Source organism: Anas acuta, chromosome Z (genome assembly GCF_963932015.1).
Source record: "Anas acuta chromosome Z, bAnaAcu1.1, whole genome shotgun sequence".
Lineage (NCBI taxonomy): Eukaryota > Metazoa > Chordata > Aves > Anseriformes > Anatidae > Anas > Anas acuta.
In genome coordinates this window covers 12,834,232-13,323,754 of record NC_089017.1, presented here as the reverse complement: position 1 = coordinate 13,323,754, position 489,523 = coordinate 12,834,232, and the positions used below count along the sequence as shown (strand labels likewise).

Genomic DNA, 489,523 nt, shown 5'->3' with positions numbered 1-489,523 from the left:
GAGTCTCCTCGCCTCTCAAAATCATTTTTACTGTGATGCTTCAGGCATCCATAGAAGCAGGATATCTTATTTCATGTAAGCCATCTGAAGCCATTTTATGAGGTTGATGTCTTCACACCTCTCTTTATTTCCCCTCTCGAATTCCTTCCACACTGCCTGTGGTCTGACTGACATGTTGATGACACTGTCCTTTCTATTAATCTGTCTACAACTGGTCTTATAAAACAGCATGGCTGGTGGCAGTCTTCACTGGATATTGAGTAAACTGCTGGATGATGTGCAAATACTTTATTCAGTTTGAGAATTTGATTCTTCTCCAAAACTGCTGTTCAGTAGGCAGCATAGTATCTTTTCAGTTTTTCTGGGCCAATGTATAATACACTACATTTGTTGCATTGATTTTTAAAAAACTATTCTCACGAATTTATCTCATAACAAGGTCATTTCTTGTTTTGAGAGGACAATTGGAAGTGTTCCATTAACAAGATTTTAAATTTTAACTAGTACCAAGTAGACTTTCCTTTTTGGTTTTAAGTAACTAAGCATCTGTGAACTATTAGCAACATACCATTGGCACATTAATTCATAATAAACCAATAGTAACATTTTTTGTTTATGGAAGCAAACATAAGACATCACTTTATGAACTCTAATCTGTTCAGTAACCCTGGCTTGCTATGTCTGTATTTATATGGCCATGCTAAATATTCAGATCTAAAATGTTACTGAAGAACATATTGTTAACAGTGTTTGTTTGTTTGTTTTATATATATATTTCATATATGGACATATAAATCATATATATATTTATATGTACATATATATAAAGGAACTTCTTGCAATGGTTTCTTCTTTTTCCTTGAAATCTGGATCACTGAAAAGTTAAGCAACTGAGTGCCTGAGCTGGAGATTGAGGAATATTCAGTGGTGTGTTGCTAGTTATCCACTGTTCATGCCACCTAACCGGCATAACAGGCATAACAGAATTGTAGTACTAAAACAAGTTGTAAAGCCACTATATAGTACTACTTTCAGAAAAGTAGCAATTCAGATGTATTTTTGGTGCTTATAACTGAAAGATGTTCTATCTGTTGTGGTACTTTGGAGCTGCACTGGCTGTGGTGGGATAACACTAGATACTGTACCATACATCTTAGCATTGAAATGGCAGAATAGTTTAATTGTATTAAACCTTTCAATTACCTCCCTACAAATGACTATTTGTTCTTGATGAGTTTTTCATTCAAGTAACACTCGACCTCATAAAAGAGTAAACTCTTACTATAACATATGCTTTGTAATGCTAGATTTTTTCCCATTTTCAGTTCACACAGTTAACTTGTATCAAGTTTAAAAATAATGCTTTAAAAGAATCAATTTCATGGTGAATGCTTCTAGTCAAACAAGTCATTTAAACAACATCTTACTCGTGTGTAGCAGACCGTTTTACAAGTAACTGAGAGTTTTACAAGCCTGTGTTTCAGACGGGATAATTGGTTGTTTCTTATATGTGAGTTTAGGATTTAAATTCATTAACTTAAATATACAGAACCTTTCTCAGTTGGTATGGAAGTGCTTCGCTACATTCCTTTTAGCTTTATTCATATTAATACTTCATTATTAGGAAGTGGTGAAATGGTGCAAATTTCAAGTACATTCTCAAAAAGCCAGTAATGCATTATGAGCCTTTTCATTGCCACTGGTGGTCAGCAATCATCATATGGTGATATCTAATGTAAAGGAAACTCAGTTAGTAATTGCAAACATGCAGGATTGAGACTTTCAGTGAGAACCAACACAACCAAATTTAAAGAAGTGATTATACCTTCATTATACCACAGTTTTGAATAGGTAAGGTATTTGGTCAGGGAAATGGAAAGGAGGGTGCTTAGAAAAATCTGTTGCTTGAAAATATTTTAATCAATCACAGAATCACAGAATTTCTAGGTTGGAAGAGACCTCAAGATCATCGAGTCCAGCCTCTAACCTAACACTAACAGTCCCCACTAAACCATATCCCTAAGCTCTACATCTAAACGTCTTTTAAAGACTTCCAGGGATGGTGACTCCACCACCTCCCTGGGCAGCCTGTTCCAGTGTCTAACAACCCTTTCAGTAAAGAAGTTCTTCCTAACATCCAACCTAAAACTCCTCTGGCGCAGCTTAAGCCCATTCCCCCTCGTCCTGTCACCAGGCACGTGGGAGAACAGGCCAACCCCCACCTCGCTACAGCCTCCTTTAAGGTATCTGTAGAGAGCGATAAGGTCGCCCCTGAGCCTCCTCTTCTCCAGGCTGAACAAGCCCAGCTCCTTCAGCCGCTCCTCGTAGGACTTGTTCTCCAGGCCCCTCACCAGCTTCGTCGCCCTTCTCTGGACTCTCTCAAGCACCTCGATGTCCTTCTTGTAGCGAGGGGCCCAAAACTGAACACAGTACTCGAGGTGCGGCCTCACCAGAGCCAAGTACAGGGGGACGATCACCTCCCTAGCCCTGCTGGCCACACAGTTTCTGATACAAGCCAGGCTGCTGTTGGCCTTCTTGGCCACCTGAGCACACTGCTGGCTCGTATTTAGCCGACTATCAACCATCACTCCCAGGTCCTTCTCCACCTGGCAGCTCTCCAACCACTCATCTCCCAGCCTGTAGCTCTGCTTGGGGTTATTGCACCCCAGGTGCAGGACCCGGCACTTGGCCTTGTTGAATTTCATACAGTTGGACTCAGCCCATCGGTGCAGCCTATCCAGATCCTCCTGCAGAGGCTTCCTACCCTCAAGCAGATCGACACACGTGCAGAGCTTGGTATCATCTGCAAACTTCCTGAGGGTGCACTCAATGCCCTCATCCAGATCATCGATGAAGATATTAAAGAGGACCGGCCCCAGCACCGAGCCCTGGGGGACTGGCCTCCAACTGGACTTGACTCCATTTACCACGACTCTTTGGGCCTGGCTATCCAGCCAGTTTGTAACTTGTCAGCCCTCAGAATCCATGCTTTCCTCTTCTTTTCCCACTCTGCTGGAATTATTTGACACGTGCCTGCTTTTTTTTTTTTTTTTGTCTTTTATATTGTTATGAATATTGAGGCATCACCATGACATAATCTTCCGGCCTTCAGATGCTTTTCTTTGGAAGAAACTTGGCTGTTCAGTGACACTATAGAGGAAACTTTATAGTCACAGACATACAAGGACAATCCTTAATTCACTTCATCACAGTAACAATAACTTTATTGATCCCATGTTAAGTATCATCAATATTATTATCATTAGCCATCGTTCAAGAAGGCCATAAGTTTTATATACATGTATGTTGTTCCTTCCTTAGAATTTGGGCATTCATTGGAGAACAATGTAGTTTCTTTGGGTATGTTTTTTTGTTGCTGCTTTGTTTGTTTTTAATGTAAAGATTGATACTCTGCCTGAGATAAATTTATCTTTCTTTTATGTATATGAAAATCTTGATCTACTGCCTATTATTTCTTCTTTTTCCTTGAAGTGTGGGTCAGGATAAGGTAGGGCAAGTGGTGTCTTGATACACTTTTTGAAGAATATTCATTACTCTTTTTCTTGTCCCTTCCCATGGGACCTTTTTACTAATAGACTTCTCAAACAGGTAGAGCTCCCTACTACAACCTACTGCAATGGAAGGAGAGATTACCTGTCACCGTAAAGTTTGAAAGCCAGAAGGAAGCTGGAGACCCTTACAATTCTTCAGCATCTCTTTGAAAATTCAATCATTTTCTCAAATGCTTTTGGCCATCCCTAGCTTTTCCAGTATCATCTGCAGACCTCCACAGTTGCTTAGTGTTATTGCCTCCCAACACTGGAAACAGCTCCATTACATGGTTAAAAAAATCCTCTCTCAGTGTAAAGTGCTCCCTTTTTGTCCTATCTGTAATTCTTTGTGTACTTACTAACATTTTAGAGGTAGTTGTGAATTGGTTGTGTGTTCTCTATATCCCTGTGTACAGGTCTGTTTCTGAATCGAATCATATAATCTCACTCTTTATATCCCTGTGCTTTATGCAGCAATCTGAAAGCTGTAAAAGGCTTTACTTGAGCAAGGCGTGAAGTCAGGGCTTGAGGGGGTTTTGCCATAGTTCTAAATGGAGAGTCATTTAATATCAAGAAATGGAGATGAGTCTGGAGCAGCTGGAATACCTGGTTTAGAGCAGTGGCTTCATTCCAAAATGGATTTATTTTGCATTTTCTGCTTTTGGACCAGAAATGGTTAGATGCAGGTAGTTAAAAGCATGTTAAAACACATGGCACTGTGCAGACTGCATAATAAACACTCTCACCAGCAAAGGACCTGAAAGGAGCTTGGAACCATTCTGCATTTATCCAGTCTGCTCTATAACTGAGAAGGAACAAGTGAAATAGGCAGGACAACTGTCTGAGCCTGTATGCACGAGCATATATTGTAGAACCACAGCCACTGCTGAATAAATGGTTTTCCTTTGTGTTCCCACTGGTTGTTGGCTTGGAATGGTTTCAGCAGTGTGAATGTGGGGAACCAACCACAAAGCCCTTAGAAACTCTGTTCTTTGCTGTTGGTACAAGAATACATGTCCATACAGTGTTTTGGTGCTTTGCAGACGTGGGCACAGAATACAGATGTTATTTATTCAAGTATTAGATGTATATACATGTTCAGGCAGACGCAGATGAATCATCACATATGTATCTCTCCAGAAAATACTGTTTAACTGTTATCTGAACAGAAAACATGCCATTTGCAGAGGGGATGTCATAATAAGGATTGATCGTTGGACTTCTGATTATTCTAAAGTTTTTTTTGACATTCAATGACACAGGTAAACTTTTTCTTTGGGCGGAGGGAGGGCATAAAAACTCAGTACTTGTGTACCTGTGGCTCAGGTTTTGTTACTACTTGAAGCCACAGTATTTAAAACTAGTATATTCTGCTGCTGAAATCAGCATGCTCTGTTGTTAGTGTTATAGTCTGAAGTGAACCATGAATATCTACAGTCTGTTCAAAACAAAATATATAAAAACTGTGAAAGGCTAAAGGCTGTAGTTAAAGGTCTTGAGTGTTGAATTTCTACTAGCTATTTGTGTTTCTTCAGTTATTTAACTGACGATGTAATAAAGCTGTGAAGTTAGAGGAGAGATGAGTTGTGATATAGTAAAAGCTTTTAATATGTTTCTTTTAAAATTATCTTTGGATATATTCTGTGTTTTTTAACAGAGTTCGGAAGTGTTCTCAACTTAAACCAATTATTCTAAATTTTAATTGATATTAAATGCAATCAGTTATTTTAGAATATCTTAAGAATGTGTTAGGATATACTAAGAGTACACTTGTATAGAAAAATCTTAGTCACTGTGTAATATGTGGGGAAAAAAAAATGTGATTTTTAGATGTCCTCCAAAGATCTGACTTTAGCCAGGGCTAATTTACAGCCTTACTCTTTAAGATTTTTATATTCTAACACTTTAACTGAGACTTCTTGGTGAAAAAAGAACTGATGCTTCATCTCCATTAATACTAGGCATTGTACAAGCACATAGCTCCCAGCATCTGCTGCAACCCAAAGAACCCAGTGGGTAGGTGAGGAAGTAATAGGATCAGTGACCTACAGGATTAGTTGTGAGGCAAAAACATACAGTCTGATACAGAGAAGTTACAGGTTAATAGTGTGTCTGAAAAACTGGTACTTAGTGTCCTCTTCTCTCCTCATTAAGTCTTTGCAATAAATTAAGTAATTTAAGCTGTAGATATTAAAGTAAAATGTTCTACTATGCTTTCATTGCACTTTTTTTTTTTTTTTTTTTTTTTTTTTTGTACAGTCCTTTCTTCCCTCTTCTCATTGTTTCACTCATCACTGAAGAATGGATGTTGTGGTTTGGGGTTGGATGTTGTGCACCTCATTCTTGGTTGCAATCACAGCATTGTTTGTATGAATCTTCATCTAGAGGTCTGGTTTTCTTGACAGAGATGTGCTGCTCCCATTCTCATGTTATCTGTTTGTCTTCCAGTTGTAGGAAAAGTAGAGGCTTAGATAACCAGAATATGTTGGGTGAATAAAATATGGAAGGCCACAGTATGGGTGTATCTTTTTGCCATTTACCTAATTATTTTTATTCCTTTTGAACAAATTAATGGAATGTAACCAAAGAAATCTAATAAGCTGTTCTGTGTTGTTGCATGTTAAAGAATTGCATGCAAAGATGCAGATGCTGGTAGCTTCTTAAAGCCTATCTTTGCTTTCATCCAAACAAAGTTTCTCATGCAAACCTCAGTACTGCCTTTGCATCCTCAGCAGTTTTCTGTCCTCATTCTCATCTGCTCTGTTGTCACCAACCCATCATACCACAATTGTATGCATCTGTATAAGAAACACCTACATATTTAAAAATAATCTGCCACTCTCTACATCCTGATAGGTTACACAATATTTTATATGATTTTTTTTTTCAGTAAGCACCACTGTATTCTTCTTCCAGCATTCAAGCTCACTCCCCTTTCCTTGTCTCACGCTTGCATTTGCCAGTACTGCATGCTCTGTTTGGAACAACATGTCTGTGCTGATTTGCCAGGCATCATATTTCTTCATTCAGAACAGTTAGGAATCTTTTTTAAAATACATTTCTTTAAGCAATTGTTTGCAATCTGAAAAGGGTAGTGTCTTGTGGACACTAAATATAACAAGGATGGAAAAAAGCATCTGCTCCACAAGCCACTGTGTAAATTATTTCGTGGAATATGTGTAGTAGTGTCTGTATTCCTCTTTTGTAAAGACTTAGAAGCCAAAATATCAGCCATGTCTATTAAAAAGCTAAGTACAAGGTGCAGTTGGAAGTGTTTCAGATACTATTTTGCAAAACCAAACTACTACTACTACTACTACTACTAATAATAATAATAAAGGGAGGGGGGGAAGAAGGATTGGAAAGCTGTACAAATTAGAAATACTAATTTCTAAAGCATCTTCTACTACCTATGAGTATTTGAACAAAAAGTCTTCTCGTGGTTTTGAAATCAAATCTAGAGAAATTGCTTGTCTTGACATCACACAGACATGCTGAAGAAGCCAGTCTTGGGTTTTCTTGTGTTCTTGCTTCAGCAGGTCATACTTTAAAAACATAAAAACAAACAAACAAATAAATAAATAAATAAAACATTAAAAAAAAAAAAAGACAGTTGCAGAGTGCTGGTTATCATAATACACATTTAATTGATTCATTGCACATTTTTGACATTGTACTTAGAGACTTTGGATCCAGTGGCACATACAGCTCAGCTGGCAATAAGATATTTAACTTCAAAGAACTAGAATATAAGAGCATTTTGATGGCTGATAGTGTTGTTTAATGTCAAACTGGCATTCCTAGAAAAATAACCCCATGCACAGGTTGCTGAGCAGGTCTGTTTTAGATCCCAGCAGCATCACCACCCCTTCCCATCAGCTGAGGCACTTTCATTCCCATCCTCACTGGGTTAGAGGTGCTCCATATGGAGTCCATAAAGATGAGCTACAGGTGTTTTATGAGGAGTGCTCACTGGACAAGGGTGCATTACACGGATCCTTCTAGATGTGGATGAGGTCACTGTTCTGAAGAAGCATACAGCCAGGCACACATGAAGTATCATTACATGAGGATATGAAGTGTCTCTATAGAAAGAATAAACATTGTGAAACTTCTGCTGACAGTTGTGCAGGTTCAAGGAGCTGTTCTGGTCAGACAAGGGGTTGTTGTTTGCCAAATGAGGTGTCAGATAAAAAGGTTACCAGCAGATTTTTAGGGAAAAGCATGCAAGTGTTCACTTGTACAACGCTGGATTGAGCTGGTTGATTTAAGACAGTGGCTAAAGATCCTTCTACCCACTCTTATAAATCACTGTATTCACAACAGGATCAGCAGAAAAGCATGTGTAGCTGCTCAAGAGGCTGTGCAGTTGCAGTCCAGCACACTAACATAAACTAGAGTGGATTTCAATTTACTTTTTAGCATCGGTGGTGATTTAAGCAACAGGTTGCACTCTATGGTTAGGAGGTCAACATTTGTGGTTTCTATTTAATTTGCCAGAATTTCCTTTCTTTTGTTTTCTGTTTTCCTTCTTTAGACATGACTTCTTTTACCTCTAATACCATCCTTTTCCTTATTGCAACTGTTGAAAGCTTTTTTTATTTCTTTTAAAGTCTTCTGTAGTGATATAAATATACTCTGAGCCTCTAATTATGGTATTTTTTTTCTGTGCCACCTGCAAGCATTTACCTTTTTAGCTGCACAGTTAATTTTCTTTAAGTTACTCATTTTATGTAGTTTCCCTTTTTAAAACTTAATGCTATGTGATGGGCTTTTTTGGCCTTTTCTCTTCTCCAAAGGTATTGCATTTGAACCTGTTTGGTCACTGTTACAGGCTGCTCTTGTGTTGTTCGTGGACTCAGCTCTCAAAATTACCTCTCTCTTGTGGGTTTTCTAAACAGTTGCTCTAAAAGGTAGGCTTTTGTGATGTCTGAAAATGTAACCTCAGCATCACAGCCCAATGAAATATTTACAGTGTCAATATGGGGAGCTCCAATGTCCTACTACTGCTGCAATTCTTGTCCATGCAGATTTGAGATGAATGAACCAGTCCTTGTAGCTAGTATATGGATTCAGCAAGTTAGGTAATTTTAGTTTAATTAATTCCTCCACCAGTTGTAGGAGTGCTTGCTCAATCCTGTAAAAGTCTTTGAAAAATTCAGACTAGTGGGGTCACTGACATAACCCTGCAGCTTTTGATTAGTTATAATGTACACACATTATTACAATTCATTATTCGCAGTACAATTGTTCAATAAAACAGCAATGGATGAAAAAAAATATATATATCATTAAATTCTCCAAATACAGCCTGATAAGTGACTGGCTGCATCTTGCATTAGTTTACAACAGATTAGAGTGGAAGGCTTTTTGTACTGATGAACTTCAGAATTAAAGTTGGGAATTCAGACAAAAAATAATGCTTTCAAGCAGCTTTTTTCATCTCCAGTAATAGATACAATTGACTCTATATTCATATATTCATACAGTATCTAAGTTTCCCTGGATGTCTTGTGTTGTGAACTGGCTAGATGAGGTTCAGTAATAGAACATATAAAAGCTTTCAGCAGGGACTGGTTAGGCAGCTTACGTAGATCAATTTAGTAACATCAGTTCCACGCTGCTGTGCTAATTTACCCCAGCTGAGGTTCTGGGCATCAATCCTTTTATTGTGTCTTGACTTTTCCAGCACATAGGTTAAGCAACATTTGATAACCATATGCTTAGCGTATTGTGCCAGCAGAATAGGACTTAGAAGGTGGAGTGTGGGAAGAGTGGGAATAATTGCAAACGTGTATTGTTAGATTTTATTGACTTCAGTATGTGGCATAAATACAATGTCAGCTTCTCTATAAAACAAGGCCCCATGTGGAGTCAAGACACACAGTGAAATCCTGTAAAATAGTAGTAAAGGAGTCTTGAAATGATGTGGATTTAATTGATTGTATTTTCTTGTAAGGTTATGTCTTAAAAAATTAGCAGTCCCAAAGTAAACACTTAAAAATGCAAAGCCAGTATGTAAATGCATGTCTGATGTGTCAGACATCTGAAGCGTGTCTGAGTCTTAATGTTTTGCTTCGGCATCCATGAGTAGGCAGAAAGCTTTTCATCAGTTATGCAAGAGAGCAAGACAAAAAGCTTCTCTTAATAACTGCCCCCTTTTGTACTTGTGCTCTTGAAGGAGCTGTAAAATAGTTACTGCTGCTTATCTGGTTATGCAGGGGCTACTGAGATGAGTAGTCAGAGAATTTTAACTTCCTTTGGACATTTTGATGATTAGCATGCATCCTCCTAGGAAATCTGGTATGGAACAAGTGTGAATGATGGCCATCCAGGCAGAAAGCAGCTACAGAGAGAGGACCGAAAGAAAAGTGGATTGAGAGCTAAGAGCGTGCCAGTGGAAAACTCAACGGTGTAAACAGTGTCAGGCATCCGATTGTGCTGGTCTATTTTTGTGTAGTTTTATCTCTTACATGTAACAAAGGGTTCCTTTTCAAGTCTGAAAACAACTTGTTTTTAGAACTGAATGACATCTTCTGAGTGGGGGGAGAAATTGCAGTACATTGCAGGGAAAAATATTTGTGCCTGCAAACTTCTTCCTGGGAGTTTCAAAATAATAGAGCCTGTTTGCAGAGCTCTGGGCTTTAGTAAAAGTTTAAAGGAGGAAATACAGTAACATACCACAAAATGTCCCTTGGCTTGTGGAAGATCCTTCTGTGCTACTTTCTGGTTTTGTTACTATTTGTAAGCTGATTGGTGTTATTTTTCGGTATTTCCATTAGGGACAAGTCACCTAGCAAATCCTTGGTCTCTGTAGGTACGAAAAAAATAGGTGTTACTTATGAATACCAGCAGTTTTGCCTTCATGCCATTATCAAAACTTCTCATTTCAAAAGCCACCACTTACTAAGCATTTTAATTTCATATCTGTTAATGCAGAGACTCTGAACTGATTCTAAGGGGTGGAAAATGATGACAGCACATCACTGATTTTGTTAACATCTTGATTACACACCAAGAAATAGTAAAAAAATAAATAAATAGATTTTAGTCAACAGTGGGCATCCAAATCAAAAATGTCTCTTCAAAAATTGTTGTACTAAATCAGTTCCTGCTGTTTTACTACTGCAATAGAAATTATATCTTGGAGTCTGCAGGCACGGAAATATAGCTTGGAGTCATTGTGTTTTTGTTGGCTAGAAGCTGCCTTGGTAAGCAGTGTTGTATTTGCTCATGAACACACAAGATTCAGTGCAAGTCTGCTTACTGCCATCATTTCCTTTTGTATGCATTCCTAGATGCTTTAATGCTTTTAAACCCAAGTGCTGTCATTAAAATGTAATTACCTTTTCCTCATCATTTCCTCACGTGGCACAGCCTTAATTCAAGAGGATATGTAAATAAGATTGTGGACAGACTTCATTAAGCTCAAGGGACTGATGGCAATAGTCTTCCAGTAGAGGGGGTGTGGTGGACATCCTCCGGGTTATGGGTCTGAAACATCTCAAGTTACTCAGCCATATTTGTCAGCTTAACACCAGCAGGCCACTGCATCAGCTAGCCGCGCTGACACCTTGCTTTGTTATGTTTCTGTGCCGCTTTTACTTTCTCCCCTTGTTTAGCAGTCAAAGTGGCTGTTAGTGAGAGAGGCAAGAGAGCTTTCTTATTCTGCTCCTTCGGTACTTTAATGGGAGTAAATTCAGTTTGGTGTCACTTCACCTGCAGGAAGCATTGCAGTATATCCCTTATAGAGATTAATATCTATATTCTGATCACATGTAACCATGCTAACATATCAGTTATTAATATGGCACTATGACAGCAATGCCAAAAAGTTGGTGTTAAAATACTGGTTGTTGCAGACAGGTGTTTGCTTTTTGAAATATATTTGATGTGAACTAAACGTCTATTACTGTGCTTTATTTTCTACATGTTTGCAGGTTGTTACTGATACAATTTTGCTTTGTTAGAAATAGATTTTTAAAGTCTTCACCTATATCTTACCTGGGGGAAGCAGAAGTTCTGCTCTCAAAACCAGATCACTCTTTCTGATTATTATTTTTTTATTTTTTATTTTTTTTGAGAAGCTCTGCTCTAAAATCTTTACTAGAAAATGAGAAACCTTCCTGACACATTGTCACAGTTGAATTCTGATTTATGTGAGTTGATACAACCACATTCAATTTTTTTCCGTTAGAATACATTATTAGATAAATAAAACTGTTGTGTAGACACTATACAGAGCTGTATAGAGATGTTGCAGGGTTTTATTCCCCTGCACTCGGAGCTTCTCACAGTTTGGCTCCAGTTGCCTCTCTAGGGCCTCAACTGCCTACCAGAATACAAGTAACTGTTCCTATTGTTGTGCATACTTGTGGCTCAGTCTGTGATAGAAGAGAATTAAGAATATTTGGCAAGAATTATACAGAACAAGAATGTGCAAACTAAGTCAGGACTAAATATTTCTGGTGGTGTGTTGACAATAGCAAGTACTGATGGATATGATTTTGGATTTAAAATCTCTGACAAGTCAGAAATGAGTAGACTTTTGGATCAAATATTATTAAAGGCTGAAGACAACAGCTTAAGGTTAATATATTGACCAACATGACCTTCAAGCTCCCGTCTTTTTCTAACAGGAATTAATAGGATCAAAAATATGTTTCAATACACTACTTGCTGATTTGAAAAGTGAGTAGAGAATACTAATAAATTCAAATATTTTATTTTACAGTCTTCCTGTGGGTCTGTGTTTCTAACTTGATAGTCAGTGTAATTAGTGTCAGTAACAACAGGTCTTTCCAAGAATCTGCACCTTCCTCAGTATATTTTTTCAAGGCTTATTATGACCCTAAAACCTGCCATTCTATATTGCATCTTAAGCTGCCTCCATGGTTGCTGCAGAAATAAAAATTGAATTCATTTAATTTAAAGCCTTCCTTCTTTATAGGCATTATTATGTATTGTTAGTAAGCAGCTGAAGGCTGATAGAACGTGCTGGATTTTGAATGAAGATCATCACAAAAAAACATCATGTCCCACATTTATTATTATTATTCTAATCACATTAATATGCTACTGGTCCATGATGAAGATGTTGAAATTAAACGTTGAATTTTTAAAAACTAACTGATTTTGGAAGAATTATTATTTTTCTGTAAGTCATTAAGAAACACTCTTTAGCTTATCTTGAATACAGTGTTTAAATTTTGTATATTTTTAACAGTTCATTTGTGTTGTTATAGTAATTTGATTAAAAAAAAAACAACACTGCATTTTAAGTGTTTACTAATAATATTCTGACAGAACCTACAGCTTTAGCATTAAAGGTTGAATGTTAACTAGAATTTCTTTATGTTACGTTGGCTGTTTGGACACTTACTTCATGTGCTTTGCTCTTTGCCTTAAGTACATATAATTCTTCCCCAGACCTCCCATGCTGATAAGTGTATGGGTGGAACGGTAGCTTCCAAGCAGGTCATTCACCCCTAAAGAAAACACTTTCAGGTCACAACATATAACCTGTATTATAAGAACAGCTGTGGGTACAATTCTAAAAATTAGTGTCTTGATTTTTTACATTTTTTTCCTGATGGTTTTTGTATTTATTTATTTATTTTTAGTTGAGAGGGAAAATCAGTTTTCATAGTATTAATACATTTGTCTCTCTCTCTTTTTTTTTTTTTTTCTCTTCATAGATCAAAAAATACTTTGAACTTGAGCCACTTGCACGGGGAAAACGCTGGATTCTTAAACCCTGCTCCTTGGATGATATGGAGGCAGTAAAAGACAGCTTCTCCCTTCTAATAAACTTGTTGGAGGAGAGAGACTTCGAACCTTCAAGAATGTGAAATGCAAGAGAGAAGAGTGGTTCTCCAGGCATCACTGTACCTGTTCATTCTGCTCACAGCTTAATTATGGTGTGGCATCAAGGCAATGCTGTGATATGTTGTTCATACATAGTTAGTACAGAATGTCCTTTTATTAAAATAAATACTCTGTGAACCAGGTACATGACTATTTCCAGTAAAGTTGTCTACACTACTGAAATAGGAAGTTCCTCTTTGTTTACCACTAGTTCTGCACAGTGCTTGTTGCTTTCTTGCATTGCCATCATCTTTGACAGGAAATTTTGCACGCACAAGGATAACATAGTCTATAAATGAGGAATTCTACCTGCTACTTATTTTTTAAAAATAACTCATGTCTTAAGGATTTGTGAGACTAATTTGTATTAGCTTGTTTACTGACACCACATTCTGGAAAGCACAGCCAATGAAAACCTAAATATGATACTTTAAAGCAAGTAGTTTCATGTTAATGCAAAGGCTATTCTGAAGTTTTACTAAATGTAAACACAATCGACGTGTTAGTTGATTCCTCCCCTAAAGTCACTGCATAACCTTGTCTAGGGCAGAAACATTATTTTGCTGGAAAGAAAAATAAAAGAAAGAGAAATTCTCCCTGAAAGATAAATTTGCACACAGATGTGTGCGGGTAACAGTATTTGAGAAGAATAGGTGACATAAAAATGTTGGCCTAAGTAACCATATTCTTAGAAAATATACAGAAGTTGGGTAAAGTAATAATTCTTACTGAAAGTATTTTTTGATCAGAGAAGCAAAGCAAATGTCTATTAGTTCAGCTTTGGAGACTTTACTACTAGTTAGAATTGTAACTAATTTTAAATAAGGATTGCTTCCTTTATCACTCACTCATAGCGTGCTACTGTTATCGAAACAGTGCCAAGAAGGCATCTATACCAAAATGAAGGGCCTTCCAGTGTTTGTACTGTAAGCTTCTCTTTTCAAGGGATTATAACTTGTTCTTTCAAACTTCCTCTGGGCTGCATGTTACTTAGAAGACAAAAAAGTATTCATTGGAAACAACATTTGTAATACATTTGGAAATATCCCATTTGGTTCCAGTAACATAGTGCATATTTCCTCTTTCCAAGTTTTCCCCATTGTGGGTTTGCAGTTTTTTTGGCTGACTTTTGTTGACTTTTAAAATCTTATAAACTGATTTTATCTGTTAAAGAAACATGCCAGGTTGCTGGTTCACCATGAAGTCAGTCACAACAGGGTATGTGCAGATCAGTCACTTGACTGGTGCACACCTGGAAGGTTGTGCCTTGTGCATGAGTGTCTGCAAACATAAACTGTAGTGATGTATCAGTGGTTCCTCATCAATTCTGCTATGTTTTGAAACTCTTAGCTCCTTTTGCAGGGCTTTAAGCACCATATCTTTCCACTCTGAGCATTTATTTTTTAAGTTTAAAGTTTATTGTAGTTTTTCACTAGTTTATTTGAGAATAAGAAAATAGCAAGGATCAGTTTTAAGGCTTATAAAAGCCATTTCTCTATTGTAATTATACTCTTTGTTAAACAAAATGTTTTTATAGTTTTTGTTTACTTTTCTATTTCCATGGATTTCTTGCTTTGCTCCTTCAGAACTGTTTCTACTCAAATGCATGGCCTAAAGATCACTGTTTTAACTCACTTCCTATTATCAGAAAGAAGCTGGGAAAACTGGTAAGCTACTTGTTTAATGTTGTGACAGGATAGGCAGAAAGCTTTGCTCAGAAGTCTGAAGGACATTTTGCATTGTTTTTCATGCCAGGTCAATCGTCTCACTCCTCATACTCTTGGAAAAACCCAAGAACTGGAACTGTTCATTTCAAAATATAAAGGGGATCACAATGACGGTGCCAGCTCTCTCTCCCCATTGAAGTGACCCAGTTGCCCATTAGTTTCTTGTGTGTAGGCAACAGAGTCTCCTTTCCCTGAATTTGTAGAGGAGTGAGATCTGATGTGCAGCTCCACTCTCTCTCTTAGCTTATGTGAGTTTAGAGGTTACAGAGTCCCCAGATTTCCACAAGGTCTCCAGATTTCTCTCCTGGTTAGGCACAATGAAAAATAAAAGATAGTGAAGAGGAGCAAGAGATTATTTCCCAGAGAATGTAGGCAGTTTGGGGAGGTAAAAAGAGGGATTCAGAGCTTTTACTGTTTTTTCATTGAGCATTAGCAGATGACAAATTAAATCTTTTTACTGTTTCCCCCTTTCTTTCTCATATTAAAGTTATGGACCAATAAGTACAAAAAGTTAAAATAATCCCAACTCTTGCATTCTTGGAACTGTACTTATTTGTACCATCAGTGTTTCTGGTCCAAAGACTTTGAGTTCCTGACTTTCTATTTTGGTCATGATTTCCCAACTATGCACTGTTGGAAGGTGCTACCCAAGTAACATCGAAAAGGACCAACTAGTCAATGAGAACATGGCTTTGGCATGTGCCAAGGTGCAGTCAGACTAGGACATTTTGATGCTTAATGCATTTTCTTTAGAAAAATACCAGTTGCATAGGAACAGTGATTTATTTTTCACAATGATTTTGAATATGTGTTTTCTTACTAACACAGTGATCATTCCTCACCACAGGTTGAAACAATACCTCATAATTGCTTAAGGCTAAGACCAACAATTAACTTTACTTTGAATGTAGTTCTTCTGTGGTTTTGTGTTGTGGATGGACTTAATGGATATGTACCTTTTTAATGTCTATAAACCCCTTCACCTTTTTATGGAGGGATTAAAAATGCTCATAGTGGCTCACAACATCACACTTCCTTGTCTAAAGTGTTTTTGAATACTCTGGCTATGGTAGAATATGTAAGCACCATGCAATTTTTATTCGGATGACCAATCTTATTATTATTTTTTAATCTTTTCACGTGTTCATCATTTAGATGAAATAAACTTGGTCACTAGGCTCTACTTTCCATGCAAGTTCATTAAGGAGTGAACATTGTCTTTTTAAAAAAGATACCGTGCTTTAATGTTCTTTAGACATCTGTTAAATTACTTTGTGCGCGTATGTGTGTGTGTGTGTACGTGGATGTGCCCACATTGGGCTTCTTCTCAGACCTGTGGCTGTCTGCAGCGTCTCAGCCGTCAGAATGAAAACATTATCAATCAGTATCCAACAACAGCTGGTTTTGACAAGCCTCTGTCTGCTGTCTAATGCTTTACAACTTGTCAATAAGACTTCTTTGTCTACCTACTCTGAGCTGGTAATCTTACTGCTTCCATGTTGTGTCCTGTACTTGTACTTCTAGCATTTGTATTGGGAAAAAAAAAAAAGTTAGAACTTAGTGCGTTTTGATATTATTTCTTGATATATAATGTTCCATGTGTATCTTAGCTTGCCTCTGTACAAAAATCTGTGATGTATTATTTCATTTAACTTCTTGCATTTCATTATATTTATAGAGTTGCAGATTTTTGTACCGTATTAGTTAAAACAGTTGCCTTTTTGTAATGGCAATTAATTTATATTACAAAAGTTTGTATCTTTACTGTAGTTAAGAGTATTAGTTAACTGCCATATTATCTTGACTTTATACTAAAAATACAGTGTCTTTACACAAAAGTTGACCCATTCAGGTGGGTAACTGATAGACATGAGGAACTTGTACTGTTTGTGATTTATACATGATTTCCACTATCCCCCCAAAAAATAAAAAAAATAAAAAAAAAAAAAAAGAAAAAGTATGAAAGAAAAAAAAAAAAAGAAAAGAAAATAAACACTGTGTAGAATTGAGTTGCTAAGTTTGGATTTCTTGAGTAGTAAACAAATCTAAGACCATGGTGTATTACCTCAATATTGAATCTTCAAAGTAACTTATTTACTCTTAGATGAAAACAAATTATTACTGCATAATCATTGCTAAGTTATACATACCTACACATTTCTGTATATATAAAAAATTGAAACCCCTGAAAGTTGGCTGATTTATTTCCAAAGCAAGATGGTGTTACTTGGAAAATATACCTGAAAGATATTGCAGATTTTTTTGCTGGAACAGAAACTGGAATAATATTTATGTGATTATTCCATAATGGTAAACCAATGAACATGTTTATGTGACTAGAAAATAGTTTTAAATAAAATCACATGGCATAGTACATATTAAAAAAAAAAAAAAAAAAAAAAAAAAAGATGCTGCAGAAGTTGAGCAAAGTAAAATACTACAGGAAAAAAACAAAAAGTTGCTGAGAAAACTCTATGCTATGCTATCACTGTTTGAGAAGAAAAAACACTTACAGCGCAAGTTGTAACACAGTACTGCTGAGCTGGACTGAAGATTTCTGATTCAACTCCTGAGGTATGCTTTTTTTTATTTTATTATTTTAAATCTGCCTCTTAACCTGACACCAGGACGGAAATGAAAGATGTGTAAACTCAGAACATTTTCTTCAGTCTTTTTTGTTATATAAATAGGAACTGAAAATCTGCTAATCATGCCTCATTTGATAGCTCTTTAAAGAATTTTCATTAGCTCATTAGCCCTTTGACCTAATAGTTCAAACAAATAAAAACATCTGTTTCTGTCAGCTGTAGGGTTAGTCATCCAGGGCCTAGGTTAACACAAAGTTGAGAGAGTCCCGTATCCTACATGAAAACAGAAACCATTCCCTTTTCAGTATTTGCAGTTGAAAAAGAGCCCTGAAATCAAGTAGGGCTGCTGAGATCTGTTGGGTAAAGGTACTGAAAAAAATCATTACCCTGCTCAGCTCTCATGGGTGAACTGACTAACGTTACTGTGTGGGTTGGACTGAAGATCAAGGCTAATGGAACTAGTTATGAGACATTTATACTTAATGCTAGCTGCTTTTAATATATTTTAAATTTTATCACAGCTGTATTTATAGAAGCCAAAATATGTTGTCTATACTGCTTGTTCATTCACCAGATTTCATGGGAAAATGAGTTCTAGTGGGTTTTGATGAAATATATTCAGGACAGCCTCATTTGTGGAGTGAGTGTTTGTATATCAAACATGCTGAGCACTTCCATTTATGATGTCTCAAATATGCCTTCATTTTTGAATCACTGAAACTGTCTAGAAAAGGCAGATATTCCAATGTGAATACTGGTGTTAATAGTAGTCTGTGCAGCTCCAATTACCTGTGGCAATAAGGTGGGAAGAACAGAAGGAACCGATTTTAATCTTCTGTTTGTCTGATTTACAGTAAACCCAACAAGACTGCATAGCAAACAGTCCTATGCTGGTTTGGGATTACTACAGAAAAAGAAGGTGTTAAAAGAAGGTGTTAAAAGGATGACTGGTAACCTATGCTCAGCCATTCTAGTATTATGGGAATGGAGGGCCTTACTGTCTGACAATAGCGTGGTTTTGGTAAGAAGAATAATTGTGAAGAAAAACTGATATATAGTTAACTTCTAAACACAGAAATATTTCTTCTTGTATGAAAACTCTATACATGTATTTGAGAACCTGCCCAAATGCTAGTAAGATAGATGCATGTTGTATCTTTCTATTACACTTGTATGCAACATGAAGAAAGCAAATCACAATTAATTTTCTCAATTCTCACTATTAGATTGTGAGCTAAAATGGAGAAAAAAACAGGAATCACAGCACTCTTTTAATATCTGTCACCTTGAAGCAGCGAATGCTATTGTTCGTTTTTATTACTATGCCATGTAACTATAATATATTGCATTTTAGTGTGCCGTGGAAGGAATTTGCATGTATTAAGTAAAACAAGATAAAAATAAATCCTTTTGTGGTTTGGCAGCTTCCATACATGAAGAACTGCCCTCTTTCTAAGGAGACATTTACTGTTGGAGTACAGAAGTCTCGTATTATAGCTTTGTTATAAATTATTGCTAACTGAAATGCTAAATCATGGCAATCCCAAACAAAAGATCCAGTACTGGATTCTATTAATATCTTGCACAGTCCCAAAGACACTGTGGAGGAGAGAGCAAAAGCATGACTTGCATATACATGCTGCAAAACCAAACCAAGTTTTAATGGCCAATCACACAGCAAAGTATTTGGTATTTTAACAATGTGACAGTCTTGGATTTGGAAGGTTGATAGATTTTTCAAGATCAAAAGGGCATTTCGTAAAAAGTTTAATTTTATGGTAGGTTACATTTTGGGCTTGTCAACTTTGACACAGTCCCTTTAAAGCAACAATTCCTGCTGTGTGTTAAGGCTGTCACTTTAAAATTTTTCTATTATAGAAATGAATGCATTCTGCACTCTGTTAGCACATGCTAAAACAGCATTTCCTTTCCAGTGTCACCCTATCTCATTTCCACATTTCACATACCTATTTTCCACTAATACACAGCTTGCTATGTTTTGAAACAAAAGGTTAACATACATCTCATAGATGACTGTGTGCTATAATGTTTGATAGCATATCCTCAGAGAAGACTATGCTCCAAATTATGAGTAGATTCCATTTTTTAAACTTCTATGTAGTACTATTGTATAACATTCGTAGACTACATTTCTGCCAGTATCAAAATCATGTAGTTTTAATGCTTCTAACAACAAATGTCTATTAGCAGAACTATGTCAGAATTATTTTATTATAGCATTCACATGTGTGGTGTCTTAGGAAGATGTAGAGATTCAGGACATGAATTAGATTATATCATTTAGAATTAACATCGATTAAATGGCAGTAACTTGGAAATTGCTTTTTTGTTTAACAGTGAACAATGTAGTCTCATCATTGCCTCAGTATTTATCTTCCCACAGATAAGAAATGAGCACTTAATAATGTAAATTATAACAGCGTTAGTCTGTCTTTACTAAATTGCTTTCTTGCCAATGAGACAGTTTGAATCCTCCATGGTTTATTTCTATGTTGGTTGAAGCTGAAAGCCTGAAAGCCTGAAAGCCTTCCTTCAAGTATATGAAACTAACATTAACAAACAAGCAAAACAAACAAACCAATAAAAATTCCCAAATGCTAATTGCCTTTGCAAAAACTTATTATTTTTATGCATGATTTGCAGGAGTGTGACTGATGCAGAAAAGTTCATTGTTTGTCATTAAAATACAGAGCATGACCTTTTGGTTACAGTAAATACAGTACTGCAAGTCTGGTAAAGTCATCACACATACTAAAGGTACTGAGACCATTTACCTCACATTCCTCTCTATTAGCTTCCACAATTAACATGATCCACAGCTGAAAAAATAATTCTAGTTGTCAGTGATAAATGGGGTGAAATCGTCAATCACTGTAGTTGACAGTATTTTTTTTTTAAAGATATTGCAAACAAATGTTTACCTAAAGATAGCGGTATGTTGTTGAGATTTTGTTCCCTGGGGTTCCCTCATTTCATTTACATGGCAAGCTGACTTTAGTATTCACTTTCAGACTAAAGAAGGTTGATGGTTGTTGTTTGCTTGTTTGTTTTTTTCCTTTTTTCCTTTTTCCTGTAGAGTTAAGAGTATCTAACATTCAAACACACAAGTTTTTTGCAGAACCAGGAACATTCCTGGTAGCCCTAGCTCTTAGATCTGAAACAGAACCTTAGCTCCTTGTTTGTTTGTTTTCCTTTCTTACTCTGTTGTGTGGACCTGAGATTTTGGTTCAGGACTGCCTCCACTGCGAGGTGCTAGTAATATAGGATTCTCCTACTATGGGCTTTATAAAAACATTGGTTATTCTTAGCACTTGCTTTTGATCTCCAAATAATTTTAATATCAAGGTCAAATGCTGTACAATATTTTCACATATTGATATATTGGTGACAAACATTAAAGAAATGGAAACTGTAGAAAAGAAATCTCATTTTTAAAAAATTTTTTTTCCTTCTCGACATTGAGAAATCTTGCATAAAACTGCCTTGGAATCACGAATCTTGTTCTGGTTGATTGTGAGTGATTCAGCAGGCAGTTTTGTCTTCAGGTTTGGGTCAAATTAAATGGAAGAAAACTGTTTCCTCTTCTAAGTCTGGCATTTTATAATATCAATACCGGTGATTTGCATGTTCTCAAACAGATCATATGTGGGCACCACTTCATGTCTAACCTGTTTAAGACCTGAAGGAGGTGGTTAAGCCCAACACTAATCAATGTTTCCAGTTGCTGGTTTAAACCTTGAATTCCTGCCTGCATGTAACATTTAAAAAATATACTTGATATTAAAAGACCTGTTTTTAAACAGGTATTAAATATACCATTGATACACCCTTGATATAAATATGGCCTTGATATTAAAATACCTGTTTACACAATTCCCTTCCGTGTCATGTAAGTGTGCCTTCAAAGTAGTTGTTGAGGCAAACATAGAGTTCCCCTTACACTCGAAAGGATCAGTTATCTTCAAATGAGCCACAGTTTTGTGGCCTCTCTCCATCTGAGAGTGCACAAAGACACATTTCTCACCAACTTTTTTTTTTCTGTATTTGCATTTTTTGTTTGAACCTGTCTACTTTTAAGACAGTGAAGAACTCTAATTCATTCAATAACTGATCTGTGATGACGGGTTCACCTTTTTGTAATGCAGGAGTTGTGATCGAAACTACAGCTTACAATGCAAATAGTAACTAGAAGATGTTACAGTTAATGGACTGGCTATCATTTCAACTAAAATGATGCTTGGACCCAGCTGACTGATGCTGAAAATTAATTCTCATTTGCTAATCCTGGGATTAAATCAGAAGAAGTTGGCTATGCAACTAATGCAGAGGGGAAAGGTAGTTCTACACCACAAAATTGCTTGAACATTCATTCCATTTTCCATGTAGACAAGTGTCATAGATAGACATAGGCTAGTTGAGCAAGAGGGGTACAGAAGGTTAGCCCAGTGTAATTAGTGACACAGGCCACAACCAGGCACTGACTTCTCTGGCTCTGTGGTGGGAAGTGGGGATAACCATCTGCCTGAGCCTAAGACCTGTAGACCATACGGTTTTTACTGTGTACACCACAGCACTGATGGCAGATGCTGGTTTGAGGAGATACTGGTAGTGATTCCACCTTGCCACCTCACTAAGTCATACTGACAAGCTCTTCCTCCAGAGAGGGGCTCCAAAGTCCATGCTGCTCACCTGCAGCACAAGAACCTCTGCCACAAGAACCACACGTAAATTGTTGTGAACCTGTGGGGTTCAATAGCCTCAAGCCGGCCATGCTGGCTTCCCAAGATGAGCCCTTTACAAAACGATGAAAGAAATACTGAAGTGGGAAAAACGGTAATGGTTGCATGCCTCCACACCTGTCATGCTGTGTTACAATTTCAGTCTTTGACTGTTGGTCCCATAAAGGTGTCGTTTTTTTCATGTTATTAAAGCAATTACAGTTATTATACTAAATTTGTCCTTTCTGAAGGGAGCAAGAACAAATGAGGGAGGATTTGCATACAAATTGAGCCTGGGTGTGGGGGGAACTCACAGCAGGCCTGCTCAGCAGACAGGCGAGGCGGTGAGGAGGTATTACAGAGGAGCAGGGCCTGGGGCCACTCTCCCTCATGGCCCTTTGCTGGTGACCCTTTGAGGAATGTCTCCCAGCTGTCTGGTGGATTCATCTGAAGGAGAGGCAGTCTGGCGTACTGTCATCCCATGCAGATCAAAGCCTGTTCCTCAGTCAGAGGAGATGGGAAGACCTTGTGCTGCCCCAGGGGAAGGCCTGTCCTCTGATGGGTGACTCAGGCTTCAGTGCTGCTTCTGACAGAGAAGTGCTGCCCTGTAGCAGGATAACTGGTACATAACTGTCCCCGTATGTTATGGAGAGTACCGGCTTGCCTCAGTTGTAACAGCAGCCGTGTTTGAGCATGCAGTGCACCCCAGTGAGTTGCCAAGCCAGGCAGGTCTTCAACATGAATTGCCTCCTGGGAATTGTGTCAGGAAGGGCGTCAGATCACCCGTGTGAGTGTCTGTGGTTGTGAAGTGATGCTTCAAAGCTGTTTTAAATGGAAATGAGTTGGCTCTTGGGCATGGGAAACCATTTGGGATGTCCTGGTTTCCTGCTGTGCTGTCCCTTGTGACAGGAGGAGGGTGCTACTAACTCACCCAAATGTTAATGAAAACTTAGGAAACTTTTATTTTTCCCTGGGATGAAGTTTTATACCTCAAGTCACTGCTACACAAACTGTGCTGCCATTAAGATCAGTGGAGCAAATGTAATGCAAGCACTTGTTCCCCTTTAATGAACTGGTGATCTCAGAGACGTGCCATGAGCATTGTCGCCTACAGCCTTTCTGTTTCTTCCTTGACTTGGAAAGCAAGCATTGATATGGGGGCAAAATACAGATGTGACATGAATGACCTTTTTTTTAAATATTAGTGCTGTCCCCAGCCATTTCTATAATACCAAATTGTTGCTGCTTTGAACATAGGTAAGGTTCATTAACTTTTGTGAAGTGCTCAAATAGGGTTTTCTGGCATCTATGGGCTCATGCCTTTATTGGCATGTAGAGAAATATGCTATACACTTTGTGCTGGCCATCTCCCACCCAGTGTTTGAGAAATTTTTAAGTACTTTGGATATTCCACAGCTGCTTCGGTACAAGAGCAACACCTGGCTAACACAGAAACTAAAAGTTTTGCCACTTCAAGCAATCAAATTTGGAAAAGATTTTGATCTGGTTTAAATTGAACCCTTTGTTAAATTGTTACAGTTTTCAGTCCAACAGGCCTGGCAGTAACTAATTGATCTGTAAATTAGCTATCTGATACCACCAGTAACTGAATAATGTATCTGCAAAATACATAATGTGCAAATAAACCTCTGGATTACTAGGTTTTTCACACTGACACTGTTTGCTGTTTAATGATAAAGGATACTGTTGTGCTTTAAATAATGTCATTTACTGCTGAACGAGATGCTTTGAATTCCTATAGACGTAAAAATTGCAGTCTTTCTTCGTTTCTTCCTTTCTTTTCCTTCCTTCCTTCCTTCCTTCCTTCCTTCCTTCCTTCCTTCCTTCCTTCCTTCCTTCCTTCCTTCCTTCCTTCCTTCCTTCCTTCCTTCCTTCCTTCCTTCCTTCCTTCCTTCCTTTCTTTTCTTTCTCTCTCTTTCTCTCTCTCTCTCTTTCTCTTTCTCTCTCTCTTTCTCTCTCTCTCTCTTTCTCTCTCTCTTCCTCTCTTTCTCTCTCTCTCTCTTTCTCTCTCTCTTTCTCTCTTTCTCTCTCTTTCTGTCTTTCTCTCTTTTTCTTTCTTTTTTCCTTTTTCTTTCTTTTTTTTTTCTTCTTAGGAAAAAAATGTTTTTACTTTTTTTTTTTTTAAGTGGAAGAATGTTCTGAAGTGTTGCATCTTTGTTGGTCAGCATTTTCAGCTGTTATAGGGCAAGAAAAAAGTTACTTTCCTGACTTAATTTTTACAACCCTTAGAATGCCAAAACCACTAAAGGTATGTTGCATTTATTATTAAAATTAAACTTGCAAAAGTCCATCTTCTGGAAGGTACATGCTACTTTTTAAAAAGTATTTAACAGTAATACATGTAGCAAATACCCTAAATTAGGACATGCAGGTGATGTCGGATCATCTCCTTAACTATTTTGAAGAGTTCTCTGTGTTTCAATGCTAGATCTGTTTCAGAAGTAAGAGTAAGTGGTTAGAGTAGGAGTTAAGAGTCATGGCTGTTGCTGAGTACCTGCTCCTTAAACATGATAACTGTTCTGCCTTGCAGTTGTGGTTCCGGGGTGACCCAGAAATACTTATTTCCATAAATAAATAAATAAAGTTTTAGTTAAAGTAAAACCAATAGTATAGAAGCTACTGGCTGAGCATTCAAATGCAGGATTTTTAACACGTGGATACCAGTTTTTTACTGCGTTATATTCCTCCATAGTGGGAGGCAGGGAGGGAGGGAGGGAAGGAGGGAGGGAGGGAGGGTAAGAAAGGAAGAAAAGAAATCCTTCACTATATTATTCACATATGAGAAACATAACTAAAAGGGTAATGAGCCAAGAAAGCTAACTTTCCTCTTCCGGGCAATGAAAATAAAACAGTTGGCAGGTAAGACATCCTTCTTGAGAAATCAGGTTGGATTTATTGATTTACAAAGATCTATTCAGTTCTCACTGTTACTAAACTAGAGGTATTAGGCCATCACCAATTGGTCTTAGTCACAGTGCAAGTTATCAGATTTCTCTAACAAACAAACAAACCTTTACTTCTGACCACTCCATGGGTCAGTGACCTAATAATTAAGAAAATAGCTGAGCCTTCTGAATCTCAGAGATGTTTGTGAATATATTTTTCCTTATACAGTATTTGATCTTCTAAGAATGCAGGCATATTTTTCTCTTTTTAAATCACTATTTTAAAATGTTTTACTTGCTATATTCACTGCTAATTTTGCCCAGGTAAGGATTTTTTCATAGATCATTTCCATAAATAACAACAATGCTAATTTTTGGATTGCAACTGTATGAACACGTTTAGAAAGAATTTTATGCCATGACCTGTTCCATCAGAAATCTGTTTTGTTTCTTTTTGTCTACATCTGTTGCCCAGTACAAACCCTTATATTATGCCCACTTAAGTATTCCCCTTGTATACAAGGTTCCACAATGCAAACACTTTGAAGAACTATATTCCTGCATTCCTAGTGGAAAAAAAAAAAAAAAGAAAAAAGAAAAGAAAAAAAAAACCATATCTCAGGATGTTCAAATAACATGCAGTATGTTTTCATTTAATGGAAATGCAAAAGTGTGATAGAAGGAAAAAAAAAAGAAAAGAAGAAACATATTGACCTCTCTCCAGTAAGTTTTCTCAAGAACATTGCAAAATACATGTGAACTCCCTTGGCCTATTCAACCTTTCCAGATGCATCGTTCTCCTGGGTAGCTAGACAGATGCAGAGTTAAGTGGGAGTGCAGATAAGCATGTTGGATACCATCACTGTACTGAGACACGTAGGCCTCCATATGGTAAGGCAAATGCCATCATTTTTTTCTCCATTGTAGTATCCTTTTGAGAAAAGTTTTCTGTTTAGCCATACCTGTGTTTACAGAATAAAGGAAATATTTTTTCTATATGCATTTTATGAAATAACTTGTTCATTTAATCATTTATGGGACATAATAGCTAGAACACATAAAATATTACAATATTTATTTATCCTTTAGATTTTTTTCCTCCTCCATGGAAATTATTTATTCTCACTGAGCAGTGTCTAAACTACATGTCTGTATTCCGTGGTTAATTAACACTACAATATATCATATTCGGTTTCTTAAACTAGTTAAGTATAGGAAATTCAGAGAAAAAAAAAATATTACCAGAATATCTTCATTAAAGAGTTTTGTAGGGAAGACCAATGTGGAAACTCAAAATGGCACTTGGAGAATATGTTGTGTTGGAAAACAAAAAATATTACATTGACGTTTCAGAGGATAAAAATATGTGATTCTGTATTATCAGAATTGCTTTTGTGTCAGATATACTTACCTATAGTCAATTTTATTTTGAAACTTTGTCATCTATCCTCATTTCTTTATCTGCCTTTGTAATACATCTTTCCCAAACAGTGCTTGGTCAGGATTTCATTCTCAGTGCAATTCTCCGTCCTGCTGTAGTTATCCCCAGTGTCAGAGTTAGGACATAGATGTCCTGCTGTCATTCTGATGTGGTTGATGGCCCTCTTATGGGGACTTACAGCTCTTGTTTTTCAGAGCTATGGGGACTGTGGTGCTGATGGTCTCAAAAAACATTGGGATTACACCTTTTCCTCTCCATCTCTGAATTCTGTATGTCTGCAGCATTTACTGCAGCATGTAATGAGTCTCCAGTGACGTTCAATGGATGAAAAGACAGTAGAAATATTTGGAGCAAGGGATCATTTCCACAGCAGGGAGGCAGAGTGCGGGGTGAACTTGGCAAATCCATACAAACTGACTAGAGGGAATGATGGGTATCACCTTCCCTCACTTAGGGCAGGTGTGTTTGATAAACAGAGAATTGGTTTCTCATTCCAGCACTTGCAAAACAACCCTCTGATCCTTGGTCATCGTAACCTGGACTTGTTTCTTGAACCCAAATAGAAGGGGTGAAGTTCTCTCATTGCTGGGCCAGATCTTGCCTCTGTTCCCCAGAGTAGAAAGTTCTACTTTTGTTCTACTTTTTTTTTTTTTTTTTTTTGGCTCATGCAGGGCCCATCCAAAAACTTGGACAGGTTCAGGACACTGATCCCCATCTCATCTCATCTCTTCTGCTGAAAATGTAGAAACCCAGTAAACTAACTTCTTCCCTGCTTCCTGGATGTCCTGGCATCCAAAGGACCTTACCCCCTTATCATACAGCCCCAGCAGCTCTGAGAGCTGGGAATGCCTTGAGCAGTGACCTCTGGGTGGCTGCAGGCAGCATCTTCTGACTGTGGGGTGTCATCGGTGGCACAGTTCAGTGCAAGGGCTGACTGACATCACAGTTTAACGCACTCCTTTAACAGCATGGCACAATGCCAGCAGCTCTGATCAGACCACTGCTGACAACGTCTCAAAATCATTCTAGGAAATGTTAATTTTGTTGGCTGCTTATCTCAGTTTCTCTCTCCCCCTTTCAAGCAATCAGAAAATCTTTCTGGGAAAAAAAGGGCATTTTTTTTGAGAATTTGACATTGAACTCAGTATTGAGAGTGTTAATGAAGTGTTGTTGTCTTACAAGGCTGCCAGTTATGTCTGGAGCTTCCACAGAATCTCCATTGCCTGTCTGATAGGAGCCGGGACCCATCACGCTGCTGACATCCAGGTCATCATCACACGAACAATTGTTTACGGCATATTAACACATTGAAGTATGCATGTTTTTAGAGGGTGACTGGTACATGACCTGTAGCTAAAATATTTTGCCATCCAGACAGAACAATGGTTAAAAGAGATGAAACCATGTCAATATTTCCCTGGTTTTGTCTAGGTTTTATGCAGTGCCCTTGAATGTGCTGTCTGGGCAGTACAAGCTGCTAGCTGTCTAGGGAAGAGGTTTTGTCTGATAGTTAATCTATTCTGGTAGTTAATCTATTTCTAGCACTTCTTCTCACATCAATACTTAATCAATTATGCCACAGTTTTGTGTGGATGGAACATCCTGACTTATAATTCTCCTGCAGCTCTTTCTCCTTTGTTATCCAAATAGCTTTACAAACTCACCAAATTAAGCCTCACAAAATTCTCTCCTCAATTGAAGACTTCTTTTCCATTCCATTTTGCAGGGATAGAGTTCAAATACACAGAAATGTTGTTTGAAGTTCATCCAGACTATGAAGCAAAGCTGGTGTTTAAACATTGACTCTCACTGTAGTGCTTTCCCTTTGCAACTAAGGCCTTCCAAAGATGAGACCACCAAATAAAGGCTGTAATCATATAATACGAAGCTTCCCAAAGCACTTTCAGTTTGGTAACCCAGGCAGATTCATCTGGTAACAAGGGACTCGATTTCACTAATCTCAAGTAGCACATGGTTTTGTGGTACCTTGTAAACAGTTACAGCTCTCTTCTGCAGCAGTTTCAGAGGAGACCTGGTGGAGTCCCAGCATGGCCTGGTTTTTATTTTTTCAGAGACTCCTGTGGGATAAAAGCTAAATTTTGCATCATAGTACTATGGTTTTATGAAGAAAATGTGTGTACAATAGAGCAATTTCGCCTGATACAGGAATTGTACACTTATATCTTGGCTCACACTAAGAAGATGATTGAACAATTGCTTTCATGAAAGACTAATTTTAAAGAGTCTTTTGTCTAAGCATTTCATAGATCTTGGCATTGTCTTTTTGATGTATTCTATACAAGAAAGGATCTATTGGATGTAGTTCGTTTCTTTCAGCTGTAGCTAAACATGCACACGTATCTTCTGAACAATGTGAACCCAAACCCAGACAGTCACAAAGAAAGGATATCTGTTCACATTTTAGAGTCTGTTCTGTTACATATTTCAAACTCTTGCTATTGGATTAAATTATACTACCAGCTATTCTAGATTTATGGACAGTTCATGTTGTTATTTAAATGTATTATTCATCTTTACTATAATGCACATCAATTAGTTTCTAATTTTCAGACAATCTGAAGTTCAGATTTGCATATAAGCTGAGTTGTGTAATTGCATGCTGTAGTTTTCAAAGTTCAGATTGTTTCTATTTAAACCAAATGGGTCCATGTGGCTATTTCAGCCTCAAATACTCTGTACTGTGTTACATTTATTTAGTCTTAGTGAAAAATTAGTGACAGGGATTAAAAGTTTCTTTAACAATAAGTTATTTAAGACAAAATAACTTATTTTCAAATGGAAATATACTTGCAAATGAGCCACGCTGCCATTCTGTATCTCTTCTGACTGTGATATATCCATCTGTACAGTTATCCCTGACTCACTAGAGCTGAATAGCAATTGAGCAGTGGTAGGACAACACAGCAAATCACTAGTGCCACTTCTTGCGAACCATGCTTGGTTTATCATTAGATCTCTCTCTACCTATTGGTCTTCAATATATGAAAGATTTGAAAGGCCAGCAGAAAGATCCTTGATTTAGGAAAATATGAGGAGTGTATAAGCCTAGTTTCTTTCTGGTTTCCTTCTGGATTCACTTTCTCCATACTACTTCATACAAGATTAATTTCCATCTGTCATATTTTCCCTGTCCTAATCCTTTCCAATGTAATGTTTTGGGATGACTAACACCCAGGTGAACCTTCATGCTCCATCTGGCTTCTTTGATAGGGGCTTACAGGGAGATATGTATTTCTCCCATATTGCCTTTCCTCATTTCATCTTCAGACCTTGGTGTTTGTACCCATGCTGCAGTTCCCACTCAGTTTCTGCTGTGGCAATGGGGAGCAGTACCAGGAAACATTAGTTTTGAGTAGTGTATCCCTTTCTCAGAGTAACTCACTCTAAATAACCTACCACACTCTGACATTTTATAAACTTTTGTCCTTCTTCACAGTTTTCAAGCCAAAATAAACTGGTTGACTGATTAAGTGTAGCTTTATTGTAAATCTTCTAACAGTCATCTGTCTTCTACAGCCTGCACACACCAGGGCAACAGAGCTTCACCAAAAGCAGATATGTTTGCTGCAGATTCTAAACATATGACACAATTTTTGTGCTGTATCATTTCAATTTTGTGCTGCTATCCTTTTAATTAAGAGACCGCTGTTTCTTTTGTTCCTAGGGACAAAAGGAGAAAAAGCCAACACATAACAGACAGTCTCTGGTCTGCGGTACTGAAACAGATGAAGCATGTTTCACTATCTTGACTGTATCACTGCACTCAAGCTGGATAAACGAACTGAAGAGGCCTATGACCCTAAATAACGGTGTTAAAAATGCCTTCTTGAATTATATTGAATAAGAACCAACTCTATTTTTAAGAGGTTGTATCTATTCTCTGTCTCTGTGTTCAGTCCTGTCTTTCCCCCTACCCTCCCACCCCGCCCGCTGCCTTTCCTTCTTAATTCATTTAAAGAGGGTTTCTTTCAGTTCAATTTGCATTCAAATGACTGTCAGGGGAATTTATGGAAATAATATAAGTGCTTTTATCATTGTGTATTTAGTCACATGTGCTAATTTTCAAAAGACGAACTTGTCTAGCATCTTAGCCAAAAAGAAAAAAAGAGAGTCATGCACCATCCTTGTCATGGCTGCAGAGCCAATAATGTCCAGATCAGCACAGTTTAAAATTAAAAATAAAACTAAACGGCCCAACAAATGATTTCTTGTCTCAAATGATGCATCTTTGTCTGTTTTTATCTTTGTCTGATGTTTGGCCGATCCCATTTATGGCCTAGCAGATCTTTTCTGGTTCTTCTCATTAGTTGCAAGAGCTACCCATCACTAGGCCCACAATACAATGACTACTCTTCTTTGTCTTCAGTAATGAAACATAAATTTTCTGATTTTTAGAAATTTCACTATGAATTTTTTTTTCTTTAATTGGTGTCATGCAATGGTTTTCTCTTAATTAGCAGAAACTCCACAAAGACCATCATGAAATACTAGTGGTTACCTGTGTGTCATTGAGACACTGAACGCTGACTCTGTCCTCTTTTATTCTCAAAGTGGCAGTCAGTAGGCTTCCCAGTCCTCACTGCATTTGGTAACATCTTCAGCAGTTTCACAGCCAAGATGAACTTGACTTTGACCAACCTGGCAGCAATGGCTTGTCAACTTGAGTATTTTGCTTAGGCAACATGAGGGACTTTTTGGTCTGGCTCATTTCAAAGTAACTTTGCCTGTTCTTTTTGGCACTTGAGGACAAATATTTTCTTTTTCCTTTTCATGAAAGCTGCAGAAACTAGCACAAAATAAACTTGTATGAAGCATTTAAGTCCTTAGTAAAAATAATTGGTCGCAGGAGAGTGGTGGTTTCTCAGAAAACAGCCAGAGATTTCTTTTCTAAGATGCTTTACTAATCTGTCATCCTGGTACAAGGATGGCAAATTGCCCATAATACTTTTATATATATTCTAAAATAAAGTGAGAAATTAAGCAGTGTAAGCATGAAAATGAAAACATTTCAAGCCTTTCAACCTAGTGAGCTGAGTTAGATTATGTTTGTTACTCTGAACTGCTTATTTAATATTAAATAACTATTATATAATTTCAAAAGACAGCAATTAATTATAGGAGTGCTAGTTAATGATTTATTTGTGAAATTCCTAAAAGGGAGGAGGGGTCAAAGGGGGAGCCACAAATGCTATTGAATCCACATATCAAGAAAAATAATGCTATGTCCAAATATATTTAGTGAATGATAATGCAAACCACAGGAAAATATAAAGAAGAGGAGAAAATACATTCTCTGGCTCAAGCTGGGAATTTATTGAATGCTTAGAGCCAGAGAAACAATAATTTAGAGGGGAGTATTTCCCTGGATTCTGCACTACTAATAAATCATTGCTGATCATGCAATTTTTAGTGGTCCCAACAATGATTACTTCTTGTATACATTGGTCACACTTAGAAACTAGATATTTTTCTTCCTTCTACTCTCTGTATCACTAATGCTTTGTGTGCTTTCAGGTACTGAGGAAAAACATTTTCCATATACAAAGAAAGAGGTGTGTGTTTGTCTTTATGCACATATACATATGTTCACACCACCCCTCAGATCTAAGAAAAATATTATATATGTTTTTTTTCAGAATTATTATCATAAAACATTATCAAATGTCATAAAAGGTAGAAATCTTAAAATTTAAATGAAATTTTATCTATGAGCATATTTCCCCTGTAAATAGGACTAGAAGCAACAATAACAAAACCTGCCAATCTACCGCAGCTGGTAAGAAAATGGGGTGCTTTGTGTTCATAAATACCTTAAGATTCTTAGGAGAAAGGCAGTTAACAAACAAAAAGTATTATATCATTAGACTTTTGATATATGAAGCCTTTATTTTAAGGAATTGCGATTACGTGGGGTGTCAATGTTGGTAAAGAAAGTGCTGTAGGAAAATGGGGAGAGCAGCTTCCAGAGGAGGTAGGTTACAGCTGGTATATTTCACTGGTATATTACCAGCTGTAAGAGCACAAAGCCTGTGAAGTGATGGAGGAGGGAATGAGAGTATCTCACTTACTGGCAGGGAGTGAGGGTAAGTGTAATATAGGCAAGAAACAACTACAAAGCTATATACATCTTCCAAGCCTCCGGGAGAGCTATCAATAATGCAGTTATGGATGAAGTTCATGAAAGGTTTTGATTTTTGTTTGTTGAGACAGAGAACCTTTCTTCCAGAAAGGGCAAAATGTAAAACTACCCAGTATCTGATCAGGTCAAGAATGAAGGAAGTCACAAGAAATTGGGTAGTAGAAAGTTTTAGAAACATCCTTATGAACATCTGTGAAGGACACCAAGTACTTTCTGGAAGGCAGAGGTGTTCCTTCCTCCCTGGGGAGCTGGTGGAAGGACAGCCCAGAGACTGCAGATGAAAATCCTGGCACCAAGTGGTAAGACCGCCATTCAAAGAGAACCTGCCGAGAGGAACAGCAAACCTGCAGCCAAGCCCCAGCAGTGAAGGAGAAAATTTTCTGCAGATTACAGAAGACTGCCAGGTGTGCTGCTACTAGGGAAGCCACTGGATTGACTGGAACAAAGCCTGGAAGCAAGATTTGATCTTCCTTTGAAAATTCACCGAGATGAAAAGTCAAGTCACTTTTACTGCAAAACTGTATCTGACTTAGGTGTTGCCACTGTGTTGAAGAAGTATCATTGATTTAAGTTCCAGCAGAGCAGGTCATGAATTAAAGGAAAAAATATTTTTTCTTAAGTTTGTCTGGAAATTGGCTCACTAATTTGCGGAAAACATAGACACAGATGAGCGGTATTTTAAGAGCTTGTTCCAGTATTAGCTTCTTCCAGTATAATAGCTATTGATAAGGGGAAAAAAAGGATAGAGATAGTAAAAGTCTAGTAGTCTCCAAGCTGAATTGAATAGGTGCAAATCACTAAAGAGCTGAGGAATGATAAATGATCTTTTAAGTCAGAACTGCCTGAGTATAGAGGAATTTCAGTGCCTTTGAGTGAAATGTCCAGTTTCCAGGTTTCTGTGGTACAGCTAAACTGGACTGAAGATTACTCCAGCCCACAATCACCCTATTTGCACCTTTCCCAGACACATGGAAGAGTAATCAGGTCCTATGCTTGGGTCATATTTTGTTAAAATGGATAGCCTCATGCAGTTAGTTGAAATGAACTGACAAACGTTGTTCTGCTGAATATCAAAATGCTTTTTCTTATAGAAGAAACCCTTAGCTAGGCCAGCTAATAAAGCCAAGTGGAAGATGTATCATATTTGGGCATCTTGGTGTTAACTATCTCCCTTGACAACACCCATTTCAGAAATACTGAAGTATTTAGTGTCTCTGAACATCTGGACTTTCTACTTGTTTCATAAGTCTCTAACAAAAAATATCTACACATCATCCATCAATCCATGGCCACATTCTTTTCTCACCCTATCATGATTAGATTCCTAGGGATTTTTTTTTTGTTTTGTTTTGTTTTGTGTTTTCTTTTTTTTTTTTTTTTTTTTCCTAATGCTTTTCTCCCAGTTTTTCTTGGACATCTTTGTATTATTAATGGGCTCGATATGTGCTCACTTTGAGCCATTAGGAATTAAGTTAGTGTTCTTAGTAGTCATTATATAAACTGGAAAGGGGAGGGGGGAGACATTTGTCATAGAAAGGAATTATCATCATCTGGGGCCCTGACCTCTTTACTTATCAGCCACACCTGACCATTCTGGCAAAACTGAGACAAATCTCTCATTCACTGTTTGAGGAAAACCCCCCTTCTCTGGCAATGTGGAGAGCAGTGGTGTCGTGCCTTGTCCAAGGCAATTTTTTTGATAGGAACATCCAGGTCAGATGCTGTGTTGCTAGGGCTGTCCTGCAGTTCCTGAACTCTTTCAAAACTCCTAAATAGTACATTTACTCTCTGAGCAAATGGCTAGCTGCTTGCTGTAGACCAAAGTCCTCACAGTCCAAGGACTGGAAAAGGAGCTGCTAAGGACAGCTGGGCCTTTCTTTCCTCACCACATGAGTGGACTGGGGAACGTGGCAAGGAGAGATCAGTGGAAGAAACTCAGTTCTGCCAGACATTTGTGACTAGCAGTGTAACAACAAAGATAACACACATTCAGCCTGGTGTGGGCCTGGTCTCAAGGAACATTAGGTTGAATATTAGGAAGAACTTCTTTACTGAGAGGGTTGTTGGGCATTGGAATGGGCTGCCCAGGGAAGTGGTTGAGTCACCATCCCTGGAGGTCTTTAAAAGATGTTTAGATGTAGAGCTTAGGGATATGTTTTAGTGCAGGACTTGTTAGTGTTAGGTCAGAGGTTGGACTTGGTGATCTTGGAGGTCTCTTCCAACCTAGATGATTCTGTGATTCTGTGAACTCATCCTGTACAGCCAGCCATTGGTATGTACCTGAGCCACTGCTCTCACCCTGCTGCAGCGCCTGTGGAAGTCTGCCCCATCCACACGGGTGTCCCTGGGCAGCATCTCCGGCAGGAGCAGGAGGGCAGCCAGGCAATCAGGTGGCTTTGAGCAGATGCTAGGCCCCGGAGGCCAGCACACCTTCCTCCTAAGCGTGTCTTGATGGGCACGCCACCTCCCTCCACCCCCTGCCCACTGGTGCCAATGTCTCCTTTTTCCAAGGGAGTTTTCAGCCAGATTAGTTCTCTGACCCATCTCAGTAAGTAATTGCTTGAGTACCATCGGTGCAAGGTAGTTGTAAAATTAGTTAGCTGTAAAATTCCTGAATGGGGAGCAGGAGGGAAGGTGGGGGCAGAGCGATCCAGACTGAGACCACCCTGCTGTGGCAGGGTTTCTCATACCCTGAGCAACCCCTCGGAGCCAGCCAGTTTGCTGCCAGGTAACGTGAGGAGCGGGCTGATAGTGGAGTGTTGTGTGGGGATTGTTTCATCTGTCAGGCTGCCAGTGGATACAGAACAATTGCAATTTCCACCGCTCCTCCCTGCCACAAAGATTAAGGGAGTTAGTCATGTGGAGCTGGGCTGGGAGACTGTTAAGAGAGATGATAACAATGCGCAAACATTGGACTGGTGTAAATAGAAGGAGAAAAAGGATGGTTCAAGGATGTGTGTAGTTGAGAATAATAGGTTGAAGAAAGAGCTTCTTTTTTTTCATGTGTCTATTTTTATACAACCTCTGTCTGGAACTCAGCAAATAAAACTAAAGAGGAATACACAGTCTCCTCAAACGATATTGCGAAGTGAGACCTTGCTCCTGAAAATAAATCAGTGTGCCAGACTTCAGCTCATTGATTTTATTTGTCTGAATCTCAGGCTAATTAAGAAAAAACAGTCTGCAGAGCAGACCCTGCTTTCTGATCAGCCTGTGAAATAGTCCTGTAGGGGGAAATTGAGAGATATTTTGTATGGTTAAAAACCCTAGAAACCCTGTTGTGTATCAGATATTTTGTCTATGTTCAGTAATAATCTTCATAATAAAAATGATCTGAAAAATAAGGTTTGTCTGACAAATGGAGAGAACAATGTGAAATGGTATTTTCCCTTCTGATCTTTTTTTCTGCTAGGCAAGAAATTTCAGAAAAAAACAAAACAAAAAACAAACAAACAAAAAAAAAACACAAAACATTGGCAACAATACCTGGAGGAAAAAAAAAAAAAAAAAGAAAAAAAGAAAAAAGCTTCTTATTTTACTATTAATCAATTAATCAGAGACACCTTGTGAGAGCCCAGAGCACAGAACCACAGAACCTTGTACCCCTCCCTGACCACAGCCTAGAAGGTAAGAATGGACCCTCTCCATGTGACAGAAGTAAAAATGGGGGGAAGATTTGTCGACTTAGGAGGACAGAGGTGTCCTAGGTGTGGCAGATGAGCTCCAGTGCTCCATCCAGGAGCTCTTAACTCATGATGCTGTCTGTTAGCACTCACCACTGGAAAGCCAGGCTAGCTCTTTAATGAGACACTTGCCTGGTCCCTTGTTTTGTTGGGCACCAGAATGGTGATGTCACCAGACACGTGAAATCCAAATGTGTGCTGCTCCCCATATGTGGTTGCTCTTGGAGATCTGCAAAAGGGATGTAGGGTCTGAGACATTCTCTGAGGATGTTGGCTGGGACACAAGGTGTGGAAAAGACAGGGAAAGGGAACAGAGAAGAGGAGGAAAGGTAAAAGAATTATGTAGGGCATGAGAGCAGTGCTCGTGTGTTAGCAAATACAAAAGAAGGGCAGACAAAGAGAGAAACACATTATGCCAATGGCACACTTCAGGCATATGAGATACTCTCATCCATGCTTTCTACACCATGTAACTGCTCCTAAGTGCCTTTACCAAGCAAACACTGCAAAGCAGTCAGCTCAGCATGCACTGGGCTTGTATTGCACCAAGGCAGCTGCAGCTACCCTTCCAGACTAAACTGAAAACTTGGGAAAAGGGGAAAAATAAAAAGAAGTTGCATTCTGCAAGACCGGATGTTCCAAGTACTTAAGCCAGAAAATAGGTAAGTGTAATAGGGATTTAATATCTTGTCAACACTAATTAAAGTGATTCCTTTGCCAGCAAAGCCATTACAGACCACCTTTTCAGACACATAGAACTTGGCTATAACAACTTGTTCTGGGAATAACAAATTTTCTTTAGTTATAGAATAAAAAGTCACTGTGGGGCTGTTGAAACAATGGAAGCTGGGAAGGATAAAATGTGAGCATCAATGGGGGAAGATTTCAAGGTACAGGAAGAGGAATAGTCCCTTTTCACAACACTTTTAAGATATTGAATACTAATCGAGCGGAGATAAAAAGTTAGGCTCAAACTTAGGCAACTATCTTAAACCGATAAACGCTAGGGATTACAGTAAGATTTAGTTAAAAGATAGTATAAACATCTATGATTTTCACTGTCTTCAGAAACCTGATAACCACAGGCTTTGGCACATTACCAGAAGAACCAGTCTCATCAGTGGGGAGCCCAGAACTGCCTTGCTTCAAATTCTGAAAGATAAAACACCATGAACCTTGAAGAAAAATGAATGCAGCAGATTGTGGAAGCTGTGCAATGAGATATAGGAAAAGGGTCTTCCATCAGGTAGGTAACTCTAGGATTACTCAGTGAGTGAGAAATGAATAGTCAATACCTTTTATTGTGCCACAAAAATACAATAGCAAAGGGCTGAGCAAAAGGTTTTCTCCTGCTTCAGGTTTTCTTAAACCAAGGTCTATAAGTGAGAGCAGGGAGCTTATCCTTCCAGATTTTTGGAATAGCATGTACTAAGCATAAAACTCATTAACTTCCCTCTGTCTACATCCCCCCTTGGGTAGGGTTGGATCTCAGCTGCTTTCACACTACTGAAAAGAGTCCCATTAAAAATCATATGCTCTAGTTGCAACCTGACACTGAAGTCTATCTAACCTCTGACTTAAAGCTACTTCTTTCTTTGGGGAAGGTGCTCTTTAACAGTAGGAGCCTCTTTTTAAGCTGGATAAAACAGACGAGTGACTTGCCACAGAGTAACTGAGAACTGACCAATGTGCAGCAGTTGCAGCTGTTTGTCTCAATGAAGAACAGTCATACCTTGACCATCGATGTGGGACACTTCAGAACACTTCTGTCATATTAGTTATGCCACACTATATGAAATTCGTGCTAGCCTTATGGTGGCTGCAGAAGGTAATATATACCTCATGTGGCACAAAGCCTGTGGTTACAGCATTAGCACAGTAGCACACTTTAGACAAACTGGACCCAGAAGCATGAGTTTCCACTGCGTCACAGCTTTGCAGCCAGCATGTGGCATTTCTGGTCCAGTGTGAGTAGCAGCGCAGCTGGATCCAGCTGGGCCATGGCCAGATCTATCAGCAAAGCTCATGTAATGCTGAAGAAATACACCAGAATAATAAATATACTTATGCATTATATATATATATATGTATACAGGCAGAGAGAGAAAGAGGTTAATGAGTTAAGGATTTTAAAATTAGGCAAGATGTGAATCACTGGCAGATGGCCTCAGTAAAGTGGCCAGCCTAATTGTATTATACTGTATCATCAATAATCCATTAGGAGAGTGGCAATAGTTTAAATGCAGCAACAGTTTGCTAAGAGAGTTCCATGTATTTCATAGCAATGGAATTCACGATTATGTTCAGAGGAGAAAACAAACAAACAACCCTTTTAGTTTTGAAGGAAAAAATTAAAAATGCATGGTGTAATCCAGTGCACTGTCATGTGCTTCACTCCAATGAGAATCTGAAACAGTACCCCTGACTAGTGTGAACCGTTCCAAATAATCTTAGTCTTGGTCCCCAGACTCGGCCCCTGTGCTCAGCAAGTAGCATTACAAGTGGCTATGTAATTTGGCATTTCGTCAGGATGCCACCAAATTCAGCATTCCCTCGTGGAATTCCCTATTTTGCTGCAGGCAGTTGCTCAATCTTTTCTTTTCTGTCTCCTGACCTGCCTCTTGCCTTCTCTCCTTTCCCCATGGGGAGGAGGTAATAGGATTACAACGCACGTTCCCTCCACTCCTCCATGGAGCCAGGCAGCAGGGGGTTGGAAAGCAACCATCCAAGCCCAGCCTGTGGCCACGGAGCACAGAGCCAAGTGTATAGGATGGCACACTGGGCCTTGCGGGGTGCTGAGCAGCCGTGGGGAGCTGGGGAAGGACTCCTGAAACTGGCTGCAGATCCCTGCTTCCCTGGCACACACGAGAAAAGAGGTTTGAGTTAGGTTTCCAAGACAACGTCATGGGAACTGAGACCTGGGGTATAGGCTGGGGCCTTCAAAAGCACGATGGAAAAAATCCCACCCTTGGGAGTAATGGGGGTGAGGAGGGAGGGGATTTTGAAAAATAATCAAGTGTTGCCAAACCTTAAACCTAGCCAGTAGTCCTCCTCCCCCTCCTCCCAAATCTTGACACAGAATACGATATTTTAGGACACTTACATTGTTGTTTCTTTGTCCACATTTCTTTATCTTTAGAATATACATGCACACGTTTGTGTGTGTGGCAACCCATTAATCGTCTCACAGCTCTCCTGCATCTATGGAGCCAAGTAATTTTTTTGGCTTATGTTGCGAAAAACTTAAGGGCTGCCTGGTAATGCAGAGCCTCCTGTTCTGCCTGAGCCTCCTCCCTTCCAAGTTTTCACTCATTCCTCCAGCTGACACACACTTGTCCATCCTCCATCTTAGCAATTAAACAAACAATCCACAGCAACTGTTCTCCCCTCACCCCAGCTCCTCTGGTGCTGCCCACCTGGCTCCATGCGGTGCCGTGGCTCCAACATCCATCTTCAGCTGGGGCTGCATCATTCCTCCTGGTCTTGTAACATTAGCCTTCACTTTTACATCAGGGAACAGTACTCTGCTTTGGAAATCCCAAAAACAGCTATCACATTTTACACTATTCAGTGGATATAAACACTACTGAGTTTGTGTGAGGATGGAGTACAAGGAAGTTCAGGGTTCTGAAAAGTGTCTAGAGATTGGTAAAATGGAATTTATCCCCATTTTGCCAAAGGAAGGCTTTTTCTTCTGGAATTCTTGCAACAAAGCCATTCTGAGAAAGAAATTATGATTAACTTCTACATTGTCATAGCTTTGTGAAACACCATGCTATGAATAGGCTCTTTATGCTCATGACTGTACATTCATATTAGGAAAAAAAAAAAAAAAAGTAGTTCTTGCACCACAGTCATTTTCTCTCCATCTCATTTCACTATGACCTAATAAAATTCGAATTGAAGGAATAGGATGGAATCCTGAGGGTCTTCTCATTTCTGCTGCTTCAAACTCAGGTTAATGACAGGTGTTTGCAACTGTATAAGTTTCACCTTTAGATTTACCAACCACAGGGAGCTTTTAACAGATAGGTTTCAGAATAAATTTCTTAATAGAACTACTGGGCTGAAAAACAAAACAAAACAAAACAAAACATATATATATTATACATTCAGAATGTTGTGTCTCTTCTGGGCAGTGGGCTGAGGATGTACAGGGGCTGTGAGGTGTGTGAGGATGGTCCAACAAACAGCTCTGTTGTCTTTGCCTGTGTAGCTGTGAAGTCCAACTCAACCTTGAAAGTCTCTTGCTTTTCTGTAGTGATATAAAAGACTAAACAGTTCAAACATTGTTTTGTCTGACACTATAACTTACCGCCAGTCTTGTTCATCTAAGCATCCTTGGTTTGTGATTGCATTTTCATAAGGAATAGCAGCATTTACAGCTTACAGAAGGAAAACAAAACTCTCTGGGTTTTGTTTTATGCATGTGTTTGTGTGGATGTTTGTACACGCTATTAGTGGGGTATTGACTCCCAACAAGACTCTAGCATGGTCAAGGCACAGTAAGAACAAATATCACACCTACCAGGGGACTGCGAGTTGTGAGAGTGTATGAGAGTGTGCTGTGTCAGTGAGCTATGATATCAGGTGCTTTGAACTGGGCTGCAAATCAGTGCTTGCACTATGTTGCACAAAGCATCCCCAGATAAGAAATTCCCTTTAGTATCCTAATGCAACAGATAACAGTTGTTTTGTATAAATTGCCTAAGGTTTGGCTGCATCTCCTGCTCTTACTTTGATAAAACATTGGTATAATGTCAACGAACAATAATTACTCCAGGGAAAATGATATCCATTTAATTAACAGAAATTGCCTGTTACTCGTAACCCTTAAAAAGAATGGGATCTCAATGGGATCTCTCACATAGTTTAGGACATCTTACTTGTAAGATCTGGCTCTTGTGAACATGCTCACCTTCATTTGTGCCAAAGTCTTAGGAACTTAACGGACAAAGTTAAATGCGTGTGTAGAATTTGACCACTGCTCTTGAAAGCCTCAAGCAAGTTTAGCAAACAAAGCCAAATATAGAAAGATTAAGATTTATTCTGACAAGTACAATATATATTTGGTTGGACTGCATCAACAGAAAGAATTTTGTTTAAGTGGTTTCCACAAAATTTAGTAAATGTCTTTAAAGCCCTCTGTATCTTTTAACAGTGCTAATCTTTTGCTTTTGGGGTGGGAGAGTGATGTGAGAACCCTTTAATTTCTGGGATGTGTTTTTTCATAAAGCATAATATTATAAAAATGTCCTAATAACATCTTTTTTATTATTAGTAGTAGTGTTTCTTTGTTTGTTTATGATGCATTTCAACTGAGCATACATTGATAAAGGAATTCATTTCCCATAAATCATCTTACGAAGGCTTGCTTATTCTCTTTAACATTCTCTGCATTTTGCTATAGGAGTAATGCTGGGAAATACATGAAACAATTTTAAAGATCAAATGGGGATTTAACAATCTGAACTGTAAGAAATCTCATATGGTCTGTGTTGATGTGTATACTTTTAATTACACTTCATTTATTAAAACAGAGTTGTGTGCCCAAGGCAAAAAAAAAAAATAATTCAACAGTTGGAGTTTGTCAAGTTTATTAAATAAAGCAAATTTTAAAACATTCTGTAAATGACATTTTAAACCATTAACATAAATTGTACACTCTGAGATTAAGTTGTTAGACCTTCCCTGCAGCTTTCCTGAAACAAAAACCAATCAGAAAATAACAGCTACTCATTTAAGAGCTGTAAGGTGTCTGAGAATTTCCTTAATAAAAATAGTAATAAATAAATAAAATAACATAGCTCTGTGACACTTTAACAGAAGTGATTCATCGTTCAGGTTATGTCTTCTGTCTTCCTCCAAAAGGCATAGAAATTAGTTGGCTGGAAAAAAAAAAAAAAAAAAAAAAAAAAACACAAAACAAAACAGTGAAGTGGCTGCTATTCCCACAGCTTGTTACAAGTCTTTGTGTAAAATCACATTTTCTTCCTTTAAAGTGCCACTTAGATCTGAGGAAAAATGCTTTAAAAAATGCACAGAATGGAGTTTTTTTCCTTTTTTTTTCTTTTTTTTTTCAAACTGAATAGGTCTACATAATTGGTGAGGGCACAGTCATCTCATAGTATCTGTTTTTTAGGTGTTAGCATTTAAGTATTTGGGTGACAAAATAGTAGTGTTGGTGTTTCGTCTGGGACATTTTTTCTCGCTAGAAGTTTGCATGATACAGTTTAAGCTTTTCAAACATGATTTTTTTATTTGAAAAAGAAAATATTAGAATACTTTGCAGTAGATGCATCCTGTGTCAAGTTGGCTAAGTGTTATCTATTGTAGACAATTTTCTATCATGAGAGAGAAGCTAATCTGTATGGCATCAAAGCACACCTTATTATTTAGATGCTTCGAAGGTTCAAATGTTAATTTCCAGTGTTTTCAAATGTTAACTCCCAGACTGTTGGAGTTCTGCTTGGGTTTTTGATTGTAGACTGATTAGCTGTGTTATGCCACCAGTATAGTTAGAATTTATCTTTTTTTCTTTTTTTTTCTTTTTTTTTCTTTTTTTTTTTAATAAAAAAGGGGAAATTTGTATTTCTAGCATTCAATTTGGGACATGAAGCAAATTTCACAAACTGTTGTGGACTGCTATTTTTGTTTGCTACTATCTCTAGGTTGCCGTAGATGGTACGGCATGGATGAAAGATAAGGGAGAACTCGACTTGAAATTCTGGGATTAAAAAAAGAATCAGATGTCTTTTCCAAGACAGTCACCATATGATTGCACTGCAGATGGAGAAAAAAGTCTTAAGTTTTTGTCTCCCATGCCCCCCTTTATATACTACAAGGGAAAATGTATCATGTTCGCTGAGTGGGAGATGTATTGCATTTTTAAAGAGTACGTAAGTTTTTTTTTTCTTCTCAGCAGGGAAAGTATATAACACATAAATTGTTAACTCTCCAACGAATCTTCATCTTGCAAACAGAAATCAATCAATTCAGAGAAAAAAATCAACACAAGCGTCTCACAGACAGTGAGGTGATATTAAATGACAATATTATCTAGCGATGTTTCCATTGGAGTATAAACATGTCTCGGTTTCATGCTCTGGGAAGCAGCTGGAAGAGAGTAAGGGATACTTGCTCCTCCTCCCTTTTGGTGTTTAAAGAGTATCCTAACCACGACGGGTTTCGTTGGATGGGGCTACTAATTATTTTGTAGTCAGAAAGTGCTCTATAAAAGGCATAAGAGAGTAATTCAATGCAGTTTCCTTTTATCTGCCTTCCCAATTGATGTCTATACAGAGCAAGCGGGGCTCCCCAAACACGTCAGTCTGTTTCAGATACACAAGATTAAGTAGCAAGTGACATTCAAGAGCAATCGGCCCACCCAGGAGGAGTGAAACCAGCGGAAAAGCTGTCAGATTCCGCCGTTTCTCCATTAATCTTGAAGCTTTTCAATGCTGCCAGGTCGCATCTCCATCAAACAAGCTGGGAAGAGTGTCGGGCTATTTTCTTTTGGCTCACCCCCTCCCCTCCCCATCGCCCCCATTAACCCCTGCAGTGCCAGGGTCGGGTTTGGGAACAGCTCTTGTCTTACCCCCAGTAGGTGGGGCAGCATGTAGGGCTGGGTGGAACCCAGGGTAGACCTTGTCTTAGCTGCAGGCTGATATTTAGGTGGCTGGAGAAGAGACAGGAAGGAATTTCTTCCAAGATGGAACAGTTTTGAACACATGTAAAAGAAGGAGGGAAATAGCAGGTGTGTTTATCTTCTATAGACAGACCATATAATAAAGTTCTTCCAGGTCTTCCGGGTTTGGGGAATGAGCTGTGTTTTCCATAATGCTAGCTTAGAAGAGGGAGGCAGTTATGCTTTCCTTCACTCAGGGGTAAATTTTTGCCAGCTACAGTTGAGTTGGTTGCATCAGGCAAGACTGAGCTTTTGACCATGACACAAAGGTATAATTCGTTCTTGCCCTGGGTGGTTCCCGCAGTGTGCAGTACACGTTGTGTAGCTGTCACAGAGGAGGCGTTCAGGCTGGCGGCAACCTTCAGAAGTTGAATCATAGAAGCAGAGGGTGGCTGAGTGGCCGGAAAGTGGCACAGATTGTGAAGTGCACATGGCAGGGATAAGTGATAATACACGTTGGAACAGGAGCCAAGTGACTGTGTTCCTCTGATATGAGGGGATGGGTCCGTTTGAAAGGAAAGAGGCCTCTTTCCTTCAGTTCCTAGGGATGGCAGCCTGAGGATGATACTGAAGAGGGTGTGGTGTTGAGAGGCAGGAAACCATGGTGGAGGTAAGATCCAGCTCTGAGAAGCTACACACGTGAGCCTAACAGTTGGAGCTGTGAAGCCAATGATCCATGTACACTGTCTCTCAAATCAAGTGTCTTGGGAAGATTATATGGATAGATACCATCTATCCACAGGAGAGTGGTAGCTCCTGGGACAGTCTTCTGTCTTGCAGCTTACAGATAAGGAATTTTCCTAGGCAGAGGTGGCATCTCTCTCTCTCCACCTCCCCCTTTTTCCTGTTTTGTGATTGTATTTGTGATGCTGATGTTTATCTTTTATTTTTGCTCAAGAAACCTCTTATGTTCCTCTCTCTACAAGTGATGTTTGGATTTCTGGTGATAGCAGACATAGGGATTGTGGATTAGTTCTACCCTAAACCAGAGAGTGAGAATTATGAAGAAAGGAAGTCCAATGTGTGCTCTGATACAATTAAGATATTGGTATTCCCTTCCTCATTTTCAGGCATGATCAAAGCCAGAAATGGTCAGAGGCTGCAAACTAAAATGATCTCAAGTCTCCAACACCTGAGCTGATGTGCCTCAGGGTGATAGATTATCAGGAGATGATGACAATGGTTCGTCTCCAGACCAGAGCCTGCAGCCTTGGATGTGCTTTGAAAGTTTCCACCAAATCTCACCTTGCAGGTTAGAGAGGGAAACATGTTCTCAGCGATTCACTTGCAAACATTCTTTTTCCTTTTTTATTTTTTAAGCATTTTATGAAGAGTTCTTTTATTAATGTTATCTAAATCACTACTTTCTCCTTGTTAGCTACTGTCTTACCATATGTATTTTATTTAAACATGCAAAAACTGCATTATAAAATACATTTTTCAATTTCTGCTTAAATATGCCAGCAGTTAATCTGCTTCAACATGCATAGTTTCTTAGGCTAAACTTGGACATAACAGGCCTTCATCATTTTTCTAGACAGCTGCTTTTGGTGGCTAACTGTGCATAGTTCATCCTGCTCTGGCTCTTTATAAGTCCCCTGGCTGAGTAGTTCCATTGAATTTTTACCAATATAAATAAATTGGTCACTCTCCCAATACTGTACAACACTGCCTGGTTAGCAGTCTGTGTAAATTTAGTTATTTTTATATGCAGGCAGCACAATCTTCAGCAAATGGGCTATTAACACCTTTAATGGTTGTGACAGAGGAAGCAGGTTACTGGAAAAGCAGTTGTGTCATTATCAAATGCGCATGCAGAAGAACAAAAGGAATGATGGACAGAATACTGGGGGAAAAAGCAGTCAAAGCTGAGAAAAGCCAAAATGGATACTTAAAAAAAAAAAAAGGTGTATTGCATGGGAGTAGTGAGAGCAACACCATCACCCTGACTTTGTTCAGACTGTACTGGGTGAAGGGAAAAGATGCTTCATAAAGCAATATATAAAACAATAAATACCCCTTAGGTACTGTGCTGGCTGCAAGAGCCAAATACCACTATTCAGTATAACAGCAAAAGGGAGACCTGCTGTCCCATGAAAGAAGGAGACATGAAGAGTTTGGTACATCTAAGAGCACAAAGAGGCTTAAAGCATTAAGACTTTCACAAAGAAGGCTGAAGACTTCTAGATTTGGCAAGCCAACATTAACCTATTAAATACTGAAGTTAGGTGGTGCGAATTTGTCTATGTCAGAAGAGATAAAGACTTTGATATTAAACCAGATTTAATCTCTAATTGACTGTTTGGATCTGTTGTCTGCCTGTTGTCTGTTGTGAACTGGTGTGGTGCAGTTTTGTTAGCAGGTGTGATAACAGAGGTCTTTATGAACAATCATCTGATTAAAGTCAAGCCTCCTCCCCACCCCCCTCACCCCCCTCACTGTTTTGTTGAACATGCAGGCAGAAACATATGGACGTGCTGAGATAGTCACCAATGTACTTCATGTTTACTATTCTTTGGTTTGTACTCAGAAGTCAGAGCAGGAAAAAATAATGACATTACAGTGCCAGTGTAAGAGCTGAATAGCCCAGTTGAATAGGACACCCTTTCCCCATGCTCACTACTCACCCACGCACCTGGCATTCACCAGGCCCACACAGCCAGTATGTCCCACTCCTAATTTTACACAATGGCTAGACATGAAGTTTTTCCATTATGTTCATCTATAATTCAATGACATTTATCTTTACTAACAACTACAGTAGCTGTCTGTTCTCCACAATGGATTACTGCCAATATACAGAATTGAATGACCTTAAAATGTCTCCCTAAATATCTCTCTGCTGTTTCTTTTCCCATGCACAGTCTCCACCATACTCTCCCCTTTCAAACTGCCTCCCCACCCTGTACTGAAAAATAACCTGATATCAATTTCTTCCTTCTAAAATAAAATTGTTCTCCCACCTTCCTCTTTCTTTCCATTTTCTAACTTCATAACTCATGTCCTTTTCTCACTCTTTTTTTATTTTTCCTCTTCTGTTGTATCTATTTATTTCTTATTTTGACTGCCTGGTTCTGCATGCCCACTTAAGATAACTGATCTGTTCTGTAGCCCTTGTGGCATCTATACTCACTTTATACCACACACCTTTCTGTAGTCATAAGTACTCTGTACTGCTAATTGCTCAGTCTGCTCTTATTGCCATTTCCATTCAGATCTTTCATCATGTGCCAAGAGCTTTAAGCTCCAATGCGCTTCCTTTCAGTCACTGGAGTTATATTTCTTTGCTTCTTCAGCTTCATTTTTACAGCTATTTGTTAAACACAGGGTTTGGGACATTCTGTTTGTGCCTGCTAGGCCATGCTAATTAAGGCCACAAGATCTTCATGATTTGTAACCTCGGTGGTACTTTTGGGTAATCCTATAGGATAGCAGTATATTTTGGAACCAAATTTGTTTCTGAATTTCCATGCAAAATCCCCCCTTAAAAAAGAAAAGAAGGTGGTAGAGGGGTGGCTTTGACATCATCTCCACATAAGTGTCAGTGCTCAGATGTGGTTATTGTCTTTGAAACAGCTCCTTTTCACAGAGTGTAATATGTTCCATTTCCACCAGTTTATCTTCCTGGATAGTCTCAGTGTTCTATAATGAAAAACAACCAGAAATTCCAAAGGTCATGAAAAAAAAAGTTCATTACATTCCTGCCTCTGTTTAACTTTCTTCCACCCTTCTTTTTCTTCCTTCTTCTTTAATCTTTTTATTTACAGCATAGTTCATACATGTAGGTTAACTATATATATATTCATTTAATCTAAAACTGCAATCTGTGAACTGAAAAAGATCTTGCTTTCATCAAAATAGTCTTTTGAAACCTGCACTATTTTTTCCAGAAGCACAAAACCAGCCTGTAAAGAACCAGATTGCTAATTTATTCTCTGTCCTCTTCTAGTGTTTCCTAAAAGAATCAGACTTCACTGGACCAACAGATTCAGAAACGAGTTTTCCTGACAACATTATTAAGTTACTATCTAATGTATATGACTAGAATAAGTGATGTTCTAAATAATTGCCAGTAATCTCACCTTAGACCAGTCTGACTCACAAATAAATATTAGTAGGGCCAATGTGGTATGTTTAACATCTTATCTAGCTATTTATTAAATTCAGCAATGTTTCCCTTGTCGTTATCAGGAAAATGTAAGTAAACTTTTGGCAGAGGAAAATATTTAGGAACACTGTGACACTGTTAATAGTTATTTCTGGGGGGAATCATCATGTTCTCACAATGATACTTAGAGCAACATATTCCAAGAACATTTATTTTCTTGTGGAAAAGCTCAAAGGAAGTTCAGCCCTGACTTTCAGACACTTACAGTGTAAAGGAAGGTAAACTGAGCATACTTTGCGACTTCAAAATCAAATAGAAAAAATAGAAGTCGTGAGTCTACCTGAGCAAGTAATATATATATTTTTTTCTTTTTTCTTTTTTCTTTTTTTTTTTTTTTTTTCTCATGTGACATAAAGTAACATAATAAACAACTGCGCTAGAGCAGTTTTTATCTCTGTTTGGGTAGTAAATCAGAAATGAACTCTGAGAAAGTGTGTGTAATTTTACTGAAAAAATCTAGATCTAGCAGACAAAAGCTAGGAAAATAAAGTGGAACGTCTGATAGACTTCTAAATCTCTCCAACCTTATACTCAACAGGATTTTAAAATCATTTTATTATCAAATTTCAAAAATATTTGTGATTTTTTCATAAACTGTTTTATTGTTCTTATCTCCATTCCAGTTATTGCAGCTGGTTTATATATATGCAGTTGTAGTTTAGAGGTTTAAAATATTGTTTGTCAGCCTATATAGAAATGGTTACATTTTCTGTTATTCCACTATAACAGTGATGCAAACAGCAGCTGCCATGGACAACAGATTGTACAAAAAAAAAAAAAAAGCATAGTCTGGCTGCTGTCTAATGCTGGGAGAAAAAAACTGAAGACTGGTTTTGAAAATGGGTTTTTCCATATAGGTATCATTGATCACTTTGTTTTATGTTTACATTTCTAACCCGTCCTCCCCTCTCAGTTTTAAAAGAGAGCTTGTGCAAAGTAATAAAAGAAAGACAACTCAAAGCTACAGCCTCTGGGGTTTCAGAGCAACTGCCATATATTGCATTACAGGAGCCAGGAACCATGAAAAAACCTCAATTTTTATGTTGGACATACTTTCTAATAGAAGAGTATATTGACACTACTCTCTTAGTAAAGTGGAATTCTCCATGTCACTCTAGCTGGGGACTTGTGATGTGTTCAAGCACCTGCACAGGATTCATATTCTACACACGTAGCAAAAGTTTCAACGTCTGACTTTGAAATCATAACTTACCTACAATAAAGTAGTAATGTAGTAGCAGAGTAGCTAAACTGATAGACCTGAATTGTCTTTTTTTTTTTTTTTTTTTTTTTTTTTTTTTTTTTTTTTCAGAGGATGACAAAGAAATTCCCCTGGCACCCACTGCCAAAGATATTTTGTGTTCTGATCATGGTCCTTCTTCTTCATCAGTACACATGTTTGCTTTGTTACACACATACAGTCTGACCAAAGAGTAAGCACATTTGCAAAGATGTTTTTGGCAGCAGGTTTGCTATTTTCTGAGACAGTAGTTTTTAATACCAGAAAATATGACAGGACCTTCACTGTAATGGTGCTGTGCAGTCTTGGGGAACTTAACAAAAAATTTTATAGTTGAGGTGTGAGAAAGACTGCATGTGAGTGAGGCAATGGAGGGTTTAAAGAGTGATAATGTAAAAAACAAGAATAGTGCAAATTGTTCATTATCAGGATAATAGTTACAAGATCAGTAATTTGTTATTATACATTGGAGCTTAATAAAAATGTCCATTACCTTGTAACTCCTTTCCAAGAGCAGTACAAGCTGCTGCTTGATCACTTCTGCAAGCCAAGGGACAGCCATTGAAATCCCCACAGACAGCTACGGCACATCGGGATTCTTTCACATTAAGAATGAAACATGTCCAGATTAATCAGTTTATCATCACTCCATTCATCCTGAGGTTCTGCCAGACCTTGAAAGACAGGTATCAGTGAGCAGCTCAGCACTAGATACAACCAGCAGTGTAAGATACCAAGTGGGAAAGAACACAAAGGCAGGCAGAACTCAGTTGAGTTGACATCCTTTGGTTTGTTTGTTTGTTTTCAGGGGTGTCATTTTGTTTGTTTGCTTGTTTGTTTCTTTGCTTGATTTAAGATAAAATCTGTTGTTTGAGGTCTGGTTTAGTTTTCTAAATCAGCCAGAAAGCTTTACATTCTAGATCTTATTTGAAAAATAGCATCCACTGTGATAAGAGAATTCAGGCAATGGAGTCATGGAGTGATACCCTTGTTTACCATATGGGGTTGAAAGGTTGTGACTGTTCATAGTACTGGAGAAGGCACTCACAAGGTGTTTTCACTAGTATAGTATTACACCATTTTTTCTGGTCTGTGACGTCCTGGCCCACTATCATGAGTTCACAGCACCAACAACTACATTTTTAATCCCACATAGAAAGAAATGCTTGCTGATGTTGTGTTTTGAAAAGCAGACCTGCCTTGGCTGTTTAGGCCAGATGCTTTTTGTGAAAATGATGCAAGAGCAACAGAATTTATTGTGATGACGACTGCACTTGCTCCTCCAAGTTCACCAGCTATGGATGCTCTTCAAGATAGCATGTTCAAAAAACAACAGCAGCAACTTTATAATTCAGAAATGAATCAACCATGCAAAACCTGGTTTGGTGATTTCATCTCTCACTTCTGGAGTCCTTCTGCTTGCTCTTCAGAGTGTCCAGTGTCAGTATGATGAGGCAAAGTTTAGTACCTCACAACCATGGTAACCAAACATTTAATTCCTTGATACAATTTTTTGATCACACACACACAAATGTGTTGCTAATACCATCTGATTGATCAGTAGTTTCCAAACCCACTTTAATGCTAGAACACAATGGAAATTCTTGTGTCCGTAGCCAAGCTTTAGCTCTTCACATGCTTCCCTTGCCCCTTCCCTCATCTAAGATATATAAATACACTTGCATATATATGTATCATCTGGCATCTCCCCCTGTACAAAACTTCCTCTAGTCATTACACGGCAATGTATTTAAAGGACTTGTTCTTGAAAGTTGTCTTAGTAAAGCAACTGTCTAATTAAAATAGTTATGTGCTACTCAATAATCTATTTAGCACATCCCTGTTGCCAGTTTTTAAGAACCAGCAAACTCAAAGGATAAACTTTGCCATAGGACTTAGGAATTTCGTGTTAAAGCTCATATTCTGTTTGGCACCTGGCCAAGGATTGTTTGCCTGAATAGAGTTGAAAATTTTATAAAAATGAACTTTGTTTACATTCTTTGCTTCTTTTAGAAGAAACTGTTTTTGTCCCTGTTGTGGAAGAAAAGAAAATGTTGATCCCCTGGAAAAAGTTAGTCTAATGATTAAACTGAATTGTTAATATTACTTTCATCCAATCCTACAAATTTATTTATTTATTTATTTTTAAATCTGTAAAGCTAAATTACATTTCCATTAGCTTCATCGCTAGGGAATATACTTTAAATGGAAGTTTTTTGTTGTAAAAACTTAGTTTTTCAGTCCTTAAATGGGGAACAGAATAGCAAAGCTATCTAAAGAATATCTTAACACTTTGCCTTTCCTAAACAATTTGGGCTTAGCAAATCAGCATTTGTTTCAACAGTTGCAATCCTGGTATACATTGACCATTGTCACATTGCAGTCTGCAATCTTGATGAATAACTTCCCTTTCTCCTTCATCTATCTTATTTGTGACTACAAACAAATAATCACCAGATTAGCAAGCTGTGTTGCAAATGGAAAGTAAATACTAGGAGTACAATCACCACCATGAGCACTGCCACTTTAGTAAGAAAACAACTCCCATTTGTTATTTGTTGACTATATTCAGCTGACTTTTCCTTGTTGTTTTAAAGTTTATAAGTAAGACAAAGTATATAGGGATAGGTGATAACATTTTTAGGCCACCTGATGATAGATTTCTCTTAAAAAAAAAAAAAAAAAAAAAAAAAGCTGAAAAGAAAGATTTATCCTCGGTATTTCTTTATGCTTCACAATTCTCTGTTTTAAGGTAAGTTTCTATTAGTCTAATCTAGTTCCATGGAAATGTCTCATGTATCAAAATACATTGAAACTGAAAGAGTTTCAAAATCATCAGAAGAAGACAATTAAAAACTACTGGATTAATCAACGTCATGTTAGATTACAATCTACTTCTTAATGAATTAGATGTTATTTCATTGAAAACACCACCAAAAAAATTTAGAGCACAAATTTCTTTTTCCCCAGTGTTTATCTGAAATTTTCAGTGTTTCCATTTGATGAGACTGATATCACAGGTTCCTTACAAGCCAAGTTCAGAGTCTGACTGGTAAGTCACTGCCAACTTTTACACATTTCCTACTTCCGAGAAAATTATTTGACTGTGATGTCTCATACTTACATTACCAAATGCTGGTGTGAGTTAAGTGCAATAACACATTTCCTCCACCTCCAGAGCACCATCAACTCTAATGACAACAATCAAATTTCCACTCCTATTTTGAATAACCTTTTTGGCTTTACATTGGGCAGTATTTATAGTTGGAAGCAAACTGGTTGGATAGAAACCTTCAGTTAAGCCTTCCCTTGTCTTCAGACTGAAATGTACTTTTAGTATTGGAAGAGGCTCATTCTTTATGTATGGCCCTGTAAAACAAAATATGTTTTATAGATACACTTATCTTCTAACAACACCTGGAGACAAAGCTATAGAGAATACTCTTGTCAAAAGAAATAGTGCCAGCGGTTAAAATTGGGTATGCTCAACTTGGCGCTGCTTATCTTGTAGCTCTCTGCTAGAGTAGCTGGTCTTAATATTATTGAAGAAAACTATACTCTGTCATGAGATTATTAGTGCTCTGAAAGTGGACAGCATCCAAAGCAAGATAAGGCTTTGTTTAGAATATGTACATTGATTACCTTATGTTACAAAAGGAATAATTTAAGACAGAAATGGCTATTGTAACTATTTGGGAAATGGAAAAACAGTGACATAGAAAGTGATCAATGTGTTTAGTAATCAAATGCTGAAAAGTAATCTGATAGTTTTATTATTATTATTGTTAAAACAAAAACCACCAGGAGGAAGTATTGGCTAAATAGGTGTATGAACTGGTTGTAGGCCAAATTAGTAGGGTAATTGGAATAGAAAAATCAGTACTTTAGAGGTAAGCCATTCTGGACTGGTATTTGAAAAGTCATAAGGATCACAAGGAATATAATGTTTCTTGCAAGCAACTCACAAGTGTGTAACTGGGATTTGATGACAGGATAGAAGTCATTCTGATGTTGAAAATTAAAACTTGTGATTTGTATCTTGGGGTGGTTAACTTCTTGTATCTGTAACGGAGGCTTGAAAGGAGACTGCATTTCCATATATGTATTTTGCACTGTATTTTAAATACTTTAATCCTGCCAGCTGTTTACCTGCAGGGGCCAGAGAGATTTACATTTTCCCTCAGTGCATAATTTGGCTTTTGGGGAATGAGGGTAGGCAGGGTTACTTTCTTTTGAAGCATCAGACAACGGCTGCAGAAAGTGATGGGATATTGGGACAGAATTTATTTGTATTTTTTTTAAGCTGGATAAAAACCTTTTCAGCCTTGCTCAGTTGTTTAGGAAAACCCTGACTGCCCAGGTCAATCAAGTTAAGTGCATTATTAAGTATAATACAATATGAAGCATGATCATTAAGTACAATACACATTCCTCTCCCAAGTTCAGCATGTGTTGTCTAACTGTTGACAGTCTTTTCTGTTTTCTGCCTTTCTTTGTGGTATCAAGTACTGTTCGTCTTCTAGGATCCCCTATGCATTTTCTTTAAACAAATGCCCCATTACTACTAAGGCTGTGATAGGGACATTCGTGACATCTTTTTTTTTTTTTTTTTTCTCTATTTTATTCTTGCATATTATCCTCCTTCACATTTTTTTGTCTTTATGCTGAAAATTTTGGGTTAGACACAGCGTGGCAGAAACTTTTATATAGGATTTTGAAGTTTCATGGGGAAGTGCATAGTTACATATTTAGGGCAGTCAGAGTAGATAGTTTTGTAGACAATTGTGGAATTCGTGGTTGGCTCATATTGTTCCTTAGACCTTCAATCTCACCAAATAATTGTCAAATGTAAGATTTTTAATTTGCTTTGGGAAAGACTGAAAAAAGAACTGTGTCTGAAATCCAAAGGCAGAACTGAATCTCCAAGCAGGCACTTCAGTTCAAGAAAGAATTAATTTGACTGGAACATTAGTCAAAAAGAGTCCTCTTCTGATGGACTAGAGCTATTCCTGTGGGAAGCAGACTAAAGTTAAATGTGCTCTGTGACGGTAGCTATTTAGAATAGGTTTGCTGTCCTAAAGAACATTAAGTATAGGCAATTGCTCCTTATGTCCTTTAATTGAACATACTGAGAATATACGGTTTACAACAGACACTTAATTTTCTACCTTTTTTTTAATTATTATTATTTTTTAAAGTAGGCACTCCTACGCCCTTCTCTGTTTCACTGGTTCATCAGACAGAAGAGTAAGTTCTAGCGTCTGATGGTGCAGGAATATAATAATCACTTATCTGTGTCTCCATTCTGACTTCATGGTGTGCACAGGTTGGCAGTATAGCAGGATTTTGTCTTTGGACAGTGATGCTGAAGATGTGATGTTAAGAGTCGCAACCTTCTATGCCAAACGGCATAAAAAACATCACTGCAACTTACCAATCACTACTTTTGGTACTGTTCCAAAAGCAGCAGAGAAGATTGGACAGCCTATAGTAGGGTCCTTGCTCAGTTTTGTAAAGTGTCACTCAACACCTGCTTGACACTTGGAGACTATAGGCCACTTCATTTATTTCTTCCAGATGCATAAAGCCAACTACTAGTTCTACAAAAAGTTTTGTGGTCAATGAGCTATTTTTGGAGGAGGAACTCTTACTGAATCACCTCGGTCTTACATCTACACCTTGATGGTGCAGCAAGGTGCACCCTGATTGCTGTGTATACAGCAAAAGAAAACCCTATTCTTCCTAGAAGGGAAGAAATACTGGATAGGGCTAAAATAAAAGTGTTTATCCCATGCATTATGAATTCCCTGATAAACATACTGACTGGCCAGAACAGATTTGTTATTCGGGAAAGGATCAGTCTTGTAAAACCGCCATGATCCAACCTGCTGGAGCTAATTCTATCTATTCCCTGAGCAGAATTGTGATGATCGCTTAAAAGAAAAAACACCTATATATCCTTAGTTGTTATTGAGTGAATAAGATATATTTGGAATTACAGCTCAGCTGTGAAGACAGTATGGGATGTAAAGAAAATACCCAGCACTGGTTAACAGTGTGCAGACATCAAACCAGTTGGATGCCCTCAGGGAAACATTTGAACATAAGCTTATTTGATTAAGCAGCATTTCAATCTTTATTTAGCTGGATGGTAAGCATCTCTTTCCTATCACTGGATTAGCATTTGCAAGGGACCAACAGTGAAATACACAAATACTCACTCAAAGGAGACCAAATTGTTTCTTCTCCTACAGTTGCTGTTTTATTAAATCTATTTGTGCAACAAATCTTTATCTGTTGTGCATAAGAATACTTAATCCAGAGCAGTTACATGTTCCTCATTTGAGTCTTAGGTATTCCCACATCACATTCAGGGATGTGTAAAGGGACAGATCAAAGCCAAAGGCCTTTTATTTCCTTCCCTTATAAATCTGTTAAAAGCTTTTTAACCGCAGGGCATGAAATATGTGTGTGTGTGTATACACACACACTCACAATACAAAGAACAGTTAATTTGTGGAAGTAATTCAAAGGAAGGAGAAAAAAGTATCATGTATTTTACTCTTGGACATGACTTCAGTGGCGGGAGGTAATTGCTGAGAGTCTGACTGAAGATTAAAGTACCACTCTATCAAAATAAGCATACATCCTAGACTTGTCCCGCAGGGAGCAGTGTTTCATAAATGCATAAACAGGTGGCATAGTGCATACTCCAAAGATGGGAGTATTTCCAAAAGAAGCTGCAGAAGCTTTTATGGAGTAAATCTTTATCTGTCTGGGGAGAAGATTCTCATTTAGCTATCTGTTAACATAGTGTATTTGAGTTAGCAATCCATATGGATTAGTTTGGGGAGAAAATGTGCAGCACTGCTTGTAAAAATGGTTTCCTTTTTTACTTTTTCAACGAAACCAGTCACCTCAATTGGGTTATGAATGTTTTGGTAAGATGTAAGTCATCAAAAAGTCTTCTAACATATACAGTATTTGAAGCTTTTTTATAGTATTTAAGTGATTGACGTAGAAGGCTTACAAATATTTGAAGAAATTTTTGCTTGAGTATTAAGGTAAAATGGAATTTTATTGGTTTTCAAGAAGCAGAATTAAAATATTCATAAAAGTTCCTATAGCCACACAAAGGCAATTTAATAAACAAAATTAATGAGTCAAAAAACAGCCCTCATTCATTTCACCTCTGATGCTAGAAAGGAAGTGTTCAATAACTGCAAAGTAACCACACAATTCTTTTGAGCATCTAAGAAGCTGGATGGATTGCTGTCAAGTACAAAGAAAAGCTGATACTTGATCAGTCTCCCTGGGTCTCAGGGAAATAGGAGGAGCACTTATTTGGATGAACATAAGATTGCAAATTTTTATCATCAGCATCACTATAGGTGAAGGTTGTGAGAACAGCCTTATACACAGTAACAGGATCCTTCCACCAGACATGACAGAATGTTTTAGTCTCTGAATCAGGATGTCAGGCCAGAAATTCTTGCACATAACAAAGACAAAATTTGGCTTCAAGAGAAAAGGATGTGCCCAATGGCACGTGACTAAGTAGTCTTAGATCCAGGGTTATTGCTGCCTATGGATTTCTCTAAAATTGAAGCTAGTTTTACTGATTCTTGTTGATGCTCTAAAATCCAGAGTTTGCAAATTCTATTCTGCAGGATGGCATTAGAAATTATATTATTTTTCATTCTAAGCCAAAATTTGGCAGAGATTTGAGAGACAGCATATTCTGCCTGTGATCTGGCAAAGAAGATACCCTAAATTAACTAGAAGTGGGTGGGGAAATATTATCCCTGAGGATCTTGCCTGGAAATAAAACATGGAGCTTTTGAAGTTCCTTGCACAGAAAAAAAAAAAAAAAAAAAAAACGTGCAACAGAGAAATAAAATAGAGCAACTAATAGTCACACCAGATTACTAGGATACATAAGATCTATCCTGAAATTCTGGCTCCAAATCAGACCTAGGTCATTCTCATAGGAGGCAAGTACCCTAACCATATTTAGAGTTATTGCCTGCTTCAGTCCCTTGATTGGAACAGTCCTATTCTATACAGATAACTAGGTATTAGTTGGGCCAGGAAAATGGAGAGGAATTCCTTAGAATTCCTCAGAGTTTGGGAATGTACCCGGGATGCAGCAGCAGCAGGTGCAAGTCCCTCGAGTGTGCCTTCCCAGATAGTATAATTTCCATCTATTGGCTCATCTCATGCAAGTTCAGTGATTTGATCTGAAGTGCCTGGGATGCAAAATATTTCAAAACATGTTTACTTAAGCCAGAATTTCCTCACAAATCACAACGATTTCAACGAATCCACATTTCCCAATATTATTTCATTTTTTCAGAGAATATTTTGCAAGCTGCCAAGACTGAGAGCTGTTTATGTTGCTGACAACTCAAACAGCAGGCCTCTAATAGGTTAAAAAAAATCAAAATGAAGCCTAAAAATAAAACCTTCTTGAGTTACCCTAGTACTAGATTAATGATATGCCACAGATAAAGAGAGTTAAGTACCTAGACACTACTAGCAATTCTAATCATAGATGAGACGGTTGGCTATACTGCCATTTTATGCCCTCAGGAGATGGAGAAGGTCATTCAAGTGCACAGATGTGGGATGCTGAGCCTACTGGCCAAAAAAGAAATTCCAAACTCCAAAAAAGGTTGTGCCAGGATGGAATACATATAACCACATCACTCAAAGAATGACTGTGAGTCTTTAAGGCAATGCCTATGGAAAGGAATAAAAGGCCCAACAGGCGCCGGTAAGAACTGGATTTTTGTGTGACACCATTTGTTTTCTATTATGGATATTTGCGTCTTAGGTTAACATTCCTCTGAGATAAGACTTCATACCTGATAACATTCATCCCCAGGCCAGGCCACAGATCTATGTCCCTGGCACCATACAACTATTTCTGTCTGGAATCCAAAATACTCCCAAGAACCACATCACTTTGTCTTTCAGTTTTTGTTGTTGTTGTTGTTGTTGTTTCTTTCCCTCTCCTTTTTTTGTTTTGTTTTGTTTTGTTTTTGTTTTTGTTTTTGTTTTTGTTTTGATGTAGAGACCTGGTCAGAAAAATTGCCCGGGAATAGAAAAATGAATCGTGATCCTGGAAAGAGACCCTGAGCACATATGAAAGACCATATGGTAATGATCAAAGTTGAGGAAAAACAAAAAGCTGCCTTCCACCTGCAAAACAGAATTGTCTGAAGATAGTGAAATGGGAATGCTTTGAAGATAAGCCATCATGCAGTGTGGGAAAAGGAGGCAAGAAGTGAAACCTGGTTTTGAGACAATTTCCTAAGGTGCACTCTGTGATTGGTGAGTGGGGGAGCCAGGTGCTGATTATTTTCTACTCTGTTCTAACATGTAAAAGTCAGCAGCAGAAGTGCTAATTGCATTTGTTACCTGCTTTTCCTCATAACCTGCCTTCCAGTGGATAGAAAGCAGGCAAGGGAGAAACTGAAAATGATCTCAGCTCTTTCCCTGAAAAATATTTCAGGTAGTCTGTCATCTCCCCTTCCTGAAATGGGATTCCCGTATTGCCTCCCATGTTCTTCTCCTGGAGCTCTTTGGGAAGATAGAGGTTTAAGTTCAAATATTGGCTTTGCATTTTCTTGCTCACATATTTCTTAGTCTGAAATGTGAAGGTAGGCACTGATGGGAAGTGAGGATGCTATTTTTGAGGTCACATCCAGAGGAGTATACCTAAATGCACTCCTGTTGCGTTCACTTGTAGCATCTATGCCTCCTTCAGAAAATATGTAGAATCTTCAGACATTGGCAGGACTTCATTACTGAACCAAACTACTACTGCTAGATAAAAGAAAGGTAAAGAAGGCATTTCTTAGCCCATCTTTGTTGCAGGGGCAGCCGCCTCAGCCATCTTTTTTAAGGGCGGCAGAAAAATACCTGGAACTTGAGAAAATATGACAAAATGAAAATACATCTGTAATTCAGACTTAAGCTGTGCAAGGCAAGGAGAGTCAGATCTAGTGATGTCACTTTGACAGTTTCAACATCCCTCAGTTAGTTAGATAATATTTTATGGAGCAAAAATTAATCATCGCTCAGACACGAAGAGTGGTACTGATGACTGATCTTGACATGCTTACAGTTGAGATAGCAGCAGCTTAACTAGTCTCTGTTTATAGTCATATAAGTGGTTATAGGAACATAAAGGTGGTTACCGTGGCTCCATCTAGCCCACGTCCTGTTTCTGATGGGGAATGAATGTAGGCAGCCGTCTAGGTCTGCAGGGATGCCTGCTGAGTCGTATACCTTCAAGTATTCTCACAGCCTCCAGTCATTTATGCATAAGGGATTTCTAAGCTGGAGGTGGCTTCTATGTATTTAATAACCTTTAATGATCTTTCCCCTCCCCACCCCCCAATAGCTTGTTTAGTCTCTCTTTTGAGACATATAAACACTTAGCATTCACATCACGCCTATGGGAGTAGACAAAAACGTACATCTGAAGTTCAGTGCATCTCAGCTCTTCAGATTTCTACACTAGGCTAACTGGATCAAAACCTACCAGCTATTAAAGGAATACAGTTTAAGTGTGGATATCCGCATTGTGGACAGGTGGGTAGTTCTCACATCACCTCACATAGAAGCAGATACTTTACAAGTTACAGTGATGGGCTGCAGCAAAGTTGTTTCCAATTTACCTTTCTTTTTAAAATTTGGATTTTATTGACAGTGGCAGGTTTTGCTTTTTATAGCTTAGATACTTAAAGATAATATTGTTTAAATCATTTGATTTACATAGCTATTACACTTGCACAAGAGCAAAATGTGGAATCTAGTTACTGCATGCTTTCACTGATGTTATTCAGTAATACTCCTTGTTGAGCCAAATGAACCATACTCTCCTCTGAGTTGCTCTACGTATACCTGCAAAGAGCGATTGCAAACCAGGGATCATGAAAGTGTTAAAGAAAGCATGTTTACTTGTAGTGGTAAAATATTTAGTAGTTTCTTTTATAGTGTTTTCCTCAGTTCCTTCTTTTTTTTTTTTTTTTTAAATCAGATATTATGCCAGTTGTAATTTTGGGGTATTTTATATGTTTAAAGTCCACACTTCAGCATGTCGACTGGTGAAGGAACTTTGCTATCAGTACCCCTATAGTAAACTGGATATCTGTCTTGCCAAAAAGAAAGAAAAAGTGCACCATATAAAGCTGAAAACCTCATGACCTATGCAATATATTAATAAATGAGACAGTCTGCAATGCAAAGGCCATGCAACTGCAACATTTCCCCAGCCATGTCTAACACTCAAAAAGATTTTCTCAAGCACTGTGCAGACACCCCAGATGAGGCAATAAAAGCGGTCAGGTGGGGGTGAGGGGGAAGACAGCAAAATTACTTTTCATTTCTGAGCAGCTCTCTGTGTAATTTTGACAAAACACCTACTTGGCAACAACTTATCAGATTGTCTGTAAACCAAAATGGCGAAACATCCAAGCACTGACCGGAGAATATATTAGGGACTGCTTGTGGTAAGTTCAGATTTTACATTTACAGTATTTCTCAGTTTGATGTTTTACTTCCCTTAGCTGGTTAAAGCAGAAGGCAGCAATGACAAGCCTGCATTTGATTAGAAAAATCATCTCAATAGGCTGACTAGAACTTTGCATACATATTCCTGTAACAGACATCCAAGGCAGGCTAAAAGACAACTGCTTTACTTGATAGACACGCTAAGAATTTTCTCATCTTCTCTACATAATGCAGGAAAATTTAAATATCTTCCAGTATTTATATCTGCAATAGCTGGGTAAACAGTATCTTCCAGTCTTCCTTGCTATTTTTCATATAGTTTTACAGTGATACCTGCAAAGAATAATTGTAGTTACTGTATTGAATACTGTAAAGCCACTGTTTTACTGGGATATTTTAGGAGGGTAAGCTGTACGTATATGAAAATACTTAATATTCATTTGAATATTCCTGCAATATTAAAAAATACTTTTGAATCTGGGGAGTTTAGCCACATATGAGTACATGAGTCTGATAACTGGCTTTTGAAAAGCTGATGATCACTACTGTGAAAAAAGAAACACCCTACTTTTTTTTTTTTTTTTTTTTTCCCAAATATCCAGCAGCTCCAGCTCTCCAGAAAATGCACAGACTAGAACTCAAGTTTCTTGCAAAGTGACATATACATGGTTGATCCTGTAGTTCACACACACTAGCAAAATTCTAGGTGTAAATTACACCCCCACATCCAAGCAAGAACTTGACACAGTTTGTATGCAGAGTACACACACACATATATGTGTTTATATTTAACTCTCCACTTAGTAGTTAAGATAGACAAATTTTCTGTTGATCTGTTGTTACCTTTTCTTGCCTTTTATTTTTAGGTGTTACGCTAATTCAATTCCACACGTAATGTGATATTAAAGTATCCAGTGATGCGTTAGGAGTGTCTAGAGCTCCCACAGACATATTAACTGTACCTCTGTACCTCTCTCAGGTGTCACCTCAGAATTTCAAGAACAATTTGGCAGGTGCAACACCCAAGCAATGTATACCACTGAATACATACTAGTTAAATTAGTGTGGGAAGCCAAAAAGTTCTTTGCCACTGAATTCCAAAATTTGCTATGTGAAAACCCTCTGTAAAGCCAGATGGATTACTGGAGTCACTTTTTTCACTGACTCCCCCGAAGGACGAAAGTGGGCTATGAAGATGTTGAAAGGTCCACAGGGAAAGACGTATGAGGAGCAGCTGAGGTCACTGGGCCTGTTCAACGTGGAAAAGAGGAGGCTGAGGGGAGACCTCATTGAGGCCTACAGCTTCCTCACGAGGGGCAGGTGCCAATCTGTTCTCTTTAGTGACCAGCGATAGGACCAGAGGGAATGGAGTCAAGCTGTGACAAAGGAGGTTCACGCTGGAAGAGGTTCTTCACCAAGAGGGTGGTCGCGCACTGGAACAGGCTCCCCAGGGAGTCCCCATAGTCACTGCACCAAGCCTGTTGGAGTTTGAGAAGCGTTTGGATTGTGCTCGTAGTCATATGGTCTGAATTTTTGGGTAGACTTGTGTGGTGCCAGGAGTTGGACTCAGTGATCCTTGTGGGTGATCCTTGTGGGTCTCTTCCAACTTGGGATAGTCTACAATTCTACATGTGTAAAATGAGTTACTTTCTTAAACAGCCAAATTGACCCATCCTTTTTATATTGAATCTGTGCATGGCAGTATACACAGAGACCACTGGAGGGGAATAAAACAAACAAACCTGACAACAGATTTGTCACTTTCTGTTATTCAGGTCAAGAAATAATTTTAAGCAAAATCTTTAAGCTACAGATAATAGTTCCACTTCAAGTTTCTGTAGGCTAGACAGCCTTCCTATTTATTCTAATCAACTTCTTCAAAAAGCTTTAATTTATATTTTCTGCACAGAAAAGCTTCAAAGCAGGGACATTTCTATGATCAGTCATGATAAATGTGAAGAATCCTTATTTTAAATCCAACTGAATTCCAGCTTTCAATACAATTTCAAAATATATTTTTTGTTTTTATTATTTTGTTGAGTTGCTGTAGGCACATTTACTTCAGAAATGTTCTGCTATCGCTGATACTCTCTAGCATTAATCAAGTACTAAAAAAAAAATATCCTCGTCAGAATGTCAGGAGAAGATGACAAGGACTTACCAAAGAAAGCTACATTGCCAGACATACTGAAACTTATCGTACAACTGTCTAAAATTATTTTGTAGGTTACTTCAGATTTATCTGTAGTTTTGTTCTTTTTGGAATAATAAAATATGCTCACATGCCCAGTAACCAAATGTAAGGTCAGATAACTCTATGTCTGGCAAAAACAAACTACACAAATTCCTGGTGTGAAATTACAGGTAAAAGCTAAAATTAGTCCAAATTAACTTTTCCTTCTCTAACATGACAAAACTTTGCAGATAAGGGTAATTAAATTTTCCATTTCATAATATCACTTAATAGTCTGATTTGTTTTAAATTATCCATCAAACTGCGCAGTTAAGGAATATACTACTAGAAATCTGAAACTGTGCTCTTAGTTTCCTGACAGTCTTTAGGTTCCATTACAACATTGCAATTTTAAGAGTTTTAAATATTTTTAATAAAAATATATTCATAGGAAATACGAATGCTACCCTATCTTCAAAATAATGTGTCCCATAAAAACCTTTAAATTACTTTTTTTTTTTTTTTTCCACAACATAAACATGCAAAATATATCAAAGCATGTGCAGGTACACACCCACATTTAGTAGAGAATCTAATACTGCAAAGAGTATATTAAATGTTTGTATGTGAATTCAGCAACAGAATGGATAACATTTACTTGCAGCATTTTAATTTTGTTTAGGTATGAGAAAAGACAGTACAGTATACAGATTAGGGTACTTCCGAGCATCCCAAAGACAGATAATGTTGGTTGGTATGGTTTTTTGTTTGTTTTGTTTTGTTTTCCTGTGACAAAAGATGACAGTAAGAAGGAAATGCAAATGCAGGGTAAAAGAAAGAAAAAAAAAAAAAGCTAAAATTTAGCCAAAATATCCCTGTTTTTAAGCAGAAATTATAGTACTGGAGTGGCCAATCTTCCAAAAATCCATACATTGAAATTTCCACATGGTCAAGAGGGATAAAATAGAAGAAATGTAAAGAAATGTACCACATACTTTGTAGACCTGATAGGAGTAAAAGTAGTAGCATATCGAAGAAAAAAAAAATGACATCTTCCTACATGACCCAGCTTCTACATTGTTGCTGGTTTGTGTCTGTACACGTCTTTGGGACCACTAATACCACATACAGCTCCACCAAGGTGCAGTGGAGATTACCCAACAGACACCAAGGTTGATGTGGAAAAATTTGGGAAGTCTTCCCTATGTCCACAAAGTTGTGAATGTGTGAAGCCACACGCTACTCTAGCAAGCTATAGTTACATGGAAGTGCATGCACACAAAGTAATGAATTCAAAACTTTCTTAAAAGCAAGCACGTTCACCCATATGTGATTCAAATACTCCACATCTCATTGTGACATGCAACTTCCCAAGAAACCAATCAAAGATAAGCCCTTTTTTTTTTTCTCCATAAAATTGGTGATACTGTAGGATGATTTGATAAAACTGAGACAGGATTAAGTCAAGTAGCAGATTTCTGCCTCCTTATGTGAAATCCTTCACATAACAAATATGCAGAAGTCTGAGTATAAAGTACTTCAGGTTAGGCCTTGATACTTTTTTGCGTAAGCCTTTCCATAATAATGGATTCTACTGAACTGCAAGAAAAATTTCCCAAATCTACACAGCTCAATGCAAAAGTAACACCTATGTAAGGTATCTCTGCAATGTTGGCATGCAATCGTCTTGTGATTCTTTAATATTTTGTTTGCTGTTTCTGCTTAAGATTTGTCCTGGTTTCAGTTAGAACAGAGTTAATTTTCTTCCTAGTAGCTGGTAGAACGCTGTGTTTTGGCTTAGGATGAGAAGAGTGCTGATAACACCCCGACGTTTTAATTGTTGCAGAGCAGTGCTTATACTAAGCCAAGGACGTCTCAGCTTCTTGCTCTGTCCTGCCAACGGGCAGGCTGGGGGTGCAGTAAGAGCTGGGAGGGGACAGACCCAGGACAGCTGACCCAAACTAGCCAAAGGAGTATTCCGTACTGTTTGGGGTCATGCTGAACAATATATAGGGGGGGATTAGCCAGGGGGAGGGGGCCGGACTGCTCAGGGTGAGGCTGGGCATTGGTCAGCATGTGGTGAGCAATTGCATTGTGCATCACTTGTTTGTACACATTATTACTAGTAGTATTATTATCATCATTGTACTATTATTATTATTATTATTATTGTTATTATTATTTTCCTGTCTTAGTAAACTGTCTTTATCTCAACTCACGGGCTTCACTTTCCCGTTTCTCTCCCCCGTCCCAGAGAGGGAGGGGGGAGGGTGAGCGAACGGCTGCGTGGTGTTTAGCTGCCGGCCGGGTTAAACCACGACAGATTGTAAGATATCTTAGATGTATGTAAATTCCGCTGGGTAAATAATATGTTTTATTTGTTGGGAACTTTGAAGTCTTCTTTTTTTCATGAAGAATTTTGATGCTTCCAGAATTCTCAAACATCACTACCAGGAAAAGATCTGATTAGTTATATGCAGCACATCTACACTTACCACCATCAAGATGAATCACTAACCTCATTTACACTGGAGTCTTGAAAACCACTTTAGATTTCCAATGTCAGGATACTCAAAAGACTAATTATGGTATCTGTTTTCTTATTATTTTTTTTTGATGTATTTTGTATTTGTGAACAATTTTACCTGTCATAACACACTATGGATAAAAGGTGGTGTTCAACAATGAAGCATTCACTTCTGAAGGAATGTAAAGCTGGTCATATCATCTTGTACAATTTCAGTTTAAGCCTAGTTCTGGAGTACTCTGAGTACTCCGTCACTCTGTACGTTAGTGAAAGGGGAATGAAGTTTAATATCTTTTTTTTAAAATTGTTTTTAAATATATACATATAAAATATAATCCAATTGGCACTAATCTTTTGTCTCTTGCAAACTGTTGCACTCAATTTTACTCCTATGTTTCAAAAACTATAGCAACAATAATCAACTCTACCAGTATCAGCATGCTCATTGTCAAGAACCCCTACATCCTAGATCAAAAAAACACCCAAGTCCTAGGAAAGTGGTTGGAGGAGAAGAAGGGCTTGGCTCAAACCTCACTAAGTAACTTCAAAGTGGGGTGCATGTTAGAGAACCATAACGAAGACGTGTGTGTATATAAATATATACATATATATATGTATGTATATATAAAATAAATGAACAGCAGCAACTTACTCTAGCCTCTTTAAAAAGAAATTTAACAAATACTCTTTTGAATATTGCCATTATCTTAGCTGAAGAACCAAAAAAACTCTGCTCTATGTGAAACTGGTTCTAGTTACAAGTGGTATGGATTAACATAAAGCAGCTTCACAGATTAGGCTTCCAAAAATCATGACAGGTATTTAATGTTTATCAGTCATTACACTGGACTACATAATTTCAAAAATCAAGTTGTGCATCTGCTGCATTAGATACTCAGGCACTTTTCTATTTTAATGCTGACAACTATCTCACAAAGCTTGAAGACAAAATAAGATCTTCCCGATCTTCACTTGCAAAACACAAAAGGAAGAAAAAAAAAGTCATCGAATAGCCTTTCTTGTTACCTCCTCATTAGTAAGGACTACATACTTAGCTTTGCTGAAATACAAAGAGATGCAGGATACTGGACTGTTAAGATTCTAGTTTGGTGCACTTTGGTGTTCCTGGAGGAATGTAGGCTCCACTGCACAATGCAGCATTCAAAATTCAATAGGAAGATGAATTGAAGTAATAGTTCTTGTCTGTGGTAGGAAAACAGCGACATCAGCCAACTGGTTGATTACACTGAAACTGGGTCAAAAACAATGGTTTAAACAAATGTTAGCCAGCATATAGGGCAGCTGGTTAAAACTGAAACAAGTATATAAGCAAGTCCAGACAACATAAGGTAGTTTTATGCCTTCTTTTTGCTAAAATGCAGTGGATAGCACTTCCACCATTCTTGAGCTCTGTGTGAAGAGAGTTCAGCTGTTTCTTTTGTGAGAGTTGGTTAGGATAAAATTCTAAGTTGCATGTGAATAAGGTGTACCCTTCCCCCACTTTGTAATAAATTTCTCTGATCTTCTGTCAATACCTCATTTTGTTAACTACAATTTAAAGGAAAAAAAAAATAAATCAAAAGCTGTGGACATATAAGAGCAAGGATTCCAAACAATGTTGTACATTAATATAATTAATGATTTAATGTCTTGTAGCACAAACTGAGTTTAGACTATATATTCAATATTAAGTCTGAGATGCTATCACAGCATCTTTTGTCAGGCAACAGGAAACTTCAATGCAGATAAATATGCAACCAGCAATAAAATATATATATACACACACACACACACACACACACACACATATATGTATATAATTAGTGTATGCTGATGCTGTGTGAGGCACCTGACACTCTTTGGATTTAAATTTGTGAATATTTAACTGGTTTAGTTTCATGCTGGAAGAGCAACACAGAAATAATTATAATCTCAGTCTTTTGGACTAAGCCTCCTGTATATTCAACACAAAACCACTGGTTTATATTGAAGTTATTCTATCCTCTTATTCTGGAATAATGTCAATATTGATTTGAGCAGAAAGGAGCTTATGTAACATATATTTATGAAGAATTGTGTCAATTATGGTCAAATGTTAATTTTTGTGTATCATACTGCTATTCATCCAACAGATTTATCCTGTATATAATGAGAAAAATACACTTATATTGAGAGTTTTTACATGCAGAGTTGATAAGTTTAAACAAGATATTGAATATAAAATTACCCTGAAAGATAAACCACAATCTTTCTTTAAAGTTGCAGCTGATTTTGAACATTCCTTCTGACAGATTCCTAATGCAGCAAATTTTTAGAAGTATGAACACCCCAAATCTCTTCTCTATATAGGGAAGTTTGTAACAGGTTCAATTGGAGACATCAAAAACATTTTAAATAGACATCACAAGATGCATCTGTAGTTTAAAGGTCAAATTTATTAGGAGATTAAGAGATGTATTATATGTGGACTATAAATACAGCACAGCTGACTTTATTCACATTCAGAGACAGCCAATGCCAACTTATTTTGTAGACACCCTTGTTCTTTTGTTCCAAGAAAAGTTTGCCCCATAAGACTTGGATTTAGGTTTTGGAACCTTCTTCTCTTCAACGTCATAGTTCCAGCCTGGAGGTTGCGGGGGAAATGGTCAGGGGCAGGGGGAAGGAAAAAAAAAAAAAAGAGAATTTTAAATATTTACAGCATACAATATAGAGCAAATGCAACTTAAACCTTTTAACTTTAGTATCTTTTTCTCCAGATAGGCATCCACTAGGTTCATCCTTTGTAGCTGGCAGCAGAGAATACAGAAATGCCATGCATGTGACACAAGCTTGTTCTCAAAATTGAGATACTTCACCATACTGCATACCTCAACCTTCAATACTCCTCCAGAAACCTTGACAGTCATCAGTGAAAAGCTCAACAGGGAACACCAACCATTTCTGTATGCAGCCCTGCAAGATCATGACTTCACAAGCTTTATAGCATTTATGTTACTCTATACAAGCTCTATAACATCTATGTTACTCTACAGCATCACACGGGCACTTTGTGTATGCTGGGATAGGAAATGAAATAGCTAGGAAAGAAATAAAGGTGAAGTGATATAAAAAATAGCATACAGGAGACCAATACAATAACTTCGGGAGTGAACGGAGACATTGGAGATAACGGATATTGAAGAAAAAAACAGAAAGGTGGGAGGACCAAAGTAAGGAATAGCAAAGAAAAAAAAAAGTCAACATTAAAAGGCAGTACAATACTTAACCTTTTTACAAGAACATAAAAAAAATAGCAGTAAAAGAGAAGGGAATGAAGTGATAGAAGACAAGTAAATTATGTGATAGTTAAGCCAGAGAAATGCTAAAAAATGTCAGAAAAGAAGAGGTGGAGATATTAGTGTTTATGTAAATCAAAATGCAAATTGGTTGCAGCCTCCAGGTGCCTGGAAAGTTGCCAGGGCAGCACTCAGTATTCCAAAGTTTGGTCTCTTTAACTGCAACATTTCACTCAAAGTTGAAATTCTTGAGTTGAAGCTAGAAGTGGATAAGAATGCAGTTTTAACTGCTACTAATAAGATGATACATTTCTTCAGTTTTAAAACAAAAACTTGATAAATCTGAAAAGGTTTAACATGTATCTGAAATTCTACATTTGTTAAGATATTCACAGAAAACACTCAAAATTCATCTACACATCAAAACATGTTTTTTTAGATGCACAAGTTGCCTTGTCATTGTGCCTCAATTTTGTGTATTCACAAATGCCAAGATTTTCTTTGTTTATTAGGTTGAACCAATGTTAATTTCCAAGTTAACTATTCTCTGTAAGAAATACTGAATAGGGGTGAGGTTTTAAAAACATATTCTTTCCATGTGTGAGAGCACTGACTTTTGCCTACTATTCTGATTAACAATTTAAGCTTGAGTGAGCAGCCAGGACTACATTCAGAGACAGACTGTGGTATTGCAACATTCGGCCTTATAACACCTAACTTTGAGGCACTTGGTTGCTGGAATGGAATCTACAGCCCCAAGTTATTGCTTCATGTTTTTATACACTAGATAGAGAGGCACTGAATACCTCCAAAAGAGATTTGCAACTGCCAGCACAATGACTTGGCCTGCCATAGCTATCCAAAATCCACAAAGTTAGTTACATCTACCTTTGGATTGCAATAGACAGCCATATGTGATAAGGTTTCACACTCTGGAACATGCTCCTCGAGTTAGGAACTGTCAGTTGTTCACAACAATGAGCAGAGGTCAGTTTTATAAAAATATTACAATGCCGTAAGAGATTATTTTTGCCCATAACTCTGCCATACAAACTAAGTGGATAGAAAGCAGATTTCACTGCCTGTGGAAGAACATCTTCTGGAAGAACATCCTCATCATGTGGCGAAAGGTTACTCTGGAGTAGAAAAACTCTCTGTCCTTGTTACGAAAACTAAGTTTATCAACAGTGATGTCAGACAGGACAAAAGAGAAATTTAGGTCTACAGACTAAACTTTTAATTTCACCCAGTAATGAGTGCTCCCTCCTTATTTCAACTTCAGACCATCCTGAGCAGTCATATTTTGGCCAGAGATCTCTCCTGTTACTGTATTCTGTGCTCTTATTCCTACTAAAGAAGATGCTTCAGAAAGGACAGGCACAAAGACAGCTTGCCTGAGGTTCCTTAAGTCCTTCAGTGAGAACTGTATCAAAATCATATCCCAATCTTATAAAAAATGCCTGCAATAATCCAGGATTTGCAGAAGCTAAATGTGAGGTTTTCAAGGAATTTTGTTAAGCAAAACTTGGGTAATTCTTACTGAAAGGACAGAAAAGTTAACTGTGCTCCCAGATTTAGATGTATTTCAACAATATCAGTTCAGAAGTTGTACCATTCTAAAGGAGTGCCTATGTTCCTCATTTCTTTCTAAAACCATATTTGTAAAATTTTTATTTCCAGCTGCATCTGATACTGAAGCTACTACTACAGAAAATATGATGCACATAACATACATATAATCCTATGCCACCTTAATTTAGATAACACAGTACCTGCAGAAAACTTTCATATATCTCATGGTAAAATTACGGTTGCAAATTAAGTAAATATTGAACTACTATACGTCACAGCCTTAGTTTAGTTGGTAAAATTTCTTTGTAGCTATCTGCACAATGGAGATTCATTACTAATTCAGTGAATGCATAGATTTCCTACATTGAACATATGGAGTATTTAACTTGAATATGCATACCAAAAGGGTAAAACATATCATGTCCAAAGAGATAACATAACTACCTCATTAACATAATGGCCAGGATTCAGGTTTTTTTCTTACAAACTGAATTTCCTAAGAAATAGCATTAACAATACACAAGTGTAAGTAAAGCAACACCAGATTTTCTGTAATTTCTTATTATTTGCAAAACACTACAGAATACTATTAAGAAAATCACAATAATTTATATATCCAATGCAAATATGATGATCCTATATATTTCTTAATGAATATGATTTATTTTTCAATGCAGTTAAGACCATTAAGTGTAAAAATGATCCCCTCTAAGAGCACCAGGGAAATTACATGTACCAGACTTTAAGAAGCGCAAATAAACTGCACTGGTTTGAATGGTTTAGCTTTTTAACTGTCAGAGTTAACGGATTCCTATTTTTATGGGTGCATAGTAGAAATCAACTAACAACTTTATACAATTTAGTCCGATTAAGAAATTTTACTCTTTAATTACCCTCGACTAAATATAGATGAAAGCTGCACACCACTGGAAAAACTGCTGAAGAAGCTGTATTCCCCATGTGTGTAATTCCTGGCTTTAACTCAGTGCTACTAATTCATCACTTCCATGAGGACTAAGCATCAAGCTAAATCTATCGTACATCATAAACGTAATACACACCATTTTTTTCAGCAAAGGCAATGGCATCTTCTTTAGTAGCGAAAGTAAGAACCATGTTGGATAACGGATCAGCTCTGTAAGAAATCAGATGACAAATTCTAAGAACAGTTGAAATAAAAAATACTTGTATATGTATCTCAAGTGCTAGCCAAAGGCTATATTACACAAGTCATTGTGGTATACCACCTCAAAAGCAGCCTGAATTTCAGCCATTCAAAATCCCTAACATCTTTAATTAGTTCCAGGATTAACATTTACATTGTGGACAATATTGTTTCCACTTTTCAGTTTGTTAAAATTCCCTCCCATCTTTCTGCTGAAATTAATGTTTTAAGTTTTTTTACTCAATAAATATGTCTAACTACCTGCTGAATTTATAATAAACGCACTAAACAATCTTTTTGATTCTGAAATCTGTGTGGACCACTTTCTTTTTGGGTGACTGGGAGGCTTACAGCAATTTTGAACAATTCACGGAGGCCAGAAGTCTGAGAGTAGCTAATGGGAGAATAATCTTATGCAGAAGAGAGAATAGTTTCAAACTGAACAGAGCGGGAATTAATCAAAGACTGAAAAGATGTGAACAAATTCATAGTTCAGATTTGGCTGAAGTCACATGGCCACCAAAAATTATTCCAGTACTTCACTTAGATCTCAGGCCACCGCTGAAAACAAAGTTCAGAAACTCAAACTACTAGCTAAGTAATTACACAGTGGTTATTTTCAAATTATCAGCCATTCTCAACCACATTTCTGAAAGGAAGGAAATAGGCAAAATGCTTTTGGAAACAAATTAAAATTTCAGTAAAAAACTCTCCCTTATTTGTTGCTATAAAAGCTTAACTTAAAAGCAATGACAAAGGTTTAAAAAAGAAGGACTTTAAAAATTAATCCACAGGACTCTTGTAGACATAAGATAGGGGCCATAGGAGTGCAACGATTGCATAATGCTTCCAAGAGCCAGCCACCACACATGAGCCTGGGAGACAACTGCAAGACAAGACCAAATTGCAACGAACTATTGAAGGAGCTGCCTCTGACTGCTCTCTCTTTGAAGCTATATGGGTAAATGAAGAGAAAAAGCAACCAAAGAAACACTGAACTCTACAATAAAGGACAAAGCCTGTGACTGGCAGAGGGGGAAGGGAAGAGGGGGAATCTAGCTTCCAGCAAAGACAACAATGTAATTTTATCTGATGTACACATGGAAAAATGGAGTTCACTATACATCCAATATATTCCCCAAGAAAAAAAAAGAATAACAGGATAAAGGCAGAAATTACACTTTGACATGCCACTGTGATGGGCTTTCTTAAAAACATGTAAAGATTTATCTTACAAAGGCAGTACAGAGAATTAGGGACTATGAATTAGTCCATTGTGTGATCATAGGAGAATCATGCAACCAAGTGCATTGCAATATTGTGACAGCTGTTGCTTATTGGTCATCTCTTCTGTGACTGAGGTTGGAAAAATCTAGTCAACTCACTACTAAGTGGGAAACAAAGAAGTTTCATTTTGATGTGTAGCGAGGAACTTGTACCTCTTCAGTACTGAAAGTTTAGCGAAAAACTTCCACGACAGAGGCAGTTTGGAAATGAGGACTGTGCAGAATTGGTGTGTTCTGCTCTCTGGTAAGATCATCCATCATACAACTTACAGCTTTTTGGTTTCTTTTACATGTGCAATCCATGTATTTAAATTTGAGACAATCTATGAACAAATGCTAGAGTTCAGAACAGCCAGATGGATGTCCTGGTGGTAGTAACAATGCCACAGCATTTCCTATGCTCTAGGCTATCTATCAGAGATTACAAATTGGGATTCTAAATTTTGTTCTTTTTCTGAGATTCTGTACACTGGAAACCATATGATTCCTGCGTTTCTTTGTTTATAGCTTCGTATTAGGAGGTACTCAAGAACTACCCGTAAGTATTCTTGTAACCAAAGTTCCCAACTAAAAAAAAAAAAAAGCCATGAATCTATTTTATTCAGATCTACAACTGGATAATTAGCATTGCAAAAACTACAACCAAGAAGAGATGACAATGACAAAAAAAAGCACACAAAAAGAGAAATGAGATTGTAAAATCACAGAAATACAGTAAAGACCTATACTAAATAAGCAAGTGTATGGAGTTCAGGAGAAAAGTACTCACCAATAATTATATCACATTATTCAAAAGGAAAGAGTAAATGCAGATTCCCACCCAAAAAATAACTTGTCTAGAGAAGTTAAAGTCAGATGAAAATTAAAGGGGAATTGAGGAAAAGTTCAATTCAACCTGAACTACAAAGCTGGTGTTACTGGCACCGGTTACAGTACTCTAATCTGTGCAGGGGTATAAATGGACTGGACACTGGTGGCTACACACTTTGGGAGCTCACAAGACAGAACAGAAAGGTGCATTGCATGTCAACAGCCTATCAGTTAATTTAGGCCACTGTGAAACAACAGCCATTACTTGCTAAACATGGTGGCTACTTGCAGTAGTGGAATCATCCAAGCCGTAACTGTTTTAAAGCACTGAAATCTTATCTTAAACCAGTCATTTTAGTATGCTTAAGATGAGATGGTGAAAAACCCCACAAATTACTTAAGATGAGGTCATTGTTGTATGCAAGCTTGAAGTGTTAAAACAGGTATTTTGACAGGGTATTTCAATACAATTGATATCTTAATTCGTAATTAAGATTTCTTCCTCATCTAGTCACAGTTCATCTTCGCTTCCGTAACTCCTTTGCAATAACAATACAGCCAAGACGTTACAGGTTGTAAGCCTCAATATTTTACGGAAAACCAAAATAATAGGTCGACTTGATTCCAGTTATTTTAAACTAATATTTCATGACATTTGTATTAAAAAAAAAAAAATAGATCAATCTGGTCATAGATGTATTTACTACACGTTAGGGAAAAAAAAGTATTCCCAAATTACTTCATATGTAATTATTTACTTATTTTATTTGTCAGAATTTTGTATTCTTTGATTGTAAACGCCATTATGATTGCATCCACACACTTCCAGTACACATTGCATCCATTCTGAAGTTTGAAAGTTAATTTCCAGTGTTTAACTTTTGTTTATGGATAATAATTAACTTTCCTGATAATGCCTCTACAAAACAGCTTCATAACAAGATTCAGTTTCATCAGAAAAATTGCTGTCCAGTTTACAGGAATTCTAACCACATTATAAAATGTGGCTAGTACATTTATTTAGAAAAAAAAAAAGTACATCTAAGTTATACTTACATCTCTAAATTGTAGCATTACTCTTTTTCTGGATTTCAGTGTATTTAAGATTTTTTTACTACTCCTAATAGCAACATTGAAACAAACTCATTTTTTTTAAATAATTTGTTAAAAATTAACTGTAGCTCTTCATTTCAGATCTTATATAACTTCGTAAAAAAAAAACAGAGAAGCTAGATATCATTAGTTTATGTTTAAACAAATTTTAAATTTGGCATGCAACTGACAGTTGAGAAGGGATTCACTGTTTCAGGTACCTAATAGCCTTCTTTTCTTGATGCTGGCATACAGTAACATCACCACAAATGTCATAGTTGAAATTTTTGTTTAACACTTACTGAACAATTCCAGATGATTTCATGAGATAAAATCCGTTTTTACACAATCATTAATCATACAACCAACAAAGTCAACCACTGTAAGCAGTATTAAAGCTAGTGCATTTACAGGTAGGAAGAAAATTTCAGACTTAAAATTTACATGACTAGTAAGAGCCAAATATAGAAGAAAAATATCTGAAAATTCAGTAACTACTCACGTAGACGCCCAACCCATCAGAGGGTTCTCCCAGCGCTCCCTGTTATCAAATTCCATCTTCCATTTCTTCGTGTTGTTAACTCCTGCCTGCATCGCATTACGTGCTGGAACAAAAATGTGAACTTTCCTGGTTTTGATGTGCTCATCTGGAACACCAGTTAAAGAAGTAATATCCTGTGAAAAACACAATTGGACTTGTTAAAAAGGAATTCATGTAAAAGACAGACTTCTAAAATAATACTCCTTATGCTTTTTACACAATTACATTCCTTTTTTTTTTTTTAAATATAATTACAATAAGAGAAGTTCTGCAGAAATGTATGAGTCTACCTTTATAAAGCTGAAGCAGACTCACATTGGGACTGCTCTCATCCTAATTCCCCTGGCTGAATTTGATTTAACATGCATCAGCTACCTGAACCTGCCCTTCTCCTGGCTACACAACTGATAGTGCCAGACGATAGGCAGGAGACATTCCCTCCAAGTCTCAGACTACAGCCGTGACGGTAGGACTGCTCCAGCTTGTACCAGCTAAAGCATCCATAGAAATGTATCATGAACTCTTCTTTCCCCCTTAAACAAAGAATTAGAGCATAAACTGAAGCATCAACAAATCTGGAAATTTTACATTAACATTAGGAGCCTACACTTAATACAAACTGGTCTATTCACCAAGATCCTGGTCAGCCATCTATCTCATGTAGTACAAATGCATATATTTATATATATATATACACACACATTTCTATCTATCTATGTATCTATATATATGCAAACTTAAGCCCAAGTGAACACATTCATATAATCAAGATATATATATAATCAAGAGGCAGCAACACCCAAAATGAATCAAAAAGGTATGCTTAGTATGAAGAAGTTATCTTTTCCACAATACTCTATTCACTGTAGAGGAAGTTACCAGAACTCAGCTCTCTTATTTCTCTAACCATTAATTATTACATAAAGTTGACCTCTCCTCTTTAAAAAATAAGGCCAAGCGTGTTTCTAGCTCTGAATATCTGCTTTGAGAGTCACATCTTCCTGAGACTACTAGTTGATATTCAAGATCAAAAGACCAGTCAGGGCTCTTCATCTGAATTACTAACCCTCTCTCAGAGTGCAGACCTACTCTTTTTTTTTTTTTTTCACTCAAATTCAACATATGCAGATTATAAGGCTACCTAGTTTAGCACTATTCATTCTAGGCCAACAGTAGGGGCTCAGTCTTTTAGGCTGAGTAATAACAACGCTCAACAACCATTGGTGTCAGTTTGAGTACACGTCTTTTAAACAGGTATTATACAGTAATTTGACATTTTTAAAGGGATGTTCTTCACTTATTTGCACCATTTGACACTGGTAACACTCATAGGTATTTTTATGAAGGATAAAAGTATTCAGGAGATTCCACCCTTCACAAAAATGGCTTATAATGTGTTACATTGTCAGAAGTAGGATGCCCTCCTCAACTAAGGTTTGGCTTGTAAGCTTTCTACAAATAAACCTAACAAAGATAAAAACTGAAGTATCACAAAAAAGCCTATTTTTTTTTTTTTTTTATGTTGAAGCTGACTCCAACACAGAGTAAGAAGGAAAAACCTCACTAGAATTGCCACAAAAAAATTACTCTCAGCAGCATCTGATAAAGTGAACTCTCTCTTTAAAAACTAAACAGTAATTACATAAAATTAACCTGTCAGTTCACCCTAGTACAGTAAAGAGAGTGAAATCAAACATCAAATCCTGAACTACTCCTGTTCCTTACATACTTAAAAGGCCAGTGGGAGCTCCTTGGTCTCCCTCCCTCCCCTCCTCTCTCCAGGACCAAGCTGTAAAGTGGTTAAAGTCCAAAAATGAGTAGCAGAACTCTGGGCATATTGAATGCATCACACCAGCAGTGGCATGACTTGAATGAAAAGGCAAACAAGTTTAGACAAAATACTGTGGCTTTACATGTCTGTAGCTACTAACTTTATGGGCTTTTGCTTTGTGGCAAACTTAAAAGCTCTTGGTGCTGTCACCATATAATCCTTTGAAATATGGCAAGTCTCATTTTTTGTTTTACTTCAGAAAATAGACTTTGGGAGATCAATCACTCAAAACTGCAGCAGGGAGCATGTTTAAAGTGTTTGACTTGTATTCGCAATTAGAACAGAAGGCGACACAAACAAACATGTAAACTGATTTTCCAAATTTTAAATTTTCTACCCAGACTACCAAAAGGCAACTGTCAAAATATCTTAACAATTCCATTATAAATGCTTTCATTAGGATCAAGTAATGTTTATTTTTAAAATGAGTCTAGCAATGATATGAAAGACTACCAATCACTGAACTGTTGCAACACACACAAGAAACACCTCCTGACAGACTGGCATTTCTGACTGCTGAAGCTTGAACCACAGTTTCAGAAGGAAATAGCTTCAAGTCTTCTTATTTGAGCTGGCAAACTGCTTTGTTTAACCATTTTTTTTTTTTACATGCAGTATAAATTTGGTGGGACTTCAATGCCTGTATGTAATGCCTCCAAGCTTGCCTTTTATAGACCTGTACAAGTGTATTATCATTTACATCTGTATTTTAACAAACACGTTTCTATTGAGAAAATGTAAGAATATTCCCCAATATTTAATTTTCCCTTCTGAAATCATCTGGATCCTGCTACACTGATAGATTCTGGTTTAGTTAGCAATCAAATACCTCTACATTTGCAAGCTTGAAAATATTACAAAAACTTTTTTTTTTCTTTTTATAAAAATTATTATTTAACACAGCAACTTGTATGTCCATTATGGATTTTATGCTTCAGATTTACAGGTTTGTGAATTGCTTATGAATTCTCTGTGATTAAATACTATACTAACTACCATTATAGACGTATTACATTTTCTCTTTTGAAGCCTCCACACCAGAAACCCATAAAAAAACTACATATTAGTGCATACAGATCACTACTTAAAAAAAAAAAAAATATTAAAAACCAGCAAATGCTATATATATGAGGTAACTGTGGTAAAGAAATGCCTAGACTTGTTCATCTGGATGAAAACAAAACCAATAACCCAGACAAATCCCAAGCTCCTTCAAGCCATGTTTTTTTGGGAACTTGTTTGGCTCCAAATCAAAGTTATTTTACTAATAATAATAGGATTCATCCCATAAAAAAATCTTTTCAAGGTGAAAACTAAAACCTGCCTACTTTCAGAAACTAAAATATCTACATGATGTTGCTAGCTCTTCACACTTTGATTCATTATAGCTAAAGTTTCCATGCCTTCTGGGAATCTAGCAATTGTTTATTGATATCTTCCCCATTTTAAAGCTGGCAATTGAACAGACAGTTGTTAGGACAATGAGTTTCTGGTTTCTGAAGCCCAAGTTGTCCTGACATAAAATCACTGTTTTTGCTTGCTGTAGACATGTAAGGTACTGTAGCATAGCTGAGCTGTTGCCAAAGATATGGAATAAAAAGGCTTGGCATCTATCACATACTTGACACCTAAAGAGCACAGAAGCTCTAAAATTCCTATTCCCTGTAGGCGCACTCTTAGTCTAGACAAACTGATTTCTCACACTTTTAAAATGCATTACAACACTCTATTGTGATCATTTCATCCACACAGCTCCAGCTAGTGACAGAAGAACCTGTCCTTTAAGCGACATTTCAATGGGCTAAAGCTCCCGCTCCAAGATTCCATTAAAACAATATAATACTTGAAAAGAACTGTGCTGCACTGGGTTGAACTCTCTACTGTGTCTTCAGAGCTTTGTTCTGAGTTCAAGTTTTCATTGAAACTACCTGTGAACCAACTTTCCAAAACAATGATGTTTTTGACAGCTAGTTTCACACTACTATCTTTTCCTCCTTTTTAAGTGTTCTTTACTGAATTTTGCTCCATTAGCATATAAAAATATTAGTGAGGTGTTCAGCATTACAAATTCTAAATAATAAGGTGATAACATAAAAGACTTCAGATTTGAACTGTATAACTTTGCAGGACTAAAAATTAACAATTCTGCTTCATGTTTGTAATGCATGCTATCATCTAAAAGACGAATTCTGACCGTTTCGTTTTTGGATTATTTATCTATACGGTGTTTCTTTTTTAATAGTAGTTTCAATTTTTTTAATAACCATTTGTGGAAATTTGGTTCTTGAAATAAGCTCAGAGAGACGAAGCATTTATTTAAGCAGCAGAAATAACATCAGATTGCTTACAAACCAAGAAGAGTTTGTGTCTTTATTACAACTTACACTACTTAAGAACACTTGTCATGCTGGAAAGGCTGGTAAAGCTGTCCTGGAAGAAGTAATAAAAATGATGGAAGTGCTACATAGGGGGGGGAGAAAAACTCATACACAGGCAGAGTCAATGAAAGCAGGATTCACCATAAAGATAACTTTTAAAGGAAAGGAAAATTTCTGGTAGTGCTCCACTAATAACACAAACTCCAAAGGAGACAAGGAACTGAACTCTGTAATTCAAGGCAAAGACAGAAACGATCGAAAATATCTCTGAAAATAAGTATTTTTGAATGGATGAGTCAGGTGTTTGTAAAGGTATCATATTTCAGCACTGACATTTCTCCCCATGCATAGGCAAAAACTGTACATAACTACTATCAACTATACTGTTTAGCATCCCCCTCTTTTTTTTTTTTTTTTTTTTTAAATAAAGGAAACAGGGAACAAGCAATGGGAAGTTGATGTCAAAACACAGAAAAACCTCCCAGCAAGCTTCCCGCAACCACCCAGGATTTAGAGTCTTGCTAGCCGCTCTCTTTTCAATACGAGAATTTCACACATTTCAATGACCATTATGACTTCAAAGAATCAAATTTTCATCATTGTCCGTCATCTGCCGGTTGATTTGTATAAAGGAGTTCTTCTGCATGCACTCCGGACAAAGGGCTCCTTACTTTCGTGGCTATATATCAAGTTTAAAAGTTCTGTTTGTGACAGTTGTGTCTGTGGTAAATTAGGGTAACACTGAAGGAGTGCAGCTGCTCGGCAGGAACCTCCTTTTTGGCATCATTTCACTTAAATAAAAACTGAATAATTAGCTTCTGCCTTTATTAAACCGCAAAAATGCCACTGGCCTTAGTAATTACTTCCGGTTGCCCCACCTACTTAACCTCAAGAGTTTACACTTGTTAGAAAGGAGGGAAAGGAGAAGTTTTCTGTACTTTATAGGAGTTCACAGCAGCTTGCTTACTTCCCCACCCCCAACCTGTTTTACCAGCCTAAGTTCATGAAGTTTTGCTATAAATTCACGTTTCACATCGCAATACACTTTCTGTACGAGCTGCTGTATCAAAGCACGAACTGGCTTGCACAATACCCACCAAATAGCAGCTGTGAAAGAGGCTTTTTATTTGGTGGGCTCAGCTGCTTAGGCTGGAACTCAGGATGAGGATATTTACATTTTTACATTTCACTACATTGTTTTTGAAATACGTGCAAGAGAACAAAGTCTACTATGCAAATCGTGAATGGAAAAATGGAGCAGAATGAACTCAACATGGTCAGACAACATTTATCTAACAGCTACAGACATAACAAGGGAAAAAAGCATATTTGCCCTTAGGAAAGTCTGTATCACACAGAATACAGCTTTCTTTCAGGCTTCACAATCTTTCTGCATTATCACAGTAATCTGTGAACATGTGCTACCCGTACTATGTTCTCCCATCTAACCACGCTACAGAACAATTAATAAAAAAGTTGAAAAGCAGTGAAAGAACCACATGAAAACAAACAAATAGAAAACCAAACACCGTAAACATGAGACAGAATTCAATAATAACAAAGATGGCAAGAACACTTTTATTTAAAGAAAATCTCTTTACATAGACAGTTTTGCAGAAAACATGGAAGAAAAACTGGGTATAGAGAGAAGAACATGCTAAGAAGTGGGTCTAACAGAAGCAGAAATTGTCACACTGCTGGAATCATCATAAGTTCGTTTAATACTTTTAAATCTACATACTGACATTATGGAAAGGAGGAGTCAGTTTCCAAAAACAGTTCCACAGGCGATGGGACTTCTGAAAATCCAACGTGTGTTGTACAAATTTGAATGTGACTTCATAACAATGAGTAGAAAACTTCCCCCTCACCAACCCATCTTTCAATTCTTGAAGCACTTTATTTTTAAGCTCTGTTACATTCCCCAACTGTGTATTCACATTTTGTGTCCTGCAAGAGTAATAGAAAAATTGTATTTATAGACGTGATTAATGCTAAAATTTATGTAAAAATCTGCTGAGTTGTGCTTTTGTAAGTTTAAACCATAATGCTTAAAATAAAGACAGAAGTATGAGATTTGGTGTCTCATGGTACCCTGAAAAACCTCAAAGCAGAGTGGAATTTTTCTTGACCATAATGCATGACAAAAATGCAGAAAATACCTACCATTCAGCCTGTACTTTTTTGATGGACAGGTAAACAACATTTCAGAAACTTAAAAATAAAGTATTCAAAACAAAGTCCCACTTCCAGCATAGACAGATATTTCATGCGTAGTATAGGTTTCTTGGCCAAGAAAGAATCAAAGGGCAAGACAAAAGCTTTTATTTAATTATTAAGAATGCATTTTTTTCCTGTAACAGTACCTCTTAATTTTACAAATATTGTCTGAGTAAATGTCATGAAACTAAAGAAAACAGAAATCAAGTATCTAATTTTACATTTCACAGTTAGTCTATAACATACACGACTGTAATTAAGAAAATCATTATTAGACAGAAGTACAGGTGATCAGGGGAGGAAAAAGAATATATTTCTATGAAATATATTGATATTGCTACTGTTAGCCCTCTAAGAGGCTTCAGAGTGTCATGACATTCTTTAGATTGAGGAAATTATAAACCACGTGCTTATCTTTAATGAGGCAGGAAAAAAGCCTCTTGAGTTATTTATAGCATATCTTGTAAACTACTTTTTCTCACAACAAAGTAAGATTTAGATAGCACATATTACCTAGAACTCATTCAAAGCATATGTAAAAGCAAACCTTACGCTTCCACACACACAAGTGGCTGACTCCTTTACTGTCACTACCTGTAAGGCATTTAAAAATATATGTGTTTCTAGTCAATCCTCAGATTAATAAAAGGGCAAAAAAATAAGAAAACAGAGGAGTTTTTAGACCATAAACGTTCAAATAAAAGGAAAGGCACTTTTAGTTCACCTGCATTTAAAAAAGCTTCCAGTGTGTATGTAGTTTTGACAATGGACAACCAAATCCCCAGTCAGCAGCTCAGTGACATTAGGAATACTTTCTGTACTTTTTGTATGTTTCTGATGCTATTTTAGTGAAGTCCTTATTTTTAACATTCATTAAAAGTTACCTGTATTTATGTGTATGTATTTACAAAATAAATCATAAGTGTATGACCTATTTAATCAAGTTTCCGTTTTCTAGAAATTCCACGATTAACAGGGAAATGAATGGTTCTACCTGCTTTGGGCCTACCTGAAAACCCTACAAAACCTCACATTAAGAAATTTTCCAAATAAGGCCCTGGTAGAGCCCCCAGATACTCACACCGCTTATCATCTCCAGCCTTTGGAGGGGACAGGGTCTATTTAATATGTGTAAGATGTGTGGTCAAGTGTGCCTTCTCCAGTTTTGTGGAAAAGCTCACAGTTCAAGCTGCAAAAGACTCGAGGGAACACAGCATTCAGAGACTGACAGTGAACTGGGACACTACTCACATATAAGCTGTGCAATTGCTGCAGTGATGCAGAACACCTGTGCTTTTATTGAGACAATTCATAATCTAGATAGCAAAAACCTGAGCTGTTGAGTTCAAATTTGGATACATGGCAAAATTTTAAGACTTGGTAACTCTAGTAAGATTTCTTATGATGAAGTTGTAAGTAACATCATCACTACAGTATTTGAAACAGCTACTGTGGATTCAGTTTAAGTAGCTATCAATCAGCCAAAGCTGGTAGCTAGAGCACAGAATGCTACAATATTTTTAAAGAACTCCATTACTGTGCATTCCAGTGTTCTTTTCCTTTCACCTCCCAACTACCTATTTACTCTGTCATTAGGGGTAATTGTGGAACGCTGTTTAACTTGAAGGGTTAAAATCTTACAAGCTATTTAGGCTTTTATTAAAAAAGTATCTTCATCAAAGATGGGGGAAGGGTGGAGCAAAAAGTAGCATTTTCAAGTTTAATTTGACAATACTGTCACAGTACTGCATGGTCTGCTACTAAGAACAATATCCTGAAATCCTGAGTTCATGTAAACCGATGCCTGCCTCCATTGTGATGCATGTTCTCTATTCTTTACACCTCCTTTATAATTAAAGTGATTTCTGTAACAGATCTTTGTCACAAAGTAGCCAGTGGTATGAGGCACACAGGAGAAAAACAGAAAGCACAAATCCCCAATCAAGAAATGCAAATTTAGAGCAAGATCACTGCCGGTGCATGCTTTTTAGAAGTTGCATTTAAGAAGTTACAAGGAAGTGAGACTGTTAAAAGCTGTCCCTAATGCAAGATGCAATGCTTCTATGTAATATGCATGGACTTGAAAGCGGGTGCTAAATAGTGTACACGATTTCCATACACAGCAGGTAGTGAAGCAAGAAAAGAAGAGACACAGTTACCCTTGTTAAAGAGATGCACAATAGAGAACTGTTATGCAGTGTTAGCATACTGAAGGTCTATGCATCAGGGATGCTGTGGCTATTAACAGCTTAAATGTTCACTGTATTTTGTTAATTAGTGCACATAGCTTTTAAGCCTTTCATGTGTTTTAGGAGGATCTTTTCTAACAGTAACACATTCATTATTCCCTGGTAGGTTCATGAGGCCTCAACTGTTTAATCATAATCCATAAATACGTGGCTGCATTCCACTGGACAATAGCTATTTCTTTAAATTTACCTATATGGCTAAAATGGAAGCTTTCTACAATCTCTGTAAAAAGCAGAATCACAGATAGAATGTGTTAAGTGTTATTTTACAAGCTGTTTTTAGCTTGCTCTATCTAGATGTTTGTTGCTGCAATTTGTGCTTTGGCTTTTATGTACTTGGCCTTAAAGGTTACTTACAGGACAGAAACCATGGTCTTGTACTTTCTAATATAATAGAGAAACCTGTCATGAAGATAAAAAAAATAGGTATTCAAATACAGTAATTCAACTTGATCCACTACAGCTTTCCTTTTCGGTTTTCTATTATTGTGGGGAAAAAAATCAAAGGAGACTACAATGCACTATTATGTTTACTAAACAGTGATAAAATAGTAAGAAATTGTTTTGGAAACAGACATTAGAAGATGTTATTCAACTTCTGACTTATCAGACAGCTAGAATTATTTGACCCAAGAATGCTTTCAAATGGAGTAGGCACGGTGGCAAAAATGTGGTCACTTAAGAAAGAATAAAAACCAGAAGAATAAAGAATAAAATTATACAAGCTAATAGTTAACAGGATGAAAATTATTTCCCATCAAGCAAAGATATTCCTTTACACAAAGTATAAATGGTTGGGCTTTATGGAATGAATAGCACTGAGTATGTCAAGACCAAACAAGAGATTGAGAACCTCCCTACAATGCATGCAAGACTTCACAACACAAGAACTAATAAACTCTGTGGTCTGAACATCAGTTGCTCTCTCCATGGTCCATGTCCTCACTTAACACAGTTTAACATTCCTGATTTAAGAAAGCAACCCCTAAAGTAGTTTAAAGGCACACAACAAGCTGTCCTGGAAGAACATCGTTTTCCATTTCATCATTGATCATCTTAGTAGAAATGGGTAGTTGTTAAAAAGCACCAAGCTCTTCTACAGTATGCCCAATCCTATGGGATTACTGGTCTGCAACTTTCCCTTTCAGACAAGGAAAGCTTTTTCCTTCTGACTAATAAAACAATTCAGCTTGAACTTCAAGACTAGAAACCGCTTTCAAGTCTGTACATAGAATTTTCTCAGACAGTAAGCAGAATACGTGTCTTATCTATCTAAATTTGGATTTACTACACAAACGAGGAAAGAGACATTTTAGTGGACAGAAAAACAAGGTCTCTACAAGGACTTGTTTATTCACTACTCCTCACAAGACAAAAAGAATTCATGTCATCTACAGAAATATTCAATAACAGGGGATACTAACTTTAGCATTCTAGACAAGGCCAGGATAACGGCATTGTTTATGAGAACATGAAAGTATGACCTAGTCTTTAAAAATCAGAAATACAAAACAAAACTGTTCCAAAAATGAAGTTACTTCTTACTCCTCTTGATTACTAGACTGTATCAACAGCTTACTTTTATTCTTTCTAGCAGATTAGAAACACTGCTTGCATATTTAGACTTACAAAACCAAACAAGTATTTGCATGTTGAATAACCCCTTGGAAACCAGACAAACTAAACATGATATACTCCTTTTATTTTTCTGAACAGCCACTGTAGCAAGCACTTCAGAACAAGTATTCCTTGATAGAAAATAAAAATACTGTGTAATGAAACAAAAAAATCGCTTGCATACTCTTCAAGCAGACATATTCTTTGACCCAGTGCTTCCAGACTAAAGCCCTGAAATTTTTGCACAAGAATGCTGCATGAAGGAAGTCCAGACAAAACAGACACTCGAGATGTTAGGAGGTTGTGTAAGCTCAATCTCAGTCACTCCTCCTTCCAATACCCAGCAGAGACAGCACTACCATCCACCAGAAGAAAAGGCTCTCAGAGGAAGAAATCCAGATCATTTACCCTATCCTAAAACTAAACAAACATATACAGGGATAAGTGTACAACTGCAGCTCATTGATAAAACTATGCAGCACTTCACATTAGGTTCAAGGCCATGTGCAAAATGTAAAGTTTTCTGTATTAAAAAAAAATACATATATATACACACACACACATACATCCTATAAGTGTTCAGAAGGAACAGGAGGCTGCTTCATCTTGAGGAGTAACTTGTTGCCTGCAGACATTCTTACAGAAAGCTGTCTATCAGTATCCAGCCAGCCAGATTTTCCAAACCATCGTAAGCTTCATCAAACTACAATTGCTTACAAAAACAAGTTGTAGCAAGCAGTACAGGCAAAACTAAGATAGGATATTCCAATTATTTAATTACAAAACATACTGAATTAGCAGTGCTGAAAATGTGTAAATGGCTAGATAATCTGTAGCTCCACACACACCCCCTACACCTGAGCTTGTACTGTACTGAAAACCAAATGCAACTACCAGTCAAAACTACAAAAGAAACTGACATGTTATTTAAACTGAGTATCACTGTTTAGAAATAAACAGTGCTCTGGTAGACACACCAGCATGGTGTAAGCAAAGTGAGAAGGATTATCACCATCCCCAAAACCATTAAAACCTTTAAATATTAAACATCACATCAACAGCTTGACAAAATCATCCAAGACAGTCTTTTTCTCCCCAGGGCAGAATTTGTTAATCTTCACTGAAAAAAAAAGGAAATAGAAAAATGTTTTTAAAGATAATGTTTTCCAGTAAAAAATGCACACACACAAACTATTAGTGATCCTAAAAAGAGTAAGTGTTTAACTCAGCTTAAGTCCACACTTAAATTAGACACAATTCAGGTAGATGAGTACGTATTTTTACTTGCAAACATTTAAAGTTTTGAATATTTCATTTATATTGAAAGAATTCATTTAATTTTGAAGTACTTCTAGAACATGACTTAATATCTTAAACATCTTCTGCAATGGCAACTAATACCATTGAAGTGTCAAACATCACAGATACAGATGACTAAATGTAAACTAAACACAATGCATTGAATATGAAGTGAAACAAGACAAAACACACCGTATTAAACATTTTCTGTACCAGCACCAAACCACTCTTCATCCATTCTGAATCCCGAGTACAATATAGAATTCAAATAACCTGCCCACCTGCTTATGTGACAACTGTGATGGAATAAAGTACCTCTTCAAACTACGGGACATACACGAGGCCATTCTGGCCAAAGTATAAGGCACACAAAATTTTTTGAAGTTACATTCCTCATCTAAAGAGGAACACTATCCTAAACTGAATTCTTTATGGTAACCAGTTGAATAAATATTGCAGTTAGAGAGGATTAAATGAAGAAAAGTTTATTCTAAATTTTTTCATCCTGTTAAAATGCTTTATGAACAGCTTCAACTAACCCTCAAGGAATCACCCACAAGGGGTTAACAGAATTTTGGAAAACCAAAACATAGAATATCCATGATACCCTTATTATCTAACACAGTGGTAATGCTTGGAGAATTCTTGGCTGAATAGTAGTTTCAAGAAAAGGAAATCTAGTAAGCCTGTCTTTAATAAATGGATGCTTTGCCAAATATTTCTCTTCACTGAGTTGCAAAAACAGCTCCTATAAGCAGTCTTCAAATGCAATGTCTCACTGTCTTGCACGTAACTTTATGACACATTACTGCCTTGTTTTTCAGAGTGCAGTATATTGTATACTCCTGGTTCTTGGGAAAGGCTGATAGGAACAATCACACTTCAAAAAGCATGTTAAAGCTTGATTTGCTGTGTCCTTTGTTTCACAGCACTGTAGACTATCAGATTGATATCCAAAGAAGTTTCATCATTCCAGGCTATTTTTCACTTGTTTGTATATTTTATTTTGAGCTGCAGTATTATCCCTGTTTATTATAGTATACATACAGTCCACACTTCACTCTTCAAACTGAGATCATACAATTTCACTACATCCCAAGCCTCGCCAAAACTGGGATTTGGATGAAGGTGAACAAACCATGACTCAATCCTGAAAACACCGTGTGATGTTTGCTAATACTGCAGTCTTGTAGAAAAAATGGACTAGAGTGTTTCCTCAACTAGTTATTGAAAGTCCATGCATACTTTTTTTCCCTGAAGAGGTTTGTGTTCCGAGAACCCTACTAATACTGCTACTCCTGGATTATCCCGTAGTAAACACTTACAACAGACACTAACTGTTGTTACCTATGGACAGCCAAGAGGAAGCTGCTAAGACTCTTGATCCCCATTTCACAATAGTTACTAAACAGTTTTGGCCTAAGCTGCTGCAGAATGCAGCACTGACTGCTAGTCATGAACATGATCTGGAAAGTATGAACTGCTCATCTCCAAAAAAGGGTCAGATTTTCTGTGCCAAATTCAACATATACTGCAGCATGCAAGGTATTGTCAATGACAGCTACATGTAAGTTTGTCTACAATCAGAAGAAAACTGTCCCTCTATTGATTTTCAGATATGAGACTTCTGAACTACTGCTGAAAAAGCTTAATTAACAGTATTGACAAAGTTTAGCAGTTTCAGGACAGCAGCTGAAGTGTCAATAGAATTATTGTGGTTAGCCTGCCATGCTTGTGATATAGCCTACACGTTCCCAAATGCTGCAAAAATCACTTTAGTACCATGTCAATTGCACTTGATACTGCTGTTCTCAAATGCTTAGTTCTGTGTAGCAACCCATCCTATTTCATCTTGGCCTAATGCAGAATAAAAACATCTGTGAGATGGCTGCAACTAATATCTGATCCTTAACCACTGTTCGACAATGTTTCTAGCATCTCCCCAGTGACCAAACTCTACAACTGTGCTTGCATTCATTTTTGCTTTGTGTCACTACATGTGTGTTACTTACTGGTGGAGTATCCTACTTTTGAGATGCATGAGATATCTTCTGCCACTTACTCTGATTTCAAAATACTCTTGCAACACTTAACCATTACAGAAAAGTTATTTTAGTGGCAAATATTTGGGGAGTATTTGGTATGGCACCTGCCCTATGCAGACAGCTACTCCACAAGTGTGTCTAGCCTCTACAGACTCTTTGCTAGACAACCACAATGCAGCGTCACCTGTGCTGACTGGGAACCTGCTTAAAGCACATATGCTGGACTTCTTCTAGCTAATACCAATAGCACTGTAATTATAACGACTGAAACAAATCATGGTAATTTTGAAGAGTTTTATCCCAGTTTTAGGCAAAACCACCGAAGCCTGATGTAACAATCGTGAACACTAAATTATTCCATACACACAAACAGTTAAGCTGTTCGTAACATTACCTGAGGGAGATATGCTGCCAGCAGCCTTTGTCCTCTATAGCCCAAATTTCCTAACACAAGCAGGGTCTTGAGAGACTACTTTTCACCCAGCTATTTGTCCAGACTCTTGGAATATGACCTAATCGGTGGCCAGAGATTCAAAATATGATGCAAGAACTATATTTTTGTTTAGCTTTGTTCAATTTGTATTACTTTCTTTGGATTTTACTGTCCATAAAATAAGTTTTACTCAACATTCACAGAAAACGACTAACACTTGTGACAAAAACATCATTTCTTGTATTAGTTATATGTAAGTGGAACATTTAACTCCTTTTACATTTAAAAGCCCCGCTTTCTTCTGACATCCACAATTTAGACCACCTTCATTTTTCACTATTTCATTAGAGCTCATTCTTCTGTTGTATTCAACACATGCTGGGCTGCAGCAAGAAGGCAACTGACTACTGCTTAATAATTCAGTGTTACAATACTCTTCCCCCTCCAATTTCATTTGAGTTTACCAAGACAAGGAATGTTTTAGTACTTTCAGATTCAAACTGGACTTTAGGTAATTCAAAGGAATCCACATTGATCAAGTTCTAGCAAGTGTACACACACGTAGGAATACAAGGCCCATAGAAGTACTGGGAACTCAATTACAACAGGCAATTAGGCTCTTTTAATAACCATAATAATGTTACTATATATATTAACCTTGCAAGCATCTACTCATGAAGGAGTTCAGTTTCAAAATAAAAGAGTTTTAAAAGGAATACAGAAAATAGATAACCCCAACCCATTTTCTACCTGTTCTTGCTGCTCCTTTCTGATGTGCACAGAAAAGCCACCTGAAAGGTGATGTCAGACTATATCTAAATATACACATTAAACCGTATAAACGTTATTCTAATTTGACATCATTTTGTTTCAGGCCCCACAAGAGTCTGGGGAAAAGGATTTGTGCATCTAGAATGCGTGCCTACATGCACAGTACTGTAGGAAAATACTATTCAGTCTGACATTTAACTTAATGCTGGAAAGAACTGAGGATAAAAAGATCATTTAGTTTATATGTACCAAAAGCTGACAAGCAAACAGTAGTATTGAGCAAAATGATTCAATGGCTGCTAGTATCAGATCTGAAAAAAAAAAAAAAAAAAAGCAAATCAACAACTACGTAAAGAGTGCCTTCAACTTGATGAGAACACATAATGACATTAGAAATAGCCACCTCATTTACGATTCATTTACATTAGCACTGAGAGAACAGAACAGTTGTATTTTGAATTAGTATCACTAACTCAACTGAAGGGATAAACTCTCATAGTTAGACAGGGAAATGAAAAACCCTGACTTAGAATAATGTACATTTAAATACAAAACAGAAGATATAAGAGTGTTTATTTTGCAGGTCTGTCTTTGCACTGCAGTCTCTTTCAGACCTATGTATCTATCCATCACCTGAGGTTACATTAGGGAAATGTGACACTGTAAATTCAGGCATTATCAAAATGCTATTTAGATATTTTTTTAGTATTAAAGAACAGTGCTAGAATAAACAAACACAACTCATAATATGTTTAGGGAAATGTAGGTCTATTGAGTTGGTGCATCTTATTTATGTAGTGACTCATGAACTCTTATACATTAAATGAAATTTCCTGAATCCCAAACTATGAAATTAGGTAAGCAAATAACCACCCTCACTGAAATACAGTATTATTTTTCTTCCCTTATTTGTGAACCTGACATGATATTACTAATTTTAAAATTAAAGAAAAAAAAAGTATATAAGAAAGCTGAATGCACAGGCAGGTAAAAAAAAAAAATCTCTCTACATCTGTGTTAGAAAATGTTAGAAATAAAAGCTCTAAAGAGTTGCTATAATAGGTGAATTTTTTCCTAATAATCTGTTAAAGTTGAGCTGTCTCCACTAGTAGTTATCATTACAAATGTTCAATTTATAAATACAAATCCCAAATATTTCCTCTTGTTCTTAAGTAGTTAACATAGCTTCAGGGATACAAGAGAGCAGATAAATATGAACTGTCTGGTACATATGATGGGATTTTTTTTTTTTCCTGAGGATTCAAAAGCAGTATGAAAACCAATGAAAAGCATGCTTTTGCTGTGACGCATTCCCTCCAGAAGTCTTACAAAAATTATACTATTGAATAATGTAAACATAAGTGTCAGGTTGCATCTAGAGTAACAGACCACACATTATGGAAGAACTTACAAGAAAAGATTGCCAAATTTCTGATCTGCTACTGATTAGCAGAAGAATGTTATGCATTTGTTCCTAGTTGTAATATAACCTTCATGCATATTCAAAAGCTAGAGTATATGTACATAGTAACAATAACCTTGCATGCTTCTTTAAACACTTTCTTTAGTAATATGGGTCCTAATGATGATAATTTTAGGAAGCTGGCAAATCCTGTATGATTTCACTACAGAGAAAAATATCCAGATTTCAAAAACAGCAAATTTGTTATAAATTACAGCTCATACTAGTCCTTGACCACAATGCAATAATAAACAAAGTACTCATCATTTTATATTGCTTAATACTTGGAATGCCATATTTCCTTCACATACTTGTTTTACTAATGCTGCTTTTTAAAAAATGTATGAAGGATTTTTGCTTTGTAGTTCACATTTGTATGGCTTTCCTAGAAGAGCGGAGAATACCATACTGAATGCCTATTGTGCAGAAATAACCCTGAAGGCTGTATCATAGCAGTATGCAGTAGAAAACCCTTACCAATTTTTCATCAACTGTGATGAGTTGCGTGTCTCGAGTTTGGTTCTGTGCCAGCCGCCATGTGGAAGTGCTCAGTGACCTGCGGTGCAAGACTTGAAGTTAAAAAATGATTCATGCAATGAGAAAATAGAGGCAGACAAATCTTACATAAACAAGTTACTTTAACAATATCCGTCTTGTAAAAAAAATGGAAGAGGGAGAGATGAGGGCACAAAAATCCTTTTTCTCCCCAATTAGTTCTGTCTGCTGAGTTTTTGGCAGACTCCCACTTAGCAGTTCACAACAGGCTGCACTTTATGTCAGCCTACAGGCTCTCTGTCACAGAGAGACTGCCAGTGGCAAGGACTGTACTGCTCTATATGAATGTACAGTAGCTGGTTTGTCACGAACAGACAGAAAAATACAAGGCTGCTGCAAGCATTCTGGAACTCTGATCCTTAAAATGATGGCATCAGAGGAAAAAAATCTTAAACCTCTTTGTAATGGGAAAGCTCCAGTTCTAGGCTTCAACAACAGAATATTAACTTTTTTTTTTTTAAAGGAAAAAAACAAAAAATTGTATTTGAATTATCAGTTTATTATCTCTGAGTGGGCAAAGCTCACAATTATTTTGCTGCACTCCTGAATCAGTATGGGCCAGCTTATTAGCTTCCAAGAAATATGATTAATCTTTCTGCATAATTGCTAAACCTGCAAAGTGAAGATGGAAATATGGAACCCAATCCCCCACCACTGAATTGAGAAACAAAATTTGTCATCAATTTGCATTATGTCACTGATGTCAGGATAAGGCCTTTTGAGTGCAAATCATCTTTTGGCAAAATAACTCAACAGCAAGTGAAACAAGCCAGAAAGCACAATTCTCTGAGTTAGTAGTGTGCTTCACATTTAATTAAGGTCACTTTAAACAAACGAGGCACAATAGTGCAAGAATACAAATAACTGAACAGTAAGAGGGGCTAAGCCACTTTAGTTTCAACTGTTCTTCAGATTACCAGACTTGGGAAACAAGACATACTTGCAAATGCAAATGAACTTTCTCTATGGGATGCTTACAACTGTACTTCTAGTAATTTAATACTACTGATAACATTTACCTCTCTTTTGAGGAAACCATCCACAATTGCCTCCACAAAAAACTCCACAGCTTTTGAAGCAGAATTCCAAGACACTAAAAAATCTGCAATACTATCAAAATTCAATGTCCCCCCACTTCACATTCAATAATTTGAAGGGCATATTGGGATGAGGTAACTTGCACGCAGTCATTCAAAACCTGAAAAATTACAACAGTGTACTTTACATAGCATTTTACAAGGCCAATAAGAACATGAAAGGTGTAGCCATGGGAAAAGTCCCTATAATGCATGCATCCACCCACATCTTCTAGTCTTAAATCCCTCTCCAATTTTTGTGGATTCTGGTGAAAATGCACTTCATAGACTCACAGAACCACAGAACGATCTAGGTTGGAAAAGACCTTCAAGATTACCAAGTCTAGCCATCAACAAGAACTACTGAGTCCCATCACTAAACCATGTCCCCCCGTGTCCCCACATCTGTGTCCCATCCCTAAACCATGTCCCTCTGTGCCACATTTGAAGATACTAAGTTGATCTTTTGGAAAAAGCCAGTCATAATTCCACATAACAAACGAATAGCTGTACTGGATTTAACACATTAACAAAATGAGCATTCAATTTTCAGACAATACTGGCATGGTAAAGTTTTGAGGAGGTAAAACCTACACTAGAAAGAAATTTAAAATCAGTGACTATCAAGTAAGTCACAAAAATCTTACAGATCTACACAAATGGAAGAAAGTTCAGTCCAGTAATATCTCAAATGCAGATTCCCATCAATCTACACCTCTAACATAGAATACATGCGATTAAATTATCTTTGATTTGAAAATAGCAACAACAAAAAGCCTCCATGTCAGGAAAAATGAACTCAAAGCACAAAGTTTATAGAATCACTCCACTTTCTGATATGGACAGACACGTATCTGAAACGACAAAATTTGCCTGCAAGTTTATTTTGAAGTAATAGTTCTGGCAGAAGCCAGGGAGTGCAAGAATTTCACATCTAAATGATAACTACTTTGTTAGCTCAAAAGCTCTGTTTCAGAGAACAACACAGCTGTCATTTTTTAATTTGCACATATCGAACAAGTATGTCATGCAAACAGGATACAACTATAACTGCAATATACTATGAAGATGCTTTTAGATAGTCCTTCTTCAAAACCATGCCCAATATGAAGTTATCCTAAAAGTTTCTTAACAGGAGTATTACATGAGTTCCAGTGGGAAGCAGCTGAAAGTGCACAACATTAAACAAGGCAAAACACCGCGATGGGAAAATAAGTTTCTCCCTCCATCCCAGGAATTTTAGTATCAAAATAGTATTCCACGGTTATTCTAGAACACCATGTGATATGGTATTCACTATGTTATTTAATGTATGGCCAAAGAATATTGGCCCATACAATCAAATTGATCTTTTCCAGATAGAAAATAATCTGATATAAATCAGGAAGTTTTCAGAACCTTGCTCTGTGAAAAGGTCTGATGAACATGTGAAGGGTTTATGTAAGCTAGGACTGGAGTAATTAGGCTGATCAGAATCACACATTATCCTTGTAATATAGATGCAACTTGAACAAAATGTAATGTATTTCATGCCATGCCCTTCCAAACCTATTTCCACTCAGCATTATGTCACCTGACATCCTTATTACTCAGGTGATTGTTCATTTTGGAAATTTCTGCCTTTTTGAAAAAAAATAAATGTTAACAGGAAACTACTGATACTGGTAAAAATCCCATCAGATTAAAGGTGTGCAAAACCGCATACAGAAGGAGCTAATTTATTTGCACAAGGTGTCTCCATCAGATGGGATGAATTGGAAGGCTGTCTGTGATGTTTTAGCTCTTCTTCTTCAAAAGCAGACAGACAGTTTACTAGCCTAAGTCAATTTCTGCTCCTCTTCATAATTTTTCAAAGGCCATTTCACTTGACTACAGGATTTTTGAAAAAGCTCACCTGCCACCGGAATTTGCAACCTTTTTTCCTTAAATATGCAGACTTCTGTCCAGCCCCAGATTACAGTGAGTTGGAACTTTCTTTAAGTACTCCATGTTTGAAAACTGGTTGTAAATGGGCATTTGGACTAGACTAAGAATCTGGAGTCCATGGAGGTCTCTCCGTGTAAGACAACATAAAATAGCAGCTTTGCTTTAATGATGACACACTATTGACACTGCCATTTGTTGCATCTCTCATAGGGAAGTACCCTGGAGCTTTCCTATATAGCAGCAACTTTGAAATATCATGTGATCTGAAATATTATTATTTCAAAGTTAATAGAAAGCGTTACTTGACTCCCAGAGCACTTGTTTCATTTTCAACAAGTTTCATTCATTGCATGTTCGTCCCTAGTGTCAGACACTTAATCACAAAATCACAGAATATCCTGAGCTTGAAGGAGACCCACAAGGATCATCAAGTCCCACTCCTGGCTCTGCACAGGACCACCCAAAAAACAGGCCATGTGCCTGAGAGTGTTGTCCAAATGCTTCTTGATCTCCAGCAGCTTGGTGCCGTGGCCACTGCCCTGGGGAGCCTGTCCCAGTGCCCGACCACCCTCTGGGTGCAGAACCTTTCCCTAACCCCCAGCCTGACCCTCCCCTGTCCCAGCTCCATGCCGTTCCCTCGGGTCCTGTCGCTGTCCCCAGAGAGCAGAGCTCAGCGCCTGTCCCTCCACTCCCCTCGTGAGGGAGCTGCAGGCTGCCATGAGGCCTCCCCTCAGCCTGCTCCGCTCTCGGCTAAACAAAGTAAGGGACCTCAGCTGCTCCTCATACATCTTGCCATGTAGACCCTTTGCCATGTTTGTAGCCCTCCTGTGGATACTCTGTAATAATCTAATACCCTTTTTATATTGTAGTGCGATAAACCGCACACAGTGCTGGAGGTGAGGCAGCAGCAGCACAAAGCAGAGTGGGACAATCCCTTCCCTCGACTGGCTAGCCGTGCTGTGCCCGACGCACCCTAGGGTATGACTGGCTCCTGGCTCAACTTGCTGTCAACCTAGACCCCATTCCACAGAGCTGCTCTCCAGCCTCTCAACCCCCAGTCTGTAGATACAGCCAGGCTTGCCTCTTCCCAGGTACAGTATCTGGCATGTACTCTTGTTAAATTTCATATTGTTGGTGATTGCCCAGCCCTCTAATTGGTTAAGACCCCTCCACAAGGCATCTCTATCCCCAGTAGAGTCAACACCTCCTCCCCATTCAGTGACACAAACTCAGAGCACTTTCAAGTCCTAACTTAACTGAGGAGATAACCATGAAACAAACCTCTTTCATGATATCTTCTCTTTTCAAACTCCCATGACAAGAAATATCATTTCATCACTCATATCTCCCCTTAATCTTGACAACACTTATTTAACCTTCAAATTAAATGAACATAAAATCTAAATCACTTAGGTGACTACTCTGTTTCAACCTTTTATTCTGTCCCCAACAATAAAGTAACTCATACAAAATTCCCAATTAATACTTGCCTCTGCCCACGTACACCATGGACCTTTAGGAGGCTTTTTGTGACAGACCGAATTGCAAAAGTGTAAAATACACTTTTTACTGTTCCATTCTCATACGATTCTCCTTTCTTTGACCTCTGGAACAGGAATCTGTTTTCTTCCTTTCTCTTTCTAAGCAGTATGGCTTCATGTTACAACACCATGCCTTTCTTGACTGCTTATGCTTTTTTTTTTTCCCCATGTTGGTATCTTCGAGTCCTATTTTCTACCATTCCATGACAAACCAAGCTCTGATTTAAAATTACCATAAACAAAATATTTTAAATAAACAGACCTTTAATTCTAATGTAATTTAATTCTAATGTTCAGAAACTCTGTAGAAAGTTTTAGATATAGCAACAATACACCCTGCTATCTTCCAGGCTTATTCATCTCCTATTCAAAATACAGATCAAACTTCCTTCAAACTTAACTATCTAATAAACAGTGCGATGAAATTCCAAGCTGGCCAGATCCATTGTGAATCTGCCCAAGCATTTTTCTTAGAGTGAGATACTGAAGAAGAAAACAAGCTTTTAAATGCAAAAGCCTGGTTTCATAGAATCGCAAAATGTTTGGAAGGGACCTTAAAGATCATCTAATTCCAATCCCCCTACCACGGGCAGGGACAACTCCCACTAAACCAGGATGCTCAAAGCCCCATCCAAGCTGGCCTTCGGGATGGGGCATCCACAACTTCTCTGGGCAACCTCCTCTACTCTCAGTAAAAAAAAAAAAATAACCTTCTTTATATCTAACCTAAATATCCTATCCTTTCACCTAAAGTCATCATTCTTTGTCCTGTCACGCCACTCCCTGGCAAAGAGTCCCTTCCCAGCTTTCCTGTAGGACCCTTTTAGGTACTGGAAGGCCGCTGTAAGGTCTCCCCAGAGCCTTCTCTTCTCCAGGCTGAAAAAAAAATACACAACTTGCTCAACCTGTCTTTGTAGGAGAGCTGCTCCAGCCCTCAGACCATTCTCATGGCCTCCCCCAGGACTCAATCCAACAGCTCCATGTCCTTCTTGTGCTGGGGAACCAGAGCTGAACACAGGACTCCAGGTGGGGTATTATGAGAGCAGAGCAGAGGGGGAGAATCACCACCCACCCTGCTGCCCATGCTTCTTTTGATGCAGCCCAGGATACGGCTGGCTTTCTGGGCTGCAAGCACACATTGCCAGGTTTTATCAAGCTTCTCATCAACCAACAGCCCCATGTCCTTCTTAGGGCTGTTCTCAATCCATTCTCCACCCAACCTGTAATGGTGGTTGGGATTGTCCTGACCCAGGACCTTGAACTTGGCCTCATTAAACTCCATGAGGTTTGCATAGGCCCACCTCTTAAGCTTGCCCAGGTCCCTCTGGACCCTTCCATCCCTTCCCTCCAGCATGTATACAGCACCACAAAGCTTTGTGTCATTGGCAAATTCGCTGAGGGTGCACTCAATACCACTGTCCATGTCCCCAACAAAGATGCTAAACAGCACTGGTCCCAATGCCAACCCCTGAGAAACACCACTTGTTACTAATCTTGTTCCTGAACATTGAGCTGTTGACTGTGACTCTTTGAGCGCGACCATCCAGCCAATTCCTTACTCACTATTGTCCACCTGTCAAAACCATGTCTCTACAATTTAGAGCCAAGGATATCACATAGGACAGCATCAAATACTTTGCACAAACCCTTATAGGTTATGTCAGATGCTCTCCCCCCATCCACCAATGCTGAAACACCATCACAGAAAGCCACCAGATTTGTCAGGCACGACCTGCCTTTAGTGAAGCCATGTTGGCTGTCACCAATCACCTCCTTATTTTCCACGTACTTTATCAGAATTTCTGTGAGGATGTGACCCATGACCTTGCCACAAACAGAGGTGTGACTGACTTTTAATAGAATAATTAGTCTTCTAAAACAAAAAATACAAAAAAAACCTCAAAATTACTTAGAAGTAAAATTAATATTTTATAGAAAAATCACTCATGTCCTCTATAATCTTCCTGGTACTTTCTCACATGCTCATGCACCTAATCAACTCTGCAGCTTCTTGGACTGTAGCAAACCAAGGTCTCCTAGCCTCTAGTTTTATTTCTGCCATTAAAGAGGACTGGCTACAGCTGGTTAAGATGCATCTAGTACCATCTCCCTTCGCCCCAAGGATACTTTCTCTCTTAAATCTCCTAGCCATTGTCTTAATGGAAGATACCTTTTGTGTTCTTTACACATTAGTCTGTCACACAAACAAGGTATATTTGTCTTTCCACAAACATGACTAACTTTGAATGAACCTATAGCAAGTTCTTTTGCTCCAAAAAAAACAAAAACAAGAACAATTCAAAATGTCATTTGGTTTACAATTACAAAAGTGGTATTTTCTCCCTTCCCACCCCCAGAGTATTGTGTTGGGCATTTAAATTCCTTAAACTTGATCTACATGATCCTGCATAATCAATTCCAAAATTATCATTATGTAATCCTATAATTTATTATCATTTTATTATATTACTTTCTGCTTTTCCCTTAAAAAATAACTATTTATAATACTTTTTTAAAGCATGAGTTTAATCATGGCCCAGCACAGCATGAACTCAGCTTTAAGATCTGCTATAAAACAATACATGTTAATGACATTTCTGGGTTTTGGTGTTAGGAATTTAAAAAAAAAAAGCTAAGGTCACTTTTTCTTTCATAATGCACTGTTCTTGAGAATGGCGTTACAGGCTGGAACATTACATCCAGACTGGGCTAAGGCTACAACTTATTGTTTTAGATTCCCATAGTAAATTCAAAGTTATACTCAATAGAAAGAGTAGAAACATAGAAACTTGGCAAAGAGTACACTAAATAGTCTTTTTGTTAAATACTTGTAAAAAGACTCACACACTAGCTCAGTAACAGTGAATGAATTAATGATGAATACTAGAGAAAATGTGAATTTGCAGAAAATTATATAAGTTTCACTTATTTTGGAAAAACAAATTCTATGATCAACTAACCACATGCATGTCTTCTGTGAGAAGACATTACTCCCCACCTACAGTCGGTGAAGTCACAAATACGATCTGCATCTCAGCTACACAAATGGAGAGGTCCATTACGAAGCCATTTGAAGTTCTTTAGTCTTCACCACAATATATGTCAGGTACTAGTCTCTCAACCATCTTATCCTGCCATAGAATAAGGACATAGCAGAGCTCCTTGCTTTCAGGGACATGTCTTCTCCCTTCTGACAATTAAGAGGTCGCTGCTCTGTTGATGGCATTAATTAACCAGTTCTGATGAAGTGAAGAAACCAAACAGTCAAAAACGGAAGTCTTCCGTGATATTTGGATGAAGGCAACTAAGGTGTCTGGCTTAAACATTTATCTTGGTAACTTTGGATATCTATAGTCAACTTGTAAAAATCACCAAATTTGAAGTTCTCAAATATCTGCCAACAACCAATGTTTAACACTTACATGCTTTTGTTTATTTAACTACATATGCAGCAAAATACATTGAAGTCTTGCAGAAGAGAACACCAGGAAGTGTCACAAGGAAGTCCCACAAGCCTAGCAAAAGATGACAAGCAGCCATATTCTCAACGCATGAATCTGCTTTCCACAAAAAGCACCACTGCCACTAGCATGTTATATACGACACCCAGATGCAAAAACTTATATTTACCTGTACTAATCTAGGAGTTAAGATTGAATTAGTTGCAGGAAAAAAAGGCTCCTTAACCTCTTCATGCAACACATCTTACTGTTTGATCTATTAGCACCCCCTTTTGGTCAACTGTTGGAGATATATTAAAGAAAACCAGCTGTCATGGCACATGTAACCAGATCACAACAGAGATGAAACAATGTCCTAGAGAAAACTTCATGCACCTCATAAAAAAATGCAGGCACTCATTAAGAAGTAAGTCTAAATGGAGTTTTAAGTATTCTGATAATGAATGACCAGAGCACCAGAAGATGTGTGTATGTAGAGGCAGAACTGAATCCTTTGATGCACAAATGAGATAACCATTCTTAGAAAAGCAATTTTTTTTTACATATATTAAGGCATTTATGAAGAATAGAAGCTTCACAACATATAGCCACCCTGAAATTCTCAACAAGAATATGGAAAAACTGTCAGCTCAGAACTTTTCACAACATCTAACCTAGTCACACACTACAATTAAGTAGACTAAAAACAAATTAGCATAATGTTTGTTCATGTAAAATGCAGACATTAATGACTGCCTGTTACATCATGTCAGATACAGTACAGATTATGGTATTCAGGCCCAATATACTGCATTTTTATACAGATAGCTTGTAAAGTTGAACTTTTGAGAGACGAACTTAAGTACAGCGGGATAATGCTTCCTCAGTAGTAAATTTATTACTGTTATACTGTAACTAAAGTGAAAATGCCTTCCTTATCAGAGTCACTGATATTTTATTTTTTTTCCAGGATACTTTTATTATTTTTATAACATCCCAACAAAAATAAACATAAATAAACAAAATATGGGATAGTTTATAATGCCAAACAGTACATGTGGAGACCATAAAGTTCTATTTTGCAGTATGAACCCACACGAATAACTTTGGGATTTGGAAGAGAAGCAAGTTCCCCGTTTATAACTACATTTTCAGACAATAATGGCATATCATAATTTTTACTTTGCCTGCAAAATGATATTGAATTATAAACACTGTAAGTTCTATTTCTGAATGAATGAAAGGAATACTGACTTACTTAATCTAAAGTAATGAAATTTCTATATTGTGTACCAAAAAAAAAAAAGGCCGAAATTGAAATAGGAATATATAAATACTGCGTAAGAACATAAACATAGAAGGTCATATGAAAAAACATGTATTTCTGGAAGCGGGTTTGGAAATCAGGGCAGGAACTGATTGCGCTTTATTGTTAGAAAAAACTATTTATGAAAAGAAGCACTGGGCATCTAATTGTACAAGGAAATAACTTCTAGCATTCTAGTTGTGGTTTGTAACTTAATGTGTATTACCAAAGCAAAATGTTAAGTTGGTTTGCTTTTGGAAATTGAATTAATATAATACTTCTAAGCACTAAATATTTTATTAAGAAGGAAACAGACAGATCTTAGTTCTTCGGGATTCTACTTTAATTTCCCCATGGATAAAGAAATGCTAGTGACTGCCATGGCACCAGTCGAATCACAGCACTATGCAATCACAGCTCCAGTTCCCAACACGTCTAGGACCAGAGCATTGCAGCCACTTGTGGTACCCCAGTGAAGTCCCCAGGACAAACGCCAGCTCTGTGAGCCGCCACCAGCAGGAACACAGCAAAGAGCAGTGCAGCCCTTCCTGTGGCTCAGCAAAAGCCTGGCAGAAAACACACACAGGCTCAAACTATTCCTGCAGTTACACAAGTGTCTCTACCATGCTCCTGAGCACTGCCAAACAGCAGAATGCATGGCACAAGCATTTACACATTGAAAACTGCTTGATCTGAGGAATATTTGGGGCAAAAATCCACACTAGCTCCAGTTCATGTCAGCACCCAGGCAAACAAGGGCTCCAAGTCCTGAAACAGTTCTGAGCCAGCCCCAGGCTGATACCAGACTCTTTTCTCAAACCTCTAGGATGTAAACTCAGTCTTTGTTTGCAAATAAACTTCAGAACAAAGTCATGCAAGTGCTTCTAGTTCCCTATATGCATGTAATTCAAAGTATCCTAGCCAGCAGTAGTGAAAAGACTGGAAACACTTTTGACAGAGGAGATTTACATGCTAAGAATGACCCAAAAATATTTAAGTATTTTTTGTAGTAGAAATCACAAAACTCACTAGGAAAGAAAGGAGATTTTGGCTAATACTTTTTCAGAAATAGAATATATCATTTATAAGATGTCCATTTGCTGTCAGGTGGCAGAGGAGCTCTAAACTGTACAGCTGCTGATCAGCAATTCCATTACATGCTAGTCTAAAGAATAAGACCTAATCTTAGAAATTTCATTGCAGATCACAACTTGAAAATCACAGCTTGCTGAGGACCTTCAGTAGGCAAGTCATCTGAAAGGCAAGTAATACTAGAAATGCTGCATAGCCTATTATCAACTATCAACTGAATTTTATGATATCTAGTTAGAAAACCTAATAAAGTTAAGAAGGAAGAGGGAAAAAATTCTGTTGGGAGTAAACACAAAATACACAGGTGACATATTTGCTTTGTTTGTGCTTACTAAATGTCAAATTTCTCCCCACACATACACATTCAGGCATTCACATAACTGGACAGTAACTAAAAACTGTGCTCTCTTTATAGCAAGAACAACAAAAGTCAAAGGGTTTAATTCCAAAACTGTGAGGAATGAAACTAATGTTCCACAGCCCACCTCTGTGTTAGGGAAGCCTAAGCATTTCGAACAAGAGCCTTTGAATTATGTAAAACTAAACAAAAAATGCAAACATGCAAGAATCTTTACTCAAAATGTTTTATGGCATAGTGTGGTCTTGTATTTTGTCCTCTTGATTTTGCCCTCCTATTTGACTGAGCATACAGGTTTATGTAATAGATACTCTAACAATCTTACACTAATCTCAATCTATAAAATATAGCATACAAATTAAGGTAAATTCTTTCTTACTTTAGTGTCACCAAACATTTAAACTGTAAACTATTGAAATGTAGTAAAAAAGAGAACCAATCCCTTGAAGTGCTAATGCAAAACTACTGTTTGTAACAGTTCACAAAAGTCAATGAATCTATGTGGCTAGTATGCCTCAGCTGTTGGGCAGCTATTAAAAAAAAATGTATTCCAGAGCTGTTTATTCATTTTTGTTTGTAGTACTTCATAAACATCACAGCCAAATGGCTCACAAATGGAACATGACATACATAAGGTCACTTTCAGAACTATATGCTCTCAGCAGTTGTTCTAGATGGCAATGGGATAATCTAGTTAATATTGTGGATAATATTATTTCACCCTTGCTTTGTCCAATTTACCTCATCTCAGCCACCTTACTCTTCAATTTCCTTCCTGAGGTCAAATTATTGTCCTCAATTCCTCCTCGAACTGTCACCATTCCACAATTACCATCTGCTTTTGCTACTTTCCACAATACCACACAGCTTAATTAACCACAGCCCATTTTTTCTTCTTCTGCCTGTACAAATTATTCCTCCATTGAAATAATTCCAACTCATCTATTCCATACACCTCTGAGTGGAAAAAACAAGTTATTTGTTATTGTCAGCTCTTGGGAGACCTCCCCCCATGGTGTGGGGGATGTGAACTGGGTGATCTTCATGTCCCTTCCAACCCAAACTATTCTATGATGATACTTCAGTAACTCTTTGCCTACTGAGTTATATGCAGAGAAGAAAACCAATGGTGCCATCTTATATGGCAGAACAATTATGATTTGAGTTTTCACATCAGCTTGTTCTCTAACACTAACAGCATGACAACCAAGGCTGCCAGACCATGTGTCAGGGCCCTGAGGGCACTAACAGGCCATAGTAACTCTGATCAGTTTCACCCACAGCCTCTGTGAACACCTGAAGCTCCATTTAAGCTCAGCTCTGGGTCTTGTTCCCTACTCAAGTGACATGACTAGCTCTACCAATCTCCAGTCCTTACTTAGGGTCTTGTCTCAATCCCTCAATCCCCAAACCTGCAGCATGGCTCCAACCACGTTTCTACCCTGTTGCCTGGATGGACTTGAGACAAACATTGTAGCTTGTCTTCAAACCGGTCTCTTGTCTCCTTTTGCTCCTGACTGGACACTCTGGATGGACACTGGACCTTGCTTTTATCACTTAGCTGTGTCTGGAACTGTTGACAGACTTTATCAATTGCACCTAGCTCTGCTCATGCTGAGATGCTGTAGGACTGTGTCCTGGTCAGTGAGGGCCCTGTTGTTGCTGAGATAACCTTTGCTTTCCAACTTGCCTTCCCTTCAGGCAAGAAGGGAAGACTCTGCCAGACTTTGCAGCTTCCTGCTGCTCATTAATTTCCATTAAACTCAGATTCATCAACTGCATGTAATATATTTGCATGTGTTTTTCAGCCTCATTACTTTGCAGTCAAACCAAAGGGCTTAATTTTTATCTAGTTTCTCTATAATGACCGATTTTATATCTTACCACTTTCTCATAAGATACTAACCACACATTTTTTTCCTGTGTGGGAACCAGTGTGATTAATTAGCTTCTACAAAACCCATCCATCCTTAGGTTAAAACAAATGGTTGGCTGCAACCTACGTGGCCTAAGTGTCTCCAAATTAAGTTTTACAGAAGTTATCACATCAGAACTTCAAATGCTATTCTACACTTAAGTGCAAGTAGTGATTACATAGCTCTAGTTCATAAACAGAAGTATTTCCTTCTACAGCATATCGTACAAACATTTGCAGTCTTCAGACAATTACTGATGAGGGATAAACTATGCTGTGGTACGAGGGTAATGTGAAACTGTCAAGTTCCTTAAATGAAGTCTGCTTTAAAAGAATGGATGACTACACTGTTGTTCCAAAATTATCTTACTGCGTTTTCTTTCCATTTAAAGCTATTACAATCTTACAATCAATTTTTGAGAATTCACCTTTGAGATAAAAATAATAATTGGCTACCATACTTGTGTGTTTCCTTGTACTCTTATTTATACATTGACTCTTTTCTCCTCCACTGGTACTGTTCTTTCCTTTTGCTAGTCTCTTTTCATAGTCCTACTATATGAGTAGTTATTAGCTCCCTGAAAGGAGACTACTAGCCTTGCTATTACTCACTCTATTCTTAAATGGAATAAACCCTTAAGGCAAAACTGGTGCTTCAAATGCAAACCTTATTCTTGAATTGCAGTTCAGACAACAACATTCAGATTATTTGTCTCTTTCTCTGGTAGGCACAATCAACATTGACGTATGACAAAACATCACTGCTGCAGAATTCCCCTTGATAACTTATGCAGCACATACAAATATGCCTTGAATACATGACAGAACAGTCAAAACTACTGCATGAAGAGCTGTTTCTTTCCTTAATTTAAAACACAGTATTTCTAACTAAAGGTAGTAAGACACTTGTTTATTGTAGGGTCTTTAAATAGCTACAAAATACACCTCTAGTTTTGTAAAGAAAAAATGGTACTTCTGAAGATTACTGAACTCAGATACAATATTCATAAAAATCTCTAACTAAAACTACTGAAATACACAGAAAAGATGAAAAATTAAATAGTTATTCTACGGCTCAAGAATTTCTTTTGGACTTTATGGCATCACTAACATTAGTAGGACATTACCTCGTTAGATTTATAGCAAATGACAATATCAGAATAATTATATTTGTACTGTACACATTCAAAAAAGATCAGACTTCAAATATTTTATATAAAATGCATCAAATATGATTTTTAAATATAAGTAGAAGCTGTTAATGAGATCTTTCATGTTAACACTGCAAGAATAAACAGCTGCAAGAAATGTTTGCCCACACACATTCTGGAACTGCCTACAGTCTGTCTAGTCAAGTCAGAAGTTAATTTACTTCCTCAACATCAGTCACGGGTCAAGGGAAGATTAAGTCATACACAGATTACTGCTGCTTAAAAGTGGCTTGTTAATAAAACAGTACCAAAACATACTTTTATACTGGGCAGTAGGGAGCAACTGCACTTAAAAATTCAGACAAAAGTGTGTGATTCATTTCTTAGGACTCGTGCATTATAAAGAAGGCAACGGTAAATTTTCAGCTTGCCTCCTGCTAGCTTAACAGTATTTTTATTAGAAACAATAATGCACATAATCTTAAAACAGCTTGGGTGTATACTTTGTGACATACTCAGAATCCAATTCTTACAAAAATTTTAAAAAGCTTATCAAAATCCACTGTATTGTTGTGAGAATGAAAACGTACATGGATGAAACTATACAAATAACCTCTGGTAGATTATAAAATTTTCTGAAACTGTTAGTATAAAATAAGGTTTTTTTAAACTTGTTCTAATTTTTTAAAAATCCTTTTTATAATAGGTTTTATCTTCCCTGCTTAGCATTTCAATACAAATAACTTTTCTCTTACAACGGCCAATTTTTTATACAACAGCCAATTTGCTTAATAGCATAAAAATCAATAGCTGTTGCAGGAGGTAGAAAATCTTTCAATTCCAGATTTTCTTTGAATACTATGAGTTTAATTTCTTACGGTAACAAAAAAAAATGCAGACAGAGTTTGTTTTTAAATACTCAAAAATGCACAAGCTTAAAAACAAATACTTTTTTGCATCGCTAAGATAAAACATAACTACGAATGAGACTACCTGTTACTCCCAGACAGAACTGAGTACTGATTTTGCTTTTGTATTCCCAGAAACTTATCTTATGCCTAACATTGTTTTCAAACATGTTTAATGTCCACAGATTCCACAGATTCTGAGTAGCGTCAGACACTACCACAGATTGCAGATGATTAGAAATTATTACTATTCTAACTAGGTGATTTGTCACTTAAGAAGGTGTCAGCAAAAGCAATACTGAAAATTGAGAACACGACCAAAAATTTAAAATATCAGTCATATTAACTAATTAGTGTTTCTATCCTCACCATTTGACAACGTGGGCTTAAGAACAGGTGAAATTACCAACAGTGCCACAGAGAGACTTAGTGTATTGGTCTAACATACTGAGACCTATACATTGGTCTAACAATTCCTACTGCACTTGCTTCCTTGCAAAACAGAAATGCTACATATATAGCATGAATGCTAGATGCATTATAAATAATTTGGCTGTAGCTAGTTGCAAGTGAAAGGCCAGAGTAGCATGCTATTGGGATAGATGGCAATTAAATTCTCAAGTTACTTCATTTTTGGAACTTAAGTTCTTCTGAATCTCACTTGTACATTTTGCTAGTACCTGCTTTTGTGAAGAACAGCTTTAAAGGTGACAGCTCCTACCAGTCAGAAATACGAGCCCAAAACAATCATCTTCTGGGCAACCACATATAGATACTGCACTGAGTTTAGATTTACAGTGGAAAAAGATAGGTAACTGAATCATAAATATCAAACCTACTTTACGGGAACATCAAGGTTATTTTGCAACCCAAGAAGTTTTTCCCAGATAATGAACAGTATATATTAAACCACTGCAACTAAAGCAAATTTTATTATTTTGTTCACATAGATTTGAAATGCTATCTATTGACAGCTGGCATTCAAATTCCCCTTCTTGTATCCATATGGCATTTCTTAATCTATAAATTTCATGTTTGAAGTCACTGTAACATGTTGTACAAAAACACTTCTCTTAAACTTAGAGACACCAAATATTTGGTATTAGGAAATACCACCATAAAAGCCTTTTCCATGAAAGAATTTGTTTATTTTTGTTTTTGTATTTTTAAACCAAAATAGGCATCATTTTCAAACACAGTATCAAAACCTATTTTAAACTGTTTAGTCCCTAAGGAAAATATTATGTCCTTCTGTCTTAGGATATTAGTGCCAACAAACTTCACCTCTGCCCCTTCTTTTCTTTTCTTTTTTTTTTTTCCTCTCATTCTTTATTCCACTTCAAATCTTCAAAGTAGAAGGAAGACCAGTAGGTGGACAGATCAGTAAACATAGGAAAAAATATATTTTAGAATGAAATAATGTTTTCTTAAAGATATGCAGTGACCCACAGTTCTAAACTCAAACGGAATTGTTGCACTGCTTTCAACTGTTTTACTGCAAAAGCAAACCCACACCTCATTTACTTGCTATCTTTCCATACAAACATACCTTAAAGGTCTTCCTTCCTTTCTCTATTAAACCTTCTCTTGCTAAAGAGGTTGTCATTCCTTCTATCTTCCTCTTTGGGGTTCTAATTCCAAAAGTGAAGGAAACAATAAAATTAAAATAAGTCATTCCAAGTTACATGCTCAACTGTGAGTAGCAATTTAAGAAGTCTCATCAGGTATGCTTTGCTACCATCATCTCCTGCACTATTTACTTTTCTCCGATTACAACAGAAAAACAGTCATTTCCAGAGCAGCACTTCTCAGCCTTTCCCCCTATTCTCAAACTTTGGCCCTCCCCACCTCTTTTCCCCATCTGACCCTCCTGTTTCCACATATTTCTGATGATCCTCTTCCTCACCTGGACCAACACTGAAGCTATCTAAAATTTAAGAAACGTTATGGGAGTCCCGTAGAACATTAAGGATATGGACAAGAACTAGAAGAAGGCTAAATAACATGAAATGGTATTTCTCTGTTGTGTGTTTCTCTCATCTCTGACAGAATTCTTCATTTTGACAGCAACATTATAATGTTCTGAATGTTTCATTACATTTCCTGTTCCCTGTGTGGTCTTTCCAAAGCATCCTCTTTCCACCCTAATGGAAGCAGGGAACAGTCCTTCACCCTGCTCCCCGTACTGCCAAAAGCAGGAGATTTAAAACACTACTCTGGTTCACCAGAGCTGCTCTGGCCTTGTGCAGATATGCATGATACTAGGTTCATACATAGCCATGAACAATATACCAGTCATGAATAACACAGTACGCTGTTGGCCTGTCAAATACTGCAGGACAGAAACAAGTAAGGATTATTGATTTTGACATCCTACATAACGTACTGCAAAAGGACTTGAATTATCCTACTTGTCAGAAATCTCCCTGTCAAAGCATGAAAAATTGATGCAGGAAAAGGTTCTTCCTTCACGTGAAAGAGAGACCAGATGATGATTCAAGAGGCATGTGACAATAAAAAATAACCACTGATGATGCTTTCAGACATAGTGAATACTCAAGATGTAACTGCTAGACGCTCTTATCCACACAATCATTGTTTGAACAGTGTGGACAGAGTCAAAAAGAATGGATTTTAAATTAACTATACACTTAGATATATGTAACACCTACTTCTTCCAAACTGTTTCTCGAGGCTGTCTGCAAGATCAGATGAAGATTCACTGCTGCCTGGAGTCTTGTTTTTAAACTTATCTTCATTATCTGTACAAGCTGCAGTGTTTTTCATTTTTTTCTCCCCTTGCTGTGTCCGTTTGTCTCTCCACATCTTTCACCTTGAGTGTGCTCCAAACCTCCACGTCACTGTAATCTTATGACTAAGAAACTCCCTGGAGCTTTGTTCTGCATTTCAGTCTGCAGTTGTACTACTGTGGTAGTGTAGTTTGATTCACCATAACTTCTCTGATATGCATTAAAAACAAAACAGAAATTAAAGTAATTAAATAAAATTGTAAAATCCAAGTTAATTATGTATTTCAAAGGTCTTTTTCTCCCATAAACAACCAAAAGAAACTTACACCACAAGGTTAAGATGTCTGTGAACTTTATCCCCTGATCTTATTTTGAAATTTTAACCGTACAGTGTATGCAGATGTGGTTAGTCACTGGTATCAATTTTGGTTAAGTTAAATGCCGCAGAACTAATGTCTGTTAAAGAAAAATCAGAGTTTCTGGTTTGTCTGAACCTGACAACACCACATGTACACTATCTTGTACAGCATATGACAGTACATGGCTGGCATGCACAACAGGTGATTGAAATAATAATAATAAAAAAGAATTGCTGCCAAATGTTAGTTATTCAAAGTCTGAAAAAAGTCACACTGGCTAGCACTAATGTTAGCTAAACAGTGCTTCTATTAGCCAGGAACAGGAAGAGCTTTGTGAATTATTGTGCAGCTCTCTGGTCAATGCAGAGCTATCTCTGGGAAGTCTGAAGTCTGCCTACTAAGGCATACTTTAAGAACGTGTAAAAAAAGCTAATGCTATTTTGAAGACAATAAATAATAATTAAAAAAAGACAGCAATATGTAAAAGTTAGTTATTCTGAGGAAAAAAATAATAAATCTATTACTGATGAAAGAACAAGGTAGTAATTGAACAATTTGATAGGCTTCTTCTGCATTTAGAAGTTCTTTATTTTCCCACGAAAACGGCTTCCTGTCTCATTCTGTTCTGAGCAAACCCTCTTGCTAATGTAAATGCCAACTCAAGAATAAGATTTAAATGGATTTAAATCCAAGTTGCCGGATTCTCCTCAGCATACATCATGAACTGAGTAACTGACTTCCTACTACACAGATGTCCTTATCTCTTCACTCTCATAACCTTAGGTGTCCATGATGAACTAGCAAAACACTTCTGATCATCCTCAGTCTTTACAACACCATTACAAGAGGCAGGGAATACACTCTGAAGAACCATCATCTATCACTGAAAAGTGACAAGAAAAATCCATTATTAAATTAACGTAATTAACATATTTAACGTATGGACAGTATAGCCAGGTATTCCACCTCCATACACAAAATATTCCACTTCTGCAACAGAAATGAGAATCTTTGTATCTTGACTACAATACATTGTGAAACAACAAGACTCTCAAATGCTAAGCAGCTTTGGCATGAATAGCTCCAAAGTTCACTAGAAATTGGTTTGTTGTCAAACACAGAGCACAGAATCACATAATTGTTTGGATTGGAAGCGACCTTAAAGACCACCGAATTCCAATCCCCTGCCATGGGCAGGGACACCTCGCACCAGCCCAGGTTGCCCAAAGCCCCATCCAGCACCCTTGAGCACTTCCAGGGATGGGGCATCCACAGCTTCTCTGTACAACCTGTGCCATGGCCTCACCACTCTCTGAGTGAAGAATGCCCTCTCAACATCTAATGTAAATCTCCTCTTTTTCAGTTTAAAACCATTCCCCCTTCTCCTATCTGCTCATATAAAAAGTTTTATAAGCCCCAATAAGGTCTCCCCAGAGCCTTCTCTTCTCCAGGCTGCACAATCCCAACCTCATCAGCTTGTCTTCGAGGAGAGGGGCTCTAGCCCTTTGATCATCTTTGTGGCACTACTTTGGACTCAGCTGAATAGGCCTGAGTCCTTCTTGTGCTACGGGCCCCACAGCTGAACGCAGGACTCCAGGTGGGGAATCATGAGAGCAGAGCAGATGAGGAGAATCCCCTCCCTCGCCCTGCTGGCCATGCTCCTCTTAAGGTATTAAACAGCACCAGTCCCAGGACAGAACCCTGAGGGACACCACTCGTCACCAACCTGCACTTGGGCACAGAGCCATTGACCACCACTCTCTAGCTGCAGCCATCCAGACAATTTCTTTATCACTGACCAGCCCACCTTCAAATCCATCTCGCTTTATTCAGAGATAAAGATGTTGTGTGGGACTATGTCAAAGGCCTTGCAGAATTCCAGGTAGATGACATTGGTCGGTCTTCCCTTGTCAACTGATGCAGTCACTCCATCACAGAAGTTCAAGTGTTCTGTTCCCAGTGCAGCCTACCCACATTCTCTACCGCATGACAAAACTGCAGTCTTTCCCAAGACAGTCCCTCCTTTGTTTTCCTTCTATTGTTTTTCTTTCTATTTCTGTTCACATGAAACTTGAAGACCTGTGCTATTTAAATTATACCCTTAAATCAAATTTTGGCTGAGCTTAACTTAGAGGTCAAAATTGAAGTAATTCAGTAAGACAGACAAGCTAGGTATACCCTTCTTCCCAAAGAGGTCAAACTCTGAATATATTCAACATAATTTTAAGATCATTAAACTTGACAGATCTCACAGTATAAAAGTTTCAAAACTGATCTAAAAGGCACTTCTACTTTGTGTAACAGCTCAAGCCACCTGTTAATAGTAACCACTAGAGAGAAGAGTGATGGACTCAGTAACTGCTGCTTCAGTGATTTTAACGAGGCATACACTATTTCCTAAAGGTATCAGGAATATTGTTGTATGTGCTCCTAACTTATGACTGAAGACTTACTTCCCTGTTGTGTTAGCAGTCAACACTTCAGAAACGCCAAGCAACTTAGGCATGTGTATTCTAAAGTGCTTAAATATGCACTGATAAATTCAATTTTTGCATTACAGGAAGACATACATGTAGTACTTGTAAGAGTCAAATATAACTCACAGAAATCAGAATATAATCTTTTCTGACTACTGGAAAATGATCTTGGGAACTGTTTTCAAAATCAGAAAGAAACTACTATTCTGTTCCAAAAACTGGAGAACTTGTTGGAGAAACTTGCTTTGCATGAAAAACAAACATAACAAAAAAAAAAAAAAAGAAACCCTCAAATAGAACTGCAAAACAAACCCACCGCAAACAGAACTGTTGCTTGAAGGTTTTAACTTTAATCCTACAGTGGTCAAACAATAAACCGTATCACTCCCGTAATTTCAGCAAGAAACATGAATCTGTAATTCAGTGGTTTCACAGAGTCCCCGAAGGGCTGAGGCTGGCAGAGGCCTCTGGGTCCATCTGGCCCAACCCCTGCCCAAGCAGGGACACCCAGAACAGGCTGCTCAAGGACATGTCCTGGAGTTTTTGGATATCCCCAAGGAGGAGACCCCACAGCCTGTCTGAGCAGCCTGTGCCAGGGCTCCCTCATCCACACAGCACAGAAGGGCCCCTGGTGCTCAGATGGAGCCTCCTGTGTGCAGGGTTGTGCCCACTGCCTCCCATCCCATCACTGAACACTCCTGGGTAGAGGCTGGCCCATCTCATCCTCCCTTCAGATAGTTATATAATGGTAATATCCCACCAAGCTAGACTCTCTTCTAGTGAGCAGTCCTGTTCCACACAGCACAGAGGTCGCAGTTCCTTTCTCATCCTCGCGACCTTTCACTGAACTCTCTCTGGTAGCTCCATGTCTCTCCTGTACCAGGCAGCCCAGAATTTGACACAGTACTCCAGGTTTCCCGATTCCAAGGAAAATTTAATTCTCACTTGTCTAACATGCAATGATTGCAAAAATGTGTTAAATTCTACATAAGAGAGACTCATGGTACTTCTCCCTGCATCTTCTCCAAGCCACCTGAAGATTTATGACCGGGTGACGTTCCCAAGGAATGTGAAACACAAGTTCAACTTCCTCTGAGATGAGCATCTCCAATTTCTCTTTTACTGAAAAAAAACAAGGACACTAACACTTCTGTGGCAGGGAAGGAACCTGAGGCATGATTTCAGAGGTCCTGTTCCTGGAAGAAACACCAACCTGAGAGCCCCTACCTCACACCTCCATGCTACTCCCTTCCTACCCCTGCTACATCCTACAGTTTGTTTTGGAATAAATGCTTATGAGGTAGGGTGGTAAAACTTCCAAACAAACAAACAAAGCTATTTTTAGCCTGGATCAGTTGACTGACACAGTTTACAGGGTACAGGGAACAGTTGTATCAGCACCACAGAGGACCAAACAGAGGGCAGAAACAAGGGAACGTGAACAGTAAGTTTCCGCATTATCACAGAGGAATTCCTAAATTTATATTTGGGTTCCAAAGTGTTTTTATGAAACTGAAGATTAATTTTCAGAACTGTAAACAGGTGTCATTTTAAGGAATAAGTGACTAAAGGGACTGTCAGCATAGAATGCATAAAAAAATGGTATGGTTGTAGTCCTTTTTTTTCCTCTGTGTGTATGTACAGTTCCCGGTGTATACGTTTACATACGTATATGTAAACATACACAGATTTAAGAGCCACTGTAACTTTCTACAACCCACTTTTATATTTAAAAATGTACGTAGCACTGGAGGCCCTCAAAATCGTAGGGCAGTGCCTCGAACTACATCTTCCTGCCTGACCAGAGGCGCTCTCACAAACCCTTGTCTCGTGCGCGCACACCTTCAGCTACAGCTCGGGCCATGCACTGGACTTTCGATAGAGGTCTCTCTACTGAAGAAAAACAATAATAACAATAATAATAATAACAGTAATAAACATATTTAAAAAATAAAAAAATAAAAAGAATGCAGCAGCAGCAAAAATTATAGGGTGATTCCCAGTGTTATTTCGAGGCGAATGGGGAGGCAGGAGGAGCAGAGCCGCGCCCTCTACAAAACTAACACGAAATTAAGAGCTGCCGGGGGGGTGGGGGGTGGGGGGTAGGAGGGGGGGGGGGAAGGGGGCAGCGCCACGGTGCCCGTACAGGGGCAGGGATCCCCGGGACGGCGGCGCCGCGAGGAGCCGAGGCGGCCGCCCGCAGGCCGGGCAGGGCCATCCCCGACCCCCCCCTGCCCCTCCTGGAGGCCCGGCGGCGGTCGTGAGGCCGGGACAGACACACGGACACACGGACACACGGCCCGGCCGTGCCCTCACGGCGGCCCCGGGCAGGCCTCAGGCCCCGCGGCCCCCCCCCCGCGGGCCGCCTCCGCCTCCACCTCCGCCGCCGCCGCCGCCGGTGCCGCTGCCGCCATTGCCGGGCGCTGCGTGGCGGCGGGCGGTGTCCGGGCGCGGTGCCGTTACCTGGCGGGCGGCAGGCGGGCCGCCGCGCGGAGCCTCGCAGCCGCTGACATTGAGAGGGACGCCGCCATGACGCTCGGCGCAGCCGCTGGGGGGACGGACGGCGGCGGCGCTGGGACAAACCTCCTCCGCCCGGACACAGGAAACGCGAGGGCGGGCGGGGAGGCAGGGAGGGGGCGGGCGGGGAGGGCGAGCACCCTCCTCACACCGCCCTCCTGTCCTCAGTGAAGGACGTGGGGATTGAAGGGCTTTGGAAGGGACCTGTCAGGCCTCACGGCACCCTTGGGTGCGGGGCACCCCGGGGGGGCAGAGCTCTGCTGTGTTTTCTTGCGCGTCTTGACCTATTTCTTAGTTTTTCTGCTTAAAATACGCTCAAGTGCGTGTTGCACTGCAATAAACATGTATCTAACATGCTGTGCGCACAGGAGCCCTGCTTTGACTTTACACCAATTCTGGACGTACTTCCGTACTTCCCGTAGTCGGACAAGGAAGATAAACCAATCCTAGACTTGTTTCCAATAGTCAAAGAAGGGAGACAGGCAAGGCCCCTGTTCTCTTAAAGTTGAGTCATATTTTTAATGCACTGACTGTAAAAAGGCAAGGAAATAATAGTGCTCACGTCCTGGAATATGACGCTTCACTCACAGTTAGAGAAGATAGATTGCTGTAAAAGAAGAGTCAAACACTGTGGTACTCAGTGCCAAAACCTCAAATGACCTACACTGTCCGGAAACGCATGGTGCGAAAGCGCAGGGTTAGAGAGGGATCTGCAACGCTGTGAAGGACTGAAAAGTTTCTGGGGAAGAAAGTTCCACACTCTTAACACCATTTTATTTATTTTGAATTCTGTTGCCATTTTTGAAAACAAGCAAACAAACAAACTTATCTCGAGTTTCATTTTTACTGAAAAAATAAGAAGCGTTAAACGTTAAATAAAAAGTTGTGAAACTCCTACAGGAGGAGGTATTAGTTTTGTCTACTGGTTTGTGAGTTGCTCCAAGAGAAGCCTGCCTTTTTCTATCTTGCGCAGTTCCACAAGATAAGATACAAAAATTCTACACAAGCAAGATAATCCAGTGCTTTCTTGTCCCAAATAAAAGACAGAAGAATAATAGTTCTAATGAAAAGTTAAACAAACTTTGAACAAATGTTTTCTGCAGTTATCAAATCAACAGAACATTAATTTCCAATGAGAACAAACAAACAACACCCTTTTGTATTATATAATGCTAATTAAACGTCAGACCTGGAGCCACTATTTCATAGTCTTTGTATTAGGCAAAGGTTGCAAAACAGTTTCTGTTGTAAATCATCCTGTTAGAGTGTTCCACTCACATACGTAATTTTCTACACTTTTTTCCCGTCAAATATTTCAGAAATGAAAAGTATACTATTTTTCTTTTTCAAAACAGCAGCTATGCAGAAAGAGAGGAAAAATGAAAAATCATTCTGGGCAGCATAGCACAAAGACAGTAAGGAGAGTGCTTTACAAATTGGGTGCTTTTATGGATAGGAGTATTTAAAAGGAATTTTTCCATCATTAGTAAATATGGTCAAAGTCAGATGTAATAAGACAGACAGCAGGGGTAATCCTGTAGCAATGATTAATTGAACATGGCCTATATGGAAAGGTGACAGCTTGTGTTAAATGTCAGTGGGAAAATACACCGAACCTTTGCGCTTACTAGTTTTTCTTCAAGTGTTTTGAGAGAAGGGCTTGAAAAACTCTGTTCCCTGAAGTTCTGTGATTTTTTTTTCAATGTATCAGCTACCAACCTAATAATGCATGTTCTCTCTCACACCGAACATTCATTCACGTTCAGATAGACAGAGTAGGAATATCTGCCTCTCAGAAAACTCAAGAACTTTTATCCCTCTCTTCCAAAATCTTTTTCTAGTGACCTCAGTGATGGTAGGTTATAGGAGGCCTTCACACCAACTCACGTTTAATTCAGTTAATCTAAACTTGTACCTTCTGTGATGCCTCAGCAAGGAGAAATCTCTTGTTCCCTGGAAGCAGGAAAAGATTAAAACTGTTCTAAGGCATCAGCTGGTGAAGAGTCGTTTGCTGAGGCCAGTTGCTCTTGAAGGTCCAGATGTAAACTGAGGCAAGCTGTTTGAGTCTGTCTATTTTCTATCAGTTGTCAGATAATCACAGCTCATCTGAAGACCTCTGGGGTGGGCCCAGCCTTTAGGGTTTTTTCATCTGCTGTCTTCTTTCACTGTCAGAGGTGGAAACAGCAGTTTGGGCAGCATGCAAGTGCATCACACGGCTCTCTTTGAACTCCTGCTCTTCCTGGTACCTCTCCAGTGGGTGATGGGGAAAGGACAGGGAAGTAGCATGGGACAGCTGGAGCTTGGAGCTGCCACTTTATTAACTGCATCCATAAAAGGAAGGTGCCAAAATCAGGAGCTGCCTTTGGCAGCTGGGGGAACAGGACTGTCTTGTGCTAGATCACAGCGACTGATGGGTTTGAGCATGTGCGCAAGTGAACGTGCTGCTAATTGCTAGCACAGTCCCTGGAAAGGTTTTGGCCTAGGCCAATTAGCACCGTCCCAAACAATGTCTGAGCACAGTCTGGGAACCAGCGTGAGGCTGGGACTGTTCCTAATAAGCAGTGTGGATGAGGCCATTCTGGGTTTTGGATTGTGTTTTTGGAGCTGGGGAGAAGAGCAGAAAGAGTTTAGTTCTACGGATGTGAGCTGTGCCACGTAAGCTGAGCTGTATCAGGGGTACAAAAGGGTCCTTGGACTGTTTATTTACTAATATAAATGTAACCATAGCATTTGTTGCTGAAGTATTATTGTATAGTAGTCACAAACACGAGAGACTATTTCTAGACAAATAACCATAGTTCTCCAGAGACAGCATGTGTGGCAATTCCAAGCACACAGTTTACCGTGAAATTAATATGCACCAACAGTCCCTTGCAGTCTGGTGCCTCAGAAAGGGCAAGAGATACGAGTTTTTCTCTTTCCCACTTTTAATAGGAAATAGACCTTAGAGATAGACCTCTAAGATATTCCTATAAAGTTTTAAATTAGGTATATACTGTTTTATGTGACTGGCTTAACTTTGTGTAAATGTATTCTTATATATGATATAAGACCTTCTTAATCGTTGCGTCTTAGGTCAAACTAATCAATTTGTGTGCATATACACAGTCTTAGAAAATAAAGCTTTACATGCAGTATTCCCCCAAATAATACAGTAAGTTAGTTTTTGAGATGACCGCAAAAGAATCATTCGACATCCATACTTTCATGAAGGCTTAAACTTTTCATTCATAATTCTGGCTGCAAGCTGGTCTTCTGTCACTGATATACTGTGAAACACTGTCCCTCAAGACTGAAACAGTTTATGTGCCAGCACTTATTGTGCTGTACAGTATGCTCACAGTTTCTATTGTCTCACTCTATGAGAAAGCTTATTAGCTTAACTATGCAGGGTTAGAGTCATATTTTCTCTTCACATATGTGAACAGCACGCATTGTGAGAATCTGAGAGGAAAATCTAACCTTTTGCTTTTTTTCTGTAAGAGTAAGGTTGTACAATTTTACTCAATGCCCAAGGAAATCGAATCAGATACAAATAATTTCATAGTCTCAAATAAACTGCAGTTAGAAGTGAGAAATCTAGAGATATTCCTTAGTGAATTGTTTTGAATTGTTGCATTTTATCCTGGGTGGCTTGTAGGAACTATTCAGGAAACAAAGTCATCATTCTCAAAGATCTTGACAGCCCTGTGTGGCAGAGCAGTGGTAGAAAACGGGTACAAGACACAAGCAAACTGATTATACTGGTTACAACTACATGTATTCTCACTCAGTTCCATGTTGTGTGTTGGCTGTATTGCTTTTATGTACAGAATCAATCATTTAAGTGTTGGATAACTCTCAGATTCTGACCCTTCGTATATCTAAGCATGGTGGTAGCTTAACATGTACTTAGTTATTCACATTAACTTTTACAGGACTGGAACTTAGTCTTTCAAATACCAATTTTTAGTTTGAAAAGCATGTTTTGGCTTTGTAGGAGCTCACTCTGTAAGTAGTGCCTCTGTTGGCTCCGTTCTACCCACAGTAATTTCTTTTGCTGGTGAAATATCAGCTGCGGTTACCCTTAGAGGTTTTTTTGTTTGTTTGTTTGTTTTTCCAAGCATTTGCAGTCGGACAAAGACTATTTCTCTTATATAGTTATTTACAAACTTTACCATGCTTTCAGTGCCAGGATAAATTTGATGGAAGATTGTGTCCCAAATGTCAATTTCTGCGTTAAAAGATGAGTGATCATAAGAACATGATGTTTGGGGATTTCAGTATTTATTTACATTCTCTACGTGGCAGCCAGGTTGGTAAGGAAGATGACAATATTCTCAAAGTCTGATTGCAAATGAAATTTAAAATGCAGTCGGAGCTGTCTGGATTTAATTTCTCTCTCTCTCTGCCCCCTTCTCCCCCCCCCCCCCCCATATGGGAGAATAAAACATCTCAGCTCATACAGGAGAAAAAAATTAAAACCAGGCAACGCCAGCTCCATTGTAAGCTTCACATGCAATCAAACAGTCTCGCAGGGAAACTCCCCTTCCTGACTGCACTGCTGCCACTTGTGAACTACAATTAAAAAAAAAAAAATCACTTTTTATACTCCCTGCTTTCAAGCTAGACATTGACATGTGAACCAAAATCTTCTTTTTAACTATTGCCCGGGAGGCCACCAAAGAATCCCAGCTGACCCCCTGCCATCAGAGTGAGTGATGGTAGGCTGCTGGTGTTGCAGCTCGCTTCCCTCGGGCTGCCACCCTGAGAGATCCCACCATCCACCCTCGGTGTGAGTGACATTAGCCCACTGGGCTTTGAAAACACTTTTCAGGTCGGTCATCGCGGAGAGATAGCTTCCTTCACACACAGCATCAGGGTGAGTGACGTCAGGCCGCTGGGGTTTAAAATACAGACCCTCAGGCTTGCTAAGCTGACACTGCTGAGAAAACTGCTTTTATTGTTTTACATCAGCAGGGACCTCTTTGTCTTTTTTTGTATTGTTTACTTAGAAGCCAGCCTCCCCCTTCCCCGTCTCCCACCCCAGACAATTATTAACATCTGTAGGGTAATTTCTATTTTTTTTTTTTTTTTAACTGGAGGTGAAGCAGATTTTAGTCTTTGAATTTTTATAGCCATCTGCTTTCTCATATGATTTTTGAAAGATCCTGGGTGTGCCTGAGTACTTGTTAGTGGGAGTGTCTTAGCATAATAAAAGAAGAGCAGTTCTTAGAGATTCTGTTCCTTTTAGCCATCCGGGATGGATAATGCTAATATTAATCATTCTTCCATCAGAATTTTTCCTGAGGTTCATGGACTTCAGGAAATGTTCCTCCCTAGTCTTGACTGAATATAAGTCTGGCTGGTCCTTGGTCTTTCGATTTGTGATACAAAAATTAAAAGCTTCCTCTGTAGCCAACCACCATAGGAAACCTGATCAGGTTTCATTAGGAAACCTGGTGTTTCTGATATTATTTTATCAGCTCTAAATTGTGGTGATGAGATTTTAGGGTCTTTGTGAAGTTATGTATAGGAATTAGGATAAGCCCCCCTAAACTGGTTAATGTGAAAGATAAAGGTTTAAAGCTGTAATTATATAATACTGCTGAACAGACTAAGTCATAGAACGGTAAGTAGTGCGTTGGAACTGCCATTTTTCTGAACTCTTATTTCCATTTCATTCAAAATTAGGAACTGTTTCTTAATGTATTACTGAAAAGAAGTAATTAAAAAAATACATATATTTTAAAGTTTCTAATTCTTTATGAAAACAGCTGCCAGGTGAGCTAAAATAAACATAACTATTTGAGAATTTATATACATATATTTTTTTTACTGTTTGCCATTTGAAGCTCACTTTATCAGTGATCTCATCCTCACTTAGATGCATAAACACATTTTGTAGTCAGATTTTACAAGAAGTACCATCACTCTGTAAGAGAAATTTAAGTTTTTTTAAAAGTAGTTTTAAAGTATTCTCTCTCATTCAGCTTACCTAATTTTAAGGAATAGCATCTACTATGATACTAAATGTCACCAGTTTCATTGAAGTAAGAGGCTTTTTAGTGGTTTTGGTAGATTAACAGAGAATTATTCAAATATGTAGTAACAATTAATTTTTATGAAGCAGCCAGGCTGTCCAATAAGAAACATGAAAATAATTTGCTCTAGCTTTATGAGAACTGAAATAGAGAGCTTCTAAGGTGCTTTTAATGATAGGAATGCAGGAGAGGATGTCATCAAGTCCTCCAAGCTGGAGTTCTCATCCTGAATAATATCCTTAAATTTAAGTTTGTTTTTTTTTCAACTCAGAAATGTTCTCTGAAAGACAGTTTTGATGAGCTTGATGATACTCAGTGGTAGGAAACACCATAAGACAGTTACGAGTTGTATGGCATTTTTTGAAATTATATTCCTAATGTTTTCATTATCTCCACATCACCTTCACATAAACAGGACTTTCAAGGGTGGCAGCTTTTTTATGGCCCATACTAAATGAAGCAGGAGCTGGATCCTGGGCTTCCCCAGTTCAGAACCAGAGTCTGAACACCTACTGTGCTGCAAAATTTACAAGAGTTTTTTTTCTTTCTCCTGGTGTGACAGTCCACCATTCACCATTGTGCTCCTGTTTTCTTGACCAGACTGAAGAAAACCCCATTTCTTGCTCTTTCCAGGTGTTGGTGTGTTGCTCAGAGCTCACTGATGAGCAGGCTTTCATGCTGGCAACATATCCCAACAACTTAACAACTTCCATGGCTCAGTTCTTCTGGGAAAGGGTAAGTGTTCAGATCTCTGCAGTTTAGTGGTTCCCCTCCCATGGAAATCCCCATGTCTCCATCTGCTGAGAAGATTGACTGTATACATTATATGGGGATGTCATCTATCACAGACCTGGTGTTACAAACCCTTCTGTTCAGAAATGTGAAGGTGGGTTTAGAGTATCATGAGGTTGTTTTTTTTTTTTTTTTTTCAATAATAAAAATATGGGTTACCTCCAGATTTTAGGGCCTTTTTGTTTTACTCAGTTTGCGTATTCAAAATATCCTACAGAACCATGAATGTTATTTTGGATCTTTGTTGTAAAATGAAAATTACATTTTCTCTTAAACACACAGTTTGACAGTCTAAGAGTCACAAGAGTTGCCAAAAAGTCTGTAATATCTGTGACTGTCCATATAGAAATGAGGGGTGGATGTCACTGTAGTAACTGGAATCTGAAATCAAGAGACAGCAAAAAAAGGAAGGCATTATCCCAATTGGGTTATGCTTGCTTTGTCTCTGAGTGCTTTGGATAAGGAATTACAGATTCTGTAATTGTCTTAAGCAGTGCCATGCTGGTGTAGAAAAGGCCATACATACACTTCTGCACCTTCTGTATTTGGATGGAAGTGATCAAAATCTGACACTGTAGTACAGCTCACTGTATTGTACTTCAATTGTGACCATCACTGTATTAACTGTACAGGGTATGTGGTTTTGGTGACACAATGAGTTTCTACAGAAAGGATTGTGGTGCCAGGAAAATAATATGATTTCTGTAAAGCAGCTGTTGGAATTCTTAAGGATTAATGATTCTGTTTCCATGGAAGTAAATGACGAAAGTATATATTGGCAGAATATTTTCTAAATAGAATATTTAGAAAAATTCCAGGAGAAGAGAAATTCTGGCTCATTTGTAAGAGAAGATAATGAAGAATGTCCTGGTTTTGCTTACTACACTGGTAGAAGACCATTATACCCTCTTCAGAATAACTACTGGAGAGATTACATGCTGAGGAATACATTTTTAATACAGATTCTTGGCAGTGGCAGCTTTAGCTTGAGTGCCACATCTTTCCCAAAATGTGTTGTTATTTTTATAAATTAAGATACCTGATTGCTTAATTAATTTTCTCAATTAATTTTCTCTTCTCTAAATGGCTTTCTTTAAACACTTGTTTAGTGATTGAATCACAATGACACCTGTGATGCGCATCATGTTTCCTACTTGTTAAGATACTATAGCCTGTATAAAACTAATCACAAAAACATTCAGAAAAAGGATGTCTGCTTACCTATATTGTTTGGTACTAAGGCCTGAGCTGTACTTTGTCATTAGTAGTGTACGTATCTGATTATGGGATTATCATTGTGGTAGTCATGCAATTTCTATTGGATACTAAAATTTGTCTTCATGATGGAAAAAAGTGCTATAAATTAGTTATTTCACCCCATTTTTTTTTTTTTTTTTTGAGGTAATATCACATAATCTAACAATAGCAGTAGGACTATGAATGCCACAAGGTTTTGACTTACAAGAAATAGGTAAATTATTAATTTTGGAGAGTATAGTTTACCAAATCAAACTTCAGAGTCTTAACATGAAATGATAAGTTGTAGGCCTGTTTCAGCATTGGGGTAAAATGGGATGGTTCAGTCCTTTGCCTAAAAGGTTTAACGTATTAATTGGTCCTATCTGCCATTCAGCTGCAGGGCACTGTTATATTGAGGAAAAGGATACTTACATGTATATCCATTAGGAAGCAGTGGCAAAGCAGAAGTGATATTAATTCCCTGAAAAATAAAACAGAACTATTATTTTGAGATAAAATAAATCATTTAAAATATATTTTAAAATCCCTAATCATACAATTAATTAATTCTTTTAGTTTGAGGTCATTTTTATTTTATTTTCTATGACATTTTCTTGATAAAATTGTTGTCTTGGTTTTGTATCAGATTTAGTTTTCACCAAAGGCAGTTCTATTTAAACACCTATATTTACGTATATTTATTATATATTATATATATATTTTTCATCTGAAACAGAAAGTGTTAGACACAATAGTTCTTTTCCATCCAGTTCAGTATTACTGGTGAGTTTAATTCTAGTCAATACAGTAAAGTTATTCAAATTTGTGCCTTTTGATGCTGATACTACCATGTCAGGATCGAATAGGGGAGAACCTAATTCACCCATGTGTTGTTTCACATGAATGGTTTATATCAATGGTCATATAGATCATCACTTTTTCTCTTCCTGCTCTTCAGTGAAACAGTTAAGCATTTGCTAGATTAATTGGCTTGTGAAATTACCTCATCCTGGACCTTTCCTAATTTTATCTGTGTATTTATTATTCCTCTCCTTTTTTCACACATTTGTTCTGACCTCTAAGCCTTACATTAGCAATTACCTTTTGAGTCATTTCAGAGAATATATTTTTGGAGAGATTAGCTCATTCCAGGAAGAAAGCAGAAACAGGTTTAAATAGAGACTTTATCAAAGAAACCTGTAATCCCTGTTGTGTCTGTGTATTCTTCTTGTCCATTCAGAAAGCATAAAAAAAATACATATCTTTTTAACACTACTTGTCTCATATATTTTTCGTTATATATCCTTGAAGTTTACAATTTATTCCCTTTTTATAAACAACAGGCTAAATATTGCTATAGTTCTCATATTCCTTTCTTTACTCTTTATTTGCCATGTGAGACTTTGGAGACCCTTCCTCTTTCTCATTTTCTATTTCCCTCATAAGAAGGTGAAGGGTAGTAATACCACAACAGGGTAATAAATTCCCTGTACACATGTACATGTCAGCAGTCACAGAAATTGTGACTAAAATGACAGATACAATAAGTATTCTTCAGGGTCTTTTGTTAGTTTGGATTTAGGTCACAAAGTGTATTTCCCAGGCTGTCATTCTACGATGAGCCAGTCTGACGACATAAATGTTGTTTTAGCTTTTTCAGAGCCTCAGCTATGTAAAAGCATTGAATTAATAGTTTTCAGAACTTTGTAAGTGTTCCTAACAATCCACATTAAGCCATAAAGATTAATTTTTAAACAGTACTTTTCCTGCTTAAATCCTCAGCCCATGTTTCCATATGGTTTCATTTTAATGCCCATGATTCCATACTTCTATTATTGCTTGCCCCCTTTTACTGGAATTCACTGGAGGAAAGTGCTATTAGGGTTTTCCTTTTGCAGAAGGGAATAGTTGTTCTGAAAAGAGAGAGCAAGATGAAATAAAAGGGTACATTTATGAACAAAATGGACATAATAGTCAAGGTTTTCTATTGAATCTTTGTGGTCTAGAGAGGATCACTGGCATTCTGAATGAGAACAAAGGCTCTCAGAAACAAAAATAAATTCCAACATTTTCTGGAGGTCTAAATTTTATCTTATGCCTCATGCTTCTTTCTAATTTTGATGAATCTTAGAAACGGTAAATATATCTATTCACAAAGATTATTTTTGTTAAGCTACACGACAACTGTGTAAGTAAGTATCTAGCAGGTTCAGAGAGTTTAGAGAGCTTTTACCTTCATATTTGGGTACTAAAGGTACCACTAATTTATATTACCTCATTAGAAATGCATATTAAAAAATAGACACATTTTGAGCACATTTTAGCCTGAAAGACTTTGTAAAGTCTCATCAGGTGTGTTTCAAACCCAACTGTATTTCTCACATTCATGTAATAAAAGTCCTGTGTATGTTCAGTGGAGATATTCATGGTCCTAAAGAAATTTGAAACATACTTAAATGCATTGCTGAATTGACCTATCTGATTCAAGTAAACTTAAATGTAAACCAACACTAAGATCCTCAAATGACAAGGAACGAATACAAAAAAGTACAACTTCCAAATGACAATGATTAAAAAAATAATAATAATAAAAAAATAATCGTCACAATTTTCTGCTTGGATTTAAAAAAAAAAATGCAAAATTTTGCAATGACTTGAAATACTCTTTATTTACAAATTTGGAAATTGCACTTCAGAAGGATTATTAGTTTCTCCTTCACAGAGTTTTCCCTTTCCTTAGTTTTTTGTCTTTAAAAACACTGACAAAAGTGTTGAAACTTGTTCTTAAATGTTTCTGATCTTCAATTTCTAGAGATAATTCTTGAAAAATGTCCAAGTTACAATGTCCATACACAGCATTCACCATTTCTGTATTTAAATAGCGATCACTATGTGACTTGTTAGCAGGGAAAATTAGATACTCGGGAAAAAAAAAAAAAAAAGAAAAAAAAAAAGACTGACATTCAGCTGTGTTTAGCTGCTAATTATTTACTACAAAATAAAAGTGAATTTGAGGAATTCTTATGTAAATTACTTTGAGCTTTGCCTTGAATAATTATCTTTATGGCCCTTTCCATCACCACAGCCTTCAGCTGTAAGGGTCTCCAGGAAAAGCCTATGTTTTCGTTCCCTCATTCTTTCCTAAATCCTCTAGTGGCAGGTGTCCCTGCCCATGTTGGGGGGTTGGAACTAGATGATCTGTAGAATCATAGAATCAGTTAGGTTGGAAAAGACCTCTAAGATCATCAAGTCCAACTGTTAACCTAGAACTCCCAAGTCTACCACTAAACCACATCCCTAAACACCATATCTATGTCTTTGGAATACCTCCAGGGCTGGTGACTCTACCACTCCCCTGGGCAGCCTGGTTCAATGCTTCACAACATTTCCAGTGAAGAAATTTTTCCTAATATCCAACCTAAACCTCTCCTGTCACAACTTGAGGCCATTTCCTCTGATCCTATCACTTGCTCCCTGGGAGAAGAGACTGACCCCCGCCCCACTACAACTTCCTTTGAGGCAGTCATAGAGATCAGTAAGGTCTCCCCTGAGCCTCCTTTTTTCCAGGCTAAATAACCACATCAGCTGCTCCTCATAAGTCTTGTTCTCTAGACCCTTCAGTAGCTTTGTTGCCCTGCTCCACCACCTCCATGTTCTTCTTGTAGTGAGGGGCCAAAACTGAACACAGCATTTGAGGTACAGCCTCACCAGAGCCAAGTATAGTGGGACAATCACTCCCCTTGCCCCGCTGGCCACACTGCTTCTGATAGGGGCCGTGATGCCATTGGTCTTCTTGGCCACCTGGGCACACTACTGGCTCATGTTCAGACAGCTGTCAACCGATATCTCTAGGTCCTTTTCTTCCAGGCAGCTGTAAAGTCCATTCCAACTCAAAACATTCTATGATTCTGTGATTTATTATGGTTTAACTGTTGCCTTAAAAGGTTAAAACTGTTGCCTTTAAAAGGTTAAAAGTTTTCCATAGCAACTCAGATTTCTGTATTCAGATTTTCCTTTTATCAAATGGCTAAAGAGTTTTGCATTTATAGCTTTTCATTTTGAAGAACTGGAATAAGAAAATTAACTGCAATAGAAAATTGTTGAATACAGGTTACTGTGCTTTTAAGTCATATTTCTAGAAATAGTGGCAAGGTGTTATGGTCTTTTAAAACATATGTAGGGACTGAAAGGGATCTTCTAGCTCATCCAATCTCCTCCTATTTTAGGAAACTACATTATGTAATCTTTTTAATAAATTGTTGGAATTCTGTTTTAAGTTTATCTAGGCTATTTTTGCCCCAGTGCTCCTTTTGGAAGACTGTTGAAGAACTTCGTGCTCTTTGTATCCTGTCCTGGGATTGTGCTTGACTTGTAGGATGCTGGAATCACACAGTTGTCTTGTATTGTTGTTAGTAGTCCCTCAGTCTAGAGTCTCATTCTATTTTTTTTTTTCTCTTGTAAATGTACTGGTCCAGTTCTTTGTAGGTGCTATCTGTGGTGTCTTCTGTACGGGTTATACATGTATATCCTAACTTTTGATATAAACATATGTATGCATGGACTTTTGTCATATCTTTACAAATATTTTAAACATGATTTTTGAGGAACATTCTGGTTTGATACTTCCTTTCTAAGGAATACTTGTGATCATCTCCTTTTTTGTCTTTCTATACATTTTCCTTTACCTGCCTTACTGTTCTAACAATCCTCACCTTCCTCCACCATAACTTAAATTTTCCTTTATGGTATCATACCACATTTTATTTTTCTGATGACCAAGTGGGTTATTGCTATTGCATTTCCATTCTCTGAAAATACATTATCTCATCAAAGAATGACAGTATCTGACCACTCAATATCAGTATGACAAGATGTTTGTCTAGCATTTTACCCATCTCTTCTTGGTTTCCTTTTTAATTAATTAGTTAATTTAATTATTGCCTTCTCTATGATGTTTTGCACATTGGTAGGGTAATTCTAGCAAACCCATAGAAACCATCTGAAATATGTAAGACAGAAATTAAACTTTGTTTACTGATGGAAAAAGACCATGTTGGGATGTAAATAAATATCAGTGAAAGTTTAAGTACCTTCAGATGAAAATAAGCTCCAAACTCAGATTTCCTAGGGAATGTTTTTTATTTTGAGTTGATTCTAGCCTAGTCCAATTCTGTGCTTGTTTTTGTATTATTCATTCCCTTTTTGACAAGGCACCAAGTCCTACTTTTCTTTTCTTCCTTTTTTTTTTTTTCTTTTCTTTTTTTTTTTTTTCAGCATAGGTCATCCTCCTTTGTTTATAGCAAAAGTAGGTGGAAAGGAGCCATCAGAAGTATGTAACACAAGGTCCTTTTTATTTCCATATCATTCCACCTAAATATATGGAAGAAGGTTGTATTTCTTTCTAGTATCCTGGGCCCTGATTTCCCTATCACCAGTTTCTGACAATAGAATTACAATTAGAATACAATTACCATGCAGCCTGTCAAAAGATGTCTTGAGGACCTTTTGCGGAAGTGTCTCATGATGACTGAAAAGGTAGTCTATTTTCAGCAAAATATGTGAAGAGAATATATTTCTATTTGTTTATTTTCAGTGTTTTTTATATGAAAGGGCTTTTTTGTAAGATTAATCACAACAACCTAAAGACTTAATGACTCTTGTTTTCTAACATCTAAGACCCCATAGTTTTGCGGATTTTGATTGTAAAATGCTACAAAAAAGATCCCTGGTGTTTTGCAGGATGGTTATAGTCAGTTTTCAAAACTCCCTTCTTTTTCATCTTATTTTTATATAGTCAGCAAAAAGTTACAGCTTTTGAAAATATGGGTGGCATTTTCTTTTATTTAAAGAGCATAATTTTTAGGGATGAATGTAATTTCCTTAGTAAAAAGCTTCTTGACTGAATCTTTTAATGGTGTGCAAGCAGTCTAGATTCCTTGATGGCAAAAAAGACATCTTTCCCTAAAATCATGTCAATAGAAAAATAGAACAGTCTTTTCTTCCACCATGCAAGGACCACTAATACGTGAGACCAAGACTTAATTTTCAGATGATATCAAGAGAATTTTATGGCAGATGTCTTCATTGGCAATTAGGTCTGCTGAAATAATTAATGAATCTAAGCAAATCACACTGCTAAAATTAGCCCAAGAAATGCAACAGTCGCTATTTTGTAGTTTTCCCTTGCCTTTCTTAGCGCTTACCTTTATATTGCTAGAGCCTGGATGTCATTTTTAGCAAGGCTGGTTGCCTATGTCCTTTGCAGTGAAAAGCTAATCTAAGATCATCAGCATGCCTCAGCTATATACTTTCAGGTGGTTCTGCCCAGGACAGAAAGTTCTCCCACTGGAAGAATTTAGAGAACAACTCATCTTACTGCAGGAAAAAAATACAAGATCTTCCTAAGTAAGGGGGTGTCGAGAGGCAGGAGACCTTTTCTCCATTAACACCAGTGACAGGACCCGCGGGAACGGGGTTAAGCTGAGGCAGGGGAAATTTAGGCTTGACATCAGGAGGGGGTTCTTCACAGAGAGGGTGGTTGCACACTGGAACAGGCTCCCCAGGGAAGTGGTCACTGCACCGAGCCTGTCTGAATTCAAGAATAGATTGGACTGTGCACTTAGTCACATGGTCTGAACTTTTGGGTAGACCTGTGCGGTGTCAAGAGTTGGACTTGATGATCCTTAAGGGTCCCTTCCAACTCAGGATATTCTATGATTCTATGATTCCATGATTCTAAGAACACCACGCTTCACATGCACAAAGCTCTCATGAGTAGAGGAGTAATACTGCACTGTGGCTCACTGGGCTTGGGCTAAGCTGGGTGCTCAAAATTGACTGTAGATACTGTAGATTTCTCCAGTTAGCAATACAGTAAAGGTTCAGAAGCTGTGTTTTCACTTCTTTCTCTTTTGCTCTTTTTTTCCCTTCCAGTCAATCAGCTACTATGTCTGTGAAATCCTGATGGAAACAAAGCAGCTCTTTTGTTGCTCTGTAGTATGAAGGTAATAGTATAGTCTCTGCTTAGTTAATTCTGGAAAACTAGCTTTCTCTCCACTGGGGTGTTCCAAGACTGTACCTTTTAATTACTTGCTGTAAAACCAACTTTCTGGAATAAAAACAAAGCCACATAAGCCTTGTTTATGTGTTTTAACTCCTCTTGTTTGCAAGGACTAGTAGTCCATCTGGCTATTTTAATATGATTTATTGTCATACATTTTTCCTTTTTTCATTCTTTTACTGATATATTTTGGTATTTTTCTTAACCTTGTAAAAATTGCTGTGATCCTTTCTAAAGCAAAGCTTCGTGATGTGTTTATGTTTAGTAGGTCAGATAAATTGTTCTCATGCAGACAGATCAGTGACACACAAGAAAGGAAATGTGAATTATCTGCCCACATCCCATAGTTTAGATAGCATCTCAGACTGAACTATGCACCTGGGATATTCCTAGTGATATCAGGAACCCACGAGGTGTGTCCAATAGTGCTTCATTCCTTCTTATTCTTTGTTTCAGTCCTCCTAGCTATGTTTGTGCATACAGCAGCTCTTTAATTTCAGCATGAAAGAAATTATTCCAAACAATTATTTACTAAGAGTGTCTCCACTCTTGAAGTAACATGTTGATTCCATGTACCATTGAGACTGTGTTTTGCAGTTCATTACTCAGAGTATCAAGACAGAATTGCCTAATAAGAGAAGCATAAGACAGGATGATTTGCATAGCTCACTTGAACTTCACAGTTTGCATTTCTGAACAGGAGAAAACGCCAAGACTCCATAAGGCAACTACTTATTCCAAATCTGGCACTTCTCCTATTCGGAAACACAGCTTGTGAAGTTCATTCGAGTTATTCAAATCAATCAATTTTTTTTTTCCTGAGTACTTTAATAACAAGAACGTTTTCTGTTATTAGTATATTACTTGTATAATATTTGCATATTAAGATACTAATTGAATATATTCACTTACCTGCTATCTCTTTTTTCTGATTCTCCAAGAAAAATCTCGGCAGTGCTGTTAAAGGAGTAAGGAACATGGACAGGTTGATACATGTGTGCCTCTGCTAGAGAATTAAGATGAGTATCATGCACAACTCATTTGTGGCTTTGTCTTATGTCATTCCATCACTTGCAAGTTATACAAGTAACTCCTAGACCTTATAAGTGAGAGGTTTCACACATGCAGCATGTAAATCTGACTTGAAGGCTCTGTCTGTATTAGTGAACAAAATGGACTGAGGACTATGCTTTGATCCCAAAGCTAACAGGAATGGCAAGGCCTCTGTCTGTGTGATTAGCATGTCTGCCCCTTGCACTGTGTGAGCTGTATATGAGCTGCCTGTTGGGGATGACCCCTGGCCCGGGTGAATCTCTGGAATATGACTTTGAGTTATGGGAGAGCAGTATCTGGCCTAACAGTTATATAACAAAATACAACAATTTCATGCCGCACTTGCTCACCCATCCTCTAGCAGTTTAGCTTATCAGTACAGCGTTCTCAGAAGATTTTCACTGCACGCTCACCTGCCTCTGAGTACCACGTAGGGTCCTTTTCCAGCTCAGTAACCTAAGACCCACACAGTTCTCTGTACTGAGCATAGCAGCTTAGGGCTACTTGCCTTCACAGAAGGTATGGAAGGGTGAAAAACACCACCTCCTTCCTCAAGCCAGGTTTCTTTAGTGGCAGCAGCGCTCCTTCTTAACCTGGGGTTGAGGGAAGAAAAACTGCACATAACAGTAAGTCTGTCTCACCTCCCTCACGAAAATAAGCAACAGTTGGTTGAGAAACTGTCCCCCTTGAAGATTTTAAACAAAGATGTCATCTACGGTTTTCAGTTTCTGTGAAACCCAAGGAAATTCAAAGAATGCTGTGAACAGGATAGTGCAGCCAATTTGCCTGAGACAGACATCAAAGTGACTGTATGTGCAAGAAAATGACAGTTATTTGGTCTGAATATGCAAATAATATGTGCAAGCTTTTTTCCATGAGTTGTTGATAAATTGACCTTAAATATTTTGCTTTTCATTAAAAAAGATGAGGATTTCATAATGACAGGCATATTCAACTGTTCCTTTTTTCTGTACCAGACATGTCAAAATATTACGTTGTGGGGTTTTTATTTTATATGTTTTTTTGTTGTTGGTGGTGGTGGTGTTGGTGGGTTTGTTTGTTTGTTTGTTTTTGTTTTTTTCTTCCCTTTATTAACATAATCAGAACAAAGACTGAGAATGTAGGTTCTGGGCTTGATAGATGGGCTTAGATGATGGGCTTGATAGACTATTTTACAAGACTACTATAAAAGCTTATTTGATATTTTCCTATATGATTTGCTACTGTAGTGAAAAACATAGCTATTAAAACTTTATAAGCAGCTGTGGCTACTTGCTCCTGTGAAAAAGCAAATCCCAAATGTCAGCTTGGTTTCTGTGGTTCTTCAGAAAATAGTGCATTCAAGTCTGGTCTATACTTAATAATTTTACTAGCATGATTATGTTTGCTAGCGGTGCAATTTTTTTTCAACATCGTAACTGTGCTTCACACTGCCCTACTGCAGATGTAAGTATGCGGACACTCGTGCTGAAGATTCAGCTCTTGCTACGGCCAGACGTAGGATATACCTTTAAAATCATGTTTCAGCTAGAATTACCACTTCTGGATAGGGAGAATGATTGCCCAATGCGGGACCAATAAAAAGAGATGTTCTTAAGTGCAGACAAGGCTTCAGTTTCATAGACACTGAACAGTTCTGAATAAATAAAATCCTTTCTGCTTGGCAGTCAGCCCTGCTGACTCTTACGACTGTATTGTGTTTTTCGATATTTGTTTTTGTTTAGTTTCTTAAAATCCTCAAGTTCTTGCATAACATGAATACATAGAAGCCTGTGCTTCATATTAAAATGTCTTTCTAGCCTTAATATTGGTGGAGAAAAAACTTGGAAACACAACAAATACAAGTATCTCAAATTTGCAGCATTATAAAAATTTCGTAAGTTTTCAATTGAGTTTCTTCATTCTCAGACTTCCCCTTTTTAACACTATGTTTTTGATAATAATGACTTCTACAAATTTTATTTACCTAAAGTGACTTGAAATGTGTTGGATCTCATGTATCAAAGTGTTCCGGCAAGAATGTAAATAAGATTTACTTTTTATTAGGATTGCATATATTATAAAAGTATGTTTTGGAGTTTTAGAAGCTTCTGTTCAAAATTGTGGCTATTTTGGTTTTGGATCCATATTACAGTATGTACATTTATCCTCTTTCAGATGTGCTTTATGAACTAAAATTTAGAAGTTGAGCTCACTGTAGAACACTGGTTAATAACATTTTGAAATGAGTAGATTTGTACCAAATTTCACAAGCACAAGATATCCCACAATTTAGTTAAAATAAACAGTGCTCACGCGCCTCCTCAGATGTTGCATCAAGAAGGAGCTTTCTGCCTGTATGTGACTGTACACATCTGTTAATTCAGAAATCTAAATGTGAAATCCAGCACTAAGGGACACCAGGTGGATATCTGATACTCTCAGAGGAATTTGGGCTTCATAAACCATTGTATGGATTATTCACAGCCATGCATTTTTTCCCCTGCTTGTGACAGAAAAAATATGGGTGAAATATTTGCATCAATAATTAATCCTGGTATAAATCAATACAATCTACTAATAAATGAGAAATAGACACATGTCACTGCCAAAAATCAGCTGTTAATGTCTCTTCGCTTACTGAAATGGCATGCTACAGATCACAATTGTTCTATTAATAGCTACAAAATATTTCATTAGATGAAAGTCAGGAATACTCTCCAGTTCTACCATGAATGCTGCATTCATAGCACACTCTAATTTGAGATTGGAATAAATGTTCATAGAGCATGAGAAATAAGGAGATACAACTCTCTGCGTCTACATTTAATGACTGCATTCAGAAGTACTCACATGATTTAGCTCAATTCACTTTTCCACACGCAGGGATCTTGTGACATTTAAAATTCATTATGGTATCCCTGAATTCCTCAGGGGGCTGTCAAATGTGGCACAGGAGTTTTGGAAAACTGTGCCCTTTGGGAACAGCAGCTGGAGGCCAACCAGGATATCCTAGGGTTCCTCAAGTGGCACGAGGTGAATGTGTAGTGGCAGCTGAACTGCAAACCTTCAAAGTCCAGGTTGAATTCAAGTTTAGGATCTGTTCTTGAAGACAGTATATGTGCTACTTCTTCTAAAAAGTAGAGTAAGACTCAGGTTTGTTTGTTTGTTTGTTTGTTTGTTTGTTTTCAGAGTGGGTTTCCCTTTTTATGTAGTATGCTCACTCACCATACTGACTCATTCCTTAATGAAACATACTCTTTCCATGCCCCAAAATAATGCAGGTTGTGTGGGAGGGACAACCCCTACCTCCTCTGGTCACACTGCAGAGTTAGGTAAAAATCCTTAAGTTTAGCTGCATCCCACAGTGATACTCTGGTGGTGATCACCCTTCTGAAAAATGGCAGATTTTGGTGTGATGGGTGTGATTTCTTCAAGCCAGGGATTGTCAGGGAAATGCTCTGATCAGTAGACTACTGCGAACAATGGATGTTTTAAAGGAAATGGTGGGTCTGTACTTACCGGCCTGATCTTTTCAAGGTGTAGCACGTACAATTCTGAATTTAATTCTCAAATCATTCTTAAGGTACCTGAGACCTGTACTTGAATCCGGCAGTAAATCAGTCAGAAAGTCTCTGAGAAATATAGGGATTGTTAAAAACTTTATCCCTCGTCAGTGATTAAACTCACCATCCACATAAGGGTCTCACCTAGTAGCACAACATCAGGGCTTCCCAAAGTTTTCCCTTAGCAACCCTACTTCCAGGGTCACAACCCCACTTTCATTTTCACTTCCAGGCTTGTGGGCCCCAAGTGGGGTCATGACCCTAACTTGGGAACTGCTCTATAACACATTGAAAAAATTAACATACCAGCCAGTAAATACATCAGCAAAACAAACCCATCCAGGCTACCCAAGACCCTGCACAGTCTGCCATCCCTGGAGGCCTTACCTATTAAACATGGGTCAGATTTTCAAAAATGTGTATCTACTTGCAAGCTCACACACTGCTTTGGGTATGGGTTACCATTGTCTTGTAGTCTTCCTTTGTGCTATTTAGCTGAGTTGGGTGTTGACAAATATGTGCTAACACTTCTGAAAATATGACCCTCTTTTTCTTGCTCATTCATATGTTGGAGGTGCTGCTTAGATTTATTATTGCACATAATGGAGTTCACAGTTATTGTGTGTCAGAAACAAGATCTGGAGAGTCTGTTGTTCCCACAGCTGGAACAACACATACACATCTGCTAAAACTGCAGTGTAAATTGTATTGTCCTTACCAATTAATCACTTACAGTGTGTTCTATCAACTCTCCTCCTGCTTAACTCCTACTGGTCTTTACCCTCTTCTCCCTTCATCTTCCTCTGATGTATTCTGTTCTCCTTTCCTTCTGTGTCTCCCACTTCATTTTTTAACCTTTTCTACAGGCGTGCCATGTTTGGACAAGGAGATGGTTCTATAGGAGTTCCTACTTCTCTTGCAGAACTTTCTACCATTATATCTCAAAAAGCTTTGCATGGGATGTGAAATCCCACAGCTTATGAAATCTTAATATCCTTTTTTCACAGTGGGGAGACAAGCACACTGTTCTGGCAAGGGCTATTACTCACAATTACCAGAAAGCCAGTGGCAGCAAAAAAGATGAAACTTCAGTTTCATGTGTCCCATGGTGGGCTCCAAGGAATGTCGTTAGTTAATACAGGACATACCAGTAGATGGCACTTCAGCGTTCACAGCGTTGCTTATACATCTGAGGGGCTGATAAATTGGCTTTTTGTGTGCAGTTGTTCAAGTACAACTTTTAGCGTTGTTGGCATTTAGAGAGAAATAACTCTTCAGTCTTATGCTGTTTTCCTGGGATCTTTACTCTGCCCTTCTTATTATTTTTTTTTTCCTTTTTCTTTTTCCCCTTGCTATGACATTTTTCTGTTTCTCCCAGTTTTCCATATGGAATGTCTTATTCTCGAGAAAAAAAAAAAAAAAGAAAAAAAAAGAAAAAAAAATCTTATCAAGCACGAAACTCTCATATATATATATATATATATATATTGTTTATTTATTTTTCAGAAAAGAGTTTTCTGGATCCTGAGTGACTGAGTAATGAGGAGACCTCAGGTAGTGAGTAAGACCTATTTCCAAATGTATATAAGGCCCTAAGTATGTATTTGAATACCTGGGTCCACAATGGCACCGCAATCACCTAGTCTGCATTTACAGACAAAATAGTAATAATACCAAGAGCAGTGCATACTGCTAAGCACATATTTTTTGAAGTGTAAGATAACCAGTTATTTACTAACTTGCAGCATGTTTGTGAAATATATCCAAATGAAGACACTATATGTCCCCAAGCCTAGCTGTTGTGCTACCTTTGCTGTACACCGGCTGCAACTAAACACTTCAGATCCTGGCCAGGACTTTCTTCCAGATAGGAAATGAGGGCTTCTGCTGTTGGCCCTGGCTGGGTTTCACCCCGTCAGCACATGTGGTGCTGCTTGCTAGGTTGCTGACAGTGGCAAGTGCCTTTCAATTAAGGCTGAAGTTCCATCAGAGCCCGTAAATGGAGACTGCCGGGGAGATTAATAAATGAATTGTCACAGCTTCCAGGCATGCTGGGTTGGGAAGTGCGACTCTCAAGTTTGTGGGCTGCTTAAATTTGGAGCTCCATGTCTGTATCGTTAGAAAGATAGACTGAGTCCATTTTCCTTTCCCATAAAATGAATGAAAAATAATTTCTCTGAAGTTTGAGTCCAAATGTGGAAGTACTCAATATTTGTGTATCTTTATGCCAAGCATTTTAGACTTTTTGCAGTTTTTTTGGTGGAGTCACCATTTGAAACAAGGATTTGAATTGCTCCAACTAAACCATCTGTATGTGGGAAAAGATTATGGGAAACTTCCCTGCAGGGCTCTTTTTAGTTGCTCCAGTGGGCATTATCCATTATTTTTCCAAGTGTCTTGCCTTAGGGTTTTTTTTGCTTTCCTTGCTGTCTTGACCAATCTAGCTTGTACTTGTTATTGTCTCTTTGAGAATTATTGTCAATCCTAAAAAAATATTGCAATCTGAACAATACAGTAGTTTAAAGTCACATTTTAACTACTTCACTCTTTCATCTTATTTACTTTTTTTTTTTTTTCACTGAGAAATACAGAGAGAAACTTTTGTGCATTTGCTTGCTTTTTCTCCACTATGCATTCTACTCCATATAGAATGAACATTCTAGTGAAGAGGTACTGTACTCCTTGCACAGCAAAAAGTTTCACCAAAATCAATGGGAAAATAGCATTTATGAGGAATTTTAGGATCACTTAAGGATTGTGTAAGGGAAAGACATATTAAAGAAGGAACACTCTATGTTCCTCCTGACGATTGCATTCAGCAGCTGTGGTGATATGGTCCCATAAATGTTTCTTTAGGGAATTGTTTAAACTGGACATTCCTTTCTGGCTCTGGAATCTGTAATACTTAAAAATGGATGGACTTACCTCTTCATAGGATCAGAGGATAATTCAGATTGGAAGGGGTGTCAGGAGATCATCTGCTGGATTGTCCTCATGGGGAAAAAAGCTTCCTTTATACCCAGTATGAACTTCTCGTTTCATCTTATTCCTGTTGTCTTTTGTCTTGCCACCATGCACTGCTGTGGAGATCTTCCCTCCATCTTCTCCATGACCTTCTTGCAGGTAGAAGGCTGCCCCCAAACCCTTCCTTTCTCCAGGCAGAAGCAGCCCCATCTGCCAGGCTTCCCTCTTAGAACAGGTGCTCCAGTCCCTGAGCATCCTGGTGGGCCTCTGCTGAGCTGTCTTGTCCTCAGTGACACTTTCTTCCATGTTGGCTAAGGATTTGCATAACTACCTATCTTCTTTATCTATGTGTCTTGCCGTATGACTACTTTCAGCAATGCTTGGGGATCTTATCAATGTGTATAAATACCTGAAGTATGGGAGACAGAGGGATTTGGCCAACCTCTTCTCAGTGGTTTGTGGGGACAGGATAAGGGACAATGGCCACAAAATGGATCACAGGAAGTTCCTCACCAACATGCAAAAGAATTTCTTCATGTTGAGGGTGACGGAGTTCTGGAGCAGGCTGCCCAGGGAGGTTGTGGAGTCTCCTTCTCTGGAGATATTCAAGGCCTGTCTGGACGCCTACCTGGGCAGCCTGCTCTAGGGAACCTGCTTTGGCAGGGGGGTTGGACCCAATGATCTCTCAAGGTCCCTTCTAACCCCTACAATTCTGTGATTCTAATTCAAAAAATCAAATGGTAGCACATATTAGTACCTTCTACGAGTTTCCAGCAAAGGCCATTTATCAACATCATCTTTGTAGTTCCAGGTGACTCTTAAAATTAGAAGTGCTTAAAACTTAAGAGTAAATATCATGAAGCTCACCAAAAGACTGATAGGAATGTTGTTATCTGAATAACAGCATTCCAAGCTGCTAAGGGATCTTGAAAAATATATTAGAACTTATGTAAAACTGTATTTTGGCATACAATCCTGCTACAGAGGAAAATATTGTTTTGTTTTGTTTTTAAATGTTGTTGTTGTGAACATCTAACATACCATCAAGAAAGGTTTCAACATTAATTTAAAAATGTTTCAAAAATCTTTAAAACCAGGTTAGTAAAATTTATCTCTTCAATGGGAATGCAGTGATTTCAGTTTTGGGGAGTTCCAACTATCTATAGACCTCACAGGAAGCACTGGGAGGCTCTCATGCTGTTGCTGATTTGCACAGGTGGAAATTCAGCAGCCTTCAGGCATTCTGATCTACAGTGGACCACTTTGGTAAATTCCTTATCCTGTAACTGCATCTAGTAAGTCTGATAAGCTGTTATCACCGTCCAGAGTTTCTTTTCAGTTTTCTGACACAATAGTGCTCTTCAATCCAAAACCAAAGTTGAACAAATCCATTTAAAGTTTAAGAGATCATAAGAAGGTACCTATAAATCAGAGGAAAATGAACTGTACATGTTTCAACTCCAAATCAGTCTCTAAGCTGAATACAATGGCTCTCATCTTCATTTCAAATTATATTATATTATATTGCTCCGCCGCATGATAATTTCATTGGCCATATTTCTTAAGAGTAATCTAACTGAATTATACACATAATCCCAAATGAGCATCAGCAAAATACAGACCCTAAAGTCCATTATTTATTTACACCTATCTTAAATAAATAGTTAACTATAGTTAACCATAGTTAACTTCTGAGTTAACTGTTTTTCACATACCTCTACCTGCAAAATTCATGCTGCTGCAATGGGTCAGGCAGGCCTTGGAATTACAGAAATATCAAACAAACGAAGAAAAGGAGTAATTGCCTTATGTCCAGGGAGTTATGAATTTAAAATCTGATAGCTTGTGAACCTCTTGGTCTACGTACAAATGCTTTGCTTCACCAGAAAGCATGGAATCCTAGTTCTTCAAAGGGATAAGATACAGATGTTTCTGTGCTGATGATTCATTATATAGTAAAATGTCACTGCCTAGAGAACAGCACTGCATACTGAAATTTAATTTCACCTGATTCCCATTTGGAGGGAAAGAAGGAAACATTTTTATGTAATAAAAAAAAAAAAAAAAGGCAGCTGTTTGAAATTTGCTGAGGGGCTTGGAATGTAGTTTTAGGTGAGGTGCATTAGCAGGCAGAAAGCAAGCAAAGAGGTAAAAGGTGCAAAAGAGGTCCATTATATTGTTCTTAAGTCTATCATATGAACATAGCTATCAGGAATGCTTTTGAGTGTGATCAAAATTGTCTACACTCGCTTGCATGTATTGCATGGATGAATACATTTGGGAACCAGGGCTTTAGAAGCAATATTCTTATCATTCAAATGCCTCAAACCGAGTCTCTTGGAATTAAGCTGATTTTGCTTAAGAGCCAGAGCATGGGTTTCTGTTTTCAAACATATACACCTTGACGTTTAAGCGCCTGCATTTGTGAATGTAGTTCAAGGCCTGAGATTCAGTATATTAGTACATGCCATGGTGAACTAGTTCACTAGGAGTTTCAGCAATATGATTTACAGCAAGGGGAATACATATGCCAGCTGATAGAAAACACTGAAGAGAAAGATATTCCTGAAAATTTATTTCTCTTCTGGATTTAGGAGCTTGTGCAAGATGGTTTCAGAGCTGGAAACCACCTTCTTGAAACCCTCAGAAAGGAAAGGAATTAGAGAAAAAAAAAACACACACAAAAAAAAAAACGATTCAGCATCTTCCTTAGCATGAGGGAATTAAGATCACATTTCCACTTCCCAGGAAGTTCCTTACATACAAGTCTGGAGGAGAGAAAAGGAAAAACCAAAGCTCTCATGCTGTAACTATGACTCAGTGTAGAAAGAGATGTGATATTTGTAATCTTGATTTAAACAGAGGGTTAAACATGATTTCATAGCTCAAGGACGGAGGCACTTACATACTAGGGGAAGGAAAAGGGGAGGCAACCTGGATTCTGTCCCCTGCTCCAAGCATTATTTATGTATGTTACTCAATTACAAATGCAAAATGTGTAGGCAGCCCCTGGGGCAAGAACCCAAGACTTCCTCTTCAAAAGGAGCACCTATTAGGGTTGCAAATTATCCTCTCTCAAATAATCTTGCTTCCTCTCTGACACAGAAGCATGGCTTCAGGAGGCATGACAGACAGTTCTCTGAGCTTCACCTTGAGCTGCTGGTGGATGTGCTCTTGGGAGATGTGGGAAAGATCTCCTCAGGAAGAGACTGGCGATGAACCTGCATCTCCCACTTCATCAGCAAGCACCTTATCTACAAGTATGATATTATGTAAAATGTTGGCAGCTGTGCTGCCACTACCTCTGGACGTGTTTCTAGGAGAAAGGCTCTGGGGCCATCATGCCTGATGCTGAGGTTGGTGTCTGTTAGACATGCTCAGAAGGCGCCTACCTCATGAAGCCTCTCGGGAGATGCCTCACCTGTACACCACAGGCAGGCTTTGGTGCAAGGTAGGTTTTGAGGTTTTCAGCTGCATGGAAATAACAGCAGTGATGGGAAAAGCCATGGCAGAACTTTTAGACAATTTTATCAGCAAAACCCTGATGTAGATTTATTTATTTATTTATTTTGTGCGACTGTTTCGTGTACATGTACATACATAAGTGTATGTACATTTCCTGGCATTTTTGATGCTTTTTTGAATTCGGCTGTGACTTTGTGAAGCAGGACGCAAAATTAGAACCCAGAAATCCTGCTCTGCTACAGTAAGACATGTAAATATATTTACAATTAAAAGCAGCCTTTTAATGTTGTCGTTTTGTTGGAAATGAGGTAGCTGGCACCTATCTGAAGTTGAGAAAACTCTCCCCTTGTACTCGCCACATCTATTAAACATTTCATCTCTATTTCATTGTCATGTGTTTATTAGTTCATCTGGAGATTTTCCGATAGGGTCTGTTTCCATCCCTCTATTTTCCCAGCCCCCATTCTCCTTTATTCTGGGTTGTTGCCCTCAGGAGACTAAAATCCTGCTCACTTTGCTCCTCTCACTGTGCGCTTCCTTCCAAAGAGATTACTTGTCTAAACGAAGCAACGGAAGGAGGAAGGGAAGATTTTTTTTGCTATTATTTTGAATACAATATTATAAATGCACGCCTGTAGTCTTTATGTGTTCATAGATGAATAAATTATATTTACTTTGGATAATGCTAAACAATCCATAACAAATTACAGTTTACTGTGTAGTAAGAAATACACAGAAGACTATAGCAGGAACAGGCTTTAAATACGATTTGTATTCAAACAAAATGGGTAAGTCAATTTCCGCTCTGAAACCTCAACTCAGCAAACTGCTTAAATGCTACTGAAGAAGGTGCTTAAGTACCTTTTTAAGCTTTGTGCAGTACAGTGGAGAATTTTTGATAAGTGGAGCCTTGTTTGGGAGAACAGCATAACCCCGGTAGCATAAAACAAGATTTTGATCCCTACTGTGCCTATGGCTGGCTGATACCTTTCCTCTGAGTTCACTGGACACTGAGTCTTGGACAATAAAAGTGTCCAATCTGAAGATTGGTTCAGAATTAAATGGTTTATGAATTAACCCTCCTCTTGGGAGCAAAGAATTTCCAAGTGGCAATGTGCTGTTTGATGCATCTTTTTTTTTTCTTCGTCTGTTGCACTGTTACCCGTCTTGCATTTGAGCAATAAGTTCATCATTTGCCCTTTCTATTATTCATCTGAAATTATGGTACAATAACCTCACTAACATGGATCTGAAGCTTAACATAAACTCAAATGTGTGTTCAAAACATCCTAGAAATATGCAAATTAAAGATGTCCAAGAAATGACAGACGTTTTATTCTCAGGATGGAGAGGGAAACAAAAATGCTGAATCTCTTCCCATCCGTCAGAGTACTTGGATTTAAAATGAAGTAACATCAACAGACTGGAGATGTTGCTTCTGTCTGAAAAGAACGGTTTCTTGAATTAATGTCAACTGAAAGCTTTTGCCTTAACCAGTGTGTTTCAGTGTGAAGTCAGACACAAGCCTCCTTTCCCCTGACTACCAGTACATCTCCTCCGCACCAGAACCCTTTAGAAGCAAAAAAACAAGGACTGCATCTAGGGAAAATTCCATTTTTTATTTTTTCACTCATCATTTATTTACAAATACACATTATAACTTTTATATACATTGCACATTTACATGGTAGAAAAGTACAAAACTATATATTTAAATGAATTTATATTTAACTCGCCATGTTTGAAAATATAAAATTGCATCAGAAAAAAAGTATTATGAAAAGCAAGAAACTTGAACTGATAAAGCTTTGATAAAACTTTTAGTGACACACTGATTGGGAAACAAAACTTTGAAAGTGGTACTGCAAGACCATCTTAAAGGAAACACCTGTTAAAACATTTATGCATGTTACAAAAAGTAAAACAATAAAAATAAAATAAAACTTTATTCTTATTACAGTTAGCCCTGTAGCTATTAACAACCTTCATAATCCGATTTCTTTGGGTCCGGAATTCTTATAGTACAGTATAAATGCTCAGCGCATTGAGATCACGTCAGTACGTGATCTGATCAGAAGCAAAGTGAAGTGGAAGAGGTTTCCTTAAAGACCGCCTCACTGCACCCTGGAAGTATATTTAAGTCAGTTACAATGCCTTTTGGTCAGTCAAGATTCCTTGTAAACAAAAACCCGAGGGATCTTTTATGTACAGGACCGGCAAGAAGAAAATCCAATAAATAAACATAACAGAAACCGACATGCAAGTTTGTTAAAGTGGAAAAAAGTTAACTTCAGTGAAACAAAGAGATGAGATCATGTGGGTAAGCTCTAAGGAATGGACTTTTATAGTTTACAAGAAAAAAAGAAAAGCTTTACTTTACAAGCAAGAGACCTCACAATAAATAACACTGCTCTTCCCGTAACGAATAAATTTCTTCAAAAAACAAGGTGTACAGTCAACCAGACATTTTATGTATAAATTATAAAACATGACACAGTATAAATAAATGTCTACGAGACTCAACTATATGTATACTTTTTTTCTCCCCAAAATAAATAAGCATACACTTATTTACAGTATGGACATTGATTTCGTGCCCAATGGCTGTTCCAATAGTGATGGAGGTTTTACCACTCTAGAATGGAAGATATAGGAAAGCTGTAGTCCTGGTCTTCATCTTCCTCTTCTTCCTCTGGGTCTTCATTAATGGCTAGATGGGGGAATACAGGGGAGCTGTTGTTTAAATAAGGACAACAACAGCGCAGAAGCAGCTCAGTGCATGTTTTCAAAGCCCTCTGAACAGCCATAATACAGCGTTGCATTTTATGCGACTTGTAGTGAGATGCTCTTTGGCATCTGCTGTTATGCAATAAGGTTTTTTATACATAATCTATGAAGTCATAACTGCAGAAAGTTCTGAAGAATCAATGGCTCAGGTTTTATTGGCAGATTCCTGAAATCAAATAAAAAGCGCTCTTGTGTTCTAGGTTTAACTGCTTTGTGTCCTTCATTCAGAGTTAGTAGAGGCAACTGTGCCAAGCCAGGTGCCCATGTGCTACCATCAGGCTCGTTCATTTGGACAGAGTTAAGAGTTTATCCGAGTGTTAATAAAGCAATCAGCGAAGCACACGAGAGCAGACAAATCAGGAAAAATTGCTAAAAGTATGCTCCTAGGGCAACCCGTTTCTGAGAAAACAAATTGTTCTCAGAATATCCCCAAAACCCCAACTTGAAAGTCAGCTGGTTGCTGGACATCTATTGCATTTCATCAGTAACCAAAGCGTGTGCGTGATACATACATACTTGTATGGCACATGTGCCGTATCTTGAATCTCTAAAATAAGCTTTCTTAGGTTTAAAGGCGTAAGTCTTTGTTACCTAGGGATTGCCTTCAGAAGCCTTAAGTGTCTGCAGAGTTAAAAATCTCACTTACAATTGCAAGATCCAGAGTGCTTTACTTCTAGAAGCACACCCATGGAGCAGGCTGCCTCTTTCATGGCACACTCGCTTGGGTAAGTTGTGTTGTCGCTGGCACAGACTGCCTCGTCTGACTTGCTTTCAGGGCAGAGCTCATCACAGAGGGCGCACCGACCTCTGCCAACCTTAAAATCCCACAAGCACTTCTTCCCAGCACTGCACTGAATGTCTTCACAGGACTTTGCTTCTAAAAATATACACAAGATACTAGAGGTAAGTGAAAAGACAAAGGAGAAAAAAAAAAAAAAAAAAAAAGCAAACCCAAACAACCCCAAACTCCTTTTCTTCCCAAGTAACTGTGAATAGACAGAGCTCAGATGCTGTAGATGGGGTGATGTTTGCTGTTTTTAAGCAAGTAGTCCCTTGGACACGTTTGCCTGTCTGTACGTGGGGGAGGAAAGACAGCCGTGCCAGTAGAGCTTGGCCCTGGGAATACATAATTACATTTGCCTATATCGCACATGACCTTCCTGCTCCGTTTGATGTCAGTGGCAATTCAGCTCCCCAAATTAGTGGTAAGTGGAGAATTTGCCAACACATTCAGCATTTCTAAATCAATTATTTTTACACTAACCCACATAGAGCTGTTTCCTACAAGATTGGAGGGGGAATTCACCTCAACCTATGCCAACTAAAATCTGTCTGAGATTCCCCGGCATCCCTCCAGCAGTTTGGGGGAGCTGAGGCTGCAAGGTGCTTCCTCGTAACATGCTTCACTACCGCTCCTTTCTGGGAATTACAACACAAAATGTCAGGATGCACTGAGATTATTTTCCTATCTTCACCCACCAACTGTCTCCAAACTCTGCAATATTTTTGAAGAGGAAAAAGTGATCAGATGTTTCCAATTAAGTTAACGCAAGCTTTGCCAAGACAATTGTTTCCAGGAATCCAGATCCACTGAATATCGAGACCTTGTTATGCTGTAACCATGTCATCATTTATTTAATGGTGGGTACTTCTCCCTTGGACACTAATGTCAGCACCCACAGTGACAGCAAGAGGAGCAGGATCACACCCTTTACTCCCTCACCCCTTTTACAATCTTTGCTGGTGCAAAGCACGCCCTAGCTCTGCTTTGTCCTAGAGGGGAACACAAACCCAAGGTGCTCAGAGTCTCCTGCTTCCCAGCACAATCCCCATCCATCCATTCACGCACTCACGCACCCACCGATACACATCCACAATACCCCCAAGCAGCCGAGACTGCAAGTTCAGTTCCCTCCACTCTGATCAGTCCAGCTGAGATACTTACTGATGCATTTTCCTTCGTAGGCTAATCCAATGGATCTGCCCAGCAAGCAGGTGGCTTTCCTCAGGTGGCAGGCACTGGCGTAAGTTATGCCATCATTCCCGCAGAGATATTGCTCAGGGGAGGTAGGCTCAGGGCAAATTTGGTTACACGTCACACAGTAGGCGTTGTTAGTTTGATCCACCACGCATGTGGAACTGCCCGGACATAAGACATCCCTACAGGTCTCTGAAATAAAGATGGAAACAGAGTGATTAATTAGGGGAGCCCAGCACCCCAGCGAGAAGCAAATGGGTGACACAATGAAACAAATGATCAGTTAAAGCGTTCAGCAGCAATCCTCATTTAAGGGCTGCTGTAGGGGACTTTCCCATCTTAGGGTAGCTGGTGGGACGTAAGTGCTGCTAGACCCTGGGGAACTCTCAGTCCAGCTAGGTCCTGGTCTGCTGAGCATGGTTTACTGTCTCCCAGCACTTGCAACATCACTCTGGTTACACTGGGGAAGTACGTCAGCTCCTCCTCCCTACACTCAGACACACACCCTTTGGCATTTGAGGGAGATCAGATGAGATTTGCAAACCTACTTTTGCATTTGCCCTGATACTGGACTTCAAGTTCGGGCTGTTCTTTACATCTGGCTTTGAGAAGGGCACACTCGTTCCTGTAGGTTTTCCCATCTAAGCCACACACGGGGCCCTTCCAAGTGATATTAGAGCAATCCGGAGCACAAACACACCGAGGTTTGTTCTTCTTGTTCATTTTACATTTCTTCCCGGGTCCACAGTCCACATTCTCACACGTTTCTGACGGAAGGAAAGAGGTACCCCTTCAGTAACCAGCATGCGGGACAGACTTGGTGCCAAAATCGCTCAGAGAACGAAAACACGCTGTGACCCCGGGGCACACAGTGAACACACCTCCCCGCACCCCCACACCCACGTGGGGAAAGGAAGGCAAGGGAAATCCCCCAGCCTGCAAGGATATGGACCTGGGGGACTCCCTCCCCTCAACCCCTCTGCATGGTCGAGGAAAAAGGGGGTCCCCCTGGGGCAGCATGGTTTTCCTGGAGCCCCCTGCCTCTCCCAACCCACTGCACGGGCCTATGTGCCTGGCAGGGCCCCCCTCACCTTTGCAGGGGATGCAGTTTGGGGCTCCCCCATTAAAAATCATCCATTTGAAGAGCGTGTTGTCGTTGACATCCTCCTCCGTCCACGAGGTTGTCAGGCGGCCGCTCTTGCAGCACTCCTCCTTGCTGAGGTCGGTCTTGTAGAGGACCTGGCAGCGGCCGTTCCTCGCCTGCCGGAGCCAGCAGTTCCCAGCTGCGGGGGGACAAGGGGGGGGGACACCCGCACGCCTTCAGTGACCGCCACCCCCGGGGCACAACGCGTGCTGCGCCCCGGGCGCCCCCGACTTTGGCCGCTGCGGCTGCTTTAATTTGCCCCCTTTCGTAACCTGCAGCTACCCCGGCCCGCTTGGGACCGCGGTTAAATATAATAACAATAATAATACTACTAATAACAATAATAATAAAATAATAATTAAAAGCGACTGAAAGAAAAAGACCGGATCAAAACAGGACGAGGCAGTTTTCCGAGGTATTTATTCCATATGTAGAGCAGAAGGAGCCCTGCCGGCACGTGACAGAGGCTTGAAAAGGATGTGCATTTAAAAGGGAATAAAAAGAAAATCGCGCTTGCAAATTCCTCCCTCCTCCCCCTGCCCTCTCCTCCTGACGGCGGCTGCCCAGCAGCATTGTTTTAGTGCCGCACGCAGTTGCAGCCCCAGCCCATTTTGCAATCCGCACGGACTGGGAACATTCGCTGTTAGCGAAGTCTTTCGAAATCTCCACATTTCGCTGCTGCTGTTAACAAACGTCTTCCCTTTACTAAAATAAGTCAGCAGAGCTCAAAAAAAAAAAAAAAAGTGAGCAAAGTACACACAACGCAAGGGCACACAGAGGAGGAGGTCCCTACGGAGTTTTCAAAATCGATCCAACTGGAAAAGTTGGAGGTGCCGTCTCTCCGGCAAACATTACAGAGGAAAGTACACTGTCCTTAAACCGGATAGAGTTTTTTTTTTTTTTTTTTTTTTTTTTTTTTACTAGTATCCCTGTTATTCGTGGAGTCATGCCAAGAACATTAGTCCAAGCAACTCCCCCTACTTTAGCTGGAGAGTTTTGGTTGGGATGAGCCTCTCGTGAATAACCAGTGTGACTTCTCCAGCGACTCAATACCAATTGATTCTGGTGCTCATCCAGCGAGGGCTCGATCCTGCCTCCTTACTCCGATGGGAACGTACCGGAGCGAGGGGTCAGGATCGGCCAGCCGGGATGTCGCGGGGTGCGGGGGGACGGGTCGTGTCGTGTCCCCCTCCCCACCCCCCTGCCAAAAATCACAGAACAAACAACGCCCTAAAAAAAAAAAAAAAAAAAAAAAAAAGTTTTGCGTCTTACAGTTGCCTACGTTAGATTAACTTCTGCTCTAGCTCAGGGGCGTGGGGGAAAAAAAATGGAAGAAAAATGGTAAAACAAGCAACGGTAAGACATCCAGGTTGTGGGTGTCACACGGTCAAGATAAGGGGTAAAAAGCCCCCAAACTAAAAATCAATATTCCCTTGTGTCGAAAGAGGGCTCTTAAGAGTTGTCAATACCAGGTTCGGGGCTGTTTTGTTCGCGAGAAGAAAAAAAAAAAAAAAGCAAACTCACTGAAGCATACTCCTCAGCGCAGGAGAATTTACAGCACGTTAACATTTACTCACATACACACACACTCACTAGGAGAGGGAGGGGGGTAAGGAGGAAATCCTAATATTAAAGGAATGTCCGGAAAATGACCACTATTGGTTTCTGAAAGTGTCAGCTGTAATTGTGGGGCTCCCCATCATCACCTCTCCTTCTGTCAGGCGGGCGAGATAAGAATCTGAGCTAAATTACCAACAAACTTTAAGCACTCATTCGGGACCTGAGCCTAGGAAAAGTTCCCCCACGATGCTGCTCTTCATTCATGCTGCATAACAACAAAAATAACAAGAAACATCCTCATTTGTCCTCTGTGCCTGTGAAGAGCGGGGTGAAGATCCGATCAAAAAGCAACCTAAATGACACCTCTGTGCCTCGGTACAAAGCAGCCCCATGCCCACAGTTAACTTCTTTCCTGTTGGACCTTGGAGAGAGGCGTTTAACACCGCAGCGAACTAAACAGCCCCGGAAAGACGGAAAATTACAGTAATAATAACAACAACAACAGCAATAAAAGGCATCTACGAATAAACAATCCGGTCTTACCCTGCGCTGTGTGGTCTTCCATGAAGTGGCAGAGAAACATCAGGAGTAAGAGCATGCCCGGGTGGATCCTCTGATTTAACATCCTCAGCGTAGCACGGAGTGAGAGAGACACAGAAACAGAGTGAGGGGGAGTAGGGAGAGGGAGCGAGCACTAGCCAGCCTGCTTATGATCGCTCTATTGAATGAACGTCAGGCTCTGAATGCAGTCTCTCTTTAAATCTATACGGGGGTCTTAGCTGTCTGCGGTGGGCGGTCTCCTAATGTGTGTGTGTGTCTGCTCGGGGGTGGGGAGATTTAAAAAGTTCAGTGTGAATCAGGTGACATTTTCCACCTTCTGGAAACCCTCTCCAATTATCTGCTTTAGGTGCACGCACACACACGGGCGCGCACCCTCCCGGGCGCGCACCCCCACGCCCCGGGCGCGCACCCGCGCAAACTCCGCACCCGCGGGAGGCAGCGCAAAGCCCTGGGGACCCGCGCCGCGCACCCGGGGGGTTTTGGCGACCCACGGGGGTCGCGGCGCAGGGAGCGGGGCTGGGGGGCCAGGGGGCTGCGCTGCTCCCCCGAGGGGGCTCCGCTCCGCGCCCTGCTCCGCGGAGCTTCCCCCCGCCGCGCTGCTTTCCCCAGCCTTCCCCATCCGCGCTCCGCAGCCCCCGGTGCCCGCAGCGGCGCGCACACACGGCTCGGCCCCCGAAAAAAAGCCCCGGCCAACCAAGCGACCAACCCCGGACCAGAAAAAAAAAAATAAAGAGGAAAAAAAAAACAACAGCAAGGAACCGAATAAAAGTTTAATACCTAGGGCTCTGCCCAAGTGACAGCCTTTTTCACTGGGAGCCCGGGAGGACGAGACGGGAATGGGGGCGACGTAGGCGGTCTCCTTTCAGAATCAGAAAAGATTGCAACATCGATAATGAACTTCTAGGGCACTAGTTTATTAAGCACAGTCTGGCATTATTCTCCCCTTAGAAAAGTTGGCGGTCTCTCATTTATAACATTTTTTGGCACCGTTGAATGAAACTGAGTAGGCGATATTTCCTTTTATACAAAACGATTACTTAACGGAAAATGGCATTGTTTATTCAAAAGCTGCCTTTTTAATTTCGATTCTTTCGCTTTTCTGAGCCACCAAAGCACAACAGACTGCGAAGTATGCAGACAGGAATGCCCGGACAGTGCCGGGTCAGGGGCCGGTGCGCCGCGGCCGCCCGCGCCCTCCGCCGGCCCTCCCCGCAGCCCTCCTCCCGCGCCCGCCCCCCGGCCCCCCCCACCGCCCGCCCCCTCCCCACAACTGCAAATAACTCAGCGATAACAGATTTTTTTCCACCAACTGCAGGAGATAGTGCTAATCTTTTAATAAAAGATCCCATTACAATGGGATCTGTCTGGACAGACTATAATAGATCCAGAAATACAGCCGTGCTAATATTAGAAGACAGTTGTTTGGGTGCCTCAGCCCGGGCCCGGGTCCCGCTTTGAAAGTGGGCATGAATCACAATGTCCCCCGGTACCACCTGCAGTCACACGCATTAAGAAGCAGACTGGTAAATGATTGACCTCGCTGCATTTCTTTCTTTCTTTTTTTTTTTTTTTTGTTATTATTATGATCATCGTCCTGAGCAGCGCCCGGGCATTTTGAGCACTTCAGAAGCTCCGGGACTCCACATCCTTTTTAATCTTTTTCCCAAATTGGTGCCACTCTTCCCCCCACACGCCCCCCCGCCCCGCCTCTCCCTCCTCTCTCGCCGGAGCAGCGTGAATGCAGGGTTGCTTAGTGCCCTCTAATGGCAGACGGCATCAACAATTAATACCAAAACACCCCTCACCCCGCGGAAAAGGGCAGCTTTCCAAAGCCGCCTCTCCTCCTGCAGGGGACGGATCCCAGGCGCAAGGTGCCTACAGGGGGCCGGACCCCCAAACCCTCCCCATCCCCGGGCAACGCCCCCTGGGGAGCGGGGGTAAAGGGGCTTGTCCCGGTCACCGGCGGGGGTCCCGTCCCGAAAAGGCTGGGGGGCAGCGGCGGGGCTGCCCCGGCTCGCCCCCGCACCGAGCGCCCCGCTCCCGGCACCGCGCCGCTGGGGCGCAGGTTCCCCGCTCTGCTCCTGCTCGCTCTCTCTCTCTCGCTCTCGCTCTCTCTCTCTCTCTCTCTCTTTTTTTTTTTTTTTTCCCCCAAGTTTGTCTGTGTTTTTTTTTTTTTTTTTTTTTTTTCATAATTGGCCAATGCGGTGTTTATCCTGATAATGTTTTCAATTATAAAGGGGCATTTTCAGGCCGTATTCCTGGAAATGAGATGCCGGATGGGTCGATAACGTTTGCACATGTGCTTCATGCGTGCATCATCGGGAGATCAATATGATTGCGCTGGTATGGAGATTTGTATCACACCTGTTCTCTGACATCACACAGAAACAGCTGCTCTTTATTGTTTTTTTTTTTTTTTTTTTTTTTTTTTTTTTTTTTAAGATGCTAAATATTGGGTTTGTGTGTAACAACATTGTATAATCAGAAATGCTTTCTTCTCTTTCACTGTGTGCCTCCCTGTACTACTCCCCCACCCCCTTCTGCTTTGCCAACAATCACATTTAAATTACCAAAAAACCAATAGGGTCGATCTGTAACTGAATTGTCAAGCAGCACACAAAAGAGTGTTGTTCTCAGCCTGACAGGTTTTAAAACTTCTTTCTACCAAGAAGTGTATGCATTTTAATATATGTTTTTGGATGTGAGTCCAATCTTTGCAGCTGGCCCTGAACTTGGAATAATAAAGCCTTTTAAAACACCCCTATATCCTAACATCTCAAACTTTCTGAAAGTTCAGTTTTAGCTCTCAATTTACATAAAATATGTGGCTTTTCCCTATCTCTAGTACAGCTCTAGCTACAACAAACTTCATAACCCAATATATTAAGTGGCTGTTCTCTGAGGAAATTTCTGCAAAACACTGAGTAAGAGGAAAAGTAATCCTAGAGTGTAACCTTGTATTAACCATGTATTATTAACACACACATACATATATACACATGTACATATGTGTGTGGAATATTTATTTTGTGGTGTCAATATTGTGTTAGCATAAGCTTTTTTAATTATTATTATTTTACTACTCCATCCTCCTTGTACTGTCTCTTAATGCAGGAGTTGTTGCCTGTGTCAAGGATGGCCACCTCAGGACCATCATTTTCATAAAGAGCATGTCTGTATAAAGTTTTCTCGGGTGTGAACAGAACTGCAAGCAAAAGCTGATTATTTGGAATATATCTTGATTTGGGTCAAGAAAAATTGGAAACTTATCTTGACACATCCCTGCCTAAAATTCAGGAGAGGTGAAGAAGCTTCTAGCATCCTCCCGTTGTCCTGGATGCACGCATCATCTGATCTGGTTTCTCACACAGCTGGCTTCTTCCACGGAGCAAGAGCTCAAATAAAGGTAGAACGTCCTCTTCTGGTAGCAGAGAAACCTTACTAGCTTCACCTAATTGTCCTGGTTACCACAAAAATTAGGGCCCTTTTTTGGAAAATGGCACTTTTATGAAAGCTCTCCTATTTTACGTTTCTGATACCAAATTTAAGGACTTTTCTGACCACCATTGCATTATTGCAGTTTATAAGCTTTTCTTTCGTCTGTTTGTTCTGTTTTGTTTTCCCCAGTGTGGGCAATTCAATCCTTTACCTGCTGTACAAATGTCAAGTAGTGCTTTTCAGAGTAGCACAAGAACTTGGAATGTAAAGGTTCATTTTGTAATTTAGCCAAGACTTTTTCATGAAAAACAAGCAAACCAGTTCTTGATAAAACTAAGCCCCTCAAATGTATTAACTAAATTCTGGTGTTATGCTCTTCAGGTGTTACATATGTGTGCTATTACAGTGAAGTTATACGTACACATAAGTGAGATGGTTAAATACAGAACTTATATTGTATGGTATTGGTAAAAGTTGTGCTTATGAGAGGAATACAAATACATTCAATTATTATTATTATTATGTTTTAAATTGACCAAGGGGTTTTCAGGTAGTGTATAATGGACTGAATTAAGAGGTAAAAGGGATTTTACCTAATAAATATCACTGGGAGGTGCGGGAAATGCAAAGGGAGTATAAGTTTGCTCATCAGTCAATATTTTGTAAGTCACATCTAAAAAGCTGTTATCATCTTTGACCAAGACAGCTGGAAACACTCTATTTGTAACTTCTTCTTGTACTCTATTTGGAACTTCTTCCTGTGGTTGAATTGAAATAAGAAGTTGAACATGGTCAACTACTCCTCTTGTAGGTGAGAAATCTGCGCTTTTAATAATCAACCCTATGATGGGTGCTCAGACCTTCTGGAAGGCACCTTAAAGGTTTACTTTGATTCATTGCTGTTCATGGGAAGAGCAGGAGGGTGGTGTGACAAGTATTACTGTGGTCTTAAATATGGGAGTTTCTGGTAGCCCATGGAGGGTTTGCCACTCTCTCTGTGCCTTTGTTCAGACTAGAAAAAGGGCATGTAGACAGGTGTCCTTCATGTTTTAGGTCAGATAAAATAGACATGTGTGGGGTATGAGACAAATTGGCCCCCTTCGTACCTTTCACTGGTGACTCAGGTAGTAGTAACCAAATTGTCCCTGTGCACTTTGGTGGATACTTTCACCTTGTTGAAGGCCAGGTGGGACAAGCTGCCTTAGATACTCCAAACCCATTGTCTTCTCTTGTGTAGGTGGCACTGTGAACCAGCACTGAGGAAGTGAGGCAGGCCTTACTATTCAGTACCCACTGCTAACAGGATGTGATTTGGTGAGGTGAGGTTTAATGCATGAGCAGAATGAAAACTATGACATGTTGATAAACTAGTTACAAAAGGTTTCCAAGTTATTGAAAAACTGGACATGAGTAGAAAATTCCAATGGAAAAAAATAAAATTAAGGGAAGCATTAAAGTCATTGACTTTCTGTGGAAGTTAAATGCAAAACTGTAAAGTATACCGATCCATTCCTACACTGATCTGATATATTGATTGGATACTTTTCTTTGTAATTGCAGAGAACAGAAAACAACTAGAGGCACAGACCATGGAATTGCTAGGGCAGAAGACTCTCCAGTTTCTGAGATTGCAATGTGTTCAGTAGCAGGAATTCCAATCTTGACTCTAAACGAAATTTTGAGAATGCAGGAAAAAGAAAATGTAGTAATTGCTGGCAACCTACTCTGAACAGCCATTTAGGCTGCTGCTGTTTTGAAGAAATGCCTAAATGCCAGAAAGGCATCACCACCATACCTAGACAACCCATTTTCCATGTAAAGGATTAAGAATTGTCATAGAGGAATGGAGCATGGAAAGAGCAAAGATGTCAGATATAACAGTTCCTGGAAGACCAGTATTAAGTGAATCTTCAGTGGTCCTTAGTCGTGTACTAAGTGCAAAATGGCTCTTGCCCAGCTTCCTGACTGGCAAATTGCCTTTCCTACTTCCATAACTCTGCCAAGAGGAGCTATGTCACAATTGGTGATATAACACCAAATTTTTAAGTTAAAATAATAGATGAGGCACATGGTGCTTTGGGAATGGTAGGGTTATATGTGGTTATTGTACTTTTAAGGTCTGGAACATTTAGTGTGGCAGACTTTAAAAGACATGTCAGTTGGCAATCAGTTGCAGCTGGAACAGGATTGGAGACAAATCTCAAGATTAAAGTGAGGACGGACGTAGTTTGTAAATAACTACTGTGAAAATTCAATTAATTTTTGCTATTACATTATTTTTCTTCTTGTTATTTTGATTCTACTAAAGATAATGCAGAGGGCATATCTGATTCATTGGATATGTGGAGTCACATCATTTTCTAATCCAAAAAAGGATTTGTTTTACTGGAGGTCCCAGCCTGAAGCTTAAATGGAATAAAAATTGTTGTTGAGAGTGCTACCCATAGCCAACTGTGAAAAACTTAATATAGCATGGCCAAAAGGGTAACAAATGGACAGTTTCCGGCTCAGTGCATATATGTGGTGACATACTGGATCCTCTTACTAGACTGAGAGAGTAGGTGCTTAAGCACATCAAACTTACAGCCTTGTTAGGAATAGATCATTAACTATTGTAAGGTTTGTATTTACTGCCCATCAAGGAATAGGATCAGTTTTAATGGTTTACTTTCAGAGATTAATGGAACCAAGTGGATTTTAGAATGCTGTTCAGTCAGTTGCAGCTTACTGGAATGTTATCAAAACTGTCCTGCGCAGTACTTGTGTTAAACTCCAAATGTCACCTCCTAGAATGGTTGGATATTTTGGTGAATATATAGCATGTTAGAGGAGAAATGAGTTAGAAAGATCCCCCAGCAAAAACAGTGATCTAAACAAGACTAATTGTGACAAAGAATTTTAGAAAAGTTAAGGTCATGGCTATGACAGAAGCAAAGAAAAGCTTTTTGCCAACTGTGATGACCTTTTCTATGAGCAGAAAAGGGGTATCTTGTGACTACCCTGATTCTTTCATTTATATTTTTTTATAAGAAAATATATGCATAAAAAGCAGTTAGTGCTAAAAATGTTTTTATTTCAAGATCTGCTACAACATCAGATGCAGTACAACTCTTCATAGATCATCAAAATTTTCTTTTCAGTTCATTAAAGAACATTTGTGCTATTGCATAAATAACAGTGACTTTCCAGAATGACTTTTAGTACAAATTAAATGTGTTATGTCATATTATATTATAAATGTCATTGCAAGTAGCTCTGTAGACTTATCATAACACAAAACAGTGGTATCTGTGGACCTCCTAAATTGTTATTTTGTAGTCAGGGCTTTATGGGATAAGTAAGACTGTAAATATTAGCTGATAGAATGAGAAGGAAGAATTAGTCCATGGTAATTTTTTTTTCTTTTCTTTTTGAGCAGGGGCCATGCATAGACTGCTGAAGGTCTGTTGACTCCACAGCATGTACTGTGAAAGCTGTCATCCTCCTGTACCTCAATAACTGGCTTATGCCCTGTTCATGTCCAAGGAGGGGGGTCTAGGAGGAATCCTTGTATCTCGGGTCCACTAGCTTTGTTGGTTCATACTTGCTTTCTTCTACCCTTGATCAAGAGTTGACTTGAGGAGCCACAGATCTGAATAGAAGGACTGATTTACAGACTGCTAATGTTTAGGTTACAGTACGCTTCCTTTCTCCTTGGATGTCTGGAGAAAGAGCAGACAGCGCATCTTTTTTTTCACAGCATAGCTACTTGTGTCATGGGTTTGCAGGATGGTCCAGAATGCGTAAGTTTGCACTTCTGCTTTCTTGTCTCTGCTCTGGCTCTTACCTCTTTTAAGGATCAACCAAATCCTTTGTTCCCCCAGCTTCTCAGAACGAGACTGATGACTGGGGGGCCTCCAGCTCTGAAAACCTGCTAATCCTTAATGGTTTTGTTGTTCAGCAACACTGTGAGAGCAAGAAGGGTAAGAACAGAGATTATCTGGAGAGGGACTGAGGTACAGGCAGGAGAAGAGCTTTAACCATTTTCCCATGCAATGTGCCTAAACTACTGGAACTCCAGCTGCTTCTCTGGAAGTGTGTGTGTCTGGCACAGATGTGTCATCACATCTGTTAGCCTTGTATGTTCTAGGGTACCCAGGTGACAAATGACATTAAATTTCTGTGTTTAGGCAACTGAATCAAGCACAAAATCATGTACCCAAAAGTGTATGAATAGGCTGTAAAGTAGCAGGAAAAAAACTCCATATCCCACCTAATTCTGTCTCCTGTGGCCATCCTTTCTTGCTGCTATTTTACTTTATCTCATTCATTCTTGCAAACATCCATAGCATGGTTCCATGCATTAAAGTGTGAAATTATAAAGATTATTAAAAGAAAAATTGTTTTACAAATCATAAAGTCCTGACATGCAGGATTTTGTATGTATTAGGTGGCTCATATATATATTACAATAATGATTACTATTGAATCACTTTTTTTTTTTTTTTTTTGTAAATAAGTCTTGCATGCAGATGCTCAATAATCCTGGAGACCCAGATGAGTTGTCTCAGGTTTGCTCATTAAGTTTGTTCAACCTTCTTTCATTATGGGCATTGGAAGGAAACCACGGTTTGGCCCAGGCTCCATGTGTTCCTTATTTCTAACATTACTGTTCCATCTTTTCTGTGCAAATGCAAAAAGTCTGTGTTTTCAATTCTGAACTCTTTTCCTAGACCCTCATCAAACTCATTGTTGACCTAACTGAGCTTTTTGATCATTGTTTATAAGATTGAAAAAGAAGATGAAATTCTGTGGTGGTGATGGTGAGAAGATCATAGAATGATAGACTCATTAAGTTTGGGAAAGACTTCTAAGATGATCTAGTCCAACCTTTAACCTAGCACTGCCAAGTCCACTACTAAACCATGTCACTAAGCACTATATCTGCTTGTTTTTTGAAGACATCCCAGGATGGTGACTCGATCACTTCCCTGGTGAGCCTGTTCCAATGCTTCACAACCCTTTCAGTGAAGATCCAACTTAATCCTCCCCTGGTGCAACTTGAGGCCATTTCCTCTTGTCTTATCACTTGGTGCTTGGGACTGGTACCAAGTGGGTGGAGACTGAACCCCACCTTTCTATAGCCTCACTATAGATTCTGTATTCTCCTTTCCAGCTGTGATAACACAGGTTTGTATGTAAAGGAGGCCGTCTCTTCAAATGGGAAAGGCACAGAGTAGTCCAAAACTGAACAATCAGCTCATTCAAATGCCTTCTAAGCAGAATGCTGTAGCAGTGCTGTCCACTGTATATGAGCAAACCCAGCAAATCTGACTGAGCCTTGGCATGAGCTTGTTTCTCTCTAGCAGTAGCAGTAATGGTTAGCTAAAGAATACCTCAGGTCTCACTCCTCTCACCAGTGATTCTTCTGAGCCTTTGCCTTTAATAGCGGTTCGCCTCAGTGAGCTGTAGTATTACCAAGGTCAAGTGTACTGAAGGTATGAATATTGTGAGGTTTGACTCAAACAAGTAAGATTAAATAGCTTGTGTTCTAATTAAATAGCTATTGTGTTCTAAGATAAAATAGCTATTGTGGTCTTTTTCTTTCCTATCTTCTGTTTTCTGAGGCGGCAATCACATTTTCAGGTCTCTCTGCAGAGCAATTAGTTTTGGCATAATTTTTGAAAAATGGAAGCTGAACTTATATGATGTCCAGGTTCCAGTAGCTATCATCATCAAATATCTCCTTGGTAGAAACACTAGAAATTCTAACTAGGAATTTTAGGCCTGCAACATAGGAGGCTGTGCTGGCCTTGGAAGATGGGAAGGCAGAATAGCAAAAGCATCATACTTTATAAAAATATGGTTGTCAGAGAAAGACCTTTTCCTTCATTTACAGAAATTCAAGAGCTTTTGGTGGAGGGACAGGGTAGGAGGAAGAGAAAAGAAAGTGTAGGGGTATATAATTGAATAATTAGAACCTCCAGAGTGGACTCTAAAGTAGATAATCAAAACAAGCTCGTGCCTTTAGATTTCCATTAGTTTTCAGAATATTTTGGTGGAGAAAAAAATATTAAAAAGGTATCTTAGCTAGCAGGTTTTAAAGAAGAACTTGAATATATGAAAATATATTAATTTCAAATAACTACCACAAACTGACTTATATCTACAAGGAATTCATAAAATAAGAGAGACCTCTTGAGGACTAAGGATGAATTCCCTTAGTTCTGTTCTTAGATGTCTGTGTAACTTGCTCAACTATTGGTAAAACAAAGGAGAAGAGAATAATGGAAAGCATTCATGAGGAGATCTAGGCAAAAACTGTTTTGACATCTATAAACTGGAGAGAAAATGTATGAGTATCTAAAGCAAAGTGAGTGCTTTATCCAAAAAATTTTGAAGAAAGATTTAGTAACCTGCTACTAGTAAAACACAAATCCTTAAAAGAATTAATTCTGATATACCTCAGAGATGAAGACATAACAAATCTAGACAACAGAGACATTTAAGCATCAGACTCTGTGTGTTATTTGGCTCAAATTGCCATATACTGAAGTTCAATGCTGCAACTGAAGTAACTGTTTTCTGAGGAAAATAACAGCATATCAACAACATAACTTGCAATGTCTGGAACCACTTATAAATGAAATGAAAGTAGTATTTTTATCCTTATTTACCCTTGTCTTGTTTAAAGATACACACAATTTTTGAGATCTTTAAGCCTCCTAAAAACTTGGTTTGTACATGCTTGTTGTCTTTATGCTTCAGCAGGATAAATGAAGGTAATTTTTGGCACTTTGTAGGATATTCTACTGAGTGTAGTATGAGAGTGTTGGTTTTATTCATCTTAGTTAAAAAAAAATAAAAAAAGAGAGAGAGAGAGAAAAAAATTCCGAAATGTACTTGGTACTTCTCAGAAATAAAATCATATTCTTTTCATGGAAAAGGGAAGTCAAATCCTGGGCAGGATCCAACACCAAGTTAAAAAAAGAAACAACTTGACACAAAGATGAATGCTCACAGATAAGAGTATGTCTGCATGTTAGGAGAGGAGGTAGATGATATGGGTTTATTTGTCATTAATGCTTTTTTTTTTTTTTTTTTTTTTTTTTTTTTTTTTTTGTGACTTAACAGTTTGTTTAAAGAGATTGAATCACAAACATCCTATTTCAGCAATGTCATTTTTAGTGGCAGAACTAGGAATACCTTCAAATCTGATATATCTTTTCTTGATTGTTCCAGTTAAGACAAGATAAGGATGCTGTCTATTACCAGGATGAGACCCATCTTTCTGTTAAAAGGTTATTAGGACTGACCTGTTGTTTTAGTAGAAGTGTTCTGCAATTTACTTTTTTTTTTTTTTTTTTTTTTTTTTTTTTTATGCTGTGAACTTTCTTTATCATCAAAAAAATAGTTTTTCTGTATGGTAGAGGAGAAGAGACATCATTTAAGCAGCATTTTTTTTAACCTTAATGTCTTACAATCAGACAAGCTTTCTTGTTCTGTAGTCAGCAAAGTCAGACCAAGAAGGAGGTGTCATGAGAGCTTTGAAGGCTCAGAAGCTGGGGAAAGGACAACATTTCACGGCTTTATGCTTCACAGATTGCTCCTGCAAGAAGAACCAGTGGTCGAAAGTAAAGGCTGTATTCAGAAAACGAAAATTATCACAACACTGAGGCAGATCACACCAGCCTGCCTGTTAGTGCCGCTGCTTAGGCTTGTCCTATAGCCACAACCCTCTAGTGGAACAGGCTGGGATTTCAGTCGCATGTGGGAAACGTCTCCAGTGTCTTTCAAACAATGTGCCACAAGGGATGCTTCCCTTGAGACCACTCTGATCATACCCAAGCTCTGATGCTCTGAAAGGCATATAGAAACACAGATGTGCAGAAGGCAGCTGTTCAGAAGGACGTTTATTCTGTGTTCCTTGAGGAGTATTCCCACCAAGTCCATGGGATCCCCTGAGTCTGGGGTCTATGAGGTGTGCTGCTCTCTTGGATGTCCTGCCTTTGCCCATTGCCTTCATGTCGCATTGAGGACTATGTGTAGCTGCTCCCTCCTGAAGTCTCAACTGTTTTGCTCTTGGTTTCAGAGCTTTGGTGGCCATTCCACTTTTTATGGAAAAAAACAGAAATAGCAAACTTCTATTAATATGGATTTCTTGTAAAAGAAGACAAAATAATAATAATAATAAAAAAAGATGCCAAGGTGAAAGGAGAATTGTTTTTATTATCAATTCTATTATTACTATTAAATATTTATTTCATTTCATTTTATGTTAGAGAGGCGGGTGGAGGGACATTTTCAGGATCATGAAATTGGCTCCTTTTAAATTGAGATTGTCAGTATCTACTTCTCTGACTCCCTTTGCATGTGTATTTCATCAGATGACTTTTTCAAACACTTGATGATATCTTACTTTATTTCTGGAGTGGCTTCTTCTCCCCAGCTATCTGCTCTAAGAATGAAGAAGTAATGGTTACCGCCAATGGGATGTGTTAGCTGCTGCCAGATTTAAAGGGTTTATTCATGTCATCAAAGGCAGTTGGGAACCAAAGGAATGCTTTACTTTTTTCTGAGACCTATTAAGCATTTTGCAAGAATACCTTCAGTAATTTGCTGCTAAGGAATAAGTCATTGGATATGAATGGGCTTACAGGTGTAATGATAAGGTTACTTTGCAAGGGAGAAAAACAGATTAGGGGTTAAAATAGTACATAGTAATTGGAAAATCATAAGTGATCTTTCCTTTGTCATTCTGATAAATTAATTTCATTTGCTTTGTCCTAGGTCACTATTAACTTATGGCAATGGTAATAAACCTGCATGTTGCACTCTGAGTGTAATTATAAACATATGTTCCTGGGCTATTCTGAAACTCTACTGTCAAACGCAGAATGCATCCAAGGTAGCTGCTATGTCCAGAGCTCGTGTTGTCTGCCTGATAACCCAGGTGAGGGACACCAAACCATGTCCTGCATGGGTGATAGGAGGGGAGGAATCCCTAAACAGTGTTTCATCTCTTCCAGAACATCCCAGCAGGCCTGCCAGCACATGCTGAACAGGACACAAAAGGCTTTTGCCTCATGACAGTTTCATTCCACTATCTACCAAGCATGGATCAGAGGGGAAGGTGAGAAGAAAAGGAATCTGTGCAGGGTACCAGACAAATAAGTGGAGTTATTTCTCTTGCTGGCCCTGAAATCAAGATAGTCTGTGGCTGTGCAAACAGTTGTGCCTCTGTTACTGATACTCCTAAACAGCTCACTGCAGTAGCCAGTTGCTGTCTGTCCCCTGCTGTTTGATGCTGCACTCATTTATTCTTCAGGTAGGATACCTCTTCCTGGGTTGCGCAGAGCTCTGTCCCTCAGTCAGGGGGCAATTAAGTCAGTGTATTTAGATTTCCAGGAAACATATTTTCCATAGCAAAGTAGCTATGCAGTTTGTTCTTCAAGTTGCAGGGGAATGACTGACTCCCAGGACCTGGTCTGTCATCCATACTGAGGCTTAACAGTGAAATTTGTGACATAATCCGCCAATTTAATGGGTAGGTCCACAATTAAAAAATTGCAAGAAACTTGGTCAATGAACAGACTTTACAGGTGCAATACACAGCAATGCATGACAGCTAAACTTAACATTTCACCAGGACCTAGCCACCTATATATTTCATTAAGCAGAACTTGTAAAGGGCCTTGTGGAAGCACCATCTGCTGATTTCCAATAAAACTGCAAATGCTGTGGAAACTTTCTGCTGTTTGTTCTGTGTTGAAATGGTTTCAGTGCTAAATGCTAAACCCAAGGTGCTTCCAGCTTGGATCCAGATTTGAATCGGAATGAGTTGTTTATGTTGCTCTGTAGTTTATGGAATGCTTTTCTTTCCTATGCAAGTCAGTGGAGAAAAACTACTACAACCTGAACTTCTCCTCTCTGCTTTCCAGAGCATGTGACGTATCTTCTACAGGATTGTTCCTGGTACTTTTAATAATGACTCTTCATGATATTTATAAACATTCTAGGAGATTCCACTTCCTGATTACTTAGATGATAATTATACAAAAACAAACCACCTAGGTCTAGTAGACGGCCAAGATACAGTATGCCAACTAAATACACTAGAGTCAAAAGCAATGACTCATTTACAGACCTGTTCTCCGCAGTCATTTATAAACAAAAGAAAAAAACATTGTCAAGGAAATAGTGGTTGAATGGATTTTCATAATTATTTCTACGTAGTACAAAAAGGGCTACATTAAACCCATAAAACATAAAGAGGATGTGATATTTTACTATATTGAACCATATGTGAGAAGAAACAGGGCATCCAATTGCTTTGTCAGATTTCTTTTTACATGTGGACAACTCTCCTTTATCTTACAGGATTTAGTCTGAACAGCTCAAGAGTGGGACATTCATTGTGCTTCAGACTTAAGAATGCTGTGAGGTATGGTGAGGGCTACTTCATAACGATGCAGCGTAATTTTACAGAGAAGGTAAACCATGACTGTCTTCCTCAGGCTAGTTGTATAAATAAAGTTTGTGGGACTACTCACATGAGTAAAGTGAGAAATATTTGACCCATGATCTTACATATCAAATATCTTTACATATTATTAACAATCTATAAAGTTGGACATAAAAATGTGACTTGTTAATGCCAAATTTATGTCATGTGGAACAGGAAGAGAAAGAACAGAGTCTTTCCTATATGGCTTCTCAAGACCTTATTCAATAAACTCCTAAGTGGCCCATGGCCATAGGTACAGATTATAAATTAGCTTGGAGGCAGGTGTTTCCGTGGCTGTAAAGGAACTAGTGCCAACATGTATTCACAGACTTTATCCACAATATCCATGCTAGACGTATGTGCCAGTGCTTGCAATAGACAACAAATGGAAGGAAGCTTATGATGCTGGAACAAATTTCTTATCTACTGGAACTAAAACTGGAACCATAAGTACTACAGCTGGAAGATTATTTTTGATCTCTGCCACCATTAAGATTCCCATCTCAGATATTTTGCTTGCAATAGTTCTGTTTCAGAATGTAAAAACTTTTTTTTTTTTTTTCCCTCTTCTATTTGTTCCTTTTTCTCTTCTATTGTTCCTATCAAACGCACAGAGATAAAAGGTAAAAGAAAAGAGATCAATTTTAGTTCTTTACGCGGGATGCAGATTTACTATAGCAAGTTGGTTAGTGCCTTAGTGCAGTATGCTATGTTTGAGAGAGATCACCTTCTCAAGAACCCCCTGAAAAGGTCCAAGAAGCCCCAGAATAGACAAGTAATGGGAAAATGTGACCAGAGGGAAGATTCTTAATTGCAATAGTCAGTTAGCAGTCAGTTCTATGACTGAAACATGTGTCTGTACTCTCACTCTTACAGAAAAGGAGCCTGTCTGTCTTATGTAACTGCAGGAGTTTTGCCCTGTCACAACTCCTAAGCCTTTTGAATCCTGTTAAATTCTTTGCCTTGGTTTTTATCTTGTAGCAATGAGTTTAACACTTGAGTAATACAAGTCTTTTCATCACTGCTAAAAATAACTCCTGTTTTGATGGAAATGTGAATTAGAAACGTATAATTCTGGACTGCAGTCGTCTAGATTCTTATCTCCAATCATTTGCAGTATTGAATTCTCCAGAAAGGAGCATGGGGAAATATGTGATGTACAGCACCTAAGGTTTGGTGTATGAGTGGGAAATACTTGGAGCTCCTTCCTTTGGTGCTGCTGCTGTGTCCCAGTGGTGACACACAGCATGGTAGCTGTGTGCCAGCGGAGGGAGAACAGGATGGAGGGTGGGAGTGGAGGAACTTTGTCCCTGCTTCCAGCACCAGCAGTCCCTTGCAGCATTCCAAGCTGTCTGGTGGCATGTGAGAAAGGTTGTTTTCAGCACACGTTGTCCTCCTTGCCCACAACTTGCCCCCAGATCTGTTGCTTCTTAGGGCCACATGAGCCTCTGCAATGTCTCACGTGGGGCTATGTTATAGGAGGGTATCCTTTTTAACATTAAAAATGTGTTGCCTTTTAAGTGTAATTGTCTCCTTGTTGTTTTACGAGGACAAAGGGTAAATAAGATTATTCTTGTTTGTTGTTAGATCGCCTAGTGACCATCTGCGGGCCTCACTGTGGTAGCCATAGTTCAAATTTAGAGTAATAGACAGTCCCTAATTCTAATATCCTAACATTGAAATAGACCAGACAGATGAAGTGTAAGAAAAGTGGCAGGAAATGCAAACAAAATAGGAGTATTCAATTTACATCCTTCATACCATTTTATTTCACGATGTATGCTTGCTCTGTGGCTGATGGTTTTATTTATTTCTAAGCTAAATAGTCCTAACATTTTAAGACTATGGAATCCTTCTCATGGCTGCAACATGCTTATCAGCTGTCTCCAGTCACTTTCTATTTCTGTTAAATCCTTGCTTAGGTGGAGTAATCAGAACAGAACATAATATTCAACATGAGGGCATACCACTGATTTGCATAACAACATTCAGATATTTTCAGTATTATTCCTATTACTTGCTGACCAATGCATTTGAAACAGTTGTTTCCCCTGAGCTATACACAATGACATCTAGCTGTTTTTCTTGAGTATATGGGCAGCACAGAAGCAGTTCAAATTATGCTTGCCATTGTACATTGCTTCCTGAATTAGTGTAGTAATATTATTTATTATCTGCTCATGCTCTGCAGAAAAATAAGGCATGTATTTTTTTTTTGTTTTCTTCCACTGTGTACTATGTAAATGGGGATGGTGGAAAGCCTCCCCTCTCTAAGACTGCAAAAATCATGCCTTTTTGACAAATACATTATTAAAACTGTTCTTTGCTGATGTTTATTTATTTATTTATTTATTTTGTATATGGAGAAGTTTCCAATTGCTAGGAATGGCTGCAGAGAGCCAAGACTTGGGAGGTTGCATAATGACTGAACACTCCGTGTCTTTCATAAGGGCAGCCTTATCCACAGGCTGTGATCCTGCATGCACCAAACACTTAGGCTTGGTAGCTGACTTTTTCCCTTTCCCTTTTCTGGAGCTCTGCCTGAAGGGCAGTCAGCCACACTTTCTGTGGTGACTGCTAACGGTGACTTTCTTCCGACCCTTTTTAAACAGACACTTTGGGTAGTTTTCAATGTAAATAATGTAATAGGCTTTAGCCAGCAGTTTCTAAGGCTAGTGCAGCTATAAGCATCTTGTTTGTAAAATAACAATCTAGCCAAATACATTCAGTCCTGAGGCTTCTGCCATGGTTCAACAATGCTCCCCTCTCAACCACTACCCCTCAAAAAAAACACACCAAAAACCAACACTGCAGAACAAAACAATAGGTAACATATAGCTGTGGAATAGTTGTATCTGCAAGTATCTAGAATACACTTTCTCAAGTAATACAGCATGAGTAATATTTATTTATTTTTTGTCATGAAATTTGTGCTTTTAATTTCTTTTTAAGAGTAGTTTTGTCAGAAGGCTTTATCAAGTAAGTGGATATTATATTTTGTCTTATGCCTTATGCCTTACTACCTTACTATCAAACAGCAGAATCACATGTCTACCAGTGCACCTGCACATACTCTTTTTTATGTTTAGAAGCATGAAAAGGAACAATTCTGCAGTATCCCATATTGAGACGTATGGAGCTGGCTTCAAGGCAGTGCAGACCTGTATGAAATGAGAAAGTTTGAGGGCTTTGTGAACTTTTATAGAGGATCAGAAGAAAGCTGTTTGGCACAGGTGTTTCTGTAATTGTGATACACTGGAAAAATTCAGCATGTTCAAGGGCACTTACGCTGTGGCTACAGCTGTTCTAACTCATACTTCTCATGGACGAGGTGGTGTTTTAGTGTTAGCACACTTGGTTGTGTAATATAAAATAAGTAGAAAAGGGAATATTAGTTAGACCAAGGTGGTGCTCTTTCTTTTTTTGCTGTTTTATGAGTTTTTATTCCCTCTCATGGAAATGCCACTGGCAAAAACTATGTCATTACAAAGTGGCTGGGGTGGAGAATGGCCAGATATCTCCCAACACCTCAGGTTTTCCCGGCTGTTCATCTTCATGTGCCACTCGGTTTCCGTGAGCTAGGAAGCTTGTAGCATAAATGCAGATGGAGAGACTTGAGGACATGGTGGGGATGTTCTGGTTCTTTCCCCTGTTCTGAGGGAAATATATGGCTCTGAAGGCAGCAGTGTAAGTTATCTTTTGCTCCCTGATTTGTGCCTTGTTCCATTTAAAAGAAAAGCGGTCTTGAACTCCAAGGTGATTGCATTACACAGAAATGGTTCAAATCTATCAGAGCTGTACTGCGGTCTGAATTTATATCAATACCAACACCAGCATTATCATTGCCGCTACTGTCTCACCTTTTGCTATAGGTCAACAGATGTATTTCACAAAGAGAATTAAGGGCATGGCCCTTCCCCACAGGAGAGTCCAGTCTGTGCTGGACAGGGAATTTTATGCAGTCTATGCTCTGTGCTTGCAGTCTGCTGCTGCAGAGATGGGTGCTGGCTCAGGAAGATATGTCTAATGCTCCACCTGGCTGGCTGCTCTGGATGATAGCGATGTTATTCTGCAGTGTATTAATCCTATCAAGAGATACTGCATCTGTAGCCACTTAGGCATTTTCACAGCAGTTTGAGAGAAATTTAACAGTGGGTGGTACACTTTATTGCTAGTAGGTCTCCAAACAGTGAAGATACTGAAGTGCACTTTCTCATACAGAAATATTTTGTGGTTAGATTCTCTAGTGTCTAATAAGATGCAGAGTCACACCACAGCCTTTGCAGGGACATTGATAGGGGCTATTTCCTCATTCTGTCTATCTGTTTCTGTGAAGGTTGTAGAAACTTAACATCACTGATAGTGACTCCTCTCTGACATGTCGGCTAATGAAATTGTGTACTGGTTTCAGAAACTTTGAAGGATGGCCCAAGTCAGTAAGGGAGAGAAAAATACAGATACATGTGCAGACACGCACAGACTCACAATGCTCACTACAATTAGTTTAACAAGACTAATTTTCCTAGAAAAAGGGTTTGAAAATATAAAAAGAGAATAAGGAACAAAGTTGGTGAAAATAGTGGGGCAAATTCTCTGCAGCATAAACAAAAAAGAGTCCATAGGTTGAGTTACATATGATTCCCCTGATTCTTCTGGTTCTTTTTTCATTAATCTTGGTGTGTCTATAATGATTTCATTGTCATTCATTGTCTTATTCACACTGGGGTAAGTGAGCAGTGAATCAGACCTAATGGAATGAACAGAATGTCTCTTGGTAAGGGATTCTGCTGTTACCATCAGCAGTGAGACATACAGGAAGGGTACATTTTTGGACTGTTTTAACATAAAATACATTGTCATTTTGGAGGCCAAGCCCTTTTCAGGAACTTCAGTGGTGTGATGCCAATTTATGCCAGATACCAAGCAAATGAAGAGTTCTAACTTACTGACGCTTCTAGCACTCACTCTACTTGTTTACTTTACGTAGAAGGACACTTGACAGACTTTGTGGAATTAATGGGTGGAATTAATAACATCTAACTTCTTTTTTTTAAAAAAGATAGATGTTTGGCGTAGGTTATTTGGCAAGAAAAAGAGGAAGTCGATAGTCATTTTAGTAAGGATTTTGAAATGGAAGAAATTGCCCTTTTGGAGGTATTGTGATAGACATCCTAGACTAGTACTTGACACGTTGCGTTTGGATTGCTAATGTAAGGTAAGATGAATATTGCCTAGACACACATGGACTATGTTGAAAAGGCCTTACCCAGAAATTACCATACTTAATATGGCTTGAAGCTTCTTACACCATAGGATTACCTACCTATTAGCATGCACTTGGAGATTTTATTCCTTTTCAAAGATTTGTAAATTGCTGATGATGGAAGAATCCTTATTGTTGATGTGCATTTCACTAGGAAAGATTCATGGTGCTAATGTTACAGTTCTCAAGTATCTAACTGGTAAATTGACTTATCACCCTTTACAAGATATTCATGCTATCCTTAGCACTTCTAGACTTCTATTGCATTATGGATATGAATGACCACATATTATTGTTCCCAAAGAATGGTTCAGAAGTGGTGAAACTTTGAGCAACTGTTTTTTGTCAGAGTATTGTCTCTTCTTTAAACAATGTTTCTCATTAGACTGCTCCATCAATCTTCTTGTAGAAGAGTGATAATATCTTATCACAACACACAGAAGGTAACATCCATCTTCCATTTGTCTCATGATTCATACCATTTGTATTTGCTGTTTCAGTGTGGTTGCAGGTTGACAGATATATATTTGGCCTTTTTCTAAAAGGTAGTGAGTCTTGCTATTTATTTAAATAGAACAAAGTGATATTATGTTTATTTAATGGACATTTGTTCTATCAAATCTCCCGTGTTTTGTATTAAAGGTTTATATGGGTAATCAGGTTAAATTATAACTTGGTTATACTAACAACAACAGTTACTAATAATAGCATATCACATACTAAGACTGTAAAAAACACATCAGACTAGAAATCTTACTGCTGATGATAAATTGAACTTTTCCATTTCTACTGCTACACTAATAAAGAGGGAGAGTTAAAGACCAGCCATTCTGTATGGGTTGAAAACTCTACCCTTTCCTGGACTGGAAATATATTATTTTCTATTTTTATTCCTTTAGCAGACATTCATATAAAAAGGCTACCTCTTATTTTATGAACGTGTGGTTGGTGCACACATCTGTTCATTTAGCTGTATTGTACTGTTTTGCTACAGCTGTCTTCAGGGCATTACACTGAAGTCAAATCAGTCCTGCAAAGCCAACTTACTACATTTGCTTCTTTCCTCTCTCAGTTTTTCTCATCTGTTGTATCTATCTTCTCTACTTATTGGATTATTTACATTCATTTGACATTGAGTTTTATCAGCAAATATTTTCAGGGTACTCCATAATAAAAGTATCCTGGTGTATCGTAGATGCAGACAAATATGGCAAATTAGCATTTTATTTATTACGGTACAGTTGTGTATCACTATGCTTATAATGATTTCTTGCTAAAGAAAAATATTTCAGAACTTGAACTTAATATCTTATCAGACAGTAAAATCAAAAATAACTACTCTGTAAGTGGGTTCGTGACAATTCAGAAATCTATGGTGTAAGATCCCAATCTACTGAACAGTTACGATAATACTAAGATATTTGCCCATGGGCCTTTAAAAGAGATGCAAATGTGGCTGACCTTCCTGTCTCCTCTTGTGTGATCTGACACACAAGGAATATCCTGAAAGAATCAATGAAGTGAATGGTAGTAAAGCCAGAGCAGAAACCTGACCTCTGAGATGATAAGCATGCTATGAATGCTTTGATAGAAAGAGAGAGAGGCAGGCAAAGTTCAGATATAAAGGGTTTTATGGAAGGAAGGCTGCAGGCAAAACTGACAAGAGAATCCAGAGAAGACAATTAGGAAGAAATGCTGTCAGCATTGACACTGAAGTGGGAGAGAAAGGAGAAGGAGAGGAGCTATAGCTATTGGGAATGGAAGGCATACAAAATCCTGATGTTGTGTGTGAGATGGTCAAATTAAGTTGTGAAGAATGAGTCATGTATGGGATATATCCTGAATATGTGGAGTCCTAGCAATTACAGCAGTGGTAGGAGGTATAGGCAGGTATTCTTCAGCAGTGTATAAGCAAAGAGGATGGAATTAAGAAAGGCAAAAGTGATTCTGCTATCTGTGGGATTTTATAGTGAATAAATACTTTTCTTTGTTTGTTTTCAAGTGCATTATTGACAAAATATCAAGAGATTCAAAGAAAAATCGCTGATTTGAGAGGGCTAGAGAAAGAGGAGTTGAAGATGTTATAGTTTAAAAAGATAGGTGATGGAAGAGCAAGGGAAATACTTTACTAATGTTTTATCGAGACAGCAAAGAGCAAAGGTGAAGGAATATCCAGAAGGTAGAAATCATGGCTCAAGATGATCTTTCAAAAATAAGGGTGAAGAGGGAAATGAGTAGGATGGTTTGTCACTATAATAGTACCAACTGAAGTAAAGGTTTATGGTATGAGTTGGGGCCTGAGGAGGAATACAATCTGTGAGACTGCAGATTTCCTTCCATGCATATGTTTACCTTGCTCCCAAGCAATTGAGTCTTGAATTACATTCAGAGGCCCAGATTCATTCTGCCTAAACATGGGTAAGAAGTATTTGTGACAATGCCAAACTGAGCCTTCTAAGTCAGGGATCCCATCACCTTGTGTTTCTTCTCTTTTCAGTCAAATTACACAAGAGATTACCATTAATGGCAATAGCAATGGATTAGAGCCAAGGTCTCAGTTGTGCATGGAGAGGGCATGGTTCCATTTATGGACAACTCTTGGGATCGTGCATCTGCCTGTCATACTTTATTTAAAGGAGATCTGGATGCTTAAGGGTATCCTGTATACTTTCACTAGAATAATTGAGTTAATTATATGCTTTATTGTCACAGATTTTGTATTTATAATTATTTAGAAATGATCAAATAGTGCTATGTTGATTCCTAAGTCCATAAAGGCTGGAAATTATTTTAAATTGAAATCAGCAGAAAAGTGGGGGGAAGAGGGAAGTGGAAAGAAAATACCAAGAAATCTTTAACAAAGTGGTAAGAAACCAAACATTAGCCACATAACCTCCCCAAAAAAATCTGTTCATAGTGAATTACCAGGATCCTGCATTATTACTGAAGGCAAGGAAGAATAACTCTAATATTACACAACACATTTGTTTTCACATGTTTAATTAGATTTTGTAGAAATGGAAAAATAATTTGTTTTTATGGAACTACTATCAGTCTGTAACCCAAAACCTCTTTCAATATTTAAATGTTTTAATATAAACCATTCATACTGGGCTAAGTAAAAAAATATGTCCAAAATGGAAATAATCCAGATAATATGCTCTGCTTTCTTTTACAAGCCTCAAATAGCTTCCATTTTACTAACAGTTTTATATCTGTATAAATGTAGGTAGGAAATGTTTGTAACATAAAGATGTATGGCCTTTTTTTACATTACTGAGTGGGTTGTATGCCAGCAGTATGTTAGGCACATTATACCTCAGTCTGATTGACTGTGGTGTTGATTTCTTTGTAGAGTCATCAGAGAGTTACAAAAAGCCATCTTTTGAAAGCCATCGAGGATTACTTTGTCATCCAACCAGTTAGATCACATCTGGACTGCTTGTCATCAGCTCACTGCAATCATTTATTTTGTTGTCACAAGTATAGGCAACCTTTTCTGAGGTTTGGCCTTTAGCTGATTAAATAACATTCACTGTTAATCCAGAGGAAGATTATGAGAGTGCCTAACTGGTAAGCAAATAATGATTCATGTTGAGGGGAACATCAAAATGTTAAGGATGTGCTAGGTAGAATTCTGTAAAATGCTGAAATGTCTTTCCTTGGAACCTCTTAAGTCATAGGGCAAATTCCTTTTATTTATTATTATTATTATTATTATTATTATTATTATTATTATTATTATTATTATTATTATTATTATTATTATTATTATTATTATTATTATTATTTTAAATCAGTTAAATTAATTCATCCCACACTGACCATTATCTTATACTGAAGGTAGTTGCACTGAAAGAAGTGATACTATTTATAAGACCAAATACGTGTGCTATAGAGCTGGTTGGTGGGAACTGTGTGACCACTTATACAGTATTTTGTAAGGCTCTTGCAGCTCTTGTGGGTGACACAGAAGCTTTGGTATGCTTGTGGATTCACACTGAAACCTGTGCTGAGAGTCTTGAGTAATGTTTCAGAAAAGGAACTTCTGAGTTCAAACTTTATTTTTTTTATGTTAAGTCACATATCTGACTTTCTGGGCAGGGGTCAGACTTGGTGAACCCGCCCAACGAATATCCAGAACAGTTTTATTTATTTATTTATTTAGAAATACAGTATTGTCTGCTTGTCATCCATTTCCTAAGCACATGGAAGGCCCAACAGTGCTCTCCCAGAATACAATCTTGTGAATTTGAACTGTCCTGATTATGCTTATATCCCTGTACTGGATACTAGGATTAACTTCACAAAAATCTAAACGTGAGGCATTGTTCTGAGATTGCAGGAATCAATTATTCTCCCTACTGCAAGAAATCACACCATATGAGGAACTCCAGATTAAAAACAAAAACAAAAAACACAACTCATGTAGCTAGATAAGGTACTTGTAAAGAAAGACATGCTTAAAGAACACTCCATAGAAAGAGCCTTCTGACTGCAGACTTGATCTACTCCAGAGTCTCAGATGGTGATCACTGGCAGAATGGATCTCCAACAAGCGTACTTTAGCCCAGGAGGACCTCTGTTGTCTATGCAGGTTGCACACACCAAGAATGGGAGGGCCATCCAAACCAGGTCAAGAACTGTGACAAATGCTTTTTTAATGATGCAAAATATGTCTCAGATCTTGCTGTGTACAGATATTAGTATTGTCTCTCATCTTTCTTCTGTTTCCTTCAAACCTTTCTTTCCCCCAAACCCAAATGCATCTGATGGCATATGTTAAACATCCTTGTATGTAGTTAAAAGTGGGGAAAGGGTAACTTGTTAATTTTTCTAATAAATCTGAGTAGAACAGTGTGGGTAGAAAGAACTGGCAAGCTGGAAGGACATAGTTTACATTTTACTCATCAATGTTGTTAAAATCATTTTGGAGGCAAAACTCACAGACCTTTACAGGAAACAATTTGCTACTATTTAACTTACATTTACAACATCCTTTGAGATCTGCAGAAAAAGAAAAAAAAAACAAAACACTGTTCTGAATCATTTGAAGTATAAAGCATGATATGACATTGTTACCGTATTGGAAATATCTCAGGTGTTTAGGAACTTAAGGTTAGAAAGACCTTTTGTCTTGCAGTTTCATGAAGAAGATGTGATTCTGTTGAACACTTTTCTTTAATTGCTATGTATCTTCAGAAGATTTTATTTTTCCTTGCTTATGTTTTCAGTGAGTGAGGGCAGGAAGTCAGAAACGAATTGTACCATTTTGGGATGTGTTGCTTTCTCTGACGATGTCTGACTACAAAGCTGGGCCCACTTGTTATCAAGAACATCACAGAGGATGTTTTCAAATCCATCCTCTTATTAATCACTTCTCAGTTCTTGTAAATAATCTACGCAAGTACATCCTTAATACGTCATAGGCACTCTAATGAATAATTGGCAGTTTAGCTGTGAGAAATGTAGCCCAGAACTTTTTATATGTCTTTTCTCATCATCGTGGACCTTTTCTTTCCATTCTATTTAATTTTTCTGAGGCAATTGTTTTGAATCTTAGAGCTTTGATTCCAAATACTTATTATTTTGCAGTTATTTTAAAACCTATTTCCACCCCCAAAAGAGGGGCTTATTCAGAGAAGCAAGCTGGCTTTTAAAAACCAGGAAACATGTATAAAAAGAAAACTATTAAGCAATGTTTGTCTGGGTTCCCATTGATATTTTTACTGCAATTTTTAAAAACTGTTGGTATTTTAATGATTTTTTTTTTCTTGTCCATCTGCTTCTTCTACTTGATTTTGCAGAAGAAGATATAAACCCTCCATTTATGACATCACAGTTTGTTGCCATGGAATTTACTATGCTATCACAAACACCCTGTTGTGATTACATGACAGCTTCCAATCAGAGGATAAAATCTTTCCCAGTGTGAAAACACATCTTGAAGTTAAGAAAATATGAATGGGAGAAATAAATCAGTCTTTTTAAGTGCTGAGCACCAGCCTGATACTCTGCAGACATGGAACGAGACATTTTTAACTTCACGAAGCTCACAAGTTGATGTAGACAGACACATTACAGGGGAGGTTTGCAGTATGCCTGGCAGGAATATAGACTTGACGCAGTTATGAGACTGACTATTGTTACAGTTGCATTGCAGGAAGGAGCCAGTAAAATAATAAAAAGAGAGAGTTTGGAGAGCCACTGGTTAAAGATGCTCTGTGTGCTTCAGAAGCAAAAAGAGCTAAGAAGAAAAGAGGGTGAGTTTGTATATGCAAAGGCAAGGTTGCTCCATCAGCATGAGCAAGCAACTGGAGCATGGATTACATTTCCAGGGAGACAAAGAGGGTGGCAAAGCAGTCAGAGGAGGCTGGGAAGGGCAAATACATGAAGGAAGAGTCAGTGGATATTAGGGTAGAGGTGGAACCGCAGCCCTGCTGTGTAGACTTTGAAGGGCTGACTGCATCCTGGCATGGGGAAGGTAGTAAGGAATTCAAAAGTGGTGAGCACTGCGTTCTTGAATAGTGAGAGCAGGAAACGAGTCTGGACAAATGAGAACAAAGGGAAAGAGGGCAAGGGATAACGATTGTGGAAGTTGGTACAAGGACTGTCTAAGGCATAAGCGAGGCTTTTAGTGACAGAAATGAGAAAAAAGGATAAGTGCTGAAGGAACACTAGGGGAAAACAACAGAGTATTTCAGCAGTTTGGCTACACAGGGAAGTCAGACAGAGGCACAGAGAACATGAAATTCCTCACACAGATATCAGAAGAGCTACAACAGCATAAGCTTACTGAGGCTTGGCATCCTGTCCGAGAACCCAAGGAGAGAGAAAATTAAAATACTGATTACCTACTAAGAAGTGTGAAAACAATGAAAAGAAGATACAAGCAGAACAAAGTGGAAGTGCTGGGAGAGTAGGGAAGGAGGTGCCCGAATAAGTGGAAGAGGAGCTGCAGAACCCGTTGCCCTCCTGCAGTTATGATGGGATGACTCTGCCATTTACTGCCCTGTGCTCTGGCTGTTGCAGCAAGTCATGCAGCTCCCTTGGGGGGCAGGGGTCCCAGCTAGGGAGTCCAAAGTCTACTGAGGATTGACACAATATGAAATAGAAGTAGCAGGACACTATTATAGTTATGCAGTGCACATACATCACACATCCATGTGCATGCCACGAAATGGTCTGTCTTCCCTCTTGTTCAAAAGGAGGTTTGTAACAACGTTTCTTTCTCTGAAGCAGAAATTTTCCACCTTGGTGCTAGGTGTCTTTTACATATAATGCAGAATGATGAAACTATCTGCTAATACTTTTTAGTCAGTCAATGTAGAAAGCTGTAGCCAAGTATCATGAATAAACGGGACTATTCATGCCTAAAGGCTTTGTCTCATTTCAGCACATACATCGCACTTCACAGTGCTAGGCTTTCCCCAGCTTCATGTGACAGTGGCACTGCCACAGCTGCATGGGGCCAGCTTTTTAGCTTCCTGTGAAGGGGAGGTTTAGCTTGGATAATAGGAAGAATTTCTTCACAGAGAAATTTGATCACAGAGGGTGGTCAAGAATTGGAATGGGCTGTGCAGTGAAGTATGGAGCCCCTACCCCTGAAGGTATTTGAGAGATGTGTAGACGGGAAACTAAGGGACATGGTTTAGTGTTGGGACTTGGTAGGTCAGGTGGGTGGTGGGACTTTGTGAGCTTGAAGGTCTTTTCCAGCCTTGATGATTCTATGAACTATCTGTTGGTCCACCAACTTCAGCCACAGCTGCGCCAAGTCATAACAGGAAAGAATTGTCTCTACTATAACTATTATTTACTTATTTCTGTGGTGGGACTCTGTATATGCTACCTCCAACAAGAAGCTTGTACAGTGAGAGGTAGATCTGCTGAGATATTGGTCTGTTCTTGTAATGCAGCCGGAAAATGTTACCCTGAAAACTTACTGGACAAGGCACACAAAATTAACTTCCCTGTCCTTTTCTGCTTGCCAAGGATGATAATACAAGAAAAAGAGCTATGTGCTTTATCAATAACAAAATGCAGACATAAAGGTTTTTCAGAGCTTTTGAAATACCTCTTAAAAAAAAAAAAAGCACACAACAACAAAAGCATTCATTATACTTGATCTCATGCTAGTAACACACTAAAATGCTGGCACAAATTATTATTAATTCCTTTGGTGTTTTTGTAACAATGTTAAGCATGATGAATTCATTTGGTACCAATATGGATGTCATAAGTACTTTATCAGATTTCCAACTCAATTCATTACTAATTACCTTTACCATTATTTTAAGGAGTTACCCAGATGTGCTTATGATAGAATTAAGGTAAACAATGACTGATGCTCAGAGGTTATGATTAGAGCAGCTCTACACAATTTGACAAAACCTCATGTGCCTTTCAATATAAAGCACCTGCCAAGCCACATGTGCACCAGATTTCTCAAATTCCTTGTCACTCATTAATGCAGATGTAGCCCATATTTTAAAAGTCAGTGTGTAGAAAGGAGATTTATTTATTTATTATTTTTTCAAAAACCAGGCAGGTTTCCTTTTCAAAATCCACACTAAGTAACTGAAATTTTACTGACCCACTTGTTGATTGAAATACTATTGTTGTATCACCTGCAGTTTTTCTTCACTCACCTCGTTGCACCACTTAGAACACACCTAAAAGTATATTTTCACAAAATGGTACAATTTAGGTATGAGAAAGGCTGATTACCTATTACCTATTAACTACTTAACTTCCTGCCTTTGTCAGATTGTTTCCTACTTTAAAGTAAGTAGTTTTAGTAGGGTTAGTCCATTCCAGTTTTGAAACTCTCCAGGGACTCTAACCACTTCCCCAGGGGAACTATTCCAAAACCTAACACGTCACAATGTCAGGACATAATTCAACCTAATTACTGCATATTTGCTGTTTACATCCTTTGGATATTTGAAGACGTTTACCATGGTTGCTCTGCTTCCCTTTTCTGCAGGCAAGTGGGTTGGAATTTTGATAAATTATTTAATAAATATTGGACAACTTTGTTTACAAACTATCAGGGGAACATCTGATACCTTTTGCTAACTACGTATTTAGGTTATGTGCGGAAGAAGGCAGGGGGTGGGGAGACTACCAGGGGGGTGGAATGACTGGTTTGCTGTATTCAGAAGGGTGTATCCAGCTCATCAAAGAGTGAAGAAGAGAAAAAGACAGCTACTTTGTTTACCTTGGCCTTTAGTCCTTGATTTCAAAGGTGCAGGAAGTCTAGACTTTGCAGGCTGTCTAACTTGAAAGGACTATGAACACAGCCCATCTAGAAACCTGGCCATCATTCTTATTTTGTGTTACCATTCAGCTTCTATTTTGAGGAGGAAGACGTAGAGAATTGATTTTTTTAAGCAATAAATGTAGATCATGTGAGATAGGAAAAAAATCCTCTAATTAAAAAAGACCACAGTCCTGACCACAGCCCTAATTAATAGTTAGCAGAAGCTCATGCTGATCCAGGACTTCACCCACATTTTGTACATACTGTTTCTGCTTACAACATTACAGTTATATAATTTCTTGCACCTAAAATCTTTAGATTTAGAACCATAGCATCACCTGGTTGTTTTGGTATAATGTTGGGCAAGTGTATAGAGTGGTGAGTACTAGATATGAGTACTATAATGAAGACAGTATTTATTTTGCTGTTTGGTTCTGTTCTATTCCTTTTTTCTATCAGTAATATTAATCACTTATGTGGAACAAAAATCTAAGTATCAGTGGGGCCTTGATGCTCTTCAAAATTCCATTATGCTTTTGTTTGCATTTTTAAATGCTTTAAAATTGAAAGCGATAACAACAAAAAAATCACTCCTTAATTAATTTGACATACAGATCTGTTTTCATTTCCTTCTTTTCCCAAATTAATTTTTACTTTCTCCCTTTTTATTTGCAGTGGTTTACATGAGCAAAGGTAAGCCAGAATAAGCACATGCCATAGGAAGTACATTGTTCTGTGGTTTCTGTTTCAAGCATCTTTCCCTGTTGGATGTGCTGCAGCATTTAATACAGTATTGTATGAGGCAGGTAAATATTTAGGGTGATCCATAAATGACTTATCTCATGTTTTACCCTTTTAAGTGTGGGTTTAAAGTACTATGTTACAAGACCAGGTCAAGGCAATTGTAGTTCAGGGCTTCTACCCAATTTTCTCAAACAGCATGTTGCCAAAACTATATCCAAACAATGACCCTTTCAGCAAATTGTCCTTCAAGAGAGATTTCTGTGGGATGATCTGAAATGGGAACATAAAAAAGGGCAACACTGGAGCAATCCAGGAAATGGGATGACTATTTTATAAGAAATTTTGTGACCTTGTAAGAACTTTGCCCTATAAAAACAACTAACCAAAATCTCCTGAAAAGCAAAATCCTGTTTCACTGTGAGTTTTGGTGTAAAGGAATTGAGAGTTTGTTTTTGATTTACCAAGCCTTTTATTTAACCACTTAAAGTTATGTGGATGTTGTGCCTTCTGGCACAATGCCTCTCTTGCATTCATACATATTTTATTTATGTGCCTCCATGTAACCACTACTTGAGATTTTTACTGGGATAAGCACAAAGGGAATTGGGCTGTTTGTTTTCAGTAATTTTCAGTAGCTGTACAAAATGCTGGTTTCTTCAGTGCTCTCTCTCTCAAAGGATGGATTTCTGTCCTGAGACTTTGCAAATACAGACTGCTGGTTTTTGCATCTTGTATTCATCTCTGGTGTTAGATTGTGATCCTGGTGAATTAGTATCTCCTTGCTCCTTTCTCAGACTCTTCTGTGGGTTATGGTGGATTATGTACTTGGACTGACTTGTTAAGATGTGGTTTGAGGTCTAGAATTGTGCCTGCTGCCTGGTCAGCCGCCATTTATCTCCTTTTGATCTTGGTGCCCACTTTGCCTATGGACCTCTGAGCACTTGTAGTGCCTGTATAATGCAGTATCTGAAGGACCAAAGGGATCTGGCTGTCTGCTTGTTACTGCTCTGCTGGGCAGGATCACATGAACCTAATACTTATGTAGCTTTGGGTTCTAACACTTTTTCTGCCTTGGGAAAACAGGCCAGGTAGCCTGGTTTTACAGCTCCTTTATACAACATTGTATCTTCTTTCTTCTCAGTTATTTTCTTTGTCCCTACTTTTTATTTTTATTTTATTTTTATTTTATTTTTATTTTATTTTTATTTTATTTTTATTTTATTTTTTATTTTTTAATGCTGTAAACCGTTTAAAATTGGAGATTACACATTTTGGCACAACATAAGTGGTCCAAATGCCTTTTTTTTTTTTTCTCCACTCCAGCCGTTTCCACTTTCTCTGTTCTTTAGCTTATACCAAAGATCTAGGAGGGTTAGGGTATGTTTTGTGTAATGGAATGTGGTGCTAATAAACCACCAAGGGATAGTATGTGCTGGGACTTGTCCCACTGCTGATGCTCTAAAAGAGTAGCCAGCTGTTGAGCCTATCCCTTGTTCCATCAGACTCAGGTTTGGATCTGGGGCATTTTATAGACCCCTTAGCTCTTCCTAAACTTGGTTAGTTGCAATTAAAAGGAAACCTCCTGGGATTTCTGAGTAGTACTTTTAAACACTGAGATCTAGTCACTTAGAAATTCTACTAGCAGTATATCTTCTTGATTTCTCATTGAGAATCTTTCAAATCAATTCAGGAAATAGGACCATCATGAAGTAGTGTACAAAGATCACCCCTACAGTTTGCAATGAGGTCTGGGCAGTTAAAGCAAATGGATACCTCTAACTATCCAAATTTTCCCCTCTGAGGGTTACAGATGTAGTAGAAAAACACTGTGATTGCTCTGTCTCACTACAGTTCTCTGGCTGGCCCAGCTCCATCCAAGGTGGCTGACTGCCAGTGAGGTCTGTGATCTTTTGATTTTCTTCTCAGTGTGAACCATCTGCTCCTTGAGTCCTTGCTGCAACTCAACTTTTTTTTAGCAAGTTCAAAGTTGGCTACACCTTTCTCGGCCTCCCTTATTTTCTAGGAAATCAGATCCATGACACCCAGATTGCTGATCACTTTTTTGATTTCTTTTTACTAATAAAAGGTGGACATTCTGTTATTGGCCTTCCTAATGAATCCAGACAATTTCTGAGTGAGAAACTAAGGCGTTTTTCCTCCTTCTATTCAGCATTTTCTTCCAACCCCTTCCTGGGAAGTTTCCAGATGCTGTTTTAATTCCTTTTGCGAAGTTTCAGCCTCTGACTGGAAAGCATCTTTGGCTATCTTTGAGTTTAGCATGCTCAACTGGAACCTCAGCTCACAATTTCATCCCATGGGGAAATGTTTTGTTTCTTCTTCAAAAAAGATCTCACTACTAATACCATTGTTACTGTTTTTATAGAGTAGGTAGCCAGCATTCGTGCTTTCGCAGACTGTTTCGATTATGACAGAAGATAAGTAATACAGCCATATATTTTTTATGTGATCCTCTTTTTTACAAGGATTACAGGTAACATTCACATTCCCAGAAATGAATAAAGGTCAAACAAGAGAGGGCATTTCTCAGCTCACAGATAAAATCATTTTTTTTTCAGCCAATGCTCTGTCCCCCAAATTCTATGAGTTGGCTTTCTTTCAAACCCCTAAGTACTTGTCTTGCTGGCTTTTTGGCTTCTTTACTTGCATCTGACTGCTCCTGCCCATAAACACAGGGACACTTTTACCAAACAATATGCAGTTCAGATGAATTTATAGACATCTCCCAGCAAAAGTCCTTCACCGTGTAGCTCAGCTTCTGGTTAGGCCTGCATATGGCCAGAATTTTGGGTAGTCAGCGTTCTTTTTAGCCTTATATATAAAAGCACTGTAAATGCTTCTTCTTTTTGCCCTTTATGAGGAGCCTGGTAGCAGCATCAATGATGTTTCACTCAACCTTCACCATGACACTAGATCTTTGTTTAAGGAGACCAGATTATCCTATAACAGATCACAACTGCATAGCTTGCCATAATGCTTCACCACAGTTTAATTTATGCCGTGATTCATTTTCATGCTTGTGGTTTTCTTGGAGTGGTACTTAGAAAGGAATTGAAAGACTATCTGAGTTAAAAGTTCACCTTTTACTTGTTTTGCAAGGCATAGGGGGACACAACTGTTTCAATCACTAGCCCAATCAGTCAATGAGAATTGACAGTACCCAATAAATGCAACCTGGTGCTGTTTTATTTGATCTCCCCCTATATTGGTGGAACATTGTGTTGGGTTCAGTCCTATGTGTTAGCAGTTGTGGGCCTGTAGAGCTGCTCTGTGAGGAGAGGCTGGGGCTGCCTGAGGTGGACATGGATGGTTTCTGCGAGCTCCAACAGTCCTAGCTGCAGTGTGTGGCTGGGCCCAGCAGTCATGTATGTGGTGCTTCTGTGAAAGTCTATTTAAGAAAGGGCAATAAACATGGACAGGCAGAGGAGGAGGAAACAAAAGAATGACAAACACCAAACGGACTACCAAGGCCAGATGAGGAGCACCATGGTGGAGCAGGTGTCCCTTGTAGCCCATGGAGGACTCTGTGCGGGTAGACATTTACTGAAGGAACTGTTGCCTGTTGAGAGCCCAGGCTGGAGCAGATGTTTTCCTGAAGGACAGTGGCCCTCAGGAGATACCATGACTGAGCAGGAGAAAAGTGTGAGAGGTGATGAGTGGGAGAGAGAAACTGCTGTGTACTGGTTGTACCCCGTCCCTAGACCTCTCTTAGCACCACTTGGGTTAGTGGGGAGGGAGTGAGAGGCAAACTCACTACAGCTGTGAAGGTAACATAGATGAAGCTAACCTGTGTTCTTGGGCCTAAATTAATCAAACTAAATTGCACCTACACTTCTGTACTGGAGATATCCTTTTGGCTAGAAAGCCATGTGTAAATCATACCTGAGGTGCTGGGGGGTCTGCTGCACGCTGCCATGAAGTGGGAAGAAAAAAAAAAGGCAAAGACTTGAGGGAGAACTGGAACAGCTGGGTCTGTAGTTAAACCTCTGCATGGTTTACTTCTTCCAGTTCCTTCTAATTTGCACTAGTGACAGACAGAAGAGAGAAAGACAAATAAGGTTTTGTCTGTATGTATGAGACAGAGAAATAATTTTTTCAGTAGCTGCAGAAAACACTTTTTTTCCTGTATGTGCAGAAATTTAGTTACTGTAGAAGAGTCTTGACTAGGGAACAGGATCCCAGAACTTTCAAACAGTAGAAATACAGATCTATATATCTGTTTATATGTGTTTAGCTTACGTTGTGGTTTCAAGCAGTAGAAAGAAGGTCAGAATATCAGATGAAAAAGGTTTAATATGACACAGAAAAGGCTGAATTTAACACCTAGTCTTTAAGTCGTCTGAAATTAAAAATAAAATTCATATTATATATTGATCAGCAATCATGTTAAACAAAAGCTCCTTCCAGAAGGATGGCATTTTTATTGATTATTGTGACTTAAAGTGTATTTCCAAGTGGTTACATAACTGCTAGCAATGAAAATACATGCATTCTTTTTCAAGGAATCTATGCGGGCCATTCTTGAAGCTTTACCAAAGCTGTTTTCCTTCCTTTCCTTCCTGAATGCACTGAATTACTTGTGATTCCTACCTTTATCCCTAGTGCAACTTGGCTATCACTGTGAGGAATTCAATTGCACAAGTTCAGTGGGAACCTAAATGAACTCTACAGATGGGATAGTTTTGAAAATGTCTTTATCCCTTGAACTGGAACACTGGCCTATGTAATTTTTTGAATTAAGTTTGTTTACTTTTGTCTTAACAATTCTGGAACTTTTGTTCAGGCCAAAACCAAAGTCAACCCCATTCAGGCCTTTTTTGTTTCATTTTCTGATGGTCCTGTAATAAAACAGAAAAGGCTTTTCAAAAATCTGTTTGTTATTATAACTTCACCCTAATTCCTCCCATACAGGAGACGGATCTTGGTGTCTCAAAACACAGAAAGTTCCTGAAGATCTCAGGGATTTAAAGGAATTAACACTGCTCTTTAAAATACCTAGCCAGGTTTTGTATACAAAGAAAACAAATATAAACAAAATGCTTTAAGAAGTCTATAACAATAATTACCTTTTCTTTTACTTGTTTTTCCTTCATCCAGATTTTATCCTATTTCTTCTTTCTTGGTTGGTGCAAATCTGAGAAAGAGCTGAATGAACACAATAGAAAATATTTGCATGTTACCTGAGAAAACTGCAAACAACATACCCAATCCAGTCATATGGAGCATAACACAGTGTAAGGCATGGGAGAGCAGTTCAGTTGTGCAATTATTTCTCTTGTTGCTAAGACAGTTTTTCTGACAGCCTGCTTTCTTCACCTCACCTTGTGTGCTCTGAACACTAGTAAAGAGTTTATTCTAAAATTGAGAGACACACAAAGCAGATTGTCAGAAATTTTAGTATCATTGGACATCCACGTTACCAAACCATGGTCTGGTTATCCACTTACTGTGGATATCTAGATATAATATCATTCAGTCATCATGACAAACAAAATTGAATGAAAGGCAGATAATTCACAGAGTGGCTTTAGTGATGAGAAACAGATAATCTGTTGTTTCTTCTGTCACCAAGAGCTGTGGTTAAAGCAGTGAGCAATCTGCCAGTGTCTCTGTTTCTTGAGGGATTGATCTGAATATTTTTATTTTCTTGTGATTTACAGATTTATACAAGTCTTGAATTAAAGCTCAATCCTAGTGTGAAATAAATGCTGAATTTTATTAATATTTCTTAATCAGGAGAACTGATCTAAAAGACTGTGATTTTTGTGGTAGAGCTATCCTGAATTACATATTTGTGATTTTAAACATAGTTTATCTCTAAGCTAGAAGAGGACGTGTTAAGGTCTTTGAGTATTCAGAGTCTGATCTATTCTTACACTGAACTGTTGTATGGCCTTTGCGTCTGGTTTTCACATTCATTTAAAAATTTCAGGGTAAAATTTTGGTGTTTCTCATATTCAGTTGTGCCTCACTCCTAAACCATCTCTATTGGTCATAGAGTAAGGTGACATCCAACATGAGTAAAGGCAAAAGAATCAGCCCTGTGCATTGAAAGCTGTGATGTGATACAGAGCTAATTAATGGAAATTTAGAGATATATAGACACTATGGTGGATACCACTGGGAAGGAAAACAAAACAAAACAAACAAAACACTATTCAAGAGAGAAAGTAAGAAGTATGAAAGACTATAAGCTTGCAATATGTTCTGATTAAACAGCTCATGCTGAAGATCATATTAGTAAAATGATAGATAAAATGTAAAAATTCAAATACAATTTAAGAATAATTCACCCTAAAATTAACAAAAAATGTATACCAAAGATAACGCTGGTTGTGCAGTATTTACTAAGGTAGTACTTTCATCTCTGATGTAGTTGGCTATGCAATTAATAGCAATATATACATTATTTACATGCTATTTTCATATATGTAAACTTACTGTTTACAGGAGGGTAGCATCCAAAATCACACTCAAAATAGGACATAGATAAACATGGCCTACATTACAGATAATAGAACAGTCACAGCGTTTGTTTTTCCATCACTGCCTAGGTTCATAAATTTAATAAACTTCTCCCTGACTGTCCTGCAAGTTTCCCAGGTGCCAACCTTAGCTGTCCACAGTAAGAACGTAAGTGCTCGTGTCTTGTTCTAACTCCACTGCTGCACAGGCTCCAGCATGGAGCTTGCCTAGATTTTTCCAAAGCACCCAAGAAAGCCTGATAATTGGCCATGGCACTGTAAGTGATGCCCTTATTCAAAAAGGGTCTTAATAAGGTAACCTATTGCTTAGGAGGTTGTTCTTGTGCTATCCCGATCCTGACAATATGTGAACTACTTGAACACATAGTAATTTGGATGAAACGCTCTTTTGTCAATACTTAAAATGCACCAGTGCGGGACAGGAAGAAGAGCATGCATTAAAACTCCAAACTTAAGAGGGGACTGAGGCTTTTAATAATCACTCCTTGCTGGATACTTCTGTTTTATTTCTGTACATTCCCTGTCTGGTCCCTGTAAAGGGAGAGCCATTTGTCCATTTAGCCTGCTTACTTTTGCGTTTTTTGAAGGTGGACAGTGTATGTTTGAGCCTGCTGGGTAGGTGACTTGTGTGAGCCATGGAAGCCTGACTCAGACATCTCAGACTGACCAAAACACTGTGTGTTCCTGATGGTCCTTCCTCTGTCTGGAAGCAGCTCCCATGTGTATGTTCTCTGTGGAATCAGTGGAGATTTAGACTGACTTTCATACAAGATGTCTTCAAGATCCCATCTTTTCTCCACTGGCTTTATGATAAGGTGGGCATTTTTTTTAGAAGGACAGGATTAACTTTTCTGTAACTGAGTAAGCTAGGCACTCGCCACTGAATCCCACCCAGTGATACAGTAATAGATCTGTAAGCAAACACTACTTTTGTGGTATTTCAGTGTGACACACCACATCATTATCACTGAGTCACAAATGGAAAATTTTTAATAGAACCTTTCAAAAATCTGCTTTTCAGATTAGTATTGGTTTATGAACATTTCTAAAATTATTTATTTAATTATTAATTGTTTATTTTTTAATGAAGAAAACAGAAGTGGATATTCCTCGGTAGGGTTAAGCTCTGCCACTTTATGAGCTAAGCTGAAAAGTCACAGTTCATGTGCTTCGAACGAGATAGGTTTTCCAACCACTCTGTTGGAGGTGCGGATGGTGAGTGAGCAGTGAGTACGATTGGCTCACTATTTGTTTGATGTCAGGGGCCTTTCCTCGTGCTGTGCTGTGCACAATGTGACATGTCGTCATACTATCTGCTGGCTTTGATCTGCCCTGGAATGCTGACTCCTTTATGGAGAACACCCAGATGTGCTCATCCAGCCTCAAGATCTGGATTTGGAAAATTCTTAATTAGGGCAAAATATTCCTCTGTGTCCACCCTGAATGATGCAGCTCTTGCTGACGTAGGTAGGTATCTCATGTGTTGCATGCATGTAGCGGGTGAGTAAGGACTGAAGGCCCAGCCCCTTTTCCCTGGCTACTCCCTGGAGCAGACGTGGGCTGCTGTGTCACAGGAATGGGCTGACTCAGCTGTACCTTGACCTTGCTCTGACACTGTGGCTCTGGATCTGAAGGAAATAGTTAAGTAACAACTAAAATACAAACAAGTGTATTTGCTTACTGTATTATTTTGCCTAGATTTACAGTACGTAAAAGCAATCAAGTATTTTACTTCAGCAGAGGGATACAATTATAGTATTACAATCAGTAGTAGAGTGATCCTTCTTGCACAGTCTCCACATCCTTTTTCCATAGCATTGACTGAAATGCAGATCACAGGAACAGTGAGTGCTTGTCTGCAATTTTCCTTTAGGTTTGTTATGTAGATTTTTCTCTTTCAGGAACTTTACATGGAGAGGCCAAGGGCCTCAGGTCCCTGTTTGCAAAGTTGAATGTTGCCCAGTTTTTGTGGGAACTGAGATAGTGGACAAGAGCATCCTGCACCATCAGACAGCACATGGATGGGAAAGGGAGCAGCTGATCTTGTCAGACAACTGGATGTCATTGTATAAAGGTGTGGTGGTTTTACCTTGCTGGACAGCTGAACTCCACCATAACTGCTTTCTCAGTCTCCCTCCTTAGAAGAGGGGGAGAAGAAAGTATGCTGGGGAGAAAAAAAAAATCTCATGGGTTGAGATAAAGATAATTTCATTAAAGGGGAAAGGAAGAGGGTAACAAACAAACACACAAACACACAAACAAACAAAAAAACACACACACAACAAACACAACAACAAGCAAAGGCTGTGCAGAAGCACAGAGAGAGAAGAGAAATTACTTTCTACTTCCCAACAGCAAGTGACGTTTGGCCACATCCTGGAAAAGTGGGGCCTCAATACGCATGGCAGTTGTTCAGGAGGGCAGACATCTTCACAATGACAGCCGTCCCTCTCCTTCCCCTTTCCCACCTTTTACTGCTGAGTGTGCAATAAAGCACACTATGGAACATCCCTTGGTTGGTTTAGTTCAGCTGCCCTGGTGATGTCCCTTCGCCCACCACCAGCCTGCTGGCTCTGGGGGGGTTTGGAGGCAGTATTGGTGCTGTGCCAGCACCGCTCAGCAACAGACACAACACCGGCGTGATACCAGGGCTGTTCTAGCTGCAGGTGCAGAGCACAGCACTGTGTGGGCTGCTGTGGGGAAAGGGAACTCCAACCCAGCCAGACCCAATACAAAGGGAAATCACATGCCCTTAGCATCAATGAGAAACACATATTTTTTTCTCCTGCAGCAAGAACTGCTCCCACCTGTAAGACTGTGGACTTTTCTTTAGAAAGGGTCATATGCACAGTAATCCTGAGGGGCAGCAGAGATGCTATTCTCTAAGTACAGGTTTTCCTTACATAAACAAATTTTTATGGCTGCTGCTGTAGAATGATGGTAAATGCATTTTCTGTGCATTTATACACTTACAAGCTGTGCCACTGCAGATTTTTCATTGCTCTTCTCACCAGTATTTATGATCCTTGGTTTGCAGCATGAACTACTGGATAGTAGCTGGCACCCCATGCTGTGAGTGACACCTAGGCAGCCTTGGTGGTGCATGGAAAGATACAGTGGGGAACATCTCAGCGGATAAAAGGTTTGTTTTTATTATAATTTGGGTACTTAGATACTTGCCTAAGCAGCTCTGTCTCATTGGTGTCAGTAGGAATTAGACACTTAGCCACCTATTTATGTTTTAGCAGCTGAAATAGTGGAGAAGGTGGCAAAAACTTATTATGCTGCAGTGATGAGCAGGTTGCCTGGCTTCCTGGGTAGGATCTTCTGAAATCAATAAAGCTTCATGTACACAGAAGGACCCACTTGTTAAATGTGTCTACAGAACCAGGGCCTCTGAGGGGGAAGAGCTGAAGGAAAGGACTGGATACAGTAGAAACAGGGAATCCTATTGCAGCTGCCAAAAGTGCAAATCTGGAAGCATTATTTGTGACTCAGAATTACTCATTATCCAGACGTTCTTCACATGTGCTGCATGTACTCCTAGGGTGGAGATTTTAAAATAAAGATGGGGAAACTCGAGTGTTTCCTGGGGTTCAGTGAAAAAAATAAAGTGTTTTTAGTGTTTGTTTTTTTTTTTAACACTTTTTTTTTTAAGTGTTTTTATTTATTACGCTCGAATTATACATCTTTAGCTAAAAATAATCCCTACAAGCACATTAAATGAAAACAAAAGATGAAAGGAAAGGACAGGGAATATCTGAAAAAAAATGTAGGTCATTGCAGCTGTGTTGGAATCAGAATGGTTCAGTGATGGACTAATGAAAGGTATGTGAATAATTTGTTTCATATTTATCTGCTTTAAGGTCATGTACAACATCTATTATCATAACATTTGAGTTCTTCACAGTCTCTGTTGTATCTTCACATCTCCCTTGTCAGATCTTATTATTTCCATCGTGCAGCTGAGCAATCAAATCAGCCAGCACGCCAGTCAGGATTTATCCTGCTTTTATGCCATTTATAGCACCTAAGTCAGAAATTCTGACCTTGTGAGGATGGTTGGCACTCAGGAGGAAAGTCAGGCATTCTCAGAAGATGCTTGAGATGTTACTGGGTTTTATCGCTGCCCAGGGAAGCCTGCCTCTCCACCTCACCCTCTGAGGGTCTCAGGACAATTGGACTTGAGGGAGACTCTGTGAAGTGCCGTGAACTGGATGAGATAAATGACATCCTCAGGGATGTGCCAAAGATTGAACGAGAAGGCCATGAAAATAGTACATCTTCCTAAGCCCCATACCATTAACCTCACCATTTCTGGTGTCTGTTTTCTGAGAGAAATACATCCTTTCATAAAGCTCAGTACAATCTATATATATTATCAGCTTGTCCTGATGCCTTTGAATTGGCACTGATACAGAGACAGGAGAACATAATAAGCTGTGCTCCAGCTACTGGAATATATGCTGTTGTCAAGGTATGTTATTCAGTACAATTCAGCATCTCGGCATGACTGGAAGCCTGTTATTGGCTTGCACACAGTGTGTGTCTTTTTAAAGGCAGATAAACTGTAGGCTGCTCAGATTTTATAAACATGTTTTCTTCTTCCCAGCTGAAATAAAAGCTGGCCAAAATTCAGGCTCATAGAGACACCAGTTTCTGTCCCATATAAGTCTTTAAGTTATGTTATTTTAGATTTACATGCATGCAATCAGGAGCAGAATTTAGATTATTATGTTTAATCTAGCTCACTCTTTCTAATCCTTTCCCAGTGGGAGGATATTAAAGCTTTCAAGAGTCATTCTTTGTTCGAGTTTTTTGGTGTACCCATGGCAGGTTTATAATTTTTATGTTTCATCCAATTGGAATGACAACCACATGCTGTAGGATTTTTCCCCTCATTACACAAACCTTCAGTATGTACTCTGCAGAGAAATATCTGATCTTGTATCAGGTGAGTAAAACTTAATGAATTAAAGTATAAGTCCCAACCTGTTTAGATTGATTCAAATCCCCCTTTTCCCATTTCCTTCTGGAATTCCTACACCTTGGCTTTGCCATTGCTTGTGACTCCCTACAATTCCTTATGGGTCTAGCAAGGCTGGACTTTTTCTCATTCCTGCTTGTACTGATGGCTTTTGACAGGTTAGGTTTTGAAAATGAAAATACTTTGCATTAACATAGCTCTTAAATGTTTAATGTTCTTAGCTTAGAGTTTAAGTGACTTGCCCAAGGCAACAAAAGCAGTTAGAGACAGAACTGGATTAGACAGAGTGTTTCTGGCTCATTGTCTTGGGCTCACACCTCTGGACAAGGCTTTTCTTTCCAGAACGGTAAAATTGCTCCTTCGGTATTAGAAAAGAAGTCCAGAAGGTAAACTTCCAAAAACTGAGAGCTGAGCTCACTGAGATTTGACTTAGAATTTCCCAGGTGGTGATATATAATAACATCATTTTTCCCTGTCCAGCACTTAGCTCTTATTTAATTTGTGTCTTTTCCTGATGCTCTTCCTTGTTTTATATGATGCAGAAGGACATGATGTTAATATTTGATTAGTTTTGCTAAACTGTTGTCATTATAATTAGAATTACTGCTGAAAGTGTATTCCTTATTTCTGTTCTGAATTTCTTTTATCTTCTCATACAAACTCCTACACTGGTGTCTGTTAAACTGAAGAGCTAGTGGTAGATTGGTGGTATGTTATGGATTTACAGAATATAAGACTGACTCTTAATTTTTCAGTCATTAAGCAGAACAGTGTAGGCTCCTACTCTTCCTCAGTGCAACACAGATTTCACAGAATCACACAATCACCGAATGACTGAGGTTGGAAGGGACCTCTGAAGATCACCTAGTCCAACCCCCCTGCTAAGCAGGATCACCTAGAGCACATTGCACAGGAAGGCATCCAGGCGGGTTTTGAGTACCTCCAGAGAAGGAGACTCCACAGCTTCTCTGGGCATCCTGTCCCAGTGCTCTGTCACCCTCACAATAAAGAAGTGCCCCCTCATATTCAGACGGAACCTCCTGTGCTTCAGTTTGTGCACATTGCCTCTTGTCCTGTCTCTGGGCACAACTGAAAAGAGACCGGCTCCACCCTCTTGACACCTTCCCCTCAGATATTTATATTCATGGATGAGGTCTCCCCTCAGTCTTCTCTTTTCCAAGCTAAACAGGCCCAGTTCTTTCAACCTGTCCTCGTACTTCAGGCCTCTAATCATCTTAGCAGCCCTCCTCTGGACTCGCTCCAGTAGCTCCATGTCCCTCTTGTACTGGGAAGCCCAGAACTGGACACAGTACTCCAGGTGTGGCCTCACCACAGCTGAATAGAGGGGGAGGATCACCTCCCTTGAGCTGCTGGCAACACTCTTCCAAATGCACTCCAGGATAATTTCCCAATTATGTGTTTGTTCTCATGGTTCTTTCTGTATTATTCTGTGAGGTACCCACCTGTTTCAGAATTGTGTGCACTGGAGAATACACTGTTAGTGCAAGCAAACTGACCAAATGTGAACTGCTCACCCAAGAGTACCTATATGTCATTGAAGAGAAACAGTAACTTTCAGGATGGAATTCATCTGATTGGTTTCAGAAGTCTGCCCTAAATGAATCACACCATAAAGGGGCCTACTCCTCACTCATTACTGTAAAGAAACCCAACATGAATAAGTCTGTGTGGATGACCTAAGATACATGATGAGTCCTCCTCACTCAACATTCCAAAAATCAAGCACGGCCATTTCAGATTTCCTTATTTCTGCTGGAGATTCCTTTAATTATACACAAAAGGGTTAAACACTACTTTCTGTTTTGCAGGAGATCACAGAATCACAGAATTGTAGGGGTTAGAAGGGACCTTGAGAGATCATCGGGTCCAACCCCCCTGCCAAAGCAGTTTCCCTAGAGCAGGTTGCCCAGGTAGGTATCCAGACAGGCCTTGAATATCTCCAGAGGAGACTCCACAACCTCCCTGGGCAGCTTGTACCAGTGCTCCGTCACCCTCAACATGAAGAAGTTCTTTCACATGTCAGTGTGGAACTTCCTGTGCCCCATTTTTTGACCATTGCCCTTTGTCCTGTCCCCACAAACCACAAAAAGAGGTTGGCCAAATCCCACGTCTCCCACATTTAAGGTATTTATAAGCATTAATAAGATCCCCTCTCAGCTTTCTCTTCTCAAGGTTGGACAGACCCAGGTCTCTCAGCCTTTCCTCATAGGGAAGATGCTCCATGTCCCGTGGACTAGACTTTCCAGGAGATCCCTGTCTTTCTTGTACCGAAGAGCCCAGAACTGGACACAGTACTCCAGGTGAGGCCTGACCAGGGCAGAGTAGAGGGGGAGGATCACCTCCCTTGACCTGCTGGCCACGCTCCTTTTAATGCACGCCAGGATCCCATTGGTCTTGGCCACCAGGGCACAGTGCTGGCTCATGGTCAACCTGTCATCCACCAGGAAGCCCAGGTCCTTCTCCTCAGAGCTTCTCTCCAGCAGGTCATCCCCCAGCCTGTACTAATACGTGTGGTTGTTCCTTCCCAGGTGCAGGACTCTACGCTTGCTCCTATTAAACCTCATTTGGTTTCTTCCTGCCCATCTTTCCAGCCGGTCCAGGTCTCGCTGAATGGCAGCATGGCCTTCTGGCGTGTCAGCCACTCCTCCCAGCTTTGTGTCATCAGCGTACTTGCTGAGGGTGGACACTATTCCCTCGTCAAGGTCATCGATGAAGATGTTGAACAAGACCAGACCCAGTACTGACCCCTGGAGAACACCGCTAGTCGCAGATCTCCAGCTGGACTCTGTGCCACTGATCAGCACCCTCTGAGCTTGGCCAGTCAGCCAGTTCTCAACCCACCTTACTGTCCACTCCTCTATCCCACACTGTCTCAGCTTTGCTAGCAGGATGTCATGGGAGACAGTATCAAAGCCTTGCTAGAGTCAAGGTGACATCCACTGCTCTTTCCCCATCTATCCAACATAGAAGGCAATGAGGCTGGTTGAGCACAGTTTCCCCTTAAATTAGCTGTCAGCCTACAGTTTGTGGGGTCTTTGCATTCTTCTGGTACACCTTCAGTTTGTGGGCCTCCCAGTGGAAATCTTTCTCCAGAGTAACATCAGTGCTAATTGCAGGCTGGCCTGGGCTAATTGCAAGTTGCACTGACAATGTGGCAGGGTGTTCCCCAGCGCCACCTGTCCTGGCGGCTCTGAAGCCACACAGCCATTAGCCATGGAGCTGCATGTGGACCAGAAGCTTAAAGCTGTTGGGTGCAAGTTCCTCCCAGCTCTGCTGCTTGCTCAATTGTCCAGTGTGCCCTGAGTCTCCATATGTCCCTGTCTACTTGTTGCAGACATGTGGTCATGTTTGGCAGGTAAGGCTGCTGTAGTAGTGTTTCTTTTTTGTCATTCACAGAATTTATGCAGCCTGCCCAGGCAGATAACTTGGAAGCTTCAGTTTATCCCAACAGCTAATTTTCTTCCAAGATCACGATCACATATTATATTTTTTAAATCATTGCTTACCAAAATGGAGTACACATCTTTTTTAATATATGACCTATATTCTCTATTCTTAATTTTCTATTTGGCTGTATATGCATAGTCTGTTAGCCCATGGAAGACCAAATAATGTAGAATTTATTTGCATCCCCTCTTTTTGCTATTTACGATTGCTCCAATGTAAGCATGGGCCATAAATTTTAACAGTAGAAACTTTATGTTTCACCACAGGTTAATGATAGAAGATGTCTGATGAGAGAGGGACAAAGAACAGAATGTAGAGCGATTTCAGAAGGTGCATTGGTTCTCGGATTACAGTTGTAGTTTAATGCCTATCAGTCTAACTATTTTAATCTGCGCGGGCTGCACTGATTTGTTTTCTCAATCACAAGTTTATGTTGCAGCATATGAAATTGTCTTCCAGAATTACCACATAGGGCTTCTATGTTTTAAACAACTGCTTATGAAAGGAAAGCAGGCAGACACACAAAATATTCACATTTTCCTGTAATTACTTTGATTCAGAGGGGAAAATTGTTCAGTGACTTTTAATAGACAAATTACCATTTTTTTTTACAACCAACTTAATAACATTCATTTATTTAAAACAAAACAAACAAAACCCTCTGTGGTGTAGACAAAATCCAGATAATGGAACTGATGCTTGGATTTCCACTGGCTGGCTGGTACAGTCATCATGAGGAAGCAAGGAGTAAAATCGTAGAGGCAAACATAACTTTATTTATTTAATATTCAATAACTTGAGTCCTCTGGTTTGCTGAGATCGTAACACATATTTGAACCTTTGCATCTGTACTACTTTACTTTCTGATTGCATTAATAGAGCTGCTGAATTCAATTAACATCTGAAACTACTTGGCTAGCCAGACATTACACAAATACTTTCAGGAGAATCTGAAGTCTTCAGAAAAATTGTAGTTTAGGCTTGTTCTTCCTAGAACGCAACCGATGCTGTGTCCCATGCCTCTAATTTCCATTAGCTACAGTGTGAGTAAGTCAGAGTCCTCGTAGCCTTTCAGCTAGTGCTAAAACTTTCCGGAACCATGTCCTGTAAGTCTGTCTCCCATCTGTGCTGGAAACTGAGCAGCTCACAGACGTCTTTATTTTTCTACAGGTTAAAATCTTCATAAACATTCTTCCCTGTTCTCTTGCCTTTCTCATCAATGTTGAAGTTGGTCACTTTGTTAAAGTCTATGCATCTGGAAAATTTATATACCCTATGTGTAAAAGCACAGCCCTACCATTTCTAATACTATTGGAACTAATCAGAACTATTTCCCAAAAATCTCTGAGTGTGATTAAACAGAACACACTGTGGAATTTTTCATGCAGTTTGGGAGACAGTTCAAAGCACTGTCAAAGTAAAGCTACTGCTTCAAAAAGAGCAGATGGGAAATGTATATTCAATTTCCACATGGATTGGAATGAGGAACTGAGCCAGCCCTGGACCAGCCCTAAGCTGGAGGCAGGATCGATAGTGCTGTACTTCCAGGTATGTCTGTCTGATCGGCCTTTGCTTCCCCTATCTCTACATCTGTAGTGAGAGTGCTAAGATGTCTGGTATTATTTACAGTTGTTTGCTACACCTGTCATGGATTCAATAGAGATTTAAGTCTAATGCAAGCCTGCACAGGTAGAATGTAAACAGGAGAGAAACATTAAAACTTGCTTCTTGGTAACAGATGGCCTACAAGTGAATTTGGAGAGCTGTCCTAACTCTAGCCTGAGCCCTTCAGGTGGCTCCACAGGAACATGTAAGTGACATGCTGCTTAAAGAAGAAAGAAAGAGAGAAATCTGGTGGTTTTCTTCTGAGTGCTCATCACACCCATGAACGTTACAGGGCAATTGCTAATCAGCCTCAAAACTTGCTACGTGCAAGCCATCATCACTTCTTCTGAGACTGACGTGTGGTTTCTCAGTGCAAAGGTTTTGCAGAATCAAAAGCTCACAGTGCAGGAGATGGATATAAAGATGATTTAGTCTTTTGGTCATTTGGGCAGTGAGAACTCCCTCTTTCCTCTTATTCCTTATTCCCTAATTGTCTTTCCCTGGAGGTTGCACAAGTATATCCATCGCAGTGCTAATTTTGCATCTTTTGGCAGGATCTGGTATGATGCAGTCTACATTCCAGAAAAAGAAAAACACTGGTATTTATAATTGCAGTTTTGATGAGCTGTGTGGCAGCTAAAATCATTATGGGTGAAATCCGATCTCAGCTTCCAGACCACAGAAATAATGTGTCTACATTTAAGTAGGGAGGGGAACACTGATTCATATAAAATACAGCTTGAATCATACAAGAATGAATGCTTCTTGAAGGCTTACAATGTTAGGTTAATTATTCGCTTTTAGTATGCATTTTGATTTCCCGCGGGGCTAGGAAAATGCAGAAATACTGTCCTAACCACAATAATACTTGTCTTCACCATGTTTCTAGCCCACAGAAACACAAGAGATCTCCTTGAGAATCCTGATCCCAACAGACTTCCAGCCTTTTTCTCAGAGAGTAGAGCACAGGTAAGTCCAGATAACTTTCAAAGTTTGTATGCGTATTGAAGCCAGCTGCAAAATCTGTAGATGATGTAAATCAGCGTAGTCGCACTGATTTAAACAGAGCTGCATCAACATTCACCAGCTGAGCATCTGGCTCCTCATCCTGACTCTTATCCCAAACATGTGTTCACTAAATATTTCACTGTATCTTTCTGACATTAATAAAGTTTTTCTTCTTACTCTGTCTCCTACTATACTTTCTAAAGCAACTCTCTTACATGTGTTTGTACTTTGCAACTATCATTTCCATCTAATATCCATTATTTGTATTTTAACTATCATGCTGTTTTTAGGAGTACATAAGAGCAATTTAGCTGGAGGGGGGGAAGTGCCATTGCTGTGTTATTGCTTTTGACACTGATCTGTAAGTGTTTTAAGTTACGCTGTTGCTGTGCTTTCATGTGAAAAAGTAGATCATTTTTTCCCTCCACACGATATACGAGTGTTTTCTTAAGATATATGTAATTGCAGCCTAATACAATTATATTTACCAGTTGCTATACTTTGACATAATAATAAGCAACTTTCCATTAAAATGTCTTCACAGTTTTAAAACACACTTTTTCTCAGCTGGTCTTACCCTTGTGGAAGACTAACTCATCTCATTTCATACCCTAGTTACAATATGATTTGGATGGAGTTCAGGAACAGATCTCCCATTCTTAAGATCTGGATCCCAGAGCAGAGCTCTCACATTAATGTGAAGCATGTGGCTAAATCCCTTAAATGATTCTGAAAACTTCAACCATCATCCTTTTTTTTTTTTTTTTTTTTTTTTTTTTTTTTTTTCATTTTCTGGCTCAACTCCTACTGTTAATCAGAAAATATATTTGTTTGTTTGTTTTTAATTAAAAAAAAAGTACTCATTTCATAAAATAAAGAATAATGTGAAATCTAGATGAGTGGGATTGCTCTGATAGTGTTCAGATCCTATTTTTCCCAAATTTCATTATTCACTTTGAAGAATTTAGTCTTTACCCAACTCCTCAGTACAGCTACGTTACTAACAGTCCATAAGCTAACTTGATTGAAGCTAGTTCAGTTGGGCTGACAAGCTTTAATATCCCACTTTGACTGCGATGTAGGCACACCCACAATGTGGGAGAGGAAACAGAAGTAAACCAATATGCCCAAGATTACAGAGGGAGCCCGCAGCCAAGCCAGCAAGGAACTCTAGACTTGTGGCTTCAGGATCAGCGCCTTTCTTTCCCTTCCAGGAATCTGTAGGATGTGTTCTACCTTCCAAATTTCAGGCATAATGCAATTTATAGTTTTGGAATTTATGATATATTGTGTTTTGATTTCTCTCACATTCTGTCCTTTATTTTTTAATCACATGAAAGGTTTGTGGCTATTATCTGCCTTGCTTCTCTTACTGTGAATGTTGGATGCCTGCAGAATTTTTTTTCTGCACTTTTTAATCACTTACACTGTCAAGACTGAAATCATTTCATGCTGATTTTTGTACTTTCTAGGCCAGAGGCATCACTGCACTACTGTAGTTTTAGGTAGTAAATAATCCTTTTCTCCATTTTCTAGCATGATTAGTGAATTAGGCCCAGTGTTTATGTGCAATTAAAAAAAGTGATAAAAGGATAAAAATAAAACAATCCATAGTGGCTCTTGGGGCTAATAGGAAGTAGTAAGGAATCATCCTCAGAGACTGTTTCAGTGTGATGTAATTTCACTGGTACTCAGGCACCATGGGAAGGAAAATGTTGGAAATACTTAAATACAAAGCTCCAGTTGATTTCAAGAGAGATTGCACATTAGGGTGGAATTTGGCCTTTCTAATTCACAGTGGTCTTATGATCAGACTCAGGCTGATTTCAGCTCCAGCTACACGCTCTCTTGCTCCAAGCGCTTGCTGCTGTGATCCTTTCCAGGATTGCACAGGAGGGGCATTCATAATGCAGAGTGAGGCACTGTGGTTTATTCCCAGAGCTGCCGTTGTCTACCTGAATGACCTCAAACTAGTTGCTTTACATCCTGAGTTTTTCCATCTGTATGGCACTTTGAGATCTACAGATGAAAAGTACTATATAAAAAGGAGGAATTATTATGGATGTGGCATAATGAAGTTATTTGTTTGTAATCGGTTGCTTGTATCGCACAGTATGTTTATGTTGCCCCTTTACACTTCACAGCAACATTTTCACTCTCATCAGTCCTTAGAACAGGGAGGACGTGACTAGAAAGATGACTCATACAATCCTCTAGGATACAGAAATGATATCAATTATGCCTGCTAATCCTCATTATACCTGTCTCAGCCTTCTGGGAAAGAAAACTCTTGTTTTAGTTGGTCTTTTCTTAAGCAGTGGGAATTTCCCAAGTAATGTTATTTAAATACCAGCTCTAAATATCCATGCTAGTTCCCAGATTGCCATTTGTTCTGAGGGTACAAACAGCACAGCACATGCATTTCTCTGGATCAAAGCAAAGAAATGCCTAAAGGTTTAGTTTACTGGCATTACCTTGGTAGTTCTGACTCCTCAGTTTCCTTGAGGGGTTGTACTTGCAGCAAGCAGACAGCTTGGGAGAGCACAGGATATGGAAATATATACTGCAAAGTAATGCTATTGCCATGCAACAGCAGACCTCATTACTTTTATTTAGGGATGCTGGACAGACACAGATTTAGGTGGCAAAGTGTTTGTATATCTAGTTCCTAATTAACTCACTGTGTGACCAGCTATAGCAAAGTACTGCAAGAGACTCCATTAGCTGACGGATCTTACTGAAAAAAAAGGAAGAGTGTGTGGCTCAGCAACAAATAAGACCTTCATAAAATTATTTTATTTGGATTGTTGCCTACTAAATCTCAAAAATAGCTGATATTCCCAACTGCGCCTTTGGTCACTACGATAATATCCAATCTCGTTTAAAGTCATTCTCACTAGGAGAATGGTTTTTCTCTCATCCCACAGGGGACCATTTCAGAGTCTGATACACCTCATTCTCATATCCATCCTTCTTTCCCTTTCTTAGGATTTTGGTTGTCCTGAAATAATTCCTTTCCTATTAGATACCTTTTAAATATTTATCCATCTGGCTTTTTTTTTTTTTTTTTTTTTTTTTTTTTTTTTTCCCACTTAACCAAATTTGACAGATTTAATACCTAATCTTACCTGGTAAAATCAATTCTCCACACCCCTACTCCTTTTTATTGTTCCCTCACTGCTCTCCAGTGCACATTTTTCTTTTTTTCAGAACGTTATTCCTAAAATATAGTAGAGTGTTGTGGATGGCATGATATGCACAATGTTTGGAAACAGATTTTTGCCATCTTGCCCACTGAGGATGCCACTTTTGCCTGTGTAGTCTACAGCTACATTACCTACTTGTATCCTGTTTCCAATGCACGTCTATGTTTCTGTCCACTCTCACCTCTTGACTCCTCCAAAATGACCGGTTTCCAAATTCCCACTTTCCACTGAATGTGTTTTCCCTTATATTCATATGCCTGCCTAAAGACTGACCCTTTATTTCTTTTCTCCTGTTCATTTTTCAAATCTCCCTGGATCCATTAATGCTATTTTATATCTTCAATATTTGCAACACTTACTTTAATGTTATGTGGGCTCATATATGCTTTCTGCTAGAAAGCAATGCCTGTGATTGACAAAATGCCCAATAATTTCAATTTATAAAATTCATCACAATGAAAAATACCAAATATATTATCTTTGACTAAGTTTGGAAGTTAGCAAATCTCATACTACAATAATCAGTAGCATCTTTCTTCTTACTACAGACAGGAACACTGGTATTCAAGAAGCAAATCCTCTGTGAAAGTTGTTTGAAACAGAGGTATTTTCCTGATGAATGCTTTCTGATTAAGGAGTGGTTTTGTGAACATGCTGCTCCTGTTAATCTTCTTGGGACACTTCTCAAGCTAAAAGCAGTATGGTCAGACAGTTGATATGTCAATTGCATTTCATATTGAGAGATTTTAGCTTCTGGATATTTCCAACATACCCAAAACTAAAGGATGTTTCAGAAGTCTTTGTTAAAAAGGTTTGGGGAAAAGATCACATTGCATGCAGCAGCTGTTTGCGTGGATTACCTAGTCTAGCCATTCTGTCAAGGCTAAAAAAAATACTGTCTGAACGGCAGGGAGAAAACAAGTCACTGAAATATCAGTTAAAGTAAGAGCATGCTGCAAGCAGCATGGCTGAACTTCCTCGGGGGTCGAGCTCCAGCTAGGACAATTAAGTGAGACAGTGCTAAACAAAGAGCTTGCCTGGCTGTCCTGCTTATGGGCTTTTTTTGCATGGCAAAATATTGCATTGCAGTGTAGATCTTTCAAATGTGTTGTTTTTCACTAAATATTTGTGATCAAATAAAACAAATCTATTTGTTTTGTGTATGAGCTTCATTTTATGCAATGGTAGGACGTGGCTTTCTTGTCCTCTTTATGATCTTCCTTCCTTCCTTCCTTCCTTCCTTCCTTCCTTCCTTCCTTCCTTCCTTCCTTCCTTCCTTCCTTCCTTCCTTCCTTCCTTCCTTCCTTCCTTCCTTCCTTCCTTCCTTCCTTCCTTCCTTCCTTCCTTCCTTCCTTCCTTCCTTCCCTCCTTCCTTCCTTCCCTCCTTCCTTCCCTCCTTCCTTCCCTCCTTCCTTCCCTCCTTCCTTCCCTCCTTCCTTCCTTCCTTCCTTCCTTCCTTCCTTCCTTCCTTCCTTCCTTCCTTCCTTCCTTCCTTCCTTCCTTCCTTCCTTCCTTCCTTCCTTCCTTCCTTCCTTCCTTCCTTCCTTTCTTCCTTCCCTCCTTCCTTTCTCCCTTTCATCCTTCCATCCATCCTTCCCCATCTTTCTATCCTTCCTGTTCTTTCTTAAAAAAAAAAAAAAAGCAAAAAGCTTCCTAGAGGTTTCTTGCTTTACCATTCTGAAACCTCCTAAGATGAATATTTATTCTCAAAGTCCTCAGCACTGTATTTTACTCTCAACTTTTCTTTTTTCTTGATCACTGTCTAGCATCCTGGCTTCTATTTCTTAGCACTGGCTACTCTAATTTTCATGGGAAAAACAAATAAAATAAAACATTAAATTGATCACAGGATTTCTGCTGCAGATCTGGACCATCTGTGGTAATGAACTGAACATGTGATAATGACAAAGCAATAATTAAAACATGCCCAGTGACAGTCTGTTGACCCTAGATAGGACATTGGTGTCTCTGTGGACCATGTGGGAAATTTTTCTCTTTTATAGCTGTTAATTAGTCAGCAATACAGTCATCAGAATTAATAACCACTAATGAGGATTAAGAGCAGATGAGCAGCTTTGATTCAGACTGTTGTTTTTTATGCTCTTTATTTCCTTTTTCATTTTTCTATGGAATTACCTGTTTTATTATGTACTGCTTGCAAACACCCTACTTTTACTCAGATAATAGAGGGGTCATGGCTTCTTGGAAATCAACATAATTTAAAGCAGTCTCTGCAACTTCTTTTCCTCTTTAAACCCCTACCAAAGCTCTAAAAAGCCCTTAATTTACTCACTCAGGTCACCCGCTTCCCCTCACACATGGATCTGATTCATTCCCCTCTGGGAAGACACAAACACAACTCCCTCCTGAGTCACTTAGTACTACTTCTAAGTTGGCTAGAGGAAAGTAAAAAAACTCAAGAAGTGCTCCTTCCATCAGAGCATGACTGCATGATATGTTGAAATGACGAATGAGGCTAATGACCCTCTACAGCTGTGACGATGTGGGGCTGATCCACCAAAGGGGAACAGTCTTATCAGGTCTATGAAGCTAGTAACAATTTAGTAGCAAGAAAAAGTGAGCACAGAGCCACTTCGCTTGTCTTTTGCAAGGTTTAGTAAAAAGTGGCACATGGGTATTTTCCATGAGCCACTTTCTGAACTTAAATGGTCTAAAATGAACTGGCTGCAGCCCCAGGAGAGGCAGGAAGGGCATTGCCTTGTGCTGGACCCAAGGGCTCTAGTCTTCTTTCCTTCCATATGAGGAGAATCAATTTATATGGCTTTTCTCATGTAAGCACAGTTAATGTATGCAAAGATTTTTCAAATCACTGAATCACTGTCTAGCATCCTGGCTTCCATTTCTTAGCACTTTAAGCTTTCTGAATTTGCATGCTTCTGGAGATTTCCCTGTGGACATTCAGATCCATTGAGAAAAAATGTATTAGTAGGTTTTTAAGTCACCCATCAGCAGGCTTATTTTTAATATTAGCCTTTTGTGGACTCCTCACTCTATCCCAAGCACCCATATACAACAGTATTAGCATGACTGGACTCAAAAATAATTTAATTCTCACCCTGATGGTATCTGATTTTAGATACTGGCACAATGTTGCCAGTTAAAACTAAACAACTATCTCCTCCCCCCCTTCTTTTCTAATCCTCAGCATTATGCTCAGGAAATCTCATATCCCTATAAAAATGATCTTCTTTATCCACTGATGAACTGTATGCACAAAATCAGTTATTTTCTTAGAAGTGCATTTTGATCAACTCCCTTTTTGAGATTTTTGGGGCACAGATCATCGAAGTCTCACTGGAACTGTCAAGACACGTATAGATTTCCCTCTTATTGTTCATTACAAGATAACATAACTCTAAATCGGGCTAGTGACTCACCTCCCCCTGAGGGGCTGCAGTTATAAGAGAGTTAATTATTCACCTTTCAGTCGTGGAAAGATTCCATGCAGCTGTTGGTATTGGTCTGGCTTTTCTTCACCCAACCACACCTACTGAACATCAAGGAGCTTACAGGGGGAAGGGGATGGGGCTGGACTGCTTTTTTTTTGAACTGACCAGGCAAGATCCTCATCTGTATGTGACTCAATAACTCGACTATGAACTCAGGTTTCATGAATGTGGAGAAATCTCCCTGAACTTTCACTTACCTCCCTGAACTTATGCTCCCTCTCTCTGTGTTATAAAAGAAACCAAACTAAACAAAACATATTTTGTACTGGACATGGCTAGCATTCCCTGATCTAATCTGGTCTGCAGTTCACATTTCGAGTGGGAGGCATAGGTAATATTAAGCACCACTTGACAGGACATCTCTCTAGGTCTGTATATACATGTGTTACATCTCCTTTTTCCCCTCTCCTCTTGCCCCTTTTCCCCATTATCTGGCCACCTAACAACCCACCAAGCAGGAAAAAAAAAAAAACACTATGTTTTAATTTAATTTGAAAGCCACAGGCACTTCTGCCTACCTGATCCTTGTTCAAAGGTACAAAGCCCCTCCATTCTGCCTCCAGTAGCAACACACAAGTTCCAGCACAGGTAGTAACCCTTCATACACACACACGCACATGCACACACACCCTGCATTGTTTTGTTCTTCCTATTTCTGTCTTTGTCAGCTGTGTCTGCTTTCACTCAGCACTTAACTCTTTCCCCATCGGCACCAAACCTAATGATTGTTTAATGGCAAGCAAAGAAACAGCCCAAGGAGCAGAGGTCAAAACATAAGACTTCTCCCAGGCACTGGGCTACATAAACATGCTTTCTCTTGTACTCTGCCTCTCAGTCTTAGACCACTTCCAAGAATGCTCAGTGACAACAGCTTTATAAAGGCAACCATTTACTTCACAGCAAGCTGTGGTTTAAGAGCTAGCTACAAAAGCATTGAGAGAATGGATGAAAGCACCTACCTTTGGGAAAGAGTTTTGAGGAAGATGGCTGCAATGTGACTAGTGGTGCCCTAGTCACAGTGAGAAGTATTTACTGTTCCCTACTGGCAGACCTCACCCCAGCAGAGTGTCTTCTCTAAAACCCATTCGTGGTACTTCTGCATTCTCTTGGTCTATATGGTCTGTCTAATGTGTACTCCTGGGATCGGTGCTGGGAATGTGCACATACACATGTGGTGTCTCCTGCCTGGGTTATAGGAGCTCCCATGTCAGTGCTGTGTTCATCCCTTCAGTCATACCTCTTCTGGACTGTATTCCCACACAGGACAGAAAGCAAGCATAAAGAGGGAAAGTTAAAGTGGTTGTTAGGTTAGGACAGTACTATACCTAGCTTTAAACAGTGCAGAAATCAATATACAGACTGACTTTACAGCAGAGCATTAAATATTTCTTTTGGAATCATATTCAAGTCCTGTCTTCCAAATCAAGGACAAGGGATTTAAAGATAAGTCTCTCATATTCACATCACATCCCACTAGTAAATTAACTACATTAAGGTCTGCAAACTTGAAGAGACCCAAAACCAGAGACCCTTCCACCCAAGACCTGTGTGGAAGGTCTTGCTTCTGGCTGCTTTCTGTATGAGAACTGGTCCCATCTGCTTGCTCTGAATGCACCTGGCAGCTGGGCCCTGCATAAGGGGAAGAAGGGAGAACATTTTTAATGCTGAGTTGAAACAGGGTTGAAGCAGCTTAAGGACATCAGAAGTTTTACACCTGGATATAGCCCTGCTAACATGTGAATAGGCACCTGCCCAGGGAATTTGAAGCTTCATGTGATACCTGTATATTACATTCAAATGCTTAGCTTGGTGGGAAGGTATGAAAATCTCTCTCTCATCTATACACATCTATACACCAGTATAGGCTGGTGACTGACCTGCTGGAATGTAACTGCAGAGGAACTGAGGGTCCTGGGAGACAGCAGGTTAACAACGAGCCAGCAGTAATCCCCTTGTCGATCCCCTTGTCAACAAGGCCAATGGTGGCCTGGGGTTCATTAGGATGAATGTTGCCAGCAGGTTGAGAGAGGTGATCATTCCTCTCTGCTCAGCCCTGGTGAGGCCTCACCTGGAGTATTGTGTCTACACATGTTGCCTAAAGAGATTGTGGAGTCTCCTTCTCTGGAGATAGTCAAAAGCCACCTGGTTGTGATTCAGTGCAACATGCTCTAAGTGACCCAGCTTGAGCAGGGGGGTGGACTAGATTAATTCCAGAGGTCCCTTCCAACCACATTCTCTGATTCTTTGATAATATTCTGTTTACACAGGGCCTACACATGGCTTCTTGCCATTCTGGCTTTATTAGGTGTATTTATTGCTACTATCTTCTGTTTATAGTTTCAGTGTAACCTGTGAGGAGAAGCTGAATGACTATCTGAACTGATACTTATAGGCACATCACTACAGAACACCCTTATAAATTCATACTATATCAGGACACTATAAAACACCATCTGGTAGCTTGCTATTAGATCACAGAATCATAAAATCACTTAGGTTGGAGAAGACCTTCAAGATTATCAAGTCCAACCATTCAGCTAATATAAGTCACCCCTAAACCATGTCCATATGTGCTCATCTACACATTTCTTAAATACCTTCAGCAATGCCATCTCCACCACATCCCTGGGCAGCCTGTTCCAATGCCTAACCACCCTTTCTGTGCCTAATCACCCTTCCTGATAACCAATCTAAACTTTCCCTGGCACAACTTGAGGCCGTTGCCTCATGTCCTATTACTAGTCATCTGACAAAAGACACCAATGCCCTCCTCACTACAACCTCCTTTCAGGTAGTTGTAAAGAACAATGAGGTCTCCCCTCAGCCTCCTTTTGTCTAGACTAAAAAGATGCAGTTCCTTAACTGCTCCTTATATGTCTTGTTCTCTAGTTCCTTCACCATCTTTGTTGCTCTTCTCTGGACAAGTTAGAACAACTCAATATCGTTCTTGTAAAGTGGGACTCAAAACTGAACATAGTACTCAAGGTGTGGTCTCATCAGTACCACATACAAGGGGACAATCACCCTTTTTGGCCTACTGGGCGTACTGCCAGTCATGTTCAGCTGGCTGTTGACTAGCACCTCCAGGTCCTTTTCTGCTGGGCAGCTTTCCAGCCACTTTTCTGCAAGCCTATACCTCTGGATGGGGTTTTTATGATCCAAGTGCAGCACCTTGTTGAATGACATACAATTGCATGCAGCCCATAGATCCAGCCTGTCCAAGTCCTTCTGCAGAACCGACCTACCCTCAGGCACTGCACTACTTACTACCCAACACTCTCAGTCAACTTGGTGTGGTCTACAAACTTACTGAAGGTGCACTCAATCCCCTCATCATAATCACTGATAAAGATATTGAACAAAACTGTCCCCAGTACTGGCCCTGGGGAACACTGCTTTTGACCAATTACCAACCAGATTTAACTCCATTCATAATTCTGGTATCACAGAGTATAACAAACAAAGATGGAAGATAGCATACGTTGAATGCCTTCACAGAATGTGTCTACAGAACTCAATAACCAAGTTGCCATAAAAAAAAAATTTCACATAAACTTTACTGTAATCTCATTTTCTGTTCCACATACATGGATTGTAGTGCATTTTTCTAAGCAAACAGAAATGTGTATATGGAATATGTGACCTACTAGTAAAAATAAATTAAAAATGATCTTATTTGTGTCTACTAATTTTATGGTTTAATTGGAAGTTTCAAACTCCAGATATAAGTCCATACAAGATAAATGAACAGAAAAAAATAAACTTTCTTCTCCAGCTGAAATAATTAAATAATCACGTCCCCCATACTTTCATCGTCTGGAGCAGGATGAGGATCTGATTTATCAAAATACTTAAGCTCCTGACTGTCTTTAGCTTTGTGTCTAATTTTATTGACTTCTAAGGAGCTACTCACAGCCATAGATTTGTATATACATGTACATATGTATAAATGTATATGTATACATACAAAAGTATATGTATACATCCATACAACACACATAAATTTAAATATATAAATTTAAGTGTATATATTAATACACATCAATGTACATTAATGTATTTGCAGAATTTGAACACTAAAAGGGAAATCTATGCTGCATTTCAAAAGGAAGAGTATTACTCATCCATTAGAAGAAGACAGATTCCCAAACATTTTAGACCTCCACCACAAAATTGTCACGATCTGCATTTCTCTTACAGAACAACTGTTTCTTATTAGAAGTACTGAAAAGGGACCTCCTTAAATTTGTGCAATGATTCTGACTTTTCCAAGCCATCACCAGACAGAATTGCCAATCTGATAGTTTTCACTGTTTTATATGATTGTGGCTGTGATTGTTTATGAAATGCAATTTGGAAACCACCAAATATACAGGCATTTAAACCTTGACAGAAGGTCCATGTAACCAAGGGGAACTGTAATTTGTGTTATCAGACAATGTATGGAGCCACTATTACCTCTTTTTCTGAATTTCTTCTGCTAAAAACACTTCTACAATAATGCCAATATGAATTGAATCAGTTAATGATGGTTTGAAAAGATGACTGGGAGAACTAGCACTTTTTGTCATCTTTTTACACCAATGATTGCTTCAAAGTGTGGAATTGGTTTATAAGACTGTTACATTTGACTGTATTTGTTAAATTCAACATCTTTAGGAGTCAGCTGTGCCCAGCTGTTAAACACTCTAAACACTGATCTAAACAGTCTGTCAGGTTACAGTAGGTATCTTTATTACCCTTTCTCCATCAACCCTGAGTCAAAGGGGTAATCTTTCAAATTTTTCCAGTAGGTCCATAGACAGTTTAGAAACTCGTAAAGACCTTCTGACTCACCCACTAATTGATGTGTGCAAAGGCCAAGGTCTTAATCTGAAGAACTGGAGTACTTCTGATCGAAGTTTTCCATCAAAGAATTACCAATGGTCATCCTAAGTGCTCTGTTTAACAAAAATAAACTCAAACTTATCTTGCTTCAAAGAAGTGGATATTATCCATAATGACACTGCCTTGCCAATGCAAGAATCTATTAAAGACTTTTCCTGGCATTGACTTTCACAGAAAAATATTATAACACTAAATAGTGACCAACAAATACTTTCTCTCGGTATAGACGTCTGTCATGTTTCCTTTAATTGTCTCCCCACACAGGCTAAATAAGAGTTGTGCCTTCTATTCCCACATTTCTTATAATCAATGCCAGGTTTCCTATGAACTGATTGTCAGAGACCTTCTAATCACACTAGAAATGAGATCTCTATCACAGGCATCTCTCTACAGTGACTCAGTCTTGATGTATTATTATTGAATAACACTCTAATAAGTAATAATAACAATAAAGTGATAATAGCAGGACTGATAATAGTAATAGTAATGATAGAAGCAGTTGTAACAAGAAGAAAAAAACAAACAAACAAAAAAAACAATAAGCAATAAAGCACCTGTAATAAAATAAACCTTTAGGTTACTGAAAAGAAGCATTCAACTTCAGCATATCTGAAACCAGAAATACTCAACCCAAGAGTTATTCATGTCCCAGACAGACAGTGGAAGAACAGTAGAAGACATTTATGAAACACTTAAATATTGGTTTTGACATAATTTTTCCTATTAGCTCCTTCCTTGCATGAGAACACAGTGGTATGATATGTGCCAGGGTTGGTCCCATGTTTAGTATGGGGATACTAGTAAGACCCAAACACAGATGAACAAAGATGGATCCATGTTGAGCTCTGACAAAAAGGAAATAGGGGTCCTAGTGGACGACAGGTTGACCATGAGCCAGCACTGTGCCCTGGTGGCCAAGACCAATGGGATCCTGGCGTGCATTAAAAGGAGCGTGGCCAGCAGGTCAAGGGAGGTGATCCTCCCCCTCTACTCTGCCCTGGTCAGGCCTCACCTGGAGTACTGTGTCCAGTTCTGGGCTCTTCGGTACAAGAAAGACAGGGATCTCCTGGAAAGTCTAGTGGAGGGCCACAAAGATGACACGGGACATGGAGCATCTTCCCTGTGAGGAAAGGCTGAGAGACCTGGGTCTGTCCAACCTTGAGAAGAGAAAGCTGAGAGGGGATCTTATTAATGCTTACAAATACCTTAAATGTGGGAGACGTGGGATTTGGCCAACCTCTTTTTGTGGTTTGTGGGGATAGGACAAAGGGCAATGGCTGCAAGTTAGAGCACAGGAAGTTCCACACTGACATGTGAAAGAACTTCTTCATGGTGCATGATGGAGCATTGGAACAGGCTGCCCAGGGAGGTTGTGGAGTCTCCTTCTCTGGAGATATTCAAGGCTTGTCTGGATACCTACCTGGGCAGCCTGCTCTGAGGAACCTGCTTTGGCAGGGGGGTTGGATCTGATGATCTCTTGAGGTCCTTTCCAACCTGTACAGTTCTGTGATTCTGCGATTCTGTGATCTCTACTCCAAATATCAGCAAACATAAACACTGGGATAAATCATAATTATGATGGCATGTTTCCCTCCATATATATTTATTTTATTATTGCAAATAATATATGTAATATATATTCGCACACATATATTATTATTACTACTTTATTTCTTTTAATTATTGAGTTGCATGGGGAAAAACTTGTTTAGATTAGATAGACCGGTTTGATTAGAGATATCACAAGGACCTCCTCAGTTATGGGAGATGGCAAGCAGACAAAATCAATCTTTCTTGACTTACAAGTAGGTTTGTAGTGCAGTCAGGATGTGGAGGCTGTAAACATACATATGGAACCAAACCTAAATTAATCTGGTAAGCTGTGAAGATGTGCTGACACAGAGTTTGGTGCAGAGTTTAGCTATACAAACCCGTGTGGGACCTTCTGTGCTTACTTGAGTGGGTAACACATCCTGAAGTTAACGATGCAATGATTTCACTGTTGCTGGTTCAAGTAACACATAGTCTGTCAGCCAGCCAGGGCATGACAGGTTATGGCTGGGGAACACTGGATCCCAGTGATCCTCATCTAGCACAAAAAAAATGGTTGGGAAACAACAGAACAGCCCAAAGTTACACAATATAATAAACCTGTCCTGACAGTCTAAGAGACCAGGGGAGGAAACAAGTGTCTTGGTCTTATTACTGCTGCCTCTCTCTTCGCAGCTGGTTCAGGCAAAGTCCAGAGTTCAAGCAAGTTTACCAGAGCCCAAGCCCACTGTGAAGATGTAGTATCAAAAAGAATTAAAAGCTGCAGTACGTTATGTGCGTTACAGTCACTGTAGCCTGACGCATCATTTTTCTTCTGCCTTTTCAACTTTGCAAGCGAAAAAAGTGCAGTGTTAAAAAGCTGAGGTATTGAAAACTGCAACGTGGGGTTTGTTTAGAAGGTTTTGGAATTGTGCATCCACACCACACATTTCAGGGAGACTACATGCAGAAGGATCAGAATGTTGCCAGTTTTCATCAGCAGCTTTACTTTTACCTCCTTTTTGCTTCTTACTTGTCCTGTTCTCTCTACCCTAGCATCTTCTCTTTCTTTCGTACACTTTCACAAGTTATTTTTCTGCCCACATACATTTTCTTGTTTTTAACCACAGTGTATATTTGCTGAAGCCTGGACAGTCCCAGAACACTTGAACATGGTAAACATGACATTTCACAATGCTTGTTACACTTGGATATAGAAAACATGATACTTCCTGAATAGTCAGTTTCACAAAACTAAACTTTATGGAGTAGAAAAAACAATAGCTGCAGAAATGTAGGTCACACAGAAAGCTTTTTCTTCCACTTGTTATTAGTGGAAGTTGCTCTTGCAAAAGATTAGTTTCATCCTTCTGCTGGGTAAGGATAGAAACCAGAAGTACAATAGCCAACACATTACTGTTCTGCAGGGAATTTGGCATCCATATACATCTACAAGACAACTGTGAATCATGCATATATTAACAGGTTGTAAAAGATTTATCGTGTTTTTAACTGATGTTGAGTTCTCAGAAACAATTTTACAAAGACAGTTGTTCAAGATTGCTATGTTTTAGTTTGCTGGGGCTTGATATAAACATTTTCTATCTAGTCTTCTGAGGTTTTGTGTGTGTGTGTGTGTTTGTGTGTGTGTGTGTGTGTTTGCTCAGAGTCACGCCAGCCAAAACCTGCTGGATTTGTCTGATGTGAAACTGAACCACTGAGAAACCTCTGAGCTTTGCAGTCACAAGCTGGAAGAAAATCTGGCCTCAGTACTGTGTACAGTTCTGTGCAGGCTGATGTTCACTGGCCTTCTGTCTTCACTGCAGTATTGGAGTCCTGCATCACGCATTCACCAAGAGCTTTTCTTACCTTGAACACATAGAGCACAATGTAATTTGCAAACTTTTATTACAGGTAATCTTCATCACATTTTCTATGCTTTTGATTTTTTTTTCCTTACTATTCTGCAGTAGAGGTACATTAAAATGCCACTTTTCAAGACTAAGGCTATTGCTAAAAATAAACGCTAAAATAAACCTTGTTACTTGAAAGGATTCCCTCCTTCTTCCTATTGTAAAACAGGAATAGGCACACAACTAATAATAGATTAATGTTTGGCTAAGTAATAGTGAAAAATGATAAATACAGAAACAATACAGGTTGTTGCATCCAGTCAACAGTCACACTAGTTATAGCATAACTAGCATAAATATAATATAGCATAATATAAATGGTCTACATTTTACAATCTGAAGCTCTAGGAATGCTCTATTAAAAAAAAAAAAAAAAAAAGCCAAAACCAAAACAAAAACAAACAAACAAACAAACAAAACACTTAAGAGAAACTGGAATATGTTCCAGGATATTTATGTGGCTTCATTTTTTTAAAAAGTGAAAACTTGCATTTCTTTTCAAAATTAATTGTCCCCAGAGAATGTTCCTAAACAAACGCTAAGTTTTTAAATCTGCAGTTTAAATGCATGAGAAAGGGAACATAAATCAGAATGGGATCAATATGAAATAAGATGTGTGTGTCCACACAAGGCACAGTATATATTGAAGATAGCTTCTGAAGAAGGGAGTCACCTGAATACACAGTGCTTTACTGCAGCTGGAGGTTTTCCTGGATTGGCCAGGAAGCCTGTGCACCCTTCTTCCTTTGTCCTTTGTCTTTGATTCAGTATTGCTCAAGCAAGAAGCAGGCAGACTGAAAACAGGAGATAAAGACCTACCTCCAAGAAAAACCCTCACATGTCTGGATGCTTCTTATTCTACCTTCAGTATAATGAACATGTTTATTCCTAACATTCTGTATATCATAAAGCTTTAGTAATTGTTTGCACTATACATGTGTGCTGTGTCTGGCTGGGATGGAGTTCCCCTTTCCCCACAGCAGCCCACACAGTGCTGTGCTCTGCACCTGTAGCTAGAAAAGCCCTGGTATCACACTGGTGTTGCGTCAATTGCTGAGTGGTGCTGGCACAGCACCAAGACTGCCTCCAAACCTCCCAGAGCCAGCAGGCTGGGGGTAGGCAAGAAGTGGGGAGGGGACATCTCCAGGGCAGCTGACCTAAACCAACCAAGGGATATTCCATAGTGTGAGATGGCACACAGCAATACAAGGTGGGAAAGGGGAAGGAGAGGGACGGCTGTTGTTGTGAAGATGTCTGCCCTCCTGAACAACTGCCATTGCAAGGTGAAATATCATGATGTTTTTTGAAAATTCCCAAACTCTACCTTCTCTAAAAGCAGAAGCTTTCTGTATGCCTCTAACACAGCAGAGCAGTCAAAGTGGAGCCATATTGATTCTGCAGATGGCAGGTTGAAGGCTCAGGCTCAGAGGAGGTCAGGCTGGTGGACTACCTTCAGAGCTTCCTAACCTATTCCTTCCTGAACTTCCAGTCAAATACAGAATGGTCTGATCACTACCAGCCTACAAAACTGCTCACAAACAATAAAAAAGACTATAACAGTTGGATTCTGGTAGCACTTGGTGTTTGGGCCTTCCTAAATATATAACTGCACACAGACCTGGCCCGAAGTCATATAATCAAGACAAGATGTGAAGAGACAGAGTAAGGGAAAATTAAGTATCATTAAGGAAAGGACGGGGGGACAGGTTCTTGAACGTACCGTTATTTAGTGGTAATTTGGTAAGCTTACATCAGAACACAAGGACACATGAGATATAGAGGGCTATCACAAGGACAGAGAAGGTAATGGTTTTGCTTATCAACATACTTATTTTCTATTTGCTTAAATTAACAGCTTAGCCTGGTACATAGAAGTGATGTCTTGGTTTCTGCTTGCTTTCTAAGACAGTAGGCTATTCCAACTTTGGTGTATTATGAGTTTTTCAGAAATAATCTACATCAAAGACTGTGTGACTACTTTCACAATGAAAGCAGATTGGGCCTTAGATCTAAGAAGTGAAAAAACTTGGAAAAGAGGAAGGAAAGAAAAATACTTCTGCCTCCTTGTTGCCAATGTGCTCCTGGGGGTACACTTAATGAAGGTAAACAAGGATTTCCAACATTGCACATTGTGCATCTTCTGAGTCCATGGTGTTGAAAGTGTCTTGGCAGCAAGAACCAACTGTGGGATGAGTTTTGAACTTTAGTTGGAAGAAAGTACAGATAAGAGCTGTACCAACAAGTGCTTTGAAGGCAGAAGAATTCCTACCTTTTTGTGGCATATCAGTCTCTGGAGTCCTGCTTAGACGTGGAATATCTTCTAGACTATCAGTGAAAATGTCTGTTGTATAACCTATAGTCATTCCCAAGAAAAAGTTTGTGCTTACTAAGATGTTAAACCTAGTTCTGTTTCTTTGGAAATCTAAGAAATTCTTTGGAAATCTAAGAAATTCTTAATAATCTTCTGTGTTTATCATTTTGATCTTCATTACAGTTTCTTTGCCAAACATAATACAGACTCAGAGAGCAATAGAGTTAGCATTGGATGATAAATCTTTGTTGAGAATTGTTTAACACATTGCTTCTTTGCAGCTTTGGCCTCAGCCAGTTTAAACAACATACGCCTGATCAAGATTCTGAGAGATGTAATAAGAAAGCCTTTGGCAACAAAGATGAAATTATTTTAGCCAGGTTCTTTGGAAGCAAAAAATATAGCTGAGAGATAGCAGGTAAACAAGAGGCCCTAAAAAGCAGTGGCTGGGTTATATATCTATTTTATTTATTTATTTATAAAGATCACCATAAAGGAAAATAGATCAATTTGAAATTTCAATTTGGAAAAAAAGTGGTCTCCCAAAACTCACGTGGGAAGGCTTTTATGATGTGTTTTCACTAATGTTTTTATGACAATGACTTAAAGAATGATAAATGAAATCCATATTCCTCACTCTGAAAACAATTTATTTGCAGAGTTAATACTTTTCTTTCCAGAATGAGCTGGTAGAAATATGAAAACCGAAGTGACATGCTTTTAAAGCCTGCTAGCCAAACTTCCTCATGCAGACATATATATTTCACTGTAAATTCTTGAAAGACTAGTGGATTTAGTTATGTGTATAAGAAATGTTTGGCAAGTAGAGTATCTTGGTACACATGCCAGGTGGAGAAAGGAAGCCCAGATTTTTATTTTTTTTTTAAATGAAAGAAGAAAAATACTGAACTTTGGACATTGAGCAAGGAGTGAGAAGATTAGATTTCAAACGCTGCCTAACCTAATGGGCCTTGATTACTAATGGGAGCTCTAGCCACTTTTCTGAAGCAATTAAAAAGTGATGTAGGAAAATAGTAGATGACAGCAATCTCACCACACGAAAAGATTAGAGTAATCTGTTTCCATTGCTAGGGAGCACCACATCAACAGTGTGTACGTTGTGATGTAAGGGCAGATGACACACCAACTACCTACACACAGGCCAGGGAGGTATAAAGACACTTGACAAAGTTTTCTTCTGGTGGCCAGAATTTTCTAGTGAGGCAATCAGAACTTCCTAGTAATGGTGAAAATATCTCAAAGCCAACTTTGTGGGATACTATGTCTTGGCAAAGATCTTATATTGATTTTGCAGGGGGGAATTAGTGAATATGCCTAGCTACAGTTAATGCTTATTCCAGACAGACAAAGTGGTATGTATGACAATGGTTTTGGCAGCTAAGACAATAGGAAGTATACATGTTGCATGTGATTTTGCATAAAGAAGTCATATAGGACTATGACAATCATTTGGGATTACTTTTTTTCCTTCTGGGTAATATAAGATTTTCTCCAAAGTTTACCATTCCACATCACTCATAAGCAAAACTCATGTAAAGTAATTAACAGAGAAATACATTTAGAGCCCTTAAAATAATGCCAAATTTACAGCTTTTATATTAAAATATTTACTAAATGCTACTTAAAGGTAAGTATCACAGATCACTAGACAGAAAACATTGTCAGACTAATTCTTTTAAATGATAGTACTGCTTAAGTTTTTATATGGTAAGACCAAATGCATCTGGGAAAAAAAAAAAAAAAAAAATTAAAACTCAGTAAGAAAGTCAGAACATACCCTTATGGATATGTAAAACATTAATACTTTATTGGCCTGCTATTACTAGGTAAAGGCTCTCTTTTTCTTATTTGCATCTTGGACAGAGGCAATTTAGGGCTTAAAAGCACTGCTGAGCAGACATACTGACATCAAGTATTTCATGCAGGCTTCCCCAGTGAAGTAGTCACTGCACCAAGCCTGTTTGAATTTAAGAAGCAACTGGACATGGCCTAAACTTTTGGGTAGACCTGTGCAGTGCCAGAAGTTGGACTTGATGATCCTTATGGGTCCCTTCCAACTTGGGATATTCTATAATTCTGTGACTCTATGTAAGTGTAAATACTACAATGAATACAACAATTGTTTAAGAAACATATGAATATTCATTTCAAAACAAAACACACAGCTATGGACTAGTCTGCAAAGCTCCTAACTAATTCAGTCTTGCAGTCTCAGGACTTTAAGCATCCATCACATCATTCATGTAGGCTGCAGCACAAAGCACTGATTCAGAATAGCGTTCTCTGAAGGTGAAGAATTCTCATTTCAGGAACTTGTTACTGAGCTCCTTACTGGAAGTGATCAATCTGAACCCAAACTGACAGTGTTTAGATCAAACTGTAACCTGTTCCAGGAACATGTTCCATCCTAGGAAGGATGTCTGTGAATAAATTCCATCAAATTAAAGACTATAGAATGTAATTGTTCATGCATGACTATACATATTGCTAAAAAAGAAGGTTATAAGTACCTAATATATGCCTGAAAACAGTTTGAAAGCATTCAAACTGGGATAAATTACTTCCAAGCATTCTTTGATTTAAATGCCCACACATTTATTTTATTTTATTTTTTATTTTTTTTTGTAATTAAACGTAATTCATTTTGTAATTGTTATAATTAAAGATTTCTCATACTGTATTAGCTGAATCAATCCCCAGACCTTACTCCTCCCATTAGTTTCCTTCTTAAAAAAACAATCAAAATTCATTAATACCATTAGGTAAATCCTGGATTACATGATAAACCTTGAGTGAAAGCTGTCTGGTGATGTGCTAAAAAAATACATGAAACGCAGCCCTTCGTAGCCGCAAGGCAGGTTTGCAGACAGACACTCCTCACAAACAAGAGTACCATTCTTGTCTTCCTCTTCTCCTTACCTCCTAGGGGATTTGGGCTCTGCACTCCCATTAATCACACCTGGGTAGCTGCATCTTTGCTGCAGAATCTCCTTCCTTGTGGCTTGGACTTCCTGAACTCACACTTTGTTTCTACTGCTTTAGATTACATTGTGACTGCTTGTAAGTCAGTGCAGAATGAAGCTGTTATTAGAAAGAGATGCTCGTTCAATACAGTATTGCTCCAGCAAGTGGCTAAAAGCAGACATTTAAATGTGCAACAGATGAATGAATGTGTCTTGGGATAAATATCTTATGAACTGGAAATCATCATCCTGTCCTTTCCAAACAACATTTCTATCTGCTTATGTGGTGAACTCCTGTGGTTTGTGGGCAGCTGATTTGGTAGGAGTTACGAAAAGCTCACAGATAAAGTTAGCATTTAATCTTCATTGCCTCACAGCCTTTATACAGATGTTCATTCTTATGTATTGCATATATATCAGTGTACATGCTGCATTTGAGACCAAATGTCTATGTAAAGATTTCAGGGTAATCAACATTATATTTTGAAAGCAATGGACACCTTACAAACATTAAATGGAACTGTCTCAGACTTGCAAAGATCACAGGGATGATACAGTGAATAGCAGGCAGATGTTCTTGTTTTTTTATATTGCAGTATTCTGGAAATTCAGATATACTTTATTTTTTTTTTAAATGTCTTGTTGTTGTTGTTCTGTTTTGCTTTGTTTCCTTGTTGTTTTTTTTTTTTTTTTGTTTGTTTGTTTTGTCTTTGTGCTGCTTTTCTCTTCATGTTGACTATTTGACTGTTGTAGGTCTTCATATGCCTTCGAGAAGCTATTCCCGCTGCTTCATACTTATCCAGATGCTATCAAAAATTGGATTTGTGTGGAAAAATTGCTTGAAATTGGATTTTCAGAGACTTTAGTTTCTCGCAGTGCAAAGCAGTATCTAAGGAGACTTTCAGGAGCTCCAAAAGCAGTTTAGAGTCTAACTCATGTTAAACAGTGAAACTCACTGGGCTTCACATGCATTTCTAGGTATTTGCCATTCCCTTGACTACCCAACTCAGCTGGCCTGTGCTTATGGGAACAGTAGGGTTATTCCACATGCAGAGCAGCATTAGCAGCACAACCAGCTTCATCATGTACTTGCATACATTGAGAGATTCAGTTCATTATTGACAGCAACACTTTTTAGGTACCCAAAGGAAAGGGGAAGGTGTAGCAAAGAAGACACGCTGTGTAACTACTGTATTTACTTAACACTAAGCATAGACTCCTGTTAATCTGAAGTGCGCAATTAGGGGACAATGGTATCAACATCAAATTATAGAGTTATATTCTAATGCTTTCAGTGTCCCAAATAAATGAGGAATTTCATTAGCTAGCTTTACCTTTGGCCTACAAAATATAACTTGAGCTGTTTATGTATTCTTTAATGAATAAAATTTTGGATGTTATCTCATTTTTAGAATGATTCATTCTTAGTACTTTGGATCAGTTCTGATAAATGAATACTTCTCTAGTACTTTGTTATGAGACAAGGTATCAACCACTGTTACGTCACATTAGTGATTCATTAGTCAGACTTCTGATTCCGAAGCCAATCTCGTGACATTTGTATAGAAAACTTCTGTTCTTTGTTGGTACAGTAGCTCAAACAGGTCAGCACACTCTAGTTTTCATTTAACAGCATTAGTGACTCATGTGCTTTTTTAGTTTTAAGCCTATTTGTCAGGGACTCTTGAATGGTATTCTTAGTAATTTGGTTTCTCTAAATTGCTTTCGGTTTTCCCTGACAGTGGTTGTTAGATTCCAACATGAATGTCCATGTTATCTTGGAAGGAAACTCATCACTTACTGGCCTGTTTGAAATTGGGGCAGGTGAAAGGGTCTGCAGCTTTAAGGAAGTAACGTTCAGTTTAGATGCTTGTGAAGAGCTTCATTTGGGTAGCATTTTGGCTACAAGTCCACAGATCTATCAAATAGCAATAGAGTTAATCTGGAATGTAACAGCAATAAAGGCAAGCCTGAGAGCCACAAAGAAGATGAAGATGCAAATGTCTAACTTTTGAAGATCTATTTTCTTCAGTCTTCTTCATTCTGACCATACAAAGATGATACTTCCTCTGTCATTGCAGAATAAAGGAAGGGAGAGACATATTAATACAAATGCAGTAGAAGAGGTGAGATATCTCATGTACTTAAAAGGCTCTGAAAGTGTCAAGGAACACTCTGTAAGGTTGACAGGGAATTGTAGTTTTAGGATATGCATATCAAAAATACTGAGTGCAGTCATTAACAGTTCATGGCAACCAATACAGAAGTCTTATCATTTGGACATTACTAAGTAGAAATTCTAGATGTTAACAGCTGCAGCGTGCCAGCTAACACAAAGCATTTCACTTGGATCCCTCCAAAGACCAGCAAAGAGAAAGGTCTAACACAGGTGTCAGTCACCTGTGGATTATACTCAAGGAGATTGTTTTGTTTTGGTTAGATCTTGTTCTGATCTGAATTTTTCAGTGAGAGTGTTAGGAAGTGTGATACCAATGTTTACAATATTTATACTATCATTCACTGTAGACTATTTGTTTTGTTCTTAAAGAAAATGGTTACTGACAAAAAGGTTCAACAATTCAAAAGTTATTGTGAAAAGCTGAAATGGAAAAGATTCAGAATAATTTGACAAAAACTGAAAATAAGCAGATTTGTCCTCCAAAGTTTTCCAGACATGGAACCCATAAACCTAGAAACTCAAATGCACTTTTTGTGCTTTCTCTGGCATTATATAAAACATAACACCAAATGTATTTTATATTATACAGTTCATCCAAAATATACCCTAAAGCAAGTCATAAAATGGAATGCACTTAGACACACCCTATTACACTATAAAACCAGAATGCTATATAGCAATTAATCCAAGGTAATTCATAAATCTAAGGAAAACCACTGAGAATAAAGTAAATTAAACATGATAATTTTGAATTAGCATTTAAAATATAGTAAAAATCAAATATAAAACTCCAGAGACACATTTTGAAAAACTCAACCTGTTGATGAGTACCTGTAAACTAAAGAACCAAGTCTCTAAGGTAAAAAAAGATTGTGCTAAATGTCACAAACATGTTTCCTTTGAATCTTTAACTACTACACTGTTCTGGCATATCAAATACTTATATGTGTAAATACCATACATTGCAGGGGTTTTGTCTTTTAATTATTTCTGTCAGTAGGAAATGTCACTTTTTGCCATTCATCTGTCTAGGTGTGCCTCCAGACCAGAGGTATCTGAAAGCCCAGAAAACCATGCATTACAGCCAAAGTCCACTGGAGTCAATGACCATCAGGTCATTGATTTTTACAGACATCATATCAGACCACAGCTGACTTAGATGGTGAGAGCAAGTCACTTCACGAGCAGACAGACTTGGTGGGTGTGCCTAGGCTGGTACATCTGTGCATGCTTCAAAACAGAGACACCAGGACAGGGTCATCTAGGATGGCAAACGCCTGCAGCAGTTCCTGGCACAAACCTGTCCTGAACCTCAAGCTCCTCCCAACAACCTGTAGGCATTGTTTGAGATATGGATGATCCAGGGGCTGATGCACAGACAGTCTGCATGCAGCCAACATGTTTTGGAAGAGAAAGCATATTACTGTCATAGACTCAAGCCATTTGGTGCCAGTTGGCTTTAGTGGCTGGAAAGTTCCCAGGCATGAGTGTAATTGTAGTTGCTATGGGTCAAGAAGTGACTTTTTCACAAGGTACAGTGAGAATGACCTGGCCCAAATGTTGATGAGAACTATGTGTCTCTGGGTCTTAAGACCAGTTTCTCAGCAATCCTGGCTAATAAATCACAGAATCACAGAATTGTCTAGGTTGGAAGAGACCTCAAGATCATCGAGTCCAACCTCTGACCAAACACTATCAAGTCCTCCACTAAACCATATCACTAAGTTCAACATCTAAATGTCTTTTAAAGACCTCCAGGGATGGTGACTCCACCGCTTCCCTGGGCAGCCCATTCCAATGCCTCACAACCCTCTCGGTAAATAAATTCTTCCTAATATCCAACCTAAAACACCCCTGGCACAACTTTACCCCATTCCCCCTCGTCCTGTCACCAGGCACGTGGGAGAACAGACTAACCCCCACCTCACTACAGCCTCCTTTAATGTGCTTATTGAGAGTGATAAGGTTGCCCCTGAGCCTCCTTTTCTCCAGGCTGAACAACCCCAGCTCCCTCAGCCGCTCCTCGTAGGACTTAGTCTCCAGACCCTTCACCAGCTTTGTCGCCCTTCTCTGGACTCTTTTGAGCACCTCGATGTCCTTCTTGTAGCGAGGGGCCCAAAACTGAACACAGTACTCGAGGTGCGGCCTCACCAGAGCCAAGTACAGGGGGACAATCACTTCCCTAGCCCTGCTGGCCACACTGCTTCTTATGCAAGCCAGGATGCCGCTGGCCTTCTTGGCCACCTGAGCACACTGCTGGCTTATATTCAGCCGACTGTCCACCATCACTCCCAGGTCCTTCTCCGCCTGGCAGCTCTCCAACCACTCATCTCCCAGCCTGTAGTGCTGCTTGGGGTTGTTGCACCCCAGGTGCAGGACCCGGCACTTGGCCTTGTTGAACTTCATGCAGTTGACCTCAACCCATTGGTGCAGCCTATCCAGATCCTCCTGCAGAGCCTTCCTACCCTCGAGCAGATCGACACACGCACCTAACTTGGTGTCATCTGCGAACTTACTGAGGGTGCACTCAATCCCCTCATCCAGATCATTGATGAAGATATTAAAGAGGACCAGCCCCAGTACCAAGCCCTGGGGAACGCCACTAGTGACCAGCCTCCAACTGGATTTGACTCCATTCACCATGACTCTTTGGGCCTGGCTATCCAGCCAGTTTTTAACCCAACGAAGCATGGAACCCACTTGAATAACAAGGGCTGGTGTACATCTCTGTATAAAGAATATGGAAAATCAGCATATAATAGTTTGTTGGTACACAATGCAGCGTATAAAGATAAGAAAGTATGCAAAGCATGCAAAGGCTGGGAAAACCTGATCATCATACATCTGTTCAAAAATTGTGGGGAGAGGTCCTGTTGTGTATTGCTGAATCAGCTACATCTATCTGTACAGTAAGAAACTTGTGATACTGAACTGAACTCACACTGATCAAGCCTACTTGCTGTAGAAAGCATGCGACAATAGCTCAGCACTAGCAAGTAAAAACATCTTTTTTGAACCACATAGGGTGAGATGTAAGTATAGTTCATTAGAATCTCTTATTTTCTTCTCTACTTTAAGCAAGCAGCAACATGAGCAGATTAACACATTGTTTTGACTAGTAGCCGAAGAGACCTTTGTGAAAGAACACTCCGCTCACCTTCACTGTAGCCTAGGGGAAGAAGGCTGCTCTGTTTCAGCTGTCCCAGATGAGCCCATAGGCAGGCAGTATCTCAGCTCTGCAAGGGTAAGGCCAGCAAAGTTGTGTGTATGTGTGTGTGTGTTGGGTGGGTGGAGGGTTGTCTACAGTGCTTTTGGAGATAAGCGGCCAGATATGGGGTTTAGATAGCTCATCACTTCAAGATGAAAAGGTAAGGACCGGGTAGGCCTTCTAGAATACAGGTACCTCAGATACAGAGTCAAACCTACCAAATTAGATGTTGAAGGCATACATGTATATTTCATGATTCCCTTATTTAAATAGGACATCTAATTTAGATAACACATTCATTAGATTATTAGGATATGGGTCTAAAATAAAAATGTATTTCTTGGCGAGTGGTTGAACATGGGTAGAAAAACACCTGACTGACATCTGCTATGTTTATTTTGGAGAGTGGTTCAAGAGCACCCTGCCAGATACTGATGTTGGCTGGCACTCAGAGACAGAAGTGCCAAAATGAACTGAGCAATTTTTTTTATTTTTTTTATTATTATTATTGAATGTAAAGAAATCTTGGCAGTAATTGGAGAAAGACAATACAATAAATTGCCTCTTAAATTGGAATGATCTATCTATTGCTTTGTTCAGCAATGGTGCTGTGATATTTTGACCAGATAATATGATGAGAGGAACTCACAGTGCTGTTGGGAATAAAAAAATTTGGTTTTCTACATTGAAACAGGTAAAAATATGTTTCCAGTAATTCCATGGCTATATAAATTGTGATGTAATTATAGTATCTTTACATTGTCACAGCTCTATGAACTATCATCTGTGGATTCATTTAAAGCTTTTGTCTCCCTGTATGAAGGGCAAGATCTTCAGAAATAACCATCAAGCACATAAGTCTGCTAGCATCTGCAACAAATTAAGGGTTGAGATGGTTGAGATTTCAAGGATGGTATTTTAGCATAGGCATCAAGCTAATGTATTGACATATTATGCCTGACATTGGATCCCTCTATCTTCTCATTGCCATGTAAAGTTGATGAGTAGCAAACAACTAAAAATCACCCATGTCTTCAAAAGAAGGAGAAAATAATATAACACATCACTGGCATTAAAATACCAGTTGTCTCAGCATCTTAATATCGGTTGTCTCAACTGCAGTAGATGCCAAACACACAGACACCTCCAATGCTTTGGAGATAATAGAATATCTAATAATCCCATCTTTTGCCAGAACTTTTGTCTTTCCACAAGCAGCATCTACATATTAATTACTTGAACCCTACACTTCCACAGTTTCTGATGCTGTTACTCCTAAGCAATATACCAGCAGGTGATGTGCTAGTGAAGTACACAAATGGGAGGGACAGCAATTTAACCTAAACTACAACCAAGGATTGATTGTTATCCTACTTGATTTTAGCAGTCTAAATTTTATGCAGGCAAAATACAACTTTGCTAGGCTATGCTGTGCTGCTGTGATTACCTCCCTGCCTTACACAGATGTAGCACCAGCAATATGGAGCATGTCTTCTCAGCTGCTCTTCAGCACAGCTTCTTATTTGGAAGCAAGTGACCTCGTGCTAACTCTGTACCATGGTGAATGTGAAGTTTTTCTGTCTCTGAAGTAACAATGAGTGCTGAGGGCTTTGTCAAGATAATAAAATTAGAAGTGAGAGATGTTCTGGAAGAGAAAAACTGCATCTCATCTCAGCAAAGAGCCTTTGGTGGCCTGTGGGATGCTGCCTCCAATCTAGCAATGTTATCTGCTTTTGTTAGAAAAGGTAAAATAAGGTCATAACTCTCTGCTACTCTTGTTTTCCTCTCTTTCTTCCCTCATCCACTAATGGAGCTTTTGCCAGCCTTGACAGAGGCATATTGACTGCAGAGGTCAATACTGGGTCCAGTATTGTTTAACTTACTCATCAGTGATTTGGATGAAGGGGTAGAGTACCTCCTTAGAAAGTTTGCTGATGATACAAACCTGGCAGGAGTGGCTGGTAGGCCAGAGTGCTGTGGCACTCACAGAGACCTGGACAGGCTGGAGAGATGGGCAGAGAGAAAGCTCTTGAAATTCAACAAAAGCAAGTGCAGGTTTTGCATCTGGGAAGGAAAACATCTATACACCACTACAGGCTAGGGACTGACATACTGGAAGGTAACTGCTGGGGGTCCTGGTGGACAGCAAGTTAACCATGAGCCATAGGACCCTGTGGACAAGGCCTATGTTGGATTGGGTTTCATTAGGATGAATGTTGCCAGCAGGTTGAGAGAGGTGATCCTCATCCTCTGCTCAGCCATGGTGAGGCCTCACCTGGAGACCAGTTCTGGGCTCCCCAGTACAAGCAGGACATGGAGATAGTGGAGAGAGTCCGGTGGAGGTTTACTAGGATGGTGAGGGGACTGGAGCATCTGTCACATGAGGAGAGGCTGGGAGAGCTGAGACTGTTTAGCCTAGGGAAGAGAAGTCTGAGAGAGGATCTTGTCATTGTATATAAATATCTTAAGGGAGGGTGTTATGACAATGGGGTCAAACTCCTTTTGGTGGTGCCCAGAGATAGGAGAAGAAGCAACAGGCACAAGCAGAAACACGGCAAGTTCCATCTGAACAGAAGGAAGAACATTACTGCAAGGGTTGACTGAGTCCTGACACAGGTTTCCCAGGGAGGTTGCAGAGCCTCACTCCTTGGAGATATTCAAAAGCTCTTTGGACACAATCCTAGCTAATATGCTCTGTGGAACCTTGCTTGAGCAGGCAGGTTGGACTAGATGATCTCTAGAGTCCCTTCTATCCTCAGCCATTTTCTGTGACATTGTGATATTTGGTAAAATAGAAATTATCATCTGGAAAGCAGATAATTGAATTTGACCTATTGTTCCCCTAAATGCTAAAATCAGACCCCGACTATTTCATTTAGCTTTCTAAATTGTATTTGCTTTATATTGATTTTGCAGTGTGGCTTCAGGCTTCTTTACAAATGTAAATCTCATTAACTAGTTTACCAATATGGAAAGAGAGGAAAGAGAGGAAACCCCCTTTTTTTTTTTTTTTTTTTTTTTTTTTTTTTTTTTTTTTAGAGGTGTCTCTTTGACAGATACATGCACTACTTGCTGCAGCCATCTACAAGGACAGCAAATCCAGTCAGGGGTCATCAGGTCATCAACCTTTGGCTTGTCTTTGGGGAGTATTTTCTAATAATTTCAGGAAAGGAAGTTTTTAATTTTGCTGTCCCTGCTAACAAAATAGTGGGCATACACTGCAAGGAGGAAAGCATTCAACGGAGAACAGAAAGTGGAAGCAAGCACAATACAACTCAGGGGTCATCCATCCTCTCTCTGTATTTTGTAGTGGGCAGCAAGTCCATTGATTCAGTAACCCAAACACTGTTGCAGAGTGTTAACGAATTCTTGCAATACAGATTTTGTTGGATTACCAGCTCAATACCTAACCAGTAATTACCAAGGGTTTGTTTTCACAGACATAAAACATGAAGGTGTCTACTGCCTACGCTGCCCTACATATCTGAAAGCCACAAGTACAAATATTTGATTAATAGGCCAGCAAAGAGGTCAGAGGAAAGGAGGTCAGTGTAAAATCACCTTGAAGCACACTGTGATCCAACGCTTATGGCACACGTGTATGTTTGTTGTCGGTAGAGGTTAAAGACCTGGACATATGACCAGAATGTGTAAAAGAGACAAACTCAAATAAAAAATACTGGACTGGGCAACTAGTAGGAACTCTGAATTTGGACTGAGCGCCAATGTTTTTTGTTTTGTTTTGTTTTTTCTTTCCAATTATTATTTTTAACTGAATAATAACTGTGGAGAGAAACTTGTAGGCAGCAGGAATACTTCTGTAGGAAATGTGGGATCACGAGGGACCGAGGAAGGGGCCTGTCACACCAGCCAGATGGAAATGCCTGGCTGGAACCACGTACAATTTGTGATTTACTCAGACACAAGTTATTGGACTTAATACAAGGGTAACTGAGTGAAATTTAATGGTCTGTGACATACAGGAGATGAATCTAGATGATCTAATGGTCCCCATTAGCCCCAAAGCACTATGAAAGGAAAAAAAAAAAAAGTGGAAAAATTTACATTTCTGGATAAACTTTTTTTTATCTGGAAGAATATCAAATTTTTGTATTAATAGTAACTGTAATATTTAGCACTTACAGTGTCCTGGAGTGTGTTTTTAAGGCAGCATTTAAATGTAAACTCTTAAAGTGTTTATGTGTATATGTGTTTGTCTGCTTGCATGCGTGTGTGCCTCTGGAAGTACCAGACTTGCAAGTTAACCGAGACATTAGACTTAATGCCCAACATTTGATTCTCTTTCAAAGACTAATCTCTAGTGACTTCAAAGTAGACCAGACCTTTGCGGTGCTACTTGTCCAGATGAGATATGGTGTCTCCAGCATGCAATTGTACAAGTACTGCGAGTGCTACAAGACATCAGTTCAGCACTGAATCACCAACATAATTTCTCAAATCAAATATGAACAGATCTATATGATACACACATCTTGTATTTCATTCCAGTTCACGTACACAGGGGGGTGGGGATCATTATGCACACATATTTTTGTGCCCCTCCGTGATAAGAATGCAAGTTGCACCCTGAGGTGGCAATTAGAAAGATGAACATGTGTGCCAAACAAAGACCTAGAAAGGGCTAGAAGGCAAACTGATGTTTGTTTACTTATTTTTGTAAAGAAGCATAAGCCAAGAAATTTGTCAGAGAAAACTTGAGGACCAAATTATGTTGCCTGAGATTTCTCTTGTGTGTGGAGAAAATGCAAACCTTCAAAACATGCTTGGTACTGGGTCCGCGGTATTAACAAAATAGGCATTGAAGAACATTTATAACTGGACCAACCTTTTGAGAGCAGTTTCAGTGAAAGAGTGCAAAACACCTGCCTTTTCCTCATGACATCAACAATACCCTATGGGCAGTGAGCTGAAATATGTATGTCAACCTGCACCTCTGTAATTGTGACATAAGATACCCAGTGACTTGAAAAATAAGAAAAATCTCTGCATTCCTGAGTGCAGAGGTTAAAAGGTCTGGGTCTATGAAAAAGGTCCAAGGTACAATCTAACTGCCATTTTTTTCTGTTATGCAGAAGCACAATGGAAATAATTCTCAGAGTTACCACGAGAAATGCTTGTCAGGGAATGATTTTTTAGAATAAGCTCTTCTATGTCTTCTTTATTGTGCCAAAGTTAATGCTACAGTTATTGGCTTGCTCTGACTAGGGTAGGAATTCTGCTACTTTTAGCTAGTTACATACAGTAAAGTATTCCTATTTATAGTTCTTATTACATACTTCAAGTATGAGGAGGAAAGAAACTAATCCAAACTAATACAGTATTTTGCTGCACATTTGCAGAAACTGTATAAAAAGAGCTGGGCAAAGGACTGCACTATCACATTAATTAATGAATGTGAAAATGGGTATTTAAGCTACATAGTCTTATAACAGGTCATTTTTCATGGATGTTATGTGCTGGAAAACAAAACTATGTGATAGAAAAATCAGTTACATGTCCCTGTGAGCCAACAACCAGAAGTGGCTATGTTGAATATTGAATTATATGTTTGCTTGCTCTCTTATATTGAACTCAACAAGTTCAGAATCTCCTCTCGGGTCTTTATGGAGTCTTTTCCACTCCTAAGTTTTTATTTTCAATTAAATTTCTCTATTTTCAACTTGCTCCTGGCTACCCAGAAGATGAGGCTGGATTTGGATGAGGACAGTTCATTCCTGTCAAGGTTTTGCCAGTGGTTTAAGTAAAAGTGGTTAGTAATGTTCTCAATTAAGACTAAACTGAATTAAAGTAACTAAATTAAGTCTAGAAACCACTAAACATCAGGCAACTCTTACTGATCTTGTATTGGCGCGTTAAATTGAGCAGGATGTAAACTTGTTTGGGAAGAGACCTCCTCAAAGGGCAGGCAAATGCTCACAAAAAAATCAGTTATGGACAACGAAGGTGGAAAGTCTAGCACCACAAGCCCACCAAGAAGTTACTCCAGCCATTCAAGACCTTCAGACTTAAGACACCTCAGATGCAATCCTATGTCTTTGTAGGTAGCTGGGCACAAACTACATACACTATTAATCGGATTGTTGGAAGGAAGAAAATCATTAGCTGTCCAGCACAAAATGAAGACAAAAAGGGGTTTATGGTGGAGTAGAAAATTAAAGAGCATTGTCAAGAACAAATGTCAACTCCGGGAACAAAAAATACAGTTCAAGGCTTAATTGAAAATAGCAATAAACTGTCTTTTTTTTTCTGTATAACAAAGGCCTATTGTCAAGAGTGCTGGAAGCTAATGGGATCACTGATACACAGAGTTTCTTTTCAGAGTTCTTCGTACTGGAAGTAAAATTGTCATATAACTTTCTGGAATAGAAACAAATTTAGCAAACTGTGAGGATCACTAATGTTTTCTTAGGTGGTAACAGTGATTTACTTGTTTTTAGATTTAGTGTGTCTGATAGAAGAGAAGTATGGATACATTTTATTTAAAAAAAAATCCAATTCTTCGCTTTTTATATTTTTTATTTTTAATAAATTTCTAACAATTCAAACACAGGTTTAAATTTGGCATCTGCTTTTGCTGTGAGTGGTCACCCATGCCATCTCCACGTGTATTTCATTTCCTAAAGTTTGCATCAGTAGCATCTTTCTAATTTGTCTTGATAGATGTTCCTTTCAGTATTTATTCCTACCAGTAGGATGACTGATGTTTCTTTACAAAAATGTAAGTTAGGTCCCTCTGATTTTCTGACTTAAGTATAACATCAAATCCCATCTTAATTGCTCTTTGGAAGTACTGACTATTAGCCAACAATATTTTGGTGAAGAGATGGATCAGGCTATAGATCATACCTACAGAATGAAACTTGTGGTGATTTCTCTTAAACTGCATACAGAAGGTCAAAGCAGCGTTTGCTTTCAGCAGATGTAACTATAGTTTCCTCATACTCAGGAAAACAAAAAAACAAAACAAAACAAAACAAAAAAGAATCAGATGCCATATGATGCACAATTTGCAGTTGGTATTTTAGGATATTCATCTTCTATAAATATAAGCAGAACATTGTTATTTTTCTTGTCACTTCATAATTATTATTTACTTGGTTTCATGTCTCACACACAATTCTATTAACAAAAATGCAGTCATATTGCTGCTTTTTTATTTTGTTTACATGTAGTAGGAATGAGAGTATGTACTATCTGTAGGATAAGAATAGCGCTGCAATATTTGTGTCCAACAAATTGCTTTTATGCAAGAGGAGTTACTGTCTGGAAGGCAGTGCATATTCTTCATCTGCTGTGTCGTTGTAGCTCAAGTTGAGTGGCCCCATAAAACTCAGTTGTAAAATGTGATATTCATTCAGGTGACTAGGTTTACCCATGTCCTGCCTGCATACCAGACAAAGGGGCTGCTATCTCTAACTGAACAGTAAAGTCGTGAACTGTGTTGTGTTTTTCTCCCCCACCCCAAATCACAGGAGATTCAAAACTAAAATGCATTTTTTGTTGTTGTTGTTTGTTTTGTTTTTGCTTTTTTAAATTTATTTATTTAAAATGTAATTTAATGTTATGACAGTAATCCCACAACCTTAAGAGTGATACCCAAAATACAAGCTAGACAAAAGTAAGAAAAAGGGAAAGCTTTTAAGTGGACAGCTTTGGCCAAAACCCAGTTACATATACATTCAGCATCAAATAATTTAGTGTGATCTGTAGAGAAAAGTCTAAAACATTTTGTAATACGTGTCATTTTTATGTTAGAATCACAGGTGGTTTACTTTGGAACCCCCATGTCGTGGGCAGGGACACCTCCCACCAAACCAGGTTGCTCAAAGCCCCATCCAGCCTGGCCTTGAGCACCTCCAGGGATGGGACATTCACAGCTTCTCTGGGCAACCTGTGCCGGTGCCTTGCCACCCTAACAGTAAATAATTTCCTCCTTCTGTCTAATCTAAAGCTCCCCTCTTTCAATTTAAAACCATTCCCCCTTGTCCTATCTGCTCATGTAAAAAGTTGCTCTCTGTCTCTTTTATAAGCCCTCTTTAAGTACTGAAAGGCTGCCATAAAATCTCCCCAGAGCCTTCTCTTCTCCAGGCTGAACATCCCCAGCTCCCTCAGCCTGTCTTCATAGGAAAGGTGCTCCAGCCCCTTGATCATCTTTGTGGCCCTCCTCTGGACCTGTTCTAGCAGATCAACATCCTTCCTGTGTTGGTTGCCCCAGCCCAGGACGCTGCACTCCCGGTGGGGCCTCACCAGGGCAGAGCAGAGGGGCACAATCCCCTCCCTCCACCTGCTGCCCACCCCTCTGTTGGCGCAGCCCAGGACGCAGTTGGACCTCTGGGCTGCAGGCACACACTGCTGGCTTGTGTCGAGCTTTTTGTCCACCAGAACCCCCAAGTCCTTCTCTGCAGGGATGCTCTCACTGGGTTCTTCTCCCAGTCTGTGCTTGTGTCTGGGATTGTCACAGCCTAGGTGCAGCACCTTGCACTTGGATGTGTTGAACCTCATTAGATTCACATGGGCCCACTTCTCCAGATTGGCCAGGTCCCTCTGGATGTCATCCCTTCCTTCTGGTGTATTGATTGAACCGCTCAGCTTGGTGTCATCTGCAGACTTGTTGAGATGTTTGTGTCCACTGTCTGTGTCGCTGATGAAGATATTAAACAGCATCGGTCCCAGGACAGACCCCTGAGGAACCTGTCTGTGGTGGTTTTACCGTGCTGGGCAGCTAAACCCCACAACCGCTCTCTCACTCCCCCTCCTTTAAATGAGGAGGGGGAGAAGTAAAGCAAAGAACAACTCACGGGTTGAGATAAGGATAAATTAATTAAAGGAAAATAATTATAATAATTAAATAAAGACTACCATGAACTAAACTATTTAACTAAGGGGAAATAAAAAGGGAAAGGGGAAAAGGCAGGGAAAAAGGGAAAACAAAAAGAAGGGAGGCAAACAAACAAACAAAACAAATGAAAGCTATATGGAAGTGCAGAGGAAAGAAATTACTCTCTACTTCCCACAAATGAGCGATGATTGACCACGTCCTTGAAGCAAGGCCTCAACGCACGCAGACGGTATTGAGAGGAGGACCGACGTCTTCTCAATGAGAGCCCACCCCTCCCCTCTTCTTCCTGTTTCCACCTTTTATTGCTGAGTGTGACATCACATGGTATGGAATATCCCTTTGATTGGTTTAGGCCAGCTGCCCTAGTGATGTTTCTCTCCTCACTTTTTGCCCACCCCCTAGGAGGGTTAGAGAAAGGTCCAATACTGTGCCACTGCTGCTCAGCAGCAGACACAACACTGGTGTGATAACACTGCTGTTCCAGCTACAAGTACAGAGTATGGCACTGTATGGGCTGCTGCCGGGAAAGTTAACATTCCAGACAGACCCAGTACACTGTCGCAGTCTGTTAGTTTCCTCTATGGACTTGAGGTCTGTCTACTCTCAACTGAGAATAGCATTTCCTAGGCTTTGCCAAAAAAAAATCAAAAAAAAAAAATCTATTTATTATAGCAATACAAAGTAACCATAACAGCATTTGTGCCACAGCAATTATACTGGTGCTTACAGACCAAATTCAGTGTTAATGAGATTAAGTGCAATTCATTTGAAAGAATTGTTTCCTTAGCTGCAGTGGAAGCATTTATTTTATTTTATTTTATTTTATTTTATTTTATTTTATTTTATTTTATTTTATTTTATTTTATTTTATTTATTTTATTTTATTTATTTTATTTCTTTTTCCGTTTCATGGTTTTCAGTTCCCACCTGAAATGAAAACAGAATACTTTTTTCACTCTGCTAGCAACACTAAAAGTATATGAAGTCACATTATTTGGTACAGGAGCTTCACATCATGAATTCAGTTACATTTCTTACCTCTCAAGGCAAATAACATATTAATGAATATAACTTACTCCAGTAACATTTTTACATGTGACAGGTTTGATGTTTTACTGTATACAGTTTTTAAGTGTTTTGTATAGTCTTTATAGTTGATTTTAATCTATAAAAACTTTACTTTGTATAGCTGATTTTTTCACGGTTGTATTTTTCAAGCATTTTATTTAATTGTCAGTAACAATTGTGTGTTTATCAACTACATGTTTTTCATTGCTCAACATGCTGATAATTCGTGATATATCTGAGAGGTTCTAACATTACTAATTTGATTGTTAGGCTATTATGTCTCAATAGCAACAATTTCAAAACAAAAAAAATATCCAAGTAGGATGACACATAAATTTACTTAAATTATTTAAAATAATTCTTTGGAAAGCTTCACCCAGACATTCTTCATTTAAAGAAGGAACTAGGAAAAAAAAAAAAAAAAAAAAGAAGTGTCTACACAGGGCTCTCCTGTTCTTAATTTTGGTTGAAACCATGCATACCCCTTTGAAGTATTGGCTCTAGTAATACACACCTTATTCCTCTCTGTGCCAGCCACATGAACCTATTTACATTGTAAGATTCAGCCAGAGGCCAGGAAAGAGATATGTACAGTAATTCCAAACACAGTCTATAAGGAAGTGCCTCAAAGATTTTCATAAAAGTCAATGACACCTATCAAATGGCATTAGAAACATGTAAGCAGGCATGGCCATGATTACCTCAAACTGACATGATAGTACCTGTCTCAAAGAAATTGCACTTTATTGAATTGTCTTTAAACATTTATATAAAGTAACAAAGTCAGCAAAGTAGTTTAAACTTCCACCAAAACAGATGTCAAGGAGTGACTAGGCTTTGAAATATAAATGAAGTCAAGGGTCTTCTGTTGCTTTTGAGTAAGACAAGCTGACTGAAAAGCAAAACAATTTAAATGAAAAACATTGTTTTTCTGTTGTGGTACTTCTAGCCATAACTATCTATCAGTCTGTCTGTCTGTCTGTCTATCTAATAAAAGTAATGTGTGCTCCTAAAGGTAAAGAAACAAGGCTGAAAATGCACTCAAAACCCAGTCTGTATTACTCTGCAGTAACAGGAGACTTTATTTTCCATCACTGGATCCATCATCAATACTGGGTACTGCATACACGTATAAGGAAATTTCATAAATTTATGCAAAACTTACTCCACCATCAATAAATGTTCTAGGTATGATGCTAAATATTTTGGAGATTACTTCAGCTATCTAGTTATGAAGAATGACAGTCTGGTGTATGTCATAAATCTACAGTAAATCATAAATCTGACATAAATTATCATAGTAGAAGGGGAACTGAGATAAAGCCGTACACATTGAGTGGTAACAGCTTTGGATCACCAGAGAACATATGTGTGTGCTTGACTTTAAGTACTGAAACCATCTACATTCTTCAAGGGAAATATGTGCTTGGGGGACTTTTTGCTTATTTCACCAAACCTTTGGAAAAACTGTTTTTCAGAATTTTCCAGGACTGAATTTTCTTTTTTTTTTTTTTTTTTTTTTTAATCCCACATCATACAATATTGACAGCATTTGTCACTCTGTCACTGTCAACAACTGATTGGGCATAGATCCCTGGATACTCACACTGCAGTGCTTCTTTATCGCGATCTCAGTCTGTGTATGAGCATGTGCTGAACACATTAAAATGAATCATCAAAAGGCACCAGGTGCATGGAGTGAACAGAGCCATATAAAAAAGCAAGAAAGTCATAAGTGCTATCATGCCCTGTTTTCCATGAAATAAACAAGGGAATACTGCGCCATTCCATATTTATTATGGTTAAGGGTTCATTTAGCTCCCACAGTAATCCAGACCATCTCTATGCCAAAGTGTTTCATGTACTAAGATGGGGGAGATGACAGAACTAACTTAGTAAGTGCTAAGTATCTATTGAATAATTTTGCTGTGGGCTATATCCATATGCACTTTGTAACCTATTCTCAAGCTCCAGAATAATTTATTCATGTTTCTGCTTATACTATGATGCCTCCAATTAGCATAACATTTTTGTTCTGGATCTCAACTCCTGGTGTTCTGGGATACTTGGCTTTCCCCAGACCCCGGCCATTGCCCAAATTCTGGCATTCTGTAAAGTCCATATGGATATAAAAGTTGCCAGACCTCAAATTCCAAACAGGAGCTTCTCCTGCTCTTGCTTTGCACAGGTCACTGGATGACAGAGAGATGTACAAAGTTCCTGGACTGTCTTGTGGGTCTCTACACTCATCTGTTCAGCCTCATCTTTGGATTGAATCACAGCAGTGGTAGCTGCATGTGGCTGCTCTCTGGATTCTCTGCAGTTCTGGCTGGATCTGTCCTTCACAGATGTCCTCCCTCAGGTGCCTCACCTGGTGTAATGCTGATGTCCCATATGGAGGCCAACCAAATTTAGAAGCCAAGCTCATGGGAACAAACTGTTCCACCAGACTGTGCTTACTTTGCCCCACCTGATAGGGACATAAATTCCATTCTTTATGCCAGAAGCTCTGGATGTGGTTTGCCAATGCTTTGTTCATAATTTTTTACTTGCTACTTCTAGCATTATCAAGATGCCTCAAATGCCTAATCAAAGTACAATTTACAAATGTATGATTAATTACTTTCTGAACTTTTTTATCCATGTGTGAATAGTAAAGTATCTGGCAATGAACACCAGTTCAACATTTCATTTATATCACACTAATATGAAAATATGCTAAAAGTAACCAAAGAAAATGTGCACTCATTACTATCATAAATGTTCTAGAATCAATGGTGGATTAGGGTATGTCCTGATCGGTTTGCTGGAGGCACAGTGAAATTTTCCATATCTGCATATTGACATACAGAGAATCCCCCCCCCAAAAATAAAAAATCACGGAACCACAGAATCCTGGAATCACAGAACGGTTGAGCTGGAAAGGGACCTCTGGAAATCACCTGGTCCAAACTGCTGCTCCTGTTTCTTACTATTACTACCATTAATTATTCCTGTTACTACTATTTTTGTTAATGCAATGTGTTTTCATTGATGGTTGATACCATGTATCAGCCATCCACACTCAGAACATCACTACTGAAATTCAGAAGTGGCCAACATGCTCCTGCAAATTCCCTTAAATTCCTCAGACTCAGCCCTTTGTACACATATCACCAAGGAGCTGTGTTGGTGGTCTCCAGCCTGAGATCAACTGGGTGTTGTGTAACCTTTGCTGGAAGGAAACCAGCTGGACCATTCAGGTTTCAGCCTTTCCTGATGGGAGCTCACCTGGAGAGTCCTGCTTGTATCATCCCTCTCTTTCTTTCCATGTTTATGCTGCCAGGCCATGCAGAAATTTTGTGAATACAGTTTAGTTGCTGAGAAATGCTTTAAAAGCACCTTTTCCTTTATAAAGAATAGGAATGAAGCAAATTGGGCTCTCACAAAATAAAAACACAGAACCAGCAGCTCATGTGACGACACCTGGAAACACAAGAGTTAGAAATCTCGCCTTTCTGTTGGCAGACAGCTGCCAAGATCCCAGCCCTGGGGCAGGAAGGGCAGGGATCATTGCCCCACTGCTGCAATAGCACAGACAGCTGCCTGCCAGCCTGCCAAGCTCCCTGTGCCTCGTGCAGCAGGGCTTGGCAGCCCTTCCTTGTCTATCCGCGCCTCCAGTGCATTATGGAGAGAGGGTAACCAACAGCCTTAGGGAGAAGGCACTGAGCTGAAAATGTAGGGTTTGGGCTTTACCACTTCAAAGGGCTGACAGTAATCCTGTGCACATCACAAACCATATTTTTGACACTTTTCATATCCCTGCTGGCAGACAGTTATCGTTCTGACCCTTCCCCTTGGCCACATGTTGCACAAGGTCTCCCCACCCAGTGCTGGGAGAAGGTCCCAAATATGACAGATCCACACCTCAGCCCCATTGCTTCTCCAAAGGAATCAGCCAAGTCTGGAGCTCTGCTCACTCTGTGCATGTCAACAGGCAGGGATGGACCTGAGACATCTGGATGGAGATGCTGTCCTCTCACCAACAGCTCTGCAAACTAGCAGGGTGTGTTGGGTGCAACACCTGGAAGTGGGTGGGCACCAAATAAAGTCATCTTTTCTGGTCATCTTGAGGGTTGAGTTCTGTGTCAAGCATTTTCAGAGCTGGGATTTAAAGGTTTGAGGGAGAAATATTTGTAATCTGATGGTGAAAGATGAATAATAGACTGCAGTAGTAATGGGCCAATTGCCGCACGACAGCCTTTCCACGTATCTAAATCTACTTTTTTAAAGCCTGAGTGAGTCTGCAATCATAAAAATTAGCTCATTAAAAATGGCTTAAAAATCAGACATGGAACTGCGTGAAATTCTGGCCGCTAGACTCTTTCTCTACATGACCCCACCAGTCAGCAGGCAGGTCTGAAGCAAGCTTGTTACAGCCCAATATTAAGTGAACAAAGACAGAGTCTGGTTGCACTAGGGTGCACTTTGGAGAGGGCGAATGTGAAAAAGAAGTGTTCTTTGGCAAATTTCATTTAAACGGGCTTCAATGGAAATTTAAAGAATTCATTGCATGTCAGTAGCAGAAATATGAGTGCTGTATTCAGTCGTACACCTCTCATTATATTTCTATTTCTAACACTTCATTGTTTCTCAGACAAAGCATTAGCATTTCTTTCATTCCTGTAATAATAAAACATGATATTTATTACTAAGGGGTAGAGACTAGAGACAGAAGGTGGGGAGCTTTCATCCAGGGGGACAAGACAAGTGCTCTGTAAGAACATTACTTAATGTGGAGCCATGACTCACATGCAATGTCATTTTAACAGCTTTCTGTGTTTAATTTCCTTTCCTTTAAGCAGTAGCCTAACACAGCGGCACTCAGACTGTGGTCTATGGACCACCAGTGGTTTGTGGGACTCTCCCAGGTGGTCTGGGGAATTAAATGTTTTGGGAGCTACGCCATATTTGACAGATCTTGGGGAAAAGAACTGAATGCTTCAGAGGGTGATTTTTTTTTTTTCTTCTCATGCAAATGGTATCCAGAGCAAAAAAGCTGAGAAACTACTGCGTTGGGGAGCCCTTTTTTTTTTTTTTTTTTTTTTTTTTTTTTTTTTTTTGTGGGGAAAAATACTAATATATGATTTTTGGACATTGGCTATATTCTCAGTGTCTATAGGAGTCAGAGAGCCTTAAGTATTTGCAAGACAAAACAGAGAAGTAGATGATTCAGAGCAACACATCAAAGAGCTGCAAAGGGGGCTGGAAGCCTACATGCTTTGGTGAGATTTGGGGTAGTTGCATCCCAATACTTAGAGCACATTTAAACTTGGCTTTGCACCTCTCAGCTCCCATGTGGTCCTGATATCCCAATGGGAAAGCTTCCTCAGGGTGTGGACAAGCTTTGTTTCTTCTCCCCACCTCCATCCTGCTCATGCCTCCCCAGATGCTTTATGAGGCTGGTGAGAGGTGTGAAAGGGGAACACCAGCATCCAACAATGGGATAGCAATGACACCAACCCTGAGAATGCAAGAGGATACTCACCCCTGTGCTCATGGACCTGTGATACTGTAGGGTTGGGTTGAACTTGGATGGCAAGAGTGAATCCAGCAGTGTTTCAGAGCAGACCCAAAGGAAAGAGTGCCACCTACTGAGCTGCACCCACGATTCCCACAGCACCCAGCTTCTCCTTGGAGATGCTCTCCAGTAGACACTGACCTGGCCTAACCCTGCCATGGTTTATGAGATCCAGTGAGCTCATTGCCTAAGGGGGCATGGCTGCAGGCCAGGTAGGAGAAATGTAATACTTAAACAATGCATGTACTTCAGTGTTCAAAAATGCAGCAGCGTGGAGAGGGTAGAGAGCATGGGAAAAAAATGGAAAGCACATCCCAAATTAGAGCTTGTACCAAAAGCACGAAAGAGGACAATATGACCAGTTTACAGGGAAATAACACTTCCAAAAAGATTCATTTAGCCTATTTCTAGCAAAAAATGTCTGTCCTGGGAAATTTCCATTGCATTATGGTGGATTGAATTATAATCATTATAATCAAATAACTGTGTTTAGCAGAGCAGTGGGGAAGGAGAATACAACCATTGCAGGGTTAGCTGCATGCTCCTCCTTTGCTGATTCAGTCCCATGGTACCTGCTCAGATGCTGGGCTTTACTTTTCCTCAAGTGCAATTCCACAGGTTTCCCAGGCTCAGGCTCAGTATCAGGAAGATCAGGTCTGTGCATTAGCCCAGATACCCAGTAAGTCTGAGTAGTTCCTCTACAATTGGAAAAAAAAAAAAAAAGAAGTACAGAAATATTGTTGTTAAATTATTAGGTCATGGAAGCCTGTTCTGTACAGTTTAAACCCTTTTGCTGTTCTTAAAAGCTGGATTGACTTCTATGGCATCAGTCTGGACTCTCATTAGAGTCACAACAAATTTAAATCTCAGGTAGTGGTATCAGGTCTTAAGTAGTCCTGAAGAGCCTCACAACTGCCCAGAATTTCTAGACTAGTATCTGGAGTGATCCTCACTTGCATACTCACTCTTAGTTTATTTTTTGCTTAAAAGATATTTGGGGAATGCTGAGGTTAGAGAGAAGATGAAATGGGAGCTGCAGGACGCTGCCATAAAGCAGCTTAGTCTTTTTGAGAGGAAATACCCTGTAACTCTGACTTCAGAGACACATAGAACAGCTTACATCAGAAGGGACCTTAAAGTTCACCCAGTTCCACCCCCCTTCCATGGGCAGGGACACCTCCCACCAGACCAGGTTGCTCAAAGCCCCATTCAGCCTGGCCTTGAGCACCTCCAGGGATGGGGCATCCACAGCTTCTCTGAGCAACTTGTTCCAGTGCCTCACCAGCCTCCGAGTAAAGAATTTCCTCCTAATACCTAATCTAAATCTCCCCTCTTTTAGTTTAAAGCCATTCCGCCTCATCCTGTCATTATCTGATTGAGTAAAAGAAAGGCCACAATAAGATCTCCCCAGAGCCTTCTCTTCTCCAGGCTGAACATCCCCAGCTCTCTCAGCCTGTCTTCATAGGAAAGGTGCTCCAGCCCCTTGATCATCTTTGTGGCCCTCCTCTGGACCCGTTCTAGCAGATCAACATCCTTCCTGTGTTGGTTGCCCCAGCCCAGGATGCAGCACTCCCGGTGGGGCCTCACCAGGGCAGAGCAGAGGGGCACAATCCCCTCCCTCCACCTGCTGTCCACCCCTCTGTTGGCGCAGCCCAGGACGCAGTTGGACCTCTGGGCTGCAGGCACACAGCGCTGGCTCGTGTCAAGATTTTTGTCCACCAGAACCCCCAAGTCCTTCTCTGCAGGGATGCTCTCACTGGGTTCTTCTCACAGTCTGTGCTTGTGTCTGGGATTGTCACAGCCTGGGTGCAGCACCTTGCACTTGGATGTGTTGAACCTCATTAGGTTCACGTGGGCCCACTTCTCCAGCTTGGCCAGGTCCCTCTGGATGGCGTCCCTTCCTTCTGGTGTATTGATTGAACCACTCAGCTTGGTGTCATCTGCAAATTTGCTGAGGGCGCACTTGATCTCAGTGTCTCTGTCACTCATAAGGATATTAAACTGCAGGGGTCCCAAGACAGACACCACTTGGCACTGGCATCCACCTGGACATAGAGCTGTTGACCACAACTGTCTGACTGCAGCCATCCACCCAATTCCTAAGCCACTGAACAGCCCATTCTACAAATCCATATCCAGACTGGTCAGACCCTTGGTGAAGCCATGCAGGCTGTCTCTGAGCACCTCATCTTCCATGTGCCTTGACACTGCTTCCAGGAGGATCTTTCCCATTATCTACCCAGGCACAGAGGTGAGGCTCACTGGTCTGTAATAACCTGGGTCTATGTTTCTGCCCTTTTTAAAAATGGGAATGATGTTTGCCCTTTTCTAGCCAATGAAGAATTCACCTGACTGCCAGGACTTTTCAAATATGATGGGGAGAGGCTTGGCAACTCCATCAGCCTGTTCCTTTAGGACCCTGGAATACACGGCATCAGGCCCCATAGACTTGTACCTCTTCAGTTTCATCAGGTGGTCTAAAATCTACTTTTTACTTAACATGGGAGGGATTTCACTTCTCCAGCCCCTGCCTACAGGTTCAGGGGCCCTAGGGTTTCGGGACATTGTTTAATGCTATTTTGAACTTTTATGTTACATGGAGATTGAGAGGAATACTGACACTTCCTTCTCTTCTTTTTATTAGGGCTTAAATCTGAAAATGTCTTTAGTAAATACAGATCCTAGCTCTATTATTGGTATATCATTCCCTGGAAACATTCACTGAAATAATAATTATACTTTCACAAAATATTTTTTAGTTACCTTGTATCAGTTCTTAAGAACTTTTTTTTTCTTCCTTCAAAGTGACTAAAAATTGCTTTAAGAAAGAAATTAAAAGACCCCACAAGGAAGAACCAAGGGTCAACATCAAAACAAAATCTATGTTCAGCTCTGAGGCCCCCAGCATAGGAAGGACATGGAGCTGTTGCAGCAAGTTTAGAGGATGGCCATGAGGATGGTCAGAGGGCTGGAGAACCTCTCCTGTGAAGACAGACTGAGGAAGTTGTGTTTGTTCAGCCTGGAGAAGAGAAGGCTCTGGGGAGACCTTACAGCAGCCTTCCAGTACCTAAAGGGGACCTACAGGAAAGCTGGGGAGGGACTCTGTCAGGGGTTGTAGTGATAGGACAAGGGGGAATGGCTTTAAACTAAAAGAGGGGAGATTTACATTAGAGTTTAAGAGGAAAACCTTTGCTCAGAGGGTGGTGAGGCACTGACACAAGTTGCCCAAAGAAGCTGTGGCTGCCCCATCTCTGGAGGTGTTCAAGGCCAGGCTGGATGGGGCTTTGAGCAACCTGGTCTGGTGGGAAGTGTCCCTGCCCATGGCTGGAGGTTGGAATTAGATGGAATTTAACATCCCTTCCAACCCAAACCGTTCTATGAATCATTCTATGATCAAAACAATAAGGTCTATATAAAAAGAAAATCTCCTAAAATCAAATGCTTTTTTTGTTTACTTTTTATATTTCTTCTGATTTGGCATCAGGAGAGAAGACACAATTTCCTTGTGTACTCTTTCAGTCAGGGTTGAGGATACCAAGCATCTTACAAGATCATGCTCTGGAACCACTCCACTGCAAGACAGTGGAACAGTATTAGAGCAAAATAGGGCTAAAAAGAGAATCAGAGAATCAGGCAAGTAATATACCCCAGGGACTCAGAAAGTTCCAGTTTCCTTTCCATATTCTTATATTACTCACACAAGTACCAATGCCATGAATGCCTTTAGGATTTCAATTGTTAACAGCAAGACATTTTATTGCAGGTATCATTTTAAAAAGAGTGTAAAACCAGGTGAAAGCAAATGCATGCTGTTCTACAATCAGATTAGAAGATAACTAGCCAAGAAAACCTAAGAATATTTCACATTTGGCTTCTGGGCTGAGAATTAATATTTTTTGTGACATTTCAAATAATTTTATTGTAGCTACTAAAACAATACGCCAATAAGCCACCAAAATGATATTTTTGGAGTGAACTGAACTTTCAGTAAAATTTGATACTTCCAAAGTACTTTTTGTAATTGCTTGAGAGATATTTTTTTTTCTTTTTTTCTTTTTTTTTTTTTTTTATATCTTCTTGTGAAGTGAGAGGAATGTGCAAACCAGTATGGGCTAGTAAAGCATATGACACAAAGTTTGGCTCTACTGAAGTCATAATTGGATGAGACTACGATCCACCCACAGAAATAACACAAATCCTTTAACAAGAGTCTTAAGAATAGTTAACCAAAGCCAACATAGCAACAAACTTCCCCTGAAAACACACCTTATCTCAGGAAGTGAAAACTATTCAATGCCTAAATTTCAATTAACTTTGTCACGCTTCTCAGAACCACAGCAGTTGCAAGTTTGATTCACGTTATGATGACAGATAATTGCTTTTACAGGTCTGGCTTGGTGGAACTGTGGAAAAAGCCTTGCCAGACTGTATTACATGAGTGAAAAACATTAAATAGACAGCTAACATGTCTCATCTCTTCCTCTACGTCCTCTCTCTCCCTCTCTCTCTCTTTTTTTTGTATCTTTTGTAACCTCCCATAGAGGTTTATGTGTGTGCATCTGTGTGTGTCTTTGTGTCTGTGTCAGTAAAAGCCCAAACATTAGATCACAAGTTCTTGTTTATATAAGCTTCAATTTACCCTTCAGGCAGAAACTTAGAGATTTCCAAACACACAGATGCTTGCCACTATCCAAATTCAATTTGAAATGCTCTGCACAACATCTCCTTTAACTTAACTAACCTTGTATTGTTTGAATACTTCATAACACGTTTTGATTGCCAAACATCATTACTAACTTTGCCATCGTTAACAAGGCTAGCTGAGACACAAATAAATGGAATTCTATAAAATGTCAAATTGTCTTTAAAAGTTGCATTCATTTTATTAAACACACAAACCTGATTTTACAAATGCTTATTAGGCAAAGATGTTATAGAAAAGCTATCACAGGACTGACAGAAAATGTTGCTACCTGGCATGATCTAGACCCTGAAAGAGACCCTGCAGGAGTCTGCAGCAATGGACCTCCATCTGCCAGAAGTCTCAGGACTGCAAGTTACTCACATAGACCAAAACCAAAGGAAGCGATACAGAAATCCCAGGACACAAAGGAAGGTTTACTTAGGGAATTGCCAAAGAATGCTCCCCTCAAGGGAAGATTTGGAAGTCTGTGGAATATGGGGGGAGAAGTGCCGAACTTAGCAGGCTCTGGGGAATGTAAAGTTTTCAGACCATGACATACTGTGGTTTCTTTCCATGGGCACGTTACAGAGGCAGCAACTCTGTACTCTAGAAACCATTTAAATAGGAGAGACTCAGGAAGAGAGAATCAGTGTCACTGACTTTCAAAAAAGCCCATACTGCAAGGAGTACCCTCTGAGGAGGCCTCAAGATCTCACCCCTTATTAATACATTTCAAGAGAATACAGCAAGCAAAATGTAACTTAGTGATAGACAAGGAAGCAGAAAGTTTGCAATCATAAATTTCATTTTTTTTCCTGCTTTTTCATTTTTCTTTCTTTCAGACAAAACACGGTTTATGAAGTGACAGCATACAGCCCTCCTGAAAATTACGCAAATCTGGGTCTATACCCATGCCATTACTGACTAGATGTCTTGCTGAACCAGGAAGGAGTATTCTGCATGGATGTTCTTCTGAAGCAGGTCCTCCTCCTCTTGCTCCATCTCCTCCCTTCTCTTCCCATGCCTCCCAGAAAAGGGATGTATATCCCCAGTCTACAATTTCCATCTTGTGGAATGGACATGCATAAACTCTTAAAACCAATTAGCTGACCCATTTTGATTGTTAATTTTTCTCTAATGATCCGGCCGCTTTAGAGTAGGCTGGAGTAAGTTTGCAGCAAAGCATTCACACTGTGTCAGTGGACCGTGTGACAGTATTGCCCTGCAGTGTCCTCTACCAGAGATGATGCTCAATGATACGCTTTCAGTGCTTTCATATCTCAATGAGAGATTGACAGGATGCCCTGGGTGCACTGTGAGATGCAGTAGGTAATAATGTGGGCACAGGATGCTGCCACAAACAGCTGAAACACTGAAAGTTCACTTCCTAATTTACCCAATAGTAACTTGCTCCTCTGCCTATATGTGTTTGGTATATATTGAAAATATGTTCTATGCCCACAGGATATCCATATATTGTCCCTTTCTGGCACAACATAAATCTATGGCAGGAATTGTTGCATAGCTTGAAAAATGAAAGCACAGTGCGTTCTCCAAGATTCATAGCAACATATGTCTGTGTATCTTGTTCAGAGCTGTGCCTGAAACATGTTAATGTGCATCTACAAGTAAAGGCACGTAAAGGGGGTTTTAGTTTTAGGCACATTTTACCACTGGATTTATATGGGCATGAGGTAACACCTACTTTTTTTCTTCAAAGAGCTAATCCACATGCATAATCGAAACAAGTCCTTATTCTGCTCACTATAAATATGTACCAGATGTATCTCTTATAAAAGTTAAATTCTGTAGCATGGTGGGATTTCCTAGTACCTGTGAGTTATGTCAACCTTGATCCAAAGGGAAATAAAATTGAAGAACATTGCACTGTAGGATATGGGGTGTCCTAGACATGGTCACAGACAAGTCTGTAAGTATAGTAAACAGCTACATTATCACCCTATTGATTTACTTTGTGCGACATGATGGCTTGATTGCTGTAAACAGGAATCATGCCACTAAAATAACAAACAAAATTGATTGTACTGAAGCACACACATTGTAATTTCCACTGGCTTTTAGGCTTGCTGTGGTATACACTCACAGATCATAGGGTTATGATTAGCTGTTCTTCATGCTCTAACAAGGGAATAAAGATGTGAAAACGTGAATACATGACATTGCATCCTTAAGAATTAATTTTAAGTGCTATGTTGCTTGCAATTTGAAGGCATTTTAAAAGAATTAATCATTTGAGAGTGCCTTGGCTTTAGCTAGCTAAACACTCAGAAACTCCTTTCAGAACCTTTCTTATTCATTAAGAGTTAACCCCCTTAAAAATTTGAATATACCATAGAAAAAGTTTCAAATACCATAGTTTCTCTGCAAATCTCATTTCTCTGAAAAATGCTATCACAGGATGTCAGATACAGACCTTTTTCTCACCAGGTCCAGGTGACCCAATAAAAGGGCTTTACTCCCATGCTCACTAGCAGAAAATCCTGTGTGTAGTCCAAGAGATACAAAACAAACTGGAGGAAAAAAACAACACAGCTTCAAAGCTTTTTGAGATGTTTATCCTCTCATTTGTACATCTGCTAAAAAGTCTCTGTTTTCACTTAATATATTAAAAAAAAAATACAGCAAAAAATAGAAAAGCAACTTGTGAACCAATTACTAACAAGCAAAAGTATAACAGATGCAAACAAAGAACTGCAGTATTTTTCACCATATGTTTCAAATCAATCTTATTCCTTCATCAGTTGGAAACAAAGCATAATGTTGTGGTTCTAACAGTAACTAACCTTGATCTATCAAGCCATAGAAAAACTAACAGTACTTTGACAAGCCATTTGTTCTATTTATCATAAACAGTCAACAGGATTAACTATGATTTGCCATTCATTTAGAAGTATATTATCTAATTATTCCCATTTCAACTCCTTTTCTAATTGCCCTCTGGTGTTAAAATACATGTATGTCTATTGCTCATTTATTAGTCTCTGCTCTACTCAGATCACATTTTGTTTAATTACCTCCAGTTTCACATGCACAGGTCTGCTGGTGAATGGGACAGTGATAGGGAGGAGGACCTGGGGAAAGAAAGTGCTGTGCAGGAGTGCAGCTGCTTCCCAGGAGTGCAACTGGTGTGGCTATAGTCCGTGAAGTCCTCCTGAGAAATCTACCCACACATACAGACACCTGCACAACATGGCATTTTTACTGTCTTTAAAACAAGCCATTCATCTTTAGGTTAAGGGCAAAAAAGCTCCACGTACTTCAGTCTTTATGAGATTGCCTGGGAATCTCAACATACCTTTGGAAACTAGAGGCTCTGTCCTGACTTTCCTCTTCTTCTCTCTCTCTCTTTCTTTATTTTTTATTTTTTAATCATTTATTTAGTTTTCACAGCATAGAACCCAAACAGTACTCCACATCTCTGAGTCTGTCAGCATTCAAGGGGTCTGAAAAGACATTCAGAGTGAGGCACTGAAAAGAACCTCTCAATTTCAAGCTCCAGATGGGGGGCAAGATTGGGTGATCCCTAGAGAGCCCTTCCAGCCACCTTTCCTATCATTCTCCCATGCAGCTTCCTTGTAAATGCACAGAGACATGTAAGTAAGAGCTGCAGGTGCAATTTGTCACCTGTCTGCACTGTGTGCCTTAGTGGCTAATATCATGCAAGCCTCAGCAAAGGTGCTCTCAAAGTGGATGTTGGGGTCTCCTTAACCACCTGTAAGCAATCAGCCTAAATGCCAGGATATTGCAAACTGTGCTCATGAACAGCTTGCAGGTTTGTTGAAGTGCAGCTCCCTGTGCAGTTTGGGCAGCATCTTGAATGTCATAGCATTTATGGGCACACCATGACCTGTTCAGACTCTTTGTTCCCTCCTTCACTTCCCTTCCAGCTCTCTACACTGAGCCCTGCTCAGGTTGGTGTTTGGGGTCATAAATATAATCACTCTTGCTTTGAGGATGTACGAACAGTAGAAATCTAGCATTGTAGGTCTGCCAGATTCCCAGCTCTCTGAACCACCTCAGCTTGTGTTTGCCAAACTTTCTTGATTGTTGGCTTATGTTCATGAACTCAGTGAACTTTGCACCCAAAACTCAGGTGAGAAAGCACTGAGTTTAAATGTAAATATTGTGTTCAGATCTAACCGTGACTTTGGGCCAGCTCCAAAAGAAGACTTAAGCACTTTATATGGGATCTAGGTGGAATTCAGGCACTTAAGTTCAAAACTCGACATTGGAAATACCTGCCCAACCCTGGAGGCATGTAGGGTTAATAGATGTTTGACTTTTTTCACTTTACGTTTTCATCCAAAGCTACTCAGTTTGTATATCTCTATCACCCCACTTTGACATGGGCATCCAAGTTGAGTTCCCTCTTCTTTACGAGATGACTCAGCACTATACATCCTCCTTTAGAGGGAAATGTCCTGACACCAGGCTACACAACACTCTGGACAGAAGTACTGTTCACCACTACAACACTTCACTGAAAAGCCTTCAAGGTTTATGGACATGATTCAGGATTTTAATGGTTAAGTGGCTACACTCTACAGAAAAAGATCTGAGTTCTGCTTTTTGCTCCCAAGACAGAGTCTGCATTTTAGATAAAACAGATAAAATACAGGAGCAGTCATGGAAACAGGCATCAGAACTGTGCTTCCTCACTGTCAGCCTAACCACTAGACTATACAGTCATGCTCTGCCTCTCTTAGTGAGTCTTTAGCATTTTCTGCACAGAAGCACAGTTTTCCCATGGGGCTGAGAGGAGTCCTTTTCTACTTCCCACATTAGGCCTAGATAACCTCTTGGTAATCTCCATTTTCTGGAAAGTGGGAAAAGAAAGAGGGATTAAAGCATTCTGAGATGAGGAAAGAAACGAGTCTGTTTCCCTTGAGCACTCTCACTAGTTTTGAAGGGCACAGCACAGGTTCTGGCTATGTTTTAAAAGAAACAAATGAGTCCTGCCTAGCTCTTTAGAGACATATACCTTCCAGTGAGGGTCCTGGCTGTGCATACCAAGTACATAAAAGCAATTTCTTGCAGCCCTGAGTAAAGGGCAAGATCTAAGACACATGATATCCTTGGGGTCTCTTTTTTGTCTGGCTTCTGGCAGCTGTATGTTAACTGACATAAGGTAGCTCCTGGCTTAGCTTGCTCTTAGGTTTTTGCTGTTGCTCTAAGATACCTAAATTTGCATGGGCAATTTATTGGCAACTGACTTGGAATTCTGAAGTCTGGAAGGTTTTGAAAACCTAGGTTGGTTCTCTAAAATGGATCAAGCCTAGAGAATGGGCACACTAAAGTTTCTTTTCTCAGTCTCTCAAGTTTTGCTTACCCTTGTCCTGCCATGTGCCAGGAAGATGGAGAATGTAAGCAAGGCCATATCTCCAGGATGAGTCCCTTGGTCTCTGACCTATTTCTTTTTCCTTTCATTTTCCTATTTATCCCTTTCCTCCCTTCTTTTCAGGGAGGGTAGCAGAGGTTCTGTCCTCAGAGGCCAGTCCTCCTGCCTCCTCTCCTCATTTACATTTACCCTCCCCATTGTTTAAAACACAATGGCTCTACCGTGGTGTCACCAAGGGGAGGCATGCACAGGCCTCTCCAGGTGCTCCCACTGGCTGGTGCAGAACTGAATTCTTTCTGACATTACAAATTCATGCAAAGATGAATTTGGTACTTCCTTTACAGAAGGAATAGCTGTGCCTGTGTGACCACTTCTTCTACAGTGGAGGTGGCAAAATCTTCTAAACAATGAATGATTTTGTGATTTTTTCCCTGTCACAGAAGTACATGGCTCTTGACTGGAAACAAGTCTCTCCTATTCCAGATCCTCTCTTTATGTTGCTTGTGCTGTTGTAGGATCAGAAATCAACTGGCTTATGAGTGACTGAATAAGGGGCAGCTTGGGAACATCAATTATTTATATTTGTACTTACAAAATAAAGGTGTAAACAGACAGATAGACTCAATGTCCTATATGGAAAAAAACACTGGTTAAAGCATGCACAAGGAGAGATCAGATTACAACCCTCTTTTCTGTTTGGTGTCAAGCCAAAGGTCCAGTAAGAGCATCATAACTAATTATTAATTATAAGATGGGGCCATACTGAGCACTTTCTGGCTCTGCTCCATGGTATCATTCCTGAACTGAGGCCTAATATCCTACTTTACAGAAAAATAAGCCAATAGCAGAAATTAAGATCCTAGTGTCTGGATTTCTTTTACTTCTAGAAATAAAGGAGGTGGCATTGTGATATTCCCAGTGGTGACTGGACATAACTGCTTGCCTGGGTTGAAAATGAGGCACACAACCATCTTTTTCCCTCCTTCTGCATGCATGAACTGTGGGTCCCTCTCCACGGAGAGAAAATCAGATCTTAATACCACACCTAAGCCTGCATGCTGCTCTTGTCCATTGGTGTTATCACTGAAGGTCTGAGGTTGGAAAAAACCTCTGAAGGTCATGTTGTCCAACCTAGAGTGATTACTTTGGCCTCTTTTTTGGTTCAGTGAGATGCAACCAGGTCTTCAATAATTAAAATTAGGATAAATTTTCTTAACAGCTGTGGTTTTCCTTGAATAAAGCACCCAAATCTAATATGACTGGAGATATTGGCTCTACAAATGATCTGGCAGGTACTTTTATGGACAGCTTACATGACCATGCTGCTACCTGTGATAGATCTGTCTGATATATCTTGATTCCATCAATGATCATTAATTTCAGTCATTAATGTTGTTTTTAAAAACTAAGAGACAGGGAGCTCTATAGCCAAAAAGAAGGACAGTAGCAGATACAAAAGGTTCATTTTTTCACATAGAATGATCTTATGCACACAGAGTTTGTCTACCATCACAGAGCATACTATGTCACAGCCATGCTGTATCTTTCAAGTCTGAAAATAAGGCAGAAGGATGAATATGATTAATTTGTTTATTTTTTTTTGACACAAAGGGAACTGGAGTCACAAAAACATACAGTGTCCCAGAGTGCTGGATTTTGCATCTGGAACTCTCTGGATTCTGTCTAATATTATGCTCCTACTGTATAGGAAGATACTGATTTGTATTGCCCGTTCCTTGGAGCCATGTGGGATACACTGTGCTCATGAAATATGCTGCTGACACCATATTGTGAGGAAGCAGTAGGTGGTGAGTAGGGGTAAAAAACACAGATATTTGATCAGAACACTTCTTTCATCACAGCAATGTAGCCACATATCAAAGCAATGTGATGGGAGTTGTTTAATGCAGAAATAGCAGTAGCCAAAGCGTGGTTTCACTGCTGGGACAATGGTAGGAATAAATCTTTATAGTGTTGATCCCAAAGAATCTTGTAACAATGAGGAAAGGAAAAGCAAAAACGTGAGTCCAGATGGTTCCATCCCAGGTGAGAAGACATGGTTTTCCTGAAAAAAATGTATTTTTGCTTACCAGCATTTCTACGAGTTAAAAGTTTGTGGTTTCTCTATACTTTCACCAAATATTATGTTACCTAAAGATACTTGTACCTCATTTCAGCAAATAGTAGATACATGCTGTTGTTCCAGTTTTCATGGACAGACACAAGATTTTGAAAATAAGGGCTTGGCCCCGCCTTTTTAAAAACAACAACAACTACAACCACACAAAAAACTATGATCACTTCACTATTTCAACTGTATGAAAAGGGTAAAAAGCTGTATTTAATGTCTTTGGTTTAGCCCACTGCAAATGTGGAAAACAGATATAGGGTGCTTCTTGATTTGGAAAATTGATCTGTCAAACATTATGACTACCACAGTACAAAATCTTAGCAAAGACAAGGCAGCTTATAGATTTCATGGAATCATAGAATGTTCTGAGCTCAAAGGGACCCACAAGGATCACTAAGTCCCACTCCTGGCTCTGCACAGGACCACCCAAAAACCAGGCCATGTGCCTGAGAGTGTTGTCCAAATGCTTCTTGAGCTCCAGCAGCTCAGTGCCGTGACAACTGCCCTGGGGAGCCTGTCCCAGTGCCTGACCACCCTCTGGGTGCAGAACCTTTCCCTAACCCCCAGCCTGACCCTCCCCTGTCCCAGCTCCATGTCATTCCCTCGGGTCCTGTCGCTGTCCCCAGAGAGCAGAGCTGAGTGCCTGCCCCTCCGCTTTCCTCGTGAGGGAGCTGCAGGCCGCCATGAGGCCTCCCCTCAGCCTGCTCTGCTCTGGGATGAACGAACCAAGGGGCCTCAGCTGCTCCTCAAACATCTTGCCCTCCAGACCCTTCACCAGCTTTGTAGCCCTCCTTTGGATGTTCTATTTGTTGTTGCTGTTGTTACTTTTATATATATAATTTTCACAGTACTTGAGGTCACACCAGCACAGGATTTTCACACATTTTGGTAGGTTGTAGGAAAATATATATCTTCTAACATGAGGTGGCTTACCTCAAGCTGAGTTGTCTTCAGTTAGTTTTTACCTTGTATTTGTTCTTCAGTCTCTGGTTCTTGGAGCATGAGTTTGTTACTTCAAACATGCTGTGGTTACCACACGGGTTAGCTACTTGTGAAAACTGTCCTTGTGCCTGCTCTTCAGGAAATTCACTCCTAAATGGCAGTAGGAGTAAACTAGTTTGTACTTACTAGAGAGTGTGGTGGTCAAGGAACTACTCCATGGAGTGGCCAAAGTGACACATGACTCTATGTCAACAAGTTCATGTGACAAAGTCCTGGCATACAGGAACTGAGGGAACTCACATCTTTCCTAAAGTCAATGTTCAATAACTATTCATCTTCCAGGGTGATCTCCCTGTATACACCACAAATCACTCTTTTGTCTGAACTATCCACTTGTTAAGAAATCAGACACTATCTATTACAAACAATAGCTCATTAAATCAGTGCCTGCTACATTTTTTTTATCTTCCTTTTAACTTTCAAATTTGTAATCTTTAAGAAACTTTCCTTAGCCAGTGAAATCCTCTAATTTCAGGAGATAATGCAACAGCTGGAGGGTGAGAAGAGGGTGGCAACTTCTCCTCTTCTGCTGCTGATATTTTCACTGAAAATTCCCAGCCTTCTCTTATTTACAATATCTTGTGTATTCCCAATGATAGGAATAAGGATTTGCAGGTAGGACTGAATCTCTGCAAGTACTGCTAATAAAGGTAACTATGTCCAAATCTCAAAGAGAATACTGACCATCTTTCAAGAATACACAGTACTTTTTATTTAGAACTGTGTTGTTACTGCAAAAGGTATGCATTAAACAGATTTCTGAAATCGGAACTGAAGCAGTGGTGTTCCCAGTACAATAATTAAACAGGCTGCAAAGGCAAGAAAGATATTCATGACATGACTCAGAGCTGTAGACTTCCACCTCAAGACTGTGTCTATTTCTGTATTTCTGGCCATTGCATGGCATTGCAATGTTTTTAATGGCTTTGTTGTTTCACTTCTAGAGGTCAAAACTGAGGAGTAGCAATGCTTGTCTACTGCCGAGAGGTGTTCTGAGCTTTTATTGGATGTTCTGCACTGAGAAAATGCAAACACTATAAAATGTAGGAAGCCATACTTTCAAACCAGGGAAGAACAAGCTAAACAGCTTGTTCTCCGTTCAAGCATTTAGCTGCATCAGCTGCTACTGGAAACAAGTGCACACCTGTAGTGCATGGGGAAAACAGAGAGACCTGTGAGGTTGAGGCTGTTAACTATCCTATATCTGATTACATTTTTTAAACTTCAGACAAAGTGATTTGAAAATGCAGAGCTTCTATTTCATTTTTTTAAAAATTATTCACACATATATATATTCATATATATTTATGAATATTTGTTCATATTCATATGTGTATGTGATAAATATGACAATTTCTGTGTATATACAATTTGTATATATATGTAATACATGATTTGGTTCCCCCATATCTGATATTAGGCAGTATCTTGCTTCCAGGAATGATTTGTGGGTGGTTGAAGCATGGTCCAGAGCATACAGTAATATTAATACAAGCTGAGTACTTGTTGTTTAACTGGAAGCCATACTGTAAGACAAGTCCTGAAGCGCCATGTCCTTCTGCCCTTCCATCCTGCCATTACTGTTGTAGGTTCCCTTCCTGGGCTCTTTCTATGATCCTTTTCTGGTTTTAGTTTGTACTAATGAGCTTTTTTATATACAAGTTTACTTTAGTGCAGATGGTATTTGTCCACAGCCAGAAACACTACCCAAGAAGTACCATAGCTCAATAAATAAGTTCAAAAAGAATCTTAATGAAAATAAACAGTCAAATGAAATATTGCTTGGATTGAAACAGAGATTAGCAACTATCAACCCCTATGAGTACCATAACTGGCCCCTCTTCACTTCCCATGTCTTAGTTTTAACAATTTAATCTAGTACACAAATACAAGAAATAGAAAATTGATTTCATGACTATATATATATATGATTTAGTGAGACTTGGAAACTCGATCTGCCAACACCTGTGCTGCATTAAAAACAGGATATTGTGCGTCTCTCTAAACTGTACCAGATAAAACTATTCCCTTTGAGTCCAGTGTACTTTGTTTTACAGGAGGGTGGTAACACAGGCCTGTCACCACAGATAGCTGAGCATCCCTTCAGAAATCCTCTCTATGGTTTTTCCATGTAGATGGGATCCCTTCCTTGTATGCACTCCATTAAAGTTAACTTTGTTTAATTTGCCTTCATTTTATTTTTACCTGTAAACAAAGGACTACAGGCATATTGATAATACTTCATGATGTGCAGAATTCCTATGAAAATGTCACAGCCCCTTAGAAGAAACAATATCTGGAAGAAAATGTGAACTGTTTTCTTTATAGTATCATGAAAATACTAGGTAAGGTTCTATGAAAGGCAAGCAAACAAGTCATCCCAATTATTCTTGTTATATGAAGGTCCCACGTACTTGTTTGTATTATACTGTGCTTTAAGAGTAGGCATTCATCCTTTAGCAGTGAAGATTGTACTGATTTGGGTCCTGCAGTTGATACACTTGAGAGGAACAAAATTGAGATGTAAATATCATGAATAACATTATATCATCTCAAAAACAAGGCATTGCTGCTAACATGTACTGCCACCACATGGTCAATTAAATGAAAAGCACCACTTTCCCCTATAGTCTAGAAAATATAACTAGTATTCTCAGAAATGACTTATATGGCCTGTTTGAGAAACATGCTTTTGTTCATAAAATAATGAATTTGGTACTTTACTTGGTATTTCATCAGTAGAAAATAGGATATTAGATGTTTCAGATCCAAAGGGGAATTACTACTGGGTTACATAAAGGTATATAACCTTTTGGATTACAATAAAAAATCTAACCCTTTGAATCCCCCTTCCTAAACTTCATTCTGTCAGTTCCAATGTTCTCTACACTGTGCCGTCATTGACAGCTGAACATCTGTCTAAACTGGGATTTTCCCCTTCATTGCTGCACCAAGATGCCTTCCTTTCCTTTTCAATACTTTTCCACAGCTTTTGTTCCCCAAGCCCATCAACATCAGTTTGCCAGGGATTTCCAGTCCCTTCATTAGGGCAAAAAAGGGAAACAAAACAAAACTAAACCCCAGCCTAATCAATCTACATGTTTCACCTTCACTCTGCAAGGCTTTATTTACTAAATTTATCTTAGCAACTCCAAGTGCTGCTTCAGGCCTTGCTTCACACTCAAAGACAGCAAGAGATAGACACTGGCTGATGACATAACCACAATGGGCAACTGATTGAGGCTTCCCTATATCAAAAGTCCCTATGCAAGATTTAGCTCTGTTTGTTGGTGAGTACTGCCAACCTACAGCAACCCATGTCACCTTGTTTACGTCCCTGTGTTTGCTTGCTATGTTTCCTTGTTATGCTTTCTTCTAAATTATATTTTAAGTTCTGCAGAGGAAAGCCACTATCATCTTATATGTTTCTGTGGTGCTAAGCACAGCTGGACACTGATTTGGACATCTGGGTAACATTATAAAACAAAAAATGAATCATGCCAACAACAAGTAGGACTTAAAAAAAAAAAAGGCAAAAGCAAAACTTATGGTCAGATTTTGGCTTTTGTAGCATAAAATTTTAGGAAGACCATCTCCTTTCTCATGGTCTCATGTACAGACTGTCCTAATTCTGGTACTTGGGCTAAATTAGAAAACACATGCTAACAAAGAGTAACTTACTTGGGGTGAGGACATCTTTTATGCAGTACTTGTGTACAGTACTTAGAACACAGGAACTCTAAGGGACTTTCAGGTATTGCCCCAGCACAGACATGCTACCACTGGCTCTGACACCTATGCAATGAGGTCAAGCCTAGTCCAAGACACTCTTCTTCTTGTGGGCACACAAATGGTAAAGGGAGAGATGATGAAGGGCAAGATAAAGCACTGAAGATTGCTGAGAGTTATGCAGAGGAGATGTATGAACTACTTCATATAATGTTTTCTCTATTTTCTGGCACTACTCTTCACAGAATAAAGCTGCCATTATAGTTCATGTATGTATTCCAGTCTGCAGGTGACAATGGTAAGGAAGGGTTGAGGCAAAGTAGAGAAAAATGTGTAGATGAGGCAATGTGAAGGGCTGTACTTGTGAGATGAATGGGGCACCAAAGCTGTATCACTAAAGAGTATGGAGTGAGGTATCAGTGCAGTCACAAAATATCAAGGTGCTTGGGACATGATTAGACAACAACAACAGAAGAAGAAAGTATCTACAAATTCCTTTTGTCCTTACTATTCGCAGAATAATTTGTAAATATGAAGATATTATTTTTTTTTCTTAATGATAGGAAGTGCTGGAATATAAATACCTGCGGCCAGAAGACAGGTTTCAGTATGCCAAAACCAAGCTCTGGTATGCTGTTCTAGACAGTTCAGTCACAAAACTAGACCTTGGTTAACATAAATGTTAATGCATGCACTTAGGCATCTGAGCACACCTCACATTTTATAGACTTACAAAGGAAAGCCAATTCCTTTCAGTCAAAGACAGTTATGAAAAATTATATCCTGGAGGACAAGACATAACTAATGCTGAGATCTTATCCTATACTTGTCTATGGCAACAATACAGAGTTTAAAACAAAATCAAGTAAATGTGAGACTTTATGAAACCATGGAAAAACTAGTCTCAGTTCACATATCCTCTGGAAAATTTATCACTGCAATTTTTAGGATTAATTAGAGTTCTGACTCTGCTCTTAAGGTACAAAGCCAAATATCAAAGTAAAACAATAAGCATTGTATATTATGTGATTACCTCAAGTAGTCATAACTACTGTTATCTCCTGAGAGGTCTGCTATAGACCTTTGGTGCCCATCATGTTATACACATAGCCCTTCTGCAACTGTATCTAATAACATAGGCTTGAGCACCAGGACCTCCTCCATATTGATTTATGGGCCAAAGAAGCATTGCCTAAAAAGTTGAGGAAATAAAGCCTCCCAGAGAGGACAATAGGTTTTTTTTACAAAACATATGTGCTGAATTTCCATGTTTTTACTCTTCTCCATCAGTTTCACTCAAGATGCATTGCAAGTTAATCACTTTCTCATTTTTTCACATATGGATATCACACCTCCTGGAAAATAATCACTTCTAGGTTTTGTGGAATCACAAAGTGATTTTGCTTTAACTGAAGGAGAGAAAAGAAAAAAAAAAAAGGAAAAGAAAAAGAAAAAGAAAAAAAAGAAGAAGCTTTAGTTGAAAATGAAAGACTTGTGCCAGACAGACTGGATCTGCATTTGCAATACCCTTGCTTCAGGGTATTTGGATGTATCCACAGTTTTGATTCAGACCATTAGAGAGACAGAACCCAACTGTAAAATTCTAAGTGAGATCTGAGCAATGCTTAGAGTGTATTTGGATATAGAGTTTTGGCTGACCTATTTAAAGAATGATGTTGTGCAAGCGATTACTCCATAATCTAGGCAAGTGCCAAGACATATTTAATAGGAAAAAGTAGCCAAGACCTAAAAGTTTTTGCTAATGTGCAAGATCTGTGTTTTTTTGTTGGTGGTGGTGGTGGTGGTTGGTTTTTGTTTGTTTGTTTGTAAAGACTGAAAAAAAGGACTATATACCACATTATACAGTTTTGCAGATATCTATCTGCAGAGGATGTCTCCATCTCTCCTAGAAAATAACAGCATTCAAATTAGATGAGAGGTATTTTGGTATTATTTCTGTAAAACAAGGCAGACTTATAGTGGTCTTGAAACAGTAGTGATAGTTTTCATGAGGGTGGTCAAACATTGGAATAGGTTTCCTAGAGAGGTGGTTGATGCCCCATGCCTATCTGTGTTCAGGAGGCATTCGTAAAATGCCCTCACCAACATGCTTTACATTTTGGTTATCCCTGAAGAAATCCGGCAGGTGGAATCCTTTGTAGGATCTTTGTAGGTCCCTTCCAAGTGAACTGTTCTATGCTATTCTTCTCCAGTAAGCTGGAAAAGCTTTGTTAGCTACCTACTAGTGATCTGTTTGGACAACTTCACCTTACAGAAGATCAAAATGATGTCCCCTTTCCCTTGGCATATGGTTTATCTCTCTTTCAGCTCTTCATAAAACCCAGGAGGGTTTGGGCACTGTTGCTGTTGTTGTTAGGTCCCTCTAAAAACAGTGGTTCAAAACTCAAGTGCTGTAAGAAATGTTGTATTTTATTAGCACAATGAGCAACAGGACAATAAGTTATCAGAGGAAAAGTATCTAAATACCAGACAAGGAAACAGTATTTTAATCTGTCTTCAGCTGATGATTTCTTTGTGCCCTGGAGGAGTGTCACATATTCTGTCTATCTTTGCTTCCACATCTTAGCTGCTCAGTAAGAAGATAATGATCTCAAAGCTTGATGTATGAATTAAAAAGTTAATGACAATTAATGTGTTGGTAAGGTCAAATAGCAGTTTTGTTTAAGAAGAAAGTGATCATGAGCATGAGTGAGTCTTTTCCTGATGAAAAGCTGATTTAAAGAAAACAGTTTTATTCAAGAAAAGAAAAAAAAAAAAGCCTTTTGGTCAAATCAGAGTGTTGAAAAGATAGGAAGCCTATTACTGAAAAAGAAACCTCTGGCTTAGAAATGCAGATGTATGATTCTCTGGTAAAAAGCAAAACTATGTTTGTAAATATTTGTAAATATTTGCACCAAGCCCCAAATCTACTCAAACACAGATCCTGTCCAGTCTCAGAAAATAGGTCAAGTTTATAAATGTACTAGCTAGCATACATACAAGCATTACCACACGCAATGCTTCACTGCTAAATGCATAAGGTGGGCTGGCTGACGGTGAGACGCTTCTCACTGACGGATGACATATTCATTAAATCCATCCACATTTGTAACAGCTTGATGGTAATGGCCTCATTTGGGTTTCTTTTCTGAAAATAAACCAAACAAAAACAAAAACAAAAACAAAAACAAACATCCCATCATCCTCACTGGGATCTATAATTCCCCAGTAACTAGACTTCCAAAAATCTTGAAGTAATAAAAAAAATAAAATTAAAAAAAAAAAGAGGGGAAAGGGGAAGGGGAAGGGGAAGGGGAAGGGGAAGGGGAAGGGGAAGGGGAAGGGGAAGGGGAAGGGGAAGGGGAAGGGGAAGGGGAAGGGGAAGGGGAAGGGGAAGGGGAAGGGGAAGGGGAAGGGGAAGGGGAAGGGGAAGGGGAAGGGGAAGGGGAAGGGGAAGGGGAAGGGGAAGGGGAAGGGGAGGGAAGGCAAGGCAAGGCAAGGAAAGGAAAAAGAAATTTCAGGAAATGATATTTTGGATTGAAATATTTATATGCAAGCAGCTGAAGTAAATGTATGTGCAAAACACTAAAGATGCAAGTTAGTCTAGTGTACGCTGGGGAGAGGCTCAGAAGCGGGAGCTGGAGGAAGCTGTGCACTGCTCCACTCCCTGGCTGCAGTGCCACAATGCCTGCCTTCCATTAAACTGTCCTCCTGGTGGGGTGGGAATTCTTGTGTTCCTAAACCACTCATGGACAATTCATAAGCATAATGGAAATTAAATTCGTTGAATTTAATATGTGCTGTAAATTAAGCAATTGTCTCTAGCATGTTCTCTAAAAGCTTTGTCCATTCAATTTCAAATGATTCCAATGACAGATACATGGATATAACTTCTGATTTCCTCTGGCCCTCAGGATGCTAATATCTGAATACTTTACCATCTGTAGCATATTTATTCTTACAAGACCACTGTGATGTAGTGAGGGACTATTAAATCCATTTTAGGGATGAGGAATAAGAGCCAGAACAATGCTGTGATCAAATAGGTGATCTGGGCTTGAGTAGGGTATGAATTGCAGCCTTCCTGATCATAAACTAAATCCTTAATTACTTCATTCTCACCCCCAGTGCAGTCTTTGCTGGGAGTTTTTCAAGCTGAGAAATTCTGTTGAGTTGGCAAAAATTCTGTGAAAAAGATTGATCGATTTATTTATTTGTTTATTTATTTATTTATTTATAATAGTCTATAGTTTTTTTTCCTATAATGGAAGATTGGAAGGAGCTGGAGAATGAATGATACTGGGAATAGGTTTACAATCATAATGTGTTGCTAACTTTCGTAATATCAGTGAGGTAGAAATTCAGGGGTGGCCTCATGGAAGGAAGGGACAGTAGACTTTCCTTGTACCAATGGTCAAAAAATCCACAGGAGTTACATGTTTCACTTTTTGGATCAGATCAAAGTCGAGCATGCTAGATGGCTATTACCCAGCACAGTCCACTTTCCTTGTAAGAGCTTCAGATAGAGTTGTTTTTTAAGCCTGACTTGTAATTCTGCCTTTTCTGCCCCTTTCTGCCGTTTGTTCTCCTCAGAGTGTGTAGACCTGAAACACAGTTTTTATCTAGGCTTTTATCTAGGCACTAGATCAAATTACACATATCCAATCTGCTGTCCATTGCTGTTACCTTTCATTTTGCTAATTTCCAGACATTCTAGATTTTATTTTATTTTATTTTATTTTATTTTATTTTATTTTATTTTATTTTATTTTATTTTATTTTATTTTATTTTATTTTATTTTATTTTATTTTATTTTATTTTATTTTATTTTTAAATCAGGCTAAATCAGAGTTTAATATTCCCAACCCATATTCCTCACCTCTCCTTGTGGACTTTATTATTACTCCTGGTTTCCTGCATTTTTACTTCCTGCATGTTTACTTCACCTCCCTGCTTTCTGTCATCTGCAATCTTAATTGCTGTAGTTTTACTATCCTCTTCCAGTGAATCAATATTGACATGCAATGAGACTAATCCCTATGACAATGCATTAATAATTCACCAGCAGCTTGACCTATTGCCATTAACTGTTACCCTTTTTTTATAACCCTCCAGTTAGTGAATGCTCTACTCATGTGCTTACTCACTTCCGAGTCAATGTACATTAATTTTCCAAGTTTTCAAGAAGCAACAAAGAAGTTCCTTTCTTATATCTGGCTAGATATACCCTAAATACAATGTCATAGGAATAATTTTCATGGACTTCCATGCTGAATTATGTATCAATAAACTGAGGATGCTATGATCCATCTATCTCTCCCTAACTATTCTCAGATGACCCTTTTCATTTTACAGTAATGCTTTGCAGCAAGAGTATATGATCAGGCTTCAAAGTGCCCATTGTATCAAATGAGCCTCTTATGGGGAGTGCTGTTAACCCACAGCAAACAGACAATTTACAAGGGAAAAGCAAAACAAAACAAAACAAAACAAAACTTTAATCTATTTCCAATGAGTTTGCAACTAGTAAAGGAGAACATACACAGTCAATTACTATGGCTCAGATGACTTATGACAACTTAATTGTACTTTTGAGATCAAGGGTGCTAATTCTGTGCTGTAAATGCATTTGCTTTGATATTTACAGTATCAACACCCACATATATACACATACCATTGAAACCAAATATAACACTAGTTTTGCCACTGCCAGCTTTTCTATTGCACTGAATGACACCCTGACTCAGATTTGGATGTGGTAAAATTTAACCTGGACATAATGCCTTTTTGATTGAATTGCATCAGATGGAAGAGTTAAGATTGTCCAGTAGTTTAGGAGAAAATGTGAGCATTTTTGAAGAGGGCTTTTAGTCACTAAAAGCCCTTAAATTGGTAACTTACTTTCTTTCTTCTTTTTGTTTGCCCCTGCTGCTTTAAGTACTGTTTCTGAGAAAAGGCAAAACAAAGTCATGAGAAATGAAAATGAAATACTTATATCCCTATTGCTGATTCATATATTTACAAGAAATCTTTTAATCACGTTGACCAAATACAAATGCTAATAATTAGATCTGGCCTCCCTAAATATTCCCATTATTGTTTCCTATGAAACCATTTTTCTTAACTTCCCTTCCTCAAAAAGCTGTTATTCCTGGCATGGTATGGTTTACCCTAGTCTTCTCCAGCAGTGACTACATTTCAGTGGTGGGTGAAGAATGATTTTTATATGTAGTCTGTAAAACTCTTTGGGATCTGTCATGATGAAAGGTGCTCTGTGTACAACACTATTATTAACTTATTATATTTCATCAGGTTATTCTATTTCACATCATGTCACTCCACCGAAAAACCCTTGCCAAAAAAAAAAAAAAAAAAAAAAAAGCAGTGCAATATCATCAATTGAGAAAACAGATGCCTTCAAAAGGCAATGTAGCATGCAGATAGCATGGAATTCCCCAGGAGTTCAGGCTGGCATTGCTATAGCGTGGGACATCTGCAATTTCAGCATGCATTATGTGTAAAACTCTTATTTTCTAATGTACCGTGGGATGAAGAATAAGAACTGAATTATATTGTTCAGTATGCTTAATATATCAATATATGAATTAATATATCTTCAGAACTACTGGAAATGATAATTTATATTTTATTAGTTTATGCAGATGGATGTAATTTGGCAAATTCTGAAACAGTTTGTTAAGCTTTTTAGCAGTCTTAATAAAAAACATCTGAGTCTTCTTAAACGGAAAGCTTCTATTCAATTGCTCATTATTTTAAGAGATAAAATGAAACCATTTGTTATTTCCATTTATTTTGCTGGACAGTCAGTGTTTATTAGCTTTATTAATCCCCCTTTTTTCTAGCTAGTTCTTTGTAATGCTGTATATTGTACCATGTAGTCTTTGTCAAATTTATACAAGGCTGTTTCAGCTAAAGAATAAATGCAGTGAAGATCAAACTTGGGTTTGAATGGTTTTTGATAAGACTTCTGATGGTGACTCCTGAAATCCCAATCAAATTCTACCAGCTCTGATAGCTTTTTATATGTATTCAAACATAGCTCATTTTAAAGAAGGAAACTAGATCCAAGTGAACAAGATCAAATGGCTTGGAGTAAGAAAATAACACCAACACTTTATTACTTGTCTTGCACATCTTCACACAAACAGAGAAGTGCTAGTGTGATTAATTTATTGTATTCCCAAAACCTCATAAATCTACAGGCTTTCTGTGACAAAATAATGAAGAATTTTGTTTTGAAGGTTGTAGTTAGTATTCTAGCTAAGCGAGTTTCCTTTCCTTAAGGCTGTTGTGGACTTGTTCCAAGCCCTAAGCAAGAGGCTTCACCAGAAGAAGACAGGACTCTTCTTATTGTCTCAGGAGCCACCTCCTGCTCTGGCCATTTTGGTGATCTGAGGAGGCAGTGGTTTCACCAGGTTTCTGCCTCCTAAAGTGCATTTCCTGGGACGCTGGAGAGCACAGCATGCTGTTCCCTCTTTGCCTTGCACATCTACGCTTTCCAAACTATCACATGACCCTAAATTATTAACTGAAAGGAATGCTGGTCAATATGGATCAGATTCTTTGGTAAATCATGCTGTTTGGGGCACAGGGGAGTTAAAAACGAATGAAGGTGATCCTTCTTTGCACATTTCTAGTTCTGGACTGTACTTCATACAACTTAAAACAGTCCTCAAACTGCTCAAAACTATGTAAGACTCAAGCACTTCTTTATAAGGTTCTTTATGGGCAAAGAAGCAGCTAGTAAATGCACTGTGGCCATAACCTCTGCAACTGCTGACTCCTTATCTGTGGTTCATCACCTCTGTTGGGATAAGAGCAGTACACAGTTAAAGCTGTTAATGCTGCTGTATGCTTATGAGGCGGGTTGCATTCTCTTTACAGCTCTTCTGTAAATGCATAATTATGCACTGTTAAAATAGAAATAAAAGACGATGCTAAAATAACATATACATTTAATTAAAAAAAATAAAGGTTTCTGATTTCAGCAACTGAGACAGCTAGACCATAATATTTTTACCACACTTCTGTTAAAATCACATAGGGTATTATTCTCAGCCCCCTGTGGCTGTAAGCACAATGGGTGGACTGAGCATTCACTCTGCATATGCTACTTGGCTTTAAGTCAGACTTCTTAACAGTATCTCAGTGGCATTTCCCCGGGCCAATTTCTTTTGTTGTGCTTTTCTTTTACAGCAAAATTAAAAAAATAAAATATATATATATGTCACTGAAGAACCACATGAGAAACAGTTTTAAAATTGTGACATATCCTTCATCTCTGTAGAAATGTCCCCAGTGTTTCATCTTAATGAAAATATTGTAGGGCCGTAATGAAATGTAACTTATAAGAAAAGGCAAGCAAAAACTCAGGAAAAATATACTTACTATTATGGAGTGAAGTCTGTTGAACTCCATTCTTTCACTCTGTTTGAAATGACTGATGAAAGAGAAGAAAAACAGCAAATGTAAAGCAGCGAGGAAGAAGGTTAGGAATCTCCAGCAGGAGACAGAGGGGAGCGCTGGGCAGAGGATGCTGAATAGTCACCTGCCTTGATGCCTTGTATGCTGGCAATAAGAGTGATTTTAGGACATCTGCCCACTCATGCCCAGTAAAAAAAATACCATGAGCCACTTTACTTTCCAGAAGTTGGATTAAGCTAATCCACTGTAAACCTTGCAAATTGCACTGACTGCAATCTTTTTGGTAAGAATTTGTGCTCTACTACTATTTTGCAGGTCTGCCATTAAGAATTAACGATTATTTTTCCTGTAAATCAAACAAATCTGCCTGCTACTGAAAACAATAATAAATGTAATTGACTAGCAAACACAGTATATATAGGTAATAATAAAATGAACACATCTCATACATTAATATGTGTAGAGCCTCTTTTAGACCTTGACTCTTCTCTTGGCTTAAGATTTGACTATTCCAATCTATTTCCTATATAGTTTTAATCTTCAGTTAATGGTTAGAAGTGTTTTGTTTGTTTGTTTGTTTGTTTGTTTGTTTATATGAAAATTACATGTTTTTTTTATGCGTCAAGAAAAAGGCCTTAGGAAAATGCTGGGATGGAAAGGAGGGGGAAGTGCTCTGAATGTTGATGGAGAATTAATTCAGAACTCAATTCTTCCAGGCCTTTAATGATGTTTTCTTTCTGGAAAGACATTAGAGTTATTTCACTGATGTGACCCTTATGGCACTGAGGACAATGCTTTGATTTTCTTTTTTTTTTTTCATTACTATGCTTTCTGTTTTATCTTTTTTTATTTGTTATATTTAGATGTCTCTGTTATATATCAGATGTGATGTTTAAACTGCTGTAATTAGCAGCATTTTTTCTTTCTCACATTTAGTTTATTAATGTTGTTACTCGCATTAGACTGTCTAAATATTTTGAGAACTCTTCAGGGATTGATAGAAGGCAATTAATATCAACTGTTGATATTCTCTTTTCTTTTTTTTCCTGTGCTCACAAGATCTTATCTTTAATCTAGATTAAAGAGATGAGAGAAGGGAAAGAATTCAAGTCATTTGGATCAAGATTCAGAATCTAAATGCCTTCAAAGATGTGCTTGGCTGTTTTGGTTTAGCCTTCTGCAGTGACAGGGACCATCTGAGGACTTTGGATTTGGATCCAGGTTTGGATTCTTTGAAAATAAGCCTCTCACAGAGGCAAAGATAAACACAAAAACTTACACACCAGTTTAGACTGGACCGGGCTCACCTCTGGTTGCATGTTTATAAAATTAATCTGGTATCATAGCAAGGTTAACACTAGAATGATTGTAGACAAAAAATAGATGGTCAGAGACAAACTAAGAAACCTGTATGAAAAACCTCTATCAGAAAACTAAACAGTACTGCTAGATCCTGCTCCCTCTTCTACTACCTAGTCTGATATATAAGATCAGGACAGCAATTTAATAACATTTTAGGGATGAAGCAAAACATCTCCTAGAAAACATTGAAATTTTGTATGGTAAAAGATGCTTTCCTACATCTAAGGAGATTAATGGTGCCTCTGAATTTAGGCTCAGCAGTTAAAAGGAACACATCAAGTCCAGCAAACATGCATGTGCACAAAAGCTTCAGAAAGACAGGCAGAGTCCCATACCACTGCAGGTCTTGCTTTCCCACAGACTGAGGTCTTTTCTCCCCAGAAATGTAGGCAACACCTGATAAAGCTGACAGCTACTGGAAGCTCTCTGATCCCAGGAGTGTGGGAGGCCAGTGAGATGCACCCGGTACTGACTGACAGACACTATTGACAAAATGACAGCCAGGTATGTGATATGGAAATAGTGAACCAAGAGAGGAAAAAGAAATTCCTGCAGAATCCAGGAAAACACAATTGCTGCAATTCTCATTTCCATTTTAGTTTATTCCTTCTTTGTAGCTTCTTCATGCTTCACCTTTTCTGTACTATCAAGACAGTTTCTCTTGTGGTGTTGGGAGGTGGTAGGGTCAAATCCAAACAACAAAAATAAGGTTGTTACATGGACTAGTTTGTGACTAGGGTTGGCCTTGTTAGCTTTTATGCTTTGGCTGGTTTCATCTCACCTAACCCTAGGCAGCTGGCTAGGTACCTTAATTAGGAAAGTATTCATTGTTAGCTCCCTCTTGAAAGAGAAAAGGGAAAATCTTTCCAAACTGTTTTCAGCTCACCCCTAAATCCCCTGCTGAAAATGTCTCTCTTTCTTAACAGACTATTAAGGTAGCCTAGGGCAAATATGCTCCTCACTTAAGTCCCTCAGTTAGACTATGTGAATCAGGCCTTTGCCTTCAGATTATGTCACACAAACCTTAACTCAACATGCATAAAACTGAGTAAGAATGAGAGGAAAAAGTGGAGACCTGCAGGCAAGAAAGTGATGTAGCGGAATCCTGTGTGACACTTTTGTTCAGCCAGTAGCATTGTGCATGTAGTTGCATGAGCTGGCACCATGCTATTGCATGTTGGGACATATGGTAACCAGAGACGCCACAGTGCTGCTCAGCGCTACAGGCAAAAAACGTGCTGGTCTTTGTTTCTTACATCCCCAGAGATTCAGCCAGTGAGAAATAAATCCTGAGAGGCCTGAAAGAAACTCACAAAAATCAGTCAAATAGTGGAACCAGGTCTCCTACTCTATTTTTTGAGGAAGATAAAAAAATAAGGACATTTTCTGTTGTTTGCAACCTAATGGGCTTGAGAATAAATCTGTGTAGGAAGAGCCCTGAATGTTGGAATAGTTCCAGCTGTGGATCAGCATTTTGTGGTCCAAGCCCAATACCTGGACAAAAAGCAAAAATCTAGACCGTGCCTCAGCAGAAGAAAAACATGAACTTGCTGTTTTCCCTGTCTCAGGGCTGATGGCAAATATTTAATACTGCTTACCACGTGAAACTGCAGTAAAATCAGCCAGCACAAAGAAGTATTTTGGCATCCAGGCTATTAAGAAACGATGACCTGGTTCTGATCTCAAGAATATATAGATCAGATAGATCTATATATCTATCTATATATCTTAATAGATATATTAACCCCATTCACAACAATGATGTTTGACAGCTATAAAGACAGTTTTTGTGAAAAAAAATCTACCTTCTATTATTGGTGACCAAAATTATTAATTTCTTACCAATTTCATAAGAAAAGTGTCCCACTTTTAAAATACACATTTAATTTGTAAAAAATCTCTACCTCTGTCTTTTTCTCCTCTACAGCCAGCTATATTACTTTACTGATTAACAAGGGTTCAGCAATGGGCTGCAAGTCTGAGGAAATAATAAATATGTGGTCCTGAGCACAGGGATCCGTGGAGAACTAAATCACAGAACCAATGAATCACAGAATGGTCTGGGTTGGAAGAGACCTTGAAGATCACCCAGTTCCAATTACCCTGCCACCTCCCACAGGTTGCCCAAAGCCCCATCCAGCCTGGCCTTGAACACTTCCAGGGATGGGGCATCCACAGCTTCTCTGGGCAGCCAGGGTCCCATCACCCTCTGAGTGAAGAACTGAAGTGTATGAATTGAAGAAATGAGCACTTTCTGTGTTAGTCCTGAAAATGATAGATGCATAGGAGAATCTACATTGCAGAAGACCTCTGGTCATAGAATCATAGAATCACTTAGGTTGGAAGAGACCTTTGAGGTCATCAAGTCCAGCCAACAACCTCACACCACCAAATTCACTGCTGAAACATACCTAAGTGCCACACCCACATTTCTTGAACACCTCCAAGGATGGTGACTTTACCATCTCCCTTGGCAGCCTGTTCCAATGCCTAACCAGTCTCTCCATAAAGCAATTTGTCCTAACACCCAATCTAATTCTTCCTGAAGCAACTTAATGTCATTACATCACATCTCATCATCCAATCTGAGCACCTGCTTAAAGCAGAACAACCTTCAGTGTCAGGTCAGTCTGCTCAGTGTCCTGCTCAATAAAATTTTGAATCCCTTCTAGGATGTAGACTCCATCTTCATTCTGGGCAACCTGTTCTAGTGCTTGGCTAATGCTGTTGTGAAAATTAGTCTTTATTTACTATTTTCAGTGGGTAATTCCAAGAGTGTTTATGGGGGAATGTAATGGATATGGCTCTAACTGTCCACTTATCTTGAAATGACTTGAAGAAGACAGCACTTCTTGCTTCGGAGGTTCAGTGCTTCCCCACACTTCTCCCCACCCCTCTCCCTCCCCCCCCCCCAAATAAAAAAGTTCAGCCTAAACATTTCCTGGAAGAGATGGAAAAGTAAGAACTTCTTATCTATCTATCTATCTATCTATCTATCTATCTATCTATCTATCTATCTATTTTTAATGGAAAGTTTAAAAAAAATTGTAATGGAATTATTCTTCTCCAATTTACCCCTTGAGAAAATTGTTCTTGGAAAAGTAGCCTCTGCAGAAACTGGTAGAGCTAGAAATTCTGGATATGACACAGCAAGATTAAAATACAAGGGGAAGATAACAGAGCTGCTAAGATTTTTGTTTTATTTGAAAAAATCTGTTGCAGAGTAACCTGCAGTTTTGTGTTTTACACTCAGCATTGTGTATTGGAATTAGGACAACAAACATTAAAAGAGACGTCACTGCCATCCATGATGTGTTGAAATTCTGGGAATATTTACTCAAAACAACTACACTGCTGGCAGTTCATTCTGTTTCAAGGTTGAAAAAGTTTCCATGTTTCAAAAACAACAAGGAAAATAAATGATTATTTTAACAGGTCCTGGCTGCAGAGACTCAGAATCACAGAATCACAGAACATCCTGAGTTGGAAGGCACCAACAAGGATCATTGAGTCCAACTCCTGACTCTGCACGGGACCACCCAAAAATCAGACCATGTGTCTGAGAGTGTTGTCCAAATGCTTCTTGAGCTCCAGCAGCTCAGTGCCGTGACCACTGCCCTGGGGAGCCTGTCCCAGTGCCCGACCACCCTCTGGGTGCAGAACTTTTCCCTAACCCCCAGCCTGACCCTCCCCTGTCCCAGCTCCATGTCATTCCCTCAGGTCCTGTCGCTGTCCTCAGAGAGCAGAGCTGAGTGCCTGCCCCTCCAACTTGTGATTAGATCATTTCATTGTCAGGGTCAGTTTAAATCAATTCTGCCATTGATCCCTGTTTCCTGAGAGTGTTTACAGCAACTACTCTGCTCTTTCCCTGTGATTAAATGTAATAGTGATCGAATGGCCAATACATGCCAATAGTTAAAGGGAAGTGGTATGAGAATTACCCAGCTACAAATTTTGCCCAGCAAAGGCACTGAACTTGACATAATTGCAAAAGATGTTGCATCATATTTTAAAAGTTTACTATTTTCCTGTCATATGCTCAGCAAATTTCTCTGTCCCATCAGAGGGCTTCTGGACACCAAGGACTGCTCAGTGAAATGATGCTGGGATGCTCCATGGTCATCTTCACCTGCAGGGAAGGCAAGTGAATTTCTAAGGGATTCATGGATGATGTGTGTGAGTACTGGGAAAGTTCTGCAGCAGATATTAGTGGTGGGTAGATCTCCGCAACTCTCTGTCCAAATTAATAGAATGATGTCATGCTTATGTTTTCTCTGCAGAAATATATACATTTCATTTAATTCTGTGGCCAAATGTGTCTCACTGATTGCTGTTTTTTTTGTTGTTTGTTTGTTTCCCTTTTTCTTTGTTTTTGTTTTTTTTTTTTTTTTTTACAACACATCTTCATATTATACCCTCTATGGATGCTGTATTGCTTGTGACCCCCTGAAAGAAGGCCATGTCCTCTTTCTACCTTGACACATTTTTATGCTTTAAACATATGGTGATCTAACATGGTTTAGTCTGCATGGCAATGTACAGTGCCATTGTACAGTGTACAATGTACAAAATCCAGACTGTTTTTGAACAGAATACTTATGAGCATAATTTCATGTATTTTTATCATATTTGAAGTAGCAAATATGAAGTACCCTCTTAGGGCAGCAACATTATGAAAAGTCTCACGTGCTTGGAAATACTTCAAATGCACTACATTTGAACAGAATATGCTTCCTACAGAATTAAGTAAAATCTCTTCTTGACAATTTACATTATTTTTTTCCTTTACATAAATTCTGTAAGTTAAAGGTGAGATACTTTTTCTCCACATTTAGTAAACTGTAGCAATGGGTCTGAAGCCCCAGTAGTCTGATTTTAACAATAAAACATCTTTGACAGCAGTCAAGATAGCGCTGAAGAAGTTCCAAGATGTAGAAACAGGGGTGATGCAGTCTATGAGAAACATATTCTGCTTTTCCATCCCAGGTCATACTTTCTGAAAGTGCTACTGTATCTCAGTCATGTGCAGGCACTGTGTGGCTGAGCTGCATACAGTCCTTTCAAATATAGATCTTGCGGATCTACTGAATTTGCAAATATGAATTTTCTTTGAGTGTTGCCCTATTCTCTATTTTACTCTAGCCTCCTATAAAGAGATGAAGGATCTACAGTTGGAAGAGGCATAAAGCCAGACCTCTATTCAGTAACATGCAATGTCAAGGTGAAAATTCTTGGTAGTTTGCTTGTATAGATGAAGTGATGCTGTAATTTGCATCAAATACAAAACGAATTAAGCTTTACATTTTCTCTGCCTCCACTGCATCACAGAGAGGGGATTCTACAGATGTAAAAAGCTAAAACAGGCACACAGGAGGCAAAACCAATATTGTGACTGGTCAGCAATTACTTGAAGTTAATTCTGATCCTGTCACCTTTGGTTTCAAAATCTCTGAGATCCCAGGAGAGTTTACAACACCAGGATCACCATGTATCCAGAGAGTCAAAAATGGACAAGACAGTAGAAAAAAAGCCCAAACCACAATTCCTCACTTGCACTCTATCCCTTCTTCCACATAAGCTGTATTGTAAAACTAACAATGTTGCTGCATTGAAGATTTTTGAATATGTGAAGTCTTATTCTTGCTGGAGAGAAAAAGCATGGTATTAAGCAACAATTTATTTATTATTTATGCTTTTTTTTTTCAAAAAAGAAATCACAAACAGCTTCATCCTCTCTCTGTTCAAGTCCAAGGGAAAGAGCCCAATCAAAATCTCAAATCTACTATAGACTTGTTAGCTACAGGCTGCCACTAACCATGATAATTTACGTGTGGATGAAAGTGTGTATTGTTTGATTTTTGTTATAAAGAGGATAAAACTGGACATGGCCAGTTTTAAATTGGACTGACGCCAGAGATATGACACTGAGATAGGAGTTCAGGATGAGCGGACTGAAAAATAGGCCTTTTCCCTCAGTCCTGTGAAGACTTCCCATGACGCTTTTACCAAAGGAATAGTAGCAACAGAAGCACTGAAGAAAAGAATGATTACCTTGGGGTCACTGAAGGAGGCCATGTAGCTTTTGAGCCCATATTAGATTTGTTACAGATCACATTCATTTCCCAGGTCAGAGATCTGAGTTGTGAGCCCAAAGGAAATTCCATATCAATTTCTACTTTGGAGAGTTTACTTTTACAGTGGGAGCTTTATGCCAGATTAGTTGAGTAATCCATAGGCCCTTGGTTAATGGTAGGAGGTTACTTGATATTCTAGAGGTTTCTCTTCATAACTTCAAATATAATTTCTTTAGCTACACAAGTCACTTGATTTTTAATTGGAAAAGTGACTCATTTGAGTTTTTAATTTGAAAAAAAAAAAAATAAATCACAGAATTTACACTTCTTTATTCTCAAAATATAGGACAACTTTACTTCAAAGGCACCACCCCTAGATGTGCTCACAATCACAGCCTGTGTCTGGGGGTTCCAGTACCCTGACTCTTATTATTGTAGCTCAGATTATGATGTGCATGAACAGAAGATAAAATGCACTCAATTTCAGTAACTCGCACCTTCATTTGTTTGACATCAGCATGCTCTTTATGCACAAATTTCAAACTTCTATTTTTTTTGATTTAGCATTGAGAGAACAATTTCATTCTGTTATTCGATTAAAAAAAAATCTGAAATCTGGGTTCACATTTCTGTTCTTAAATTTATGAATGACTAACAAAAGACTTTATCAGTGTGAGTTTCTACTTACATATCATTGTTATATTGGCAACCCTTAGTCAGTAGTCCCACAAATAGTTTATTTTGGCATGAACCCCACACTGCTGCTGAAACAAACAATCCCACCTTCCCACTACTTGTTCCCACCCATACCTTCTCTCTTGAGTTGGCATCAATGTCTACACAGCTGCATGGTGAACAGATATGCTTTCTTTGCAAAGTATTTCTTGGCTGGGACTAGAGGGCTTTCAGCAGTTACTACATTTGATGGTGACGCTGGCAGCACTAGCTGAAAGTGCTTACGGGATGAGAAATGCTATGCATGCACAAACTGCAGTAGCAAATGCTTTCATTAGACTTTTAATACAAGGTTAGAAATTATTAGCGTCAAGTTAATTGGACTGTATCCCCTCATTATCAAAAAAAGTGCTTATCACTACCTACCTATGTGCAATACTTCAAGAGCATTGTGAATTTTGACAAGATCTGTAAGCACAAATTCTTCCAACGAAACTGTAGATGTCCTCACAACAGAAAACACATAAAACTCTGTGAAACTCAAGCCTATAGATACCAAACTTCATGTATTAAGCAGACATGGTGTGCTTCAAACTTTCCAGCTATTTTTATTTCTCAGTGTTTAGGTATATAGGCTTAGAGGAAGGGACAGGACTACTCATAGGATTAGCTATAAATTCTGATCAGTCAGGAAAACCTGAACTTCAGTAGTGGTATTACGCCGAGTGTCCTGTTTAAGCAAAGATACATTTCTGTATTTTACTCAATACTTAATAACTTTCATCACCACTTTCCATTTGTATCAGTACTGCATAATATAATGGAGGGACATTTGTTCTCTAAAAAGATTTGCAAGTCCTAGATCCCTATAAAGTTGCTGTGCAACAGTACAGCAGCATATGGTTCTCTCCAGTCAATGAAAGGCTGTTGAAGAAGGAATCACTGCTGTCTTACCTTCTGAGCAAACTACAGTTGGGAACACGAATGCCTAGGTCCTGCTGCTGCCTAGGAAAAGAGGTAACAGTTCCCTTGTTTTGGCTATATAGTGAAAGCTGAAAGATAAAAATTGAAGAGTCCAGTAGAAGTCCAGGTTAAGAAAGGGAAGACCAGAAATATGCTGAGGCTGGAATGTGGTGGTGGAAAAATAATTGGAAGATCTGCCCAAATTAAAAATAAATAATAATAATAATAATTCTTCTCAAGTATAATTTATACTGACAAGGTTTACATGAGAGCTGGAAAAAAAATTGCCATAAGTGCACTATGTCTTTACCAAACTGCACTGTTTTTACCAAATATATCATTATCTCCATGGTAGAGATATCTGTTAAGTCATCTGAGTTAATCCAACGACAACATTTTAGTGCTTCTGGCCATGGAAGGATTATTCTTTTAATATGCAGGGGGTTGTTTGTTTGTTGTATGTGTCTGTTTTTGTTTTGCTTTTCTTATTTTTAAAATTTTAATACTATTGAATAGTATTATTCCAAATATATCACTGCAAAAGCGGAAACCTTTCACAAAACTTTATGGCTTGTATCATGCAAATGTTGTGTTAACATGTTTGGATTCAGTTTGTGAAACATTTGCAACAATTTACTCCATTTGTAATTTTGAAGTGCAAAAGAAGAGAAACTCTAGGGATGCAGAAAGATCCATGTTCTCACCACGTATCTAAAGAGAGTGTTGCAGAGGGAAAGACCACACAAGACCTCTCTAGTTATTGCTGTATCTATTTTAAAAAGTCATCATTTCTCCATATAAGGACTCATGTTGTATGTTCAAAGACTGCATTTTGTATTCACAAATGTATAACAAAGCATCTGGATCACTCATCTACTTCATTGCTTTTTTATTATTTTTCTTAGAATGTCATTGATAAAGTGCTGAGCAGGTCCAGGAGGTCCCAGAAGCCTGAGTGGTCATATTTCCAGTTGGCCATGCGGTCCAGAGCATAGCAAGCGGCAACGAGACAGAAAAAGTTAGATATCTAATCTAGTCACAGAGTGAAGCTTCCTCCTGAAGCTCCACAGCTGTCTCTAGACAGCATGGTATGAGAATTAACTGGTGGGAAAGACCTGAACTGCCTCTGTCTCTTCATTAGCTATGGAAGATGCCTAGGCCACAAGTTAGCCTAACACTTGGACTGGTAAATTTAGGCAAAAGGACTCCCACTTTGTTTTTGTGACAGACCTCAGATAAGAAGCTAGTCAAAGAAATTTCAGGTACTGTAGCAGGTTTTGCCACCACTCTGTGCTGCTACTTCAGTTTACAGCCTTATTAACCCTTATCTTAGTTCTTCTAGTTCCTGCAATGCCCTCAAAATCTCCCCTGAGAAGTCAATGTCACTTTGGCTCACAAGGCTTTGTGACTCATATGCAGCAAACAGTGTCTGGCACACATCAGCATCATAATTTCTCTCAGTTGTCAATATTCCTGCATTGCTTAGGACACCAACAGTCTCAGGGTTTTACTGGGTGAGAAAGCCACATTTCCTGCATTGTTTCTGTTGTCTCAAAGTGCATGCTGAAATCTCAGGTTGCCTGTTATGCATGATTAGCTTTTTCATCTTCTCTCAGGACATGAAAAATTTATTTCCTCCTATATTATCAGCTGTGTTGAACTAAATTGATGTCTAGTCTACTTTAAAATCAGTTGTCCAGCGATTTTAGAAATCTTCCTGGGTCCCTGGGTTTGTTCTGTTAAACTGAAATCACTCTAATAATGTGACACAACAGTGCATGGCCATCCTTTTGCTTCAGCTTGGAGGTACTGTTAACAGAAACTTCACTGCATGTTCTTCATATGCTGAACATGTGCAGTGCAATGGTTTCAAACTCAACTGCATAGGCTCTCATCTTTAATTGATTTCAGCTGTAACATTCATAAAAAAGCTTACCCTAGTCAATCAAGGCACAAGACATTAGGATTTTCATTGGTGAATATATATTCACCTAATTTGGTGATCTAGATAGCTCAACAAGTACTTTATGGATCAACCAGAATTTCTTTTATTATAATACTTAATGACTACTGATTAGTTCCCCTTAAAAGTAATTTAGAAGGAAAAAAAAAAAAAAGGCAATGCAGTAAGACAATCAAACAACTCTCTTTCCACTCCTCCCTTCCCCTGATACACAATTATCACTCAGAGAGATACCAAAAATACTTGCTGGGGGCTATAACAAACAAACCTCCATTAATCATCTCTTGTACTTTTCTTGTTAATATCTGAAGAAAGGAAATAATTGCTTAGAGTAGGTCTGGTGCCAAAACAACATCTCAAAATACATGCTTGTATACATATACACCTCCAGATGTTCTGGCATGAAACTAATTTATATTTAGTGGCTATGAAACTCTTGCACGGAGACTTTTCTTCCTCAGTCTGTAGGTGATGCAGAGAGGAATCTCATAAATCATAAGTTCTTCTTCCTTCCCCAAAACGTCTCTTGAGGATTATGGACCTCAAGAATATATGTAAATTTTTCAAGACTAAATTACTGTGCTAAAGGGAAGATATTGTCCTTCCAGATTACCATTTTTTCTTAGTAAAACTAACCTAAGGATTCTTTAAGTCACCTTTCTCCATCAGCATATCCAGCAAATTAACATCTTCACAATTGTTTTATCTCCAATCCAACATGCAAGTTTGTTCTCATGCTATGAAACATGTTTCTGTCTAAGCATCCGCTTTGAGGCAAGGACTGAGGATAGTCCTCAGCACAACACCTTTTCTGAATTCTCCAACGCTTTGACTTCCTGTTGGGGATGCAAATATTTTCCTATATTCTCCAATTCCAGAGATCTATACCATGATATTTCTAATTTTCAAATAACAGTATTTTGTTCCCCTGTCACCAGAAAAGTACTCACAAGACGAAGATTAGCCCAGCTAGCCTGATTTCCCCAGACTACCCCAAGAGTCAATGGTGAAACAGGTTTTACCAGGGTCAAGCAAGATAATTTAATTCAGCTCTTCTGAATGATTGTTTAGAAAAATGCAGGGGGTTTCACTGCACAGAGTCTAGGGAGATCAATCCTACCAGGTTAAGACAGTTTTTTTGAATGCCTTCCAAAGTGTTTTGGAAATTCCTGTCAAGCTTTTCTGTCCTTTAAAATGCTATGCAGTTGATTTCAAGGAAAAACATCCTCTGCATTACCTCACGTTGTGTGTAGTCATCTCTATCAAACAACCCTGCAGTCTGCTTGGTGTAACCTTCCCTATTTAATGAATACATCATTACTTCCTCCTCAAAGCGTGCAGTCTGCTGGCCTGCTGAATAATGTATCATGCCTGTACAGTTCTGATTGCCTGGCACTTTGGGAGCTGGAGAGGAAACCTGATGGTTCACATTCTGTGTTTACATTGGTGAATGTTCTTGGAGTTCAACTGGGAAAGGAAGTGGGCAGTATTGGTCCTGAATCCTCAGATCCTCAGTCTAACCCAGAGTAATTGCTCTTTGCCTTTTTTTTTTTCTTTCTTTTTTTTTTTAAGATTGTATAACTTCCACAAATGGAATGGGTGTTGTCTGCATATTTCTGTGGATTTAATAAAAATGCGGCTAAAAACTCTGGATTTTTGTTCTCTTTTCAAGGTTAAGAAATAATAAACATTACAAATTTTAATAAGTTCACTAATGTCATCATGCAGCCAGGTTAAAAAAGGATTTTAATTTTATTTCAAAAAATATCTTAACATTCGCCCATCTCTATGTGAATAAAAGTTTTTTTCCTTTTTTTTTTTTTTTTTTTTTTTTGTTTGTTTTAATTTTAAGATTTCTGCTGTATGTAGAATGTGGGGAAAACCAAAAACATTTTTGCCCTAAGAATTGAAAAAGAATAAAACAAAATTTGGGAATCATAATGTTTAAGATTACAATCTTTTCTCTAGCTCTGTTAAGCACAAAGATGCAGTGACAATTGATTGACATGTTTGTTACAGAACCAGATTACACATTGATCTGAGAATAAGATGTCAGCTGGTGCCCTCATGTGGACATGTGTGCTTTTATGTATAAGACAAAACAAAGCAATAGGAACTTTAGTCTTGGTTTTGCACATAGAATTTGTACAATCTTTAGGACAGAATTTTTGCATGCAAAATTTGGACAATCTTTAAGATAGGCTTTTATTATTTGCTTGAGGTGTGGGCGATCTTGTGTAGCTGTAAGCAGAATTCCTGAGCTGGATGCCAGAATATAGCATGGCTCAATTGAAGTTTGAAATACAAAATTCAACTCATTCTTAACCACACAGCCACAATCTCTCTCTCTCCCTCATAAACTATTGATTCACATTAAAAAGTAAATGTAATCAAGCGACTAAGCAACTGGCTTTCAGAACTAATTACACATTTTTCTAGGGTTTGGAAAAAAATCACCAGAATATAATATTTTATGAAAAAAAATGCATTAAAAAAAAAAAAAAAGCATTCCAGATGTCAACTAGAACAGAGATGAATTGAATATACATAGTGCATATAGGCCGATGGAAATCATTCCAATTCGATCAGCCTCAGCACAGGATGTTACCAGTAAGGATCTAGTCAAGTTTTCCTTGAAACGTGCAAAACAGTTAAGTGAAATACATCCAACACTTCAATAAGAATACTGATTCAGGTTTATATATTGACAATACGATGACAAAGATCTGCAGACTTTCAGCAAGGCTCCCATGTAGATGGAAAAGAGAGAACATGGCACATTCCATGCTGCAGCCAACCTGGGCAGGGCAGATCTACCCCTAGTGTTTCAAACCACCTACAGTAGGATTCATCTGTGAAGAACTTCTGCATCTTTACAGAGCTTGTGCACTCTTGCTATTACACAAAAACACTAAGCTTTAGATGTTGAATTAATGAGGACGTGAACCCAGCAATCTACAGCGTCAGCTGTATAATACAGAATCATTCAGGTTCACCTCTAACATCATCTAGTCCAACCTTTAACCTAACACTGCCAAGTCCACCACAAATGCATGTTACAAAGTTCTAAATCTACTCCTTGTAAGAGCAAAAATAAAAGCTTGAAGGCAAAATAACTGGAATACTTAAAATGTTATTGAAGGAATTAATCATGGGATACAATCAGAGTCTAAATTAAGCTAGACTGGCATCCTATCATGACTGTTCTGTGTGTGCTTCCAGAGGTAGGTAAAGACACTGATGCTAAATACTGCAAAACTTAAAAATAAATAAATAAATAAATCAGTTTTCAAGCTGAGCAAAGTAGCTACAATGATCATAAAGAATTGATAGCTGCAATCTGTATTTTGATGTGACAAGCATCGACCTCAAAACTTTTGTTTCCAGTAGGTAAAGAGGTTGATTTTATTTCCATCAACCACCAATGGATAAGAACAACTCCAATGGAATTCCATTGCCTATGGCAATTCCACATTGTGAAACATTTTTTATCTTGTGCAATATTTCAGATTCTTATGCATTATGAAAGCTAGCAGGCCAACAATTTAATCTGGGAATATAAACTAACATGACAAATAATCTACGAGTGTTCCACATATCTCTGTGCAAAGTGCTATACAAAGGAAGTTCAGGAGAACATACAAGCCAAGTGAAACAGTAGGTATGAGAAAAATATTATGTTTTTAAACACCATATCAGAGACATGATTTGTAGATTTGAAAATATTCTGAATTTTTTGCCCTTACCACTGCTTTGTTACAAAAATCTGGGGCCTTTGCGGTAAGTAATGCATTTTTGACATTACAATTATTTATTTATTTATTTTGCATAATTACAGGTAACACAGTGGCTATTTAAAATATTTAAATCCTCCAGATCAAATATTAGCCAGGTAGATGCAGTTCAGTGCCAGGCAATTTGAAATACAAGGTTCTTTGGGATAAAATTTGTCCTTTTGCCTTGGCATCAAAGATTGTGGAAAAAGTTTTTAACTTGGCATCATCACTGAGTATCCTAGTGCTGTTTCCCCCCATTCTTTAAAGCATATATTATACTGCTTAATGGTTGTCCAAAACTCCATAGTTAGCTTTATTCAAATAATGCCATGTGTTTGCTGGTTTAATACAACCTTCAGTTATCCTTCAGGGCAAAGGACAGTATGGAAATGAAAAAGCTCATCTCTTTAGATATACTGTAGCCATCAACAGAAAAGGAAAATAATTTTTCAAAAAATTAAAATTTATGGATTTTTAAAATCTCATTTAAGAAGCTATATATTTCACTTACTGCTGTTGCTCAATGAAAATTAAATTTTAAAAAAATCTTGTAGAAAAGACTTGCCTGTAAATGAAACAGTTGAGCAGAAATACTTGTGTGCTTATGAATTATAGTTACAGACTGCTTATACTCTGCCTTAAAGCTGTGTATTCTTTCTCTGTACTTGTGCAATGCATTTATATTGGAAGGCCCTCTTAAAACTGGGTGATCTATTGGTTTAGGGAGCTAAAGATTAATTCCAGATGTGGTCATGCTCTTGTAGCCCTTCAAAAAGTAACTACTGCACCATCTGTTTTGTAATAGACAATGTCAAAGAGTGCCAAGGGGGATGTTAAAGACATTGGTCAAATGGCCACATATACCTCACACACAGGAATTCTAGAGGTCATAGTGCCACAGACAGATTCATATTTTCACTTTTTTCCCCTCCATTCTTCCACCATGGAAACTCAAGGAACAGTTCTCTTTCCTCCCCAAGTAGGAAGGAAATGTTTTCCAGATTATTACCTGTGTTGACATATTTGAGGCCAAATTCATTGGAATGACTGGAATTCATGGTGATATCTCTCTTATACCTGCCCCTCTTTCAGATCCTAGTAGGTTATCCCAAACAGCTTTGTTTTGTTTTAAATGAACTCAGTAGCAGGAGGTTAATGATCAACTGACTTTAAATCTGGCTAGGGGCCCAAGACAAATGGAGGGTGTAAAAGGTAATGAAGGGTTATTCCAGATCATGATAATTTTTATTTTCCCTGGCTAATTCAGGAAGCACGAAGAAAAGTGATCATGTCCATTCTTCTAAATACAGTGTCATGCATCAATATCTACATTTCTGCACAAATGCACTCAGGTGTAGTGCTAACATAGGTAAATTCATCACAACTGTAAAATAGGAATAAGAGAAGTTATCTCAAGGCTTCCAAAGTATTAATCTGAACTTCAGAACAATAACTTGTGATTTATACAAAGAGACCTGAGAAAATGTCTTATTAAATGAAAACACAATGAAACAGAAAGTCTAGTAGAGGTTAGACAGTCACAATCTTTTGCAGTTCTAAAGTATCACTTTTATTACTGCAGTGACACTAAGTAAATCATTGGTAAAAAGAAATTAATAAGATTAATAATACATCAACAGTTCATTCCTCTTTGGTTTTCCCAGTGCATCCAGTCATGTTTTATAACAATTCTTGTAGTAAGTTACTACAAAAATAGTTTAGGACTAGCAGTCTGCTTTACCTACTTAAGTTTCATCAACTCTGCTGTGGTTCTATCCATTCAACAGCACAATACACTATCCGCGCCTTAACTGCAAGCCTAGTGCCTGGGTATGGTTAAGCTAGATCTTCATGTTCCAAGTATGCTGCCGGCAGGTAAGAAACAAATTAACAGGAATAGTAGCTCCTCAACATTTGCCTCTCCTTGGTACTGTTAGAATGAAATTTCTATTAAGCCACTCTCTATTGCAGTGGTGTAACAAAATGCTGTATAGGAAGATTTGCAATTTTTCAGTATTAAACTATTAAAATAAAGAAAGGTTGGAAAACAGAATATGAAATGTCTGCTTTGAAGGGCTTTGCAACAGCTTTTAAAATTAAAGACATCCAAAAGAATTATCATCTAAGATGCTAAAGTACATATGGACATGGGAGGATGCACACACATCTGTTAGCAAAAGCAAAGACCATGCCCTAGAACAAGATTTACTTTAAAATATTAGACTCAATAAACAACACTTAGAACTAACCATTACATGCCGGAGCTACTCACAATTGCAGTCCAAACCAAACAATGCAAGAAGAAAATGGTGCCTGAAAGAAGGATCGAAAACAGGCAAGATGTTAAGGGAACAATCACGTGAATATAGTTTATAAGAATCACAGAGAACAAGAGAACAGACTGTTTTAAAATCCCAGTCTCTACAGTGCTACTGTGTCTCCTCCAGACCAGTAGAAATATTTTTAATTTAATTTTTCATAGGTACTTGTACTGACCATAAACAAAACACAAAACAAGCCAAGATGAAGAAAAAAAAAAAAAAAAAGCAATTTCAATAAAATTCACTCTTGGAAACCAAGAAACTGTTTCTAAGTCTAACATTCTTGGAATAAAAGACCTCCACAATTAACAGGTACGTAGGGACAGTTTTTGTTGGATATTGATAATATACCTCAGCTTAATTTCTGATCATTTTTCTTAAGAACTGCTAGCCTCATTAATTGGTTCTAGAACATAGTTAATAGATTCTAAGAGTCACACATATGTGCCATGTTGGCCCAAATTCTGTCTTTAACTGAGTCACATAACATAGAGATGAAAACTGACCCATCCTTTCAAGCATGCAACAAAAAGTGGCTTTGGTGAGTTATTAGCTGGAGCTTAAATAAAGAAAATCTAGAAACTTGCTGCCTGTAACTGCTCCCTCCTTATTCCACAGTGGACCTCACTCTAAATCCAACTCCAAATCTAGGGATAAATCTTTCAGAGCTTACGTTTTTTTGAGCTGAGCGGCTAATTCGCTGCAGCTGAGCCCAGCTACTCACTTGCTCGACTCTGAGGATATGACACCTGTGGCACATCTTTTGCACTGGAAGAATGTGCCAGCAACTTTCTAGCTAGTGGCTAGGTCATATGTACCTTGTCAAAGTGATCTATTTCATTGAAGATGTATAGATCCAAAATTACATAGCCCAGAGAAAAAAAGAAAGCAACTATTTTATTCACCTGACACATGCCCTCTTGAGGAGAGTTCGATTTGTAACAGTAGTTAATCATTCACAAACAAAATAATAGAGTTTTAAAAAATAGAGTTATTTTAAAAAATAACTAATTTGTTCCTCACAGCAGAGGAATAAGACATGGTGTACAAAATGTAAACTCCACGAAAATAATTGCATTCCTGTTGCACATTTTCCAGGGGCAAGGGGGGGGGGGGGGGGGAGGAAGGAGGGAGTCAGTGTGGAAGGGAAGAACTTTATCACTTTAACTATTTACAGTAGAAAGCTCCTACTGTCTGTATCATAGTACCTCAGAAGCAAGAATCAGATGTGGAAAGATCTATTTCTATTCTCAGTGACCTTTTTAAACGATGGGATAGCAGTTCTAATTTTGAGGGCAGTTTTTATTTTTTTATTTTTTTATTTCTGCCAGCATTGCATCCATCTAGGATACTGCAACCTACCCCCACCACAAACACCTGTTTGCACGCTGCAAGCTCAACATCACTACTAACAGTTAAGGGTTTCCCCCTACTTGGTGTGGTGGAAGGACTTGCTGTTTGACTGCTGTGAGGTTTTCTGTGTTGCTCAGTAAACAGCACAGAAATAACCCTGGCCACACAAGACGGCTGGGACTGGAGCTTGGAGTTTGGCAAACTGTGCTTGCCAAACCACTGCCAAGGCCTGCCTGGCACTTACACACCCTGCACTGTTATGCTGTCCCCTCACTGCACAGGCCACCAGCTTGGATTCCTCCACCCACCGCCTTCCCACATGAGCAATCACTGGAGGCCTATAGGGCACTGGGGTTTCTCAGTCCAGGGGAGGCTCAGGGAAGACCTTATTGCTCTCTACAGCTACCTGAAAGAAAGGTGTGGGGGGGCTGGGGGTCAGCCTCTTCTCACAGATAACTAGTGATAACTTGAGGGAATGGCCTCAAGTTGTGCCACGGGAGGTTTAGGTTGGAAATTAGGAGACATTTATTCTCTTAAAGAGTGGTCAGGCACTGGGATGGGTTGCCATCTCCCCGGGAAGAGACGGGGCCGTCTCCCCGGGAAGTTTCACCGCGGGGCACAGACCCCGGAGCGGAGCCGCCGTGCCCGGCCTGGCCCGGCCTAGCAGCCCGCAGCCGGGCCCCGCCACGCTCCAGGCGCAGGCCGCAAGGGGCGGGCCTGGCTCGGCTCCGCTCTCCCGGGCGCAGGCGCCGGCGTGAGGCCGAGGCTGTGCGGGCCGGGCACGGCGGCTCCATGCGCTGCCAGGTGAGTGCCGCCGGCCCCGGCCTCCCGTCGGGCCGGGGGTCCCTCGATGCCGGGCCTGCAGGAGGCAGGGGGCCGCGCTCGGTTACAAAAACACTTCTTCCCGGTGTCCCCCCCCAGGTGACGGTGCTGTACTTTGCCAGGAGCGCTGAGCTGGCGGGGCTGCGCTCCGAGAGCGTTTCCGTGCCGCAGCGGCTCACCTCCCTGCAGCTCTGGGAAGAAATTGTTAAGATCCATCCAAGGTATTTGGGGAAGGCGCTGCTGAGGTGCACACTGTGTAGCGTCTGTGGGGTGTTTTTTTTTTTTTTTTTTTTTTTTTTTTTTTAACAAATTCAGCGTTTAGGGTTCAGCTATAACAAGTATCAGTATTTTGATATCGTAACAGAAGTGAACTTTTCTTCTTGTAACCTCCAGTGAGTATCTCATATGTTGGCCAGTTACAAAGAGTATGGCTTTACATAAACTCTAAGGAAGGCTAGGTCTGATATATGTACCTAAAAGCGAGGCATCGGTCCTGTTCTCCAGGAGAACAAGTGTGAAGTAACTCTGTGCATAAATGTTTTGATCACTTACCTTTAACTGACTATTAATCTGAGTTTACAGTGCTTCTCTGGAAAAAGGGTGAAGAAGGGAACTGAAGCCCAGGCTCAGGCGTCCAGCCACGCAACCCTTACAGAATAAATTCTTTCAGTCGCTCTCACACCTTCGGCCACCTCTGTTTTGGAAAAATAAAAAGCACTGTTGTCTGCATTTCATAGGGAGTCTGATCTTGTGCTTCCTGGGGGTGGCAGCAGAATTGCCATCTCAGGTTAAGGCAGAGGGAATGAGCTCAGTCCTGACAGGAGTAAATCTAATGCACAAAGGTGCAATGTCATTTAGAAAAAGGAAAACAAAGAAAAAAAGGCGTAACAGAGGTTAAGATCTTAATGATTTACTGTTGAATGTAGCAGAGTTTCCATAACTTTGGACTTAGGATCAAAAGTCTTCCTTTAGGCACAGTGCTTCTTTATTAGATCTCAAAGGATATGAAAAAAAAAATAAAAAATTCTTAGCAATGGCAGCTGTTTCCAAAGGAGAAGCTCTAAAAAGACTTTAGAGCAGGGGGCTTTTCATCACACAGAATGCGACCAAGTGCATTTTGGTGGAGGAGGCAGAAAGAAATGGGAATATTTTACTTCTTAGTCTATTACTTGGTGTCAGAAGCAGCAACACCTTTGGTCAGTTTGCGAATTTTGTCAGCTTCACCCTGTTGTGAAAGATGACTTGGAGCCATACATTTTGCATGTGCAGTTACTTCACAGCGGCCTTCTTGGAAAATGCTTCTGTTCTTAGCTTTTCTGGAAAAACTCAACATAATTGTAGGGCACTGACCACAGACTTCTATTCACATTGCTAATGGATATTCAAACTGCAGCTTGAGCACACTTGACAATACTCTTCTGTTCTACCCATTTTCCCCAATGAATTCACTTGCAAGTGACATTAATTAGAAACCATCCTTTTAATGGGCACTTTAGTTCCGTAGTTACACGCAGTTCTTTGGTGACTTGCTTTACTTTTGTACAGTTCCTCCCTTCAGTCTGTCTTCTGAGTCAGTGCTACTGTGTTGTGCTCAGCCAGTGCCTTGCCCACTTTTGTCTATCTGGCTGGTAGGAAATAAGTTGATTTTTAGATGTACCCTTTTGGCATGCATGCTAGTTTCTAGGCAATACAGCTCTCTGCTGTCTGCGCTAGATTCTGTAGTCTCAAACAATACTGTTCTTATGTGTGCATCTGCTAAATTAAAATGTTGGCATACTTGTCTGGTATCTTACTGGTGTTGTCCTCATACTCACCGTGTAATTGCTCTTGGTTGTGAAAGCAGGTCCCTGTTTCATGGTATCCAGAGCTGTGGACTCTCACACCAACATCTCACAAACGTAAAGGCCAAAAAAAACCCCGGAAGATATGCCAGAAAATGCACCTTGTATTCCCTCTTAGCAGTGTTGCTGCCCCCTTATCAATAGCAAATTTCAAGCCTGCAAAAGACCAAAAGCCTCATAATCAGTGAGGTTATAAAAGAAGAATACTTTGACCACTTCATGAAATAACAAAAATGAATTAAATCTCTCAACACTTCTTTCTGCTGTGCAGTCCAGCCAGACTGAACTGGGGGAACATTGCCTTCTAATCCCAAATCAGATAGTTTGTATGCTTTCGAGTTACGTACTTATTTGTTAGAAGCTTCTAAAGTGGTTTAAATTGGCAAGTTTTGATGTAGTTTATGCAAGCTAATGACAAACCTCAATATGTGACTTCTGAAAATGGTACTTAATTGGTTTCTTTCTAGCTACAACAAAAAAAAAGTCCAAGAGTAGGAGGTGGGTGTTCATGATGTATGATATTTTTAAAAGTATACTGGAAGCAGAGTTGCTTAAGTCTCAGCCGTATTAGCTTCAGCTGCCCTAGCCTGCACACCAGTTTGTTGTTTAATGAAATCTCATTGTTAAATGCAAGCACTCTATTTAGAAACATATTTGTTCTTCTACCATTCCCCTTCAGGCTTGCTGTCATCCGGGATCAAGTGATTTTTGCTGTTCAGCAGGAGTACGTGCTTCTTGGAGATCAGCTCCTGGTCCTGCAGACAGGAGACGAGGTTGCCATCATCCCACCAATTAGTGGAGGCTGAATTTATGCAACTTCTGTTAGGTACGTATCAAAGTATCACTTCTGGCTTAGGAGAATGTCCTGTGGAGGATCATCCTGAGCTAGAATATCTCAAGGACTCTGTATAATCTTCTTATATTTTTTATTTAGGTCCAGAGATGTGATGTGCAGTTCTCCCAAAAAAGCATAACTTGTATTTCCTGCTGGAGAGAATCAGTGTGCTTACCAGAAACTATAAGGTGCTGCATAAATAAATAATTAACACGTATGCAGTAAGTGGAAGAAAGTTGCTAGCGAGGTCAGGCATTGTTCGGTTTCTGTTTTTTAGGTCTTGTTACACTTTAGTAGTTGTTTCTGGCTGTCAGTAGATACTCAGCTTGTCTGTGTTAGATAATAATGAAAAATGTCCCACCACTTTTTAACAGTAAAGATGGTATAAAAAAAAGCTGATTAAAAACACTTTTTTTTTGTGGTTGTCAAAAGATCAGGTATCCTTAGAATATCTCATTTCTTTGCATGCTTTCAAGTGCCAGACTGTATTTAAAGCAACTTGTTTCATTGCTGCTGCTCAGTCTGCATCTCCTCTTCATTCTTAGACAAACCAGTAACTGGTTTCTACACAGAGCGGCTAGAAGTGGCACCAGTGTCACTGAAACAGGCCAATAGGATGAAGACTTGATGAATGTCCTGGAGAGTAAATTAAACTTCAGATTGGAATCCAACAATCTCTGTGTTTATCAAAATCTCTGGTTTAAACTGTTTGATTTCAGGATAGGACAGGGAGAAGGGGCTGACAATCTTAACACAGATCTGCTAGCACAGTGTTCCATGCTGGTGGACTGTACTGTTAAGCCAAGGCCTTGAACTAGTTCTTGTTGCATCCTAATGAACCAGACTTTCCTACAGGGAAGGAGCCTATATGCATTAGAAAGAGGTCGTTCCATGATATTTCCACTTGATATTCTCTCAACAAGTCTGCCGAGAAGTGAATTTGCCATAGAGACTGGTCTCTTGGGGTAAGTAACTAGATGGTGCATGCTTTCTGAATAAATTGGGGCATCAGTACTGGATAAAAGGCAGTTGGCAAATGCTCTTATTGCCAAAAACAACATCAGTCTGTTTGGTTTCAGCTCTTCTAGTGAGCCATGGATGAAAGCGAAGATGTGCCAAAAGATTTTATCAAGCTCAAGTCTGAAAAACTGTCTGTAGATGAAGTGTCAGAGCTGGTCATTTCACCAAACTGTGGGGCAGTGTCTCTGTTCATTGGTGAGTTTAATGTTTCATAGCTGGATCTCTGGTGTGTTAATAGTCTAATAAATGGAACCCAGATTGTCCCACACACAAGACTCGTGCTTCTCAAATAAATAAATTTTTGGACTGAACCCAGGACATTTAGAAAACTCATTCTGAAATATTTAGAACAAGACCATGGCAACTCTTAAACAGTTGCACTGGGTCTCAGTGGTGAGAAGCTTTACTGCTGGTATGAGTCTCCTAGGGCTGAACAGAACAGCAGTGCTGGAGGGCAGGACTGCTTAGGAGTTATTCAGCTATCCCCTTGGACACAGTTTATTTGTGGTGGGAAGTGGGAAGTTGTGGCTCTGCAAAGCTTAGGCCCTCACCTGTGTGAAAGCTTCTGCAACTCAGATCTCGGTTGTTGCCCAGGGTGGTGGTGGAATCACCATCCCTGGGGGTATTTAAGGAAAGGTTTGAGCTGGCACTTAAGGACATGGTTTAGTGGGTGACATTTGAGGTAGGGGGTTGGTTGGACCAGATGGTCTTGGAAATCTTTTCCAGTCTTAATGATTCTATGATTTTATGATTTGAAGGCAAAGTACTGTTCTACCAGTGTTGAAGGTCAAGGCTGATAGCTCTATCCTGTCACTTAATGTCCAGATCTTCAAACCCTTTTTTGCTCAAACCTAAGTCCCAGTGGGCTTCTAAATACTGAACACTTAAATAGTTAACACAAAAGATGCCCCAGCCTTGGGCCTTACAGACGGCAGACTTGTATCTGTAGAGTAAATTCATCCTTGTATGTTAAAAATGTGTATTGTTTGAATAATCTCTCTGCAGACATGATTAGAAGAAGCATTTGTGTTTGCATAGTGCTGACCTTGGCCATAGTGGGTGATCCTGAGCTTTACTCAGTATTTATTGTTGCTTTTGGTTGATAATTCTTTGTGTTTAGGTACTACGAGAAATAATTTTGAAGGGAAAAAAGTGATTCACTTAGAGTATGAAGCATATACTTCAATGGCAGAGATGGAAATAAAGAAAATCTGCAGAGATGTTAGACAGAAATGGCCATCAGTCAAACATATTGCAATGCACCATAGACTTGGGTATGTATGTCCAGGCCCCGTCTTTCTGCAAATGGTATACTAATCCTTGTCTGGTTCTTGGGCATGCTTACATACTTACAGGATATGCAGGAGTCTGTGTGATACAAGGCAGCAGAACTTGCTGCAGGATCAAGCTGTTACTGCAGAAATAAGTTTCAGAAATTTTGTTGGTTTTTTTTTGGAAATGTGTTTACTGGTACTGTTTGCTGGAACCCATTGAACCTGCAGAACCTTGATCCCGGTGTGATGCTTTGAGAGTGCAGAGAAGGAAACAAGATTTACTTGCAGGAATGCAGATGCTGTTAGGGCTTTTTTTGCATCCCACCCTCCTTTTTGTTTATTTATTTATTTATTTATTTTAGAAGATACAAAGTTGAGTTGGCACTTCTCTTCTATTGCAGTGCTTCAGATTGTCAGTTTCTTGTCAGATTTAGGTTTTACCATACAGAACCTAAAAGCTTAGAATATGAAGAAAGGGAAAGGCATGATAATTGGCAGCCATGCTTGTAGGAAAACCTCCAGTTGTTCCTTGAGTCCTGGATAAGCATGTTTTGTTGGGTACAGAACAAGGAACACTAGTGTCTGACATACTCCTGAGCCTTCACTGTTCATCAGGTTTCTGACTAAAATATCAGGACTTGCATTGCATGCAAATTTGATTTACAAATGTTTGTTTCCTTTTTTCTCATCAGGAGGAACGTTGTGTGATCACAAAGGTTAATGTTAGCTCTGAAGGGCAGTTTCTTTGGATTTCCTCTATAGTCAAGAGAAAAAGTGATTCTCTCAAAGGCAGCTCAAAGCACTGAAGCTTAGATTTTTCCTCTGAACTGTTTTCCAATGGAGCCTTGCTATAGAAGGAGGATTGGAAGGCAGCTTTTAGGAATACTGTCCTTGTGAGGAGGAAGACAAAACCTTGTGCTACTTCTGTTAGCTTAGTTTAGAAAAAAATGACACACACTAAATGGAAAAACATACTTCTGCCAAATTCTGATTTCAAATTAAAGTTTTATTGCAAAATCTGTGTAGTTTGAGGTGCATAATTGCCTGTTTCACATATTCTTATGCAGACTGAGATGATTTCTCAGGTTTCAGATAATACCTTCCTGACCTGTTATTGTTCATTTTTGAGCCAGCTTCAATCGAGTTTCCTATGCATTGTTGCAGATAGCAGTTTTCCCCTCTTAATTCCATAGACTTTTTTTAAAATAAAAAGAATGGAAGAAAAATGCCTATGGCTGGTTTTATTTATTCTAGAGTATGGAATTCTCACATCTGGTACTGATTTTGGTTGTGGTTTTCTTTCTCTTTAAAAGTGCATAATCTTTTGGACATGGCTTGACACTTGCTCAGTATGAATGAGTCAGGAGAGCATGTGGCCAGAATACTGACGTGACATGGCTACGACTTTTGGGTGCTCTTGATGTTAAGCATTAGCTAAAGCTGCTGTTCCTCTTCTCTCCCTAGAGTGGTTCCAATAACTGAAGCAAGTGTAATTATTGCAGTGTCGTCTCCACACAGAACAGAATCCCTTGAGGCTGTAATGTACTGCATCAACACCTTAAAAGCGTTCGTCCCAATATGGAAAAAGGTATGCTTGGGACAAATTTGATTCCAGCCTGTGCAGAGTCTTAAACAGCTGGGCTGGAGGCTGCTGCTGGCTCTGTGGGAAAGAGACGAAGCATTATGTGCAGCATTTGCTCCTGATGGGGTGCTTTTTTTAGCAGTGGTAAGTTTCCTTTAATGCAGCCAGGCTATTTGTGGTACATCAGGCACCTGGCAGGTCCTTTCTTGCCTGTATCTCCCAGATACTCTTCTTCTTTACTTCTTCCTGGGGACAGACTGAAAGAGTCTTGAGCTCGCTTTTGGGTGGCAAAGTTCAGTTCTGTGTAGGCTTGTGGAAGAGCCTTGAGTCAGCTCTGCATTGGACAGCATTGCAGTTTGCAAGTAAAAGTGGCATTTTTCTTTTTTTCCCCATGGCCTTGAGTAAGCACGAAGCATTAAGCAACAGTGCACGTAAGCATAGCAACAGCACACAATGGAGGGATGTGCAGAGGTCCCAAAGCTCATATGGGGACACAACAATGTGTGAAGAGACCAGCCCAGGTCTAGAAAGAGCCATGTTGTATAACCACAGTGTTCCATGGAAGTAACGAACATTACCTCTGCCTTCTATCCTAGTCAAAACTTGGCATGTGGTAACAGTGCTTTTCTGAGTTACTGCTCATTGTAAAACACTGTCTTCAGTATCTCCGCTTTTCTGACACCTCCTTCAGGAGTGTGGAGTTTTGTGGTCTCAGAAAGAATAATCAGGCTCAGAACACTGCTGAATTTGCCACTTGGGACTGGACTGCTGCTGAGTAGTCCAGTCTGTCCTGAAAATGTAAAGCTGTGTTTTGGGTATTGGGGTGTCTCTTTTTTTTTTTTTTTAACATCATCATTTTATATACATTTACGTACTCTCATTCCTAAAAATTATGTTATAGCAGGTTAACATGGCATCATCTAAAAGGGGCAGTATTTCAGACACGAACACTCTGTACTCTACAGCTTTTACGTCCTTTTCTTCTAGATCTCTTTTAAGGAACCTCAGCTTAGATGGGTCCTTCTAAATGGGTCCTTCTAAATTTAAAAGGTTCAGCCTAAGGTTCAGCATCTGCCCACATGTAAGTCAGTGTTTTCTAAGGATGTTGTCCCCCTTTCTGTTTGCCAGCTAAGTACTGTGTAGTCCTGATGTGATCAGTAAATAATAGCAGGATGGCTGTTGAGTTGTTTGGCCTGGCTTGCGGCTGTATGTAGCAGACTCCCACAATATTTCCCATTCTTTGTTTGTATTTGCAGGAGATTTATGAGGATGAATATTCTTGGAAAGAAAACAAGGAATGCTTTTGGGCAAATTCAGAAAAATAACTGTACTCTTTTATAAATAAATTGTTACTGCTCCTGATGAACATACTGGTGTAGCTTTGAGTTGTTCTTACTATTGAATCTATATGATTTTAAACAGTTGTAATAGACATTGCAATCTGAATAGTTTAATCAAGACTGTATAAAACGAATGACTAATAATCAGGATTTCTGAATGTTCTTGACTCTCTTTTGAAATCGTCTCTTTGTGCTTTTTAGCATGGAGTTCGTTTTTAAAACTCTCTTCCCTAAAATTCTTGGTTGCAAGTCATTTAGTCCTCTGTGATATATACTGCTTTAATTCCTTTTTGTTTTTAGTCTTTGTTAGTTGTCTGCATGAGAGGTCACAACAGGACAATTGGGTTATTTTTTTTATCTTAAAAAAAAAAAAAGTTTAATTTTATGTGATTGCAGAGTCAGTTTGCGAGCTTTATGCTGTTTTGACATTCTTGTAACATGAAAGCTACTTGAACTAGATTAAAAATGTTGGTACAGACAGGGAAGAACATATAAACTATACCCCAGAGTTATTAACTTTTTAGTAGCGGTTACTTTCCAGTAGCTGTGTCTCACAGAAACATGCAGCTGATAGAAGTCCATTACATTAAAAAAATATGTACAGACCTTGATTCAAAGTTAATTTTAATACTCTACCAGCAACAAACTTGCATTAGCTATAACATGTAAACCTGAAACTACTTGATGATGTCTAGACATGATTAATTTTGAAGGAGGTTTTTTGGCTGTGTAATTCTGTGGTGATGCAGAAAAAAAGGACATAAGAATAGTTTTAATTAATTTTAGTAGTTTAACCTTAGACAGGCTAGGATTCAAAGTCATCAAAATGGAGTAGTTGTTCAAAGAAAACTGAAATCTTTAGATTTTTTTGCTAATTTTTTTATATTTTTTATAAATATTTTTTAATATTTTTTATAAATATTTTTATATTATTTTTTTAAGCTATTATATATGAATAGCTTAAATTCACATTTATGATTTTAATAGTTTTTATTTCATTACTGTTTTGAAACCTACTTAAAGAAAAAAAAAAAAGACTGACATAGTAAGAATTATGAAAAAGCCTGAAGAATTAAGAAGAAGCCTGTGCTCTCTAAATAATGGGCTGCTCATAGGAGTAAGATTATTTTCTTCCTGTTCTTAACCAAGACAGTTTAGATGCTAACAGTTCAAGGTGTCATCGTGTATGGCATTTTTACCAACACTAAGAGGCATTTTTTATCTTGTCATCATTATCAGTGTAGATAAGATAGTTATAAGGGAGGGGGGGTGGGGAAAAGAGAAGTAAAATGATTTACTAATGCTTGTATATAATAACACACTCTTAAGCTTCAGCTGTATAAATCCTTTTCATTGTGTCTGCAGTAAAAGTCTTCAAAAAGCTGCTAGCAGCACAAAGTAAAACAAGAAATATAGGCAATCATAATTTTTCCCCCGTGATCTCAATCAGCTTTACTACTTAGTGATGTTTAATATATCTAGGTTAAGTAAAATCCAGTGAAACGCACAACTTCAGATAGAGACATGGTTAAACTGCCTATTAGCTTACTGCTGCGTTTTCCCTCAATGGAAGTGAGTTCTTCCTCTGCAGGCCAGCAGCTGCTTCTTGCGTGCATGCACATACACAGCTTCCAAACCATGTGGGGCCTATTATCTAGGCAGAGCTGAGCAAGTTCAAGGTTACTTTTTCTTTGCTTTGGATATTGAAGAGAAGGCCTCTGGTATTTGAGTGTCATTTTGCTGAGAATTTTACAGAATCCTCACTCAGACTAGCAATTCTTTCTGCTCTTAAAGAAAAAAAGAAAAAAAAAAAAGCTAATAACACGAATAGTTTCCTATTTTTGGTATTCATTTCTTTCATGTTAATTTGTTTAATGTTTGCAACTAATTAGTTTATTGATTTCATGCAAATGGCTAACTTGCCTTGTGGTTTATGAATGAAGTAAAACCTGAGCAGTGCTTGCTTACTAGAGCTATGCTTTGATGCAGGAGAATTGGTATTTAGGAGTTAAATTGTACTCGGGGGCCCTATGATGGGGGCAATGCTTATGTAATCACTGTCTTGCACTAGTACTTCTCTAGTGCTGTATTCTCTTGGAAGACTTATCCAGAGTGACCTTAAGTGCACCTTCCCCATCAGCAAGGCAGCTGGGAAGGAGGGTGCAGAAAAGAAGAGAAAGAATAATGCTGTACTTCCCTGCAGTGACCAGGAACAATGAATGGAAGAGATGTTGTACTGAGTCACAACTGAGTGTTACAATGTGTGTACACTGCCATGGTCAAAACAATGAAATGTCATTTTGTGTCCCTAGCTGTGCATGAGGCAAGTACTGCTTTGTTCTGGAACAATGATGCATCAGTATTGTGTAACTTTGGGTTCTTCAGCTGGCATCTAAAAGCGAAATGGAAAAGCCCCTAGGAGGGATGATGTGCATAATTAGAGGTAAAACGTATCTCACTGAAATTTAAGTACATACTCTGAGCTCCTTGTTCAGGCTCCATCTGAAGGGCTTACCTCTCTGCTACAGAGATGTTATCTTAAGAAGGCAAATTACTCTCCTCCAAGATATAGCCTAAGGCTATGTCTGGAGCGACCCAGAAAGTGCTTCCAAATTTCCAGGCCGGGGGATGAATCCCAGCTGCTTCTGACTGCGTGTCAAGGAAAGATGTGGCTGCACATGTCCTGTTTTCACAGAACCAGGCTGATGGATGGAAACTACCTTGTGTTCTGATGAGGTCTGTGAGCTGAATGATAGGCAGCTGCAGATCAATATAAAATGCAGTCCTAGCTTTCTGGGATGAGTCCAGCTGTTTCTCTGCCTTGGCTATAATGGAAGGAAATCCCACCTTACTGCAGCTCTTCCAGCTGTATCACAGCATGCTGTAGAGATGCTGGTTCCATGAGGAGATGGATGTTCCTAGGAGCAGACTATGTAGACCAGAGAGTAAATCTGTAACTTGTGTAGTGATCTGCAAGACAAGGTGTGCATTGGGTGCAAAGCATGTGTCTTAAGAGTGCTAATTTGTCCTGAAACAATGTCTTGTTCTTGGCTGGCAGCATACAAATACTCTGTTCCCTTGGTCTGGCAGGATGTCTGTGTATCAGCATTGCATAATTTTAAAGTTTCCTGCCTCAAAACGAAATTTTGTTTTGTCCTGTTCTCAAGAGAAGCTTAGACTGATAAATATTATGAAAATGTAATATGAAAACATAACTGATGGAAGAAACACCTACCCAGGAGATGGCAGCAGAGGGACAGCTGTGAGGGTTGGCAGCCATTGGGAAGCACAGCCCAGCTGCACTGGGCTCCATCTACTGCAAAATACAGGTACTCACTTCTGCTGTAACCCATGAAACTGCAACTGTTGCACAGTAGTGAGGCTTTTAAGTTATTAAACTTTGAACTAAAATCCTGTCTTTTCTTTCAGCTCACTTCTGTAGCTGTTCAAGGAAGTTGTAGTTTTATAGACTATATATCACACAATTCCATCAAAACCATGGGAAAGAGGAAGACTACTAAAACTAGTCATTATTCCACACCAAGCTTTGAAAACTCATCTTTGGGCTCTTCCATTAAATGTTGTCCTGTGCAAGTATTTGAAGAGTGAGTTAAGAATAAATGAATGACAATAAAATATTGTTTCTTGGAATACCTTGTGACTGTTTTTCTTAAAATAAATGATAATAAATAAGTAAACCAACCATCCACACAGTTTGGTCTTAAAAAGTGTTACAAAAGTTAGTATCCTGATATATTCGGTTAGCAGTTCTGTTTTAAAAGTTCCATTACCACTGCTTTGAGGGAAACAGGTAAATACATTACTAAAACTGTTGGCACACCAAAGACTGCCTGTGAAAAATTGTAAATGAGAGCAGAAAGGTTGACTTAAGAGATAGGATTCAGCTTTTCTGAGGCTATGTAAATTATGTACGCTTTATTACCTTTAAAGGTAATGAAAGTAATTACCTTTAAAGGTAATATAAAGTTGAGGTATTTAACTATAGGTTTCAAGATGCATTTTTGTACCTTTAATACACAAGCTTTTGTTGTGCCCCAGTTTTGCATAGAAGACATAATAGACACAAGTCAGCATATAAGGAATCTGGTTTTCAGCTCTGCAAAACACTAAGACTTCCTGAAAGATGGAATTTTGTGCCTTAAGATTTGGGACATTTGACCATAGAATCATTCAGGTCAGGAAAGACCTTTAAGATCATCTAGTCCAACTTTTAACCCAGTGCTGACAGGCCTACCATTAAACTATGCTTCTAGGTTCTACATCCACACGTTTCTAGAAGACTCCAGGGATGGTGACTCAACCGCTTCCCTGGGCAGCCTGTTCCATCCCTTTCAGTAAAGAAATGTTTCCTAATACCAAACCTTAACCTCCCCTGGTGCAACTTAAGGCCATTTTGTGTCATCATATCACTTTGTGCCTGTGAGAAGAACCCTATCCCCACCTTGCTACAACTTCCTGTAAGGTAACTGTGAAGTACAGTAACATCTCCCCTGAGCCTTCTTTTCTCCTGGCTAAACAACTGCAGCTTCCTCAATCGTTCCTCATGAGACTTGTTCTCTAGATGCTTCACCAGCTTCTTTGTGCTTCACTGGACACACTACAGCACCTCAATGTCCTTGTCAAGGTGCAGCCTCCCCAGAGCCTAGGGGGACAATCGCTTCCCTAGTCCTGCTGGCCAAGCTATTTCTGTTCCAAGCCCTGCTGCTGCTGGCCTTGGCCACCTGAGCACACTGCTGGCTCATATTCAGCTGGCTGCTGACCAATACCCCTAGGTCCCTTTCTGCTGGGCAGCTTTCCAGCCGCTCATCTCCCAGCCTGTAGCACTGCTTGGGGTTGTTGTGCCCCAAGTGCAGGACCCAGCACTTGGCTTTGTTGAACCTCATACAGTTGGCCTCAGCCCTTGGTCTGGTCTATCCAGATCCTTCTGTAGAGACTTCCTACTCTCAAGCAGCTCAACACTGGCACCTAACTTGGCATCATCTGCAAGCTTACAGAGGGTGCACTCACTCCCCTTTATCTTTATAAAAAGATAAAATATTATATAATATATAGATATTATAAAAGATATCTTTATATCTTTGACATAAAGATGTCAAAGAGAGCTGGCCCCAGTACTGAGCCTCGGGGGGCACCACTGGTGACCAGCCAAGATCTGGATTTAACTCCATTCAGGACAACTCTTTGGCCCAGCTACCCAGCCAGTTTTTAATCCAGTGGAGCATACACACATCCAAGCCTTGAGCAGCCAGCTTCTTGAGGCGAATGCTGTGGGAAGTGGTGTCAAAAGCCTTGCTGAAGTCTAGGTAGACGACATCCACAGCCTCTCCCATGTCCACTGAGTGTGTCACCTTGTCGTAGAAGGAGATCAGGTCAGTCAGGCAGGACCTATCTTTGGTAAACCCATACTGACTGGGCCTGATCACCTCACTGTCCTCTATGTGCTGCATGATGGCACTCAAGATAATCTGCTCCATGAGCTTTCCTGGCCCCAAGGTCAGACTGACAGGCCTGTTGTTTCCCAGATTCTCCTTCTGGCCCTTGTAGATGGATGTCACATTTGCTAGCCATTGATTTGATACTACGGAATTTTTAGCATGTAGCCATAAAGCATATGAATGCAAGAGATGAGACTGGCAGAAAACAATGTAATTTTAGATTGCAGTGAAGATAACTGGATGTGTATAGGAAGGTCTGGCCCTGGTAAGATTTATCACTGCTGTAGCTGCAATCAGAGCTATCCAAATGCAGTTATTTTGCACTAATGTGAGCTGACAAGTAGTACTATTTACATTACTGGTAGTGTAATACTCATAACCTGAAAGATTTTAAATGCAGCTTCTTTGTAGCAGAGTCATCCCCTTAGGGTTTTTGCTATGTGCTACTGGAACAATGACATATTTGGCCCCATTTTATACAGTGCTTTTTCAGTAGCATTTGTTTTCTTCGGGGTGCTGTTTAAAAATAAATGAGTCTGTGTTCAGCAGTATTCTTGTTTTTATTGTAGTAATGCTGTTAGGCCCTCAGGTAGGCACCACAGAGATACAGTCCCTGCTCCCATAGAGCTTACATGCTAGCTTTCAGAAGTCAGTTTGCTTATAAACTCTCTTGTTCACAAATCTAAATGTAACTTTGAGTTTAGACTTGAATCTAGCACTTCAAGAAGTCAGCAACTAGATTCAGGACCAGAATCAGATATAACTTGAAACTGTTGAAGGTATCCCTGACTTCTCTTCCTGCAAGCACAAACAGAAGCGTTTGCTGAAGCCCAGCATTTCAGAATATTATTTCACCTGTAACATGCTGTTTTAAAAAAGTAAAACTAACAAACAAAACAAACAAAAAACCAGTACAAAATATACATAATATTTCCAGCATTATTTGTGGCTGTGCCAACTTAAAAGTGCAGTAAACTCATCCATTACAAAAACTGTGAACTAGCCATGTAAGTATTAATCATAAAAGAAAAATGAAACTAGTAACTTGAAGTGCTTAAGATACAAAACCTTACGCATTGCAATGCCTTCCCTTTATTTTGGGAGAAGTCTTACTTCCAGGACTGAGGGGGAATCCTGTTGTCTGGGGCAAAAAAAAAAACAGAGTAGACTAGTGAATTGAATCATTGCTGCCCAGCTGATAAACTGTTAAATACCCAAGAAATTGGGTGTCTGCTACTAACCTGTACTTGCCACCTAAGGTGGAAGAAGGAAGTCTAGTGACTGCCTAAATCATTTGTGGTGCAAGCAGAAACAGAAATGAAAGATGTTACAGTCTGCTCCATTGTGAAATTCGCCCTCTGGCCTGGATCGCAATGACCTTAGTTAGGCAGGAGTTTCTCATACATATAGGTGTGCGATTTTGTTTTCTTTCTCACAAGTTTATGCAAAAATTGAGGCAGACAAATTTTTATCATAATTTTTAGGGCATTTGCCTGCAGCGTTCATAACTATAGGTCAGGACCTTATTTTTTAGATCTATAAAATAACGGCTACATTTTTTTTAACTTGTTAAACAATTGTTTTGTTCACAAAATCAGTTGATGGCAACAATCTTATTTGACAGTTAAGATCAGAATCCAGATTATTTTTCAGAATGTCAAAAAACAAAACCAAACAACAACAACAAAAAAAACACACCTCAAAATGTGTAACCTTTCATAGATACAAAATAAACCCAAAACACAAAATTATACTGAGCACAATGCAGCTGTCACTGCAAATGAAGCTGTTATTTGCCAGAGACTGGCTGGCCCATGAGTGATTAAAAAAGACTGAATGAAACTTTCAAATATGCTCACATCTAATTTTTGAAAAGTCCCTCAGAAAATAATTTGAAAGGTGCCTAGTCATACTGACAAACTAGGTTTGGGGGAATGAAAACATGACTTCAGGTTCTGAGTCAGTTAGACACATTTAAATGTTTTACTCTTCAAGTAAATCACCTTGAGTCAGAAACAATCTTACTTGCATGGCAGCATCCATAAAAAGACAACACACGCATTTTGTCTCACCACGGAACATATGTATAATTGCCAGAGTGAAAGGCAGACAAAAGGCCAAATCCCCTGACTGTTAACCAGTCTTACAGCATAGGATTTTGTGAGACCGACCTTTCATTAAAACCGGCCAGCATGTGATAAATTTGACGTGTGTAACTTACACAAAGTCAACCATGTGTGCTCAGAGTTTATTCTGTGCACTACAGTACTTTACTGTATAAAGTATAAGTTAGCTTCTTCAAGACACGAAGACGTGGGACCAAATAAAACATGACAGGTAAGAAGGTCATACTCAACTTTGGTCTCTTGGAGGGCACTGAGATGCTAAAAAAAAAAAAAAAGTGCAGTACACAGTTTATAGAGCTTAGGTCTTCTCTGTCTTCTGTCCTAACAAGTGCATAGTTCCTCAGTCATTATCCCCTTTAATTCACTTCATGCTCTTGGTCTTGCAAAATCTTCTAGTACAGAAATAAAGGCAAGATCTTGAGTCTCTTCCCTACTTATGTCAAAAGCCAAACTGATGTCAGAGTGACTGCGCGTGTAAAGCCCAGTGTAACAGTATTGGTAGTGCTCCTCTAGTTGATATTTGAAAAAAGTCATAATATGGCAGAGAACACGGTGTAAGTGGTTATTAAATTCATATTTTCTTCTCGGAGACAGTATGCAGAATGCAGTTATATGTATCATTTGGCAATATTTAAAAAAAAAAACAAACCACAGTGTACTTCAGTATTTTGTGACCATAATGCAAGGAATTTGGTGGTATTTTGGAACAGTATGCCTGTCCATTTGTTCTATAGCACACACAGACATCTTCATACACAGTTCCCACTTCATAGAATAATTAAGACAAAGGTTTACTGGTGCAAATCATTTCTCTAAAACAATAAGGATGGAGCTAGTCAATGAAAAAATGAGTTTTCTTCTCCCAGTCTGGAAGTGGTATTCACCACACATTCATCATCAACTTAATAGAAAGTGTCCTTTACACATATGGTATTTGTCAACTGAATTACGAACTGATGCTGTTCCACAATAATCTGAAATAAATTGCTGTGTTTCACTCTGCAGTGGATCAGAAGTGTTGCTGGCACAATATGTTACTGTAAACTCCGGACCTGCCAGTTCTAAAGGCTAAGTTTGTTTGAAAAGCAAAAATATACAAGAAAAGGCACTATAAATCATTTTTTGAAAAAACAAACAAACTGTCCTGCAGTTACTCTCATAATAGAGTAGAATCTGTAAAATATTTTCATCTATAAAAAAGACACTTTAATTAAAAATGTTTAAATGTTATTAAGCTTTAAGGCACTCTAGCTGAAGAACTGATTGTATCACAACTTCTGTTGGTGGCTCAGATCTCCTCTCTTTACACAGGTAACTCTTCATCTTCAGTCTTTGTCCTTTGTGAGTTCTGTAATTTCATCAATATCTTCTATATCCTGTGTCATTTTTTCATACTGTCTCTTGAAGAAGCCAACCTGTGAGAAGTATTAAAATAACACGGTCACAATCAGTCATCAATAGTTATATTTCCTGGTTAATCTAAACAGTACTATGGTAGAAGTGCATGATGCATGCATGTGCACACATACAGTGTTTGATTTGTAAATGATTCCTAACTGTAAAGTGAAAGAAGCTGGACCTTAAACTCCTGCCTGGTACCACAAATGCCAAAACAGCAGTGCTGAGTAGCCAGTTGTCTCCCTGCCAAGGTACAGGGATCTCTAAGCTTCCTTGGTGTGCCAGGACTTCAAGAGCCAATGCTCTGGCACACACAAAAACTTTTCCCTCCCCCTTATCTAGATACCCTTTATAAATCACTTTTTGCCCTCACCCTTCTCTTTTTTTGTCTGTCCAGCGTATGTCCTCTCCTTGCTTATGTTTCCCATCCTTGCCCACTCAAAACATGAGAGTTCAGAGCCCAGTTGGTGAATTGTGGAGGGAGACAGGCAGTGTCAAAAGACAAAAATGCTGCTGCCCTCATTTTGTGCCATTGGCAGCCCATTTATCATTTCATGTTGCTAATTTCTATGGTGACTCACTTCAGAATTTTGATTTTAAAAGCATTTCTAAATGCTCCCATCAAGTGTGCAATGCCAATGCAATGTTATTCTTACTACCAAACTGTGTGTGCAATTTTGTTCAGCAGAATCGAGATTCCAAAGAAAATAGCCCAAATGTATTTATCGCTTTCTGCTTTTCTTTTTAAGTATATAAACACCTACTTACTTTCCATAAAACAGCAACCAGTATTAACAGCAAGAGGAGTCCAGCCAATATACTGCCAATCACAACACCAATGGGTATCTCAGCTTTCTCATCTGGCTTCATTACTGTAACTGGGATCTAAAAGCAGAGAGATTATGCATTAAGGGTTAATGTTAACTGCACGTTAAGTAGGATTTGTAAACCAAATACTTATCAAGAATAGCTGTGCTGCATGCATTCCAGGATCAATGACTGGAACATGCCAGGGAACTGCAAACCTTTCAGTGGTGTTCATAAACACCTGCTTTCACCACAGTAGCACAGAGCAGTGCCATTTAACCATTAGGGACCCTCATCACTCTTGGCTATACACAACAGGCAGAGAAGCAATCTCTTCCTTTCAGCTTTCTGCCTTTCCAAGAAAGAGTTCTTTCACAGTTGTCCCCACAATACATGGACACCCTACCACTAGGTAAACCACAGATTCTTCAGTGCAGGCTGGGAATAGCCTTGCCCCATCTGCTCAGAACAGACAGTTCTCCTGCATCAGCTAGAGAAGAGCTACTTCCAGCTGAGTGTTTACAGAGTCCATTATTTGTGGTGGGCAACCGTAGGAGGCAATACTAATCGGAGGCCAGACACCACCATGCAGTCACTGTGGCTGCTCAAATTTCTTCCCTCCTGCCTGGCAGTACCACCTCAGTCTCCTTTGTCTGCTGTTCCTGCCTTCCTGGAAACCACAAAACAGCTTGCTAGTCTTCTCGTGTTAATCTGTGTTCTCCTGAGTTAATTTTATGGATTTGCAGTAAGATGTATGGGTCAAACAGGAGTGCTTCTAGCACACCTGTGCTTCCTGAGCAATACTAGAGAGCTCACAGAACAGCATAGTGTCTGTAAATTCATTTTCAGGTGATACTGTATCTAGTTACATTGAGAATAACCAACTGTATAGTTACATCTAACACAGTTGCTCAGGGAGATATTGCTCTAATATTTATGAACTGTCAAATCTTTGGATTTAAGCTTGGAATGACATGCATTTAGCATGAAGACTTTTTTTTTCTTTCCTGAAACATGATAAAAGAAGTCATGTTGGTTTACTTTCTTCGGGTTGCTTGCTCAGTGCATTTGTCTGGTGTAATTTAATCCTAAACTTTCTGGGAAACTTGCACTGAACTGACATCTTGGTGATTTAAGTCATTTCTGCTGGAAGGCTCTAATGTTGTGTTAGTTGTGGCTATATGTATTCATTTCACTGAGGCAGGCTGGCTTTAGGTATTTTCTAACAGAATAGCTGTAATGATGATTGTAGCAGGTTAATGTTATGTCCTCCAGCTGGCAGTCTTTCCCAACTTGGAAAAAAACTGAAAGCTTTTACGCACAAATATCAAGCAGCTTCCCCACCTAGAATCACATTAATTTATTTGACTACATGTCAATCCAGCTCATCGAAATTATATAAAAAAAAAACCACAGTGTAATTTCTATGTGCAGCCTGCCTAGTAATGCTTTCTGTATTAGATTAACAGGGAAGTGGCACTACTGGAATGGTAAATCTATGCCTAAGAACAAATGTCTTCCTTAAAGTCAAACTGTGGTCAGTAAGACACTGTGGCTGGAATTCACCTCATCTAACACTGTGTCTACCTACAAGTTAGCCCTTGGCTTCCAATGGAGAAGGATGGCCTTTTTTTAGGGCACAATTCATTTTCTGATTTTTAGCAGCACCTTTGAGATGAATGGCATCTCAAAAATACCTATTCTTTCTATTGATTAGGGTTTATAGGAGTACTAACTCTTGTGTGGATATCTAATGTAGTTACTAAGATGGATTAATCCTACCACCTCAGTAGGAAATAAACTCAGATTGATACTGCACTGTCCCATTCCAATTAAGTGTGAAAGGGCAAAAAGTGGGTACCACTCTGTGCTCCCAAGCACTGTGTGCAGTGCTGGGTACTTGCACCATCTCTGGAGTGGCAAAGGAAACTGCCCTAGGGAGAGTGTATGGTACTCTGCCATTTGTCAGCTGGCATATTTGCCAAGAGTCTTCACAGGGCAAGAGGCTGTCGAGTAAGAATGAGACTGTAAACTTCACTAAAACACATTGTGTTTCTTAGGAACCCCGTGGATTACTTTCAGGGTCTGCTCAGCCACTGCCTCAGAGCTGTAGAAGTCCCAGCTGCAGATCATAGAATCCTTTAGGTTGGAAAAGACCTCTCAGATCATCAAGTCCAACTGATGTTTTAATGGCTGGCTGAGGAACTACCTATTATTTGTCATCTAACTTAAGTAAGAGTAATTTGAATAGCTGAATTCTGGTGCTCCTGGAATCACCAAAAGCAATGCTGGAAATGTAAATTTGGTAGTATCATGGTCAATTTGGTAGTATCATGGTCCAACCAAGGAAAAATACACAGTGAGCTATTTAAAAAATCTGTACCATAAGTGGAATATTTGTATTGTATGTTAATGAGTATCATATCCTAGCAGAAGCAGTATCATGTCACAAAACAGAGACACTCAGCAGACTTCAAATACAGGTGTGTAATTTTTCTACAAAAAAAATGGCATTAGTTCCAGGCCTATGCATCTATTTCCTTTCCTTCTTCAGGGTTTGTAGGTTTCCTAGGATAGAAGGGTCTGTTTAGAGGTTCCTTGAAATAATAAAATAAAAATAAAATTTCTCCATGAGAAAATACTGAAAAAATAGTACTGGAATATAGTCTTATTTCCACATTCAGATCAGCTGGTCAGTAACTGTCTTGGTACACACTTAACTGAATTTTCCACTGCCTGTGAATGGACTATACTAGACACTATCACAGTCTCCCTTACTAATTTGTATTTTGGTCTTCCAAGGACTTGGTTATTTTTTATGGGTGAAAGAGGCTGGTAACTCCTGTAAAAATAAATCTAAACTTAGTCTTGCAAATGGAAGAGTGTCACTTTCTAGATAAGTCAGGAGAACAAGGTATTTTATTGTTATTATTACAACAGCCCAGCGAAAATGTATTCTTAAGCACTTATCCCTGGGAAAAGGATTCTAAACTAGCAAAGTGGTAGTTTGGTGACTTTTCATAAGATTAGCTGTGTCCATATTGTCCATATGCAGCCATTCCATATGCAAAAATGCTCCTCAGTCTTTCATGAATGAGATTAAGCATACTTGCTGGAGAGCTGTACAAAACATCTGTCTACAAACATCAAACTAAATACACTTAACAGAAGACTATAAAACGGATTTGCTAGAATGTTTCCCAGAGCTCATATATCTACAGCAATTAATTCTGTTGGAGAAAGAAGTCCAAATTTTGATCTTTTCATGCACAGAAAACTGAATGAGTTTCAGAACTTTTCAGCTGAGTTTTGCTGATAGTTCTCCTATCTATTTAAAATCTGCAGGTTTTAACCGTCTTGTTTATATAGCAGTCAGTTGAAATTAAAACATGTTAGTAACTTAAGGGAGTTTGTATATAACCAAAAGGATACATTAGTTCAACATACTCAGATGTCATCAGAGCTTGTAATTTGCTATGTACTGCTAAATGACACTGAAAATTACATGTTATCAGTTTAATTCAAGAAAAGAGAGATTGAAAAAGTCTACTTATACTTCACTTACAGTTAGGGTATTCTCTCCAATTATAAATAAATCAGTGTTATGTGTATTGATTTCTGCCTCTGCGGAGAGTTGCAATGTCTGGAAAGTTGACTGAAAGAGAAGATTAAGAAAAAAACAACTGTAAAGCTCTGTTACAGGACAACTCATTAGAATATAGACATCCTAAAGTAATTATCTTGTTTTGAAATGAAGTCTTCAGAACCAGAAGAAATTCACAGTAAGAAAATTAAGAAAATTAAAATGATATTTCTTTTATTTGTCCCAAGATAAAGTGCATACGGAAGTAATTATGTATCAGTAATACAGACTTAATTTTGCTATTTTTATTAACTTTTCCTCTTTAACAAATAGTTCAAACAAAATAGAAGAATTGGATCATATACCCATTTTTACAGTCATTTCAAATCTGTGGCTTCTGCTAGCTGAGAAGAGATAGGGAAAAATATAACGGTGAGAAAGGGAGAAATCTCTCTGGCCTTTGAAAGAAATGGAAATTGGATGTTCTTTCCCTTCTCTTCCCCCCTCACCTCTATCCAATGCTTCTCTGTTTTTCCTCATTTATTTTTTCCTACCATGGCTTGTTCCTCTCCACTAGTCAAACTCTGACATCATGCCCTCAGCTTAAACAAAGACAACAAAAATCTAGGCCAATTCCCAATTGAAATGAGATCTTATGCCAGATACCACTTCCTCTGCAAATGTATCCAGAGGCAGAGGAGCACGGCTGTGCTTATTCTGCCATTTCAGTGTTGGTCTTAAACCCATGCCTTAGGCTTGGCGATTCCTGATTCCCACAGGACCGCTGAGAACAGATTCAGGTTATGGGAGCACTAGCCAGCCATTCTAGAAGCAGTGAGTGCTTTGTCTTTTTGCCATATATCTGCAGTTGGTTCTAAAAAGCCTACAGCCACTGGCAGGACCAGGCATGGTGGACTTGACAGAGGGAACATGAGCTACCAAGGCACTGAATTGACTGTGCAGGTTACCGCTACCTGCATAAGTAGTCTGTCCTGCATTCCTACATATGTAGAAACCTGCTTATGCATGATTCAAAGCACCTTGCTGATTCCTAAACACATCTTTCTTTGCTTTGATTAGCAGGTATCAGCAAATCTGCTGTTTTCTCCTTAGGCAATGATTGATAACCACTAAATAACAAGGCTATGATGTGCATCATTGAGTGCTTGCAAGGGTATTTGCACTGACAATCAAACAGAAAACAAAATAGAAAACAAAATGGAAGATGAGAGGAGAACTAGAACATTCAGTCTTCCCATCTCCCAGTGGAAAACAAATTGTTTCCATGCACTGTCTTGTGAGGGTAGCAACCTTTTACTCAGGCCTCCACCTTCTGCATATCTATCAGCACTAACAAATGTTCTTGACCCAGCTGACTTGAAAAACACCATCTTTAAAGACAGGCAGATGCTTTTCTTCACACACTTGCATAAGTATATTACATTATCAACCTGACCTTTTCCTTTAAGTGCTGAAAGATGAAGCTGACAACAATCCTGCTGTTCAATGTCAATACCTGCCATCAGACTCGCCAGACAGACTAATGAGACTGCGTCATGTTCCTGATGCTCTGTGCAAGCCTAGGACAGTTTGGTTGGTTGCCTAGCTTAGGAGCCAACATAGTCTCATTTCAGAAGTCTGGTAATTCAAGATGATTTATATTCTGGAGGACACATTATGATTTAAAATGGGAAAGTCAAGGTTTTATTGATGCATATTTTTAAGCATCCTCTAGCTCTTTAAGCAAGGAATGTTTCCTTGACACCAACTCTGATAAAAACAAAAAGTCAATTTAAAATAAAAATCTACACCTTCTCTAACAAATATAACTGGCAGCACCAATAGGTTTTTCGTATTTTGATGCGACTTAAAATGATCACTATGTAGCCTATGACATTCAAAAGCTAAAAGCAACATTATTTTCCAGGCTATGACTATACTCTGCTCTGCTGTCCTACATCGAATTTTGTGGAAACTCTAGTTCACCTTAAATGAATTTAACAGATGCAGAAAATGTTTTTATAGCTATGAAGGTCTGTATTATCACTGTATTTTCTTAGAGTTTGTCCTGGACTGAAATTTGCAGTTCTGTTACGCTGCCTCACTTTTTTATTCAACTTTTCAATCTGGAAAAGCACAATAACATAAAAGAGTATCTTTCTAGATTGGAAAGTTCTCTTTAATGAACTTTAAAAAAATACCAGGAACTAGGAAATACTTGGGTATTGGTTCCTTCATGAAGAAGCAGGTGATACTCACAGCAGCAAAAGTACCATTCCAGATCCGGGTGGAGACATTCACAAAATACTCTCCTTTCAGCACAAGGTCTTCCAGTTTGCATGTGATGGTACTGCACTTTGCATTTTTACAGTTCTTCCAGGGAAAACAGCAAGGAGAGACAACAGCATGTGTTAAAAAGTACACTGTAACAATAGGTCCTTTAATATCCAGTTTAAAATTTTACTATTCTGTGCCTGCAAATTGAGTGCTTGCACACAGTGAAGAACATGTAGTGCTGCTTCAATCTAAGACAGATGCAGGATGTGTGAGAATATCCACAGGAGGCACTCCTGCACTGTGAGTGAAAAACGCCATGGCCACCACAGCCATCCCCACAGGTACAGCAGTAATTATCAGCTCTGCACCCCTGTCCTGCGGTAATGCAGACCTGACATGTACTCACCATTTCTTTCAAAGCTCTGAAATTCTCTTTCTTGAAGGATGCAGAGTAAGGTCTTTTTCCTATTTGCAGTGGATTTATCTGAGCTTGACAAGTAACACCTCTGGCCTAGGAAAGGGATGGCAGGAATTAAACTGGTTGACCTTGTACTCCAAAATGTACAGTTGTCATAACAATATATACTTCTGATGACATGGTGGCTGTGAAATTATAGGTTGTGAATTATGTAATACTGGGTGATTTTGGAATCTAACAGACTATGTATTTTAATCAGAATTAAACTACTCTTATAAATTCCCCCCCCCCTAGACTAAATTGAAAGTTTTGTCCTGATCTAAAAATTCCATTTTTACTATTGTCTTCCCAGGATCTTGGAGAACCACCTAATTCCAGGGTCATATGAAAAGTCAGCTGTGGACTGTACAGATAATTGGCATCTGCTAAGGAATAGACTGGTGTACAGTTGATGTTGTGGTCCCCCCCCATCCCTTTGTAGGAAGGGGCATGGGGCATACAGAAATGGCAGGGATTATCTGAATCTCAGATACACTGTGAAGGAAATAACTGATGTAAATGGTGCTGGTTAAAACCCCCAAACATATCAGCTTATATAGTGCAGTTCTTCACCTGATCTGTGTCAATTGCAGTAAGGTACATCAATGGGTTGTCTTTGTTGGTCAGCTCTGGAAGAAGGATTTTCACAGTTGCCATCTTCACAGGAATTCCTCCTGTTGTTACCTGCAAAATAAATAGCTCACAATTAATTTAGCAATACTTTTATACACATGAAGTATTTGGTATAACAAGAAAATCAGAAATCACAGACGATTATGGAAGAACTGGATTCCTTTTGCATCAATGTTTTTGTATTGTCACATTTACTGGGGTAAACAATGAAATTATGCCCTAGTGGAAAGCATACTCTATAGCTTCAGGCCCCTACCTGTTTCCTTAGCAAAGCTCTTATTATCTGCATTAAATATTTTTTGAAAAGCAAAAATTCTACAACAGCCAACAGGCTTTTACAAAAGCAGTTACAAGAATATAAAGGGAATATAATTAAAGTTTCTTCCATGTTGCATATATGTATCTTTTTTTTTTTTTTGAGCTGTGTAATAAATGCTGTGATCTGGCTAGTTCCTGCATCTTGTTTGAGCACTTAACCCTTGCCAAACTTCCAATTTCAAAGTCCAAGCTTGCAGAGACTTGGTTTCCTTTATCAAGTGAGCAGAAGACAAATTAGCTCTGTGAACAAATAGTGTAAGCTGGCCTGAAGTTAATATTAACTCTCTTCCAAATACGTAAACACTGCAGTACCAATCCCTCCACCATTCTACTTAAGTTCAAATTTCATTTCTGACCTCATGAAGATTGTAAAGATTTAATCCCTCCTGCTATTTGCAATTTTCTTCCCCTATTTGACTGATTCAAAAGCATCAAAATCAGATAGTGAAAACAGAAGCATTTTTTTTCAACTGCGTTTTGGGACCCAGCTGCAGGCGGAGGTAATGCAGCTTCTCAAAACAGAAACAGAAACATTTACTAACCTTAACTGAGAAGTTGAATGCGGGGCCAATATCTTCAAAATTATTCACAGTGGAAGGAATGTTATGACCAGAGTATACTTCATAGAAGTTGAGGTTGGCAAGCCTAGTTAAAAACCATAAAACAATACATTTCAGTTTGGCAGCTATTTTGAAAACATATGTAACTGAATGTGCTTTGGTTTGTTCTAAGTTTGTGAATCAGGTCAGAATTATAATTGCAGGAAAATCAGTCACTTGTACTGCTGTTTGAACTTTAAAAATTTAGTTAAGAAAATAAGTACTATACTGAAGCCCAAAGCCAACTGAGCACATGAAGACAGCAGGGCAGCATGAGATGTAGGTTCTGTTCAAACTCGTGCTTGGCAAGTGCATCTAGAACCCTATTGCAAGCTCCCCTCCCAGGCAGAAATTACAACTTTTGGCCCTAATGCCCTGTGCTACAAGTGGGTTTGTTTCCTCACTGCCTGGGTGTGGAAACACACAGCACCCTGTTTGTATGCATGCCACATACCTTACAGCCCTCAGTCTGCTCTCATCCACTTTCTTAATTGCTATTGTTTTTATCATTCAAAATTTCTAAAGTAATGTGAAGGTGGTTGCAGCCCACTATATCATGAAATTACAAGTGTGAGATGGAAAAACAGGTTGTGAGGGCCTGTGGATGCTCAAGGGGTTCAACCAGGTGAGCCTGTGCTCAAAGACAACAGAAACATCCCTGTGTAGTTAATTGCATCCATGTGCTCCTTGTGACCACCTACTACTGCTGAACCACTCCATAATCTTTTTGGTGTTCATCCTACAGGAGGCTTAGTTGAGTAGTTTTGAACACGAAAAGCTAGCGAGTGAGTTAACAAGGAGCTATCATGACTCCTTACATCAGCTCTTCATGTAGCACACAGCACAGATCCCTTCTGTTTGGCAATGCAGCTGTATCCAGTTAATCTGGGTAACACCTGTGTACACAATCCCAAACTAATGTGTGCAGTCTCAAAGAGATGTTTTCTGATCAGTTGTGTTCTTCCATACTGTTTCAGGAATCCTTCTCATTTCTTCATGCTTCCTCCCAAGGGCCCTTTCCTCAAAGACCCTCCTGACAAGGTGTGCTAGGAAAGCCCCCATAAAGCATTTTCTGCTTCCTTACTGCTCAAATATCCAGCCTTTCTAGTTTACATGGTATCAGATTCCTTGTCCTCGCAGAAGTCACTGATAAGACTGATTCCCACCTCTGAAAACCCAGATCTGGAGATTTTTCACTAGAAAAGCCTATCTTCAATGAGTTGACACTTTTTTCTCAACCCTTGTAAATTAAAAAGTTAGTTATTTGCTAAATTACCTGCCTCAGGAAGGAGCTATTTCCAGATAGATATTTCCTAAGTGTTAGAGGGTGTATGAATGAGCTATCTCCAAGGGAAGCACTAAAAATTGTGCATTGGCTTAATGTGTACTTCCTTTAAGCTGGCTCATCACCAAAAATAACTAAAATCTTTTTTCCAACTCTAGAGATTCCTTCATGCCCTGACTTGCATATGAAATTGCATTTTCTCATACTTCAGGAGATGCATCTGAACTTGAAACAATATTTTATCTTGAGTAACTCTTTTACATGCTCTCTGCCTGGTCTTTTCTGAAGCACTGAGCTTCTGTTCTTAGTGCTCAGTTAAATTAAATTTGCTGATTAAATTTGCACTTTTTCAAATTTCTCAGGAACTACTACTTAAGTTGGTGTGATAGGCACCCACTCAGATGCTTCTGTAGTCTCTGCGCTGCTGCTAACTTGAATAATAAAAATCTCTTCTGCTGATGTCTCATGTGACTTTCCCAGTTAGTTGAAAGAACTTGCATCACTAACCTAAATACATGCATTTAAGCAACTTAAAAAATCTGAAAAATTCTGCAAGACTATAATTGGTGCACCCAACTGTGGTGAATCCCGGGCCTGATAATATTTTGAAACTGCTACTGCAAGTTAAAATCAGCTTCTGTACTGTGGGTCCATATTTGTGCCACGACCTGAGCTAGTTCTTGTGGTTACAGTGGCCTTTGAACGTTTGTTTCCTAAATTCTGTATAGCTTCCTCTTTTTCACTCTTCTGTCATGGTTTGAGCAATTGCTGTTTGTTTTCTACCATTTTGCATTTGTTAATTTTGGAATGCTTTGGGAGGTAAAGGTCTTTTTTTCCACTAACAGTGACTAAGTGCATCAGATATAACTAAATATTATATCCTACAAATCCAGCAATTAGGAAAGATGAACACATTTTTTTCTTTGATGGAAAGTAAAATATTCTATCTTAAACTAAGAGTCAAATCAGTATATTTTTGTTTCATTTGTAATTTTGGATAAACTGTAACTGGAATTATTCTTGTCTAGAACTGTAACAGATTAATTATTAATTTCAGTACATCCAAAAACACTGGATATTTCAAGGGCTGAAGATAAGAAGTTTCAAGGGCATGAAATTCTCATTCTCCTTAATGTTCTTTGCTGAGAGAGGTATGGATTTGAACTGGAATGTTTTGTTTTGTTCAGTTTTGATCTGTTTAACTTCAGATTTGATCCAATTTCAGTAACATCTGAGAACCAGAGACTGATCCTGATATAGCGTATACTAATTTTATTATCAAAACCATAGGCAGTGTTTGAGTTTTATACATATTCCACCCATGTGAGCATCTGATCACCTGTAACAATTGTACAATGGTAAACATGGATCCCTAATTTCTTACTACATATTCTATAAATTTTTATGTGTAAGATTACTGGAAGAACATGAAGTTCTGCTGTTGTTGACAATATAAAAATTTCTTATGAATTCCCAAATAAAAATAAGTTTCAGTATATTATCAGTGGTCTTTCAGGACTGTTACTATATTCTAATGTCTTTGAAGGAAATGACAATGACTTTTTCCATTATTCAACATACCTTGTGAAGTGAATTTCTGCATCATACCGCAAAGGAATTGATAAGCTGATCTGGTTGTCCTGTTCTTGCTCTTCATTGCTTTCACTGTTCAACAAAACACATTTAAGTCAGGTGTTACAATATTATTTTGAACAAATATTGTATTAATACAAAATTTGCTTCCATAAAATTATATACTTTACCTCAAGGCATGAAAACTTAGAACTGCCATATTCTGAAGATTTTTCAGGTTAAAATCAAAACTAATATCAAAAGATACCTGCGGAAGAGACAAGAACACCAAGAACACTTAGCAATAGCAACACAACTACTCCTCTAAGAAAACATCTAGAACTTTTCTCTGTAACTGAATTTTCCTATTTCTGTGTATTATTTCAGTAGCTCTAATACTACAGAATTTTTTTTCTCTCTTATGTACAAATTGACATCATTTTGTAAACATTAGCTATAAGCACTTTCAAGTGATACATGACTAGCTACAAGCTGCAACAAAAGCTGTTTGCATTGCTTCAATCACATTCTTAAACACCAGCACTTACACAAGCTTTTTATTTACATTTTAATTTGATTCATTGCATCAGGTTCACTTTGATGAATGCCATTAAAAGTTCAGAACAAACAAGCTTTTTATTTTTATTTTTTTATTATTTTGATTTTTTTGGTTTAGCAGAATGTCATACTTATATTACCTCTGGCAAATTTCTTATTGCTCCAATTGATTATTATAGAGGCTGGAAGACTATTTCTCTTTTGCCCCAGGGGAATAAGAGGTTAAGATCCACAAAAACAGGGATACCCCTAAATTTTATGGGATATAAGAGAAAAAGTTTATATGATCAACTCTAGGGCTGTGTGGGCCACCCCTCTCATCTCAGTCTGATGGAATTGTGCTGTGCTCCCAAGAGGCTATGCACAGTGCCTGACTGCTCTCAGTCCCCAGCCTTCATTCTCCAAGAGTTACAGAGCTACAGAGGATCCACGGGTGGAAATAAATGTGTTTTAGAACTATTTTTTTTTATTATTTAATCCAGTAGGCTGGTCACAAAAGTTTAGCCCTTAGTTTGCTCCTTTTAGTGCCTCTGAAACCCAAGGGAAGTTAAAAACTGCCATATCTAAAAATGCTCACCACCAGTACATGCAGATATAGGGGAAAACTACGCTTTGGAGTATCACTCAAGGTTATTTAAATTTGTACCTGTTGTCCTGTTCGGAAAACTGGATAGCTTATTTGGCAAATGACTGTAGTTTGTGTTGTTCCTGTCTGACATGAGACTTCAGTCCCATCGCTCTGCAGAGGAAAAAGAAAAGTCATCTTAATATAAGTTTTTGATAAAAGACAGGAAATTCACAATTCGTATCTTCAACAGGACCTGTGTTAGATTAAGGGGTAGTACAACTAAGTGTTACAGAAATAATTTCTAAAGATTAGATGGGTGGGAAAGAGAGGCAAGGCTAGGGGTGAGGCAGGAGAAAGGTCGGATAAGGACTGGTCCTGTGTCCTTGCAGTGGGCTCTCATGATCTTGTGAGAATTTTGTGTGGCACTTGGAAGAAGGAATACAGCCCAGAGTACAGGCTGCCTACTGTATTGTCTTACCATGCTTTTTACAGCAATACTACACAAATTTTACAGTCATATTTGTGTGACCTGAGAGACGGTTAACTACTCTCACTGTAGAATTTAGTGTGCAGAGGAGAACTCTATCATACTTTTTGTAGGAAAGTCTACAATACATAAAAGTTTATTTATTACTTTGCAGAAAATTTTGCATGTCATCATCTCACATCAAAGGAAAGACAGACACATAGACCATAGCCAGTTATCATAACATTGAAAAGAATTAATTAAAATGCACTGTTTTTTGTTAAACACATCCCTACCAGACATTTATGGTAGACATATACCAGACACTATATTCATGACTTACACTCCAACAAGAAAAAATAAAAATAAAAATAAAAATAAAAATAAAAATAAAAATAAAAATAAAAATAAAAATAAAAATAAAAATAAAAATAAAAATCCTCCCCTTTGAAACAGAAACATTTTGGGAGGCAACATCTTCACTTGCAGGCTGAAAGAATTCTAATCAAATGGACTTCCAAAGCAGAAAAAAATCATAGCTCTGGTGTGGTCTTTTGACATGAGTGGTGTGAGTAATTTTGTTGGGTAACAGGATACGGAAGTAGAGGAGCAACCTCAGCACTTCATGGAGTACTTCTGCCAGTCCACTCTTCAGGAAAATACAGCTCTTGGAGAGTGATAAATGTTCCTATTCCTCCTCTCCCTTCAGTATGGCTCTAGATTTTACCCCTCGTATTATCAGACACCTCTCCAGTAGCAGCCTGACAACAGAAATCCACTAAAGTCTGGATTTCATCCTACATGAATTGTTTAGAAGTAACAATTCAGATTAAAGATTTACTGCACTCTCTAAAATAGTCTGTAAAATTCCTTTATTTTCCTTTTCTAAGACACAATTCATTATAAGAAGAGTTTCTGGTATAGCAATCATTTCAATCTGATTAACTGTCTAGCTGAAATACATGGCTTTGGCAGTAATACTATTTCTAGATCTAAAGACTGTGCTTTAAAGGTGCATCCATGCTGCATGCTTGATTTATCAGATATGAATTCCCTGTGGCACAGCAACTGCATTCAACTATGTTGTTGGGAGTCAATCAGCAGATGTGGGTGCCAAGGCCTAAAGTGAGGAAAAGATGACTGAAATGCTGAGATGAGGTCAAAATCAACAGGTTGCCAACTTTTATGCTGAGTTGGCAGTGTCTCTCCTTGACCTATATAAACTGATATGCTGAAGGGAATAATTCTGGTAGCCAAGAAAATAAATTGGGAGAGAGGTTTGCACACACATTCTCCTTTCCTGGGACAGGCACTAATAGAAATAAAAAATGTTTTCCTGAGTAGCTGGAAAAATCAGTGGCAGTAACAGAAACAGTGAAGATGAGTACCACATACCGGTAAAGACGAAGAAGCAAAAAACAAGTTGTCTGAAAATGTAGCCTGGATTCTGGTATTATATGCATTTTCTCTTTTATTTCTCAAGTTCACATTGAATGTTAGTCTTTTGTTTTTGCTGCTGACAATGAACTGCTGTTTGCTGTTGGAAGGTAAAGATCAATGTTGTAAACAGAGGTACCAGAACAGCTGTGGATCATGAAAACATATTGTACTGTGTTGCCTCTAGTCAACAAAGAGTAACAAGCACAGCAAGACATTTCCTATGTTCTATACACATAAGACTTCTGCTTTCTAAACCCTTTGACATGAGAAACTCTGTGATGGTGTTTTTTAAAACCAAACAGAATTAATGTCATCTTAAATTTTGGGACCTTGATTCTGTACAGTCATAGTCATTTTGCTGAATTTTCAAGGTTTCCATCCTGGTGAGAAGGTGGGCAGAGAATGGGTGGCTGAGTCATATGGCAGCTCCAGGAGAAAACAGTCTTTCTGCATACTGTAAATATATGTGTGTAAATATATGGTTCTGGATTATGTGCTGCCCAAAGAGCTGATCTCTGATACCCAGTAGCACAGCCTGATGCAGGATCCCCTCTGCTCCTTGCAGGAGGGACTAAAACAGCCACAGCTGCTCCCCCAGCACTTTTCCTTTTCTGACAGCAGACAGCCAGACCTGACTCTTCTGAATCCTCACTGGCTACTCATCCCTAATCTACCAAAAATCAGGTTTGTCTACACTGACTAGAATCCTACTTCTGTATCTGTTATCATATTGCTCCTCTTTTTCCTTGACTAGTTATTTAGATAGAAATGCTAATTATTATTACTATTTTTTTTCCTCCCTTCTGCTATTTCTAAGTACCATAGATAGAGGAAGAGCAACTGACATCATCTACCTGGATTCTGCAAAGCATTTGACACTGTCCCCCATGATATCCTTGTCTCTAAATTGAAGAGACATGAATTAGACAGATTGACCACTCGGTGGGTAAGGAATTGGCTGGACGGTCACACTCAAAGAGTTGCAGCCAATGGCTCAATGTCCAAGTGAAGATCAGTGACGAGTAGTGTTCCTCAGGGATCAGTACTAGGACCAGAGCTGTTTAGCACCTTTGTCAGTGACACAGACAGTGGGATTGAGTGCACCTTCAGCAAGTCTGCTGATGACACCAAGCTGTGTGGTGCAGGTGACATGCAGGAGGGAAGGGATGCCATTCAGAGGGACCTGGGCAGGCTGAAGAAGTGGGCCTGTGCAAACTTCATGCAGTTAAATGAGGCCAAGTGCAAGGTCCTGCCTCTGGGTTGGAGCAATCTCAAGCACAAATACTGGCTGGGTGGAGAATGCACTGAAAGCAGCCCTGAGCAGAAGGAGCTAAGTGATCTTTAAGGTCCCTTCCAACACAAACTATTCCGTGATTCTGTGCTGATTCTATGATTCTAAAAGTAGGTGTTGGACTAAAAAGATACTCTAATCTGGAAATTCATCCAGAGCCTATAGAAAAACCAACCTATGAAAACTAAGAGAACACCCGACCCCACCAATTCCACTTATTCAGCTCTTACCTGTGATCTCCCTTCTGCTGGACTTTCAGAACAAGATCACAGATGCAAAGTTCATCTTCACCACAGTCTTTAATGAAAGGAATCTACAAAACAAATAATAATAATAAAAATAATCCGTAACAACAGTGCTCTACTTTAAAATTACGTAGTCACAGTAGTCTTAAACACCTTTGAGGGGAAGCACATCATTATTTTGCTGATGAGAAAGGCTCTCCAAATAGCATCAAGAGCCCATGCAATTCCAAGGTATAAAAGTACCAGTGCCTGCTTTCAGTCCAGTGACTTAACTAGAACACCAGTTTTTATTTGTATGTAGCATTTTGGCATGGGCACATGTTATGCACAGAAGTATAGCCGTGTCTTTTCCATTAGTAAGGCTGTATACTTACACTGTAGGCCACAGATGTTGGAGAATATATATCAAGGACAGGGCTGGAGCCAGGATTTGTAAGGCCAATGTCAACACGCAAACTAAGGGAATTCACTGCATCAGAAGGTTCCTGTAAAACACATGTTCATTTGATAGCTGTCAGCACAGTAAATAGTGTAAAGCCGGTAATTCTGCTGTAAATTGATAACGTGTAGTAAAGTAATATTTGCTCTAAAAAGGAAGTAACAATGCAGTCTTTTCTGTGATAAAACTCCTAAACATTCCTGGAGACTCTATTCATCACACTTTTAGAGCTAAGAAACATGCTGACTTTCTGCATCTGTGGAAGCTGGTTCTCAAAAGCCACCAGAAGGTGATTTTTCTTCTCACCTGGCTGCAGAAATCAAATTCATATTCCATTCTGCTTTTCCATCACAGAGAGCAGCTGGCCCTGGGCAGTACTAAAACACAATACCTTGTGTCTCTTCTTCTTGGTTCTGGGTAAATTCTCTTCTAGCCCATGGCTCCACAGTGACACTAGATGTGATTAACAACTCAAAAATATTTGCCCTCACAGTATTTGGGTATGCAATGAATAAAACAAGGAAGTATCAGAAAGAGGGATGTGAAAACACTCCTATTTACTATTCAGCTCTAAGCTTAGTGGTTTGCAAATACTGCAAAGCAAAGCATTAATCAGTCCTTTGGCTTTTTAACTACCTGACCCAGCACAATGCAGAGGGCTTACTGCAAGTCTCAGTGCTGCATTTGGTCTTCGGTTCTAGGAAAAGGTGGATGTTTTTTATTTTTCCCAAACACAGCTTGTGCATACTTAGGGATAGCATAGATGAAAAGCCCACCTGAAATGTTGTTAATCTGAGATAAAACATTTGCATATATTAGGGAGGATTGTTTATGGAAGAATCTACTGAAAGGGAAATTAAAATCTATTGAAACTATGGACTTTGAGCTCTGTGTTACATCAGAGCTGAAGTACATAATTAACAATGGCCTCTACTGTCCTAAACAGCTGTGCTAAATAAGTCAGTTGTTATTAGTTTCTTTGAAATCAGCTTCTTATTGTGTATTTTTCAGTAGTGGAGAGTTTGAGAAACTTAAATCATGAAGATGAAATCAGAGGAATATGAAATTCATCTTACAGACATAAAATTCATCAATATCTTCCTCTGATCATTTTTGTCATGAGGCTTCTCGCAGTTGCACTTACCTGTACACTGAAGATGTCATGAACACAATTCTCTTCATGACGTACCAGAAGATCCCTCTGCATGTACCTTTCATTATTCTCTTTGAACAATCCTCTGGAAGTCACTCTAGAGGACTGGAGATCTGCATCCAGTGTTGCGTTATACTTTATAGCTACAAAAAGAATAATAGTACTTTTTTTTTTTTTTTCACTCAGCCTTAATGCTTAATGATCTCACTACTATGTCCAGCATTACAGAATGACCAGGCTTTCCAAACCACTATAAATATTTTACTTTTTTCATGGCTTGTTAAACACAGAGCATTCACAAAACAATGAAGTTTTCCCTTGTGTTTTCCAAGTCAGTCAAGTAAGTTTAAATCCTGAAGTAAGTTCTTATCCACAGAGAGCACATTAAATGGCAATCAATCTGGTCTCCACTGATTGATGTCTGAGGTGTCTCAGATGTCTGAGCCCACAACTCAGGCAAGGAGCCAGCCAGCAGTGCCAGGATTACAGCAGGTAAAGAAGCCTTGCACCCATATTCCTCAGTTCTGAGAAGGCTATAAAGAAAACCTGCATCTTCTCTTCAATGACATCATAATTGGTCTTCTCTTTATATGATGACTAATACACTGTGGAAGTTCACCTTTATTTTATTACTAAAAATCAGAAGTTCCTAAAGACACTGTATGGGGCACTGAAGCAGTTCAACTGGTGTTATCCACAACACAAATGTTTAACTAAATAGCTTCATAAGGGGCCAGTGTTAGTCTCAGAAATATTTGGTGCTCTACTGTTCTCTGAAATCTGCATTGAACTTATGGAAATTAACTTTGTACTGAAGAAATTCTGTGCTGAATTATTTTTGTGCTTGCCAGAGAGAAGAAAAGTCTGCAGTCTGCTGTTGAAACTATTAGCTCACAGACTCTGTCCCCATAAGGCGCATTCTCCAGAAATATCCAGTTACCCTTCCTAAAGTGTCTTGTCATATCTGAGTGATACCAGCTGAAGAAAAACGATAGAATTAGTGAGCAAAGGATCCATCTATATCTATATCTATATCTATATCTATATCTATATCTATATCTATATCTATATCTATATCTATATCTATATCTATATCTATATCGCTTCTTAGTAATGACATTTCCTGGGTTTTGGTGGACAGCTTTTCCTTGTATTGTTAAGTCCTCATTTATCAAAGGTTATGGAGGCAGTGATGACAGTAGGTCTTAAAAACACTTTCTTAAGCACTTAAATTTTATAGTGATTTCACCTTCCTTGACATTTAATGCAATATTTCCACTACTCATTTGAATAATGGACTTCTGAAGAAATTAATATAAAACAAGCCATTGAAATACTCTTACCCACTTGATTATTTCTGTTAGCAGGTCTAAATGTAGCCTGAAAACATATTTTGACAGTTATTTCTGTGTTCTTGTTCAGCAGACTGATTTTCTCAGGTTTAAATGAGGCAATTATAGACACATTTGCAATGCTTTGTGACCTGAAAAATATTTTTAAAAGGTTATATGTGATTTTCAAGAGCACTGGGCAGCTTAGAAGCTGTTTTCTGCATGCAAATGTAATATTGATCTTTTGGGTCTTGAATGTAAATACATTTTATGGCACTGGCAAAATTATTTTTATTTGCATGTAACTGAGTTTTTTGATACAGTAGCTTTCAGTAATTAAAATAAGTAATTTATCACATCAAATTAATGGAAAATCAATGTCTTTACCCTAATGCCCTAAGTATTCCCTTAAGATAACAAAATGAAGACCATGCCCTGTTTTCCGAACAAGTAGCCCTCTTCTGCTCCTTTAGAAAAGTCATTCAGCTCCTCTAGGAAGGCAACAAAGGGTAATTCTTCATTTTAATTGTATCCTTATTTGTCAGAAAAAACAACTTTCATGAAATTAATCAAGATTTTGAAGAATAGTTTCAAAGGAACCCTACGTGTAATAGCAAACACTTTAATCAAAAGTGAAACTCGTTAATCAGACCAAATGTTGGAGTGAAGGAAAAATGAGCATCTTCATTAATCAAATTGAAACAGATGCTGATAATCCATGAAGCATAATTTTCTTTAATGCCCTCCTTATCAGCACCAGCAGGAGTTCTGTCATGGGTCAAGGGTCCAAACTGACCATTCATTTTATATAATCTTGTTTTATTATGAAATAAGTAGCAATACAGTGATTTTTTTCTTGTTACAACACGGAACCTCAGACTAGAAGATAGGTGACAGGCTGGAGAGCAAGCTACATTTTAACTTAGCTCCTCATGGAAATAGTGGTACTTAGGGAGCCACAAGATTTGCGTTCCGTGAAGCCTTTCTTCTTTATTTTGTAAAAGCACTCTGACTGCACTGGTAAGGTCCACTTGCCAGAAAAGATGGTTTTCTTGCCAGAAGTAGATGCCAACACTGTTTCATTGCTCTCTGTCCTCACCCTGCAGGACTACTGTTTCCTGCAGATCAGCCTGCCAGCTAGTAAAGGTCACGCAGGTTGTGTGGGAAGAGCTTTTGTCTATCGCGGTAGACTCAGCTATCAAAATTATACTGCAGCTATTGAAGTATGACCTGCTGTTTCAAATACTGCCCAGCAAGCCCCACTCCCATTTACCAGCCTTTTCCTCTGGACCACATGCCCTCACATGTCTCCCAGCCCTCCCCATCCCAACGTGCATCCCTCTCAGCAGCCCCTGCCACCTGGCTTCCACCATGCAGCCTTGCTTGTCATGTCTGTTCGACAAGTCCAATGCCGTTTTTGAGCTCTGTAATTGTAGTGACGAGGCATTAAGCATGTTAGTGCAAAACACGTGGAATAAAAGAGATTTTTGTTTTGTTTGTTTTGCTGTTTAATAAACTAAATGTTTGACTGGCATCTGAAACATTAAGTGCAGCTTTTCTAAAAGAGTTTACTAACCAAAGCAGAACCGCTTTTCCATCAGCACCAACTGATACATCAGTAATGTCATCGTCATTTAAGTCTCTATGGCCATCTACTGATCTTCCAAAGAATTGGAGCTGTTTTCCAAAAGCAGGATCCGATCCTAAAATTTTCTGGGAAAGACAGTCTGGTTACTAAATTACCATGAAGAGTGTTTAAGTCTGTAGATACTAGCCCAAGCAATGGATTTTTGTAGATATTCTCTGAATACGTAATATATTGTTTAAACAAAAAACTTGTGTGAATGTTTTCTCAAATGCTTTTAAGCACTTTTTCCTCCCCTGTTGGAGCAGACAATGGACTAGATTTTTCTGTCTTGGTAGTAAATCAAGTAACTGGCTGCTTTATGCCAGCTAGTACTTACTGGAAAATTTTTCCATCTTACATTGAGCAACTCAAAGAATAGGAATCCTAACAGGACTTCTGACAAATACTTTCTGTGACCAGAAAGTCAGCATGGACAGTGACATTAAAATTATTACCATTATATTAATATATGAGATATGCAAAGATCCTTGAAATACTTTTCCACAAATACCACTTTTTAAATTATTATTATTATTATTTTACAGACCTGGAATGTATCAAATCTCCATTGTTGTACTTCAGCTTTGAATAATGGTGTGTCAAAAAAGGTATAGGAAATTAGCCAACTTCACACACAGATACCAAAATTATGAGAGACTCAGATAGAGCACCTGGCATGCCTTTTTCCTCTGCACAGTTCAGCTGAAAGCACCATAACAATATCATCCAGGATGTGTTGATGGCTGAATTGAAGGGGGGCCGAGGTGGGGAGGGTAGAGAGGGCACAAAACTTGGAATAAACATATAATAACACTATTTTAAGATGATGAAGTAGCAGCCAAGAAAAGGAGAGAAAATCCTTCAGTTTTCCTTTAACAGATATGAAGGCACTAAGTACAGCATTATACAACAGTTATTTACCTGAGAATATTTGGTACGTATACTCTTTTGAAATCCATTGTAAATATAAATTGCTCCTGAGTTTTGGTTTTCCAGTGGTGCACCTATGACAACATCATTAAAGCCATCCAAATCAATGTCTGCAAGTGCTGTGATTGCTGATCCAAAGCGAGCATTTTCTGACCCTTGTGGACCTTCCAAGAGTTCCTGCTGATCCAAAATTCCCTTTAAAAAGGGAAAAAGAAGAAAAAGCAAAAACATAACCATCATTGCACCAGATTAGACATAGACACATTATCTATGTGCATTGTTTCTTTTGTTGTTTTGTTTGTTTGTTGGTGTTTTTTTTTTTTCTCTCCCAGTACATTCCCCTCGGACTGCTCAACCCTGAATTCCTTCCCCATTGTATTGCCCATTCAGTTTGCATTATGTCTCAGAGTCTTGGCAAGCATTACACAGCAAAATTAAAGCATGCTATGCAGAGCACTAACAGCAAATATAACCATATGTATGAAGCTTAAATGCTCTCACTGTCCTCATCTGACTGTTCTGAAGTTTCACAATACATTGAAAAATACAGTTTCCAGTTTTGGATTACCAGTTTTTATGCAGAGGGAATGGAAATTATGTAACTGGACATAATTCTTTGAAACAGAAATGGAATTTCCTAACTAAACTAATGCAAAAAACATGTGTCCAAATGGTAAACTCCTGACCTCTCCAGTGCCAATGAGGAAAGAAAGGTTGGAGATCTTTAGAGTTAAATAATCACATTTACTTAAATAATCACATTAAGTTAAATTCAACTCCTTGGCAAGTATGACTCTCATCTTTAACCTCAGTTATCGCACTTTGCTTAAAATTTAAAAAATACCAGCCAAGTTATTTTTTAAAAATGAGTAGAAAAGTGTAATTTATGCAACATAGACACATAGTTACACAAGCCCAGGTTCTTTCTTTCTTTATTTTATTATTTTAAATCATTCTCTCATTATACTGAACTTTTATATAATCTTAAATTCAAAATTTGTCAAAGACAAATTGTTGTCAAAGAGTTGTTATTCAATGTATTCATTTTCAAAACATGCAAAAAATTCCTTTTCTTCTGTATTTTGTGTCTACAGTCACAATAGCACAGTTCCACAGTCATGGTGACCAATGTCAGCTGCCGACAGTACTACTTCCAGCAGTTGTCAGCTGTGTAATTGCCCTAGGATACACTTACATGTTGCTCAAGGGTGATCTATCTGACTGTGAGTTACTCTGAAGAGGATGGTATTTCATCTCTGTTTATTTGACTGCAATTTACCTAGGAAAAATGCAATTTTCTCTAATATGTGCCTTCAATCAGAAAAAATTCCTTTGCATATTCAGACACCCACAATTGTTTGCAAGACTGCCTATATTAACCATTCTGAAGACTCTGGCACTTTTGAATATTCTAAAAACACCTACCACAGGTCTGAATAAAAAACAGTTGGGCAGGCATCAAGTAAATAACATGGCTTTGCTGACAAAGGAGACAACATAAGTAATAGTGACCACTCAGTGTGAACATTCATGAAACAATGTATTGGCAGAAAAGCATTTACAAAATGGTTTTGGGAGTACTGTTAGGTGTTAAACCAACTTCCTAAAATCAAATGGTAAAAAATTGGCTAGCAAAAGCCTTGAGCTAAACATTCAAGAGAAATGGTCAACCTTGTGTTATATTCATCCCTGGAAGTGTTCAAGGGGCTGGATGGGGCCCTGGGCAACCTGATCCAGTGGCTGTCATTCCTGTCCATGGCATTGGGATGGAAGTAGATGGTATTTAAGGTCCCTTCCAACCCAAACCATTCTATGATTCATGTACATGAATCATAGACATAGAAGAATGTCTAAAACCAGGGCCAGGGAGCAACCTATAGCAGCCAGCCCCCTAATCACTAATACTGCTTAGCTATTGACTTGCCTTGTGGCTCTATTTCAGGCTGGTCCTACTGGCTTACTACCAGATTACATCCACAAGTGGTCCTAGTGAAAGCTTGCAGCTGCTTCTAAAAAGCAGGACAGGCAAGACTGCACTGGGAAGGACTCATTCTGCAGTCCTCTGAACAGGCAGTCTGCATCACCTAACCCTGCCATTACATTACACCCAGACAAAGTACACACACTTTCTCATTATAAAAACACTGCTGTCAGTATTTCAAACACTTTGAAAAAGATACACAAAATAGTGACTTAAGGGCCCAAAATATGGTGACAAGGGATTTTTAGTGTAGCTGTGGCCAGACTGCTTTGCAAGAAGATAGTGCTAAGCAATGCCAGATTGAGTGAGTCTGATCCAGTTAGATTTGGGTACAGGGATCACTATTCTGAAACAGAACAGACATTATCAATAAGTACTACTGCCTTGATAAAACTCTAATTCAGGGAATGGTTAATTCAGGGAAAAATGGTAAATCCTTCAGATGAAAATGAAAGTGCCAGCACTTATTATGGAAGGGTATGCAGGATGCCAATTTGCTACAGTAACATTCTTACCTTTGTGATGGAAAACATGTATACTCTCCCTTCCTCTTTCTTCAGGTCATTCATAAACATTGGTGCACCTACAAGCAGCACATCTGTCACAAAATCTTTGTTAACATCCACCGAACACACCACGCTGCCAAAGTAGGAACCAATCTGAAATCAGTAATAAGAAAATTGTGTTTCTATGTGGATTTTACAAGGCATAACGTTTTAGCAGCTGAACCAGAAAACTCTTATAATTGAAATAGTCCAGCACTAATAAAACCACCCCTTGGGATGAAATTCCTGTATAACATACTCTAGTGTCTGAAGAATCATATCCTTACTACGTGTCCACTGTTTCTGCCCAGTAGCTGCTGCTATGGCTTTACCACTCAACAGTATGAATGAAAACAGAGAACAAGCTAAGGAAGGTATACTTTTTATATTAAACTGCACAGGTAAAACTACCCAATCCTTTTGTTACAATACGAGCAAAGCAAAGCAAAAGGCTTTCCGTCCTTTCCTAAATAGTGAAATAGAATGAACTTCCAAATCTCTTTTGATGTCATCAACTTCACAGCTTCTCAGGAAGAGTGGAGCTCATCAAGTCTCTCCCACTTAGAAGCATCAACAGAATAATATGTTAAGAGGTTTTGTACATTATCGTTTACCACTAGTTGAATGACTTCCTGAAATGCTGTTGAAGAACTAATCTAACTAAAACAGTCTAATGGCAGAGACAAATGCAAGCAGGATTCTAAATGAACTGCAAGAAAGACGAATTTTCAAAACAAACACATCTATTGCAATCTACTGCTGTGTTGATAAAAACAGATGCCTTCAAAAGCTGCATTCATGACCAAAATATACTTGCCTGCTCGCCTCTCTGGGACTGCACAATTGCAATATTACCATGTCTATCAACATCATAAACCACTACTCTGCCAGTGTAGTTGGATCTGGGTGCACCAGCAACAAAATAGACAGAACTCTGAGTTGAGAGAACAGCAACAGAATAACCTGGGGGAAAAAGTCAACATTTAGTATGTGTGAGAAACCATTAACTACAATTTGTCAGCTCATAAAGGCATCAACCTGGTGCATTAGTGACAGAGAATGGTACTTCCAGACGGGAAGCTAAGCTGTCACATAAGCATCAAACTTGCAGTAGTCTTCTAGAGAGAGCAATGACACACAGATCAAGTTTAAGCATGTTTGCAGAATAGCGTGGAAAACAGCCTGGACTATTCAGTAAAACACAGACCACAAGAATATCATGCTTATGGAGGACATAGGGTGTAAAGAGTATCCTGGGAATGAGGAAATAAAGAGAAACATGAGAACAACTTTTGAGCCAGCCTTCAACCACAGCTTCAAACACCTAGCTTCTGCAGAATTCTCAATGCATTTTCTCACACCTCACAAAACCACAGCCCTGTGCTTTGGCTAAACACAGACCACAGTAACAGCTTGTCGGCTTAGGTTGATTGAACTTCTTTCAACATTTTAATCCTTGTTCCCATTATTCTAACATTATTAGCTTTCAGGAAACATCTTTTAATACCTGCTAATACATTACACATGTATTAGCACTGTAAAGCTAGTATTACTACATATTTTACATATCTGTGATTTAATTACACCAGGTTTATTTCAAGACAAGAAAACAAAATCATCCTTTCTAAAGTCTTTACTTAAACTGGGTAGCAAAATCCCTGTGATTGGGCAGAACATGCAGGTCTTTAGCAAGCTGGAGTACAAAGCAAGTGCAGTCCAAAAGGATCAAGTCTTGATCTTTACACATATTGGCGTAATTTGGATTTGTGTGTGGTCATTTTGTTTTTCCAGGGAAAGAACATCAATGGAGACTAAAATTTCAAAACAAGACGTTATTCCATAGATTAAGGCCACATTATTAATTAATACAGCATATAGGCATTGGAAGTGAGAGTGTGCAGTGCAGAATGGGGTCCAAATTAGCAAGCTGTGCTGTGCTAGCAACCCTTTGGCTTGAGCTGTCCACTGCCATGGAGAGCTCTTACTGGGGAACAGAAGGAGGATAAGATAAATGAGGGAACAGAAACAGTGCAGTAAGAAAAGGCAGAGACATTGTTAGCTCAAAAAAAATTATAAGGACAATACTCTAGAAACTGCCTAGTGGGGAAGTGTTCAACAGAAGCAACCTGACCTTTTAAGAATTACTCTAGAAAAGGGAGAAACAGCAAATCTGAAGAAATCAGATATGCAAAAGAGCTACTGCTCTTTAAGGTAGGTTTAGTGATTCATTGTGTTGGATACACATAATGCTAACCCATAGGAAAAAGAGTACATATCAATGTTAAAAATAGCATCTCTTTCAGTAACTTCATCATATTTGATAGATGCAATTGTATTGCTCAGGAATAAATTGTCAGAGCAGGCATATTGTAGGTTTGCAGAAAACATTTCAATGAACTGAGAAGACAAACTTCCTGACTTTACTTGGTCATAAAACTATGTGTCAGAAAATAGATGGGGATTATAAATAAGGCCTCTGTTAAAGTGCAGCAATGTGCCGAAAACTATAAACAGTACTGGAAAAGGCCAAGAAAAGAGTGAGCAGAGATGAAACTACAGTGAGTGAATCAATGTCTCATCCACATGCAACTCAGGAATTACAAACAAATACGAAACTAGAAACTTATTTTTTTTTCAGCTTAACACATTGATGTGAATAGAATTTTAAAAACACAACAAAGTGTTTCACTCAATATTCTCTTGTCTAGTAAATGAAATGTTTTTGGATGCAAAAGTCTCTTCATCTCAAATCAGTTAACAGGAACTAAAGGAGAATTTTCCAAGTTCTTTAATATCTTAATAAAGTTTTGATACATTTCCAGCTCTGCATTTCAGCGTCTTACCTAGATATGAACTATGATTTCTGTCCTGCAGTATTTTCTCAAACACATTGCTTGGAAACATGGTGACTCTGTCTGAAGACTCCTGAACCACTGTTCCACTCCAGTCATAAGCCCCAACAGCACCCAGCAGCAGAACATCCTTTCAAAAATAAAAATCAACATTTTAGAACTCCCTATTTCAGCAGAAGTGTGAGCAAAGTTGAAGTTACTGTATGTAATTACATAAAAAATCACTGTATTTAAGGTAGTGATGTACAGTCTAATGACTGCAAGCAGTTGGTGGGAGTTGCTTACTGTTTTTACTTACATGCTGGACTTTACTACCTCATTAAGAGAGATTACCACTCTTCTATTGCAAGAGGATAACTGTCAGCTTTATCTTCCATGGCACTAAAACTCAAAAGTAAGAACGGGCTTATTTAAAGCCTGATAATTTCCTAAGCCTGTCTCTCCCCGTGTTGGGCTTTAAATCTATGCTTTTATGCATTCATGATCGCCCTAAGACTGTCAAACAAAATGGTAAGAAAAAGCTAAAATCCACTTTTTGCCATTACAAGTGTAAATAGTGGCATACAAAAGCTATTGGAAAAAGTCAGAAATTTCATCCTGTAGGTGTATTGTAAGGAGACATCCTGGAGATCATAGTTAAATCTAAAATCTAGATTAATATGCTTATAGATAAATACTTGAATATGTACACAGAAAACAAATGTCATCTAGATTATTCACATTATTAAAATTCATTGTTGAACCAAAATAAGAATGTAGAAAATTGCAACAAAAGTAGTATGCATAATTTTCCTGAAGAAACACTTGGAAGCACTTGACTATTTATTTATTTTTATTTTTTTTTGGTGGTGCTGGTGGTGTTATTTCCTAGCATTAGATTCTTAATAAGTTAAAATACTAATTTGTGCAAATATGTGGGACTTTAAAAAACATGTTTTATTATCTTTAAGGGCTAAAATAAAGAGAAAAACTTCCTATATTTTCAGTTGAAAAATGAGCCACACTTGGATTTTACAGTGAGATCTGGTCAAGATAATCTTAAAATTGATTATCATGAAATATACGCCTGATTTATTATCCTTTCTGATTTCTAAGGGAAATATATTTTAAGCAAATATCATTAACTTTATAAATATTAAATCAATTATTTACAGACTTGATTTATATAAATCTTGTCCAGAAATATACCAGCATTACATTATTATTTCAATTCTTCCAAGTTATTCAACTGCAAAATGTTAATTTGGAAAGAACAAATCTTTCATGCTAGGTGAACTCAAAACTTTCTAAAAACACTGGATTTCATGTCTATGCAATTATATCTAATTATATAAATAAATTATTGTACCTTTTTTCCTGAGTAATATGCACTGAAGCCCACCTGTGACATTTCCATTTGGAATGTATCACCTTGATCTGTACCTGGTAAAATAAATATTCGCGTATGGTTAACCCTACAGAAACACACAGGAGATCCAATTCCACTGCCCATGAGTGTAGCTATAAAAAGACTCCATAAATTTGACATTTTCACTAAATTCTGCTAAAAACATTTCCATCATTTACGAACAGTGGAAATCTGAGAGTCAAATATTTTGAGGATTTAATGTTAAGTTGTTAACATAGCTGCATGAAGCCACATTACAAGCACACTCCGAGAGAGGCAGATGATAAAGATGGCTTGGATCCATCTGCACAGTGCTGTCAACATGGCTAACCTGTTTTTATGTTCTCTAGGAACCACTAATAGTACAGAGAAATCAACAGTTTTAGGAACTCTATATTCACGACTTCCAAATGAATGTTTATCATCTCTTGCAATTGTCTTGAAACTACAGTGACATGATAGAGTATTTCCTAAGGTAGATGGATGGTACTTGAGGAACAGGAAATCAACAAGAGTACTCAGCAAAACCCAAGAAGGAGAAGCTCAACTGACCCACTTGATTAGCAGCATGGCCCTGGTAAGGAACAGAAGAAGGTGAGCGAGGGAAGATTTTATCCTGAATACAGTAAGGCTGCAGCCATAAAATGCTCCCTAGGCTGAGGTCAAGTTATAAATATCACAAGCAAGGTCTAAATTTGACTTGAAAAAATGGCTTTCAGGGGGATGAAGTGCCTCTGAGCCACCTCTACAGCACTTTCAACTAAACTGTACAAGGACATGGATGATCCTAGGAACAGTGCATGGCAGACACCATGCAGATTGATTACAAAACTGAGAAGGTACAGCAATGTAGTAACCCAAAATTTTGATTCACTTTTTATCTTTACACTTGCTTAGTGTTAGAGAAATACAGTTGACTTAAAAACAAAAAGATACCTTTATTTGTCCATTGGCAATAGCTGCAAAAACATTTGAATGTGTATGGATAAACCCTAAGTTGTTTCCTGAAACCCAGGACTAGACTGAAATTCAGCAACTGGCAAACTGTTCCAATTGATCTGCAGAAACTTGAATTTCAGGCTCATTAGAGATTTGGTAGTTAGGGAAAAGCTTGTGCAAAACAGAGCCCTCCTGGGAAGCAGCATGCAGCCTGCAGCTCCAGCTGCCCCTCATTTGCGCAGTATTACACCAAGGTAAAGCCAAATAAAATCCTCACTTCTCTGCTGGGAGAATCTGATCTAAATTTTTGTTTCTTTTTTTTTCAGAGACATTGATTGTTTTACCTTCTATGCTAAAAATGCGTTCTCCAAGTGTTCCTGCTTCTTCCAGTAGCGCAGCCTCAGATGATACATTAAAGAAATACTTTTCTGTTGGATGGCTAGCAATTCCTTTGATTTCTTTAATTAAGTTTTTAGTATCAAGTTCATGTCTGATTAAGTATCCCAAAACCTTGTGGGGAATAGAATGGACAAAATAAGAAAAGCAAAGGAAACCACAGTGTTCCTCCATTTCCTTCTATATTATTTAAGTATTCCATATAACAACAAAAATAAAATTAATTTCATTCATATTAATGAATTGCTAATCAGACTATATTCCAATCCAATGGACCATTCAAACAGGAAAAAAGTTGTAAACCAAAGCAAAGGAGAAAACAACTGAAGTTTCTCAGATAATATCAGCTTTTTTTTTTCTGCCAATTAAAGAGGACTTACATTTCACTAGTTCATAAAGACGAATTTCACCTAGTTGCAGTCTCAGCACTGTAATAATGTGTGCATTATATACAGTTTATACATAGAATATGCACCTTCATATATATACAATGAAATGATCTTTCTAAAACTGCCTTAGGATACATAATTATAGGATTACTTACAGCAATGCCAAATCTGGTTATATTGTCTTCATTACATTTACCTATCACAGTTTTCAAATTGGAGCCATCATGTGATTCACCATCTGTCACAACAACCATTACTTTGGTAGCTGTAGGGCGTCCTCCTGATTCAGGTGAGAAGGCATACTGTCTGTTATAAAATATTGGATTTAGCAGATGTAATTTATAACGTATGGAATTCTGTATACATCTTTTAATTAATACATCTATGGCTAACTTAGAACAAAGTGCATCTGTAATGCAATTAGAGTTTTAATTATGTTCCTGACAGCTTTTACATCGAATCATAGAATCATAGAATATCACAAGTTGGAAGGGACCCATAAGGATCATCAAGTCCAACTCCTGGCACTGTACAGGTCTCTCAAAGAACCATCCAAAATGTAATCTAGCAAGTAGAAAACAAACAAAACAAGTACAACTAGATGTTATTTATGATAGAAATGTATGCTCTACGTTTTGTGCACACACAAAATACAAACTTTTTATTTAGAAAAGGTGATTTTATTTTTGTCAGAACTATCAGTGTTTTGTAACGTCAGAGTACTCAGAAACTGGCTACACTAATTTCAAACAAACGGTATGGAATATTAAGAATAGGTTCCTCAATACTGCTACAGATTTGGACTCCACCAAATTGATACTTCTCCTAAATAAAATTTCCAAGGCCATTTCATTCCACAGCTGCTTAGGCCTAGAGTCCTGTTCTCATTCCAACTGCAAAGCAGTACCTTCCAACTGAGGCCCTGATTTGTATATGCATTCAAAGTCATGGCATATAATTTTAAGTTTTTCCTGTTTTTCATGCTGCTAGTACAATAGTGACAAACTGACAGCAGACAAGGAATTATTTTTGCTTGCAGCTAACCTGACCTTCAAACACAAATGTTACCAAATCCACTAAATCTCTGGATAATTTTTACTTCTCTCAATGATTTTGTACCTCTCCTAAAGCTTTGTCCATGATGTTTGATGCACTCTCATAGTTAGATGTCTGAGACAGACCAAACAAGTCTGTTGGGTAGCAGAAATATGTCAGTGTAGAGCTTAACCCAAAGGTTAAGGACTTGCATTTCAGCAAGTTGATTATACATATCCCTGTCCTTTTCTACTCAGTGCACTGTACACGAAGCTGATGTACATTTATTTACGTGTACCTATTTACAAATGTACCTCCTCAGAGGCTCCAAGCACTCGCACTCCCATGGGGGAGTGAAATTCATGATGTGCTCTTTACCTTGAGACATAAGTTATGATAGCACCAGTAATCATCAGTGTGTTTTACCTTGCATTGTCAATGGCTTTGAAAGTATTAGTCAGATCTCCTCCCTTCTGGGATGTTCTCTCCATTGCTTTAACAACCTCATCCTTTGTTTGATATGTATTCAAGTTGAACACCACCCGGGGATCATTAGCATACTGAATTAAACCCACCTACAAAATGAAGAAATAATGTTAGATTATCATGCATTACAATCACTTTAATGGAACAATGATGCTTAATTATTTGTCAGGCTGGAGTAAAGGATCTGCAGATATGTACCATTTTTCTTTCAAAACATTAAACCCATTAATATTTACACATTCGGAATGCTAAAAAAAAATTGAATACTTTTGCATCGTACATCATTTACTATAAACTACAATATGTTAATACAAAGAATCTGAAATAATAGGCATTAAATGTTTGCTTGGTTACTTCTGAAAGAGCTTATGAACATCAGTAATACAGTGAGCTGTGGGATAAATAAGAAAATAGCAAAAACTCTACAAGCTGATAGCACCTGATTCTGATCTCTTCTAAGAAAGTCCTAAAGGTTAGTTTAAGACAGTACTGCTAACCCTATTTATTTTTAAAACAGATGAATGCTATAGAAATATGCTAAAACGTACATGTAGCATGATGAAAAAGAAAAAAAAAAGAGGGAAGATGCTAAAGGTAAGGTTCAGAAAGGACTCATGACACTGAGCAGGAAGGCTAGCTTTTAAGCACCTCACTTCCAAAGTCGCCCAATGAAGAAGGCAGCCTTTGGGAGAGAGATTTCCAGTGCCTCAGTCTTTGTTTCCAGAACTGTTTATGGAAAATGGACAACTGCAAAGACAGAAAATGTTTAAAAACAGGAAACAAAAATTTCCTTACCATCATCAAATTAAAAGGTAAAAAGAACTCGAAGATCAGACAGTAACCAAGCAGGAAAAACTATATTTTAAAGATACAGAAGTTGGACAGTAAAATTGGTATGAAAATCCCATAAAAGAAACTGTTCTACTTTTACCACATTCCCACAGACTGCATTTTAATTATTCTGACATCTAATATATGAAAGACATCTGACACTTTAGAGTCAGATATGAGGTATAACCTAGACTCCTATTGTAGTTGGTCTACATTTTAAATCAAATTACTAGTCCCTTTTGGAATAGATTAGCTGTGAGATTGAAAAAAACTCCCAATACTGAAACATAAAGGACAACTGCATAATCTATGGCCTTGGGGGAGTTACTGTAATTATGCTAAATTGAATTTAGCTTCCTTTGAAATTGTCAGACTTTGCTAATAAAATCAATTGTTCCCTCCCCAAAGCTGTCTTTGACTTACCTGGGTTTTGTTAAGGCCTATATCTAAGCCTTGTACAAATTTCTTCAAAAATGCTCGCACAGCATCCCACGGATAAATACTGTTTGACTCATCACAAACCACCACAATATCTATGACAGAAGAACACTCTAAAAAATAAAAATAAATAATAAATAAATAATAAATAAATAAAAAGTGGACATTAAATGCACTTATTGAGACTTTCACTCTCAATATATTTACAAGTGTTTGGCTAAATCCAGAGGAGCATATTTACATCTCACACAGACCACACAGGGGCTTTGCTTTGCTTTTTCATGTATACATTTTTTTAAAAATCCCAAATTAAATGGTCCTCAACACAATGTATCTTGATTTTGATATATATATATATATTTATTTTTTTTTTTAAATTGAATTTGTCTTGCATATATTGCCTTACTTTGAACAGCAGGAGAAAAGCTTCTTAGGATCTGGAAACTTGGACTGATTTCAGAACACACTCCTGTAGCATAGTATTGCCTTCCACACTGCTGTGCCCACAAGGGACCACAAGTCTTTAAAAATAACAAAAAAAAGAAACTATAAGAACAACACATATTTGTCTGACTATATTCATTTACATAAACACAATAAGTGGGACAACAGGAATATAGGATACCATGAACCCTGTTGGGATATCAGGCCAAGTCCCTTGCTATCACCATGGCAGCATCAGATAACCCTTTATACTTTTTCATAAAAAGGATTCTATTTGAGGTCATCCTAATGCCTCCTTCTGCAAACATCTTCCTACAGACTATGCACAGATATAACTTCTAGGAGTATGACTCAGTGTGCAAGGAATCTGTGCTGCTTTAATCTACCTGCTTTACAAACTGTTGGTTTAAAACTAGGTTTGGTATTTCCACATTGTGGAGAAGTACTTCCACTAAACCAGGAGGTGGCATCATATCCACGAGCATCTGCATAGCTCCAAACATGCAGAGATGTGCTTTTATTGCAGTGTATTCTAGTACCATGAACCGTGTGACAGCACGGAAGAGCCTTGTGATCAGTGCACACATTAATTTGGAAAGACTTGTTCTCAAGGGAAATGCACTTTGCCAAAATATTTGCATGTTAAACTTCTTTGTCAACTCCAGTGAGGATGCATAATATACACAATCCTACTTAGCTGCTGACCATAGCTAAAAAGATACATTTAACCCTTGTTTTCTAAGAAAATAATCTTTGTTCTTCGAGAAAAATGGTCTCCGTATTAAGGAAAGTCTTCAGCTGGTTGTGTAAAAGCAAGAACTCTAATATTGGAAGGATTTTTACAGAAGTACCTAGATAAAAAGTCAAATATCAAGACAGTATTTTGTCAGCAGGATATTTGAGGGAATTTTTAAATTATTATGATTTTAAAGAAAATTATGTAAGAAACTCCAGGAGAAAACACTTAACTTGTGTTCAATACTTCCAAAAGAAATACTAGCTTCAACACAAATACTTTCTGGCTGACCTATCAAGTCAATCAAAGTCAGAAGAGTCAGTAAAACAGAAAATGCACCATGTCTATTTAGGAAGAGAAGAGAGAGTGATAGCCTCATGTCAAGAATACTGGAAAAAAATAAAAAATAAATTAAAGGCAGAAGTAAATGGAAAATTACCTAAATGACACAGGTTTACCAGCAGTAGTTGGCATCAAACTGTCCTAATACAATTGATAAGATGGCAATTTTTTCTAGACAAAAAAAAAGGACATATATCTATGGGGAAACATTCTAGTGATCTAGCATAATTATGGTCAGAAATACATGTTTACAGTCAAAGATGTAAGTCACACCATTAATACAGGTGCCAGTTCTGATATTAAGAATTGATTGATGAACTTGAGAAGTGGAATATTTGAAAGAGGTATAGACTTGCCCTTAAAGTCCGATCTTATGAAATATGGACATAAACCAGGAGCTCATTGGATAGAAGAGACCAAGGAGCAGAAGAATCAGGCACTAGCTGATTACAGAGTGACCAGCATTCAAAGCAAATATGGCCTGAAGGTACGCAACAAGAAGTACTTGTAGTTGAGACAGAGAAGTACTAAATACACTTACAAAACAGTATCCAAGAAAGATTCATATGGAACACAGCATAAATCTGGTCAGTCGTATTTGAGACAGGTATGTTTTAAAAAGCTCATTTTAGCCAAAAACAAAACAAAACAAAACAAAAAAAAAAAACACATCATTGTCCAGCAAAGAGAAGGATATAAGAGAATGTTGTGTTAAATACACGTTAGGCTAGGTGTACACCAACCAAGCAGCCCTGGGTAACTCCTCAGAAGGAGCACATACTGACACCACAGGCTGCTATATGAGAGACAAGCAGCCCCAGAGGGAAGGAGCACAGGAAGCTGGGATGGGGAAGCCCAGAGGTTCCCATGCCTCATCACAGAGCCTAGCTGCCACAGACAGCATCTCAGTCACTGGCACCAACTTGCAATTAAAAGCAAAGACAGTCTCTGCTTGCTGTCCAATTCCAGTCACATCTAAGTCACAGGGTTTTTGAAATTCATGGAGTCACAGATAAGCAACTGCCTCCAATACTCATTTCTCCTTCTGTCAAAAAGAACTCCCTTCACCAAAATGGCAAACTGTTCACATCTTAGACTTCAACTTTTGTCGTTGATGTTGTTTGTTTTGTTACTTACTTCATGCAATTTAGACATTAGTCATTCAATACCATATGGATCAGGAAATTATTCCTAAGTGAAAGATGTTCAAGTATTATTTGAAAATGCAAATTTTTCTGCTTGAGATGTTTTAAACTGCTTCAATCACTGATACTGATTAAAGTGGTTATGTGTGGGATGGTGTTAATAGTAATTAAAGGTATTATTCAAGATCCAGAATAACATTTTTAATAAATATCTTCTCAGGCCAGAAATAAAGAGAACTGTTGCTGTATTTTCAATTTAGGATTAACCTTACTAACGCTAAGAAAACTGCTGGAATAAGGTCTATTTTTAAGTACTTCAGCGAAGCTGGTTATGTGGTAGTGAAGATAAACTATTTAAAAATTTTACGACTACTATGAACATGAAACAGAAAGACACCAAGATTAAAGTATGTTTCAAAGCTCTTTTTTTCAGTATTTTATTGTTTTACTTAATTACTGCATACACTTGCAGTGTGTACATCTGTCCTGGTTGCAGTTAGGGCAGAGGTAATATTCTTCCTAGTAGCTGGTAGGGTGCTATGCTTTGGATTAAGATGAGAAGAGTGCTGATAACATGCTTATGTTTAAATTGTTGAAGAGCAGTGCTTACACCAAGCCAGTGAGGTTTCAGCATCTCACTCTGTCCTGCCGACGGGCAGGCTGGGGGTGCAGCAAGAGCTGGGAGGGGACAGACCCAGGACAGCTGACCCAAACTAACCAAAGGGATATTCTGTACCATATGGGGTCATGCTAAACATGGTGGCTGTTAGGGTGGCTGGCCAGGGTGGGAGGGCCGGACCGCTCAGGGTTAGGCTGGGTATCGGTGGTGAGCAATTGCATTGTGCATCACTTGTTTCGTACACATTATTATTCTTAGTATTATTATCATCATCATTGTTATTATTATTATTATTTTTCTGTCTTAATAAACTGTCTTTATCTCAACTCACAGGCTTCACTTTCCTGTTTCTCTTCCCCATCCCAGAGAGGGAGGATGAGGGTGAGCTGCTGGCCAGGTTAAACCACAACAACATCATAACCATCTACACTCCAGGCTTATGGTTAAAAGCGTAAGATAGCATATTAAATTGGCTTTAACTTCCTTTCAGTTATTAAATCTGTTTTATAGGCTCCAAGGAGTTGCTTGCAGGATATACACCCAGAAAATGCATCCTTCTCCAGCTCACTAACCAAATAAATCATATTGCTAAAGCAAAAGGCAGATCCATGGGAATGGAAATCCTGACATCTCAGGAGAACTGTCACTGTGCAAGGGCAAGGGGCTTGGAGGAGAGATCTCATACTATCTTCTGAAAGCATAACCAGAGACAGAAAAGACTTCCTTACAGATGTTGAGGGTGGAAATATTCCTGCCTATGTTGTCTGACCTAAATTACAGAATCATTAATTATATGTTTGGTGGCTTTTTTCCACAGGGTATTTGGATAAATGCAGAAGGAGACAATTTATAAGTTTCCTGATTTCAGATCTTAGAGAGTGATAGTGGGTGGAATGGAGTATTTTAAAATACATATATTAAGCTATGCACATTTAGTTTGGACTTGACTAAAAAGCGTAGAAAATTCTAGTTTATTCATTGTCCTCATGAATTTATGTATCTATTGAATATGTTCTCAATACACACCAAAAATCCTCCCGTTTTTGAGTTCTGGATCAGAGTCAAGCCAAGGTTCATGTCTTCCTTTATCTCAGTCACATTTGGAATATTTATTAAAGCTGAAATAAAAACAGGAAATATAATAGCAAAAATAATAGATTCAGAAGCAATTTAGTAAATTAGAATTCCTTTTCTAAATCTTGATTTCTCAGAATCTAAGATGACTCTTCCAAATACCTGTATAAAATGTTGAGACAAAAGAAATGAAATCCAATCTCCATCAAAAATTTGCTAACCATTTATTGTGGACACTAATTAAGCAGGGCCATTTAGAGTACCTGCCCTTACGAGATATGAAGGAAAAAGAGAAAAGGAAACTTCCTTCCAATTCAGTTATGTTTGGCTCGCTCAGTAGCTGTAGGTGAGCAACTGCTGTTACTTCTCAGGACACCAGGCTTCTCTGATCCAGTATCACACTTCAGACAAAGATATGAAAGGAACAGTGGAGGACAGAAATGCTCTGCACCACAAATAAACATGAAGTACACATCTAAACATACTGTTATACTGTATTTTTCACTGTATCCAGAAGGGAATCCCATTTTATACTTAGTCTGTAAACACACAGAAGCGGAAAAGGCTTCATATATGTATTGACAAAGTACAATTTAAAATGGTAATTCAACAAGGATCAAGTTTTAAGTAAGTATCTTACAAATGTTACTAGTACTAACATTAATAATAGGGCTGCTACAAATGACTAAGAATATAGGAGAGTTTATAAAGGCAAAACAAAAAGAGTTCCATAAAAGATATAGTGCATAATAATAATAAAAACAATAACAATAATAGTACAGTTGTACAATAAGCTGATGTCAGAAATCAAATTGACCTTTGAATATGTGCCTTAAATGACAGAAAGGCAAAAAAAATCATGTAAATATCCATATCATAGGGGCAGCTGTAAAAATATATTTAAGTGCTTACCTATAGTTAATTTTAGAACTCAAATACAGCTAAGTAAAAAAAAGGACAACAGAGAAAGAAGATCTTTTTTTATTCTTCAGGGATTCTAAGATCAAGGAATGCTGACCTTTTCAGTGAAAATGAAATTCCTTTGAAGCAGCATTCATGCATACCTTGCTGACACCTATTTTTGCTATTGGTCTTGCTAGTTTCCCATTGTTATTTTATGAGATAGATTGGCCTACTATAATAATGAGGAAGATCTGAACAATCTCCGGGGATACATTATTTATTATGACTTACCTTCTAAATTCAATTTGTTACACGTGGTTTTGGGGGTACCAACAGGACATGCATAGATATCTCCAGTTCTGTTAGCTGGATAGCCACTCCAGGGTGAACCAACCAATAACCTAAAATAACAGGAGTTTCATTAGGTCTTTAGCGGTATGGGAAAAGCCCAACAGCATTAATGCAAAGCAAACTGAAGGCAGCAGATAAAGAGGCTTTTACCAGATATAGAATGTAAGGCTTTCAAGAGTTTTCTTCAGAGCTGTTCAGAAGCTGAGCTTTACATACATGTTAATACTGTGTTCACAACAGGCAGCTTTGCTAGAGAAGCCTCTGGGGAGTAGACCTCAAACATGTATACTGTTATTACTGTGAGATTGTGTCATGGTGTCAGAAGAAACACAGCACAAATATTTATATTGATCACATGAATTTAGAAATATATGGGTTATGGATTGAGAGACAAAAAATGTTGTTCTCCTGTCAGGTAACAGTTAACTGCTTCCTTTTAAGTTTTTTTTTTTTTTTTTTTTAATTGATAAGAAATTTTTCCTACTGGTTCTGCTCAGCAACAGTAAGGTTCTTTTGTTTGTGATTGAAAGCTACCACACCTTGACAACACTGAGTAAGAAAGAAAATACCTCAGGTGATAACAGACTGCTGCATGAAGTACTTAATCCTGAACAAGAAATTTAAGACTTTGATAATTTATGCCTATAATATGAAGTGATTCACTTTCTCCAACTCATTCCTTCGTCTGCTGTACCATTCACTCTCCAGGATCTGTTCTTCAAAATACCTTTCACATTTAATCTGAAAGCCTTCACAAAATGAGCAGATTCAGCCAATGGAAAGAACTAAACCAAACAGTATAGGGCAGTGGAGCTCTGGGGGAGAAGGACAATTCTTTATACTGTTTAACATGCAGTGAAACAAGGGTAAGGTGAAATGTGATCTCAATGGATATAAAAAAAATTAAACAGATGATTAGAAAGCAGGGATGTCCCAGCAGCCATACGACATGGAACATAATCTATTAGTAGTAATTATGACTTTATGGTACAGTAAAGAGAACAAACAAGGGGAGCCCAGTACAGAATACAGAGTTTTACATGAAACCATCTGTTTTTTTTCCATTTGCCAATAGATTGCTAAAGGTTCATCTGTCATCCCCTGAAATTATAAGTAGGTAATACAAATACTTTGCACTGCAAAACAAAGCATTTTATGTAATAATTATGTTTCAAAGGAGTTGCCTCGAATACTAATATAATATTAACTTTCCATGGATTGTCTGATTTCATCTCTCCATTTCTGTAGTTCATTTGAGTAAAATGGCTTTGATAAGAATACATGTTTTAAATGTAGAAAAATAGAGTTTGAGTAGTTTTCAGATTTGTCAATGAAAATACTGGTATCTGCTTTTTTTTTTTTTTAAAAAAAAAAAAAGTTTATTACACATCAGTTAAACACGAGCTTAAGAGCAGAAACAGTTATTCTGTTTTACCAGGTCAGCTAAGCATAACTTCAGATTCTATTTCCTTTGTGTAGGAATATTTTAAAAATACCTACCCCCTTCTCAATTACCTTGTGGAACAATAGTGATTCTGTAGGTGTGTGGAAAAAAACAAAACATGCTAAACAAGTAAGCTCCTCGAATTCTAAATCCAAATCCAAATCTATGCAAACTGTGCCTAAAATAAATTTAATTTTGGCTCTTATTTAGATAACACTGCACAACAACGATGCACAACCAGAAAAACACGGTACTCTATACACTGAATTTAACACAGAACTAATACTGTGATTTTCAAAAATGAATAGTTACTAAGCCTATATCCTTACTTGACTTAACTAATCAATCTTTGCCTGAGAAAAAGTTATTAATCAATTTCTGCCAACCCTAGGCCTCTACTTTTTGTTTGTTTGTTTCCAATCTTAAAGGTCCTAGGAAATAACTTGATTACTATTTCTCTAGTATCTTGAGACTTACTTAAGTTTAATACAATCTTTAATCTATATTATAAATCATTAAGTCCTCCTTTCCTTTGAAAAGTAAAATAAACTATTACTGTACATAGTTACAGAATACTGCTCTGGGAAAATACATGTGTATCTTTCTAAAACATCAGAAATTAAGCAAGAGTATCTGGCTAGTATCCTGCTAGTGACAAAAATATTTCTTGACTGTGATTAAACAGGATGTAGATGAAGCAGAATGAAACAGAATGTTTCAGGAAAGAATGCAAGAAATGATTACTAAAATACTTGAAAATACTTGTTTCAAAATAAACTGTATCATATATAGTATGTTAATTAAGGGCCTTTTTCAGGCATGAGTTAAATATTTATTTTTGCAAAACTTCATTATGTATCCTTGTTGATCATCTTTACATAATACTATAGTGATCACTGAGTAATATTGCCATGGATTTTATTAGTCAGCTTCTTAATCAGTCTCCAACACTGTATACAAAGCAAGTGAACTACATGAAGTCAAATAAAGTTCAGCAGCGATGCCATACCACACAGGCTGCAGCAGTGGCAGATCAAAGTGTAACGGGAATTATTTCTGGGAAATTACACCATGACAAAATGAATAAATGGCAAAGTGTGATGTAGCAAAAAAACAAAATCAGAATTCATGGTGAAGGGCTAAATTCTCAGCTGTTGTCAAACCATGTTTTATATTTTGTGATGTTGTTGTGCTGTTTCTTTTTTTTTATTCATTTGCTCTTTAATGTATTTTTTTTTAAACAAAGATGGCTAATAGGAAATAGGAATATAAAAGTAGAAAGGACCTTCATCTTGTGGTTCTTTTTTCTACAATTACAGGAAATGATTAATAGATATGAAGAACAGAAAACTCTTCACTCTCACAGCTGCTTTTCTGCACAACCTAAAACCCTTATCACCACCTAAAATTTTCAGACCTTTGAACAAGAGGCTCAAAACATCAAAAGCTACAGTGAGTTGTTGCAAGAGTTTTGACCAACTAATTTAAAAGTCCTTGAAGACAGAAGACAGTGCTGCTTCTCCAAGCTGGGAAAAGGTCAACTGTAGGTCATGTAGCTGAGGAAGAAAAAAAAAAAAAAAAGGCCAAAATCTATCCTCTTCATTAAAACCAGAAGGTTTTGTAAATGCATCAATTTCAGCCAAAGTTTCTTCAGAAATATGTCTTTTTGACAAAATGTCTTATTGGTCTAATGAGGCAAAAGACCACCTCAGGAGAAAGGTGCTGTACTTTGATTGGTAATATGCAGTTTAAAATAATTTTTAAACTTGTTCAGTAGTGCTATGATCATGTGATACCCACTAATGACAGTATATATTAAGGCATCATTACTTTTGTGATATCAAATGTAACATAAATAAGACAAAATCCATAACATAAGTTGCAAAACAAAATTGAAAAATTCCACATCCTAAGCATGCAGATACAACTGAGAATAATGGCTGCGACAGCATACTGAGATTTTAGCTCTATTGTGGGATCTATCCCACAATACGTTAATAAAATAACACAGAATTTGGCCTCAATTTAAGATTCAAATATAGATAATTGCATGACAGGGAGAACCAGATTATAAATTGAATGATGTTTCTGTTGTGGGTAATTACTTGAGCAGTGGTCAGCCTATATTTTTCTATTTGTTGAGTTTCTTTGGTGTTCACAATTTTCCTTGACCTCATTAAAGAGTTCCTGTCTGGAAATTCCCACCAGACACTGTGAAAAGCTTAAGCTTTGCTTGGCTTGCAAGTTTGTCCTTATTTACGAGCTTCACATGCCATCAATGCACAGCAGAGCAGTGTCCAATTATCCTGGATCATCTGACTCTATACAAAAAGGATTCCCTTTGCTGGTTTGTGTCACAGCTTCCAAACATGACCCAGCACCCTCTATAGCCCTGTACTCCTGGTTGGATTGTCTTCTTTCTGAACTCATCTCCAGGTAAAAGTGGTAACATACTTCTGTATGCAGAGTCCCAAATCTGCAAAAATTTTGTCATTTCCTGTAGTTCTTATTGCCTTGTTGTACCTCCCAGAAATACATCTGAAAAATATAACTAGAATGTGCTATGTTTTGTTTGTTTTAATTTTATTTTTTTCTGTATCTCTCCTTTCTGCTCTTTGAAAGAATAGAGGAGTTTTAAAGCAATATTTGATATGGCTGTATCTGATTTTATTATCAGAAGCAAGGTCTAGGAAGTGAAGAAATTTCCCATAGATCTCACATTCTGGATAACCTTTCCCTTGGAGAGAGCTGCCACCCCCGCTGTGTTGAACTAGTGAGCAGCTCCACTGTTCCTGAACACCGTTTTCAAGTGCTTTATGCTCTTGCTGCACAATGAAGTACTCCTTATAATAGCACGTGGTGATAAACGCTCCCTTCCAACACAAAGCAACATCCATCCTTATGCAAAGCCTCTGTTTCCTTCCTAGCTCAGCCATGTCAACGAGTGCTCTGCACATGGACTGCAAGCCTGTGCATCACTTACAGGAGAAATCAACTCTAATGAACACTTTGAGTGTTTTCAAATAACATACACACACACACACACACACAAATCTCTATTGTCCTCAAGAAAAAGAAAACAGCTTACAAATGAAGAGAACAAGAAAGTAAACTATGAGTGATTTTTTTTTTTTTTTTTGAGCATGTCTAGTGATTTATTGAGAGTAAGACTGAAAAGAGCTTTTTTTCACCAAGAGTCTCTAACAAGTCATGGTTACCAGAACAAGTGCTAATAAAATTCTCCAAAGTTTACAGTTAGACATTGTGCAATGAATGAACAAATGATGAAGTGCCTATCTGCAGAAAACAGTCCCAGATTCATAAAATTCATACACCTGGGAGAAAAGAAAGAGAAAGTTAAGAGAAAGTTTCTTTCTCCAACTCCAGAGTGTTAGCCAAGAGATTTGGAGGAGGAATTATCATATCAGAAGTAATAATAAAAAAGGGAAATATAAAACAAAAATAGGTTGCTTGAGTCCTGAACCTAGTGCTCCTAAGCTTACAGAAAAATTTACAGGAATAGAATGCATGAAATAATATACCAGAAAATACCAAAGCATTTGATTCACTTCAGGCAAACATTTTTGTTCTCCTTCAACAGCTTTACACAGAAGTTAAATATATATATATATATATATATATATATATATATATATATTTTATGCTCTGAACTAAACACATGATTAAAGCAGGCAGAAACATGGCAAGAAGCTACCACAGCATCAGGCAAGGAGCTGGTGAAATGTCACCTAAAGGAGGGAGAGGAAACACTGAGCTTTCAGATCAGACGATACAGCTTCTTACTTCCCTCCTGGTCACTGGTGGTAAATGAAGGAATTCTAGAGAAGCAGTAGGATCTGTCAAGTCTTACATTTTTCCGTACGAAAAAAATTGCAACTGCACAGTGCAGCTGTACAGGGCTATGCATAAAATGTCCCAGCTAGCTCTGTAGTTTTGTTTATGCTTTTCTGAACTTTAAGTATAAAATACATTATTATGCATTTATAAAATGCATTTTACTTAAAAAAAGTTCAGCTACTCTCCATCACCAATTAGACAAACATGCTAGTTTGTTGCCTTCCCCCCCCCCCCGAGACTTTCAATTTAGGGAGAATGATGCATCTAACATGTGTAAGTTTATTATAGTATATGTAGTTTGCATGACTTTTCATTAGTCCTTCCCATGAAAAGACACCTTAAGCTTTGTGGTTGCTGAGATTGCAGAAGGGAAGAAAACAATGTATTTTCCACTAAATGGGCTTACTCTGGGTTAATGTTTTAAAATTATTTTTGAAACCAATGTTACTAGAAAAAATATTTTACTAATTACTCATTAAGACCAATGTTGTGGCAACACTGGATTTCACATCAAATTTTATGCCTGAGAAAATGCAGCAGACACAAGGCCTTTGCTGGGATTGTATTATGATATACATCCAAATATGTTGTCCCTTGAGAAGTAAGCACTTAACTTTATATCAGAAACAACATTATGTAAGTTTCAGTTCAGTTAATTTTAATAAATATAACTTCTTAGATCTGTTTTAACCTCACCAACATTAAAACGAAAACATGTTGCAAATACATGGACTGTGTAACAGAGATGCTATTGCTAAACAAATGACTGAGATCAGACTTAAAATGTTAAAAGAAATTGTGAGTTTGAGGAAACTAGTATATTGGAGGTCAAAGTAAGAGCTTAAGAGAGAAAGACTTCAGAATACATTGTGTAAAGGAAAAAAAAAAAGAACATTCATATGAATAAGTCTTTAAAATATTCAACTTTTTTTGTTTTAATTCTATGATTCTATGAAAGTCAGTATTTACTAGTAAAAAGATAATATAAAAGTGAACTAATTGGAAGTAATTTAATTTCAAATTAAAGTGTAAAATCAAGGTGCAATATTTTTAACTGTTTAATTGGACATATAACGAGATATTCAAACTGCTTACCATTTGCCTTGATCATTTACAAACTGTTGAACTGCATATCCAAACTGCTCTGCTGATGGACCAGAAAATATTTTTGCTTCTAGGAGCCTAACATTGTAGGCTTCACAGCAGTTATGAAGAATGCCTGTTAACAGAAAGGTTAATATTACTACAGAAGCAATTAAAGAAGAATTTTGATCCCAATGAAAATGGCTCTTAATTTGTGCCAACTCCCTCAACAGAAGATGTAGCCTTTGACATCTTCAATTAAAAACAAACAAACAAAAAGCCTTTTCCCTACAGTACCCATATACCAATGCATAATGATTATATAGCATTCTTTACAGGTGTTATAATATTATGGGCAGGTATTAATGACTTGTTCGCTGTTTGGCTTAACAAATGTCGCAACATTACTAACAGCAGTGTTTTAGCTGAAAGGAAGCAAGAAATGTGACTCGGAGGTCTGTTATCTTCCCTTACCTGAAGACGTGTTAAGCTTATGGCACACCCAAACACATCAATGGCCTGCTGAATTAAGTTAAAATGAAAATCCATTGACAATAACTATAAATACTGTTTGTATTTTACTGTTTATCTGCTATTTATTGTTTGAAACAGTGGAACAAAATCAGATTATCTACCGCATCAGAAAACCTACATTTTTGAGTCATTTTATTATCACAACATGTTTGTTTTCTGTCCAAACAGCCAGAACAGTTGTCCAAACAGGAAAACTTTGAAATACAAACATGGAAGATATCACTGCATTAATAAACTATGACACTTAATATTGAAAACTTCACTTTGCTGTGATTATGGCATTAATAACTTTGTCTTGGTCCACTCCATTCCATCTTCTAACTAGCAGCATGGGCTGGTACATGTCATAAGTCTGCAGGATGCATGGGTTCACTCCTCCTTCATAAAGGACCTGAATTCTTTCTAATCAAGGACTGTAAGTGGTTATCAGGGAGAGTGTCTACTACAGAAGCTGGAGGACCTCAGTTTATTATTATATGTTATTCGAGACCACGAATAACCATGAACAGATAATTCTAACCCTGCTTGGAGGTAGAATGACTAAGACAGTGGTGGGAAAATTCAGAAAAATCCCAGAAATAAGGTACTACCCAGCTCAGGGACATATTCTGGCTCCTGACAATCCTCTAAAAATGACAGCAAAGAAAGAAATGGTGACCTGTGGTTGCACTGCTGAGGTTCCCAGGTGAGAAAAGTTCACAGAGTTACTCACTGGTTAAACAATTCCTTCATGTTTTTCCCTCCCTTCCTGTCTGCCCAGACAGAATGAGTTTATCTGTTCTACACACAAAATATGTCTCATCACAGTTACTTAGTATGAGTCATTCTGTAATAAAGTGGGAGGGGGTTTATGACAATTCTTTATAGCGAGATCCTTTAAGGAAATACATGCTGATCTTTGACTTCTTAAAATAGTCCGAGCTTAAATTTTCTCTAGTTTTGATGGGCAGAGAGAACTCTTCATGCTATTACTCTCTTCCAGGTCCCCAAATCGGCCGGTCAAAGGGATTAAATTAGCATGAAACAGCTCATCACAGTAGCTTAGCTGTAATAGAAATAAGAAGAGCATCATACTGATAACATTAATATCACAACTGCAGGTGTGCAAGCAAAGTTCACTACATGTACAAACTATCATAGAATTTCTTATCTTAGGTATCTTCATATAGTAGAAAAGACAAATGTCACTAGCAAAATACAAAATACAGCTCACACAATTACTACTTTTTGACCACAAACTCAAAACAGGAAATCATACATTCGTCATTTCAAACAACCACTATCTACAGCTGGCCTCTGGAAAGCAAACAATCACCATTTGCTGAAAGTATAGTTCCTTGAGAAACATCATTAGAGAAAGAAAATATTTTCTCAGTCATGTTATTTGAGACTGGAGAAGAGAATGTGTACAGATGTATCACTCTGTGTTTCACAATACTTTTGACAGTAATTACAACCACTTACAGTCATAGCTCAAGTCTAGGTCTTGGGAAGGGGAGAAAAGAATAGGTTAGGTATTGACTACATACAAGGTAAGATTACTGTGGAGACTTTGTCGCTATTTTTTTTGTGATCTAATGTATTGACATTTCATCAAAATATTTTGCATATGTTATACTCTAGGCTTATTTTGGGGTCCTAATTGTTTTTAAGTTTTATTGTCCTCAGTGAGAAATTACAGAACCACAGAATGGTTGAGGTTGGAAAGGACCAGTGGAGATCTTCTTGTCCAAATCAAGTACCGTTTAGCAGTGCCATTACTCTCAAAGGCCACAGGAGGCTCCACCACAGCAACATTGTATGCTCTAAGTTCCCACATGCAAATTCAAGAGAAGAATAAATCTCCAAGTCCGGAAGTGTACATGCAAATAAACCCTGACGCTGGAGTAAGGAGCCAAGAAGATCCTAGAATGATAAACATTTAAAGTTCGACCCCAGTGGCATAGGCAAAGAATCTTCTTGACTGCCTGGACTCTGTTACACAGTTATTAGCAAATCATATACCAATTTTAAATGTGTTCCTAATATGCTGTGCTGCTCTCTATCCTCATGTCACTTACAGCAAGCTGCATTGCTCTCCAAGTCTGTACACTCACTTCTATGTATGTCTGCATTAGGTTACTGCTAACATTGGTCACTACACTTGTTAAAGAGTGAAATATGTTTTAACATACTAGTAAGCCTGTCCTAACAAGTTGATAGAGGGAAAGAAAATAAGAGTACGGAAAGGTTTCCTTTTGATTTGCTCCCAAGACTACGCATTGTAGAGCCTATTTATAATCAGCCAAAAGCTGAAACACAGCACTGCTCTAATTGCAGGCTGTTGTAAGTGCAGAGAAAAGATACAAGAAACAGATGAATGCATTCATGAGATTCACTGGCCACATTCTTGCTACCCTCCAGTAGCTTCAACTAGACAGGATCTCCATGTGTGATATTAGGAAGCAGTGTAATGTGGTTATGCCTTAGATGGACAGACTTGATTGCAGAGGGCAGGGAGAGCAGTTCTATTTGTCTAACACAATTTAAAATGATTTTATCTAAAAGGATTTTATCTTCCTAATGCCATCTACTGACACTGCAGCCATCCCAAATGGAACCTACAGCCCTGGAAGAAGGGCAAGATAAACCCTGCAAAATAAACTTCCATTTGTATGACTTAGGTGAACATGTCTTAACACTGTTGCTGTGCCCAGTTTTCACTGGGTAGAAAGGGGTACTGTCATGCTTTAATGCTCCTGTGTTTCAAAGGTATGTGTTAAATCCAGTCCACTAGCCAAATTGTAATTTATCTAAATGTATTCTAGGTGCACTGGCCAACTTAGGTGCAAATCCATTGAAGATCTCTCCATATGTGTCCAAGGCTATGGTTTTATTAAATGCAAGAGCCAGGGCAAAAAATGCCAGACTTGGACAAAATTACAAAGAATAGATGTCACAACTAACAGCCTGAAGAGAAACCCTCAAGATGGCTCAAATTCACCTATGGCATGGTGTCAAGTCAGATACAGGTTTTGAAAGCTTGGTTGCACATTCCCTGTCCACCTCTCCCCTTGCTCTCCTGTGGGCACTGCAGCATCCCTACCCAGTCCTCCCACGGTCAAAAAGCAAAGCAAAAACAATAACCCAACCAACCAAAAAAGAGCACAAAGAAAAGAACAACAACAATAAAAAAACAACCTGAGAACATTCTCTCTGGAGATGTACTATCATCTACAATTTTTTGTGGATCAAATTTGCCTTTCACCCATGACTACTTCACAAAATCAAAGTAGAAAAGCTGGCAAAGATGCTCTGACTCACCAGGGACATTACCAAGTGAACCATAGTGTAAACATACTTCACTGACAGTCATTTTAAATTTCACATGAAATTCGATAATCATTAGCAGGGTTTTAATTAATTTATTTATTTTATATTCCACACAAGTCTTACTCACTATGACCTTGGTGATGGCCTGAGAAGAATATTATGAGTATATATAAAATATATATATTATATATATATATATATATATATATATATGAATATACATTTTCCTCCAACTTATATAGTGCTTACACTATAAGGACATCTTTATCCTTTTTGTATGTTTATCTAAATACCATATTCAGAACAAGAAAATCAAGTATTTGTAGCCAAAAAAAAAGAGAAAATGCTAAAATTGCTGCAAACCTATTTTAAGCCTGTGCCAGAATAAGAGGGTCTCTTATGCATTAAAAGGGTGCCAATCATTGAAGCATCTAGATTCAAAGTACTATACATTCTAGGCTGGAAAGACTCAGTATCTGCTGCTGCCTTCAGGCAATGAACTTTGATAATTTGAGAATCTCAAAATAAAGAAAACTAATCCACTATCTGGATTTAATAGCTTTTGGTGACAGAATTCTGTTTTGTGATTTAACGATCACGATGAGAGATTAGTCAGGCAAGTCAAAATCCACCTCCTAACTTCAGTCTGCAAATGGCACTTTATTTACACTCAAATAAACAGACTGCATGGAACAAAGGAAGCCAGATACAAGCCTAAAGCTTCTGAAGGCCTCTTAAAACTTCAAAAGCGTCTCTTTCTCTCCATTGGATGGGCAGGGGACTTGTTCACTTTGGTTTAAAGAGGATTACTTTATCAAGCAGGGTGGCTTCCAACCTAAAGCTTCAGAAAAAAACAGAAGTTATTAAAAATACCTGAATGGTATAAAAAGAACTATAAGACTTCCAATAAAACTGCCATATCACTTCACTTTTTCCTTTTTTTTTTTTAATTTCTTTTTTTTTTTCTTCTGGGAATTCCCACATTTCAGCAACTGCATTCCATCTTTTGCAGTAAGAACTGCAGCATAGAAGTACAGCTGCTTTTATACTTCTGCACCACTGTTTTCTTGCTCCTGGGAGAATGAAAAATAATGCATCTCCTGACTCTCCACCTTTAAGCCTGAACATGTGTGAATTCTTCTGTAACTATAAATGACGTCTAATGATGTACTTCAACAGCATCAAAGACAAGTTGGAGCAAGTTTTTTGAAGTAATGGCTTATATAAGGTACACCCAGTTTGTAATTGTTTTGATTTTGTAAGCAAAATTCAGATCTTAAAGTGAGCAAGCAGAAAATATCTATTGTCTCATCAATAGATAATCATTTAATGCTGTGATTATAACAACAGAATGACTGCAATCTCTTAGTCGGATTAAGCAGTATAAGAAAAATAAAGTTGTTTAATTAATTGTTTCATTTTATTTTTCTCATCCAATTCTCTGTGTTGGATAATTTATTTTGGCAAAAAAGTTTATAAATGATTAATAAAATATACTAAGAATATTATTGGTCTGCATTTTTTATCATAGTAAGTGTTCCAATAAATCCTTCATTTTCTTTTAAGTCTAAACACTAACACTGAATTTTCAGTCAGCTGATGCTACAGTGAAAAAGTAATGCTGCAGTCTGAAATGGTAGCAATATGACAGAATTTCATAATCATATTGACCTAGTTATGCCCAAACAAATCTCAGCTCTGATTAAGATATACAGTCAAATAGAGGCATATACTGTTGCCATAGTTTGAACTAAATAGGTTTAGCAACTGCCATACAAAGAAAAGGAAGAGTCAGTGGAATTTGATCTACTACAAAGATCCACTATAAAGATCTACTATAAAGATCCATTTCATCTTAAGCATTAGTTATAAATTTATCTAGTATTAACCTTGCAAGTAGAAAATATTACAGTGAAGGAACCTTCATTTTTTTTTTTCCTCAATGATATGGTATTTTATTCTTCAAAAAGCTATTAGCTATAAAACAGAAAAATTTCATTACATAATCCAACTAAAGCTACCATTTGTCTTTGTAAATGAGCCCTCACTCCACTAATGTGTCATGTGAGGAAACAGAAACAGCCCCTATGCAAAGCTGCTCTCTGCCTTGAAACATGACCACAATTGCTGCCCACTGTGCAGCACCACAGCTTCAGAAACTCTCCCAAAACAGGGCAGCAGAACCCAGTAAACACACACCCAACATCAACAACGCACCTCTGCCAGGTTTGTAACTGAACAGAAACAACTGCCAAGTTTAAAAAAAGTGATAACTCATTTAGGAAAACATCCAAATACAAGGGAATAATAACAACAATAAAAATACAGTAATGGATTGGGAAGGACTAAGCCTATAGTCACTGAGGAAGACAAAGGCCATGACCTAGCATGACAGCATTTCAAACATCCTTGTATAGCTTTTTAGTCCATTAATTGCTTTGGATCAAAAAAACCCAATGGATTATTGTCTGCTTCCTGAAGCAGTTTCATACATTAGCAGCCAGTCAGATGTGTATAGCCTACATCTTCGTAACAGTTTGGTCTAGCATTTTTTTTTTTAAAGCTGTCTTCCTGAAATAGTAGATACTTTAAGTTGCATTTCATTTTAATCTGCTCCAAAAGAGTTATAGAATTATAGAATCATAGAATATCCTGAGTTGGAAGGGACCCTTAAGGATCATCAAGTCCAACTCTTGACACCGCACAGGTCTACCCAAAAGTTCAGACCATGTGACTAAGTGCACAGTCCGATCTCTTCTTAAATTCAGTCAGGCTCGGTGCAGTGACCACTTCCCTGGGGAGCCTGTTCCAGTGTGCAACCACCCTCTCTGTGAAGAACCCCCTCCTGATGTCAAGCCTAAACTTCCCCTGCCTCAGCTTAACCCCGTTCCCGCGGGTCCTGTCACAAAAAAGGATCCTGCTACACAAAAAAGGATTCTACAAAGAAAATTTTCCCTTTAGTCCTAAGGATTTCTTCCTCTAAATAATATACATCAGCAATGCCCTGGAACCTGCTAGCCCCCAGTGGGGACAGAGAAAAAGAAAGTAGTGGAAGGGAAGAGAGAAATTAACTCTTGGTTTCCTCTGGCGTCAACACACTGAATTGCACGCTCTAGTTCCAACTTCCTCTACCTCTGAAGCAATTCTAGGGGCTCTCTTTACGATGGGCTTTTTGCAGTTGTGCAAGCTCACTTTAAATCTCCTTATTTGTCAGGGAACTTGTAAAGCCACTTTTGTCTCACCCCAATGCTCATCTGTTTACTGTTTCCATTCCTCTGCAAAAATTAGCTTAATTTGGCTAACAGGTTCTAGAGTTAGCAGGGAAATACAGGCATCTACAGGCACTCACACTGTGAATGACCTACTGTCCTTTAAATACTGGCCAGAAAGGTGGAATGAAGGCAGGAAGAGAGTAATAAAGTTATGAAAGAAGGCAGTCAAGTAGTATTTGCTTCATATTAAATATATTCAGTGTTATTTTATTTAAGGAAAAAAAAAAAAGCGTAAAAGCTTTTTTAGTATAAGAGTAAAGCTATTCCCTTACTATTCAAAACCTATGTTATGAGAACAATAATTCTCAATAATTCTTCATTGTGCCTTTCAGAAGCCACCAAGTAATTTTCACTGCAATGAGCTTGTTTGAAGTGCAAATCTGGCCAAAAACCACTTTTTTCTTTTGCTGACATGTTAGTCTTCAGTGTGATCTGCTTTTCTCCACTGCTATGTGCATTGTGCACGTGCACAGGTAATGACATCAAACCAAATTCTTTTTAATGTAAAACAAATAATTCTATATTGGTTGCACTGTTTTGGGATTTTCTGTACATGAATGTAAATATGAATCACAATTTTGTGTATTCCAAGTATACTCATACATTAGAATCCAACTGCATATAGCAGATAAAATAGAGAACAACTTATAATTTAACCTGGAAAGGCTTACTAACCTTCACCTGCAGAAGTCAGGATAAGTAAAACAATAATTTCTTATTAGATTTTTGCTGTATACGTCTCTATTGCTTGTGTTTTTTCTCCAATATGCAAAACCTTATCAGTGTATACTCACAACAATGCTTAGAAATTTTCAGCTCAGGTACTGAAACACTGCTTTTATCATCACAGTTAACCTGTTTTATTTTAAAATGAACATTCCTTATGGAGAAAAACCCCTCTAAATAAATAAATAATAAATAAATAAACAAAATGTAAACCTTCAAGAGGAAATCAGAAGAAAAGTATGTGAATGGCACAACACTGGATCTTTTGTACTAGAAATCAGAATATCTAATAATCCTCACTTTTATTACTTTGTTATATATCATCATGTTTACAGAAGTCTTAAAAAGGTAAGTCTTTATTACTTTATTCTTTCATCTGTTTGTTTTATTTTCTTTTATCTTGAGACTGAAGTTTTCTTCCCATCAGCTACAATATATCAAACTATTTAATAATTAACCGAGATTACACAGGTTAGTATAGAAATAAATTAGAAGCAAAAAAAAAAAAGGGAAAAAAAAGGGAAGAAAAAACTAATGGCCAATGCCTCATTTAGTAATAAATCATCCTCCCTTTTCCTTTCTCTCATTCCCTCTATAAAGTCTTTTTGGCTTAGTTGTCCAACTGTGTCTTCATGGAAGTAGGTCAGCTCTGAGCCTGAAAGCTTCTGAGTGTGTGTAAGTCTGAGTCACTGCCCTTGAATTACAGCTGTTTATGAGAATCCGCATTGAAGAGTTACCAATAACCTGCTATGATAGCAAATAAGATATAATACAACAAATAGTGAATGAAAAATAGAAGAACCTGGGACAATGCTGCTAGTCGCTGTCTGTTTTACTGCTTTGGCACTCTTACATAGTACAAGATCTATATAAATTTAGCCACCACTGCATTAGTTACTGTTGAAAATTCTACCTTGGTAGCACCTTTTTTTGCCTACATGTTGCTGTCTCCTCCATTCCCAAAGCAGAACATGCTGCTCTTCATCTGGAGTTAAGAAATCTCAACAACCTACTGTATATACAAGGACTGATTCCAAAATCATGTTCTGATTCCAAAGTCACATTCAAGAGAAACTCCTGCTGGACTGACAACTTCCTATATGTTTTTAATAAAGACAGCAAGTATTTGGACCTACGCAGACTTATTATCCTGGCATGTTTCCATCTTTAAATCCAGTGGGAATAACTTTTCTTTTACAGAAAGCTGACAGGAATTGCATCTTTACAAACTGACTTGCAGTTTTTTTCTTTTCTTCCTTGATCTCAGTACAACTCAGGATTATTTTGTCTTAGCTCTTAGACTCCCACAATTTGTTCTCAATAATACCACAAAGAGATTAAAAGTACGCATGGCTAACAAGCTGTACATACATATATGCTACATATGCAGTTAAGTTACTGGCTTCATAACTAAGGATCATGAAAAGAAGTTTCATATGTTTCCCTACGATAAAAAAATGACTTTTCACGTGGAATTCCACTCCAGCAACTTCTCTTCCATCACGCTCACATTATCGGTTGTTGACCCTTTTTATAAACCATCAATATTTCCAAATATAGTCAGAGCAGCATGAGCTACATTAGGACTGTAAAAGAGGAAATGCATGTCATCACACAGAAACCAATATAACTGCTATCTATCTCTGTATCCTATTTTCTGCATTTCCTCTTTTTGGCTTTTATGAAAGACTGTACACAGATGAACACGCACATTTGTACACAGATACCAAGAACACCAAAAACAATCAAAGGGATCTATATTTTCCTATGCTTAGCATATTCTAGACTATATGAGAATTTCAGTGTGTGTATCCTGTAAGAACATTAAATCATTTCATATTATAGCACCTGGAAAGGCTAAATTAGAAAAAGTCTGAGGGATGTATCTTATGACAGATCCAGTGTCACAGTCTGCAGCATGAGGACTGAAGTGACTTGAGAGCAACTCTACCATCACGATCACATTAGGACACCACATTTACTACCCTGACCATCCATTTCAGCTTCTCAAGAACTAGCCAGGAGCTCAGCTGTCTGAGCTGTATACAAGAACTGCATCAGCTGTAACAACTTCACTACATTAGCTTCCTGCAACAAGAAAACCCCCAAAGCTCCACAGGATATATAATACAATAGTTGGAAGAGCTATAATTATCATAACTTTTGTTTTCCTATAGCAGACTTACTGACTATTTGTCTCCACTGGTTGGAAGGGTAGCTCATGGCCCAGCAGACTGAATGGTAGGTGGGTGGTCACAGCCACTCACCTGGAATTCATCCTTAATGCACATCGAAATCATCAGCTGGCACCAGGCAGAATGTGGACTCATTAAAATCAGGAAAACAATTCAAGGATGCCCAGACTTCAGCAGCTGCCTAACCCAGACTGAACATAAAATCACCTGTCTCCTAGGTTTTGTAGTGTAAAAAAAAAGTCATATGCATACTTAGAATATCATAATGGTGCAGAAGCACCCCAAACAGCAAAATTATTCTACCTAAGACAGACTCTGCTATCACGGCCAGTGGTGATGGATGACTCCTGGATTGAATAACTTCTGCTCTAAATAAGTAAATAATTAAACTAAACATTTAAGTAAGTTCTTTTCAGGCACTGTCTATTTTCCAAATGTAAATTACGCCAGCAGTCCAAAATGACCAGCTCAGAACTCTTCTCCCAGCTTAGTACCCCAGCCAAAAGGCCACAGGCAAGATGTGCCTTCGCTTGTCTGCCCGCAGACGTGCTGGGATGAGCAGAGACCAGTTTCAGCAGCAGAGGTTGAGAGTACTTCACTTTGACTGCTTTACTGCCTGGTAGTGAATATGATTCTGGAAAAGTGAGAGAGGTGAATCCACATTGGAACACACCTCAATGGAGAGCTAAGTCCCAAGTGATTATTATCATTACTTCTCAGGTAGCAACTTCTTGAAAAAGGCTCAACTAGATGCCTCCTTCCCCAAAACTGTCCCCAGCCTATACCTCAAGGGAAGGAGACATCTAAAGCAGGTGTCTGAGGAAGACAAAATTCAAATACCCTCTCAGTCTACTGCTTGACTTCGAGAGCCTTCCTATTCATGTGCAAATATTTCTCACGCACTTTAAAAGTGCCTTAAAGTCTTTTCTAACTCAGTCACTCTGACTCATGCCAGCTGGGGCAGGGGTGCCTGTCTTTGGGTGCTGTGGGGCAGAATCGTGCACTGCCTTACCCTCCAGACCATACACAGGATTGCAGTGTATCTAGACACTTGTGGTCAGGTGGGTGATGCCATCTCCGATCAGAGTTCAGAAAGAAATTCTCTTTTTTGAAAAATGCAGCCATTGTACAATCTGGGCACAGACAGCAGGGCACATGTACATTTAAGAAGAGTTTCCTTTTTTGTTTCCACAAAAGCTGAACAGTTGCTTTTTGTCTTCAGAGAAGGAGAGTCTATTGTATCTGTAATCAACTTCTGTGAAAGACAACTCCAGAGACTCCTGAAGTATTTTCTTTACCTTATTTGTTCAATACACTGAACTGGTTCTGGGCAGTTTGGAAAAGAAAACAAACAATAACAAAAATGGGGAACACATAGACATGGTGAAATGAAAGCAAATTTGACTAGAAAAAGACAAATATAACTACTAATTAAGAGAACTACTAAAGGACTGACTACCATCCAAGGAGTACTGCTTATTTTTTTTCCTTTGTTTATTATTTTGCCCATCTTAATAAGGGAGTTACTTCACTGTCAGTAATTTCTGTTGTTCTAAGTTTGATCTGTATATATTGCAAGCATATCTGAATGTGAACATTACTTGGTGGGCATAGTTAAATGAAGGGTAAGGCCAGATAATTTTTTTTCCACTTATGAAAGGTCAGCTAAACTCTCATTTGAGAAATTTCACCTAAATCTGCATTTAATTAATTGGTTCTATATACATCAGAAGTAGTGCACATAGTGTTAGCACAGTTTTATACCACACGGAAAGTATGGTATAATAAGATTAAAATGCTATCTAGTTCTTTATTAAAGCACTACATGGACTGTCTTACATATACACACTAACATATACAGTTATGACAGTATAACAGATGAATACTGTAATATTATAATAAGCTATTAATGAAAATGTTGTGTGTTTCTTTACTTAATCATTATTGTTCTCCTTATTTTGAAAGAGAAAGTGCAAATAAAGATATATGCATGGCAACATTTTCCAGCGTTCTTGTCTCACATCCTGCAGCAAAATATTTTCATGTTGGAAAATAATTTTAGGTAGGAATTTAGTAAAGAGTAGTTAGACACCGGGATGGCTTGCCCAGGGAGGTGGTGGAGTCACCGTCCTGAGGATGTTTAAGGCAAGTTTGGACGCGTTGCTTAGGGACATGGTTTAGTGGGTAATATCGGTAGTAGGGGGATGGTTGGACCAGATGATCTTGGATGTCTTTTGCAAACTTAATGATTCTGTGATTCTATGGATATTTCTTAATTGTCTAAGATGCACTAGGTGACCAGGAACAAGACAGGTCAATATGAAGCAGATTCTTCTTATGTTTTACCTTCCTTAGTGAATCATAGCATATTACTATTAAGAAATCAGGACACTATGTCTTAGCACAGGCTACCCTGACTTACACATTTCATGTATACATTTACCTCACTAAGAGAACAGGAGTAGCCAAGTGTAGATTTAGACTTAAAGTTCTGTAACTTACCGACTTGTTGTTTTAGCAGTTATGCACTTTCTTTCTTACTCAGTGCACTTTCACAGTCAGAGGGAGACATGCACTAACTACGGTCTACCACAACAAGTCACAACAACTGGGAAACTAGAATTGACCACTACGTATGTGGAAAAACTAGACATGCCATTTTCTAATCCCTATGGTTTACCTCCAGGCAACTGCCTTACTGCAGGCAATATAGAGCATGGCACCTTCACACCCCAAAAGGTGGCAACATTGCTGCACTAAATTCCCATAAAGCAAGCACAGGTTGATTATTCCTCAGTGAAGTAAGTGATCTTGCAGATGGTTGAGTTAATACTTAACTGGGTAATCAGAGAGTCAGGTGGCCTACGCATCTGTAGTTTTACCTCTACTGATTCCATACAGTTTTGTGCTGCAGCCTTAACATAGCATCCACTGCTGCCTGCTTTCCTGTACAAGGATATATGAGAAAGACAGACAAAAGGTAAAAACCTACAATCAAACCTTCCCTACCACCAGCCCCATCCTTCATTATTCTCCATTATAACTCCATTATTTCCATAGGTAAATCTCATTTAAGAATGACCCCTTCAACATGCAATATTCTCTCTTCCAGAAGTTTGTTGTTAATAGTAATTTTCCTCTGTTCTTAAGAAACAACTAATCATATTAGCCAAGGTGATCTATATGATTTTAAAAAAGTACCCTGTATGAACTAAAGGAAGAATGACAAACTTGGAAGCAGGATTAAAAGTGCAAAGTAAATCAGCAATAAGTCAGGAGAGTTCCACCAGAGCTGTTCATAACTTGCAAGCCCTTCACCCTGTCTACCAGTGATTTGAAAGGGACAAAAGAATCTGTGACATTCATCACGTGTGACATTCAACCATGAACATGCCATTCAGTTAAACACAAGATGTCCTTGCTCATACAGCAAAGAGTCTGTGTTTATCTTACTTCTTTGCCTGTATAGTTCCTCTTTTAAGTCCTGATCAGTGTGCAAGTCTTATTAGATTTTTGAAGAATATGCATCTCCAGGAGAAAATAAAACTGACTTAGTCCCTGAATAGTATTTTAAGATCCTCAGAGGACTAATTCAAAGTAACAATTGTTGGCACTCAGATTATTGAATTCATTTGCTAATTCAGAAATACCAGCCTAATTTGGAAGTGATATAAATGTTCACACAGCTTATATTGACTCTGCTGGATGCTTTTAGTATCCTCCACATCCAAAAAATGAGTGCAGCATGAGCAGAAAGAACATTATCTTATATTGTTTTACAGAGATATATACTCACACTCAGTTAACATAGACAGAAATTATCATTTATCCAGCATATTCCCATTCAATTATTTTTATTGTCCTTTTATCGAAAGAGGGGGATGTTCATACCCCTTTAGTACAGATACATATCAGTATTTCACTTAAATGTGTTATAAATAAAAATCTTGATCTGTTACCCGTTTTAACAGAAATGAAAACTAAGGCTGAGACTGTTCTCTGATGTCCTTGACTAATTTGAATGGAAACAGTACAGCCAATTTATTTACACACACACAAAATAGCTTATCAACTCAATTTCTCTTGCTTTGCAAGGTTTTGAAATCCTAACACAGCTCTTTATCACAGGGCCAGGGATCACTTTGTGAAGAAGAAGTCCTAAACATGAACATTGCTAATGGAAATGTCCTAAAACAAGCAGATAGCATGTGTTGGTATGCAAGTGCATGGCTACTCTGATGAGAAGCCAGCCTGTGTCCTGTCTGCATTTCAGCATGGTAACCATGGAAATGGGAACCAGCCTGCACAGAGCCTAACAAAGAAAACCTTGAAATGAAAATAACAACAGTGACAAGAGACTGGCCAAGATTTCTGCTGGGGAAAATGACTGGTCTGAAGATGGATAAACTCCCTTTTACCTGCATTACCCATAAAGGACAGTGTTTTATTCACATTTACCCATTTGGAGATTAAGGCATTGTATTGGGAGTTCCAATTATTGGCCCTCATGAAAATACATTACACAAAGTACATGCAGAAACTACTTTTATTCATTCAAAATTAACAACAGTGAAGAAAGACCACAATGAATAACGTTTATATAGAGACTAAGAAACACAATGAAATCAAAAAGTATCCATCCTTTTACTTTGACTTCCTAAATGAAAATTCTGTGCAACTGAGTAAATAATAATAATAAAAAGCATAGGAGAATTCAAAAATTGTTCCAGAATCAGATAGCACATAGTTAAAACTTGTTAGTAAGATCTCATGTTTGCTTTGCCCAAATTATGCACAAATAAACATTAGCTGTTAATGTGTTTATGAGTGTGACAGTAATACACTGTGTAGTTTCTAAAATAAATGTAGTTTGTACAAAATACAAGTCCTGTAACACAGTATGAATGATGCCTTGCTTCAATGTGCAATGCTGTGAAAGGCAAAACTCCAAGAATAATATATAATAACACTCCTGCTACCTGACAAGCTCTCTGAAAGTAGGAAAACCTAGAGATAGTTTTAGTTTCAGAAAAGCTCACATTTGGGTCTGGCTTTTGAACAGTCTTCAGATTTTAGAATGATTTTAAACAAAAATATTACTCATGAGTAGGATACTAAAACAGCAAGATGACAAAAGATGATCACAAAAAGGGAGAAAGGCAAAAATTAATTGCAGCTGTACAGCTTTAAATTGATGTGGTGGGTTGTGTGTTATCATTACACACTACATTTTTACTTCTAACTGCTATTCAGTTAAGAGTTTCCTCCTTTCCGGTCAGCACATGGTCTGTATTTTTTACGTTTGCTAACTTAACCTGCTGAATTAGCAGCTTCCTTGTGTGTTCATCCCTACATATTTTGACCATAAACATCTAAGTATTTGCAAATGACTGTGAATTTATTTTTGAACACTCATGTGAAGAGATCCCGTTTAAAAAGATTGAGGACAAAAGTACTCACCACTTTTGGATATCTAATGATACAGCTAAAACCTTGTTTTTTCAGAATACATAGCACATTCAAAATACAATTTCCATTGACTTCATTCACAGCTGTGAATACACAGCAGCCTTGCATGTCAAGATGCACTTTCACAAGCAGCTCAAGCCAGTGGAAGTGTTGGCTACCAGTGCAAGAAACTTTTCCAGCTTCCCTCCTACCTCTGGCTACAAGTTCTGACTGTCCCTTATGCCAGTGCTAACACTTAAACTGCTCAAATGAACAGGATCAGGTTAGCTGATCTCCAAAACTGACCTGGCCCAAAAAGAGGAAAAAATTTTTCAGGCAAACGGGTCCCTGACCTGTTCCCCAGACCATGTTCCAGTATCACCATGGGGAAACTGGTGGGAACATGCAATCAGGAGACGATGAAATGTCCTTGCAGCACCAGCCCCACATTCAGGTCAGCTTAACCAGATTGTGAAAATGCAGCTACAGTTTTGAGAACCCCTGGCTGAGCAAAAAGAAAGAGAGTAGCACAAAAGCTCCAACCACGTGTCAAAGATTTGATTTAAATGACTCGCCTGAAATTGCACTGGCTTTGTGTCCAAAAGACAAAAAAAAAAAAAAAAAGAGAAAAGAAACAGATAAAAATCCGGTTCTGCAAGGAACAATGTATGTATACATACATACATATATCTTTTCTTTTCTCTTCATCCTACTTTTCTTCACATTCTTAGGGACTACATTCACCTGTTCACAGACAACCACATCAGTGAGGAGGAAGGATATGGACCTGGATTCAAAGCACTGTGTGATGTGCTGGATGTGCAAAGGGGACAAATCCAGGTTTCTAACTTACTTCTTGCACTTCCTAACTGTTACATTTTTGTCTCAGTTGTTTTATCATAGCATTCATATTAATAGTTGCCAGTTCTCTGGGACTTAAGTCTGATCAGAAAAGATCAAAACTGATCAGAAGAAAAAGACTGTTAGTGGGGTCTTCCCCTCTCTCACCATACAGATCTCAGCCCATTGCCAGCAAGTCTGAGGGACACTGCTGCTTCCTGGAACCATGTGATGCTTTTCATCAGCAAGGATCAGATACATACAGAACAAAACCCAAGAGATTACACTTGGAAATTCCAGATTCTATATGAAGTTTCAGAGAACGACCCCTTCCCCATTTCACATAGGACTGCTTTCTTTCTCCAGGCTGTCTGGGCCTAATAGCTTAAGAGCTTGTGGTCCCCAAGTGGTACACATGGTCCAAAAGGCATAACTGTTATTTACCTGGGATTTTTTAGTTCAGAGTGGAATAGTGTGAGTGATATAAGCTTGACAGAGCAGGGATTTTAAGAACATGGCAAAGTTATATCTCCTGAAGCATCCAGATTCAAACTGGAAAGAAGAGATTGCTGTAAAAATACCAAATAATACAAGAACACAAGGGAGACAGTTTCCATGTTTGCAGATATAGACCTAGACCTCATGCAGCCCATTGCAACTACAATTGCAAATAAAGCCTGACTGAGCTCCACATCAAGGATGGACAGAATTTATGTTAAAACCATGCGGATAAAAATCAATTTATTTCCAGAGGAATGAAGTTTTCCAAAGGTTTGTTTCTTGGCCAACTTTGGGTACGGTTTCAAGACGATGCGAATAACACCCTTCTGACAAATTTCAAATATCTGCTCTGAAGTATGAGGGCACTAGAGCTTTCCAAAGTAAATGGTACCAATACTGAGCCCAGGAAAGGCACTTTATTTTCCACTGGCCTCACCCTCAGGAACAACTGGGCTATTTTGGCTCCAATTTTTAAAGAACAGCCTAAAGGAAGAAACCGGATGTTGAAAATACAGATTTAAAGAATTACTTGTAGTGAAGCTATAAGCAGCTAAAACCAGTGTATTGCAACAGAAAGCATCAGGTATAGGTTGCACTATGAAGTTACTCCTCTTAACTTCATCTACTTCTGTGCTTCTCCTCATAAAAGAATCTACTTCTACAGACTGTATGATGTTTGGCCAACGCTTCTCCTCATAAAAGAATCTACTTCTACAGACTGTATAATGTTTGGCCAACAAATAAAAGATTGGTAACAAGTTTATAATACCAAAATGGAAGTTCTATTACATTTTCTATTTCTTTCTTCTTGTAGCAAAGAATAAAGTTCTTCTTTGAGAAAGTTCTTCTTTGAGAAAGTTCTTCTTTGCTGTAAGACTATATATATATAAAGTCTATAAGACTTTATAAAAAAGTCTTAATGACTTTCCAACCATAAAAATACACACAAAACAAAACCAATAATGAAACAAATAACCCACACCTTTAAAATAAACAAATAACCCACACCTTTACCAACTGTTGCGTTACTTTTAGTAGAGTTTGAAGATAGAACAAAGCAATACACTTATGTGGTCCATTTAATATAGCTGATAATTCAGAAATTAATATATTATACAAAATCAAGTTTAAAATATACTTGGGGTATTTTCTTGCTGAATGGCCTAAGGTAGTCCAGTTAAATTTAAGACTTCTGCCTTTGAAAGTTAAAGAGTTCATCAGAATTCAATCATCGCAGGACAAAACCACTCAGAGAAAACACTCCATTACTGAAACTTACTTTTTCCTTACTTTCCTCGTAGTTCTGTAAGATCAAAAAAGGCTTTAAAGTGAGTATTAACCCAGCAATTACATCTATTAACATCAAATGTCACGAAAGATCTGAAATCAAAAGTATGTCAGCTTTCAACTGTATAAATGAAGATGAATCATTGATAGTGTCTGAACAAAGCAGACCTATCCCATTCCTGTCAGTCTCATTGCCAGGGGAATCCTGCTCTCACAACCAGTCCTTATCTTCTGCTTTCAGCACCGCTTGACAAACTTTTGCAGTCCTAGGACTTTTAGCCTGGGACTGACAGCGCCTGTTATTGCTCCTAGTGTGCAGTGACCATAACCAGAAACATAGAGGATGGACGGAGCAAAAGTGCAGAGTGGATGTTTTGCCCCCTGATGCTTTTAAGAATTTTAAAGAAAACTACCAAGTTGTTTTTTATACTGTATATCTCATCACAGGTTAATATCATTGCATTTGATTTCATACCCTGCAGCCGCACATTCCACTGTAGTGTTTGCTATAGTTACTGAAAGAACAAGTTGGAACAGCTCATCGGTTAAAACTCATTTTTATGCCTCTTCCTCAGTGACTTGCTAATTAAGGGTTTGAGAGAGCATACAGTAATACTACAAACTCTGAACGTGGTTGGGAATTTGCTTATGGCAAATGAATATAATGGCTTATAGTTCCCAGGAAAATATATGTAATGGTAATTTAGTCAGCCAAGAGAAGGAGGAGATGGTTCAAGTTTCTCTGTCCTTTTCCAAGGACAGACATCTGCCCAGCAGGGTGGGATTAGACGTAGATGATTTTTGCAAATTAGGAGCAGCGTTCACAAGAAAGAGTATCACCTGCCCAAAAGGGCACAACTCCCTTACAACCGCCAACCCGCGCAGCAAACTGCACCCTCCCCGTAGCACCACCACCACCATTTTTCTGAAATCCCAACCCGGTGCCAACCCGGCAGGAATTGACCCAACCTGCCCGGAGAGCACGGGCTGTACCTGCCCCGGAGCATCGCACTCAGAAATGCGCGCAGCAACGCGCCGCGGTGAGGAGCAACAGCGCAGGGGCTCCGCGCTCCCCTCGCCCCGCTCCGCGGGCGCGCAGCCCGGCGCTGAGACCTACCCAGAGCCAGAAGCAGCGGCGGCAGTGCCGCGAAGCCCATGGTGCGGTGCTGAGCGGTGCTACGCGCGTTAGCCGGGCCGGTGCCGCTTCCGAGCTGGCCGCTTCCCAGCGCAGCACTGAGCGCCACCTGCTCCTCGCCGCCCCCAAAATACCCCTCCTCTTCCTTCTCTTCCTCCTCCTCCTCCTCCTCGTCCCGCCCGCCCCCTGCGCCCCGCGGAGACCCTGCGCTGCGGTCCGCCCCCGGTGCCGCTCCCGAGGGGGCGGTTGTTCCCGGTGTGTGCCCGCTCCTCCTGGCTGCGCCGGGTTGGAGGCAGCCCCGGGTACCCTGAGCCAATCCTCCGCAGGCGGGGGACGGGTCCTCTTTCCCACTTTGGGAGCCAGCTGAAAGTGCTGCAAGCCGTGGTGAAATTGTTGGCTGCTGAGGCAGTTGTCTTCACCGAGTTTTGCACTTTGTACTCAATTGCTTTAAGCCGGCATCTTCTCCTTTAAATGAAATTCCTGCAGAATATGCCCTCAGCTGTGAGGAGTGCAACAGGGAGCCTTGCCACCCGAGTGACCCAACGATGCCTATGCAAAATGCTGCCTTAGCTGCCCTGCCAATGTCCAGGGACACAATGGGAGTGAAAGCCTGTAAAAACATGAAGGCGAGGATTCTGCTCACAAAGAAATCAGAAATCAGCACAAAGTGCAGGTTTACCTCCATTCTGTGCAGCTTTCAGTTTGAGTACTGTTTGAGTACTGTATATTCAAAGTATTTGAGAAACCTTCCTTTTCTCAGTCCCTCTGTTCTGGTATATATCAGAAATTGTGGTACCACCTATATTGTGGTACAACCTGCCTGTTTTTATACATTGTGTTTTTGCAACGATGATTTTTGATGAATGAATTTGAACTTTCTGTCAATAACACAGTGGAGTGAAAAAGGCAATTTGTCTGGACTTGAAATAGAAATGTTTCCTTCCCCCTGTTCATCGCCTAGCTCACAGTCATTTTGGTGTGACATAGACCATAGCTTTTATTTCAGGAGTGTTATAAAAATACATGTATTCTCTCACTGTCTTATGTCTTTTTAAAGCTGTGAATCTAAATTGTAAGTTGACAGGTTAACTTCAGAGTCTGTTGATTTACGGAGCCTGTTAACATGGGGGATTGTTCAACAGGAATTTATTTGGACATCGCTTTTTTTTTAGGAACTATGTATAGTTTAAGAAAACTTCATCGGGAATTTAATGTCCTTGATGGAAGTACAGCAGGGACCTGCCACGGAATAACTCATATTGGTCTCTTGCACATATTTACTCTTTAAGGACACAAAGTCTTGTTACTCAGCCTAACCTATGAACTAGTACATGGACTCACTTCCCAAGACTTCGTCAGTTCTGACCTAGGAAACATTCCCTCTGAGGACTCAGTCAATCGTTTACTGACAATGACTCACATGTCTCAGTTCAGTCCCTCGATTTCCTCTTTATGGTGTCTCAACAGCCCTGCAAATATACACTTCAAGGAGCAGCTACCTAAAACAGAAACATCTGCTCCAGTACCAGGTGTAAAGCAGTTCTGGGCTCTTTTCTCCTTGCCTGTGCTGAGTGTGTAAGTATGTGTGCAGCTTTGGGATTAAGAGGGAAATCTATACTACCACAAAGAAAAGTAATAATAATAATAATAAAAAACAAAGCATAGGAAGAACGACTTCTTAAATCAAATACACCTAGAATCATGCTTTGCCCCACCTTAAAATAGCCTCTGAAGACCAAGGCACCTCATTTTCCTAAGGAACAATGTCTTTGATTCAGTTACATCATCCTAATTATAAATACACCCTCAGGATACGAAACTTTCTTCCTCATACAGGAACAATGTTGAAAAATAGTTTCACACACACAAAGGCTGTCTCCCAGAGTGTTGCTTCCCTAACTAATTTTTGTCTTTATCTGTGAAGAGTAGGTCAAAAGAGAATATATGCTGCATAAATTATTTAGTTCTGTAACAATATACTGATGAATACTTGTTTTAAATAGATTACAAGGCATTTTTTTTTAATAATCCTATCACATAATCTTGAACTACATATTGTGTATTACAGAAAACCTATTTTCTGTGCTGTGCCGTATTTCACAATTTAGATTTTTTTTTTTTTTCAGCTACACTATACATACTCTTTATGTAATTAGAGAAAGAAAGAAGGAAGGAAAGAATAAGACAATTGTTCCTTAATCTATTTCATCAACAAAAACAAACAAAAATTCAGAGACAAGCTAGCTCAGTACTCATTATTTTTGGAATTTAAAAGGGGGCCTGATAAGCGTTCTGTGCTCTACATGTCTTCACTGTTTACTGATGTTCTTTTTAGCACCCTGTTGTGTTTGCTCATTAGTAATCACAAGAACACTTGTCAAAAATACTGTGTCTGCCTGAGCTGGTTTGCAAAGTTTCAGGCTTGGTTCTATGCAAATACAGATGACTTGCGCTTTAGAAGTATCTGTTTGGTTGGCAATTGCCAAATGACCTTTCTTTTTTCATGGTAGGTGTTGTTGGAAGCAAGTAGCTTGATCAGTTCCACCACAAAATGTTCACTATAATTTTTGCATTTTTAAGAGAAAGAAGCTGCACGAATAGTTGATTTAAAAATATGGTGAATGCATATTAATCACTTTTATTGTGAGATTTTTGCAGTCAGTATATATTTTCAACATGATGACATAATCAAAACTTAATGGCAACCTTCTCATAAAAATATTTGGGTATTTCCATTTCTTGTCATCTGTGAGGGGTGGCTGCACACTCAGAGTTTCTGTGCTGTGCACAACCTAGGAGTTTTTTGTTCACTTATTTCTGGGAGGGGCATTCATGAAGATGATGCAATTTGCAGGCTGTGAGGCCAAGGTGTATGGCTCCAGGTCACTCCTTTGATGTGTATTAAGATGTTAGAGGGAAGGGACACCAAGTAACAGTTGTTACTTTTGGCAGGTACATGATGTCTGTAACAAAAAATGTTATATTAAAAGAAGGCACTGAAAATGAGCTACCAAAACCAAACAAAAACAAAAAACAAGCAAGCAAAAACAAAAACCCAACACCATCACCAACAACAGCAACAACAACCCAACCCAATCAAAAACCAAAAAGAAAATGCTAAAAATAGAAGTGAGGAAATAATAGCAGTAGTTTAGACATTAGTAATAATTCAGTTTTGGTATTGAGCTTAAAAAGGTCAAAACCAAGCAAACAAACAAAAAACCAACTTCAAACGATGTCTCAGGAATTATTTAGCTAATTAGTAGAGTATAAGCCAGCACTTTGTTATGCTCCTGATTAAAACACACATTTTTAACACAGTGCAATTTTGTTTCATTCACCTCAAAGTGTTATGTTAGAACTAGAAAAACTTGAGACAGAGGATGGGAGGTGAGGAAAGTCCTCAATCCAATGGCTAAGTAAGCTAGGACTTTTACCTCTGGAATAGGAGTGTCTTAAAAGGAAATATTAAATGTATGGTATTAGAAGGGACATGGATGACAATGATGGTGTTAGTAATACTCTGTCTTCTAGAATAGGTGAGTTTGGGCTGTGTGACAAAGCTACCATGAAGAAAGGTGAACACAGAAAAAAAGGGTATGTTTCTTCTCCTAGAGTGTACTCAGGTGCAGACCTCAGTTCCACAGAGTGGTAGAAGTTTAAAGCTATTTGGCCCATTGTGGCCAAAGAAACAGATTACTAAACCCACTGAAACCTTCCCAGCCTGTGAAGAACTTGAGTTGCAAAAAAGCTCGAGGATGGAACAGTGCTGGTGAGAAGCTGGTCTCGTCTAGGTCTTAGGCTTTTCCATAGGTATCTGTTTTGGCTGACATCAGAGACAGGTCTTTATATTACACAGATTTTGGTCTGAGCCAGTATTAGTTCTTGTACATGATTTTGCCATTGGGGTAATTTATAGTTTTCTATTCAGTTAATTTAATTCCAAAGATCAGGAAGACACACTTCTCAGTATTTATAAGGATTGGCAATTTTTTAGTATTTAGCTTATTTTATGACTTTATTACAAGCCATTATTGAGAATGTAATAGTTGATTTGACTTTAATAGTTGTATTTCTGTATCGTCAATACTGTATTATTGATGAAATAAGTGCTTTCAAGAGGGCATATGGTCCATCCTTCTTGGGAATCTGCGCAGAGGGCATAATTTAGTGAAAGATGAAAATATTCTACACTCTCAGTCATCTTTGAAAGCCTCTCCATACAAAGGTGGACAGGAAGAATCACTCTGTGTAGGTTTCAGAAGTGCCTACACTGTTGACTTAATTAAAAAAGAAGTCATTTAGTTCAGGAGGACTGGTGTGTCAGATGCATAAAGTACTATGTAATATGTAATAAAATATGTAAACCAGTGTAGTGAGGCCCCCTGCCCAGGTACACACATATGAACACCCCTTACAAAGCAAACAGCCCCCCATTTAGAGCCCATTCCCGTCTTTAGAGCCCTCCATTAGAAAGTCACGATCTACCATCTACATGATTGACATCATTTATCCTGATGTATAGGTTAATCCTCACACCAAAAAATAAATAAATAAATAAATAAGATCAGTTTAAAGCATATGGAGCCGCTTCCCTCACCTCCCCATGCATATCAGGTCCTCCAAGAATCATTCAAATCCATGTGGGGAAGGGGATTTTTTTACATAGTGATTTGAGATTAACAGATCTTGTTACACAGCCCAGTGAAGAGTAAACACTTTGAACTGAGTAATCTGTTTTCCACTAAACCTGCCAGCAATGAAGAGAAAGGGATAACTGAGATGACAACGACTCACAATAGACCTTGGCAAAATGTTTGAAAGTTGAGTTGGGTCAGTATGCACTTGATTTCTTTTACCAGTTGATATGAACCTCAGAGGAACTAAAAAGGATTGAAAAGTGGAATTGGGATTTTAAAGGGAAAACACAGGACCCATAGCTTTATACTCTTTTTCACTACTGGCAAAGAGAAGTATACCAGTGCTTTGATGTGAACAGCAGATGTGCAGGAACAATATTCACATATTTTAAAGTCAGGCTGTCCTCTGAAAAAATAAATATGAAATTGATATTCATGAGAGGGTTCAGCAGAAAGCCCTCAAAAGGCAGAGTGTGGCCATAGTGTCCTCTCTAGTCCTGCTTCTGTCCATACATATCAGCACATGCTAACCTATTACAACTTGTTTTGACAGAACTGTGTCCTACCACCTTGGAGTACATACATATTTTTACTGATTCTCTTTATAGGTGAGCAAAATTTAAGCCTGTTGTGGAGGAAATTATGTTCATGGGAAATAAAGTAGCCAGGGAGGAAATGTTGCCATTCATTTTTGATCCAACAGTGAGGCCCAATATGACAGCCTGCTAAATTTGTATAATTCTGTGCTCTGTAGAACAGTTGGTGTTCTCCCTCAGTGGCTTCAACCCACTTCCCAGGGCATTAACCTTGATGCAGCTGCAATAACCTGTTGAGCTGATAACAACAGTGGGTATCTTCTTCCAAATATTTCTCAGAGTTATGGATTATAGGCACGTGATGAGAAGATGAGAAGCTCTATCTGCTCAAAATATGACTTTATTTACATATATGACAATTTTATTTTGAAAATTTGAAAACCTAGTTGTTGTCTGGTGTGTGGAACTGAAACCTATTAATTCTGCCTTTTTATTTGTCTGCCACAAAGAGTTAGTTGCTTAATCACTCTGTAGGCATTTTTTAACCAAACTTTCAAAAATCCTGAATAATCTCATATGAATTGTAAACAGATGAGGTGAAATTAATTAAAATATTAATACATGTTTACTTGTATTGTATTGTATTTATTTTTGTCCATTTATTTTAGTTTATTTTTCTTATGTTATTTGCAGCTTATCAAAAAATAATCCTGAGTCTTCAAGAAAATGCCTTTTAGTATGTTTGTAACTGCTGAATTGGATCTATTCTCAACAGATCTTTTGCTAAGCTACTTTCCATTTGCTACTGAACTTTGAGTTTGATGAAATATAAGACAAGACTGTGAGGAGAAAATTATGGTAACAAGTTCAAGTGTCATCTAGTTGATGTACAAAACTATTCCTTCTCAGATTGCAAAAATCTTATTGTCCTACAAGAAAAAGTCTCAGCTGGCAAACAGGCCAGCTTTCAAAAATGATTAAATCAGAAGGTGCTTTGTATGAAAGAACAAAATGTGTTGCAGCACTATCTTATAAGACATGTATTGCTCTCTAGCTATATTTGCCTATGCTTTTGTGCTGATAGCTATAGACATCTTTTCAAATATTGGGAGTTTATGTTGCAAAGGAGGCCAGAGTCTTTGAATTAATCTTCTGATCTGAGATCCTCAAATGGAAGATCCCTCAGATACATGGAAAAAAACTCTAATCTCAGTAGTTTCTGACATTCACGAGAGTCCCTAAACTCACAACACTGGTATCAGCAGAGCGCTTTTTCTGGATCACAGTGTTGTGGGAAGTTTCAGCTGAACCCTAGCAGTCAGACCTACTGACATCTGTAGTGGCATACATAAAATGTCTGCAACCAGAGAAACATGCTCTTATCAGTGATGTTTTATGAGCAGGCAAACAACAGTGAGCATCCATGGCTATTAATGTGGGCCATAAGATGAGGACACTAAGCAAGGTTCATGTATTCAGTTCCCCAAAAGGAAGGAAAATGAATTATATTTCTTAGACTACATTGACTGCCACAATTGCAAAACTTCAAATGCCTTTTTAGGGTAAATTGAGGAGATCTTCTGATAAGAAGCAAAGGCTCTGTAACATAAGACTACATGAAGGAAACTTCACCGGAGAGAGTAATCCTATTTAATTACTGCAGGAGGAATAACAATGGCACAGGCAAGGTGCAGAAGCTTTAAGAACCATACATAATAATGAACCAGATAAATAAAATTTCGCAGCAAATACCCAGTAACTCCCAGTTCCAAATCAAGCTGAACCATAACTGAGAAGCCAGATTTCACAGTAGCCACTTCTGAAAGTGAACAGTGCAGAAAGAAGTTTGCCAAGCTAACTGACCTGCAAGATCTAAATGTACAATACACTTCAAGTACTTCTGCTCCTTCTTACATTTCTTTAAAAATACCTAGGCAGTGTAACATTCAATGAGCCCTTGAGGAATGTCTATCTTTTCTGAGAAGATGTGAGGAGGAAGAAAAGAGGACAGAAGAGGGCTTTGCACAAGGGGCAAAGCACTAAAGGACCAACATATCTCCCCAAGAAAAAAAGGCTCGGGGATCATTCTTTTATTTCTCCTTTCTCCTTTCTCCTTTCTCCTTTCTCCTTTCTCCTTTCTCCTTCTCTCCTCTCCTCTCCTCTCCTCTCCTCTCCTCTCCTCTCCTCTCCTCTCCTCTCCTCTCCTCTCCTCTCCTCTCCTCTCCTCTCCTCTCCTCTCCTCTCCTCTCCTCTCCTCTCCTCTCCTCTCCTCTCCTCTCCTCTCCTCTCCTCTCCTCTCCTCTCCTCTCCTCTCCTCTCCTCTCCTCTCCTCTCCTCTCCTCTCCTCTCCTCTCCTCTCCTCTCCTCTCCTCTCCTCTCCTCTCCTCTCCTCTCCTCTCCTCTCCTCTCCTCTCCTCTCCTCTCCTCTCCTCTCCTCTCCACTGAATGAGGTGCTATCAGCCCTGAGGTTTTGTAATTAAAAACAAGACTGCATCAAGGACAGGTCACTTTATCAATGAATTCTTTAAAAAGAATCTAGCTGTGCTTTCTGAGCAGCGAGCAGCCAGTTGTTACTAAAATTTCAGCAGCACTTTAATCTTTGTTGCAAATGAATTTTATTCTTATAAGGCTCAAATCACACATGCTCCATGAACTGCTATTGCTTTCAGAATCTGAAGTATCAGGACTGCTTCTGTTAAATACTATTAGTTACAGTCCTCTTCTTTTGTGCAGCTGCTCTATAATGTACTATTTTTTTAATAGTAAATATATATATATATATACATATATATATATATATATATATATATATATTTAATTGGAAATCACTTTAAACAAAAAAGAAATGGCTGATTTTTACCAAAGTACTCCCATTGAAAATGCACGGTAAACTCCAATTATCAGGTATATACATAGTAAGACTGTTGGTAAGCAATCCCCTATGACTGGACAGGATGTTGCTGTTACAGGATTCTGACTCACCATTGGAGTAGTCTCTGATAACAGTTAAGTCATTATGTATTTTGTAATATATATTTTTAAATTTAACTGAGATACGAGTGCAATCTTTAGCTTTTATGAAGTTTTGATACAAATAGTTATTATATTATAAGGAAAGAGGTGTGAACATTATTTCTATGTGGGACAACAGGATATTTGGGTCACAGGAGTAAGTTCTATAGAAAAATTACTGGATGGCAAGGATGGTTGGATGAGTGCAAGGTGCTGCACCTGGATTGGGACAATCCCAGACCTGAGGGCAGACTGGGAGAAGAACTCATTGATAGCAACCCTGCAGAAAAAGACCTAGGGGGTTCTAGTGGAAAAACAGCTCAACATGAGCCTCCCAGGCTCCCTCCCAGAAGCTGGCAGGGCTCATTGAGAGGGCTTTAAACTAGGTATGAAGGAGGACGGGGCTGAAATAAGGCTTGTTGGAGGTGTGCCAGGGGGAATAATGGCTAGGCTAGAGGAGAAGGCAATGGCCCAGCTGAAGTGCATCTACACTAATGCACGCAGCATGGGTAACAAACAAGAGGAGCCATCGTGCAGCAGGCAGGCTATGACTTGGTTGCCATCACTCAAACGTGGTGGGACCACTCTCATGATTGGACTGCTGCAATGTCTGGCTATAGGCTCTTCAAAAGGGACAGGCAGCACAGAAAGGGTGATGGTGTGTCTCTCTATATCAGAGAGACTTTTGATATCATGGAACTTGAGGCTGGGAATGATAAGGTTGAGTCCCTATGGGTTAGGATCAGTGGGAAGGCCAACAAGGCAAGCATCCTGGTGGGGGTCTTTTATAGACCACCGAACCAGGATGAGGAGATGGATGAGGAATTCTACAGGCAGCTGGCAGAAGTTGTGAAATCATCAATGCTTGTTCTCATGAGGGACTTCAACTTCCCAGACATATCCTGGAAGCACAACACAGCCCAGAGAAAACAGTCTAGGAGGTTCCTGGAGAGTGTGGAGGGTAACTTCCTGATGCAGCTGGTTAGTGAGCCTACCAGGGGAGGTGCCCTGATAGACCTGCTTTTCACAAACAGAGTGTCTGGGAGCTGTCTTGGGCAGAGTGACCACAAAACGGTAGAGTTCTCTATTCTTGGTAAAGTCAGGAGGGGGATCAGTTTTGGACTTCCAGAGGGCTGACTTTGAGCTGTTCAGGACACTGATTGGTAGAGTCCCTTGATTGGTGGTTCTGAAGAGCAGAGGAGTCCACGAAGGCTGGGAGGAAATCTTAATGACTCAGGAGCAGTCTGTCCCCACGTGCCCAAAGGCAAGCCGGCATGGAACAAGAGCGGCCTGGCTCAACAGAGAGTTGTGGCTTGAGCTTAGGAGAAAAAAGAAGGTTTATGATCTTTGGAAAAGAGGGCGGGCCACTCAGGAGGACTATAAAAATGTTGTGAAGCCGTGCAGGGACAAAATTAGAAAGGCCAAAGCTCATCTGGAGCTTAAACTGGCTACTGCCATTAAAGATAACAAAAAATGTTTTTATAAATACATCGACACAAAAAGGAGGACTAAGGAGAAACTCCATCCTTTACTGGATGTGAGGGTAAACTTAGTTACCAGAGATGAGGAAAAGGCTGAGGTGCTTAATGCCTTCTTTGCCTCAGTCTTTAGTGGCAATACCGGTTGTTCTCTGGATACTCAGTACCCTTGAGCTGGTGGAAGGGAATGGGGAGCAGAATGTGGCCCTCATAATCCACCAGGAAATGGTTGGTGACCTGCTACAGCACTTGGATGTACGCAGGTCGATGGGGCCAGATGGGATCCACCTGAGGGTACTGAGAGAACTGGCGGAGGAGCTGGCCAAGCCGCTTTCCATCATTTATCAACAGTCCTGGTTTCAGGGGAGGTCCCAGTTGACTGGCATCTAGCAAACGTGATGCCCATCTACAAGAAGGGCCGGAAGGTAGACCCGGGGAACTATAGGCCTGTCAGTTTGACCTCAGTGCCAGGAAAGCTCATGGAGCAGATTATCTAGAATGTCATCACATGGCACTTGCAGGGCAATCAGGTGATGCAGGCCCAGTCAGCATGGGTTTATGAAAGGCAGGTCCTGCTTGACGAACCTGATCTCCTTCTATGACAAAGTGACATGCTGGGTGGATGAGGGAAAGGTTGTGGATGTGGTCTACCTTGACTTCAGCAAGGCTTTTGTCACCATTTCCCACAGCATTCTCCTCAAGAAACTGACTGCTTGTGGCTTGGACTGGCGTACACTTCATTGGGTTAAAAACTGGCTGGATAGCGGGGCCCAAAGGGTTGTGGTAAATGGAGTCAAATCCAGTTGGAGGCCAGTCACTAGTGGCGTTCCCCAGGGCTTGGTACTGGGGCCAGTCCTCTTTAATATCTTTATCAGTGATCTGGATGAGGGGATCAAGTGCACCCTCAGTAAGTTCGCAGATGACACCAAGTTAGGTGCGTGTGTCGGTCTGCTCGAGGGTAGGAAGGCTCTGCAGGAGGATCTGTATAGGCTGCACCGATGGGCTGAGGTCAACTGTATGAGGTTCAACAAGGCCAAGTGCCGGGTCCTGCACCTGGGGCACAACAACCCCAAGCAGAGCTACAGGCTGGGAGAGGAGTGGTTGGAAAGCTGCCAGGCGGAGAAGGACCTGGGAGTATTGGTGGATAGTCGGCTGAATATGAGCCAGCAGTGTGCTCAGGTGGCCAAGAAGGCCAACGGCATCCTGGCTTGTATAAGAAGCAGTGTGGCCAGCAGGGCTAGGGAAGTGATTGTCCCCCTGTACTCGGTGAGGCCGCACCTCGAGTACTTACTGTGTTCAGTTTTGGGCCCCTCGCTACAAGAAGGACATGGAGGTGCTTGAGCGAGTCCAGAGAAGGGCAATGAAGCTGGTGAGGGGTCTGGAGAACAAGTCCTATGAGGAGCGGCTGAGGGAGCTGGGGTTGTTCAGCCTGGAGAAAAGGAGGCTTGTGGGCAACCTTATTGCTCTCTATAGGTACATTAAAGGAGGCTGTAGTGAGGTGGGGGTTGGCCTGTTCTCCCACGTGCGTGGTGACAGGACGAGGGGAAATGGGCTAAAGTTGCACCAGGGGATGTTTAGGTTGGATATTAGGAAAAAATTCTTTACAGAAAGGGTTGTTCGGCATTGGAATGGGCTGCCCAGGGAAGTGGTGGAGTCACCACCCCTGGAGGTCTTTAAAAGACATTTAGATGTAGAGCTTAGTGATACGGTTTACTGGAGGACTGGTTAGTGTTAGGTCAGAGGTTGGACTAGGTGATGCTGGAGGTCTCTTCCAACCTAGACGATCCTGTGATCCTGTGATTCTGTGAGCCAGCAATGTGTGCCTGCAGCCCAGAAGGCCAACTATATCCTGGGCTGCACCAACAGAGGGGTGGGCAGCAGGCGGAGAGAGGGGATTGTGCCCCTCTGCTCTGCCCTTGTGAGGCCCCACCTGGGACCCCCAGCACAAGAAGGATGTGGGGCTGTTAGAGCGGGTCCAGAGGAGGGCCACAAAGACGATCACAGATGAGGGCTGGAGCCTGTGTCTTATGAAGAAAGGCTGAGAGAACTGGGGATGTTCAGCCTGGAGAAGGCTCCAGGGAGACCTCATTGTGGCCTTTCAGTACTTAACAGGGTCTTATAAAAAGGACGGAGAAGGACTCTTTACTCAGGTAGATAATTATAGGACAAGGGGGAATGGTCTTAAACCAGAAGAGGATAGACTAGGCATTAGGAGGAAATTCTTCATTGTAGAAAGGTGGTGAGGCACAAGTTTCCCAGAGAAGCTGTGGATGCCTCATCCCTGGAGGTGTTCCAAACCAGGCTGGATAGGACCCTGAGTAACCTGATGTAGTAGGTGGCTTCCCTGCCTATGACAAGGGGGTTGGAGTTAGATGACCTTTAAGTTCCCTTCGAACCTGAGCCATTCTATGTTTCTATGAGGAGTGAATGTATCTTCAGCTTTTTTTGTATATAATGTCATGAAACCAAATCTGTCAGAAATTCTTACTGTCCTTTGAAAAATTTTTAAATGCAGCTACAAGCACAATACATACAACGCATGGCAACCTTCTGAACAATTGACAGAATTCAAGATTTCCTTGATTTTATGCTGGGCAAGGATGTTTAGTTCTGTAATAGCTTTCTATTGACAAGTAGACAGACTTAGGTAGTTTTTAGGTACTGGAATGTCTTTATATGTATTTTATACCATTGAAAGTCAAACAAACTACAAAGAACATACACTAGATTTTTATTTTATTTTATTTATTAATCAATAAAGCACATGGAATAACTTTACAGGAAAAAACTGTGCAGAATGCTGTGATTTCTTTCTTTAACAAAAAATTCCATCTGATTCCTGGTAAGAGGCATAATTAACAGAGGCATACTCTCATTCTCTTGCTCTGCTTTTATTTATTTATTGTTTGAATTGCATCATCTATACAGTACTTAATCCAGGAAAATAAAATAATTAGACAATGTGGAATTCATTAGATAAGCCTGATCCTAAGTCCAGCCTCTTTTTCCCACATGAGAAGATGAAAACCCTTGGCTCCAGTTGGTAGATTCCCCTGACACAAGCCCTGAAGAAGAGGTACATTGTGCCTGAAGGAACTCAGCACAGGCAGTGTACTACTGATCTCAGGCATGGGCTCAGGAAAAGTGGCTGGTATCTTGGCAAGGGCTCAAGATACAGAGCGAGGATGACAGTAGCATAAGCAGCAGCTCAGGGAGATTGCTCTAACGTAGATGCTGTCTGCCAAGTCTTGTAAAATCATATAGGGAACTGACAACCTCTACAACAGCCTCGGACTGAAGCAGGAGCAATGGTTTAAAGCTTTGCTATGCTATAGAAACATAGATTCTCCATTACCTTGCTCTAACATTAGCTACTTCAGTGCTGAAATTAGGAACAGACCTGGGCCAGATTTCTTCCATTGCTTAAGCTCAGGTTATACACCCAATTCATTACATTTTTTTATGGGCTTTTATTTGAATAACAAAAATGTTTATCTTGCTAATAGTTAGAATCACATTACAAGCCTAATGTATCTTTTTATAGGAATAAAACAGATTACATGCTTTACTGATATTTTTGGTGCCTGCTAAATTTCAATGAGATGTTCCTGATGTTTGAAATAGTGATTTCAGTAGGCTTTTCTGCTGTGAGAAGCAGCAAAAGTGAGAAGCAGTAAAAATACTGCTCTTGCAGTGCTGTGGAAAGATTCTATGTATAAAAATAGTGATTTCACTAATGTAGCCTGTGTAAGAGTAATGTGCTACAGTGGTATCCCCTTTACTTACTTATATTTTAAATAGATATTACAATTAAGCTTCTGATAATAGGTCAAATGTGAAAAGGGAGAAAGCATCATGAGAAACAGAATAGCAGTGTGGTTATAAGAAGCTTCCTACTGTTTTTACAGTGCAAAGCAAGGCTAAAAAGAATGGGACAACAATCTCAAACATACTTTGCATTGATAAAATACGTATTTTTGTGTACAAGTTAGGGAAACAGACTGTTCTATTGACTTATATTTTAAAACAGGCTGGTGCTTTAAAATAAGACATGAAATATCATCAGAAAAAGTACAAGGCTTGGTTTATCAGATTACCATAACTAAAAAGTGAAACAAACAAAAGGTATGCTGCATAAAAATGATGTGTGACATGAATTAACTTAGAGTGATTAATTTTATGAAGCCAGGAAAAATGACCTAATGGTTAACAAACTGGGTGAATAATAATAAATACAAGTATTTCCTTTACTACCATAGACTGTATGTGTGCATAGGTGAGTCACAACTTTTTCATAATTGTTCCTCCACAAAACCATATTAGGATAATAGCATTGTTATGTCTTTACAGAGATACTATAAGGAAAAAACAAAACAAAACAAAATATAAGCACATTTTTAATTCTAAGACATTCAGATTTTGTGCTGACACGTGCCATTTAATTCCTCCAAACAAATTGGCAAAATTATACTTAAAAAATAAAAAATAAAACTTGCATCTCACACTGACTGAAAACACTGTTGGAAATATTAATTTATCATCTTTGTTCAACAGCCGGATTTTTGCATTCCTCTGAGGACAATTTAAATCACATGATAAATGAAGCAGTGATCCTACCTACAACAATTCTGCCTCATTTTTTGCTTCCACTGAAGCTTTTACTCTGTGCTCAGAACCAGGGCAGCACATCTTGTATCCACTGGGGTCAGGCATGCTTGTAAGCACGCAGCTGAGCCCATCAGGTAAGCCCACTGACTCTGTGGCTCTCCCAGGCTCCTCACGGTGTTCTTGCAGAATGCTTTGCCCTCTCCTCTGAGTCTTGCTGCTTTCAGCAGAACATTTGTTATGAAACAATCACCTTTCCCACAGGCAGAAGGAGAAGTTACAAACACATTCAAAGGTAATCTTACTTGATGCATTAACATAAATCTCAGCCTTTCCCAATAACTACTCTCTAATTTAGGAACTAAATAGAAGGTACTTAAGAGTGACAGCATCTTTTAAACAATGAAGCACCTTCTGGCACATTTCCAGAGTTGTACTTGCCAGCATGTTCAACCCAAGCTATGGTCTCTTAAAGAAGAAAAAAGTCTTCACTAAATGTATTAAAAGAATAAAAAGATCGTTATAAAATATATTATTGCTTTTTAAGCTGTTACTATAAAGTCAGTAGAGCGTATATGATAAAATAAAACCTTTTGAAAACTGCAATGATTTTTTTTTTTTTCATTCCAATGAAATTTGTACCAACAAGAGGAACAAATTATCCTGGTTTCCTTGGCAAGGCAAAGGCATTTCCACAAATGAGGACATCTTACAGAAGTGCTCTTCAACATTTTCTGATCTATTGGCAATCGATATTGAGTCACATCATGCTGAGACAACATTGCACTTTGCCTGCAGGCCTCCATTTTCTTGTTAGTTTTGTGTGACTGCAAGTAAAGTAGGAAGCTCTTATGGACAATGTATAGCCAAGAGCTGCAGAGAGAAATACTTGTAGAAGGAAAACAAGTGTGTGAAAGAAGAAAGGAGGAAGTTTCCTGTTAAGCTGACTAGTCTAAATAGGTTTAAAGAAATATTTTGCTATCTACAGTTCAGTGTATTCTTATATAAATTTTTAATCCTTATCACAAAATAAACATCATTTGTTAAGTGCTTATTTAGTATAGAAATTCTTCATTAATTTTTAAATTCCCAAGTAACAAAGATGAGGTGTGACTTACACTACTAGAAGAAGCTTGCCAGTGCTAAATTTATCTGTGCTCTTTTGTTAATTATTATTTTTTACACATTAAACTCATTGGATTAAATAGCTACACAACAACTGTACAGTGACAGTTTATGAAGCACCCTCCTGGCTACTCCAAGATATACAGCAAGAGTCAAACTTTCAGGGTACCTCTAAACATTTTCTGCATAAATACGGACATTTCAATCTGCAGACACAATTGTGCCTCTGCTTATTTGTGTACAGTGTGCAATTAGTTGGGCTTGAATGTTTTGTGCATACATTTCTAGGTCTGCCAAAAATCTGTTTGAACTTCAAACAGTTACATGATTTAATGGATCTATCTTTACCGGTCCTCTTGAAAATAAAAGTTTCTTTCTTGGAGTTTCCTGGGTTCTAGTGGACACGCTAAAATAGTTGAATGAGAAGTCCATGCAGAACACCCAAAGTTCTGCAGGTATTTCTATCTTCTGAATTTTCATTACCTCAGTTGCCATATAATATTTGGTGCATTCTCGAAGTTTGAATCTTCTGCTTTGTGAACTGACAGCCCATAAAATGGAGAAAATTTTGAATATAACACTTTTTTCCCTTTGAAAATCGTAAGTTGATAAAAACAGTGGGACTGCTACATACAAACTGACTTGTTGCATAATGTGGGATGAAAAAGGATTCCACATGTATATGCATATAAAAATATGATTAGGCGCTTTTCATATTAAAAACCTTAGCATCTTTGAACTCAGTTACTCTCCAAAAATGAGTAACACTTGAAAATATGTCCTTGAGTATCACAAAATGACATAAGGCTGTTTATTCTTTCTTTGCATCATTCACCTGTGCACTTGATTTGCTTGCTTGATGTTCTGCTTGCTGTCTTTTAAATGCACCAGAGTTTAGAAAACATTGTAGCCCTTGCATATATACCTAAGTTTTTAATTTTACAGTCACATTTTTGAGGCAGACCTGAAAAAATGTGTTGTTTTTTTTTTTTTTCCCCTCATTTTTCCATTTTCTTCTTTAGAGGTCTCTTGAAAAATCCAGCCTGCAGGAGAGAAAAATGCAAATAAAGAACTACTCAAAGCACACAACTCAAAGCACATTGGTAGCATTCATACTCTAAATTCTTGTTACTACTTCACACTTGCAGTGCAGTAAAAAGTCATTTAATATTTTATCAGTGAAGTACAACCCTTTAGGTTTTCCTTTCCAGGAAAATATACAATGAGTGATTGCTGAATCATTGTTATTCTCACATAATGTCAAAGACTAAAATGCTTAATAATAGTTGGTCTTCAGTTGAATAAATAATAATTTATGCTTGTCAATTTTTTCAAGGCATAATGAATGTTGAAATATATACATATATATAAACTGTAGCTTAAATATAACTTGAATATTTAGCTTGGAAAAGAGTGCCCACTTGTGGCAATACTTACACCACAGGCCTAGCATTCCTTGTACAAAGAGAACACCTGGACACATCCAGCCAAAGCTAAAGCAAAAAACCTTATGGCTCTAAAATCTCTATTTAATTTTATTTCCATCACATTGTTATGTATACAACTCTACAGGCTTTAATCAGAAAGCATAGCATGTCACACTTCGGAAGAATGTGCTGTTATTAGTTATTTTGTTTTTTCTACAAGATTTCATTCTTCCTATTGGCTAATATTAGTGTCCATGAGGTTCTAGTTATAGAACATGACACAGAATTTATGTATATTTCTTTATTATATGTATATTTATGTATATTACTTTATTTTCATGAAGAGACGGATGTGCAGCTTACCTTCCACAAAGCAAATATAAGCAGTGCAAGAATTAAGAGTCCAGCGAAGATACTGAGGAGGATAACCCATAAGGGGACTGAACCAGGTGGGAGTTCTTTCGAAATCTTAATCATGGTCTACAAAGTGTTCAGAATGTAAGCAATAAATGACATTCTACAATAATAAATAATTCTAAAATAACAACAGAGCAGCATGACTTTTATTAGTAAACACTGATTTTCCAGGGTCTCGCTTTGTGAGGAACGGCCCTGCTATTAGTCAGTAGTGATTTTTATGAAGAACTCAGAACCAAAAATATGGGTAGTTAAAATGAATGTTAAGGAGTTTGTTCAGTATATTCTTCATCACTCAATGCCTGCCTCCCTGAAAGATGACAGTGATTAGCAAGCTTAGTATAAAAGGCTGTGGGGACACTAATTTAATTTTAAAGAAGGCTTAGCTAGCGTAAACTGAACTGAAATATGGAACATTCAAATTTTAAATGGAAGTGATGATATAGTGAATTTGAATTATTTTAACTTAAGAGTTTATTAAAGAGACAACTTCATAGTTCAAAAACATTAAAGATACAGATACAAACACAGATATTCAACTTGAAATTATGTCTTTATCTACAAGCCTCTCACCTCTGTTTTTGCCCCAGGATTGTATTTCAACCTGTCACTTAAAAGACATGCCTGGATATAGTATCATTTAATAGTTGACTTGTGAGATCTGCATTCCAAAAATATTTTACACAAGATCTAATTCTCATTGTCTGTTATTTTGCTATGAATTGAGGGATATTAACAGTAATAACACATAATAACATTTAAAAATGTACACTGTAGTAAATAAACCCCTGCATGTACAAGTCATCACAGAAAAGCAGTGCATTAGCCACTATAAACCTCTTGGAATTTCTCTTGGAATAGAATGTATTCAAGGATAAATAGCAAATCAAAAGAAATTGAAGACATTTATTTCTTTTTATATCTGATATCTCTGCTATAGCATTACATACAAGTTCCTGTTAATAGCCCATGAATAAACAACTATAGATTTTAATAGCAACTCATTAGTGAAATGTTGTTTCAGATGTAGCATACAAGAAAATAACCATGAAAATTTCTGGAAAATAAAATATACTGTTTCAAATATATGTCTTGGTTAATGGAGTGGAAAGAAATAATAAATAAATCAATAATAAAGAAAATACATGTACAATGTACAAAGTAGGATCACTTGACCAAGGACAGCTTTTTTACCCAGGTACATTGGTGGGTTAAGAGAATTTCAGTATAATTAGCTGTCTAATTCTGACATTTTCTACGGTAATGTGAAATCACTTATTTGTATTTAGAGTAGGATAGTAAACTACAACAGATAGTGATCGATTCACTAGAAATGAATGACTGAATAATTCAGTAGCAGAATAAATCCTATGAAGAGTAAATCCATGAATTATCATGTTATTACCTCTAGTTTTTGGTGGTCATTTCTCAAAATCAGTGATGAGTTTTCGCTCCTAAGTAAGGCTTTCACAACAAGGGTTAAACTGTGAATAGTTGCCTGGAAGAAGAAAGAAATGTCAATGGTTTGTATTAGGTATCTTGAAGCAGAAAGTTTTGCAGAAATATGAAGGCTAAGAGCAAAACATAAAGCTAAAGTTTTGGGAGTGATGTTGAAAAGGTCTGTGTATGGAAGTCAGCAAAGCAGCTTGTGCATGACACCTTCAGCATGCACATCACTGTTTGCAGGATCAGAGATTTCATAGAAATACTGCTTAATCCTGGAATAGTACTTTGGCCACAGGGACAGATTCAGGCTTTCTAAAATTCTCCTGTATCTTCTAACTTGCCCAGTTATTTTTCATAGAAAGACAAGACACAAAGCAGGAACTCAACTCAGTATCCTATAGTATTCTAGACCTGTGAGGTCTTTCCAGGTAAAAACTTAAAAAATATGTTTCTATATATCCCTTTTTATATCTGCTGAATTATAATTTGTGGATGGTTAACCAACTAATAAAAAAGACCATTGATACAGAATAAGTAAGGGTTGTCTTTCTAATGTGTTTTAAATTTCATGCTAAGTATTACAAAGATAATAAAAGAGATCAAAATTAATTTTGCAGAAATATAAAAAAGCAAGATGAACAATTCAAAATAACAGAGAACCATGCAGAGTTAAAAAATATTTAAGATGTAAGTTCAAACATTAAAGAGAGTGGCTTAAGATTTTCAAACTTTCAGATGAGATTTACTTACTTTAATGATGGTAGGCTTCCACACTCTCAATGAAACATTCACTTGTGATATGTCAGATGGGACCAGGGCACAGTTAATAGATGCACAGCTGTATGTATCACAGTCCTGTTTAAAAGTCAACAGTGTGAATTAACAGTAACAGATTTTTCACGTTATTAAAGTAAAACCAGTTAAGCTTATTATGTATGCAAATCATAGCCTTGCTGTGATATCAGTCCAAGATTAGTATAAATTACTAGGGCTTTTTGTGCAAAAACTACACTGCAGTAGGCAATTAATTGAGATATTCATGCTGTGGTAGAACAGTCCCAGTTTTTGCAATCTCTTAGCCTTGAGGAATCTTGGTTTCTGTAGCTATGCAACAAAAGGCATCATTAGAGTTCCCTAAACGAGGCACAGCCTGTAACTGCAGGAAGTTTTCTGCCAATACACCTATGTCTTCTCTACAGTGTTTCTTAAACTTTTCTCTTTGTGGAAAGATGAATCTTTCAAGCAAGGCAGGAGAACTTAGGTATCTTTATATAGATCTAATAGATATATATCTAATACAGAAGGTGAGATTTACTCAGCTGTCAGAAGTAATTATAGTAAATAATTAAATAACAGGAAATAATTAAAGATACCTTTTATGGCTATTAAACTGATTTTCCATAGGATGCAGCATAAGAGAAGATTTTGTATATTAATTGTAGAAATACTCAGCTCAAACACCTGGATCTAGGATGAATTACATATACTATTAGTAGGCTTACCATAATTGTATCCTTTGTAGGTTCTTTTATTTTTGGCAACACAAACGGTTTTCCAGAGCTGATTTTTAAGGGATCTACAGGGTAACTAGATCGGCAGATGGCATTCTGTTAGCAGAAAAAGAAAAGAAAAGAAAATCTTATTGCTCGAATATTCAACATGTTACTAATAAAAGCTCTTGGAAACAAGCCAACTTTAAAAATATTTATTGTTTTTTTTTTAATGTAAAAAATAATAATATTTAATAACATCAACTAACTGTACCAAGCAGCTAAATGCAATAAAACTTCATACTGCAAGAGTGCTGAAGAGCAAGTTAGGATGGTATAGGTACTGAAGTATCATTAAGCAAACAACAAATGAGCTTTTTATGAGATAATTTAACCTAAGCTCTATCCAGCTACTTAAACATCTGTAGAAGCAAACAAGAACTTCCTGTAAGTTGACTGCCTTGAGTTCAATAGCCAACCAGCAAGAGCTGGCTATTATGGGAACTAAATAGCTTTTGCACGGGGATCCACAGCTCTTCTGCCTTAGCAAGCAGACAGGTTAACTGCAGGTTTCAGGAGCTCCTGTTATGCTGCCAAGGGAGGGAAAGGTGCTGTGGTACTACTGGCCTTTCATGGCTCCTTCAAAGGCAACTGAGAAATCCTTTTCCTTTGCAGGGAAGAGAGGTGAGCTTTCTCCTCCTTTTTTTTTTTTTTTTTTTTTTTTTTTCCAGTCCAGGATATTTACTTTCTGATTACAATGAAGATGGATTGCAATCCCCTGCAGTGCACTTTGGCACACCACTGTCACTAGGGTGTAGCTAACAGTAGATGAATTATACCCATAGAAAAATGCAGATCTGTGAATGCGTGTGTAAGCTCAGGTCAAATGTGGTCACTGGTTAGAATGAAGAAATTTAAAAAGTCAGAACTTCCTTGCATTCTAAGCATGAAATATTTTGATTTTGTTTTGTTTTAAAGTCAACCTTGAACTTTCATTTAGATCTTTCATTCATCTTGTTTTTCAGTGGTGCAATACCTCACACCTAAGTGAAATATTTGGGAAGAGGTGTGGTTCTGAAGGAAAAGATGAAAAGGAAAAAAAAAAAAAAGTGGGTTCACTTAGTGCTCAGCCATCCAATTATTGATATAGCTCTAGTTTTATTGTTTTGCTGGAATTGTGATATCCTCCAGCTGCTCTCGAGGAGTGAAACAGAAAAACTAATCACCCTCAAATACAGTGAAGAGCATTTGAAAGGTGTGACCTATTACCCCTTCAGGATGTCACAGCTCCCCAGACAAGGAAGAATCCAGAGGGTTGCTAGCGCCAGGGAGCAGATATACAGGAAAGCTAATTTCAGTAACAGAAAGAAGAGGATTGTACAGGAGACTGAGCTCTATATTCAAATAGCAGGGCTACAGCATTATCAGTAAGCGCTGCTAATAATGGAGATAATCAGTGGCTCAAAAAAGAGTCCTGTCCCTCATATCTCAAGCTGGACTCCTAATAACATGGCAATGTATCATATTAAAAATATTATATTCCAATTATTGTTCAAAGTTGTTTTAAACTTGCTAATTTGCTTTTAAGAAAATTTGCATTTCTGTCTTCCTGTGAACACCACAAACATTAAAAACACCACCATCTTGCCTTTCAGACTACAAGCAACAACTACTTTGAAGTAATACAAAACCCAAAATGTTTGCAGTTCTTTACACTAAAAAGTTTAAAAGTTACGATAATAATAAAAATACAAATTGTTAGCTTACCTGGGAATGTGACAATGCAGTAAGGTAGAGAAGAGTGTTCTTAGCAGATGTTACATCGGGAAATAGGATTTGCAGCGTAAGGTTTGGCATTGGGAAGTGTTCACCTTTTTCAATCTATAAGAAACAAGAAAAATGTTTTGATTAGTATTTTCCTTACTTTATTGGTATTTAATTACACTTTTTTCCTTCTCTATATTTTTTTCTGTCTTTTTTTTGTTGAACATTTTTACAGTCTGTCACACAAAAAGTGGTATGATGAACTCTTACTTTTTCCCCCTTCTTACCACTCAGGTAAACTGCTTGCAGAGATAAGTTATGCTTATGAGATCATAAAAGGTATGCTATGCAGTCCGCCAGCTCTCTTACGTATTCAGAGAACATGTATTTTGAAAAGAGATGAACAATATCTAAAAAAACATACACAAAACCCCTCAGGATTACTGGATTTAAAATTTTAGACTAAAAGAAGTAGTCAGGTAAAACACTGTAGGTGGGATAAAAAATATAATAACTTTTGTCTTTGCTGCTTAGTGAGAGCAAGAACAATGGGCTTTTCCCATTTTTTATAGATAGAAAGCTGGTTCAGAGACTTTTGTCTTCTGTATATGGGACTCTTGTTCAGCTTTGGATTTGGAAACAACGATGCCCTCAGTTAAACTAAATTCGGTCCTACTGCAACTTGAGGTTGGGCTTCTACTCCATTACATATCTTTCCCAAGTGATTTTGGATTGCAGTATTCATTCCATTGTGAAGAAAGTGTTCTTGGAGCATGCCATATGCCTTTTTTTCAGAGCTGACCGGATTTTGGAAATATCTGTTCTAAACTGTAATGGATGTAGGGCAAGTTCTCATTTATTAGCATATGCAGCAGCTATAAAACCCACTGGAATTACTCCACAGGATACGGACCACTCTGAGACCCTGTGACTCACTTTATTTTACAGCAAGCAAGAAAAAAACTGTTAAACAATGTAGAAGGTTTAACATATTGCATAAAATGAAACTACTTAAGTAACATTGATTGATTCAAACTAAATGAAAAAATATATGGTTTTAATTGTGTCTTACCCTATAATGCAGAGTAACTTCATCCCCAATCTGCTCTGTTGTGTTAATAGCAGTAGGGATGGTATCATTTGCAGCAATTATAACATGGTGTTCTTTGAAAACACTGCAGATTTAAAAACAGAAAAAATAAGAACAAAACTTCATAAAAACTGTAGTGAGTGAATTATTTTTGTTAAGCGCACTGCTGCTTCTACTAATTTTCTGAAAAGTGTTCACTTTTTATCGTGTACATTTCAAATGCTGTGTTCAATTAAAACAAGGAAATGAGTAAATATTGCCTGTGCAGTTCCTTATTCTAAGAACTGAACACTTGAAATGCATCCAAAATGAACTTACACACGCACACCATGCCCTGTAATTCTATTGGTAGTATTTATGACGTTTTTCAGGGATGGAATTTAACTGAATTTAACTGGAATTTAACAGGGATGGAATTTAGCTGGGGTAGTTTAGTCTGGATAAGAGGAGGCTCTGGGGAGACCTTATTGCTCTCTACAATGGCCTGAAAGGAAGTTGCAGGGAGCTGGATGTCAGCCTCTTCTTGCAGATAACTAGCAACAGGACTAGAGGACATGGCCTCAAGTTGTACCAGGGGAGGTTTAGGTTGGAAATTGGAAGAAATTTCTTCTCAGAAAGGCTAGTCAGGCATTGGAATGGGTTGCCCAGGGAGGTGATGGAGTCACCATCCCTGTGGGTGTTCAAGGAAAGTTTGGATGTGGTTTAGTGGGTGATATTGGTGGTAGGGGGTTGGTCAGACCAGATAATGTTGGAGGTCTTTTTCAGGCTTAATGATTCTATGATTTTATGAATTCCAGCTATTTCTGAAAGTACTGTATAAGACCTGCATTAAAGCTTATATCTGAACTGTTAGAAACAACTTTCTGTGAATCTAAAATTAATGCTAATTTTCGAAGCTGGGGATCAGACACTATACCATGCAACATTACATTAATACAAAGTTGTGGCTGTCAGAAAGCTGAAAGTATTTTCTTTGTTATGTACCTGAAATGCCTTTGAATGAATAGGGCAAAGTACAAGAATCAACAAAAGCTGCTATTGTACTTGAAAGATGCAGACTGAATTTAAATAGATAAAAAGGAGTTGCAGCAAAACGGAGTCATTGTTATCCCTATCTTTTCCTATACCTGCTCTTTCAATGAAGCTTGTTCTTCCTATTCATGAGAAGCTGTTGCTTGCAAATACTGAGTACAGCTTAAGAACAAAGCAATACTATATTGTCTTTGGACATTTGGCATTTACTATGTTAGCAAGCAGAAGTACAGAGAAGCATATGTACCTTACAAATATTAATCCTACTTCATATTTTACTGGAATTGTAACTTGTCCTCTGTTGTCACCCAAGGTCTCAGGTGGTTCTTCACTGTCACTAAAATAAAAACAACATATACAACTTATACCTCGATACTCATCTGCACATGTGACAGGATTACTAGGTGGCAAGGGATATGAAGAAATTGAAATACCTACAGTTCTGAGTGTATGTTTCCAGTTAATTAAAAAATACCTGCGTATTTCCAATTAATTACTATTACCCCAGCAAGGAGGCTGTGGGTGCACAAGAACCAGGACAGCTGACCCAGACTGGCCAAAGGGGTGTCCCACACTGTGTAGTGGCCTACTCAGAAATAAAAGGTAGGGGAAAAGATGGAGAAAGGGGGGACATTGGGAGTGATGGCATTTGTCTTCCCAAGAAATCATTACACATTTTGAGACCTGCTTTCCAAGAAGTGGCCTGTCATCAGGAAGCAGTGGATTCCTTGTTTTGCTTTGCTTGCACGCGTGGCTTTTGCTTTACCTCATAAACTGACCTTATTTCAACCCATGAGTTTTCTCACTCTTATCTTTCTGATTCTCACCCCCATCCCACCTGGGAAGAGTGAGAGAGTGGCTGCGTGGCGCTGAGCTGTCTGCCAGGGCTAAACCACAACAGCCTTGAGGGTTAGAACTTTTTATTTAGCATACAATAAGGTTGCAAAAGAAGAAAACTACTGTGAATTCTGACTCATTTGTGACTTACAGGATCTAGAGACAAGCAGCGATTTGTTCAGTACACTAAGTCCTCGCTGGACAACGTACATCTGCAAAACTGCCAGCTCTACAGACTGTTTAGCCACTTCTAAGTTTAGACATGTCATCCTTGATTTACCATGAAGCAGAAAGCTGTAGAGTTTCCTAAATAAAATCACAAGATAAACAAGCAACAATTGCAACTAACCTTGTTGCATATACATCAACAGTGGCATTTTCCAGAAGATATGATGCGTTGAATTGGAATGATATTTTGAAGGAAATCTGTTTGGAGAAATACATTGCACATTTTAAAAAGTGTTTTTTTTTTTTTTGTTTTGTTTTGTTTTGTTTTGTTTTGTTTTGTTTTTACAAAAAAGGAATTAAAAATATAATAAGGTTTGGACTGACGAAAAATGAGAAAAACTTTGCTACTTTTATTTATGCAATCCTTATTAATATTTTAACCCTTTTCTATGAAGGAATCCACTTTTTTGAATTTGTCCAACAAAAAAAGAAAGAAGTTATCACTTATTAAACATGAGCATCAAATTTTTAGAGCTGAGAAGCCTCCATAAGTCTTAATACATAGTATATTATAAATACAATATGTATTGTTTTCTTAATGCAAAACAATTACTCCTGCAAGCAATTTATTAATTGGATATATTTGAGGAAGAAACACTTCTTTTTCTCCACTGAGGAAGAAACAAAGCATCAAAGCCTGGTAGTTGCAATGGAGATGAGTGGCCTACAGAAGGCTTCTGGAAACTCACATAATATATAATGAAACAACTAGAATTCTGAACAGAATTTACAGTGTAAATAAATGGCTACTAGGTCTCTCAAGAAATCCACACTCATTCTATCTAGGGTAAACCTAACACAATTTGGTGCCATATAAGATTTGAAAAGTCCCAAACAAGTCACTCTGAATAGGGTAAATTTTTTATAAGAACCGAAGTTTTACTATTTGTCACACTAAGGACTTTTGAGCTCAGACTTTTATATTTTATTTAATGGTTACAAATCTTTATTACAAAGTGATACAGAGAAAATTGTCTTAGATATTTCTTCATATTGAAAATAAAGACAGGAAGAGACTTTAAAAAGGAATGTATGAGGGATGCTTATCAGTGAATTGGAGATTAATTTTCAAATGTAAAGGAGGGAATGAAATTTATAGATTTAGGGATCTATAGCTACACACATACTGACAAAGAAAGAAGAAAAAATGAAAAAAATAGAAAATCTGGTGATGGAGTGTTGTGGGCACTGGCTTTGGATAGTATGCTCATTTGGCTTCAGGAAAATAACCACTCATTGACTTCCTGAAAGTTCCATGTACCTGTTCCAGCTTGTGTTTTGGAGGCAATGTAAGAGGACATCACTCCTGACCTTCCCTCTGTTGTGCATCTGTAGAACAGACCTGATAATGATAGGGGAACAGACAAGAAACTAACAGGAAAGAGTTTGTCTTGCTTGCTTGCAATATGATATTTCTCAGATCAATATTAGACTACTTCAGTGAGGCTTAGATGTATATTTTAAAAGGCTAAGTTCAGCTAAAACTCCTTCTCTTTCCTAGCTGAAGATACAGACTCATGACTAGAGAGATTCTAACTGGTACTTGATTTTAAGTGGACCACTTGCTGGAAAAGCCTCTTGGTCTCCACTGAGCAGGGTTGAAACCTTGATGCTTAGCTTTGGCAGATCCAGGTTAGCATCTCCACATGCCAGCTTACTCTCTTTTCAAACAACTGGTTACATTTTTTTATATGAAATTACTGAAGTCATAGGCTCAAATCTGTGGAAAGTCACAGTGTCTGATGTCTTAGTATATTTTCTGTAACACATCCAAAACAATATCCTATGCATTTGGAGACAGATCCTTCTAGCTAGGTGTGCTCTTGCCTTCTGTTAGTGTCATTCATGGCAGTATGCACTTTTTACCTCCGCACATACCACAGCTGCCTGTATAGGTACCAAAGATATTTTCATGTCTGGCTCAGTGTACTTGCTATGCATCTCTGCCTTCTGATTTTGCCACAGAGGACAGTGCTATCAGAGAAATTCATGTCGAAGACAGCTTAGGAAATGTGCATAGACAGGTGTTTGGGTGAATGCAAGACAAAAGAAATTCAGAAGTGATAGCAACTGGCCTGGATTTAGAATAACATGAAGCAAGGAAATTGTGCATGTGGAGAAATTTTTACCTCTTCTGCAGTTTTTAGAAATGGATATCCCACTTTACAGGTGATGTTGTGATTAGATTCACAACTATCTTTCTGTATATCCTAAAAAACAAGAAAGTGAAATTATAACCATGTGCAAACTCCTGAATTTTGATTAAGCATCAAGGGGCTATAAAACATATATAGCATTGTCATTTTTCATTATTAAAACATCATCAGAGTCAAAGCCTTAATTGATCTGTGACAGAATCAGGAGGACAAGTTCTGCAAAACAATTTCCACAAAGGAACATCTGCATAAATTATTTTCCATTATTGAACTATAGTACTTATTATATAAAAGCTGGACATTACCCAAACTAGTCATGGGGTCTAATAGATCAACACGGATATAAGTACACAGGTTTTACACATAGTTTTGTAAATGTATTCTGAACTTAGCAATAAAAACATCATTCAGCTGTCAGCTGCCTTCTCTCAGTGTGCAACATCTGGATTGCTGACTGAAAACAAACCTCTCAAATGATTTCCACCTGAGCTATGGTGAATTCATAGCTTCTACTGAGGAATGCAGAAGCAGATAGCTTGAAGATGCTATCTGAAGCTGTGATAAGGCAGGCAGTAATTATGCCTCCCTACCAAGACAGTGCAAAAGGAGAATTCTGGAGGCACAGGAGCCATTCTGATGAATAATGAGGCATTTCTGGATCTAGAGAGAGAGGTAGAGATGATTCATGATTCTGACGTTCATCTGATATGCAGCCACTTACTGTCTAAGTGGCATTGTGAAATGTGTCAGTCATTAACAGAGGTTTATGCCGTAGTCAGGTCAAAATAAATGCATTTTTTTAGAGGTATAAGCAAGGATAGCACTCTACATGAATCTGTTACAATCAACTGAGATGGTGTCAGAACAGTGAAATGAAGTCTTGATACAAAGAATTCCTCAGATCTCCCTAGCGATAAGTTATGAGAAACGTGTAAAATTCCTACCTCAATGCCAGCAAAAATAATATTTGGAGAATACTGGACCAAAGCTCTGGTATTATAGGCACTGTCTTTTTTATTCTTGATGGAGAGCTGGATGGTGAACTTATCATTGCGTGACTTTACAATGAATGGAGAAGAGCTGTAAAATAATGTATGATTGTTAGACATGTTAAATTTTGGATATGTTCTTAAAAATAGAAAGGAACATCTTTCAGTGTCCAGACTCTTATTGTTTTCGATTTGAAAATTATACCACAACTTTATTTTACCAGACTAAAGATATCATAATTGACATACAAATTTTGTACAAATATCAAGCAATACAATAAACCCAGTGTAGTTACCTGTCTCCAGCTATGCTTGCTTTTACATTCAGAACAAGATCTGAAATGCATTTGTTTTTGGCTCCACAATCTTTTGTGAAAGGAATCTGCAACAATAGTATTTTTATTCTCAATTTTATTATATTATTAAAATTATATACTTGCATTTTATTTCCTTATCTAATTTTATATTAGGTCTTCTGTCTGACAGTCAAAGAAGTTAATCAGTTCAACATGCCAACATCCTGTAAAATATGCAGGTAAAACACAACTTTCCTACATATTCTGTTATAAGTGATTCATCCAGGTTAGAAGAAGAAACAATACTAAAAGCATGAATGACGCCAAGCACCACCAAAATATGTGACTAATATTCCCCTGCTCAATCTATGTTAAAAAAAAAAAAGAAAAAAAAAAGAAAAAAAAAGACAATAAAATTGCTTGTACTCTTCTATCTTCAGTTAAGTCTGGACAGCTATAAAACCACAGGCTGGTTCCAAAGCTCATTCACTCCTGAAGACTCATTTAGAGTAAACATCTTCTGGACAGGCTTAACAACCCTACCTCTTTAGTCAATTTGTGGACAATACTTTCAGGTCTTGTATGGGCTATGAATTTTATTTTAAATATTCTGCTTATTAATACAGAATCTTGCTGACTTACATATTCAGATATTGAATTTGGCAGATTGCTGTCAAGAACAGGTCCACTCTCTGGATCAGAAAAATTGAACTCCAGCAAAACCTTTACAGAGTCCTGAAAATCAGGTTTATCCTAGAACATAAAGAAAACAAACTTGCTGTTATGAACATTCACATTAACATCTAAGCCAGTAAAGGAAGATAAAAAAGCAAACCAAATGCTAAGGTAAAATATTTTTCAGTCACACTTCATACTTGCTAGAGAAGCATTTGAATGTTCGCAACACATTTAATGTACAAGCCAATCCTTATAAATACCTACTAATGTTTTTGTGTATCTCAGCTTGTTGTAAAAATGTCACATAGCCAGAGCATTTCCAACACAGTTGCATTAAAGAATATGTCAGAAATGTCAACTTGAACACTTTCCTTTTTAGTTGTGTTTAAAAAATCAGTAAGACAAACAGCAGTCATATCACGTTATGTGAAGTCAAACTGGGACCTGCTACTAGGAAACGTACTGCATATTCAAGAAAATGCTAGCCATCATTTATCATTAGTTTTGAATTATGATACAACTGTGAAGTTGCTACATGTTTTAAATCAGGGGAGCTTATAATATACACCTCTATTCACTCTGTGTATTAGTTATAACCTGAGCAATTTCACATCCATATTTGCTAATTACATTTCTACCTTTACAGTGAATTAGCATTCTCTATGACATACTTAATTTAGGAGTTTTTGATTACTTTTTTATTAGAAGAAATAGCAGCAATATGCAAATTAAAATTCTAGCCCACATACTCCTGCGGAGTTTTGAAAGCACCTGAACTATTAACAAGTTTAAGCTGCTTAATTCAACTAAATATGTTATGCTTTTTCTTAAGACATACCCATAACAGAGACAAAGTTAAATAGACCACATACAAAAATAAATAGTTCATTTATTTATATACATATATAAAAATGTATACATATATACATACATATGTATATATACATATATATATGTATACATGTATATAAATACATATATATTTATATATTATAATATATTTATTATAAATATATATTATAAATGTTATATATTATAAATATGTATTTATATGTATATAAATTATGTATATAAATTCATTATATACATGAATATATTTATATATTCATATATAAATATTATATTATATATTCATTATATATATTATATATAATGATATAATTATATATAATATTATATATTATATATATTAATATATATTAATATATATTATATAATTATATATACTACATATATTCATTATATATAATATATATATTATATTAATGTATATACATATTTATATGTATATAAATACATATATACGTATATATATGTATATAAAGAATAAATATATAAATAGTAAATGCATTTTATGTATACTTTTAAGATTAATTTTGGATGCTGAATTTTTTTTGCAATTAACTGATACATTTGGATCATTACAATATCAACTTGAGAAAAATATAGCCACTTTAAATGATTTACTTGCCAACATGTAGAAGTTATGTTTAATACATTCTGACCCTTTGATAGTTATATTTTTTTGCATTTTCCTCTCATGGGTTTCTGTGAACAAGCTTCGAGATATTTGTCTTTGTGAGTCAAGAATAATCCAATACTGCAGATCTGCAAAGGAAGTTGAGAATTAATATTCAGCAAAATTTTACCTCTACACATTCTTTATTTCCCAGTATCATAAATATGCTTTGAATAGTAAATTTAAAAGAGAGTTGCATTTCATTTTGTGGGAAATAAATTATTGTGAGCATAGTAGCTTTATAATGGAACGATTCCGTAACTCAGTGCTTGTCTACTTACTTGATTCAAATATATCTTCCTTTGATTTTAGTCTGGTCTTAAAACAAATTGTGGCATTTATACATATTGTTTTTCTTTTATTTATCTGACAGTTTTGCTGTTGGATATTGATGCTTTTGGGTATAAACTGCATGGAAACATTTACTTCAGCCACATCACGAGACCTTAACAAACACACACATACACAAAAAAAAGAGACAAAGCACCTTGAAAATAATAGCAGCAACTTTTAAAACTTATATTAATGAACTAATAAAATTTGCAACATTGAACATTAAAATACACATATATCACAATCTAAACAATTAATTAACTATACACTCTCTACATAGTACCAGTAAATAATATATTAAGGAGAAAGTAGTCAAAGGGCTTCTCCTGAGTGCTCTGTGTGTTTCAGAATACATAACAGATGAAAGGAAAGATTTTAAAATCATTTAAGCAACACTCTTTTCAAAAGAGACTGAAGACCCATACCCATTCTCAAGTGCAATGACAGATGAACAAGTTATTACACAAGAGCTAGAGGGTAGAGTGTCATGTTAGGGTGTGTGTTGAGAAATGGGCTGAGGAATTTGCTTCACCTTTAACTCCCCTTTACCCCCATCCCCTGCAACACCTCTACCTTTGCTTTCAGCCAGTTCCTTTTTGGCTTGAAGACACCAGCCTCAAGTATGTCAGTGTACTAAATTAGGAAAAAATGTAGCTGGCAGAATAGCTTTCTTCAGATGTGTGATCTAAACATGACAGTGAAGGAGCAGATGAGTCCCGCTCCCAGAAAATGTAGGGACAGGGGCAAGTGTATGGTATTGTGCTGCTGGGAGGGAAAATTCAGGAGCTGCGGCCACCAGCCAGCAGAATGCAGGCCCTGGGAACAGCAGTGCTTGAGCAGCATGGACAACCCTCACTTTTGCCCTTATGCCCTTACTCTTGCTTCTCATGGTCATCTCTTGCTGGAAGGGCTCAGCTTTTCCTCTTCCTGGGTCACTTTAAATGGCAAAAGCTTTGATGCAGCTGCATCAAAGGCTGAGGAACAGGTCAAAGTTAAAGAAACAAATAAGGAAAATAAAGGGTGGGAGTGGATGGGTGACCTTTGTTCCAGTTAGATGAGATCCTGGGCTATCTCATTGCACGGCTGCACAAACATTTGGAAGGAGAGCAGAAAGCAGTGGGACTGCTTAGCCAGCACTGGTCTGGGTCAAAGAGAAAGCCAAACTTTTCTGTATAAAGAAGAATGCCTATGGCCAATGGCAAATATGAAGCAACAGAGATTAATTTAAGCTTGTATCAAAGAATTTTAATCCAAATAATTTTACCTCACACTTACTATGGTTAGATAGCTTAATGTCTTGCTAAGCCCTGCAGACCTGACCACGGAGCTTTTAAGCACCCTGGACTCTACAACTCACCGAGAAAAAGAGGAATTTCTGTGGCATCCTTACTCATCAGAAACATATTTTAAAGAATTTATGTCTTTGGAACAGAGACTTTTGATGCTCACATGCAAACTTGGGAATTCAATCCAATGCTAACAGGCCAATAAATTATAATAATATAGAGAACCAAAAGCTACTGTAAGCATTATAGGCCAAGTTTGAAGTGAAAAAGATTCTTTTGCTAATATCAAGATTTAAAACAGATCAGATATCCATTGAATCAAATGGTAACAAACTTACAGAAAATAAGTTCTCCCTGGACAAATCTTTAAAGTCTTTAATGTGAATATTGGGCATTTTGTGTACCGAAGAAGAGATGGGTTACAAAGGATTCCCAGCTTTTATAAAAATACAAAGAGAACTTAACTGTCATTATCCTAAGTAAAAGCTTTATAATGTCACCAAAATTAAGAACAGAAAATATAAATCAGGAAATATTATGAAATCACAGTCCAGCTTCTGATTTATTTATTTATTTATTTATTTTTCTGGGGAAATGTGTCCCATAGCTCTTCAAATGCTGAAGTTAGTAATACTGAGTATCCTTCCTAATCATTGTACAGTTTCAGATCCTGATCCTACAAAGACTTTGATGCATTCTCTTCTATACTGAGAGCCGCCCTACTAATTTTGCAGACCATCTGGGCAAGACAATGCAACAGGCAAAAAGGTAAAGGAGGGAAGGAGTGTAACACAGCACAACAGAATGTATTTAAAGATTATTAATAGTTTCTGTGACATTCTTCTATGTTAGGCTGTAAGAGCTAGAAATCAGTAAAACAAAATCAGAAAAATGACTTTGCTAAGGAGTCCTCTGTAAGCTGTGAAATGAGAGAAATTCTCCAAAAATCTCAAGTTTTTAGCTGAATTTTTTTATGTCCTAATTTTGTTTCCATTTTTGCTAAAAAGTGAGTAGGTCAAATAAGTCTTCTCAATGACCGCTTTACATTTGAAGCTGTCCATCATACTGGTAATAAAACAATATACAATATAGTGTATAAAAGAGATTTTTTTTTCTTTTTTCTTTTTCTTTTTTTAATTATTATTTCATTTTACTTACTGCCATGAGTGGAATCAGTTTCTATTTTGAATATGATGTAGCAGGACAGGGTCTTCATACTTGCCTAACAAGGTTTCTAAAACATTCCTATATTTATTACTACTATCTATAAACTTTTATATTTCCTCCAGAGAGACATGAAAATATGAAGATTTATAGCCAAAGTATGAGATGAAACTTGTTGAAACTTGCATTCTCACAACAGTTGAAGCTGTAGTGCATGTAAGCTACATAGATACCACAAGACAAATTATTCTCTAGCCTGACAGCTGCTGTGAGCATCCTTACCAGAAGAGGGCAGCCCCGCCAAGGCCTCCAATAGTGACATCAATCAGCCCATCATTGTTTAAATCCATTTCTCCGTGCACAGACTGGCCAAAAAATTTAACCGTCTCCCCATCTCCACCTGATGCAATACGCTGTGAAAAGCATTAGGAGGTTTATTCAGTGCATACTGATGCATTTTATAAGAATATCCAAGATGCATTTGTTGGCAGTTGGATGGCTTTTAAACTTTAAATCTTTTAAATTTTCTTTACAATACTCCTAAAAAGGTTACCATGGTAACACTTATAAACACACTATACATTTTCAGAATTACAGAATACAGAATATTTCAGAGGGTTTCTAACAAAAACATGCAAATATATTTTCTAGCAATACTACAGTCAAATTTGGTTAAATCAGACAGTTTAAAAGTATGTAACATTTTAAAACAGAAGCTCTTATGACAGGTGAAGTCATAATTTGATTCTGCATTGCAAAGACATGCAGAAATGGAATTATGCTGCATATTATAGCACTTCATACCTGTGTATATTTTTTATTGATTGTGTTGCCACGGCCATGATAAATATAAACAGCTCCCCGATGATCATCCTCTAAAGGAGATCCTATTACAATGTCATTATATCCATCAAGGTTGAGGTCCTTCACTGCAGCAATCGCAGTCCCAAAGCGTGCACCACAAGGCTCATTCTTAAGAACTTTGCAGGTGTCATGTTTTAACGGCGAACAGCATGTTTGCTTTACAGGTTCAAGACTCATCTGATATTCAAACTTTGTCTGTGAAGGAACAGATTTAGAGTTTGTGGATTTACATGAGCTATGCAGGTTTTCCAGAGCTATGCAGGTTTTTAAGAGCTCTTGTACAGAAGACAAACTGGTGAGAATTAAACAATTACATCCTATTCATAATGAATGAGAGCACAGCAGAAACTGATCCTATAACTATGCTATTTTTAAGCAGTGTTTGTGAAAGACCCTCACTCCCTCTCCTTCTCCATCTAGATCCTCAAATATATGTTATGCTTGTTCTTATGCAAAAGTTATGTGTTTACTGGAAAAGCATAGTTTTATAACAATATTTGGATGTTATTATAAGTAAACTACTTCATTTTTAAGATAGCATAAAGATTTCTTCCAAAGGCAGTCTTTAATTTGAGAAGTAAGCCAAGTTTCTGATGAATTACAGATGGCAATACTGCTATTCCAGAACAAATGATTTGTCTTACATAGACTGAATTCTATCTTCAGCACACACATACTGCATGCTCACATATGTACTCTTCTGGTGACCTGTGTCTAGTGTGCATGAATCTTAAACCAAAACCACACAAATAGTATGACATGTAATCCATCTTTCCAAGAGATTCCCCAGGAACTACATATTTGAGAGTAGTAGCAGCAAGCAGTTGCTGCACCTCCTTTTTTTTGGAGATGGATAAAAATAGTAACAGGAAAAACAAATTTCAAACCCTCGATTAGAGGACAGTGAATTCTTGTTTTCTTGCCAAATCTATTCACCCACCATCAATTTGTTGTTAGCAACATGCATGTAGAAACTGGAAGAGTTCCTTGTCACACAGATCCAGCCTCTTCAGACCCTTTTCCTGCCATAGTATGTTAGGAGATCATTGTTTTTAGGACCTACTGTGATAACTGTTATAACAATATACAATGATGCTGGACCAAAAGAAAAGAAAAAAGATGAAAAAAATAAAAAGTATATACCGACATTGCGATGGAGGGATTTATCAAATTAAGAAAATAAACTGTATCTGATGTACTGCTTAATCTAGCTGTGACATACTTAAAAGCTCTTGAATGTATGGGGTTTATTTCTGGGTTGGTAATTTAACCATAAAAACATTGAAACACATAGTTTTAAGATAGATGAGTCCCCCCACTATTCTCTAGTATGCAACAGCAGGAAGAAAATATGATAGAAAATTAATGTTATAATTTTTCCAGATTATGGAAATTATAATGTTACAAAAATTCCATATTGCACTTTAGAGGATATAGTGCTTATCTGTATAAAATACTCTATTAGAAAAAAGGTGAGAAGAAAGTTTTCAAAAAATATACTGTCATACTCTCAGTTGTCAAAAAAATGTTTCTCTGTTTTCAACTGATCATCTCCAACTCAGATTATCATATTACATTAAAATAAGGATATGAAGAAAGAAGGGAGCACATTCTGTTTCTGTTCAATAAACATTATCCTTACCTTGTTCAGAGCATACACATACACTTTCCCCTGCTCCTCTTTTTCAGTTCCCATATACATAGGAGCTCCAACAAGAAGAAGGTCTGTAAAAGAGTCCTTGTTGATGTCAACTGTGGTAATAACACCCCCAAAGTATGAGCCAATCTGCAGAAAAATAGAAGGTATAAATCAGATGCAGAGTCAGTAGCATGATGCAACAACTCCTTACTGAGAGACCTGTTTTACAACTGTTTTACAGTTGATTACAACAATGACAAATATTACTATTATGCAGAAGTTTTCTTTGCTACCTAGAAGATCCTTCTGGTCAGCACGTTTTTGAAGCTTATTTCTGCTTTAGGGTTCATTGTAAGACATTTATTTATTTATTTATTTATTTATTTATTTATTTATTTATTTATTTATTTAAGGGTGGTCCATCCAACTTCCAACTTTGTTGGATCTGAAAAGTACAAAAGGGGCCTCTTATCTGCTAAGGAGATTGGAACCTCTCAGATGAGACAGCTCTTTAAGAGATGTGTCTTGGGGCAGTTAGTCCCAACAGTAATAAATAGAAAGAGAAAAATCAATGGTCATAGGCTCATGAGGGGAAAAAGGTAGGATGATAAATAAAAGTTCTTAGCTAGTACAGGCACTATCCAAAATTCATAGGTTGCTACTGAATGAAGAGGAACAAGATTTACACAAAGAGCTAGATTCACTCATAGTTTACGCACAAGCTGTGTAATTCATCTGACATTTATTTTAGAGCTAAGCTCGACACCCTTGACTTCCTTTACACTTAACAAGAAAAGCAGTCCTTTCTCGTGCTGGATGCATCTTATTCAACAGAAAATGCTTCAGGTAGGACAAATCACTCAAACCTTAAAAATGCCTTCTTTCCTTCATTGACTCTAAAAGCGTCCAAGATTGATTAGCGGAGCTGCAAACACCAACTACTGAAGTTGAGTATTAGGTAACCTGAGTTGTTCTGAACGAAGCTTGTACTGCAGCCTGAAGACACTGGAGTAGGAAGGTCTTTCAACTTGTTTGTGCATTGTATTATACTACCACCTTTTATTATGTAGTTACATGATAGTATTTTCCTTCAGGAGCAGCTGCTACTGAATGTAATGAGCAGCTGTTCAATATTTTATGGTATCCCAGATGATGCCCACTCACAGAACCCTGCTTATCACACCTGTTTCTTGCCAATAGTGTACTGTTTTCATGCAGCAGACAGAAAACTGCCAGTGCAGAGATGGCTACAACCACTTTGACATCTGTGAAGACTTACCCCAAATAGAGAAGATTTCCAGTGTTCTCTAACAAGCCTACTTTCTATTACATATTACACCACAGCATTCACCTAACTTTTAGTTCTGATCTTGTAACCTTTCTGATTACAACTTACAGTTTTATTTTCTTTTTTTGATACAGAGTTTTGTCATTTAAATCACTATTTCTATGTCTCATGCCATATTCCTCTCACATGTAAATCATAAATGCATACTTACTTGTTCTCCTTTTAACCTCTGAAGTACTTGCACCTCTTTTCCCTCCATTTTATAAATGATAACTTGGCCAGTGTGATTGTATCGTGGCTGTCCTGTTATATACAGCACACCTCCAGGTGTCAATGCTGAATTCACAGTATAGCCTAGGAAGCAGAAAGAATTCAAGATGTAGTACATACCGAATGCATCAGGAATAACTGCTGTGATTCAGAACCTTTTTAAGGCAAGATTCTGCAAACAGATATTTACACTTAATTGTGCTAGAGAACAATAGCAGAGTAAAAGAAAATACACTGGATGGGTATTTGCCTACAGGTTCACAGTCATGAGCATCAGTGTGTCATTAAACCTGTTCACAGGCTGGTGAGTCTAAACTGAAGAATTTTTTATAATGTTCGCTTTGCTATTGTTGCATAGTTGTAAGAAAATGATGGCACAGACTAAATAACAGGTGAATAGCTGGGTGAAAAGAACAGTTGTCACTGGCTCACTGCCAAACTGATGCTGTGATTCTGGAGGCATTTTGAACCTAGCTCTGTTGAATATTAACAACAATAAAACAACTTGAGCAGAAAAAGACTTATAAAATTTGCAGATAAATAAAAATTGCAGCAGGGTTGCAAGTATTGTGGAGAATAGTGTCTAAATTTGAAGTGACCAAATTGGACATAAAAAAAAAACAGTTAATAGAGTCTGTAAAGAAGGGAAAAATGTACTTAGGGAAAAAGATTACATGATTCTAGTGTTGACTCCTCATCACTGAGATATGTATTACATGAGAGGAGGTAACAGAGAGCAAGCAGAGACAGGAATGAGCAAGGCCATTGAGATGGTTTTTGGTTGAAAAGGCTCAGAGGAAAAGAAGAGCTTGCCAATATGTAAAACATTATATAAAAAGGATGGCGGTAAACTCTTGTTCTTGTCCACCAAGTGTAAGAAGATAGCTTAATTTTAAGCAAATAAGATTTAGATTCAATTCAATATTGTATCAAAATTTTTAAGTATGAAGGCAGAGAAAAATTTGAAAATGGTGCTAGGGGAATCTTTGAAATCTCTGAACAGATTAGACATCTCTATTGGAAAAAGTCTAGATATGCTTAGGGCTGCAAGTGTTTGGACTACTTTTTGATGGTAGAAGTAGTGATTAAAAAAAAAAAATCATACAAAAGACACATCCATAAATTATACATTCTCTCAGGCTCCTAGATATACATATATAAATATTTCCTTATATATTGCATATATAAGGAAATACTCTGTAAGAGAATCCTTATGAATGAGATTTTATAGAACACTTGTAGCATTTATCAATAAATATTACAAGATGGACTAATTCTCTTACCTAGATAGGCTGCAAGAGGTTCATTTTTTTCTGAAAATCTGTCACGAAAAGTGTCATTAGTTGGTATTGAAATACCACTATCCTTCACCATGAGCACCGTACCATTCCAGTCATATGCTCCAACTGCCCCAAGCATGATCCAATCCTTTTGCAGAGAAAAACAAAAGCCTTTTCTTTATGTGGATCTTCTTCAGAAATTCATTGATCATGACGCCCACATTTAGGTAATGCTTTCTGTATACTTACATGATTCAGCCCTGATTTTCTTACTAGATTATGGGCCCCACACAATCACAGTATTTGTTAAAAATGCAAAATTAGAGAAAACAAAACAAAATCAGGAGCCGTTCAGGAAAAGTATCTACTCATGAAACATAGCTCATACAACTTTAGCCCACCGAGACACACAGCACAGAGAGGTGAAGGAGATTTAGCAAAGGTAATCAGAGAATACCACACCTAAATAGAGTCCACAGATAAACTTTCAGAAAGTTAAACCATTCTATGTTGAACCTGTGACTATCTGAAAAGTGCTTTTTGTCAATGACAAAAGCTTTGCTGACCTTTCTTGCCTGAAGGGATGAATGTAGTCTTCTGGATAAAAGAGACACCAGATGCCCTGAGTCTGTAAAGGTAGCAAGGTCTGAGGACCAACTTCTTTAGTGAGGTTTTGATGACTATAGGTCAGTTCTTTGGTAACTTCAAGCATATGCTCTACCAAATAGATAACCTTATAAATCTTTCTTGGGTTGACTAACACCTGCTTCTAATGTATAGTATATCATCTGAAGTATAGTATACAATTTTATAGTGCAGAGAGTGAAAATGGACGGAGAGTATTTCTGCAAGTAAGTATGTTAAATTTCAATGAAGGGTATTTATTATTTGTTTTACCAGTGATATGCTGAGCCATATGCAGCCATACTGAAAGTTTTCCTATGTATGTCAGTTTGTCTTGGACTGCTCAGAGTCTGCTCAGTTCAGTTACTTTCCTACTGTGGCCTTTTCAACTGTTACTACTTTTTCACATCTTTAAAACTTAACTCTTCCCGGTTCCTTTGATCTTATGATAAGATTCTATTTCAATTGCGTACACTGAGTCTACCCTCATATTGGCTACTATTGATTAAAAAAAAAAAAAAAGTTGCAGGGAGTCATTTTCTGCTAATAAATATTCCCAGGGATTTTTGCAACCCAGTTTAATGAGTTCACTCCCTGAGAATTCATGTATTCGATGTATTAACAGAACTAAGAATATGCTGTGTTACTGGTAATGGAGATAATATCCATTACAATTACAAAAATAAAATATATGTACAGAGTAAAACCACCACAATCCCTTACATGTATATCTTCTTGTCTACATTTCACCAATGCAATACAAAAACAATTTATGTATTAGTATTTATAGAAAACAGTTTTATAGTTAAAATATTATAGAATATTTCTCTGATAGAAAAATGCTATGGGAGTGTTAAATTTATAGCTCATGTGAAGATGGTACTTATTTTCTTATGCATTCATTGTTTATAATCATTCTTTAAGTACATTTTACAAAATGCTAGATTACAGGAAACTCCAAAATATCTATCAGCAAACAAGTAACAGGACTGTACAACGAATTCTAAATACTTGTTCCAAATTCATGCTATCAGCAAAAGAAGTCTACTTTGCAAAAGTACTTTTATTTTCAAACAGCTTATTTACCTGAGAATAATGAGCACTGAAACCAGCTTGAGACATTTCCATTTCAAATGAGGCTGCTTGCTGGTCTTTTGTTGCTATTAAACAGAAAAAAAAAAAAAAGTTTTAAAATAAATGAGTTTTAATCTGAAAAAATCTGAATAGTGTAATGAAAATGCTCAAATGATGGTGAAAGGTAACACCATTAATATATCTTGCCATAGATTTTGATAATAAATACAGAAATTAAGATCTGTGTTAGATACTACCATTAAGTAGGAGAAAACGTTTCCATTTTAAGATCATGTCTCAGAACTTTTCCAAGAAATATTTCTGGGCTAAAACTGACCAGATTTGACCTCAGGCTGATGGTAAATATGTTTGGAATGTTTGATTAATATGGTTAAGCCATTTTCCACTTGAGCTAAGTGAACAATGAAACACCATCCATGTAGCCCTGGCCTTGTATTCAAGCAACTAAGAATTTGTAGGCAGCTGGTAGAACTTTAAATGAAAAACACTTGATGTTTGTATGAACCTTTGTTAAAAACAACATAGGAAAATCTCAGCCATCCAAGATTCATAAGCCTCAGAGAAGGACTTGGGAACTGCAATCCTTCCCAGAAACTTACATGAAAATCTTTCTGATTTTCTGAATAGAAAAGGTATCAGGTGATTTAGTACTACTGTCAGTATCTTTTTCAGGTAGTCATATGCTACTTATTAAACTCTGGTGGGCCTTCATAAAGCTTTGCTCTCAGTTACATGGGAAATATCAGAGAAGAGAAAAGTCTGACTTCTCTACTTCGAAGCAACACTCAGTGACTATTTTCCCACTGTAAGCACCACAGATCAGGTAACTATATTCTGCATATTGATTCCTCTGCGAGAGCATGACATAGTAACAGGCAGCAGATAGGATCTATGAAATCTGTTCTGAGACTTCCACAGGAAGAGTACACAATTTTCTACCAGATGAGTGCAGAGGCGAATCTCAAACAATGTGACTGAAACTAAAGCAAGCCATGGCTACATGAATTTCTGGCATCAGGACCATTAAACAATACTGAACTTCTGCTACTCGGCAACTAAACCACTGAGGTTGTTCACTTGGACATGATGCCTGTGCTAATTGTCAGGATTTATGACCAGCCGTGGGAAGCAGACATGATCTCAAACACAAAATGTTTGACACACAAACATAGGCCATCATGTTTCACAAGATGTGAAATATAGCTCCTCTGCTATGTCTGAAAAAATATGGTTTCTTTTAAGCATAAAACCCTTAAGTTGCCCATTTGCTGATAAACAATATTTTTTAGTGGCAGCATTAATCACACAATAAAAGATGCTCCTTAATGAGCTGAGAAAGGCAGGACTCTCACAGTTTCAGGCAGAGTACAATGCCAGTATTGTCAGTATGTGCAGTTCTGAACGCTGCTTAGATAATGGCCCCCAGTCTAACTTTCCATTAAGTTTCAAACTGCCAAGCATTCTACAAAAGATATTTTGTGAAAAAACATGTGCCTGCCTACAGATTGGATGAAACATAAAAATGCTGTTAAATCCAGAAGTCCATGCCATGAGACACAGAAGCATGTGAAAATGATTATGTGTAAAAATCGACTGGCTGTCAAATGTAGGTTTTTGTTGGATTTCATTTTTCAACTCTCAATTTTCCTTTGCATTTTTTTAAGGCAAAAACCAAAAACAAAACAAGAAATCTAGAGGGCAAACAAAATAAAATGTACTATTATACTAGTAGGAGACTTAAAACACATTCAAATACAGAATTGTAAGAATCAAGTTTCCTGTGACCCCCACGTTATGTACAGAAATTTTGTATGGAAATTACAGAAACATTGTATGGGGTTAATTTAACTTTCAATAATGCTCAAATCCAATAAACTAGTTTGTCACAAGAAAGCTGTGTGGGACAAGAAACCATGGCTAAAGAGTCAAAAGAAATGGACTTATTCACCATCCTCTAGCTCTAGGGACTTTAACTTTCTGGACATGTTCTGGAAATACAGTACAGCCCTGAGGAAGCAGTCTAGGAGGTTCCTGGAGTGCATGGAAGACAGCTTGCTGACTCAGCTGGTTAGTGAGCCTACTGGAGGGGGAGCTCCGCTAGACCTGCTGTTCACGAACAGAGAAGGACTGGTGGGAGATGTGGCGGCAGGGAGTTGTCTTGGGCAGAGTGACCATGAAATTGTAGAGTTCTCTATTCTTTGTGAAGTCAGGAGGGGGTCAGTAAAACTGCTACATTGTACTTCCTGAGGGCAGACTTTGAACCGTTCAGGACACTGGTAGGGAGGGTCCCTTGGGAGTCAGCCCTGAAGGGCAGAGAAGTCCAGAAAGGCTGGAGCTCCTCAGGAAGGAAGTCTAAAAGATGCCAGAGCAGGCTGTCCCCGTGTGCCATAAGATGAGCTGGTGGGGAGAAGACCAGCATAGCTAAACAGGGAACTTTTCCTGAGTGACCAGAAGAAAAAGAGAGTTTATGACCAGTGGAAGAAGGAGCAAGTAACTTGGAGACAGTACAAGGAAGTTGCCAGTGTATGCAGAGAAGAAATGAGGAAGGCCAAAGCCCAGTATGAGCTCAACCTGGCTGCCATGGTTAAGGATTAAAAAAAAAAGTTTTTATAAATATATTAACAGCAAAAGGAGGGCCAAGGAGAATCTCCGTCCTTTACTGGACACGGGGGAACATGGCTACTGAGGATAAGGAAAAGGGTGAGATTCTCAATGCCTTTTTTACATCTGTCTTTACTAGCCAGGCCACTTATACTTGGAGTACTCTGCCTCCCAACCTGGAAGTCTGGGACAGGAAGCAGAAGAACTAGACAGACTAGGACGAGATGGAATGGCCTCAAGTTGCTCCAGGGGAGGTTCAGGTTGGAAATGAGGAGATATTTCTTTTCAGAAAGAGCAGTCAGGCATTGGAATGGGTTGTTCAGGGAGGTGGTGGCATCACTGTCCCTGGGGGTCTTCCAGGAAAGGTTGGACCTGGTGTTTAGAGACATGGTGTAGTGGTAGGGTGATGGTTGGATCAGATGATCTTGAAGGTCTTTTCCAACCTTAATGATTATATAATTCATCAGAACAATTCAGCCTTGCTGTGCTTTGCCATAAAGCTAATACCATATTTCAGTTTTCATTCTGACTTTGCTTGTGACCAGATTATGCTGTTTCTGAAGCTTCCACAGGTGTAGGAGAGGGCATAATTTCTTGTCTCAAATTACAAATGTCTTAAATAGAAATCTTGGCACAGACTGAAGTCCTAGTGAAGATGTAGAAACCAAGAATCATTTGGGTGTGCTGAAATTACTTAGCTCAACTCTCACTGTGTAGATGAACATAATTTTTTGTTTGCTTGTTTTGGATATTTATATTTTGTAATAGTATTGAATCTATCTAAAAATAAAATTTGAAAGTAAAGCATGAATCAAGGCACAAATATCCAAATGGTTTATGTTAAAATTTTATGTTAAATATAAATTATTCATATTCAAGAAGTAGATATTTATTTCTGCATCTTTTGCAAGAACTTAAAGCTGAATTCAAGTAGTACTGTAGAATTTCGTGATACTTAGAAAAGGTGCAATATACTGGAAGTAGCACGTTATTGAAGGAGTTACGTATTATCATATAAACAGATAACACTTCTGCAATTTAATCAAACAGATTCATCATCATGTACATAGTTATATTTATTTGGACATTTTATTAAGCTACTAAACTTGTTTAGTTTTCAAATCTTTTGCAATTTTTTTTCTTATGATTAGAGAAATGAATTACTAGTGTCAATGGAAGGGTTAGAACCCATTGTACAAATCATTCTCCATCAGCAAAAAGTATTTAATTTCTGTTTGAACAACTGTTTTGTAATTCAAAGTGAATTCTTTCTACTGAGCAGGGACTTAGCAAAGAGCTCTTATTCTATGAATTTTAAAGAATTCAATAAGCTTCAGTAAGGTAAACTTTCACTTTTAGAGAGATTAAATACTTCTCAATTTTATTTTTTTTTTTATAAGTGATGAAACAAAGTCTTCTGGAAAGAAAAAAGATAATATATTAAATGGAAAAAAATAGTAGCAGTCAGCTGAAGAGAGTAGTATCTACTCACTCTAAATGATACACTAACAGAATACTTAAATGCCTGAGAAACATAACGCCAATTTAAAAAGCTTTAAAATAAACTCTCATATTTGTATTAGTTTCTTGACATTTAACTCCACGTTATCTTTTGTTCCAGCTATAAACTGTACTTTTCCTGCTACTTGTAAGCTGAGATGTTGAAAAAAATAAGTCCAAACAGATGGATGTTATATCTGTGTGACGCTAAGCCCTTCAGTGTTGGCCAATATAATTTATAACTAATAAACTGTCTTCTGTTACAAGTACTAAGCTTGAAACAAACAGAGTTGGACAGTGTTGCCTAATTTAGATAGAAAATGTAAGCAGACATTAGGAGATGATGACTTTTCTCTGCTAAAATCTGATCATCACCAACATTTCCAAGGAAAAAATATTTCTTGCCAAATCTATACACCAAGTCTGTGATAACGTGTACAGCAAAGTAGCATGTTGCAGCTAATAAATGTCAAGAGAACTTAAAGTTATAGGCAGACTAACATGTGACTGTGGGTTAGTTTAGGACATGTTCTTACAATGCTCTTTTACATAATGGGAGGCACCTTTGCGTGATAAAGTGGTAATGGTCTACAGTGACCTTTCTTACTCTTCTAGGTTACTGTTCCTATCTGAACAGATATCCTATCTATCCCAGATATCCTATCTATCCCAGATATTCCTATCTGAACCCACCTGAACAGATCTTTGCATCATTATCTGTATTTTTGATGTATACTGATCTTTACAATCAGCATGAAAAAATACACATAAAATGCATTTTATGCAGCACAATACATTGGAAAGGAAGATAAAAGCAGGTGGTCTTGTGTTTGCTTCATTTTTAATGCAGGCATAAAGTAAAACTTCAAATAGTGTCATACCTTCCAGGGCAAATATTCTCTCTCCAAGTGCTTCAACAATAGTTAGAAGAGCCAATTCATCAGAGACATTGAAGAAATGCTTTTCGGTAGGCTTACTGGCAATTGATTTTATTTCCTCTACAAATTTCTCAGTACTTAAATTTCCTCTGCTGTAGCTGCCAAGAATCTAAAGAAAAAAAAATAAAAACAAAGAAGTCAAGGGTATGTTTTAAATCCTATTTTTAAAGATACCTTTGAGGTAGGTTGTCAGAAAATATTGGAAAATCATATCTAACCTTAATTGTTCTGTTAAAACCTCCCTCAAATTCCTAGTCTTGATTGATTAAAAGCCATTCTTTTTGAATAGAACAAAACAGTATGAGGGAGGGCTTAGTTTTTTCCTGAAAGTACCAACAGTAGTGAACAATGCAACTGTGTAGTGTAATGTCTGCTATCCTCAACTGCTTTTTTTCGTTTCTTCACAAAATTCTAATGATTAGTTGAAGTAGAGCTTCATTTAGAAAACAAATGAACAAAAAGCCATCCCAAACAGAATACACAATTGCATTGACTTCAGCATAGGTACCACTAGTTCTCCTCATAACATAGTGTATGAGTAATTAATGACATGCTAATTTAGGTATAGAATATTTTTTTGTTATGTGGAAATTAGCCCTGTAAATGCACACAGCACCAGCACTTGCATTCAGTATCATGGTACAAGACTTCAGTCCACGGTTTTAATATTACTACTCTAAAAACTCAGAATGCCTTAAAATGAGGAAACACATTTTTCCAATTTCCAGGCCAACATTTATTTTTCAAGGGAAAAAAACATTCTGCTTGCTTACTTGCTTTGAGAGGGGAACCAAAACCAAATTTCCAGGTTCTAGTACTGCTGTACATGAAAGCAATTCAAATATGGTTCTAGGCAAATATTTTACTGCTAAAAATATTGAAGATTCAGCAAGGACTTTTTCTTTAATGCTCTCCATCTTTATGAAGGAAACCAAGGAAACCACTGAAAATGTTGTTGATTTGTGATTCAACTTCGGTTTGCTAACTTTCTTTAAAGACAACGTTTTTCTTTAAAAATTCTTGGTTCTATACTTCATTGTAGTGATACTTAAGCAAGTAGCAAGCTTTTTCACCATCTGGTAACAATACTTCTGGAAGATATTGTTTCAGGTATGAAGGGAAAATGAAAAACATACTACTGCATTCAGTTTTGGAACTGGAAATTGAACTGTATTCAAAACCTGAGGGTATTTTAAGATAGGCTGATCTTGTTAGAAAACAAAGAGAGGTAGGGACAGAGAAGAAACAATCCAATGTACCTTAAATATTAATAAGAAAAAGTAGATTATTCCAGTATACAATGTACATATACAATAGTTTACACCAAATGCACCATTAATTTTTTCTTGTCACTGCGGATGAGATAACCTCCATCATGTTCATACTCCCATTCAGCTACTAAGTTTGCTCAACATGAAAATGACAACTTTAGTATCCCAGCACACAGAGCAACCATAATACACCATGATTCATTTATAATTTACTCATTTACTGTTTTTTTCTCTTTTAAAGTGGATGACGTGTCTGTAGAAATTGCTCAGATTTGAATTAACCCACTCTGTTCACTGTTCCTCTTAACTAGAAAGATTACATTTTATACTGCTCCTCAAATTCTTTCTATCCTTTATTTTCACAAAAATCTCTCAAGATACATTGCTTTCTGATGTGCTTTAATATCAGAAATCATTTTTTTTCAGTTTTTCTTTTTTATCTATGAAATTAGTATATTTTCATAAAGATTCTTTTTCATTATATTCTTTTTAAACAGACATTTAAACAGACATTTGGAAGACGAAATGTGCCCGTAAGATTTGTAATATTTGTAATAAATACTTTGTGTTATTTGTAACATTTGTAATACTTCTCATTACATTTCACTTACAGCAATAGCGAATCTTTGAATGTTTTCATCTTCACAACTATCAATCACTTCTTTCAATCTGTAGTTATCATGTGATTCCCCATCAGTCACAATAACCATTACTTTTTGTACTCCTCTTCGTGCACCATGGGCCTCAGTAAAAGCCTCTTCCCTAAAGGGAGCATAAAGGGTTTAGAGAAAGGCAAGGTCAGCATTTAGCACACACAATTTCTGCATTGTCAACCCTAAGCTAAAATACTTTACATTAATGAGGGTGTAGGAAAAGGAAATTAATATTTACCAGGAACAAATACAAACAACAACAATTGGAATTTGCATGACAGTTTACAGCCAAAGAATTTCACAAGCATTCATTCGTTATTCTGTGTATTCATTCGTTGTTCTGTGTAAAGTTATCTATTCAGTCTGTGACAGAAGAAAACAATGCTGAATGGTGAAGAATTCTTTTTCTACCCAAATAAACTCCCAGAATCTTAAAACTGTTTTGTTACCTTAAAAACAAACAAACAAAACCCCACCAATCAACACCCCTCCCCCAAAATCCACATGCTAAAAAAAATTATTTCCACTCTACAGCAGCACTTCTAGTAGTCAAAGTATTTATTCAGTTACCAGCACCTCTACACATTTACAGCAAAACTGGGTATTGCAGATGTGTCAGTAGTCATCTGCAAGTGAGTGATGGTAGGCAGGGGTGACCCTTTTATTCCACAGATGTAGGTGGGGAAAAGGACACTGACATTCTGGGGAGCTGCTCATGCAGGCTGGGCATGGCTTGGTTCTGCATGTGACCAGGAAAGGAGAGGCTGAGTTAGGGTTCTGGAGAAGACGGAAGGAAGTAAAGCTTCCTCTTTTTAGAGAAATACCACAGAACTCTATCTAATACTGGCTACATGGGTAAAAGCTAAGATCCACCTCTGACAATGGCCTTAAGTAGATGTGTAGGAAGACTGCAAGAACTGAGGAAGCGTTGCTGATACTTCCGTATATACAAGCGTGCAATGGTTTGTGGTGCCCAGGGATGTTCTGAACCACATGTGGTTTCTGCATATTTGGTAATCCTCAACTGGTTCTGCTTTCATGAACTTATTCAGACTCCCTCGAGCCTCTACTTGTATCTAAGAATTTATCTAACTTATGAAGATGTAACAATTTTGTTAACTTTAACATGGTATCCACAGAGCTTCATTCAGATAATCAAATAGTTCACCAGGAAGATGATGCACATTTTAATTAGATAGTTGTTTGGAAAGGGAGAATGCATTCATTTATTGAATAAAGTTATGTTGCCAAACCAGGAAAAAATGTAGAAGAGAGAAAAGATATGAAAGGTTTATCAATGCATATCATTACTATATTTGTGTATATCTATGAGGTCCACTCTTAGGTAAACTGTTGTGCCAAAACTGTCTCTGAAGAAACACTTTTCTTGAAATGGACAGCAAACTAGTGGCAAATTTTGCCTATTTGAGCAAGTAGTTTCTACTGTTTGCTCAGTAATGATCTCAGTAAGTGAAGAACCAGAACAGCATTGTATGATTTCAGAATGTCTCTCAGTGTCTTCTATTCTAATTGTATTTTGTTTTCTTGTCTTTCAGATCTGATGACCTGGTCATAACCAGGTCTGATGGGCTAGGAGTGGAAATGGATAACCGCTTGCTTCGTTCATATGGGAGTTTGATTTTGCATTTACTGTCTATTCTGAAAGAGTCAGATTCTATTTTTCTCTTAAAAGAAGTAATTCTAAGTAACAATACTGATACAACAGATCCAATACAGGCATTGGGTCTGTATTGGGAATGATATTACTCGACATCTTTGCCGGTGACATGGACAGTGGGATTGAGTGCACCCTCAGCAAGTTTGCTAATAACACCAACCTGTGTGGTGTGACTGACAAACTGGAGGGAGAGGATGCCATGCAGAGGGACCTCAACAGGCTTGAGAGGTGGGCCAGTGAGAACCTCATGAAGTTCAACAAGGCCAAGTGCAAGGTTCTGCATCTGGTTTGTAGCAATCCCAAACATGAATACAGGCTGGGCAATGAATGGATTATAAACAGCCTGGCAGAGAAGGACTTGGGAGTACTGGTGGAAAAAAAGTGAATGTGAGCCAGCAGTATGCACTTGCAGCTGAGAAAGTCAACTGTATCCTGGGCTGCACCAAGAGCAGTAAGGATAGAAGGTTGAGCAAAGTGATTCACCCCCACTTCATTCTCATGAGACCTCATGTAGAGCACTGTGTTCAGCTGTGGGGCCCCCCAACAGAAGAAGGACATGGAGCTGTTGGAGCAAGTCCAGAGGAGGGCCATGAGTATGATTAAAGCACTGAAGCACTTCTCCTATGAAGTCAGTCTGAGAGAGTTGGAATTGTATAGCCCAGAGAACAAATGTATTTGGAAAAATTTACAGTGGCCGTCCAGTACCTAAAGGAGGTCTACAAGAAAGATGGGGATGTGAATGTAGTACCAGGACAAGGAGTAATGGCTTTAAACTAAAAGAGGACTGATTTAGGTTAGATACATGGAAGAAATTATTCACTGTGAGGGTGATGAGGCACTGGAACAGGCTGCCCAGAGAAGTTGTCAATGCCCCGTCCCTGGAATTGTTTAAGGCAAGGTTGGACGGAGCTTTGAGCAATATGGTCTGGTGGTAAGTTATTGCAGGTGGACAAGCTATTGCAGGTGATTGGAACTAGATGATCCTTAAGGTGCCTTCAAACCCAAACCACTCATTATTCTGATTTGATTCATTGATTCTTTGATTTTTAATTTCCTAATGCAGCAGAAGCTTCAAAAACTCAGATATGAAATTTCTATAATAAATGTGGACTCAAATCGCATAATAATCTCAACCTCAGAAGAAAGATGAATTAACACTAAAAAATTCTACTTTTTCCTGTTTCCTTTGAAAAACAGAATCTCCTTGACACCTCTGCCTAAACAGTTCCTACATGCTTTGTGTGGGTATCAAAGACTTTAAATCTACTTTTCTTAGGACTACAGCCTTGTTCCACATCTTTTTTCTTTCCCCATTTCCTCCTTTCAAGAGACAGATGCCTTTGCAGTGTGCCATGCACAACTGCTATAGAAATTGGATGGAGTATCTTTATCCAAACTCTTCCTAAATCTCATTCATCTAGCTAAAATGATGTCAGATGTCAGTCACATCATATTTTTGATTTATAAAATCAGAACTATTACATTAGCTGTTAATATTTGTTTCTGCCTTATCTAGGACAATATTTTGAGAACGTACCTTGCTGTATCTATTCCAAGGGCTGTCATAGTTTGTGTGCCACCTCTCTGGCGTATTCTTAGGGCTGCAGCCATCACTTCTTCTGTTGTTGAGTAAGTATTCAGGTAAAATTCGTGGACTACAGTCTGTCCATACTGAACAATTCCAACCTGAAACACACCATTCATAATAAAAACCAACCACTGTTAAAGAAAGAAACTGTTTCTCTTGCAGTGATGTAAATTCCCATCTGTACCTAAACCTAGGAAAAAACTGAACACTGCCTTTCCCCCAAATATGAAATACCTATTAGCTTTTGAGCAAGACTGTTTAGAAAATGGTTAATTTCAGTGAAATGTCTTGAAGTTTTTAAGTCATTTTTATAAAATACTGGAATAAGTGAAAAGCAGGTTCAACTCTTAGCTTTTCCTGACTTGAGGTAATCTGAGCTGCAGCTCTGCTCTACTCTTGGCCAAGGCAGACCGATACCCTAACCATCAGTCATAACTTTTCAAAAAAGATTTCCTTAAAGCATAAGAAACTGTGTTTCACAACTGTTATTTTTATCCAAATACAGTGCTCCTAAAACCAGTAGACTATTTACCCTAGAAACAACCCTGCATAACAACGCTGCATTGACAAATTCAGGCTCCTGGGGCATGAGGAAGACCTAAGTACCTATATATTGATAAAAACAGTCAGGGAGTCCAGGACATGACCATTCTCCAGCAGGAGGTAGGCCAGAGTAATACCTCTGACCAGTGCCTGAGGGGACAACAAAAAATTATGGCTCCTGGAATGTTTGGATGATGGAGAGACTCAAGATGACCTCACACAGGCAATTCTTTGTGTGAAAAATCAACACATGGGATTGAAACCAAACCACAAATGCCTGGGGGAACCTGCTGCAAAAACAAAATGCAAAATGAAAAGAAGATGAGCAATATTCTTAAATACTAATTAATTTCTCTCATTCATTTCTGTCACTTTTAATGTTCTGGCAGGTACTCAACAGCATTTACTGGGAAGAATCCACACAATGTTCCATTAGCATATTTCAATTTTATGTTACACATGGCAATTTATAGGTGTTATTTAGGATAATGCAGTGTTACATGGCATATTTATGCCTCACTCATCTATTATTAAAAGCACTCTAGCATTTAGGGTCTGAGGATCAATAAGATCTCTGGGATGTTTATGCCATCGTATTATTTTAGAGGTGGCTTAGTACATACTTTGCAATTGTTTTATAGGTGCTTTTTGAGGTATTTTCATCGCCTGTCAGATTATGCACAATGTTTGTTTGCTGGCATTCATTTAAATACGTTACTTATATTTAAACCAAAAGGGTGACTTGTAGCAGAAGAGTATACTTGGACAAATATTTGAACTAAACATTGATATCACGATCACTATGAAGAGCTAGCAACATAAGATTATGGGACAATGACCATCTCTCTGAAGGTGTTCAAGGCCAGGTTGGATGGGGCTTTGGGCCACCTCGTCTGGCGGGAGGTGTCCCTGCCCATGTCAGGGTGGCTGGAAATGGGTGATCTTTAAGGTCCCTTCCAACCCAAACCATTCTGTGATTCTATGATTGTGTGATTCTACAAAAATAAGTATAATAGTATGTGGTTAGAAAATCTATACCACTTAATTTCAGTAACCTTTTGAAAATACAATCAAATCTGGAAGAATCTATGTAGTTTCAAAGTTAGGACGGTATTTTAATTCTCTCTCAGAAGCATGCTCTCCTCCACCAAGAGCAGCCAGAGGTTGCACCTTCTCCTGGACAGCAGGGCATTAATTTGGGGCTGGGATTACACCACAGGCTGGGGCATGCACTGTATTACATACAACTCACAGCAACCTCATGGCTCCAGCAGTATCCAACACTGAAGATGAAATTTTTAACCCTATCCCTCCAAGGCAAATATTTTGTGGCATTTATCTGTGAGAGATACACTCTGAGGGAACATGCTGTGATGTTCCTGCTCTGTAGAAAATACTGTTAAATTCATGACAGTTTTCTCTCTTCTCTCCCACTTTTTGTGGTAGCAGCTAAATATTTATTTCTAATTATTATTTTGTTATCTGACACTTTCATACAACATAATCTGAAGAAGATGGTGCTCATCATTTAAAAAGCTTGTTGCTAACTGTTGAAAAATGACAGGTCTTCATCATGCTCAGTCTTTTGGAGCTGAAGAAGAGTGCCACAACTATTCCACGACCACACACAAGAATCAAAAGCAGAGACTTTGTATGTCAATGAGCTTGCCTCTGTGGGTTCACAGACTCCAGTTTTGAGGATTTTATTGGCACCAAGGTTTGAATCAGCCATTGACTGCTGCCAGGATCAGGGTAATAAAGCCCATCTTTAGCTATTATAGAGACCCACCTTGGTGTTGTCTTCTTTCTTAAAAAGGACTACAAGCTGAGACACTGAATTGTCTCATTTCCTGTTTGAAAGGAAACACTGTCCATGATCACAGCAAGTAAACATTTTGAGCATTTCCTTCTCAGGAAGTGAATAGGAAGAACATCTGAGTCTGGAAAACTGCACTGTGCAGCATAGCTTGTAAATCAGGAAGGAAAGGGGGCATGTGGTTATCTTTTGGGATACAATTGTTCTGTGGGACCCTTCCTTAGCACTAGCTTTGAAAACACTGGTCATCATGTTCTACGTATTTCATGGCATCAATGGTAAGCCACACCTCACAAAGGGTAATAAAACTTCCCCAAACCCACAAAGCAGTATGTCCCAGTCTTCTGCTAAATCATAAATTCAAGTTCACCTTTTAAAATTAGAATTGTATGCTGTCAAGCATATAATTAATATATAGCCATGAAGGTATGAGATTTTGCAGCTTATTAATCTAATAAATAACTATAAATGACACACCTATGTGGAGCAAATATACCATTTATGAGACAATAAACATGTTCCAACTGCTGAACTTCAGCAAGACCCTAAGACTGGCTTATAGGTGGTGTATGTTTTGACTTGCTTGTTTAATTTCAATCTGGAAAATGCAGTAGTAATAAATAGAAAAACATAGTTTTGCTCTGCTCCAGCAAACCCAACATTTTTCCCAGCATTACTGACCATAATCTATTGAACATCTTTGTAATTCCTCAATTAATGTTCCCTTCCCTAGCATACCATGGATTTTATAATACACAAGGGAATAATTCTTTAATTGTCTCCAGTTCCTGTGAAAAAAAGTGTTGTAAGAGAGAACAGGCAAATGAAAGATTGTTCTACTTTGGGACAAAACATTTCAGAGGGCAATTACTTACAGTTTCTTCTATTAATGAACACAGCCACTTATTTGGAAAGCACAATCTGGCTTTCCCTATCAATTATTAAATTATTCTGTATGTTTAAAAAATAAAAATAAATGGAAAACCATGCAGCACACAGCAAGGACATGCTGGGATTTACACCACTGGTTTGTATAGGAAAGTAAAACCAAAACCATTTCTGATTTAAGTCATATTTAAGGTAAAAGAAAATGCCTTAGGAAGGCATCTTTGAACAATACTTTTATCATATGGAGAACTTGCTAAAGATTTCAAAATCAAACCAAAGTTGAATTAATTTTTCTACATTTTGTTTGGTCTATCACACTCACAAAGACTCAGACAGAAATTACTTTTAAAGCACTGCAAGTATCTTTCTTCATCTTGATTTTTTTTTTTATACCTCTAAAACACTTCCATTCTTCTAGAGATAAAACTGATAATAAGATATGACATGGGATGATTTATTAGTTCACTGATACAGTCCCTTTGGAAATATAATAAGGTACAGGCCAAACACCTATAGCTGATTATGTCATATATCATTGTAGAAATAAAACATCTGAAAATTTCTGAGTGCCATTACAACAGAGCTTTAAAGTTGGAATTGAGCATGCTAATGCATTCTGCTCTCTCTTTTGATATTCTTCTACCACAGAAAGTTGTTCACATATAAACAATTAAAAAGCACACTCTCATATTAAACAGACAATTATCTCTACAGAATTTAAAAGAAAAAAAAAAAAAAGCAAAACCTTCCTTTGCAGTTGCATTAAAATGTGCAATAAGGAAGGCAGAAATATTTTCTTCCTTGTATTATTTTTTCTCATCTCATTCATCTTCCATTTCTACTTCTCTATTGTCACTTTCCCCACACATCTTTTATCCCCAACCTCAGGATATGCAGCTTAACCATCAATATGACATTGTTTTTCAGAGAATGGGACAAAATGAAGGAAGTATTTCTGAAAAATATTATACTAAACTTTGGTTATTTGCATCTGAATCTTCTGGCTTTCACTTTATATGCCAAGCAGGGGAAATGGAAGAATTTCTCTTCTTTCTTGCCACAACTCTAATGACCATTGTTCATGGATGGGGTAAACAAGAGTGGAGAATAATTCTCCTAAGCCTCTAATCAAAACATGGTTCTGAACAAGTCACACCCAAACGGCTAAGGAGCTATTCTGTAATCACCTCATTCCTTTCCCATGCAAGAGGAAAACAATCTGACGTCAGTGAAAGTACACTGATTTCAGTGAAAGTACACTGATTTCAATGCGCTCAAAAATGACGAGAAAATTAAAATGGAAAAAAAATGGTTCAAATGGACAGAAAGTAAACAATTGTTCTTTTATTCTGTGTAGGAACGGGAGGGGGAAGAAACCTGCCTGCTCTGTTGTTTCTCCTCATCCTGACAGCATGGGTGTAAGAAACACAAACTTTTTACTACCTGTGGCTATTCCTGGGTTCACAGGAAGGGAGATGGGAGGAAAGGAAAAGGCTGGAATACCCTTTCTGGGAGGTAGAGGAAGGGTAATAAGTCCCAAGAAATTTCCATTTAGATTTGCCCTCCATCTCCAGTTTTTCATTCTTTCTCTCCCTTTTCCAATTCTTATCGCCCTTTCAAATGTTTCTGCTCTTTAGCAACCACATGCCAAAGCTGACATTCTTGAGTGAATAAGTATATGTGTTAGAAGAAGAAGGGTAGTTATGCCAAATAAATGAAAGAACAAATTTTGTAGGTGGAGATGGCTGGCTGTTGGAGTGCAGGCAAGCAAGAGGACTTCTTGTGCAGGACAAGGCAGGAATCTAAAACCATGCATAAGAGAGGTGTGGCAATATAAAAAAAAAATTGAGAATTTCTTTGGGAGGAGTACAGGTGAGGGTGCTGCGTAGTTGATTGCCCTGTGTACTATTCCTGTGAAACACTTTGGGCATAAGGCAGTAATGATTTCCTTGCAGCCATTGCCCTGTACTAGGAAGTTTAGCTTTAAATATTTTCTCAAGGTGCCATGTATGTTTGTGCCATGTACGTATCACCACCATAGGGACAAGGAAGATTTTTTCCCCTTTCTATTAAATTTAACAAGGTATTTTTTCCTCTTCCACACAATATCTGGAAAAGCAGGATTTTTAAAATAAAAGGACGCAATTTTAAAGTTGACAGTTTATAAGCAATAATTTTACCAGCCAGTGTTCAGTACAGACAACAGGAAAGTTAACCCTATCAGCTTGGGAAATGATGGGGATACTCTCTGCAGACAGATATATCCCTTTATGGGACATACTCACTCTCTCCTTTGTGTAGGTAGTCTGAGGAGTTTTAGGCATGAGCTGAGGATTAGGAAATAACCTGAAGTAGGAAAAAACCTGTAGCATTGGCCTGCAGCCCACCAAATATTATACTGGATCCTAGAAAATCCTTGATTTTGGGAGGAGGGAGAAGTGAAAGGAAATTTCTTTTGTTGTTAACACAGCTTTCTGTGTTAAAATGTATTCATGTGTATGTGGTTGCCCCTTCCCTGTGCTCTGCTCAAATTGCTATTTACGTTCTCTGTTCAGTGGACTCTGAAACATGTTAGGTCCTTAGCTGGGGAATCTGTTTTAGCTCCATTTATTCTGATGATTTATTTCACTGATTTATAGCAGCTGGGAATTTGGCCCTCTCCATTTATTATATAGCTTTTGCCATTAATAACATGCAGCTTAACAGCCACTCATTAATTATGATTTCAAATGTTTTAAAGCTATATGCTTAGTGCTCCAAGGTGCAAAATTTTGAACACTGCTCCAAAAGTCTTGTAATGAGACGCTCTCAACCATATATGTCTGCCTTAGAGGAGCAGAAATGTCCTTCATGCACACAAGAAGTGTTTGTGGAAGGAAGGTGGGAAAGGACAATATTCAAACTGCCTCACTTAACATGCCTACCTTTTGTCTCTTGGTTAGAAACTCAGTCTCTCCAGGTTGCCAGAAGAGTGAGGGGAAGGAGAGATGCCCTTACAGCACTACATGGCAGCAAAGACTGACTGAGTTATGATTGTCAGCTGCTTTGTTCTGGTACTCCACTTCCATTAGTTCTTATAATTGAAGGGCTCCATAGATGACGCTCTTATTCCATTTCTTAGACTTTTATTCCCCACCCCCCCCCACCCCCCCCAAAATTAAACAACAATAAAATGTTGTAAAAAAAAAATCACCTGTGTTTGCTGAGGACCTATATCCATGTTTTTCAGAAGACTATTTAGGAAGGCTGTGACGCTTTCCCATGGATAAATGCTGTTGGACCCATCAAGGACTATGACGATGTCCAACTGGGTTTTACACTCTGCAACACAAATGGCCACATAAGAATTGATACAAACAAGGATCATATATATATTTGCAGTTCTAGTAACTTTTGTGATTAGTAATAAAGGCATATCTCTCTATAGTGGGGCTGCACGTTTGATGCAGACTCATTCAACATCTTTTCCATGGTACTTTATGTGGTTTGGTATTCGCTCGATTAGCAAGGCACTTTCTTGTACGTAGAAATTTAAGAATGGCATCAGATTTTCCTCTTTCATTTTCCAAATGACCAGACCTTTAAGATTTTTATACTACGAAATTGGATTTGTATTAGGTCTTAACAACATGCTGTCATTACTTAAAAAGAGTCTTTTGGCCTTAAGTAAAAAACATAAGCAACTATTTTTAGCAATTGTGTTTGGATGTCAAATAGCCCTGTAATGATTGTTTATACTGAAATAAACTCTAAAATTAGCAAGAATTTAGGTTATATACTGACAATGAAAACATTTACTTAACTTGGTAATGCTGGTAACTAAGGAAAGCAGTTCATACTTTTTGGTATGCCTCTGTGTATACATTCATCTTGTTTGGCACCTTGTATTTTCAGACACACGAGAGAATTCCTGTGGTATGCATACCTTGCACAGATGGCGCAATAGCTTCCACAGTTTCAAAAGTGGAGCTGACGTTGGAGCAAACTCCAGTTGTGTAATGCAAACGCCCACACTTATAAGCATAGAGTGGTCCACATGCCTTAAAAAAATGAAAAAGGTTGAAATGTTTGGTGTGTTACCTAAGGAAAATACAGAGTTCTTTTAAAATTGTCAAAAAGTCCTTTCTTACCAGAAAGCCGCCCTTTGGGTTAGTCACTAAGGTTGTTCCAAGAGTCATGTTTTCTTTTACTTCCATGACGTTAGGAACTGAAGTAGAAGCTACAAATAGATTGAAATGTTAAGTATTTGGGAATGTGAAAACAAAATGTTAAAGTATATATAAGCTAGCAGAGAGCTTCCAACTTCTAAAATAAAACACAGACTGACACTGGTTCCATCAAATATTTTAGCACCCTTGATCCTCCTCCTTCAATTGCAATGAACAAGAAAAAATTCTGAGACTGGCTTTTATCCCAGAAAATTTGTCTGGGTTGCTGTCTCAAATAGTGTCTTGAACTGGGAAAAAAGGTAAAAATAACAGTACAATGAAAGCAAGAGATTACTGTTCACACAGTTTTGTTAATTAGAAGACAAATACTCATTTTTTACTCTGTCCTGTTATAAATGAATTACAGCTGTTATGTTTGCTACGTTTTTGTTACATTATTGATATTCAGGTTTTCAAGGAAGGTGATTTAAGAAAAAACATGGTGACTGGTGTATTTAGTGGAATTCGTATTAACAGTCTCTTCTTGTCTACATTGAGTCTCTCTTGACAAAAGCAAAAGCAAAAAAAAAAAAAAAGAATGAATGTTAAACACCTTATTAAGGTGCTTCAGCCTTGCTTTGACTACTTAGGTGCTTGTTAAAAGCATTAGGAAGGCTCTTACTGGCTTCCAAGAGCTTTGGAAAAGGTAGCCCACAAATCTACACTCCTCAGCCTTTCTGCCAGGACTAGTAACCACAATCAACCAGTATCAGTCATAATAATGCTTTGATAACACAGCTAAATGCCTATTCTGGAGTATCAGTGTGTTTTCCAAAGACCAATGAGAGATAAAATAAAATTATTTTTGATGTTACAAATACAACCTCCTTCATGCTTAGTTCTGGAGTCCTAAGTAAATTTTCCGTACAAAACCAATCCTAACACATATTTATTAACTAAAAATCTCTTTAAGATTTGACCTCTACTTGAGGTCAATAGAGCTGCAACCCCCGCATGACAGCTCTATTTTCTTTCATACCTGGTAAATTCAGTTTTATGCAGGGTGACTGGTTGTCCTTTCCTACAGGGCATTTGTATACATCTCCTGTTCGTTTCTCAGGCTGGCCAACTAATGGAGAACCAATAAGTACCCTGCAAATGAAATGTTATCTGAAATTTCTTCTTTCAAGAAAGGCTTGAAAGTCAGCAAATAAAACTTAGATACAGAACACAGATACAGCACGTTCTGCACAAACAGTAGAGGATGGAGAGCAAGAAAAGTATCTATTATGCTTTTTCAGACTCAATAAAAAGCAGCTATTCTGTCTCCCCTGTAATAAACAATATGGAAAGGAAATATATCTATGTACCAAATTATACAATAGACATTACAAAACATTACAAAAAAAATCCACTGAAAAATATAAGCAGCATTGGTTGGTGGATGAAACGTATTATAAGTAGTACAGAAAGACATATCCTTTTTATTTATATCACCTTGCTCTTTACTATATTTTAGAAAAAAAAGTATTTTAAATGCTAAGGAGGGAGAGGCTCACAGGCACCAAGTAGAATAATTCAGTTTTAAATAACGTGAGCCAGCATTTTAAGATACATTTTTATCCTTAGCAATTAAAAAAAGAAAGAAAGAACGAACAAAAAAGGTATGTCCAGAAAATCTCTATTCTGATACAATATTTTGTAAGCATAACAAATTAGCATTCACTCCTAAATCCATTTTCAGCAGAAAATGCTGTTAAGAGATAGACACTGTTTTTGTTTTCACATCCTTATTAGTGACACTAAACAGCCCAGCATCTCCCAGCAAGTAACTGACTCCATTAAATGTGCAAGGAAGAACTCAAATTAAATTAGAATTCACAGCACACACTGAAAATAGAAATCCTGTCATTAGAAGTAATAGTTCAGTAAGATTTGCTTGTGGACAGTTAGATGATTGTGAGGCATTATTGAGAAAACTATTTCTAGCTTTAATCATAAATTAATGAGTCCAGGCAGAAGATACTTGGATAGAATGACATATTAGGTAAGATGTAGCCTACAGATAAAAAGAGCCAGAAAGAAGAATTTAAATGCAGTACACCATCCAGTTTCTAAACAAACATACTGAAACAGCTCATTGTGATCCAGTATTTTTTTTATTTATTAATAATTTCTAAAGCAAAATAAAATGGTCCAAGTACGTACTGGATCTGACTGATCTTTCAAGCTACACTCTATAATGCATTCTGAACACCACGACTTAGAAGCATGCACCACAACCTATTATATGCATCCTTGACTTCTGTTTAACCACAAAGAAGCTGAGTGTGCTTGACATTCCAGAGGAGGTGATCAGTACTTAGCAGGATTATGCCCACATGCTGTTCTTTACCCAGAAAAAAAGAAGATCCTCATGAACTGAGATAAGTGGTTTGAAAGACTACCCTGTCTGTTTGCCAAGAGGATTTTTTGTTTTTATTTTTTTATTTTTGGGGACTCTCTTTATCTTTGAGAACAACTTTAGCCAGATTTACAAGACATCTGTTGCTGAAAATCTGTCTGTGTTATCAAGGTAGTGTTATAGCTCTTGACAAAACACCACAAAGATTTATATATTTAAAATACCATTATGTAGATTTCCTGCTCTGTATGTTATGCTGAAGGAAACTTGGAAACTTGAAAATTTAGCAGTGGCTCTGGAGTTTTATTTCAGAGATGTTCAGACATAGCATGCTGGTTTAAATTCCTGTCTTGCTTCAGCCACTGAAAGATAACATTTTTTGCACTTAACATTAACATTTGCTTATAACATTTTTTGCACTTGAAAGGCTTCAGGGCATATACAGCAATATAGCTTACTCTACAAAATCTGAGCTCCTAGAATGGATACCATTTCTGGAAGGTCTAGGTTAGTTCAACAAAGGTCACTATTATCCTTTCATCACCCCCGTGCAGAAGTGTACATCCTGCAACCTGGACAGTCGAGAACTAGCATTTGCAAAATCAGGTTCTGCCATTTCATTTTAGTAAACATTCCCTGTGTCTAATAGAGAACAGAGTGCTGCAGTGGTGGACAGACTCTCAGAATCGAGAGGTCTGGTGCTGGCAGAGAGGATCCACTCAGGCACTGCACAGAGCAGTGTGACCTGGCTGCCAAGTGGCCACATGCCCTTTGTTCCAGACTGCTAGGAGTCATCTCTGGGGCTTATCATGAATGTCAGATTACTGGCGAAGTTCTTGGAAAACCAGAAAAATCAGCAAACAACAATACAGACCTCAGGTTTCCCAATCCTTTTACCATTCAATTGCTATTTCAGTCCGCCAGCCAGAGATTCACCCATGATGTTCATTCTTATGCATAAGCTGCTTATCAAAAGACTGAGAGGCAATGATATTAGTAAGCACATCAAAATGCAATTAATAATTCAGTAGAAAAAAAAAAAAAAAGCCAAAAAAAACACAAGGAAATAGCAGGTTAAGAAGGTGGCTCCAAATCCCAAATACAAATATATATCAACTGCAAGACACAATTAGACCTTCAAAAGAGAAGAGGGAGAACAGTATTATTAAATACTATCTTTCCACCAGTCCCACCAAAAACTCAGTTCTGGCAACCAGTGGCAGAAAATTTTAGGAAAAAAAACAGGTTATTAAAACAGGAGCAATTTCGCTGGTGATATATTCATAGAAGGAAAAGATGAATCATGACTAAACATGACTACCATGATTTTTTTTTTGTGAAACAGAAAAAAGGCATACATAAAGCTGCCTTAGCTCCAGCAAACAGTTAATCTACCCACTTCGTGAACTCATTTATTTCTTTGAGGAAACTGATGTAGATGTAAATTTGAATCTTTGTCTCCCAGTGTTTGGAGATTTCTTTAGGACTGTTCATCAATTTAAGAAATACAAATAAGCCTGACAGAAAACTGACCCTTAGTTATGGGGTATACTTAGAAAAAACAGTATAGAACCCGAGTCACTGAATATATGGTAATTTGCAGCTTAGACAAGAAAAGCAGCTTACCATTTTCCTTCCTCATTTTCATACTGTTGAACTGTGTACCCAAACATGTCTTCCAGAGGCCCACTGAAGGTCAATGAATTTTTCACATCAACATTGGAAGAGACAACGAGATGAAGGAGAGCTTTAAAAGAAAACAAAACAATAACAGCAAAAAAAACATGTAGCAACATGCATGAAAACACAAACTTTTCAGAAATCAAAGTTAAGTTACAACTTAGTGAGGGTTTAAGACAGGGATTGAAAGTGGTATTTTGAAAGTATTTATATTTTTCAAATTTATATTTGAATATATTTACCATAGCTTTACCAAGATTTAAAATCACACATACATATGCGTCTATATTCACAGACTGATTTCTATAGCCAAAACTTAGATGTTAATTTTAAAAGTCAAAATTATTGAATTACTGGTCAACATCACTACTTATATATTAAATAAGGCTTTTTATCTTTTCTTTATTCTTCATTTCAAGCAGCAATCTCTTCCATTCTTGTCCTGTAGAAGTCACTTTCATAAACAACCACTGATTTACATCTGCAGGGCTGTCTATTTAATACAGAACCAAAACTTCGATGAATTTGTAGAACATCAGAACTAGTTAAAAACAATTATATACATCTTAATTTTCATTTCAAAGAAGCATTTCACGATCATTTACTGACATTTAACAGTTACATAAAAGTATCCATACTTTGACGTACTTGCTGCACGTCAAAGCATTCAAATGATGTCTAGGCAGTCACTAAAATACTTCTGTGTTATTCACCATTGAGATGACATTCTCATAGCTGGTTACTATAATTAAGCTCCCAAATGGTCAGTGCTAATCTGTCCCTCTCAGCATCACATTTCCTGCTTAATTCAGTAAAATCATCACAAAAAGACTGTCACAAAAAGACTATTTATCGCTGAGTAGGTATTTCCGGTTTCACTGGACAGCAGAAAAAGGAAAAGTTTTTTTTGTGTTATTTCAGTTTTTCTTCCGCCAGTCAGAGTCAGGAAATAAAAAGAAGTGGACACATTAAAATGGAGTTTACTTTTACTCTTCAGCAAAAATTCATTACAAGCAATGAGAAAAAAATCATGGGAAAAGCATTTCCCAGAAAAGTATGCATTCTTACGCAATTTTGCAACTACCACAACTACTAATGCAAAGACATGCATGCTTTGTCTTAACTACTGATATTTACTTTTAAATAATGCTACTATATCTCTTCATGTGCAATAGAGGTTTGTCTCTTTCTTTTCTCTTTGGGTCATCAAAGAATAATCAAAGTCAACAAAATTACAAAATTAAAAAAAAATCTGTAAAATTATCATTGGCTCAAATCTTTAACTTAATTTTCAGAGTAAACATAATAGCTTATTTATTTTTATAAATAAAAAAATAAATTTATTATTAATATTTTTATTACTATTTTCATTATTTTTTATATGAATATCATACATATGGTATTCAGGCCATCATTTAGACTCCCAATTTACCTCTTAGTCAATTAAACTGTTCTGACGAGTTTGTCTGCTAGTGTCTGGCTAGTAGTTTAGCCAAAAAAAGGTAATTGTGAAGTCCACCCATAACAACTCACCTCTTCAAGACCTCTAGAAGTCTGTTCACTTTAACCCCTGAATGAGGTGGGCATAACATCATTCTAGAAGTCTCTTAACCCTTGCTTACCACAGAAAACATAATTTGATTTTAAAGGGCACAGATTCCAGTTCATCTCTTCAAATTTACTTTCTTCTAAGGTTATTGAAGGTTATGTGTTCTGTACAACTCCATCACACATCACAGAACCATGTAATCATTAGGGTTGGAAAAGACCTCCAAGATCATCTGGTTCCCCTGCCATTCCCATTCCCCTGCCACCAGTATCACCCACTAAACCGTGTCCCTTCCTTGTACACCCTCAGGGATGGTGACTCCACCATCTCTCAGGGCAACCTGTTCTAACGACTGACTACTCCTTCTGAGAAGCAATGTCTCCTAATTTCCTACCTAAACCTCCCCTGGTGCAACTTGAGGTCGTTCCCTCTTGTACTATCACTAGTTATCTGCATCCTTTCAGGATGTTGTAGAGAGCAATAAGATCAATAACAACCCCAGTTCCCTCAGCTGCTCCCCATAGGACTTGTGTTCTAGACCCTTCACCAGCTTCATAGCCCTGCCATATCAATGATACCCTTCACATCATTCCATCCTCTGCTGAAAGAGAAGTTTCTTCACAGTACAGCATCGGCAACTGTTGTGAATTTTACGGTGTGTTCATGGTGCTAAATGGGCTTGAAAATTTCTGACTCTAGTACACAACACACTCAATCCCTATAGTTTTAAAGAGTACACTTCCAATCCTCATTATAACAGAAAGTTTGAAAATGTGGAATGTTAAAACACGCAAACTAGAAGACAAATAGAAAATGCCAGATATTTGCTACTATCACCCAAAAGCCTTCTGATTCTGAGTGAGGTTAATTTAGAACCAGCAATAATAATGGTTCTTGAAAGACAGAGCTAGAAGAATGAAAACAAGCTAGGACTGGTCAGAAATAAAAAGGAGTTGACTCTCCACAATGCAGAGAATAGAGATGGAGACTGTCAACAAAGGGTATTTTGGATGCTAAATATCGTGTATTCAGTGGATAACTGAGTAAGCTAATGGAGGTAGTTAGCTACTGCAGGTTATAAACCATACAGAAAGCACACTGAATTCAGGAAGTCCCCTTTGCTGGAAATATTCTGAAGATGGAAGAATACACAGGAGGAATAACATATATGCTTTCTCATCTATCTTTTGTCTCTGGGTATCATCTTACATTTACTCCTGACAACATGACACTGGACCAAATACTTTATTTGATCCAGTATAGTTATCCTTTTCCTCTCAACTTTCCCTTCAATTCTAGCTTGACATCAGATGCTTTGAAGTTTGATTTTTGTATGCAAATTGTGTGGCTTATTTTCATATGCAGATGTATTACATGACTTCCTGTGGCTTGTACGTGTATCACGAGTTTTTTTGAGTAAAAGTAAGTAAAAGTACTAGGCAATGGAAGATTAACTTATAAATACTTAATAAAGGTATGTTATTACATTTCCAACAGATTGCTTAAAATGAAATCTTACTTTTTCATGTAAAGATTTATTGAAATCTGCAGACGGTAAATGGAAAAGTGGAGTTTACATTGACCCATGTTACACTATCAGTTAACAATAACTCCACTTTTATGACTTTCATGATTTTTTTCACTTTTCAGTACGTTTTATACAAACCAGCAGTTCACATTATTGAAAAAAAAAAGATGATTGTGACTGAAAATGATACTTTATATCAGTAATAATTTCTAGCTTGTATTCTTCCAGACTTCTGATTTCTGTCTAAGTTGTAAACATTCTCTTCAGGTTCTAGCAAACTGGTGTAGATAGTACTATAAGTATAAAGACTACTGGCAGAAATAGTGAAAAAAAATAAAAGTTACAGAGAAGTTGGAGAGAATTCTTGAAGGGTATAGGGAATAAGTAGAAAAAAATATCTTTTGAGGCATGTAGTATTTGACTACATACTTAATCACAGTTATTGTAGGTAAATTAAACTAAGATTTTGAACCCTTCCATGCTGTGCTAACAGAATGACTAAAAAGACAGATCAAAGTACTGATCAGAAATACAGACTATAAATGTTTATCAGAGGATAAAACTTAAGTTCCAGCTTTTAGTTTCTCATTTTATAACAAAGGAACCACTGTAGAAAACTGGGATAATGACTCTCTCACTGCTGTCGTTAACTGCGTAAGAAAACTAGCTGGTGCACATAGCATTTGTATCTGGGCACAGTTCGTACCTGTGCATGAGAAGTTAATACTCAGTCACCAAGACAGCAAGACAAATATTATTGTAATAGATAATTGCAAGCCTCGAGTAGTAGCTCATACTTGTACAGTAGTCACTGATACATTTTTTCCCTTCTGTTTTATTTAACTTGAGTTTTTAACCAAACTTTACCAGAACAACCGAGCAGATGACATTAAACTATGCAAAAAATGCTTAAAATATATTTCCCCAGGACTTGTCTGAGTGCCTATTGCCTGGTCACTCTAATCTTTGCAAACAGAGAACTGCAGAGGGCCCCCATGTTTTTGTAGAATGTCAACATAACCAGAGCTGCAGCACGTCTAACTAGCACCTGGCTCTTGACTGATGAAAAAAAAGATAAATTACCTGCAATAGATGACATAATGGAGACTGACTTAACCATGAGAAGAGAGTACATTCAGTTAGGATATTTTGTCTGTGTATGGTCTGTAGCAAATAACAATTGCATCCTCTATAAACAGTGGCTATTCTTGGAAAGGACAAATTCGTGTGTTACATTTAACATTACACATTGGCTGCACCCTAATTTTCCCCACTAGCATGCGGTCAGAGACACTTAGTCAAACACTTCCTGCTGTAGCATTTCAGAAGTCTTTATTAGTTCTTCTGTATTTTGCAAAAAGAGAAAGAAACAAAGCAGGTCTAAGTGCAGTTAGGAAAGAAAAAGTAGAAATGTCTTGTAAAAATATGCACAACTGGAAAACACTGGGAAAGTCTGAAGAAATAATGTTTTCAGGAGAAGAATTCCAGACTGCTTCCATCCTGGATAATTAAAGAAATTTAAGATTAAAATAAAATTAAAATATTGTATTGACTTCTCATATTTAGGAACCTCTTGCAAAGAAAACAACAATGACAAAGTGCTTTATTGTCTTGCAATGTTACTGTAATGGTATTTTAAAGATCTGCAAACAACACAGGAGTGCAATACAGAATACACTGAAAGCTAAGTGACATTAGGAAGGATGTCCTAGCTTATAGAGCAATACCTAACTGCTCTGTTAGAGTATTTTATGCTAATGTTGCAAAAATCCTCTCTCTATTGTACTTTAATAAAACATGAAGAAAGAAGCTTATATGGAAGTATCCAGGGTATCGGTTACTCACTGAGGGGATCAGGACTGGGAGTACTGGCTTGACCTCCCATGACACCTTAATATGAACACAGCAGCATATGGTATCATGCTTTGCACTTAGAAAAACCTTTCACTTGAGAAAATTGATACCACCGAGTGCTGACACATGCAAGTTTGTGCTGCTGCTCTCAGCCAGCTGGAATCAATCTGTCGAATCTGTGTGTGATTCTGTGTGAAATAACACTGGATCTTTTAGCTTCATCAACACAACACCGTGTACTCAGGTTTGGGGCTGGTCTGCATCTGGCTAGTAGAAAGAGAATATTAAACATGCATCTGCTTGCAAAGATGTACCCATAAAATACTATTTGTAAAATGGCTCAAGCATAAAGAAGTAGATTCTTTGCTGGTAATTTAGAGGGGAGAATCTTCACATTTTATTTTTACCTCACTTGTGATAATGTCACTGCAGCATTATACACATCTTATGAAAAAGACATTTAGTCACAGACATTTCAAGTAGGAGAAAATATGGCTGCATGGTACAATTGCCATCTGTGAACTTGGAGGCTACAGTGCTTTGGCCTTAATGTAGAAGGCCATGAAGGCCTTCATAGGAGTTTGTGCTGCATTCATTTTTGGCTGACTAACTACCACTGTATTTCACATAAAGCTGCATATTAAAAAAAAAAAAAAAAAAAAAAAAGGAGGAGGAAAAAGGATTAACTTTTGGAACTTTTTCAGTAGAGCTTAAATCAAGCCTTTCATTCTTCAGGGCTACAAAAGAACCTTTGTATAATTTTGCCTCCAGCTTTTTTTTTTTTTTTTTTTCTTTAATCTTTAACCTTTGAAAAAGCGAAAGACTGATTTTCTGGAATAAGCCCATATAATAAAATAAAAAAAAGACATCATTAAAAGTAGATAAGTATCCAAAAAAGTAAAAGAAATATGTATTTAAAAGTGGTTCCAGATTCAGTAGCCACATGCTTTTCAAAGCCAATTAAACGCTTTGTACAGCTCCATAAATAAAGCTTCCTTTGCCAGTTTTTGTACTGAAAAATTTGTACTGGAAAATGGCTTTATAATGCAGTGTCAAGCCTGAAAATATACTGAATCAAAGCTTTGTAATGTGATCCCAAATGAGTAACACAATGCAACATGCAAAACTCCTGTAAATGCAATAGCAGAGATCAAGAATATGTCCCCTACTCAGCAGTCATCAGAATAAAACCATACTGTTCAAAGTCTGCAACCTTTGAAATCATGCCTCTCTTTAGAATGATTCTTAGCACTTTGCAGTTTCTCACAGAAGGGAGAAAAAGACTTAGAAATATTTGACCACATACAAAAAAACATCATGAGGTCAGCCGCTAGACTTGTACAGATGTACAGAGACTTAGAAAATTTAGCGGTTAGATAAAAGCCAAACACTTCCTAGAAAATGTTTGAGTTCATCTCCAGTGATCTCCATCCTATCTTTTGGGTGTAGTTCTTCTATCAATACTTAACTACATTTAAGTCCTACAGCCTTTAGCTTAGAGTTCCCTCTTGCCCCATTCTCATTTCCTATCAAGGACCATTTCCTCCAGAACACTCCACTATAACTTCTGCTTCCCAATATCTAACTTGATATAGCAACTCTAAGGACCTTCTATCTCTGGACCCCTTCTTAGGTAGAATATATTTATAGTCATTTGTTATTAAATCAAGTTTCATAAAAATGCATGGTTAAAATGTATATTACTTCCCAGAATGAAGACCAGAAACTTAAAATGAAGCAATCTGGGGCAAAATAAATAAATAAATAAATAAAATAACTGAACAAACAAGAATTTGATAACCTAAAGAAAAACATGTTATTCACAACACTCTCTAAAACTGCTCACAGGCCTGTAAGCTTTCTTCCACAAAAAAAAAAAAATTCTCCAGTTTGATAAGTTGAATATGTTTCAATTGGTTTTCTATGAGCTTTCTAACTGCTCAGTTATGCTGGATCTCAGTTTTGCCAGCTGATGTCCTGCTACTGGAAGCTCTCCTGTGTGTAGCCTTGTCTCAATTAGCATTGCAAGTCAAGTACAGCTATTGTCGGGGGAAACACATGCCAAAATACTTAGTAAACCTCAAAGCCTAAGTGTTTTTTATCTGACTTCACACGGTTAACTGGTCTGCTTTTCCTACGCCAAACTGCGTACTTTAAGTATTTACAGTTAATTTTGTTTCTATTATGCTACCATATTAGCCCCAGGAGATTCAATAAGAATCATACATTTTCTTTTATACAAATATGAAGCTATTTGACTACCCAAAGCCTCGTTACTGTTATCATGCTAAATAATTTCTAAATATTTCTAAGTATTCTTTTCAGGTTTCTTAAGACTAACTTCCCTAACACATGCTTGGTGGGGGAGCAAACCCCATTTTCTTCTACTCAAACAAGGCGCTCCCATACCTTTTCCAGCTTATGTAATCACAAAGATCACTTTACATCAAGGAATAGCTTCTTCAACATTATGCTTATGATTAAATCCAAAGACATGAGTGGAATATGCAAAAGGTAGCACAATTGCTTAAAAAAATAGTGTGATCATCGTTACATATGACCGCTCCAGTACAGTTAATAATCAGTTTTTATGCATCTTTGAATCAGCGAAGTACTTTACAATATCAGAGTTGAAGCTCATGTAGAAGCTCACAGAATCACAAAACTGCTTGGGTTGGTAGGGACCTTAGACTATAGAAATGTACCAAGAAATGTTGAGAAAGAGATGGTAGTGTGATACCTGTTCAACAATAAGCATCATGCCTATTCTCCACTCAAAGGAGGTTTACTTTGATGAGTTATTTGCAACACGTTCAACACCTTTCATAATCGCAGTGTATTAGAGCACAATCAAGAAAACAGAAAGCATCAAGTACTAGTTGCTGGCCAAACATGTGAGTTGGAGTAAATTACTACCTGTCGGTGTTCAAATGTGAACATCAAATGCCATTATATCTAAGTTTCTTTTGAATCCATGCTTTGTAACTGTACTTTCTCTTTCCAACTAACTAAATATCTTTAAGAATGAAGTGAAAATGCCATGTCAAAAAATACTTGAGAAAACTAAAAAACAATGCAGTCAAGTTAATGTACTTTTGAAGGTGGATATATTGCCACTAGGGTGCTTTTTATACATTAAAAATACTGTTCTCTTTTGAGAGAACATGAACCACTGCACACATAAAAAAAATACTGTCAGCCTATGTCACGAAACTTAAAATTGCCCATCTACAAAATTGGCCAGTAGGTACAGAAATAATCACAATTCCTTTTGAACAGTCTGGAAAATGTGATAATCACAGAAATGATAAAAAAAAAAAAAGCACAGTTGAAAACTCATGTTATTATCTCTCCACCAGGACAAAATATAGTTTTGTTTTTGTCTTCCTGATCTGTTATCATTATTCATGATTTTTTTTTCCCCGAATTGTTTTCAAAGACTGTCAGGTAAATTTTCTCAAAAGTCAGCAGTCTTAAGGCTAATACCAGAATGAAAATGCTTCAGTGGCACTAACAGCTTTCTGAAAAGCAACAGCTTTCAATTTTTCCATTTCTTTACTACACAATGGCTACAAACTCCTTTCTTTCATCACCTTATGCTAAGCATAATCATTGGCTCTCTGTCAGCTGAATCACTCAAAGCTTCAGGAAGAGAAGAAACCCTCCAAAAGAAAATGCGAATATCTTGCTGTGATCGTCTCACACATGGCTAACCAAAGTACTACAGAACGTAAATTCAAACCAGTTCTTATACAGTGCAGCAAAAACACAGAGACAATGTACACACTAAAATTGATTAGCTCGTATTTGTTATCTATAAAATGTATCAATATCAATTCAGCTGTGATCCAAGAAACTGTAGTAAGTGCAGTGAAATGGAAAAGATGGAAGCTCACAAATCTCTCTTTCCAGTCCAATATACCTCTGTTAAGCAGTAATTTTGAAGAAAAACAAAACTAAACCAAATAAAAATATGAACAAGGAAAAATTCCTAAGCTGAGCAGGGACGTACATACTTTGGAGTTAAATTTCAGCTCTGTATATTAAAAGAAAACAACAACAACAACAACTTGTCAACTATAGTTAAGTTGTCTCAAGAACTCCTCTCCCAATATTTCTGATAATACAGCATCTATGATAATTTTGACTAGAATACTCTAGAACACTCATTTTCTTCATCTAAGACATCTTCTAGTACAGTAAGAGGGAAGCACTACGTTGCTCCAATTTTTTATTTCATGACTGCATTAAAAAAAAAGAATTACATGTTTCCCCGTTTAAAATATTTACTTCCTAAATTTAAAAGGGATTTGAAAACTCCAGAACTTAAAAGACTTTCTTAGCACCTTCCTTAACATTATTTTATTCTTAGTCCTCCCTTATTTATCAACTTCTTGTATCAAGTTCAGCTCAAAGTTGCAACAAAATGTAAACCAAACAAATGGATTTTTATGAAACTGAAGTCCCTTTAAAATGCAGAGGGAGAACCTATGACAGCCTAATACAGAAAGCACTTTTACAAAGTAAAGTATCCAAGTAAAGGTGTTTTTTTTTTGTTTGTTTCTTTTTTTTTTTTTTTGTATATGTGTTTCTGTAGTTAAAAAGTCATACTTGCAGTTTTCTGAGAGCAGAACAGTAGAGATGAAATCTGCTGTTACTAAAAACTAATTTTGGAAGGTTTAAAAACGCTGCACATTGAGATTAGAGTGATAGATATGAATCATTATCCAAATAGCTTTTTATTGCTTTTAATATATTAATTCTATGTAAAGAATCAACTGTACTGTCAATAATATTGTTCAAGATGTCATTTTTTACCTTTTTTTTTTTTTTTCATAACTACAAAACATAACTACAGTGGAAATATAGTTGCTTAGATATTGCTAGAGGCAGTAATGGGAAATAAAGTCCCATATTTGTTGAAATACTGGAATTACACCAGATGCCAGCACTATCACAACACAACATAACTGGAAGCACCTCTCCATTCCCAACTGTGCAGAAGCCAACAGGGGATGCCTGCTTTGTCCCATGGGAGCACAGCAGAGCAGGTGTTGCCTGTTTAAACAGAGTGGCACAGCCTGCTTACAAGCAATATCTTGAGCTTGTCTCAAGCACAGACTGACTTGAGTAATCATGGTATCAGTTCTCCATCAAGACATATGGAGCACTTCAACTTCAAAACTTGTTACTGCTCAGAGGTGAAAGAGAAGAGAAACACCAGCAGTCCATTTCCTTACCCTACCTACAAGTTGTTGCCTAGGTAAGAAATCTAACCTTGCACCAGACAGTTTAACGAATACAGGTCGATGATACAATAAGTTTTTAACTGAGAAATCCAAGCAGACAAGAACGTGGGACCTCAGTGGTCATTACATTCCGTCTTCCTTAAAACAAACCATAAATTATCTGCCTCATGTACAAATGGCAACAAAAACCACCACCACATGCAGGCCACAAAAGACACTGCAGAAAAGAGAAGCAGTAATTTGTTCTAAACTGTGCTTTCATAATTGCATGGAAACTACCACAAGAACAAATGGCATTGCACTGGCCAATTCAGAAACTACTGCTATGCACCTTACTGAAGCAGCTTCACTCATCTTATGGTCTAGGACAACCATAAGGACTTTTATATGCTTGCTGTTTTATATGTTAGTAGCTAATATCCAGTTTATCTGCAAGGTGAACATAATTTACAGGCAACAGATAAAACCCAGCCTTCTGTACATAGATTAATGTACCAGTAACTCAGGAAGTGGCAAACAATGTTCACCAGAGAGTACCAGAAAACTCAATGAAACCAAAAAGCCAAATTTGCACCTGTGTATGTGTGCTGAAATGAAAGCAAAAGATACCTCCAGTGTAGGTTAGAAGCTTGCTCCCCAGAATGATCATGTGTGACATCTTTGAAGTGGTATATACTGCAGATCTGTGACTCTACCATTGTCATGTCACAGTGCAGTCTGGGAAATAAACTAATTTTCTAAATTACAGTAACAGTATATGGGGGACATGTATTTTTGTTACACTTTTATAGTAAAGGTACTTTGTTTTTCATTTAAAAGGTTAATAAATTATCCAAAAGATAGTATGAATTATCAATATTGAATAGTAATATGCTGAAAACTCAATGCAAATTATATGCATTGTCAACCATTTCTACTAATTTTTAAAGACTATGACAATAATAGCAGGAAGAGCTAGGAAGGCACCCCCTTTGCTGTACTGTTGGTGTAGTGATGTTATTGGCAAGGCAGGTGAAAGCACTACAGAAATAATCCCAGGTCATTTTACTGCAAATGTTCTCTTTTACTCATCAAGAAACAATTCAGGGAAATTTGGAACTAGCCATTCAGAGACTGTAAGAGGAAGGTTTGTTCCTCCCCTCTTCCCCCCTCCAAAATAAACCTGGACCCTAGAGGGAGAAAAACATCCTGTTTTTTAGATATAGTTTAAGATAGAGCTTTCTACATGACTTACTGGTGCTAATAACTGACATTTCCTACCCACAACACATGAAGTACACCCATGATTTTAAGATAGCTGTCCATCCCAAGCTGGTTCAGAAAAAGTATTCAGGCATTAAAAGGAGCTGCACAGAGAACCCATTATACCTTTGAAACATCTACATCGACTACACACAAGTACCCTACAGAGTTTATCAGTGAAGAAATTTTATTTTGTCTTGTGGATGTCACTTGTCCAGAGTAAACAGAAGTTTGCAAAGCTAAAGACAGATATCTAAGACTGACTCAAGTTGACAGGAGCTACAAGTGTTGGAAAAGAACCTCCTAAAAAGGCAAAAAGAACCTCATGACACCATCTTCTGTCCCACAACTTCTGCAAAAACTTGTCACCCTATCACAGATTTATCATCAGCTTTACGTAAGTAGCATCCTAACTAGAGTTTCAGCAGCAGCAGGAGTGATGGTGTTCAGTTTTGCCCTGAAGCCCAGCTAAGAGGCTGTGACAAGAATGCCGATGCTGTGCACTTTATTATTATTATTATTATTATTATTATTATTATTATTATTATTATTGTTATTATTATTATTATTATTATTATTACTACTACTGTTATTATACAGCCTATAGCTCTTTGGATACTGCTGCTGCATTTGTCTAAGGCTGACATTTCTAACCTGTGCAGAGGTAAAGAAGGGATCAGCTCAAAGCAGCTCACTTCGGAGTCTTTGAAGGAAAAGTGCTTTCTAAAGGAAACACATTTAATGATCAATGAAGTGAGATCGATGTGTGTTCATAAACAAAAAGCTGATTTTTTTATTTTTTTTTTAATAAATCATTAGAGCTCTTGGAAGACAGCAGACTGACGGAGATCGAGAGGCAATTACTCAATAAACCCAGGCACCTAATGCAAGCATCTTCACGTTGTCAGCTCAACCATAGTTTGAGAAAGAGTTTCTGCCTGCTCACTCAATCCTAGCACGAGTCAGGTATTGCGGTACGAACTGGTAGATGTGGCACAAACATATGTGCTAAGTCTTGGACTCAGAAACATGGCAACTCAGTTCTCCACTAAAACAATAGCAGCAAGCACTCTGCTTCTGTTCAGAGCACAGGGTACAGGATTGCTGAATCAATTCCTATCTGCTGCTGGCAGCTACATCATCTCTTTCAGGGTAAACAAATTCCATGTCAAAGAGACCTTTTGCTCTGATTATTCTGACTGGAAGGCAATTCCAACTTCTTATTTTTCAGTAGTAGGAATTTTCTCCTCTCTGGCATATATTTATTTCTTGCCAGTTCTTGTGTCAAAATAAGAGTTTTTAAGCTAGAGAACAAAGCAGTTTAAAAAGTGTTCTAGAAGTAAAACTGAAAGCATTCAATTCCAAAATGCTGCTGTCTAAATCTCTAAACATTTTTCACTGACAATTCCAATAGTGCTCTCCTTGAAAAGAAAGACTATGTAAAACTGTATAAGCTTTTTGGCTGGAAGAACAAGTCTTCAAAGTTAGGAAAGGTTAGATTTAGTGTTGTCAGCAATAACACTAATTTGGTTCTTTCTGAACACTTAATAGGATTTTTGTGTCATAACAGAAGTAGCATGTGATCATGCAAGTAGACTTGCATAAAACATACACAGACAGCTTGCAATTGCTCAAGCAATCAAACTTCTTTACCAAGAGGTTTATATGCTTGACTTGTCAACTAAGTGTCTGTCTACTAATAGATTTTTAATAACTGATTCCTGACACTTAAGAGAAAAAGTATCAGATCTTGCCATTTGCCTGACTTGACTTACTATAAAAATGGTTAATAAAAATGATTTTTTATGGCTTTCTCTTACTGTTTCTTCTAAATAATTCACCCTCAAAAACTCTGACAGGTTTATTTTAATCATCTTCTGTTGATTTTTTTTTTTATTAGAAATTAACTAATCAGAAATTGACCAGAAAGCACAAAGTGCCTTTGTCTGTCAAAAGCAAGCCATGTTACTTTTGTAAAAATAGATAGAAAAGGCTATGTTCATAGGCAGGAATGAAAAGAAGACCATCTTTCACAATTCTCAGATATATCAATGACTCTACGTGTGACTTTTCTGTAGCCAGCCCAAAAGAAACTTCAGTGACCATGCAGTGACAGGATAAGCAATTCTCTTGAGCTCTCAATACCGTAATTTCTAGTCCCAGGCTTCTCTCCCTCAGATAAAAACTTAATCGCATTAGCTGGCATCGTAAAGAAAGATAAAATAATTCAGTTGGAAAGGACTACAAATATTCTAAACATCCACTGCTGTTATTTTCAGGGAAGAAGTCTCATGCTCAACACAGCATCTTATGTTTTCTGTCAAAATGTAACTTTTCATCCTTCCTCACTGGTCTGGAACTTGGAAACACTCACTTGTTAAGCAGCTGCTCCTTTCCTGCCTCTTAACACCATTTTCCTGAGGTACCAGCTCAGAGTGAGAACAGCTGCTGGCCCCAGTTTGGCCATTCTGGCAGACAGCTGATATTTTCCCAGCAATGTATTAAACAAACAAACAAAACAAACAAACAAAAAGGTCTACTTAAGCTCCTCTTACCTTACCTATAGCAGTACACCAGTTTCCACTTGGGAGAGGAATAAATTATATGGAATAAAAGAATAATCTTTACCAAAGGGAGTGGAAGTGGTCTTAGGGCAACTTTACAATAAAGATAAATAATAAACAATGCAATTAATAAATTTCTCTTACACCTAAACCAAAATGATTATACCAGTGTTAAACATTTGAAGTCACCAGTCTGAATGCTGCAGGTCAAAGGAAAAGGTACTTCTCTTCAGGAGAACCTGCTGCAGGTTTCAGAACTCCAGAAGCCTTTGAATGAAACACTCATGAGCATTTGATAATCAGCCATCAGACATCCTAGATGTAGCATATGCTACCAATCTCCTCCAACTGTAAAGAAATGTTGAGGTCTGAAAATAAAGATGAAGATTAAGCTTGCGTTCTAAAGTCATTGCTTCACCAACCACATGCAACTACAAGATAACAGTTGTTAGCTGCTTTTTTTCTTTTAAATCATGAAGACACTACGGTTTGAGGATACCACATTTTTACATGCGCACACACAGCTACCTACTTTCACATATGTTTGATGTTTCAATTCCTTCTTTTGAAGTACTTTCAATACAAAGTCTTAGGACAAATGCTTTTAGCTAAGAATATGTATTGAAGCTGGATGGGGAATTATTTGCTTGTCTTCAGAAGTGAGATTTGCTTGACTGCCACCAGATCCAATGTCTTTTTTGAAAACACTGGACCCTCTTCAGGACTATTTTCTGAAACATGAAGACTGTGGTTGCAGTGTGTTTTGTAGACACAGACCCAGCTTTAAATCACTTTCCTATCCCACTCAGATAAGAAACCTAAAAAATGTCTCCTATTGCCAAGAGGTTTCGCACCTGGGTCAATGTGGAACACTTACAAAACGTCAAATAGTACTTATCAAAGATAACTTTTAGAAAAGGAAGCACCTTTAGTCGAGTACTAACAATACATTCGAAAAGGGTCTTAAGCTTCATGCATTCAGTCCTCCTTGACCCCAAGACTTTCTTCACTATTCCTGGGGTGGTTTTGATTATAAATTCCATTTTAGACCAAAGATAATACTTCTGATTGACCCTGGTATGTACATTCCTAAAAAGGATGACTAGTTTCAACCAATTAACATTGTCTAATGGAACAGCTATTTTGCCAGAGGATCGTAGTTTGACAGTCAGTAATTATTAGAACAGTATGACAGTAATTACATGAGCTGTGAACATACCATTTCCCAAACACAGGGCAATAAATTAGAGATTGATACAGCATAATCTATCAAAAGCTGGCAGTGTTTGAAAGCTGCTTCTGCACGTTGCATTTCCCAGAAGGCACTGACTTGGAAGCAAACACTGCTCCAGTATCAGCCCTGCTGTTTCTTGTACAGTCCCCAAGTAGGACAAGAGGAAGAATGATTTTCAGAAAACGAAACAACTGTGGTTTCAGAGATCTTTTCCTCACACTACATTTTAGAGTATGACATGTTAAGACAATGTTTTTGACAGAAAAGCTATACTGCATTTCTAATACACTCAAGTTCAGAAGCTTACAGAGAATATGCACTACAGTTTAGTTGTTACACTTGGGACACTTTTTCGTGTTCCGTATCATGCAAGTAGTTATCCTCAAATCAAAGTCAATGCCCTATATGAGTCAAGCATAAAAATATGTGGCAGGATTGAGCATCAAGCTTATTAAGCAATTCTTTGGGCAACTGTCACAAGAAGCTACACAGCCAATGTTTATTCTTCCCAGGGCTGAAAAAGTCCAGGCTTGACCCATGTCAGAGACTGAATTAAGAACTGTAACAAAAACCACAAGACCCAACAGGTTAGGCATTTCCTTAGCTCTAAAGTAGCAGTATAATAAATTTGCAAAATATTTTCCTACACAAAACCTGAACACAGCAGTCTCTAAATACAGGTTGTGGCCACTGCAATAGAACCAAACACACTGCAAAATCAACTACTGTGTTTCTATTTACTTCTACCATCTGCAAAATCAAATCAAATAGAAAAAATGTAAGGCCCAATGACACTGAAAGTTGTAATTCAGTCACTTTATAACAACTTGTAGGCATTTAACAGGAACTGAGAAATGAGAGAATGCTACCCTGAGCTATGTATTTCCCCACATTAGCACAATTTGTTTGGAGAAGAAACAGTCATCAGCCTCAGCCACCTAAGTTACACACCTCACTCCGCATTTTGAAAGCTTCCTTACGAAATAAACCTTTTAACTGTATCTTAAAACAAAAGAAAAAAAATAAGAAAAAAAAAATCAAGCCAGAAGTTTTGCCATACTGAAAAAGTAGGTTTCTGAAGTTAATCCTTCACTTTCTTTTTCCACATTTTTAATATACCTTGAAGGAATTCCAAGTTACAAACGATTCCTAATTGCAGTTTCACATTTTGAAAACTGCTTTCCTAGCTCATCATTAGAAGAAATTGATTATGTACTGCACAAATGCGGCTTCAGACAAAACAGCATAAACCTTTTTAGAACTTGTTTCTCCTGTAAAACTAGACATCCATTGCATTTATAAACAGGTTTCCTTTCTTTAAAACCAGGTAAGAATATCCCAAATAAAGTGATCAGTGTGACTAAAAAAAAAAAAAAAATCACATACACACGATTCCATCTTTTATTTCCGCCTTGCCTTTACAAAACTGACATCTTCTGGATGGATGATCCAGCTTTCAGAAAGAAATCAGAGAAGCTCAAACACTAAATAAGTCAGAGAAAGCAGCTACAATATACTTTTACAGAAAAAGACAAACCAATGTCAGTGGCTGAGAAGGTAAACTAAGAAAGATTTTATGTTTACAGCTACTCTGCCTTCATAAAAACAGTAGCAAATTGTGAAAATTACTTAAGACATCCCACAACATCTTTACCTTTAAAAACATCACACAAGTTGCATCTCAAATTCAGCTGAAGAGCTACAGGACTGTTGTTATACCGGTCACATTTACTACCAATATTTAGCTCAAACACAGTATGTACAATGGTGAAAACAGAAAGAAGAAATGAAATAAAGACTTCCCTGTGTCAAATACTTCTAAATGGTGTATAATTTCAGTGAAGATTTGTCTTTTATTATTTTGCTTTTTAACAAGTGGGATTATTTTGGTCTCTTTATGGTAGCAAGCTCTGTTTTGTAGCAAACTTTATCCTATAACCTCCTACCTCCCCCCAAGCCTGACATAACTGGACATTAATGCCAAAGTGGACATAACTAACAAACTAGGGTTTACTCCGAAGTATGAGTTTGCAACAGATGCTTTGTGACCTAAATCAATGAATTTATTTGGATCTTCTAAGCTACTCCAGGGAACAGGCTCAAGCCAATTTCATGATACTTTTTAAAGCTTTCTTCCCACCAAACACAGTAACTATTTTGAAGTCCTGCACTGATAATCATTTATTTTGAAAACAGAAAAACTGGAAGATAAACCATGCTACTAATTCACAAAATTATGTCAGAATATTATCAAAATAAAACAGATAGTGTTTGAAATTACTAAATCCTTTATGGTATAAGAGAAAAATTTACATATTGTTGACTAGTTTTATTTCATATTTCATTTTTTATTTCTAGTTCAAAAGGAAATACATGAAAATAATTTTCCCATAGCTTTAACACTTACTCATCTGAACTGCAGGTAATATGCATCTTTCATGTATGTGTTATCTATACATAAAACTTAAGGTGTTTGTCAAACAAATATATTTTGCTGATACCAATTTTTCAGCTACTCACAATTCTTTTAATTTTAAAAGACACTGACATTCCTGGAACTTTGCCAGGTCAAGCATCTGCACTACTGAATATAGCCTGCTTTCAAAACTAAGCCCTTAAGCTGTTTCCTGAAACAGGATGCATTTGTCTACAGAATGAATGTATATTTATTTTACTATAAAATGCTTACCAAAAAAAATAAAAAATCCCACCCTTCCACACTTGGGGCAACTAGCTGTATATTTTTCTCAGGGGCTTAATGCAATGACAGCAGTAGCTAAAAAAAGAAAAACATTCATAATTTGTAAAGTCTGTGTAGAATTCTAACTGTAAGTAATTCAAAGAATCACTGTGAATATAGTTTCTTACCAGATGCTTGCTGGTAACAAAAAACAAGTAGCAAAATGGTTGCCCCTTTTGTCATTGATACACTACCATAGCGCAGGCACAAATAAAGTAATTGTCATTGTAACCTTTTTACGGTACACAGCAAAAACCCTTCGCAATTTCTTTTTAAATAGAATTAACTGGATTCAATTTGGTCTAAAACGTAGCAAACCACTTCACAGTCTCAGAACAGTGTGGTTTGTCTTTTAAAGTTCGTTGAAAATTAAACTTAGAATTTCCTGGTGTAGTACTAATCAGACGGTAAGTAGCATTAGTGTACAATTGCAACAAATTGGCAGTAACATAAGCAGGGAAGTAATATAAGAGATTATCTTAAAAAGAGAAGTTATTGACTTTATTTAGAAATAAACAATATAAATAATATTTACTGAAGACTATGTTCTTCTATATACTACATGTATTCTTTACATTTAATTTTGTGTGTTGCAAGAATCAGGGTGCTTTAAAGCTAGTAGTGTATAAAATCAAAATAGGTAGATTTTTAAAAGAAAAAAAGTTTTTTACTTAGCAAGTCCTACCTAATGGAAGAGCCTACATGACCATTTGAGGATGTGTGGCACTCAACATCATTCAAGACAAAACCATACAGCTCAAATAACATTGCTGATCTGTACAAACTGACTGTAAACAACTCTCATAATGGGCTTGTCTTCAAGAGAAAAATCACAGTATTATTCAAATACAGCTTTAATGTGTGTGCTGTTCATGCATTCTTTAGGATACCTGTTCTTCTGCAGGGAAGACAGGAGAGAGCTTTTAACTCAAAATGACTTCCCGATCAATGAGTTTAGGCTGATGTTTCAGTTGATACAACTTAGCAATAGATAATATCAAATTCACAGAGCTGGCACACATCAGCATTAAAGAGAGCACCATTCAATTTTTTAGGTAAAATTATTTGACGCAAAATTGTTTTAAGTTTTACTCTTCAATTGTTACTGCAGTGTAAAAATCAAAACATCAACCCACAGAACTTCAGTGTTTTTCCTAAATGTTTTTTGCTGTTCTCTCCTGTTCCATTCTCCTCTGCCACATTTTAACAAGAAACGATTATTCACACCCACAACCTGCATCATCACACATTAGCTAAGATTGAACAAACAATTCCCTAAGTTCATTCCCGCATATTCATCCATGTCAGAGTCTAAAAGGAGTTTGTTCTTCCTCAGCATAAGACTTTTTGTCCCGGGAAGAAATAAAACTTACTGTGGCTCTCAGCACTTTCAAAAGATCAAATAAATAATCTGAAAAGTAATTTTGATTTTTTAGAGTTATCATTGTCTTAAGCCAAGTTCTATTTGTAAATTTGTAATCTTTATTTTATATTATGTTTTGAAATGGGCAACAGGTAGACAAATAACGTATTATGAAGTTATTTATAGTAGTTGTTGTCAAAAGATTCCTAATGGAAGCTAGGGACCTAATTTTGTGACTCTTAATTGTACATTCATATGGCTTCACAGAACCGGCTACTTAACCTCCATGCCAATTCATATGCCATGAACATAATCATTGATCGCATACCAATACCTTGTCAGCCGTCAGAACAATTTCCCAAGAGCATTCAAAGAGATGACTGAAATGGACACACTGAGCTCCACAATATGCTGTGCATCTACTATCACATTAAGGAGGAAATCATTAGTTTGAATCGTCTGGTTTGTAGAAGACTGGTTCAGATTTTTCACCGAAATATTAACCAGTTGGATTCATACACTTTAAGAAACATCTAACAGATATGAAGAAGGGTATAGAGTAGTGGGGTTGACACTAAAATGTGGCAAGTGAGCTCCTAAGAAGACCAATTATAGTTTTGCTAACTTGTGCATTAAGAAGTTTGTATTCATAATACTGCTTTCAAGCATTTGAACAGAAATAAAGAGAGTCTGACATAATTTTCTCCCTCTTAGTTTATTATCTTTTCATACACATTCCAAAACATTAAGCTTCCAGTCTGCCTTAACATGCAGAATGAGCAGCTTTTGGAACACAGTTTCTTATACTGCTGGAAGCCCACAGCTTAACTTGCAAAACAGCTCCAACCCACAGCATACCCATAACCATTACCATAAAGCAGTTATCCATTAGTGTGGTGAGCAGAGCTATCAATTATAAGAAATACTATTAAAAATTTAAATTAAATGTCATGGTATATTTGCACGCATGATTTCAGATGGGAGAGCATTTAATGTCATTTCAAGATGACCTAGAAATAAACTGTGGAATGAAATCACTGTTATCAATCCTCTTCAGAGCTAGATTCATCTTCGTGGTCAGAGAGCTCAGCAACAGGGAATCGCAGGATGGCTGCCACCCCTGTCAGCTGGCCAAGCTGCTCGCCGGACACATGAAGGCTGGAGAAAATGCGCACCGTGCCCATGTTGTCCCGTACACTATCTACCAATTTAACATACCGGGCACGTGTAGCCACATCCTGGTGCCGAAAAAGCTCATCACTGATCAACAAGGTATCAATGGCCATGGCTTCATTGGCCTTCTCTACATGTTTTAAACCGTAAAAAGCCCGGTCAGGCTCATGCTGCAGCATTTTATAGAAGTCATCTAAGGCTTTGACTTCACCTGCTGCCTTAGTGTCAGAGAGACGACTAGTTACAGCTGGGTCACAAAGGGCCTCCTTCAGTGCGTACTTATGTCCTGACGATGAGTGCACCTAGAAAAAAACAAAGTCAAAGATAGTATTCTTGAATAAAACACTATTTTCTTGATTAACCAATCACAAACAACTTCCACTACACACATTTATCTTGCTAATAATTGATTTGTCTCTTCCTTGAAACCTACATGACTCTTTTCTTGCAAGAACTTCTCTCCTGCAAACAAAAGCCTAACACAAATGCCTTAAACTACATTTTATGCATAGGAAAGATGATTCTCTCCTTCAAAGATTGCCTTAAATATGAAGGATGCTGTAGGCAGCACACTAGGTAGGAACACCTGAAACCACTGAGAAATATAAGTGTTTTCATTTCAAAACATTCAAGAAGAAGAATCCCTCTTAAGATTCTTCAATCTTGCAAAAGCACCAAGTCTTGCGTAACTGCGTATTTCTATGGTTGTAAAACTATGAAGTACATTAAAACCTTTCACCCATTATCATCATTTTTCTATAAATGCAAAAGGCTACTTCTTTGTGCAATTTCAGACTCCTAGGTTTCGTGATGATTAAGCACAGTACCCCCATTTTACATGTCTGCTCTAAATTCAGTGTAAGGTTAAAAAAAAAAAAGCAATCAACCAATGAGGGATGAAAAGATTATTCAGACTATAATATTATCTATTTATTACAAAACTAAGGGCAACATTATCTAACGTACACCGCATCCAGATACTTCTTTTTCTCTTTAAAAAGAGAGAAAGCTGTTATTAAACATGATGTTACACAGTATGGCAGACTAGAACAGTTAAACTGTTTTTCAACTTATATATAATGTTCAGTTAAAGATGAAATGCATTTTTATTGGTAGATTAAAATATTAAATATTTTATCTACTTCACTTTAAGGAATCCTAGGAAAGAAACATCCCTACTTCTTGCATAACTCCTTTTGCATATATATTTGGGAAGCATGAGAATAATTTGTTCTGAAGAATTGTTCTGACAAAGTTATTTTTCTCTACTAAGTGAATTATTTCCCCAACATCCTTTTAAATCTCTTCTGTTACCACATACAGTTGTTAAACCACTTTGTATGTATTTGAGAGACAATATAGCTCCTTACCTGTAGGAACTTGGACCTGTTCTCCAGCAGAAGCTTGTTGTCAGTCTTGACCGCCTGCTGGAACATATAGTCACAAAACTGCTCCCGCACAAAGCCTGGGCTGGCCACCAGTACACACTTCACCACCTCGAAGTTGATGTGCCGCTGGATGGCCTGCACCACCTGTTCGTAAAACCTCTCCAGGGCCCGGTCATGCTGACTGCAGTTCCCTTTCCGCTTGCGGGGGATGTTGACCTCCACCTTCGCGCGGGTGAGGGTCATACTGGGGGTGACCAGGCAGACGTGTGCCAGTCCCTCCTGCATGACGACGGCTGCCACGTCCGCGCTCCAGGCCGGGTCGCAGGCCTGCTCAATGCGCTCCAGCACCACACTGTCCCACTGCTTCTTTGCCAGCGTGAACTGCCGGTTGGGCTCCAGCTCGATGGTGTGGTAGGCCCCCATCTTGACATACTCATTCTCCTGGATGTTGGTGCCCTTGACCCGCAGCTGGCAGGCCTGCGAGTCGAAGTCGATGGCCTCCACGCAGAGGGTGAGGGTGGTGCGGATCCGGTTGCTGCCCACGCTGCCCGTGGCCGACTCGGTCTGCACCTTGCGGATGGTGGAGGCCCGCAGGCTGTCACCCACCTGCAGCAGGTTGTAGGTGTGCCACATGTCCTCGGGCTCCTCGGGGATCAGCGTCACCTGCCCCGCGTTGTCCTTCTCCAGGTCCTTCCTCACCAGCTTCATCCTGACGGCGCCAACGGCACACGAGGCTTCCCTGCAGCCGCGGCGGCGGCGGACCAAGACGGGATGACGCCGGGACCTGCGGGCTGCCGGGCGGCTGCAGGCCCACGGCGGGCGGCTGGAGGCCCAGCCGGTGCCTGGAGGCCTTCCCCGGGCGGCCGGAGCCCGCAGCGGGTCCCTGGAGGCCTTCCCCGGCGACACCAGTCCCCCGGCCCCGGCCCCTCGCCTCACCTCACCCGCTGCGCATGCGCGAACACCACCTCCGAGCGCCAGCGCCAGCGCCGGCGCCGTCCTAAATGGCGCCGGCAGGACGGCCGCCGTCCGCCCGCCCGACGCGCATGCGCAACGCTGTCCCCCGCCGGTAATGCCCGCAGAGATAGCGCATGCGCGCAGGGGGATGGGTGGGCAACGGGGAGGCGGCGGGTGGGCGCCCTGAGGGCTGAGGGGCGGGCGGGGTGCGGGGCGGCCGCTGTCGCCTCTCGCTAGACACATCGTACCCCCCCCCCCCCCCCCCCCCCCACCTCCGGCGGTACTTTCCCTCTCTGGGTCTTTACAAAGTACGATTCAAGCGCCCCTACCGCGGTGCATCGCGCTCAGGAGGCTGAAAAACCACAACAGTGTCAACAACGAAGTCGTTGTGGCTGCGTGGGGTGCGGAAGGTTGTGGGTACAGATGAGGGAGGTGAGGGAAGTACAGCTAAGTAGATGGCCGGTTTCCTCGCAGTGGTAAGTGTACTTGGTACTTAAAAAAGCCACACTTAAAACTCACAGAGGACAGGCAGTGTTGTCAGCTGTTGCCGCATAAAAGGATGGGGAGACAGCATTTACACCGTGCTATGAAAATCAGCCCAAGGCAACACCAGAACACAAACTTGTTTCGACATTGCTCTTAGAAAGAGATACAGCTTAGAGGTTTGAGTTAAGCTTATGCTATCTTTCCGCACATTCTAACTTCAGTTACACTTGAACAGGTATGAAAACTTGAGCTGCTGAACCTTCTGGTGGTTTCAATCACAATAAGATAGTCTGAGAGAAGCATCAGAGGCGGCATGTTTCATATGAAATCTGATGTTGACACGTAAGTAAATGCAATAGAAACCCAGTAAACTATCAAGATTCCGTGGATTAGTTCAATGATCCTTGCACAGAAAAGGGACCTGACAACTAGACAACTCAATGTGCAGCACAGACAAATTCAATGAACCACCAACTAACATAAAAGTGATAACGCCATGATGTAAATTCTGCTGCTTATTTTGAAATTGTGTGTGGTACTGAACACTGCTTTAGAAAGAATGGTGCAAATTTAGAAAGAACGACGGAAAATAATGGAAAATAGAAGAATACTTGTGTGAATAAAGATTGGGAAGAATGGCTGTATGAATACAGATTGGGAAGAATGAAAATAACTGAGAAAGTTGACAAATTAATATGCCATGATAAGTGATTCCAGGCAACTGGAACAGATAAAGTAAGTTTTGAAACTCGATGATGTATATATGGTCAGTCATAACTGGAGAAGCAAAAGATCATCCTCTTAGAGATGAGAAGGTGGCAAATGTGAGTTTATTAACAGGAAGTTTCTTTTTTTTTTTTTAAAGAAAAAAATTGAAAGGCTTTGGACTTAATGATTAATCAATTTAATGAGATACAAGACTAGAGCGAGCAAAAAATCATCCCGTATCTCCCATTACAATGTAATTTATGTAAATAATATAAATTTATCTCAAGTATCTAGCACTGGCCAGTGGCTGAAACAGGACACTGAACTCAGATTTGGCCCAGTAACATGCATTCAGTGTTTCTAATCTTGATACTGATGTAAAAACAATTTTATCAGATATTACATAAGAGGATTTATTTGTGAGGCCTCAGACTTTCTTCCTGTTTAACTCATGTTAAATGAGTTAAACTGCTTAACTCAGTTAGCATGAATAGTTTCACAGAAGGAAACTGGACCACCCAAGGGAATATAACATAAGCACACACATAATTATTTGTTTAATTTGGGCTTGTGCGTACTCATAAATTTGTATTAACATTTTGCGGCTCAGGTAGAAAGAGTGTATTTAGGTTTCCCTTAGGAGTTCCTTTTACTTGTCTATGTAGATACTGCATGGTGCATTCAAGGTGAGTTTTCTTGTCTACCTTCTTTGTGATTACAGAATTGTGGTGGAAGAACTTATGCCATTCTTTAAATATAGTTACCTATAGTGCATTCCCCATTAATATTTTTCTTCTTTTGATGTTGTTTATAAACTTTTCTCTGGTTGTTGGTGCCAGTCTAATTTTAATAAGCAACCTCACATCCTTGCAGATACTATGTATTTCACTTAAAGGTTAAAAGTTGGCTTCCAGTACTAATAGAAAATAAGTGTTTAGCTCATTCAGGGAGGTGACCTGCTGCTAAGCATAAACACAGTTGCTGGATTAAAACAAAAAAAGACAATGTGCAAAAATCCAAGGGTTGCCACTCGACATATTAAATTGTTTTGTAGAGACATTTTGAGATTCACTTAAGTCTTTTCTCAAAAAAATAATGATGAGACTTTATACACTTATGAACAAAAGCAATATCCACAAATATTTAGTGGCAATAGTAGACTTATGTTATTCACAATTAGCAAGAAGGTGTTATTCACAATTAGCGAAAACATTGTCACCTTATAAAGGAAAACATTTACTAGACCAGGCAAAGCACCATCATCTAGTAAAATAAGCGACCTGTGGGTATTGTTGTTTGTTCAAATGTCAGAGAGTGAGCAGTAGAAAAATGACATCTCAAAAAACTTAAGAATCATATAACTATGTTTGTAAGTTCATACTAATTTTGTTAATGTCAGAGAGATGTGAACTTGACCTTGGTAGAGTCAAAACAAGAAAATATTTGTAACTTCAGCATAAAAGTTTTAAATGAGATTGTATGTTCCAGTCTTGGTAAAAGACTAAGACTAGGTGAAGAATCTGAGAATTCACGCAATTTATCACTTAAAAATGAGATGCTAATAATTGCAGGAATTTATCACCCATTTTCAGAACTTTCTAAGCATGGTACGGGACAAGAATGGCGATAGCAGGTATTCACAGAGGTTTTAGAGCCATGCTGTTTTTTTGTAAGGTGATGTTTTTAGCAACTGGAACATCCTCCTTCCCCCACCCGTTATAGCTGGACCATGCCAACACATTAGAGTCCTAGATAACAAAAAAAAGTGGGAAAGAATCTGAAATAGGGGGAACTCTGATGAGACATTTTGGATGTCACTGCTGCAAGAGCAGAGAGAGAGAAAGGTAGAGAGCAAATCTATGTTTCCATTCTTTCCTCTCACTACATGGTTATGTAGGCTCTGGACAGAAACAGCTTCCTTTTCTATGAAAAAGGAAGTTCCAAAGTTCTGTCTTCATGATTTATTGCTATTTTCTATAATAAAGATGAGTACTTACTTAATAGAAATGACATGATCATCACCAACAAGGAGAGAAAGAATTCCAGGAAGGAGCAGGCTAAGCTTAAAAATATAGTTCAAGAAGTGTTAAAAAGTAATGGAGCCCCTCTGGCTAGATTTCTTCCTTCCTCTTCTTTTGAGAAGGACTGGAGGAAGCTTCAGCAGATCCCTAGTCAAACCACTTACACTGAAGCCAAAGGTGAAAAAAAATGAGGTGAAAAAAAACTTTTAAACATCCCTAACCGTGATTACTCGAGTTCATCATGACTTCTAGTGAAGGTGAATAGGTAGTTCTTTAAAGTAGTCTGTTCTAGTGATTCATTACCTGATGAGTAAGAAAGTTCTTTCAAACATTCCTTAAATTTTTTGTCCAGTGAATTACCTTGATTTTCCCTTGTCCTTCCTTGGACATTCATTAAATTCTTTATATTAAACTTTCTATATGGTATATGTTGGTTTACAGAGTGTGTACTCTCATAAAACATTGACATTTGGAAAACTGTTCTCAGGTAATAGTAAAAATGTATATTTGAAACACTCAACACTTCACACATCTCTGTCCTAAATAAGCACGCCTGATTTCTTCAGTCTTTCTTCATTGCTTGCATTTCCTCAACTATCAGGCTTGTTGCTTCTCTGTGCACTCTTGCCCATTTGTTTGCATTTGTCATAGACTTCCTTTACCTCGGGATTCTCAGAAGCCTCACCAATACCAAGCTGAATTAAAAAAAAAAATATATATAGATACTGAAATATACACCTCTATTCACTTCCTTTATTCTAGTTTGGTTTTGACTGCTACTGTATTTGATTTCTTTTTTCCTAAGAAAGGAAATCATGTTATTGATTTGTATTTATTCTTATTCCACTGTAATTCTAAATTTACTTGTCCATATCTTTATGATATTGGCCTATTTATATATGACTTTCTCTTATTTATGTGAGACAATTTGAATCCTGTTCTTGATATCTGTAGTGCCTTTTTTTATTTTTAAGCATGTTCTCTTTCATACCAACTTTTTTTTACTCATATATTTACACAAGTAAGCTTCTGACAGATTTGGACAGGACCAACCCTTGAGATGTGTTCCTGTCTGACAATAAGCTTTTTTTTTTCTTTGTGGTAAATTATCTGCTGGTATTACCAGTGACAACTTTGCAAGCCTGAAAAAGAACTTGTGGCACACCAAATTGTTGCCACTTTGCAGAGTACCCTATGTAAAGGAACACAAACATATTTTGGAGAATATTGTTCTCTAATAAGAGCAATAAAGACACCTGTGAACAAGGGCTAGATATGACACACCAAATACTACATTCAGATTTTCATATGCTCATGCTGTGTTTGCACAATAAGCAAAGTGGAGAGGAAAAAAACCCTTGTCTTGCCTTTTCCCTACTTGCAGTTGCCTGCATTCTAATGATTCTTATGAAATTGGTTTCTTCCTCTGCACTGACTCAGGTTCACTGTCGGCTAGTTGCTAGCTCAAGAGCTGCTGCGGAAGCTCAGTGTCAAAGTCTGCAAATATGTGAATCCCAGCGTTACCTTAACCTCTTTCCCACTCTTTGGATTCCCCTGGTTTCAGATCCAAAGCGTTACTACACACTGACTTGCCGTGGGCGGGGGAATGGTACTTGTCCTATTTGTTTTATTAAAAAGAAAATAAACTTCTAACAATAAATGAAACCCTAAAAGGCAGTATTACATATTCTAACTCCGGATGAACTCATGTTTCAGAAGTTAGCCGGGTAGTTAACCGTTTCCTTACTTCCCCTTTTACCACTCAGAACATCTGAAATAAGGAGGAAGAGCTGTCCTGATTAAAAAAGCGTTGCACCTCTTTTCCCCACGGCAGCGCCAGTTACAGTACTTCTCACCCATTCATCCTCCTCTAGCAGTACAACCCCCCCACCCCGCGGGGTTAGGACAGTTTTCAGGGATGGAAGCTGCCGGACAAACACCAAAGAGCTCCCCCACGATCCAACAGGAGAGCTGTAGGGCAGGGGGATGCCGGGGAACCAGGGAGGGGGACACGCGGTCCCCGGGGCCGCCAGCCCCCAAAAGTTTCACTCCCCTCCCGGAGGGAGGGAGGGAGGGAGAACCGCTTTCGGGACCTGGCTTCTCCAGACGGGAGCCGGGGGTGCTTTCCTCACCTGTCAGCATCCAGCAGGAGGCGGCCATGCCTGGAGCCGGGGGCCGGCAGCCCGGGGCTGGGGCGGGGGCGACGGGAGCGGTCCGGCCGCCGGCGCTGCCTGCGGGGCGAGTGGAGGGAGCCGGGCGCTCCGCGCCTCCCGCCCGCCTCGCAGCCGAGTCAGGCATTTCCTGTTTTGTTATTCGGTCTTTCTACGGTTTTTTTTTTTTTCTTCGCATGTAGAGGAATTTCGCCTCTCCTCCTCCCCCCTCCCCACGCGCGCCGCCTTCCTCCCACTCACCCACCCCCCCAAGACCTCCGAGCCTTGGAAACCCCCCGCATGGAGCTCGCCCCACGCTAAGATGTACAAATAAAGCCAAACCTGTCCCCACCCTCTAAGCCTCCGGCTGCAGCCTCCGGAGAGCGGAGCAGACCTTAAAGGGGCATCTGCCCGCTCGTAATTAATTAGTAAATTTCTCCCGCCGGCCAGCCCCCCTCCCGATAGGGCAGGAGAGAGCTGGGCGTGCTCTGTCCCCCTTCTCAGCAGGAGAAAAACATCGTTGAGGTAGGGGTTGTGTTTGGCTAGCCGAGTTTGATTCTCTTACATCACCTCTTAAAAATGCACTCTACGGCTGGTAGTTTGCTTGTAGGAGGAAGCCAGCCACTCTCTCCCCGTTCTCTGCGGCTGTGAAGGTGCAGTAACCAACCCTTCAGGTAGAGAAGGATTTTCCCAAGTCTTCCCGTCTCCCCTGCACGTTGCGGAGAGGAAATACCGGGCAACAGCCTTTGCCCACATCTTCCGAACATTTTTGCAAGGAATCTTCCCCCACCATGCCCCCTGAACGACTTAACTAATAAAACGCAAAGGTAATAATCAGCCAGGTTCCAGCCTGTGGGTAAGGGTTTTCAGAGTTCATTAAACACTCAGTAAACGACCAGCTTGCAGGACTTTATTATTGTTATAAATGAATGATGCTCAGGTGAAGCGACAGATACCTTCACTAGTCTGAGTTCCCATCTTGAGACCTGCTGAAAAATCATTTTGTTGCTCATAGAACAGGAGGAGCTAAGGTCCTTCCATTAAAAAAAAACAAAACAAAACAAAAAAAACCCAAACAAACAACAACAAAAAAAAACACTCTAAGGATTTTGGGATCTTGGTGCTACTAGAAATAACACTTATTTTCTTTGAATTGGAGTGAAGAATGTGGGTTATAAGTGGAAGTTTGTGGAAGTTTTCTAAGTTCCTCTGTGGCTAATAAACTACAGCTGTTAATCATCACTACAATAGTTAAAGATGTCTTCCAACTTCTATCTTATATTTTATGAGAACACATTGAGTGTACTTTTACTTGTAGGTCTGTGGAAATGCAGATTTTAGAAAATAGTGCACAATTTCAAAGCTGGGTTTAAGAACAAAGGTCCTCTTTCAACAATAATTTATGCATATGCTTGCCTTTACACGTTATAAAATATATTTCATTACCACAGTGGGACTTTATGTCCCACATTACCACAGTGGGACTTTTTAAGTTGATGAAATTAAGCACATGTGTAACTTTTGCTGAATGGGGATCTTAGCTCTGTTGTTCTCAATTTAAGAGACTAGACACATTTTTCCAGTTGGAAAAAATGGCATTCAAAAAAAAAAAAAAAGAACAAACAAACAAACAAAAAAAGAAAAATGTGTGAGTGGTATTATTTCTGTGAGTTTTACTGCAGTTTCAAAGAAGGCAATAACTTCCTGTATTGGTATTTTGGAAACAAACCTTTGTATTCCCTTTGTATCACTATATTTCAACTAGTGTAATGGAGGAGATGAGCTTGCTTTCAAATCACCTTGAAGGGTTTCTGTTTGTGATGTACTTAAACACTCCAGAGGACGAAACAGGGAGGGTAAAATTTATACATGGATTAAAATAGCCATTTCAAACATATCTGAGCTAACTATACATAATATTTGGTATGTATGTGGGGAATGTACCTCAAGGTGGAGAGTCAGACTTCTTGACATTAAAAACAAATGTTCCTGATATAAAGTTATTCCTAATTTCTTCCAGCTTTCTTCTTCTTCTTCTTATTTGTTGGAGTTATCATGGTCTCCTACACGTCTTGCATTAGGCAATGTCAAAAAGGAAGACACTAGAAACGGTGAACTGCAGGATTGAGCTAGCACTGCCTACTAACTTGTACACATTCAAAGAAGTAAATTACATTACAGACTATTATTTATTTTGGAATACCAAACTGATTAACTGAAAAGCCCAAACTCCTGTTGCTTGGAGAATTGCTGCTGTCTCTTTTCATATTCTTTTTTTTCTTTAGGTGTATTCATTAAGGCAACTGTTCAGAACGTATAGCTAGATACTCTTCTGAGTTAAATGTTTATACATTAGTAATAATGAATACATTTATATTAAGCAGCTACCCCCAGGTGAGGTGTACTTGGGCCCAGAAGCAATTAAAATGTTGGATAATTTCAGTATCTGCACAATAAACATTAGTTTGAGTGGATCATATTGGTATAGAAAATAAGTACTGTAATAATGGATAAGACAAAAACTACAAATTAATTTAAAGAATACCTTTCTTTTGCACATTTTTTATGCCTTTCTGAAGTGCCACAGAATGCTGTGGAAGAATTTTTTTGTAGTGCTATAAATTATGATCTGTCTTTTAACTATTCCTTCCAGTACAGTTTCAGCAAAGTATTTCAGAAAATGTATAATTAAGTTCACTAGTAGTTCCATGGAATCTGATGGAATTATTTGTGGTTACATATTAATTTAAAGACTCTGAAGAACTGGAGTCTGAAAAGACAGGGAAAACAAACAAACAAAAAACAATCAGAAAGAATCATAGAATCATAGAATATCCTGAGTTGGAAGGGACCCTTAAGGATCATCAACTCCAACTCTTGACACCGCACAGGTCTACCCAAAAGTTCAGACCATGTGACTAAGTGCACAGTCCGATCTCTTCTTAAAGACCCACTTCTACCTTTATGAGGGTGTTATTTGCACAATAATAATAATAATAATAATAATAATAATAATAATAATAATAATAATAATAATAATAATAATAATATAAAAAGTGGAAATGCATTCTGTTTCAAAGGTGACGAATAATGGAACAGGAACCAAAGCTTTAAAAATAGTCTCAAATGTAGAGGGTCTTCTATATAATGTGGCTGAGGTGTACATAGAAATTTCTCTTCCATGAAATTTCTCTTCCATTGTTATAGAGGATATGAACAATTTTTCATTTCCTGTAGCACAAGAGGGCAATGAGCAATAACTTTGACATCAAATAGCCAAAAGCATACTTTAACTTACTTCCATTAAAGGAATAGTATGTTAGCATCAATAATTCTAAGAGACGTAACATGTTTCTGCAATGTTCACTGTTGCTATTACACTATATTATGCGCTACTTAGAAAATGGTACAGAGCTTGTTCATATAGCTTCTAAGTGAAGATTTACCATTGAAAGCTCTTATTATCATCTTTGATAGTTTACATTGTGCTGGAAATTAGTGATATTTACATTTACATTTTTTTCTTATGCTTGCTTATTCACAGTATCCAAGATGTCTTTCACCTTGATTATCCTGTTGTTCATTTTCATAGTCTCCATTTTTTCCTATCTGATTCTAAGACCATGTTAGAACTCACTTGGCAGAACTTGTGGAGCTGTAGTCTTATTTTTATTATGTCTGAGATACTCAAGGGCTCCTTATTCAAGTACCAGAACTAAGATCTTGCAGGATTTGGTATAGTTCCAGCAATACTCTATGCATAAATCTTTTCATGTTTTACAGCTCAGCTTTTAGCCGATACTTGATATTCTTGGAGAATGCCCATGTTTCTGCTCCATCTGTATTAACCAGTGGTACAATAGTGCCAAAAATCCTTTTTACTGTGCAAAGAGGTCTTCATAAAATTTTTGTTTTGCAGCTTGTGCTAGTTTAATTAATGTTGTTAGGAAGCATTATGGAAAATGCCCTTTGTGTGCTGTGTTAAATTTATTCTCTACAATCTTTTATGTCTTCTTAGTTTGTCTTTCTTGTATATTCCAACAATCATAGAGCATTCCTGAAACAAATTAATATACAATCTATATTCTTTGCAAAATAAAATAATCTGATTTTCCTCCTTAACAGATTTAAAGTGTCTCACATCCTTGGTCGTGCTGCTTTTCTGTTCTGCATTTTCTCAGGGCACATTTTTTTCAATATTCATTCTAAGTTCATAGAGCTTATCTTGATCAAAACTGTCTATAACACAACTACACAACTGTCTCAAGTTCTCTGTAACTTTTTATTCATTTGACTTCTTTGCACGTGTGATGATCTTAGAACAGGAAGGAATGAATTTATATGGCATCACTTACTGTTATAAATCTGCCACCAACTTCTTTATTTTATGATTGTCATTTTATACTCATGTAAAAGGATCTTTATATTAAAATAGTATTTATGATTTTTGCAGAGAATACCTCTACTTTTGATAATTTTCTGTGTTATTTCTTTTGCATCAACTTCTTACAAAGAAAATACTTTATTTAAATCCTAATTCACAGTTTTCTCTTGTAACATGATTTTATTTTTCTGCTTGCTTATTTACTTATTTATTATGCCAATAATATATCTTTGAGGTCTGTTAAAATGACCAGGCTTTAACATAAATATACATGTATGTTTCTTCAAAGCTACAAATCAGGCTAGAAACATACAAGATGCTTAACGCATTCAAATGAATGAGTTAAAAATCATGATACTCTCTCTTACCTGGTTATTTCAGCTTTTTTTTTTTTTTTTTTTTTTTTTTTTTTTTGTGCTGACCCATTTTTTTGCAGCACTGAAGCCATTGGAGCTATGACATTGAGTTTGCAGGGAACAGAACTGGTAATTTTATGTGGGGGAGGTAAAAGAAGAAGTTAAATTCATATTTTATTGTACAAAATCAATGTGTTGAAGTAGACACTATGTTTTAAAGTTATTTTGCTAAAGGTACTTGTAACTTGTCAGGTAACATATTTGAAATGAGGCCACAGTTTAGAGACAGAGGATCAGTTGTTTCTTCTTATTAGCTTGGGCTTTCTGCACTCCATCTTTCTGCACTGGTATATCTTCCAGCGACAGGACCCGCGGGAACGGGGTTAAGCTGAGGCAGGGGAAGTTTAGGCTTGACATCAGGAGGGGGTTCTTCACAGAGAGAGTGGTTGCACAGTGGAACAGGCTCCCCAGGGAAGTGGTCACTGCACCGAGCCTGACTGAATTTAAGAAGAGATTGGACTGTGCACTTAGTCACATGGTCTGAACTTTTGGGTAGACCTGTGCGGTGTCAAGAGTTGGACTTGATGATCCTTAAGGGTCCCTTCCAACTCAGGATATTCTATGATTCTTATTACAGCTTCTTTATTATTATTATTATTATTATTATTATTATTATTATTATTATTATTATTATTATTATTATTATTATTATTATTATTATTAAAGTGCTGTTTATGATATGTTGCATAGTCTTGAAACTTCGTAAAAGAGTAATGTACTAACTGTGAGGGTGCTGTGGAGGGAGACTATCTGGTAGATGGTAGATGATAATTCCTCAAAAAAATAATCTGTCTAAAGATTTTTATGCTGTATTGCATCGCATTTGTTGCATTCATAGCTGGGCTGTATAATAGTTATTACAGTGTAGTTGCAGAAGAAAAGTTGTATGTGACTGCAGTATCCCTGTTGGAAAGTCTTATGTTTATTCTATTTTCTTTCTTTCTATTTCAGTAGAGTTAGAGACTTTAACTCTTCCCCTTTTCCCTGATGCATACACACAATCCTCTTCAATTTATTTTATTCTGTTCAGCTAGGTGAAAACCAATATTTAAATGCAGAACACTGCCCACGTTTTCCTTTAATCTTCATGATCAGGAAAAAAAAAAAAAGATTTGCTTTTACAGAAACATGAGCCTGATCATGATGCCAATATATGTTTAATGGCATAGATTTAGGAAAAAAAAAAAACAACCAATCAAACAAACAACCAAAACCAAACAAATGAATAAAACCTGAGCACACACAAGAAACATATCCCTGTAGTGCAGAAACTTCAACTCTTGCAGTGATTGCAGTGATTGCCTTTTTTAAACAAACAAACAAGCAACTGTGATTTTAAGACAAATTACAAGTTCACAACAATCCCTCTATAGTGAGCAACACAATGCCACTTTTTAGAGGATGTTGCAAACCAGGTGTCTGTGGGGATTCCAGTTCCTGTAGATTGTTATAACTCTTTGTTTCAAAGCTATTACAATAATTTTTAACTACTGAAACCTGTAACCTAAATCACACTATTCCACTTGCCCGTCCCTGTGAATACTTTTTTAATTTTTGTCATCTGAAACCCCGTGATGTTTTTATCTTGATGGTTAAGTCATTCTGGTAAGACACAATCCTAGGTTTCATACAGAAGCCTATACTGGGTCTTATTAACCAAATTGGGTTTTCCAGAAGTAAGATAATGTCAAGAACATGGGATGTCAAGTCTGAAATCCCACATCTTTTTGAAGCATGACACAGACAAATAAGCATCTCTAGCCACCTCCAGGCCAGAGTCTGATACTTTCTTCTGAGTTATATAGAAACAGTGGACTGCTGACCAAGGAGGTAATACATATTATTTTGTTAGCAGATTAGAAGGTGCCCAGCCTCTTCAAATTCAGAATTATAAATTGGTGTTCCATCTCTGGTAGAAAGACTTTTAAAACTGTATCTCCAGTCTCCCAGAATTACATCATAACCAGTAGGCTTTTGCCTACTTGGCTGCAGGTTTATGTTGGAACTAATGCTTGTAGTTGGAACTAATGCTTGTACTGAATAGCTATGTCTTCTTCAGGCCAGCGAACGGTAGCAGAAGCATAGAATAGAGCAGTTCAGTTGGAAGGGTCCTTTAGAGATCATCAAGAGCTCTGTAACTCTGGAGGATACCCCAGTAGGCCTAGGTATCACAGACTGAGTTACATAGCTTTTTAAGTCATGAGATGTGATCTGCTTAAGTGTATATGGTAAGTATATGCAGATATATATGCCCTGTAAGAAGAGTAAAATGCAGATATTCCAGGACATTGTGTTTTTGTTCTGATGGTCCAGATCTACTCAGTCAGTGTAAGTTAATTCACCCACATAGGAGTGTCCTGAGCATCATGTAGAATGCATATGGTCCTGGGAGAAGGAACCAGAGGTGAGGACTTTCTCATCACTACAAAAACAACTTAGATACATCTTGCCAAAGGACTCAAAACTGGGACATTTTCCTTGGGGTGCAAAATGAAGTTGTGAATCCGTGAAAGGAAGGGAATTCATGTTTCCCAATGAATGCTATAAACATTAGCCCGTTATAGAAGAAGTGGATGCAGTCTCTTCTTTTGGCCATGCCTTCAAAGAAGTGGCTGCAACTGCATAGTTCGAGGAGACTAATTCAGTCATTTTGTGCTAAGGATACTCTGAGCGTGTCAATAGGAACTGACTCTTTAGGAAAACTGAGGAGAAGAGTGTGTGATCTGGAGGTCTGATCTAGATACCAAATTGCTTTGGAAGCATAGTTCTAGCCATGCAAAGACAAAATCCTAAATATCTGGAGAACCTTATAGACTCAAGCAGGTTAGTGCTCAGTCAGAGTTGGTATCTACAGGTTCATGCAAGAGTTGAAAGAAGAATCTTTAGGTCAATATTTACAATATTTTAATCACATGATAGCAATCTTTCCTGATACAAAAGTAAGCAGCTGTGTTCAATTTCTGTAAAATGATAATTAGGTGTAGCAAATATAACTTCAACACTTAACTAGAAATTGTTTAAAGTACATGGTCACAATGGAAATTCTGTTCTGACGAGTTTGTGATCGGTAGCTGTTTGTTAGTCTCAAAACTCATATTCTATGAAACAAAACAAACTTCCTCATTCTGCATTATTCTCCTTTCTAATTTACCCAGGAGCTGGACCCAGGAGTTGGACTCAATGGTCCTTGTGGGTCCATTCCAACATGGGATATTTTCTGATTCTGTGATTTAAAGCAACAGAGCAATAAATTAATAGAAGTTATACTATATATCTATCATCATTATGCCATTCATATGATGTCTTAAAATATTTTCTATTTGTTGTAAAAGTAATCGGAAGGAAAAAAAAAAAAAAAGAAGATGGAGATATCTCATTTAGGTGGCAGGAAATTGTAACAGGTTTTAGAGACCAGTACTTGAAATTCAGAAGTCAAGGAGAAAGTTCTCTCTTGAAATTTTCAAAACTGATGGTTACCAATGTCATAAAGCAGGAACTCTGTGGAAAGATGTGCACTGTTCTGTTGTAGTATAATGTTGACTCAAATGTTAGAGAATTAATAGAAGCATCTCCAGAGCGATCTGTTTTTTGTAAGTAGGTGGAAGACAAAAGAGTTATTTTCTACACATTTGTCGGGCCTCAAGACAATTTCTCTTCATCTTCAAGATACTCCCCAGTGTAAAAAGCACGGACAAATCAGTTTCTCCAGACAATGTCATATGCTTTCTATTTAAAGAAACTGTGTTACCTTCATCAGAGATGGTTTATTAGAATATAGCTGAGTCCAAAGCTTGAGTGACCACAATAGGGTGGTTAAAATAGCTAAAATAACTGCCAGAGGCAGAATTAATTATATTAATAACAGCGTGTTTATTGGTGAGTCAGTGGATATGAGTGTTATGCCTGGATTAATTTGTGCTTACTGTCTATGGAAATCTTGTTTCGCCAGTGGGGCTGGGCTCAAAGCCAAGACCTTAGTTCAGGTCAGCACTCTGCGTAGGGGCTTAAAGCTAGCTCAGCAATCCAAATAACTCCCTGTAGAGCAATTCAGGAGAACATTGCTCCCCACACTCTGAAGCCAAACTATTTTTTTTTTGACCTTGGCTAGAGGAGGTTGCAGCTTCTTGATTAACTCAGTCTGGCACCATTGTCAAATACCTGTGCACCTAACATATATCCCTCTGCCTGGGATCTTCAGCTCTGTTAGAAGCCTTCCAGGCTCTAACATAAGGTTTTGTGTCTCCAGGACAGAGTTTAATTGTGACTGCTGGAAGAAAATAATTTGTTTTCATGAATTGTCTTGTTCAAGTAACACGAATGGTTATACCCTTGACCATGTTTGTTCTCATTCCCATTTCCTATCCTTTTCAGAGGCTCATGGCCCTTTCTGAAAAGATTTTATGCAGCCAGCAAGGAATACATATATCACAGACATCAAAATTGTATTTCTTCTATGAAACTCTTGCCACAGTTCACATCTAAATAATTACGACTTTTATCTATGGCTAATTGAAAATAGCTCAGAGCCAGAAGTAGAATACTTCTGCTATTTTTTTTGCTGAGATTTTGAAATATTTTGAAGGTGATACATATATATATATTATATATATATGTATAATTTTTTTTTCACTTTTTAAGCCGATTTGGGGCCAGCCATCAGGAAGCTCCAGGAGATGTATTTTGTAGATCCAGACCTAGTTTCTAGGCTCCTGGATTATTCTTCTGACAAGGTAAGACCATTTATTCCATTTATTCCAGTTTGTAGGTTTATCATTTCTTGCATGACATTTATACTGGTGTGTATAGATCCAAGGTAGGCTGCTAGATAAGACTGTACCAATGAGGAAAATGATGTCTGCGGCAGTACCAAGCTGGCCTGCCTGAAAGGTTTTATTTCATAGAATGATAGAATCATTAAGGTTGGAAAAGACTTTCAAGGTCATCTGATCCAACCATCCCCCTACCAACAATGTCACCCAATCAACAATGTCCCTAGGTACCACGTCCAACCTTTCCTTAAACATCCCCAGGGACGGTGACTACACAACTTCCCTGGGAAACCCGTTCCAATGCCTGACTACTCTTTCTGAGAAGAAATGTCTTCTAATTTCCAATCTGAGCCTCCCCTGGAGCAATTTGAGGCCATTCCTCCCAGTCTTATCACTAGTTACCTGCGAGAAGAGGCTGACACCCAGCTCCCCACACCTTCCTTTCAGGCCATTGTAGAGAGCAGTAAGGTCTCCCCTGAGCCTCCTCTTCTCCAGACTAAACAACCCCAGTTCCCTCAGCTGTTCCTCATAGGACTTGTATTCCAGGCCCTTCACCAACTTCATTGCCCTTCTCTGGAACAGGCTCTAGGGCCTCGATGTCCTTTTTGTAGTGAGGGGCCCAAAACTGAACACAGTACTCAAGGTGCAGTCTCACCAGAGCTGAGTACAGGTGGATGATCACTCTGCTGGCTACACTATTCCTGGTACAAGCCAGGATGCCGTTGCCCTTCTTGGCTCCCTGGGCACATTGCTAGCTCATGTTCAGGTGAACATCAGTCAGCACCCCCTGTTCCTTTTCCTCTGCACAGCTTTCTAGCTACTCTGCCCCAAGCCTGTAGCATTGCATGGGATTGCTGTGACAAAAGTGCAGGACCTGGCACTTATCCATGTTGAACCTCCTCCCGTTAGCATCTGCCCATTGACCCATCTTGTCACGGTCCTTCTGCAAGGCCTTCCTACCCTCCAGCAGACCGATACTTCCCCTCAACTTCGTGTTGTCTGGAAATTTACTGAGGGTGCACTCAATTCCCTCATCCAAATCAACAATAAAGATATTAAAGAGGATGGGCTGCAACACCAATCCCTGGGGAACACCACTGGTGACTGGTGTTTCACTCTGTTGGTGAGCTGGATTTCACTCTGTTCACTACCACTCTCTGGGTCCAGCCATCCAACCAGTTTTTAACCCATCAAAGAATGTACCTGTCCAAGCCAGAGTATACCTTGATTTTGTGGAGGAAGATAACTGAGCAGTGAATTGAACAAAAACAAAGTACATGGGATAATAATCTCTCTCTCTCTCTCTCTCTCTCTCTTTTTTTTTTTTCTTTCCATACATCTGAGTAGATTACACTGTCTGTGCTACAAACATTCTTGGATATACGCTTGGAATTATTTTACATCTAGTTTTACAGTTATATTTAAACTTGTTATATTGGTTTGTTCAAGCTGTGTAGCCAGCTAGCACTCAGAGCAGCATGAAGACTCTCCTAAGTAGCAGAATAAAGAAAGGTGTGCAGAAAGAGGGGAATTTAGACCACAGTGATCACTACACTGCTGTGCCTTGTAGACACAATACTTAAAGGTAAGACAGCCATCTTAGTTGTAGCTATGGCAACAAGATTCATAGTAGTGATTATGACACTTAATCAGCATTGTGTATTTCACGTGGGAAGGAGCAAAGCTGTGGAGAAGAGGGCCTTGAGAAGTCACAGGGTTTCAAGGCACAAAAAACAAGCTTCTCAAATTGAAAGAGAAAGCAACTTGAATCGGAGACCAATTTTTTATACTGTTATTAGCTCTATGGAAAATATCAAGAAAGTTATGCCGCCAAGTGCATAGTAACAGCGTAGGTACATAGTAAGATTTTCTAAATAAACTGAGCAAATTCAAACCTTTCTAACTACTGAAACCCGATTTGCTCATTTAAATTTTGAAGATGGTATCAGGATATGTTTGTATGTGAACCAATAAAGATTTGAGAATGAATGTCAAGAACATTCTGAACCTGGTCTGGTTGTTTTTTTTACTGTTACTGACTTTTCCAAAATTTATCTACGTGCAAAGTTTGATAGGAAAATTGGTAAGGAAGTGTCTCATGAAAAGTAGTAAGGGAATGTTTTGTGTTTCAAGTTGCTAGTAAATTTACATATTTAGTAGCATTAAAATTAAGTAGTAAAATTATATGTTATATAGTGAAACAAGTAATGATAATATTATGTAATGATAATATTATATCGTAAAACAGACTTATTATAATTTGTTTAACCCTTCATGATGCATTATCTTTATATCACACTCATTAACATTTTTTAATACTACTTGGTTCTCTTTATTTGAGACTACTGTTTGAGTATTGAGACTACTTTGGTGAAAAAAAACACCTTATATGTTCAGAGAAATGATGATTTTTTTACTTTATTTAAGTAATCAAAATCCAACATAGAATATAATTTTCTAATAACCCGAGGTATTCCATTAGTTTTATTTGATATTTTGCATACCACTTGTCTTTGCAGACCTGAGATGCAGTTATTTTTTAGTACATAAATTACATGTATTTATTGCTTGCATTTCATTATGTTACATTGACTTTCTCCAAAAATTTAGGCCTGCAAAATGCATAAGAAAATCTGTTACAGTGGAGGAATAGTATTTCCATTGGGATGGCCAAAATTTTTTTCAGTCAGAACAGATTTTAAGGCCAAGGGTGTTATTGTGATGGTTGAGTCTGACCTACTGAAGAGCACAGAGTTCTGGTTTAATATACTGTTTACTGAAGTATATTTATGTAGTACTAGTCAAAATGCAATCTTGCTTGTTTAACAGACGTTTTTTTTTTAATTTATTTAGATTTATTCAACCCATTCAACCCATTAACCATTTTTGTTTTGTTTTGTTTTGTTTTTCCCTCCAACACAGATGAAAAATTTCAGATGGGGCTTCAACTCCTTTGAGTCAATACAGGTTTGAAGGACTAGTTAGGGACAACCCCACTTGCCCTCCCCGTCCTGAAAAAAAAGAAAAGAACTGAAAAGATACTATGTTGTATAGTATACCCACTTATACCCACTTACCCATTTGTTAAAATAATTGCAGTGAACATTACCAATAGCATTAATCTAAGTTCATATGAAGATCTAAGCTTCACTTGGCATTATTTTTTAACTTTTTCATGGTCACCAGAAGAGAAACATAAGCTAATTTGGAAGAGGAAATATGTGCTCGAAAGCATAACTGGGCATGATGTGTTCTTGTTAAGATGCATCTTCTTTTCACATAAAAATATTGCAACCAGTCCACAAGCAATATCAACAAGTTTCATGCTATTAACAACCGAAGTCAGTCATGACTATGTATTGACTATTTTTAGGACGTTTAATGAAATATAAGAAATTACAACTATATTTTTGTCCACAAGTATAAGCTGATAAGGTTTTAACAGGTTTGGGGGACTTCAAGAGGGAAAATGAGGGGGATTTAAGGGGTAAATTTTGTGATATCTTCAAAGTATAAGGAGTTCAGTGAAGAATAGGACAAAGCAGTATAATCTGTGCGGTGTCAAGAGTTGGACTTGATGATCCTTAAGGGTCCCTTCCAACTCAGGATATTCTATGATTCTATGATTCTATGAATCGTACATGGGAGGATGTAAAGGGTTAAGCTATAAATAGTAACATCATTAGTCCTGTGTTTATTATGAACTCAACCTAGTTTCCTGCTAACAAACTATTTTCTCTTCTCAGTATAAACAGGCTACTACTAAAAAAAAAATCCCCAACGCCACAGACGTAAACATTAACTTAACCTGCATTAATGTTTATCAGAGTTCCACATGTAAAATAATCCTATTAAAGCAGCTGAGGAAATAGATTAGTAGACATGCATGCAACATTAAATAATTCTGTAAATTTTCTTGTCTCATGTCTCACAAAATGAATTCCTAAATGATGGAGTCTAAACATTTCCATAGTCCAACAGAAAGGATTCTTCTTAGTGTCAGTAAATTCCATTTTAGAAGGTTTTATTTATTTATTGGTAATTTAGATTATAAAGGTTACTTAGGAATTAAGGTTGTTGTAAGAGCAAAGCTGAAACTGTTCTACCTGAAGAAAGAAAATACAGCAACACAGAAGTATATACTTTACATTGGTAGATGTCACTTGTTAAAACTTATTAGTGCTTTATGAAAACTGGCTGCCTTTTCCTGCAGGCAAACTAGATAATAAAGTTTATCTGAGTGAATGTGGATAGCTCTACCTGAACTAGTCACTTTAAGCTTTCTTTATAATCAGTGAAGATAAACAGGCTTTCCAAGTGTGTGAAAGTTGCCATCTTGTAAGAGGTCTAAAAGAAATTAGCTAACTCATCTGAAAACCTCTTTTTCTCTCTTTTGTCTATAAGATTCTTTGGTGGATAGCTATGATGTAGAAGTAGACACTGTAGACATACAAACTGAAGAGTTGATTACAGCCTGGGAATGGAATCCTTAATTTAGAAAAAATCATGACAAATATTTTGATAACTTCAATATCAACAGAATGTAAATGTGTGCTCTGAAAGGGACATATACACTATATGGAAGGTAGCTAAGATTAACAATTGTTTTTATATTTCTAATTTTCCACCCACACAACGGATGTAACAACCAAACTTCGATTATGTGTTCATTGGTAGGGAGACAATCTTTCTATTACATTAAAGCCCATATAACAGATATATGGAGTTTTTGTTTTTCAAATAATTGTGAAAAAAGAGAAACCTCTTCCAACATTATTTATTCAAAGAATGCCAGTGGGCATTTTCAAAGAGATGAGTCAAAGCTAAAATGTGATAGCTATCTATAGTAGTTACCAACATTTGCTACATATGTTGATGACAAAAGAAGATTTATCACCATAATTAGGAAGGGAGAAGAAAGTCCACTTGCTGTAAGATAGACGAAGAAAAGATAATAACTGAATAACTGTGGTGACCACATTTTGTCAAGAAAATAGTGTTTTCAGACAATTAAATATGTATTAATTTTTTATAGTTTTCCATTTTCAGAATTTGTTCTCTCTTCCAGAATTGTTTGTGCAATTATGTTGTCAGTTATCAGTTTGATCACGTATTTGTCATTTTCCACAGTCATGTTTAAACCTAGCACTTAGTTTCAATTAATTCCATTCACCTCATTTGTATTTAAAATTTTAATGCAAACCAACCAAACAATCAAACAAAAAGACCAACACAACAACTTTTTTGGTCTTAAATAACTTTCAGTTAGATATTGAAAGTGGAAAAAATTTGTGCCCTTTACAAGAAAGCTAGTAAAACACTGAAACTTGAGGTAAATTTGCTGAAATTTTGTGGCAATATTTGGGAACTGGCAGATCACATATACCTGTTCAAAGTTACCAAACTTTTTAGTAGACTAATGAAAAGAGGTGTTCCTACTCACAGAATCACAGAATCACAGAATCACAGAATCACAGAATTTCTAGGTTGGAAGAGACCTCAAGATCATCGAGTCCAACCTCTGACCTAGCGCTAACAGTCCCCACTAAACTATATCCCTAAGCTCTACATCTAAACGTCTTTTGAAGACTTCCAGGGATGGTGACTCCACCACCTCCCTGGGCAGCCTGTTCCAGTGCCTAACAACCCTTTCGGTAAAGAAGTTCTTCCTAACATCTAACCTAAAACTCCCCTGGCGCAACTTAAGCCCATTCCCCCTCGTCCTGTCACCAGGCACGTGGGAGAACAGGCCAACCCCCACCTCTCTACAGCCTCCTTGAAGGTATCTGTAGAGAGCGATAAGGTCGCCCCTGAGCCTCCTCTTCTCCAGGCTGAACAAGCCCAGCTCCCTCAGCCGCTCCTCGTAGGACTTGTTCTCCAGGCCCCTCACCAGCTTCGTCGCCCTTCTCTGGACTCTTTCGAGCACCTCGATGTCCTTCTTGCAGCGAGGGGCCCAAAACTGAACACAGTACTCGAGGTGCGGCCTCACCATAGCCGAGTACAGGGGGACGATCACCTCCCTAGCCCTGCTGGTCAATGTTTCTGATACAAGCCAGGATGCCGTTGGCCTTCTTGGCCACCTGAGCACACTGCTGGCTCATATTCAGACAACTGTCCACCATCACTCCCAGGTCCTTCTCTGCCTGGCAGCTCTCCAACCACTCATCTCCCAGCCTGTAGCTCTGCTTGGGGTTATTGCGCCCCAGGTGCAGGACCCGGCACTTGGCCTTGTTGAACTTCATGCAGTTGACCTCAGCCCATCGGTCCAGCCTATCCAGATCCTCCTGCAGAGCTTTCCTACCCTCAAGCAGATCGACACACGCACCTAGCTTGGTGTCATCTGCAAACTTCCTGAGGGTGCACTCAATGCCCTCGTCCAGATCATTGATGAAGATATTAAAGAGGACCGGCCCCAGGACCAAGCCCTGGGGGACGCCACTAGTGACCGGCCTCCAACTGGACTTGACTTCATTCACCACAACTCTTTGGGCCCAGCTATCCAGCCAGTTTCTAACCCAACGAAGCATGCGCCAGTCCAAGTCAAGAGCAGCCAGTTTCTTGAGGAGAATGCTGTGGGAAACGGTGTACTCCCCAGACTTTGTTTTGGAAGGTAAAATTTATTATGAAATTTTGAAGAGATATTGACCTACTTTTCTCTCTACAAAGAAATATCAGATGCTTTGATTGCTTAAATCCTTCTAATAGCATTTTTAAGATGCCATTGTGAAATCACAGTCATTAGGCTATATATGACACTTTTTTTTTTCTATTATTATCTATTGATTTTATTTTTTTTCATTTTGAAATAGGGGGCAAAACACTGTAAAGTCAAAAAGTGCAAGAGAAAATTTAGAATTAAAAGAATGGGATAACTTTTCAACAGCATGAGTTTTATTTTAAAATCACATTTCAATTTGAGGAAGCTTTGCTATTAAAATACAGCATCTGTCAGTAGAGATATGTATTTTTAGTCAAATCCATCGTTATACATAACTGAACACTATATACATCGTTATACTATAACTGAACACTATTTGTGTACTAGCTGTTTATCAAAAACAGCTGATGAAGTAGCTCTGTAGAATTAATTTTCAGATTGACCCTAGCAGGTTCTTTCTCCTGTAACTTGCACATAAACGCACAGATCTCCTCCCTTGTCTTTCTGCAGAAGACTGTGTGAGTTATGTTGTCACACACAGTGACCACAACTGCAGAAAAGCCAACACAATAGCAAGAAAGCAAAGATGTTATTTATATTTTTTATCACCAGCTTTATTGGGTCACTTGTGGTCTCTATTTCCTGTAACAGAGTTCAGTATAAAAACAGATGCTATAATAATTAATAGATGATATTTTCCCATCTGTGAATAGCAATGCAGATTTTTATACACCCTTAAGTTCTGTTTAGAAAAGAAACACTTGAGGTAAAACTGTACACTATGTTTTGTTGTAGGAAGCAAAAACATTGGAAGATGTACGCTTTCAAAAGAACAGTGTTTAATATGAAGTAGGATGGATTTAAAAGCTTTATAACAAAGCAAATTCCTTGTAAACATAGTTTTCAGGAAATTTCGTATGCAAGCTATCCACGCCTTTTCCTGACAATGCATTGTATGATATCTCTGAAACTGCAGTTCTTTATCCCAGGTCTAACACTTAGAAGGATTTTAGTTATCTTAGATCAATGGAGGGTCAAGGTTTAGTCTTTGTTTTGTTTTGCTTTGTTTACACAAAAATTGCTGAGGAGTTTTATGTGAACGATAGGTGGATTTTAATGAATGTGTAGAGATCAGCACACAGAGTGCCTTGAAGTTTTGTGGAGTTTATTTTCTTAAACCATTGAGCAATAGTATTTGCATCACTTACTCCTCATATACAGGAGAATTCAAGCTTTTCATCCCAATTGAAATAGAAAAACTAGTTTCCAAAGTTGAACTCATACAATATCTCCTATGAGAGATACAGTGATCTAATGAAATTCACTTATTTTTTGGTAAGTCAATTTTTTTTTTTTTTAAACCTGATTTCCCCAAAGTGACATATTAGCTTTCTTTTGAAAGGTTAAAGGATTTTTTTTTATTATTTATTTTTATTTTTTTTACCTCTTAGGCATCAGTTATGTATAAATTATGCACTATTTGTTATAAAGTCTCTTCTAAGTTAATTTTTATCTGACATGGTGAAATTGACAAAAAATGGAATTCTTATATGTAACTGAGTGAAATAAAAATGTGATCCTTTGAAGGCTGGAAAAGGGACATAAAATCTGAAATTCAGGTACAGGTCTAATAAATTAGACTCATGTTTGGAGTCCAGTCAGTCCAGTGCCAATATATATCAGATAAGGGGTTTTTGATCATCGTTCCTAAACAGTCTTGACCCTGAAATTCAATATTGGAGAGGATTCCTTAATGAGTAACCTGGCTGCGCTTTGTGGTAGGATACATCTTGTAAAATGTGTCTGTCTAGTCTAAGCCATTTGTCAGGGGTTATTTAACTGTCAATGAAAGAAGTACCCCCATAGCAGATCTAGTCTGCTTTTCTCAGAATAGCTACAGTAGTTCTCTTTTACCTTCTGTCAACTCTAGAACTCTGTCATCTTGGGTTGAGCTTAATATTCAGTTGTTAAAGGTAGGGTAAGTGAAGTCTTAACTTTTATTAAATTATTATGTCTACATATAATACAGCAGTATTGCAGTTTTTATTAGGAAAATATCCCTTACTATCAACTAGAACATGTACAGGCTTGTTTATTGCTTTCTTCATCCTCCTCTAGTTCTCTAGCTCTGGAGTACCTTCTTTCCCCTATTCAAATCCTTTGTTCAGTATCAAAATTTGATTAATGTTTTCTTGGAAATTGTTCATAATTTTGGGTGTGTTTCTTTTTGTGCAACTTAAATAAATTGGAAGTGAAAGTAACAAAACAATACATGACCTTGAATAAACTAACATGATTTTAACACAATGTGAGTGAACCTCCCATCCAAAATAAACAATATAGCAAGTTCTTGAAATGATATAAGATATTCTCTCAACCATTAAAAAAGGATGTGAACAGCTCCAGACCTGTGCATTCAGGATAAAAACATTTCACACCTTTCCCCAGGTGCTTCAACATTGTCATGCAAAAATCCATTCCTTATCCTCCAGCAGGAGAGCTACAGTGATTTATAAAATGAAAACAGAGCTTGCATTTACTGTAAGGTTTCCAGCCAGGCAAATAGAATGAAGATAAAATGAAATAAAAAGTATGAAACTGAGGTTTCTCCTGCAACTATAATTTAATCCATGGGTGATTAGAAACTGGATCACTCTAGAACTGTACTGTAGAACAGGCTGAGAGGTTTTCAAACAGCTACATTGGAGATCCTGACGGAATTAAAAGGATCTCATTTAACATCAATAGTTTGTAATCCTGTAAAATATTACAAATATTTTGTTTCAGTTCTTGGATAGATCTGAATATATTTTTCTGACATTGGTATGGCAAAATAATACATTCCTTACTCCTAAAATCTGTTCAACCTTGACTTGTGGATTCTACATATTCTGCCCAAAATGGTATTAATTGTATCAAATTGTTGACATATGAGAATGACATGAAAGCTAGTTGGGCTTTCTCTATAGTTAAAGGAAAGGGGAAGTTTCTTCAGGAACTGATTCCTCCCATCTTAAAATATGTGTTATAAATGACTCTATATAACTCTGTCTTTGAAGTTTTTGTAGAAGGAATCTAAGCAGTGAATTGGACTAGCCATCTAACACACATGATGTTTAGATGTCTAAATTTAGTAAAATAGATTACACCCCAAAAGGTCTAGCACCAATTATAAACTGGCAGTATGAATCTTCTCCTTGCCTTCAAGAAATGAATTTGAACTTCACTTGTAATATTGTCCCCATACTAAACCAATCCCTTAGAGGGGTTGTTCTCAAGAGTAGAGGAATCCAACAGAGACAGTCATGTCCTGCAGGTGATGGTTGGCAGCAGGCTCCATGTGAGCCAGCAGCGTGCCCTGGCACACAAGGGGGACAAACTGCATTTTGGAGTGTATTAACCACAGCATAGCCAGCCAGTCAGAAAGGAGATCCTCACAGTGTATTTGGTGCTGGTGTGGCCTCACCTTGAATATTGTGTGCAGCTCTAGTCTCCATAATATAATAAGGATGACATGATCTTTGAAAGCATCCAGAGAATAGCAACAGAGCTGGTAACAGTCCTGGAAGGCATGTCCTGTGAGGAGAGGCTGAAGACACTTGGGTTGTCCAGTCTGGAGAAAAGGAGACTCAGAGGCAGCCTCATTGCTCGCTGCAACTTTCTGAGGAGGGCATGTGGAGAGGGAAGTGCTGGTCTCTGCTCCCTGGGAACTGATTTCAGGGTATGTGGGAACTGCATCAGGGGAGGGAGGTTCAGACTGGACATTAGGAACACTTTATTTACCATGAGAGTGGTCAAACACTGGAACAGTCTTCCTAGAGAGGTGGTTGATGCCTGTCAGTCTTCAAGGGGCATTTGGACAATGTCCTTACCAATATGCTTTAACTTTTGGTTAGTTCTGAGTTGGTCAGGCAGTTAGACTTGGTCTTTGAAGTTCCCTTCCAACAGTTCTATATGCATGGAGATTCAAAAATGGAATCATAGGCAAAATTTCTTTCAGGAAATTATGTTTTTTTTCATTCTCACAACTAAATGGGCCTCATATTTGGAAACTATGTCAGGATGTGATGATATTATTGCAAATAATGGCGTACTTCAGTAGTCTGCATTGGCTGTCTCAATTTCAGGTGGAAATATAAAAGTGGGGGGAAAATCATCTGGATGTGCTACAGTTTAGCTGGTGATTCCCTGATGATTTTCTTTGGGCCTTGATGGGAAATTGCAATGGTTGTAAGGATGACTGCAATACAAAATGTCAGGGATATTTATATTTTAACTGTCTGAGGTGGAAGAGGAGATTCTCATGGAAAAATATGACTGGAAAAAAAAAAAAACAACAAACAATAACCACAAAAACAACCATCGGGAAAAACAAACAAACAAACAAACAACAAACTCACTTCAATAATTTTGTTATTTCTGCCAATATCACTGCAGATCTGAATATTTAGTAATGGGACAACCAGCCATCAGTCTTCCTGTTTAGGAACATAGTTATGCTACTAAACAGAGATTTTGTTGGCCTTTTTTTTCTGTTTTAAATGAAGAGCAGTACAAATTACTTTTGTGTTACAGAATTTCGATAATCTCTTTCTACATAATTAAAACTGAAGAAATTCCAAAAAAAGAAATAAAAATTTGAAATTTCATAGGAACTTTAAAAACAATAGGAACATCTTTGCTGACTGCTTACTGCAGCATGACAATACTTTCTGCTGAGTCAGATAATGACCTCTAGTTTCCTTTTAAGGTGGAAGTTCATAATAGATCAAGGTACTTTTTGCAATACTGTTGAAAAGAACATTTGGCCTTCAAGCTTGTAACTGCAATAAGCTTTTTTTGTTGTGTATTATCAATTATTTTGTTTACTTTTTTTCTCAGAGCGTGTGTAATTGGATGAATCACGTCTTGCCCATGCAAGCATTTTCTTCAGAGTAATTGTATTTATTCACTTTAATACATATTGTTTTGATTACCAAAGACTGCAGGACTGAACTCAAAATATAAAATAATTTATTTCTTATGTTGGATCTATACAGGGCATAAAATAATGATTAATTTCATATTATTGAAACAACCTATCATTTTAAAATTTTTGGAATTTATACCAGATTTTTCACATTTCCATATTGATATTTTGTGTGTTTGCTACAATGGCTTTCATATATTGTTGCTTTCATCCAAAAGAAAGAAAACAATTTAAAATGGGACTTTATTTCTATTAACTTCACTCCAAAAAATTATATCTGTATTTAAGGCTGAGGACAACATTGTAAGCAATGTGAATCTTAGCTCTTTTCTTGAGGTTGCTATAAAACTAAAGTGAAATTATCTCTCACTGAAATTTATATTTATGACTTACTTAGGTATTAAGTTAGTAAGTTAGGTATTAAATATTAATTCATTGGCAGTATATTGCATAGAGGGGCTTATGAAGGATGAAGTAGTGAAGCTGTAGCCAAATACTGTAATAAATCTCTTTTTAAAGTGTTATGCTTTTATAGATTGGCTTAGGTTCATGTCCTGTTTTAATATGTGAGTACGTATGAAAACTGGACTTTTCCTCCCCCCATAACTGTTTCTTTGATACATTACCTCAAACCACCACTTCTGTTTGGACATTAACAAACATCCCATTAACAAACAGCTAGATTAAACAGTGCAGACAAAAGAAAATTATTGCTTGATTGAAGCTTAAGTCTGAGTTCCATTACAATGTGGAATATAAAGTTGCATTGCTCAAATGTTTTCATGATCATATCTGGATTCAGGGGGGCTAGGAGATATAATTCAGTGTGGGCAAGTGCACCTGAAAAGGTATCTTGAGAAACATGTCATTTTGTGGTCTAGCTGAAAGAGTGTAGCTTACAGTTGTTAGGGGTCTAAATCAATGAAGACCCTGTGTTGGGAAGAACGCCAAAGTCAGTAATGAATACCCTGGGTTCAAAAGAGAGCCCTTGTGCCATAAGGGACAGCTACATCTGGAGAAGGACAACACAGTGCAACAACAGAGGAATGTGGGATAATTGTGGTCTGAGACCAGTTTTCTTTTGCTGGGAATACTGAGGGAAAATAGAATGAGAGTATCTTTTGTAGCCTTTGCTCTTAGGATTGCTTTGTTCAGCTTTGCTTTTAGGTTTAGAGATGACAACCGTGGGTAGCAATATAGCATGTGAAGGTTATACAGGAAGGGTCTACAGGACCTTGAGGATGGTCAAACAAATTATCTTCTTTCTAGATTCCTTGCATACAGCCACTTCTGAAGCGTGATTTCTGATCCTGCCAGCCTAAAACCTGACCAAGTCAAGGAATACCAGAGTGCATATTGTGGAGAATCCTATGTCAGATATAGACAGGCCAAATGTAATATGTGGACGTGGAATATGAGTAGGTCTTCCTCTGTTAAAGACTGTTCCAATTCCACCAGGACCATGCCTGTTGCAGGTACAAGAGCTGGGCAAAAGTCTGCTACTCCTGATGAAGATACACTGAGCTAGAGAGTGAAGGATGAAATAATGGAAATGGGTATTTCCTTTGGAATGTGTTCAGTTCTGAACCTTCAGCTCTACTCCTTGCTGCAACCACTGTCAACAAGGAGGAATCAGCAGGGATGGTAACTCCTCCAAGAGATCCAACTGGTTGATTTTGCTAACTGCAGTCCTGACCAAGTTTGTATTGACAAGTGATCTACTAATGGGCAGAACTTGTACAGCAATTGTCTGAGCATTGCTTCAGCCAACTTCACTGTGAGCTAACTGAGGGGTGTGTACCACAGAACAGCAGGAAACTCTATATTTAAAAATTGGTTGCTGGAAGAAGAACAGAGAAAGTAAGCTTTCTGGAGTTCTCTGTATGCTACAACCTTGTAATGCAGCGTGCTCATTCCTCTGTGCTTATTCTGAGTGATTTATTTGCTTGTGTGTGTATATGACAGAGAGGGAGAGTCAGAAAGAGAGAGGGGTTTGTTTCATTGATGATGCTACTTGCTGCTTTAACACTCAGTTTTATTTCTGGCCAGACACTGACAGAGAAAACAATTTTATTTCTGGTCAAATACTGTCATAAATATCACAGCAGCAGCTGGAATGGTGGAGTATGTAATTGAGGATGTTTCTGATCTGAACTGCAGGGGCAGGCAGCATCATCTTTGGTGAGTACTAAATCAAGAAATGTGTAATATGCATTTATATTTGCTTCCCAAAGCTGTGCAGTAACTTGAAACAATGTAATAATTCCTGTCTTTCCCAATCCATTTCTTATAGCAATGTAAAACTTTTCAGGCCTGCATACACAGCTCCACATAATGTTCTTAAAAGAACAGAGAGACATTTTAACCAGAAGAGTCATAAATCTAGGATTTAGCTCCCGAGGAAACAGACTGGGAACTAAAGGACAAACTGACTGATTCTAATTTAGCTAGCTCTAACAGAAACTAAAAATGTAAAGCTATTCTACCTCTGTCCTTTGCCAAATGTGACTGAGAATCTGTCAAGAAAATACCACTCTGAACAGAGGAGAGTGTTTTGTATCCCACCAGGACCTATGCATGTATCAAGCCTAAGGAGATGCATTGTGCCAACAGTGGTGGAGACCAAGTTCCTTTCCTTTGGGTGAAGTCCATCTAGCATGGCAAGGACTGTGGCCATACTTCCAGGTAAGGGTGTTAGAAATGCTGTCTGTGCCCTGCTCATCTCTCCGTCATCTCAGAGATGGATTGTGGTTCTGCCTTGTCCTTTAGCTTAAAGTAATTTGTCACAGCTTAAAAAGTCTGTCGGGAGTTTCTGTTTGATGTTGTGAAACAGAGATATTAAGAACTGCCTCACTGTGTAAGTCTACTATGAACTGATGAGGCTATTGCATCTGCTTATAAAAATCAGTATTTCTAATTGCCTTATCTAGCATGAATGCCTTAGGACAATAGATAGCTGAAGATTTAGTGAACATGGCCAAGCATGTTTCCCTGTAGAGATAGTTTTGCAAAATGGAAAATCCGCAAGTCAGGCAAAAGCAAAATAAAAGTAAGGCTTTCTGAACCAGAGACCAACTGGGTTGGCAACGACCCTGTGATCCACAGGGCATGCTTGGGTCAGGAAGGGGAAGAGATGGGCGTGCTGTACAATGTAAATATGCAGAAGTATGAAGAGCAGAGGAATAAGAAGGGATCTGGGGGGCCATCCCAAATTCTGGAGAGATTCCATATACATCTGGTCACATCTTGCCCATCTCACATTTTGTTTTGTTTCTTTCTTTTTTTTTTTTTTTTTCTTTTTCCCAATTTCTTTTGAGTGTGATGTGGAAAGAAGGTGGGGAAGTGGGTTAAGGTGGGATTTTATTTTATTTTATTTTATTTTTTATTGTAAACATTCTCTCTCTCTCTCTCTCTCTCCATATATATGTATGTAGAAATAGGCTTTTATTTTAGAATCCTAAGCAAATTTTGTTCCATAGAACAGTGGACTCACAGAAGCTTTAGAACACAGAGACCCTGCAAATGAGATGCAGCAAAACAAACAAACCAAAAAAGTGTGTGGATTGTGTACCAGGAGAAATATAAAAAGTGCTGTAATCTGTCACAATGACAAGATCTTTTAACCTGAGCAGCAGAACCATTGCTGCTGATAATAGTTTTCTAGCTTAAGCTGGAATGGCAAGATTTAGTACTAAACTCTGGGCTTTTTTTGAAAATAGAAGTATGTATCTATCTATTCTTAACCGTTTTAAAACACATATATTCTACTTAAGTGTAATGACACATAACATCATTTAAAATGTAGATACCAATGAAGCAGAGAGTTCGTGGACAAAGCTCCATTAAATAAGTTGAAAAAAATTACTCTATTATTCGTTACTGTTAGAATGACAATAGTTTCTGTAGCATGTGAAATATTTTTGACACATCTAGGTGGTCTCAGGCTAGATTCTTAGACAATTTTAATAATCAGTGAGATTAATGGGGGCTGTATTGATAGATGGCCTCTGAGGGTTTGACACTCTCCAGTTTTTCTCTGAAAATTTGAGAATGTCTCCAGGTAAGCTAGCACAAAAGCTGAACTTATTTTACTTTTTGTATTTCCTTTTATCTCTCTATTGTCAGTAGGATTCCCAGAAAACAAAACAAACCAAAACAAACAAACAAAACAACAACAACAACACACAGAACTATATTGTGGGTCTGATTTCTGACATCTAGGAATCTGCACTCCCTTCATTCGCTTCATGATCCACTGTTGGATCAAACCTGCAACTTAGGAGAGGAATGAAATATAACTGTGAGTACCTGCTGGGTTGTATTAACCCTTATTTTGGTTGCTAGCTGGCAAGTTGCCTTTTATAAACTTTATTTATTTATTTTTTAAATTACTCAGTTGTGTTCATTCTTACACACAGCTTCTTTTTTCTTTAGCCTCGGTTCTAACATCTAGGAGTTGCTAGGCTCACTTGCAAGAAACTAAATGTTCATTACCAGTATGAAATATCTGTTTTAAAAGTGTTCAGGAAAATTTTTAAATGCCAACATTAGTTTCATTGCATTATCACTCGTATTACTGTATTAGGTAACTCAACTTTTTGTCTCTCTGAGGGAAAAAATGAGGCATAGGCAAATGAAACTACATGTGCCTGAAATATTCTCTGAAATCCCTAACAAAGACTGCTTGTTCTCTGGAACTCCTGTTCACTTGTCTCCATTCTTCTAGGGAGACATTCTGAAATCCTACTGTCTCTTAACAATATCCTGAGCAAACATGGGCTCCCCCAAGCATTTCTATCTCTTATCTTTACCCTGACCTCTACTGAAATATTCTAACCTGCTAAAACTGTCACTGTCATATTCCAGGCTCCCACCCACCTCCAGAACCTCCTGGACACTTTCCAGCTACTTGTACAAAAATTCCACATTGCTGAACATGAGACTGACTTGTTCCAGATAGAGCACTGCCATGTTTGAAACAGCAAAACACTAAAGCTTGGATTCAGTAACAAGTCACAGGCTGCAGGAAATGCTATGATTTTTTTTTCATGTGCTTCCATTGACTGGAGATTGCAAGACAAGAAAGTCAGAACTTAGAAACTCTATTGCCATACCTCAAATCTAAAAAAAGAAAAAAAAAAAAAAAGAAGGGTTTTAATGTTCAATGGAAGATATCTATTTCTCTGCACTAGTAAAGACTGCTTACTTAAATGTCTATAGCCAGGATCACTGTAATGAATAGCAGTCAGAACCAATCTGTTCTTCAAAATACCTTCCTTAGAAGCAGACATTTCTGGGTCAGATCTGAATGTGATTGCATAAGGCAACTGCAGAACTATTTTAATGTAGAAGTTGAGGGACATCCTCATCTTGATTAACATCAGTTATCAGAGAGCTTGCTCTTGGTGTTGTCTGCTTCTGTGTGTGCTGTGGCAAGCTGAACAAAATAGTAGTGTGTTCAGTTTTGGGCCCCTCACTACAAAAAGGACATCGAGGCCTTGGAATGTGTCCAGAGAAGGGCTATGAAGCTGATGAAGGGCCTGGAACATAAGTCCTATGAGGAGTGGCTGTGGAAAGTGGGGTTGTTTAGTCTGGAGAAGAGGCTCAGGGGAGACCTTATTGTTCTCTACAATGAAGGTGCGGAGAGCTGGGGGTTGGCCTCTTCTCAGAGATAACTAGCATTAGGACTAGAGGGAATAGCCTCAAGTTGTGCCAGAGGAGGTTCAAGTTAGAAGCTAGGAGACATTTCTTAGAAAGAGTAGTCAGGGATTGGAATGGGTTTCCCGGGGAAGTTGTGAAGTCACTGTCCCTGAGGGCGTTTAAGGAAAGCTTGGACGTGGCTTAGGGACATGGTTTAGTGCGTGATACTGGTGGTAGTGGGATGGTTGGACCAGATGATCTTGGAGGTCTTTTCCAACCTTTATGATTCTATGAAAATATTGGAAAGTAAGATTTAGTGTTCATTTCACTTACTGTGGGACTGATACAGATATTGGAACACTAATGGTCTTTCTGAAGAAGGCAACCATTTGCATCCTACAGAGAATGAAAAAAGGAGAAATATGAGGGTGGTCAGTGGCTATTCATCCACTACAGCGTGAAGCCTTTTAAGCAGCTGGACACTCAATATTGTCAGAAATATTGACAGAAAACTTTTTTTTGGGGGGGATATACAAAATCTCTGTCTTTAAGAAATATACCAGTGATAAAAAAAGCCATTATTTGGTTTCTAGTGGATAAAGTCATTCAAATATTAAACTATTAAAACAGATGAATAGATAAGGAGCAGAATAATAAAGGCTTCATCTAAACTAGCCTAGGAACAGGGTAGAAGAGAAAGTGAGATAATGAAACTCGGGCAGAATAGGTGTTTTAAAGTTACAATGCTATAAGCAACATAAAAATTTAAAAGACCTAGAATTATCACAATAATCTGTAGAACTGTATACTCAACTATTGAATAAGACATTTTAAAATATATGAAAAAGCTTCAGCAACATCTCCTCATTCCTGTTACATGTTTCTCTAGCCTAAACAGTAAAGCAAATGAACTTAAAATATATTTAATATAAAATATATTTATTGGATATTAACCATAGATGAGAGTATATACTGAAAACAGATAACACAAAACTTTTCTTTTACTCAAGATAAATGCATTAAAGAAAAAAAAAAAGGTAGTTGTAGTACAGAGTTTCTGTGCTGTTGCAAAACTGCTGAAAACAGAGACTGCTGCATTTCAGTAGTGAATAAAATTAGTCCTTCATATAGTCTCTTCCCCATTGATGTTTATGGCAAAGTTGTGTTGCCACAGTTTAAAAACATTGTGTCACTGAGGCTCAAGGCTGTCCGTCTGACTTCCCATTTGTTTTGTTTATGAACAGTAAACCACATGGTAAAGTGGTGCACTTCTTAATACATTACAACAGATAATATAGATCATATGTCCATATCATCCAAGAGATGAAACTGATCAATTTTTTTCCAAAATGATGAAACACTTAGAAGCTAGAATACTGTGAAGAAAAATCTTGTATAAAATCCTAGCCTATGAAAGTTCCCAAACTTCACATTATTCTATTCCAATGTTGTGAGTTTCAGCTATGATGAACATGCAGAAATGACTCATACATTAAAATAACTTTGACAAGTACTTCAAATTTCAAAATCTCATGTCTGAGCTTTGGTGTTATTTTAATTAATTTATTGAAATTTATTATTTTGACATGCAAAGATTAGACTTTCTGCTAACATTTATTCATGATCTGCAGTTTGAGACAATGAACCATTCCAAAATAAATGTGAATAACTTTGCCACATGTGGTCAGCTTTGCACACCAAAAAGAATAAGCAAGAAAATATATTTAGTATCCCCATCACTTTCTGAAATGAATGTACAGCATAATGTGTATATGGTCACAGCTGCTCAGTATTATCTGGATTCTGAACAGATAATCAAATTAATGCAAAGTCTGAATGTTTCACCATGATGGATCCAAAGACTATTTGCTCACATTTTAAAAATGGCAAGGGAAGGAAGGACTGAGAAAAATAATGCTATGAAATAAGAAGAAATGTGTACTATGTAAATTTAGGATTATGCTAGTCACCTGTAATGAACTTTGAGTGAAGATCAGCATGACAAGGAACAGAAGAGAAGTATTAGCTAAGAAATAGAATGGAATAATTCATCTGGAACTATTGGCTATTTAAAAGACCATCTAGTCCAACTGCCTGACCAACTCAGAACTAACCAAAAGTTAAAGCATATTGGTAAGGACATTGTCCAAATGCCCCTTGAAGACTGACAGGCATCAACCACCTCTCTAGGAAGACTGTTCCAGTGTTTGACCACTCTCATGGTAAATAAAGTGTTCCTAATGTCCAGTCTGAACCTCCCTCCCCTGATGCAGTTCCCACATACCCTGAAATCAGTTCCCAGGGAGCAGAGACCAGCACTTCCCTCTCCACATGCCCTCCTCAGAAAGTTGCAGCGAGCAATGAGGCTGCCTCTGAGTCTCCTTTTCTCCAGACTGGACAACCCAAGTGTCTTCAGCCTCTCCTCACAGGACATGCCTTCCAGGACTGTTACCAGCTCTGTTGCTATTCTCTGGATGCTTTCAAAGATCATGTCATCCTTATTATATTATGGAGACTAGAGCTGCACACAATATTCAAGGTGAGGCCGCACCAGCACCAAATACACTGTGAGGATCTCTTTTCTGACTGGCTGGCTATGCTGTGGTTAATACACTCCAAAATGCAGTTTGTCCCCCTTGTGTGCCAGGGCACGCTGCTGGCTCACATGCTATCAACCTGCAGGTCCCTTTCATCTATTTTTCCTTCTATTTTATAATACAACTGTTCTGCTGACTTATCATAGAGTGATAGAATGACCTGGTTGGAAAGGACTTTAAAAATCATCTTGTTCTAACCTCCTTTTCCTCCAGACCAGGTTGCCCACAGCCGCATCCAACCTGACGTTGTATACCTCCGGGGCTGGGGTATCCACAACCCTGGGCAACCTGTGCCAGTGCCTCACCACCCTCTGAGTAAAGAATTTAATCCTAACATCTACTATAAACCTCCCCATTTTTAGTTTAAAATTGTCCCCAGTGGTCCTATCTCTATCTGCCCATGTAAAAAGTAACTCTCCGTCTTTTTTATAAGTCCCCTTTAAGTCCTGAAAAGCTGCAATGAGGTCTTCCTGGAGCTTTCTCTTCTCCAGCCAGCTCTCTTAACCTGTCTTCTTAGGAGAGGTGCTGCAGCCTTCTGATCATATTTAGGGCCCATTCACTACAATCTTTAGAGCTCCACTGTTAAACCAGTTCATTACCCGTTATAGCATGGACCTGTTTATCTCACAGTCAGACAATTTGTCCAAATTGTTGGTCATTGCCATTCAAATACAAGAAAAAGAATCAGCTGACTGTTCAGGTTACTTGAATTAATAGGTTGATGCTATGTTTTATTCCATATTAATTTGTCCTGCTTCAGACAGTGCTTGAAGAGTTGATAAGTTTTTTTTTAAAGATACAGTATTGGTGAATAGGGAGTATCTGGATGGGGACTCAAAACATTTTCTTATATCTTTGAGGAAGAACACCCAGTCTGTTTGAAACTGGCCCTTTTTGCTGTAAACTAAACCCTTACCCTTTCAACCTATATTTGCCAACAGCATGCCATCTGTCTTCTATAAGAAACTGTCAGTAGCTTCCTTGCATTTGCTGACCTCAGTTTTTGAGAGGTCAGAAGAATTTTACAAACTAAAGCATGTAGCTTTCAGTGCTTTTATGAAAGTTAGAATGAATGTTTTCTTCAGGAAAGAAAAAAAAATCTCCACAAGTTCTTCCAGAAAAACAACACAAGAAGAGCACTTTCAGATGGAGTGTATAGGAAAACCCTTTGTACAGTCTGTGAATTATGAGATTGTCTGAAGATTCAGAAGGACAGCATTCTTCAGGAAGCAGAAACTGTGGGCTTGATTCTCCTTATGTAGCAGAAGTATTGTGAATTTATCATATATCTTGTCTGAATGTCTTAAAAACATGGTGTAGGGGTGGGACACATCCCTTCTTGGTGAATTTGACTGGGAGTGCACACAGGTCTTTTGAATTGGGCTGGCCTGAACAGGATAGTGGAGGACCAGATGTATAATATCTATAATATCTATAATATGTATAATATGATAAATAGAAAGGTAGCGTAGCCTTCAGTGTTTAACTTCTTATTTCTTCTGGTCAAAGATAATAGCAGAGCACTTCCTATCCTACCATACCTGAGTCTGGTTGCATCTTGGAGAGGTGCTGATACTTATATTGTCAACTATTGCAGAGGTTCTAAAGGTAGCTGTCACGAGCTGATAGCAAAATTTGTCACCTTTCTCTTTTCCCTTTCCCTTTTTGAAATCTTTTTCAAGTCAGATTTTTTCTGTCTTGTTGATACTGAGACTAGAATCCTTGTGTTTATTCAACAACAATTTAGACTTATGGCCTCTTTTCATTTAGCTTGAATTTAGCAAGCAACATGGTATGTATTTTAGAAACTTTTCTTGACCTCTTTAATTCTGCACATTATATTACAAATAATTCTCTGACTATTCTTAAAAGACAAACAAATGAAAAAATATACCACAGAACAAAACAGAAACAACAACAAAATCTCTAGCCCCTAAAAGCATATCACATTTTTGTAAGTAGATCTACAATATAATTTATAGACCTCACCTCAAAAATCAATAGTATAGAAGAAGAGTTTTGCAACAGACATTTAGTTCAATTTGCCTCTATTACTTTGTATCAGTTTTAAAGAATCAGGACACTAGAAATAGAAAAGTTAGCTACATACGATAACTCTGTATTTCCTGTTCACGGATGGGAGGAACTGGGAAGCTAGAAACAGGACCCAACTAACAAAAGGAAAGGTGATTCTAACAATCACTAAAGAACTCTGTTAAATGAGCCATGTTTTATGCTGTTTCAATGAGAAATTAGTTACTTCCTAGCACATAAGACTGTTCTTGCGATGTTCATTTTTGCTCAAATCTAATGCTGTAGGAATTCCAGAGTAATTAATTTTTGACTTTTGTAGCCCGAAAACAGGGATTCTTTGAAGATTTATCATTTAATCACTAGTAGAGGAATGTATAGTAAGAAAAATCTGAGGAAACTCTTCCATGAAGTACAGAAATCGAACAAATTATTATTGATTGTTTTTATTTATTTATTTATTTATTTATTTATTTATTTATTTATTTTTGTCTATGATTCATATTCTAGGGAAACAGAATAATTTTGTCCATCATTAATACTATTAACATTCTTTCTTAGAAGCCTAACTGATACTAACTGATAGTACTGTAGCACTGAGATTCTCAGAAGTCTGTATTGGCAGCAAATAGTACACAGTCTAAATGTGTACTAGTGGTACTGCAGTGGTACTGCACTAACAGGCATCACAGTGCTTAGTCAATTTGTGTGGAATGATGTACATTTGTTTTAGGAAATGGCTTCCTCTATAATCAACAGCAGAAAAGAATGTTCAGAATTATGCTTATTCTTAATAGGTTTTCTTCCATGCTTTACATCGGGGAAACTGACTGCAGTTAAGAATAGTCTGTGCTTCCTCTTTACCTGTTGCAAGAGAGTTATTGGGTTATAGATTTAAAAAACTAAGCCAAAAAAAAACCAAACTGCAGAACCACTGACATTGCATTACCCTGGAATAGCACTGGGGGAACTGGGGTCTGTCCTAACACCTTAGTTGTAGGTATATTTAAATCTGTATATATCAACCTTGATAACTTTCTATTCTGCCCTTGTTTTCAAATAATTTCAGTGCTCCATTTGCAAGCACGTTATGTGCCTTGCATGCAAAAACGCACTGAGATATGAATTCAAGTTTCATTTCCTGAGGCTGAGAATGCAAAGAAAAAACAGATCCAAAACTACATAGAAGAACAGTAAAACTTTCTTTTTACCTTTAAATGTTTTTATATCGATGTTCTCCTCACATTGGTTGTGAGGGCAGTGTCCTTTGGATTCTGTATTTTCCTACAAAATATGACTTAGATATTTGACTTCCTAACCTCCTAAGTGCTGAGCTGCTAATGCAAGCCATGGGCTGCAGTAGGCTTTTCAAATTAGAAAGTGCAGAAGCCAGCTTGGTAAAGAATGTCCAGGTACTAAAAGTTGACATGATTTATTTATTTATTTATTTAGTTAGTTCAAATAATTAACATATTCAGGATTAATGCTCATCATTCTATCTTAAAAATATCAAGACAGGAAATGACAGTTGGATCTCTCAACTTTATGTTAGCTATTTACTGTGAACCTTGAACATGGAATAGAACAAAAAGTGTCATAGAAATATTCAGTGTAACTACTGAATATGTCTGAAAGGCACTGCAGTAGTTGTTATTCATACTAACATCAGTTTAAACAAGCTTTAGTTTGAATAAAGCTTTTAAAATTTAACCAAAAATGTTTCTTGCTGTTTCAATGCCAATGTTAGACCATTGTCATTCATTTTTTGAATGTATTTTTTTTAATTTCTCAAAAAGTATCTTAGTATTCATAGATTCCATCTGCTTCCTGTATTCCACGCCTGAATCCAAGGCAAGAAAAATGATACTAATGCAATTAATTACTTTTGAAATGTTAGAAGGGGTTCTGGTTTGTCATAGTATATAAACTTGTGCTTGTATTTGTATAGATTCCCAGATACTTCTACACTTTTTATTCTTGGCTTATTTCTATAAGCCTGAAAAATGGATGTGGGAACCATCATGCTCGATCAGACTGGTTTTCCACTGAAACCATGAGAGTGTCCCATCTGTTATGAACACTACCTGGATCGGAATAGCATACAGAAAACTTCCAGAATATTGCTGATTGAGTGTGTACACATCTTCTTGACTATTAAGGTATGACTGGACCTTAAAACTTTTGAAGTGTTAACATTATTAGTCTCTGCTTTATGTCCAAAACAGTATTTCAAAGACTGTCTATAAAGCACTGCTTCTTACTCCAGCTTTTCCAAAGTAATAGTCATTACTGGTAGTCAGAATTAGCAGAGAAATCAAGATGGTATTCAATTTACTGTGTTTTGCATAGACTTAAGAAATCACTATGTACCAGGTATGGGTGCTCGAAGGAGCAGTAAAACGTTCTATACCCTGTTGTCAGACGGGTGAGCAGTAAAAGTTTCTGATTACATGTTTTTTCCTGATCGTGGTTAATGCCATAAAGCAAAGTGCTTTAGGTAATTTATACAGATTTTTTTGCTAAGCATGTTTGCTTAGCATGTTTTGCTAAGGTTTTAGTAAGTTAGCTTGGGATACAAACTTCCAAGGAAGCACACAAGATTTTGAGCAGAATTTATGTGGTTAGTACATATCTGAATGGGGCCTGTCGAATAGCTCTGACATCCATGTATGTGGTGTGGCTTGGTATATATATGTCTGCAGGACAAAACAGCCTGTCCAGCAGCACTGAAGTTGACATTTCTGATCATGTTGAAATGGCATGTCAGTTCTTGTTATCTCAGAAATTAATTCATGTATTTCCAAGGAATTAAGTTAAAAATCAAAGGCAGATTGTTTGTTTCTTCAGGTATAAGGATCCACCCAATATCTCCAAAACCAGATATAGATAATACAGATGCTTATTTTGTCATCTACTGGTTCTTATTTTGCTTATGAACAATAAATAATAGTTATTTTTCTGTATATTTTATTTGGAATAATTGTCAGAAGTTGTATGAAGAAAACACTTGCCACTTTTACTTTGTCTATAATATACATTTAATCAGGATAAAATTCTGCAATATTTTATTTCTAGTCACTTTGTTAATGGTAAATATCAAGGTGCCCTGCTAGTGAATTAAACATTGATTTCACTCTTTTTTATGTACTAACTGCAAGTACTTCTTCAATATTTTAAAAAGATTATTACTTTGGAAACTTAGTAATGCACTTTCTTAACAGAAAAGGGATCAGCAATTCCATAACATCAAATATGTAGTAGGAAACCTATATTCCATCCTGGCAGAAATGATAATTTATGCAGTGTTTCAACTGTATCAATAGGCCTTAAAGGACAGAAAAGGAAGGAGAGAGGGAGGGAAAAGGAGCAACCAAAGATTATTCCAAACATCAAACAATAATTGCAGCTGAAGACAAGCACCTGAATTTCTGCCACAAAGGCAGAACAGCTTTGCCAGGAGCATTGCAATGGCTATTTGGCATTTAAGCTGTCGGCCCTGCAGCATATAATCACAGGGTGTATTTAAGTTCTCCAGCAATTGCAAGTCTACTAAAAATGTAGTATTCTGACATCTATCAAGCTGAAGGAATGACAGGTAAAAAATACTTATGAATATAAATTACGTTCTTCCTGACGGTGCTTTTTGTAATAAAAAATGATTGAGCTTGCATTTGAGTGAGGTTTTTTCATTCTTCTTCATTGAAATCCTTGAACTCACTTGGTAACAATAACAGTGTAATTGTTTTTATGGAGCTATTTTGAGTATTTAGCTTCATAACGACTACCTGTGCACTCACTAGGCAAGGAGAAATTTGCTGCTACTGTACAAGAGTCTCTTTGCCTTTGAAAAGTGCATGCCATTTTTCTCAACACGCCAAACAGTTTCAGGGATGGTGGTGGCAAATTTGGCTATCTTTCTGAGCTATCTTTCTTTCCTGTTCCTTTGGAAGCTGTCTGTGCTAATAGTAATAACATCAGCTTCTTTCACGTGATGACATTCCCAGAAGAAATATCTTTTATGCACTGCCTTTCAGGTCACAGAAAAAAAGTCACTGAATAGCCTGTGGGGCAAAACCAAAGAAGTGGAATGAAATAGCAGTGTGGTTGTGACATAGTGTAGAAACCCCATGTCATTGGTAAGTAGCAGTTAAACCTCAGTTTACCTCTATCGTTGTGGTCTTCTTGTTGAAAGCTTATCTTCAGGAGCTAAGAGATTAAGGTCCGCTGCTGTTCAGCACAGCATTGACACATAAGCTTAATGTTACTTCTACTGAATAAATAATATTGTTCATGTCATACAAGAGCTTTCCACTGTAGGCTGAAACATGAATATTCTCTCTTTCTTGTGGAAATGCCTTCTTTGAAATATATTTTCCTCTGCTTCATCTTA

General features: G+C 38.3%; 8 protein-coding genes and 4 long non-coding RNA genes across 19 annotated transcripts in view; 6 read left to right on the top strand and 6 right to left on the bottom strand.

Annotated features, from left to right (window-relative positions):
* Positions 1 to 30,754, top strand: part of ARL15 (ARF like GTPase 15) — a 231,251-nt gene extending 200,497 nt beyond the window's left edge. The window contains exon 7 of one of the 3 annotated variants that reach the window (XM_068666321.1): positions 30,505 to 30,754. In XM_068666321.1, coding sequence (XP_068522422.1) covers positions 30,505 to 30,684 — 180 coding nt within the window. In that variant the 3' untranslated portion in view covers positions 30,685 to 30,754. Of the gene's footprint in view, positions 1 to 13,249; positions 17,103 to 30,504 lie in introns of those variants that run through there. The other 2 variants (XM_068666322.1, XM_068666324.1) reach the window with 2 other exon arrangements.
* A 37,641-nt stretch (positions 30,755 to 68,395) lies between these two features.
* NDUFS4 (NADH:ubiquinone oxidoreductase subunit S4) lies at positions 68,396 to 115,503 on the bottom strand. Its single transcript, XM_068666518.1, has 5 exons — positions 115,347 to 115,503; positions 92,507 to 92,585; positions 75,686 to 75,858; positions 71,892 to 71,965; positions 68,396 to 68,606 (listed from the first exon to the last, which is right to left on the bottom strand). The coding sequence occupies exons 1-5, from the start codon at positions 115,412 to 115,414 to the stop codon at positions 68,503 to 68,505; spliced, it is 498 nt and encodes a 165-aa protein (XP_068522619.1). The 5' UTR covers positions 115,415 to 115,503; the 3' UTR covers positions 68,396 to 68,502.
* On the bottom strand, positions 76,782 to 92,498 carry LOC137847885 (uncharacterized). Its single transcript, XR_011091111.1, has 2 exons — positions 84,760 to 92,498; positions 76,782 to 81,883 (listed from the first exon to the last, which is right to left on the bottom strand). It is a non-coding gene; the product is annotated as an uncharacterized lncRNA (long non-coding RNA).
* A 27,638-nt stretch (positions 115,504 to 143,141) lies between the features above and the next one.
* FST (follistatin) lies at positions 143,142 to 150,490 on the bottom strand. Of its 2 annotated transcripts, XM_068666983.1 has the most exons (7): positions 150,349 to 150,490; positions 149,554 to 149,636; positions 147,398 to 147,589; positions 146,855 to 147,073; positions 146,274 to 146,498; positions 144,975 to 145,205; positions 143,142 to 144,251 (listed from the first exon to the last, which is right to left on the bottom strand). In XM_068666983.1, exons 2-7 carry the CDS (start codon positions 149,633 to 149,635, stop codon positions 144,169 to 144,171), a joined length of 1,032 nt encoding a protein of 343 aa, XP_068523084.1. In that variant the 5' UTR covers position 149,636; positions 150,349 to 150,490; the 3' UTR covers positions 143,142 to 144,168. The 2 variants fall into 2 exon arrangements, with proteins under 2 accessions (XP_068523084.1, XP_068523085.1); XM_068666984.1 differs by lacking the exon at positions 150,349 to 150,490 and having other exon boundaries at positions 143,142 to 144,494; positions 149,554 to 150,297.
* Positions 150,491 to 150,871: 381 nt separating this feature from the next.
* On the top strand, positions 150,872 to 155,891 carry LOC137848282 (uncharacterized). The gene is made up of 4 exons (XR_011091250.1): positions 150,872 to 151,914; positions 152,686 to 153,820; positions 154,247 to 154,328; positions 154,570 to 155,891. It is a non-coding gene; the product is annotated as an uncharacterized lncRNA (long non-coding RNA).
* A 40,195-nt stretch (positions 155,892 to 196,086) lies between these two features.
* LOC137848354 (uncharacterized) lies at positions 196,087 to 275,827 on the top strand. The gene is made up of 3 exons (XR_011091304.1): positions 196,087 to 196,296; positions 243,038 to 243,176; positions 268,289 to 275,827. It is a non-coding gene; the product is annotated as an uncharacterized lncRNA (long non-coding RNA).
* A 6,194-nt stretch (positions 275,828 to 282,021) lies between these two features.
* On the top strand, positions 282,022 to 285,812 carry LOC137848057 (molybdopterin synthase sulfur carrier subunit-like). 2 transcript variants are annotated; one of them, XR_011091153.1, is made up of 5 exons: positions 282,022 to 282,153; positions 282,271 to 282,392; positions 284,692 to 284,838; positions 284,947 to 285,035; positions 285,703 to 285,751. XR_011091153.1 is itself a non-coding variant. In XM_068666912.1 (4 exons), the coding sequence occupies exons 1-3, from the start codon at positions 282,142 to 282,144 to the stop codon at positions 284,816 to 284,818; spliced, it is 261 nt and encodes an 86-aa protein (XP_068523013.1). In that variant the 5' UTR covers positions 282,022 to 282,141; the 3' UTR covers positions 284,819 to 284,838; positions 285,703 to 285,812. The 2 variants fall into 2 exon arrangements, 1 of the variants encoding a protein (XP_068523013.1); XM_068666912.1 differs by lacking the exon at positions 284,947 to 285,035 and having other exon boundaries at positions 285,703 to 285,812.
* Positions 285,697 to 290,089, top strand: LOC137848056 (molybdopterin synthase catalytic subunit). The gene is made up of 5 exons (XM_068666911.1): positions 285,697 to 285,812; positions 285,927 to 286,062; positions 286,988 to 287,141; positions 288,606 to 288,729; positions 289,980 to 290,089. Exons 2-5 carry the CDS (start codon positions 285,942 to 285,944, stop codon positions 290,046 to 290,048), a joined length of 468 nt encoding a protein of 155 aa, XP_068523012.1. The 5' UTR covers positions 285,697 to 285,812; positions 285,927 to 285,941; the 3' UTR covers positions 290,049 to 290,089.
* A 5,971-nt stretch (positions 290,090 to 296,060) lies between these two features.
* ITGA2 (integrin subunit alpha 2) lies at positions 296,061 to 363,531 on the bottom strand. Of its 3 annotated transcripts, XR_011091149.1 has the most exons (31): positions 363,133 to 363,531; positions 343,913 to 344,036; positions 337,456 to 337,565; positions 336,214 to 336,305; positions 332,308 to 332,422; positions 331,887 to 332,014; positions 330,573 to 330,721; positions 329,267 to 329,417; positions 328,671 to 328,836; positions 327,349 to 327,422; positions 325,992 to 326,130; positions 323,966 to 324,111; positions 323,119 to 323,262; positions 320,614 to 320,817; positions 319,642 to 319,778; positions 318,078 to 318,217; positions 316,726 to 316,877; positions 315,517 to 315,627; positions 315,128 to 315,210; positions 313,562 to 313,703; positions 311,779 to 311,871; positions 310,766 to 310,842; positions 310,584 to 310,667; positions 307,661 to 307,763; positions 306,741 to 306,851; positions 306,117 to 306,221; positions 305,693 to 305,806; positions 303,416 to 303,505; positions 299,812 to 299,928; positions 297,537 to 299,060; positions 296,061 to 297,474 (listed from the first exon to the last, which is right to left on the bottom strand). XR_011091149.1 is itself a non-coding variant. In XM_068666903.1 (30 exons), exons 1-30 carry the CDS (start codon positions 363,170 to 363,172, stop codon positions 298,971 to 298,973), a joined length of 3,531 nt encoding a protein of 1,176 aa, XP_068523004.1. In that variant the 5' UTR covers positions 363,173 to 363,531; the 3' UTR covers positions 296,061 to 298,970. The 3 variants fall into 3 exon arrangements, 2 of the variants coding, with proteins under 2 accessions (XP_068523004.1, XP_068523005.1); XM_068666903.1 differs by having other exon boundaries at positions 296,061 to 299,060; XM_068666904.1 differs by lacking the exons at positions 331,887 to 332,014; positions 332,308 to 332,422; positions 336,214 to 336,305; ... (1 more) ...; positions 343,913 to 344,036; positions 363,133 to 363,531 and adding an exon at positions 331,281 to 331,807 and having other exon boundaries at positions 296,061 to 299,060.
* Positions 363,532 to 379,523: 15,992 nt separating this feature from the next.
* Positions 379,524 to 453,915, bottom strand: ITGA1 (integrin subunit alpha 1). Of its 2 annotated transcripts, none has more exons than XM_068667818.1 (30): positions 453,652 to 453,915; positions 425,413 to 425,533; positions 422,422 to 422,534; positions 421,365 to 421,453; positions 421,160 to 421,274; positions 420,428 to 420,555; positions 413,937 to 414,085; positions 410,680 to 410,830; positions 408,741 to 408,906; positions 403,750 to 403,823; positions 402,043 to 402,187; positions 400,701 to 400,843; positions 399,205 to 399,348; positions 397,503 to 397,757; positions 396,981 to 397,111; positions 394,197 to 394,360; positions 393,868 to 394,004; positions 392,361 to 392,471; positions 391,719 to 391,804; positions 391,378 to 391,513; positions 390,407 to 390,487; positions 388,399 to 388,475; positions 387,460 to 387,549; positions 386,163 to 386,265; positions 385,094 to 385,207; positions 383,339 to 383,443; positions 382,587 to 382,691; positions 381,796 to 381,888; positions 380,337 to 380,453; positions 379,524 to 379,589 (listed from the first exon to the last, which is right to left on the bottom strand). In XM_068667818.1, the coding sequence occupies exons 1-30, from the start codon at positions 453,815 to 453,817 to the stop codon at positions 379,545 to 379,547; spliced, it is 3,654 nt and encodes a 1,217-aa protein (XP_068523919.1). In that variant the 5' UTR covers positions 453,818 to 453,915; the 3' UTR covers positions 379,524 to 379,544. The 2 variants fall into 2 exon arrangements, with proteins under 2 accessions (XP_068523919.1, XP_068523920.1); XM_068667819.1 differs by lacking the exon at positions 453,652 to 453,915 and adding an exon at positions 451,496 to 453,614.
* Positions 442,070 to 451,455, bottom strand: PELO (pelota mRNA surveillance and ribosome rescue factor). Its single transcript, XM_068667820.1, has 2 exons — positions 447,333 to 451,455; positions 442,070 to 446,264 (listed from the first exon to the last, which is right to left on the bottom strand). Exons 1-2 carry the CDS (start codon positions 448,545 to 448,547, stop codon positions 445,833 to 445,835), a joined length of 1,647 nt encoding a protein of 548 aa, XP_068523921.1. The 5' UTR covers positions 448,548 to 451,455; the 3' UTR covers positions 442,070 to 445,832.
* Positions 453,916 to 463,096: 9,181 nt separating the features above from the next.
* Positions 463,097 to 469,158, top strand: LOC137848200 (uncharacterized). The gene is made up of 3 exons (XR_011091218.1): positions 463,097 to 463,199; positions 464,688 to 464,823; positions 466,161 to 469,158. It is a non-coding gene; the product is annotated as an uncharacterized lncRNA (long non-coding RNA).
* Positions 469,159 to 489,523: the final 20,365 nt, after the last annotated feature.

What these genes read in the sequence shown, in the direction of transcription:
- LOC137848056 (XM_068666911.1), top strand. Translation starts at nt 285,942, where the DNA reads ATGGATGAAAGCGAAGATGTGCCAAAAGATTTTATCAAGCTCAAGTCT. An exon ending in GGCAGTGTCTCTGTTCATTG is followed by an intron (nt 286,063 to 286,987) that starts GTGAGTTTAATG and finishes CTTTGTGTTTAG; the next exon opens with GTACTACGAGAAATAATTTT. An exon ending in TCGTCCCAATATGGAAAAAG is followed by an intron (nt 288,730 to 289,979) that starts GTATGCTTGGGA and finishes TTGTATTTGCAG; the next exon opens with GAGATTTATGAGGATGAATA.
- ITGA2 (XM_068666903.1), bottom strand. Translation starts at nt 363,172, where the DNA reads ATGGGCTTCGCGGCACTGCCGCCGCTGCTTCTGGCTCTGG. An exon ending in GCCGCTGCTTCTGGCTCTGG is followed by an intron (nt 344,037 to 363,132) that starts GTAGGTCTCAGC and finishes TTCTGTTAACAG; the next exon opens with GCATTCTTCATAACTGCTGT. An exon ending in GTAAATGATCAAGGCAAATG is followed by an intron (nt 337,566 to 343,912) that starts GTAAGCAGTTTG and finishes CTGTTATTTTAG; the next exon opens with GTTATTGGTTGGTTCACCCT.
- LOC137848057 (XM_068666912.1), top strand. An exon ending in ATTGTTAAGATCCATCCAAG is followed by an intron (nt 282,393 to 284,691) that starts GTATTTGGGGAA and finishes ATTCCCCTTCAG; the next exon opens with GCTTGCTGTCATCCGGGATC.
- PELO (XM_068667820.1), bottom strand. Translation starts at nt 448,547, where the DNA reads ATGTGTCTAGCGAGAGGCGACAGCGGCCGCCCCGCACCCCGCCCGCCC. An exon ending in ACAGGTCCAAGTTCCTACAG is followed by an intron (nt 446,265 to 447,332) that starts GTAAGGAGCTAT and finishes GTTTTTTTCTAG; the next exon opens with GTGCACTCATCGTCAGGACA.
- FST (XM_068666983.1), bottom strand. Translation starts at nt 149,635, where the DNA reads ATGTTAAATCAGAGGATCCACCCGGGCATGCTCTTACTCCTGATGTTT. An exon ending in GGAAGACCACACAGCGCAGG is followed by an intron (nt 147,590 to 149,553) that starts GTAAGACCGGAT and finishes GTCCCCCCGCAG; the next exon opens with CTGGGAACTGCTGGCTCCGG. An exon ending in GTATCAGGGCAAATGCAAAA is followed by an intron (nt 146,499 to 146,854) that starts GTAGGTTTGCAA and finishes TCTTTATTTCAG; the next exon opens with AGACCTGTAGGGATGTCTTA.
- ITGA1 (XM_068667818.1), bottom strand. Translation starts at nt 453,817, where the DNA reads ATGCCTGACTCGGCTGCGAGGCGGGCGGGAGGCGCGGAGCGCCCGGCT. An exon ending in GAAAATGAGGAAGGAAAATG is followed by an intron (nt 422,535 to 425,412) that starts GTAAGCTGCTTT and finishes TTTCATTTGCAG; the next exon opens with GGTACTTATTGGTTCTCCAT. An exon ending in CATAAAACTGAATTTACCAG is followed by an intron (nt 421,454 to 422,421) that starts GTATGAAAGAAA and finishes ATCTATTTGTAG; the next exon opens with CTTCTACTTCAGTTCCTAAC.
- NDUFS4 (XM_068666518.1), bottom strand. Translation starts at nt 115,414, where the DNA reads ATGGCGGCGTCCCTCTCAATGTCAGCGGCTGCGAGGCTCCGCGCGGCG. An exon ending in TCACAGTTGATGAAAAATTG is followed by an intron (nt 75,859 to 92,506) that starts GTAAGGGTTTTC and finishes TGTTTTTCACAG; the next exon opens with GATATTACTTCTTTAACTGG. An exon ending in CTGATGGGTTGGGCGTCTAC is followed by an intron (nt 71,966 to 75,685) that starts GTGAGTAGTTAC and finishes GATTTCTTACAG; the next exon opens with AGCTGATCCGTTATCCAACA.